At 57.3% G+C, this 542,891-nt stretch overlaps 41 protein-coding genes and 1 long non-coding RNA gene across 75 annotated transcripts; 18 read left to right on the forward strand and 24 right to left on the reverse strand.

The window, feature by feature from the left end:
- Positions 1-14,587: 14,587 nt before the first annotated feature.
- LOC117641397 (tectonic-1) lies at positions 14,588-18,262 on the reverse strand. Its single transcript, XM_034378677.1, has 9 exons — positions 17,801-18,262; positions 17,473-17,706; positions 17,202-17,364; positions 16,919-17,124; positions 16,657-16,820; positions 16,182-16,579; positions 15,898-16,099; positions 15,515-15,790; positions 14,588-15,404 (listed from the first exon to the last, which is right to left on the reverse strand). Exons 1-9 carry the CDS (start codon positions 18,224-18,226, stop codon positions 15,128-15,130), a joined length of 2,346 nt encoding a protein of 781 aa, XP_034234568.1. The 5' UTR covers positions 18,227-18,262; the 3' UTR covers positions 14,588-15,127.
- LOC117641398 (B9 domain-containing protein 2) lies at positions 18,237-19,263 on the reverse strand. Of its 2 annotated transcripts, none has more exons than XM_034378680.1 (4): positions 19,065-19,263; positions 18,814-18,939; positions 18,558-18,596; positions 18,237-18,445 (listed from the first exon to the last, which is right to left on the reverse strand). In XM_034378680.1, the coding sequence occupies exons 1-4, from the start codon at positions 19,150-19,152 to the stop codon at positions 18,267-18,269; spliced, it is 432 nt and encodes a 143-aa protein (XP_034234571.1). In that variant the 5' UTR covers positions 19,153-19,263; the 3' UTR covers positions 18,237-18,266. The 2 variants fall into 2 exon arrangements, with proteins under 2 accessions (XP_034234571.1, XP_034234570.1); XM_034378679.1 differs by having other exon boundaries at positions 18,558-18,692.
- Positions 19,264-19,373: 110 nt separating this feature from the next.
- On the forward strand, positions 19,374-23,453 carry LOC117641399 (beta-secretase-like). Of its 2 annotated transcripts, none has more exons than XM_034378682.1 (11): positions 19,374-19,484; positions 19,753-19,945; positions 20,033-20,121; positions 20,212-20,392; positions 20,463-20,634; positions 20,720-20,895; positions 21,007-21,207; positions 21,291-21,375; positions 21,476-21,595; positions 21,678-21,752; positions 21,842-23,453. In XM_034378682.1, the coding sequence occupies exons 2-11, from the start codon at positions 19,787-19,789 to the stop codon at positions 21,961-21,963; spliced, it is 1,380 nt and encodes a 459-aa protein (XP_034234573.1). In that variant the 5' UTR covers positions 19,374-19,484; positions 19,753-19,786; the 3' UTR covers positions 21,964-23,453. The 2 variants fall into 2 exon arrangements, with proteins under 2 accessions (XP_034234573.1, XP_034234572.1); XM_034378681.1 differs by having other exon boundaries at positions 19,380-19,544.
- Positions 23,454-28,790: 5,337 nt separating this feature from the next.
- On the forward strand, positions 28,791-50,509 carry LOC117641433 (dynein beta chain, ciliary). Its single transcript, XM_034378754.1, has 56 exons — positions 28,791-28,885; positions 28,986-29,156; positions 29,245-29,427; positions 29,527-29,863; positions 29,941-30,403; positions 30,538-30,955; positions 31,026-31,288; positions 31,358-31,690; positions 31,774-32,088; positions 32,174-32,552; positions 32,632-32,895; positions 32,979-33,148; positions 33,220-33,609; positions 33,681-33,970; positions 34,061-34,209; positions 34,603-34,632; positions 35,234-35,479; positions 35,567-35,791; positions 35,864-36,781; positions 36,855-36,989; positions 37,057-37,176; positions 37,262-37,404; positions 37,491-37,692; positions 39,443-39,667; positions 39,731-39,970; positions 40,048-40,295; positions 40,366-40,648; positions 40,719-41,085; positions 41,161-41,338; positions 41,404-41,532; positions 41,611-41,761; positions 41,844-42,074; positions 42,728-43,084; positions 43,173-43,601; positions 43,672-43,854; positions 43,928-44,105; positions 44,177-44,593; positions 44,698-44,840; positions 44,915-45,084; positions 45,163-45,301; positions 45,375-45,938; positions 46,027-46,114; positions 46,302-46,519; positions 46,593-46,763; positions 47,057-47,205; positions 47,347-47,514; positions 47,591-47,723; positions 47,796-47,939; positions 48,009-48,146; positions 48,225-48,419; positions 48,497-48,763; positions 48,859-49,041; positions 49,261-49,371; positions 49,460-49,705; positions 49,793-49,941; positions 50,027-50,509. The coding sequence occupies exons 1-56, from the start codon at positions 28,838-28,840 to the stop codon at positions 50,319-50,321; spliced, it is 13,479 nt and encodes a 4,492-aa protein (XP_034234645.1). The 5' UTR covers positions 28,791-28,837; the 3' UTR covers positions 50,322-50,509.
- A 285-nt stretch (positions 50,510-50,794) lies between these two features.
- Positions 50,795-55,698, reverse strand: LOC117640971 (60 kDa SS-A/Ro ribonucleoprotein-like). 4 transcript variants are annotated; one of them, XM_034378037.1, is made up of 10 exons: positions 55,101-55,242; positions 54,782-54,999; positions 54,479-54,665; positions 54,233-54,385; positions 53,939-54,156; positions 53,624-53,826; positions 53,413-53,539; positions 52,940-53,326; positions 52,691-52,866; positions 50,795-52,584 (listed from the first exon to the last, which is right to left on the reverse strand). In XM_034378037.1, exons 1-10 carry the CDS (start codon positions 55,225-55,227, stop codon positions 52,452-52,454), a joined length of 1,929 nt encoding a protein of 642 aa, XP_034233928.1. In that variant the 5' UTR covers positions 55,228-55,242; the 3' UTR covers positions 50,795-52,451. The 4 variants fall into 4 exon arrangements, with proteins under 4 accessions (XP_034233928.1, XP_034233929.1, XP_034233931.1 ...); XM_034378038.1 differs by lacking the exon at positions 55,101-55,242 and adding an exon at positions 55,552-55,698 and having other exon boundaries at positions 52,452-52,584; XM_034378040.1 differs by lacking the exon at positions 55,101-55,242 and adding an exon at positions 55,433-55,558 and having other exon boundaries at positions 52,452-52,584.
- A 162-nt stretch (positions 55,699-55,860) lies between these two features.
- Positions 55,861-61,428, forward strand: LOC117640972 (inosine-5'-monophosphate dehydrogenase 1b-like). Of its 2 annotated transcripts, XM_034378042.1 has the most exons (12): positions 55,861-56,003; positions 56,123-56,334; positions 58,256-58,304; positions 58,784-58,885; positions 58,968-59,096; positions 59,385-59,540; positions 59,741-60,028; positions 60,111-60,201; positions 60,280-60,519; positions 60,604-60,760; positions 60,836-60,979; positions 61,070-61,428. In XM_034378042.1, exons 2-12 carry the CDS (start codon positions 56,237-56,239, stop codon positions 61,173-61,175), a joined length of 1,560 nt encoding a protein of 519 aa, XP_034233933.1. In that variant the 5' UTR covers positions 55,861-56,003; positions 56,123-56,236; the 3' UTR covers positions 61,176-61,428. The 2 variants fall into 2 exon arrangements, with proteins under 2 accessions (XP_034233933.1, XP_034233934.1); XM_034378043.1 differs by lacking the exon at positions 55,861-56,003 and having other exon boundaries at positions 56,010-56,334.
- Positions 61,429-61,573: 145 nt separating this feature from the next.
- Positions 61,574-64,166, reverse strand: LOC117640973. Its single transcript, XM_034378044.1, has 4 exons — positions 63,919-64,166; positions 63,524-63,671; positions 63,300-63,442; positions 61,574-63,225 (listed from the first exon to the last, which is right to left on the reverse strand). The coding sequence occupies exons 1-4, from the start codon at positions 63,983-63,985 to the stop codon at positions 63,116-63,118; spliced, it is 468 nt and encodes a 155-aa protein (XP_034233935.1). The 5' UTR covers positions 63,986-64,166; the 3' UTR covers positions 61,574-63,115.
- A 459-nt stretch (positions 64,167-64,625) lies between these two features.
- Positions 64,626-66,981, forward strand: LOC117641619 (zinc finger protein 555-like). Its single transcript, XM_034379106.1, has 4 exons — positions 64,626-64,967; positions 65,772-65,818; positions 65,889-66,049; positions 66,693-66,981. The coding sequence occupies exons 1-4, from the start codon at positions 64,945-64,947 to the stop codon at positions 66,963-66,965; spliced, it is 504 nt and encodes a 167-aa protein (XP_034234997.1). The 5' UTR covers positions 64,626-64,944; the 3' UTR covers positions 66,966-66,981.
- A 2,954-nt stretch (positions 66,982-69,935) lies between these two features.
- LOC117641373 lies at positions 69,936-71,716 on the reverse strand. Its single transcript, XM_034378631.1, has 6 exons — positions 71,369-71,716; positions 71,003-71,241; positions 70,809-70,916; positions 70,661-70,717; positions 70,252-70,573; positions 69,936-70,155 (listed from the first exon to the last, which is right to left on the reverse strand). The coding sequence occupies exons 1-6, from the start codon at positions 71,714-71,716 to the stop codon at positions 69,982-69,984; spliced, it is 1,248 nt and encodes a 415-aa protein (XP_034234522.1). The 3' UTR covers positions 69,936-69,981.
- Positions 71,717-78,695: 6,979 nt separating this feature from the next.
- On the reverse strand, positions 78,696-81,726 carry LOC117641789 (protein takeout-like). Its single transcript, XM_034379418.1, has 6 exons — positions 81,605-81,726; positions 80,058-80,150; positions 79,577-79,724; positions 79,363-79,499; positions 79,133-79,282; positions 78,696-79,061 (listed from the first exon to the last, which is right to left on the reverse strand). The coding sequence occupies exons 1-6, from the start codon at positions 81,690-81,692 to the stop codon at positions 78,910-78,912; spliced, it is 768 nt and encodes a 255-aa protein (XP_034235309.1). The 5' UTR covers positions 81,693-81,726; the 3' UTR covers positions 78,696-78,909.
- Positions 81,727-83,155: 1,429 nt separating this feature from the next.
- Positions 83,156-85,129, reverse strand: LOC117641790 (charged multivesicular body protein 5-like). Of its 2 annotated transcripts, none has more exons than XM_034379419.1 (6): positions 84,980-85,129; positions 84,676-84,797; positions 84,422-84,573; positions 84,157-84,322; positions 83,840-84,073; positions 83,156-83,741 (listed from the first exon to the last, which is right to left on the reverse strand). In XM_034379419.1, exons 2-6 carry the CDS (start codon positions 84,742-84,744, stop codon positions 83,682-83,684), a joined length of 681 nt encoding a protein of 226 aa, XP_034235310.1. In that variant the 5' UTR covers positions 84,745-84,797; positions 84,980-85,129; the 3' UTR covers positions 83,156-83,681. The 2 variants fall into 2 exon arrangements, with proteins under 2 accessions (XP_034235310.1, XP_034235311.1); XM_034379420.1 differs by lacking the exon at positions 84,980-85,129 and adding an exon at positions 84,905-84,965.
- Positions 85,130-85,991: 862 nt separating this feature from the next.
- Positions 85,992-87,788, forward strand: LOC117641787 (MKI67 FHA domain-interacting nucleolar phosphoprotein). Its single transcript, XM_034379416.1, has 5 exons — positions 85,992-86,242; positions 86,473-86,697; positions 86,773-86,881; positions 86,974-87,197; positions 87,272-87,788. Exons 1-5 carry the CDS (start codon positions 86,162-86,164, stop codon positions 87,683-87,685), a joined length of 1,053 nt encoding a protein of 350 aa, XP_034235307.1. The 5' UTR covers positions 85,992-86,161; the 3' UTR covers positions 87,686-87,788.
- A 93-nt stretch (positions 87,789-87,881) lies between these two features.
- LOC117641786 lies at positions 87,882-91,023 on the reverse strand. The gene is made up of 10 exons (XM_034379415.1): positions 90,864-91,023; positions 90,135-90,487; positions 89,900-90,049; positions 89,712-89,826; positions 89,496-89,620; positions 89,253-89,415; positions 89,101-89,175; positions 88,717-88,872; positions 88,361-88,424; positions 87,882-88,285 (listed from the first exon to the last, which is right to left on the reverse strand). Exons 2-10 carry the CDS (start codon positions 90,468-90,470, stop codon positions 88,090-88,092), a joined length of 1,380 nt encoding a protein of 459 aa, XP_034235306.1. The 5' UTR covers positions 90,471-90,487; positions 90,864-91,023; the 3' UTR covers positions 87,882-88,089.
- Positions 91,024-92,730: 1,707 nt separating this feature from the next.
- On the reverse strand, positions 92,731-97,140 carry LOC117641784 (elongation factor 1-alpha 2-like). Its single transcript, XM_034379411.1, has 5 exons — positions 96,983-97,140; positions 94,641-94,990; positions 93,708-94,533; positions 93,361-93,527; positions 92,731-93,239 (listed from the first exon to the last, which is right to left on the reverse strand). The coding sequence occupies exons 2-5, from the start codon at positions 94,962-94,964 to the stop codon at positions 93,168-93,170; spliced, it is 1,389 nt and encodes a 462-aa protein (XP_034235302.1). The 5' UTR covers positions 94,965-94,990; positions 96,983-97,140; the 3' UTR covers positions 92,731-93,167.
- A 249-nt stretch (positions 97,141-97,389) lies between these two features.
- Positions 97,390-102,619, reverse strand: LOC117641785 (elongation factor 1-alpha 2). Of its 2 annotated transcripts, none has more exons than XM_034379414.1 (7): positions 102,517-102,619; positions 100,305-100,670; positions 99,992-100,159; positions 99,653-99,913; positions 99,174-99,570; positions 98,915-99,081; positions 97,390-98,785 (listed from the first exon to the last, which is right to left on the reverse strand). In XM_034379414.1, the coding sequence occupies exons 2-7, from the start codon at positions 100,626-100,628 to the stop codon at positions 98,714-98,716; spliced, it is 1,389 nt and encodes a 462-aa protein (XP_034235305.1). In that variant the 5' UTR covers positions 100,629-100,670; positions 102,517-102,619; the 3' UTR covers positions 97,390-98,713. The 2 variants fall into 2 exon arrangements, with proteins under 2 accessions (XP_034235305.1, XP_034235303.1); XM_034379412.1 differs by having other exon boundaries at positions 102,447-102,566.
- A 6,939-nt stretch (positions 102,620-109,558) lies between these two features.
- Positions 109,559-115,166, forward strand: LOC117641788 (acidic repeat-containing protein). Its single transcript, XM_034379417.1, has 5 exons — positions 109,559-109,699; positions 110,061-110,118; positions 112,513-112,584; positions 113,047-113,366; positions 113,535-115,166. The coding sequence occupies exons 1-5, from the start codon at positions 109,586-109,588 to the stop codon at positions 113,907-113,909; spliced, it is 939 nt and encodes a 312-aa protein (XP_034235308.1). The 5' UTR covers positions 109,559-109,585; the 3' UTR covers positions 113,910-115,166.
- A 67-nt stretch (positions 115,167-115,233) lies between these two features.
- LOC117641782 (sn1-specific diacylglycerol lipase alpha) lies at positions 115,234-147,863 on the reverse strand. Of its 6 annotated transcripts, XR_004587501.1 has the most exons (18): positions 147,083-147,707; positions 146,290-146,470; positions 127,393-127,607; positions 127,214-127,315; positions 126,968-127,145; positions 126,769-126,853; positions 126,559-126,693; positions 126,240-126,442; positions 125,889-126,117; positions 125,719-125,796; positions 125,419-125,642; positions 125,200-125,341; positions 124,891-125,123; positions 124,222-124,248; positions 123,203-123,335; positions 120,709-120,815; positions 119,426-119,603; positions 118,698-118,835 (listed from the first exon to the last, which is right to left on the reverse strand). XR_004587501.1 is itself a non-coding variant. In XM_034379407.1 (17 exons), the coding sequence occupies exons 3-17, from the start codon at positions 146,382-146,384 to the stop codon at positions 117,423-117,425; spliced, it is 3,492 nt and encodes a 1,163-aa protein (XP_034235298.1). In that variant the 5' UTR covers positions 146,385-146,470; positions 147,083-147,329; positions 147,753-147,847; the 3' UTR covers positions 115,234-117,422. The 6 variants fall into 6 exon arrangements, 5 of the variants coding, with proteins under 5 accessions (XP_034235298.1, XP_034235297.1, XP_034235299.1 ...); XM_034379407.1 differs by lacking the exons at positions 119,426-119,603; positions 120,709-120,815 and adding an exon at positions 147,753-147,847 and having other exon boundaries at positions 115,234-118,835; positions 147,083-147,329; XM_034379406.1 differs by lacking the exons at positions 119,426-119,603; positions 120,709-120,815 and having other exon boundaries at positions 115,234-118,835; positions 147,083-147,329; positions 147,535-147,712.
- A 304-nt stretch (positions 147,864-148,167) lies between these two features.
- LOC117641202 lies at positions 148,168-160,213 on the reverse strand. Its single transcript, XM_034378349.1, has 24 exons — positions 159,844-160,213; positions 158,426-159,408; positions 158,175-158,333; positions 157,954-158,096; positions 157,675-157,874; positions 157,485-157,591; positions 157,307-157,408; positions 157,047-157,220; positions 156,820-156,965; positions 156,641-156,745; positions 156,082-156,497; positions 155,783-155,912; positions 155,620-155,694; positions 155,457-155,538; positions 155,052-155,250; positions 154,860-154,955; positions 153,716-154,727; positions 153,370-153,596; positions 153,167-153,278; positions 152,843-153,085; positions 151,168-152,704; positions 150,965-151,097; positions 150,382-150,868; positions 148,168-149,952 (listed from the first exon to the last, which is right to left on the reverse strand). The coding sequence occupies exons 1-24, from the start codon at positions 160,075-160,077 to the stop codon at positions 149,768-149,770; spliced, it is 7,287 nt and encodes a 2,428-aa protein (XP_034234240.1). The 5' UTR covers positions 160,078-160,213; the 3' UTR covers positions 148,168-149,767.
- Positions 160,214-160,315: 102 nt separating this feature from the next.
- Positions 160,316-163,108, forward strand: LOC117641856. Of its 2 annotated transcripts, XM_034379556.1 has the most exons (6): positions 160,316-160,438; positions 160,761-160,913; positions 160,998-161,190; positions 161,280-161,391; positions 161,466-161,578; positions 161,681-163,108. In XM_034379556.1, exons 2-6 carry the CDS (start codon positions 160,779-160,781, stop codon positions 163,063-163,065), a joined length of 1,938 nt encoding a protein of 645 aa, XP_034235447.1. In that variant the 5' UTR covers positions 160,316-160,438; positions 160,761-160,778; the 3' UTR covers positions 163,066-163,108. The 2 variants fall into 2 exon arrangements, with proteins under 2 accessions (XP_034235447.1, XP_034235446.1); XM_034379555.1 differs by lacking the exon at positions 160,316-160,438 and having other exon boundaries at positions 160,691-160,913.
- Positions 163,109-164,810: 1,702 nt separating this feature from the next.
- On the forward strand, positions 164,811-275,151 carry LOC117641203 (gamma-gliadin-like). Its single transcript, XM_034378350.1, has 4 exons — positions 164,811-165,137; positions 274,347-274,561; positions 274,649-275,041; positions 275,092-275,151. The coding sequence occupies exons 1-4, from the start codon at positions 165,068-165,070 to the stop codon at positions 275,149-275,151; spliced, it is 738 nt and encodes a 245-aa protein (XP_034234241.1). The 5' UTR covers positions 164,811-165,067.
- Positions 275,152-276,040: 889 nt separating this feature from the next.
- LOC117641489 (mucin-2-like) lies at positions 276,041-281,661 on the forward strand. The gene is made up of 8 exons (XM_034378856.1): positions 276,041-277,723; positions 277,805-278,154; positions 278,238-278,538; positions 278,701-278,771; positions 278,861-279,153; positions 279,310-279,440; positions 279,559-279,729; positions 279,825-281,661. The coding sequence occupies exons 1-8, from the start codon at positions 276,041-276,043 to the stop codon at positions 279,981-279,983; spliced, it is 3,159 nt and encodes a 1,052-aa protein (XP_034234747.1). The 3' UTR covers positions 279,984-281,661.
- A 551-nt stretch (positions 281,662-282,212) lies between these two features.
- On the reverse strand, positions 282,213-285,880 carry LOC117641491 (UDP-glucuronosyltransferase-like). Its single transcript, XM_034378863.1, has 7 exons — positions 285,580-285,880; positions 284,675-284,942; positions 284,228-284,585; positions 283,931-284,162; positions 283,597-283,819; positions 283,016-283,235; positions 282,213-282,936 (listed from the first exon to the last, which is right to left on the reverse strand). The coding sequence occupies exons 1-7, from the start codon at positions 285,604-285,606 to the stop codon at positions 282,639-282,641; spliced, it is 1,626 nt and encodes a 541-aa protein (XP_034234754.1). The 5' UTR covers positions 285,607-285,880; the 3' UTR covers positions 282,213-282,638.
- LOC117641493 lies at positions 285,491-286,416 on the forward strand. Its single transcript, XR_004587486.1, has 2 exons — positions 285,491-285,623; positions 285,743-286,416. It is a non-coding gene; the product is annotated as an uncharacterized LOC117641493 (long non-coding RNA).
- On the reverse strand, positions 286,405-367,851 carry LOC117641490 (heterogeneous nuclear ribonucleoprotein L). Of its 5 annotated transcripts, XM_034378858.1 has the most exons (15): positions 367,642-367,851; positions 366,554-366,612; positions 362,137-362,172; positions 356,667-356,742; positions 351,288-351,373; positions 338,354-338,450; positions 304,031-304,094; positions 295,617-295,703; positions 292,738-292,966; positions 291,872-292,109; positions 291,507-291,782; positions 291,320-291,431; positions 291,117-291,224; positions 290,833-290,992; positions 286,405-288,178 (listed from the first exon to the last, which is right to left on the reverse strand). In XM_034378858.1, the coding sequence occupies exons 1-14, from the start codon at positions 367,705-367,707 to the stop codon at positions 290,856-290,858; spliced, it is 1,671 nt and encodes a 556-aa protein (XP_034234749.1). In that variant the 5' UTR covers positions 367,708-367,851; the 3' UTR covers positions 286,405-288,178; positions 290,833-290,855. The 5 variants fall into 5 exon arrangements, with proteins under 5 accessions (XP_034234749.1, XP_034234753.1, XP_034234748.1 ...); XM_034378862.1 differs by lacking the exon at positions 286,405-288,178 and having other exon boundaries at positions 289,001-290,992; positions 291,872-292,067; XM_034378857.1 differs by lacking the exon at positions 286,405-288,178 and having other exon boundaries at positions 289,001-290,992.
- Positions 367,852-367,979: 128 nt separating this feature from the next.
- Positions 367,980-373,774, forward strand: LOC117641492 (F-box only protein 28). Of its 2 annotated transcripts, none has more exons than XM_034378864.1 (5): positions 367,980-368,533; positions 369,086-369,334; positions 369,420-369,609; positions 369,707-369,870; positions 370,000-373,774. In XM_034378864.1, exons 1-5 carry the CDS (start codon positions 368,429-368,431, stop codon positions 370,459-370,461), a joined length of 1,170 nt encoding a protein of 389 aa, XP_034234755.1. In that variant the 5' UTR covers positions 367,980-368,428; the 3' UTR covers positions 370,462-373,774. The 2 variants fall into 2 exon arrangements, with proteins under 2 accessions (XP_034234755.1, XP_034234756.1); XM_034378865.1 differs by having other exon boundaries at positions 369,713-369,870.
- Positions 373,775-373,918: 144 nt separating this feature from the next.
- On the reverse strand, positions 373,919-375,768 carry LOC117641204 (protein stum). The gene is made up of 5 exons (XM_034378352.1): positions 375,556-375,768; positions 375,315-375,438; positions 375,036-375,230; positions 374,575-374,647; positions 373,919-373,952 (listed from the first exon to the last, which is right to left on the reverse strand). The coding sequence occupies exons 1-5, from the start codon at positions 375,766-375,768 to the stop codon at positions 373,919-373,921; spliced, it is 639 nt and encodes a 212-aa protein (XP_034234243.1).
- A 6,005-nt stretch (positions 375,769-381,773) lies between these two features.
- Positions 381,774-384,429, reverse strand: LOC117641205 (extensin-like). The gene is made up of 2 exons (XM_034378353.1): positions 383,950-384,429; positions 381,774-381,860 (listed from the first exon to the last, which is right to left on the reverse strand). The coding sequence occupies exons 1-2, from the start codon at positions 384,427-384,429 to the stop codon at positions 381,774-381,776; spliced, it is 567 nt and encodes a 188-aa protein (XP_034234244.1).
- Positions 384,430-402,430: 18,001 nt separating this feature from the next.
- LOC117641446 (inactive tyrosine-protein kinase 7-like) lies at positions 402,431-420,930 on the reverse strand. Of its 3 annotated transcripts, none has more exons than XM_034378776.1 (18): positions 420,626-420,930; positions 418,598-418,900; positions 409,250-409,376; positions 408,958-409,151; positions 408,714-408,867; positions 407,928-408,061; positions 407,721-407,839; positions 407,450-407,630; positions 407,088-407,375; positions 406,710-406,967; positions 406,459-406,609; positions 406,252-406,379; positions 405,943-406,131; positions 405,272-405,481; positions 404,914-405,182; positions 404,719-404,829; positions 404,449-404,628; positions 402,431-404,369 (listed from the first exon to the last, which is right to left on the reverse strand). In XM_034378776.1, exons 1-18 carry the CDS (start codon positions 420,675-420,677, stop codon positions 404,055-404,057), a joined length of 3,363 nt encoding a protein of 1,120 aa, XP_034234667.1. In that variant the 5' UTR covers positions 420,678-420,930; the 3' UTR covers positions 402,431-404,054. The 3 variants fall into 3 exon arrangements, with proteins under 3 accessions (XP_034234667.1, XP_034234666.1, XP_034234665.1); XM_034378775.1 differs by having other exon boundaries at positions 405,272-405,517; XM_034378774.1 differs by having other exon boundaries at positions 405,272-405,517; positions 405,928-406,131; positions 420,626-420,929.
- Positions 420,931-422,729: 1,799 nt separating this feature from the next.
- On the reverse strand, positions 422,730-433,175 carry LOC117641332 (dynein regulatory complex subunit 4). Of its 3 annotated transcripts, none has more exons than XM_034378558.1 (8): positions 433,078-433,175; positions 432,127-432,341; positions 431,784-432,045; positions 431,409-431,669; positions 431,179-431,346; positions 431,008-431,094; positions 430,794-430,919; positions 422,730-423,167 (listed from the first exon to the last, which is right to left on the reverse strand). In XM_034378558.1, exons 1-8 carry the CDS (start codon positions 433,087-433,089, stop codon positions 422,964-422,966), a joined length of 1,335 nt encoding a protein of 444 aa, XP_034234449.1. In that variant the 5' UTR covers positions 433,090-433,175; the 3' UTR covers positions 422,730-422,963. The 3 variants fall into 3 exon arrangements, with proteins under 3 accessions (XP_034234449.1, XP_034234450.1, XP_034234451.1); XM_034378559.1 differs by lacking the exon at positions 433,078-433,175 and adding an exon at positions 432,647-432,779; XM_034378560.1 differs by lacking the exon at positions 433,078-433,175 and adding an exon at positions 432,505-432,637.
- Positions 432,726-433,908, forward strand: LOC117641333. The gene is made up of 4 exons (XM_034378561.1): positions 432,726-432,926; positions 433,099-433,308; positions 433,389-433,562; positions 433,655-433,908. Exons 1-4 carry the CDS (start codon positions 432,863-432,865, stop codon positions 433,735-433,737), a joined length of 531 nt encoding a protein of 176 aa, XP_034234452.1. The 5' UTR covers positions 432,726-432,862; the 3' UTR covers positions 433,738-433,908.
- Positions 433,898-434,739, reverse strand: LOC117641334 (ubiquitin-fold modifier 1). Its single transcript, XM_034378562.1, has one exon. The coding sequence runs from the start codon at positions 434,429-434,431 to the stop codon at positions 434,162-434,164; it is 270 nt and encodes an 89-aa protein (XP_034234453.1). The 5' UTR covers positions 434,432-434,739; the 3' UTR covers positions 433,898-434,161.
- Positions 434,740-434,891: 152 nt separating this feature from the next.
- LOC117641331 (venom serine carboxypeptidase) lies at positions 434,892-436,827 on the reverse strand. The gene is made up of 4 exons (XM_034378556.1): positions 436,516-436,827; positions 436,160-436,432; positions 435,904-436,080; positions 434,892-435,793 (listed from the first exon to the last, which is right to left on the reverse strand). The coding sequence occupies exons 1-4, from the start codon at positions 436,777-436,779 to the stop codon at positions 435,086-435,088; spliced, it is 1,422 nt and encodes a 473-aa protein (XP_034234447.1). The 5' UTR covers positions 436,780-436,827; the 3' UTR covers positions 434,892-435,085.
- Positions 436,828-437,270: 443 nt separating this feature from the next.
- Positions 437,271-442,241, reverse strand: LOC117640809 (mitochondrial coenzyme A transporter SLC25A42). 4 transcript variants are annotated; one of them, XM_034377702.1, is made up of 9 exons: positions 442,149-442,184; positions 441,952-442,063; positions 441,097-441,316; positions 440,908-441,015; positions 440,633-440,829; positions 440,404-440,542; positions 440,195-440,327; positions 439,890-440,067; positions 437,271-439,792 (listed from the first exon to the last, which is right to left on the reverse strand). In XM_034377702.1, exons 3-9 carry the CDS (start codon positions 441,292-441,294, stop codon positions 439,666-439,668), a joined length of 1,080 nt encoding a protein of 359 aa, XP_034233593.1. In that variant the 5' UTR covers positions 441,295-441,316; positions 441,952-442,063; positions 442,149-442,184; the 3' UTR covers positions 437,271-439,665. The 4 variants fall into 4 exon arrangements, with proteins under 4 accessions (XP_034233593.1, XP_034233594.1, XP_034233592.1 ...); XM_034377703.1 differs by lacking the exon at positions 441,952-442,063 and having other exon boundaries at positions 442,149-442,241; XM_034377701.1 differs by having other exon boundaries at positions 441,952-442,209.
- A 379-nt stretch (positions 442,242-442,620) lies between these two features.
- On the forward strand, positions 442,621-450,503 carry LOC117640807 (INO80 complex subunit D-like). 3 transcript variants are annotated; one of them, XM_034377700.1, is made up of 13 exons: positions 442,621-442,715; positions 443,553-443,595; positions 443,684-443,831; positions 443,910-444,310; positions 444,410-445,074; positions 445,193-445,419; positions 445,504-445,778; positions 445,863-446,154; positions 446,241-446,481; positions 446,566-446,824; positions 446,924-447,061; positions 447,144-447,314; positions 447,392-450,503. In XM_034377700.1, the coding sequence occupies exons 3-13, from the start codon at positions 443,800-443,802 to the stop codon at positions 447,895-447,897; spliced, it is 3,207 nt and encodes a 1,068-aa protein (XP_034233591.1). In that variant the 5' UTR covers positions 442,621-442,715; positions 443,553-443,595; positions 443,684-443,799; the 3' UTR covers positions 447,898-450,503. The 3 variants fall into 3 exon arrangements, with proteins under 3 accessions (XP_034233591.1, XP_034233589.1, XP_034233590.1); XM_034377698.1 differs by having other exon boundaries at positions 442,623-442,715; positions 447,389-450,503; XM_034377699.1 differs by lacking the exon at positions 442,621-442,715 and adding an exon at positions 442,804-442,882 and having other exon boundaries at positions 447,389-450,503.
- A 2,680-nt stretch (positions 450,504-453,183) lies between these two features.
- On the forward strand, positions 453,184-466,848 carry LOC117641378. Its single transcript, XM_034378642.1, has 8 exons — positions 453,184-453,412; positions 460,551-460,693; positions 461,358-461,430; positions 461,524-461,651; positions 462,069-462,185; positions 462,358-462,448; positions 462,540-462,728; positions 463,030-466,848. Exons 1-8 carry the CDS (start codon positions 453,346-453,348, stop codon positions 463,185-463,187), a joined length of 966 nt encoding a protein of 321 aa, XP_034234533.1. The 5' UTR covers positions 453,184-453,345; the 3' UTR covers positions 463,188-466,848.
- Positions 466,849-476,368: 9,520 nt separating this feature from the next.
- LOC117641206 lies at positions 476,369-478,661 on the forward strand. Its single transcript, XM_034378354.1, has 6 exons — positions 476,369-476,619; positions 476,726-476,869; positions 476,955-477,225; positions 477,311-477,786; positions 477,912-478,104; positions 478,191-478,661. The coding sequence occupies exons 1-6, from the start codon at positions 476,369-476,371 to the stop codon at positions 478,659-478,661; spliced, it is 1,806 nt and encodes a 601-aa protein (XP_034234245.1).
- A 4,715-nt stretch (positions 478,662-483,376) lies between these two features.
- LOC117640840 (homeobox protein SIX6-like) lies at positions 483,377-489,736 on the forward strand. 2 transcript variants are annotated; one of them, XM_034377772.1, is made up of 5 exons: positions 483,377-483,643; positions 486,289-486,629; positions 486,710-486,922; positions 487,013-487,317; positions 488,795-489,736. In XM_034377772.1, the coding sequence occupies exons 2-5, from the start codon at positions 486,327-486,329 to the stop codon at positions 489,111-489,113; spliced, it is 1,140 nt and encodes a 379-aa protein (XP_034233663.1). In that variant the 5' UTR covers positions 483,377-483,643; positions 486,289-486,326; the 3' UTR covers positions 489,114-489,736. The 2 variants fall into 2 exon arrangements, with proteins under 2 accessions (XP_034233663.1, XP_034233662.1); XM_034377771.1 differs by lacking the exon at positions 488,795-489,736 and adding an exon at positions 487,551-488,341.
- A 121-nt stretch (positions 489,737-489,857) lies between these two features.
- On the reverse strand, positions 489,858-490,776 carry LOC117640844 (DNL-type zinc finger protein-like). Its single transcript, XM_034377777.1, has one exon. The coding sequence runs from the start codon at positions 490,503-490,505 to the stop codon at positions 489,951-489,953; it is 555 nt and encodes a 184-aa protein (XP_034233668.1). The 5' UTR covers positions 490,506-490,776; the 3' UTR covers positions 489,858-489,950.
- A 23-nt stretch (positions 490,777-490,799) lies between these two features.
- LOC117640841 (U5 small nuclear ribonucleoprotein 40 kDa protein) lies at positions 490,800-492,307 on the forward strand. The gene is made up of 3 exons (XM_034377773.1): positions 490,800-491,501; positions 491,579-491,731; positions 491,825-492,307. Exons 1-3 carry the CDS (start codon positions 490,911-490,913, stop codon positions 492,122-492,124), a joined length of 1,044 nt encoding a protein of 347 aa, XP_034233664.1. The 5' UTR covers positions 490,800-490,910; the 3' UTR covers positions 492,125-492,307.
- LOC117640839 (zinc finger protein interacting with ribonucleoprotein K-like) lies at positions 492,132-494,522 on the reverse strand. Of its 4 annotated transcripts, none has more exons than XR_004587464.1 (5): positions 494,083-494,416; positions 493,775-494,008; positions 492,865-493,700; positions 492,389-492,791; positions 492,132-492,288 (listed from the first exon to the last, which is right to left on the reverse strand). XR_004587464.1 is itself a non-coding variant. In XM_034377769.1 (5 exons), exons 2-5 carry the CDS (start codon positions 494,236-494,238, stop codon positions 492,482-492,484), a joined length of 1,536 nt encoding a protein of 511 aa, XP_034233660.1. In that variant the 5' UTR covers positions 494,239-494,315; positions 494,455-494,522; the 3' UTR covers positions 492,132-492,481. The 4 variants fall into 4 exon arrangements, 3 of the variants coding, with proteins under 3 accessions (XP_034233660.1, XP_034233661.1, XP_034233659.1); XM_034377769.1 differs by adding an exon at positions 494,455-494,522 and having other exon boundaries at positions 492,132-492,791; positions 494,083-494,315; XM_034377770.1 differs by having other exon boundaries at positions 492,132-492,388; positions 492,479-492,791.
- Positions 494,523-494,592: 70 nt separating this feature from the next.
- LOC117640842 lies at positions 494,593-496,446 on the forward strand. 2 transcript variants are annotated; one of them, XM_034377776.1, is made up of 5 exons: positions 494,593-494,820; positions 495,044-495,264; positions 495,337-495,591; positions 495,682-495,910; positions 495,999-496,446. In XM_034377776.1, the coding sequence occupies exons 2-5, from the start codon at positions 495,059-495,061 to the stop codon at positions 496,140-496,142; spliced, it is 834 nt and encodes a 277-aa protein (XP_034233667.1). In that variant the 5' UTR covers positions 494,593-494,820; positions 495,044-495,058; the 3' UTR covers positions 496,143-496,446. The 2 variants fall into 2 exon arrangements, with proteins under 2 accessions (XP_034233667.1, XP_034233665.1); XM_034377774.1 differs by having other exon boundaries at positions 494,595-494,765.
- Positions 496,447-498,083: 1,637 nt separating this feature from the next.
- On the reverse strand, positions 498,084-526,869 carry LOC117641582 (scavenger receptor class B member 1-like). The gene is made up of 10 exons (XM_034379046.1): positions 526,659-526,869; positions 519,991-520,082; positions 507,165-507,325; positions 503,658-503,796; positions 501,001-501,207; positions 500,530-500,674; positions 499,717-499,977; positions 499,157-499,275; positions 498,915-499,040; positions 498,084-498,788 (listed from the first exon to the last, which is right to left on the reverse strand). Exons 1-10 carry the CDS (start codon positions 526,867-526,869, stop codon positions 498,306-498,308), a joined length of 1,944 nt encoding a protein of 647 aa, XP_034234937.1. The 3' UTR covers positions 498,084-498,305.
- Between the last annotated feature and the right edge of the window lie 16,022 nt (positions 526,870-542,891).

The following is a 542,891-nucleotide window of genomic DNA, read 5'->3' on the forward strand; positions in this document are numbered from 1 at the left end:
GGCGCCGCCGAACGGGTCTCTCCTTGACGCCATCCCCGCGGCGCCCTGCCGCCCGGCCCGCGGTGTAAGAAACGATAAATCAAACACTGCTCGAAACAATTGGAGGCGGCGTGGCGTGGTAGGGCGTGGCGGGGCGGGGCGGGGCGGGGCCGACCCGTCCCCGATCACGCTTCCTAATTAACGCGACGTCCGGCTCAAACTTTTCGTCTCGGTCTCGTTTTATGTGGTTCGGCCTTATGGCCTTTACGGCCGAATGTCACCAGGCCGGGTCGCTCCAGCCTGCGCCAGCCAGCCCGGCCGGCCGGCGTCCATCTCTTTTCTCGTTACCAGGCCGCCGAGGCTGGCAGGCTGGCCGAGGCCGTGAACCAGGTTGGCCAACCTCTCGCCCACGCCGCCAGCGCGCTGATTCAGCCGGACTTCTCGGAAACGCTGGCGACTTTTTCCCTTTCTCTCCCCGCAGTTGGCAATATGCATACATTAATGCCGCGCGGCCGCTAGCGAAGAGGAGGTGACCGGTTCTGATCAAGTTCCGCTGATTTCCGCGAGACAAATTCATACGCTGTTGTTGTTTTTGTGTCGTTGCCTCTCCGTCCCTCTAGTCCGCGCCTCGCGATGACAGCGGGGACTTTTTCGACTCTCGTAATGGGATTGCCAGTATTTTATGTGTCGCTGTAAAACGTCGGCGCGGGTAGTGGTGTCGGTGCTACCTTCGGCCACCTTCCAGGCGGCTCGCCAGCGCCCCGACTTATAAGGCAAACTTAATTAATAAGAAGGCAAAAGCACGACAGGCAAAAACGCGCCCGAACGGGGGCAGCGGAATCGAGGATTCGGGAAACTTGTTTCGGTTATTTCGCGCTGTCTTTCGGCATGAGAACAAAAGCCTGGCCGGACGGGTGCTACTGAAACTCCTGTGGAAACAACATAATGCCCATATTCAATGGCAGGGTATAAAAATGTTTCATTTCGATAACGAAAATAAACAAAGTTTATTTGTCTTTTATTTGTCTGCACGTGATTCGCCAGACTCATCAAAGCGTCCCGATTCCTTTTTGGTCGGGACCGCCGACTGCCGCCGTCCAGACAGTGTACCCGGGTCGCCGATTTTTATTCGGTCCTTACATTAGCACGCCCACAGCTCCTCCTTTTACACCTAGCCTGGCCGGCAGGCAGGCAGGCAGGCGGGCAAGCAGGCGGGCAGGCCGCTGCCCAGCCAAACACTCCATTCCACACCCATAAAATATGGAAGCTGATTGCCGCCCAGTGGCCCAATGCAGTGGCCCGCTTGCGGCGGCTCGCCGGCCGGGCCGGGCCGCCCGGTCGCGAAGCGCGAAGCTCGAAGCGTCAAGGATCTTTATATTAGAGCGCCTCTGGACGTCGTTGCGGCGAGCGTTTCTCCGGCGGCAGCGGCGTTTAAGCGGCGCTTCCAAAGAGCGGCGGACGCGTGCCGGGCCCGTCGGCCCCGCACTGTAAAGAAGGAAAGATAAGTCGGCCAGCGAGAGAGTGGCCGCGTCGATCCGTCGCGCGGCCTCCAACAGGATCAACAATTTTTATTTTTGCGCCAATGTCGCGGCGCGGAGGATAACACTGGGATACAAATCGGTGAGTGGAAAAGGAGGCGAGACAAAGGAAAAAGGAGGTGGCTCGTGCCGTCGCACCGCGTCGCGCCGCGGACGTCGAGGCGTCCCACAGTGGGCCAGAAGCCGGTGGAGGCGGCCGAAACTCTAGACGCGTTTTGAGCTCCAGAGTCGCTAAATGGGACTCGAACCGATCGTGTGACCCCACCAATGGATTACTCTTCGAACGAGGAATCGATTGGTGGGGTCACACGTTCGGTTCGAGTCCCATTTAGCGACTCTGGAGCTCAAAACGCGTCTAGAGTTTTGGCCGCCTCCACCGGTCTTCTGGCCCACTGTGCGTCCCGGTCCGCGCCACCGCCGCAGCGCCGCAGCGTGTCGGTTTGTCGGGTTTGTCGGCGTGCCGGCCAAGTCAGGCATTTGTTTCGGTGTCATGAGGCGCGCTGCGCGCTGCAGCCCCACTCGATATGAGGTAATAAATCGCCCTTCCGCGGGTACCGACTTCCACCACGCTTCCACGCACTCCATGCTCGGAATAATAAATTGATACACAATCACCCGGCAGTCGACGGGCCCAACAGGAAATCAATCAAATTATCACATTAACCGGGGCAGGCAGCTCTCGAGAAAAGAGTTGGGGGGACCGCACCTCGGACGACGCGGGCCTCGGTGGACCTCGGTCGGTCGGACGCAGAAACGGCAGGAGACGGCCGTGGTCGTTGTTGGCGATGTTCTTGTTGTTATTGTTGCGACGGTCGGACCGCTCCCTGCTTGGCTATCGCCGCCGACGCGCCGCGGAGGTTCTGCCGCCCTGTCGGTAGGTCGATAGGGATTGGGGCCAGCCATCAAACAAACACGGTGGACGGACACACAAACCACGTTTTCAAAAAAATATCAAAACATTTAATTTAAGGTAAATGTTGTCAATTTTTTTAGAGTGTGGCGTAATGACGGCGCAGCGCGATCTTTGCCGAGCGGCCTGGCGGCCTAGCGGCTAGCGGCCTGGCGTTCGGCCCACGCCGGGATGCTCCGCGCTGCTCCGCGCTGCTCTTGACATATTAGTATACAACAAACGTGACGGGGTGTGTTCCAGAGCGTTCCCCGCCGCCGCGCCGCCGCGCCGCAGCCACTGGAGCAAGACCGGGACCGACCGACCGAGACACCCACGGATGAGGAAAGCAACGCAGCCTATAGACTGCGATCAGGCAGGCCTGGACGGACAGGCTATGCCATGCGCCGCGCCACTGCTACTACAACATTGTGGCAAAAAAAATTGTAACAAAAAAAACTGGGTGAGTGTGATAATAGGAAGTTTTCTTTAAAATTTCTTGGTCGGCGCCTCATTGAGTGGCCGGCTTTTAACGCGGGTTGTGGAACTGGAACGGACACCGGGCGGCGCGCGGCGATAGCGCCAATGGGCGGCACGCCATCGGGCGGCACGCTCTGCCTGATGTCGCTCGGCCTTATCATGTCGAGGCGCGGGACGGGACGCGGCCACCGGACAGCCCTGGGCAGGCCAACGGCAAGCCAACGGAAGCGACAAAGGCTTTAATTTCCCGAAATTCCTGGCGCTCGTCAGGGAGCTGCTGCATCTCTGTCCCTCCCTCTCTCTCTCTCTCTCTCCTCTCTCTCTCCTCTCTCTCCTCTCTCTCTCTCTCTCTCTCTCTCTCTCCCCCCTGCCGCCTCTCTCTCGCTCGCTCCCTGTTTTCCTCTTTATGAATGGGCCGAGCTAGCCACCTCGTAATGGGTAGCATCGAGCTCAACAGGTCTGAGCAGTTCACAGCCACACAGCCCGAACACGCACGCGCGCGCACACACAGACACACACACACACACACTCGCACGTACTCGCTTTTAAGCAGGTAGCAGCGAGAGCCTTCACGAGTTCATTCATTAACCCGATCGTCCGGTGGGCAGCGCTCCGGCAGCGCTCCGGGCAGCGCTTGGTGTCGCGTGGGGTGGCGGCAAGCGCTTCCGGCCCAGGCCCAGACCCCATGCCGAAGGACTGTCTCGTCTCTCTGTCCCCCTCGCACGCGCGCTCGGACCGCGCCATGAGTGCGACAGAGACAGCGCGACAAAACGATCCCTCGAGTCAAGGGCGAGAGCGCCGTGCGGGTAGGCCGTCCCGCGGCGCACCGGCGCGCTGGTTGCCTACCCGGCACTCCGCAGGCGCTCCTCGGAGCGGGCCGAGGCCAGCCGAGGCGGGGGTGCACTGCGAACTGCGCACCGCGAATCCAAGGGCCGCCGATGACGTCACCGATGAGCCACTCTCTGTTGGCGACGGAAGCTGAATCACACCGACGTGCCCCTCCCCTGGCCGGGCCGCGGCGAGCCGCGCCGGCCGCGCCGCGCGAGCGGAAACGGCGCCGTAAAAGCCAGCCTATCTATCGCCTCCATCGCCTGCTCGGCCTGCCCCGATCGGAGCCTCGCCGCGCGCGATGTGTCGATAGTCGATAGTCGATCCCGCGACGCCTGGTTCACGATGCGTGTTGACCCAGTCGAGTGCGTGTGTGCTCAGGGGCGCCTCGGCCTGGCTGGCCTGGCCACGTCCAATCTTCTTCTCTCACTTTCCTCCGTTTTTTTCTTCCTTTTTTTTCCTCCTCTTCAAGTCAATCTCATTTCTCCTCTTTTTCCCCGCCCTGCCTGCCCGTCCATACCTGCGCGCACCTATTCCCCATGAACAACGGTCTGCTTAAGCGTCCCAAAGGACGCATATATTCCAATCAGAGCGCCAAGCGCGCGCCGAGCTGCCCTTGTTGGGCTGGGCAAGCACGGCCGGCCCGTCGATCTCCGGCCCAGCCTCCATCATGCGGACCGCGATGGACCGCGACAAGCAGCCGTCTCACGCCTTTCCGCGAACCCGAGCCCAGCCAATCCGGCGTAGTGTGCCCTCCCCGCTTCGCTTTAAAACTCTTTTTTATAATTTTTTTTATTCGACTCGTTTTCTTGTGTGTCACTCTGGTGACGCGGCGGTCACACACGACGCGGGGCTGTTCCACCATAGTTCGAGCTTGTCGTGAGTGCACGCGCGAGTGTGTGTGCGTGTGTTATGGGTAACGGCGGGCGAGAGGGGGAGGGGGAAGATGTTTTTATGGCCGGTATACTTGAGGGCGTAACTAATCGTAGATTCCCTCTATATAACGTCGCACGGCGGACACTGTGACGACACCATAAATTACAATCAGGCCCTTCGCTCGCCGTGCCGTGCCGTGCCGCGCCGCGCTGCTTTCCAAATCCCGGATTTATTCATTTCCAGCGTTTCCGCGCGCTGGTCCAGCCATGGCCCAGCTGTCCGCGGGCCCGCTTGCGTCTATGAGCAACAGCGCGCTTACCGACCGACACTCGCTCGCGCTCTCTCTCGCTCACTCACTCACTCGCGCTCCCTCTCTCTCGCGCACCATCACAAACACACACTCAGACACACGGCGCTCACAGATGCGCAGGCGGGAGGACATCGGTTGCAGAACAGCAGAGAAATCGGCCGGTCCGACCCGAGCCTGGCCGAGCCCCTCCCAGATGGGAGTGCCCTTCGAGGCGGCCAGGCTGCGTCTGTGCGTCTCCCTCTGGTCTCCCTCGCACCCGCACGCTCGGCCAGCCTGCCCCGCTGCTCCGCTGCTCGCCGGGTGAATGGGCTGAATGAATGAAACCTTACGAGTGAGTAGCGTAGTGGCGCGGCGTGGCGCGGCGACGTGGTGGGGAGAGGGGAGGGGGAGAGGGAAGGCGGGGCGTCCCATTCATAAACGGCAGGCCCGGCCGGCCACACGGACCGCGGCACCGCGGCGCAACCTTGCGGAGAACTAGGTGGGCGTCGTGGCCTCTCTCCCTCTCTCTCTGTCTCTCTGTCTCGCACTCCGTCCTGCCCGACCGTCCTCCGTTCATTCATTCACTCCTGGCTCACACACACGCACACACACACACTCGCTCAGCCTCACAGCTGGCCTGCCTGCCTACCGCCCACTCCCTGCTGTCCCTGGCCGCGGCCCGGGCCGGCCCGCCCGGCCCCACTACGGGAGGCGTCCGGAAAGTCTGAAAGTGTGCCGGCTCTGTGCCTCTGTCTCTGTCCCTCCTACGGGGCAGGCCCGCTGGACCAGGCGGACGCAGCGCGCAGCGCCCAGGCCTGGCTCTCCTAATTGCCGAGGGTATCGAAAGTGCTTCCTCCTGCCTGCAATATGCGCGCGCAGTGGAGGGGGGGGGGGGGGGAGGGGGGAGGGCCGCGCGGGCCCCGGGTTTCCCAAACGAGCGTGGGCGCCACTCCTTGATGGTTCTAACACCCCGGGTAGGGGGTCCCCCGCCGTCCCCCGAGCGTTGCGCGGCAAGTAGTGCTCACACACACACACACACACAGCAGACAATTACATACTCGTGGACATAGTCAAAGACACGCTGCCTGTGGGTGTCGTGGGAAGCGCAAGGGCACACACATCGCCGGCTTGATGCGTTTCGCTGATACTGTCGCCCGGGGCCGGGCGGGCCTGGCGCTTGCCGGCCCAGCGAGGCCCAGCGAGGCCCAGAGACACGGACACGACAAACAGGGCCGTGAAGAAGAGACGGAGGAAAGGGCCACACCCGTTGTTCGTTTCGGGTATTTGAACCCGTGCCGGGCCGGGCTTTGCGGTGAGTAACTTGGTCGAATTTGCCTGCGCGTGGGGGCGGGCTGGCGGGCACTGACGGGCCGGACGCGCGGCGCTGGTCAGCCAGGCCGGGCCTGGCCGGGCCTGACTCAGCGCCAGGCTGTGCGTGGCTCCGGGAGTCTCCATGTCGCTATACATCCAAGTCGTTGCTGACTTCCGGTCCGATTGCTCAGCTCCTCGCTGCTCCCCGCTTTCGCAACGGGCAGCCTCGCCGCCGCCGCCGCCGCGGACACCCATTTCATTTCCACGCACGCCGTTTTCGCCCGGCCGCGCGGCGTCGCGCCGTTTAGATACACCACTGGTGCCGCATGGGCTGGAAATAGGGCTCGCGCACTTTATGGTAATGCAGCGATCGCTTTATTGACGGTTATGGACGTGTTCGTCACATCCGGTGGTCCAAAACGAGTTGCTTTCGCACTAGCAGGGTGTGTTGCCTTCCCTGCCCACGTGCCCGTCCAGCCGCCACGCCCCGCCACGCCACGCCACGCCACGCCCGGCCGGCCGGGCCGCGTGTATCTCGACTAATAGAATACATCCTGCCACATGGCCTACTACCGATACCTGTCCGCCAGCCCCGCCAGCCCCGCCAGATCCACCAGCCCGCCCTTCTGCCCGACCGGCCGTCCGCGCCCGCCGTCCGACTGTCTGTCTCATTCATGGCCCGCCGGTCCATTCCATTCACCGGCGTGGCGCCTCTAGTCGTCCTCGGCGCGGAGCCCGTTTCTGTCTGTGTGTGCGTGTGTGCGTGTGTGCGTGTGTGTGTGCTCGTCGCGAAAAACGCGTAGGCTCGTGCCGGTTGGAGCGGCCCCCACTCCTGGCGTGCTAGACCGCTGAGCAACTGCCCAGCGGCCGGAAGTCGAGGCCGGGCCCCGTTTGCCCCGGTCGCCCCGTTCCCCGTTAGCCGCAGGAGCACCCCGCGACGCCCCGCGACGCCCCGCGAAGGCGCACCGGAAACCGCGTATTAATCACAGATTTAAATATTTAGACGCCGCCGCGTGTGCTGTTCGCTCCAGGTCCCAGGTAGCTGAATTCGTTTCCGCGTGTATTGGTTTCGTTGCTCTCGCCGCTGTAAAAACAAAAGGGTGTTACATGTGGTTGCTTTTCGGCTTGACGGACGTGTACCCACAGCTACTTGCATCAGAATGACGGGGTAATGGGTTCGGCAAGGTGATCGGGTGATTCATGCCGCCGCCGCCAGAGGGCGTCCTGGTCGCCGTCCTGGTAGCTGACAGGCTGCCGGCGCCGCCCCGCCGCCCCGCGACCGGCCGCGTCTAGCCTTGTCGCACCCGCGTACGGCCCGGCCCGGCCGAGAGAGACGCCGCGTCCGAGCGCGCCGCCCTGGACGCGGCCTCGGGTGGTATATTGGTTGTCTCGCATGTCGAGGCTCGAATAGCCTTCAGCGATTGTAATCCAAAGCAAGGCGAAGCGAGGCGAGGCGATGGCGGGCCAAACGCCGCGTCGCACACAAAGTTATAGTGTGTGGGCAGGCCGGACCCGCACCGGCCGGGGCGCGACAAAAATGTAGAGGGCCGTAATCGAACCCGGGGCACGGTGGTGAAAACGAAGCGTGCGTTTGATCGCGGACCGCGGGCTCTCGGGGTTTCTATTCTCGGCGAAGCACTGGCCGGGTTTTTATTTTCTCTGGCCCCAGCTGGAGACGACTGGAGCCCCACGCGGCCCCACCGGCCTGCGGTGACCTCTGGCGCCCGCCGGCGCCCCCTGGTGGCGGTCCCTTAATTAATGACCGCGCTTCGATCTTCGATGTATCGACAGGGCGCTTCGAGAGTCTCAGTCTCGTGATGGGCCGACTGACTCGGCGCGCCGGGGGGCTGCGGAGACTTGAACGCGCCGCGGAACGACAGAGCCTGAAGGGCCCTCGGGACTACCGCTTCTTCTCCTCCTCGTGGGGCCTGCGGGGCTCCCCCGAGGCCCCCGTCGACGCCGCGATAGGCAGCCGGGAGAGACACTGTGCGCGGGGGTAGCCTACCCAGCACGGCGTTCGGCGCGCGGCCTCCGCGTCCATCGTTGCTGCTGGCGTCTCTCTCGCTGTTCTCACTCTTGCTCCAACGGACCGAGAGCATTTGGAAAAGCAGCTGGAACACACAGCGCGTTTCAAGAGTTGGCTCCCATTTCTGCCCGGGGCTGTGCCCGGCTGTGATGTAGGTAGCACTGCAGCCCCATTAGGCGCCTAATAGTTGTTCCCGGCTGTTTGACTCGGTCCGGCCGGACTGGAGCGGACTGGAGCGGTCCAGGGGGAATGGACGGATGCATATTCATAAGGGCGACGCTCCTTCGGCGCTTTGCCGGCTTTGCCCCGATGCATGCCCGATAAGCGGCAAATCTGATTGGCCGGATTGGATTGGCCGCTCCGCCGCTCAGACGGTCAGACGCAACGCGGCGCGGCGCGCGCCCTCTGTGGGCCGAGGGCGGCCGAGGGCTGCGGCTCCGTGGCTTACTCCGAGCGACCAATCCATCCAGCGCGTTGGGCCTCGCCGCCACGCCGAGCCACGCCGCAGTGCGCATGTTCGACAGAATTCCGTCGACTGGCGGAGCGGCGGAGTGGCGTAGCGGTGGAGCAGGTCAACTTTTCAGTGTGTTTTATCCCTTCGAAATGATGATTGTGAAATATGGAATGGCCCACGGGGGCCGGGGAGAGGGGTGGGGGGAGGCAGCGGGGAATTCCCGCAGCACTTGTTACCCTGCGGGCCCTGCGGGGGAATAGGGCCTCCTTGGTGGTCTTGTGAACACGGCCACACCCTTCCCCTTCCCCTCCCCTCGGGTGGCACGCGCCAGGGAGGCGCGCGGCCTGCGCGGCCAGGGGTACGGCAGCATCTCTCCTACGCCGCGGGCAGCGCCATCGCTCAGAACGCAGCGGTGGCGCCACGAACTGCGGTTTATTGACTGGGCTCCGCGGGCCGTAGAAATCACCGTGCGGATTGGCAGAGGTTTGACGTCCGCGCCGCACGGTGGGCTCCTGGCAGTGGCGTGCGCAGAAATTTAGAAAGGGGGGGTCAGGCCTCGCTTTTTGCCTACTTACAGGGGGAAAGTGACGCAATTTGCCTACCTTCCAGGCGGCTGTCTAGTGGCCAAAGGGGGGGTCATGACCCCCCCCCCCCCCGCGCACGCCACTGGCTCCTGGGGTGTCTTTCCCCGTGGAAACAAACCTATTTATTCCGGAGAGATCTAAAATCCACCGACAAGACAACAAGCGCTACGCCACCGCGCTGGCGGGGCCTGGCGCCAACGGCCTGAACGCCGGAACGATCCCCCGGGGGAATGCCGGGCCGCCCTGGACCACCGGGGGAGAAAAGCTCCACTGATATCCCAATCGAAAATCAGCGCTTTGGCGCGCGGGGCAGGGCTCGCCTGGCTGGCCTGGCTGGCTGGAGTCAGGAGGCTGGACAGGCCTTTCGCCGCGTCGCCTCGCTCGCACTCACGGCGCGTTCCGAATGCGTGAGAGCGAGACGGAGTGACAAGACACTGCTCGGGACCAGCCTCCAGGACCAGTCCGCCAAATGGCCGCAGGGGCGGTCGTGGCCGCGTGGTGCAGGCCGGGCCGGTAGCTGGTGAGCACCATGGGCACCACGGGCACCACGGACACGGCCCGCGGCCAGCCCGGGTAACGAGGCAAGCTCGGCCCCGCCCGGCCCGCTGAGTCAACCGAGTCAACGCGGCCAGCGCCTAGACGAAGGCCATTTTGGCGGCACCCGGCAGCTTGCAGTGTTCGCTGTTTACGGTGCAGGCCCTGCCCTGCCCTGCCATGCCGCTAACCGTGTTCGCGACGCGCTGCCAGGGGATGTGCAGTGCAGGTCGTTCCATCCAGCGCCCCGCCGCGCCGACCGCGCCCTGCCGCGACACGCGTCGCCACTTCCGGTTGTTAACCCGCACTTCCGGCGATTGAGTGTCGCCTCGTCACTGCCAGTGTGCTGCCAGCGGGCTGGCCGACAAGCGGACACGCCCTGCTCGAGGGGGCGGCGCGCGGCGCGTGGCGCGAGCTGCGCGAGCCCTCCCCGGCGGCCGTCCTCGTCGTCGTCCTCCTCGCCGTCGCGAACCTCGTCCTCGTGATTCATACTTCCGGCCGCGAGCCGCGATAAGCGCGACGAGGTGTCATTACGGCGCGGCCGGGCGGGCCGGGCGGGCCACTCAGCGCGCCGAGAGCCGCGTCTTAATCCCGGACGGACGGGGCGGCGGCAACGCGGCGGTGACGGCCAGCCCGCCATTTCTCATCCTCGACGCGCCACGCGGCACGCGGCCGCGCGCCCAGCCGAAACACCGTGATGTATGACGGGCTCCTCCCGAGGCCACAACGCCGCAACGCCGCGGCCCGATTCGCCCCTCGCCTCAAATTTCCCAACCGCACTGTCCGTCAGTCCGCCCGCCCGTCCGCCTGACGGGCCGGGCGCGTCAACGGAAGGCATTCCTAACCAAATAAACGCCATCGGGACGGGGACGGGTCGGCCCGGGCCGCGCCAAAGGCAGTGCAGTCAAGCTGCAGTTCGGCCCGGCGCTGGCGCTCGGCGGGAAGGCAGGCGCCGACAGACGCGGCGACGCGGCGGCAGGGCCTCCAGTTTGATCAAGTCGTTGGCGACACCGCGGGACACGGGCCGAGGCGGGGCGGACCGGGGCGGGGCGGGAATCCGGGCGACGGCCACCTCTGCCTCTCTGCTCCGGACTCTGGAAGGCCCCTCGGAGATACCCATCACCGAATTTCAGACGCGCGCAGTATATTTACAGCCCGAGGGCCGAGGGGCGCCCCGTCCCGGCGGGATCATCGGGCAAGGCGATCTGCATGGCGGGGCGGGGCGGGGCGGGGCGGTGTCACCCTGCCGGCGGAACGCCGAACGGCGCCAGATTCAAACGAGCCGCCGCGCGAAACGCGACACACTCCGCACACTCGGGCCAGCCTGCCAAAACAAGGCGTTTGGCGGCGCTGCCAACACTCCGGGCATAAATTCGTCGCGCGGCGAGGAAATGAGGAATCCCGCACCATCTCCGCTCGCGCGTTCGTGTTGGTGTGTGCGTGTGTGTGCGTGTGTGTGCTGTGCGTGTGTGAGTGAGCACACACCTGAAAAAAGAAGAGCGCCGTGCCGATGACGTACGGTGAAGAAAGCCAAAGCGTTTGTCCGACTCGTCGCGCCGCGTCACTTTGCTACTTTTAATGCCCGCCTGCCACATAAAGCTGGCCGAGCAGAAGCCGCCTGCCGCGCCGCCGCGCCGCCGCCACGGGGCTGAACGCCGGCGGGCCACGGCGGGCCGCCTAGCCGGTGCGAGCTGCAAGCGCTGCAAGGGGAGTGCAGCGGGGGGAGGGAGGTTAATCAGCGTGAAATATCGCAAACGGCTCAGAGCGGCGGACTGGCGGTCCGCGTCTCGTGGCTTTCATAATGCCGCTGCCGTACGTGCGCGCGCACAGGCCGCACAGGTGCGCCGCCCCTTCCTTGTGCTTCCACTGGCAAAAACAAACAAGCGCACAAACAACAACAACAACAAGCCGCGGCGTGCAGGGCTGCCTACCGGACTCCTCGCCATCCAGCATCCGACCCGAGCCGCAATTAAACGTCTTCATTAGGCACTGGCTGCCGCGCTGCCGCCATGCCTCTGCGGCAAACTCCGCGCTCCGTCTCTCTCGCACCCCCACGGTACGCCCCGCGAGTGCGAGAGAGACAGAGGCCCGGCCACCGCGATGGATCGCCGCGCTGCCCCCGTAATGAGAGCGAGTGGCGGGCCTGGCGGGCCTTGCCAGCCTCGCCTGCCTGCCTTGGGTCGCGGCGCCCCGTTTTGCGTAGAGCCTCGTAGGAGCGAGGCGACAGTTCGGGAGGCTTTGGCTGAACCATAGCTATATCAAGTTAAGGAAAGAGAGGGTTTTGAGCCAGCGCTGGCGCTGGCGCTGGAAGGTGAGGGGCAGGGAGGCGGTCGCGCTCAAGCTGGCTTAAGCCAGACGCAGCGATACCCCTCCCTGCTCGGCAGGCTGAACCATCCAATGAAAGCGTGATGACGTCACCGAGTTGTCACCCCTATTTCTTTCTACGAGTCTCTGTAGTCTCTGCAGCAACTAATGAGTCCGTTTCTCTCCGCGGCCGTCGGCCGGCCTGCCCCTGGCCGCTGGGGGTCGGTCGGCCGCGGTGGGGAACGCCCGGCCCGGCCCAGCCCAGCCCCCTTTGTTGGGTACGGCACGGCGGTACAGTATGTGGAGCGCTCCTAATGGCTCCGCCGCTCTGCCGCTGATTGTTCAATTATGACAGGCCGTGTCTCTGTTGCCCTTTGAGTGGGCCGACGGGCCGACACTGCCGTCCCCCATTTCTCTCCTGTCGAAAAAAGGCGCCAAGTACGAATCGGTTGCCGGCCGGCCGCGTGGATGTGTCGACGCGGTGGACGCCGTCAGCGCGATGGGGCTGTCATCCGAAGCACGAGGTACGACGGGCACGACGCCAGACTTGGCTCCGCGGCTCCACTGGGACTGAGGCCCTTTGTCCCTTCTGGTTTAATTCAAAAGGGCCGCCGGGAGGGCCATCTTTGTTTCCTCTCATAATTCCGCTGTCGTTGCTGAGATTACCAGGGCGTGGCCCCGTGGCCCTACGGCCGGCAGCGCTTCGTCGCCCTGTCTCTCTCGCGCCTCTACGGAGCGCTCCACTGGTGCGAGAGAGACAGAGCGACGAAAGCGCCGTTCGGGATGGGCCTGCTGGCCGGCCCAACGGCCCAAAGGCTGCGGCTGGCCCCGCGGGTCGTCCCCGCGCCGTCCCGGACCGTCCCGGACCGTGAGGACGAAAACAAATTTGCCCCCCGCCGAGCCAAAGACACCTCCCCCCTGCTGCAGCGCGCTGGAGACAACTCACTGCAACCGTGCCATCCGTTCCGAGGATGAGCGCGTGGACGGGATTCGAACCCCGGACCCATAACAACTCAGCTGCCGCGCCGCGACGGCCGACAAGGCTGCCGAAGCATCGGCCTGGGAACTAGACGGCTGCTGGGCAGCATTTGGCGCAGAGGCACCAAAAGTTACTCCCTTTTATTATTTCTGGAATTTTCTTCTCTTTTCAACCAGTTCTTTCGCGACGCCCGTTTGGTCGTGGTGCGTAAAAAAAGATCTTCATTATCTTGTAACGACAATTATTTTCGCCCAAACGCGCTCCGAGAAAAATATTTCCGATTGTGGTTAAGAAAAGCGCAAAGCGCTGCGGATCGGAAAGCACGCCTTCTTCTTCCAGTGTGCCGCTCGCTCGGCTCGTGCCGCGTGTTTCTCGGTGCTTGTTGCCCCACAGGCAAGTCAAGTCATTGTGTCCACCGACGCGCTTCCGTTCGCCCTCCGCGACTTGCCCGTAACCCAATCGCACAGTCTTCGGAAGCGGCGAGCCGGCGAGGCGGCCGGCTGCAGATACGGTTTCCAAACGGGTAGCTAATTGGCGGGATTTATTGCAATGCTCAGGGCCGCCCCCCGGTGGGCACGCCTGGCCCCGCCTCGCCACACCTCCGGGAGCCGCCGGGTGGGCAGGCCGGCCCGCCACGCAGCCCCAGCCCGCCTGGTGGCCTACCCTGCAGGCTGATTACGAGCACTGCTTTCGACGCCCCACGAGTGCGATAGAGACAGAGCGATGAGAGCAGTTCTCCAGGCCTTCCCCTCTCTCCTATGGCTGTGCCCGCAGCCGCGTCTCTCTCTCTGCTCCTGCTCTCGTGGCGGCGGCACCCCGCACCGACGTGCCGCGACGCCCACGCACGATGTGGAAAGTGTCTCTTCTTCTTTTACGCCTCCTTGATGGCGCCACGACGCGCCACGACGCGACGGCGACCCCGGGATAAATCAATCGGCAGTGCTGACCGCGACTGGCCCCGACTCCGGCGACTCCGGCCGGGACGGGCAGCGGGCAGGCCACAGAGTCCCGGACACGGGCGGCAGGGCGGCATGGCAGCGGCAGTGTCCGGCACGCGGCACGCGCGGCGCCGCGTTTTACAGCTCCTTGCTTCCTCCGGCAGCCCCCCTCCCCCTGCGCCGCCCCAGCCCTCCATAAAGTGGGTAATTTATGTGAGTTTTGTGGCGTTTCGGCCTTTGGGGACCACACGGACCACACGCGCAAACCGCCGGACGCGGCGCGCGGCGCGGGCGACACGATACGACGCGCCGCCCTTCGAGGCGCTACTGTGTGGTCCTCACCTGCAGGCCTGCAGGCCGACCCCGAACAGTGGTGCTTTCGTCGCTCCGTCTCTCGTGCGCCCTTAAGGAGAGTGCGAGAGAGACACGCTGTCCGCAGTCAGACAGCAGCGGCCCCGGCCAAGCAGAGCAAATACTGCCAGCGGTTCAGGCGCCCTCTTGGGTTGGGTTGGGACGGACTCTTGACTCATCACCACTCCTGGTGTACCGGAAAAAAAGCAGGTCAAAAAACTTTTTAAAAATTCCTTGATAGATTATTTACTAATAAACAGACAGCAGACAAATGAATATACAATGAATTCAGTCACTTGCTTTCAAATGGTGCAGTCACAGGTCTACTGAGATCACTGGAATGGATACAGTTACTTTAACATCTAAAAAATAAACAACTTATAATTGGTGAGTTAAAATTCAATCACAGTGCAAGTTCACAGGCGCATCGCCTTTCCATTGTATATGGACCTTTGGTTTCTTAACTTCTGTCTGATAGTGTAGATGTGGTCAAATCATCATTCACATGCAGTTCAAGAACACACTCATAAAATCACTTTCACATATGCAAATAAAATCACACACATTAAGATACACTCACAGTGTGATCTGAATAGAGGCCATTCCCTTCTGCTTTAAAAGCTCCCCTTAAGGAGCAAATAGTTGAGGACGTTGAGGAATGGAAAATATTCAGACCTTATACCTTGGGCATGACAACTTAAAAAAATATTTTACAAAAATTACAAACATCTTTGGAAATGAAAATTGCAGTGTGGCAATGAAATCATACATTAAATAAACAACAAAGGAATAAGGAAAGCTGCAACAAGTGCCATTGAAGTTTTATGGATAGAAGCCCCAGAGGAACCCTCAGTGGCCATGAAGGGATAGAAAAAGTCTGGGGGTAGGCGAATGTGAATGGCTGGTGGTTCAGCAAAGCGTGTCACCGCAGGGGAAGATATGTCTACAAACTTGACAGTGGATACAACCCTCAAGTAGAGGGCATCTTGTTTCTGGGGGCATGCTGCAGAAGTACATGGCCATCCAATGTCTTGCAAGGGGGTGAATCTGAATAAAAATAAAGGAGAAAGTGAGACAGATGAAAGGTACACGTCATGCTTCTAGAGTCTGCCTCATTCATCATTCACTGAGAGTAAGAACAAACTGCAATGACATACCTCATGGCAGCACCAAAAATTTTTGATTGTGGATTTGATGGGGATCCTACACGACCATGCATCAATTGCAGTTGGATCCCCAAAGGTACATTTTCACACATTTGCAATGGATGATCTATTGACATGTCAGATAGTTTGTCTTCATTGGAAATTTTGGACTCTATAGTTGACATTGAGTCCTCTGATAATAGTGTGAAGGGTGGCTGGCTATCCAAGAGTAATGGCACCCACTCTTGAGGTTTTGACACATTTGCACTTCCAAAAGCTGCAATAATTCTAAAAAGGAAACACAATTCATCAGGTTAGGATTACTAGAAGCTAAAAAGTGGAAAGCCAAATACAATCAAGGCAATTAAGACATAAAACCCACAAGAATCCCTCACCTTCCCCAATCAGCATTGAAACTACCATTATGAAACGACTTTGCAATGTCTCCTAAGAGAAGCTGCAATAATCTAGATCGAAGAGCATTGCAAGAGAAGTGGGATGATATGTTTCTCGGAGAAACAGCAATGCCACAGGACATGTGCAAGTCCTCTCCAAATGTAACAATGTGCCTCTGGGCTAGTGTCACATCACACATACCTGTCAAAAAGAAAAGGAAAAATAAAAAAAAAAAACTATTCACACTGAATTTTTAATTATTTTTGAATGAAAAATTACTCACCATTCATATTTGATCCAGGTAAAGTAAGCCATTGCTTGGGGTCATGGCTAAGATCTATAGTATCATGCTTGGCCAGTTTAGCAGAATCCTTGGAAGTATCTTTGCTTGAATTAGCACTTAATTTTTGTTTGACTCTGAATGCTGCTATAACTGGTTGGCCAATTAAATAGCCTGGGTTCCCACTTCGTGGAAATGGTGCATGTTCGACCATAGAATTCAGAGTATTGTTTTTTGTGATTGTTCCAACCGTTTTATTGAGCCTTGCCCATTTAAATTGTACTGAAAATGATTGGTGTAATGGTTTTGTAACTGAATAATCGGACAGTGATATGTTTGACAGCCACATAAAGGCTTCGATATGGAGAATGCCATCAGTCCCATTGTGATGAAAGAGTAATCTAAAAAATGCAGAAATACAAGAATTAAAACCAGAATGGGGATGCAAAATTTAGAATAAATGACCTGATCAACTTGCCTTAGTCTTTTGACAACACCAAAACAAACGCCATTTTTCAAGCCAAACAATACATTTTTACTTGAAATATTTTTACAATTATTTGTGTAGTAATCTTCTTCCACTTTTGAGCCTGAGCAAATAAAGTATGTTACTGGGGCACACACATTTTCTGGGCACAGCTCCTGGAAAATTTAAAAGAGAAAAAAAAGCTTTACATAGATAAAATAAAATTTTAAAATACGTACATTACAGTAGTAAAATAAAAACTGATTTAACTCACAACTGTTTCTGAGGGCAGTTCAGTCTGATTCACCAAAAGTGGTGAACGCACAATGTTTTGTAGCTGATAATGAATGTATGAGCTCACACTGTCACATTCATGTTGACCATCAGGTGCTTTTCGCATACATTTGGATGACCATGGCAACAAATACAGCACTGCATTTTTAACTGAGCAAGCTGCAGTGAGCCTTGAAGCAGGAAGATCTGAAAAAAAATTGGCATAACTATTATTATTGAGCAAATCAAGAATTTGAAACTCGTATAGTATAGGGCCAACGTACCAAAAGTTTCACTTTGGCTATTGCGTATCAATAAAATAGGGGATCCAGCTGAATATGGTTTTGGCTTCTCAACTACAGAAATGGGTGCTGCTTGTAATTCTGGCCATACTGGAGTATGAGTTCTATCCCAGTGCCTTAAAAAGTCTTGAAGACTTAAAAAAACCTGCAAAATGTAAAACCATTCATAATAGAAAGCCAAAAAAAGTTAAGAAAAAAAACAACAACAGAAAACAGATAGAAAGAAATGTTTCAAATTGAAACAAATACATACCGGATGGGATGGGTACAGAACAGATGCAGCTAGGTTGGATCTTACAATGCAGAAGGCTCCACTTTGAGACTGTTCCAAAATATGCTCAGAATTGTTTAAGAAAACCAACTTAGAGGCATAACAATATCGGTTATCATAAGGTGGGTATCCTTCAACTTTGCACTTTGAGAAGGCAGCATGTTGGAAATTTGTGCAGTCTGGATCACAACAGCAGTTGATATCACAAGAAAATGCCTAAAAATTAAAATTTAAAAATATTTTTGATTTTTTTTTTAAAGCAATAATTAAAAAATTCATATTGTTACAAAATATTTTCAGATCATCATACCATTAAATCGCAAGCACATGTTTCACTAAGAGCATAACCAAGGATTTGGCCTTCTGGCTGCTTCACAGTTGTTGGTAACTTTCTTGGTGGTGACCGAGTTGTGCTGGAACCCTTGTTGGGTTTGGAGGAGGTCACCATGGGTGACTGGGTTATAGTTTCTTGTGCAGTTGTGGCAACAGATGGAGTGGTGCTGTCATTTCCAGAGGCAGGCTCTGTTGATGTAGAAGTTGAAGTCTCAAGAGAGACAGGAATTTCTGTTGGGATTTCAGTTGCATCCAGAGCTGGGTCAGTGGGGCAGTCAGAACTCCCCACTCCACATGTAGATCCTGTTGAAGGGGAGACAGAGAGAATGCCTCCAACAGTCTGACTTGCAGCTTCTGATAAAACAAGTAACAATAGAAATCCGGCAACAGCCTTGGCAATCATGTTGAGGCTGTATAATTTAACCCTCTGAGAGCTGAATCTGTCAAGTTTCAACACCAAATTTGGTGAAGTTACGGAGAATGACAGATAATTCCAAATGAACAGTGCCCATAGTTTCTGTCTGCAAGCGATAGCGGTCTGTGGCGCTGTGAACAAGGTCTGGACTTTTCAGTTGAGCACCACCACCCAGGAAATGTTGTTTAAACTGTTCGGTGAGAGAACCTGAAAAAAAAATGTATGCAAAGGCATTTAGTTGATATTGTAGTACTATGATAGATATCGAACAAATGTATGTTGTTGAGGGACAAAATTTAAATGTGTAAAATGTGCTCACCTATTGGCCTCCATGTAACAACATCCACTTTGTGAGTTCCTGGTGAAGATGGAATAAATGAAAATCCATAACCATACACTTCACTCCGACCAAATCTGTCATAATGGTATATCTGTAGGTTGATTTTGGGCCAGCCTACAGAGAAATTAGTACATGAAAATTAGAAAACAGGTCTAAGGATAGCAAGAGAAATTGAGCGTTATTTACAAGTACACTTTAAAACTGAATTATTTTTTAAAATGTCTTTCAGTGTTACCTTGAACTCCCTTGGTAGCAAAGTGCACATCAATGGGGTGGCACCACACAGCAGCTTCTTGCCATGACGGATTGTCGACGTGGGTCTGCCCTTCAGTAAGGCCTTCGATCACTCTCCAGCCACCTCCTGTGAAACAAAAGCAATTAATCCACAAAAATTTTAGTGTTTTCAACAAGAACAGTAGAATGACAGACATCAAACAAATCCCATAGAAAGGATGTATTCCATAACCTGGTACAAATTAAGCACACCTGCATGTATACCCCACTTGCAGAACAAGTTATGGCTCGGAAAACCACTGGCACTAGCGATTTGGCCAATGACGTGAAGCTCAGCCATTAAGAATAGCAAAATTCTTGCCACTGTCTCATTATGGGGCTGAAACAACTTTGACAACAACTTCGCATGTATTTGAATTTGGAACCGAGATTGTTTACAATACCGCCTTTGAGAAACTACCATCAAGCATAAGGCGGTGAGATGAACCGGACCCGCCATCGAGATTACCGTCAACATTTCCGGTTCATTTCGGAGATTGTCTGATGTTGTTTTTCTTGCCACTGCCCTTTGTTATCGTCGTCTGTAGTCTGTTTTCATGCAATTTTCTGGATAAATTTTGCATGTGCCTTGTTTCAAAAGTCTTAGCGTCGCAACAACTTGCGTTCAAAATGTTACTGTGATGACGTCTTTTCGATGAAGTAATTAAAGTTGATGTTTTTGGCTGAGAATGTGTAAGTGTACGAGAAATAGTTTGCCGAAGTTTGACATAACCTTACCTGTGGTGATAAAATCTGTTTTTAGTAACTCTCACTCAAAGGACTCGACACTGACGAAGTTCATTTTGACGTTGTCTTGCATCTTAAATGGTTAAAATGGCTATGAAACAAGTTTCTGTTTGAATAATAATCATTTTGTGTTGTGCCTCTACTTTTCTTCCAGTACCTGAGGTTGCGGTTTGAGGATTTTTATCAAAATGACTGGTGAACTGTCAACATCCCACCTTCTTACCATTCTTAAAGCCTTTGTTGTATTTAATATTATTGTAACATCCCATGCTGAAAAATATAACCTCTATGGTAAACCAGGTGATGGATATTACCTAGAAACTCTTATTGGGACACCTCCTCAAAGTGTAAGTAATCAGGTCTCTTCTTCAATCTAAAGTTGCATTTCTGTCCAATGATTTCAATATGTTCTTTTTATTTTTATTCTGTATCAGTTCAATGTCCTTGTGGATACTGGCAGTACAAATTTTGCTATAGCAGCTGCACCTTTCCTGAGTGTGGACTCGTATTTCAATATGTCATTGTAAGTATTTTTCTTGTCTCTTTGTAAATTGCACCGGAAGATTCGTTTGTTAATGATTTGCTTCATCTCTTGGTTATTTATTGTGTTTAGGTCAAGTACTTTTGTCTCTCAGCATCAGGAAGTATCAGTCATGTACACACAAGGTTATTGGAAGGGAGAGTTGGGCAACGATGTTATTGAATTCCCTTCCCTTGAAATTCCTGGCATCAGAACTGCACTAGCTGCCATTCAAACGTCCCACAATTTCTTCCTCAATGGATCTCTGTGGCAGGTAGAGTATTTCAATTTATGTACTAAGTATAACTTTTTGACAGAAAATTACCATTTAATTGGTTTTCTAGGGTATCCTTGGGCTTGCATATCCTATGATTGCAAAGCCAGATGACAAAGTTGTTTCGTGGTTGGACTCATTTGCTGCTTTAAATAATTTCAATATTGCATTTTTACTGGAGCTTTGTGGATCAAAAGATGGAGAAGACTCTCATGTGGGAAAGTTTACCATGTTACACTCAGGTAAGAGGACCATAATATAGGTTTCTGCTTACCCATTCGTAAAATTATTTTCTGTATAATGTCTTTTTTTTTTTAAATTTTTCAGATGACATACCACATCCTCCAGTTTTAAAGTCACCCATTATTCGAGAATGGTTCTATGAGATTTTGCTGACAAAAATTGAAATAGGTGGTGAGGTTGTTAAGTTACCTTGTCATGAACTGAACACCCGTCGCACTATTGTTGACAGTGGTACAACAAATTTACGGTTACCAGAAAAGGTGTGTAGTGCCTTGCCTCATTTGACATATTTTAATTTAAATCTCTGCGTAAATAGGTTTTTATTCAATTTGTTTTATCTCTTTCTTTCACCTTTATTCTCACTCTTTCAGGTATTCAACAATGTTTTGGAGCTGCTACATAAGCAAGTTCCCCAAAACTTGTCAGAAGAATTTTGGACACAACAAAAAGTGACTTGTATTCATGAAGATTCAGATCCCCACCACTTAGATCTTCGACACTATTTCCCCCTTGTTCGACTGTCTCTTATGCAGACAGCTCATTCTTATTTTACACTTGAATTAGAGCCCAAGGTGTGTAATAGAGTTTTCTGCATCAGAAAAAATAAATTATGGTTCCTTAGTTTTTAACAGTGTTTGGTTTGCTTTGCTTTCAGTCCTACATTCGACGTGTTGAAGGGCCTGACCATACTTACTGCTACAAGTTTGGCATACAACCATCTGATTCTGGTTCAGTACTTGGTAAAGTTCTCACATTTTCTTTCAGAAAACATTTTCTCTGACCAAGTGTGTTACATACATTACTATGTTTTATTCTTTTCTGTTCTTGTTATTTTTGCAGGTACTGTTGTAATGCAAGGCTTTAAAGTAGTTTTTAATCGTTCCGATAAGACAGTAGGATTCATGACATCTCTGTGTGGTCCATCAGTGAATATATATGGACCTACAGAAGTAAAAGAAGGTAATTGTTTTGTCTTGTCATTCATTTATAGGGTACCTGTACGCAATATAAAACTTAGCATTTACCACATCTAATTTTGCAGATCTCACTAAATGTGCCCATCAGCCCCCATCACCAGTTCTAGGGGCTCTTGCAATTGTGGGTTATGTTGTATCAGGTAATGCATTTGGAGCTTTACTACTTCTTTCACAAATTATTGTGGAAAATATAAGAGTGCATTAATTTTTTTGTTTTAATCTTTTGCAGTGTTGTTGAGTGTTGTAGCAGTAATTGTTGTCTACTTTCTTATCAAGTGGTTGTGGGAATCATACCTTCAAAGACCAGATTGGAGTTCTGTCAGCCAGTCAAATTTGCTGTCTCAAGAGTGAATGTTGTCACATGCTCACATCTCGCCTTAATTTTCTAAAAGGGCTGTATGTGAGATGCAATCATTATCGTGTTCTTTCTCTAAAACAATATCAAAAAGTGATAAATATTTTTTACTTCATCACTTGCTGACAAATAAGATAGTTTTGTTTTTGTGTGGGTTAAGAGTTGAAGCATGGATTTGATCCATGGGTTTTATCTGAAGGTAGCTTCTTTTTCTTTGTGATTTTTTTTTCATGTTAATTACACTTATGATAATTTTCATGTCTTTGACGCCGTCTAGTCTTGCTTGTTGGACCATGTTTATTCTAATTTATGAATAATATAAAACAACATTCCATGATGTACTTCTACGAATGGGTGAAACTTTTATGAACAACCCTTGCCTTAAAGGCTCAGAGGCACCTGTGGTGTAGGCACAAAAGTGGTTTAAATGCTTTTTTTTTCCAATTTTTTTTTGTTTGTTCCAAAACTTTTGGATACTTTACCATTAGTGATGCTCTAGTCATTTTAATCTGAATGTTGTGAACATTATAACTAAATATTAATTGCTGTGAGTGTCTTTTAAATAACATACAATCGTAAGAAATTATGTTGGACACATCCTCTCAGATTGGTGCTTTTCTTAATTTTGTGTACAATTGGACTGTTAAAATTTATTGATATCTAACTTTATTCACTGTGTTGTGCGTTTCTATAAGTAGGGGGTTGAATGCTCCATAGGTCTCCTTCATTGTTAGTGCAAATGCCCTGGCAAAAAATGTGACTGATTATCTAGTCCACTGTGTCATTGTGGACTGAGTTAGTGAGATTGTCATCAATGAAATTTTGTCTCTTAAGTTAATTCTATTGTTGGTAATGGTAAGGGTTCTTCAGCTTTTTTTTAATGGCTCTAGAAGCTTTTTCCTCCCAAGCTTGCCCATTAGATAGGTATGGGTAGGAGCTCGCCCAAATATTGATGCATTTCTGTAGATGTATGTACAACTGGCATCAGTTTCCATACGAATTCTCATATCTGACTGTTAATACTTATAAAATTAGAAATACTCCTGTAGATTTTTCTTTCTTGAAATTACTGAATGGAATATTGTATGATATAATAATTGTTGATTGATGTCTGTTTTCATTGTTTCCTCTATCAGTCCAAATGAGTAATAATTCAATGTCATTGAAATGTCACTTTTGAGGCTGTTTGTATTATGTGAGCAGTATGCTCATCGTTTCTTGCATATCAGTATGTCTGACCTTTTCGCTCTTTAGCAAATCACAGAAAGCTGCTGCTGCCTTAATTTATGTCTGCAGCTTTCTTAGTTCTATTAAGTTGTGCCAAGATGCTAGATCATTACACTAAGTGATGGCTGAACAGGGTATTTGTCTTATTAGTTTTATTATATGTATACCTAAATTACTTGTGTTTCACCAAGTAAACCCCCTATGTAATCTGTAAGATTGTGAGAAAATAAAATCTTTGTGTGATAGCAACCATGACAAACCTGTAGTCGTTACTTGTCGCCGCCCCCCGCGGCCACCCCGTGGCCCCGCGAGTCGCGATGCGGCCCGCCGTCCTCACGCGACTTTTTACTCGGTTTCGTGCGCTAAACGACTTGACGACGTGACGCTGTCTCTGTCTAGTCGGCTCGGCTTGCTCCTTTTCCCCCGGATGAGGATGAGGGACGGGCTGCCGGGGGCTGCCTGGCAAGCCGCGGCATTACGCGATGCCTCGGGCCCGGCCCGCCCGTCGCCAAGCCCGTCGCCAAGCCCGTCGCCAAGCCTGTCGCCGCGCAGCCACGGCCAGCGACGCAACGCGGCAGCGCCGGGCGACGCGCAGCGACGCGCCCCGTCTCCGCGCTCTCCGCCGTCGAGGCGGACGAGGGAAGACCGCCGCGGCGCGGCAAGGGCACGCGTCGCGGGTCGCACACGCAGCCGAAGTCTATCCAAATATTACGGTACTTGACACACTCTGATTACACCGGGTGCGAAGACTCGTCAGACTCGAGTGGGTGGCCGCTGGTCAATTCTGCGGGTGAGCGGGCGGAAATGGGAGAAGTGACACGTGAGAAGAAAAGAACTCCGCGGAAGTAGCTGCTGCAAAAGCTGTCTGGCTTACCAGCCAAACTCCTTGGCTTGCTTGCTCCGCGCCGGTGGCGCCTGTGAGGTAGGCTACCGGTCCAGCCCGCAGCGCACCGGTGTGGAGACGGTGGCCTACCCTGCCCCTGCCGTCTTGACGCCTGTGAGGTAGGCCACCGGTCTACCACAACGCACTCGTGTGGAGACGGTGGCCTACCTTCCCCCCGTCGTACTAAGAAAGATCGCACAGACACGGGCCGTCGGGTTAACGACCGCTCGTTGAGTTTGTGAGTTTTTAAATATTTTTATCTTTCCCTGTCGTTATACATGTAAAGGCTTTGTTTTTCGAGAAAACATCCACTGTACCCGCCGGAAGTTTATTCAAAATTTAAACATTTAAGAGTTTGGCATTTCTCCGGAAATTTCCAAGTTCTTTTTTTCTTTTCACAGTGAGTGCGCCCGCCGAGTCGGGCATCGGCAACCCGCTCGCCCAGCTGGAAAGCGTTGGACTGTAAATCTGTGACCGTCATCTACTTCTCGCGGCAATGATTACAGCACGCATGTTTGGTCTCCGGTTCGCAGCCGTGCCGTCCGCGGGGCGCGGGGCCACCCTCTGAGGACACCGAGCGCGACGCCGAGCCATGTCGCGGCGCGGCGGCCCGGGGGTACGTACTGCGGTGCATGCTACGCGATGCTACGCCACGCTACGCAACGCCGGGGGAAGGAAGGGAGTGCTTTGCCGGCCCGGGGCCCTCCGTGGGGCTCTTTCCCAGTCGAGTCCGTTGCGTAGGCGCGTCTCCGGGTGTGTCCGGGACGAGCGGCGCCGGCCCGCCGCTCCGCGCCAAGGGTTATCCGGGGTTATCCGCCCCCTCGAGTCGAGTGGGGCTGCTGTCGAAGTCGAAGGGCTCGGCAGGGCGCGGTGGCAGCGGACTGGGGCTGTCGCCAGGGGGAAGCAAGGGCCTTGAGGACCAGACGCCGAGTGCACTCGCGGAGGGCGGCAGCGGCGACCGCGGCCGCAAGGACCTCGACAAGGCCCACGACATGGCCCACGGACAGACGCAAGGATAAACGCGAACATGTTGCTGGTGAGTGGAGGCAGCACGCCTGCAGAGTGGAGGACTTGTGTGTGAGTGTGTTCGTGCGGGCACGAGGGCCAGGGCGGGCCAGGGCGGGCCAGGGCGGGTAATGATCCCGATAGATTTGGCCGTGGAGCAGCCCCGTTCCCCGACCCGTGCTTCCTGCTTCCCGTGTAGGTGGCGTGCCGCGTGCCGCGTGCGGTGGCGTGGCACTCCCAGCAGACGTCACGTCCGCCCTTTTCCCCCCGGGGCGGACGGGCCCCGGGGGGGTGGCGGGCCCCCCCCGGGGCCCCCCCCGGTATAGGGGCCCCCCTTTGGAAAAAAAAAGCCAAAGTATTGTAAAGTTATGAAACTCCGAGCTATTTGCTGGGAAATTGTTCAAAATGTATCAAAAGTAACGATATTAGGTTTTTAAAGCTTAAAAAATGTTTTTTTCCCCATAAAAAAACCCTAAAAAGAAAGCAAATGGGGGCCCCTAGGGCCCTTTCCCCCCGCCGGGCCCTTTAGGAGCCAGTCCGCCCCTGCCTTCCCCCCCCGGCGATATGTTGGCCCCCAAATTTACCCGTGCCCCCCCCGTCCCCGATAGTGGCCCCAAAGCCAGCCTCCTGGTTCGTTTTCTGGAGGCGACATTGTACTCCCCCCCGACCCTCGAGGGAGGACATGCTCTGTCAGTAATGTTAAATTCAAATTTAAATCATCGTTCTTGGGCGGCCGGTTGGCTTGCTAGAGGCGCTTCCATACAAATTTCCGTGGGTAATTCTTTTTATGAACTTTTTTTGGATGAGGTAATGTACTTGTCATAGACATCAAGAACGAAGGGCGCTCCAGCGTTTTGAACGAAAAGACAGGTTTAAAAACCCCGGTGGAACACAAGGCGTAAATAAGTAGTGGTTTGTCGTTTTTTGGCACGGTGAAAAACGGGGGGGAAAAGGACCCAAAAAACGACAAATCTACGACAGGGTTTTACGAAAAATAACAAAAACCCAACCCGGGCACTTGGTTTGGGAAAAGCGGTGAATTTGTCTTTTTTTTATACCTTGAAGGGGTCCTTTTTACCATTTAAAAAACGACCAAAACGACGGTCCCCCAAAAGGCCAGCGGGGCGAAAAGAGAAAAAGAAACTCTGGGGAGTTAAAACCCGGGGCTTTGGACACGGGTGTTCTTGGAAAATGTTGTACAGCCCCAAAGCCACCGGCCAAAGCGACTTGGGGAGTCGGGGGCATCGCCGCGAACTGCTACGGCTGGGCCCCTTCCCGCAGCGAATGAGCTTTACGGACTGGGCAGTTAAAAAGGGGCCAAGTCGTTGCTAGAGGGGTCACTTTCTTCTCCCGGTTTGAGTTGGCCAACTGATTAAAACCCATTTTTTTTGAAGGGCAGACTCGGGACAGTTTGGGCGCGAGAACATGTTTAGGGGGGAAAAAGCGCGGCCGTAGATTCGCGTCGAGGCCCCCCGACTCCACAAGCGCGGGGGCCCGAGGGGGGGGAGGGTACCCCACTTGTCCCAAGAGACGCTTCAGTGTGGGCCTCGGTTCAACTCTCGCGGGTTTTGCTTTTTTTTCGCTCGCGGGCCTTTGGATCACCGTCTTTTTGGGTCTTTTTAAAGGGTTTTAAAACCCGGAAACCACTTCGGTTTAAAAAAAACGAAAAATTTCCAACGCGTTAAAACCCAAAAACCAAGGCCGGCTTTTTTGTCTTTATTTTATTTTAAAAAGGGGGCTGGATTTTCGTTTTTGATCCTTTTTTCTTTTTCACGTAAAAATAACGAAAACGCCTAAAATTTACGCCTTGTGTTAAAACGGGAAGGCGCTGCAGTTTGCTAGGCCCGAGGGGTGCCCACTGTAAGTTTTGGGTGTACAAGAAGGGGGGAATGTTGGAATGGCAAGATTTCTGCGTTTTTGCACACGTTTGCCTAACAGGGGGTTTTTTCCCCCGAATTGGGAAAATGTGTTAAAATTTTGTCAATGAAGGGGGGCAGTTTTTCCCCCCTCGGGGGAAACCCCACTACGGTGCACATCAGGTGGCCGAGGCAAACGCCTCTCGCCCGGCATTCTGTTTACGTTTTTAAAAAAAGTTTCCGCCGCCCCGGCTTGGCGGTTCGGGAAGCGCAACCCGCGGCAACCCGCGCTCCGCCACAAAAATAAAACTGAAAGGGCGGTCCGTATAATAAGCTTCGGCCTTGTTGGAGGTCGATGCCGATGTTCGCCCTCAGTCCTCAGTCAGTGGGGCAGTGGTGGCGGTGGCGGGGACGGGGGCGAGGACGCGGGGGCGGCTGGCAGAGGATGACAAAGACGACGTTTACTTGCTTCATGGCCCCGCGGCACGCCACCGCACGCCAGGCAACGCCTCGCCCCTCCTCCTCGTTTCCCCGTCCCCCTCCTCCCCCCTTCCCCGCCCCCCCGTCCCCCCGCCCCCCCCCGTCCTCCCCCCTTTCCCGTTTTTCCCCCGTCCTCCCCGTCCTCCTCGTCCTCGCCGCCAGTCGTTTATGGGCTGGCGGTCTATACTGTTACCAGCGGCCGGAGTGCGGGACCCGGTGACCCGGTGCCGTCACGGACGAACAACCAAAGAAGCGCAAAACAAAAAAAAAATACATTTCAAAGAAAACCAAAGAAAGGAAAGGAAACAAGAAGTGCTGTGAGCAGACTGATTCCGAGAGTCATTTTCGTCGCTCTGTCTCTCTCGGACCTGAGCGAGACGCCACATGAGTGGGACAGAGACAGAGCGACGAAAACGACTCTCGGAATCAGTCTGAAGGACTGCAGGACTGGAATACACGGCCCCACTGCAGTGCAGGCGCATCGCCTCGCGGGGACGCGCTGCTCGCCTGCTTGCCATTTTGTTCCGGGGACAGCTCACGCAAACACCCACCCCCCTGATGCAGCACCGCCTGTTGTCGTCCGCGCCCAGCCCCGCCCCAGCCCGACCAACCCCTCCCCCCGGCCGCGCTGCGCCCCGGCCAGGCCGGGCCAGGCTGTCCAAACGCGTGGCGGGGCACTGCGTGGGACGCGGCCACGGGGAAGGGGAGGGGGAAGGGGGAAGGGGGAGGGGGAAGGAGCGCGACGACGTCGGGGTGGTGCTGGACAAAGACCGTCGGCCGCGACGATTAAAATTAATGAATTTCTCGACACGCGATGCCTGGGCTGAGTCCGGGTGGACCGACAGGTACCTACACGGCGATGCCCCTCGAAAATATACACACTTGAAGCGTGGTCTTCTGGCCCTAGACGAAAAATCTAACCTAACCTTGCAGGTACTTACAAATGCATATTCGGCTGGTATGAGTGCATAAGCGTAGCCTATGCTAAACATGCAATTGTAAGTGTGCACCCCCAACACAGTGCTTCGCGTCCCCCAGCAATCATGTCCCTGGGGGTGCCATGTACCGAGGAGGTATCATTCACTTCTCCTCGGGTTAAGAGCTGCTTCCGAAGGAGGCACCGGAGGCACCTCGGAAGCGCGCAAGCAAGCCTTTCTGTTTTTCGTTTGACGCGGAAGGCCGCGGGAAAACGAAGGCAGTAGTCACACCTCGTGACAGGTGGAGCTGACTGGCTGACAGGGCCGATAAATGGGCCTCTGGGACTAGCAGGGCACGGCAGGGCAGGGCAGGGCACGGCAAGGCAGGGCAGGAAGCACAGGGGCTAACGGGTGTTTTGCGAGGTGTGGCATTCTTCCTCGCTCCACACGTCGGCATGGAGCTGGCCCCAACGCCGTCGTGGACAAGCTAATAGGCAGGGCGATGACGAGAGTCGGCGGCGTGGTTCCCCCGGGGGAGCCGCCTCCCGCCGTAAGTTTGGCAAACGGGAAAACCGGGAAATCCGGCCGCGACATCGGGATTCGAACCCGGGCTGCTGTGGCTGTGCTAATCACTGCGCTGTCTGCGGCAGGTCGAGCACGCCCCGCCCGACCCGCGCCTGCCGGTGCTCGGCAACTTTGTGCAGAAGACGCTGAAGCTCAAGGCGGAGAAATGGACGCGCCTGCTGGCCACCGAGGACCTGCGGAAGTGCGTCATGGACTTCCTGGACAAGGCGGAGAACATGCTGCTCATCGTGATGCAGGTGAGTGGCGCGGCCGCCGTCGTCCCGGACGCCGTCCCGGTCCTCAACGAGGTCCTCAACGAGGTCCTCAACTTGCTGCTGCTTGCAGAACAACGCGGCCCAGCTGCTGCCGTCGCTGGGCTTCCCCGTCAGCCTCAAGAGCAAGGCCGCCTTCTTCGTCAAGAAGCGGCGCGCCGTGGTGCCCAAGGAGAAGGAGGCCATGCAGGACCTGCTAATCATCGGGGACATGGCGACCCGCGCCATCGAGCAGCTGGCCGCGCTCGTCGACGAGGTAATCCAGGCCATGGGCGGGGAAGCACAAATAAGGTGGACCTACCACGGCCGTTTGAACACTTGCGTGCACGCACTCGATGTACTCGATGTTCCCCAGGTGGTGGTGCCGCTGCTGTCCAACCCGGGCAACCAGGCGGGCTGGCCGGCGGCCGTGGCGCAGGACGTGTGCCGGCACGTGCACAGCCTCCGCAGCACGGTGTGCCAGGTCCGCGGCCAGGTGGCGGGCCGCACCGTGCTGCCGCTGCCCGCCGGCGTGGAGCGCGTCCACCAGGCCGAGCGCGAGCTCATGAGCAGCGGCGGCGAGGTGGTCGACCTGTACCTCAAGTCGGCCATCGAGGGCGTCGTCATCAAGTGGGCCACGCAGATCAACGACGTCCTCATGGAGGACTCGGGCGACGCGTTCAAGGGCGGCCACAACCCCACCCCGTCCGCAGGTCAGCGTGCTGCCCAGTGCCCCTGCTGTCCACCAAAGGCGCCTTATAGTCCAACCCCTCACCGTTCTGTTCGGCAGAGGTCCACTTCTGGAACTCGCGTCTGCGCAACCTGGAGCACATCTACGAGCAGCTGCGGGACGAGCGCGTGCGCAAGATGGCCGTGATCCTGGAGCGCACGGACAGCGCCTACTGGCCGTGCTTCAAGTCGCTGTTCCGCAACATCGTGGCCGCGCTGGCTGAGGCCCGCGACATGGCGCTGTACCTCAAGCCGCTCATGAAGCACTGCCAGCTGCTGGAGGACACGGACTTCGCGGACGCCACGCCGCTGCTGCGGCCCCTGCTGCACACCGTGTGCCTGGTGTGGGCGCACTCGCGCTACTACTGCAACTCCAACCGGCTGGTGGTGCTGCTGCGCCAGATCTGCAACCTGCTCATCCAGCAGGCCAAGCGCTACCTCGACCCGTCCTCCATCTTCCAGAGCGACGTGGACGAGGCCAAGCAGCGCGTGCAGCTGTCCATCGCGACGCTCAAGACCTTCCGGTAAGGCTAAGCCGGGCAAAGCCTCCGGATCCAAAAGGATAATATTATCTCTGGTCATGTTATCTTTGCAGGACAATTTAAAATCTAAATTCTCGCTAGTGTCGTCCCTGCATCCGTCTGTCCGTCCTTTGCAGGCAGTACTTCGACGAGTACCGCGACAACATCGCGTCCTTCTTCAAGGACCGCGAGCCCGTGCTGTGGACGTTTCACCCCAACGTGGTGTTTGCCCGACTGCAGCTGTTCGTGGACCGGCTGCACACCATCCAGTGGTTCTTCGACACGGTGCTGGAGTTCCTCAAGCTGGAGAAGCTGGAGCTGGGCGGCCTCAAGGGCCGCGTGCTCAGCACCAAGATCACGGCCGTGTCGCAGGAGTTCAACGAGCACTTCACCATGTTCGCCAGCAAGAGCTACGACGTGCTGGACCCCGAGGACTCCGCCTTCCTCCAGGACTACAACGTGTTCCAGGGCCGCATTTGGGACCTGGACCGCCGGCTGGCCGCCATCCTGTGCCAGGCCTTCGACGAGTGCTACAACCTGGAGGCCGTCTTCAAGGTGGGCTGCGCGGTCAGGTGGGGCAAGGTTGAGAACTGCAGGGAGGATGACTCGGTGCTCGATTTCGCAGCTCATCTACATCGCGGGCTCGGTGCTGGACCGGCCGCTCATCAAGGACGAGTTCACGGCCAAGTACAAGGACATCATCGTGATGCTGCAGCGCGAGGTGGACACCGTCCAGAAGGTGTACGAGGCGCAGATGGAGTGCGCGGCGCGCGGCCACATGCCGGTGGACGAGCACATGCCGCCGGTGGCCGGCGCGCTGCGCTGGAGCTACATGCTGCGCCAGCGCCTCACCGCCCCCATCAAGAGCTTCAAGAAGCTGGACCACCCGTGAGTACTGCATGCGCCTGCAGTGCGCCTTGCGAACGGCGGTGACGCTCTATGCCTTCTGGCCGGCAGGATCACGCGCGGCGACGAGGCCGCCGAGATCTTGAAGCAGTGCGACGGCATCCTGGAGGACCTGGACAAGCTGGAGCGGTCCATGGTGGACCGGTGGGCCGCCGAGGTGCCGGAGCAGTGCCGCCGCAACCTGGCCAGCTCCCTGTTGGCCCGCAACGACAAGACCTTCGAGTTGTCCCTCAACTTCCACCCGCAGCTGGCCGCTATCCTGCGGGAGACGCACTACCTGCAGCAGATGGCGCGCCAGGAGATCCCCGAGGCCGCCAGCCAGCTGTACGAGCGCGGCGAGACGTTCCGGAAGTACACCAACAGCCTCAGCGTCACCATCGAATGGTGGGGTAAACTAGTGGCCCGGCCGTGCGCCCCGCGCCCCGCCGTCTGGGTCGCTAAACAACGAAGGTCTCTTTCATCGACAGGTACAACAAGGTGCGCCGCTGCACGCTGCCCGTGGAGTTCGACCTGGTGCGCGAGCTGGTCGAGGAGGTGGACGCGCTGGTGGCGCGCGGCCTCCAGGACGGTGAGCTGACGTGGAGCTCGAGCGGCCTGTGGGACTACATCGAGCGGCTGCACGCGCTGGTGCACTCGCTGCAGAGCCGGGTGGCCACCTCGCAGGCCAACGTGAACCTGCTGAGGGCCGCCCTGGCTCCAGCCGCGCGCTCGCCCGTGTTCCAGCGCCCCAACAAGGACGCCCTGCTCGTCCTGGAGGAGCGGCAGGACCGCAAGGCCAAGAGGTGACTGGCGCGCCCGCGGGACTCCAGTTCGAACCTTCGAGCGCGAGGCTGTCTCGTCTTCCATGACTGTTCCCTCTGCCGCCAGGTACGCCGAGATGAAGGCAGCCGGGGTGGAGATCGGGCGCCTCGTGGCGGACAACATGGCCCTGCTGGGCATGACGGACGAGCAGAGCTCGGTGCGGTGGCGGAAGTACATCGAGTACCTCGACGGGCTGGTGGGCCAGGCCGTGCTCAAGGCCGTGGGCTGCTCGCTCACCTACCTGGCCGACAACATGGACGCCCAGGAGAAGCTGCCACCGCTGTTCGAGGCGCACCTGCACCTGCGCGAGCCGGACATCGTGTTCGTGCCGGCCCTGGACCACTCGCCGCAGGGTTTCGCGTCCATCGTCAAGGAGCTCATCGCCGACGTCCTGGCCATGGCGGGGCTCATCCCTTGCGTCGGCGACCACGGCGACACGTACGAGGTGCGCGGAGCGAGGCGCGCGGCCGGCGGCAGCACCCGGCTGGCGCGAGGATCTGGATTTGGGCGATGTTTGCTTGCAGGCTGAAATCTGCGACAGCGACGACATCAAGGAGATGACCAAGGACATGATGGACGGCGTGGAGACGGTCATCAGCCAGGCCAACGACTTCGTGCTGGGGCTGCAGGGCTACTCGTACCTGTGGCTGGACGAGCGCAAGGCGTACCTGGACAACTTCCTGACGTACAGCCGCCAGCTCACCAGCGAAGAGCACGACCTGCTGGCCCTCATGGACCCCCTGGCGCCCACGCCGTCGCCCCCGAAGATGGACCACTTCCGGGAACAGGTGCGGATAACACCCCCTCGAGATATCCGTTTCGAGATATTGATTTTTGCCACGCCTTTCTAATCGGCATTTGCCGTGTCCAGATCGACAACTTCGAGGCGCTGCTGACCGAGGTGGAGGGGCTCGTGTCCGTCAAGACGTTCTGCTCCTGGTTCCAAGTGGACCTGAACCCGTTCAAGCAGGCCCTGGTCAACACCGTGTGCAAGTGGGGCGACATGTTCAAGCAGCACCTCATCAACAACGTGACCCTGAGGTACCGCCGCCGTCCCGCCCCACCCTGTCGTTGTGGGTCTTATGACTATGTTTCTGTTCGTGTGTGCGCAGCCTCGCCGACCTGGGCTCGTTCATCCAGAAGGCGGACGAGGGCCTGCTGCAGCCCGTGGAGGAGGGCGACTACGACCGCCTGGTGTCCGTGATGGGCTACCTGATGAACGTCAAGACGCGCGCCGAGTCCACGGACGACATGTTCGAGCCGCTGCGAGACACGATCGCGCTGCTGCAGGGCTACGACCAGGAGCTGCCCGAGGAGGTGAACGTGCTGCTCAAGGAGCTGCCGGAGCAGTGGGAGAACACCAAGAAGATCGCGCAGACCGTGAAGCAGCTGGTGGCGCCGCTGCAGGCCATCGAGGTGGCCGCCGTGCGGCGCAGGATCACGGCCTTCGACTCGCAGCAGACGCAGTACCGCGACTCGTTCCGACGGGCGCCGTACTTCAAGTAAGTGGTTCAAGCCCCACCGAAGTACGGGCTTTCCTCGCGGCCGTGACGGTGCCCGCGTGCTGCCGCAGGTACGAGTGCGAGGACCCCTACGGCCAGCTGGACGCGGCCAACGAACGCATGGCGGAGTACGAGGCGGAGATGCGGCGCATCCAGGACTCCGGCTCGCTCTTCGAGGTGTCCATCCCCGAGTTCAAGCAGCTGCGGCAGTGCCGCAAGGAGCTGCGCATGCTCAAGCAGCTCTGGGACTACGTGTCCATCGTGCGCACCAGCGTGGAGGACTGGAAGACCACGCCCTGGCGGAAGATCGACGTCGAGAACATGGACATCGAGTGCAAGAAGTTCGCCAAGGAGATTCGGGGTGAGTGCTCGGTGTGGCGGTTGCCTCTGGTTGCCTCTGGCCCTGGCCCTGGAGCGTCGCTCTAACGGTGGCGGTCCGGCGGTGTTCCAGCCTTGGACAAGGAGATGCGCTCCTGGGACACCTACACGTCCCTGGAGGCCACCGTCAAGAACATGCTGACGTCCCTCAGGGCCGTGGGCGAGCTGCAGAACCCCGCCATCCGGGAGCGCCACTGGCAGCAGCTCATGAAGTCCACGAAGGTCGGGGGTCCGCGGCCCGTTTCGATCGTTGCATTTGTCCCTATTGTGGCCCCTGGTAACGTTATAGCGGTCTACCTCCCTTGTACATACAAACTAATGAAACCCATACTAAACAGTTTCCAGAGCCATATACGCATTTAAAGCTGTACATACTGTACATATAATGCCACGCATGGTGCATGCATGAACCGCCCCCCACTGTCCTGAAGAAACGACTTCAGTGTACACTGCAAGAAAAGAAACCTCTCTGACAGAACGGTGGACCCTGCTTTCACAGAGCTTGGTATAGCCAGAGGGGAGTCCCTCTAGGACTCTAGGTATAGAGTACCCTCCCTCCCCTCCCCTCCCGCTCCATGGTTCCTGCTCACCGTCTGCCTTTCTTTTTCCGAGCAGAGTTTACAGTCACTGCCGCCCAAGTACACCGTGAGTATACAAACAGTGTGTGTCCCCCGTGCGCTCCAGCCTGACGCAGCCTGGCGCCCCCTCGGATAGCTCGCTCGCGCTGTCTAGTTTCAATTATCCTGCCGCAAAAGTATCTACCGTGAATACTAAAACGAGCACGTTTTCCGAGGGGGCGATACAGAACACAGCCTGTTGCAAGCCATACTTCTCTGTGTACACTGTCCGATACCAACAGTTAAAAACTGCATGCTGCACGATGTAGATTGAACCACTCGTCGAGCTGGACTCGATATTTCATGCAAGCTCAATCAAGCCTCCTTCTGAAATGTCTCCTTCTCGTATTTTTCTCACTGTCCTGCTGAAGGAACTTCTCGCAACTGACGCATTTGATTCACACTTTTTCGCAACTGCTTCTGTGTCCTCGTCGACATCCAGTCTGCCTACCTTTGACTTATATTGCCTTGTATGTGTGCTGTGTCCGTTCTTATCTGCCTGTCGTTCTTGTAGTAGTCTGCTAATCTGTTAATTAATATCTTTCATTTAACTAAAACATGATTTTATTGAATATTTTTTCTCGGAAACGGAATGATAGCGACCGTCTAATCGGCCGGCTTAACCGCAGGTCCGCTTCGTGATGGACGAGGGCACGACGCTGGCCGACCTGCTGGAGCTGAACCTGCACGAGTGCGAGGACGAGGTGAAGAACATCGTGGACAAGGCCGTCAAGGAGATGTCCATGGAGAAGATCCTGCGCGACCTGCACACCACCTGGGGCGCCATGGAGCTGGAGCAGGAGGTGCACCAGCGGACTGGCACCACGCTGCTGCGGGCGTCCGAAGAGCTGGTCGAGACCCTCGAGGACAACCAGGTAGCCGTCGCGGCCGTCGCGGCCGCGGCAGGACCAAGTTGAGAAAATGTGGATTAACCGAAGCACTCGACTCTCTTTGGCCCAAAGGTGCAGCTGCAGAACCTCATCACGTCCAAGTTCGTGGCGCACTTCTTGAACGAGGTGTCCGAGTGGCAGCAGCGCCTCAGCGTGGCCGACCAGGTCATCACGGTGTGGTTCGAGGTGCAGCGCACCTGGATGCACCTGGAGAGCATCTTCATGAGCTCCGAGGACATCCGCAAGCAGTTGCCGCAGGACTCGGCGCGCTTCGACCGCATCGACACCGAGTTCAAGGTGGGCTGCGGCGCGCTGCGGCGTCAAGTAGTGCTGGTGCCACGGTCTCGTGACTGCCGCGCGCTGCTGCAGGTGCTGGTGACGGAGCTGGCGCGCACGCCGAACGTGGTGGAGGCCACCAACAAGCCGGGGCTGCCAGGCCGGCTGGACTGGCTGCAGAAGGAGCTGACGCTGTGCGAGAAGGCGCTGGCCGAGTACCTGGAGACCAAGCGGCTCGCCTTCCCGCGCTTCTACTTCGTGTCGTCGGCCGACCTCCTGGACGTGCTGAGCAACGGCAACCAGCCCGCGCTGGTGGCGCGCCACCTCACCAAGCTGTTCGACTCGCTGGCCAAGCTCAACTTCATCATGTCCGACGCCGGGGAGCCCGTCGGCGCGCTGGGCATCTACGCCAAGGACGGCGAGTACGTGCCGCTGGAGACGCCCTGCGACTGCACCGGCCCCGTCGAAGTCTGGCTGAACCGCGTGCAGGCCTCCATGCGCGGCTCCATCAGGAACTTCTTCGCCGAGGGCGTGGTCGCCTACGAGGAGAAGCCCCGCGAGTCGTGGCTGTTCGACTACCCGGCCCAGGTGAGCCTGTGCGGCACGCAGATCTGGTGGTGCACCGAGGTCAACATGGCGTTCGGCCGGCTGGAGGAGGGCTACGAGAACGCGCTCAAGGACTACCAGAAGAAGCAGGTCACACAGCTCAGCACACTCATCTCCCTGCTGCTGGGCGAGCTGAGCAAGCAGGACCGCCAGAAGATCATGACCATCTGCACCATCGACGTGCACTCCAGGGACGTGGTGGCCAAGCTGATCCAGGCCAAGGTGGAGACGGCGGCGGCCTTCCAGTGGCAGAGCCAGCTGCGCCACCGCTGGGACGAGAAGGAGCGCGACTGCTTCGCCAACATCTGCGACGCGCAGTTCGGCTACTCGCACGAGTACCTGGGCAACACGCCGCGGCTCGTCATCACGCCGCTCACGGACCGCTGCTACATCACGCTCACGCAGGTGGGGCTGGCAGTGTACCCTACACAAAACTAGCTGTCTTGGGTGGTTGCTAATGCTGCCTGCCTGTCCGTAGTCCCTGCATCTGGTGATGGGCGGTGGCCCCGCGGGCCCCGCCGGCACGGGCAAGACGGAGACGACCAAGGACTTGGGGCGCGCCCTGGGCATCATGGTGTACGTCTTCAACTGCTCCGAGCAGATGGACTACAAGGTGGGCGTCGAAGTCACTGCTGCTGCAGTGGTGGCGGACGGGGTGACGACGGTGTCTTTGCTTGCAGTCCTGCGGCAACATCTACAAGGGCCTGGCCCAGACGGGAGCCTGGGGTTGCTTCGACGAGTTCAATCGCATCTCCGTGGAGGTGCTGTCCGTCGTGGCGGTGCAGGTCAAGTCCGTGCAGGTGAAGGCAGCTCGCAGGCAGTAGGAGGAAACCCCAGCTAAAACCCTCGCGGTGTAACTCATTGGTGAATTGCTGAGCCCCTCAGGACGCGATCCGCGACAAGAAGGACGTGTTCAACTTCATGGGGGAGACGATCAACATGGTGCCCACCGTGGGCATCTTCATCACCATGAACCCGGGCTACGCTGGCCGCACGGAGCTGCCGGAGAACCTCAAGGCGCTCTTCAGGTACCTCGGCGGGAGGGGAGAGCGCGGGGGTGGGCGTCCCCCGGGAGGTCCCCGCCGTGCGCCCTGAACAGTGTCTCTTGCCGCAGGCCCTGTGCCATGGTGGTGCCGGACTTTGAGCTCATCTGCGAGATCATGTTGGTGGCCGAGGGCTTCCAGGAGGCGCGCATCCTGGCCCGGAAGTTCATTACGCTGTACACCCTGTGCAAAGAGCTGCTCTCCAAGCAGGACCACTACGACTGGGGCCTGCGCGCCATCAAGTCCGTGCTCGTCGTGGCCGGCTCCCTCAAGGTACCGGCACCTTACACGTTTCCATCTTGTCTTATTTCTCTTTTGTCTTTTTAGAGTACCGAATCCTTCATGGTCTTTTCTTCTTAGCCATTATAGATTATTTTGAATTTCCTTTTCAGCTTTGTATTTATATACTTCAGCCGCTTTAATTCATTTATATTTAGAATTTGTATTATTCCTCTCTTTTTCTCTCTATTTTTTTCTGTAGATTTGGTTTTCTTCTCATCATCGTACTTTGCCAGCAGCTAATCGCTGTCCATTCTCCATTTTTTCTCTTCCGTATTTTGTGACATAGCGGCAATGGAAAATAAGACTTCACTTGTTTCTGTGGTGACGGAAAGGCTGTGAGTGAATGAATCAAAGTGAGCAGGACTCACAGTGGGGCGGCACCCATATGCGGAAACTGGATTTGAAAATTTTTCTTATAGTCTCAATGTTCCGTGCCTTTTAGGCTCAATTCATTCCACAACAACGAAATTATCTTGACATGTTACGTACAAGCCACACCCACACGTTGTCAGGGGTGGCACTTGAACGCCAAAAGTGACGATGTACTCCATACCATGACATCGACTGCATAGCACTTGGGCTTTCCGCTTCGCGACAGAAACAAGCCTTCCATTTTGTGCCACAGCTGAGTCCGTCCATGCTTTTGGGCCGGGGATGGAACGAAAGTGCATTTAGTTGTTACTTGGTCAGAATTTTAATGTGAGAAGCAAAAAAGTGAGGAAATGTATTTCCTCTAATAGAAAAAGTTCCTCATTTTATTAAAAAAAAATTATAATAATACGACAAGTACTTTGTGTTGCAAAAACAAGTGATCGTTCCGTTTCCATCCTCGTCCGCGCGTACGCAGTATGAGTTGACCTTGCTTCGTGTTACTTGTTGAGAAACTCATGCCGCGCTCTGAGATGATCGTCGAGTTGGACTTGGAGACGGGCCGGCCGCGCAGGGGCGCCGTCACACAGGTAAGGACAGCCACGTTTTAGCGGCCAGTTTCAGCATCGGTCGAAGTGGCTCTCAGTTTTGCCGTCTTGTTCAAAGTTGTACTGATGTTCACCGTCAAGCGTGTCGATCGACGAGGTCCACGAGTACAATTCTCTTTTGCCTGACGGACGTCAAAACTTTGAGCCACTTTCGCCGCAGTTCAGTCGAAGGAAAGCGAGGGGTCGGGTGGGAGCCCGTTTGTGAAGCATGAGACTCATGTAGTTTGTAAGTGTAGCCCATAGACGCTTGCGTTGGTTACTCTATGCACGCATGCATGTGGTTCTGCTTGCGATATTTGCCATGTTCACGCTGCTAAACGCCTCAAGGCGCTCTAAGAAACTGTCTAAATGGCACAATGTTGCATGATCGGCACGACGCATGACATATAAATACTCAAAACATGAGCTAATAATCGAATAAAAAAGAGTTTCACCACCCACGCAAGTGAACGCAAGGTGGAAGTGAAGAACAACCCTCAAGTGGCGCCACCATTGACAGTCTTCGATTGCCCCAATGCCGGTGCCTCGGACGCCTCACCATCGCACTCCACGAAGAAGAACTCTCCTCGTTTTCTTGCTGATTTTATTTTTCACAGCGGATGGATCAGAAACCGCCAAGGTCAACAACCTCGGTTTCCGTTCTCCAATGACGTTCAATTGTTTAGCCGGAACTGAATCCGGTGGTCCTGATTCCTGAATGTCCCCGCCCCCTGGCGCTGCCAGTGCCGCCAGTACGCACACTGTAACTCGCTCGTCCTGCGCAGCGCGGCGACCCGGGCAGGCCCGAGGAGGAGGTACTGATGCGCGCGCTGCGGGACTTCAACATCCCCAAGATCGTGACGGACGACGTGCCCGTGTTCATGGGGCTCATCGGGGACCTGTTCCCCGCGCTGGACGTGCCCCGGAAGCGCGACATGGACTTCGAGCGCACCGTGAAGCAGGCCGCCCTGGACCTGCTGCTGCAGCCCGAGGACAACTTCATCCTCAAGGTGCGCTATCCCCCGCACACGCAAGGCCGCAGAGTCACTGACTCACGCCGGTGGTTGTTCCAGGTGGTGCAGATGGAGGAGCTGCTGGAGGTGCGACACTCCGTGTTCGTGGTGGGCAACGCGGGCGCGGGCAAGACGGAGGTGTGGAAGACGCTGTACCGCACCTACATCAACATGAAGCGCAAGCCCGTGTTCAACGACCTGAACCCCAAGGCCGTGACCAACGACGAGCTGTTCGGCATCATCAACCCCGCGACCCGCGAGTGGAAGGACGGCCTCTTCTCCGTCATCATGCGCGAGCAGGTCGAGTATAGCGGTGGCAACTTCCCGTTGTAGTCGAACGTTGTGAGGAACCTTGATGAAATGGAACGTCCCTTCAGGCGAACCTGGTGGGCGACCACCCCAAGTGGATCGTCCTGGACGGCGACATCGACCCGATGTGGATCGAGTCCCTCAACACCGTCATGGACGACAACAAGGTGCTGACGCTGGCCTCCAACGAGCGCATCGCCCTGTCCGCCACCATGCGACTGCTGTTCGAGATCTCGAACCTGCGCACCGCCACGCCCGCCACCGTGTCCAGGGCCGGCATCCTCTACATCAACGCGCAGGACCTCGGCTGGAACCCGTGAGTACCGAAGCCAGAGCGAAACGCGCCGTGCGCCGTGGCGGTAACCGGGAGTCGAACCCTGCCTCAGGTACGTGACGAGCTGGATCGAAACGCGCACGTCCAACTCGGAGAAGGCCAACCTGCTCATCCTGTTCGACAAGTACATCCCGCCGTGCCTGGAGGCGCTGCGCACGCGGTTCAAGCGCATCACGCCCATCGTGGACATGTGCCACGTGCAGATGCTGTGCCACCTGCTGCGCTGCCTGCTCACGCCCGTCAACACGCCCTCGGACTGCAGCAAGGAGCTGCACGAGATGTACTTCGTCTTCGCCTGCGTCTGGGCCTTCGGTGCCGCCATGTTCCAGGACCAGGTGAGTCATTTTCGAACGCCAACAACGCTGTACTTTTTACCTTGACGTTCCTCTCTCATTGCCCTTTCAGGCGATCGACTACCGCATCGAGTTCTCCAAGTGGTGGGTGAACGAGTTCAAGACGGTCAAGTACCCGACGCAGGGCACCGTCTTCGACTACTTCATCGACCCGGAGACCAAGCAGTGGGCGCCCTGGTCCGAGCGGGTGCCCAAGTTCGAGCTGGACCCCGACATGCCTCTGCAGGCCGCGCTGGTGCACACGCCCGAGTCGACGCGCGTGCGCTTCTTCGCCGACATGCTGATGGAGCAGCGGGTGCCCGTGATGCTGGTGGGGCCGGCGGGCTCCGGCAAGACGGTGCTCGTGGCCGAGAAGCTGGCCGCGCTCTCCGAGAACTACGCCGTCACCAACGTGCCCTTCAACTTCTACACCACCTCCGGTGAGGGCAGCCTCACCGCAGTCTGGGAATCCACTCCCCGCCGTGGTCTTGAATGTGTCTTTTGGCGCCCTCCAGAGATGCTGCAGAAGATCCTGGAGAAGCCGCTGGAGAAGAAGGCGGGCCGCAACTACGGGCCGCCGGGCAACAAGACCCTGGTGTACTTCCTGGACGACATGAACATGCCCGAGGTGGACGCGTACGGCACCGTGCAGCCCCACACGCTCATCCGGCAGCACATCGACTACAGCCACTGGTAGGGCAGCTTGGTCTCTTTCGGAACGCAGGGTGAAGATGGAACTGATGATGCCGTCCGTGCAGGTACGACCGCACCAAGCTGACGCTCAAGGACATCCACAACTGCCAGTACGTCTCGTGCATGAACCCCACGGCGGGCAGCTTCACCATCAACCCGCGGCTGCAGCGGCACTTCTGCGTGTTCGCCATCAGGTAGGCCCTCGTCCTCGTCGCGGATCCCCCGAGGCGTCCGGAGAGGCGGCCGGCTTGAAGTGGGCCTTCCTGTTGCAGCTTCCCCCACAACGAGTCGCTCAACTCGATCTACTCGCAGATCCTGTCGCAGCACTTCTCCAACCCGGAGTACCGCTTCCATGCGTCCATCGGCCGCCTCGTCAACGCCGTGGTCACCGCCTCGCTCGCCGTGCACCACAAGTGCTCGCAGGCACGTCCTGAGAGGGGAGGGTTGCACCGAGTGCTGGCCGTGACGCTCGAGGTGACACGGTGTGCGTGCGTTGCGTGTGCAGGTGTTCCTGCCCACGGCGGTCAAGTTTCACTACATCTTCAACCTGCGCGACCTGTCCAACGTGTTCCAAGGGCTGCTCTTCAGCACCAACGACTGCCTCACGCAGCCCACCGACCTGGTGCGCCTGTGGATGCACGAGGCGCAGCGCGTGTACGGCGACAAGCTCACCGAGGAGAAGGACATCGACGCCTTCTACAAGGTCCAGGTCGACGTGGTCAAGAAGAACTTTGACGTGAGTGTGGCGCCCCGGGCCGCGGACACTTGTTTGCCAGCTGTCCATTTCCGCTCCTAACTGGATCTAACCAACTGTCTTTCTCTTTTCGAAATCGCCGTCCGCATTGAGGGTTGGTACGAAGTAGCCTTAATCGCTCTCATCTCATTGCAGGCGGGAAATAGTAACGGAGACAATGCAGCGCAGCAACAGAAAGCCGTAACGCCTTCCTTTCCGCTTGCTAGACTTTACCTCACGCAAATCACAACCACATTTCTTTCTCTTTTTCTCTCTCATGTTTCTTCCACATTTTCTCGCTTGTGTGATCGTCTTAAACTGCGTTCTTTTTACTCTCCATGTTCTCTTTCTGTGTATGTGGTGTACCTTTGACTGTGTTCGTCTCTAGTATCTCCCAACCAACAACTAACTGTCAGAAAGTCTTGGCGAGACTGACTTGTTACTTGGGCGATCCTTTGTGCTTTGTGATGTGACATGTCTTTTTTATTGTCTTTGTATTATTCAAATTTTCGTGTTTTTCACTAGGCTAATAACTTATTTTTAGGTTTCTAAGGGTTGTTGTTTTTTCTCACCTCTTTTACTCTTCTCAAGCCTTAGTCTTTCGTATGTCCCCTGCCGGCTCACGACTCTTAACCACGCCCGTCCTCCGTGCGCAGGAGCTGGACGAGGGCATCATCCTGGAGAAGCCCAACATCTTCTGCCACTTCGCGCAGGGCATCGGCGAGCCCAAGTACATGCCCATCTCGGACTGGACGGTCCTCAGCAAGCTGCTGCAGGAGGCGCTCATGTCGTACAACGACCTGGTGGCCGCCATGAACCTGGTCCTCTTCGAGGACGCCATGATGCACGTGTGCAGGATCAACCGCATCCTGGAGTCGCCGCGCGGCAGCGCCCTGCTGGTGGGGGTGGGCGGCAGCGGCAAGCAGTCCCTGGCCAGGCTGGCGGCCTTCATCTCCAGCTTGGAGGTGGCCCAGGTGCAGCTGCGCAAGGGCTACGGCGTGTTCGACCTCAAGGTACGCTAGACCGTGGTCGCGGAGCTCTCCTCTCCGCCCGGCAGGGACCAGCCGTCCAACGTGACTGCTGGCTTATTGCCTGCTGCAGACCGAGCTGTCGGCGCTCTACATGAAGTCCGGGCTCAAGAACGTGGGCATCATGTTCCTGATGACGGACGCGCAAGTGGCCAACGAGCACTTCCTCGTGCTCATAAACGACATGCTGGCCTCGGGGGAGATCCCGGACCTGTTCCCCGACGACGAGGTCGAGAACATCATCGCGGGCGTGCGCAACGAGGTGAAGGGCTCGGGGCAGCTGGACACGCGCGACAACTGCTGGAAGTTCTTCATCGAGCGGGTGCGGCGCCAGCTCAAGGTGGTGCTCTGCTTCTCGCCCGTGGGCTCGGCCCTCCGCGTCCGCGCGCGCAAGTTCCCGTCCATCATCAACTGCACCGCCATCAACTGGTTCCACGAGTGGCCGCAGGAGGCGCTCATGTCCGTCTCGAAGCGCTTCTTGGAGGAGCTGCAGCCGCTGCCGGTGAGTGAGTGAGGCTTCCAGTGAGTCCGTTGTGGCCGCAGGCTCAGCGAACTGTGCTTGGGTGCTGCAGGAGCCACTGCGCGACTCGGTGGCGCGGTTCATGGCCTACGTGCACACGTCGGTGAACCAAGCCTCGCGCCAGTACCTGCAGTCCGACCGGCGCTACAACTACACCACGCCCAAGAGCTTCCTCGAGCAGATCTCCCTCTACTCGCGGCTGCTCACCACCAAGAACGCCGAGCTGGCGGCCAAGGTGGGCGAAACGACGACGAGGGCGTGCGGTGTAGACCATGCGCGCTGTTAAAGCAGACGCTTTTGCTGTCCAGGTGGCGCGACTGGAGAACGGTCTGGACAAGCTGCGCTCCACGGCGGCGCAGGTGGACGACCTGAAGGCCAAGCTGGCCGTGCAGGAGGTGGAGCTCAAGCAGAAGAACGAGGCGGCGGACGCGCTCATCGAGATCGTGGGCGTGGAGACGGAGAAGGTGTCGCGGGAGAAGGCCGTGGGTAAGGCGGAGGTAGGCAGCGCGGCGTGGGCCTCGTGCCGCCGGCCTGCTGACGTGCGCCGTGTGTTGCAGCCGACGAGGAGGAGTGCCGCGTGGCGGAGATCGCCAAGGAGGTGGCCAAGAAGCAGCAGGACTGCGAGGAGGACCTCGCCAAGGCCGAGCCCGCGCTCGTGGCGGCGCAGGAGGCGCTGGACACCCTCAACAAGGCCAACCTCACGGAGCTCAAGTCGTTCGGCTCGCCGCCCGGGGCCGTCACCAACGTCACGTCCGCCGTCATGGTGCTGCTCGCGCCCAACGGCAAGATCCCCAAGGACCGCTCGTGGAAGGCCTCCAAGATCGTCATGGCCAAGGTCGACTCGTTCCTCGACTCGCTCATCAACTACGACAAGGAGAACATCCACCCCGAGATCATGAAGGCCATCCAGCCCTACCTCAAGGACTCGGAGTTCGAGCCTGAGTTCGTGCGCTCCAAATCGGCGGCAGCTGCAGGTAAGATCGTCTCGGGCCAGCAGTGCTATCTCTCTCGCACTCTTGAGTGGTTAGGAGTGCGAGAGAGACAGAGCAGTCTGCATCATCATTATCGGTGTGCGCAGGGCTGTGCGCGTGGGTCATCAACATCATCCGCTTCTACGAGGTGTACTGCGACGTGGAGCCCAAGCGGCGTGCGCTGGCGGCGGCCAACGCCGAGCTAAACGCGGCGCAGGACAAGCTGGCCGTCATCAAGCGCAAAGTCATGGTGGGCAAGCAAGCCTTTTCTAAAAGCGCCTTCAAAGGAGAATGTCTTTTAACGCCAGCGGGCTGCTGTTCTAGTCCCTGGAAGAACAACTCGCCACGCTCACGGCGGACTTCGAGCGCGCCACCGCCGAGAAGCTGCACTGCCAGGAGCAGGCCGACGCCACCACCAGGACCATCCAGCTGGCCAACCGGCTGGTCGGGGGGCTCGCCGCGGAGAAGGTCCGCTGGGCCGAGGCCGTGGCCGCGTGAGTACACCGGGGGGGGAATGTGGGCGTGGGTAGCCGACGAGTACGTGGAACCTGACGCGACCACTGCCACCGCAGCTTCATGCAGCAGGGGACCACCCTGCCCGGGGACGTGCTGCTGGTGACGGCCTTCATCTCGTACGTGGGCTGCTTCACCAAGCAGTACCGCCTGGACCTCGTCAACAAGATGTGGCTGCCGTTCCTGCGGGTGCTCGAGGTGCGTGGCGTGCCGTCCTCGCCGCGTCGCTGTGCCTAAGGTCGCCCTCTAACTCTGGTGCTCTGCCGCGCAGCCGCCCATCCCCATCACGGAGGGCCTGGACCCGCTGACGCTGCTGACGGACGACGCGCAGGTGGCGCGTTGGAACAACGAGGGCCTCCCCAGCGACCGCATGTCCACCGAGAACGCCACCATCCTGTCCAACTCGGACCGCTGGCCGCTCATGATCGACCCGCAGCTGCAGGGCGTCAAGTGGATCAAGCAGAAGTACGGCGACGTGCTGCAGGTGGTGCGGCTGGGCGCGCGCGGCGCCATCGAGAGCCTCGAGCTGTGCGTGACGCGCGGCGCCATCGTGCTGGTGGAGAACATCGGCGAGAGCGTGGACCCCGTGCTGGACCCGCTGCTGGGCCGCAACCTCATCAAGAAGGGCAAGGCCATCAAGATGGGCGACAAGGAGGTCGAGTACAACGACTCCTTCCGCCTCATCCTGCACACCAAGCTGGCCAACCCGCACTACAAGCCCGAGATGCAGGCGCAGACCACCCTCATCAACTTCACCGTCACGCGGGACGGCCTGGAGGACCAGCTGCTCGCCGAGGTGGTCAAGGCGGAGCGGCCGGACCTGGAGGAGCTCAAGGTGGGGGCACCGACGTGGCACCGCGTGACAGTCGATGACCTTCCCCGGGAACGCAAATGTGGAGCGAACCGCTTCGTTGTTGTTTCAGGCTGACCTGACGAAGCAGCAGAACGACTTCAAAATCATGCTCAAGACCCTGGAGGACGACCTGCTGTCTCGCTTGTCCTCGGCCGGCGGTAAGCGCCAAGAGCGAGCGGCAACTCCTTGGCGGCTTCAAAAAAGCGCCTGCGAGCCTGGCGTAGGCCGGCCCGCCACACTGCCGTGCTCGGGGGGCTGGCCTACCCCCGACTTCGCAGGCGCTCACGCCACCATCGCGCACCTACACCGTAACGCCTGACTGCGTGCTTCGCGGTGCTTCTGCAGGAAACATCCTGGGCGACTCGGCCCTGGTCGAGAACCTGGAGACGACCAAGCGCACCGCGGCCGAGATCGAGCAGAAGGTGGCCGAGGCCAAGATCACGTCGGTCAAGATCGACGAGGCCCGCGAGCACTACCGGCCCGCCGCGGCCCGGGCGTCGCTGCTCTATTTCATTCTCAACGAGCTCAACACCATCAACCCCATTTACCAGTTCTCGCTCAAGGTTGCCGGTTCAAAGCGTTTCTGAAATTTTTTTATTTTTAAATGGAACCTAGCTTGAATGGTCGATTTCGCAGGCTTTCAGCGTCGTCTTCCAGAACGCCATCGACAAGGCCGTTCCCTCCGACGTGGTGCACACGCGCGTGCTCAACCTCATCGACTGCATCACGTACTTCGTCTTCATGTACACGTCCCGCGGCCTGTTCGAGTGCGACAAGCTCATCTTCGCCTCGCAGATGACGTTCCAGGTCGGTCGAGTCGAGGCCAGAGTGTCGCCGCACAGTGGGCTAGAAGACCGGCGCCGGCGGCCACAATTCTTGAAACGATTGAGCGCTAGAGTCGCTAAATGGGCCTAGAACCGAACATGTGATACCACCAATGGATTGCTCTCCACACGAGGAATCCATTGGTGGGGTCACACGCTCGGTTCGAGTCCTGTTCAGCGATTCCGGAGCTCAAAACGCGTCTAGAGTTTTGGCCGCCTCCACCGCTCTTCTGGCCCACTCGCGCCGTACTTCGTGCAAACGTGCTTGTCCGCCAGATCCTGCTGGCGAGCGAGGAGATCCAGCCGCAGGAGCTGGACTTCCTGCTGCGGTTCCCCATCACGCCGCACGTGACGTCGCCCGTCGACTTCCTGTCCAACTCGTCGTGGGGAGGGGTGCGCTCCCTCAGCAGCAAGGACGAGTTCAGGTGAGGAGGGGAGAGGAGGGGAAGTTGGCTACTTACAGGGACGAGATGCCACTTTCTGCCAAGGTTTCAGGCGCGGATCGAGGGGTAAGTGTGCCCGTCCGAGCGCGCTCAGAACGAACGCCGAGTCATTGTCTTCCGCAGGAACTTCGACCGCGACATCGAGACGTCGCCGAAGCGCTGGAAGAAGCTGGTGGAGTCGGAGTGCCCGGAGCGGGAGAAGTTCCCCCAAGAGTGGAAGAACAAGACGCCCCTGCAGAGGCTGTGCATGATGCGCGCCCTCAGGCCCGACAGGATGATGTACGCCGTGGCGTAAGTGTCTCGCCGGCCGCGTTCGAAAAATGGGAAAGAAAAAGGGGCTGTGTCTCACAGTGGGTGGCTGATGCAGGGCCTTCATCGAGGAGAAGCTCGGCGCCAAGTACGTGGAAGGGCGCGCCGTCGAGTTTGCCAGGTCGTTCGAAGAGACGAGCCCCTCCACCCCCATCTTCTTCATCCTGTCCCCGGGCGTGAACCCCCTCAAGGTAAGCGCTGTCAGGCCGTCAGTCGGCTGTGTTGGCCAGACTTGAACCCCGCCTCGACTCCGACTCCCGCAGGACGTGGAGTCCCTCGGGCGGAAGCTGGGCTACACGCTGAACAACGGCAACTTCCACAACGTGTCGCTGGGCCAGGGCCAGGAGGTGGTCGCCGAGGAGGCCATGGACGTGGCCGCCACCAAGGGGCACTGGGTAGTGCTGCAGGTAGGACGGAGGGTTGCGGGGTGGCCGCGCAACCGTCGAACGGCACCATGACTTTCCAATCTGCCGCAGAACATCCACCTGGTCAAGAAGTGGCTGCCCGCCTTGGAGAAGAAGCTGGAGGCGTACGCCGAAGGGTCGCACTCCAACTACAGGGTCTTCATGTCCGCCGAGCCCGCCGCGTCGGCCGCCGCCCACATCATCCCACAGGTTTGCCGGTTTGTCGCACGCTGCGCGCGAAACGTACACACTGCCATAAAGATACTGTAACTGTTGGGAAAACTGCAGGGCATCCTGGAGTCGTCCATCAAGATCACCAACGAGCCCCCCACGGGCATGCAGGCTAATTTGCACAAGGCTCTGGACAACTTCAACCAGGAGACCCTGGAGATGTGCACCAAGGAGGCCGAGTTCAAGGCCATCCTCTTCTCCCTGTGCTACTTCCACGCTGTGGTGGCGGAGCGTCGCAAGTTCGGGCCCCAGGTACGCCAGAGAAGCATCACTCCAGTTTCGTACACGACCATAAACGTCTATTAACAAAATTATTTTCAATTTCCCAGGGCTGGAACCGCGTGTACCCCTTCAACGTGGGCGACCTCAACATCAGCGTGTCTGTGCTGTACAACTACCTGGAGGCCAACACCAAGGTCCCCTGGGAGGACCTGCGCTACCTGTTCGGTGAGATCATGTACGGGGGCCACATCACGGACGACTGGGACCGGCGCCTGTGCATCACGTACCTGGAGGAGCTGATGCAGGCCGACCTGGTGGACGGCGAACTGATGCTGGCGCCTGGCTTCCCCGCGCCGCCAAACACAGACTACCAGGTGCGCGGTGTGGGTAACGTGGGTGACGTGGCCGGACTGCCGCCAGCGGCGTGGCTTGACTCAGACTGTGTTTTGTGTTCTCGTGGCGGTGCCAGGGCTACCACAACTACATCGACGAGGGCATGCCCCCGGAGTCTCCCTACTTGTACGGCCTCCACCCCAACGCCGAGATCGGCTTCCTCACCACGACCTCTGAGAAACTGTTCCGCACCGTGTTCGAGATGCAGCCGCGCGACGCGGCGGCCGGCGGAGGCACCACCGTCACTCGGGAGGACAAGGTAGGCTTGCCGTCGCACAGTGGGCCAGAAGACCGGTGGAGGCGGCCAGAGTCCTGGACGGGTTTTGAGCTCCAGAGTCGCTCAATGGGACTGGAAACGAACGTGTGACCCCACCAATGGATTGCTCTCCGAACGATTAATCCATTGATAGGGTCACTCGCTCCGCCAGACCCTGCTCCACCCCTCATGGTCGCAACCCTGCCACTTTGGCGTTTACAGGTGAAGCAGCTCATCGACGAGATGCTGGAAAAACTGCCCGAGGAGTTCAACATGCCTGAAATCATGAGCAAGGTGGAGGAGAGGACGCCGTACGTGATCGTCGCCTTCCAGGTGAGCAGCCGCTCGGTGACACTGTGAGGGCGGCGCCCCCTCCCACGAGGCCCACTGCCAGGCCGCCTGCACAATGGTGTGGTTGCAGGAGTGCGAGCGCATCAACACGCTCACGGGGGAGATGAAGCGGTCCCTGCGCGAGCTGGACCTCGGCCTCAAGGGCGAGCTCACCATCACGTCGGACATGGAGGAGCTGGAGAGCGCGCTGTTCCTGGACCAGGTGCCCGCCACGTGGACGGCGCGCGCCTACCCGTCCCTGCTTGGGCTGTCCGCCTGGTTCGCGGACCTGCTGCTGCGGCTGCGGGAGCTGGAGACGTGGGCCACCGATTTCGTGGTGCGTGTGTGTGCGTGCGTGTGGGTCTCGCCTTCGCGCCGAAGCCGAACGCTGAATGCTGATGCATTTAGTGCTTTGTGGTTGCAGCTGCCGCCGTCTGTGTGGCTGGCGGGCTTCTTCAACCCGCAGTCCTTCCTCACGGCCATCATGCAGAGCACGGCGCGCAAGAACGAGCTGCCGCTGGACAAGATGTGCCTCCAGTGCGACGTCACCAAGAAGAACAAGGAGGAGTTCACGTGAGTGCCTCGGCTCGCCTCCGCGCGGTGCGTGTCTGGTGTCGTGGCGCTGGGCCACTAAGATGGTGTCCTTGTTGTGCTGCAGGATGGCTCCGCGCGACGGCGCCTACGTGCACGGCCTGCTCATGGAGGGCGCGCGCTGGGACGTGGCCACGGGGGTCATCGCCGATTCGCGCCTCAAGGAGCTGTTCCCCAGCATGCCCGTCATCAACATCCGAGCCATCACCCAGGACAAGCAGGACCCCCGCAACATGTACGAGTGCCCCGTCTACAAGACGCGCACGCGCGGCCCGACCTACGTCTGGACATTCAACCTCAAGAGCAAGGACAAGCCGGCCAAGTGGACTCTCGCAGGTGTGGCTCTCCTGCTGCAGATCTAGATCGTGATCCACAGTACCCAGACAAAAGTCCGTTCACGCTTCAAGCCGAGTGCCAGGGGGAACTTTCAGGGTTTCCTGCTCCAGCCTACTGTAACAGGAAAATACTCTACAATATTCTATGAGTATATCTTCATCCAACTTGGAATTTTTTCAAGTAATTAAAGAAAGACTGCTAGGGTTTAAGAAAGGTTTTCAACTGCATATGGATATAGTTTGTAACTACATTTAGAAATAAAATATTGAAAATTAGCATGGACTTTTTCTGACTATCCATCCCGTTAAATGTGAAAAGGGGCTTCCCTCAGTTTGCAGCTTGCCCTAAAAAGGAAAACTCCCGTTTTTTTTCTGGGTGTAAAAAAAGCAATCTCTCATTCGGCTTCAAGCCCCAAATAGATGAGAAAAAATTGCAGGGGATGTTTCATTGTAACTAGGTTTAGGAGAATCGCAACAACCAAAACGATGAGTAATTTCACAACTTTTATTAAGCAAGAAAATAACAATGTGTCACAAGGTCAGAGAGCATTTCAGAGCAAGTTCTTTTTTTTTTTAAATTTAAATGTACCATACTTCAAGAAAAGAAAAAATACAGCTAATCGAATTATAATACTCTGAGTCAATCACAGCTTGTTATCTCACAGTTTGCTGAAATGCATAAAACATCTACCTCATTTGTGTACATGAGAAAGGCTGCCCACACCCTTAAAACAAAAAAGTTCAAGGCATGGTTGGTTAATGTTTTGCAATCAAATTGAACTTCAATTTAGTTCAGGCTAGGCACCAGGCTCTGGAAAACATGAAATTTGTTTACCAGAATCTTAAATGAATTAATGTGAAACATTAGCATAGGTACCAAAACCACAACTACTAACTATGGAGTGCAAGCAGAAAAAATTTGAATAAAGCTGAGCTAACTTTTTCGGATTCATAGAGCCAGAGAGAAATGATGCTAAAACTGACAACAAAACAGGAGGGGAACACCAAAAGAATGTCCAGCATAAAACATTCTTGATCCTTGCCAAGTGCTTATCAGATAAGGTCAAACAAAGGTAAACTTCTACCTTAGAAAATCAGGAACCAATAGGTACAAACACATCAAGTCGGGCAAGAAAGCTCATTTAAACCATTATTTGTCCTGGTATAAAAATAAAGAGATGAAGATGAGTTTATCATCTTTGCCACAACTGAAACTAGACTTACATAAACTGTAACACTTAAAGCATGAGGAAATATTTCTTCCAGACTGTCCTACAGCTGCAGTGTTCCAAATCACAGTCACTTGATTGAACTGCTTTGGCTAACAGATTTGATTAGACTAAAAACAATATCACAAAAATCTATGACAAATGTGGTTGAAAATAGTATTCAGACTTTTGCATATAGCTTACAATTAAACAAAGAGATAATTTAATTTGTAGTTTGCAATGCAAGTTAACAGGCATAAGGAATGAAAAATTTCACCTTAGTCACACAAAATGCAAATACACATTATTAGACACTAAACAGAAATACAAAAATAGAAAAAAAGCAAACAATAAGTTGCACTGGATGCACAAAACAGAAAAAGAGTATGGCGTTTTAAGTAGACTGTTAAAGACATGCAAAACAAAATAAACAAGAAATAAATATTTTGTAAACTTCTGCTTCATTATGAACATTAAGTTATTGATACATAAATAACAAACATGACTCATTGTTTTCATTATGTTTTACTACTCAAGAAGTAAAACTCAGGACAGCATAACTATAAAACAGTAATTCAATTGATTCAGAACTAAGAATTTGACTGTTATTTTAAAAAGAAATGTTCAATTAAACATAGTTCAACCTTGGTTTTAGGGAAAGGTTTATACGGTTATTAATATTACACAACGAGGTCCTTTGCATCAAGGTTTCACTTTCCTTTGCGGCACAAAATCCATTATGGTAAATTTGAATAGTGAGCTCAGTCAAGTTCAGAAAGCTATTAGGGCCAGAGTTCGTCATGGACACTGAAACTAACACTTTTACAGTAAATATTATTGCTCATGTTCACACTATGTCAATATCATATAGCTAAAATATTCAGCCAAATGCTGTATGCTAGGGACCTATGATCAAAGTAAAATTACAATACAAGAGCAAAACTAGATATTAAAAGGCTCCACGAGAAAATGCTTCAATTATTCGAGCCACTTTTCCATTAAATCCAACAATATCCAACATGCCTGCATCATTTGCTGCAGCAACATTCAATTCATTTGATGCGAGAGCACAAGTGATCAATCTGAAAATAAGTTGGAAACAATGAAAAGGAATCCAAAGTACACACTCAAACACATAATCATAAGGACAAACACAGTCAGGTTTTGTTTCCATAGACTAGCACTTACTTTGTTTGAGGCAGGTTCATCTGCTGGCGGTATTCCTGCAGAGCAATGGCAGGGTCCTTGAATGCCCGTTTACGAGGTGTTACATAGTCGGTAAGCACAATGAACACATCAATTGGCTTTTTACTTTGCTGAGCCCATACCATAGGTTGACAAACCTCCACTGGGCCATGTAAAGACTGCAAAAGCATAAAAAATCATAACCCTGCACTTAACATGGTCCTTTACACATGAGTCTCTGAATTGTTTTACCTCAGACATCATCTTCGCCAGATTGTCAGCAATAGATACATCCTTCTCAAGTGTCAATGGAACCATGGGCTCCAACGAAGTTTTGCGAGGATGAATTGGGCCCGCAGTTCTCTGCTTTTTGGCTCTGCGATTAACAGCTTGCTCAACAGGAATAAAAGCTTGCACAACAGGATTAACAGGGTCAATAAGCTCTTTTTCGGGAGGGGCACCAGGGAGTGCAGGGAAAGCAACAACAGTCACTTCTCGCTCTGCATGAAGAAGGCTGAGCGCCAAAAGGGTTGCAGCCATAGCTGGTGCCACATCTCGCGCTCCATTACAATGCCAAGATTTCATGTTGTGAGACAGATCAATTGCGACAAGATACCGCTTACCAGTTGGCACCAGCAACTGCAAATAAAATCATTGTTCAATAATAGTTCAAAGTCAAGTCAAGAACTGAACCAAAAGCACAAACACAAAGTCGATCCTCTAACCTTTAGAGTAGAATTGAGCAGGTGGTTAAGGGCATCAAGTATCTTAGTACTTGGTTTTGGAGCTGGTTTCAACTCTTTTTCAACCTTTTTCATTTTAATTAACTTCTCCATGAACTCATGAGTATTCCTGAAACAATTTTTTTTTGTTTTAGACTACTTTTGAGGCACATTGCTGCGTTCCTTCACATTTGACCACATTTGACACACTTACTTTGCATGACATTCGTAACGTTTCATGGCACAGTATACTTGAGTGGGGTGTAAATGAGACTCAACAATAGCTGTTTGGTCAAGAAGGCGGTCTACGATTTTTTGTTCAAGCGGCCCAGACTTCAAGAGACCAGCGCAACTAAGACGCACTAGGTTATCAAGCAATTCACCAAGAGGCATGTTTGGCACCGCAGCTATCCATACCTGCAAAGCAAAAACACGAAGAATTCTTAGAATTTGAGAGTTGAAAAAGAACAACAATAGAAATAGCTGACCACTTCAATATCTTCTTTAATCTATAAGAAAAGATACATACTTCAGGTGATTTCACATTGTGGGCAGGCACTACAACAATTGGCAAGTTGTGCAGTTCTATGAGCCGGGCAGATGCCTGCACATCAGTTTGATGTTTAATTTCTTCTACAATTTGAAGATAAGAAAACACTTGCTGGATAGTCGGATCATCCTCCTTGTCAAAAGTCATTTTAGATGCCTCAAGACCTTTCATGACATACTGAACAATTGCGCCCTTTACTGAAATACAATGAAATAGTGCTTATTTAATTCAGTCAACACAACGTAACCAAAAATAATAATCCAGAATACAAACCTTTGTCTTCTGCCTTAATGTGGCAAAGTCTAAAAAGGTCTTTGTGGGTGAAACCATAAAATCCACGAAAAAGTGATACACTAGCAGCCATGTCCATGGGTTCTTTGCTTAGGTACCATTGAGTCAGCGCATTTCGCCACCCATTTCCATGGCCTGATAAATAAGAATTTCAACCATCAGGTTTATTTCATTTTTTTCACAAGAAGCTAAATTACCTTAAATGAAAAACATGATCCAGCCTAATACCTTTATGCGGAGCAGAAAGTTTTTTGGTGAAGGATACAAAAAGGAAAATGTCCTTTGGTGTTTTACAGACAGTTTTCAGGGCATTGTATGCTTGAGAACGCAACCGCTCACTTGTCTTCTGACAAGCACACACTGCCAAGGCAAATATCAAGCATTCTGGGTATCCGGAGTAACCATCCATAAAGGCCTTAAAAAAGACAGATAAAGCTTCTTTGTAAAGCACTGACAGTTCCAATGCACATCTCATCAAGGTTTACTGACAATAATATTATTTACAATGGATCCAATCTAGTTTAAGCTTACCTTCATAATGTGATTAACAGCATCGCCTTGCTTCTCAGGAGGGCAATCAGCTAACATTTCCTCGATAGAAGGAAGGTTCTCCATCAAAAAACACTTGAGGAACTCTCGATCTCCAGGGACACATACAGCTGACTCCGAGCCATAATGAAGAAATCGTTTCAAACGAACCTCAGCTGGAGGCTGAGCCTTTGGAGTGTCACTCATGTTGAAGGTTTGATCTGCAACAATACATCCCAAGCAATGTGGATTGGTATCTCAAATGTGGATGAACACAAGTCAAATCAAATAAAAAAGTACGCCAAATAAAATTTGAAAGTACTAAGAAAAAGTATCAATGGCCCAGGGGAGATCTTTTGAAGACTCCAACTGTACAAAATCATGATTTGAAAAAGAAAACATGGTCCAAGATTTTTGGCTTGGTTAAGGACAACAACTCGATCTATCATGGACCCAAGCTTAAACGTCTATTTGGGATAACTATCGGGTTGATCAATAAGAACTAAAAGATTATTAAACAACGTACTATTACTAAAATTTAATAAACAATATTGGACGAAATACGTTATCCAATACGATTTTGTGTCTAGTGGCGGGGAGCTGTCGCACACAGATTGAAAAGAAAGATTGGTTTCAAAAAGTTGATGCCATTACATTCAATTTGAAAAACTCTGAACGCTCCTTGACAAACTAGGATACGTTCGTTTCAACACGATGCAGCCTTTGATAACAAGAATTTGAAACAAGAATTTGATGTAAATAACTTGACTTACAACTCACGATGCACACACAAGCTCGATCTCGTCTGCCACTGTGGAGGTGCCCTTGCGCGAGACTAGGCAGACTACGCCGCTAGTACAGTGCGGTTCAGTTAGGGTTGCACGGCATTCGTCACAAGTCCCACGCGACTGGGAGAAACTGCGCCCGTCAAACACATATCCACTTATTCACTTCAATCCCAAGGAGTCACGCACGTGTTTCTTCCCCACATTTCGCAGCCTTTCCTCCTTTCACCCTCCCCGATTTGAATCTGCCTTTGTGTTTCGCGGCTTTGTGCAGCTAGACTCGCGAAAGGCCATTTCCGGGCCACCCGAAGTGGAGCCGAACCTGGCCGAACCCCCCGGACGACCGCCCGAACGCAGCGCGAGCGCGGCGTGCGCCGTAGCGGCTCGGGTCGCGAGGCTCGCGCTTTGCAGCAACTCTGTGCTGCTCGTGCTTTTGACAGGTGCGGACGGTGACTGCAGTGCCGCAGCTGCACGTGTGGGAAAGGAAGGACCGCCAGTCGCGGGCCCTGGCTCCTTCGCTCTGGTGATACCCGCCGTAACCGACACCTGCCCGTTTCAGGAGCATCATCGCGCAGCGTCCCCGCAAAGCCTACCCACGGCGTCGCACATCGCCAGCAGCCGAGCCTACAGCCCAGCTTCCCAGTCAGCTGTGCAGCCCTCCGCCTTGAGTAGCATGGCCGACTACCTGATCTGCGGCGGCACTGGCTACGTGCCCGAGGACGGCCTGACCGGCGCACAGCTCTTCAGCAGCGGCGACGGCCTCACCTACAAGTGAGTCTTAAAGCACGCACAGGGTGCGCTTTCTGGTGTTGCTGCGGCGCGTGGTGCGCGTGGGAGTGAGGTTAGGGACCAGCCCGTCGCCCCGACCCGTGTTGACGAGCACGTCGCGGGGGCCATGGGGCTTCGATTGAGGTCCGCGACGACGTCGGTGTGCGTCGTACGCGGGCCGGGGGAGGGGGAGGGGTGTCTGGCCACTGGGGCGGGTCCCGCCTGCGCTGCCACCCCTCGTCGCGGCCCCGAGCCGTGGCGCGGGGGTGGGTGGGGTGGGGTGCCATTGGGTGCAACCCCCTCCTGGACGAACCCCGACTCTGCCTTGCCTTCTCCCTTGGGGCCGGGCAAACCTGCACCCTGAGACTCAGAACCGATTACGAATCCCAGAAAACCCGACGTGTTTACAGGACGTCTCTTGGAAACGGTGGGGCACCCCCGGGGAGCTTCTGGGAATCGGCTGGACCCGTGGGACTGACCATGTGATGCGAGGTCTTGGGGATGGGGTTAATCCAGGGTTGCAACTAGTGGCAGTTTCCAGACCAGCTGCAGAGGGGGAGGAGGGAGGAAAACTTGTACATGCTGGTTTGGTCCTTTACTCCTCTGCTGCAGCAGGGAGAGGGAGAGCCCTCATCTTGTGCCGCTCGTGTACACTTCGAAGGCTAGCCACAGCCAGCTGAGCAGGGAAGCCCTACTGAGCTGTCTCCTTTGATGGTGTTACAACTGTCGTGGTGCACCCGGGGCCTTGACGCTGTTTTCGTCCGCTGTTTTTTCTCCTGTTATTTTCGAACTGGCCAATGTGTCTAATTTGATTTGCGTCTGAATGTCATCGAAATTCTACAATGGCGTGAGAGCTGAGCGCTCTCGTGATTATGTAAATCCCTTCCGCGCGGCCCTGTCGGCTCCAGGCCGCTATGGCCGCTATCGGGCCGCTATCCTCGGGTCGGGGGAGAGGAGGGAGGTGGGTGTCTCCATCGCGCCGGGATATAAATAACCGGCCTCAGCAGCCAGCCGGCCAGGTCGCCTTACTGGCCTTACCGGCGATCACTCATGCCTGAGCAAAACAAGGATGGTGGCGGGAGGGCCGGCCACTGACCGCGAGGACCGAGCCGAGGGAACCGAGCCCTGCAGGCTCATTTCGAGCCCCGCTTTCGTCGCTCTGTCTCTCCCGCACTCATGGGGCGTCCCGTGTAAGTGCGAGAGAGACAGAGCCACGAAAGCAGTGCTCGGAAGACGTCTGCAGGCTCAACAAGCCTGGCTGGCTAGCCCGGTCAGAGCCAACTGATTCCAAAGAATTCCTCAGCAGGATGTCTGCTATCCGACACCTCTCATTCCATTCCCTTCCCTTTCCTGCGGTGAGCCGTGGAGCAGGGAGTCGAGTCCAGGAGGCTTGGAGACAGACAGAGCAGACCTCCTCTACGCGGAGCTGTACTGACCACGGAAGGAGCAGGAGGAGGGAGGGGGGTTCGAGGTCGGTGTTTGTCATCCTGGAACTTGGCCGGTTATGTAAGTGGTTCAGGAATGTCAGGACGGCTGATCGCGCGTGCTCCTTGGATTCCAAGGCTGCGACTAGTTACCGCACGGTTACTAGGGAAGGATTAGACGCCGATGCGGCTGCCTCTCGGCCTCTCGATTCCCGCGACTGGGCGTGGGCCTCGAAGGGCAGCTCTGCGTCATGTCGTTGGTGGCGTTGACGTGGACGCGGACACGCGGTCGTCCTTCCCCTAATCGGCTCACCCAGGGCCAGCCCCAGCCATGGCGCAGCCCTTCTGCGCTTCTGGGCTTCCCCGCGGCCTGGGAGGCCTGCAGGACCACCAGTGAAGGGCACGCGGTCTCCCCCCCCCCCCCCCCCCCGGAGACTTGTTGGTCGAAAGACCCTGCTAATGCTGCCTGTTTGTTTGACACGTTTGTTTGCCTGTTGCAGTGACTTCATCATTCTGCCCGGATTTATTGACTTCTCCGCCGACGAAGTGGTGAGTAGAGTAGTGCCCCCTCCCCCTCCTCCTTTTCCCTGATAACGAGATGCGCGCCGTGATTGGGCCATGGCCCGGCGGTGCGTGCAGTAGACCACCAGAGACGCGCGGCGCGCAGCGTTTCGGATTCGCCGTGACGTAAACTTGCGATTACGCGCGGGACGTACGCTGGGCCGGTGGTATTCGAACCCGCGACGGCCCGACGGCAAGGGAGAGCGCTGGACGCTGGACCCGCGCCTCCCCGGCGCTACCCCTATGACGCTCCCGCCTGACGCATGGTCGATAGGTGGGGCGGGTCGCGGTGGTCGCGGGAAGGGCGGTGGGGAAGGCCAGGGGCTGGCCTTGCCTCGCGGGGCGGGGCGGGGCGGTCGTCTCAAGGCCACCTGTGAGGAGGCTCACCGAGATGTTTCGGGACTGTCGTTTTGTTTCCTAAGGGTGTGTTTGTGCTGACTCAATTCTAACATTGTTTCGTGTTGCAGGATCTCACCTCGGCTCTTACCAAGAAGATCACCTTGAAGGCCCCGTTGGTCTCTTCCCCGATGGACACTGTTACCGAATCGGAAATGGCAATTGCTATGGCTGTAAGTCACCAGCTGGGTATAATATGACAATTGCTTGCATGTTTTTTTTTATTTTTTGTTTTTTTATTTTTATTTTTTTTAGCTATGTGGTGGCATTGGCTTCATCCATCATAACTGCACACCAGAGTATCAGGCCAATGAAGTAAACAAAGTTAAAAAGTACAAGCATGGATTCATTCGAGACCCAGTGGTTCTGAAACCTGATAATCTTGTAAGTAATTAATTAATAATTTTCCTGTTTTGAATATTACCTGTAGCTGTCCCCCCTCCCCTTTTTTCCCTCTATTTCTCCTTTCCTCTCATTAGTGTATATAATTTTTCACTTTTGTTCCCAGAGTAGTAGCAATTTATATTTCCTCTTTACTAGCATGCCAATCCTTGAGTTTTGACCCCTCAATTGAAGCCAACCTTAATAATAAACATGTATTGCTAAAACTTTTTGTTTTTGCCAAATCAATTTATTGCTCTAATTATGTTACATGTTTATTTGCTTTACTAGGTGAGTGATGTTTTTGAAACAAAGAAAGAACATGGCTTCTGTGGTATCCCAGTGACAAACACAGGAAAATTAGGTGGCAAGCTATTAGGTATGGTCACTTCTCGTGACATAGACTTCTTGGAAGGAAAGACAAACCAGAACATCAAGCTTGGAAATGTGAGTGAATTCAATGACCTAAAGCTTCTGGCTCGTCTCTAGCTTGCACCCACCAATCCAATTGACATTCCTCTCGCACAATTTTGCTTAGCAGCCTGTACTGTTGGGGTCTTGTCAATCATTTTTGATGATGCTTGTTGCTTTTTGCTATGCTTTGATTGGCATTTAAACGCCTGTCTAATTGTCAGGAACCATTGCAGGTCATGACCAAAAGGGAAGATCTTGTTGTGGCATCCGCTGGAGTAACCTTAACAGAAGCTAATGATATCCTCGAAAAGTCAAAGAAGGGCAAATTACCTATAGTCAATGATGCTGATGAGTTAGTTGCATTAATTGCTAGAACTGATTTGAAGAAAGCCCGCAGCTACCCAGATGCTAGCAAGGATGACAACAAACAGCTATTAGTTGGTGCAGCCATTGGTACCAGGGAAAATGACAAAGAAAGACTACGTCTTCTTGCTGCTGCTGGAGTGGATGTCGTCGTGCTTGTAAGTTAGTCCTATTGAGATAAGTAAATTTCTTATCTGAAATGTTGTTTTGAATTAATTTTTTAAATCTTCTTTTCTGTAGGATTCTTCTCAAGGAAACTCTACTTACCAAATTGATATGATTAGGTTTATTAAACAAAACTATCCCGAACTTCAAGTGGTAGGAGGGAATGGTAAGGACTTTTCCGAACTAAAGCACTTCTAACTTTTTGTACTTGTCACATAACACATTTCGTCTTCGTTTTTTACAGTTGTGACAGCAGCCCAAGCAAAGAATCTCATTGATGCTGGTGTTGATGGTCTTCGTGTAGGTATGGGCTCAGGCTCTATCTGTATAACACAAGAAGTCATGGCTGTGGGTAGGCCTCAGGGTACTGCTGTCTACAAGGTAGCAGAGTATGCCAGACGATTTGGTGTTCCTGTAATAGCCGATGGTGGCATCCAGTATGTAGGACATATCATTAAGGCCCTTTCTTTAGGTGCTTCGACAGGTAAGACTTTCAGCCTAACTTTAAGCTGAGTCCTGTGTTTCCAATCATTTCCTCGGGCAATTTACAAGTGTTTTCTACTTCCAGTTATGATGGGCTCCTTGTTAGCTGGTACCTCTGAAGCTCCTGGAGAATACTATTTCTCTGATGGTGTTAGACTGAAGAAATACCGAGGCATGGGTAGTTTGGAGGCCATGAACCGCAAGGATGCTAAGGGAGCGGCCATGGACCGTTACTTCCATAAGTAAGTAAATATTAAGTTATTACTTTTTTTTAAATAATTTTCAGTGCTGTGGTCATGTTTGGTTATTATTTACAGTGAATTGGACAAGTTAAAAGTAGCTCAAGGTGTTAGTGGTGCTATCGTTGACAAGGGATCAGTGCGACGGTTCCTACCTTACCTCACATGCGGTATCAGACATGGATGCCAGGACATTGGATCTCGAAGCCTTTCAGCCCTGAGGTGAGGGGTCTTATGTTTTAATGCTTAGGTGTGCTTTAGAATAAGAGGGTTGAAGCATTTTTATGATCTGTTTCTATTCCACCTTTCTAGGTCCATGATGTATTCTGGAGAACTCAAGTTGGAGCGACGTTCAAACTCTGCCCAGCAAGAAGGCAATGTTCACAGCCTGTTCTCTTATGAAAAGCGCCTATTCTGACATTCAAAGGACTCTAATAATTTGCGTAATGATGTACGCGATTGAACTAGGTTTCTAGTTATGTGATTTTTTATGAACTCCGGTATTGACTTTATTAGAACTTAGTGACAAATCATGTGATGTGGTTGATTTACATATTTTGAAATGTGCATTATGTTGTTTTAGATAATTTTAATTTGAGGATTTTATGTTTCTTTTTAATCAAAAAAAAAAGCTTTGCTATTGAAGGGACCATAATCAATAGTTTCAAATTCAACCAAATTAAGTTAAACCTGGTGACTTCAATGTGCTCTTCATATTGCAGTATTGATGATCAATAAAATCTATTATTCTAGTTAAATGTACTTAAATGTTTCCTTGATCTTCCAAGTGTTGGATAGGATACTAATCAACTCACATTACGTTGGTTATTGTTTTATTTCAAAAAGAAGCATTAACACTGAAGGGTTGAAGAAGTTGAAGCACTACTACTTCAGAGACCCTGGACGGTACAAGTTTGGCACTAAAATGTTGCCCTAAACACTCATTGGCAATTACATGTGCAGCTCATAATACCATTACATTAACTGGATTTGGCACGTCCACACTAAATTAAAATCAGCCGTGTACTCAACTGAAGCTGAGTACTGAGATTTGGACGACTACATTTTAAACAAAACATATTGGCTGTTATAGTACAAGGCGACAAAGCAAATTGAGTTCAATATAGAAGCTATAGCTGCTTTCTTGAGATGATGAAAAGAAAAGTGATTTTGGACATTGCATGCAGTGTGAAGTTGTTAAAATAACAAACTTAGGCTGAGAAAATTAAAACTATTTTGCTCATTAAATGATCCTTATGCATAGAAAACGTTTTTGTACCAACTTACTCTTGACTAGAAACAGCAACATCTGACAGATATCAGAACAGCTGCACAGAACTTACACTAAAAGTTTCACATACAAAGTTTCATGTAGGCAAGAACTGGGCTGGACAATACAAAAATTTACAAAAGTAAAAGGCTTTCATGCCAAGTAAAAATTACATATGATTCTTTACAACTATATCATCTACAATCACAATGTTTCTTTTTCAGAAGACATCACATAATAATAACGAATATAAGCTCAGGCCAGGCAGATTATTATGTCTAGCTTATCAAACTTTGCAAAAGCCTTCCAATGAAGGTGAACACAAGTTTCCATTACTTATACTAGAGGGATACAAAAAAGCAGACTCGTGAGCTAGCTTACTAACTCATTGTGTATGAAAAATATGTTTAGGAGGCTTTGGAGAAGGGACAAAAAAAGTCTCAGAGGTTTTGTTAAGATAAACCTCAATATAAACTCCAAAGCATAGGTCCACTTACAAAATAGAATACTGCAATAAGACTTCAGTTGCTTTGGAAAAAAGTTCCAAAGCTTGGAAGTCACACAGTTGTGGGGTCTGAGTTTACATTCTAATTTAACAGTAGAGATAAAAATTGTACAAAATTGTTTCATGGTGTCAAAAACGAATACAAAAGCAAGCCTGCATTAAACTACAGAAAATTTATGGAGAAGAGCATTAAAATGCATGCCCCAGGAGATGTCACAACCATATCAAATGCACACCAGATTAATGATTGTATAGTGGACTTGATGCACAGTCCTTATATGTAAAACCAGTAAAACATGCCACAGAAGACACAATATTTTAGACATGAAGATAAATAGCTAATTACATTGTGAAAAAAAATTATTAATACAGACCTCCCTACCAGACAAAAAAATAAAAAGGGAATAAGAGATCAAAGAAGTAAAAATTAAAGAATCAAGAAATAAAAATAAATAGTTACTTAGTAGGAATACTGACAAAGAAAAAATAAATAAAATAACACTGGAGGGAATGGAGGGAGTTCAAGTACCCAGACTCAGCTTCAACAAAACCATTACAAAACAATATGAAAGAACCGCAGTGTTCATACATCAGCTATTGGTTTGATTTTTATAGTTTGGGTGCTGTAACTTGATTTCTCAGTTTGGTCTTCATACGGCATAGTAGAATTCAAAGCCATCTCTTCTTCTTTTGCTGAAATAAGGGAATAACAATATTAAAAATTGCCTGTTGAACAAAGGGGAGTTGAGAATTGAAGAGCAACTTACTGTAAGCAATAATTTCTCCTCGTGTGTATTTTGCTCGGCAGGCATCATAAAGCAAACACTTGGGACAGAAGCAACAGACTATGACCAAAACTGTCAGTATAAAACAGGAGCTTATGACAGACAAAGCAACTATCATCACCAGCCTGAAACCAAATCGGATTTGAGAATATCAAATACAGTTTATATTTTTTACCATCCCCTCATCAAGTAATACAGTAACTTACTTTTGGCCCTCCTTGTCCATGAGGCAACACACTGGTGTCTCTTTGTCATAGCAACAATCAGTCTTCTCCGGTTCTTTCGGGTCTGGACAGTGCAGTCTCATGCCACTGGGAAGTGTCATCAGTGAACATTCTTGTGTCTCAAGGGCAGCTGTTCAGACATAAAAAGGGAAATTAATATGAATAAGAAATAATAACCACTATAAGATACTATGAAAGAGGCACATCAATGGACAAAGAATGAATTTGACAGTTTGACACCTAACCTATACATTGGAAAAGTAAATGTTGGCAGAGTGTTAATTTTGAAAATCAACACCTCTGTACTGAGAAAACATTCAACGAGATCTAGACTACCTTTCAAAAACTAGTATGATAGAATAGTTAAATAAACTTACAAGAATAAGCAGGCACCGAAAATGTCACCACCACGATGAACGCAGACAAAGTCCGAATGTTCCACATGACTTAAAATTTCCAGACGGAGGAAACAAGAAAAGAATGAGATTCTGCTTAAAAAAATATAGGTTTCTGATTCTAAGTTAAGACACGACAGGACACAGAATGTAAGCAAGTGGAAGGGCACTGGACACCAAAGCACTTTCTGACTGGGCGGGCAGAGCAAGAAATGAACCGCGACTGCAACAACCGCCGCAACCGCAAAGCGGTGTGTGAATAACGGATATTCTGCGAATAGAGCGGACTTCGCATAACGGTGCGCCAGCGCGGCGCGCGAATCTGAAATCGCGTCCAAAGCACGACGCCGTTGCTGCAGCGGCTGAAACTACGAACATGGCATGAATTTTGAGAAAGTCTTTTGATCCCGTTTTCCGCCTCTTACTGCCGTACTTTCTTTGTCTGAGAATCAGCGACAGATAAACGGCGAGCGCCTTCGCGGCCAGAGGCCCTGTGAACGACGGCCCGCCGCCGCCCGCCAAGCCCAGGGTGGGCCAGCCCGCCGCACACGCGTGCGCGGCGCACGCTAGGGTTGCCGACGTCGCAGGCGGCACGGCCGAGGCCGAGAAGGCCGAGGGCGTGGCTCAATCACCTCCTCGCTCCTCGAGTCACTCCACTCGAGAAGCGAGTCGTGTGTTACCGCAAATAGCCGCGAATGGGCGCAAGCAGCGCAAGCCGCGGCGCGTGCCACAGGGACTGGCAAGCCGACGCCGAGAGGCGCTTTCATCGCTCTGTCTCTCTCGCACCCACACGGGGCGTTTGTGAGTGCGAGAGAGACAGGGCGACGGAAACGACCCTCGGCATCGGTCCACCGGTGTTGTTCTGGCTCCTGCCGCATGGCTCGTTAGACCACAGTCGGTGAGAAGACGCGGTCCGCACAGGGTGCCACAGGGTGCCGCTTCGTACCGCCCGTCCCAGCGAGTCTTCCGAGTGCCGAGTCCTCGGGGCGACAGCCTCGTTGTCTTGCCATGGACGAGATACGCCGCGCTGGGTGAGTGTCGCTGAGCGTCGCTCGGCCCTCGGCCGCCCTTGATTAGCAAGCCGGACGCTCCAGTGTCGCAGCGTCTTTCATCCCTTCCTTCCAGAACGCCGACCCTCGTCGCCGTTTCAAGATTTTCCAGGCGAGGAGGTCGTTCGCCGAGTCTTTCGCGTGTTTCCGTCCCGACGCTGTCGGCGGCCCCACCTTACTCCGAAATTCAGAGGCTGAGACGTCGCGCCCATTTTCGGCGACACAGAAAGTATCGCCTAAGAAAGGCCATACACAAATGTAACGCCGAAAAAACTGTGACTTTACCGAAAAGATCAGACATCTGTGAGCTGACCCTTGTTTTCTTTGAAGAAATGCCATCCTTTAACGGCAAAACACAAAAATTTCACCCTATTTTTTGGTCAGAAAGATACTTGCCTCAATCCTTTAAGGGGGAGAAAGTAGTGACACCTTTCCATTTTCAGTTCATATCATTCGGTTTCGGAGTTTTGCTTGTTGTTGTTTCCTGCGGCGTTCGCCGCGCGAGAGGGTAGGATTCCTCGGCGTCTGCTGTGGGGGAGGGGAGGGAGGGGGGGGAGTTGGGTTGGGTTGGGGGGTCCTGGCACCATGCTGGCACGCTGCACCGCCGAGTCAAAGGTCGCGTGCCGGACAGCCCTAGACAGCCCCACAGGGACCCTGTCGACACGGCCAATGTCAAGGGCGTGGCGTGGCAGCCACACCGTGGTACACACCGGGGCTCGCCGTGCACGTGTCGCCTAGTCGAGAGTTGCACCCCAACATGACGTTTCTTGCGCCCTTTGTTCGCAGTGGCGTGCGTCGCTACACGCAGCCTCCGCTCGAGCCCGCCAAGCCTGGTGAGTGTGCGTGTCATGAGCCGATCGCGCCTCTCGGGCCGGCCCACTGTAAACCCTGCTCCTGTTCCAGGCGAGCAGATAGCCCGCAAGATCAAGTCGGCCTTCCCCGAGCCCTCCAACGACTTCCTGGGGAAGCCCAACGTCCGGCCGTACTACTGCGAGGAGTGCGACCGCTCGTTCCTGTGCCAGAGCAGCGTCGACAGACACCTGTGGTACCACCTGCGCAGGAAGGTAGGCCAGCATGCTGGCCAGCAGGCTGCAGCAGCCCGAGCAAGCACCGCTCTCGTCGGTCTGTCTCTCTCGCACTCATGGGGCGCCCCATCAGGGGGCGAGAGAGACAGACCGACGGCCGCCCTGTGCGAAATCAGTCCACAGCACACTGTGAGAAAAAAGTACGGAAAAGGTACGGAACATGTCTGGTCAATAGTTTTCCTGGACCGTCCGTACTTGCCAACTACACTGGTAAAACAAAGGCATAAAAATTATGCCCTTTAGGGCATAAATACTCTTTTACGCCCTTCTCAAGGGCATAAATCGTTTATGCCCTTGGGAAGGGCGTAAATGGTATAGGAATTTCAAGCAAAATTTTAATGCCCTTCCCAAAGGCATTAACGAATTATGCCATTTAAGGGCGTAAATCGTTTACGCCCTTTAAGGGCATAATTTTAATGCCTTCGTTCCGCACTCTTTTTCCGTACCCATTTACATGGGTTCATATGGAGCAAGTACGGAACGTTCCGTACTTTTCTCCGTACCCCCGTACTATATTTTTCTGTACCATTTCCGTACAAAAGTACGGAATTTTTTACAGTGCAGGCCCTCCAGCGACACCGATTGACACAGACCTCTGACGTGTGCCCGTTTGTTCCCGCAGGTCGGCATGTGGAAGCAGCCGACGCCGCCCGGCGAGAACTTCGAGTGCGGTGAGTGCGGCGCGGAGTTCCGCCTGCAGGACACCTTCGTGGAGCACGTGGCCACCCACCTGAGCTTCCTGTGCCCGTGCCGCATGGCCTACTCCAACAAGCTGGGCCTGGAGAGGCACACCCTGGCCTCGCACGCGCACCGCAACGCACACGACTTCCAGCGCCGCGAGCGCCGGGACAAGGTGTGGGAGGAGCGGGAGCGGCCCCAGGACGACGACGAATAAAGCTTGCAAAAAGGCCTTCCATCGTTATTATTTTGTGTATTTACGCAAGGGGTTGACCACTCAGCTCAGGAGTGTACACAGGATTACTGATTACCAGTAATTACCTACAAACTCAAAAAACTCCATAATTTTGGCCAGCTAAGAGCATTTTGGCCTTATTTCATAAGAAAAATCCCAAAATCCGATAAAAACGGCGAATCTAGCCAGTTTTGGTGTGTGGATTACCAATGATTACCGGACGAAGTGCACACACGATTACCAGAGTGGGTAACCCCTTGTATTTACGTCCATGGATATACAATCAAACATCAAAAAACAGAAACAACAACATTCACAGGAAAAAGACAGGTACAACATAGATATGTACAACTTCGCACCTCAGGCATGGCACAAAACGATGAGAGGGAATGCCCCAATTCTGGGATCCGGGAGGTATGGGGGTAGAAACTCCCCTCACGCCAGGAAGAGAGTGCGAGACAAGGGGGCTGGTGTAAGGCCACCTCCCATAATGAGCCGAGAGGAGGGGAGAGGACGGGGGCTAAAGAGTACATCATGCCTGCGTGGGAAGGATGGGAAAGAGGCAAGAGGTGACCTACAGTTGGTCTAGTACATTACGTAGTTAGAAATTCACACATATACGTTAATCATAATACGGCATAATCAATATATACTTAAAGATCTACCAACTTATGTTCCCTGTATACCAAGCACAAGCGAACGGATTTTCCATTCGTCTTGAAAACGAAATTAAAATAACTTAACTTTTAAACGAACACATAAACATGCAACAGTTAATTAATAAACAATTAAGAATCAGTTAATTACAACTTGAGAGGAAGGGGTTTCACAGGATTACATGCTGAGCATTTTCATTCTTCCTGCCTTGAAAACAGGGCAGATATATATATATATAACATTTAAGGATACATAATTACTCTTCACACTAACTAATTTAACATGTCACGTTCTTCGCAATGGCAACGAAGGGGGATAAAACACACACAAGAAGACGGTTCTGGTCGAGGACAGTCTTAAAAATAGTCCCACAAGGTACAAATAGAATGTTTGAGCATAAGTTGCAGCTGAGTAATTTAATAACAATTTGAAGATAGGCGGTGTTGTTCGGACAAAAGGCGTACGAACCGAAAGAGAGAGAGAGGAAGGAAAGAAAGACACACAACTGACATGGCTGTCGCCGAACGCATACCAGTCGCAAGGGGCTAATTAAGATATGTAGCTGATTCTAGGAGTGCAGGCACACCTGCAAACACAACACTTTACAGTCTCCTTACACAATGATAAATATTTGTCTGTGCGACATAAACTTTAAAGTACCATTACAAACATATCACATTAAAGAAAAATTTTTAAACTTACAACAAATTACACAACTAACATCAAAACATTTATCACTGTTTATCACAAATTAAAAGCATATTTATTGATAACAGTAAAAAAAACATTCATTATTCACAAAAGTGACCAACGGCAATTTTTTTTTCGTTGAGCTCACAACCAAGAAGGCACACACACATAGTATAAAACTTAAATAGGAAAACTTAGAACACAAACAAAACGAGACGTATAAGAGTCACGGTACCAGCACTTATGATTTGAAGCATTACACAATGAATAACAGAAAAACATTTATCAAAATAATCGGTATTAATAAGAAAATAAGAATGCCAACCTCCTAACCCTGCGATAAAAATTCGCAAATCACTACGGTAGCCACGTGACGGCATGAATGATAAATTCATTAATTAGCATTTTCAAAGAGTTCGCGTAAATTGGTGTCCTGAAGCTCATCTGCCAGGGCCTCGAGCTCCCTCCGTGCCGTCTCGTCAAATATCGACAGCACCCGCGTGTAGGTCCTCTCGAAGTCCTGCAAGGACATTCGATTTTCGTGCACGGCCAGCATCAGCTCCCCCACCAGCTCCATGCAGCGATTCCGCAAGAAGGCCAGCACCTTCTCGTACTGCCGCGACTCCGGCGCCACCATGCGCATGACGGCCAGGGACGCCACCAGCAGCTCCTGCATGGCGGGCAAGTCACTGCCCAGCAACAGCAGCTGGAAGTGGCTCGCGAAGGCCTCGAAGGTGTCCTCCTCGTCCAGCGCACGATGCACCAGGTCACAAGCTTGGACCCCAGGCCAGTCGTTGGGGGATCGCCATGCGGTGGGCAAAATGACGGGGATCCTGACGGCGGCCTCGCTGGAGGCGCGAGCGGCTGTGGTGGAGGCCGTTGTGGAGGCCGTTGTGGAGGTCGTGGTGGAGGCCGTGGTGGAGGCCGTGGTGAAGGCCGTGGCGTTGATCGTGGCTTGGATGCAGGAGGCGCGAGTGGCCACGGGGGTGTGGGCGTTTCGGAGGCGTTCCACCATGGCAGGCTGGAGGAAGCACGGCGTCCTGGGCTGCAAGGTGCTGGCATCGACGCTGGCCTCAACACTGGTCTCGAAGTTGGTCTCGACGCCGGCCTCGAGGCTGGTCCCAACGCCGGCCTCGACGCTGGTTTGGACGCCGGCTTCGACGCTGGTTTGGACGCCGGCTTCGACGCTGGTCCCGACGCCGGCCTCGACGTCGTGCACCAAGCGGCCGTTGAGGGCCCGCAGCACCCACTGGGGGCGCTCATGCAGCGGCCCCTGCGGGTAGCGAAGCACGCCTCTGGGGCCAGAGTGCCCGGAGCCGTCCGGGGGGATGCCTCGCTCCTCGTCCACCTGCCTCAACCGGAGGCGTAGATTGTCGTGGAAGCTCGGGCGCAGGAAGACCCTCTCCACCGACGGCGGGGCCAGGCCTTGGTCCGGGCTGCCCGCGGAGCTGCTGGAGCTGGAGCGTCGCCGATTGGACTCCGGGCCATATTTGTTCTCAAGGTTGTTCTGCCCTTCGCTGGCTGACCCGGTGATCGCTGAGAACGACTGCAGCGGCGGGATCGGCGCGGTCGGTGGGGCGTCACCGTGGCCCCGGGAGGCTGGAGGGTCTGCTCGGCCTGCGCGGTCGCCGTCGCAGACCGGCAGCCGCTGTTATGGGCTGTCCGCTGTGTCCTCATCATCGTCCGTCTCGATGGTGTGGACGGTCTGGACGGTCAGGACGCTGACGCCGAGATAGTTGGCGGCTTGCGTGGAGCTGCCCAAGATGTTGTCTTGCGCCACGCACCGGCTGGAGTTGAGCATGCGCTTCCGCAACAACGCATAGTCCTAACAACATGGCAAACAGACGTGTCAACAACGCCGTCCACAACAGAGCCAAAGATGAACGGCACGCTGGGGGAACTGAAGGAACTGAAGCGCCACCTGATACTCCTTATTCCATGGGTCGGACACGTCGAGTGCGTGCCGCAGGCCCCACAACATCCAGAAGTAGTTGCTGAGAGTCTGGTGCAGGGGCACGTCGCACAGGGCGCTGGTCACCTCGTCCGAGTCGTCGGGCGCGTCAAGGTTGGCGCCGAGGTGCTGGCGCAGCTCGGAGATGGACACGGCGGCGTGCTTCTTCAGGGACACTGACAGCCACCGTCCACCGCCACCTGCCTCCGTCAGGTCCAGCTGCATGAAGTTTAACCAGTCGCACAGGTCGAAGAGGGACACCATCTCCGAGCCGTCGAACTGCCGCCCAAACCTGCGTGCAGAGGAAGAGGGCAGAGCCATGGAGTGGGCCACGGCCGCCACGGCACGGGGCAGTGGACACAGAAACGGAAAGACTCACGTCTCGCAGAGCTGGCCCTGCGCCCGGTGGCTGATGCCATTCTTGTGGTACATTTCCCTGCCACAGTCAAACGCAACCATTAGACTGACTGAAACAAAAGTATACCTATTTTTGTGACAAGTTCGACAAGTTGACATGGTGCACCTACTGCAGCCACAAGAGGTCATCTTGGATTTCATTCCGGGTGAACAGGGTCCTCACGTCCCGATGCCTAGGGTCATTCAAGCTGAAGGAAGGTCCAATTTCGCCGAGGAGTCTGGTGAAAGAAAATGGTTAGATTAGAGTCGGAGATAAAGTTTTCCATCGCTGTTCGGCATGCTGCTGTCTGGCGGTCTGACGTACCGGTGCAGCATGCCCCAGATCTCGGCGACGGTGTAGTCGTTCTCCAAGGAGCGGGACAAGGGCGATGAGGAAGGGGAGGAGGGCTCTCCCGCCTGCCCGAGCGTGTGGTGCAGGTAGCGGCAGCGGGTGACGATGGCCTCGATCACGGGGTTGTCCAGGTCGCGCTGCCTGAGAGGGCGGCTGGCCGCGGCCACCCACTCCCACGGCGCGCTGCCCAGGTCGTCGAACAAGCCCCGCACCTAGCGTTGTTGCTGACGTTATGGACTCGGGAACACGCACGGCGACGCATGGCGTCAAGGGAGAGAGCATACAACAAGCACTCCTACACTAACGGCGGAACAGTCCATAAAGCCAACAACAACGCACCTTGGGGCGGCGCATCCTGTCGCCGACGGCGGCCGGCACGACGCCCTGGCACTCCAGAGACTTGGGCGACTCCGAGGCGGGCATGGTGTCCTCGTCGCTGGAGAGGGTGCCGTCCGAGACCTTGGCCGCCTCGGCTCTATCGGCCGCCTCGTTCTCAAACTTGGTGTCGAGTTCGCGGTAAAAGTGCCCCCCGAGGACCTCCTCCATGGCGGCCCTGGCGGGGAGGTCGTCCAGAAGCACTTGCTCTTCATAGCGGTACAGCGCCACTACAGGGGCGTCCCCTGCGTTGTCAGGGGCGCCCCCCTCCTCGACGTCTTCAGCCTGCACGGGGACGTCTTGGCCGGCCATCCCACCCTGACCGGCCATCCCACCCTGACCGGCCATCCCACCCTGACCGGCCATCCCACCCTGACCGGCCATCCCACCCTGACCGGCCATCCCACCCTGACCGGCCATCCCACCCTGACCGGCCATCCCACCCTGACCGGCCATCCCACCCTGACCGGCCATCCCACCCTGACCGGCCATCCCACCCTGACCGGCCATCCCACCCTGACCGGCCATCCCACCCTGACCGGCCATCCCACCCTGGCCGTCAATCCCACCTTGGCCGTCCATCCCACCCTGGCCGTCCACCCCACCCTGGCCGGCCATCTCACCCTGGCCTCCCGCGCCACCTGCAGCTTCGCCCATCATGCCCATCATGGGGTCATCCAGGTTCGGAAAGGCCGCCTCGGCCTCGCCCCCGACGGCGGGCTCAACGTCCATCGCCACCACCTCCAGGGACTCGTGGCTGGCGCCACTCACCATGGTGCGGCTTAAGCAGCCCAGCGGTTCGCGTCTTCGCCAGCGCCCTGCTCGCAGCTGCCCCCCTCGCCCCCGTTCAAGTCGAGGCCCTGCGGCTCTGGGCGTCCTGCCTCGGCCTCGGCCTGTTCGGACAGCACTTCGGGTGCGTCTAGGTGTGCTTGCTGGTTCTGGCGTTGGGGATCGGGCAGCTCCGCTGGGAGGAAGTCCTCCTCCAGGAAGACGTCGTTGTTGTTGCGGTCGATGTAGCCGACGAGCTCGTCCTCGGCCTGCTCTTCGTCCAGGGCTGCGGCTCGGACTGCGGCTCGGACTGCGGGGCCCCCGGCTCCCAGCTCCTGAGCGGCCACGGAATCGTCTAGCACCCGCAGCACCCCGCCCTGGTCGTGGTAGACGAGGTCCAGGTGGCACGGGCACGGGCAGGCGTGGAAGGGCTGCGGCGGTCCCGCGTAGAGGAGCAGGGCCTCGTCCTGCTGGTCCTGCAGGTCCTGCTGGCCGTCCTCTCGCAGATCCTCGTCGCGCCCACTGACGCCGCTGTCCATCCTGCAAACAGAGCAAAGAGCTTCATCAAAAGTCAGTAATGTCAGTCTTTAAAGTAAGACTACAATTTTTCCGTTCACTGCCGGAACCACGACAACACTGGTCGGCCGCTATGGTCTCAGTCAGACTGGAGGGGATTCTCAGAAACGCGCCTGTTCTTTCCTCTCGGCATCGTGCTCTCGCCGCGCGGGTCGGAGATCAATCCAAGTGTGTACCCAGCCAGATGAAGGCGGCAGCATTCTGGAACCAATCAGTCGCGGAGAAAATCACAACACGCACCAAGGTTCCAGCACTCTCTTCCAGAGGAAGCGCTCCCCCCCCCCCCCTTGCCTTTCCGGACGGACTGTCGCGCGGCAAAGTTGGCCGCAGGCGGAATCCGAACAATGCTTTCGTCGCTCTGTCTCTCTCGCACCCTCGACTGAACGCCTCACGAGTTGGCGAGTGACAGCGATGAAAGCACTGTTCGGAATCGGACTGAACTCCCCGCGCCGCCACCTCACCCCCCACCCCCCTCCACTGCCCGCGCCGCCCCGCTGTCTGGGAGACAGCGACTACGGGACAAGTTTGTTTGTTCGGGCGCAGACTTCATTATTCTTCCAGACACAACAGTTCAGGTCTCGTTCAAGTGGCAGCCAAACACTGAAGCAGGAAGCGGCGCGTGACGCACCTTCATCTGACCGCCCGGCCGGGGACGCACAAGGGAGAGGAGAGAGGGAGAGAGAGACACCCCGCCCCGTCATGCTCCTCGGGCTCGGGGCGGCTTGCTTCACCCCCTTCTACCTTACTTCTTTGCGTATTTGACAGATTATCACAGCGGCGTGCTCGGAGTTGTCGCGGGAGCCCGCCCCAGGGTCGCCGCCGACATACCACTTGCCCGTGCTCACCCCGATTTACCTTTTGGGCCGCGGCCCCGCCAACGGGCCGACGCGCCGCATCATTGAAGCGTCCAAGGCCAAGCCCGATGAGAAGGGCCCGAAGCCATCGCCTTTTCCCTCATAATCACATTATCGAGACCCCCGATTCGCAGACCATGGCCGCGCCGTGCCGTGCCGTGCCGAGGCCGGCTCTCCTCCCCTCTTTCACGCCGTGGAAATTACATTCTTGAGGCAGAGAGCTTGGGCTGGCGGGCCAGGGCGGCCACGACCTCCGGGCCTTAACACTAATCAGTGGGTTGGTTCCTCGGTCCCCCTGGCAGACACAAGGAGCGCCCCTTGATGGAGACGGCGAGGGATGATTCCCTGGTCCGCGGACCGCCACAGATTCTTGGCGACCTCGAGCCTAGAGCCCCGGGCCCCTCCTCGCGGCGTGCGGCTGCGGGGCCGCGGGGCCGCGGGCTGGGCGCGGAGCGAATAGAAACGCGTGGACCGAACCGGATTATGATGGAGGTAAGGCGGCCGGCTCGTGTCCGCGCGTCCCCGCGTCCACGCCCACGGTGCCTAGGCAACCCGCCCAACAGATGGAACTTGTGCGCCACACCGACCTCGCCTCGCGGCTCGCGACACAATGGCACAGCCTCGCCCTCTCCAGCGGCCGTCTCGAAACGCCCGCCTGGAGCGCCGGGGAGTCGATCCACCTCCAGGAGTGCTGGAAGTGTACCGCGGCGACGCGGCGACGCGGCGACGCGGCGTTGCAGCAAACTGCGCTGAAGCGCTCGGCTCACATGCCGACATGAACCTCGCCAGTCAGCCCAGCCCGAGCCCGCAGACTGATTCCCAGAGTCCTTTTCGTCGCTCTGTCTCTCTCGCACCTATTCAAGAAGCTCTTTTAGTGCGCGGAGAGACAGAGCGACGTAAGCGACTCTCGGAATCAGAGTGCGTGCAGCGAGGCAGAGGCACTCGACGGCGCGACCGCGTTCGCCAGCGCGCCGTGCTGCCGCGCACGGCAACCCCCTAGCAACCGCGTACCCCGTCCGGGAGCGCAGGAATACCACGCTGCCGCCGGACCTCACGGTGGACCACTCCGGCTAATATCGATGCTTGCGTTGCCATGACGACGACAAGGATCCCCCACGCCGCCGCGCGCGGGTAAAAGAGGGGACGCTGCTGCTCGCTGCTGCGTGGGAATACGGGGATGACGGGAGGGGGAAGCGTGGCGCGGGGCGCAGGCGGTGCATCGGGCGGGAGTGGGGCTGGGCCCCGCCGGCCCCGCCGGCCTCGCCGGGCTGCAGCCCAGAAGGATCGGGGTCGGGGGGAGGGCCCGGGGAGGCGAGCTCCCTGGCAGGATCTCAAAATAGAATATCTCAATCGGCGGGAAGCCTTGCGTTATTGTCAGCTCGGCATTGCGTCGACCGTCTGATACCCTTGTCTCGGCCCCATTCGGCACGGCCGGGCTCGGCAGGCATTGTCTCCTGGGCGGGGGGCTTCCCTCGCAATCTACACACCGCCAGGCACTGTGCCTTCGCATTGTGCTCTCTGGCCTTCTAGGTAGCGAGATCGAGCGAGAACCCAGACCCTGCCGCACAAGTGACCCGGAAGACCTGTGAGGGCTGTCAAAATAGCGGACGGGTTTTGAGCTCCAGAGTCGCTAAATGGGACTCGAACCGAACCTATGACACCCTCCCCCCCCCCACACACACACACCACCACCAATCGATAATTCTCTGAACGAGGAATCCATCGGGGGTCACACGTTCGATTTGAGTCCTGTTTAGCGACTCTGGAGCTCAAAACGCGTCTAGAGTTTTGACCGCCTCCACCGGTCTTCTGGCCCGCGGCGCTCTGCCGCGGACGGAGCTAGCGCAAGCAGGCGTCCTGTCGGTCCCGGCGGCTCGGAGCGCCTGCGAGGTAGGCCGCACGAGCACAGGGACGCGCGCCACCCGAGTGGTTGCCTACCCGGCAGGCGCTCGAGCCGAGGCGCGCCAGTGGGTGGCAACGCGCGTTGAGCGCTCCGTGCCGTTGGAAAGACCGGCCCCGGCCCCCCACCACCACCCCAGCCGGTGCCCGGCCGTTGTGAGCCCAGCTCACCTGTACGATAAACGCTGTTTTCGAACGTTCTTTAGTTGCAAATATGTTTCGCTTGCGCTCAGTTCCCTCGTCGAGTAAGTTTTCTTTCGACAGAGCTCAAAAGATACTTTATTTGTGCCAAAACCAACGAGAATTTTTACCAAATCAAAACGTCGATGAGCCACGGCGACGCGGCCAACTGCGGCAACTCACTATGGTAAAAATTTTCGTCGGGTATGGCACTAATAAGTTTCTTTTGTACTCTATCGAAAGGAAACTTAATTTACGAGGGACTGAGTGCAAGCGAGACTGATCTGCCACCAAAGAACGTTCGAAAACACGTTTATCGTACAGGGGAGCTGGGCTCACAACAGCCCGGCACCGGCCAGGCTGGGTCAGCGGTACCACTTTGCCACCCCCAGCTCGGAGCGCCTGCGAGGTAGGCCGCGCGAGCTCAGGGACGCGCGCCACCCGAATGGTTGCCTACCCGGCAGGCGTTCGAGGCGAGGGAGGGGACAGCGACGCACGGAGGGCAATGTTGCGCAACTAGGTAGGCAATGTCTAGGCTGGGCTCTTGAGAATCGAGAGGGTGCCTTGTGGGCAGGAGGAGGGGGAGGGGGGGGTGGAAGGGGGCGGGAACCGTTTCGACGCTGGCGCATCATGGGAGGTTTGGCAGGGCCTTCACGCGGCGATCCGACACACCCGTCGCTCTCGCTATCCTGGGGCGTTCCGCAGAGGCGCGAAAGAGACGGAGCTACAGAATAAGTCTAGAAAACACTGGAGCGAGCCGCGAGCCCACACGCCCTCCGCGTTGACCGATTGGCCTGGGCTGGCCTGTTGGCAAGCCTGTTGGTCCTAATGGGCAACGTGTTACTCCACCGCGCCGCCATGGCGCCGCCGTGCTTGCCGTTCCCCGCTCATCCCTGCCGTCCCCGTCCTACAGCAACAGCTCGCTGACGTTGCACGTTGCGGCCGGGTCGGGGCCGGGCGCGCCCGGTGGTACTCACCCGGGCAGTCAGCTGGTCTGGTAGCGCGCTACGCGGGGCGGCCGCCTCAGCGCCCCGACGCCCTGCGCTGCGGAGAGGAGCACTAGGAGCACGATCCACTCGTGAGCGGGGACACGGTGCAGCACGGAGTGGCATGGAGGTTGCGCCGGGCTGCGTGGCGCCGCGAGGGACTCAGCTCACGGCTGTGGGGCCTCCGGGGTCTCCGGGGGCGGAGTGCGGAGCGACGCCGTGCGGAGGGGCAGGGGCTGTCGGGGCTGCCGGGCTATCGGGGCTGCCGGGACCAGACAGCGTCCGAAAGAGGACCGTCGCGCCTCTCTTCTCTTCGTCGTGACTCCAGCCCGTCAGGGAGCCCCCCGAGCACCCCCCAGCTGACAAGCGGGCTGGCGGGCTGGCGGGTTGGCCCCGGCCGGTCGATATAGCCCGAGGAAAGCGTTTGAAAAGCGCGCGCTTCGGCGCAGCTCGTTTCCGGGGCGACGGCCGGCCGGCCCGGGCTGCTTGCCGACCAATCGCGACCTCCGCTCTCGCTCTTGGCCGGGCGCGGCGGGCGCGGTGGCCCGGGCGGGGCGGCGAGAGGCGGTGCGCAAGCGTGAGCCATCGGCAGGCAGCAGCCACCCCTAGCTAGCCCGGGCCCGGCCCGGCCCGGCCCGGCGAGGGGTCCGGGGGCTTCGGAACCCGTCGGCTGCCTTCGGCTGTCGTCCCACCAGCCGCCAGGCCCGCCAGGTCGAGCTGAGGTGGGGAGCGGAGATGTGTTGTTGGCCGGGGCCCGGAGCGAGGCCCGGACCCCCCGGACGGCAGCCACGCAACGCCACACCAACACGCGTCCACAAAGTTCTTTGGGAAAATTGATTTGACCTGAAACAACGAAACTCCCCCCCCCCTCATCCCCGGCACTGAAATGGGGCTTCGTCTGCACTCAGAGCCTATCGTCGACCAGGGCCTTGTGGTGCAGACAGAACACATGAGTGATGCCTCGACGGCGGCCTCGTGACTTGTGAGGACTTTGAAAAGCAGATGCACTGCGAGTCGGCTCCAGGCGGTTCAGAAGGGGGCGGCAATATGGCACTGCGCAGACCGCAGTCGTTGGCCACCGTACAAACCACCGGGCGGCCCATGACGCCCTCCCCTCCCCTCGCCCTGTTTGTTTGAAGAGGCGAGCTTGCGTTCCCCGCAAACATTCATCTGTCTGCTGCCTCGTGAAAATGAGTCGGTTTGAAGCGAGCATTTGGCTGCCTTTGGCCGTGCCGCTGACTGTGCCTCCGGCTCTGTGGCTTGCCCGCCTTTGCCCGCCGTGGCCCCGGCGGCAGCATGGCAGCAGGCAGGGATGAGCCAGCCAATCACGGGGAGTGCCAGCGCGGCCTGCGCTCTGGTCGACCAATGGCAGACATCGGGATGACGTGGATCTGAATGCGTGCTGCGCTGTTTCAGGAACTCGCGATGCGCGCGTGATCTAGGCCAGACGAGCCAAGAGAGAGGGAGACTAATTGAGAGAGGGGGGCAAGGAGAGAGAGAAGAGAGAGAGGAGAGGGAGGAGAGAGAGCGAGAGAGAGAGAGAGAGAGAGAGAGAGAGAGAGAGAGAGAGAGAGAGAGAGAGAGAGAGGGAGAGGAGAGAGATGAGAGAGAGAGGAGAGAAAGGAGAGAGAGGAGAGAGAGTGTGTGTGTCATGCCAAGCGGATTCAGTGAAAAGAGCTGCGCGGCGGGGTCATCGGATTTGTCCCGTTCCGAACAACACATCAGACTTCGTCAGAGTGCGGAAGAAGTATCGAATGTCGTCCACCGACAGGTGGTGGCGTTCTTGGCGTGGTGGTGGTCGCTTCACCCGGCCGTGACCGTGGCTAGCCACCCGGTGACCCTCACGCCAGCTAAGTTGACCGCTTGAACTGGACTTCCCCCCTCTTTCTCGCGGCTCTGCCTCGGGCACCGAGTACCGGGTGGGCCTGCGCGGCCGTGCCCCAAACGTGTTAGCGCCAAACACTATGTGTGTACACCATGCAGCCACAGGTTAAAAAAAACCAGTGAATTTATTCGTTCACAGTTTTATTCAAATCACATAAAAAACAATACAAGAGTAACTTTAAGTCTAATCGTTCTCAACTTTAACACTTAAATGCACTGGGCTTACAAATTCAAAGTCAACAGCTGATGCTCGACTGGTTGGAGAGCCACGACAATCAGGGTGCAAAAGTGCAGCCTGACTGGGTCTCTCCACGGCATGCAGCTGGCGTCCCCTATCCCTTTCCGGGTGGAGTGGTTCCTAAGGCAGGAACACCTTGTCGAGCGGCACCTTGTGGAAGATGCGGTTGGCGATGGCCTGGAACGCGGCGCCGAACGTGTCGTCGATGGACGGCTTGAGCTCCTTCAGAATCTCGGGCCAGTTTTCGTTGAGGAAGCGATTCATGTTGTCGCCTGCAAGGGAGAGACTCGTCAGGGGTGGCGTGCGCTCGCTGAGTCCGCGGGGACCTGGGGGTTGTGCTTACCGAGCTCCTTGTTGCCGTTGAACAGGTTCTCGAACTTCATGTGCAGCCTGCTGGTGTCGAAGGACAAGGACAGCTTGTCCACCGCGAGGTACTTGACGCCGCCCCTGCTCTCCTCGTGCATGGCGAGGTTGATGTCGGCCGTGACGTCATCTGGAAAAGGGACGGCGTTAGCGAGTCGCCCACGAGACAAACCGAACCAAGCGGACTTCGGGCGAACCCATCTTCCGTACCCAGTCGCAGGCTGCAGAGGCCTTCGCCCTGGATGGGCAGCACGAGCACCTTGCCGGCGATCTTGTAGTTGCCGTCCAGGCGCAGGGGGGCCTCCACCTTGGCGCGCATGGCGATGCGGTACGTCTTGGGGTCGAAGCTGTGGACACAGAGCGGGGGTTCCTTTTTTACGGTTCCGGCAAGGAGTCATTTTCACAGGGTCCGAGCGTCAGTCACCTCAGGGACAGCATCCGCGTCGTGCGCAGCCCGCCGATCTTGAGCTGCTTGAAGTCGAGACTCAGCGCGACGGGGCCCTCCGTGGCGCCGATGTTGGCCTCCACGATGTCCAGGGGGTCGATCGAGTAGACGCCGAGACTGGGCACGCCTGCAGCAGGGCGGGGAGAATGAAGACAGGCACTCGCACAGTGGGCCAGAAGCCGGTGGAGGCGGCCAAAACTCTAGACGCGTTTTGAGCTCCAGAGTCGCTAAATGGGACTCGAACCGATCGTGTGACCCCACCAATGGATTACTCTTCGAACGAGGAATTGATTGGTGGGGTCACACGTTCGGTTCGGTTCGACTCTGGAGCTCAAAACGCGTCTAGAGTTTTGGCCGCCTCCACCGGCTTCTGGCCCACTGTGAGTCGCCGCGCTCCTCAGAGAGGAAAGGGGGAGGAAGAAGAAGATTCCGGTCCGCGGTGCCCACAGTTTGGACTCACCTTTAACGAGCTCCGGGATGACGATCTGCACGGCCTGGCGCAGGCACGCATTGATGTTCGGGTCCTTGATGCTGCACTGCGGGAAGGATGCCGCTGCAGAGAGAAAACGAAAACACTCATATCAGTCTGCCAGCATCAACAACATCCGGAGCGTACATCCACTTCGACTTCTTTTGTGACGACGCCGTTCGCCGCCATGCCGAAGACGCCGTCACGAGAGACGTGGATCTTGGAGTGGAATGGGAATGCGGTCAGCGCATCTCAGTTCTCTCCTCTAATGATGTCATGCAAGGAGGGAGGCAGGGAGACAGACAGACAGAACGCGGGAGCGGGTCCGCGGTTAGAGCGAGAAACAGATCCCTCCGCACTCCTCCTTTTCCACCCTGTCGCGCTAAAACCTTGGGCAAGAACTAGTAGAACGCAAACGCGGCCCCTGTAAGTAGACAGCGATTGTTAGATCATCTCTGGCGATGGGGATGGGGCGTCCTGGCCCTGGGCGCCAGGCTGGCCAGACTGATCGGCCAGGCTGGCCGCTCCGGGGAGGGGCCCCGCCGTGTCAGTGACGGACTCAAGGGGCTCCTCAGGCGCCGGGCTGCTGCGCCGCGCCGGCGGGCCGAGTAATCAGACTTTGCGAATTAAAAGGACGCTTCAGCCGCGCCACGCCGCGCGGTCCAGCCAGCCGAACAGACAGCCAAGCCAGCCAGCCCGGGCGGGGTGGGGCGGGGCGAGGCGGGGCGAGGCGGGGCGAGGCGGGGCGGGGCGAGGCGGGGCGGGGCGGGGGCGGCGGGCCCGGCTCGACGGCTCAACCCTCCTGTCCCCAACAATCAATTCGTTGTGGCACCGCGGGCCCGCGGGCGGGAAGGAGGGAGCGGTAAGCATAGGGGGCTGAGCGGCTGCCAGCCAGCCCAGCCCGGCCAGCGCCGGGGCACGCCAGGGCCAGGGGGAGGCGAGACGGCGAGGCGCCGCGTCGACGCGGCAACGCACCGGGCCCGGGGGCGGCGAAGGGGCGGCCAAGGGGCGGGGAAGAGCTGCCTTTCAGCCGGGGGTGGTTCGGAGAAAGCCAGAAAGCCATACAAGCGAGAGAGGCAGCCTCCACTCCGCAATCAGCGCGGCAGCACCGCGATCCGAAAGGCACTTAGTGCGAGCATGTTTTCGGCTAGTGGCTCCATGTGGCGGTTGCAGCAGTTGCAGCTTGCTGGAGCGCCAACCCGATTGCCCGCAGTAATGCAGTTAGTCGTGTTGGCAGTGCGGCAGCTCAGCATCGCCAGGCCTCGCCCCCATCCCCTGTCCCCGTGGGCGCGGGCCAGCGCGGGCCAGCGCGGGCCAGCGGGGGAGGCACCCCAGGTAATTATGCCGAGATTGGCGCTGCTCGCCTCGCGCTGCAGCCGCCTGATTCCGAGCACTGCTTTCGACGCTGCCTCTCTCGCACCTATATGGGACGTCCCATAAGTGCGAGAGAGACAGAGCGACGAAAGCAGTGTTCGGAATCAGCCGGCTGCTGGCCTCGCGCTGCTGGTGGCCGAGGAGGCCGAGATGGCCGTACTCACGGAGTGCCGTTGTTTTGGCCTTTGCCGCCGACGCGCCGGCCCACGCCAGCGACAGCAGCACGACGAGGCGCTGCACTTTGACGGCCATGGTGCGCGGTGCCCGGTGAGCGGAGGCGGTGCGGGACTAGACTAGCCGGACTGCCTCCGGTTGCCGGCCGGCCGCTCTCTTATAAGGGGCTGGGGCTGTGCGCGAGCGAGGCGGCTGTGGCTGTGGCCCCCGTGGCCCGCGCCGGGTTGCGGACCCGCAAGGCCCCGCCGGACCCCCGCACCCTCCGCGCCGAGCAGCTGCAGTTCCGAGTAGCCGCCCAGAGGTGCCCAGAGGTCAACAAACCGTCCGGAACGGAGCCAAGTCCGGAAGTGCATGGAGTGCAGTGCATGCACCGCAGGCCCGTGCTGCGTTTCCGGATTCGGCTTTGTTCCGAACGGTTTGTTGACCTCGGACGACTTTGAGGGAGGTGGCTGTTTCGTTGAAGGCCCCCTAAAACGGCAGGCGCGCCTGCTAATTGGGTTTGGGCCGTGGATGATCGTGTCTTGATAATCACGCCGATGGGTTCTCGTGCAATCTCCGCTCCGCCCCCTCCAGCCGATGTGGGTGTGAATGCCACCCTATTTCTATAGAAACCACTTGAGGCGCGGGATCACCCCCCGGAGGTGCAACGTTGGGGCCGCGCGGGTCCGGCCCCCGCGCGGGGTATAGCCGGGGCTGCTTTGGTCAATACTCCCATCTCATCTCCGTTGCTAAAAGTGTGGCACTTTCCCGAGAGAGAGCACCCTTCTTAACCACGTAACGGATTCCACCCTTTCGCTCTTCTTAAATTCTTCCTATGCATGAGGAATAGGGAAGTAAAAGTGGACAAACGTGGTTGGTCCTTTTTTTTTGGGGGGGGGGGGCATGGCCTCCCTTTTTTAGGGTGGGGTGGGGGTGTGTGTTCGGCCCTAGTCAGCTGTCTGGATAGTAAGCAAATTGGGCATTATTCCGCCTGAAAGTAGGCAAAAGGCATGGCACCCCCACTCTTTTCAAACTTTCTGCACACGCCACTGATTGAGTCATCATCGGCGACGGTGGGGAACTAGGGGAAGCCTCCGCGGCAGGCTGCAGCGCTGCAGCTCCCGCCCCGGGCCTGCGGCTGGTTTGGTGTCGCTCACACGTCACGCACGCAGTAACGCAGTTGTGGAAAATCCAACTTGCTGACTTGGACTGGAACTTCCCTCTGGTCATTTGACCCAACCACAATGTCTGGCATGGCTCCTCACATCCCGTATCACACGTGTGGACGATGAAGTAGGTCGAGGTGCCTCTCCAGCAAGCAGTTCAGAGTTCAGGGGCAGCAAGCTCTGCCGCGGTTCAATGGTATCTAATACAGGTGTGAATTGTTTGGGGAAGTTCCCAGTTATCGCCGCTAGAGGGCACCACCTGTACTAGTCAGTCAGTCCGTCCTGTCACTACCACTTGTCAGTTCTGTCTTGGCTTCTGACCAATGAACACCTGAGCTAAACGTGTGCCTCTCAATTCCAAGCCCGCTCACCACACATGAATAATGACTTCAAAAACAATTTTTGCTGGGGAAGCCAGATTTATTTATTCCATTCCAAGTAGTGTCTGAGAGAGAGTGAGCCTCCCTGGACACACAAGCAACTTTTAATCAATCGTTCAGTTGGCTTAAAAGGAGTGTAAAATTACATACGTAAGAAAGAGACTTAAATAATCACAGAGTAGCACTCAACACATAATTTGTAACAATGATGAGCAAATAAATATAAGTTCACTTGATTTGAAATGATTCAAAATATTTTTCCTGACAACCACAGAAAAACCTGCAGTGAAACAAACATAATGGTGCTCAAGCAATATATTATGTTGTACAATAGAGGCAAGAAACATCTGGTAATTTACTCAAGTCACATAAGCATTTGTGCTCGATCAGGAAGGCAGCCCCAGAAAGCGGCATGAAAGAATTTGTTAAAATATGGACTTGAGAGGAAATTTTAGGACAACCTGTAAATTTATTTTGATGTTTCAAATATGGTACTTTGAAAATATGCACAGATACATGAGTTGAGTTTTTGTTCTTTTATTTTAACTCTTTAGAGATTGTGGAATCTTTGGTAACCCAAATTCATCAACCAGCACACCATCCTGAATTAATTTGAAGAAAATTAACAGTCAGTCTCCTCAAACAAGAATAAAATATCAAATTTATTTATTTATATTTAAAAAGTGATAACATGACTCACCTTATTTGTTACATCCACACTGTCTGCACCTGGTTCACGGTCAGGGGCAGTTGGAGCTTTCACAGCGTCATCTAAGTACGAAGTATCATCATCCAAGGCAATTTCATCACCAAGTGCCTCAAGCTCAGCCTCCAATTCAGATTCATCAATGTCAGGAGTGCCATATGATCTTCCCAATGCTTCTTGAACTTCTTCTGACATTTCAAGCATATCTGCCATATCATCTTGAAGATCCTATGGGCCAAACAAAATTTATAAATAAGATGTCACCATACTTCTGTGGATGGTGCCATTCTGATTGAACATTTTAAACTTACATCTATTTCACTTATATTGATTTTCTTGAACTCTTTTTGCATTTGCTTCACTCCTGCTTTCATAGCAATGACTGTTGAATGAGTATCCTTCAAAGTTTGGGTTGCATAGTTAGCCTGTTCCATGTTAAAAGCTTGCTGCCTTAAATTATCTGACTGAGATTCATACCTGGGATTCAACAGGAAAATTACAAACATTTTAGAGGAAAACTTAATAGATTCAGAAAGACAATACATTGAAAAATTGGAAACCCATTATGCAGTTTACATTTTTTTTTGTTTTAATACACGCAGGGCCTTTTGTTTGACAGCATTCTTCGCAGGCCCGTCTCTCATTTTCTTCATTTGATCCTTGTACTTTACAAGCTCTTGCTCAAGACGTTGAACTTTCTTGTCAATAGAGTCTGCACGACCGTCCACCTTTCACAAAATAGAACAATTAAAAATAATATAATATTACAAAAATGATGCTGTTGGGAGAAATTCAATAACAAAATAAAATATGAACAACACAGGGCTTACCCCAGCAATGCAATCGGTGATGCTTGGTGGTGGTTCCGTTGGCTTTCCTCTTCCAAAGATTCGATTCATGTTGGTGCTCTGGTACACAATTCGCTTGACAAAGGGCTGAACCTTCCCTATGACTAGAAATAAAAACATCAGAAACATTACTGTATGGTAACCTAGAATCAAACAGAAACGCAAGATACGCCCCAGATTTTCGAAATTTAGCAACGATATATGAGGGAACCTTAACCCCAGTGTAAACTGCAACTGCTTCAAAGCACAGATTTTGACATTTCTGTTATGACAGGATAAAACTTACATAAAGAGTCGAATAGAGGAGCGTCTTCTGATTTGTTTTGTTTAGTGGAAACGGTCGTCTGCTAGTCTGCTGCCCAACATTTATGTTGCCAACTGTGTACGTCAAACCACCTCGTAAACGACGGATATGACACCATGAAAGGAACTTGTTTTCAAGAAGCAAGCCGTATTTTATCAATAAAATCTTTAAAAAAAAATTTCATTAACTACAACTGTTGGTGACTCAACGCATCCTTTCGAATCGCGTACACTACAAGTTGGCCAGACCGCTTGCTTCCGGGCAGTTCTCCTCTACAGGCGAGTGGGGAGTGGAGGCTCGTGGCGGGCACTATCTGCAGGGCCGAACTCTTTACCAAATTTAATCTTTGTCCAGCCCTAAAGGGTAAAAACTGGGGGCTTTTATTAAAGCTAGAGGCATATACTATCAAATGGATAGGTTATCGGAAAACATCAGGGCAGGAAATATTTGCATTCTCCTTGCAAAGTCGTCAGATACCCTTTCTGACCATGGTCGGTTAGTCGACGTCACCGCCTGCTAACGGCCTGAGGACGTCCAACTTTGTAAGGAGAATGCAAATATTTCCTGCCCTGATGTTTTCCAATAACCTTTCCATTTGATAGTATATGCCTCTAGCTTTAATAAAAGCCCCCACTTTTTACCCTTTAGAGCTTAACAAAGATAAAAAATGGTATACTATGTGGCCCTGCAGTTGGGGCCCGCCGCGGATCTTCGCCAGACACTGCCGTCGACCCCCGCCGCTTCTTCCCTTTTTGTCATTTCCACGTTTAAAACCGTCTAATCCAGGATAAAAGGTGTTCGGTTTACTCAAAAATGTCTTACTGAGTCCGCCTCAATATATATTTTTGCTTACATATCATTTAATTCTGAGTATTTTCGTTTCTTCAAACTACTACCGACCATGGTCAGAACGCCAGACCCAGCGTCCGTTCCCGAGCCGAAGGCATTTCTAGTTCTCCTGTCCTCTACTTCTTCTCTGCCCGAAACGTGACATTTTTTAGAGTCTTCGTCGTCCGCAGCATTCTGCTCCGTGTCGTCCGTCCCCGTCCGTCCGCCCCGTACCTCGTGGTGAACGGCCGAGTGTTTAGATCTTTAGATTGTCATTCTCCCATGGAATTTGTGTAGTATTGCAACTTTTCCAAACCGAAGAGGATATCTGGTGAAATGGATAGCAAACAACAGTACAAGAAAAATGCTTCCACAGCTCTCAAACATGCCGCGAAGAACACGAAGAAGCTTGTCGGCGTATGTTGTTGTTTACTTATTTCTAAATTTTATTGCTAACACCTAACAACATTTTTTGTGTATAGTATTTATGGCAGTTCAAAACTTTTGAACCTTTTAAACATGCCCACCTTGATGTCACATTTTGACGATTTTGTTTTGCTCTGGCCTGGTAACCTCTATGTCACATGTTTATGGGGTTTTATTCTCACCCAAGTTTTTAATAAATATTATGTCTTTTCTTTTTTCAGGCTGGTGGTATTAACTCGACAGAAACAATCTCAGACGAAATTAATGAACCCAAACTTTTTAAAGATATTGCCCTGAAAAAGAGAAGTTCAAATCTCAGAATACATCCTGACCGAGGTGTTGTATACCTTGCCCACATTCCTCATGGGTTTTACGAAGAAGAAATGAAAAGCTTCTTTAAACAGTTTGGTCACATTACGAGAATACGGCTGGTCCGTAGCAACAAGGTAGTAATATTTGTTTCAGTGTTGTTTCTGTTGCTATTTTATTGCAATTTTATTTCATATATTTTATTTTTCTAGACTGGAAGTAGTAAAGGGTATGCATTTATTGAGTTTCGATTCAAAGAAGTTGCCGAAGTTGTGGCTGAGACAATGAACAATTACTTGTTTGGAAATCGTGTACTGAAAGGTCAGTGGTGCCAAATTTCCTGATTAATGGCCTTGTGCATCACAATTTCAATTTTTTCTAAAGCACTGTAACGTGTCTTGCTTCTCTTGTAGCTGTATTCATACCTCCAGAAAAGCAGAATCCCAAGATGTTCTTGCACTCTATTGGATATTCCCCAGAGACTTGCATTGGTGTAAGGAGGCGACGTGAGGCGGTTGCTCAGCAGAACAAGCCATTAACTCCCCAAGCGGCCAAAGTTCGAATTGACAAAGGCAAGAATCACTTGCTTGAACTTCAGGAAAAGCTAAAGGCACAAGGAGTGGATTGTCTCTTTCAGGTATGCTTCTAATTTCATTTTGTGTTTCTCTCATTGGATCTTTAGCATTGTTTTAATTAAACCTAAATCGGCAGGTTAATTGTGACACAAGCAAACGTCTCTTAGAGACCAATTCCTTACCCCCTTCTAAGCGTGTTCGAACATCCTCACCTACACTCAAAGCAAAATCCAGCAAACCAACGGAGCAGACACAATCAAATCCAGTTTCCACTCTTAAGAAGAAATCTATCGCCAGCAAGGGACCCATGTCTGAGAAAACTGCCAAGAGTCTCAAAGGTGTGAAGGCAGTTGTTCAAGAGTTAAAAGCAAGTGGCAAAATTAAGGGGAAGGTAGAAAAGGTAACTGCTGAGAAAAATTCTGTGAAGAAACCTATTGTGAAAAAAGTTGTGAAGAAGGTAGTTACGAAACCGAGTGTAACAAAGGTAGTGACCAGTAAGAAAGATGTAAAGAAAACTGTCCTTAAGAAACAGGCTTCTAAGAAAAAGTAAGTCTGGACAATTCTTTTTTCTCTCTGAATGTTGGACTCATTTTTAAGTGAAATGTGACTTGTATATATTTTGGAAAATAAATTAATTTGTTGTATATTGCTCAGTAACTTTCAAATTGATTGTAATCAAGGGTTGATGTAAACATTGACCCTTTTCCCCATAAATGACAGGTGGAAAACAAAAGTAACATAACACATTGGGTCTCATAGTTTATTATGTAACAAGCTGATAACATCAGTCCCAAACATGAACAGTCAACATACATTCATCAGGGTCGATTTGGCTGAAATGTGGCGGTTTGATTCTATTCATCAAGCTATGAGAATTCATAAATTGTAAGAAAACAAAGCACTGTACACATCATTACTTTTACACAATTCAGGAAATGATAGAAAAGTATTTAACTAACTTTTAACTAGTTTGTTTAGAACAGAATCAAAATACTCATGCACTTGTGCATATCCTCCACCTAAAATGTGGTAAGGAACAGAAATAACTTTGAATTCTTCTTGCAGAAGCCTCATTTCAAATGATCTTACTCCACTTGGTTCCTTGGTGGGTTGACAGCATTCATGGTACGAATGAATCATCACAGCAATCCTTCAACATAAAAGAAGCATATGTTTTAAAAAAGAATCCAACTCAATGATTTTCAGATATGTTGCTCAAACCTACTTTGACCCAGCTGATAGATGCAATTGGGTTGCTTTCATCTTGTCATCCAAACAAAACAATATATCTGCAGAAAGTAACCATAAAATTAATTTAAAACATACTATTTTAGGCCGGCTAGAGGTTGACACAAATTCGCCCTTGAGCAGCACCAAAACCAACACCAAATGACTGCCAATGGTATACAAGTCAAAGTGCATTCTTGGTGTCTGCACTGCAATTCAAATGTGCTGTTGACAGCACATTTGCAGACATTTGGCCCAAGTCTCTTGGGCATTTTAAAGGAGATGGGGCATTTACGGTGCTTCACAGGAAAGAGTGACTTCAATTAATCACAGTACTAGTCTGTTAGTTCTTACCTATAGGAAAGCCCATTCCTGAGGGTACATCTCTGGTATATAGATTACTATCCAAGTCACTAAAAAGAAGTTGCAGAACTTCCGACACTAGTTGGTCTTTATGCTGGCTTTTAGCGGACATCAGAGTTTTTATATCATCTGGGATTGCAAAAGTATCTACAGAAAGAAAAGAAGAATGAGAGGACAGATCAAAATCAAATAATATTCAGGCAACTTATAGCACTCACATAGAACATAAAGATTTCCAATAAAAAGTTATTTTTTAAATTAGCAAATTTAGAAGTTTGACGGTGATTGAGTTGTCAAGAAACTTGTCGAGAGAAGTCTGAATGACTTCATGAAGAACAAGACATTTTTTTATGTCCTACCAGTGCCATCACTTACCAGTCAAACCTGATGTGGACTTGGCAACAGCATGCAAGTTGCACAATTTACGCCAAACAGGAAGTGATTGAGGTCCTTCAAGGGAAAGTTTGAGCAGTGATTAAAAATGTTGAGAGAACTAGATTTTATTTCATTTAACAGGTATTACTTACTTGAATCAAGCGTTCTCAAAAATCTGTTCTCAAGAAATAGATTTATAATCTGTCTCATCTTTTCATTTTCAAACTGGGAGTTCAACGCTTGGACAGCCCAAACAAAGTTGACTGTATCTACTGGAGAACATCTCCTCATTTCAATCCATTCACTCCATGTGAGCTGCAATGTTTATAAAAACATTTTTAATTAAGAAAGGCAAGGTGTTTTAATTTTATAATAACATACTATTTTCAACAAACCTTTAATAACTCCTCCAGGTTAGGAGGGGAATGGTTCTGCAAAGCTAAGGTCAGTATAAATGATGATGGGTTGGAGAACTTCTCAAAGTTTCTCTCAATCCAGATACTGAACTGGTCCAAAAGTTCTACAAATGGAAAAGAAAGATAGGGAATTCTTCAAACACATGTGTAATTTAACTATCCTTTGACACTATGAACAGGACACTTAAACATTACCTGGATCTTTCCATTTAAAATATCTTAGACTTGCGATAGATGAACCCACTACAGCGGCAGTTTTAGTTTTGTCTAGTTTTGTTTTGATAGCTTCACAAGTTTTTGAGAGAATGTCCTTGAAGAGAAAAACAGAATTCAATAGACATCCATTATAACGAATGAATGAATGATTAAAAATAATATCTCACCTCATTCATGTAGTTGAGTTTTCCCATGAGGAAAAGTAGATCACTAAGCTGCTTCATATCGAGTTCATCAGCTGATGTTATTAAACCCTCAGTAATACTCTGAATTAAAGGTAAAGGGCGGGTTTTTATCGCAACAAAATTCCTCAAAGCCTAGAGAAATGGAACCAAAACACTAAAATAAGAGCTTACACCAAGGAAAAAAAATTCGTCACACTAAAATTGAATGGCTTCTTACTTCAAAACGCTGATGTGAGTTAAAGTTGGCACAAAGTTCTAAAGCTGAGGCCACTTCCTTCACCTTCATTATGACAGCAACTTCTTTCAAATGTTCTGCAGGAGCAGTAGTATCTGCCGCACTGGTTTGGACTTTAAGAGAGTCATTATTCTTTTCAGTTTCATTGGCTGGTGGAGTTTGGATTTGTGCCAGAGTTGATGTGCAGCTGTAGGGTAATATTGAAACCTGGCCATTCATAAATGATGGCCTCAGAGCTTTGGAGACACCGCGTAATAGAGCTGGCCATGGTACCATTTTCATGGTACCAAGGCATAATTTAGTCTGCTGTTGGATCATGAGGAACAAGACCACTCCTGAAAAAAAAAAAGGCACACAGATTGAATTTTACCATCAAAAGTAGATGACACACAAGTGAAACCTTGGTAAGAATGAAATGAATCTACCAAGTGACATAACTCTCTTATAAGATAACAAACCAGAACACAATGATGTTTCAAGCAAAGGAAATATTTAAAACACAAATATAGAGACAGAACAAATGAAAATTAACTGTACAATGTGTTAAAAGACAAAGAATGAGAATAAAAACAGAAAAGAATGATCTTCTTTATCAATTAGTCCCATTGCCAAATTCCCGATTTTGTCTCATAACCCCTTGAGTTGAAAGTCATATAAGTTAGGAAAAGTAAATAGTATGGATATAATGAAAATGAACATGTAGATACTAACCAAATGATCAACCCTATTTCAAGAAAATTAAAAACTGCCCCATCGAAATACAGGTTAGGCGTCCATGCTTCTTCCTTCTGCTCTGATCCCACAGCCCACTGCCACTTGGTGGTTCTTGATCGACAGCATAAAAGAAGAACAAGAATCCGGGGGCGCGACGCGACAGGCGCGAGGGGGGAGGAGAGGTAAGGAGCCTTTGGCCATGGAAAAGGTCCTACTCTCATGCTTTGGCACCCCCTCGTTAGGATTCAGGATGGAAGGCGGCTGGCGGTGGTGCCAGGAGAATTATAAATGCCTTCGGCTCGGGAACGGACGCTGGGCCTGGCGTTCTGACCATGGTCGGTAGGAATTCGGAGAAACGAAAATACTCAGAATTAAAGGATATGTAAGCAAACATATATATTGAGGCGCACTCAGTAAGACATTTTTGAGTAAATCGAACCCCTTTTATCACGGATTAGCCGGTTTTAAACCTTAAAATGACAAAAAAGGAAGCAGCGGCGGGGGTCGACTGCAGTGTCTGGCGAAGATCCGCGTCGGGCGCTATCTGCAGGGCCGCTTTGTGGGCTCATTTGCAGCCTTGTTAAGCTCTAGAGGGGCAAAAGTTTGGGCTTGGATTAAAGCTAGAGGCTTGAACTGTGACCACGTGCATTTATTTTAAAACATTAGGGTAGAAATTATTTGCATTCTCCTTACAAAGTCGGACTTCTTTAAGCCGTTAGCAGGCGGTGACTTCGAATCACCGACCATGGTCAGAAAGGTGTTGTGACGACTTTGTAAGGAGAGTGCAAATATTTTCTACCCTAATGTTTTAAAATAAATCCACATGGGCATAGTTCAAGCCTCTAGCTTTAATCCAAGCCCAAGTTTTTGCCTCTCTAGAGCTTAACAAGGCTGAAAATAAGCCCACAAAGCGGCCCTGCATTTAGAGCCCACCTCGGGCCTCTACTCCCCCTCGCCTGGTGGTGCGGTGGTAGATGACGGCCGGCTACCTGACTCTGGCCCGAAGTCCGGGCGAGGGTGGTGTGGGTCCAGAGTCCCCGCCTTTTGTCTCTTTGCATTTATAATGACCGTTCAAAAGTCTCAGAAATTTTAAAAATTTCTACAAACTGAGCGTTTATTTGGACTCACGAGAAAAAACCGACTTGATTTGAAAAAAAGTTGAAGGTTGTGTCATTATTTTAAGTCAATTTAAGTTTTGGATGGTCTTTCCCTAAAATCCGTCAAAATTGTCGTAGCGACATGCCGTTTGCACAACCCTCCATAAAATGTTATTAACGTTTTACAACAAGCATTAGTTTTAATTTGAGTTCAAAATTTAAGTTTCGATTTGGTGCAGCAGTTAAAAGGCCATTATTATTCCTCTGCCTTTTGTCCCGACTGCGAGGGTCGCGCTCCACCCGCACAAAGGGGCGGGGTCCGGGGGCCCGTGTCGAAGGGTCCAGGACGGGCCAGGTCAGAAATGTTGTTGCGGTAGCTGGGGAGGCGTAGCAAGGCGACAAAGATTGCCGAGCCGCCTTCCATCCTGAATCCTAGTATAGGATATGTTCTTTCAAATAACTCTAATTCGTATGAATAATGCATCTTGAAATTCGACACGAGACTCGTCTTGACTCTGAGAACATTCACTTTATCCTGCAGACTACCAGGGCTTAGTATCAGCGCAAGAACCTTTCTCATTGTGTCACGCAGAGTCAAAGAACAGAAATTGACAGTGAATTCATGTGTACAGTGAGAACCAACTTCAGTTCTAATGTAGTAGTGTTAAGCTGAACAGCTTGCCGGACAAAATGCACCAAGGCATTGGAAGTCTCAATTTTTCATGTGTGTGCATTGCAGAAAGGGATTAAGTACCAGAAAAATCAAATTTTGTTGTCATCAGCATTTATTGGCAAAGGATGAACTCCAGTCGCACATGACTTCATACATACATGGGTAAGGTATATAGCCTAGGAAGTCAACTAGTCTAAATTTTGAATACCTGAAGTTGCAACTTTGAGTCTGTCATATCAAAAAATCTCCCATTCACCTTACAACACCACCTAATAAATAGTACCACTCAAAGTGAAAACATTGAAAAAATAAAAAAAATTTGGCTATCACATAATCTCCATGATAATATAAACACAAAGTTAACTACCACCAGGCTTTCCTCCTTAACTCTTTACGATGGAAACAATGTTTCAGGACCCCTTTGACAGGGCGTTTCCACAATAAGTGTGTATGCGGCAGCTTAGAGGTGACGGACTGGATGTGCCGAGATGTTGCCAGTCCACAGAACTTGATTGCATCCAACACGCCTAGTTATTTCTTCTTCTGGGCCTTCTCAGCAGCCTTGGTGACCTTGCCGGAGGAAGGATCCTTGAAGTTCACGCTCTGAAAAGATAAGAAGGCTCATTTAAGTATGATCACTGGCAAACAGGTGTACAACAAACTGAAGTAAGCTAGCAAGTGGGAGGCGTATGACTCCCAATTCTGGATTAAGACAGAAACTCACCTTGATAACACCGACAGCGACGGTCTGTCTCATGTCACGGACGGCGAAGCGACCAAGGGGAGGGAACTCCTGGAAGGACTCGACACACATGGGCTTGGAGGGCACCAGGATGACGATGGCAGCATCACCAGACTTGATGGCCTTAGGGTTCTCCTCGGTGGTTTTGCCTGTAACAGAAGATGGGTGGTCAAGAAACAGCAAATACAAGAATACACTGCGAAAAGTCAAACCAAAGACATCAGATGAATAAGGGGGTCAATTCAATAAAATTCATATTGGTGCATGGCCATGCGAGTATCATCATTTCAAATCTAGAATCTCAAGCACGTGAAAAGATAGATGCTTACCGGTACGACGGTCGCACTTCTCCTTGATCTCGGAGAACTTGCAGGCAATGTGGGCGGTGTGGCAATCCAGCACAGGGGTGTAGCCGTTGGAGATCTGACCAGGGTGGTTCAGCACGATGACCTGGGCGGTGAAGTCAGCAGCTCCCTTGGGGGGGTTGGCCTTGGAGTCACCAGCGACGTAACCACGACGAAGTTCCTTGACGGAGACGTTCTTGATGTTGAAGCCGACGTTGTCGCCGGGAACAGCCTCGACGAGGGCTTCGTGGTGCATCTCCACAGACTTGACTTCAGTGGTGATGTTGGCGGGGGCGAAGGTGACAACCATACCGGGCTTCAGGAGACCAGTCTCCACACGGCCGACGGGGACGGTTCCAATACCACCAATCTTGTACACGTCCTGCAGGGGCAGACGCAGGGCCTTGTCTGTGGGGCGGCTGGGGGGGAGGATGGCGTCAAGAGCCTCAATCAGGCACTTGCCGTCAGCCTTGCCTTCCTTGCGCTCGACAGCCCATCCCTTGTACCAGCCCATCTTGGCAGAGGGCTCCAACATGTTGTCGCCGTGCCAGCCGGAGATGGGCACGAAGGCGACAGCAGCGGGGTTGTAACCGATCTTCTTGATGTAGGAGGAGACTTCCTTCTTGATTTCCTCGAAACGAGCTTCGCTGAAGGGGGGCTCGGTGGAGTCCATCTTGTTCACACCAACGATCAGCTGCTTGACACCAAGGGTGAAGGCAAGCAGAGCGTGCTCGCGGGTCTGGCCGTTCTTGGAGATACCGGCTTCGAATTCACCAGTACCGGCAGCAACGATCAGGACAGCGCAGTCAGCCTGTTGGCAAACAAAAGCAACATTAAAGCAAAGGAAATGAAAAAACTAAGAAACAAAAGAAACATCAGGTGAAAATAATTACTTGAAACACAATTAACGAAACTTACCTGAGAAGTACCAGTGATCATGTTCTTGATGAAATCCCTGTGGCCAGGGGCATCAATGATGGTGACGTAATACTTGGCGGTCTCGAACTTCCACAGAGCAATGTCGATGGTGATACCACGTTCACGCTCGGCCTTGAGCTTGTCCAGCACCCAGGCGTACTTGAAGGAGCCCTTGCCCATCTCCTGAGCTTCCTTCTCGAACTTCTCGATGGTACGCTTGTCGATACCACCGCACTTGTAGATCAAGTGTCCGGTGGTGGTGGACTTGCCGGAGTCGACATGGCCGATGACGACGATGTTAATGTGAACCTTCTCCTTACCCATTGTGAGCGATTAAGTTTGCTGATGAACTGCAACAGAAAAACCAAAACAACAGTTAGAAAGGCAGGAGAAAGAGCAAAAACGCGAGCTTAAGCTAGAACAGATTGCTGGAACACTAGTCTTAGGAAGACCAATGATAAAAACAACAGCAATAACTGAGTGAAGGAAAGCATGACTGTAGAAATAATTTCGTGACTGGATACCAAAGTGGAGTCCAGTTATAGCGTTAAATCATTTAATTTTACAGCTAGGGAACGACTAGAACAACAACAACTGTTGCCCAGAAGCTTGTGCTGTAAGAATAGTCATATATATTGAAGCATCGAAGTAAATTTGACAACCGCGAAAGAACTTGCTCTGGTTTGACCCGCCAACAAAGAAAAATAATATGACAAGCCAGCAACAGCATGCTGAGCAAGGTGAAAGAAAAGCTAGTTAATACAAAACAGAAAAATCTAGACTGTCGATGCCAATCATGATCGGAGTTCAATAGTGAGTCCCCAACTAGTATAACATCTCTTGATATCACAGTCATGGGAAGGACCGATCAACCATACGGGTTGATAAGTGGCAAAGACTGTGGCATAAATACAAGACAAAATAACAATGCAATGAGTGTCAATGCATTACAATGACGGGAGACCAAAGCGAGCTCCAGTTATAGCGATGCATTTTTTAATATTACAGCTAGGGAACGACTAGAACGACAGCAACTGTTGCCTAGAAGCTAGTGCTGTGAGAATGGCCCAAATAATAATTTAAGTGTCTCTAAAGCTAAATTTAACAGCCAATTAACAGCTGCAAAAAAAAGCTCGCTCAGATTTCTCTCTCCCACAGTTATAACGACATTAACAGCTATGCAAGACTGAAATGAAGCTGGACTGTGGCAACCCAAAAATTTGACAAGTCAGCAACAAGCTAGCTGGCCGGGCGACCCGATTCTAACCCATCGCGAGCCCCTACAAGTTGACCTTGGCAGCCATGCCGGCAAAGCACGCCGGCCGGCACCTAGCAACGCGAGAAAAAGGCACTGCAAACGCAATGCCAGCACCCCACTAGTCGCCGAGAGCGACGGCACCGAAAGAATGCCACCAACGCAAAGGGCAGCGCGAGACGACGCGACCAAAGCCGCCAGGTTAGACGCCATGTGTCCGGCCAGCGACACGACATTGGTCGCTTTCAACTAGCAGGTACTAACAGAGCGCGGAGGGAAATAAAATTTACCGAAATTAAAAACGCGAACAGAAAAACATTAAGGTAATGAAAGTCACATCTAACAGCGAACTGGCAAGTGGAACCCAAAGCCCAAGCCGGGCCGCCCCGCCACTCCCAGGATCCAATATGGCGACCTCGTCCGGTGCCAGTTAACGGTCAGTGCCACATGGTACACTCGAAATTAATTTACGCAAACAATACGAAGCCCGCAAAGTCAATCACTAGCCCCGGATAAAAAGAGCACTCCAGGCACACTCGGAAAATTAAGAACGGCACAACAAATAACCCTAGACACTCAAAATGTGAAAAGACCGCCCGGCACTTTAGCCTAAGAATGACTCACTACACCGACACTTGTGCAACACCAGTAGACCAGAAATGAAAATAAATTGGCGGACACTTAAAAATATTCTAATAAAAGAAACAAACGCTCGACTCGCGAGCGGGTAGAAAGCGATGCTATCACAAGATGGCGAGGCCGGCCAGGTTGCACCACGCGGCAACGGCATGCCGCATCAGGCAAATCAGCCAAATTAAATTCAAAAGTGGACACTTGGACTCATTGTCTACATAAAAACTCAGAATAATCAAAAACTCCAACATCAAAGAAGAACTTGGAGCAAAAGCAGCATGTCCAGCCACTGCCACGTGGACGTCCTCAAGCGGCACTGAGTTTAAGTTGTAAAACTTGAGATTTAACAAGAATATTAACAAATCCTGGCTCCTGGCGATGCACACGAGTCTCATGAACACTTGCACTGATGTTTCCACACTAAACTCGGGGCACGCATGGCGAAGAAACTCACCTTTTGAGTTTAAATTGGTAGCTCCCGACACGGAGAACTACTACAAGTCAGCTCACACGACGAAGTGGATGAAGCGACGGACGAATGCGGTGAGCCTGGGTCCTGCCCCCTCTCTTATGAAGGTCACGTGAGCGGCCGTAGTTCCAAAACTCGCCTGTTGAGCGCTGTTTCCAAAACTGCCAACAACCAAACCTTGAATAGCTGGAAAACTGACTGGAGCCGTAGCTAATGTTATGATAAATAACCAATCAATACAATCTACACACTCAAGAAGAATACTTTAAATGAAAAATGTACTTACTTTCCGAGGATTTTCTATTCACCGATACCAATCATGGTCGGATAGTCAATTTTCGTTAGGTTGTCAGACGGATGTGAAAAAATTGGCTGAAGGGGTAAGACTGCACTGGTCGCAACATCATTTATCAAAGATTGATATTATTTTTAAATGGAGTATAGATTCTTTTTGAATACAGTTTAATCTAATTTTAGTTTTAATCAATTGAATGAATATCAATGCAGCTTATGAGTTGTCTTCAATGAATTTCGTCAACGTTATTCCGACAGGAAGTTAGCAGAGCTTAGCGTTGTAGTACGCTTCGCGCCTCATCACGCACACTAACGCAAGTAATTTGAATTTGCACTTTGTATTTTTCTACATCGTGCATGAGGCTAGGCAAAATAGATTCGTGAAGCAAGTTCGATTAACTCTGATTCAGCCAAACAGAAACACAAAGATTGTTGTCTAATGGTCACAATTGAAAGAAAAAGAAGAAGTAGTCATGGGCCGTCATCATTTATCATTTTCACCACATTCTACTGAGAAACAACATGCCAGTGTAAATAACGGTTTTAGAAAGAAAAAAAAAATTTAAGAGGAAGCAAAGGCAACAAAGAGAACAATAACATTTTTTTTTCATCAATTCTGGTTTAATGGAATTGTATGGTAACAAAAAAAGAAAAAAGTGCCAGGTGGCGGTTCATGAGGGTATGATTCAATATAATGACACTTGGCATGTTCCAACTACTTCCTTGCACTGGAGCAACACGGCATCTCAACCTACATGATTTGTTACAAATCATCAACTCACCACAATTTGAAACATTAACATAATTAAAAAACTATCATTATATGAAACAAACTAAAATAATAAATATTTTACAAAAAGATTATTCAGCACATCTCTACTGTAATGTGAACTACTTGGGTAAAAGTGGTATGAAAACAAGGATAAATGGTAAATTAGTCATCTGCCACGAATTTTGTGAATTACAATACATCATTTGTAATACATTGCAATACAATACGATTGTAATTCCAAAAAAAGAAATATTTCCCTCTTATGATAAGAAAGTCATATCTCTCATGTGCAAATTACCATTTTTACCCTACCACAATCTAGAAACGTTGAAACACAATCTTTCCACTCCCCGTACAGAGGAGACATAAAGAACAAATTAATCTTTTTTAAAGATGGAAACAATTTCAAGACATCCGAGCTAAAGAACTGTGAAGTTTTTCCGGCGTAGTTCTTTCCGATGAAAACAATGCCGTAACAACCCCTTACCTATGCTGCGCAGGTGACAGAAACTCAAGCCGTGTTGCTGTGTAATATGTGCTGTGTACTCTGACACCACTCTCAGAGTCTTTTCAGAAGTCCAAATTTGTACCCGCGCAGCACTCTCACCCCCTGGACCCATTTCACAGGCCTTGTAGCCTATCACACCTAGTTATTTCTTCTTCTGTGCCTTCTCTGCAGCCTTTGTGACCTTACCAGAAGTAGCCTCCTTAAATGTCACTTGCTGAAAAAAAAATGGGGAAAAAAGATATAATGTTAAAAATGATTTATCTTCAGTGTGATACATTAAGACTTGTGTAAAATAAATCTTCAAAGTTCAATGAGAATTATTATGAAAAAAATCTTGTTTTACCTTGATCACACCGACAGCAACAGTTTGCCGCATGTCTCGTACAGCAAAGCGTCCAAGTGGAGGGAATTCTTGGAAGGATTCAACACACATGGGTTTGGATGGGATGAGTACAATAATAGCAGCATCTCCAGATTTGATTGCCTTAGGATTTTCCTCAGTGGTTTTGCCTGTATGGAAAATAAGAAGCAAATAAGAAGTGTGGTCTGCCTATTTTTCACATGTGGCATTAGTTAATTTTTAAAATATTTATTCTACTTACCAGTACGGCGGTCACACTTCTCCTTAATCTCAGCAAATTTACAGGCAATGTGAGCAGTGTGGCAGTCCAGCACAGGGGTATAGCCGTTGGAGATCTGCCCAGGATGGTTCAGGACAATGACCTGGGCAGTGAAGTCAGCGGCTCCTCTTGGTGGGGCATTTTTGGAGTCGCCCGCAACATAGCCACGACGAAGCTCCTTGACTGACACGTTCTTGATGTTGAATCCCACATTGTCACCGGGAACAGCCTCAGTGAGAGCCTCGTGATGCATCTCAACTGATTTGACTTCAGTGGTGATGTTGGCTGGAGCAAAAGTGACAACTGTGCCTGGTTTCAAAACACCAGTTTCCACTCGTCCAACGGGCACAGTACCAATGCCACCAATCTTGTACACATCCTGAAAAAAAACAAACAAATTAATGACTAAGAATATTTTTAATTTTATCATAAACTTTCAGAAAATAAAATGTCAAGCGTACCTGAAGGGGCAGTCGAAGGGGCTTGTCAGTGGGTCGGCTAGGAGGCAGGATAGCATCTAAAGCCTCAATCAGACATTTTCCCTCAGCTTTGCCTTCCTTGCGCTCAACAGCCCACCCCTTGAACCAGGGCATCTTCTCGGATGGCTCCAGCATGTTGTCTCCGTGCCAGCCAGAAATGGGTACAAAGGCAACAGCAGCAGGGTTGTAACCAATCTTCTTAATGTATGATGACACTTCCTTCTTAATTTCCTCAAAGCGAGGCTGGAAAATTATTAAATTTTGTTATTATACACTGCGATAATTTCAAAAGAAGAAAGCAAGACTTTGCAGTGTACTCACCTCACTGAAGGGTGGCTCAGTTGAGTCCATTTTGTTGACACCCACAATGAGCTGCTTCACACCCAAGGTGAAGGCGAGCAGGGCGTGCTCACGCGTCTGTCCGTTCTTCGAGATGCCCGCCTCGAATTCTCCGGTACCGGCAGCCACAATGAGCACGGCGCAGTCGGCCTGGCAGGGGCAAGCAGAGACCAATGAACAAGGGGCAAGCCGGGCAAGCAGCGCGAGGCCGCGAGGCAGAGACAACCGACTCAGGGACTCGCTGTCCAGCTCCAGCTTCCAATCCGATTGGGTCGGACAGAGGGAAGGCGCTTACCTGGGATGTACCGGTGATCATGTTCTTGATGAAATCCCTGTGCCCAGGGGCATCAATGATGGTGACGTAATACTTGGCGGTCTCGAACTTCCACAGAGCAATGTCGATGGTGATACCACGTTCACGCTCGGCCTTGAGCTTGTCCAGCACCCAGGCGTACTTGAAGGAGCCCTTGCCCATCTCCTGAGCCTCCTTCTCGAACTTCTCGATGGTACGCTTGTCGATACCACCGCACTTGTAGATCAAGTGCCCGGTGGTGGTGGACTTGCCGGAGTCGACATGGCCGATGACGACGATGTTAATGTGAACCTTCTCCTTACCCATGGTGGAGGTTGGTCAAAGACGTTGAACAACCGGGCGAGATATCTGAGGGAAGAAAAAGAAACAGTGTTATTCCAGGTCTGCGTTCAAGGACGTTTCCGCGCGAAGGGAATGCCACGGAACCGGCGGAGCGTGGCGGAGCGCCACCCAACTGACAGCGGTGTACGAAGGGTTGCCTACCCGCCCGGGAGTCTGGGTCAGCGACCCGGCGCTGGGGCAGCCGGCGCCGCGCCGGCCAGTGCGGCGACTAGCGACGCGTTCGGAAATAGATTTCGTCTCTAGCCCACGTGCAGGAAGACACGCGGAGCGCGAGGGAGACTGGGGCTTCTAGAACGCAGCCCACAGCCTAAGGCTTGTCTCCATGATGGCAGCGCGGGTGGCCGCCGTGGCCGCGAGCCAAAGGAGCAGGACGACCCAGGCCATAAAGAAGTTCACGAGCACCGAGTTGCCCCTCTGCGGACTTTATATCGGTTATTACCGAAGAAAATCCGAGCTTTACTATTGTTTTACTGCTCTAAAATTGGTGGCAGAAATTAGGGAGAAACCTTCCGTCCCGTCGGACTGCACGAAAGGGCCGGTTCGCGTCTGGCCTCGTCGTAGCTCGTTGGCGGACAGGAAAGCACCAGAAGTTGAGCCCGAAGAACGAAGTCACGGGTATTTCACATTCGAACAGTGCCGTGATGCAGAGACGCCGCCACGTGGCGTGACGTCACTGACGTGCCGCGTCACGGAGCGCCACGTCACGCCGCGGCGTCGCGGCGGTCACGGGGGGTTGTGGGACTGCGGGCGGGGCGCCGGGCCGGGGGTAGCCGGGGGGTTGGCCGCGAGCCCTGACTCTCGCCGTCTCTCTCGCTCCCCCGCAGCGCGCGTGCCAGCCGCGGCGTGCCCACGGGGCAGACAAAGACAGCGCGATCGAGGGGCCGCTAACCTCAATTCCTAGCATCCGCGGGGCCCCGCGAGACGCGAGGGAGGCAGGTGCTGGAGCAGCGACCGCGGAGCGTTGCGGAGCGTCGCGTATCCCCGCGGAGTATAGGCCGGTCCAACAAAACGCCGCGGAACAACGCTCAAGGTCACCGGCGTCGTAGGCTGGGACGGCTGGGCCCCGTGGCCGGGCCTCAGGCCGGGCCGGACCAAGGCCGCGCTGTCCCGGACAGCCTGCCCCGCGCAACGACCCACCCTAAGCTCGCACAAGGGCGGCACTACACTACCCTAAGGGCGGAAGGGGGCCGCGGCCCGAGCGGCCTGAGGCCCTCCACCGCCGCATTGATCCGGGCGGCCATTGGACCAGGCCGTGCGCCCGTGCGGGGGGTGGCCCTGTTCGCCCTGCTCGGCCTGCTCGGCCAACCGGCCTCAACGCGGACAACACCGTCAAAACGAAGAGTGCACCACACCGCAAACCGGGCCTCCAGCGGGTCAAGCACCCGTTGAACGCCTTCGAACGGTACCAGGGAGTCGGCCTAACCGGCCTGCCCGCCCGGCCTGCAGCGCCACGCGGCAGGCGGCCGCTGGCCCCGACACGTCAGGCCCAGGCCAGAGACCCAGGGTATCCCCATCGCCCGGATTACTATTTCGCACTAGGTCTCCGCGGTTCCTGGAACGGGGGCCTGTGACTCGGCCTACGGGACTCGAGGAATCCAGAGCGCTGGGCTCGCGGCTCGAACGTGGCATAGGCCTCGCCGTCACGCCCGGCCCGGCCGGACCGCGAGCGCCCTGACTCGCCGACGAGCGAAAAGTCGTAAAACGATGGTCGTTTGGCGAAAACGGCCGCAAATATCACCACCACAGATTGCCTACGGGCCGCGGATCGGCCTGGAACGGTACCTGCGGGCCGATGGCGAGGTTGGACCGGGTGGCGAACGGATTTCTTGAAGCTCGCTGCAAGCGCACTCACCTCCTGGCTGAGGCCTGGCTGAAAGAGACCGACGCCGAGGGCCGAGGGCTGGGGCGGCTGGGGCTGGGGCGTCGCATGCGCAAAGCGAGCAAAGCGTCGCACGGCGCCGGGCTGCGTTCGAAGGCGCCGCCCGGGGGGCTCGGCGTCCCGCTCCAGCGCACGGCGCCGCGACCAGCGCAACGAGGACGCCGCGCCGCGGGCAGCCGCCCCCCGAACGCCCCCCGGGCGGCGCTGCGCGGCGCTGCCGACGCCGGTGGAGCTGGCGGCGCCCCTAGCCGACGTCGCCACGGCCAGCAAGGCCTTCTTTGCCGGCCATAGAGATGTCGAGAGGCTGCATCTCGCCGCGCCCCATGCACCCGTCGTCTTCATTTCCCCGTAAAATGCCCGCCGTGGCGGATCCGCGGGGTTCCGTTTTTCGCGACCGCGACGAGGGGTAGTTGTCGGAATCGGGACAGCCGGGACAGCCATTCAGCGACCAGGAATAGGCCCCTCGATTGCGCGTGCGCCGCCCGCGCCGCGTTCGAATGCGGTGCTGCTGCACTGCGCGGTGGCGCGGCCGGCACCTGCGGCATTGTCGCGAGGGCGGAGGCAGGCGGAGGCCGCGGCCGCCGTGACGGGCGCGGCGCCGTCCCGCGTTTCGAGTTTACGAGCGGCCGGTAACGGCGGCAGCATAAACGGGCAAAACGGATCGGCTTTTAGTGGCAGGTGAAAGGCAGTGACAGGTTGGACGCCACCCTCGTCTTGCTGCTGTTGGTTGTGTCTTTCGTCGCCCCAACCTCGACGACCCAACAACCTCATGCCCTCATGCTTCATGGGCCCGTGCAGGGCATGCCTTGCCTTCCCGCGGCTTTCCGGTGTGTTGCTGTCAAAGGAACAACCTTGCTATAATAGCACTAGCAGCGACGGCGCGGTGCTTTGCGGTGGCAGCGTTACAGGGCGAAAGGCTTGGCGAGGTTGGCAGGGCCGAAAGCATTGTTCAGTTGAGCACGGGCTTGGGCGGCCTGGCCAAGGCCCTGGCTGCCCTGGCGGTGGCTGGCACTGCGCGCACTGCGACGGCGCGGGGGCCGCGTCCGAGAGGGGTGGCTCGACGCGAGGGTGGCGGCTTGGCAAACGCCGCCAGCGCCACCCCCGGCCGCGCTCGCGCCTCGCACGCAGCCCGCGAGGCACCGCGAGGACCGCGAGGACCGCGAGGACCGCGAGGCCGGCCCGCGCATGCGCAATGCGCCGCGGTGCGCCGCGATGGGCTGCCAGGACCTAGTCGTAAATCCTAAAACCTCAAAACAATCCCGCTGTGTCGCTACATCGTCGCTTTCGCTGCGATTTCATCACGCGGTGCATCGAAAGACCGAAACCGGCAAAGGCGGTGTTCACGGCCACTTCGACGCCGCGGCTGTTTGAGAGTGCTGCGCTCGCCTCGGCCAAGGGGTCATGCTCGCCCTCCCCGCGGCGTCGCGGCGTACAGCACCGCAGTGAACGTTTGTTCGCAGTCAAAAATAAATGCGACCGTCCCGAGACGCCGCGCGCCGTCGCCGGTGTCGCGACGGTGGTGCCGTCTCTGTCGCACTCGCAAGGGGGCGTCCCGACGCCGAGCTGAAAAATGAGGGGGGCCGGGGCTAGGCCGGGGCACGCGGGGGGACACGTGTTGGCGCACACCATGTTTACCATGTGCGCGGTGGGCGCTGCGATCCACGCGAGGGCCGCCGTTTTGGTGTGCATTCTTTGGGGTCTGGATTTTTGGCGAAAGTCGTCTTTGGTTTCCCCATCGGCCTTGCCCTTATAAGGGCCTTGCCCGCGCAAGGAAAAGGCCGTCCGGTTGTCCCGGACTAATCGCGGACTAATCCGGACAATTCTTTGGAAGAAAGGGAAAGGGCTCCGGTGTCTGCGCACACCTCCAGGGAGGACACTGTTAAAATGGGCTTTCGCCCATCACGTGAGACAGCGTGGCAAAATTTCCCTTGGGCGGGGCAGCGGGGAACGACCCACGGACCCACGGCCAGGATCCACGTCCTTTGGATCATCCGGCAAATGACGGTACAGTCAGATCCGAAGCCGGCCACCACAAATGGAGCCGCCTCGGCAGCGCGACGCACACTGGGCCAGAAGACCGGTGGAGGCGGCCAAAATTCCAGACGCTTTTGAGCTCCAGAGTCGCTAAATGGGACTCAAACCGAACGTGTGACCCCAACAGTAGATTCCTCGTTCGGAGAGTAATCCATTAGTGGGGTCATTAAGGCCGCCGGCGCCGCCGGTCCTCTGGCTCTGGCCCACTACGCTACGTCCTCCACCCCACGATAGATGGCGGTGGCGTCGGCGCAGCGGCGCGCGAGTTGCCCCAGCTGCTTGCCGCACCCCCCGCCAGGTGGCGTCCCCGTCGAAGGGGGGTCACTTGGGGGAGGCTCCACTAGGCTCCACGCCGCTCGTCTCCGTCGCACGCGCGCCTCGACGCCCAGCCAGACAAGGACGCCCTCCCAAACAAGGGGCTGTTTTCGAACGGTGGCGGGGTGGGGCGGGGCGCAGGCAGAGCAGTGCGGCGTACACCTCGGTCCTGCACGGTGCACGGTGCGCTGCTGCCTGGCGCCTGGTCTCCGCCCAGCCCGCGACCCGCGCCCTCCGCCGACGATAACAAGAACAGCTGATAAAGGCCAGCTTTGGCCTCCGCGGCGCCCCCGAGACCCCCGGCACGCCTGCAGCTGCGACCCCGCAGCCTTCACCTTGACCAGCACAGCCTGCACAGCCTGCATCTCGGCCGGCGTAGAGGGCCACGGCGGAGCCGGAAGGACCACAAGGACGCCGTGATGTAAGCCCTTCGCCGTCCCTTTGGGGCCCTTCGGGGCCCCAGAGCCCTTTAGGAGTGCACGGCCGCACCGCAGGGCCCGAACAAGTGCCGCAGCCGGCCGGGGTTGTTATGATCGGCGACCTGAGGGCCGCCAGCACGCCGCCAGGCTGAGTGAAAGGCGGAAATGGATGAGTCCTGCGGGGCCTGCACTGCGAGGCCGGGCTACAATACGTATGCGGCAGCGGTCAAATAGTAGTCTGCGTAGAGGCATAGGGGCGCGTCGGCCGGCCACATGAATACACGCCACTGCTAGTGCAGTGTTCAGGAAGGGGAGGACGGATAGACACAGAGTTGCGGCGTGACGCTGCAGCACGCGTGTACTCGTGGTTTGCCCCGGCCTATGGCCCCGGCCCCCGCGCCACGGCCGATACTAGTATGTGACCGAGGTACAGAAGCGGGTGACGTCCATCCTCCCCTGCCTCACGCCTCGTGGGGCACACCCGCCGGATAGAACCATTCCACACTTTTCGGCAAAGTGTGCGAAGCAAGCGGGGCTTCAAGAAACTTCTTTATTCGTAGCCGAGTTTTCAATACTTTCAATCGGCAGAAACTTTGCAGGGGATGGGCGAGTTTGTCGCCCCAGGCTGGACGGGCACTGCCCTGGCCGAACGAGAGCGAGAGGCATGGGACAGGAGTAGGCAGGAGGCCTTTCTTCCAGTGAGGCTCTGAGCCTGCCCACGAGTGGTGTGCCGAGCGCCCGACAGGCAGGCACCCCATCGTACTTCCAGTTCCAAAGCCTCGGGCATCCTCGCAGTCAGGCAACCCATCTGGCTCGGCAGGCACGTCCTCTGTCTCTCTCGCACTGTGGGGCGTCCCATATAGGTCCGAGAGGGACAGAGAGCGACAACAGTCCGCAGTGCTTCTGAAATGCGTGCCGGATGACGGATGACGTCGGCGGGCCCGGAGGCTCGGATCACTGGGACGTTTGGTCGATACGCTTCGGGCGCGCGGCCGCGCCTGCACGGCCTGAACGTCGTTGTGGTGAAGGTACAGCCTCCAGCCAAGAAAGAAGTAAACCTGACAAGGTGACTCGCAGCCTTGCTGGCTGAGGGTCGCGCCCGCGCCTGCACGGCCTGAACGTCGTTGTGGTGAAGGTACAGCCTCCAGCCAAGAAAGAAGTAAACCTGACAAGGTGACTCGCAGCCTTGCTGGCTGAGGGTCGCGCCCGCGCCCGTTGTGACGAGGAAGGCAACCAACACCGGCAGTGTTTTCGTGCCGGGCTTGGCAGGGCTTGCCCTCTCGCCCGGCCGCCGTCGGCGCCGTCCCTGGGGCTGATGGCTTTGTTTGGCTACGCCCCCGCCACGCCTCCCCCTGTGGAAGCGACGATTCAACGAAGGACCTTCCGTTCCGAGGCCGCCGCCCTCCAGGGCGCCCTTTTTCTGCTGGCAGCGCTCCCGTCGCTCTGCTCTCTCTCGCACTCGCGGCGCGCCCCGTCGCCCGAAGGGGTGCGAGAGAGGCAGAGACTGTTCGCAACCAGCCGCGGGGTGGCATTCCATGGGGCGGGCCGGCCGGCCTCACCTGGACGGCGCACTTGGTGGAGCGGCGCAGCGCTCCATTATGAATAGCGGCGGGCAGGCAAGCGTGCGCGTGGCAGATCGTTATAGAGGGCTGGCAGCACGGGGCAGCACGCAGCACAGGGGGCGTCTAGCCTCCAGCCCGTCTAGCCAAGCAGCAAGCCGAGGGGGAGGTCGACGACCGCGGCGTGTTGCCCCCTGATTGCCCCCGCGGCCCCCGAGGCGCCGTCCAGGGGAGGGGACGGCCCGCAACGCCCTTTGCGTACATCGCACACACGCACAGTGTCGGGGAACGACGGGAAATGGAAACGCTGATTGGCTGCCCCCACCAATCCGCACGCGAGAGGCTTCTCCCTGCCTTTTGAATTCGAATGCACGCCGCGGCGACCCCTGGAACGGCGGGGGCGCCACGCAGGGGGCGGGACTAGGGGGCGCGGACAAAGTAATCACCCACCAAGCCCTTCCGGTATGAAAAGTAACGCGCGCAGGCAGTCCCTTTGTTATAACCACTTCCCTCTTTCCCTCATCCCCCTGTAGGGTGGGCTGGCGAGGGGCCCTATGAGGTCGTACACGCCCAACCATTTCGAACAGACTGCCTCTCCCTGTGCGGGGGACGCAATGCATAGGAAGGTAGGCACGCGGAGGCCCTGTCGAGGTGTGGCTGTGGTGGCAGCTGGGTAGGCAGGGCACAGCGCAAACTCCGGCACTATGAATTCATCACAGCGCCGGAGTTTGCATACGCCCCCCGGGCACACGGTGCAGCAGCCCCCTCCCTCCTCTCCCAGTGTCCTGACATGGTTCCCTTGTATGCTTTGTCCCGCACCGGGCGAAACTCAAACAACGGCAAACGGTACACTAACTCGTTCTTTTTTTTCCGCCCTCCTTTTTCACTGACATTGCCGCGCCGCGCGTTCCCTCCGGACACAGCGCGAGTCCCGCCAAAAAAATTGTTTCTCGCGGTTCCGTTGGTGGAAAGCGGAGAGCGCTTTTTCATGGAGGTCGCCGCTTCGCCGCTGCCCCATAATTTTGGGGGTCGTTTGGGGCTTTTCCCGGCGTCACTCGCCATCACGGGCAGTCGCCAGCGCACGCACCTGGCTGACTAGACAGAGACAGTCGGCCAGTGGAGTGGCGAGGCCGCGAGGCGAGGTGACCTTGAAACAGCGCCCCGGCCGCGCCGGTCCCTCATGGGGGCCTGCCGCGGGCCGGGGCGCGAACCGCAGTGGCCAGCGGAAACAATTTCCATCTCCAGCAGAAAGCGCTTTTTGCTTCGTTCTCGTTTTGTTTTGGAAGGCCGGCGCTTCGCTGTCTGGCCGTGACGGCGCCGCTTAATGAGACTGCAGCGCGCCACCATGTCCCACCATGTCCCGCCACGGCTGACCCGACAACTTCCTTCTTGGGCGTCGCGGCGTCGCGGCGTCGCAATGGGCGCTCATCAGAAAGTTGGGCGTTCGCGCTGTCGCGCTCGCCGCTTCGCCTCATTCCGCCGAAATGTCACCAAGGAATGCACCAGCGCGCCGCGCAAGGCGCCGCACCTCCCCGCGCCTCCACTGCAGCAGTGCTGAGGGGTGAAGGGTGAAGCACGCGGCCGCCGCGGTCTTTTGCAGCAACGTTCTCGCACTGGAATATTCCAGGACATCGCTGAGTGCCCGCGTTATGTGCTAGAGGCTGCACGCGGCTACCAACCCTATCCCTGCCGCAGCGCTGGGCCACGCTGGGCCGCTGGGCTGTCCGGTTGGCTGCACGGCAGCTACCGCAGTCCGCTGGCCCGCGGCGGGGCGGGACGGGGCGCCCGCGCAAAAACGGGTACAACGAGCCCGGGCCCAGGGCCCCGCTCTTCGGCTCGTGGGGTGCGGGCGCGCGGTGCTCGCTCGCCCGTCTCTCGCTGCTCGTATTAGCATTATTGGATAGAGGAGGCCGGGCGAGGCGAGGCGAGGCGCTCAGGCTTCGCGGCGAAGCGCTTCGCGACCAGGATGGCAAGCAAGGCCAGGCCAGATGACATTGAAGCGATAAGGCTGAGGGCTCCAAGGGCTCGACCTCGTCGGGGTCGCCATGCCGTCTAGTCTTGATGCGCTCTCCGGCAACGCTTCCATCGTTTGCCTGGAAGAAATGGGCTGTCGTCACGACACGCCATCCGCCCGGCCCGTACTTTTCGCCTTTTCTATCCATCTGCACCTGTTGCGGGCCGTCGTCGGGCACGTCATGCATGCCACCATTCCGAATTAGCAAAGTGCCGTCCTTGTCCTCGGCGTCGACGCGGCGTCGACGGGGAGGCACGGCACGCACGCCGAGCGGGCCAGAGGGCCAACTGGCTAACTTTGTGATGATATGAATGGCATGAATGGCGTAGGCAGAGAGGAAGAATACCCCCTGGGAGGCAGTTGCACCTTCCAACAGCTGGCCTCGCAGTGCTCGCCGTCTCCACGGCAACGCCACCACGGCCCACCCCCGCGCGGTGCCGCCCGTCCCACCCCCGCCCCGCAGCCAGCACGTGTAGGCCCACGTGCACGCGGTGCACGCCCACCCCGTCGCCATGGCGGCACGTGGAGAGCAGCGCGGCGGGGCCTAACCTGCGCGTTTTTGTGCCGACAGGGTGGGCTAGCTGCTGGAAGCCCTGCTCCGCCGCCCCGCCATGAAGGCCGTGCTGCACAAGAACGCCGCCGCGGCGCCGGCCTCGCCCCTCGGACACCCCGGCAGCCCCAGCGGCCCCAGCGGCAGCCCCATGCACGCCGCGGGGCCCCTGGGGGCGGGGGCGCCGGCCGTGGAGGAGGAGGAGGTCAGCGACTACACGGACGCCGACGAGTCCATCTCTGCGCCCACCGAGTTCCTCGCGGAGGTAAGTTGAGACGGGGAGCTGCCGTTTCTTCTTGTTGGGCCGTACGTGAGTGAGCTTCGCTGCTTCGCTCGAACTGCAGTTGCTGGCTCGCATCCGCATCTCGATCACGTCTCGCATCTTCGCTCCTCCCTCCCTTTCTTCCTTTCACCATTTTTACGGCTGCGTCTCGGCGAGGCCAGCAAGGCCGGCGAGGCCAGCAAAGCCGTTGTCGCCTCCACTCGCTGCCCATCACGCCGCCCCCTCCCCCTCCCCCTTTCAGCCAGCCAGAGACAGCGAAGCTCCTCAAGTCCGAGCCGCCGCCCCACTTTCAGCCAGAATTTCGCAGTGCGACCTCCTTAATCTCCTTTCCTTCCTGTTTCAGTTCCTGTCGGCCATCATGGGGAAGGACTACCCGACGGCGCTCAAGTACTGCAAGCTGAGTAAGTGTCCCCTCGGCGTGGCGGTGCAGGGCGGGGCGCGCGGCCACAGGGCGGAAAAGTGTCCCTGATTGGCGACGTGGCGGGGCGGGGGCGGGGGCGGGGGCTGCTGTCCCCTGCCTCGCCCCGCAGCGCCCGGCCAGCCCTGGGGACGTGCGTCGCCTTTCAAACGGCCGGCCCGGGCCAATATCGCCAGCTTTACATGCAACAGTCTGTGGGCGTGGCGTGGCGTGGCGTGGCCAAAGCGCCGTGCGGGTAGGCACCCGCAGGCCGTGGGTGTGCTGCTCGACGGCGGTTGCCTACCCGCACGGCGCTTCAAGCCCGGAGCCCGGAGCCCAGGCCCCGCGCGGCACTGCGCGGCCCCAGCTGTGTCTCCCTCCCAGGGCGGAAGTAGCGGAAGCAGCGGGCGGTGGGGCGGGACGACGCGGGATGCCCCAGTTCCATGCGAGACTTCCTGACCCCGGCCCGGCCCGGCCGAGCCGCAACCCACATGGCACATGGCAATGGCACATCGGCGCATATTTCTCCGCTTGAATCTATTTATGGCGCTGCGATGCCCCGGGGCCTGCGGGCCGGGGCCGTCCGGGGACTCTGGGCCTGGAGTAATGGAACGAAAGCCGGGGGGAGCGACAGCGGATAACCCCATTAACTGCGCCAAATGCCCGCCATACGGGCAGCGAGGCAGCGAGGCAGCGCCACCTCGGCCACCAGCCAACGCCGGCCCGGCCGCCCGGCCGTCCGGCTGGAGTCTGGAGTCCGACTGGCTGGACTGGCCGACGGCGGATGGATCGACGGGTGGCTCTGGCTGGACTCCAGGGCAAACGGCGGGCAGCCCTTCCTGCACCTCCAGTCTCTCCCTCTGGCTCTGTCTGGCTCGGCCGCTTTGTGGCGGGGCCGTTTCATTTTGCAGTGTCTGCCCGACAGCCCGTCGCGCTGATTCGCTGATTCGACAGCGGTTGGCGGGGCGCTGGGAGAGTGGCGGCCTCCGCATGCATGGCATGCATGGCCCGGGCAATCAATGCAAATGGAGGATGGGGCCAGTCCCTCCAAAGCCGCGCTGTCAGTGCTGGCGTGGCTGGTCCACGCAGGCAGTGGCGTGCGCAGGGGGGGGGGGGGTGTCATGACCCCCCCCCTTTGGCCACTAGACAGCCGCCTGGAAGGTAGGCAAATTGCGGTACTTTCCCCATGTAAGTAGGCAAAAAGCATGGCCCGACCCCCCCCTTTCAAAATTTCTGCGCACGCCACTGCACGCAGGCTGCACGGCAGCGCCTCGTTGTTGACCCTGCCTGACCTCGAGTCCTGAGTGGCAGGCGGTGGCAGCCACGCAGTTCCCCCAGGGAAATACGGTGTGCTGGCCGCGAGTGTGCGCAGAGATTCGCCCAGAGAAGCAGGGCCGCGAAACGCAGCACGGTCTCGGCCACGCGCGGCCGCCACCAGCGCCATTTCGGACAAGCGTTTTGTCGCTCCGTCTCTCTCGCACCCATACGGGACGCCCCATGAGTGCGAGAGAGAAAGAGCGCCGAAAGTGATACGCCACGACCGCGGCCGCGGCAGGGCCTGCTTAAGACGCCGCTGCGCCTGGCACCGCCACGCCCGGCCAAGGAGAGAGATTTATGGGAGGACCCGGTAGATCTCGCAGCGCGCGAGGCGGTGCGAGGGGGGAGGCGAACCGCAGCCCTGCGGCATTTGAACCAAGGGCGGCGGGGGCGGGCCCCGCGGGTAGTGAGTCTTCCAGGCGTCGGTCGGTGCACCGCGTGCGGGAACCAAATGGCAAACATCAGTGTGGCACCTGTTATGCAGCTGGGGGCTGCCTGGCCCACTTGTGGAGTGCATACCGTGTTGCAAAGCCCCGCCAGCCCGCCGCGGCACGTACTGCAGCCTTCAGCATCTCACGGCAGTTCGTCACGCGAAGCGCTTCGGCCAGGTTCGGCCCCTCAGCGGGCCACCACCGTCTCGTCTCGTCACGTGGCGGGGTCGTACCTGACCCGCGAGCTCGAGCTCGGCGAGGCTGCCAGTAAGAGCGGCCCACGCTTTCGGCCTCGGTTTCACGTTTCGCCTAAAGGCGGTCTTCGGTGTTCGGTCTTGGGGGTGGATACGGAGCAGCCCGGCAGTGGAGAACAAAGCGCGAAGGCTTCAAACAAGCGTCGCGGGGCCAGAGTCGCTTTCCGTGTTTCGGTCGTCCCTTTCGACTGCAAATGGAGGCAGAGTTCCGGCGCGCCTCTTGCACCGTCGCGCTGTAGACACTCCTCTCCTTGAAGGCAATCAAGACCAAAGGCCTGCAGGAGACCCGGCACAATCCTTCGCGCTCCCGAAAGAGACGGAGACAGAGACACAGAGAGGGGCACTATGCAACGGTGGCACGGCGCGGCTCACGGCTCACAGCACTCTTTGTTGCAGTCCTGCAGTACGAGCCCAACAACAGGACGGCCCGGGAGTTCTACCCGCTGATCGTCGAGAAGCTGGTGCAGAGTGAGTAGTAATCAGTGAGCGCTATTGGTAGAAAGAGAGAGAGAGGAAGGCGGCGGGGTGCAGCCGTGCGGATGGCCTGTTCCAACGAGCACGGTTCGTAACCTAATTTCGAGCAAATGCCATTTGACCTTCTCCGCGGCGTGGCGGCGTGGCAAAGAGAAATCGAGGAATGCTGCACAACGGCGGCAACGGCGCGACGAGGCGGAAAGGGCGGAGGGGGTGGGGGAGGGGAGGAGGAGGAGGAGGAGGCCTCATACCCAGAGAGCAACGCGGAGCGCCGCCGTGGGACCATCCTGCAGGATTTGGAGCAGTTATCGAGCGGTACTCGACTCGAGGCTACGGCCTAGTGCCTAGTGGGGCTGGCAGGGCCGGCAGGGCCGGCAGGGCACTGGAGGGGCGCTCCAGGGGGGCGATCTGTCGAACCGTACCGCGCGGTGCCGCCACACTGGACACTTGTTCCAGGCACGATTGACGAGGCGAGGACTGACAGCGAGGACGACAGCAGCAGCGGCGGCAGCGGCAGTCTCACGGGCAGCGGCTCCGACGACGAGGACTCCAGCAGCGACCTCAGCGAGGACGAGGACGACGGGGACGACGAGGATGACGGGCTGGAGCCGCGGCGCGGCCAGGAGCACAACGACAACTCGTCGGTGGAGTACGGCGACACGGACGGCACCACGGCGTCGTACTCGAGCCTGGAGGACGAGGAGGCCGACCCCGCCGACTCCACCGACACGACGGGCATGGCCAACGACAACGAGGACGTGGAGAACGGCAACCAGGTCAGCGATAGCCAGTCAAAGGCAGGCCGAGCGCCTGTCAAGTACCGGGCAGGCACCCGGACGACCGGCGCGTCGTGCGGGCCTGCCTACCCGCCCCTGTGGGCCTCTAGCGTGGCCCGCGGAAAGCGCCTCTGCTAATCCACCTGTCCGCCCCTTTCCCTTGCGCAGGAACACCTGCAGGTGCCGTACGTGCCGTACGACTCGCACGACGCCCAGCTGGCCAACAAAGTCAACAAGCTGACCCTGACGGCCCCCGCGACCGGGACCACCGGGACGGCGGCTCGCTGCTCAGACTCCGAGTCCCCGACGGAGCCGGTCTCCCAGCAGCTCGTCACGGAGCTCCGCGCCCGCGTGCTGCCCGCCGCCATGCTGCCCGCGCCATGGTGCCTGCGTCGCCCAAGGCGTCGCCAGCCCGCGCGGGCCTGGCTAGCCTGGCCGGCCGGCGATGAGCACGAGGCATCCGCATCAATCACTCTCGGTGCTAGTCTTTCCCAAAAATCAAATCGAGAGCAAATTTTTAAAAATGCTTTTTTGGTAATATGAATTGAAGCCAAGCGGGTTTCTGTCGAGTTTCGCATAGTTTCGAAACCTAGTCGAGAGCACACTGTTTGTGAATCGTAAAATTCAATCGAAAATTGTGATTTATTACATAATTTCACTGGCTCTAACTAATAATCCTCACTTTCTTTCCATTATATATCGACTAGTTAGCGCGATTTTCTCATTAAATAGGTTTAAAAAGTGCTAATAAATCAGCCTATAATAACAAAGGGTAAATCAGAGAAATGCTGTGATTATTGCACTCGTTCTTCAAATTTTTGACATCCAACATCATTTTAACCAGTAGAAAATGGGGTTTCACATCAGCATGATGGTTTAGTGGGAGGAGAGGGAGAATGATACAAATGCTTGCTGTGGGCAGCGTGAAATGTTTTAGACTGACGGTAGGCATATACACTTGTACGAGAATGATTATCACTGGAGTTATAGTGAACTCAGAAACTAGGTGTCCTGGTCTGTTTAGCATGAGACTTCTTTAGTGTTAGTGTTTCATTCAAATGTAGATGGTGACGTATACTACACATAAGAATCTCTCCCATAATCAGAGAGAAGGTGTATCATTGTATTTTTCTAATTAGATATAAAAGTTTGAATGTCGAACATGTGATCTGCAACTTCAGAGAACTCTTTCAGAATTATACTAATAGGAAGCAGAAATTTTTCTTCAAGATTTCTCACAAACTTAGAGAGTAGATGTAAGTTCTGCACTAGTGTAGAGGAAACTTGGGTTTTACTTTGTAAAATTATCAGGCAATTTTTACCTGCAGTCAAAAAGAGTGTTATCATGTTTGTTTTGGTTGCTTTTTTAAAAAAGTTTTCACTATTTCTACTAGTTCTGTAGTTTGTTTTGTAACATTTGTAACTGCAGATGAGATGTGCTTGAGATGTTGTGTGAAGACTGAGATGTTTGTATTAGATTGTTATCGTTAACTTTAATTTGACTGATTTACTTAGTTTCATTGGACCACTTAGGTATCACTGTAAAATACTTCTTTTGAGGATTTGATCATTGAACCTTGTATCTCATGTCTTGGCCTGAGCAGAGTTTTTTTTTGTGTCAGTTTTAATTTTTCTGGGTTTTAAAACAATGGAGGTTTTGGCCTAGCATTATCATCTGAAGCAGTTTTTATAGAATTTAATGTGCATTTCAGCACACCATATCATGTGCTTTGTAATGTCCTAGTTGAAATTTTTGTTCTAGGATCATTCTTACACAATAAATTAATTACTTCAAACTAACTAACATAGCAATTTTTGTACTTGCTTAGAATGGTAAGTAAGGGAGAAAACAAATGGATAGCCAATGTAAATGATAAACTTTGCTTTATATATTTCAATACATGAGATCTCAAAGAACATTATTGACTGGCACTATATAAACTGGACTCTATTATCACAAACATAAAATACCCTTTAGTATTTTGAAGACCTTACCAAAGCACACAAAATAACAGAGCAAAATTGTCCAATTCATAGTGCATGCCAATAATGGGTCATCCAAATAGCTCATTGCATGGATCTAACAATCATGCTTTAGCTTTGAGCGATGTGAAAGTATTGTCACAAGTACAAAATTGGACTCTTTGACAACAATACAAAGCATACAACCAGTTAAAATTAAACCAAACCACAATTTGGATAAGATTTAACAATCGGTTAGTTAAGTTCTATTACTTCAACATAGATACAAACAAGATTTATTTCCAAAGATATGCCCTGATAACAAGACGAAAATATCTAAAAATTACTGATAAAAAAAATTTACAAAATTTAAGGCTGGTTTTGATCCTACTTGTAGAACACTTTCACATTATAGCAAAGCATGAGCGTTTACCTACTTAGCTTACTAAGGAATCACAGAAAATCGGCCTACTTTACAGTAGACACAATATTAGCCCTAACAAAGATAAGATACAAATGTGAAGTTCAACATAGCTACACCTCACAAAAATCACATGCATACACCGATCATTACAAGTACACCATCCAATTAAGGCAAACACCTTGCTGGAACAACAAGGGAATGTCAATTGTGTCACAAGATAGCCACTGATGGAAACACTACTTCTAACAGACTACAGGCAAACAAGAACAAAGCCAAAGTCATCCCTGAGTAGAGCCATCAGTTAAAACTTAACACCTAATAGGAAATTGAGGGCAAGACCAATGGCTGGGAGCCGAAAGGTGCAGTATGAAGAGAATTATAAAAACGCAAATAAAAGCAAGAAGTGACTTGATAACACCCTACTTGATGGGTAAGTATCCAAGCTGTAGGTTTGCCTGATAGGCGAGCAAGTTCAAACAATCACTAAACATTACGAGAGAGAAAGATTGCGATGAATCTTAGTAAGGAAATCCAAAGCTCAAGTTGTGTGCACTCCAAATGTTCCGTTCTAACATTAGTAAGAGGACTACTACTCATGCACTCATTACACAGTTAATCCAATGTGTGTTCCACATCACCAACCTTACTGAAGTTATGTTATATTCTTAATTTCTCTAGTAATACATTTTACTTTTACAAAAATAAAAAAAAGGTAAACTCTGTGGCACATTATTAGTACCAGCACAAGACACCATCCTAACAAAAGTTAATGAAAACAAGAAAAATAATTCAGTTTTGAATTTTTAAAAATTTATGACTACATTAATTGCATTTAGATGGGATAGAGTTTAATATTGCTAGTCAGTGAGCTAAAAAGTAACTACAAAATAACAGCATAAGTATGAATGAAAATACTAGAAACTATTGGTCTCCATGAGGTTCAACATTGAAGGCAGCTCTTAAATCTCATGGCATAATGACCTCGAAAAATTGTGTCAGTCTAAGTTAAGTGGCTCGTTGGAAAACTTGGTCTCAAAAGCACCTGAGAAATACATGGACAATCAGAATATACGTACTTTTACTTATATACCTCTGGACAGATTCCAATCTTCGAGTCGCTTCAGCACAGAAATAATAGACTAATAATTGGAACATTTACATTAAACCTGTGATGCTTAGAGGCAGAATTTACTCAGCATCAGCAATTAACAGGGTGACAACACTACCAGTATGAACACAGTATCAGCCCCTTTGCTCAATAGCTTTAAACACAGTTTGTAATTTGGCATCTCTTAAATACCTTAGCTACAATACTTAAACTAAGCTGGAAACCTACCTAAATTTATAGGAAGTACCACATCTTTTCTCACTTTAAAATTACAAACAATAATTTGTAACAGCTTTTGATTATAACAGTCTTGATCCCATTCATTTTTTTCTTTAGACATTCATTTTATTTGATTTGCTCTGCTTCTAGCTGCCTTCTAATGGAGTTAACAATTTAAATTTTGGAGGAAAATAATAGTAGGAAGCATCTTTATTGTCACAAGTTTATGTATGAAGCAGGTTTAGTTTCAGACATCTTGTAAGTGAAATGCTATTTTTTATCAACAAACTATTGATTTAGGACATAGGATTGGAGCCAGCTAGAATTACTATACAGAAAAGATCTAAACACTACTTTCCCGTTTGTTGACTGGGGTAGAAGGATATGAATTTTGACAAGGAAGAAAGGAAGAAACTGACTCATTGTCCCCAGTACCAGTTACTCCTATATTTTTTAAAAGTGGAAGAGCATCAGGCACAATACTTCTAGCACCGCTAGCACTAGCTGGAGGTGATATAGAACTAATACCCTCTGAACACGTCTGCCGATGAGTACTCCAAGGTCCACAAAGTGAATCACCAGAGCATTCACTAGTAGCCAGACTTTCAGTGCCACATTGGTAGTTTCCAGAGTCGGCTGACATTTGACAAATAGGCCCCTTATGACTTCCTAAATTAATGCTATTTGTTCGTTCAGCAGCTAATTGTTCTTGGCAGTTTATGGGGACATTCTCATTAGGTGTAACTTGTTCCTGACAAGGGGAAAGAGGCTGGCAGTCTACTTCAGAGCAATCTAAACTACCCTGGTCAACAACCCTTGAGAGTGGTGATGGTCTTCTAAGAGGTAAATCTACATCACTAGGACGATTTAAAGGTCTATTGCCAGAAAATGATTCCAAACTAACATCTTCATCTTCCGAAGAATTTGTGAGTGTATTTGAGTCTTCTAGAGGAACAGGCAAATTCCTACGCACAGCTATAGAGGCAAGATTTATATTTGTCATAGCAAACTTCAGATTGCTGCTCGCATCTTCTGCAGCAGTAGACAGATTTCCATTAATTTTGGGAGTCCTACGCAACACTCGGGGTGTGCGAGGGCTAGAGTGAAGGAGGACAGGAAAGGCAGGGCTTTCTCCAGGTCCTTGAACTAGGACCACATCCTGATTACCACTTGCTCCAAGTTTAGCTCGACCACAAATAGAGAAGTATTCCTTATTACGATCAATGTGAACACTGCTTGTGCGAGAGCTTATACTGGAAACTTCAGATAAACTTTCTGGGGTGGCTAATGGAGCTAGCCCAAACCAGTCGTCATGAATTAAATCTATTTTCTTTTGGCTCCCAGTTCCATGCCCACTGCTTGAAGGACGACTGGTTAGTCTACCTTCCACAGATGATGAATACTCCCATGGGATGCCACTGAGCGCAGCAGGTGGAGTCTGGACAGGAGGTCCAGCTGACCACTTGAAACCTCCCGTAGAGGAGGACGTTAATCTTGCTTGGCTGCCATTCGATGAGTTGATACTGCCAGTAACATGGCGAACCTCAGTACAAGGGCTTTGCAATGATGTGAAACTTGTTTCCAATAGTAGGCGGTGTGGAGGAGTTGGAGCCTTGGGGGAACCAAGATTAGTGCTGCCTGCAGTAAGGAGATGGCAACGTTCAGAATCCAAAAGTGTTCCAATCCCAGAAGTGGGGGATGTGGTAATTGTTGAAACTGTTCGTTGAGGCTTGGCGGGACCAACAGATGTTATAACCTGGAAGATACAAACACACAGTCAATATCAAGAAAAGACAATAACACTATAGATTAGGACAGATTCTCTCTTCATAGTGCAGTGGTTTGGGGTGTTAACTGATATAATTACGATAAAATTGTTAAGGTATTTAAAATATTTCCTTTTTTGAAAAGCAAAAACGTGGTCCAACATAACAATCAATGATTTGAAGATGCATACAAGATAATAAGTCTAGTTAAATTTTGTGGGTGGCAGAAAAATAATAATAAGTGCTTTTTGAAATGCACAAAAGCAATACAATTGCACAAAATAAAGAAAATAAAATTAATACTGCAGATACAGTATGAACATGATGAGAAGTACCACTAGTGGTTAGTCACTCACTACACATCTAAGTCACACTACAAAATGCTACTGAAGCAGGCTGCTAAACTGTGGCATCGACTGACATGGGAGTGAGGTTTTGCACTAAGTATTGGAATTCTCTTGTAAATGCACTGAGTAAAGCACCCACAAATACTTGGATATTTTAAGCAGACTTTCAGAACAATGTGGATGTTGGTAAAGTTTACTCAATATTTTGAAGGGTGTTATTTTACTTTACTTACCAAATAGGTAAATTCTAAGAAAGGGTCATAACTAGGCAGTGTTCCCACTTGGGCCAGCGGATAACAAATGATCTATGGCCGTGTCACCAACTGCACCAATTGATGAGTCGGTGGTAAGGTCGTCAGGGGTTGAGAGGGGATTTTCATTCGAATTACACGTAAGGTAGACTTCAAGTACCTAGCAAAAAAAAAAACAAACACACACAATGCTATTGTACAAAAATAATAGCTCACACAACAACAACAAAAAAAGAAAAAATTTAGCAAAATCAACAAATAAAACGGGGTGCCCAAGGACTCACTAATGAACCTACAGTACCATGGTTATTGATGCATTACGGTTTCAAGGAGGTCTGTCCGACCCAGAATAAGCATGCAACAATTAGTAATGACATGAAATTGATGAATGCAGAACTACAGCGGTCTAAAACCCCACATCCCTAGAACAAAAATAAAATAAAAAAAATAACATGCTTAAAGCTCTTGCTGTTTTAATAGATCACTGATCACAATTCCTGCAATACAGTTAAGTAAAGAAGAGGTGCCTACTAACAATGAGACAAATACAAGAATAAGAACCAGTACAGCAGAGGTTTATAAAGTGAGGATTTGTAGTGAACAGGGACACAAAATACAGACACCCTTAGAAACAAATCAGAACATGAGCAATGTCTGGAATATTAAAATAAACCTGTATTCAAACACAAATTAATTAATTGGAACGCTTCTCCTCAAAAGGATAATGGACTGGACATGTAACATAAAGATGAAAAACACACCAAACACCATAAATACATATAAATACATAAAAATTGTTGAGGAAGTTGTGCAAAAACTTTGATGAGGGGCTCAAATAGGGAACAGCTTGAAATGAAAGGAAAAGTGGGCACAGGTTGCTAACTCAACTCAAGCACTCCTTCACCCTACGCCATAAACTGATCCAGAACTTCTACTCATACATAAGTGAATATTTACACAAATATTATGAATTCTTCTAAAACCAAAACATCTTGTCCTTAATGATGAAAATTAACCAATCCAAGTTGCAGAAAGGAATGGCAGATAGCAGGATCAGCAGCATGTCTACTCCCAGATAATTAGGAAGCATGCTGGGAAAAACGCATCTACAGTAGCTTCAATAAATTCATTCACCAATGGATGTTGGGCGATAACAAATGCCTTGTAAGCTTAATTCCCAAATTGATGAAGTGGCAGATAAAACGAACACTCTAGAAGAAACTAAATGCACATGGCTTGCTCAAGACCAATGGCACTGGTTTTACCTGGTATCATTGCAATGTGGCACATAAGAACTTTTGTTGCTTTGAACACTATTTTGGCGGTGGTGGGGATTTGTAGCTTTCATTTGCTTCTCATGAGAAGTCATAACCTGGGAGAGACGAACAGTAAATAAAGTATCTAAGAAACAAAAGTAAAATGAAGAAAGGCCTGATACACCGGAACAAGTGAAATCAAATTTAAGGGCGTACGGGTGGCAAAAAAAATTTTTTGGCATTTGATAGTGCTGGGTGTGTTCTCTAATCCTGCCGAGCGGTTTTTCCCTGCGACGCATAGTTAAAGCGTGGCGATGCTTACAAGTTCGAAAATTTAGCGTTTTTAGCCCTTTTCGGAAAAGTATCCCGGGAGAACCAATGGAAGAAGCTCAATAAAATTTTGCACCCAGGTTAATGAAGGTTGTAGGTATGTTGCGAAGAATTTTCACGGCGATCGGGTTCAAGGGAAAGCTCCTGGAACGCCTTGAAAAAGGCCATTTTTCCAAAGTGCGCAGCGACAAAAGTGCAAGAGTGAGGAGGTTGAAAAACCTTTACCACACAGCCAGGACCTTCCTCAATTGATTGCAAAAAGTTCCGTGTCGCTAGAACAAACGGTTTATCCAGGAGGTTTTTCCGAAAGGCGGCTAGTTTTGCAGGTCCTTCAACAGAAGAGAGAGACAAGCGATGTCTTGTCTTTCTCGCGCCGAGTTGTTTCCGAAGCAGCCCCCGCTGCAGGTAGCCGGGTGAGGCCCTCGCCGGGGAACAATGCGAGCCCCAGACCCTTGCCGCCGCGCGTCGTCTGGGACCGGACTGCAGCCAGTGCGGAGCCATCTCCAACTTTTGCAAAACGGAAGGTCGAAGCTTCGGTCAAAATTGTCGCAGGACTATTTTTCAAAGTATCATTGGAACCGCGATTTTGCGAGGAGACCATTTCTGTCCGATTAGACGCTGAAAAACGGGCCGTTCAAAAAATTTCTGTTTGGGGTTGAGGGGCAATAAATCCTCCTGTCACCATCCTCGCTTCGGTGCGACGAGCCGCCGGCAGTGAATGAGGCCCTCGACACAATAGACAGGGGGCGACTACCTGGCCTAGTTCAGAGAGTCAAATTTCTAACGCGTCGCTTGACATGTTTGCAACGATGACCAATGCACGCGGGACAAAATTCTGGATCTATTCATGCAAAATTTGAATTCGAGCGATCATTTTGACGAAGCAGGACAAACTGCATTTCACACCTACACTGAAATGTGAACCGTTTCGTGACAACCATTTTGGTAGCGTTGTCAAAAATTGCCATTTTACTATGAACACGGACTTAGAAAAATTCCAGCCGATTGGCGGGACAAGCAAAACTGCTCGGCTGTTCATCGGAGCCCAGCTCCGGAGGCGAGGTGCCGTTGCCCCTCCCCGGTCGGGGGGCAATAAAAGCTTTTGTGCTAGTGTCTGCGTGGCTCTGCCTGACCTGGCTGCAGTCTGGCGACGCCTGACGGGGCCAACGCTTATTCGGAAAAGCCTTCTCGAAATGGACCGCCACCCTTACGTCCTTAAGCAAATGAATTCTTCACATAGTTTCCTCACCGCTAGGAAAAAAAAACAGAATAAAAAACTATAATTCATACATAAAATTTTCAGCTTGTAGAAAAACGGGATGAAGTGAAAACTTTCTTCAAGAACAAAAAATATTATCTATTTAAAAGAATCATGCATTCCTATGGCATGCCTGCCTACTCAGCAATCTAGACGCATGTCTTGTCTACCATTCACTTAATTTGAAGGTTTACAAAAAAGAAAATCTACACATACTCACCTGGTAACAAAAAGAAAAAAAAAAATCAGAAAGATTGAAATAAAGTTTTTTTTTAAAAAAGGAAATGAGGCATGTAAACCACCCACAAATAGATTAAGAATAGGAAATGAAAAAAGGAATTTAAAAAGAAGTGCAGTTGTATGGAGAATAGTATGGAGAATTTAATTTGGAATGTTGCCACCGTCCACTCGCAGAAACTTTTGGTGGACTTGAGGTTTAAAAGTAAGGATACAAGTCAATGTTGCATGTGAGGAATCTCTGGAAAAGAATTTTATATCCAAGTGCACACAAACTGAAGAAAAAGGGGGAGTTAAGTTTTTAGTCTTTCATGTATCTTAAAAGAAAGCTAAGCATCATTTATCCAAAATTGTGAGTCATTGTTAAAAATGGAAAAGCTAGTAAGTTTGTGTAAGTGTGGTACATGCAATATCACAAATGTGCAGTGACAAAATGTAAGATAAGATTGCCAGACAGAGAGAGAGAGAAACAAGGGAGAACGTAACTTCCCCCAAGGATGCTTTTGACAAAACATTGGAAGTAGGCAATATTAGGTGGATAAGACTACTTGAGTAAAGCTCTCTTCTGGAGTTTCAAAGCTTCATGCACATCTCGTTCAGATAGGGCCTCTCATTTGAAATTTCGAAGTTTAATTGAATTACTCTTAACATAACAAGGGCAGAATAATGAAAACTCACCTTTTTAAGGGCATTTAATACGGTATCAGGCATGTGGTCTTGAATCATGACGGGACTTATTAATACTTCATCAAAATCTGTATTGTTGGCCCACAAAGCTTGGTATACAGGCTCACGTTTGCCTAGGACTTGCCTGCAAGAAGAAAGAGAGAGGCATAAGCAGATGTTACGAGGGAATATATTCACCAGGGTATAGTGTGATTACAGAAAAACAACAATTAACAATCTACAAGATGTTCAATTTCAGTCATCTTCTTTAAGATTACTGAGTCTCTGTTTTTGGACGAAACAATTTGTCTAACATGCAGTCCTACATAGTAATCATCACACCCCTGGGTCACTTTTGTATCTATCATGTAACATCAACAACAGAAAGAAAATCTTTTAGAAAAATACAAAAAATACAGGAACAAGAGAGTGATGCAGAGAGGAACCTACATTAAACCAAATTCCAGCAGCTACTTTCACCATGCAGTTTGAACAACAAGAAACACTGCACTGACTAATATCAATTTTTCATGTAACTAGGCTAGATAGATAATAAGCAGGTGACAGATGGACACACTATGGTTGGTTGAGGACGGGGGAACTGAAGAAAAGGGCCCAATATTTATGATAGAAGAGGCACAGCAGGAGAAGACATCACGGTTATTGGAAAAATTGGTAAATAATTGTTGACTACCGGTATTTAGCATCTAAAGGAGTCAGAAAAGTACCTGGCATTCTTATGTTTCGCTCCAAGTGAGACAGATTATAGTTAATAAAGGAAATCTGTTAATGTTTTATGATAATGATGGCTGGAGATTTTATAGTGAGGTATTGGGTCTAGAGAGACAGTATGTTCAAATTCTCTTATAATGTTAGTGGATACATTTTAAGTCTCGGACTAAAGTTGACAAGATAAAAATACAAGTACTTTTGACTCCTAGGTAATGAAGACATCACACACATCAGAGCAACTTTACATTTCAACTTAAAACTGCATACTCTGATCATTCGTTTGAAGTACTTTTACATACCTCCACTTTTTTTTCTCATACTTATTCCTATAAAGGAAAAAAAAAGTTCAATTTGAGAAGTTTTTAGGAATTAATTATACCTCTTATTTGTGGTTTTACATGCGTGTAACAGGACATAAGATAATAAACCAAAAAGAAATGATTTTGGACAAACAAAGTTTTCAAATTGGATTTCCTCTTTTCACACAAATTTTTGAATATTATTGCTGAGAATCGTAAAATTTATGACCTACATCTAGTGACAATTCCCTCAGGTAAAGGTGCAAGGTGCCATTAGTTAAAAATAAATATTAATTTTCGTTAAGTCTATTCAGAAGAGCAACGAGCAATACCCAGAAAATAAAATAGATGAATAGACAACTCGTGTTTAAGTGCAAAGTGAATCATGATTTAAAAACCCAATGAAACCTAAGCTGGTGCTCTTGCCAAAGCTGTCCTCCATACTCCAGATATAACTCTAAATTATTATGCATCATCCTGAAGTTGCATGCTCAATATGGTTGCATTTGCAGTGACAGCCGAAAGAACCAGGTGACAATGTGGTTAGATCAAACAAAGTAAAAAAATCTTCAGTATTGCATTAATTTTTTTAAACATTCAATAAAATAGGCTTGTGCCAAAAATAAATAACAAATCGAGGTAACAGTGGTGAAACAATGATTTACTTACTCTCCTTTCTTTGGGTGATGTCTCACTACATGAATGATGCGGCCTGGTGGATATAGAGGTTGGTGAACAGTGAGAGCTATGCTGGAATCGTTTGGATGGTAAGCCACTTCTCTTGCTATGTCTTTTTCCTTCTGGTACTCAACAATATTTGAGTCATCAGCACTCAGTTCAACTGCTGATGTAGGCATGGGTGCACAACCGCAACAACACACATTGCACATTATGGTTTTCCACTGAAACAAAACAAAACAAAAGTAAGAATGGGGAAAACAAGAAGAGACAAAGAAAAATTTGAATACAGTAATGCACCTTTGGGTCTTTGCTGCGCTTAATAGCATTTATGAGATCAGCACGAAGAGATTCCATCTGATGTAATCCTATTCTGGGCACAACGTCTTTACCAACCACAACAGATGTAATAAATTGTTTGGAATACTCCACTGCTGGCAGGCTGCAATCAGATTAAAAGAACCTCTGCAATCAACCATCATCAATAAATCATAACCATTGAGTAGTTTAATGTTTTACCTAAGCAAACCTCCAGGTGGGGAATAGGCAAAACATTGGAGATCGGGATATTGCTGCCTCATCATAATTGCAAGTATTGCAGCAGCTCCTGCTCCCAAGGAATGTCCAACCAGCACAAGACCGAAGTCTTGAGTGCCTCTCTCTGCACAGTGATTGAAAGCGCGGACAAGCACATTTTCACTTTCTAATTTTTCTCGGATGTAAACAGCTGCATGCACCATACCCTACAAAGGGAAAGAACAGCAACAATGAATCAGAAAGGCTTGACAGAACATTTATATTTATATTGGGTCATATTACCTTGTGACCACTCCAGTCCTCTCTTGGTGGATCCAGGGGGAGAGTCTCTGACTCGGCATTAAGATCAGTTATGACATCCTTAACAGAAAAATAAGTTGGGATAACAATAATTCAGCACAATCTACTTAAAATTGAATGACCTACAGTTCAGGACACAATATCTCACTCACCTTCATGGATAAAGTGCCGCGAATACTTATAACAACTTTCTGGCGCCCATAGTCTACAGAAACAAAGAATGGGGTCTCTCCGACATCAACATGGTATGTTGCATACACAACATCTACATCTCCATCTTCAACCATTCTTTGCAATGCAGCGTAGTTACATCGACAGCAGTTGTCTTCTACTATTATAGCAGTATCTTTTTGCCTCATACACGGAATGCAAAGACAACAGCTGCAAATAACAAAGTGGACATGAAATTATTGTTTAATACAATAAACCAAGGGTTACAATCAATCAATCAATCAATCAATCAATCAATCAATCAATCAATCAATCCAGTTTGCAGCACCCACCTTAACTTTGAACAAATATGACACAATCCGCAACCAGAATGTGTCATTAAATACATTGGCCACCCATAGGCACCAAGAGCAAAATTCATATAACGGATAACATCTTGGAAATGCTGATAATGTTGAGGATCATGCAAAGCAAAAAACCTCGTTTGTGATGTTACTGCTACTCCAGAAAGAAACTCGTATGTTTCATTCTTTCGCTGAAAAAATGAAAAACAAAATAGAATGTTAGGAGACTAAATTATGATAATGTTAGAGCACCAAATTAAGGTAATGGTACAGAAGTATTGATTTATATAGCAGCAAACTATAATACCTGAGACACAATGGACTCGCGCTCAATTTTTTGAAACTTTCTTAAGAGCACCAGGCCAGCTACTACATCAGAAGGAACAACATCAAGGTCCCGAAAAAAATCAGAAAGAAGCCTTGCAATTTCTGTAAATGAATTCTGGAAGAAGAAAAATTTAATATCTTACAACAGTGGCTCACCAAATTTAAAGGATACTTTCGCTAAAAATCTTACTCTGTTTCTATCGCTGCCCTGAATGCAGCAAAACAAAAGTCTGCATCGAGAATTCCAGCTCTCTTGATACGCTCTCATGACTTTTCTGTAATCAGGCAGATGAAGGAAAGGACATTTTAGACACAAAAATTAAAATTCCATGAATGGTCGTCATGAAAACAACAGTGGAATGGCCCAAAGCACAATTTGTGCTACTGACCTTTGCCGCCAGTTGCGGTTCCTGGAGCCCGACCTCTTGTACTGGAAGCGACTTTCCGCCTCGCGCATCGAGCGCTGGTACTTCTTCATCTTGACCCACGAGCGGCCCGCCGCGTCGTAGGAGCACCAGACAGTCAGCACCACGATCAGGAACACAATCCAGTTGCTCATCACCATGCCTGCCAATCACACGGGTCACTTCAAGTAAACAAATTCGCAAGGAAGGTGCACCAAGGCAACAACATACCCATCATGACATTTTTAGGGAGGCCCACTGGGCAGTCGTAGTAATGAAAGCCGAGCCACACGGAGCCCAGAATCAGCCAAACCAGCTCAAATACCAAAACACCTGCAAAAGAAATGGGACAGTCAGTCGAACTGCACATCTTCAAAAACAAAGTTGAAGCTGAAAAGAGAGACACGCACCGAGCCTGCAGTAGAGCTGGTATTTGATGCCGGACCGGCGTTCCACCTCCAGGATGCCGCCGCGCATGGCCGTGAAGGCCATCATGGCCTCCAGCACCACCGTCACGCCCAGGATGCAGAGGTAGCCCACCAAGTGTCGCCACAGCTGTCGCGAGCACCACACCGACTCGTGGTCCATGTCTGTCGTGGTCAACAAGGCTACCAGCGCCCCCAGCCTGCAACAAAACAACCACCGCCTTTACAAAACAAGAAGGGGGAGCCAGTATTCGAACCAAGGTCGGGAGACGCTCGTAGGGTCTCTCTCCCGCAGGAAAAAAGGGGGGAAGAGGCGGCAGTTTGCCCACGTCTCGGTAGCAGCGTGGCAGCCCGGCCAACAACACGCCTGGCAGCGTCTAGCAGGCAGGTGTGCGAGGCCTGGCGAGGCCGGGGGCGAAAGGGGGTGGGGAGGCACTGATATGTCAGACCCAGTTGCACAGCCATTCCGGGACGCGCGTCTTCCAATACAGTCCACAACACACAATCGTGCGGGAGGGGGCGGCGGCTATTTCCTTGGCACACTCTTTACACCCCAACCCCCAGCCCAGCCCAGCCCTCCTCAGTCCTCGGGGCCTAGACGCCATTTCCTGCTCTCGCCTACTTCCGCCCGCCACCCCCCGCCCTGGACAAGCCAGTGCTGGAGCGCCGGCTAGAAAGGGCCAGTGGGCCAGCACCACTTCCCCGTGGGCAACCCCATGCATCCACTTGGAATCCACCCCGCGCGTTAGAAGGCCCAAGTTTCGCTGGAACGGGCTGAGCTGCGCTGGGCTGGGCAGGGCGTCGGTGCGGTCGGCGCCCCAAACCCCTCACCTGGCTTTCCGCGGCTCCAAACTTGGGAGCGCCAAGTTGAAATCATAAAATTCATTTACCTTGAATGCAACGAAAAGACAAAACGGCCCGCCGGGGTCGGGGAAGGAGCGCGAGCAGCGAGCAGAGCGGCAACCGCCGGGAAAGCGGGAAAGGGACCCGGAGCCGGGGCAGAGCGCGACATTAAAGTTATTCCGAAAATTAAGAGGGGTTCGCGGGGCGGAGAACAGTCGCCGCCCCAGCCGGGCGCAGCGCGGCGCAGTGGCGCAGCCGGGAGGCAAAAGGGGGAGGGGCACGGCACACGTCCGCGTGCGAGCATCCCCCAGCCCAGCCTGCAGCCCAGCCCCCACACGGCAATAAAGAACACCTTCAAAATCCCTCTTTGGCGTTCCCTAAGCATTCGGCCGCACGTAATGGATGGCCGTGGCGGGCGGCCGCGGAGCCCTACACTACAGGAGCGCGAGCCGCGAGCACGCAGGCAGGGCGCCGCTCGACCGCGTCCTGGCGCCTCCCCGATCCCCGCCCCGACCGTGGGGATACCGACACATGCCGCCGCACCCACGCCACCGCCACCCCCGCGCCGCTGCAGCCGGAATTAAGAGAAATGGTCCAATCCGAGTCCATCCGGCAACCAATCACAGGTAGGGCACTTTACGAGGGGAAGGAAAGTGGACGCAGCGAGCGAGGGGCCGCGCAACCTCGCAACACCACTCTTGGAGTGGCGCGTGGCCGCGTGGCGCCCCGCAGCCCCCGCAGCGACGTCAGCCCGATAGGTTCCGAGCGCGTCAAACGACCGTCGCCTCCTCGCCGTGCAGTCACGGATCCGGACTCGCCCCTCGGCGGGGATAAAAAGAAAGGTCCCGAGCCGACTAACCGACTGGGGACTTGCCGACTTGCCACGGCCATTCATTCGGATAGGCCCCATCCTATCCAGACCGGCCCGCACAATGCTTTCCACCTTGCGACCGGCCCGGCCCGGCCCGCCCCGCCCCGCCACGTGAGCGGACGGGCAAAGAGCGCGCCACTCGGCCAGCAGCGCCAGCAGTGCTCACGTCCCCGCCAGCAGCACGCCAGCACTTCTCCTCAATGAATCGGATGAATGGGGAGGGGACGGCAGGGGAGGGCGCCGAGATGCCATTTGCTTGAGGACCGCCATTTGCCGTATCGACCCCGACTTGACGCGTCGAGCAAGGCAGTGAGCGTCCAGCAATCAGGGGTATCGCCGCGCCCTGCCTCGCCCCGACCCATCCCGCAGAGAGTCTCGCAGAGCAGAGGCTGGCCTGTGCGAGGAGGCTCATCCCATCAAGAGGCTCGACTCGCCCCCTCCAAGTCGGCGCTCGTATGAGCACTGCCAAAACCTTGGCCAAAACCCCACCAAGTGTTCGGAGCACACGCGCAAGCTACAAACTTTAAAAATGGTTTAAAAATGAAGAATAATTATACGTGGCATTTCTTAGCTCAGAATACTTGGTAAAAATACAGCATTTACTTGAGAGGCTTAGTGAGTCCCAGTCCAGTGAAGCCAGTGCAGAAAGGGGTCTCATCTCATCCAGATCCAGGCCAGAGGACTCATCCCTTCTCATGTCGGACGATGCCGGGCTGCACTGAGCCCCGGGCCCATTCTACAGCCGGCCTCCAGAGGAATGTCATTCGAGCAAAGCCAGCCGCCGCCGCGCACCGGCCATCGGTCACTCCACTACGAGGGAGGAGAGGCAGGACTGCTGGAGGACTCCTGGCGCCGCCGAGGCCCCAAACGCCATGCGGGGGCCGGGGGGAGGGGGAGGGCGAAGGCGAGCAACAGCAGAGAAACTTTGCGGCAGCTTTGCGGCCACACCGCAGCGAGTCAAAAGTTTCCCCGGGGCAGGGCAGGGCTGGGCAAGGCGACGTAGTGTATCGGGTGGGGCGTCCCGTCCGCGTCCCGTCCGCGTCAAGGCGACGACGGGCGGCACCGCGTTAGCGCCGCCGAGTCAGGCCAGACGTAACGCCCAACGCCACCGCGGGGCACCGCGGGGCCCGGCTAGCGTCTTCTTATACGAGATGCACTTGAGCACAGCCATAAATAACAGCGGCCGCCGCGCGCCGCGCCGCCAGCACCACCCTCCCGGAGCACGCCGCCGAGCCCCGGGGGATCGTTTCAACGCACGCCAGTGGCGCGGCACGACGCGACTCGACGCGGCACGACGCACGCGTGTCGGCCGGGAGGCCGCGACGTGACAGCCCCGCCGTGGCGCCGTGGGCAGGAAGACCCAGCAGGCAAGCTCGAAGGGCGCCTCGCCTCGAGAGCGAAGGCGGCCGAATGGTATCAATACACGAGGCTGGCCGGAATAGTGGCGCCGCCCCGGCCGCCCACGCCAGCGCGCTCGTCCAGCCCGTCTCTCTCGCACCGATGGGGCGTCGCGCCGCGTCGCGCGGGGGTGCGAGAGAGGCAGCGCGACGAAGCCCCGCGCGGAATCGGCCGCCAGCCGCCCGCTGGAGTTATTTTTGACAACGTGGCAACAGGGTCCAGGCTGCTGAGCCTGCGGAGCCTGCGGGGGTGGCGCTGCTCGGCCCGTAAAAAGAGAGAGAGAGAGTCGAGGCACCACGGCGTGCGGCGGGGTGGCGCGTGGCTTAGGGGTGGCTGCGGGGTGGGGGCGGAGTGTTTGTTAAGGGAGGTTGGCCCACTGGCTGCTGCAAAACGGTACAGAGTACAGCAATGCGGCCCTGCGAGGGGTGGCGGGGCTAGAGGGCCGGGCCACGGCCGAGACACCCTCCACGACCCCAAGCCCGTCCTAATCCGCCACGGCGCCGTCCGTGCGCAGGGTGCGCCGGCCACCTACACCACCCCAACCAAGCCAACCCCAGCTGCAGCGACGCTGAGACGCGGAGACGCACAGACAGGGCTGCAAGGAAGCCGCCGACAGACAGACGGACAGACGCGAAGCAGTGGCACCCTTTATCTCCCGACGACCCCCATAAAGAATGCAATAGGTCTTGCGCTACCCTGCCACCGCCGGTGCAGCGGGGCTCTGCCTCGGTGGCTCGGCGCCGCCCTACGCGCCGCCCCGCGCCACCCTCCGCGCGGAAGACGCGGGCGGACCCAGAGGGGCTCCATCCACGACCCTCGCTGCGGGGAGGCCGGGAGGCCCCCGTCGGGGAGGGCCGCGCCAGCCCCGCCATCCGCGCCCTGGGCCGCCAAACAGGGTTGCGCCGGGTTGGGGCTCATCTGTGTCACGGGGCCACGGGGCCAGGCGGCCCTGGCGGCGGATCAGCCCTCGCCGCGAGCCCCGTCTTCCTTTGCCTGCAAAGCCCACCGCCAAGCCGCCAAGCGTCAGGCGTGGCGGTCCGGGCAGGACTCCGTCAGCACACAGCGCAGCCAGCGCTCACATTTGCGGTTGTGCTGCCGCCACCGCCGCCCGCATGTGTGTGTGTGTGTGTGCGTGAGTGGGTGTGTTTCCGCTTCGGTTTGGACAGCTGCGCGCTGCGGTGCCGCTGCTGGCCGGTATGTCACTGTGTGTGTGTGTGTGTGTGTGTGTGAGCGCGCGGCCAGGGTGCTAAATACGCGGCGGACGACATGACTCACATTCGCAAGCTTTGTGTGCCCGCCATAATAATGCCAGCGCAGCCAGCCAGCCAGCCAGCCGCATCACCGCGGCCACTGCCGCTTTCCGCTTCTTTTGCTTCAGACCGTAATAAGCGGGCAAGATAGGCGAAAGCCGCAACACTGCTGCGGTGCGACAACCCCCGACTGATCCACCCTCCGTCCGTTTGTTCCCTTGTTTTTGTTTTTTGCTTTTTTGCAGTGTGCACATTCCGACACGCTGTTTCCTCCGGTTTCCTCCCTCCCGCTACGGCGCGCCACGGCGGCCCCGGACGTGAGCGCCACGCTCCAGGCAGGATGATGTGCTGCACTGTCCGAAGAAAGGGGAGAAAGAGGCAGAGAGAAAGAGAAAGATAAAGAGAACGCGTCGGAGGTTTAGCTAGCCCTTTGCGAATCCAAAAGGGCCTCCTAGAGAGACACTTACGCGCCGGGCCGCCGCGCGCCGCAGCGCCCTGAAAACCTGAAGCGCTTTTCGCAGTCCAGCAACGAAGCACCATGTAAAGAGGGCCCCAGACGGAACGGATTAAACAGAATGAGGGAGAAGGGAGGAAAGGGAGGGGGCAGAATATTCCAGCGCCAACAACAAGCGCCAAACCATGGCAGCCATGGCCGAGCCAGCCGAGCCAGGGCGCGGGCCGTGCCAAGTCGAGCAGGCCGTCGTGCGCAGCAGCGCCAGGCCTTCCAAAATTCATGCAACACACTGCGCGCCGCGTCGCGCCGCGCCCCAACAAGGACCCCGTCAAGGGCCTCGACACGCTCCAGCAGTTCCAGTGGGCCCGCCCGCACCACGGCATCCACGCACGCAAACCGATTCCAAACAATACCTTTGCCCGCTGAGCCGCAGCCCGCCGTTTTGCAAAACGAGATTGCGCCGCGCCTCGCCTCGCCGCGCCCAACGGGGCGGACGGAACAGGGGGGCTCGCTCGGGCGGGGCGGGGCGGCCCGATTCGATTCGACGACCAAAACGCAGCGTGGCCCAGTAGCAGCAGCAGCAGCAGCGCGGGGACTAGACTCACAGGCCCGAGCCTCGTCGCGCACGCGCACCAGCGCAACAAAAATGCATTTCCTGCCAAGTCTGGCCAGAGGCACTTCCTTCTTGGGTCCAATATTTTCAGCTCATCATTTTTTCTGCAAAGAGCATTTTCCTTCCGAAAGCATTCCAAAAAGCTGGCGGGTGTTCGACATCATCGGCTAAAAACCTATTATCGGGCGGGCCGGGCGCGGCGGCCCGCGTGCTCCGATTGCTGGCTGTTGGCACTGCGCCCTCGCCGCCACAGCGCCGACACCGCATCGCGCGGCATGCAACATTCATACCGAACCCCGAAGCGGCGAAGCCGACCCGACCTACAGGCCGGGAACGCGGCAGCGCCAGCAGCGCGGCAACGCCAATACGAGCAGCATTCCGCGCCGGCTCGCCGGCTGGGCCAAGCCGAGGACCCATAGGGCCCGTAGGGTCCGAGGGTGGGCTGCCCACCCCAGCCTGCGCCGCCACCGCCGCCTCACACCTGCGGCGCCCGGGCCGCGTCCCGCAACCCCGCAACCCGCCAAGGCCAGAATCACGCGCCCGTCCACGTCCACACCCACCCCGCACAGTGGGCCAGAAGCGCGGCCAGAAGCCGGTGGAGGCGGCCAAAACTCTAGACGCGTTTTGAGCTCCAGAGTCGCTAAATGGGACCCGAACCGAACGTGTGACCCCACCAATGGATAGCTCTCCGAAAGAGGAATCCATTGGTGGGGTCGCACGTTCGGTTCGAGTCCTGTTTAGCGACTCTGGAGCTAAAAACGCGTCTAGAGTTTTGGCCGCCTCCACCGGTCTTCTGACCCACTGTGCCCCGCCACCCTCGGCCACCCTCGGGCCGGCCTCCACGGGCCGACGCGTGCGGGGCTGCGGGGCCGTAAACCGACTCTAACTTTCGTTAATTTGAATACTTGGCGCGGGGCGGGGCGGCGTGGCGGCGCGCAGTGCAGCGAGGCGCCGAGGCGCCAGCCCCCCGCGGCCGCCAAATGACGCCCCTCATGGCGTGCGCGGCGTGCATGGCGTGCCCGAGCGGGACGTGCAGGCGTGCCGCGCGTGCGTGCGCCGGGTCCGAGTCACGCGCGCCGCAAATGGCGGGGCGGCTCCGTCCGTCCGGCCTCGCCGACGCCGAGGCCGACGCCGAGGTCGACGCCGAGGTCGCCCTTGCAGCCACGCCGTCCCCTTCCAGCGAAACCCTCTCCCCGCGTCCTGCATCGCCCCGTGCATCGCCCAGCTCAACAAGATGTGGCCGTCGCGTGTAGCGTCCGCGGACAGCCCTCCGACCACTCCATCACCACGCCGAGGATCGGGGGCCCGACGGGCCGCCCGGCCGCGGGGCACCGAAGTCGGCTTATCGGCCATGAGGCGGGGCGGGGCGAGGACCAGACAGGCGTCGTGTTTACGTGCCAGGGGCAGTTTACAAAATCAGCACGGGGCTGCGGTGGCCGCAGTAGCGGTGGCCGCGTCCCGGCAGCAAAACAGTGGAATGCAGGGTCGGTCCGCCCTACACAGCCCTGCCCGGCCCTGCCTCGCACACACACACAGACACAGCCACCCACACCGACACGCCGCAATGGGCGGCAGCGCATCAGCCCCCGCAAGCACGCACGGACACGTAGAGGCACAATGGGGCGGAAGGCGGCTGGCGGAAGGGGTTGCGGGGCTGGCGCCATGGCGCGCCATCGAGGGAAAGGCCGACTGCCGGGCGACGATAAGCCAAGCAGCGCGGCAGCACCACGGACGATGGCCGATGGCGCCCATGTGCTCGCATTGCCGCGCCGCGGGCGCTTCAAGCAAGACGAGGCGCCCGCATCGCGCTCGATCGCGCCGCCTCGGGCCGGGCCGCAGCGGGCACGAGCGGAGCGCCCGGCAGGTATGCAACCCGGATGCGCGCGTGTTTGACGGGCCGGCCTAGCCTGCGCCTTGCTGCCGCCTTAACTGCTGCAGCGCCAAACCGCCCCGATGCCAACCCGACGCAACCCGAAGGCGGATGACGTAATCGGTCCGGCCGACGGCCTCCTCATCCCTCAGCCCGGACCCGAGACGAGAGGCCCGAAAGCAGCGCGCACTGGCGGCGGCGCAGAAGCGAGTATTTATCTTGGAGAGCACTTGTGTGAAAGGCACTGCGCGAGGCTAGATGGTTCGGGACCCGAGCGTAACCCGAGCGAGCGCGGGAGGACCCGAACTGGCCGAAACGACTGACCGAACCCGAAGTCGTGGTGTTTGCTCATTTTATGTATTTCTTTAACTCTAGAGGTAAAAACAATGTTACCATGGGCATTTTATAAAATGTAAGGGCCGCATAAGTGTTTTTTTTAACAATTTGACAATATGTTGGAAAAAGAAAACAACAAACAACTCTTGCATCAAGTGAATTATGTGAACTGTATTACTCAACTTATTTTCCAAACCTTTTTAAATATTTGGATAAAAATTAAAAGATAGAACAGAATATTTTTGTTTAGCTTTTTTAAATTAGTCGAACCAATTTTTTTCTCAAACTTGCTAAAACAAGACTCCGTCAATGCAAGTGCCGAAAGTTTGCAGAGACGCAGAGACTTAAAATTCTTCGGACCAGACCTTGAGGTCAAAAAGTCAGTCGCAAGAGACATTTTAGCTTAACGCTAAAATGAAATGATAGCTCAAGGTGAGGTGTGGGAAAAAAACAGCTATTAACACAAAATAAAAAACAATTCGTATTAGTTGTCCATTGAATCCTGTACTAAAGAAGTTGCGAGTATGACTAATGTATTGTAGAACATCTAACATGCACAAACAAAATTTGAAGAAAGTTGTAAGCTTCCAGTTGTCGTAATCTCTCATCGATTAGTTTAAGAGATTCCGCGCAACAGTTATGGTCAGGTCTAGTCTTCGACCTGATAATTTATCTCTCTTTTTCTTCCGAAGTTTCTTAGATAGTTGTCAACAGAATTAAGAAGCGAAAATGATGCACTTGTTCACATTTTGGAACAAAAAAAGAAATATTAGGCCAGTAAATGTCACCATTTTTGTTGACTTATGGCAATTTTTCCCCATCGTATATTTTTAAAATATTTTTTCCAAAATTAGTTTTGAGTTTGTGGACATCCTTTCTTCTTTTCCCCAAGCAATATGAGTGACTTAGTGACTTTAGTTGCATGATCAGAATAATTGAATTTCATATGGCACCTTCGGCTTTGGCTTCGGGCCGAGTCGGGGCCTTCGGCTTGCCTTCTGCTTCGGGTCTCCGTTCGGTTCGGCACCTCCTAGCCTCTCGCATGGCACCTTTCACACAAGTGCTCTCCAAGATGAATACTCGCGGCGCAGAAGGCAACAACCAAAACTTTGCCGCAAATCGGGCGGCCACCAAAGCGCCCTGCCGCCGCCGCCGCCTCAGCTCTGGCTCGCTCTAGCGGCCTCCGGGCTCCGGGCCGCCCCCGGATATTGAGTCGCATCGGGCAACACGAGAGTGCGTGAGGCGGGGTGGGACAAGGAGCCAGGAAGGGCGAGGCGTGGCGTGGCGCTGGCATGGCGTCGCCGGCCGGGGTCTTGGAGGCAATCTGGGCCTCGGAAACAAATCAGTCGGGCGCTGTCAGTCACACCGAGCTCGGGGGCCGGGGCGGGGCGGGGCGCTCCGGGCGGTGGCGCGGCCATCAAGGCACGGAGGCATCAAGGCACCGAGGCAGCCTCTCCCGGCGCGACATCAAGCGCGCCTCACTTCTCACTCGCAGCGCAGCGGCGCCATCCCGCGGCCAGGCGCAAATCTCTTTTTCATGGCACTCTACATTTAAACCACCCCCCGCTCTGGCGCTCTCTCTCACTCCTTCCCTTCCCTGGCGTTCCGGTCGCCGCGCCGCGCTCGCAGAAAGAAGACGGCCGCCCCACCCCGGCCCGCGGCACCACCGCGGAGGCGCAACTTTTAGAAGGGATGACAGGCAACGAAGCGGCGCCGCGGTTGCGGCGGTCGGGCCGGCAACCGCCAGGGAGAGAGAGAGGCGGAGAGAAGCCAACCGCAGCGCGCCGTGGAACATGACAGGAAAGGGGGTGGAAGACGGCGACCATCGGCAAGGCGAGAGGCGCGCCGAGCAAAAACACGGCCAGGCCGCCGTGAGTGGCTCGACGCCGACGTGCACGCCACCCACGCCGTGCCGTGCCGAGCCGCAAGTCTGTATAATGCAGATGCGCCGTGACAGTGGCGCGGCCCGCGCACGCAGCACGCACGGAGGGAGGCACAATGTAGGTCAGTTCTAACAGCCAGTTCCGAGGCGGACCGTGCCGGGCGGGCCGGCGCTCTCCACGGACACACTCGTCTCTCCGTCTGTCTCGCTCTCAATTGGCCCGCGGGGGATAAATCACGTGCTCCCAGACCCAACAGGGGAAAAGAAAGGGAGGAAAAAAAAGCATTCGACAATTCCCACCGCCCTCCAAACACCGGGGGCAGAAAAAGGAAGGACGGGACAGTCGTCGGCCGCCGTCTGTCGCCTCGCGGCGTCACGGCCCCGCGGCCACGGGGGAGGCGGCAAAAGTTGCGGGAAATGGCCCGCGCCGCCCCCAGCCGCCCCGCGCCGCCCCCGCCCCGGGCTGATCGCCGTCTTGTTTGGGCCGCTCGAGTACGTCACTGGACAGGGGAAGAAGAAGAAACACCGCGGGGGCGGCGAGGCGGCGACGACTCCCGCAGACGCTCTGTTTCTGCGGCACGGCGGGGCGCGAAGAGCGCCACCGGGGGATCTCTGCAAAGGTCACGAGTCACTCCACCGCCGCCAGCCCCGCCAGCCCCGCCAGCCGGTCACAAGGAACCTCTATCCCGCGAGGAATTACAGCGGCAGAATTTAAGTGGGCCACACCTCGCGGGAAGAAAAGGCCGGGGAGAGGAGGGGGGGGGGGCAATCCCCTGCCTGCCTGGAGGCCCATTCCCCTTCCGGCCGATTTGCCGCTTTGACGGCGCGGCCCGCCTAGCCCGCCCGGCCCGGCCCAGCCACACGCGTGCGCGCGCACAAGCAGATGATCCTCTCGCTAACCACGCCGGGGGCGGGGCGCGCGGGCGGGGCAGGGCGGGGCGGTGGCCCGTCGACCCGGGGCATGCAAAGCACGCCGCGCCCCAATCCCCTGCTCGCCCTGCTCGCTCGCTTGTTTTTTCCCGCCGCGTCTCGCTCCAGGCCGCCCCGCCCCGCAATCCCCTACCTCTCTCTAAGCTGAGCCCCCGGCCCCGCTGCAGCGCGCCGAAGAGGCAGCGACACGCCCCGCCAAGGTCGACACGGCGGGGCGGCCCGCCCCGAGTCGCCGCGTCTCTGCGGTCAGCCCGGGGAAAGCACATGTAGCGCGGAGAGTGCGGGAGGGACTACACTCGAGCCGCACTGGTCGTCGTGGTGGAGGTCATCACGGCGGAGGCCGTAGAGGCCATCATGGAGGTCGCGGGGGTCCGCGTTGAGGTAACAGTCAAGGTCGCCGTGGACGCCGAGCCGTCGTCCAGTCCAGTGACGCAGGCTGCGCCGGTCGGTCCGCTCGCCGCCCATTGCCGCCGTACGCGCATCACGCACAATCACGTGACGTCATTCCGGCAGCCAGACATGCCGCCGGCGCCCAATTGGAGCGGGGCGGTCGTCAGCACGGCGTCGGCGGTGACCGCGGCGACGCGACGCGGCCCAGGGCCCGGCCGTTCCCACGGTTGGACTGCGCTGCGCGGGCTGAAACGCAGCGCAGTCGGTCGGGGTCACACTCGCAACGCGCACTCAGCGCAGCGCAGCGCCACCTCCGACGGAAAGGAACCGGTCTTGTCTTATCACGCGTCCGCTTGCTCGCCGGGCACCTGTCCAGCTCCGCGTCGTCCGGTACGTAAAGCTGCAGGCGCTGCGAGCGGCGCTCAGACACACCGACTGGACTGCAAGGCCGTCGGTGCAGCCCGAGGCGCGGCGCGGCGGGGCGGCGGGAAGTCGCACGACCTTGACGAAAAAATGGCAGGGGAAAAACGGGGCGAATAAAAAAAGAAGCGCGAGACAAAAAGGGAAAAAGCCTCAGCGTCGCACACCGCACCACGACACTGCCGCACGCGACCGCGCCGCATTCCAGCGCACTAAGCGCGAAAGCGCCAAGGCAGCGACACTCGACACGAGGGCCGTCATTGGCACCTCCATCGTGCCATCGTGGTGGCGGTGGAAGGGGAGGGGGGGGGGGGAGGGGGCGCTACACGCAAGGCCGCGCACCGACCGCCCCCGCATTCCGCCGTGTGCTGCATAGTCGTCCCGGAACTGGCCCAGTGGTCTGCTTCCGAACGGCGCCTCGTCACTCTCTCTCTCCCTCCCGCACCGCCACGGACACCTCCCCTACGAGTGCGAGAGAGACAGAGCGACAAAAGCACTGTTGGGAAGCGGACCGCGTGCCACTGCCACTTTGCACCTCGCCGATAACCACGAGGACGCGCGGGCCCGCCAGTAGACTGATTCCGAGAGTCGTTTTCGTCGCTCTCTCTCTCGCACCCATGCGGGACACCGTGAGAGCGCGAGAGAGACAGAGCGACGAAAACGACTCTCGGAATCAGCCCTGCGGCCCGGCCGATCCCATTTCCCTCAACCTCCCACGGGTCGTCCACGTCGGCCACGTCGTCGAACGAGGAATGTTTCTGCGCGGAAAGTCCCACGCCGGACGCGCAGTCGTGCAGTCGGCATCCCGACGCGCCATTTCATTCTCGCACGCCGCACAATCATTTTATTATGGCCAGACTGACCCTAATAGAAAGATGAAGCGACAGCCTGGAAGGGGGCCGAAGGGAGCCGAAGGGGGAGGGGCAGAGCTGCTCTGGCGGCCCGATCCGAGCCAAGTGGTGGTAGCGCGGCGCGGCGCGAGGCGCGAGCGGCCAGCGGATGCAGTGCAGAGCGGAGGGCGTGTGTGCGCACAGCGCACAGCCCGGCACAGCCGCACACAGCGGGCAGAGCAAGCAGGCCAGCACACGCCCAATCACCCCCTCTCCCTCCACTTCCGGCCTCCGCGTTAAACAGAGGCAAACGTCATGAGAAATTCACGTGGCGGGGCCTGGCCTGGCCTACCCGCGACACGCGACCCCGAGGGCCATCACGGTGGGGGTCACGCTGTCGGCCGAGTGAGGCGAGCGGCGTATCCGCCAAGCCGCCGCGTCGGGGCAGGGCCGGCAGGGCGCGCCTCAACGCAAAGACCCTCCGGGGGATCCTCCTGTGTGCCTTTGCCCCCCAGCTTTGCCTTCCTCGGACCTCCACCGCCACTGCAGGCTGCACTCGGCGCACCGACTCCAGAGCCCTACAGCAGACGGATTCCGAGAGCCGTTCTCGTCGCCCCGTCTCTCTCGCACCTAAACGGGCCGCCCCACGAGTGCGAGAGAGACAGAGCGACGAAAGCGACTCTCGGAATCGGTCTGCAGCGTGCCGGCCGGGGTCAATATTGACCTCGCCCCAGCACGCGGCAGCACGCCCTTCCCCCTTCCCGCTGCCGCCTCTCTGACCGGAACAGAGTCACGGAGAGGCCGTATCCGCTGTCAACTGCGGAAACACGTCGGCAGCAGAGCACCGCCACTGCCAACAGTCAACCGCCAAAAACGTCAATACTCTTAAAACCTTACGAAGTATTTTGAGCATACATATAACAAACTAAAATACTTTGTTATACGAAGAAATAGTTCGTAAATCACGAAGTATTTTCTTTGCCAAAATGCTCAAAATACTTTGTTGTGCAAACTACGTTTCTTTGTAAGGCCCAAATTAGTTTGGAAGGTTTTCTCAGTGAACGTCTACGAGATACCGAAAAACCGTTAATGGAACTTTCGTTCTGTCTCATTCGTTTGAACGAGAATCGACTACCCGAGCGCCTAACGAAGCCTCGATCGGCCTCGACCCTCGTCGAAACGAATGTGACAAAGTGTTCGAAACGAGCGAGCGAGACACGATTCTCATTCAAACGAATGTGACAATCACGTCGCTGTAATGAGTGTGTAAAGTGTATGCGCGCGCCCCGGTTGGAACACGGCGACCCAGAGGTCAGAGGGCGGCTGGCCGCGCCGCAACGCAACGCGAACGCGGGACGATGGCCCAAAAACCTAGGCTCCCTTTTCCCTTTCCCGGCGAAGCGGCGCCGTCAAATCAATACAACCTGTCCGTCCGGCCGGCGGCGCGCCAGCCTCTAGGCCAGCCGGCAGGCCGTCAGCGCGTCAGCGGAGTCAACGCCACCCTCGCGGGGCGCGGGGCCGCGGGGCACGGACACACCTGCAGACACAATTAGGGCACCTCCCGCCGCACCGCCTGCTTCCTGCCCGTTTCCGATATGATTTACGACTCGCGTGGAGGGCGCAGGCACGCCGGCCCGCGCCGGCCCTGCAGGGCCGTGTCCATATTTCACGTGTAGTGCTCCGGCTTGCGGATTTCGGCGCGGTCCACGGGGTGGGACGCGGGACGGGCGGTTGCCGCATTGGCGAGGGGCGACGGGGGAGCGGCGAACGCGGCCAACGGGGCCACAGGGTCAATCCCCAGCCCGGTCCGTCAGTCCAGCTGTCGCCGGCAACCCCAAGGCAGCGGGTTCGAGTACCGGCCGGGCCGGCGGCAGCGGCGGGGAAGCGTGCGTGCGCGCATGCAAGATGCAGGGCGCCGCAGGCACGGCATGCCGCGCGCCACGACAGGTGGGGGCGCAGGCCGCGCAGGGCAGGGCGCGGAAACGGGGTCAGGCCCCAGTGCCGTCCGGCTAAATAATTAAGAGCGCGGCATGACAAATTACGCAGCCGCAGGGCCGCGCTGTCACATCGGGCGACCGTTGCCGCGCGCTGCCGCGCTGCGTCAGCCAAAGCGAGCGGAACACCATTTCGCGCACACGTTGTTCGAACGGTGATGAATCGTGCGGCGGGCAAAAGGGGGAGGGGGGACAAAGAGCCCCGCGCCCCGCGGTGTCCGGCCGCGCCGCCCCCGACGCCGCCCCGCCGCCTCGCCCACGCGCCCTATTTCGGGGCCCCGCCCACGGCGCCACGCCACTGGAACTCCAATTCGAACGCAGGTGGCACTTCGACACCGACACGCCAGCGAGTGGTCCGAATTAGCAGAGGCGGGGGCGGGGCGCCCCTGCGGCAACGACATGCACCCTCCCCGCGGAGCAGCGCGGTGGGGTTGGGGAGTCGGGGGGCAAAGGTCACAGGGAGGCTGCCGGTCCTGCCCGGGACCCCCGAAAAGACTAGCGAATAGACCGCTCCCCCCACCCCACGCGGCCCAGCCGGGCCCAGCGCGCCGCCGGGGGGCTCCAGCGGGGGGAGTCTAGTGGTCCACGCCGCGACGCCGCCACGCCGCGGGGGTAGAGTCGGGTCGGGTCGTCGTCCATGGGGCAGCCCTCGGCCGCCCTCGGCCAGGGCGGCCCTCGCACACCCTGACACTCGTCGCCCTCAAAGTTAAAGCGCAGCTCCTCTTGCCGCCAGGGCACGGCGCGGCAGGGCACGGCACGGAGGAGAGGACGAGACGGCGCCATGTCGGACCGACCCGACCCAACGACCCGACCCGAGCCACGCGATTAGCCTTTTAATCAGGCGGGCCAGCAGTGCCAGCAGCAGCGTCGGCGGCGGCCACACGTCGGGGCAGTGGGGCCTGCGGGGGTGGATGGACGGACCGTCCACGTCGAGACCGGAACTGCCGGAGCCCGTCAGCCCCGGCAGTTCCGGTGCGGCGGTGTAGGCGCCACGCCTCAGGCCCAGGGATGCCTGCCAGCCCACCCAGTCCAAACTAACCCGGCCGGCGCACCAGTGGAGCGGACGGCCGCAGACACGCCGGTCGGCCAGTCTGGCTGGGGCAGCCACGGCAGGGCAGCCAGGCCACGGCAGATTGGATTAATGCCGGTCATTTCGGCAGCCAGCAGACGACAGCCCGATGCCCGGCTGGAATGGCAATGCCGGGGCAACGCCAGCCAAGGGGGTTGCAAGCGAGGCAGGCGGCAAGCCCGGCGAGGCAATGCCTGGCAATGCCTGGCAAGGACTCGGCGGGGCGGGGCGGGGCGGGAGGGCGCGGCGCCACCCAATCGATAAGGGGAGGGGGAGGGGAGGGCGGGGCGCGGCAAGGAAGCGGTCACCTCGCCTCACCGCACTCCGCGCCAGCCACCCTTCGGTTAAGGACCGTAGGTCACAGACCCTTAGCACGTCATGCACACAACGCCATGCCGGCGACAAATATTAGACCGGCGAGGCGGCGGCCCTGCCATGGCCCTGCCGCATGGCCCTGCCAAACCGAACAACGCCGACGACGCCAAGGCGGCCAGGCGCGGCCAGACCCGGACAGGCGCCTCGGAATGCGATTGCGGCGTCCCCATCGGCACGGCTGGCACGTCCTGGAGCTGGAACGCCACAACAACCCCGCGGAGCAGGCCAGCAGACCAGCGCCTCGCCGCCGCATCGCCCCCGCCGTCCGGCACGTCGCCGGCGAGGCGGTCCAGGACGGCGACCCAGCCACCAGACCACTCAGTGATAATAACCACACGGAGTGTGGAGGAACTCTAACCAGCGCGGCATGGCGTGCACGGCGGCCGAGTGTTTGCCAGCCGACCGGCTATTTTCATTCATGGCGGAGGAGTGCGCGTTGCCGGCGTGGCCGGCGTCGCCCCGGGCGGCCCTTCCAAGCCGTCCGAGCGCACCAATCCGCCCCGCGTCCGAGCCTCGGCCCGAAACTCGGTCCGAGCCCCCCGCCCCCCGTCATCCTGACAGGCTACTGATCCTGCCCGGCTTTCAATGCGTCAGTCAGTCACTCACTGGGCCGTCAGGCCGTCACGAGGTCGCGGTGGCGGTGGCGGCCCCGCGGGGGCAGGCGGCTGATTCCGCATATCGGCGTGCCCGTTCTGCCTCTCTCGCACAGACAGCGAGGCAGACGAGGACGAAAAGCTGTTCGGAATCGGCCCTCTGCTGGGAAGGGGAAGGGAGGGGCATCGGATCCGGTTCGGCCGGCCACCGCGCGGAGAACCGGCAGACGTCGACGACCCCGCGGTCCCGTGGAGGTGGAGCGGGGCGCCAAATCCAATCGGGGTGGAAATGGATTTCAAAAACCAAAAAAAGGCGCGCACCTCACGCGTCCGGCAGAGAAGCGACCGGAAATGGGGCGCGGTTTGTTTCCGGCGGAAGCTGGAAGCTGCAGCCAATCAGGGCCGCGGACCAGAGGGCCAGACCTGGCCAGACGGCGCGAATACCGGTCGAGGGCTCTGCCTGGGCCGGGGCCTCGCCTCGGCCGGTCTAGTCGGCACTGCTTGGTGCTTCGCCTCGCATTGTGCAGAGAGCGACTACAGCGACCCCCCTTCCCGCATTCCTGGCGAGGCTTCAACGCGCTCACATTCTAAATTAACCGCCCCCTCGCTCTCCGATTGTCGAAGAGCCTTTCAGACTTTCGACGTGCCTGGCCGGCGCCATCGGCAGCACGGGGGGCTTGACGAGCAACTCGCCCCGGCAGCCCGGCAGGCGTCGTACTTGACCAGGGCACTTGAGCGACCTTCCGGTGTGGCGCGTGCGTGGATACGGCGGGGCGCGCGTCCGAGTGCCTCCCACCGGCCAGGAGGCGCTGGAGGTGCCCCGCCCGTTCGCGAACCTGTTTCGCGCAGGAAATCGACGTGTCATCAGACGAGATGAACCTCGCGGCCTGCTGTGCCACGCCTCGCCGCTAGCCGCGCCGGCAACAGTGTTCTGTCCACACAGCATGCGGGCCACGACAGACTTCCCTCGGCCGCGCGTGTCTGACCGCGTCACCGCGTAGCCGCGTCCACTGTCAATAGAACGGGCTGTTGGAGAGTGCTGCGGTAGCGGGCAGCGTCAACTGCAGGCAGGCCGGCCGCCATCCTGACTCGGAAATCACTCGACTCCGGCTCCGCACCTCCCTCGAGGCGCCCCCGGAAGACAGATCAATTTCCACCGCGAGCGTCGCGCGGCCGGCCTGGCCCTTCCTTTTCCTCCTCTCGCTATCTTGCCAGTGTAGTGGTCGTCCTGGGCCCTGGGCCCTGGGCCGCCGTGGGCCGCCCCGTCACGGCCCGGCCTGATAAGGCGCACGACCGAGGCGCTCGCCACGTCGTCGAGGCCGTCGCGCTCCAGAGGGCCAGTGACGCAGTGTGATGGCCGCCGGGACGGCCAGCGAGACGGCCTCCAAGACGACCAGCCAGACGGCCGTTCCCGCCGAAGCACCGCGGCGCCGCGGCACCGAGCCGGCGAGGACGGTCATACGGACGAAACGGCGAGCGTCGCGGCAGCGCCGGACGACGCTCTGCAGCAGGTGCACCTGCCCCACCGGCACCACGGCCTGCCGCACCTTGCCGCGCCTACCGCGCCGATAGAAGGCCCCGGCGGCGCCCTGCCTGGCCCTGCCTGGCCCTGCCTGGCCCTGCCTGGCCCTGCTCCGCGGCCCGTGGGCGTAAACTCCGCGTTGCGGCACAGCTGACGCGGTGGCGCGGGTCGGGGTTGGATTGCCTGCATCCCGGAGTGCTCCTCGAAAGCCTCAAAAGCCCACTCCCCTCGGCCCGCCTCGGCCGGGAGCGGAGCGGAGAGGTCCCTGGAGGCCCGACGGCGGCGGCCTCGCGGCCCAAGATAGCAGCCATCAGATTCGAATCGACCATCATTCGCTACCAAATTCTGGCATCGTAACTTACGGTTGCAGATCGGCCGGCCTCGGGCAGGCCGCGGCAGACCCCAGTCTCCAGAAGTCTCCAGGGGGAGGGAGCGGCAGGGTGCACGCTGCCGCACTGTACGAACGTGCGGCTGAAGCTACGGCTTACTGCCCATGGGGCGCTAGCGAGGCGGACTTCGGGAGCAGTGCGGGCGGGGGCGGGGTGGTACAGGGCAGCGGGTAGCAGGACACCATTCCGCCTGTTCCGAGCGATAAGTCCCGGAGCCGCCGGGGCATGGGCGTCGCACATGGTACCGCTTCTCGCAATGTTGCCGACACAGCATCGTTAGGCTCCAATCACGATGAATCACACACGCGAGGCAGCCGGCGTTATCGCCTCTCGGAACGAGACGAGACGAGACGCCCCGACGCCGAGTCAGCGAGCAAGGCGTCGTGACCCGGCCGCGCTGTGGCCGCGCGGCCGCCCCCACGCTCCGGCAGAAGCAATGCGTTCTCGACGTGCACACGAGTCCCAGTCAATAAGCCCTCCAAGACCCACAAATCCCAGCTGAGCCATACCATCCGATACAACCTGGACCCAATTTTTCTCCTCTTTAGGTACCCACTCTTGAGAACCGATGTCAATTTAAGCTCAAAATAGGAAACGGCTCGGCGGTCGAGCGAACACGCCCCTCTCCGGGGAAGTGCCCAGGCAGGGGCGGCACAGGCGCGTATGAACGTCAAAAAAGTTGGGGCGTCGGTGTATTGCATGTTGCCTACCTCGCAGGGGATTAGCCCGGGGCAGCTCCAAAAACTGGGGGGTCAGCTGACCCTCTGACCCGGTGCCTAATACGCCGCTGGGGCGGCACCAGGGCGTCACCTCGTCCGGAAGCACGACGACAGCCTGCCGAGGAAGTACTCACCATGCCAGGTGCACGACGCACAGGATGGCCGCGGGGACCACCAGGTCGTCGCTGCCGACGCTCCATCGCCGCCGGAAGATGACCAAGCCAGGCATGGCACGGTGGTGAGGGTGAGGGTCAAGACGTCGCGGTCACTGCGTCACCAGGCGTCACCAGTGCCCATGACGGCTGCACCACTGCCCTGCACCAACAAAGCCCACAAAACCAATCAGACAAGAGAGATTGATGCACGCGAAGAAGACTCTCAACGGACGTTTCGTTTTGACAGGACCGACCGCGCGCGCCTGCTAGACTGCCGAACTACTGGCCCTTAGCCCTGGGCGCTTGGCGCCCCCCGTTGGCCAGACAGCCACACTTTGTTTTTTGGAAAGCGGGATGATGGTGGATTATCAGCTGATGCTCGATAACCCTCAGGCACCCTCGAGCCACGGGCAGCCTCGGGCTGCTGCTGGCGTGCAACGCCGCGCGAAACAGGATCACCCGCGAGGCGCGCGAGGGGAAGGGGGGGTATTGCTGCCCCAACAACCTCAGCCCCCCCCCCAACCTTTTTTCCGAGACACCCCGCCCAGGCTGCCCCTGGTTCGTCTAGCAGACGACGCAGTTCGAGAACATGCGGCGGTGCAAGTGAAGCAGTGTGTCATGCACCATCATGCAGGACTACGGGCTCACTGGCCGGAGTGGCGGAGAGGCCGGCACCCCATTGAGTCGAGTCACTGAGTCACTCCTCCGCTCTTGCAGCTCGCTTGAGGTCGGTCTCGTCTCGCCTGGCCGCGGACGGCTTGAACTGGGTTACCTGTCCTGCTTCAGCGTGCTTCAGCGTTCTAGAAGTGCCCCAGCCGCGCGACTGCGGAGTCCGAGTCCGAGTCGCCCTGCCAGGTGTACAGCGGGTCGCCGAGACAAGTTACATCCTTGGTGGTGAACGCGCAGCACCACTTAGTTTGGGGCTTGAGCAGCCCCAGGCTGCACGCGGCGAACAGTGACAGGGCCGCCAGACACAGCACAATGGCCACCGTCAACACACAACACAGCCAGCGCAACTTCTGCGAGACCAGGCAAGCACATAAACAACACATATACACGGCCGTGAACGGAGCGGGGCTCCAGCCAACAATGTGGAAAAAAGGAAGCTGAATCGGCAAACGAAAACCAGGACTACAAGAGGTCCGTCTACTGATGCATGGCACTAGTTCTACGAGAGACTGCTACGACGCTAAGAGGGTAAATCAACTCGAAAAGTCCTCTTACACCCTTGCCCCTGCCCCTGGGTTTCACACACGCTCCCTCGGCCAACGGATCGTCATGAACACGCGTCCTACTCGCGACGCCAACTGGCGGCAACTGGGCACGCAAAGCAAAAGCAAAAGCCGACAGCGGTGCCGAGCCGGGCTGAGCCGAGCCGAGAGCAGCTCCGCTCGCTCCGCTCCGTTCCCCGTTCCGTTGCCGGGGCCGCGTTGGGAACAAACCTGCGCTGTCGTCTCCCTCTCCCTCGCGCGCGGCACCCTATCAATGGGAGCGACGGAGAGCGGGGCGGCCGGGAGGGCCGCGGAGAATGCGCTGGGCTGCCAAGAAGAAAGGGGAGGGAGGGTGAAGCGGCTCGGCACGGCTCGGCTCAGCTCGGACGCTCAGTTACGATCCCTCTCAGAGTCAGCGCCCATGGACAGGGGCAGGCAGGGAAGTTAGGGAAGTGACTGTTTGTTTCAACAAATAAAATAGTGTAGTGTAGTTTGACTCCGAGCGGAATTTATAGGTATAAGCCATATCTCCACTTGTATTGTTAGTTAAAGTACCATGTTCAATGTTATGTTCAACACCATGTAGTCTACAAAGGATTGTTTTCTCAGAGAGAGGCCTGGGAAATTGAAATAAATGCTGTGAAACTATGTTTTCTTCAATTAATTCATTCATTTTAGCTACAATCTAGCAGTAATTTACAACACCACAGTCAACGTACATCCCTCAAGTTCAATATTTACAAGTTTTAAATTAACTAAATACACAAGACAGAGAGAGAGAGAAAGCGCAAATGCTTCTTTTACAAAACTTCACAAGGGAGACTACCTGTCATATGACACAATAATTTTCATGATTCACAATGGTCATTGAAAAAAAATCAAATAATTCAAACAACGTTTCTTAAACTGATGGGAGTCATTAAGTTACGTCAAAACAGTATTTAAATTGTACAATACGTATAAACACACACCATACCGTAGGTATTTCTTTAATTTAATTCACATAAATTTAACAATACCTAGCTGAACTACATATCAGTGAGCAGCAATGAGCTTAGACAACAAATGAAAATGAAACACATATCATGCTGGTAAAGAAATGCTGCTGTCACTCTAATTTAAAAAAAAAAACTTGGATTTGGAACGCTTTTTGTTGGCTTTCCGTGACTATATTTCGCAGTATCATTTACAAAGATATCACACAAAATTCCACGAAATAATTCAAACTTCTTCAGAGATGGGAAAAATCTACTAACGAAAAGTTGCAGCAGTTTACAACACAGTCAGTTCTTTGACCTTTATCACCAGCTACCAAGTTAAGATGAGGCAGGGACATTCACATAGGGACATAAAGAAATTGGCACTTATGGTCATGCAAATATAGTAACAAATGAAATTTAATAGAAAAAGACTTGGACATAAACAGCTACAAACATTCACAGAGTTGATAAATAGCTGAAGAGCATTTTGTAGAATATCAAGTGAAAGTCATTGAAAGACTCCCACTACTTGGAGCCTCCCAGACAATAATTAGATAAATACCTAATCAAGGCAATAAAATATGGATGAAAACAATTAAGTCACAAACATAATAAATTGTAATTCTACATTGACACACTGGGTTCAAATTTTAAAGCAGAAAGACATTTAAAACACATACATTCATGAATGCACACAAGTTGTTTTAGAAGAACAGAGAAAGATAATATTCTCTATTTGACACATTGGTTGTATTTGTTACAGCCAAAGAATGTTGTCGACGAGTATGATACCTACACAGGCCAGAGATGGCGCGAGCGGCTCAGGGGCAAAAATAGGCTACCGTCCTCACACCAGTGTGTTTGGTGTGTTGTAGACAGGTTGGAGGCCGACCAGGAAGTCAAGGAGGCAAGAAGGCTCCATGGCCATCCTTCCTGTGAGCGTTGTGCGTGTGGCCCGTCAAAAAACATATTTTAGCTTTACTTTTGACAATCGCGCAACTTCTTCCTTCACCGTAACATATTTACTGTAACACACGATGGTTTGCATGTTTGACATGACAATAGACATTGAAATGGACAATTGCTAAATTAAAGTACATGTGGCAACAAGCATCAGGTATCACGCTTCACTAAAAGATTTATTTACAAAATACTGTTGAAAATAAACCTAATGTCAAAACAAAAAATGTTTTTTTCAGATCGGAGTTGCAGAGGGTTGAAAATGGCAGTAAAGTATGAATTCTTATGGCATCTAAAACAAAACATTCAGGAACAGCTCACAACAGATGACTTTTTCTTCAAGACTATGTCTTCAATATTGAGATGAACTTTCTCCTTCCGTTTTGGAGGCACGGACTGAAGACAAAAACGCTTGAAAGCTTCTAGCTCCCGCTCATCATCATCTATATCACCATCTTCCAAGTCTATATCCTTGGGTGCAAACACGTTATCTGCAAAGCAAGAAAACACAAAAGGATTTTTAAAATGAATAACTAATATCTTAAATTTCCGTCTCTCTCCAAAACAATCTTGGGGAACGAAAAGATACTGGCTTCATTAGGACTAATATGTGCCTCGAATCTAAAATTCAAGAGATTTTTGTGTTGACTTCATGAGGGTTTGATATTTTGAACTCCAAAGTAAAAAGAGGCACTTTATAAGAAGCATCACTACATTTACCCTTGTACTTTTAAGGAAGGTTTGAGATCCACTATGGGCAGGATAGGAAGGGGCAGGAGCAGGGGCGGGGATGACTGCAAGTCACACACATCTAAATAGTTTCACAAGTTTCAACAAAATCAAATAAAAAAAAAAAAACTGGAACATTGGCATTACATTTTTAGCATACTGTGTAAATTTTATCTGGCATTTACACTTACCTAAAAGTTGCCAGTCATCATTGTTGTAGGCACTCTTTAGCTTATATTTATTCCCCTCAATGGCAGCAGCATAGTTTTGAGGTGTTACATGTTTGGTATGCTTGTCATGCATACTGAATGGCATAGGCTGTTGGGGTGGCGGATTGAAAAGGTGACCAGGATGTTCGAAATTGTGAGTTGGCGGCTCAAAGTGCCGCGCATTGTGATCAAAAGCACGAGGAGCGGGGTCCAAGTGTCGTGCTTGGTGATCAAAGTGCTGACGAGGAGCAGCATCAAAATGATGAGAAGAGGAATCAAAGTAGCGGAGGGAGGCTCCATCTAAATGAGATGATTGAGGAGCTTCATAATGACGGGGAGGAGCCTCCATGTGACGAGGAGGTGTCTCATAATGAAGCTTATGTGATTTAGGAACTTCAAATGTTTGAGGAGCAGGGCGATGTTTAGGAACATTGCTGCACTCAGGCACATAGCCATTCATTCCATTTGTCTGAAAGAACATCATGGGTTATTTCCGTGTTCATCACAGCGCAAGCAAATGTTTAGAGCTACAGTTAGCACGAATGTAAAGTAAAACAGTGCTTACCTGTTGAGCAAGCTTGGCATTTGCGAATCGGGGTGGTAATGTGTTGTTTTCTTTATTACGATTTTGGTGCAAGCTCGGAGGAGGATTACTAGGGGTGGGTTTACGCCCAGCTACTTCATCTGGCCCAGAATACCTGCACAGCAGAAAATAAGATAAGCAGCCTGCAAGTAGGAGCAAGTAACCAAAAGCTGTTGTAAACATACCTCTGTGGTGTAGGGTGGATGGCTGGGTTGCGAATGGTCACCATGTTCCCATTCACTTTAATGATGGCAGCTTGAGGGTTAGTAGCAGCAGCTGCAGGTTGCCCAGCAGGTGTAATGCTCACAGAATTCATACCATAAAGATAGGGGGAACCGTTTGAAGGTGGCCCCTGCAGTCTTGATTGAGCTTCTGCAGCCTTCTTGTTTTTATTATTCTTTTTCTTCCTGGACACAACCTGCTCTGGTTCTTCTTCTCTCTTGGCTATGTCCTGTTTCAGTTTGCCGGTGTCTACGACTATCACATTTGAATTGGGATCCTGGCCTGAACCAGAATTATAATTGCTAGGAGGTCTGTTTCCAGAAAGAGGAGCTGCTATAATAGTAGTTGGAGTGGGATTAAGAACCACAGTTTTGGTAACTTGAGGCTTGGAAATAGGAGGTTTCCTTTGAGCAACTTGGCTAGGATCTACTTTGGTAATGGTAATTCCAGGCGGAAGTTTAAGGTTTTCAAGGCTAAAGTCTTGAGATGGCTCCGGAGTGGTCTGCCTTGGTGGAGGCAAAATAGGCTTCCCATTTAGGGTAAGTGTGGTGGAAAAACGTTGCTCTAAGCCTCCCAGTGACGGCGAAGCAGCCGCGGCCGCTGGCTGAATGGTAACATTCGGTCTTGATGCAGCCAAGGCCTGTGTGGTCCATTCTAAGCTTCCAACTGGTGGCATATAAGATCCAAGAGTGAGAGGATTTGGAATGATACTGGTTGTGATTCTTCCACCTTGTTTTGAAGACCCCTTTTGTTGTTGCTGCTGTGGCTGCTTCACAGATGCTTGCTTTTGTTTTTGCTTTTGTTGCTGTTGTTGCTGGTTGGGTACCTGAGGCTGTTTTTGTTGCTGTGCCTGTTTTTGTTTCTCCTTTCCTTTCTGCTGTTGCTGGGCCTTCTCTTGCTTCTGCTGTTGTGATTTTAGTTTTTGTTGTTCTTTCTGTTTCTTTTTTTGTTCCTTTAACTCTTGCTGCCTCTGCTTCTCTCTTTCTTCTTCTTCCTTCTGTCTCTGTCGCCTAAGCTCATCCTCCAATAGCTGTTGTTCCTTGCGAGCCTTCTTCCGTTCTTTTTTGGTCATTTGAACTGGAATGAGAAACTCGTCATCTGAGTCGGGCTCAGGAGTACCTTTACTGACTTTATTTGTGGGTTTAGGTTGTTCTGTTTTTTTACCCTTCTTTGCATTAGATTTCTTATTCCTGAGTCTCTCTTCTTCCTCTAGCCTTCGTTTTTCTTCTTCTAGACGCAGTCTTTCTTCTTCCTCTTCTCTCAGACGCTGTTCTTCAGCTAACTGTTCTTCTTCCTGCTTCCGCTGCAATCTACGAAGCTTCTTTCTTTGAGTTTTGGTGAGACTGGACAAATCTATTTCTTCCTCTTCTTCTTCCTCCTCTTCATTGTCTAAGCCCTCTTCCACTTGTATTTGCTGCTGCTGTTGTTGACGAAGAAGGCGCCTCTCCATCTTTCTTTGCTTTTTAGTTTTAGGCGCTGATGTGGCTTGATCATGACAGACTGAAAAAGAAAGAGAAGGGGTTAGTAAAACACTTCACAAAGTTAAAAATTTAAAAAAAAAATTGATTTTATAAAACTTTGTTTCAAAAAAATTTCTAAGTAGGAGCCAAAAATGATTGATGGGTCTGAGCAACTTACCCACTTCATTCTGACCATTCACTAAGGTAAATAAGACTTTATCTTTGTCAGGGGTAGCACCTTTCAGGGTAATTGTAACAGTGGGTTCACTACTGTTGGGTTCCATTACACGCCTAATTGTAACCATCTGAGGCTGATCTGAACTACCCATCTTTTTGGCAACTTCACCAACTTGACTTTTGATACGATCCCGTATACTTTGAGCAGTGGCGCTAGGAATAGTTGATACAACTTCTTCTGTTCCTAAAAATTGTTACAAAGTGTTAATAAAATAAAGAATGGACTCAATGAGGCTTCAAATCATAATAAGTACAGTATACACACTTTTAGTGGATCCCTTTTTACCCTTCCCTCTTGGATCAGAGTCCTTGAGCATTGTGATGGTAACATCAGGGGTCTGAGCCTTGGCTGCTTCTTCTCTCTTCAGCTGTTCAAGCTTCAATGAAAAAAAGTTATGAATGAATAAGGTCCACCTTAGAATGAAAAAAATCTTCAAATTCACTTTGTAATATTCAGTTAACACTAACCTTTTTCTGCTTCTGTCTTTCCCTTTTGGCTGCTTTTTTAGAGTCTACAATCTTTGGTTCAGGATTTGGGCTACCTTCAATAAAGTCCAACAATTCATCGATTGGCCTAGTATCTTCTATCTTAACAGGCTCCTCCTTGGGTGGGGCGGGGACTGGGGTTGCCACTTTCCTCTGACAAGCAGCACCCTGAGCTGGTTGGGGAACTTGGGCAGGCTGTGACGCCATCCCTGGAACATAAAATATAAATGAAACAATGGAAAAAGTGCTTCCAGGAGCACACATTTCAGGAGCTGACTCAAAAACAAATGTGCAACGAGAAAGCAACATGTCTAGACTATGGTCCAACCTTTGGGCGCAGCACTGGCCGCTGCTTTTTGGTTGCTACTGGTAACTGTCACTTTGACGCTGGTGGACGGCTGCGGGTACGGCATCGGATACATTGGCGGAAGCGTGTCCGGCGAGTGGTCGGGCCGTGATATCACTCTGGGCATCAGCTTGAGCGGCCGAGGCTGAGGCTGCGTGTTGGTGCGAACGGTGCCCGCCTCCGCCAACTTGGCTGCGGCCACGTGTGAGGGCCGCACCCCCTTGGCCTCCGAGCCCTCCGCCTGGACGGCCTGCGCGCTGCTCGCAGCGGCCGCGATCACAGTCTGCCTCTTCTCGACGGTGCCGGTAAACGCTGTCTGACTTGAGCCCGCTGCAGGTGGTGCAAATGTAGCAATATTAACGGGAGCATTCAACGCCGAGGCAAAATTGGATTGAGCACCTCTCATGGCCACGGCCACTGCCACTGCCCTGGCGACCCTCGCACCTTCCGCCTCGGCGGCCTCGGCCTCGGGGCCCGTGTGCTTCAGGTCGGGCTTGACGGGGACAGGACGGTGCAGGCCCACCAGGTACGGCGGGCAGGACTCGGGCTCTGAGCAAGTCGACTTACATGCCGTCTGGGACGACCCCGCCGCCATACTGTACGCAAGCGCCCGGGCGGCGGCGGCCCCGGTCAGCGGTTGGGCAGCGTGGGGCACTGCTTGGGGTGCACCTTGAGGAACCACCTTGACGCCCGCGCCAGCCACGCGCGTCGCCACCACCGGCCCCGTCGCGCCCATCTTGGCGGCCCCAGCAGTTGCAGCCACTCCGGCGGGCATGGGGGCGGCCGCCCTGACGACCACGGTGGCGCCCGCCTTGCTGCCGGGTGCGACTGCAGCTGCAGGTGCGCCAACCGTGGTGGGCCGGGGAGGGCCGGTCACCACCTTGACGGCGCCGGCTGGGGCCTTGGTGGCCGCCTTGGTGGCCGCCACGGCCGGGAGGGCCACGGACCCGGTGACCGTCCGCGCGCCACCCGCGGCTGCTGCTGGGATCGGGACCTGTGGCCGCATCGCCACTGCAGCTGCCGTAGTCTGGACAGGTGCAGCTGCAGCAGCAGCAGGCGCCGTCTTGCCCGCAGCAGCTGCCTGGCCCGCCTGCGCCTGCCTGGCCTGCGCGTTCTTGGCCGCCACCGCGGCCTGCTGCTTGCTGGCGCGGCTCTTGTTGAGCTTGGAGCGGAGGCGCTGCCGGTTCTCGTGGAATCGGTGGCTGGTCGGCGCGGCGGGGGGCTGGGTCATGCCAATCAAAATCACAGATTAGTCGAGGTCTCAACAAGGCACAGCGAAGCGCCAAACTCCGCGGAATTAATGAGCAAGCGAACTCACCGCCCCGTGGCCAAACATCTCGCAGAAGCAGCAGTCGCAGTTCTTGGGGTCTCTGTGGCTGGGCGAGTGCGTGTGCTGCTTGTGCTTGGCCGAGGTGCACGTGTGGCCCAGTTTGGGCTTGGGGTTCGAGGCCGTGGCTGGGGCCGTTTCAGCAGCCGTCGGCGCTGGGGCCGTGGCGGGGACCGCGGCCGGGACCGTGCTTGTGGCCGCGGCCTGGACTGCGGCTGGCACCGGAGCCGAGGCCAAGGCTGGAGCCAGGGCCGGGCCGGGGACGAGGTCGGGATCGGTGCCGGGGGCCGGACCGGGGCCGTGCTCAAGGCCGCGGGCGGTGTTGGAGCGTGGACCGGCGACTCCGACGATGACACGGAAGGCGTGAGCGACGGCGACGGTGACGGTGTCGGCGACGCGGGGGTGGCTGCTGCCGAAGACTCTTGGGCAGCGCGAGCTATTTCAGCCTTCTTCCGCTCCAGAGCTTCTTCCAGCATTCCTAAGACAGACCAATAGGTCAGGCCACCTTACCAAGACAACAGTACCTCAGTTGTTAAATGGTATCTTTGTCAAAACTCACCTTGAATGGTTGCTCGAGTAAGAGGATTTTTGCCAGATGGAGGTGTAGTGGGAGGTGAGGATGGGACAGATGATGCTGTAAATACAAGATGATAAGAATGAGACGAAAATAAGGATTCAAAAACAACAAGACACAGAAGTGAAAATTAAGGTAAAGTACTTACAGATTCTCTTCACAGACGGTTCTTCGGTGGGAGTAGACATTCCTTGAAGGGAAGGAATGTTAGCAGGTGGTGATGCTCCAGCCTTGGTCAGTAAAAATATTGGTTCTTGATTTGTATTTGTAGATGTGACCTAAAAAGTAAAATAACATCAAAGATACAAGTAGGAAGCACTGCAAATCCTGTTCAAAGAGTACTAATGTTCTAAGTCCAAGGTAGAAAGTAACTTTCTTTGCTTGATAAAAATCCAAAGTTACTAATATTAATAACTAAATTTTAAAATTGGCTTAAAATTATATTACCTTTCCGGCAAATTCTGAAGGGGGCAAGGCAAAGTCAGCTGGGGGACCTGGGTACATGTCAGTGTCTGGTATATTGACGCCTGGGCCCGCAGTAAAGTGGGCACGGGGCTGGGGTTGGGGCTGTCCTTCTTTCGCATGCACATTAAACGACACTTGAGGGACTTTGGCATCAGCGACTGCTGCACTGTCTACAGGCCCCAAATCATTTCTCTTGACTCCATTCACCCGTTGATGACTGTTATTAGACCTCTTAATCTGAATTGTGCATTTTGTCTCTCCTAGTTGTACATTGGCTTGCTCTTTTCCCAAGTTTGGACATCCAAGGTTTAGGCAGTGTTTTGCATGTTTGGTCCCTAGAGACTTGAGCGATGATTTGACATGGTGCGAATGAGAATGGCCAGTAATCCCATCACCATCTATTCAAAAAACACACAAAAGAAAAAATTTAAAAAAATCAATGATTATATTTTTTTTAAAATCACATTTAAATCCATAAGTTGCCAATAACTCTTGAATGCTTCATCAAGAGCATCAAGAGGAAGGTACAACAAAAACTTACTGCCTGCTATTGTGTTGGTAAAGTGGTGCACAGGATCATGGTTAGGATTGAGAGGACGTTCTTCATGGTTACACAAGCATCCGCAGCGCAAGGTGCACCACCAACCTGTGGCAGTAATGCAAAGCAAAATTGAGAGCAGTGAAAAAAATAGATAGATTAGAGACATGTCATTAAATTGCAAGTCTGTTTCACCTCTGAGCCATTTTGAGGAGCACTGCAAATATGGCAGGAACATTTCTGATCTGCAGCACTTCTCTGGATATGTTCTAGGGTTGGTCCATCTCCAGCTCCATCTCCAGCCATCCTCGGGCCATCAAGAGTAGGGCTGTAAACGGTACTGATATATAAAACACACACACAACATGTAACTCGAGTGAGTCACACCAGGTAGAACCGAAAAACTTACCTATAATCAGCAGGAATACCAGGATTGTGCGCACGGCAAACAAATAGGTGAGATAGACAGCACTCATCACAAGGACAAGATTGAACACGATTACATGAAGGACAAACTAAGACCTCCGCTCCATCTTCTTCTGATCCATTTTCAGCTGCTAGGCTATTGCGATCTAGTTCAATTCTGGACAAGAGAGAAAAATTAGACATTTCAGATGAAAAATATGACCAGATTCTAAATTATTCATAATTTAAGAAATTTGAACTTACCCTTCATCAAGTGAACGTTGCACTCGTTTACGCTGAGCTTTAAACATTTCCCAATCTCGCAGCAACATTTGCTGCTTTGCCCTGATTTTGGCCTGCTGGTTGCTAAAGAAAGGGGATAATGTAAACAAAGGGGAAGAAAAGTACTGTAAAATAATAAAAATTAATTTCAGCAACCTACTTGTATTTTTGTAAGAGTTCATATGACTCTCGCCACATTGCCTGTATAATACTCATTTCATCATCAAAAGCCATGTAGAACCGCATCATGTCCTGCACTTCTGGACTCTAAAAATATGTCAAATATTAGTAACTTTAGTAGACCTAATATACTTTTAAAATTGCAGAGAGTTGTGGTAGTTGACACATACCTTGTCACTAACCATACCGATCATTTCAGGCAATTTGTTGGCAATGACAGTATCGTTGTACACAACTTGGTAATACACAGCTTTGTTAAGTAGTTCCCATGTCAGATTGAACCGAGATAAATGCCTTGCTTCTAAATCTTCTAGTATAGGAGCTATCCTCTTGGCAGCAGATGATACTTTGTCATAGCAATAGAAAAGACCTACAAAACATTTTTTAAAAATAAAATTAAGCAAAAACTTAATCATTTTTTCTGACAAAGAAATTTTGTTTTATTTTACCATCAAAGAACTGAGCAGCAACTAGGGTGTCTTGATGGTGGTCTTCTGAGATTTCTTTAAGCCGTGTTTTGACAGCACTGGCTACCTCATGAACTTGTGATTGCAGCCTATGATAGAGTTGATGTGGATCGGATTTGGTTAGCCTGGAAAAATTAAAGAAAGAGGATAGAGAAAACTGTACAGGGCAAAGATAAATATCAAGGGCCATGTCAAGTAGATACCTTTTTGCAATAGCTTTCATATGTTCATCTTGGGAGGAATCAACTATTGGCATCACATCATCCCGAGGTGTTTCCAAAATAATATGATACACTTCTCGAACAAAGTGGCGCAGCTCCATCCATGCTCCCTGGAGTTTACGCTGCTCATTGAGTTGTAGCCTAAAAGGTTAAAATTGGTACCAACTATGTGAGCACAGATTTAAAAAACAAAAGGAAAACGACAGCTAAAATTTAAGTACCAAAACACACACCTTTTTGATTCACATGCTTCACATGTGCATGTTTCTCTTCTACGTTGTAAGGCTTCTTGTCGCATCAATTCCTTAATGTCTTCCTCATTAAGAGATGAATTCTCCTCCTCAGTGGATACTGCCCCATCACTTTTAACAATTCGTTTCAAATTTGGCGGGCTCTGAGGGCTCTCAGATTCAGCTTCCACTCTTGCATCATCATGGTCTTCTGACATTTGCACTTTTTCAGTGTCATTAAGGTACATTTTACTTTCTGCAATTCTCTCAGAGTTGCTATTAACTGTGTTGGCATCACAGAAGTTTTGAAGTCTTCCACTGTCCAATTTTAAGTTAGTCATGGCCTCAGAGAGCAGTGCTGTTTGATCTAACTGATGAGGAATGTTTGACCTTGGTTGCATACATTCCTTAACTTTATTTAATTTTCTACGCCTCATACTATCACATAATCTTCCATTAGGTGCGGTTTTCTTTCTGATAGTCTGTCTAGTATCATCAGAGCTATCAGAAGACGGGTACGTAGAGGGTAGCTTGTTCACATCTTCTCCACCAATGGTTTCTGCCAATTCAGGAGTTTCATCCACAACTTCACTTTCAGCGAAATCATCTTCATCATCAGCTTCCACACCCCCTTCTTCATCATCATCTTCGTCGTCATCCTCATCATCCTCTTCATCATCGTCCTCATAACCATCTTCATAGTACCCATCAACCACAATTTCAAGGTCTACATCTGACTCTTCCACACTGTTACTTCCTTCACTATTGGATGAAGGCACAGGGCATGTATATGCATTAGAATCTAAAAGTGTCTTGGTAATGAGAGCGGTTTCTACTTCTGGTAATTCGGAAGGTGTTCTGCTGATACTGTTAGGATTCTCCTCTGCACTATCAACCTGTGTTTTTTCTTTGGCTTGATTCAGTTGCTTATGATCCACTCCTTCACCAATGGTCAATATGTCACTGACTTCATTCACCAATTGGATCTGAAACAAAGAGTTTAATACATGAGCAAAAACAATAGATCAGAGACAAATTCATGTACAGATATGTATCAAATTTTAGTCTAAGAAGAAATACATAAAGCTTATACAGTTGATAGTGGTTAAAGAGAAAGGGACGTGGATGGTTAAAAATTTAAAAACTTAATGGAATTGTAATAAAATTAATCTACAGATGAACAAATTAAATATGCATACTGAGGTCCACAAAAATAAACACCATCACTGACAGTTCGTTTGCAGAAAGAACAATGATTTTAGCATTCTCCAGGACGAAGGTACAGGAAGAGAGCTAACCCTAAAGGCAAAATTGGACTCATTCCGACATGTACTGTCAGATTTACAAATAAAAACAAACAAATGCAGAGAGTGTAGCCCTGGAGCAGGGGAGGATGGAGTCAGAAAACAAAGCAGACGAACCTCTTCCTCCTCTCCGGGACCTAATTTGGGCCCGGGAGAATCTTTAGTATCACTCGAAGAAGTTTCATCCTCTGCTTCAGCCCCTTCCGCCTCTTCCCGTTCCATATTTTCGCTGAAAGGATCAGAAAGTTGGTCCTCTCTATCTTCGGGCTCTTCGTGCTCTTTGCCGAGAACATCACCCATGTTTGGTTTGCAGTCGGTCTCTCCAGACGGCGAGCACCGCGCACCACTCATTATCCTACATAAACCCCAGGCCAACCCTTCCCTTTCCTACCCTCCCTGCTAAAGTAATGACACAATCACAATTCGTCTAATTCCTACGAGCCCGTAGTGGATCGCTTGGCCAACATCAGACACCAACAGCAATATGGCCGACATGCCTCTCAAGCCACGGAACCGTTCTGCTCCGAAGACTAAGGCAGTGAACGCATCAAATTCAAATTTTTCGAATTTTATTCCCTACTAGAGGCGAGTAGGATACTTTCGCGCGTCACTAGATACCATTCGGAGCTGCAGATTTTAATTGAATGCAAGACCAGCTCATAATCTTTGCAAATTTTCGAAAGAAACTCGAAAAAGGAAGATCCCTTTTCAGGTTAGCCACACATCATGAAAGTTACCTGCGGGAATCGGTGCTTCCGAAACTCAGTTTAAAGGGAGAAAACTCAGTGTCAACAAATACCTGTAGTACAAACGAATGCCGTAATGTTTCTTCTTCCCATGAAGATCCATTTTAGACAGCGAATTCAATATAATTGCAGAATAAATAACTGGCCATGGTGGGAAATTTCGTGGGGTAACGGGGCAATGTTTTTTCCCGCCCGGTTTGAAGTGTCGCGCGGTGCGCCGTGAGTGTGGGTTGCATCTCACGAAACGTATCTGACTACCGAACCTCATTGTTTGTGGCGTGTGTGAAGGTAAACTCGTACCAAGCAATGGACAGTTTCGAGAGCTTGTTGATTCGACGACGCCAGGAAATTGAAGTGGAGCTCATGAAGTTGGAGGTGGATGCGTGGGCTGCGGTCGGCAAGGAGCAGCAAGTGCCCGTTACTGACAGGCAACGGAAACTGGTAATGCAAAATTAAGAGTGTTTTTTTATGCACCCAGTCTCAAGCAGTGCCATTCAACTTGAATTGGACGATTGCTTTCTCTAGGATTCTTTAGCAGCCGAGGTTCACCGAGCTCGGCTGTCGTATCGAGAGGTGGCGGCAGCCGTTGTGGATGGGCTGCAGGTTGTCTCGGCCAAGGTCTCGGCCCCGCCGCGGCCGCGGCGTTTCGGCCGCAAGGAGCAGCAGACGTTGACCGAGGCTGACGTCCCCACCATCAGCGACGACGCGGGTTTGCAACGTAAGAGGCCTAGACGGTGTCAGTCAACATGAATGAATGGACAACGGAACGAACGAATGAATGAATGAAACTTCACTTTACGTGTATAGGTGAGGCGGAGCTCGCAAGGGAGGAAGTGGAAGCGTTGCAGAAGGTCGTTGAGCTCCATGACGATCAAGTTCGTCTTTCGAAGGAGCCTGTTGAGGGCAAAACCTTCGCCGGGTCAGTCTGCTTTCCTGAATGTTTGTGCATTGTGGAAGTAAGGTTTACCACATTGTTTTCCATTCCATTTACAGTATTCGAGAGAGTCGCAGTTATGAGGACGCGGCACTTGATGAGGTTGCGAAGAAGATAGCCAATCTGGAGAAGGAACTAACAGAAGCAGAGCAGATTTCAGAAGATGTACTCGGTCAGTAAAATTCCATTATTAATGCGTAATTTTAATCACAATAAAAGACGCGACTTACTTAATTGGACTGATGAGCTGTCCCTCTGTTCCTTTCTTATTTAGTTTTCACTTCAGAAGATCCCGGTGAATGGATTCCGGACACCACTCGCACCGAAGCACCATGGGATGAAGACGACATCGAAGCAGTTGCAGTGCAGGCGGAACCGTCTCAGACCCTCCGTCGACCCGCTGGAGCCCAGACTGGAGTATTCCCGGGCGCACTTCATCCCACAGGAGTCCAGGCTTTGACGCCGTACGTCGCTCTGCAGCCCGCCGTGGCTCAGGCTGGTGCAGCTCAGCATCGTCCTCCTGGAATACAGAGGGGAGTATTTCTGAGCAGGCCTCGGCCCCCCGGAGTCCAGACTGAGTGGCTTCTGGGCGTCGTTCGTCCCACCGTCACCCTGCCTGCAACTCCGCAGCACGTTTTCCGCCCCACTGGACTCCAGGCTGGAGCCACTCAGGGCGTGCTTCGCCCCGCTGGAGTCCAGGCTGGAGTCACTCAAGGCGTGCTTCGCCCCGCTGGAGTCCAGGCTGGAGTCACTCAAGGCGTGCTTCGCCCCACTGGAGTCCAGGCTGGAGTCACTCAAGGCGTGCTTCGCCCCGCTGGAGTCCAGGCTGGAGTCACTCAAGGCGTGCTTCGCCCCGCTGGAGTCCAGGCTGGAGTCACTCAAGGCGTGCTTCGCCCCACTGGAGTCCAGGCTGGAGTCACTCAAGGCGTGCTTCGCCCCACTGGAGTCCAGGCTGGAGCCACTCAGGGTGCGATTCGTCCCACTGGCGTCCAGGCTGGAGTCACTCAGGGCGTGCTTCGCCCCACTGGAGCCACTCAGGGCGTGCTTCGCCCTACTGGAGTCCAGGCTGGAGCCCAGGGTGTGCTTCGCCCCGCTGGAGTCCAGGCTGGAGCCCAGGGCGTGCTTCGCCCTACTGGAGTCCAGGCTGGAGCCCAGGGCGTGCTTCGCCCCGCTGGAGTCCAGGCTGGAGTCACTCAGGGCGTGCTTCACCCCACTGGAGTCCAGGCTGGAGTCATTCAGGGCGTGCTTCGCCCCACTGGAGTCCAGGATGGAGCCCAGGGCGTGCTTCGCCCCGCTGGAGTCCAGGCTGGAGCACAGGGCGTGCTTCGCCCCGCTGGAGTCCAGGCTGGAGTCACTCAGGGCGTGCTTCGCCCCACTGGAGTCCAGCCTGGAGTTTCACAAGGGAAAGCTTTTCCGACAAGAGTCATTGCTGAAAGAGCAGCCGCCCCCGGCTTGGCTGGAGACTCGCCATTTCAAACGAGAAGTCAGCCTGCTGCCCAGCCTTGCCAGCCCGATAGCCTGCTGGTGGAGTTCCAGGAGGACATGGGGATGTCTTGGCCGGCCTCACAGCCCACAGCGCACGGTGCGGCGTCCTCTACATCCAAAGCCAAGTTCATCCCGAAGAAGCCCTTCCTATCGAGGTTCCAGTCCAAGAATTGAACACTAAATTGCACAGCTGTGTACTTTTTAATCAGTTAAATAGAATCTAAGCCCTTAAGAGGCAACGTTCAAATTGAACCAACTTGTGCGCAGTGATTGTGAGCGTGTTTTCCTCTATGCAGTGCAATGGAGTGCACTGGCGTGGCAGTGGGGCGATGTGGTGCCGCCACTGCTAGCGGTCCGTCGGTCCGTTCCAGTCCCTTCCGTGACCCACAGCCCCCTCGGCGCCGGGCAATGCTTGCTGCGCGCTACGCACGGTGCATGCGAGATGTGCTCGCAGCGACGGCGCGAAGTTCAAATCACGTGACCGGAAGAGGGTTCGGAGGCTCGCGACGGCGCCGCCACCAGTGCGCCACTAGCGGCCACAGAGTGCCGGGGCTCGGCCTGCATGGCCGGCACCTCTCGCTCGCTGCCCCAGCTGCCCCCTTCCCAGTGTGCCGCAGACGAGTCGTTAAGTGCAGCGAGCAACACATCGTGCTGCATGCCTTCGAGACGTCGGCTTGGGTTTGACTGCGGCTCAGCGGATCGGTTATGCGGCCTCTCCCTCGTTATCCGTGTGCGCCTCGGTGTGCGCGGTGCAGGCGGTGTGCACTCGTGGGTTACGGAATCATCGCGGCAACGCGGTTTTAAAAACTTCCTGGAGGAACAGAGTTTTCGTCCGCGAGGAGTGGCTGGCGTAGAGACGCCTGTGACCGTGTTATGGAGTTTGGCGCTTTGCGTTTTCGACTCATTTCCGTGTGACTCCGCTTTCTTGCTCGACGCTGCTGTGCAGAACGTCTACACTGATTCCGAGAGTCGTTTTCGCCGCTCTGTCTCTCTCGCATCTATGCGAGCGCCTATGAGTGCGAGAGAGACAGAGCGATGAAAACGACTCTCGGATTCAGTCTGCTGCAGTTGCTTGTTTTCGGCGCTCGAAGACTGATTGGGTCGCTGGAAGGGAGACGTTAGTGCCGAGCAAGGCCGCTAAAATCGTCCCTGTGAAATCGTGAATGAGCGCTGCTTGGTGTTGTCGCGGCGTGCCGGGCGTGCCCCACTGCTGTCAGGGTGTCGCTCCAACACGCGAGACTCGTGCACCATCTGCTGCTGCTCACCTCCTTCTCGGAAGCGGAGGGCACTCCGAGTTTTGAGCCACTTCTCCACTTCTCGATCTGGAGCCACATTCCCACAGGAGGCCGGCCTTGCGCAACCGAGTCCCGATTTTGAGTTTCCTCCTCCTCGTGGTGCACCACTCCACCGTAACGTATGCGCGCCCCAACTGGATGCGAGCAGGAACTTCTCTCTGGCGGCGACAGCGGTGAAGGGATGAGTGCGAAGTGCGTGCCGGCCGTGCCGGGCCAGGTCGGCGAGTCGGGCGAGGCGTTTTACACCCCGCCGTCTCTGTCTCTGTCATTCCGATCGCTTGCGCAACGTGCGGGACGGGGACGGAGCGAGTCTGGCTGGTGTGGCGGCCGACCGCGCGGTCTTCCCTCCCCCACTCGCACGCGGTCCGGCTGCAGCCCGCCGCCCCGCGCCGCCCCGCGCCGCCCGCTGGCTGGCCCAAGCATGCCTGGGCGTAGCGCGCCGCGTAGCGCCCTGCCTCCCTCCCGCCTCTCGCTTCGCCTCGCCTTCCCTCCTGCCTTCCCTTCAGTACCGCGCGAGCGCTCCGAGAGGCCAGACCGGTGCCGCGCGTCGCCTCGCCGCCCCGCCGCCCGCACAGACGCCGCCGCCAACGCCGTGCTTGACGCGAACCGCGGCCGGCCCGCGCCGCCAGGCCCGCCAGGCCCGCCAGCGACACCTGTTAGCGTTACCGCGACACCGCCGTCCAGTGGATTAACGTGACCGGCATTACCTGTGGATTACCCGTCGGCCTGTCGGCAGCCTGTCGGTGCTCGAAGTGCTGCAGGCGCTGGAGGCGGCACCAGCATGAAATCGCCGCCCTGGCTGCGGGCACGCCGTCCTCCCCCGCTGTGGTCCTCCTAGTGCAGTGCAGTGTGTGTGCCCAGTGTTGAAGTGCCGCGGCGAGATGAGGCCGCCGACGTGCCTGGTGCTGTCGCTGCTGTCGCTGTGTATTGGATTAACCTCCTGCCAACAAGGTGAGTGGCCGGGCGCCGTGTCGCCGTGCGGCCGGCACACTGTAGGGGCTGGTCGGCGGTCGGGGCGGGAGTGGGCCCGGCCCGGCCCGGCCGGGGTGGCTGCTGTGTGCTCTTGATTTAAATTTCAAGGCGGGCGGGGCGGGGCGGCGACATTGTCAGACGCAATGGCACAAAGGACCGGGCCGCCCCGCGGCGCCCCGACCGCCAAGTCGCCTCGTCAAAAATTTGAAAGCAAATTGCTAATCATCCCGGCGCGTGCTGCGCAGTGCTGTGTGCTGGGCAGCCGGGCCGGCCAGGCTACAGTGTAAAGGCTCATGCTGCGAGCGCCGAGCTGCGCCGCGGGGTCGCGTAAAAATGAACCACGCACCTGTGGGCCTTTTGCGGCTCGAGCGCGATTATGGTCCGAGAGGGGGTGTCTCTCTTTCTCGCACTCACGGGGCGCACAGGGTGGGTGCGAGAGAGACAGACCGACGGACGCCTCGCTCGGAGTCAGCCCGCTGGGGGCTGTGGAGCCGGGCCTGGATAGCCGTCGCCCTGTCATCCGAGTACCCATGTCCGCCGCCCGGTCCGCGGGGAGGTTCGAGTGGTTCGAGGTTCGCCGTGCGACCCGGCAATCGCCTCGCCGCTGATGCAAGAGACCACAACACCGCGGTGCGGCACGGCGGGGCGTTGCTGCGTTGCTGCGGCGCTGCCACGCCTCGGCGCTGCCTTGGCCGCCGTGTTGCGGGCGTTGCGCGTTGCGCGTTGCGGGTACATTAGTGACGCAGGCAGGAGGCTCACACGACGCGCGATTCGCGCACGCCCCGGACGCCAAGCCTCCAAGCCGACCGACCGGGCCGTGGCACAGTGGGCCAGGAGACCCGTGGACGCGGCCAAAACTATAGGCGCGCCTTGAGCTCCAGAGTCGCTAAATGGAACTCGAACCGAACGTGTGACCCCACTGATGGATTGCTCTCCGAACAAGGAATCCATTGGCGGGGTCACACGCTCGGTTCGAGTTCCATTTAGCGACTCTGGAGCTCAAAACGCGTCTAGAGTTTTGGCCGCCTCCACTGGTCTTCTGGCCCACTGTGCGTGGCCGGCCGTGGCGACATCTCGTTAAGCCTTGCCGGACCACTGGTGGCAGCAGCAAAGCCCCTGGTGACAAACAACAAGGACAACAACAAACACGGGGTGGGGCTGAAAGCGGCGTCACTTTGACCGCGCCGCGCGGTCCGCGTGCATGCAGTGGCCCGGAAACCGCTAAGCCCATCCCGTCCCACGGGCCGGTCGACGTAGCACGGCGACGTCGTCGCCAACGAGGATCGAACCCCAGCACGGCCGCTGCCCGCTGCATGCTGTCCACTTCTGGCTGTTGCCGAACAGTGCTCTCGTCGCTCTGTCTCTCTCGCACGGCGCATGGAGGCGGCTTGTAGCGGTGTCTGCCGTCTGATTCCGAACACTGCTTCGTCGCTCTGCCTCTCTCGCACCCCAACGGACCGCCCCATGAGTGCGAGAGAGACAGAGCGACGAAAGCAGTGCTCGGAATCAGACGGCAGAGGGAGAGGGAGATGGCGCGAACTGGTCGGAATGAGCCTGCTAGCCTCCAGCAGCAGTGTCGGCGGGTCGGCGCCGCGTCCGAACGGCCGAAGCGGCCCAGCCCCGAACTGACAGACGTTAGCTTACAGTACTGCCCTGCGCTGCCTCCGCATTGTTGGCGGCGTTTGACGGCGAGCCCTTCGGCCCTTGCTGCGGCCCCAGCAGGGCGGTCGTCGTTCTATCTCTCTCGCACTCATGGGACGTCCTGTGTAGGTGCGAGAGAGACAGAGCGACGGCCGCGCTAGCCCTCGAGGCGGGAAGGGTTCTCCACGTTCTCCACATGATGCGCGCTGCCCCGGCGGCTGCCCGGCGCTGCCGCGTCTTCGCCGCTCTCGGCCGCATTCAGACTCCGGCCCGCCACACGCACACGCACACACGCACACACACACGCACACCACCGCGCCGCTCATTGCGCCGTGAGCGCCAGAACGGCCAGAACCCTATGGAAAAGGGGGAAAGCGGTACGAATGTCGTGCGTGTGTGCGCGTGTGTGTGCGTGTGTGTGTGCGAATGGCAGCGTGCCTAATGACTTTGGCCCGGCGGAGCGTCTTTATGCCTCAATTACGGACCATGTCCCCCCGCCCCCCTCCAGTCCGCCCACGTGACTGTTAGTGAAATGTAGCGCTCCATGTTCGGGCCGCCGCGGCCGTGCGGACGCTGCATATTCCGCGTGCAAAGTGCCGCCCACCGCGCAGGGCCAGACTCCGGCCGTGCATGCAGGAGCTGATATTTTAATTTCACGACGACGAGGAGAGGAGAGAGAGAAAAGGGAGGGGGGAGGTATTCAATTCGGCTATGCTTCGAGCCCACTTTCGTTTTCGCATAATTCTCCGCGTGGAACACAAGGCGGTGCAGCCCAGCGTGGCGAGGCCCGGCCGGCGAGGCCCTCGCCCTGCCTAGCTGCGGAGCGAGCGAGCGCGAAGTGGCCGCCGGCGGCCCGGCCGGCTCGCGTGCACAAAATGAAAATGAGAGCAGAAGTTCCGTCGGGACGAGCGGGCCGGGCCGGCCGAAGGGTTGCAGTGCGCGCGCATTACCGCACAGTGGCGTGCCGCGTGCCGCGCTCGTCCCGTCCGCGGAGACATGACTGCAAATCGAAGAGCGGCCGCCGCTTTCCCCGGCCGGGCCGCGGGTCGGGCTGTCCCAAAGTGGGGAATGGCGGAATTCCACCTGCCTGGTCTTGCTTCCTGCCATCTCGCTCCATCTCGCGGCGGCGCCGCTCTCCTCTCGTCTGCCCACATCCTGGCTTTCATTGACTGATAAGAGGACCTGGGGGAGGAGGGGCGAGGACGCTGGCGGGCTGGCGGGGCTGACCCGCAGCGCGCCGCAGCGGGTGTCCTCTGAGGAATGCGGCCGAATCAAAATGAAGGGGTGCGGGCGGGCGAGATTCGAACCCGGGCCGGGCCGGCCGGGCGGCCCCAGGTGCCGGCTTGCTGGGTTATTGGAGACGCGTTCTTTGCCCCAGCCCCCACCGCAAACAGCAAACCGCTAGCGGAGGTGGTTTTTTTGTGTTTTTTTTTTTCGCAGGGCGTGTCGGTGGGGGTGGTGTTACGAAGCGTGACACGCTTGCCTAATTTTTCTGTCTATATTTGGTCGGGAAAATATGGCCTGCCCCACTCCATGCAAGAACGGCAACTCTGACTCTGGAACAGGCCGCCAGCAAGTTTGCCTCCAAACGACTGACTTCTGTTTGATTGTGTGTGTGTAAGGGGGGAGGGGGAGTCTGTGTGTGTAACGGGCCCTTTTACCTCTTTTTCCAACTTCCTCCCTCTTTTTTTATTATTTCCGGGGCCAAGCGCGCACAAGGTTCACGGGCCGCGGCTGACCACCCGTTTACCTTTCTCTGGCTGCCCCATCGGGGTGCCTCTGTGAGCCCTGCCCCTGTGTCTGTGTGCGTGTGTGTGCGCGCATTGTGTAGGGGAACTCGATTCCCCAATCACGGCCCGTCATATTCCGGGGCGCGTTTTGTTTCGCCACCCCCTCCCCTTGCGCCCCCCCCCCCTTCTCCCTCTCCCTCCCTTCCTCCGCTCGCCGCGCGCGGTTCGAGCTCTCGATTCGGTGGCGATACCGAGCCAGTCATTTCAAGCCGACACCCCTCCGTGTCCCAGCTCACGTCTTCGCCATCACGACAAAAACATTCCCCTTTCTGCGTGTGTGGAAAGTCAAGCGCGGGCACCCCCCGCTGCGTGCATGTGTGTGTGTGTGGGGGGGGGGGTCGATTGTGTGCTTGTGTGTGTGTGGCTTGGGTATAAGGGGTAAGTCCAGCAGCGGGCGCGTTGTGGTGTTCTACTTTGGCGGTTGCTTTGCGGTGGCACGGTGGAGGTAGAGGTGGGCTGCGGGTCATCCCATGTAGGTGCGAGAGAGAGACGGAGCGACGAAAGCGACTCTCGGAATCAGTCTGGGGCGGACTCTGGGCCCCTGCCGCGGGCCGGACCGTGGGAGTCAACTGGTGGACAGCAGCGCAGCATCGCGGCAGCGTTCCTGGGGGTTGCTTTGTACTTTGTAGCGTGCAGCGAGGCGGCGAGGCTCGCCCGGGCCCGGACGCCCAGCCCCCTCGCAGCCCGCTGGCTTCTTGTAGTCTGCTCCCTTGCTCGCACCCTTTCCACCCCCGTGTCTCCTGATGGACTCACTGCTGAGAGAGAGAGAGAGAGAGAGAGAGAGAGAGGGAGAGAGAGATGAGGTGAAAAAAAAGGAACACGCGCAAGGCCGAGTGGTTTTGGAGGGAACGCTTGCACCTTTTCAGCGTTCGTTTGAATGGAACGGAATGGCGGGTTGGCGGGCCTGGCAGGCAGACTCCGGCAGGCAGACGGCGTTACGGAGGGCTTGCTGTTCCTTTTCCAATTCCTCGCATTGCCGGCCGTCTTATTTGTAGGGACTTCTCTCTCTCTCTGTCCCTCTCTTTGTCGGCTCATTACCGCAAGTTTAAATGCAGCAGCCACGAGATCGGGCGAGAGAGACGGCCGCTTTGTGGGAATGGCTCGGCTCGCTCGCTCGCCGGTAACAAGGGTTACATCACGGCATCGGGAAAATGCACTGCCCCTGGAAGTGAAGTGAAGTGTGAACCCGGGAGTCGCAAAAAGGTCGCCGTCGTCGCACGAGATGTATTGGTTCTTTTAACGCGCCCGTCGTGCGATGGCGCGTTTTTCCGGTTCCTTTTGAGGAGCGCCTCCCTGGTTCCGGCGTCCCGTGGTCCTCGGCGATCCTCCTCGCCCTCCTCGCTGGCGCATGCATGCAGCAGGCAGAAGGCAGGCCAGGCAGGCTGGCGGGGATATCCAGCAGGATTGCAACATTTTCCGCGCAGCATCCGTGCGGCCAGGCAGGCGGCCAGGCAGGCAGCCAGGCAGGCGGCACCGCGGTCGCGCAGCAGCTAGAAGGCCGCAGGGTTTCCTGTAGGCGCAGTGGCCTCACGGACGCAGTCTGCCCACCTCGGGCGTGGTCGCGGCGAGGCGAGGCGCGGTGTTCCAAACACTAATGATGCCTCACCATTCAATGTGGTCGCTGCCGGCACGGCGCACAGCCTTGTGTTCGGCGACATGCCTCGTTTTATTCCTCCAACACTTTCTGTCCGTTTCCTCCGCCCAAAGGTTACAAGAAGCGCCGCAGTTTTACTCTTGCTTTTCGTTTTCTCGGTGTGTGGGCTGGGCAGGCTGGGCGGCGGTGTGCGGCCGGGCTGAGTGTCTCCACTGCCAAGACGCCACGCGGGTTTGCTTAGCAGGGGCAAAATGCAGTGCGGTTCGTCGCGATCCCTACGGGGCACCTCAACGAGTGCGAGAGAGACACGGGGCCTCTGTTCCTGGGTCGGCGCGTGGCGCCCGGTGGCCAATCCGGTGTCGGCACAGAATCCCGCCCGACTGGTCCAACCGACCAGCGGAGCGGTGTGTCATTTTTAACTACTTTTTCCGAGACGGGAAGCATTCCTGGTTCCGGGCTGGGCGTCAGTCCAGTCGGTGTGGCCCCGCCCCGCCCCGCCCTTGTCCTCGGCGACACCACGGCGGCACACTTGGGGGCCTCGCCGGGCGCCGCTTTGAAAAACGCTCGGCGGCAGCGGTGGCGGTCATCACCTTGGCGGCCTCCTCCGCGCGGGGCGGCGGCGGGCGGCGGAAGGGACATCCTCTGGAGAGCCTCGTCATGCCCGCAGGAGACGCCTCCAGCTGGAGCCTGCAGCGCCGCCAGCGCCTCCAGCCGCCGTCACGGAGCCTCCGCGTCGGGCTGGCCGCCCAACCGGCCAGTCGGCCACGCCCCGTGGGCACGAAAGCGAGAGGGAATGGGAGCCAATCGAAAGTGGCGGGGCGCCTTCACGCCGCCACGCAGCACACCGCTGCAGCAGGGTTGCCTACTCGGCCTCCGGCAGGCGTTCGTGCGGACGCCTACGAGGTAGCGGTTGTGCTCAAAGCGACTGTTCTGGGGTGGAGGCCTGCACTCCCTCCCGGGGATGTATACCTCCTCTCTGACTGGTCATACTGCGAGTGGGAGCATGTAGCCGATTGAGGTTCTTCTCCGCCGGCATAACGTGTCACCCTAGTAAGGACGACCTTGTCTCGTTTTGCAGTGCAGGCGAGCATGTGTCGGGCCCGAAATGGCATACGATCATGTGTGGTCTAGCCCTTAATGGTAATGGTACGAGGTAGGCTACCACGCCGCCACGCAGCGCACCGCTGCAGCAGGGTTGCCTACCCGGCCTCTGGCAGGCGCTCGCGCGGACGCCTGCGAGATAGGCAACCACGTCGCCACGCAGCACACCGCTGCAGAAGGGTTGCCTACCCGGCCTCTGGCAGGCGTTCGCGCGGACGCCTGCGAGGTAGGCAACCACGTCGCCACGCAGCACACCGCTGCAGAAGGGTTGCCTACCCGGCCTCTGGCAGGCGCTCGCGCGGACGTAGGCAATAGCGAAGAAGGCCGCGGGGCGTTTGTTTGGGACTTGGCGGCTCCGCGGAGACTCGGCGGAGACGACGGGGTGGACGAGGGAGAGGCGGAGCCGTGGCGGCGAAGCGAGCGGGGTAACAGAGCGGAAAGATAAGGGGACGGAGCAGGACATCTATAAGGGATGGGAAGGGCGAACGATGAGGCAGAAACGAAGACGCGAAACCCTGAGCACACAGCGGCACAGCCGGGCACACGGCGACGGCTTTGCGTACACAGGGAGGTTAAGGGAAGGAGGGCGCACGGACGCGAGCACACACACCCACCAACGCACACACACGCACACACACGCACGAGGGGGAAACGAAGCGTCTCTGTGGTCGTGGACGAGAATGGATTATTTATCTTACACGTGTGGCGCTAGCACTGCTAGCGAGGGGTGGAATGGCCCCACACTATTTGGCAGGCGAGCTCTCGCCCGGCGCTACACTGTTCGTTTATTGGCGCGTAAACGCCGTTCGAACGGCGGTATCGGCGAGTGCCGCAGTGCGAATAATTGAACGCTCTCCTTTTTGCGTGGGCCGTTGCTGTGCGTCGCGTCCACGTGGAATGGCGGTGCTTCTCGCGCGTGTCCGTGTCGGTGTTAAGGTGTCCGCCCGTGTGTGTGTGTGTGTGTGTGTGTGCGTGTGTGTGCGCGCGCGCGTGTGTGTGTGTGTGCGTGTGCGCGCGCGTGTGTGCGTGTGGCCGTGCGCGCTGTGTTCCCCTCGCGTCGGACCGTCGTGTTTTCTGCTTTGTTTCTGGGCGAGCGACAAGTGATGCGGAATCGAACGAGATGTGTATCTGTGTCGGCGTCCTGGAGGGGCGTCCCGGAGGGCATCCTGGAGGGGCTCCCCGGCGCCTCGTGCGCAGTGCGACGTCCCCAGGGACCCTGTCGTCCCCCGGCACGCCCCGGGGAGGGGAAAGGGGGGGGGGGCGAGGGAGCGCGCGTAAATAAGGAGGAAGGCTCGTGAAAAGGCAGCAAAGCCAAAGCCGCCGGGAAAATACAAGGTCGCATATTTTCGTTGCAATATTTTCTTTTTCTTCCCCCCCGCGAGCGCCGCTATGTGTGCGAGGCCTCCGTTTTGCGGTGTGTCGGTGTGTCCTGACGCCCCGTCGAGTGTTTGTGGATGGGATGCGTAGAAGTGTTGCCCGTGAGTGTGTGTGTGTGCGTGCGGTTATGTGTGTTCGTGCGGGGCGTGGATTTGCTGTAGCGTCCACGTGTGTGTGTGCGCGCGTGTGTGTGTGCGTGTGTGTGCATGTGTCTGTGTGTGGAGACAAAAGGCGCCCGCCGCAAGGGTGGATAGTTATGTGGCATTTATATTGGAACATACCGTGCTTTGCGGGGGATAAGCTACCGCCTTTTCCTTTTCACTATTCTCCGCGAAAATAAAGTTTGGACGATTACTAGTTGTGCTAAAAAAAGTTTGGGTGATTTTAATTAGTTGTGGCGCCTACAAAGAAGTAGAAAATATAGAACAGCTGTTTTTTTTGCCAAAAAAAAATTAAACATCTGGTTGCTATGGGCTTGAGTTGACGTTTTCGCCGTGTTCACTGAGTCATTACTCCGTGGTCGATGACCTGAAAACACGGGCTGCTCCCCACCCTCACCTTATCACAATGCCCCCTCCTCCCCCCTGACTCCCTTATTCACTTAGCCCCGCATCCCTCACAGCCGCTCACAGCAGGCGGGGCGGCACGGGCGGGGCGCCCCGACCCGCTGCGCCTTCTAAATACTAATCTGGGCCCGCGGGTTCAACTCCCCCCGCCGCCGCGCCGCCGCCCGCGCGTCGCCTCATATTATTTTCATATTGCGCGCGCCGTATCTCGGGCAGTGCAGGCCCGGCCCGGCGGATCGGCGGCGCGAGAGGAGAGGAATTTTGTTGTGTGCGCGTCTTTTGTTGTTGCTGTCGTCGTTGTTGTTGCCGAGATAAAGTCCGGAGAACACGATACGCGGAATCTGGTCGAGTACCAACAGCCGAAGAGCGAGCCGGGCGGCCAGGGTGGGCATGCCCTGCAGGGCGAGCAGCAGACAAGGGATGGTCCGTCCTGCGATGCTGCCATCTCATTATCCGGAGAGTGAATGCCAGTGTCCGACCGAGGGCTGGCGGGGCTGGCGGGGCTGGCGGGGCTGGCGGGGCTGGCGGGGCTGGCGGGGCTGGCGGGGCTGGCGGGGCTGGCGGGGCTGGCGGGGCTGGCGGGCTGGCGGGGCTGGCGGGGCTGGCGGGGCTGGCGGGGCTGGCGGGGCGGCGGGGCTGGCGGGGCTGGCGGGGCTGGCGGTGCTGGCGGGCCTGGCGGGGCTGGCGGGGCTGGCGGGCTGGCGGAGCTGGCGGGGCTGGCGGGGCTGGCGGGGCTGGCGGGGCTGGCGGGGCTGGCGGGGCTGGCGGGGCTGGCGGGCCTGGCGGGGCTGGCGGGGCTGGCGGGGCTGGCGGGGCTGGCGGGGCTGGCGGGGCGCCTTCCTCTTCGGCCAGCCCGGCGGCCACCACCACCGCCGGCAGCTCGGCCCGCCAGGCCCGCCAGGCCCGCCCGACGAACGGCATTTTGAAACCGCAAGGGCGGAGGAGCGGCCAAGGCAGCGGCAGCAACCCCCCGGCAAAGGCGAGGCGAGGCAAGGCAACAACAACTAGGGCATCCCATCCCAATCAGCTCGGGGCCGCCGCCACCGCGCCACCTGGAATGGAATGCCGCAGTTACGTGCTTCTTGGGGGCGGAGGCAATCTCAACGCGCACCCTTTGGCCGAGCCTTTGGCCCAGCCTTTGGCCCAGCCTTTGGCCCAGCCTTTGGCCCAGCCTTTGGCCCAGCCTTTGGCCCAGCCTTTGGCCCAGCCTTTGGCCCAGCCTTTGGTCCAGCCTTTGGCCCAGCCTTTGGCCCAGCCTTTGGCCCAGCCTTTGGCCCAGCCTTTGGCCCAGCCTTTGGCCCAGCCTTTGGCCCAGCCTTTGGCCCAGCCTTTGGCCCAGCCTTTGGCCCAGTCTTTGGCCCAGCCTTTGGTCCGGCCGCTGGTGATCGATACTCCGCGGCTAAAATTAACAACGCGGGCGTCGTACTGGAGGTGGCGGTGGCGGTCCGGGGTGCCACCCCGGCCGCCCTGCCGCCCTGCCGCCCTGCCGCCGGTTCCACGGCCGGGCAGGCCGGGGGCTTGTTTCGGGAGCGCCGCACCCACGGCGTACCTCATGCTGCTGCGGTGCGGTCCGGGTTGGCCGAGACTGGCAGGCCGGCGTGGATGAATGTGGAGACTACCCCCTGGCTCCCTCTCGGGCTGCGCTGGACCATGGCTGGACCATGGCTGGGCCCCGCCGGCTGGCGAGAGGGGTCCCTCGGCAGCAGCTGCCAAGATGGAACTCGGAATCACACCAGGCTGCCGCCGCCGCCTCCACCACTTCCTTCCTCCCTGCTTGTTTCTCTCTTTGTCATTTTTTCTCTCCTTGCTCTTTGGGGGACGCGATAGAAAGATGATCGAATTCGCGCAGAGATTGTGTGCCGCGGGAGGCCCGGTCGTCGCAGTTATTTACTGTCCCCGCGAGAGGGGGGGGGAGGCTGTGCCATCCAGGGGTGCCCGCTGGCACCGCGACTGTTGGATTGAGTTAAGGTGGCGCAGGTGAGAGGCGGCCTGGCGAGGCGAGGCGAGGAAGCACCGCCTTGACAAAGTTTGCCTTTAAAATCCCCCCCCCTTTCCGCCCCGCGACGCGCCTGCGGCACGTGAGCAGCGCAAGCAGCGCGGCGCAGAGGCGGCCCGGCGAAGCAAAAGCGCCCTAACTGGTTGGAGTTCCCCGCACTGTTGGTCTGAGCCCCCTTCCCCCGCACGTCGTTCCGCTCGGCCGCATAGTCGCCCTGGTGATATGGAGAGCGAGGCCGGAACTGCCCTGGAGTGGAGTCGTGGCGAGGCGTTCCGCCGCCCCAGCGACTTCCGGTGTCCACAACGCGGCACGGTGGGCCAGAAGACCGGTGGAGGCGGCCAAAACTCTAGACGCGTTTTGAGCTCCAGAGTCGCTGAACAGGACTCGAACCGAGCGTGTGACCCCATCAATGGATTCCTTGTTCGGAGAGCAGTCTATTGGTGGGGTCATACGTTCGGTTCGAGTCCCATTCAGCGACTCTGTAGCTCAAAACGCGTCCGTGATTTTGACCGCCCCCACTGGTCTTCTGGCCCACTGAGAAATGAGAGGGGCGACAAGGGAACGCGGCTAGGAGCGGCGCTGTTTGAACGGTACTACTGCCGGGGGTGTGATAGGCGGGACTCCCTGGTACCTCGCAGTGCCGCAGCAGTGCCCTTCGACGCGCCGCGCCCGAGCCGCGCCCCACCCCGCCGCCGCGCTTCACTCGAAACTTTGTTGTGGAACGCTGTGGGGCCCCCGCTGTGTAAGCAAGCGGTGCAAGCAGAAGCCGCCCCGCCCCGCCCCGTGGGCTGATGACCCTGGCGCGCGGCGCTGGATGGCCGGACGGTGCCGACCCGCCGAGCCGGGATGGCAGCGCATTGGCTGTGCGAGGCGCGGTGCCGCTCACCGCGCGCGTGACGAGGGTGCTGCTGCACCGGGACCACCAGGACGACGACGACGACCTGGACGAAATGCCAATCTCGAAGGAAAACCGACCGCCCACGCCCACCGCATTGACGACACAGGTGGTCCGCCAAATTGCGATGGCGGAAAAAATTGGGGCTGAACGCCACGCCGCCACGCCGCGCTACGTCTCTTGGAACGCGGAGAGGCGGCGAGGAGGGAGGGCCGTCTGCTCAACTTTGGAAGTCGGTGGGAAACCGATGGCGGTGGCCCTCGCCTTGCCTCTCCGTGCGGTGCGGCGCGGTGCGGCGCGGTAGCGTTAGCGGCCCCACGACTTAATTAGCCACCCCTTCCGCGTGACCGGAGCAGACTAGGGGCCGCGGCCGGCCGGATCGGTTTTCACTCCGCGGTTAATTGCGAGCGAGGACGCGGCGGGCCGAAGGGGGGCCGGGGGAGGTGCGCGAGCTGCTTGCAGTGGCGGCGACGCGGCGACACGCAGCTGCAGCCAACGGGCGGACCGGACCGCCTGTTGAAAAATGGATAGGGACGCCGGGATTCGAACGACGGTCCGCGTTCACTGCTGCGCCGCGCGCGGGGCTCTGGGGCGATGGCTGTGCGCCCGCCTATCCACTGGACTTGAGATGCCGCGGATTCCTCCACGACAAAAACAAAGTTCCTGCAAAAAGATCGAAACACTTGTGGTTTTAGTTTTGTCGGACCGGGTACTTTTTTTTAACTAACCGGTCGTAACACAGTTTCAAAAATTAACCACACTTTAAGAACAAAAATTCGATTAACCTTGTTTTCTTTCGCAGTGAAGCCAACTTTCCCAAGGCACACGACTAGTTATTGCCACTGTATTCGGCAGCAAACCACATTAAGATTCATGTGTGGATCCGCGTTTCTCTGCTCTTGGCTTGGGGAACATTTTCACAACTCCCACTCACCATCATGCTGGATCCGCGCCTGGTCGGGGGGCCTGAATTATTAATCGGAATCGTTTGCATGGGGTGCCTGGCTTGGCCGTGGGGCCGTGGGCTTGGCGCCGCCCTGGCGTGGGAAGCAAGTTTGGCCGTGACCATCACTGGCAGTATTTGGGGCCGCCCCCGCCCGCCTCGCTGCCATGCCTCACAGTGGATGAGAAGACCGGTGGCGGCGGTCAAAACTCTAGACGCGTTTTCAGCTGTAGAGTCACTAAACGAGAGTCGAACCGACCGTGTGACCCCCACCAATGGATCCCCGCTCGGAGAGCAATCTATTGGTTGGGTCACACGTGCGGTTCGGGTCTCATTTAGCGACTCTGGAGCTCAAAACGCGTCCAGAGTTGTGGCCGCCGGCGCCTGTCCTCTGCCCCACTTTGCGCCGCCGCCCTGCCCCGCCCGCCTCGCCGCCATGCGCGCAAGATGAAGACGGAAGAGCGGCGGAGCGAATGGCAAACTTACTCGGTTTAAAACAGCATCGTTCCCAGGGTTAATGGCGGGGCTGAGCGGGGCAACTTTTCTCCCCTTCCGGTGCTTTGCGTCGGTCCCTCCGGAGCACCGGCGGCGCGGCGGCCAACCAACCCCCGCTTTTAAATCCAAGCCGCGCGCCGCGGGGGGAGAGCGAGCGCGGAGTGATGAGTTTTCCGAATTTCACTCGAGTTTGTTTGACGGAACAGTTTCGCCTCGTCCAGAGGTGTTCGTCCGACCGGGCCGACCGAGCAGGCCGCCACGCAGCACAGCCCAGGGCAGCCCAGGGAAGCCCAGGGAAGCCCAGGGAAGCCCAGGGAAGCCCAGCGAGCGAAGCCCAGCGAAGCCCGCTCAGCCCGCCCGGCGCGCGGAACGAGTTTTCGATGAATACAGCGGCCGGGCCGGGATTGCACTCCCCGTGTTCCGAACGGTGCTTGGCCGCTGTCTCTCTCGCACCCTGGCGGGACGCTCCGTAGGTGCGAGAGAGACTACTGTGTTCGGAAGCAACCCGCGCTGGTCTGCCGGTCGCAGCGGGAACGATCTGGGAGCTGGAGCGACCCATGCAGTCCCACTCGGCCAAGTGCGTGTCGGTGCAGTGTGGGCCCAGGCGCCTAGCGCCCAGCAGGGCCTAGCCAGCCTCGGCCTCGGCCGCACGGTGGGCCAGAAGACCGGTGGAGGCGGTCAATGTCCCGGACGCGTTTCGAGCTCCAGAGTCGCTAAATGGGGCCCGAACCGAGCGTGTGACCCCACCAATGGATTGCTCTTCGAACGAGGCATCCATTGGTGGGGTCACACGCTCGGTTCGGGTCCTGTTTAGCGACTCTTGAGGTCAAAACGCGTCTGGAGTTTTGGCCGCCGGCGCCTGTGTGCTGGCCCACTGCGGGCCGTGTCGTGTGCGCCGTGCGGGCCCAGAGTCTCATTTCCTGCCGCCCTCGGAGGCGAGTTTTATTCGTCACTTCTGGCTGACTTGGCGCACGCCTCCCCCCCCCCCCCCCCCCCCGGCCGCGATGCTCTCCGCCCGGATGTTCTCCATCATTATTTTGTTGTTTTTGTTTTGGCGCGCGCGGGGGCCGCCGGGGAGGGGGGGGGATGTTGGCGAATGGGCCGCTTAGCTACTTGTCTTTCCACCCCTCGCGGCCTTCCGGCTGATGCTGAGGCTCCTCATGTCGCTGCTCCATGCCGACACGGCGCGGCGCGGCACGGCACGGCACAGCGGATCATTCCTTATTTATACCGTGTTTCCGGCAAGCACGCCCCTGCCACCCCTTGCCGCCCCCGCAGCGACCCTTGTCTTTGGAGCCGCCGACTCCACGGGCTCCACCAACTCCACAGACTCCACGGGCTCCTCGGCTTCATGGACTCCACACTCCACAGACTCCACGGACTCCACGGACTCCACAGACTCCAGAGCCGTGAGAATAATAGTGCTGTGCCCCGCCAGTGGCGTTCCACCCCTGGCGCCCCTGCCCCATCGCGCGCCGCGCATCGCCGGGCACCGCCGCCTATTATTTATTTTGCCAGCTTGTCCGATTCTGCCGACTCGGCCGAACGTCGATGCCGACGCGCCGAACGCTGGGCGCGCGGACGCAGCGGGCGCGGCGATCACAGTGCAACCGAAACCGAAGCTCTTGTGGACAGCAGCGAAAGGCTGCATTTGCTGAAGACGAGTAGCCTCTATCAGGGCAGCACACCCAAAAAACTGGTTTCTTGATTTTCGATTTTCTTGGTTTTTGTAAGAAAAATAATAATTTTGACACAAAAAAAATTCTTTATTCAAGAAAAAAAAATTGGATTAAGGAAAATTTTCTTGCAAAAACTAAGAAAAGTTAAATTTTTCTTGATCCAAGAAGTCATTTTTTTGGGTGCAGTCTGTCCTGTGTAGTGTTCGAAAATTCCCGGGAACAATCATTCAGGGGAATATTCCCGAGACTTCCCGGGAATTCCCGGGAATATTCCCACTTGGCCGGGAACATTGCTTCATATGAAACCATCACATTTTATGAAAGTTAAACTTTTTAATAGGAATTTTTTTATTGGCTGAGCGATAGCGAAGCCTGTTACTCCAGTGGGGTTGAAAAACTTTTTCTGTCTGTCTGTCTGTGTGTGTGTGTGTGTACACTACTCCTCCTGAACGGCTCGGCCGATCTGGCTGAGATTTTGCAGCCTTATTGGGTATGTTCTTGGCTCGGCACACGCGAAATTTCACTTTCCTAGCTCAACTGGTTCAGTTTTTATAGCCGAAAAACACCTAAAAAATGGCGAAAATCGAGTTTTCTGCAGGTAGATTTCTCCTGTCTTGATGAAAGGGGGGTCTGGGGGCGGAGCCTCCTAACCTGACAAGTTGAAAAGTTACAAAGGTCAAGGTCGTGTAATTTGTAGATGAAGTAACTCTATAAAGAGTGAAGGGGGTCTGGGGGCGGAGCCCCCCAGCATGCAACAATTCAGAAGTAACTGATGATGGGCAAGCATTGCCTGCCGAAGGCAGGCTAGCGCCGCAGGCCAAGGTAGGTACGCCAGGCGCGGATTGGAGGAACAGACCGCGAGACATCGCGAAGCCTGTTACGACAAGACGCGGTCTGGCGTAAACCTACCTTGTATTTTATATTACGAAACTTTTTGTTTTGTTCTCTTCTGAAAGAAAAATGCAAATACACTCAAGTGATTCATAATTATTACTTGATACCTTGCACTTTATACATTTTTTGTGCAAAAACTAGCTTATTTTAGCCATGTTTTAAAAATTCCCGGGAATTTCCCATTTTTTGAGTCTGATTGTGCCCGGGAACGTTCCCGGGAATTCCCTTAATTCCCGGGAATATTCCTCCCCTTTAGAACACTAGTCCTGTGGCAAAACGGCAGGCCATGGGATCGAACCAGGGACTGCCAGGGAGCGGGGTAGGCCGTCTGGGGTACGGCTGCGGGGGTGGGTGGGTGGACCCTCCCCCTCCCTTCCCCGCCGCGTGTTATTGCCATTTCGGGACTCTCGTTGAGACATTTTTTCTCCCCCCGCGGGCCTGTGAATAGTCGGCCGTTTTGTTGCGGCAACGTAATGAGAAATGATGACCCGGGGGCCGCAAGGGGCCGCAAGGGGCCGCGAGGGGGCGCGAGGGGGTGCAGAAAGCCCCCGAGGGGGCTGGCCGCGCCGGCCGCGCTGGTGAAGAGGGGCCCGCGTCCTCCTGGAATCGGAGTAATTATCTTCTTGTCGCCGGAGAGTCCCGGACCGTCCTGGAGGGGGACGCGTCCTTCTGGGTTCTCGGGGCGCAGGGCGGGCAGGGCGGGCAGGGCGCTGCGCGCGGGGACCAGAGCGGGTTCCGATTTGGGAGTGCTTAATGATCCAGTTGCCGGCAGGCCGACCAGGGACCGCCTCGTCCGCCCCTCCGCGCCTCGAAAGACAAAGATAAGTCCGAGCGGTCCAGTCGGTGCACTGCAAGCGACTGCAAGGCTGTGGCTGTGGCACTACGTCCGAGGGTTGTGTACAAAGGGCGTTAAGTTAACTTTTCTCGTTTTTTTTGTCGTTTTTAAGGAAAAATGTTCTTTGGCCAAACTTTTTTTTTCTCGTGTTAAGAAAAAATTTCTTGTATCAAGATTTTTTTCTCCAAAAAGTAAATAAATTCAGAAACCATTTTTTTGGGGTCCTATGGTGCAGCCCCTCGCGCGGGGAGCACCGACGGCCCTGGCCAAGGCCCTGGCCTGCCCCAACGGCCTGCCGCAGACCGAGGACGTCAGCTAATTGTGCGCGGCCACACCACCACCGCGCCGGACGGGGGCGGCCATGGGGCGGCCCCTCGAGACTGGTGCAGTAGAAAGAGGGAAAAAAGAGGGGGAGGGGGTGCTTGAGAATCCGTGGCGCCTCACCCCCACTCTCGTATGTTAATCTGTGGGGATTTGCATACACCCCCTCGGGTTGAATTTTTGCACCGCCACACCGCTGGGCCCGGGCCCGGGGGAAAGGGGAAAGGGGAAGGGGGTTAGGGAATCCCGCCTGCTGACATGTGAGGCTGCGCGGCCGCACACTGGAAGGCCTGGAAGGCTTCTTGGCACCACACCGTTAAGAAAACGAAAAGGGCAACGTGTCGGGGACGCGTGGGTGCGCGGGCTTTTTAAACCGTAGCACTGTAACTTTTCTTTTTTAGCAGTGTGCCCGCTAATGGCGGGCAGAGGCCGCGGTCGGGGCCGGGATTTGGGGAATGCCCGGGAATAACCGCGGAATTTGATGAAATGGCGGGGCGGGGCCAGGGGCTGGGCTGCGGGGAGGCGGGGGTGTCGCAATGTATTGCCATTCGATGTAGGAATGAAAAGCAATCTCCGGCAACCGCCATCAGAATGCATGGGGTCGGTCCGCGCCGCTCGCGGTTCGCGTTAGATCGCCCGGGGAGCTCCACCACCACCGCACCACCAGCACTACCACCACCACCGCACCACCAGCACACCACCACCAGCGACCATCCGACCCCGGCTCCCCGTGTGTCTCCAAGCAGTGGCGTCGGAAGTCCCTCTCGCTGGGGGGGGGGGCTCAAATATTTTAAAAAATCCTTAAGCGCGACCCCCCTCCCCCCTCATTTTACGTGATACTTACAACAGGTCAAATTTTGCTTAAAGAAAACAATTGTGCGTGCCTATTTTAATCCAAAGGTACTCCTGCACAGGTATGCACTATGAATATTCGTCTAAGAAATTTAATGTAAAATTTGCGGTTGTTTTCTCTTTAGATTTTCAATGTTTTTGACATGGTAAATATTCATGGACTGTGAACGACATGTTATTGCATAGAAATAAAGTCACTTTGAAAAGCTACTTCAAAGTGCGAGCGAAGCGAGCTTCAAGCCAACGACGTTTGTTTACTTTTAACTACAAGATGAAAGCAAGGAGCATGCTTTGAAATGTCCATATGTTCGTGGCGTGGTTGCTGCGACACGTCAAGTCGCCTCCAGGTGCGTCCAATAGCGTTACGCGCAAAAATTAAATATGGCTATCGCCCGCTCGGGCCAAAAAATGGGGGGGGGGGGGGTCAGCCCCCCCTGGCTGGCGATGGGGGGGGCTCTGAGCCCCCTCGTCACCCCACTTCCGACGCCACTGTCTCCAAGACCAGGGCTGGGGCGTGTGTGAGCAAGAGCGTCATTCATGCATATGTGTTTTCGTGTGATGATGGAACCAACCAGCCAGACTCCAGAGGAAGCGGTGCAGAAAAGGACAGCACTTTGCTTTCTCTCTCCTTCTCTCCTTTTCTCCTTTTCTCCCCCTCCGTCCGCGGGTTAATCCTCCCTGTTCGTTAAATCCGCTTCCATCTTTTTGTCTTGGCCGAGGCCCGAGCCCGAGCCGCCCGAGCCCCTCCCAGTCACTTTATTATTTTCATGCGACACGGGGAAGCCCCTCGGCCTCCTTCATCCTTCATGCTCCGCGTAATTGGAGGTGCCTTATGAATAGATGCATGCCAGGGATTTGGAGGAGAGCTTTCCTCTGCGCGTGTGCGTGTGTCTGTGTGTGTGCAGTCGGTCATTACTCCCGCGAGGGTGCGTGCCGAGTGCGAGAATGTGTGTGTGTGAGTGAGTAAGTTAGTGTGTGTGTGTGTGTGTGAGAGTGAGTGAGTAAGTTGGTGTGTGTGCGTTGCGTAACGAATTATCGCCCGTTGCCGAAAGAGGCCCCTCTCGATGAAGTGTCCGTGTGTATGAGTGCCTGCAGGCCTGTGTGTGTGTGTGTGTGTGTGTGTGCGCGCGCGCGCGCGCGACGTTAGTGTCTCAGTAAACATAAATTGACGGCGACGTCGCCTCTATGCCCGTCTGTGCGATTACGGGATTACGGCAACGCGTGTGCGTGTGTGCGTGCATCGCTGTTCGCTTCGTCTGCCTTTGCCCCTGGCGGGATTCGAACCCGAGGCCCCCCGCCCTCCCACCCCTCAGGTTAATTTGATCGCCGTGCTCCTCCCCCCCTCTGCTCATCGCCGAGCCTCCACTCTTTTCTCTATTTCTGACAACCGAACGAAAAATGTCGATCAATAAGTTGTTATTCATGGTTTCTGCCGGTTCTTCCTTTTGGCAGCCTGTGACGCCGTGATTATTCAAATGACGTTCTCTCTCTCTGTCCCGCACCGCTCTCTCTCTCTCTCTCTCTCTCTCTCTCTCTCTCTGTCGCAGTGCGGGCCGACGCGTCGGGCCTATTTCCCGTGTGGCCCAAGAGTTCGGCCTCCGTGAGGGGGAATGAAAGGGGTAGGGTAGGGGGGGGGGGTGATTGTGGCGGTGTTGCCGACGGCGGTATTGGTGGGCTGGGCCTGCCTGTCCCATGGCGATGCCCGATGCCCCGATTCCCGGTCCGGCCGGGCGAGGAGGTCCCTGGATAGGGCGGGACGTCACCGTGCCTCCAGGACCACTCCAGGACCGCTCCAGGACCGCTCCAGGACCACTCCAGGACGTCCAGGACGTCCAGGGCCTCCAGGGCGGGGCACCACTGCCGCCCAGGCCTAGCCCGTAGTACCCTCTGTGTGGGATAATTGGCAAACTTGGCTGTATCCAATATGGCCAGGTGAGGCTGGCGACGTCTGCAAGCATTCCTGGCCCTCTGGCGGCGGGTCGGGGGCGGGGAGGGAGGGGCACCGAACGCATGGCACTTGTGGCGTCGGGATAGGCCGGGACGCGCCCCGCGGGCCGGGATAGGCCACAGGCGCGCCTTACGCAACATGTTGCGGGCAATCTTCCGCGAGTTCGGAGGAAATGGCGCTGCACGCGAACGCCGGTGTGAGCGCCTTTGTGTGTGTGCGAGGTGGTGTGCGTGCGTTTGTGTTCGTGTGTGTGTCTGTGTGTGTGAGCGATGTTGTGCAGTGAGCTCGACTCCCATGAGCGCGCGGACCTGGCCGCTCAACACTGGCCGCACGCAGCAAGCCGCAGCATGCCCCACCCACCCACGACATGCACACCCACCTTATGCACTCACCCAGGCAGGCTGGCCAGGCATGCGAAGCTGGCAGCAAGGCACGGCCAGTTTGCCACTGCCGCGGCTTGAAATACAGCTGGCAAAGGACAGCGTGAAGCTGGACAAAATGTTCAAGATCTCCGCACTGCTTTTGTGAATTTGGTCTAAGTTTTGTGTTCTGATTTGTTGCAGGTGAGTCCAGTGTCCGGTAGCGGCAGCGGGTCCGGTTGGGAGACACACGGTAAGGTGGCGCACAGTCGAGGGGGGACCCACTGCCCCAAAAAGTGTACAACTGAGTGTAGAATGTGTAGAATGTGTTGAATGTGTGAGAATGTAAAGATTGTAATGGAATGTACTGATTGTAAAGATTGTCTAGAATGTGTGTGAATGTTACAGATTGTAGTGAGAATGTGACAGAATGTGTCAGGAATGTTAGAGATTGTATGAGAATGTGTGAGAATGTAAGAAAAAGTGCGAGAATGTGTGAGAATGTGTGAAGATTGTGTGCTGAATGGGCGTGCGGCCGACGTCTCTACATAGCGCCGTGAAGGTAGGCAACCAATTTCACGCCTGAGGTAGTCAACCGTTCATCATAGTGGTGTTTCTTTGCTTCTATAAATCTTGCTTTGTCGCATGAGGTTGCCAGATTTTGGACGACTCCTTTCATTCCTTAGTCGTGCTCATCCAGGGTGGCTGGCCCCCCTGAGAAACTGCGGAGGACGGCCAGATTTAGTCACAAACACGCAGAGCGGCTAATGTTCAAGTGACGCACAGTTTAATAAGCATTATCTCAAACTGCCAGTTCCAAACGGTTTTTTTTTTGGGGGGGGGAGGTAGTTTTAAACGACTCTAGTCGTGCTCTGGTTTACGTTATGAAAGGATTCAAATTTGAATGAAAAGAAAACTGAACTTAAGCAAAGGGCAATGTAAATTAACACTTTCAAGTGACAAACCTTATATCTATAACCAGTAAACTATATCCTGTCCTCGACCCGGGGCTGGGACTAGGCTGGGGCTTGGCTGACTCGACTTCGACAGAGTTTCGCGCGCTTCCAGGGACGATCCCGACGCGAGCACGGGCCAGCGGCTCCGTTCGGATTCGGGACGGACACGAACTACCGCACTACCGCACTGGAGGGAGGGAAGTACTGCTAGAGCTGAAAGGAACGTAAACCTAAATCGAAGTTATTAGACTAAAATAAATATTTTTAGGGGACTGTCATTGAGAATGTGTAAGGAATGTGCAGAGAATGTGTTAAGAATGTGTCCAGAATGTGACTGAATGTATGAGAATGTCAGAGAATGTACAGCGATTGTGTGAGAATGTTAGGGAATGTTAGCGAATGTGTAAGAGTGTGGTGGATTGTGGCTGATTGCGTTGATTCTATGAGAATGTGTGGAATGTGTCTTGAATGTGAGTGAGTTTTTCGGGAGTTGGGTCTCAGGATGTACAACGAATGTGCCTAGTGGGTCCCCCCTCGCGCACAGTGGACCAGGAGTCCGGCACCGGCGGCCAAAACTCCAGATGCGTTTTGAGCTCCAGAGTCGCTAAACAGGACTCGAACCGAGCGTGTGACCCCACCAATGAAATCCTCGTTCGGAGAGTAATCCATTGGTGGGATCATACGTTCCCACTACACTCTAAATGTCTTACGAAGAAATTTCCCATAATACGAAGGAAATGGCGCAAGCATAATACGAAGGTGGTTTTTCTTCGTATTACGAAGGTTTTTCTTTGTATCTTACAATGAAAAAGCTAAAAAGATTCGTATTACGAAGGAATATTGCTTCGTATTATGCTTGCGCCGAATTCACTGTAACATACGAATAACATAGGGCAAATTTCATTGTAAGACATTTAGAGTGTAAGCGACTCTGCAGCTCAAAACGCGTCCGAGATTTCGGCCGCCTCCAGCGGTCTTCTGGCCCACTGTGCGGCGGTCCGCACGGGATGGAGTCAGCGCAGTGGGCTGGAGTCGAGTAGCGATGCTGCAGCCGCGATGCTGGAGCCCGGGGCAAGGCTGGCGGCGTAGCGGGGCGGCGGGGCGGCGTGATCCACTGCCAAAGACTATCACTCGCTCGGCTCGGCTGGCTCGGCTCGGCTCTGCTGTTTGGCGCGCACCTGTTCCATTTTGCAAGAGAAAGCCGGCGGGCTGTGGAGTCTAGAGACCCGCGCAATGCACCGCGACATGCAGGCCCCGCGGCGCGCCTCATGCCCGGCCCCATGGCGGCCCCATGGCGGCCCCATGGCGGCCCCGCGACGCACTCGACCTCTCCTACTCCCCCCAGGGCCTCCAGGGCCTCCAGGGCATCTAGTGCTCTATGGTCGCGGTGCGAGACGCCGCCGCGCGGTTGCAGAATAGGTCATCCGCGGCGCCGAGCCATGGCGGCGGTGGGGTTGGCGGGCACGGCCGCGGCGCTGCAGCGGCGATAGCGCATCCATAATGTCGTCCGCGATGTCGTCCGCGATGTCGTCCACCAGCGCGGCGCTGACCACGGCGATGTCGATTGGGAGCTTTAAATGTCGACACCGCCGCCGGCCGGAGAGGCGCCATTGTTTCCCAACGACGCCTTTCACCTACACTATTACGGTTTGGTGCGCCATGGCCTGCGCCCGCCTCGCCCGCCCAGCCCGCGGCTTCCTCGTCGCCCTGGTCCTGGAAGTGGCCGTTGGGCGCCATGCAGAGCGCGAAGGACGCCTCGAGGCTGCGCCGGCCAAGGCCCAGCCCGCCCAGCCCGCGGCTTCCTCGTCACCCGCCCACCGCACTGGAAGTGGCCTTCGCGAAGGACGCCCCGCCCCGCCCCGCCCCGCCCCGCCCCGCCCCGCTCGCCCAGTCGGTCCTGCAGTCCGGCCGCGCGGCCGCAAGCCGCACGTGCAATCGGATGTGGCTGACTCGCTCTGATTCAGCGGCCGTCGTTTGGAAATGAGTGGCTGTCACCAAGCCTCGCCGAGCCTCGCCGAACCCCACCAAGCCCTGCCGACTGACGAGGTCCTGGTTGCGCCACGCCGCCTGGGTCCGCCACGCCACCCGCACTGGCCGCGCTGCCGTCGCCGCGGCCCGCCGTCGTCGGTCCGGCCGAAGGGTTCGTTAGCCATTACGCGGAGGGGCCGCGCTGGCAGCCTGAACCCGAGAGTGAGCGCCGTCGCTCCGTCTCTCTCGCGCCCACGGGGCGTCCTGTAGGTGCGAGAGAGACGGAGCGAACGCACGGCCACTCTGGGAGTGAAGGGGCACGACCTGCCGTGCCGGGCGGTATGCTGCAGCCCAGCCGAGGCGAGCGGACTCTGTCTCTCTCACTCTCATGGGGCGGTGTCTCGTAAGGGTGCGAGTGAGACAGAACGAGTGCTGGCAGGACTCCGGTTGGAATGTACCTCGTCAAGCAGCCGAGCTCTGATACCACCTGCCACCGTGTCAAGACTTCTTTTCTTACTTTTCCCTGCGTTTTTCAAACGAACTGTTTAGCAGCCGCTCGCCCCTTAGCACCTCGCACCTGTTTGTCGGAGGGCGTGAGGTCGCGTCCCGGTGCGCGCAAGCCGAGCAAGGCGTATCGATTATCGCCCGGCTGCTGGCGGCAGGGAAGGTTTTTCTTGGCTTTGAAAGGGAAATGATGAAGGCGAAGCGCGAAGCGGGGCGACGAGAGGAAAAAGGAGTAAGCTGCGTCGCCGCGTGTTTCTTTGGGGCAAAATAGGAGCAGGCCGCGAAGGGGGCGCCGACGCGCGGGCGGGCGGACGGACGCACGGACAGACAGACAGACAGACAGACAGACCGACAGACGGACAGACAGACAGACAGACGGACAGACAGACAGACAGACGCGCATTGTGGTGGGTGCGGTTTCGCTCCGCATTTGCGTGCTAATATGTGAAAATGGCGCCAATTAAACAGGTGAGCCTCGCCTCGCCTCTCGTCTTTCTTTCCCTGTTTCCCTCATTCCCCCTCTCTCTTGCACTCCGTCTCTCCCCCTCCCTTTCTCCGAGATCGAGAGGCTTGCAGCAGTGAGTGATGCCTATTCAATGGCCCGGCTTTCAAGGGACTCCAGGGGGGTGGCGTGGCGCGGCGCGGCGTGGGGGAAGTTTCGAGATGATGGCGGAGCCCAGAAAAGTGGAGGAGCTTTGCGAACCGTCAGACTTGTTTCGGGCTGAGAAATTGCCGGCCATTTTCCACCGTTATGTCTTCCACTCCACGCACTCCCTGACAACGGGAAGGTTGTCCTTTTGCTTTCGTCCCGCTCGCGCGGCACGGGGTGGCGGTGGCGTGTTGGTGGCGCTGCACAGTGGGCCAGAAGATAGGCGAGGCCTTTCTTCCATATGACCTTAGTGCAGGCGGGGTCAAAATCCCGGACGCGTTTTGAGCTCCAGAGTCGCTAAGTAGCACTCGAATTAAACGTGTGACCCCACCAATGGATTGCTCTCCTAATGAGGAATCCATTGGTGGGGTCACACGCTCGGTTCGCACAAAACATATTTCATATTATTTTTTAGTGCCAATTTTTTTTGACGTCTTTTTTTGATGTTATTGTTGAAGTTTCGGATGCTATTTAAAAGTGAAGGCCTGGCCATTCTGGCTGGATGCGTTCGCTATCACCGCCCCGGGCGTTCCATTCTGCTCCGCGCTTGCTCCGCGCCATTCCACTGCAAGTCGCGCCAAGTCGCGGCTCGGCCGGTGCGGTGCGGTGCGGCGTGCGCGTGCGCACTGTTCGTGTTTCGCATTGCAGTCGCGCTGCAGGCCGCTGCATGTGGCGCAACGGGCCTTCATATTAGATTACGCCTCGCTTAATGAGGGCGAGAGAGAAAGAGAGAGAGAGAGAGAAAGAGACGTTCGATTTGGAGGTCGTTCTGAGTGGCGGCGCGCCGGTGCGCTCGAAATGCGAAGTGCACCCGCTGCGAGCAGTCACACCGTCGGCCCCGCCAGCCCCGCGCGTCACGGGCCATCGAGCACCCGAGGGCGAAACAATTAGATCCCTCTTTTTGTTTCCGTGCGTCACAGAAAAAAATGAGCGGGTGAGAGTGCCCGCGTCGGGAATCGAACCCGCGGAACGAGAGTCGGACGACGGCAACGCAACCAACCGCGCCAACGATCGACACGTTTTTAACGCGAAGACAAATACTCTGAAACCCCGAAACTGGTGCGAACGGACGCCCGGCGTGCGGTCGGAGCGCCGTGCTGGGTAGGCAGCCGCCGGCGCTGGCGACACCCGTGCGCACTGGTTGCCTACCCGGCAGGGGCTCCGCTCCGCCTCGCCCAGCGCGCGTATCGGAGACTTCGACGCGCGGGGCCACCGGCAGTCGCCGGCTGGGCAGCTGCAGCCGCCCTCGTCGACCAGCCGGCAGGCAGGCAGCCAGCCAGCCAGCCAGCCAGCCAGCCAGCCAGCCAGCCAGCCAGCCAGCCAGCCAGCCAGCACAGCCAGCCAGGCAGCCAGGCAGCCAGCCAGACAGCCAGACAGCCAGCCAGCCAGCCAGACAGACAGACAGACAGCCAGGCAGCCAGCCAGCCAGCCAGCCAGCCAGCCAGCCAGCCAGCAGCCAGCCAGCCAGCCAGCCAGCCAGCCAGCCAGCCGCTGGGCGTGGGACTGGGCTGCTGCGACCGCTGGGATCGCCGAGCCGGACCCGCGGCGGCCTTGGCATTTTCGGCGTGAGCGCGGAGCCGCGGAGCAGCGCGAAGATGATGATGGACTTGGCGATGCCGCGATGACGAGGCGGGGCGGCCCGAGGGGCGGCCGCGGAGTGGTGACTCGGAGCCTCGGTGACGGGGCGGCCGAGTCACGGAGGCCGGCGTCGCCAGCGTCACCGAGAGGGCTGCTCGTTGGTCACGCGCGGCGGTGTGGCCCGGCCAGACCCGGCCAGACCCGGGAGCGCTTTGTTTCCGCGGGGCTGCTGACGGGGACCGCGGCGGCCGCAAGCAGCCGCAAGCAAAGCGAAGCAAAGCGGGAAACGAGACAAAAACGAAAACTAAAACAAGGAGAAGGAGGAGAGGTGGCTGCGGCGCGGCGACAGATCTACATCTCGTGTTGCGGATTATTTAGCAGCGGCTTCCCACGGGCCCACTGCTCGGTATGGCGCGGCCATCCACCGCAACGGCAACGACTGCGGCACAGCGGTCGAGAGAAGTGGCAAGTGGTCGTCCGGGGGACGGACTCCGATTCGGGGGATAATCGTCTCCGCCTGCATGGGGCCGACCACTAACCCGAGGCGTTGTCTCGACGCTTCCAGAACGCCCACCGCCCTCGGCCGGACCGAACGACGAACCATGCCCCGCGTTCGGCGGCGAATAATCTTGTGAAAAGGCCCGAGTGCAAAAGTGGAGCCGGTTGCCGAACGAAAACAAAAACAAAAGGAACACTTTCGATTGCATGACGTCAGGGCCACGTCACGCCGTGGGCCCGGCTGAGCCCCTCGGCCGGCCGGCACCGGTCATGGCGTGGCACCGGTCCGGTGGGCCGGCGGGCCGGCAGGCCGGTCGCTGTTTTTGTTAGGTCCGGTTTCTTGCCCGGCAGCCAGTCCGTCTGTCCGTCTGGCTGTCTGCCTGCCTGTCTGTCTGGCTGGCTGACTGGCCGGCTGACTGTCCCGCTGGCCGGCCGCCCGGCGGGCAGTTGGTCTGTTAAACTTAATTCCTGGCTGTGGAAACGCCCCATCATACAGCTGTCTGGGTCTGGAAAAAAGTAACATGTACTCGATGAAGTGGTGAACGGCATGTTTTGAGCTCGGCCCGCCCCACAAAGGCATCAAGATGGGGGCCCGGTCTGTGATGGATACGTGCTGGATGGCCCTCTGGAGCTCTCGGGAGTTTTCTTGTGTTCTCTGGAGTTCTCTTGAGTTCACTGGAGTTCTCTGGATTTCACTAGTGGTTTTCACCACTGTTAAAAAAAAAGTCTGAAAATTCAGACAAAATTGGTAAGAAGTTATTAACAGAATTGAGGTCTGAAAATTCAGACCATTTAGATGGTCTGAAAATTCAGAACTCGAGAGTCTTACGTTTAGGAGTTTGGTGGTCTGAAAATTCAGTCCTGTACGAAGATTGTGAACTTTAAGGTTCGTGACATGTTCAATATCTCATAGAAAGAATCTCAGCTGTGTGTGAACCTCCAGAGAGGACAACAATGAGTAAAAATTGTGATGAGGGTGAAGGTCCTCTGTCCTTCTCCCTGACTCTCGAGAGGCCGGCCTGTGGCACCCAAGGAAATGGCGACACGGAGCCACCCGCGAGAGGTAAATTAGAATGTGGATTGTTCAACTTCCACCCATATCACGAAGATAAATCTTGCAGCAGAGAACGGTTCTCATATGGCCGATTAAGTCCTGTCAATTTGGAACTTTTCAACTAATATATTTTCACATTAGAAGCCTTTTAAACAGAAGTAGGTATGTTCCACAACATGCGCGCCATCTAGCGGACAAACGAAATCTTGGGTTGGTCTGAATTTTCAGACTTAACCATCTAAATTTTCAGACTGCGCTGGTCTGAATTCAGGTTCTGAGACCATCAGGTCGCAATTTTCATACCGGAAGGCAAAATTTTCAGACAAGCAGTCTGAAACAAGTCTGAAAAATAGATTCGGACCACCAAGTCTGACAAAAGTGGTCTGAATTTTCAGATTTTTTTTAACAGTGACTGGATGTCTTTGAAGGTCTCTGGAGTCTCCTGAAGTCCCCTGGAGTGCCCTGGAGTCCCCTGGACGGCGCGTTCGGTGGTGCTAGTGCACTTAAATGCGTTGAGTCAAAACGAGCGCAGCGTTTCTGGCGACAAGGGCGCTCCGCAGCAGTGGCCCCGCTGGCACCGCGGCGTGGCGGCGCGGCGGCGCGGGGCCTCAGTCCGCTATTCAGTGCCCCCCTCCGGTGTCGCTGCCAGCCCTGCCAGCCCCGCCAGCGCCGCCAGCTCGCCTTGTGCCGTGCGGCATTCGAGCCGAGCCGAGCCGAGCCGAGCCGTCCGGGGTTTTCGTCACGTTGCCGCGCGGTGCAGCGCTGTGCCACTGCTTCGCGCTTCGCCACGACTTGTGACCAGACACTCGTTCTTTTCTTCCCGTGCCCTCCTTCTGGACGCCGACATACACAACATTGCAGCGCCGCCGCCGGGGCAAGAAAGAGAAAAAAAAGGGTCTTAAATGGGGTAGTCACTCCTCGGTACGTAAAGTCAAGTTGCGAAAATGGCAACGAGGAAAAACACGGAGAGGATAATTCAGTCTCGGTCACGGCGCCGCTATTATTTCGCTATTTTTGGGGGGAGGGTGAAAGTGAAACAAATAGAGGATGCTGCACGATCCGGAAAAGTGGGGCCGAGAAAAAAAACGTTAACGCTAACGCTAACGTGAAAGCAGATGATACTTAAGAGAATGTTTATTGAAATGTATGAATGTGACATTTTGTCAATTTCTTTCAAAGAGTAAACACTCGGAACTCTTTTTTTGGCAAATTTCTTACACATGGTTATTCATGAAAATGTCAATTTTAGTATAACTTTTGAATATCCTAACGTGCCATTGTTTTGTGTTAAACATGTTCGCAATGACGGTGGGACACTCATATCCGATACCACTTGTGTTGGGTATCATTTTCGTTGTTTCAACGCGAGGATGCACAATTTGGTGGCTAATCACATAAATACTCAATACCCGTAAAAGTTGTGTTCGGTACTAGGCCAAGGCGCCTTGCGGCACGCGGCGTGTCAGCCACATCTCCAAGCGGGGCCGGCCGGCCGGCGCGCCACCCGAACCCGACCTCAAGATAGATAAGCAAGAGTGGTGCACACAGCCGACTGCGGGCGCGCCGCTTCTCGAGAGGGGCAGGGGTTCGAGGGGGCGCTGCACTATGCGTTCTACGCACTCAAGGTTCAAGTGGGTGTGTGTGTGTGTGTGTGGACAGTTGCGGGGTGTGGCGGGGCGCGGCGGGACGTGGCGTCTCGGCAGAGGAAGAGGCGCGGGGGGCAGCTGCGCGATGCGTAGCAGCGTCTCGTGACGAGAGGAAGGGGAGCGGCACCGCGCAACGTGAGGGCGGCACTTCATGAGTACTAGATAGCTGGGTTTATACGCCCGAGGTTATACGCCGCGCGCGCAACCCGAGCCCCCGCAGGCGCCCCGATTCCATGAGCGGCGCGCGGCGCGACGGCACGGCGCGGCACGCTGCGGGCCCTCCGCTCATATTCTTCTAGGCAGGCCAGCCAGCCGCTGCCTTGCCAGCGAGGCGCTCGGCCTGCAACTGCTGCTTGGCTAGCCGGAAACTCGGTACTCTCTGCACGAGAGTACAAGCACGCTGATACGTGAACGTATCATCTGCTAAAAAGGAGGAGAAGAAGAGCAAGCGCGCGGACCGGCGCGGACATCGTGATGGGGTCGGTGATACAGCGGGTCGTCGCTCTGTCTCTCTCGCACCCACGCGGCACGCCCGGTGAGTGCGAGAGAGACAGAGCGACGACTCTGCGGCCCGGAAGTGGAGCTAAACTGTCTGGCGGGGACGTCGCCGCGCCACGATTAGGAGAAGGAGCGCGACAGTCGTGCCGCCGCGCCAAAGAAAACAGCTCTTGTAATATTCCAGAGAGAAAGAGAGACAAAGGGAAAAACATTAAAAAAGTTTAGCGGTTCGTTTTTCGCGGTACTGTGCACAAAGACGCCGTAGACCCGACTCCCCCTTGCCTTTGGTTCGCCCTGACCGTAACCCACTTACTAATGCTCCTTACGTCACGCGGACGTACACGCACACACACACGTAAAATGGTGGACGCTGGAAGTGCCGGGCCGGCTGGGCCGTGCGAACGCCGCGTTGTGCGGTGCGCCAGGCTGTGTGATGCCAGTGTACTGGCAGAGTGATGGCAGTGTGGGCCCGGCCCGGCCTGCAATTTGGGGAGTAAGTGCGGACCGAAGAGCTGCGAACGCTGCGAACCACGCCCTCGCATCGCACGTCCTCGTAATGAGTGGCGAGTTGCAGCATGCCCCGCGACCAATGCTCTGGTTCGCGTCCCTTCAACTCCAGCGGCTCCAGAAGATTTTTTTTTAAATTTATTTTTGGTCCTACATGTTTTTTTTTCGGATCTGAAAGCTTGACTATGCGACTGATGCATGATTGCGTTGTGATTGATACATTCCGGCCGTGTGGTGAGGCGAGGCGAACCGCGGCGCCGCGAATGCGTGAGGCTGAGCGGTTGGGCCGCGAGGCGCTGGAGCCGGGGAGGCGTTGTCGGTCTGGCTGGAGTCGTGATTCCAGCGCGGAGCGCAATGTGGGCGTCACAGCACCGCACCCACCAACCACTTTCGTTCTCCGGCCCCAGCATTGCTCCAGCAATGCCGCAGACCGGCGCGGCGCGGCACGGCTCGGCACGGCGCGGCCTCTACTCGCTTTACCGACAGCTGGGCTTCAAGGTCTGCCGCGCCGAGTGGCATGGCGCCCCTTGTAGGGCAGTCAGGCAGTCAGTCGCCGCTAAATAGGAAAGGAAAGGAAAAGCGCGTGCGTCGGCGGTAGTCGAACCCGCGCCCGGCGGTAGTCGAACCCGCGGCTGGCGGTAGTCGAACCCGCGGCAGGCGGTAGTCGAACCCGCGGCTGGCGGTAGTCGAACCCGCGGCAAGCGGTAGTCGAACCCGCGGCAGGCGATAGTCGAACCCGCGCGGCTGGCGGTAGTCGAACCCGCGGCCGGTGGAAGTCGAACCCGCGGCCGGCGGTAGTCGATCCCGCGGCTGGCGGTAGTCGAACCCGCGGCCGGCCCGGAAACGCCCGGATAACGCCTTCCGCTCACCGCAGTCCGCAGTGCTTTGAGTGGCTTTGAGGTTCCGTTTGTCCGACGTCCACATTAAATCACACCGCACCACCAATAAAACGGCTTGACGGCGCAGTTCCCGCCGCGGTCGAGGCGGCCGAGGCGTTGGGGTTTGGCTTGTGATGTTCGGTGATGCATTCTACCGCGCTGATGTAACACTTTCTCTCCAGCCGGTATTCGGTCGTGCTCGGCTCGGCTCCACACGGCTCCCCGTTCGGCTCCCCGTTCGGCTCCGTTCGGCCGTCTTCGGCTGCGTTCGGCTCGGCGCGCCTCGGCTGCTTGCGGCCGCTTGCTGCTGCCGCTTGCTAGGCAGGCATTCCTTGCCGGCCGCTCCGCCCGGACTTCCCTCCGCCCCGCCCCGCCCCGCCCCGCCCGCCGCCAATGTGCACGAATGTCGTGGTGCGCGCCGGCCAGGCCGGCCAGGCCGCGGTGGAGGCCGAGGGGGCGGGGGCCTGGCGGCGTGGCGGTGCGGACCAACCTCAGGCACACCGCGAAGTGGAGTGGACGCTACGGCGGACGCTACTCTGTGGACGAGTGGCGCGTTTTACACGGCTTTACAGCCGCGCTGTAACACCGCGCGAAAGATAAGGCTGAGATAAATAAAATGTCAAACGCGTTCGGGCTTTTACCACGCTCTCCGCTCGCGGGCTCGGTTTCTTTCTTATCCCGGCCGAAGACGTGCTAAAAGCCTCGGTCGTTCTCGCTCGTTGGTTGTAGACGCGCCTCGCCTGATGCATGCCTGCGCATGCGCCGCCGGTATTATTCGGCCCAACTTGACCACTTTTGCTTTCACCGCCACCACACTGCCGCCACCGCATCGCCGCATCGCCGCATCGCCGCATCTCAGGCGGCGGGGAAGCACAAACCGGTCGCTTCCGGGGCGCAGCGCGTCGAGGCAAGCCTTCAAGGGCTCGTTAGGGAGGCGTCCTTGTGACGCAACCGGAAGCCCTTTAACGCAGCTCTCTGTCTGTTTTTGGTTCATCCATCTGTGTTGGTGTATGTGTCTGTGTTTATGTGTTTTTGATACGCACGTATGCATAGCGGAGTGAGTGCGAGACGTGTGAGCCTGAGCGTGCGTGTGCGGTAGGAAAAGAGATCGAGCAGGAGAGTCTGGCGTGCTCGCTCGCTCACTCACTCACTCACTCACTCACTCACTCACTCACTCACTCACTCACTCACTCACTCACTCACTCACTCACTCACTCACTCACTCACTCACTCACGCACCCACTCGCCTTGCGGGCATGCATAGTGTTTATACGGCCGCTCGACAAAATTCCATTCCCTGACCTTCGGGTTGACCCTGTACACACTGTAGGTAAGGACGCGTTCGGTGGACTTTCTCCAAGCCGAGCGTCGAGCAGGTCGAACAGGTGCCCTGGCACAGCCCTGGCACAACACTATACGAACGAAGGGAGCAGGGAGCCCTTCAGCCCCGGCCAGGCGCGGTCACGCCGCAAAGGTTCGTCGTGTTGAAACGCGCTCCGTACACTATAATAGGTTATTGCAAAAAAAGGAGAAGCAGATTTACACTTGATTACTTCGGTGGGGCTCGTGATAAGATTGACCTAGTTTTCGGCGAGGGCTATCGCACTCAATTTGGCGGACCGGCGTGGCCGGCCGGAGAGGCTCGGTCCTTGCGTGGGAACAAAACATTGCGCCAATCGGCATTATCCGCCTTGCGCCACGCCGCGCCACGCCGAGCATGCAGTGCGGTGCCAAGGGCCCTGTCCCGGCCCTTCGCAGTGGCGGATCCAGGGCCGGCCGGAGGGGGAGGAGAATTCGCCAATTTTTCCAACTTTCAGGGGGAAAGGTGTGTTTTTTTTTGTCTACCTTTGCGGCTATCTCGGGTCCAGGGGCCGGCCATTGTCCTTTGGCCCGTTGGTCTCGGTGCGCGGCGCGACGCGGTGGCGTTACGGGGAACCACATTATTGCGCTTGGCGAAGACCGCGGACCGAAGATCGCGGCGTGCAGTATAGAGATCCTCCATTGGTCACGTGACACTCACACCGCCTTCCTCGTCCAAAAACCACTCCCACTTTAATTTTCGCTATTTCGCTGGAAATTCATTTAAAGAGCGTTGTTTGATGTTCAAAATTCCTTAAGAGGAATTCTACGAACAGTGGTAGAAGAGTTGTCGTCGGATTTAAAACATAGAGGCGATACCGGGCCATCCTCACTTTCCTCACTGAGTGGCAGGGAGCGCGCGAGTTTGAATCTGGAGTCGGCGCCGGGGCCGGTGTTTGACAATGTCTTAAGAGATGGACGCATAAATCGCAGACTTTGGTTACAGGGAATATATTTTGAGTCGTGATAATGAGTCTTGAAACTCAGTCAGCCACCTACGTGTTCGCATACCCGAATAAATCCTGACCCACCGCCGTCTCCGCATTCGAATTCTCGCGCGGTTTTGCCACTCAGTGAGCTTCGTGACGTCAGCATTGGAGGACCTCTATTTACTCGCCGCCGCGAGCTGTGCGAAAGGAAGAAAGAGAGAGAAAGAAAAAGCGAGGAAAATGATTGTGAAGAGAATCATGTTGTTTTTCTTTTCTTTTTTCGGTGTTACTCTCGCCGGCGAGGAACCTGCGCGCCCAGTCAGCGCGTCAGCGCGGCCGGCGGCTTGCGCAACGGCCTGCAGCCTCAGTGCGATAATTCGGGAACCTGTTATCGGGAGGTGGAGGAGGCCGTGCTCCGTGGAGCTGACCGCCGCGAGGTGCAGCAGGCCGTGCTCCGTGGAGCTGACCGCCGCGAGGTGCAGCAGGCCGTGGTCGTGGAGCTGACCGCCGCGAGGTGCAGCAGGCCGTGGTCGTGGAGCTGACCGCCGCGAGGTGCAGCAGGCCGTGGTCGTGGAGCTGACCGCCGCGAGGTGCAGCAGGCCGTGGTCGTGGAGCTGACCGCCGCGAGGTGCAGCAGGCCGTGGTCGTGGAGCTGACCGCCGCGAGGTGCAGCAGGCCGTGGTCGTGGAGCTGACCGCCGCGAGGTGCAGCAGGCCGTGGTCGTGGAGCTGACCGCCGCGAGGTGCAGCAGGCCGTGGTCGTGGAGCTGACCGGCGAGAGGCGGCGCTGCCGACGTCGCGTCGCCGCCCCGAATATCATCGTAATCGAATGCTAATTAATGCGAGGCTGTGATTGGCTAATTTGCCGGCCCGCCGCCCCGGACTGACTGACGCGGGTACTGACTGACGCTGAGACAGCGCGGGTTGGTGTTTTTCTTGCCGGCGTCGCGACGCACCACTCGGCCTGCCCGCCACGCCCCCCCCCGCCCCGCCCCACCCCGCCCCGCGTTATCGGCCCCATTTACCGCGCGTAATTAACAAGCAGCAATAAAGGCTCGTCGACAATGGGGCGCCGAAAAGGGCCGGAGAAAAGTCTGGCCGGGCCGCATAGGGCCGCTGGGACTTCCAGGGCTTCCAAGCGCCTTCCCTCGGCCGCCTCGCCGCCCCGCCTTCAACGAGTGCAGCGCCTTTGAGAGGCGCCGAGGCAGGCCTCAAGTCCGCCGGCGGCACGGAGCACCATTAGCACTACTGTGTGCTAGGCGCAGAGATTTGCCAACAATTGGAGTAACTTGTCGTCGGCGCTGCGCTGCGCTGCCCCAGGACGATGCCCCTCGGGACGCCGACGCCCCCTCGCTGTTTGCGGCTTGGTTTGCAGTGCAGTGGCAGCAAGTGGCAGCCAGCAAAGCGAGGGCCGTGTCGGTCTGCTCGGGTACTCGGGGTGCTCGGAGTACCCAGGGCACCGCCTCGGGTACCGCGCGCCCGGCCGAGCGCCGCGCTGCGGAGGGACTCTGTGATTATTCATGCTCAGGGACTGGGGCTCTCCCTCCCGGAGCCGCAAGTTCGGCCGCGGGGGAGCCAGAGCCGGACGGAACCGCGTCGGTGGTGTGGAAACCGAGGAAACCGGGAAACCCTGGTCAGACGCGGACTCGTGTCCGGCCCGACGGTGGAGTGCCCGGTGACTCGTCACCAGGCTCGTTCCGAACCACCCGCTCACCGCTCTGTCTCTCTCGCGCCCCCTACGGTGCCCGCAACGAGTGCGAGGGAGAGAACGGCAGTGTGCTTGCATCGGCGAGTGATGGCGCAGTGTGTCCCTTCCGGGCGACCTTGTTAACGACGTCCTAAAGGCGGCGACGTCCTAAAGGCCGGGGCGCAGTGTGGCAGCGCGGGCAGGGAGACGGCCAGCGACGGCCGCTACCGTTTACGTAAGCCATTTCATTAGCCACCGCCGCTGCGCCGCTACAAAGTAGAGGATCTAAACTCGAATCCTCCTTCCCCCGTGCTGCTCGCGGCTGCTCCTGTCCTGCTCCTGCTACTCCTCGTCGTCCTCCATGCCTTGACGTGCAGAGCGAGCGCCCGATGCACGCCGCTGCCCTCTCTACCGAAAGTGCTCTCTCTCTCGTTCTCTCTCTTATGCCTCGGCGGCCTCGTGTTGCAGGTAAAGGGGCGCTGCAGTCTGCAGGGCAGTGCTGTGCGCAGTGGCGGTGAGTCGCCCGGTGGCGGTCTCGTCGGTGTGTCTATGTACCCCAGTGTCGCGGACACAAATCGAAACGAACGGAGCCAGCCGGTCGCCCCCAGCCTCCCACCCCCACACCCACGGCCCACGGCCCACGGCCCGGACCGCTCGACCCCGGACCCGGACCTCCCCGTCGGCGATCCCTTTAGCCGGGCCGGCGCACGCACACTGCCGCACACAAACCGCACACGGCGCGGCCAACTTCAAAAGGCATGCCGGGGGTGGGTGGGCCGGGCAGGCGGGGGGTTGTTGAGCCGGCTGTACGTGAGGTTTAGCACCCTGATCACCACTATCAAACTTTAATGCCCTTGTGGGCCGTGGCCATGCCCGGCCATGCCACATGAAAGGGCTGCTACATGCGCCTTGCTCGTCCCTTCCGCCCCTCGGCTGCCCTCGCCTGCCCTCGGCCTCGGGGACCGTCGGGGACCCTCTCGTCTCGTCAGCCTGTCGCGCTGCGGGGTCGGCGGCAGCCCTGCCTGGCAGCCTGGCACTGCCGCAGCGTCCAGGGATCAGTCATGCGGCCGGAGTGCACCGGCCTGAGCCCTCCACTGCGGGGCACTGCGGGGCACTGCGGGGACACACCGCCCGGCATGCCGAATCCAAGGCCCCTCTGAGGTTTTTTATTTTCCTGGAAGGCAAAGCAGGGCAAGGCGCGCCCGCTCTAATTTCGACACGCAGGAAGACGATGAGGCACTGGCGGACGGTGAGCAGGGTGTCGGATCGCCTCGCGGTTTAATTAGAAGGCCGCCCCGCCCCGCCCCGCCTGACAAAAGAAGTAATCATCGCCCTGCCAGAGCCTCGCCGCGGCGCCGTCGCCGTCGTCGGGTTCGCGGCCTCGGCCAAACAAAAGCTCAAGTAGTGCACCGCCGAGGCCGACGCCGGCCGACGACGGCCAGGTAATTATCGCCCCGACTACCCGTCTTCCTCGTCGCCGCGATCGTCGTCGTCGACGTGGTCGTCGTCGTCCTCGGGGCACGCTCTGTGCTGGCGCTGCTGGCGCTGCCGCGGGGACGACGGCATGGTGACGGTGCGGGCGGGCCGCTCCATATTCAAACCGCTCTCTTTGTTCGTTCGGACTCACGGCCCGCTCTCTCCCCGCACTTGCATACAAGGAGCGTTAAAGGCTTTTCGAACTGGTTTTTGCAAGGCGCGCCCGTCTTCGCGACAGTGTCTGAGCGCTGCTGCTGTGTGCGCGGGGCGCGTGTCCTGGCCGCCCCGCCCCGCCACGCCCCACAGTGGCGCCAGGCTGCGCCAGGCCCGCCCGCCCAAGGGGGCGCCAAGACGTTTCACTGCGATTAGGATGCAGGGCTCGCCGCAGCGTCAACCGGACACGGTGCCGAACGGGCCGCGCGGCGGACGGCCGGGCCGACGGGCCGACGGGGACGTGCGCACTCGGGCTCGGTACTTGGTCGACGCGGTGCCTGCTCGTCCCTACCGTGCCTTGCCGGCGGTTCCGTGCAGTCGGTCTAATTTTCGGCCGCGTCGCGCGACCCACTCCACTTGCCGACTAGTTGCTGGACTTGCTGGACTCCGTGCTCCAGCCGCTCCAGCCGCCAGCCTCGCCGGACTCCAGTGGCATTCCTGCGCTCCAGCAGTGCCGCGCGGAAAAATGCGTGTCACTTGTGGCGCGACAGTGCGCGGCCCCCTGCAGACTGATCCCGAGAGTCTGTCTCTCTCGCACTCGTGGGTCGTCCCTTCCAGGTGCGAGCGAGACAGAGCGACGAAAGCGACTCTCGGAATCATAGCCTGCTGAAGCAAACCGTGTCACGGCGTGCCATCCGTGTGGGGCCAAGGGGAAACTACTTCGAAAAAATGTGTACACCTAATGCAAATTCAAAAAATATTCAACAAAATTCAAAAAATTCAGTGAAATTCATAAAATTAAAAAATTCACCAAAATTCTTTGAAATTCATCAAAATTTTTAAAAATTCACTGAAATTCATAAAATTCATTGCATTTGCTCCCTCGACGGGCAATTGGTCTTTGGACCTTCCTTTAGCATGCCTTTGTTACGGAGTGCAATTATCAGTCTTAGTTTGGGAGCAGTATTGTCTCAAAGTTGGCCGAAACGCTCAGAAATGTCTATGAAAAATCGTGTTTTGGGCCGATTTTAAGCAGCCACTGCGTCTGATCCAAGGCGGGCATTTTGCTCCCTCAACGGGCAGTTGGTCTTTAGACCTTCCTTTAGCATGCCTCTGTTACGGAGTGCGATTATCAGTCTTAGTTTGGGAGCAGTATTGTCTCAAAGTTGGCCGAAACGGTCAACAGTGTCTTTGAAAAATCGTGTTTTGGGCTGATTTTAAGCAGCCACTGCGTCTGATCCGAGGCGGGCATTTTGCTCCCTCAACGGGCAGTTGGTCTTTGGACCTTCCTTTAGCATGCCTTTGTTACGGAGTGCAATTATCAGTCTTAGTTTGGGAGCAGTATTGTCTCAAAGTTGGCCAAAACGCTCAGAAATGTCTATGAAAAATCGTGTTTTGGGCCGATTTTAAGCAGCCACTGCGTCTGATCCGAGGCGGGCATTTTGCTCCCTCAACGGGCAGTTGGTCTTTGGACCTTCCTTTAGCATGCCTCTGTTACGGAGTGCGATTATCAGTCTTAGTTTGGGAGCAGTATTGTCTCAAAGTTGGCCGAAACGGTCAACAGTGTCTTTGAAAAATCGTGTTTTGGGCTGATTTTAAGCAGCCACTGCGTCTGATCCGAGGCGGGCATTTTGCTCCCTCAACGGGCAGTTGGTCTTTGGACCTTCCTTTAGCATGCCTTTGTTACGGAGTGCAATTATCAGTCTTAGTTTGGGAGCAGTATTGTCTCAAAGTTGGCCGAAACGATCAGAAATGTCTATGAAAAATCGTGTTTTGGGCCGATTTTAAGCAGCCACTGCGTCTGATCCAAGGCGGGCATTTTGCTCCCTCAACGGGCAGTTGGTCTTTAGACCTTCCTTTAGCATGCCTCTGTTACGGAGTGCGATTATCAGTCTTAGTTTGGGAGCAGTATTGTCTCAAAGTTGGCCGAAACGGTCAACAGTGTCTTTGAAAAATCGTGTTTTGGGCCGATTTTAAGCAGCCACTGCGTCTGATCCGAGGCGGGCATTTTGCTCCCTCAACGGGCAGTTGGTCTTTGGACCTTCCTTTAGCATGCCTTTGTTACGGAGTGCAATTATCAGTCTTAGTTTGGGAGCAGTATTGTCTCAAAGTTGGCCGAAACGCTCAGAAATGTCTATGAAAAATCGTGTTTTGGGCCGATTTTAAGCAGCCACTGCGTTTGATCCGAGGCGGGCATTTTGCTCCCTCAACGGGCAGTTGGTCTTTGGACCTTCCTTTAGCATGCCTTTGTTACGGAGTGCGATTATCAGTCTTAGTTTGGGAGCAGTATTGTCTCAAAGTTGACCAAAATAGTCACAACGATTTTTCAAAGACACTTGCGACCGTTTTGATCGACTTTGAGACAATACTGCTCCCAAACCAAGACTGACAATCGCACTCCGTAACAAAGGCATGCTAAAGGAAGGTCCAAAGACCAATTGCCCGTCGAGGGAGCAAAATGCCCGCCTCGGATCAGACGCAGTGGCTGCTTAAAATCGGCCCAAAACACGATTTTTCATAGACATTTCTGAGCGTTTTGGCCAACTTTGAGACAATACTGCTCCCAAACTAAGACTGATAATTGCACTCCGTAACAAAGGCATGCTAAAGGAAGGTCCAAAGACCAATTGCCCGTCGAGGGAACAAAATGCCCGCCTCGGATCAGACGCAGTGGCTGCTTAAAATCGGCCCAAAACACGATTTTTCATAGACATTTCTGAGCGTTTTGGCCAACTTTGAGACAATACTGCTTCCAAACTAAGACTGATAATTGCACTCCGTAACAAAGGCATGCTAAAGGAAGGTCCAAAGACCAATTGCCCGTCGAGGGAGCAAAATGCCCGCCTCGGATCAGACGCAGTGGCTGCTTAAAATCGGCCTAAAACACGACCCCAGCATCGCCGCGACCCCTTAAAAAAATTTCGCGACCCCGCTTGGTGTCGCGACCCTAAGGTTGAGAACCACTGTCCTAGATGGCCTGGGCGATCAAAGGCCCAAAAATTCATTGAAATTCATCAAAATTCCATTAGAAAACAGAGAAATTCATAAAAATTCATCTAAATTCATGAAATTCAAAAACTGCAGCCAAGTTCAAAAATTTCATCAAAATTCAAAAAGAAATCTTGAAAATTCACAAAAATTCATTAAAATTTGTCAAAATTCATAAAAATTCAACAAAAATGCAAAAATTTCAAAAAATTCATGAAATTCACGGCCATGTACACCAAAATTCAAAGTAGTTTCCCCTTGTGTGGGGCGGGCCGCGGCGGCCCGGCGTTGCGTTTTCTTGCCGTCTGGACCCCGGCTTTCCCAACCACGCTGTTTTAGTTCCAGTGTTTTGAAAACTGGAAAACTGCGTGAAAACTCCTCGTTCGGAGAGCAATCCGGTGCGAGTCAGATTCTGTGACTCTGGAGCTCAAAACGCGTCTGGAGTTTTGGCCGCCTCCGCCGGTCTTCTGGCCCACTGTGCGTGGGTTGGAGACCCGCTGCCGCCGAATCGGCACAGTAGTGTGATTGTCGCTGCCAGCCTTGCTTACGTCGCGTCGCCTGCAGCTGCTGGGCGGTCGCCTGGTCCGCGGCCTGGATGCAGCCGTGCAGCCCTGACCCGCGGGCACGCGGGCCTCGCGCCATTATGCGGTGGCGACTCGCACACCTCGCTGCCCAGCAGTGCACGCGGTGCGCGAGTAGGGGCGACGCGAGTCGAGCCCTTTTAGAGACGCTCTGGAAATAGCACGCTTTGTGCGCCTGACGCGGCGGGACGCGGCAGCCGAGCGTCTCCAAAAGTGGTTGCTTCGTCGCCCCGTCTCTCTTGCACCCCTACGGCGCGCGGCACGAGAGCGACGAAGACAGCGAGGGAAGTCACGACCGCAGCCCGCTGGACGCGGCCTTTTTCTGGCCGTACTCCCTTTGACGTCGTCGAGGCGGTGGCGGCGACGGCGAGGCGGTGACTGGGGCGACGCTCGTATCCTTGACACTTCGTCACGCCGCGCGGCTGGCGCTGCTCGTCACGGCTCGGCACGGCTCGGCGCAGTGCCTTTCACTTTTCGAGTCATGTGTACCACATAATAGTCGGTAAGCAGATAATGACGCCGAGATGAGTGCCTCCGACTCTCCGAGGCTCTCCGGCCATTGTAGTCGACCCTGCGGCCCTGCGGCCCTGCAGGGAGAGAGAGAAGGGGAAACTGCGTAGTGCACAGTGGGTTGGGAGACCGGCGGAGGCGGCCAAAACTCCAGACGCGTTTTGTGCACCAGAGTCGCTAAACAGGATTCGAACTGAACGCGTGACCCCACCAATGGATTGCTCTCCGAACGAGGAACCCATTGGTGGGGTCACACGTTCGCGTCGAGTCCCAGTTAACGACTCTGGAGCTCAAAACGCTTCTGGAGTTTTGGCCGCCTGCATCGGTCTTCTGGCTCACTGTGCCATGGGTGCCGGGCCTTAGGCCCACCGCGAAATTTGTATCCTGGAATCGCGATGGCACGCATTGCACGCGCCGGCCTAATGGCCGCACGTTCTCTCTCTCTCTCTCTCTCTCTCTCTCTCTCTCTCTCTCTCTCTCTCTCTCTCTCTCTCTCTCTCCCTCTCTCTCTCTTTTCTCTCTCTCTCTCTCCCTCTCTCTCTCCCTCGCTCGGCCGGCACCGACTGGCACCGACCGGCCCCGACCGGCAGGGCGGCTCCCGCTCTTATTCCAAGACGCTCTAATAGTGGGATGCCATTACGCTGCCAACTAGTTCAATACCGTAAGCGTTGCCGCGCAACTTCCCGCGCCGCGGCTTAGCTCAGCCTGCCTTGCCTGGCGTGCCTGCTCGCCCAGGCCGCGCCAAGCGCCAAGCCATGCGAAACTTACGCCCGTATGGGAAATCGGTCGGGCCGCGCAGGGCAGCCAGGGGTCGTAGGCTGGTTCCGGAAGGACGCTCTGTCTCCCTCGCACTCATGCGGCGTCCCGTTCGGGTGCGAGAGAGAGACGAAACGAGTCGTCGGAATCGCTCGCGGCCTGGCCGGGTTGTGCAGTGGTTGTGCAACGCGGACCCTCTCTTCCTGCACTTCGAGGACCTGGATGTGGTGCCCACTGCCGACTGATTTCGTCGCTCTGCCTCTCTCGCACTCACGGGGCGTCCGTTACAGGTGTGAGGGAGACAGAGCGACGAAGACGACCCTCGGAACCCCAGCAGGGTTACCGCCAAACGAAGCCCGGAATGGGATCAAGTTTTCGTTTTAGCTCTGCCGCGCCGCCGCGCCGCCGCCACTTCGGGACGGCGTCGTTGGACGAGGCGTGCAGGGCGTGCTCGGCGCTGCGAGTGTCATCGGCCCGCGGACGTAGAAAGCACACGTGTTGGCTTAATTAGCGCACAGAGGTGAGGTGAGAGAGAGAGGCGAGGAGAGGCGGGAGGGGAGTGGAGGGAGGGATGGAGGCAGGGAGGGAGGGAGGAGGACGCGAATACAGGCATGCCCAGGCATCGCCCAGGCATCGTCCTGATGAGGCGCTTCTGCGTGCGTAATGTAATGTATGCTGATGGCAGGAGAGGAGAGAGGTGGGGGCGCAACGGCAGTGTAAGCAATTTGTCTCGCTCTTCTTCATCATCTTCATAATCTTTCTCGTCTATCGAGGGGGTAGGAGATGTTGTTGTTGGCTCTCAGGGTTATTAGCACTTGAGACAGGTCAAGGCGGTCGATGAAGAAAGTACCGCGGGAAAGAGTATACTGTGCGAGGAAAATGGAAAATGGCGCGTCCTCGGCTGAGCGAACCGAACCTGCTTTCGTCGCTCTCGTCTCTCTCGCTCTCTTGGAAGGTGCCGCAGGGGTGCGAGAGAGACAGAGCGTGCCGGAATCGCTCACTCTGCCGACCGACAGCGACGCGGTACTCGGTGGCCTCGCCGATCCATCCACCAGCCCATCCAGGCCAGCAGCTTGATTCCGAAGTGCGATGCGCGCCACGGGGCGGCACGCCGGCACGCCCCACGAGTCCGAGAGAGACACAGCGTCGTGCCATTTTCTCTCCTGCCCGCACTCGCTGGCGGTGATGACCGGCATTGATGTGATGAAGGACTTTCCAGCGGCGCGCTCGGCGGCTCGGCGACAGTGCAGGAGCCGAGGCCCCCGCGACTTGATGCGACGCCGCGTTTCGACGATTCGACGTTTCGACGCGCCAAATTGGCCAATCTGGCGCGCATCGAATCGCCCGGCCCGCCAGTGTGCCGGTGCGCTGGCAGTGTAGCGGCATTCCGCGAAAGGGCGCGGCGGAGTCGCGGGGGTTGCGGAGGGCTGCCGCCACACTGCCGCCACGTGGCAACACACCGGCGGAAACAGAGCAAAATGTGTGGCGGCCGTTTGGACGTTGTACGTTTCTCTCGAGGAAGAGAGCGAGATGGCCACCGTGCGTCCGCTCCTCGTCCCTCCCCTTAGTTTTAGGAAAGTGGGACAGTCAAGTCGCCTACCGCGGTTTTGGAGGTTGGTGGCCGACCGCGGGCCGCGGGCTGCGGCCGCTGCAGTGCACTGGGCACTGGGCAGCGTGTTGTCCGAGACTTCTTGGCCAGGAGACAAACAGGACGGGGGCGTCGCGACGGAATTGCTTCTGGAAGCGGTTTGTGTTTGGTATACCTAGACTAGTCTTCTTCCCCGGGCCGGCTGGCCCGCAGGGCTGCCACTGCCCAGCGCTGCCCGGATGTAGGTGACACGGTTTGTGGCGGCTCACGAGCCGAGCCGCTTTGCAGTGCATGCAGAGCTTGCAGTCCTTCGGTTTCACTTTCCGGACTCTGTGTGAGTGAGCGAGCAGCAGTGTCCTGCTCTGCTGACCCGAGCCCGCCCGAGCTGGCTGGCTGGTCTGAAGGGTCCCCGCCGGCAGTCCCTGAATCATGTTGACCAGAAATCTCGCCGCTCTGCTCTGTAAACGGGGATGTGTGCACACATGGAGCAGCATGCATAAAATCAATTACGCCGCCAGAAATGACGTGTGTTTTCCGAGAGCCCTCGAGGCCAAGCATAGTGGACCTGAAGACCGGCGCAGGCGGCCTAAACTCTAGACGCGTTTTGAACTCATGGAACTGGAATCGAACGTGTGGCCCCACCAATGGATTCCTCGTTCGGAAAGCAATCCATTGGCGGGGTCACATGTTCGGTTTGAGTCCTGTTTAGCGACTCTAAGGCTTAAAACACGTCTGGAGTTTTGACCGCCTCCACCGGTCTTCTGGCCCGTCTTCTGTGCCAAGCTTTCTGAAGCCGCGGTGTCATGGTTTTGTGCAGAAAGGTGGCCTTCGAACGGCAGTCCTTGCTGCAGGTACGCAGGGCGGAAAGCAAAAACACAAAAGCAAGAAAAGCGGCAACAAACAGACTGAACAAAGGGAGAAGTGAGCGTAATTCTCTCTGACTAAATGAGAGGCAGGCAAGTGCAAGTCTAGCTTCCCTGGGACAATGCGGCGGTGGCGGCGGCCCTGTGTACAGTGTACACAGTGTACACAACGAGCACTCCTAAATCAAATCTCGCCGGCAATAATTCTAACAGAGTACTCCGCCAGCTCATTCCTGTGCTGTGGTCTGGCTGCCTGTCCCCTCCTCCTCTCCCTCCTGTCCCCCGTGTGTGTGCACAAGTCCATGCCACGCATGCTAAAAGACTCGCGGCCTTGCTTTTGGCAGCCCTGCTGGGCGGGGCGGGGCGAGGGACGTCCCTGGCCGGGACTGTATGAAGGGTGCCTGCCCACTTACCCAATCCCGACCAAAATGTCGCGCGCCTACTAGAAACATTTTTCGCAATCAAGTGGAAAGTCAAGGCATGGAGACACGCCATCCGTGTGGATCCGGCAGTTGCCTATCCACAAGACCGCCTTTGGGGAAGCATATTCCTGTTCCTCTCTTTTTATCGTTTAGTGCAAAGGGCTTCCAGCGTGTGGGCTGGGGGTTGCGGTACACACAGCGGTACACACAAGGGGGGCTGACTCCTATAATACTTCGTACACAGACCTATAATACTTGTATAATACCTATAATACTATAATCCATAATACCAAAAAATGCCGCACATTTAGTGCAGTTTCGGGTTCAAAATGAGAAAGTTTTGTAAAATTGTGGTGAACAGGCGTTCAGCGATTTTTAGACGGATCGTTAGAGTAAGAAAATGGCGCTAAGGCTGATGACAAGGTGCTGAGGCTCTTAAAGATGCGCGGTAGTATTTTGAGGCTCAGGAGCGCAAGCCGGAATCCTTGTTTTCAACTAACTTGCGTATTTCGGAAACCTTTGGTACACGGAAAACCACTTAAAACGACACAATTATCTAAATAAAATGTTCGGAATAATACCTATAATACTCTATAATACCTATAATATATAATACTTCGTACACGGTTCGGGAGAGTCAGCCCCCCTTGACAATGGCCGTAAAAGCATTCGGCACCCCAGTGGTTGTTTAGTGCGGCCCCGCGCGGGGCCAGGCCGCCCCCAGGCCTGCATTCCGCCATCCCACAGCCATCCGCCGCCACCCCTTTCTCCTCGTTTTTAACACCAGCGAGAGGAACGGTCCAATGCACGCACGCAGCGCATGCAGCGCCGCGGGCATGCTCATTCGCACTCACACGCACACACACAGGCGCACCAACACACGCTCACATTCACTCACACAAACGCACTCACAAACGCACCAACACACACACTCACATAGACGCGCCGTGCGCGGACATTGTCACGACTACCCGCACAGCGGGGCGATTATATATCACGGCATTGATTCGGACGACAGGCAGTGTAGGCAATACAGGCAGCAGTGCGCTCGGCCAGAACGAGCCAAAACGAGCACCAATAAGGCGTCGCCGCCGTTTTGCGTTCTCTTCCTCCTCGACGTTCGTCCCGGAGGCACGACGTTCACGACGAAGGACGGCACGGTGCGTCGCGGAGGCTGTCGCGGCGCTGCGGCGCGCGCGCCCAGGGGGAAGTGCAAGCTGAAAGTTTGATGGCGGCCGTATAACAAGGCCGGGGTTCAAATACCGCATGCGCCCGTTTTCGCCTTTACGGCCGCACTTGCGCGCCACGACCGCCGAGACGGGAGACGTCCTGCAGGACATGAAGAAGGCGAGGTGCCACCCTGCGAGCCCGACACTCCGACACTCCGCGCTCCAAACCGCGGAACTCTTCGCAGCAAGACGCTTTCATTCTAACCTGTCGTCGGTGTGCGTGTGTGTGTGTGTGTGTGTGTGTGTGAGAGAGAGAGAGAGAGAGAGAGAGAGAGAGAGAGAGAGAGAGAGAGACGGGCCTGCCGTGCGTCGTCACGTCAGCGAGGTTTTTCCGGATCTGTCATTTTTCTTCTTTCACGCGTATGAAAAGGATTTGGGTTCATTTCTCCTCTTATTGGCACCGTGGTGAGCGCCAGCATGTGTCAGCAGGCGTTAGCGCCGCGGCCGTGCCCCCGCCCGCCTCGACGCGCGGAGGGGGAGAAAAATCTCGAAAAATGTTCGACGAATGAGGGAAGGAAACGAGAACGAAGCGTGCAAAGCGGAAAACCAACAGGCCGCGACGGGACGCACGTTTTGGTCATTGGATCAGTTTATTTCGCGCCCGACCGGTCGACCAGCACGGCCGCCTGGCACGGCCGACGCCGAGGGGGTGCCGCCCGGCGAAACGTAGTCAGCTTTCTATTTGCCTGACCCTCGCTTTTTCCTATATCTATTTTCGATTTTTTTTTTCTTATCCCCGTCTCTCTCGCTCTCTTTCGGGCCGCGCTGCCGCCCGCCCACAATGACTCGGTGTCGCGGTGCCGCGGTACAGTGGACAGGAGCGAGGAAAACACCTCGCGCCTTGGATAGCGCCGCGCGGGGTGTGCTCGGGCACGGCGGCCTCTGCAAAACGCTTCTCTGCAAACGAAATCGTCTGCTATGAAAAATTCAGTCGTCATCAGCGCGGAGTGCGGGCCGCGGTTAGAGTGCGCTTGTGTTCGTGTGTGTGGGCCGCGCCACCGCCGCGCCCATGTGGGCAGGTGCGCGCGAATGTGCGTGCTTGTGTGTGTGTGTGTGTGTGTGAGTGTGTGAGCGTGTGCAGTCATTAGCGCCCCTCAGTGACACCTGCGAGGACACCTGTCTGGAAGAGCGGCTCCGTGATGAATTAGTCCGGGGGCGGCACTCGCCCGCTCTGTCGCACTGCTTGAATGAAGCCCGCAACTTTCTGTCCGTCTCTCTCTCTCTCTCTCTCTCGCGCGCGCGCTTTGGCCGCGCGGCGTCCCGTGCGAAGCGCACGCTTGTTATCCTCAAATGGCCACTCGCTCATGGCGACGCCAGTGCACTGCCAGTGGATTACTCGGCGCGGCGCAGCGGCACCGCTCTGCAAGTTTATTAAATTGATTGGGCAGGCCGGGCGCCTTGCGCCGAGCCTTGCGCGCCTCGCGCCTTAATTTTCAATTTAATCACTTTTCTCGGCCGGGGTGCCTTGCTGCTGCCACTGCCAGCGCCACGCGGCGGCCCGCCGCCCCCTCGGCTTCCTCAAGCAGGGCGCCCCCGCCGCCGCGCGCTGTCTGTCTGTCTGTCTGGCCGTCTGCCTGGCTGCGTCTGCCTTGCCGCCATCGCCAAATTGATTCTGGATTAACTGAAAATGCCGCCGAGCCGAAACCGTCTCGCTGTCTAGGGCGGCCGAGGGCGCCGGCCGCCGCGGCGGGATCACGGCGCGGGGTGGGGGAAGGGGGCGGGGGCAAGGCCTGGCAGGGACCTTGTTTGCCAGATTAGAGTCAATAGTCTTTCGAGCGTGGCATCGAGAGTCGCTAGCAATTTGGACAGCGTGTAGGGTGTGGGTGCGGCCTGGCTGCCTGCCTGGCTGCCTGACTGGCTGCCTGCCTGGCTGCCTGCCTGGCTGCCTGCCTGGCTGCCTGACTGGCTGCCTGCCTGGCTGCCTGCCTGGCTGCCTGACTGGCTGCCTGCCTGGCTGCCTGCCTGGCTGCCTGACTGGCTGCCTGACTGGCTGCCTGACTGGCTGCCTGACGGGCTGCCTGCCTGGCTGCCTGACTGGCTGCCTGCCTGGCTGCCTGACTGGCTGCCTGACTGGCTGCCTGACTGGCTGCCTGACGGGCTGCCTGCCTGGCTGCCTGACTGGCTGCCTGACGGGCTGCCTGACGGGCTGCCTGCCTGTCGACCCACGACGGTGGCGTGCCTGTAGCCTATGCTCCATGTGTTAATCTGGGCCTCGGGGTGAGTGGCGGCAGGGCCCCTGGCAAAAAGGCACATATTAAATTTAATAAATAATTAATTTGTAATTAATTAATTTTTTATTAGAGTTGACTTTAATTAAATTTTGTTAAATGCTAATTAAATCTTGTTAGTGGCCAAGAATAGAGATGGCCTCAGTAAATACACGCACAACTGATCCAAATTATTTCCCCATTAATTGAATAAATTATGATTAATTGTGAATTATGTAAAATTATTACAAATTATTGGTAATTATTCCAAAAAAATTAAAATAATGAAAATAAAATTGTCCGGAAGGACGATCATGCTCCGTAGCGACGCCCGAGCTGCGGCAAGCTTAGGTGGCTTTGGGTTGTGTCAAGCTGGATGATCACAGACGTGGATTTATTCAACTCATTTACACGAGGCTAATGGCCTGGTATGACAAATTAAGTGCTGCTCTGAAATCCACGGTTGAGGCTACGTTAGTCGATTTGAGAATTTACGCAACCACATCTGTCGTCTGCTAGCGGACTTCGCCGCTACAAACACCACAAACCATCACTTCCTCTTTGGAAAATTGATAAGCATTCAATATTTCCATAACGGCACTGGTAGCCAAGGAATGTGACGTCACGTTTGTTTTCACGTGAAAACGGCGATGATAGTTTGAGCGTGACAAACGGTGAAAATCATTATTCAAACGAATGTGACACACTGCACCGCTTTGTCACATTACTTCGGGTGTAACATGCAATAAGCTGTCAAACTGTCACATTAAAACGTATGTGACACATGGTACCCAAGTAGACATGTCGTGTCACATCCAAACGAATGTGACACCCATGTACTGTCACGTTCGTTTGAATGTGTAATGCACCGTTATGGAAATATTGGATGCTTGTCAATTTTCTAAATAGATAGTGATGGTTCGTGGTGTTTGTAGCGGTGAAGTCGAAAAGTACAGAATTTTGTATCAGATTTAGAATTTTGAAACACTGATTCGTAAATTCGTAACATTCTTGACGTGATACAGAATTTAGGATCAAGGATACAAATTTTTGTATCCGACTGACGTGTTACAGAATTTTGTATCAAGATCGTTACAAAATCCTATATTATTTTTTAGAGTGAGACGACAGACGTTGCGGTTGCGTAAATTCTCATACCGTGGATTTCAGAGCAGCACTTAATTTGTCATACCAGGTGATTAGCCTCGTGTCGATGACTTGAAATCCACGTCGGTGATCGTCCTGCTCGACACAACCCAAATCAACATAAGCTTGCCGCTGCTCGGGCGTCGCTCCGGAGCATGATCGTCCTTCCGGACAATTTCAATTTTATTTTCATTATTTTAATTTTTTTGGAATAATTACCAATAATTTGTAATAATTTTACGTAATTCACAATTAATCATAATTTATGCAATTAATGGGGAAATAATTTGGATCAGGTGTGCGTGTATTTACTGAGCCATCCCCCAAGAATAGAGCTATCTATGAACACGAATAGACTAATTAATAGGTCAGGCTGAAATGAAATTTAATTATTTTTAATATGTGAATAATAAGTTTTAATTATATTTAATTAAATTTATAAGCGCTAATTAGAGCTTTATTAAGCTGTAGTTTAATTAAAACACATATGATTTAATTACATCCCTACCCACGTTAATGAAAATGATGCATACCAGTAAGTCAGTCAGTGTTGAGATCTGCTATTTGAGCGTGAGACGGCATTCTCCATGGCCGCCCAACTCTCCAACACTTGTGTGTCAGAGGCAAGTCTAAAAATCACATCACACTTCCTTGAGCGCGATGGAGGAGTGTGAATAGCCTGCGCGACTAGTGCATGTGGCGATGTGAGTCAACACCGCGAGCTAAGGGACTAAAGTAGACCTCAGCGCCATCTAGCGGCGGACAGACTTTTATTAAACTTAATTAAATCTTGCAGGGGATAACACCAAGTTCCTTAACATATGGCAACACCTACTTACTCGAGAGAGGATTTAACGACGAATATGACTCGACACTCTTGTTTGTCACCGGACTTTTCAAAGAAACCTTTGGCGAAATCACACTTAACATTAACTACATAAAGTCTTTATTAAAAATGATAATAAAAGCTAATAAATGTTTATTAAACCCTCTTTGTTAACAAGTTTTAATCAACATTTAAAACCTTTTATAAACGGTACTTGTTAAAATTAATTAAAGTCAATAAGCACCCGTGATAAAATTAATTAAAACACAGCCCCTAATAAAAAATTAATTAAGAATTTATCAAAATTTATTAAATGTTAATAAAAGTTTTTTACGAGGGGCGAGGCCCCAGTGTGCCTCTTCGTCCCCCACAACCACGGCTTGGAGGCGGTGGTGCTGATGCGCTCTCTCGCTCGCCGAGATTTGGCGCCTGCCTCAAATGCACGCGACTTGCCGGTCCTCATTTGGGACTGGCGCGGCGTGGCACAGTGGGCCAGAAGGCTGGTAGAGGCGGCCAAAGTCCCGGACGCGTTTTGAGCTCCAGAGTCGATAAATTGGACTCGAACTGAACGTGTGACCCCACCAATGGATTACTCGTAAGGAAAGCAATCTATTGGCGGGGTCACACGTTCGGTTCGAGTCCCATTTAGCGACTCTGGAGCTCAAAGCGCGTCGAGAGTTTCGACCGCCTCCGGCCCACTGTGTGGCGTGGCGTGGCGACGAATTGCGACGTGATTCCAGAAAGTTGAATTCGCTCGCCGCGGTGTTTTGCGACGCGTGGCGACGTCGTGGGTTTGGGGAGGGGGGGGGGGAGGAAACCGCCTGGCGCGACGCGACGCCTCCGTTTGAGTTGCCCAAGTTGTTCATAGTTGATGAATGCACTTCGGTCTCGTGGCTGGGACTAGTGTGGTCCCAGGGCGGGGCGCGGGGCCGGTGGACTGGCGGGCGAGGCTGGGGAGACCATTCACCGGTTGCCCCGGCAACGGTCATGGCTGTTGCGCGCGGGCTCCGAGTCTATGTCGTCTATGTGCCCCCCACACTGTCCCACACTCCCGCAGCAGTCGGGGGCTGAATGCCTGGCTACCTGGCTCAGTGTGTGAATGACAGGTGTCATCGCGTTAAAGTTGTGTTTCTCTGTCGCTCCCTGGTCCTGCTCGGTCCGAACGCCTGCGGTTCCCAGTGTAGGCAACCCTGCTCCCCAGAGCGCACCGCTGCCCACGGGTTGCCTACCTCGCAGGCTGTCTCTGGCGTGCTGGCTGTCACTATGCTGGTCGGAGCGTCGTCGCCGTGGTCGTGGCCGTGGCGCTGGCGGTGGAGTGCTGGCCAGTGACAGGCCGGTATCCATACCTCCTCCGGGGAAAGCTTCCCCCGGGACGCGGCCGACGGTGGGGCACTTTGGCTTGTTTGTCTTCGCCCGCCAGGAGCGTCCCCAGGAGCGTCCCCTGCCGGCCCGCCTTGTCGGCCGCGCTGGATGGGTTGGATGACAGGCAGGCGGCCATGTGTGCTCGCCTGATAAGTTGCCGCCCCCGCCGGGCCATGCAGCCCGCGGCACAGACCGACCCGCCCTGTTTGATTTTCGAGTGGGCTGCGAAATGCAATTTACCAACACCTTCCTTCTCTCTCTGTTCCAGGTAACGTCGTGTTCTCGTGCTCCGTCTTCGCCCCGCCCTTGCGGCCAGGGACGAGAGATCGGCGGCAGGGTACCGCAGGTAGCACTGGCGCACGCACTCGCGCACAGCTGCTCCCTCTTCTTGTCGTTTTCTCTGGACGACCGCTGCTCGCAACTTGCTCTATATTTCGCCGTGCGGCTAAAAACGGGCTGTGAAGGGGAAGCTGTAAAAAGGAAAGAAAGAGAGAGCGAACAAACTGGGAAACAAGCCCTGCGAGAGACAGATTAGCCCTTTAGTCCTTTAGTGGAGGTTCTCTGTTTCCTCCCTCCCCCCTTTTTCCCTTCTCCCTCAGCGTCTTCTAATCAACCCTTGCTGTATTTTGTGAAAAGAGGCGGGCATTATCGCAGCACCCCGCAGTGTCCATTTTTCGCCCCATTTTGCGCGTCGCGGACCACCACCCCCGCCCCGCCCCGCCCCGCCCCACCACGCCCCGCCACGCCCCGCAGGGGTGGCGCCGTTTGATTCCGGGCCTATTTGCCCGTGCCGAGAGAAATCACATTTTACTCTCCATTTCACTCCAATTTCGCCGTGCAACCTTTTCCCCATCCTTTCGTCCAATTTCGTAGCTTTTTTTTGCGCCCGGGTCGTTTATTTTCACTTTTTTCCTGTCGGCCGTGCCTGTGTGTGTGTGAGCGAGTGAAGAAGGCGCCGGTTTGAAACACTCGGCGTGAAGCGGGCGGCAGGCGGAGGGCTCGCCGCCGTCGCGGACTCTCAGAGGCTCGGACCGGCCATTCGTTAGGGATGAGGGTCGGGCCGGCGGGCCCGGGGGGGTTTTGATCACGGATTGGATTGGCGAGGGGTGGCGGGGCGGGCGAGGGGAAGGGGTCACTCGTTAGCCCTGACGGCGACCGCGTCGACGCCCCGCGGCCAGGGCGGCCAGGGCGGCTACACTGCTAGCGGCTTGGCCGGGCTTTGCGCCGCGAGCCGCGCAGAAGGCACAAGTCGCCTGCAGAAGGCAAAAGTTAATTACGTGTCCCCGCAGCCGACGGGCTGCCGACGGGCTGCCGACGGGCTGCCGACGGGCTGCCGACGGGCTGCCGACGGGCTGCCGACGGGCTGCCGACGGGCTGCCGACGGCTGCCGACGGGCTGCCGACGGCGCGGCGGGCGGCCAGGCGGCCAGGCGGCCAGCGGGGGGCGGCCCGGGATTGCCCGGAATGGCCTCGGGGTCCGCGCCACCGAACACCGAACACCGCCCCGTCGCCGCCGCGCTCCATTTTGCCGCCAAAGTTGCGACGACGAATCCGCCGGCCGGACGTTTTGTTTGTTTGACGGGGGCCTCGTCGGCGCGGAGGCTGCTTCCGAGAGTCCCCTGCACAGTGCGCCAGAAGACCGGTGGAGGCGGCAAAAACCCCGAACCTGTTTCGATCTCTCGCCAAACACGACTCGAACTGAACGTGTGACCCCACCAATGGATCGCTCTCCGAATGAGGAATCCATTGGTGGGGTCACACGTTCAGTTCGAGTCCTATTCAGCGACTCTGGAGCTTCAAACGCGCCCGAAGTTTTGCCCACCTGCGCCGGTCTTCTGGCCCACTGTGCGCTTCGCGGGCACCTCACCGCTCCGCGTCGGCGGCGGGGCTGCTTGCTCGGTGCACTACGTGCCACGTCGCGCCACGTGCTGCGTGCCCCGCGGACCTCCCCGCCGGTCGTCCGGACGGTCGTCCGGGCCGCGCCCAACATGGCCGGCCGTAATGGGCCATTGGCAGTGCAGTGGTTTGCAGAGGAGGCGGCCGAGTCGCTCTCGTCTTTTTTCCATCCGGGCTGCTACCGCTGTTCCCGGTACAGCGAGCGACGAATTGCCTTCGGAAATTGACAACAATGTTGCTGGCGGGGCCCTGGTGGGGCGGGGGTGGAGGGGCGGGGCTCCTGGCTGGCGGGGCTTGGCGGCGTGCCACGGCGGCCGCGGCGGCCACGTCCCGGCGAGGAGCACGCCGTCACGTCTCCCGCAAACCCCCGCGAGGCACCGCGAGGCGGACTAGTAACAACCCGGACCAAATCGCATCGCCTTCCCTGTCACACAACACCGCAACACCCACGAGTCTCCATGCATACGAGACGACGCCGCACGTGAGAGATCCAGGTTCGAATCGCACTCACACGCGCGCACACGCACACACGCACACACACACGCACTCTCACGTACCCGACCGCGCGGAATCTGCGCAATAACATTCTAGGTCGCACCTTTTATTTTTTTTTTCGCCTGCGGTATTTCCATTCCAGGATTCCAGGTGGCGCGCGGTTTGGCCCGTGCTCCATGCTCCATGCTCGCACTTTGGCCAAAATAAACGGTCACGCGACGCAGAAATTCAAATAACGACAGCGCGTTGTTTAGGTCACCGAATGAATTGACGCGTGTCGCATGGGCAGTGCCGTGCCGTGCCGCGCCGTACCGCGTCGCGCCATTCCCGGAGAAAGAGGATAAAAGCCTTTGTTGGCCGGCATTGCCTGGCCTCGCCGCAGTGCTGGCATAGGGCCTTCCGTCGTTATAAGGGCCCAAAACTTTTCCTCGTCAAGGAGATGGCCGCTGATGGCTTCGAACAATGGCAGGAAGGAAGCGCGACGCGACGAGTATCGAGAGTCGCGGTTCGAGAGTCGCGGTTCGAGAGTCTCGGGTCGAGGCGACGCGGCGGCGCGACAGTCCCTGCGTGGCGTGGCCTTTGGCGTGCGCGACGGGCCGGGGAAGGCGGGGCGGGGCGGGGCGCACCCGGAACTTGACTCAGCGGACGTTGTGAGGAAATTAACTCATTTCGGTCGGCACTGCGCGCTGCGCGCTAATTTCCTAATTACGCACTTTTTTTGTTTGTTCTCGCGGTTTTCCGCGTATTAGTGGCATATTAATGGGGTAGTAGCCTACTGCCAGCCCGCGGCCTGCAGATTCGCGTGGACTCGTCTCCCTCAAGGATTGAGCGGCAGCGGCAAGTCCATCCGAGTCCATCTGTCTCTTCTCCCCCCCCCTGCGCTCTCTCTCTCTCTCTCTCTCTCTCCCTCTCTCTCTCTGACCGTGGTTCCTCCCCTCCGTCTCTCTCTCAGCCCGCTGTGAGGGCGGAGAGTCCCTCCACCGTCGCCGTCTCGCTTGCTGTGGCTCCGTGTTTTTCATTTCGACTTTTCGATCGGCGCGCGCAAACAACTTACGGCGCCAAATTTGAGCGAAATAACGAGAGAGCCGAGGAAATGAGAGGCAAACAAGGGGCTCGGCCGGCCGGGACACTTTATGAGTCGCTGGTCAAACAAAAAGCCGAGTCTCAAAAGGCAGGCTTCAAAAGGAATGCACTGTGTCCTTTTTTTGCTACCTTCTGTTCCCCAGCTCTCGCTCGGCACGAGGCTGGAGATCTGCGGAGCCCTTGCCCGGCTTTGACACACAAGTCCGCTGCTGCTGCTGCTTTAGTTGCCACTTTTTCCCTCGACGCACTTCGCTCCCATAATCGCCACTCGGTCTGAAAGTCTTTTCTTTGCGCGTTTTTACTGGCGACGGGGCGTGCGTGCGCCGCGCGTTGCCGGCCATCAGGAAAAGGATTACATTGAAGAGAGAGAGAGAGAGAGAGAGAGAGAGAGAGAGAGAGGAGAGAGAGGGAGAGGGAGAGGGAGAGGGAGAGGGAGAGGGAGAGGGAGAGGGAGAGAGAGAGAGAGAGAGAGAGAAGAGAAAGAGAAAGAGAGAGAGAGAGAGAGAGAGAGAGAGAGAAAGAGAAAGAGAGAGAGAGAGAGGAGAAGAGAGAGAGGGTGATTTCGACGGGCGCATAGTGTAGAAAGTCCGCGGCGCTCAATGTGTTGTTGACTTTCTCGCCAATGAATGGCGACGGAAGGACGCACCGTCGTCCACAGGTGCAGCGAGGCGGCGTGCCTTCGGTTCGTCCGTCCGCGACTCCGATCTCAATCTTTTTCAGCTCGGAGACGCGGGGACGCCTCCCGGGCCGCTAGCCGCAGAGGCGTTTACTTTTCGGCGCCTTAAATTCGTCGTGCCGGGGGGAATCAATCACCAGCCGAGGACAGGGAGGGGGGAGGAGGGGAGCGTCTTAATTCAGGCCAACCCGGGCCGGCCGGAACGGAATCAAAATCAAATCTGGCTGCACTGCGGGGCGGGCTACGCACGCACAGTGGGCCGGAAGACCGGTGGAGGCGGCAGAAAATCTCCACGCGCTTTGAGCTCCAGAGTCGCTAAATGAGACTCGAACCAATCGTGTGACCCCACCAATGGATTGCTCTCCGAACGAGGAATCCATTGATGGGGTTACACGTACCGTTCGAGACCTATTTAGCGACTCTGGAGCTCAATACGCGTTCAGAATTTCGGCCGCCTCCACCGGTCTTCTGGCCCACTGTGTCACGGTGCTGGTAGCTATTCCCCGTGGAACTCCGGCCTAAACAAACGGAAGCAGCGTGCCCGCCCTGCGAGGCCCTTGCTTTGAGCGGCCGAGTTTCACCGCCACCGTTGCATCGATATGAATGAATGAATGAATGAATGAAAGTTAAAAGTGCGGCGAGAGACAATGTGGCACCGCGGGCCGGGCCAATCAGAGACGCCCATTTGGAGGCGGCGAGAGCGAGACCGCCTGAGCCTGGCTCGCAGCGAGAGAGAGTAAGAGAGAGGGGCTTTCTGGGACGCAATCGAGCCGTTCTGTATTAGTCAGGACCTTCATAGCGGGACGAGTTTGCTCCGCGCTCACAAAACAGCTTTGTTGCGAGACGAGGAGTTTGGTCGAGATGCGCGGCTGAGTGCGTCCGTTGTTGCACGCGGTTCCTCCTCGGGAGAATTTTAATTCGAAACTTGAATCAATGAGAGTGAGCTCCCGAAAGTAAATGAATAATGGTAGAGCCGTGTAGTTGTCGTCGGGAATGGCGCCGTCCGTGCGTTGTTGCTCCACTCCACTCCGTGTTGAGGTTAATGGGGCATTGGATCAGCGAGCCTCTGCGAAAGGTAATCACTTAGCACTGCGTGCCCTACAAGGGCGGCAAAGCCAGGCGAAGCCTCGCGGCAAGCGGCCTGCGGGGCCTGCGGGGCCTGCGGGAAAGGAAAGGAAGGCCTCTTGCCCGCCGCCCCGCCCCGCCCCGCCCCGCCGCCACGGAGAGCGCGTCCCAAAGTAAAAGTCAGGGCTCCCGATTTGGAAGGCGAGTCTGCCGTGCCGTGCCGCGCCGTGCTCCAGAGCGGTACAATCACACTCTTCCAGGAGTGGCCGAGTTTGTGAACGTTTGGTGCGGGCAGGCCGCTGAAGTGGGGTCAGGGCCGGCGTCCGCCCCGTCCACCCCGTCCACCCCGTCCGCCCCTTCCCCGGGGAGCAGGCGGGCCCGGCCAAACACTGCCGGTGGACGGGCGGGCCGGGCCGGGCCGGGCGCGACGCCGAGGGGTTTCGTAAACATTTAGTGGTCCAACACTGGAGTTGTTAAACCCATTCCCTGGAAAAACAGCGCCGGAAAGGCAGAACGTCGCCGCGGACCTCGCGCGCCTCGCGGGGCGACGGCACGCCCGGCGGGGACAGACTGGCGGCACAAGATCCACAAGAACACCGCGGGGTTGAGACGCCGTCGCCCTGTGCTTGTGGGGCTGAGGGGCGCCGAGATCCGCCAAGATGGACGTTCAGTGGCGGGTCCAGGGCCGGCCTGAGGGGGGGTAGCCCCCGGTTCGACGCCGAGGTGGACGCGACTCGGGTGCCTGATGGCGGCACGGTGGAGCAGACGCCTTTGTGAGGGAAGAGGCAGCCGTGCGGACCGGCCGACTTTTTAACGAGACATTGGAAACCACGACGCATCACCTGCTTTGAAAAGAAAAGTGAAGGTATCATCTGCTGAAAAAAAAAATGTGCCGTCCAAGGACGGTATAGGAAGCAGATGATACGTGTTTTGGTTGCGAGTTCCTTGTGACTGCTTCATTCACAGTCTTTAGAAAAATGTATTACCTGCTGACAGTATCTTCGACTTATTGGATATGGAAGCGGCTTCAGCCGCTGACCCTCAAGTGAAAAAAAAGCAGCAGATAATAATAGAGGCCTACCGCTGTATCGAACCGGCGACCTTGGTATCGTGGACCTTTGCTCCAGTGCGCACGACTACGGAAGCTCTCTGCCGGTGCGCACGGCGCGGCACGGCGTCGGCATTCATGAGCGTGAGTGCGCTTGCGGCGATATGAAACACCTATACGCGCCTTCCGAAGCAATCAAGGGCCTTGGTTCGAATCTCCCCGGTCATATTTATTGCTTTTTTTGCAAAAGGAAACGGAAGGCGGGGTTGTCACGCCATTATTTAGCGTTGGCTTATTATTTAGAATTTAGTTCAAACGAGCACGCGACTAGGCTGTCCACACCAATTAGAACGAGTGTTGTTTTGCCCTCTTGGTGTTTGTTTTTTTTTTCTCGTTTGTTTGTTGTTTTTTTTTTGCTGTTACTCTGCCCGTGGCTTCTACCTTTCTTCCCCCAATTACGAGCGCCCCGATTTATGTGTGTGCGATGCGAAATGAAACACAAACAGCAATACAGCGAGACTCGGCGTCGGCCGCCCCGCAAGGCCTAACTCCCCGCGCCGCCCCCCGCCGCGCTCTGCCAGTGTGAGCGAAAAGTGTCGCGCGGCCGCGGCGGCCACCGCACACCGTTTGCACAGCCTCTCCGCTCGCCCGGAATACCGAATTGTGCCCGTTTTTTTGTGCCCCTCCCCCTCCTCTCCCCCGGGACCGAAGTCCGCGTGGTGGACCGATTGGCAGTGCCCCGCCGTGCCCCGCGGTCCTCGGACTTTGCGTCCTTTCCTCTGGCCGGGGCAGGTTATGACTTGGACGGACTTCCCTGCTCCCCCGCCTCCCCCGCCGGCCAAATCGTATTCCCAGAAAGTGAACATGGCAGCGGCTGCGCCTGAAGGCGGCCAGGCGGCTGAAGGCGCCGAGGGCTTGACGGCCGGAGACTCGCCTGAAGCACTCGGCGTGCACCGGCCGGAGGGGAGCTAGGGGTGTGCCAATAGGTCGCGCCGCGTTGCGCGCTTTGCGTCACGGCGTGATGACGGGGGGAAGGGAGAGGAGAGATGCGCGCCGATTCGCAGATTCGCACTCTACAGTGTCGCCAACTTCCAGGAACCCGCCGCGCGCCGCTCTGCGTTGTAGAAAGAGAAGACCGCCTCGCAACTCGTCTTCCCATTTAGCGCGGCGGGCCGCTCCCGAACGCGCCTTCGTCGCTCGGTGTCTCGTCTCGCTCGCACTCGTGGGGGGTCTCGTTGCGGTGCGAGAGGGGCTGTTCAGTCAGCCCGCAGCGCTGCGTGCTTCACAAATCGCTCGCGGCGCCGCTCTTTCCCGGGAACACGCTCGGGGACGAGTTTTCCTGCGACGTGTGTGCGGGCGGGGCGTGGTGGCCGGGGTCGCATCCGAGTGTGCCCCCGGCACACCGGGGGTGTCTGTCTGTCGTGCGCGGCCGGTCGTCGCAGACTTATTGAGACAAAGGGACGCCCCGGCGGACAAGCAGGCCGCCCCAATGGAATGGACCCCGTCGGGGCCGACAGGGCGGACAGGGCAGACAGGGCCCCGGGGCGGCGTCGCGTCGCAGCATCCGGAAAATGATACAATGCCCCAGAACGCCGAGATAGTCGAGACGCTGGCGATGTTGGCCTCCGACTAATAAGCCCGACAAGGGAGAAGCCTGAGGGCCCCCGCCTTGCCCCGCACACCGGCGGGGAGGGAATCGACGAGACCCTCGTCGCGGCTTTTAAATCGAACGCGCGCCGCCTCCGCCTTTTGTTTGGAGATTTAATTGCGAATCTCCGAGGATCTGGCCGGCAACAATGGCGGGGAAATCAAATCAAGGGCCTCTTCTCCTCGCTGCGGACCTACTGGCTGGCGGGCCGCGGCGCATCCTCCAGGACGCACAGCAAAAAAATGAAAGAGAAAGAAAAACGTCAGGTATTTTCCGTATTTCCCATTTTCCGCGCGGTGGCGGCGAACGCTGCAATGCGAACGGCGCCCGACCGTCTGTGCTGCTGCACTGGCTGCGCTGGCTGCGCCCCGCACCGTGGAATTGGAGGTCTGCTTTCCTTAATTCTTTGAAGGGGCCGCCTTGGAGTGGGAGCAGTGTCGCTCAAAATGAATGCATCTCGGCGTTCAATCATTCTCGAGAGCTCGGCGACGACGAGGAGGACGACGACGGCGTCGAGAAGGAGGACGGCTTGGAGGAGGACTACGAGGAGGAGGAGGAGGAGGAGGATGTCGGGGAGAAGGGGGACGACGTGGAGGAGGAGGACGACGTGGAGGAGGAGGACGACGTGGAGGTGGACTACGAGGAGGAGGAGGAGGAGGAGGAGGAGGAGGAGGAGGAGGAGGAGGAGGAGGAGGAGGAGGAGGAGGAGGAGGAGGAGGAGGAGGAGGAGGACGACGACGACATGGAGGAGGAGGACGACGTGGAGGAGGACGAAGACGACGACGAGGACGGCGTCGGCGGTGAGAATTTGGCGGCGCTTCGCTCGGCTTCGCTTCGCGGCGTGCCCGCCGGCGCCGTGTTTTTAATCAAACGGTCTCGTCCGACACAAAGCCGCGTGGGAAGGCGGCGAAGCAAGGCGAAGCATGTGCCCGCCGATGCGGTCCTCAAGTCGACGGCCTGGAGGAGCAGGAGCAGGTGCACGGCGGGGCGGCGGCGCTAGTGGCGCACTCTACCGGCCGCGCCGACCGCCGCCGCCGCGGTCCAGACTGTGGGAACGGTTCCCACGCCGCCAAGGAGGTCGCCCCTGTAAGGGAACGGAGAGGGGGAGTTTCTTTGCCGGTCTTTGCCGTCGACCCGCAGATTGGCAAAATTGCCGCTCGTTTGAGGTTGGCGGGTGGCAGGGGGTCGTCGCGGGCGGGCCGTGGTGTGTTCTTCGCGTGCGTCTGTGTGTGTAGTGTGTGTGCAGTGGTGTGCGTTGTGAAATGCGTCACACTCTCCTTGGCGGTCTGCGGCACTGTGGCAGGCAATTGCCACTGAGGCCGCGATGACCTTTGTGCCCTTTCTTTTCTACGACTTTTATTTCTTTTCAAGCGGGTCAGGATGTCACGTCGCGGCGCGGTCCTCCGCCAGTCTCAGCCTCGGTGGAATCCCGGAGGGTGTTCGGAAGGGCATTCCGAGGGGCGTCCGACTGGGGCAGCGGGTCGAGCAGCGCCTCCATTCGATGCACTTGTCCACCCGTCCCACAGTGGGCCAGAAGAGCGGCGCCGGCGGCCAAATCTCTAGACGCGTTTTGAACTCCACAGTCGCTAAACTGGACTCGAACCGAGCGTGTGACCCCACGAATGGATTCCTCGTTCGATGAGCAATCCATTGGTGGGGTCACACGCTCGGTTCGAGTCCCACTTAGCGACTCTGCAGCGCAAAACGCGTCCGCACTTTTTACCGCCTCCACCGGTCTTCTGACCCACTGCAGCGCCTCCATTTGATGCACTTCTCCGCCCGTCGGCCTCGCGTCCTTGAAGACCCATATTGTTCCCGTGCCCACACTGGCCGGGGGGCCGGCTGGGGCCTCGACTCCAGGCTCGACTCCAGGTGCCTGGAGGCCCGAGATAACTGTCCAGATTCTCACACGCAATCCATTGTTGAGTCACTGAGGAGCGCGCGCGCCGTGCGGCGCCATGCGCGTCATGGCATACCATTGTTTTCATTCATTCGCTCGTTTAACGGAGCGGGAAGGTTCCAGCCAGTCTCTCTCCCTTTTTCGTGCATCGCGCTGAATAAGCGAGCCGAAAGGGGAGGGTCGTTTTCGTCAATTAATATCGAGGGCGGTGCGTCAGCTCGGGCGGCGGCGCGCCATGGCGGCGGTGTCAGGTGGAGCGGCGCGGCGCCCGGTTGATGAACGAGCAGGCAAGTCCTGCGGGTAATGATAACACCGATGAAAAGCAGAAAGGGGGGAGGGGGGCAGATCCCGGAGGATGGAGGGGTGTGTTTTGCATTGTGGACAGCACTGCTGCTTTTTCATGTCAAGACGAGGGTCGCCGTTCAGGGATGTCCGCAGCGGTCGAATTTCTCATCCCCCGCAGGAATTAATTCGCGTGGAAGCAGCAGTGGCGGGTGGCGGCCTCCGGGCTCTATCGGTGCTCCATCAACGGCCTGTCAGCGCGTCTGTCGGCCCGTGCTTTGCGGGCGTCATGTCGGCGTTGGGGCTGCACCTGGGGGTATCGGACTGTCTGCATGTCTGTGGGGGTGTCTGGGGTGTCTGCAGCCATGCCTCTCGCAGCAATTAGACTCCCCGGGGATGAAGTGGAGGCGCTGGCTGGAATTCCCCCCCGAAAGTGTGTCGAGGTTTGATGCCCTCCCTTTTGTGCTGTTGGCTTGCTGCCTGCCTGCCTGCCAGGCTCTGCCTCGGAATGGGTGGCGGGAAATATTATTGGGAGCATTCCGCGGCAAGCAGCATCACAAAGCCTCTCTGACGGCCAAAGCGCCGGGGATGACACGCTCAAGGTTAATATAAAATTCCGTTTGCTGCACAGAGAGGCCGGGGCTGCTGCGTAGCCGCGAGCTGTCTGTATTGTTGTCCAAAAAAAAGCGGGGGAGAAAAATATCCTTGTGATTGGGCTTGGAAGCTTTTGCCCCTCCCTCTTTCATGCAGGATTTTCTCTTTCGTTTTTGATGAGCCGAATTGGTCAAAGTGTGTTCTTGCCTTTGTGTTGGGCCTCCGCTGGGCTGAGGGCGCTGAGGGGCTGACAACGAAGCGGGATGTGACGTCGTGCTCTGCGTTTCGCCCATCAGCGCCCCGAGGCGAACCCAGTGAAACCGAACGGGAAAGAGTGACGGGGCGGCACTCGGAGTGGAGGCCTGTTTGCAGCAAGTCTTCAGGACGGTAGCTTTGATTACGGTCTGATTGAGGTCGGGGTTCGACCGGCCGGGAACAACTGCCGAAGTGTTTCTCCTCCGCGTGCGTGCCTGGGCCTCGCTCATCCCGCACCGTGCTGCCGTCGCGTCTTCTCCCTCGCACTGGGCCGTGCCGTGGCGGTGCGAGAGAGACAGAGCGTGCTATGCGCGGCCCTGCGGCCCCACGGGGCACTTTGCTCCTAATTCTCGCTGCGCGCGAAGCTGCTCCAGGAAAAGGCTGGAAAGGGACCGCCAGGGTGGAAAATCCTCGGCCCCACGTTAACTGACAGTTGTCTGGAAATTCCGCGAGTCCTGCTGCTTCCTGCTCTCTGCTCGTAGAGGAGGAGAACCGGAGAACCCCGCCGACGTCTTGTGGGGCGTTCCACCGTGTTCCACCGTGTTCCACCGTGTTCCACCAGCCCGGCCTTCCACCTTGTCCGTTCCGGTTCCGTTTGCCCGGACTCGCACTCCCCAGCCATTACGGGAGGAGCTTTGGGAAGCGAATAACTGAATCGAATTTTCTCGAGACTGGCAAAGGGCCGGCGCCGCGCCACGCCGCGCCACGCCGCCGCCCTCTCCGCGGGCGTAAGTACGATGCCCGATGGCCGCGCGCCAGACGTTTAAAAAAAATGCGGAAAAAGGAACAAGACCGAAAAGATTGAAATGGTAAAACGCGCTGACCCTGCACTGTAAGTAGGGCCCCAAGCCCCACTGTGCCGGCGGCATCCCCCCACGGATACGGGGTGCTGAAAAGAAAACGCGCCAAAATTTGAATACGACGCGCGCGGATAAATTCCATCCCTTTTCCAGGCCGTCTCATCTCTCTCTCTCGTTGCCGGCGCCGGGTGCGCGCACCCTTGACATCTTTACGCCAACTCTATCATTATGCGCTGAAGTGAGCTGACTCGGCCCCCACCCCCTGGCGCCGCTTTCCCAAACACACCCCTGCCAGCCAGCCAGCCAGCCAATCTGTGGCCGAGGCCACGGTCCGGCGTGTCCGCATTGCCCGCCTTTCATTACTCATTCTGTGTCTTTATTTTGGCGGCTGTGAGTGTGCGTGTGAGCGTGCGTGCGTGCGGGGGTGCGGGGGTGCGCGCCCCGACACGCACGGCCGGCCCGTCGCCCTGGCGGTCCTGGAGGCCCTGAAGGCCCTGGCGGCCCTGGCGGCCCTGGCGGCCCACAGCACTCAGCGTCGCCCTGAGGTCGGCCATGTCCATTATTCTCTTGTCAGTACGACGCCACACTCCGTCTTTCGCTGCCTTCTTTTTTTTTTCTTTTTTTCTTTTTTCTGTCTCTGTTGTGCTGCCCGACCTGCCCTGCCGACCTGATGGCTGTGTCGATCGGGGCCTCTCCGCAGCGGGCGGCTGTGGGCCGCTGGCTCGGCCGCTGGGCTGGCCGGCCCGAGGCCCGGCAGGCCCGGCAGGCCGCAGCCGATGCTGCAGGTGATTGCAGGTGACACGTCTGCCTGTGTCCGACTGGCTGCAGGCTGCAGCAGCACGGCCACGGCTACACTGTACGGCCCGAACGGCGCCCCAGCCGAGGGGTGAATCACTAGTGTACTCATGTGTACAAACTTGCCCGTACTCAGTGTACTCACAAGTTTTTAAAAGGTGAAATTCTTTAGTTTTTCGACTGATTAAACGTCGACTGCCGTTAAAAACGCTAAATGAAGCCCTAAAACGTTTAAAATTGTGAAATTTATGAGTAAAGCAAGGTGTACTCACCCGTACACCAGAACGCCGAGTGATTCACCCCTCGGCCCCAGCCCCACCCCGTCAGCTCAGCCCCCGGCTCGCTCCGCCCTCGCAATTAGGAAGACTCTTGTTCGTTTTTAATTTTTAATGAAACCGACCGAGTGAGTCGCGCGTCCGTGGGTGGGGCGGGTCCGCGGGGAGTCGAACCCGCTCCCCGCCGAGGGAGGGCGGGGCTGCGGCTAGTTACCGGTCTCGTAACCGACTGCGCCACCGCGACCGCGTCGGTCGGCGCGCGTTGTGTGCCGTGTAAATGCGGGGCTCTGATTGTTTCTCTGTACTACATTGTCCCTGGCGACCTGCCCGCCCCACCGGCTGGCTGCCGCTGGCTGCTGCTGACTGCCTCCCCTGCGTGCCCGCCTGGCTCGCCTCTCTCCGTCTCCGTCACGCTCCAGGCTGACTACAGGAGCCGTTGGTGTGTCTCCCTCGCGCCCCACGAGTGCGAGAGGGAGAGCCCCCCGCTCGGAATCAGTGTGCCGGCCCGCTGGGAGCGCCGCACACTGCCAGATTGCGGCCTGCTCGGCCTGCTGGGCCTGCTGCAGGCTGATTCCGGACAGTGTTGCTGCCCCGCCTCTCTCTCTCACATCCCTCCGGGGTGCCCCACGAGTGCGAGAGAGACAGAGCGACGAGACTACTTACGTTGCCTGCGGGGCTGCAGGGAGGACGGTTGTCATTGGCCGATGGCGCCGATGGCCATGACCGCACGGACCGCACGGACCGCAGGGCCGGAAGCGCTAACGCACTGATAACGGGGGCCGCCGGGCCGGACGGCCGGACGCGCGCCGCCCCGGGGCTCATCGCCATCTCCACCTGCCGTCGCTCTGTCTCCCTCGCACGCGGCGCGACCCTCGAGACGCCCTACGAGTGCGCGACAGAGAACCACGAAAGGAGCATTTCCAAATCAGTCTGGGTGATTCGCAGAAATATTTTCGTCACCGTACTGTTTTTTTTTCGCATACTGCGCCCCCTATCACGCGCACTATCCCCCACCCCCACCCCCTCGGCCATCAGACAGAAACACTCATTCTCTCTATTACGACTAGGCGTATGCGTATAGTCCGCGCGCGCGTGTGTGTGCGCGCGTGCGTGTGAGCGCGTGCGTGCGTGCGTTTGTGTGTCCGACAGAGAGGAAGGGGTTGGGTGATAAAGGGTAGGGGTGCGGGTTAAGGGCGGTGGGGGGCAATCGGATCGTATCGGGCGCCATTTCCCCTTGCCGGCCCTCGCTGGCCGGCCGGCCTTGCCCAGCCTCGCCCGGCCTCGCCCGGCCTCGCCGCGGTAAAGTGGCGGCCACTGTACCGTGGCACGCATTCCGAACAGCACCCCCCCCTCTCTCTCTCTCTCTGTCTCTCTGTCTGTCTGTCTGTCTGTCTCTCTCTCTCTCTCTCTCTCCCTCCCTCTCTCTCCCTCCCTCCCTCCCCTCCCCTCTCTCCCTCCGTCCCTAGCGTCAACCTCCAACCTTAAACCAGTATTTTTGAGCTGATCAAACACCCCTGAGCCTGGCCCCTTGACGCCGCTAGCACCAACTTGTGGCCGGCTGCTCGCGTGGCTGGATTGAAACCACGGCAAGGCAGAGCGATTCCAGGATTGCCCTGCAACCGCCGCCTCCCCTGTCCCCCCCTTTTTCATGGGGAGCCGCTGACCAACGCAATTTCCTCTCATTTATTTTTGGCACCTTTCCCCACCCATACTATTGCACACTGAGGACACACACACGTGCTCTAGCGTGCACACAGACACACAGACACGCACACACACTCACACACACTGGTGCTGGGCAGCGGGCAATCGTGCCATCTAATTCAGGCCAGTGCCAACTGCTGGCAGCGACCACCCTCTCAATTTAACGGGGACAGGACGGGACGGTGGGTCAAGCGACGGAGGAGGGGGGATGGGGGGATTTGAAATGGGCGTGTCGAGGGTTTGTTTTAGAAAGTAGTCCACTTTGGACCGTAAAAAAGCGGCGAAAACTGCTTTATCCACGTGGAGTTTTTGCTGCCAGGCTGACAGAATTATGAACATAATAATATTTACCAAGCTTATGGCGACATACAACGTGGCGTCTTTACATCGGCGCGCGAAACAAAAATTGCCTTGTTTCAACGTTGTTATGAATTGCGCGCTGATTGGCTGCCGGTTTAAAAAGCCTGTTCAATTAGGCTTGTTTGCCTCATCAGAGCTCTCTTGGTGCAAGCTCGGCGCGCCAAATGCGATTATTGGACGCCAGCGAGTGCGTGTCTGTGGTGCGGCCGGCCTCCTACGGGCCTCCGAGGCAGTGCACCGCATCGTGCGGCCTCCCGTGGCCCTGGACCAGGAATGACAGATTAAACCTCTCTCTCTCTCTCCTCCGCAATGCTGGAGAGTTTGAGCCGCGGAGCAAGGTCACCGACATGAGATCACTCTTGTTGTCCGTCAACAAGGCTGCCCTCTCGCTCTCGCTTGTCGACGGCTGGAATCTTTCATCCGGTCTTTCTTGTCTACCAAGGTGCGCTAGTTCCGCTTTCCCCTTGTCCTGCCCTCCCCGTGTTTTGCCATTTCCCTCCCTCCGTTTCCCAGCTTTTCCGGCCCTTCATCCACACTCTCTCAGTTTCGTCCCATTTTCCTACCCTTTCCCGCGCACTGTACTGTGGCCGCACGGATCGCCCGTGCCACCACTTAGCCGTAATAACCTCAACGCCAAGATGCTAGGCGCCCTCGCGTCCCCTTGCCCTTGTTTCGGCAATCCAATCTCGTGATCTGTCAGGCAGCTCATTTTACGACTTTTCTCCCCTACTGGACCGCGCGTGTCCAGGCCTGCCCGCGGAGCCGCGACTCCGTGGCGCCGGCTCGTCATCTACACATCCATCGGTTCGCCAATCCTAAGGAGGCACGGTCACCCTTAGCCCCGCCTTCGCCAATCCTAAGGAGGCACGGTCACCCTTGGCCCCGCCTTAGGGCGTGGCCACTTTCTTCTTTCCTTTCTTCTTGCATTTCTTATATATACGGGTGACGCTCTGCTCCGACACTCAGTCCAGCAGCAGCAGCCCTACAGCGCGCACCCTCACGGCTCTCGCCTAGCCGTGTGCCGCGCCCTTACCGGACTTAGCCTCTGGCTTGCAGCCCAGCCTTAGTCCCGGTCTCCTTAGCGGACATAGCCGCTACGCGCAACAGTCCGGCGCTTCAAAGCTCGACTCCCGCGCACAGCCATCGCTATCGATTTTCTTGGTTCGAGCCCAGCTCGCGGTCATTCCCTACGCTCTCGCTCCGCGCCACACCGCTCGCCATCACTGCACTTCGGTCTTCAACTTCACGCCCTGGCCATCGTCCACGGACATCGAACCGAAGCACTCCAAGCCGCTCATCAAGCTCATCCCTTTGGTACTGTATCCCATCAAGAGACCCGAACACCATTCACGCTGTACTCCTTCTGATCCGAAATATATATTCTGAGTCATCTTCATCATCAACCAAACTGGTCTCGTCATTTAATTTAGCACAATACCACCTACATTGGTGACCCCGACGTGATTTATTGGTGTTCAGCGAGATTTGTTGACTCCAGTAGCGTCGTATTGTGTTAGACAATTTTTCAAAAATTCTCAGAGCTTTTCACTAGTTGCCCGATTTATTGTACAGGCCCGGTGGACTGAGTAGCCGGTATCCTTCGCGGCATAATTACGTTTTGCTTTGTATAACTTTCTCTCTCTAAGCTCTTTTCAAAAAATTTTCAAAACAAAATTTTCTAATTATGGCACAAGAAGCTGCCGACCTTCAGGCGAGAATCGACGAACTGGAAGCTGAGAAGGCAGAGCTTCTCGGACACGTTTTTCGGGTGAGTACCAAACTCCCTTCTTTCTGGTCCGACAAACCATCCGTGTGGTTCTCACAGGCGGAAGCCCAATTCGACGTTAACCGGATCACTGTTGAAAAGACGAAATATTCGTACGTCGTCGCCCAGCTCGACACGCGTATCGCAGCTGAGGTTGAGGACATCCTCACCGGTCCCGAAGCCAACAAAACTTATACAAAGTTGAAGGAAACGCTAATAAGTCGCCTTTCTCTGTCCGAGGAAAAACGCGTTCAACAATTAATTAAGGACGAGGAAATGGGAGACCGTAAGCCGTCTCAATTTCTTCGCTACCTGCGATCTTTGGCAGGCAACTCCACAGCCGTCAGCGATTCACTGCTGAAACAGATTTGGCTGCAGCGCCTGCCTAGCTCTGCGTCCGCAATCCTTACTTCGCAGACTGCTCTCGACCTGGAAGCGCTCGCAACACTGGCCGACCGCATAGTCGAGGTCGCACCGCCTTCAGTGCCAGCTATTCTCGCCGTTTCAAATAAGTCAGACGACGTGGCTTCGCTCACCAAAGAGCTATCAAAATTGAAGGCACAGATTGCATCCATGACGTCACGCGACAAGCGCGACAATCGATCGCGTTCCCGACCTCGCTCCCGCACGCCTGCGTGGACCCCTCCTAAACGCGAATCGCCATTTTGCTGGTATCACGAAAAGTATGCTGCCAAAGCCCAAAAGTGCGCGAGCCCGTGCTCCTTTCAAAAGGGAAACGCTCACGGCAGCCAGTAAACGCGGCGACAGGTTGCCTACCCACCAGGAGCCGCTTAGTGGCCTACGAGAAAACAACAGGCCATGGATTTCTTATTGATACTGGATCCGATCTATGCTGTTTTCCGCGCCGACTCCTCACTGGTCGTCGCCACCAACTCACAGCACACGAACTTAGTGCTGCCAACGGAAGCGTCATTAAGACGTACGGTCTTGTGAAGCTTGCGCTCAACTTTGGCTTACGGCGGTCATTTTCCTGGTCATTCATCATTGCCGATGTAAGCATGCCCATCATTGGAAACGATTTCCTGGCTTACTATCACTTGCTTCCCGATTGCAAATTAAAACGACTTATAGACGGAAAAACGAGCCTTTTCGTTTCATGCAACACAAGCACCGTCGCCCAGTTAAGCGTTAAAGCAGTGAGTGATTCTCTGCCCTACGCCGAACTTCTCTCTAAATTCCCAGAAATTACAAGGCCCCCAGGCAAGCCACGGGAAGTCGTGCACAACACGGTGCACTTCATAAAAACGCTTCCCGGCCCACCAGTGTCCTGCCGGCCCCGCCGACTCGTAGGCGAACGCCTCGCTACGGCGAAGGCGGAGTACGACGCCATGCTCCAGGACGGCACAGCTCGCCCCTCCGACAGCCCTTGGTCCTCCGCCTTGCACATCGTGCAAAAGAAAAGTGGTTCTGGATGGCGCCCTTGCGGTGACTACCGTGCGCTCAACACGCGTACGATTCCAGACTGCTACCCTGTCAAGCACATTCAAGATTTCGCCCACAACATTGCGGAATGCAAAGTTTTTAGCCTCATTGATTTGGTTAAAGCCTATCAACAAATTCCCGTTCACCCTGAGGATATTTGCAAAACTGCAGTAGCTACTCCTTTTGGACTCTTCGAATTTCCGTTCATGCCCTTCGGTTTGCGCAACGCGGCCCAAACCTTTCAACGATTTATGGACGAAGTCACTCGAGGTCTAAGCTTTTGCTACTGTTACATTGATGACATTCTCATCTTCTCCAAAACCCCGGAAGAGCACAAGACTCATCTGGAAATTTTACTGCAACGGTTGTCAAAATACGGTGTAGTAATCAACCCGTCAAAGTGCATTTTCGAAGCAACAGAATTGGATTTCCTTGGATATAGGATTTCTGCTGCTGGGATATCTCCACCGACTCACCGTGTCGAAGCACTTCGAAATTATCCTCTTCCTACTTCCATAAAGGATTTACGCCGATTTCTTGGCATGATTAATTTTTACAGAAGATTTTTGCCCCAGGCCGCTGAACTACAAGCGCCTCTGCACGAAATTCTTTCTGGACCCAAAGTCAAAGGATCTACTCCGGTCCCTTGGACTCCAGCCCTGCGAGCCGCATTCACCGCTTGCAAGGATCACCTAGCGAAAGCTACATTGCTTACGTACCCCAAAACTGGAGCCCCACTGGCGTTGTTCACAGACGTCTCTCTCAAATCTGCAGGAGCTGTTTTGCAACAGTTTGTCAACGGTTCATGGCAGCCCCTTGCTTTCTTCTCCAAGAAGCTTTCTCAGAGACATTCTGAGTGGCCTCCTTTTCACAGGGAATTATTGGCCATTTACGAAGGTGTTTTTCACTTCCGCCACGCATTGGAAGGACAACCCTTTACTATCTACACAGATCACAAACCGCTAATATTTTTGTTCACTCAAAAAAGGGACAAATTACCGCCAATACAGCGTAACCAACTAACGTACGTTTCGCAGTACACTACCGATGTACGCCACGTCAGCGGAGCGGACAACGTTGTCGCTGACGCACTCTCTCGCATCAATCTCGTTTCGCTGAAATCAGTCGACCACAAGGCCCTGGCTGAAGCGCAAGACGATGACGCTGAGCTACGCAGCTTACCAGCGGACTCGCCTCTCAAACTGGAAAGTTACACGGTACCAGGTACATGCATAATTTTGAAATGTGACATGTCCACAAGCCGTCCGCGCCCCTTCGTCCCAGCATCACTGCGTCGAGACATTTTCGACCAGCTCCACAACCTTAGTCACCCTGGCATCAGGACTACCGTCAAAATGGTGACCGAACGCTTTGTTTGGCCATCCATCAACAAGGACGTGCGCAATTGGGCACGCACTTGCATCCACTGCCAACGTTCCAAGGTTTCGCGTCACGTGACCGCGCCCTTGGGTACCTTTTCACTGCCCACGGCACGTTTTTCTCACATCCACATTGACCTTATCGGACCATTACCGGTAAGCAAAGGTTTCAAGTACTGCCTCACCTGCGTAGACAGGTGGACACGCTGGCCCGAAGTCTGCCCCATTCAGGACGTCACGGCTGACACAGTCGCGACCGCCTTCCTGAGGTGCTGGATAGCCCGATTTGGCGTTCCAGAACGGATTACGGTTGACCGTGGTTCCCAATTCCGTTCCTTCCTGTTCCACAACTTAGCAGAACGTTTCGGAATCGAAATGAATCACACGACAAGTTATCACCCAGCCGCCAACGGTCAAGTAGAAAGAATGCATCGCCAACTCAAAGCTGCGATCATGGCGCACGACAACATGCACTGGACAGACGCTCTACCACTCGTCCTCCTTGGCATCCGCAACGCTTTCAAGGAAGACATTCAAGCTACAACAGCCGAACTTGTGTTTGGTGAGAAACTGCGTCTACCTGGAGAACTCATCGCTGCCCCTCCAGACATCAACGTGGAGAAGTCGGAGTTCGCTGCAAAACTGCAGCAACACTTCCAAAGGTTACGTCCTGTACCTGCTTCTCGACATGCTAATCCTAGTTCTTTTGTCTACAGAGACTTGGCGCAAGCCACACATGTCCTGCTTCGCGTTGACAAGGTGCGTCGCTCCCTCGAGGCACCGTACACCGGTCCCTACCGCATCATTTCCCGGAGCGACGACGGCAAGAGCATCGTGCTGGACATCAAAGGCAAGCCTAACACGGTCTCAATCGACCGAGTTAAGCCGGCCTACCTCATCGCCCAGGACGACACTCCGGACGACCCTTCGCCCCCGCACGACGCCGTGCCGGTGCGGCAACCCGCCGGACCCGTGGACGCTGCACCATCGCAGCGCCCCCAGCTCACACAGCCGAGTCCACGCACTCGCACTCCAACGGCACAGCCCGCGCCGCGTCCGTGCACGCGCACACCGACGGCGCCACCTGCTGCCGTCGCACCACCGACGACCCGCTCCGGTCGCCGGGTTCGCTTTCCTGACCGATTCATCCCTGGATGAATCGACTTCGCAGGGGGGTGATGTGGCCGCACGGATCGCCCGTGCCACCACTTAGCCGTAATAACCTCAACGCCAAGATGCTAGGCGCCCTCGCGTCCCCTTGCCCTTGTTTCGGCAATCCAATCTCGTGATCTGTCAGGCAGCTCATTTTACGACTTTTCTCCCCTACTGGACCGCGCGTGTCCAGGCCTGCCCGCGGAGCCGCGACTCCGTGGCGCCGGCTCGTCATCTACACATCCATCGGTTCGCCAATCCTAAGGAGGCACGGTCACCCTTAGCCCCGCCTTCGCCAATCCTAAGGAGGCACGGTCACCCTTGGCCCCGCCTTAGGGCGTGGCCACTTTCTTCTTTCCTTTCTTCTTGCATTTCTGATATATACGGGTGACGCTCTGCTCCGACACTCAGTCCAGCAGCAGCAGCCCTACAGCGCGCACCCTCACGGCTCTCGCCTAGCCGTGTGCCGCGCCCTTACCGGACTTAGCCTCTGGCTTGCAGCCCAGCCTTAGTCCCGGTCTCCTTAGCGGACATAGCCGCTACGCGCAACAGTCCGGCGCTTCAAAGCTCGACTCCCGCGCACAGCCATCGCTATCGATTTTCTTGGTTCGAGCCCAGCTCGCGGTCATTCCCTACGCTCTCGCTCCGCGCCACACCGCTCGCCATCACTGCACTTCGGTCTTCAACTTCACGCCCTGGCCATCGTCCACGGACATCGAACCGAAGCACTCCAAGCCGCTCATCAAGCTCATCCCTTTGGTACTGTATCCCATCAAGAGACCCGAACACCATTCGCGCTGTACTCCTTCTGATCTGAAATATATATTCCGAGTCATCTACATCATCAACCAAACTGGTCTCGTCATTTAATTTAGCACAATACCACCTACAGTACCGTTTTTTCTCAGTTTCCCGTTTCCTGTTTATGCGCGCGCATCTCCGGGGCGGTACGGCATGGCAGCGCCAGGAAAGACAGTTTTGTTTTCCAGCCCGACATAAAGTTTAAAAGCCCCCGAATCCCCCGCGCGGCGAATGGGGCTGTAAGCCGGCGGTCCGGCCGCGCAGCGCGGCCGCCCACACCGGGCCCACACCAGGCCCACAGCAGGGCCACACCAGGCCCACACCAGGCCCACGCCAGGCCCACGCCAGGCCCACACCAGGCCCACGCCAGGCCCACACCAGGCCCACACCAGGCCCACGCCAGGCCCACACCAGGCCCACGCCAGGCCCACGCCAGGCCCACACCAGGCCCACGCCAGGCCCACACCAGGCCCACGCCAGGCCCACACCAGGCCCACGCCAGGCCCACGCCAGGCCCACACCAGGCCCACGCCAGGCCCACGCCAGGCCCACACCAGGCCCACACCCAGGCCCACGCCAGGCCCACGCCAGGCCCACACCAGGCCCACGCCAGGCCCACACCCAGGCCCACACCAGGCCCACACCGGCCCGCACCCAAAGCCCTCTCTGCATGGGCGTTCCGGCCGGCGCCACCGGGCTTAGCGGCGGACCCCCTGCCCTGCGCCAGGTGGCCGCCCCGCCCCACCGTGCCGTGTCGACATCTCCTACTTACGCCCCGGTCCTATTGGCCTCGGAGGCTCGGTCTGCGGCTTCGGGCTCAGTTCGGACACGTGCGGTTAGCGAGGCTCGGGGACAGGGGGGCTGGCGGCTGGGCTGGGGTGGGGCTCCACCATGGCTCTACCGCCCGCGCCTGGTCCCAGGTGTGGGTGACGTCGTGACGCTCATGAAGCGGCCGATGTGTAAGTTATCGCGGACGGGCCGGGGACGGTCCGGGCCGGGACGAGACCCCGCATGCCAAGCAGGGGCGGGGCCAGGCGGGGCGGGGCGGTCCAGAGGGAGGGAGAGAGAGGGGATGAGGTCCCTGTCTTATCCATCACTGTCGGGCCTGACGTACAGCGTGCTCACGATACCCGTCACAACAACGCGTCCTGATCGCGTCCGCATTCGCCTCCATTTCCCGGCCGCGCCATCGCGCCTTGCACGCCCGCCCCGCCCCACTCCGCCTGCGTGTCGTCGCCAATCCGTCCCCGACGACGTCCCGACCCTTTTGGATGTTTTCTCTGTTATGCCCCACGGTTGCTCCTCCCTTCGGCGTTTTCGCACGTTTCCCGCTCTGGCCGACGGCATCTTTTCCGCCTTTGAAAGCGACTCCGCTGACTTGGGGCTGCTGTTGTGTAGCACTGCCCTGCCCCGACGGCCGATCCCGCTGCATCCACTCATTCAAAGTGAAAATGAAAGTAAGAAGATGGTGGCGTTCATCTCAGTCCCTTCTTCCCCCCGATCCCTGCTGCGCGTTGCCCGGCGTTGCCTCTACGTCTTGCTCTGCCCGCGGAAAGTGAGCGCTCGGCCAGCCTCCCACCGGGCTTTTGCTTTTACAGCCCGCGCCTCTCGGTTCTTCTTTTCTCGGACACGACGACGATGACGACGACGACGACGCTGGAGGTGAAATGTAATGAAGATGTGAGCCCGCCTATTGGATTAAAGCGGCAATTAGGCCGGCTTAGCTCCGGATTAGCGCGTCACGTGTGGGGAAAGTTTGTCTTTGTTGTTGTTGTTTGTCACCGAAGCGGTGCCGTGCCGCCGTGGTGTGCAGAGCAGCATGCGGAAGGCGTCGCGCCGAGTGAGCACCCTGGGAAAGCGTTTTACAAAAACATCATAACAAATTAACACTTTTGCTCTCATCTCAGCTTCTTTTCCCGGCAGCTAAAAGATGTATAACAAGTTTGAGATGTCTTACCTTTCTTGTTGTTGTTGTTGTTGTTGTTGTTGTTGTTGTTGTTGTTGTTACAATAACGTGGAGGCACTGCGCGGAGGCCACGGTATTTAGGCCGCCGCGGACGTGATAGAGCGGGACATGCTTCAAGGGTACACTCACTAGACCAGCCCGCGCGTCGTCCTCGACCAGGTGCTTCCTAGAAACTGGGTTCTCGGGCTCTAGCGACGCCCGCCGCGGCCGGTTCCACAAAAGTAGAATGAGGAACGTCGATAGGAAGTAAGTGGAGTTGGAGTGACCAACGAACGCGGCCTGTCCCGCAAATACACTGGAAACAACGTGGCTGCTGATGAAAAGCCGCGTCGCGCGCCGCCTGGCGGAACAGACGGCCGCGACGCTGCGTGACTGTACGCGCCTCTTTCACCCAATTCCCCTCATTCAGCGTGAATCCATACCGTATCGGATTGACAGCATCCGATGCTTTCAAAAGCAATGAGACAGGCCGTCACAGACGGGCCGGCAGACGGACAGCAGGCGGACAGACAGAGACCGACAGACAAGCAAAGCCGAGCGCGCCCGTCCGTCTCTCCAAGGCTGCCTCGTCCCGCATCGTCCCGCCCGGCCCGTCAACGCGGCGCCAAATATTGGCTCGGCCCTAGAACGGCCCTTTTATGACGGAGGGCTCAAGTACACTCCGAACCAAAAGGGCCGAAAGCGACCGAAGGGCTGAAAAGGGCCCCGAAGGACTGGGAATCGCGCCGCCCGATTGTCGCTCGGCGTCTCGACCGTCTCGTCTCGGCCGTCTCCGCCGCCGCAACAAGTTTTGGCGCCAAAAGCGTTAAACCGCGTCGCCATGACGACGGCCGCCGTAAAAAAGGGTAAAAAGGGCCGTGAAAGCAGCGTGATGGATAGGAGGGCGATCTCCAGGGCCTCCACTGCCTCCACTGCCTCCAGCGGCGTCCTTGGAGGGCTTGGCTTCGCGGAGGGCCGGTCGACCGGACGCATCCCTTCCGCGAGCCCTCCGCGCCCAGGCTAATTATTCAGTCGTGCCACGAGGCAGCGCCGGCAGCGGGCCGACTCCCAGCAGTGCTCCGTCGCTCTGCCTCTCTCGCACCCGCACGGAGCTGCACGGAGTGCGAGAGGGACAGAGCTGTTCAGCGCTGTTCAGATGGGAGCAAAGCCGCAGGCAAAAAAAAAACGTTTCCTGCAATTCGGCGCGCACGCCGCACTCCATTCCGGGCGAGCACGCCCCGCCCCGCCACGCCCCGCCACGCGCATCCTTGGCGGCAAAATGGGCCCTTTCTCCGAGCACCTCGAGGAGCACCTCCCCGACTGGCTTCCGTCCGATGTAAATGGAAGTCGCGCCGGCCTGTCCTCCAATCGGAGCGACGTGGTCCTTTTACATCGACTGGGCACTTTCGTACCCCAGTCATCGTTCGTTCGCGGGGGTTCATTGGTTGTTCGCGTGGAACGGGGGCCTGGTGCCGCGGGTTCGACTACCGGCACCGGCCACTCGGTCTCCTCCCCGCGGTGACCTCGCCGACGGCGTGACGGGTCCGCGTTGCCTCGTCGCCGCTCACGCCGCCGGTCGTGGCGCCGACGTCCTGGACGGTCCTGGACAAAGATGAGCCGCCCTTACTTTGCGCACGAACTTCTCGGCGGCGGGAAGGAAGCGTGCGGGGCCTTTCCGAGTGAAAGTGACGTGTCCTCGTCGCCCTCGTCTTCCTCGTCGTCCTCGTCCTCGCGGACCGCGGGCTGCCGCGCCAGCCATTCCCGTTACGCGTGTGGCTTCGGACGCGGTTAGTTCTCCGAACGAGGAATCCATTGGTGGGGTCACGCGTTCGGCTCGAGTCCCATTTAGCGACTCTAGATCTGGAGTTTCGGCCGCTTCCACCGGTGCTCTGGCCCACTGTGCGCCGCGGAGTAGTTTCCCGTCGTTGGAAGTGCTGGTGCCCTTCCGGGTGTCGACGCCGAGCTGATAAGGCGTGCCTGGCCGAGGCGCCGAGGCCAAAGAAATGGCCGGCCGAGCCGATTGGAGGGGCGTGTCCTGCTCTGTCTCTCTCGCACCCCCACGAGCCCCGCGGGCCCCTCGGGACGCGCTGCGAGTGCGAGGGAGACAGCGCGATGGGGCTCCGTCCGGAGCCAGCCTGCAGCCGGGCCGCGGCCGCCGTGACGCGCCAAGTTGCGACGCATTATCGCCGCCAAAGTCCATTATAAAGGACAGCAAGCCAAACTTGGTGCCGCGAGGGCTGCGCGCCGCGCGCTGCGCTTGCCGCGAGAGAACGACCCACTCGGCGGTGCCAAACAAAGTCCCTTTTATTTTTATTTTTGAGCGGGTTGCCCGCGCTGTCCGTCGCGTGCACGCGACAGCCTCACTTACTGACGGCTTACTGGACAGTGTGTTGCTTGAATAAATAAAGGAGGAAAATTGAATGGCGGAGGGTTGGTGTTGAACCTTGGCTCCAGCTTTCCGCAAACCGGTGCTCTAGCGCACGCGGCTGCGGACCACTCCCGCGGTCGTCTGGCGGCAGAGCTCCAGCTGGCATGCGACTGTTCGGGAACGCTCTGAGGGCCTCTTTGTTATTTCAGCGGGCCACGCTGATTTATTTTTCACCCGGCGGCCTGACGGCTCGTGGTGCGGCGGGGCGGGGCGGGCCGAGGCTTTGAATGTCGAATTTTCGGCCACTATTATTCGGCCTGTGTGCGTTCGGTCGCTGCGCGTTGCGTGGTGGCTTTGAATTTCAAATGGCGCGCCTGCTGCCCCGCCCCCGCCCCACCCCGCCCCGCACTAAGCCGACCGGGTCGCTGCACCGCTGCATCGCCGCCTCGCTGGATATGAGACAACCGGCCACACGCCTTTTGTCCGCGCTCCCTCTGGTGCACTCGGTTCGCGGCGCGCTGCGCTGCACCAGGCTGCACGTGTGCCCCTACACCGCAACAGCGCAACAACGGCGCCGGCCTGCACCTGCACTGCCTGCACTGCACTGATTCGCGCATTAAGCCCGCCGCAATCAGCGCCCCGTGTGTGGCCCGGCCATTTGCTGGACCCTGCCGCTGGAACCGCTGGAACTGCTGCGAGCACCCACATCGAACGGCCTTATGCGTACAGTGGGCCAGAAGACCGGTGGAGGCGGCCAAAATCCCGGACGCGTTTTGAGCTGTCGAGCCGCTAAATGGGACTCCAACCGAACGTGTGACCCCACCATTAGATTGCTCTCCAAACGAGGAGTCCATTGGTGGGGTCACACGCTCGTTTCGAGTCCTGTTTAGCGACCGTGGAGTTCAAAACGCGTCTAGAGTTTTGGCCGCTGGCGCCCGGTGTCCTGGCCCACTGTGTGGCGCTGGTCGCGATGCTGCAAGGTGTTTAGCGGGCCGTCCGGGGCGGTCCGAGGCTAGGGCGACCGGCTCCCCGAACTAAGCCAGGCGGCCGTTGAGCACGACGCCGGCATACCTGAGCGCCCCGCCCCGCACCGCCCTGCTGGCCCTTATTGACGGCCTTATTGCTCCCCACCTGCTGACCTGAGCCCACCCGACGGGACAGCACCAGCACCCCGTCGTCGTCAGCGGCAGCGTGCGGCAGCGTCCCCCGGCCCCGCTGCGTGCGTGCGGTCTAGCCCGTAGTGGTAATGGTAATGCGTGCTCGCCTGCGAGGTAGGCTACCCGGCGACGCCCGTGCGCGCGGCGCGTTCGGCTGCCTACCTCGCAGGCGCCTTGCTCGGCTCGGCTCGGCTCGGCTCGGCTCGCCCCGAAGTGTTGATCCGAGCGCTTATCGCGCCCCGCCGCCCTGTGTACCCTTCTCTTCTCACCTTTAACCTGCTTGTCTTGGCCGAGCCGCCCCGGTGACGCCGTGCGCGTCGCGCGCCCTGCGCGGTGGCCCATGCGCCATGCCGCCTTTATGGCCCAGTTTGAAATGGCCCGAAGGCCCCCAACCGGCCTGGCGGGGCGGGGCGGGGCGCTTAGGGTGCGGCAGTAAAGGCTGACTTGTGATTCTAGGCCCCCTCCTCTCTGTTCTCTTCGACTTCTCTGTGCACGAGTCTCTGCATGTCCTCCCTGTTTCCTCTCCGACCTCTTCGACTTGTCTCCTCTGCGTGTCCTCTCTGTCCTCTGTCTCCCTGTCTGTCCCCTTCAACTCCTCTTTTTCCTCTCTCCGCTCCCTGCCTCGCTGTACTCTTTCATCCCCCCGCTCTTCAAGTCAAGGGTGGCCGCCCTGGCCGGCCCGGCCGGCGAGCGCGCGGTCTGCCCCCCGCCCCGGCACTTTGCGACGGTCAGAGAGAGAGGCTGGGCAGGGCGCTACACTGCCCTGACTGCGGCCGCACAGTGGGCCAGAAGGCCGGTGGAGGCGAACAAAACTCTAGACGCGTTTTGAGCTCCAGAGTCGCTAAATGGGCCTCGAACCGAGCGTGTGTGGCGCCACTCGTTCGGAGACCAGCGCCACACAGTGGGCCAGGACACCGGGCGGCGCTGCCCCGGTGTGGCGCTGCTCTCCGAACGAGGAATCCATTGGTGGGGTCACACGCTCGGTTCGAGGCCTGCTTAGCGACTCTGGAGCTCAAAACGCGTCTAGAGTTTTGTCCGCCTCCACCGGTCTTCTGGCCCACTGTGGGCCGGCAGAGGGCCTGAGGCGGGGCCGGGCCCGACTACATGACGAGTGCCCTGTTCGCCAACAAGGCACAAGGCGGCAAGGCGCGAGCCCCGGCCGGCCGGAGTGCCCTCTGGGGTGGCTCGGCTTGGCTCGGCCCGCTGGGGTACTCTCCACTAATTCCAGTCTCATTTCTGTCTTTTCCAGGTGAGCGCCGCCCTCTCCCTTGTTGTTCTTTTGTGGGGCAGCGGAGCGCGGCCTCGCGGAGCAGAGTGGAGTGGTCCCAGGCCGCAGGCGCAGGCCGCGCAGGCCGCAGGCGGGGTGAGTCTGCCGGTCCGCCCCGCACCATGCTGCAGGGTTAGTCCTGGGTTAGTCGCGGATCAACAAGGCTTCCCGAGAACATGGTTCCGCATTTACAAAAAGAGGGCCTAAAGCTAGATTGTCCCCGAGGTAACACAAAACAAGAAAAAAATGGAGCGGCCCGCGCCGCATTACTCGGTCCGTTTCTTTCGCGTCTCATGATTTATGACTGCCCTTCATCAGCAGCAGCAGCAGGACCAGCAGGGCCGCGTTGTTTGTCTTTCCGCGGCCCTTCTTGTATTTCAGGTGAGAGCGCCCCACCCCCTCCCCCTCCGTGCTACAGTGGGCCAGACGACCGGTGGAGGCGGCGGACAAAGTCCCGGACGCGTTTTGAGCTGTGAGGTCGCTAAATGGGACTCGAATCGAACGTGTGACCCCACCAATGGACTCCTCGTTCGGAGAGCCATCCATTAGTGGGGTCACACGTCCGGTTCGAGCCCCATTTAGCGATTCCGGAGCTCGAAACGCGTCGAGATTTTCGGCCGCCTCCACCGGTCTTCTGGCCCTGAGGGTTCGTCAACTCACATCGCGCGTTTACGAAGTAATACAGTAATATATGGTGATATACGTCCTATATTACCGTTTTTAGGGCCGATTTTTCATGCTACGTATGCTCCAAGTAGTCTATTTGGTAATATTTCTGGACTTTTAGCGGTAATATAAGAATAATATACAAGTAATATACAGCCTGTGTACGAAGTAATATGCAAGTTGACGACCCCTCGTCTGGCCCACTGCGCGCACCGCTCCGCACCGCGAGGGGTCGCCGCCGCGGAGGGCAGGCTGGACATTCCATCTCCATCGTGCGCTGTCGGCGGCAGCGCTGCGGCGCACCGGCGTGGCGGCCAGCGCAGAAAAAGCTCGCGGCCTGGGCGTGGCCCTGCCAGAGGCCGGTATCCAACCATCTCTCTCTTTCTCTCGCGAAACCCCGCGTCGGGAGTGCGAGCGAGAGAGAGACAAAGCGCGGTCCGACCTGCAGGATGACGCCCTTGGAGATCAGCGCCGCCGACTCGGTCGACTCGGCCACGCCGCGGCCGCCGCGGCCACGCCCGTACCGGAAAGGAATGCTAAGCGAGTGCCCCTGGCGGCGCAGCCAGCCAGCCAGCCAGCCAGCCAGCCAGCCATCCAGCCAGCCAGCCAGCCAGTGCGAGACGCCGAGAGAAAGGTCACGATCGACATGTCGGCATGGCCTTGGCTGAGCCATTGGCTGAGCCATTGGCTGGCTCGACCGGCCGACGCGTCGCGGTTTTGCGTGCGCGGTGTTTTGAGTTGGACTGCCTGCACTGCTAGTGCACTGCTAGTGCACTGCTAGTGCGCTCCGACCTCCGCCTCCGCGTCCGCGTACTCGCCGCGCTCGTCCGTGCGGTCACGAGTGTCACGAACCGAGTGGGGTGCTGGTGTGCTGCTGCTGGTCCAAGTCCAGGTCCTGCCTGGACTCCACTCGGAGGTTTCCCCATCCGCTGGAACGGGCGGCCCCGCCCCGCCCCGCCCCGCCCCGCCGCGACCGCAACGCCCTCCAGCGGCACTCCACTGCAGGACTGTGCTGGCCGTGCTGTTGTTGCAGACGTTAGCGCGTCACGCTCCTTTATTGTTCCTGCCCGGCGATGAGGGCTCTCCAGGGCTCTCCAGGACGCCCCAGCGACGCCCAGCGTCAAAGGGCTTTCCCTCCCGTCGAGGAGTTTAGTCGGCAGCAAGCCCTACAGCCCTGCAGGGCCGGTGCCCGCGGAACGAACACGCCCTGCTTCTACACCCGTGCTGATCCCGCTGCTCCATGCAGATCCCGATGCCACTCTTCCGCGCTGCCCCCCCCCCCCGCCCCCCACTAATTACCGCGACGGACAGGCGCTTAGCGGACGGGGTCCGGAAGGGAGGACCACCGGCCGGGAAAATCACATCAATCATCCCATTAGCGCGCTGCTGTCCGCCCCGCCATGGCCCCGCCCTTGATGCCCTTGGCCGCCTCGGCCCCTCGGCCCTGGACGCATGCAGGGCCCTTTTTCTCGTCCTGACAAGCCTAGCTCTGCCCTTGTCTGAAAATGAAATTGAGACAAATTGTGGAGGATTCGAACCGCCGACCTTCGAGTCGTGAGACCGGTGCTCGAAGCCGTGTAGCCACGTGCGCGCACTGCGCAGCAGCGGACCCCGCAGACGCGAGGGAGGAGCTCAAAGACCGATCGCGGAGGGTATTTCCGCGTCCGCGGCACGTCCGCGACGTTGGCCGGGACACGTTGAGCCACGCTGCGCCCCACTGCAAGCCCCTCCGCCCCGCCCGCCCGCCCCGCCCCGCCCCGCCCCGCCCCGCCCCCCGCCCGGCACTTGGGCTGGATATGGGACACATTCTCGCAGCCCTCGCGACAAGCGCCCTCCGCTCTCTCCCTATCCACCGGCCGCACTTCCCGAGCCACTGCGGCAGGGCGCTCCGTGAATCGCCCCACAGGAAGCGGGCCAAAGCCACGTCGCATCCCGCACCCCGTTTCAAAAAAATGTAAATAAAGTCAACTTTTTGCTGGTCTTTTTTTTTCGCTGTGGCCGGCTGGCGGGGCTGGTGCCGCTTGGTGTGGTAAGTGCAGGCTGGCACAAAGTAAGACTCGCGAGGACTCAGAAGGGCCTAACGAAGCGACGGCAATTACAGAGACAGCAGAGCAGTGCCGGGCGTCGGGGCGGGTCGGCGTGGGGCGGTGCCGCTCAAGGGTTGACGCCAGGCGGGCCAGGCATGCAGTGCAGTGTCGCGGTGAGGCTGCCCGCCGGGCTCGGCGCGCACACTCTGCAGCGTCGGAAGGCTGCCCAACCATCTGCGCACGGTGGGCCAGAAGACCGGTGGAGGCGGCCAAAACTCTAGACGCGTTTTGAGCTCCAGAGTCACTAAACAGGCCTCGAACCGAACGTGTGACCCCACCAATAGATAATCCATTGGTGGGGTCACACGTTCGGTTCGAGTCCCATTTAGCGACTCTGCAGCCCAAAGCGCGTCTAGAGTTTTGGCCGCCTCCACCGGTCTTCTGGCCCACTGTGCTGCGTCTCCACTATCACGATGCTTATTTTTTGTCGTGGTGCGGTAGTAGTCCTGCCTTAAGCGCGCGACGCAGGTGACTGACCGGGCAGCCAGGCGGGCAGCCAGGCAGCCAGGCAGGCAGCGCGGCAAGCCTCTGCAGGCGACTGCAGGCGCACCACGCCCACGCGTCACCAAGGTGAACGGCACCGAAACCAACGCAACGCAGCTTCCATGCAGCCGGCCGGCCGGCCGGGCAGGCGGGCAGGCAGCAAGGAATGCAGGCGGGGGCCGGCCTTGCTCGCTGCCAGGGGCGGCCGGTCCACTGCGAGTCGCTGGATCGCCGTGTGCAAATCGCGAAGCGCGAAGCCCTGTTCTTGATCTTGATGCCTCTCAGGGCCGGGCTGTCTGCCCCGGGGCCCCGCGGGGTGCGACGCTGCGACCCTTGCGTGCATACTTAGCGGCCGCACGGCTTGCTCGAGTCTCATCGCGACGCACGGCGGCCCGGCTTGGGTCGGGTTCGGCGACCCGGCCACGCGATGCAGTGGGGCGTGGGCAGGCGCGGGTTAAACTCCCGCCGCTGATTTTTATTATTTTTATTTTCCCGGCTGCCCCTTTTGCTTGCTTTGCCGATGGCTGGTGTGGGCCGTGGAGCGAGCAGCGACGAGAGTGTTCATTTTGTTTCGTTCGGTCTCATTACAGCCTGCCCTGCAGTTATATAGGGACGTATCCATAAAACGCTGCAATTTCGCGACCAGGACATGACATGATAGCCGGCAGTTTGCGCGAAAGGCCGGCTCGGCGTTTTTATTTTTGGGACGTAACAAAAAGTTCCTGCATTGAAATATAAAACTGACGGAAGCGATAACAGCTCGGAGGCGTAGTGGGAGCGTTTCCAGCAGCGCCCTGCTGCAGTGTGGTGGACTGGCGCGCTGGCAGCGGGCAGGTGCGGCTGTCCGAATGTAATCCTTGAATCCTTCGCTCTGCCGCCGCGGCTTTGGGGCGCTGCGCTGCGCCGCGGGGCTGCGGCGTCCACCCACGCAACAGAGCCCCGATGATTACGCGAGCACCCGCGGCGAATGTTGTCTTTGTTATCTGTTATTATCGAACTCTCGCCGTCGTCCAATTCTCGAAAACGAAGCGAGAGTTTCCTTTGTCGCTTCGCGTCGCCGCGGCGTGGCGAGGCGCTCCCCGTTGCGCAACCGAGGAAGTGTGTGACCGCGGTGGTGCACTGGCGGACCACGGCGGAGCCCCGCCGCGATCGGGCGCGATTACCGCATTGCGTCCCCAGCCGGCGTCGCCCCGTCTCCCTCGCACCCTCGCGGGACGCCCGTGAGTGCGAGAGAGACGGGGCGACGAAAGCGGTGGCGTGGCCGCGGCGGCGTGGCTAAAGGAGACGACCACCGCGTCCAACGCCAGCCTGCGCCATGCCGGCCACACCGTCGGAGACCTTTCTTTATCCCCTTGCGTGCACGGCCGTGTGTGTTTGTGGTGAGTGTGTGTGTGTGTGTGTGTGTGTGTCACGCTCTCTCTCTCTCTCTCTCTCTCGCACGAGCCAATCAGGTGGGGGACCGTAGCAAACGACATTTCTACCCTGTCCCCATACCGTTCCGTGTGCCCCGAACCGACAAATCTATAACAATATTCCTTAAGATGGGACTTCCCCTCCCTTCCCCCTCCCCCTCTCACCTCAACGGACAGGCAGGCGGCCTCTACGTGCAGCAGAGGTCGCTGCCAAGTCGCGGATGCTCTCTGGGTATTTTTTGTCGTTGAAAGCCGGCGCCAGGCCCCGCTGCCTTGCCTGGCCGAGCCTCACGGAGAGCCTCGCCCAGCCTCGCCCAGCCTAGTCCGAACTTACCGACTCGCCGTAACTAACTCGCTAACTAAGCAAGGAACTTGACTGGCCGCACTGCCGTGGTGCCGTGCACGCGGTCGAGATGGCGTGCTGTGATATTGCTCCACCGTCTGTCTGTCTGTCCGCCTCTTTGCCGCGTCTATTTGCCGGGACGCGTGTCGGCCTGTTCGTTTGACGCCCCGCCTGAATCGGTCTGTCCGCCTGTCCGTCCGTCACTCGGTCCGTCCGTCCGTCCACCCGCCCACCTTTGTGGCCGCGCTCGCCAAAATAAGAACGGCGTGATGAAGTTGACCGGCCGGCCGATTGAACCGCGCTCCGTCGCTCTCTCTCGCACCGCAGCGGCACGCGCCGTGAGTGCGAGCGAGACAGAGCGGCGCGCGGAGGCGAATCCGCAAGGAAAGCACGCGGCTGATGGATGGGATAAATAAAAAGCGCGCCAAGCCTGGCGCCGCCTCGTCGCAGCGCCGCCTGGCGGCCGATTGCGGCACTGCCGCCGCACTGCCCACCACCGCAGCAGCACGGCTGCCTTTGCATCACGGCCTTTGTGATTATTGGCCGAGATACCCTGTCTCCGAGTGCAGCGGCGCAGGGCGAACAGGGTCATTGCCGCGTCTCTCTCGCACTCGCGGGGCGCCCCGTAAAGGGGCGAGAGAGACAGAGCGGTGTTGGCGGGGCGGTTCCGCAATGGCCCTGCTGGCGGCGGCGCGGTTTGGTTTGGGCGATTTAAATTGGTGCGCGGGACGGCGAGACGGAGGCTGATAGTGTAAGCCCCACTTGCTCCTCCGCCAGCCCCTCCTCGAGGCTCCTTTGGCGGCTCGGCCCAGCGCGCAGGGCGCAGGACGGCGCCCCCGGGGGGCTTACGCCTGGCGGCCGCCGAACCGCCGCCGCCGCCGAGGCGCCCCGCCCGTTGTCCCGCGCGTCGTTTTGGCACATTCAATTATTGTGGCTGGAGCCGTGCTGGAGCGCAGCCGCGGGGCGCGCCGGGGTTTAGCCCGAACCGTCTTGATTGGAATTATTTCGCCCTGTGCGGAGCGTGGCCCCGGCCTTGGCTGGCGGTGGCGCTGGCTGCCGGGCTGGCGGGGCTGGCGGCTGAGACACGACCACACCCACGCGGTCGGGGTCCGCGCAGCGCCGCCGCCGTGGTTTGCCGTGTCGTGGCCTGGAGCCGGGTTCACCTTGCTCGCGTTCAAGGTTGGTCCAGCCCGCCCGGCCTGTTGCCGACCACACCTTGGCAGTTACGGTCGCCGCTGGGCTCGCTGGGCGCGCTGGACCCGCAGGCCCGCAGGCCGAGCCGTTTGGGCGTTGGGGCTAGACGCTGCCACGCCACGCCGCCGTGCTCCGCGGCCCTTAAGACGACCACCGCACCAGGCCGCCAGGGCCAGACCGTCCCCCGGGGGGCTCGGGGCTCCGAATCCCCACCGCCGTGATCCGACCTGCGTTAGGTCCACAACTGGTGACACCCCCCACCCCACCCCTCTCCTTTCTTATTCTATCGGTGTTGTGTCCGCTCGCTCTCCTGCTCTCTATCGGGCCAGGCCACCGCACCTGTCAATTCGGAGAAAGTACGAACGGGTCAGGTTGGAGTGTAGAAGCTGCCGTACCGGCCGCGGCGCCGCGGAGCCTGCTTTTGTTCGTCGTGGCCCGTACGCGTGCGCGCCTGGACTGGGCTCGATATGTTAGTTTTCGTCTGAACATTTGTCTATTTTTAACAAACTTTTCGGAGAAGTGCTCCGGTCTTTTCGTAGACACAGCCTCCGATATTTTTCTAACGGCGCGTCCTCTCTGTCTGTTCCAGGTATCGTTCGGTGCCAGTCGCTGATCCACGAAGTGCAGAGGGCCGAACAAACTCTGCCGTGGTCGGCGTCGTTCTTGGCGGTGACGGGCTGCATGACGGCGAGGATGACGATGACGACGACGGGGACGGTGACGGCTCTTAGGTGCTCGGCGAGGCCCCGGCGCCTCGGCGGTCCGGAGCGCCATTCTGATGAATGGGATTTGTCGAGTGAAAGTACAGTGCCCGACAGCGCCGCCGGACCGCTGGGGGAGTCATTGTCAGTGGCGGTGCAAGGCCGCTAGGGCACGGGGCGGATGTCGAGAAGGAAACAAGATTGGCTGTAGGGCGCGTGGTAAAACGCCCGCCAAAAGAATAAATGTGCGCAAAACTAATAAAACGAAAAAATGAGTGCGCCACCGCTTGTTATGACGGGGACGCCGCGGGGATGTAGCCCGTAAGTCGCATATTAACGCGCGGGCTGACAGCCGCCACGCCACGCCCCGCCCCGCCCCGCCCCGCCCCGCCACGCCGCGCTAAGCGCCTTAAGGCGTGATGGCGGCTGAGCGATGGCGCGGCTGCGGCGGTGGCGTTGTCGCCGTGTTGCTAAGGGTCGGGGCGGGGCGCCGGGGTTGCGGCCGGGCGTGCCGGTCATTTGTCATGGCGGGGCGGGGCGGGGCGGGGCGGGGCGGGGACGCGTGTCCAGCCCTCCTTCCTTCCTGGAGTGATGCTGGAGGGGGCCCGGCCCGGCCGCCACTAGTCCGCCACCAGTCCGCGGGCCGGCCACCAAGGCACCAGGGCGGCGCGGCCGGCGCGGGGTCGGGGGTTCAAACACAGTGTCAGACACGCGCCGCGGGAACCATGCCAGCCCATGCCAGCGGCACAAACAGCCCAACAGGAAAATGCGTGTTTGAACAGTGCGAGGGACACGCCCTGTGCCCGGAGGCCGAATCGGCGCGCGCACGCACGCGCGCAAAAAATTTAGCAGCAACTTTTTAGGCTATTTTGGTGGTGCGACTCGGAGCACTCCAAGACCCCTATAGGGCTTGGCGTCGCTGTTCGGCTGCTTGGTCTCGCGGCGGCGCCCGTTTCTCCGGGTTCTGCGCGTGTGAGCGTCGTTCCAGCAATTAGATTCCAATTACGGCCCCGTTTACCTATCGCAACAGCAGTCTAATTATTTGCCGCTCGGCCCGTCTCTATCCCCAAGTTGGAGCCCGTCCGTCCGCCCGCCCGCCCGTCTGTCCGTCTGTGTGCCCGCACTCACTTTCGGATGCAGGCTCGCTCAATTAATCCCAACGGCTACAATTTATCACCATGGCAACCGGAAACATTGGCAGGCTGGAGTGGGTCCGGCGCCTCGCCCACCGCGCTTCCCCCGCCGCACCTAGGGCGGGGCCACCGCGTCCAACCTAGTCGAAGTGACAGACGCAGAGTTGTCAAAATGAATCAATTACCAAGAACGGATTTAAATGCGTTTCGACATTCCGCAAACATCATTGACCCGGAAATAACTCCCCTCTCAAAGCTCATCCCGCACTATAAATCAACCGTCAAAATATCAGATTCTTTTCGCCCTGGGCGCCGCGACCCCACCGCCCCCTCGCTGCCGCCCGCCAGACGAATTCACTCTGCTCTGGAAAAAAAATGAAACTAAAAGAAACAAAAACAAAAAGTAAATAAACGACAACGAAAACGCGAGGCCGCCCCGCGCGCGTTGTGCACATCGGGGGATGAGAAATGGCGGCCGATCCCGAGCAGTGCCGTCGCCGCTCCGTCTCTCTCGCACTCACGGCGCGGCCGGGCACGGCCAGAGGGTGCGAGAGAGACGGAGAGGCTAGACCGGGCCGGACTGGCCGGACTCAATTACGCGGCGTCTTCTTTCGCCGCGTTTAGAGACGCACCAAATCATGTCGGCGTCCTGGCCGCGGGCCAGCAGGGCCAGCAAGCCAGCAGGGCCAGCAGGGCCACCGAGCGAGGACGACGCGGGCATCCATCTTGGCGGCCAGCAGAGATAACAGCGGCGGGGTGGGGTGGGGGTGTAAATCTATGCGGACGCTACACTATATCGCCTTGGCGCCCCAGGAATAGTAATAATGTCATTTTGCGGGGGAGGGACCGGGGGCTGCGGAGGGAGCGGCGCCCCGAAAGTTGGCCGCCTGGCCTCCTCACCTCCGACGACCCCTCTCCTTTCCCCTTTACTCCCTCGCTCGCCGCAGCGGCAGCGCGACGCCATGGCGACGCACGCGGGGTCGCCACGCTGCTGCTACCTGGGCCTGGCTGGGCTCGGCTCAGCCTGGCTGCGCTGATTTACGGGGTGCAGTGCCGAGGGGCCGAGGGGCGCGCTCTCTCACTCACACACTGTCGTGCACTCACGCTCAGCACACACTCCCTCTCCCTCTCACACACGGCGGGATGGCGGGCACACACTGCAAAACGCGCGGCCGCCCCCCGCAGGCCGCCCCATAAGTTCCCTCGCTGGTTTTGTGTGTGACGGCTCCCTTTCGGCTTCCGGCTCCACGTCGGCCGCGTCCTGCTGGTTGGCTGGCTGGCTGGCTGGCTGGCTGGCTGGCTGGCTGGCTGGCTGGCTGGCTGGCTGGCTGGCTGGCTGGCTGGCTTCTGGCTGGCTGGCTGGCTGGGCTGGCTGGCTGGCTGGCTGGCTGGCTGGCTGGCTGGCTGGCTGGCTGGCTGGCTGGCTTCTGGCTGGCTGGCTGGCTGGGCTGGCTGGCTGGCTGGCTGGCTGGCTGGCTTCTGGCTGGCTGGCTGGCTCCATGGTAATGCCACTCATGGTTTTCCCCAGCGATGTGCGGCGTGGGCGTGTGCCGTTTGGGACCAGGCCAGGCCGGACGGCCGCGCTGACGGGGAGGTGCTCGGGGAGGCTGGCAGCTCCAACGGCGCTCCCGGGGGACGGAAGGGGATGGGGTGGCGTGGCGGCGTGGCGTCGTCACCCGAACTGCGGGGGTCCCTTTCCCCTCGGAGCACGCACCAAGCAGCAAGCACCCCGCCGTGTGCGCGCGACGCGGTGCGACGCCGTTGAAGGGCCGACACGGCTCGCGACAATGGCTCTAGCATTGCACCACACCCACCGACATCCACTCGACACTGAGGCAGGCAGGCAGCGAGTACAGTCGTCGCTCCGCCGCCGCGCCGCGTCGCCTCCAGGCTGGAGGCTCCAGCGGACGGGGAGAGAGGGTGCAAAGGGCTGGATGGCCCTCGAGGGCCTCGAGGCGGTGCGTCGCTGGCGGTCGCAGGGCCACTCGACCTTTACGCTGCTGACACCTTGCGGCCGTCTGTCTGTCCGTCGCTCGGTCGGTCTGTCTGTCTGTCCGTGCGACCCGTGCCCGTCCGTCCGCCGCACGCAACTGGTGGCGCGGCGCGGGGCCTTTGAGTGCAGCAGTGGTGGCTCAGTGAGTTTCGCGTCGCCGCTTTGCCCGTGGCGCCGCGAGCAGAGGGCAGGCACAGAAAGACAGGCAGACAGACAGACAGACAGACAGACAGACAGACAGACAGACAGACAGACAGACAGACAGACAGACAGGGAAAGACGTTCGAACTGGAGGGGTTGCGTCTCCGCTTTGCTGAAAGGGAAGCTAACTTGAAAGCCGCCCTTTTGTCACCTCTGTCCTTCCCTTTTTCCTGCGCATTGCGGTCTGCGAGGGCAAGCGCCGCCCCGCCCCGCCCCGCCCCGCCCCGCCCCACCCGGCGAGATCCTGGCAACAAACTCCTTCAAGTCTATTGGGACAGAGTGGGGGCAGCGGGGGGTATGCATTACAGCAGGGCACACAAATTCGGAATGCATTCACAAAGCAGGACGACGTGGTTTTGACGTGCGCGGGCGGGGCGGTGTTGGGCGGGGCGGGGCGGGGTGGCCGGGGCGGGGTCGCCCGTAAATCACTTCGACCCGACTGAGCGGCCACCGCGCTCCCTCCCTCAGAGGCACGAGAAAAAAGCTTTCTGGGGCTGGTGGTATTCGAACACGCGACGTGGCGCTTCTGGTGCAAAAAGAGAAGATGAAAGGGTGAGGTTGCGGCGTGCCAGCGGGGCGGGGCGGGGCGGGGTGGGGCGGGGCGGGGTCGGCCTTGAGGGAGCGGGCCAGGCTGGAGGGGCGCCCCTGCTTCCATCTCGAGGAAGCATCTCCCATCCGGCGGGAGGCACCACATCGCCACGCGGGGCGGCCGCCCGCTAGACCCCTTGGACCTCTGGGCCCCTGGACCTCTGGGCCCCTGGACCTCTGGGCCCCTGGCCCCTGGACCCCGAACCTCTGGCTGGACCCCCGACCCTTTTGTCCTCGAGTATGCCGCCAGGTCAACCACCAGGTAGCCGCCGACGGTTATTTGTCTCCATCGCACCCCTGTACGGCACGCATCGCCAGAGCGAGAGAGACAGAGCAACGAAAGCACTGTTCGGGATGAGCACTGCAGGTCGACACCACATCGCACAATTTCATGCTAAAAGGGGGGGGAAGTGCCGAAAGCGCGGACTCATTTGCGAATAAGCGAGGCGAGGCGAGAGGTGTGCCAATGCGAAGGGAAAGGGAGGTGGGAGTGATTGGAACCAGCAACGGCCCGGCGAAACAAAACCACCCCGAGTTGCCGTTCCGAATCCATTCCGATTCCATTGGCGATGGCTGGGTGGCGGGGCACAGTGGGCCAGAAGACCGGTGGAGGCGGCCAGAATTCTAGTTGCGTTTCGAGCTCCAGAGTCTCAAATGGGACTCGAACCGAGCGTGTGACCCCACCAATTAATTGCTCTCCGAACGAGGAGTCCATTGGTGGGGTCACACGTTTGTTTTGAGGCTGTTTAGCGACACTGGAGCTCCAAACGCGTCTAGAGTTTTGTCCGCCTCCACCGGCCCACTGTGCGGGGTGGCCCACAGGCAGGCCGTGTGGGCGTGCGGTGCGTACGGGGCGCCCCATTGCTCCACGTGGGCCATCGGTGGGCGGAGGCAACTTTTGATGAGTGCGCGTTGTGATGCCTGGGGCCGTGCAGGCAGACTGAATCCGAACATGCGCTGTCCCTCTCGCGCCCACGCGGGTCGCCCCGGTAGTGCAAGGGGGACGGAGAAGTGTTCGGAACGGAGGCGAGTGGGCACGGGGGCCTCGTCACCGCCTTGTTGGCCGAACAAAGTTTGCGCGCGATGAATGCTGGTTAACAAGCACCCTTACGGGGCCGGCAGCCCCTCCAGCCCTTTTAGGCGCCATTTTGGCCGCCCTTTAGGCGCGGGGCGGTGGCGGCGGGTGTGGCGGCAGCGGCGGCAGCGCCGGCAGTGGCGGTGTGGAACTAGTTACGCCCGGAAAACACACCGCCGCGCGCCGCGGCCCGCCATAGACGAGGCTGAATATGATTAGCCCGGGAGCAGGCGGGGAGCGAGGACGTGCTACGACGCGACATGCGTGGCAAGTAAGATCCCTCAAACAAACTTTCGACCGAAACCCAGCTACGCAAGCCTGGTAGCAGCCCTCGAAGCGGCTCTCGAAGCAACCCTCGAAGCGGCTCTCGAAGCACCCCTCCAGCCTTGACAGCAGCCTCGAAGCACTCCTCGAAGCATCGCCAAGCTGTCCACGAGGAGGCTCGCAAAGATCCCGCGAAGTGCCTCGCGAAATATTCGCTCCGGTTCCGACTTTGAAGTTTTCGCATCCAGAGGCTCGCAGGCCCCAGTGTTTTGGAGTTTGAAGGCCCAGCACACCGTGCGTCCGCCTTCGCCGCACAGCGCGTAGCGTAGCCTCGGCCGTAGCCGACCAGTTTAGTGCCTGGTGAACGTCACAGGATACTGCAAATCAAAGTACTATGATGCCGCTTTGCACATCGATAGTTGGGGCCAAAATAAAGGTTTTGACCCGCAGAGGCATTTGATCCGTCCCTTAGGAAAAAAGTTATAACGGTTTGAAATTAACATGGCGCCTTACGGGGATTCCGGGTAGGCAACCCGCCGCACACATCGGCAGTTTTCGCGCTGTCCAGGTTTAATTTCGATCAAAAAAGGCATTTAGAATTGGAATTTCCGAACCAAACTTCTAGCGTCGCTTAGGGAGGGTCCATAGAGCACGCTCACGTTGATAAACCGACAATATCAATCTTGAAATGGAAGTTATAAGCTCTCAAAGTCAAAATTTCCGGAAATTTAACACAGAGGCGTTCAAAACCTTATAACTCAAGATTCAGCCACCCAAAACCTTGCCTCTTCGGGTCAATCTGTCAAGTGGAGTATCAGGAACAATCTCCTGGTTGCCGATTTTCGCTAGGACCTCTAGATCTCGATTTTTGGTCGATTTTGTGCTGAGCGAGCATGGCCCGGAGCGGCGCGGGCTGGTCCGGCCGGCGCGGCGACAGCGCGATGAGCACTTTTCGGAGACTCATTGCGAGGAGCAGGAGTGCCGGTGACTCTTGCACGCTCTGGATTTTAATCTAGGTCACTCTTACTACCGATCATGAAATTTGGGGCCACGTGGGGCACGGGGACCGTCCCTAAATGAAGTCCCGAAAAGGGCGGATCGGACGGCCAGGCAAACCGGCGTGCGGGCCGGCGCCGGCCGTTGTAGCGCGATGCGCACTTTTCGGAGACTTATTGTGAGGAGCAGGAGTGTCGGCGACACTTGCACGCTCTGGCTTTTAAACAAGGTCACTCTTACTACCGATCATCAAATATGGGGCCACGCAGGGCACGGGGACCGTCCCTAAATGAAGGCCCGAAAACGGGGGATCGGACGACGAACCGGCGCGCCGGCCGTTGGAGCGCGATGCGCACTTTTCGGAGACTTATTGCGAGGAGCACGAGTGTCGTGCGACACTAAAATGCAATGTCGCACTTACCACTACTTACCAAATCTGGAAGTTAGAAGAGAGGGGGGGGGGATAGTGACAGGAGGACGGCAGTGTATGAAGTTTCTTTCTGAAGGTGTCCTTATCATTTTCTTCTCGTGCTAACTTTATTAATAATTATTGAATTTGTCAGGAAAATCTTTTGGATACAACCTCCAGTGCAGCCCCGTTTCCTGCGCGTCGTACTATGGACACTCCTGCTCCTCGCAATAAGTCTCCGAAAAGTGCGCATCGCGCTACAACGGCCGGCGCCGGCCCGCACGCCGGTTTGCCTGGCCGTCCGATCCGCCCTTTTCGGGCCTTCATTTAGGGACGGTCCCCGTTCCCCACGTGGCCCCAAATTTCATGATCGGTAGTAAGAGTGACCTAGATTAAAATCCAGAGCGTGCAAGAGTCACCGGCACTCCTGCTCCTCGCAATGAGTCTCCGAAAAGTGCTCATCGCGCTGTCGCCGCGCCGGCCGGACCAGCCCGCGCCGCTCCGGGCCATGCTCGCTCAGCACAAAATCGACCAAAAATCGAGATCTAGAGGTCCTAGCGAAAATCGGCAACCAGGAGATTGTTCCTGATACTCCACTTGACAGATTGACCCGAAGAGGCAAGGTTTTGGGTGGCTGAATCTTGAGTTATAAGGTTTTGAACGCCACTGTGTTAAATTTCCGGAAATTTTGACTTTGAGAGCTTATAACTTCCATTTCAAGATTGATATTGTCGGTTTATCAACGTGAGCGTGCTCTATGGACCCTCCCTAAGCGACGCTAGAAGTTTGGTTCGGAAATTCCAATTCTAAATGCCTTTTTTGATCGAAATTAAACCTGGACAGCGCGAAAACTGCCGATGTGTGCGGCGGGTTGCCTACCCGGAATCCCCGTAAGGCGCCATGTTAATTTCAAACCGTTATAACTTTTTTCCTAAGGGACGGATCAAATGCCTCTGCGGGTCAAAACCTTTATTTTGGCCCCAACTATCGATGTGCAAAGCGGCATCATAGTACTTTGATTTGCAGTATTCGTCCAATTCGCTTGACGTTCACCAGGCACTAGTTTATTCGTCGACTCGTCTCATGTTTCGTACTTTTGTGTTTGTTTTTCGCTTGCGGAGCGAATTTCCCTCCACTTCCGTTCCGTCGCTGGCGGTGACGTGTTTTCCGGAGTTGGCGGTGGACGGCGGCACGGCGGCACGGCGCACGCGCCAGGAGGCAGAGCGAGCAGAGCACTGCACTGATAATTAGAAACTGCGATACGAGCCGCGCCGAGTAACTCGCGCCGAGTTTGCCGTTTGCCCCTCCTCTAAGATGCAAGTGGAAGTACATGCGGAATCCCGTGGCCTACCCCGCGGCTCAGTTCGCAGCGAACCGTTTCAACGACGCACCTCGGCTTAGAGCCTGCAAACTAAAGAAGCATATAGCTTCGATCGGAGCATTGATGCCTTAAGATTGTGATGACTACGGCGAATTCTTTCAGCAGTGCTAAAGAAAAATATTTGAGCTTACCGACAAAAAAAATCAGCACCAGCGCTTAATTTTTTAGATGAGTCCGCCTTTATTTTACTGCGCGATACTAAGGAAGTAGCAGCAAAACTTGCGCTCATTTTGCAAGCGTGCTGCGATTATATCCCCCATCATCAAATTGCGCACGAAACTGACGTTACGAGGGAGGCCGAGGCAGGCGGCTGCTGCTGAACGCTTCCGCTGCCGCCGCCGGGAGTCGAACCCGAGGCGGGCGGCCAGGCAGGCGCGCGGATGGGATGGGTACGGAAAGCACGCGTCGTTGACGACGTCGTAAACAATTGAGCCACCGACTCACGGTGTGCCGGCATGCCGCGCGCCACTCTGAATCATAAAGTTCTTATCGTGATAGCTAAGAGAAACCCATTCATAAAATTTGCGTAATGTGTACATCAAATCTCCTCACACCAGCCTCTCCCTCTCTCCCTCTCTCTCTCTCTCTCTCTCTCTTTCTCTCTCTCTCTCTCTCTCTCTCTCTCTCTCTCTCTCTCTCCCTCTCTCTCCCTCACTTTCTCCTTCTCTCTCCCTCTTTCGCCAAACCTCCCCTCTAAGGCGACCCCTCCCCCGCCCTCGCGGTCGTCCGCTTTGAGAAAGTTTTTGCGACGGGGCCACCCCCGCTTCCACCCCTACCCCGCACCCCCACGGGGCCTGAACTGAACTCACTCGCCGAAACACCGAAACACCACCGTCAGACCAACGCAGCGGAATGCAGCTGTGTGTTTCACCTCCGGCAACAACGGGAATGGCGCGCGAAAATTCAAACGGAAAGCACGGGCGAAAGAAGAAAGCCCCCAGGCCTGAAACACGGCGAGGCGAGGCGCGGCAGGGCGAAGCAAGGCAAAGCAAAGGCAAGGCGCGGTGGCCCCGAGGAGGCCACTAAGCTCTGGCCGCCTTGGCTTTCATTAAGGGGATTGGAAGTACCCGTCGACGTCCTGGAGGGGAAGGGATGGGAGTGGTGGAGCGTGTGTGAGAGTGCGTGAGAGACCGAGGGAGCGTATGTGTGAGTGGGGGAGCTCTTGTCTGTGACTCACCCAACCCACCCCTCACGGGGAGCAGAGGGGGCTGCAGAAGAGAGAAATGTCTTGATGATATTTCACCGCGTAAGATTGATGATAAAGCGTTCTCTATAAAATGTTGCGCCGCAGCCTGCCAGCCAGCCCCAGTGCCGCGGGGCCTCTCTGCTCCGCTGCCGTATTAAATAAAAATATTTGCTCTGGACAATAACGGCAATAATAATTTTCCCCGATGCGATGGGTTTTATGCCTTTTTTTGCGGGCAGTGGTCCCATCCAGTCCCATCCGCGATGTCGGTCGGAGCGATCTGCGTGGAGGCGATAAGGAACTACAAAGGGTCGGAGCAGCCGAAGCAGCCGAAGGCACTGACGGCCGAAGGCAGTGGCGGCACCGAAGGGCGCGTTCTCCCTTTCACCGCAGGGCTGCGCAGGGCTGCCTGGCGGCTTGGCTGCCGGCTCTCTCAAGGCTGGCTGCCTGCTTGGCTGCCTGCTTGGCTGCCTGCTTGGCTGCCTGCCTGCCAGTGCGTCCAATTATTTTTTTTCTTATTTTTCTTCCCCCCTTTTTTTGCCTGTGTGCGATGAGAGGTTAGTGACGCGGGGAGATGCAGGGAGACGGCAGGCCGGAACGCTCCAGCCCCTTGCCAAATCTCGCAAAGTGGATGAGTCGGGGAGGGGGGGGGGAGGGGGTCGCCCTTTAAAGGGTCCGGAGGGCCATAGGCAAAGAAGCCCTCCCCCCTCCCCCCAAAGGAGGCAGGGAATGTGCACCTCGGATTACCACGGCCCCTCCTGCACCATTTTGTTTGCATACGTTTATAACGAGAAATATAAGCCCGAAACGACATGCCAACCTAAAAGGGCTAAAAAGGGAGTGGGCAAAAAAGACCACGACCATTTCCTCTCGATGCTGTTCTGCTCTGCACTGTGTATATTGCATGTGTCTTTCCCGGCGGCAGGTGCAGTGAAAGTGAATAAGCGATTTGTCTGTCTGTCTGTCTGTCCGTCGGTCCGTCCGTCCGCCGTGCCTTCGTCATTGTCCGTAGTGATCCGGCCGGCCGGACAAGCGCCTTGCATCTTTTCCACGCCATTGTGAGCGTGGCGGGCCGTGGCGGGCCGCGGCGTACGGTGTGGTATGGGCTGTACCTGCCTGTACGTACACGTACTGCTCCTCGGGCGGACGAGCGGACGGACGGACAGGCAGACGGACAGGCAGGCAGACAGACAGACAGGCGCTCGCCTTGACCATTGTTCCGCCGCATTGTTGCCCCGCTGCGCTGTCAGTGCCGCGGCGCCGGGACCGGCAGTGCGCGCCAGTGCCGGATCCTCGTCCCGATAGTTCCGATCGGCGCGTCACGCGTCACGTGCCGTGGCGCCTCGCCTCGCCTCGCCGGAGAAAGGCCCCCCGTCCCGCCAGTGTAGTGCGCGCCGCGCGACACACGAGATGACGATTAGGGCGAAGGACAACGAGTGCCTTCCAAGAAGAGAGGCCCGCCGCCGCGCCGCGCGACCAACCCTCTCTCGAGGATCCCCCGCAGAGGGCGCCTGTCTGCCTGCCTGTCCGTCTGCCTGTCCGTCTGCCTGTCCGTCCGTCCGCCCGCCCGGCGCGACGGTGTCCAACCCGATGATGTACACCACCATGACAGTGCCGATGCGGCAAACAGCTCGCTGTGGGCGTGGGAGCGGCCGCATCTGCCTCCCCCCCCCTCCCCTTGCGTCCTCTGCCTCCCGGGACCGCCCCTGCCGCCGCGTCTTTCACGCCGCCTCTTTCGCTGTCGCGCTCGCGCCTCACGCGCCTCACGCCCGCGGGGGCAGCGGCGCGTGTGTGCGTCCGTGTGTGCGCGTGTGCGTGTGCGTGCGGAGAGTGCGGTGTACCTGCGAGCTCGCCCGCCTGGAATGCGACATGCCCCTCGAAACCTGGATGGGAGGGGAGGGGAGGGGAGGGGAGGGGAGGGGCCGCTCCGAGACACTCTTATTGAGAGCGTGTTCCTGAACGGCGCGTGGCAAAACGGCAACACAGAGCCACTCGCGTCGCGCGCGGCGTTGCGAGAGCGACGGAGACAGAGCGGCGCTCGGAATGACGCTGCGGCGGCACGGCGGCTCGGCGTGAGTGTGATCGCGGCCGTCCCGTCGGCAGCCAGCGCCGGCAGCCAGCCCGGCTTCGCGACGACGGCGACGGTGACCTGCATTGCTGGCGGCGTGGCCGGCCTTGAGGCGCCCCGCCCCGCTCCGCCCCGCCGCTCCGCGCCACCAGCTTTACGGCACTCTTCGCCAGCGTGTCTCCCAGGTGCGGGGCTGCCGTTGGCTGCCGTTGGCGCGGCTCCGCGGCCCCGTCGCTGCGCAAGCCCACACGTCGATTTGCAGGGGAATGGCGTGAAAAGGCACCTGCCTGCCGAGGTGGCGGCATCGCCAGCAGAAGCAGCGAACGGAGCGGAACGGAGCAGTAAAACGAAAACGCTCCGACTGCAGGCCGACGGCCTGGCGGGGCTGTAACCGGGCTGCAAAGCGCTGGGCCGAAGGACGAACCGTCGTGGTCGCCGTCGTCGCTGTCGTCGCCGCCTTCGAGTGTAGCAGCGTGGTGCGCGGAGTGGCTGCGAGGCTGGAGGCGGGGCCGCGGTCCCAGTGCCCCAGTCGTCGCAGTGTCCCAGTCCCCGGTAATGGGAAAGTCACCGTCTCGCAGTCTCGCAGTGCCGCCGCCTCTCGATCGGAGTGAAAAGTGTCTGGAAGGCGGCGGCGGCGGCGCGGTATTATTGCCAGTGCCACTGATTCCGAACAGCGCCTTCTGCCTCTCTCGCGCTCACGGGCCGCCCCGCGGGGGTGCGAGAGAGACAGCGCGCTGCCTGCTGCCGCCTCGGCGAGTTCCGCGGCCGGGCGCCTGCGAGGTAGGCCGCGCGACGCGGGCGCCGGCACCGCTGCGCCGCGGGTCTGCCTATCCTCGAGTCGGCAGGCGTCCGCTCCGCGCGCCTCCCCTCCCCGCCTGTCTCTCGCCGTGCTCGTGTCTGCGTCTCCCTGGGGTGCGAATCCACTGAGCCACTTTTTGACGCTCGAATTAATTCAGAAGTCGGTGTGTGTGTGTGTGTGTGTGTGTGTGTGTGTGTGATGTGTATGCGTGTGTGACTATGTAAAGTGAGGTAGTGTGTGTGTGTGTGTGTGTGTGTGTGTGTGTGTGTGTGAGAGCGCGCGCGTGCGTTGTACAAAATGGTGAGCGAGCCGAGAAAGTTATTCGGTACATGTTTGGAAGGGGAGGGAGTGGGGGCGGGGAGGGGAAGGGGCATGTATAAAGGAAGGAGGTAGCTCGGCGGCGGGGCGGGCGGTGAAGGAGAGGGAAGGGGAGAAGGGGGAACGGGAATGCCGGCCTTTGTTTCTGAGCTCCATAATCAAATTCCTCTCCGGGAGACACATATTCGATTACGGGTCCTCGGACCTTGTGTCAGTTTCGCCCTCTCCCCTCCTCCCTCCGCCTCCTGCGGCGCCCTGTTCATCGCCTATGCCCGCTGGGGGGGGGGGCTATTCTGCGGGCTTTACATAGTGCCGCGAATTGTGTTCCCGCGTGCCACCAGTCTTGACGCCTTGGTGCCGATGTCGTCGGCAGTGGGCTTGGCAGTGGGCAACCCCGAGGGCGACCGCCGTCAACGGCCACGCCGTTTGGCTGGGAAGCCTGTCGGCCTGTCGGCGCGGGGCGCGCTGTTTTCCAGCGTCTGTTTGCGAGTCCTTGGCCGCCGACATCAAAGCGAGCAGCCGTTACCGGTCGTCGCTACCCCGCGTGCCAGACAGGCGCGGCGTAGCGACGTTCCTCGCCTCGGTTTGCAGTGTATGCCTTTGGCCGCCTCCGCCTTCGCCCGCCTTTGGCTTTGCCGCTGTGCTGAACTGTGCTGGCTGCTGCCTGTCGATGTGGCGTTGCTGCGGGGCTGCGGGGCTGCGGGGCTGCGGGCCAGGGCCGCGGGTCCGGGCCCGCGAGGGCCGCCACGGGGGCTCCGGGGAGTATTAGCGCGTCCCACAGCCATTCTCTCCCCTCGCCTTGCCGCCTTGGCGCCTCACCGCCGAGCCCCGCTCTCTTGTTTGCGTTATTATAATAATACCCGCTGCCCCGTGATGGCCGTGATGGCCGGGGGAGGTTGATTGAAGCGATGGCGGCCAGGAGGAGTTAGGTTATTGCGTGATGAGCGTGCAAAAAGGGCCTTACTCGCACTGATGCGCGCGAGCACCGCACAGCCCCCTCCCCCTCCACACACACACACACACACACACACACACACTTATACCGCCGACGTGCAGGTATACGCCGCGCTCCTTCCAGCCAAGTTATAAAGTAAAATTAGATTAGGGAAACCTCGTTGTAGTGGGCGCAGGCCGGCGCAGGCCTTTGCCGTCTGCAAACAAACTCCCTGGAGGGCAGCAGGAGGAGCGCCTGTAAAGTGGCGGCAGCTCAGCAGCTCGCGGGCGGGGAACTCAGGGCAGGTGGAGAACGAGAAGAAGGCTCCTCTCTTCCAGGAGGAGCGGATGTAGACGCAGTGGGCGGGAGCGTCAGGCCGCGCGGTGTTCGCGCCACGCGTCACTCGGTCGGACGGGGAAGTCTGTCCTGTCGCCGTCCAAGAAGAGCAGCGCGAGCAGCGCCAAGGGCTAGGGCGCTGTTTTAGAGAAGAACATCGCTGAAATTAAATGAGTGACCCCGCCCGGCCCCGGCCCGCTCCCCAGGCCATCCCTTGGCTCCAGTGCCCGCCAACCCCTCCTCCCGGCTCCGCCCCGACCGGCCGCGCGCCCGCGTCAAGTTGGTGACTTTAAAGTCGGCGTCTTTGGCGGACGCGGCACGAGGCACGCCATGGGGCACGCCATGGGGCACGCCGTGGGGCGCGCGGTGCCGCGTTTCCGCTCACCTCTAGGACTTTACTTCCAGTCGTCGGCCATCGTCGGCGCGAGGCAAAAAAAAGTTGGAAAGTTGAGTAATGGAATGGAGTCGACGCGGGCAGGCGGCCGCAGCGGGGCGGGGCGGGGCGGGGCCGCCGCGACACATAATTTGGAAGAGCAATCTCTGGCCCGTTCGCGGCCGCGGCTCGTCGCGGAGCGTCCTCGCTTCAGCCACAGTCTACACTGCCGGGTTGAATTTTCGGTCGCATGTTGACCACCGAGGCCGATGCTCCCGAACTCGCATGACAAGCGTGACGCACAACCGAGGCACCTGCTTGGCGAGTCAGATGCGCTGCGCCAGATCCACCGGAAAAGTCAGTCCCGATGTTTTTACGCTGGTCAAGTCCCCGACGCGTTTCGCTGTAGCGCGGTTTAAAGAGAACAATGGCCGTTGCGGAGTTACTCTCGGATTTTGGGCGCGTGTTGGACCAGCGGGCGCATCGCCTGCAGCCGCGCTAAGCTCCCCTCCCCGAGACTGCCGAGACGTCGTCCTTTTTCACGGCCGTGTTGTGCAGGCACGATGCAGCGCATGCAGCGCAATGAATGCAAAACAAAGAGGAAAACCGACATCGCATCGCGCAATGTGACCTGGAGCGGAATCGAACCCGCGCCCGCTCTGCGTCGCTCTGCGTCGCTCTGCGTCGCTCTGCGTGTGGTCTTCTCTCTTTTTCGTCTTTCTTGCTTTACCTATCTGGGCATGCGGCATTGATGCATGCATGTGCGAGCTGCACTTCCTCTGCAGGCAAAGCCGGGCCGGCAACAATGGCGAGTTGATGCGCGCTGCAAGCCTTTGGCCTGCCCTTCCTCTCCCTTCCCCAATCTCTTTGAGGCGAGGCGGCCAAGGGACCAGCCAACATCCACTTAAAGCACTTTCGCCGCTTCCACTTTTGGAGTTTGCAACAAGAAATCCCTTTGCGCCGCGCGCCGCGCGGACAGTTTGGGCGAGGCGGCGGCGTAGCTAGGCCCGGCGGCGTAGCTAGGCCCGGCGGCGTAGCTAGGCCCGGCGGCGTAGCAAGGCCCGGCGGCGTAGCAAGGCCCGGTGGCGTAGCTAGGCCCGGCGGCGTAGCAAGGCCCGGCGGCGTAGCAAGGCCCGGTGGCGTAGCTAGGCCCGGCGGCGTAGCAAGGCCCGGCGGCGTAGCTAGGCCCGGCGGCGTAGCTAGGCCCGGCGGCGTAGCAAGGCCCGGCGGCGTAGCAAGGCCCGGCGGCGTAAGCTAGGCCCGGCTAGGCGTAGCTAGCTTCGGGCCACGCCCGGACTTTTTCGGGGCGCGGCCCCGAGTGACGGGCTGGACCGTTCCCAGGCGCCCATCGCAAACACCCTAAAAAAAGGAAGAAAAGGAAAAGCCACTGGCAGGTCGTGGCCGGCTCTTCGGACAGTGTGGTGGACGAACGGCAGAAAGACAACGGCGGGGTGGACTGTGGACCAGGCTTCCCCACTGCCATCGCTCACATTGCTCATTTCGCAAGCACGCCATTACACAGGCATCCCTCGCGTTCTGCGAGCTCTTCGAGTCCGTGGGTGGCGCCCGCCCCGCCACGCCCCGCCCCGCCACGCCCCGCCCCGCCACGCCCCGCCTGAGTCACGTGGCTGAGCACGCCGCGGGCTCATTCCGAGCCGCTCTCTGTCACTCTCGCACCGCTGCGGGGCTGCGGGGCTGCGGGACGCCCCACGAGTGCGAGAGAGATAGAGCGACGGGCCCGCCGCGGCCGCCCGCCCATTGTGGCCCCGGGGATGGATGTGGCGGCGGCGCCACCGCGACTGATCCAAAGTAGTTGTTTGTGACAAACGCACCTGTGGCTGCCTTGCCTGGCTGATTTCGTGTCTCTGTCTCTCTCGCACTCGTGGGGCGTTCCGTAGGGGTGCGAGAGAGACAGAGCGACGAGGCGCTGTTTGGAATGAGCTGGCCGTTGTTGTGTCTCCGCTCCGCGCGCGCCGCGCCCCAATGCGACCCGACCCGACCCGACCCGCGTGAGGCGGGCTGTTTGTCCCATTACGACACCCCCACCCCCCGACGACGACGGCGGCTGCGACGCCCGGGTTTCCTCCGCGCGCCAAAAGTTTGCCAGCTGCTCATGAACCGACCATACGGGCCTCAAAGCACACTGTGTGCATGCCGCCGCGTGCCGCCGAGCGCCACGCTCAGTCGTTGTTGGGCTTTTGATAATTTGCACGCCCCGGCATGGCGCGGCGCGGCGGGGCGTGGCGTGGCGCGGCGTGGCCGGGGGTTGCGCGGCGCGGGCTGCCTACGTGCCGGGGGCGCCTCGGGGCCCCTCACAGTCACACTCACGCGCCGCCAAAGCTTATGTTCTCACGGAGTCTTGGCGCGCCGCGGGGTCGGCCCGGCCCAGCGCCACATCGGGGCCCTGGGCGTAGCTACGCGCAGCTACGCGCGATCCCAGCGGGTTTCGCTGCAATAGCGCAGAACGCACGCGCACCGTCGCCAAATTTCGACCGTGTGTGTGTGTGTGTGTGTGTGTGTGTGTGTGTGTGTGTGTGTGCGTGTGTGTGTGTGTGTGCGCGCGCGCGCGCGCCACGACGCCTACATTCACACTCGTGGTGCGCGGGGCTGGCGCGAGGGCGGGCGGGTTCCCCGGGGAAAGAGTAGCGCCGGGAGCACCGAAGGCGTTTGCAGAACGAGACGGGAATGAACTTGGGCCGCTCTGCTCTTTTTCTCGAGTCAATTTTTTTTTTTTTTTGCTGTTTGGGGTTGGTAACAAGATTCTCGTCGAAACGCGTGGGCGGCGCTGTCCTCGGCATTCTGAACCGCAGCGTGATTAGACGCGGCAAGTTAGAAAGCAGCAGCCCGCGGGCAGCGGGGAGGGGGAGGGGAGGGGCGGCCGCAGACCGCGAGAAAAAGGGTAAGTGTGACCACACAGAAATGTGTCAGTCCTTGCGGTGGCGGGGCCCCGCGGCCGCGCCGACTGACACGCTAGTTATCGGCAGAGAGTCTCGGTTGGCAGCCCTGCAGGGTTGTGTCTCCATCCCGCTTTGGTCCCCTCCTCGGGCCGCAAGCAGAGTAGAAATCAAACGCCTCTACTCTGAACGTGAAACAAAACAAGTGTTTCTGGGAGCTGCACGTTCTTCTGTTGTTCCCGTGCGTTGAGGTCTCCCTGGTTTGTTCAAACGTATCTGCCTGTCCGTTTGAAAACAGTTACGTGTCTTTTTCTGGCGCCACTGTTTGAACCATGCAGCACGCATCTTCCTTCTTCCTCCAAAAAAAGGGGTATCTCCTGTACTTATTCCATTTTTCTCGATAAGGTCCATAGCTTTTGTTTTTAAACGCCCTTTTAGAACCTTGTAACAAAGATCGTACGGGACGTTTCGATTTTTTTCGATAAGAATCCATTGCGAGAGATAAAGACAACAACCCTGAATACAAACTGCGTCGTGTCCAAAAATTGCCTTTCATTTGGCTGCCGTTCGCCTGCTCTTCGGCTGCTATTTGGCTTTCATTCGGCTGCTATTTGTCTTTCATTTGCCCGTCATTTGACGGCCTTCCCTTTTGACGTGCCCTTCGAGAGGCAGCCATTAGGTGGGCCTGCTGCAGCCTCCAGCCGGCTGAACAAACCCGCCGCGTCGCCGCGTCTCCGCGCGCCGCTGGTCCGCCGGTTTGACTAACTTGATCCCGGCGTGGGGCGGGGCGTGGCGGCGCGGGGTGGGTGGCGGCTGGGCCGTAACCTGAGATGCAGCAGACTAGATGAAAGCAGTCGTACGTCGGGCGGGGCGGGGCGGGGCGAGGCGGGGCGAGGCTTGGAGCGCGAAGCGCGATTCGAGCACAGTGTAGCGTCGGCCTTGTTTACCTGGCAAGCGTCGCCAACTTGTGATATAATCGTGTTTCTGCGCTTGACTCGAGTTCCCGCTGTCAAAGGGCTTCACTTCGGCTCAGCGGCCTATTGGAATGGCATCAACAGCAACAACAACAACATCGCCGTCTTTCAGCCGCCGCGATGAAGAAGAGCAAGCGCGACTAACGGTCGCGTCGCCCGCGAGGGGTCGGCAACTCATATATTACTTCGTACGCGGTGGCTATATTACCCGTATATTACCTGTATATTACCATATATTACTTGCATATTACCACAATTTCGCCTCTATAATACCCCTATATTACTATATATTACTTTGTATTACTTTATATTACACATATATTACACATATATTACCTATATTACTGGTAATATACGTATACTCCCTCGTACACGGCCAAGGGAAGTTGCCGACCCCTCGGTCGCCCGCCACCCCTTGTCGTTGTTGTTGTTATTGTTGTTGTTGTTGTTGTTGTTGTTGTTTGTGCAGTCCAGCTTGTGTGAATTAATTGGGCCGGACAACTGTTGTGTGCCACGCTCGCTCCATTACGCTAATTGAAAGAGCCTGCAATTAACAGACCGAATGCACCCCAGAGTTCCGGTTCCGGACGACCCGCGGCTAGCCCTGTGCTGGCCCTGGCCCTGCCGCCATCGATCGGTGGTCGGTCCGGCAAAAAAGGTATCCCGCACCTCAACGAAACTCGATCGCGTCGTGCAAAGACAGCGGGCTTCGCCGCGCTTGCCGACTATGCCAGATTTCGGAAGGCGGAGGGCTTATCGAAAGAGCACGCCGTCGACTCCCCGTGCTGGCCCCGTGCTCCCGTACTTGTTGCCCAACACAACAACAGCGTTGGATCCGTGTAGTGCTCCAAGTGGCTGGGGAGCGCCGAGTGAGGCGCCCGGAGTGAGGGCGGGCAGGGCAAGCCAGGGCCAAGCCAGGGCCAAGCCCGGCGCTTTGGCGAAAGGCTCCAAGTTTAGCTTCCGGTTGGTTTCAGAGGAACAGCTAACTTTTGCCGCACGGCTGGTGAGCCGGCGGGTGGCTCTCTCCCTCCCCCACCCTCCGCGGCACACACTTCGTGAAACAAAACAAGTTTTTTTGGGGGGGCTGCCGTTCTTTTGTTTTTTTCCGTGCGTTGAGGTCTCCCTGGTGCGTTAAAACGTATCTGCCTGTCCGTTCGAAAACAGTTACGTGTCTTCTTCTGGCGCCACTGTTTGAACCATGCAGCACGCATCTTCCTTCTTCCTCCAAAAAACGGGTATCTCCTGTAGTTATTCCATTTTTCTCGATCAAGGTCCATAGTTTTTGTTTTAAACGCCCTTTTAAAACCCTTTGGGGGGCTTATCATTTGACCTACCTAAAGTAACCGACAAAAGTAGCCCGACCTATTTTTTGACCGACCTGAATAAAAAATTGAAAAAAAAATTGAATAAAAATATTCGCATTTTTGACCGACCTAGACTTGACCGACCTGAAAAAAAAAATTGAAAAAAAAATTGAAAAAAAATTTTCGCGTTTTTGACCGACCTAGACTTGACCGACCTAAATAAAAAAATTGAATAAAAATATTCGCATTTTTGACCGACCTAGACTTGACCGACTTATAAAAAAATTTGAATAAAAAATTAAATAAAAATATTGACCGACCCAGACTTGACCTACCTAAAAAAAAACCTTGAATAAAAGAATTCAATAAAATATTCGCATTAGTGACCGACTTGAATTAAAGAATTCCTAGAGAGCGGGGGGGGTTTTGGCGCACTTGACGCCGTTGCCTCCGTCGAGCCCGTCGAGGCCGCCGTCGAGGCCGCCGTCGAGGCCGCCGTCGAGGCCGCCGTCGAGGCCACCGTCGAGGTCGCCGTCGAGGCCGCCGTCGAGGCCGCCGTCGAGGCCGCCGTCGGGGCCGCCGTCGAGGCCGGTCCTCGCTGTGCTCCAGGGCGTCCCGAATTGTCTTGATCCCCGGAACGTCGCTCGTCGGGGGCCAAAGGCGTCCGTCACTTCTTCCGGAAACGCCGCGAATCCGCATGTTAGCCTTCGGCGGGGGGGGGCCCCCGGCCGGGAGGAGGCCGCGCAGAACGAGCGTGATGACGGCGCCAGTTTCGACCACCGTGGGGCAGGGCGTGTCGTTGATGAGGACGTCGATGACGGGGGACCGTCTCCAGGGTGCACGGCGGCGCAAGCGACGAGGGGTCGGCGTGCAGCGGGGCGATGACGGAGTCGCCGGGGTAGGTCCGCGCCGCGCCGCGCCCCTAGCGGCGGTCGCGGCGGTACCGGGGGTTCGTTCCCCTTGGGGTTTCTGACATCTCCCCGACGATCGTCACGGTGGCCGTTACGGCGATTGTCGCGGTGGTCGTCGCCTCGGCGGCCCTTTTTCGTCGCGGCGGTCTCGGCGTGCCGGACAGTCCCGGCCAATGTGGCCCACCTCCTGGCACCAAGTCGGTCAATAATGCGAATATTTTTATTGAATTCTTTTTTTCAATTTTTTTATTAGGGAGGTCAAGTCTGGGTCGGGCAATATTTTTATTGAATTTTTTTATTCAATTCTTTTATAATGTCGGTCAAGTCTAGGGCGGTCAAAAAGGGGGGAAATTCAACAGGTATAAGGTCCCGTCAGATATAATCCCATCAGGTATAATGTTCTTTAGGATAATTGGCAACACCATAATTTTTCAACAGGTATAATAGATTTACTTTTAGTTTCATCAGGGATAATTTGCATGAAGTATAATTCCCATCAGGGATAAATTTTATTTTTTAAATTTTTTTTATATTTTTCATTAATTCAGCTCTGAGGAGCGATATACTGTGGGGAAAAGTGACACCTTGCCAGGGGGGTGCATTCAAAAGCAAAGCAATAGTGGAACCTTGGCCAAGGAGGGAGACATACCAGGGGTTTGGGAAGAAGAAAAGAAATCAGAACTGACACTTGTTGTTTTTCACTATGTAGGCAACTGTAAATCGCGACACTAACATAGAATAACAAGTGAAGTACAAGTATTGGTATTGAAGGCTTGCAGCTTCAAACAGTGTGCTCAAAATGTTTCGGGAGGGGGTGAAAGACCAACAGCTGCCTACCAGAGGGTTTTCTCAGGACGGACGGAAAATGTACTGTCAATAAGGATCCATACTGCAGCTGGAAAAATTTGTGTATTATGCCTGATGGGAATTATATTTGGGGTTATTTTGATGACATTATCCCTGAGGAATTATATGTGAAGAGAATTATATCTTATGCTACGCTTGCATTTTTTGTATATTATCGTTTATCTGTTAGAATTATACCTGAGGAGATTTCGTGTAAATCAACAAAATTATTTATGCTTTTATATCTGATGAAAATTATGCTTGATGAATTATCCCTGATGGGACCTTATACCTGATAAAGACTACTCGGTCAAAAACGCGAATTTTTTTATTCAATTTTTTTATTCAATTTTTTTATTCAGGTCGGTCAAATCTAGGTCGGTAAAAAATGAAAATATTTTTATTCAATTTTTTTATTAAATTTTTTTATTCGGTCGGTCAAGTCTAGGTCGGTCAAAAATGCAAATTTTTTTATTAAATTTTTTTATTCAATTTTTTATTCAGGTCGGTCAAAAAATAGGTCGGTCTACTTTTTGTCGGTCTACTTAGGTAGGTCAAATGATCGCCCCGGGCCCTTTGTAACAAAGATCGTACGGTAACTTCGTTTTTTCGATAAAACCATTGCGAGAGATAAGACAACAACCCTGAATACAAACTGCGTCGTGTCCAAAAATTCCCTTTTCTTTTGGGCTGCCGTTCGCCTGCTCTTCGGCTGCTATTTGGCTTTCATTCGGCTGCTTTTTGTCTTTCATTTGCCCGTCTTTTGACGGCCTTCCCTTTTGACGTCCCCCTTCGAGAGGCAGCCTTTAGGTGGTGGGCCTGCTGCAGCCTCCAGCCGGCTGAAAAAACCCGCCGCGTCGCCGCGTCGCCGCGTCTCCGCGCGCCGCTGGTCCCCCGGGTTTGACTAACTTGATCCCGGCGTGGGGCGGGGCGTGGCGGCACGGGGTGGGTGGCGGCTGGGCCGTAACCTGAGATGCAGCAGACTAAATAAAAGCAGTCGTACGCCCGGGGGGGGGCGGGGCGGGGCGGGGCGAGGCGAGGCCTGGAGCGCGAAGCGCGAATCGAGCACAGTGTAGCGTCGGCCTTGTTTACCTGGCAAGCGTCCCCAAACTTGTGATATAATCGTGTTTCTGCGCTTGACTCGAGTTCCCGCTGTCAAAGGGCTTCACTTCGGCTCAGCAGCCTATTGGAATGGCATCAACAGCAGCAGAAACAAAAACACGCCGTCTTTCAGCGCCCCCGGAAAAGAAGAGCAAGCGCGACTAACGGTCGCGTCGCCCGCCACCCCTTGTCTTTTTTGTTGTTGTTGTTGTTGTTGTTGTTGTTGTTTGTGCAGTCCAGTTTGTGTAAATTTAAATTTGGGGCCGGACAACTGTTGTGTGCCACGCTCGCTCCATTACGCTAATTGAAAGAGCCTGCAATTAACAGACCGAATGCACCCCAGAGTTCCGGTTCCGGACGACCCGCGGCTAGCCCGGGCTCGCCCTGGCCCTGCCGCCATCGATCGGTGGTCGGTCCGGAAAAAAAGGTATCCCCCCACCTCAACGAAACTCGATCGCGTCGTGCAAAGACGGGGGCTTCGCCGCGCTTCGCCGACTACTATGCCAGATTTCGGAATGCGGAGGCTTATCGAAAGAGCACGCCGTCGACTCCCCGTGCTGGCCCCGTGCTCCGTACTTGTTCCCCAAACCAACAACAGCTTTGGGATCCGTGTAGTGCTCCAAGTGGCTGGGGAGCGCCGAGTGAGGCGCCCGTAGTGGGGGCGGGCAGGGCAAGCCAGGGCCAAGCCAGGGCCAAGCCCGGCGCTTTGGCGAAAGGCTCCAAGTTTGCTTCCGGTTGGTTTCAGAGGAACAGCTAACTTTTGCCGCACGGCTGGTGAGCCGGCGGGTGGCTCTCTCCCTACCCCACCCCCCCCCCCCACGGCACACACTTCGGCACCACCCGAGGCGGGCAGGCAGCGCCCCGAACCACCCGAACGCCACACTGCTATCATTTCGCGCAGTCGGACGCTTACACAACAAAAGCCGGCAACTTCGGTTCCGCTGGTTCCCCCTGGTTCCGCTCGACGCCGCGCGAGGGCGCTAGAAGGCGCCAGCGCTGCCGAGGGCGCCGTGCCAGAGGAGCCAGAGGGCGCCGCCGTGAGGCGGACCGGCGGGACGTGGTGGTGCCTTGATAGATTAGGCATGCTTGTCCCTATCGAGTGCTATCGAGCTATCGAACTGGAGCGCTGCCCATCGAGAGGCCGTAAGTAGGATGGATGGAGACAGCGGCCGGGCCGGGCGGGCCGAGGGCGGGCCAAACGGATGTACTGGATCGGGCTTTGCCTGGCTTCGCGCTTCGCCTGGGTTTGGCACAAAACGCTATCGGGGGTAAAAACGAGGGAAGCGCTGGCTCCCAGCTTCCAGCCCCGCGCGCTCCACTGCCGAGGGGAGGGGGCGGCAGAGCGGCAGAGCGCGGCAGCCAGCGAGGCCACATTGATAAGAGCGACGAGATTAGAGGCGGGGGAGTAAAAGCGAGGCAGCGCCAACAAATTTGGGGAATTCCGCGCAAGTTGTTGCAGTAGTTAGGCTGAAGTGTGACCGCGGTGATGGGCTGCCGCCTCGGGCCGCCTCGGGCATTGGGGGGGGCTTCGGGCTCACTCCGCGCGCCGCCTCGTCGCTCTCTCCTCCCCTCTCTCTCGCACCTGTGCGCAACGTCCCATGGGCGCGAGAGAGACAGAGAGTCGAAAGTGGCCTCACAGACCGCCGCCTGGAGGCCAGGCTAGGGCTGCTGATGCGGTTGCCTACCCTCCCGGGGCTGCCGCGCCGCCGCGCCGTGCAAGGCGTGGCGTGGTGCGGCGAGCGGGGTACGTGCACAGTGCAGTGCAGTGCCACGGCATCTCCGAGTTGGACCAAGTTTCCAATAAGTGCGGCCTGATAAATCGGACCGCACAGTGAGTTGGTTGTTGCGTCGCCCAGACCTGCCGCGAGTGCTCTCGGACTGGGTTCGATCGGGTTCGATCGCAGCGGGCCGCGTCACGCTCTGCCATCAGCCTAATTGTTTTCTTTTTTCCGTCTGCCCGCAGGCGGGAGGTTTTTCTTCCCGGAGACGCCGCTGCAGCCACAGCCACAGCCGCGGTTCATCCCGTTCCAGCAGACGGCGGACGACCAGCAGTTCCAGGCAGGCTTCTTCCACCAGCAACCGCCGCCGCCGCCGCAGCCTCCACAGCAGCCCTTCTCGCCCTTCCGCTCCGCGGCGCCCGACTACCATGGCGACTTCATCCAGTCGCAGCAGCAGCAGGTACGTCATGACGTTCTGGCGGCACACCCCAGGCACATCGGCGAGCCTCGCAGCCTCGCGCTGACCGCCTGGTTGCCCTTGTTGCAGATCGGGCAGTCGCAGGGCCTGCGCCAACAGCAGCCACAGCAGCAGCAGCAATCCGAGCTGAGCCCCTTCCAGCGGGTGCCCCAGTTCCAGCAGTTCCAGCAGCAGTTCCCCGCCACGGCGCCGCAGCAGTTCAGCCCCTTCGCCTTCCAGTCGGCGGCGCCGCCGTCGGCCCCCGCCGCGCCGCGCCCCCAGGTGACGCCCGTGCAGTCGCGGCTGCAGCCCAGCCAGTCCGGCGGCCAGCCCAGCGGGCCCACGTCCTTCGTGCAGCCCTTCACGCCCACCACCATTCGGCCGCCCGCCGGCACGCTGGGCGCGCTGCGGGGCCGCCGACCGACGCCCCTGGCGGAGACGACGGGGCTTGGCGCCACGGGCCCGCAGCGTTTCCTGGACCAGGTGGGCTTCAGCTCGCCCACGCTGCCGCCCACGCTGCTCAACTTCCCCAGGGACGACCTGAGGGCGACCTCCGACTTCGCCACCTCCGAGCGCCAGCAGCAGGGCCTTGACGTGCAGCAGCAACAGCGGTGGAGGCAGCCGGTCGCCTTCCCACAGGACGGCGCCGAGGACTTCTCCCCTGCCGTCCCCGACCAGCACCTCGAGGTGGAGTACCCGACGACGGCGAGGCCCCGGCCGTCCGCACTGCGCCCCGTGACGCCCGCCACGCCGCCGGCCACCGTGCCCACCACGACCACCACGCCGGCGCCGCAGCCCACCACGTACCGCGCGCCGAACCGGGGGAACGACCGCCGCATCCAGGCGCTGCTGCGGCGCAAGCCCACCGCCCGGCCGCAGCCCGTCATCCGCGGGGGGCAGCCACCCGCTGCGTCGCCCGCACAACCCGCCCGCCGCCCCTCGTCCGCGGAAGAGGCAGATGCGACCCCGAGGCCCGCGCCGACCGCGCCGCCCGCGCGCATCCGCGGCCGGATCACTCCGGCACCGCGGCCCTCGACGCCGGAGCCTTTCTTGGAGGAGGAAGAGGAGGAGTACGAAGACCTGAGCGTGCCTTCGCCTTCGCCATCACCGGTGCCAGCACGCAAGCCGACCGTGCGGCCCCGCATCACGAGGCCGCCGCCGCCGCCACCCGCCACTCGCCGCCCCACCGCCGCCACTGCTGAGCACAGCCGCGCGCCCGCTGTGTCCTCTTCGGGCATCCGCGCGCACCACCCCGGGCCCAGCTTCAGCTCCTTCAGATCGTCCACCACTCCTCAACCTCACGAGGAGGACGAGGAGTTCGATTACGAGGAGGAGGAAGAAGAGGGTGCGGACGACGTGGACGATGGCGCGGGGCACCCCTACGTCGAGTCCACGTCCTTCAGGTCCACGCCCAGCACTGCCGTGGCCGAGGACCACACGGCGCGCGCGGACCACCACGTGGAGAAGTACGACGTGGTGGCCATGCGGCCGCAGCACGCGCACGGCCAGGACTTCAAGGGCTTCGTGGACAGCGCGTCCATCGACGCCGACGGCCCCGTGCGCGACGACAAAGCAGGCGGCGTTACGGTGCACTCGAGCGTGTCCATGAAGAGGGGCCAGGATGTCGCCAAGGATGAGATGGTGGTGTCGGTGGTGACCACCAAGAGCGTCACCCACGAGGCGCCGACCACGCTGCCGCCTAACCACCGGGACGACGGCAGGGAGGCCAGCCAGGTGCAGATCGGCGCCCCACCCGCCAGCAGCGCCGCCGATGACGTCAAGGCCACCAGGGTGGCCCCGACGGCCGAGCAGGCCAACGCCACGGAGAGCTGGGTCATTGTGGCGTCCGTGCAGACGAGCCGCAGCGTGTCCGGCGCGCGGTTCATCCCGCACAGCGCCGTCACCCAGGACGAGCACCCGCTGCAGTCGCTGCAGCAGCAGGACGAGACCACCACGGCGGCCGCCAGCACCGCCAGCACCCCCACATCCACGGCCTCCGCCACCCCACCGCCGGCGAGCAGCCCCGAGCCCGGCGCGCAGGCCGCCACGCCCAAGGCCATCTCCACCGAGAGCATCATCGACAAGCTGGACCGCGTGCAGTCCGAGCTGTCGAGCGGTTTCCTCTCCGGCAGCTTCCGCGACTCCAAGATCGCCGTCGACGTTCTGCCCGACGTGATGCCGCCCACCAGCACCACATCCACCTCGACCAGCACGACGACCACCACGACTTCCACCACGACTTCCACCACGACCACGACGACGGAGGCCCCCACGACCACGCTGCCGCCCAAGCCGCCCACCGTGCCCGTCGTCATCAAGAAGTTCAATCCGTCGAACCGGCGCACCACGACGACGCGGCCGCACCCCGCCCTCAGCAGCACCCTCAAGCCGTACGGCAACCACGTGGCGTCCACCACCCCCAAGCCCAGCAAGAACCTGGCGTCGCTCTTCGACTCGATCAAGTTCGACGACCTGACGCCCGGGCTGCTGCCGGCTGGGTTCAAGCCGCGAAACGCCAAGCCCAGGACGACGACGACGACAGGCAAACCGTTCCGCTTCGAGGACCTGCTGCCGCCGGGCTACAAGCTGACCAACGACACGGAGACAGTGCAGACGCCGCCTCCGGTCCTGGCCGGCGAGGTGAGCACCAGCACGGCTGCCGCCCCCACGCAGCGCTCCAAGAGCCTCGAGTCGCTGCTCAGCAAAATCAAGTTCGAGGATGTGTCCGCGCTGCTGCCGAAGGGTTACAAGCCGCCGGCCACCACCAGCGAGGCCCCCAGCACCATCCCCGCCTCGACCGCCGCCATCACCACCACCACCACTCCCGGCCCCGCCCCTTCCAGCACGGCTAAGCCGGCGCCGAAGACCAGCGGGCTGGAGGGCCTGCTCAGCAAAATCAAATTCGACGATCCGACTTCGCTGCTTCCCAAGGGGTACAAGCCGCCAGCCAGCCCTGAGCCAGCCTCGCCGACGGAGCCTTCCACCCCCTCTGCGTCGTCCTCCACGGCCGCGCCCAAGAAGTCCTCGGCCCTGGAAGCCATTCTCAGCAAAGTCAAGTTCGAGGACCCTTCAGCTCTGCTGCCCAAGGGCTACAAACCGTCCACGGCCGCCTCCACCGAGGCCCCGCGGCAGGAAACGACGGAGAAGAAGCTCAGCATCACCAAGGTAAGATCGCTGGCCTTGAATTTCGCAAACATTTTGTTTTACTGTGGCGTTTTTTGAACCGTGACCCTCACCTTGTTCCAGGAGGTGGACATCAGCGCCTTCCTGCCGCCGGGCTTCAAGCTGAGCACCGCGGCGCCAAGCTCCACGGAGAGGACGTCGTCGCCGTCCTCGGCCTTGGAGTCCCTCATCGGCAAGGTGCACGTGGCCGACGTCGCCAGCCTGCTCCCTCCGGGCTTCAACGCGTCCGCCGGCACCGAGTCGTCGTCCAGCTCCTCGTCGACGGCACCCGATGCGACGCCGTCCTCGGCGCCGAAGCTGGTCTTCCCCAGCCGACCTGGCACTGGCACTCGCAAGCCCCTGGTCAAGGCCACGTCGCCGAGGCCAATCGTCACGCCGGCCACGCCAACCATCCGGAAGGGGGCGCCGACGAGGTGAGTTATCAAAGCGCTTGCCCCCGTCACCCTGGTGCGTTGCTTCGGCCGCCACCGTCACCGACTTGCCTTTCTGATTCCAGAGCGACCACTGTGTTCACCGGCTGGCCCACCCCGTCAACCACCCCAGTGTCGCCGGAAGTCCTTCTGGAGAGGGCGAGACAGTTGGCCGCCAACGCCACCACGTCGACCACCACTACCACCACGACCACCACGACAACCACCACCACCACCACGCCGCGGCCCACCACGCCCGGTGTGTGCGTGGACACGTGCGACCTGGCGGCCTCCATCAAGTTGGTGGGCGGCGCCAAGTGGGTGCCCGAGCTGCTGGACCACAACACCCAGGAGTGGCAGAACCTGGCTAACGAGGTGTACGACGAGGTGAGGGCGAGGGGCGTGGCGCGTGGCACGGCGTGGTGGGGCAAGCTGCAGGGCTGCAGGCTGCTGCAGCATGTCCGATCTATTGTAGTCACGTGGGCTGCAAGTTTTGTTTTCTTGACTCTTTCCCCTTTGCCTTACTGACAGCATTTTCAATGTTTGCAGCTTGATGCGGTCTACAGTAGCTCGGATGAACTCAGCCGCTGGTATAAAAAGATCCGAATTGAATCTTTCAGGTATGTTGCTCGCGTCTTATACTTAAAACCTGAGTACCATCCCTCTGTTCTCAGCCCTGAGATAACATGTTTTTATGTCGTTTTTTCAGCGAGGGAAGCATTGTTGTGGACTACGTCGTAGAGCTGACGGATATAGCGCAGGAAATCGACACGCGTGAAATAAAGCAGCTCTTCCACGAGGCGCTGCAGACCCAGCTGCAGACCCAGCTGCCCCCCGTCAACAACAGCAACTTGTCCCTCGCGGACGACAGTGAGGGCGGTGAGGGCAGCGACGGCTGGGGCGACAACGGGGACGTCATAGCCGCAGCCGCCGTGGACAGGAAGGCGGCCATGTGGAAGCTGGGCAACTTTATTTTGGATCCCACCTACACAGACTTTTACGGTTTGTTTCAGAAAATGTTATTTCATTTGATTCATATTTTCGGATGAAAGATAGAATATGGCAAAAATGTGCTGGGACTTTTGCGAGTCACTTTCTGCATATGATAGTTTTTAATTTTTGCTGTTTCATTTAACCTATGATCTCTTGGTTCCCCAGTTGTGCCTCCACTGAACATTCCAACGGTTGGCTACTCGGATGAGGATGTTTTCTTGCCCCAATGGGCAATCGCAGGAATTGTGATTGGTTTAGCTTCCCTTCTCTTTGTTATCATCTTTGGAGTGACAGTGGTAAGTATTCATGACCAAAAAAATGTTTTAAAATATTGTTTTATTTACACTTTTCATAGATTCATTGTTTTACAAACATTGCTCATTTTGTACATCACATTGTTCTTATTTTCAATAGCTTGTTAACCGTCATAAAAACTCAAAGAAGCAACCTACTCCTCTTACCGAAGATATGCTGAATGAGTTGAATAAAAATCATATGGGTGGATTAGAAAATTACGGAGCCGACGATTTATACAATATGGAGGATGTATGGAACGATAGACCATATGATAAACCACCAAAGAAGGTAGGCAACCTTTTTATTATTTATTTTCAACTAAAATTTTAATGCCTAAATTTTATTTTAAAATTTATTTACTGATAATTTTTTTGTTTTTTCAGCGCTCATCTGGTTCCATTCAAGAGAACTCTATGTCCAATCTGTATGACAGTTGGCGGTCCGAGTGGAACGGCTATTATTACAATGCATATTACGGCAACAATGGTTCAAGCCACTCAGGCTACTCTCGAAGACGTTCAGATTATGACACAAATTTCTGAGACTGGGCTTGAGTCCATTGTGATCTTACATTCACTCTGGGCTCTTGATGACTGAAATTATTCCACTTCTACTTAAGATGAGTTGATGTGTATTAGATGGTGCAGCAATGGAAACCTTCTCAAATACGGACGTTCATAGCAAAATTTTCAACAGTTTGCCTTTAAATCACAATTCATTTATGGGTATTTAAGGTAGAGTTATGCAGGTCTGTTTGTGGTGTGGACCATAGAAAGATAATGTAATATTTTGTCACTAAGTGAACAAAGAAAAGAAAGAAATTTTCCTACTGGCGAAAGTATTTTGTGCTTAAATGAATCTTTTGACATTTGTAATTATTTCCTTCTCTAGCTCTTACAATGTTTTGAACTGAAAGTACCATTTAGGTGAAAAGGAAAAGTATTTATGGACCAGATACAAATTATTTTTGAAGATTTTGAGGGTTTTAAAAACAAATTTTTGTGTAAAACTCACCATCAAGAAAGCCAATTGAACTGCTTGTACTGTTCATCAGCAAGCTTTTGGCTAAGGCCAAGTGATTTTAATGTTAAGTTACTGTTTGTGTTTTTTTACTTGTGTTGTTGTTTTTCTTGTGCATTTCTATATTTTGCTCAAACAATTTGATGAATGCCATAAATGTTCAAGCGATAAGAATATTAGTGTGTTTCGGTCATGCAGTTGCAGTTTGAAATCAAAGCTGTACACTGCACACCAGGTGTATCACTGCACTTTGCTGGTTATGTGTTAAGTGATTACTTATGGTAACTACATGTGATTGTCGAAAAAAAAAATCGGTTTGCATGTTGGTATGTGCATATTCCTTACATCTTGTAATAAGCTGATTCAATGGTCACTTTAGCTAGCCAACGTATTATCAAGGTGTGCGTCAGAAAATGTACCATAGCTCTGGCCTGTTGAACAAATATACTCTAGTCAAACAGCCAGCTATAAATGACATAAGCCCCACAATTGCAAAAGGCGTTTATCTAATTATCTAAGAATGTAAACACATATCATGAAATTGATTTTATAATGATCCTGCTTTTGCAAGATGGCAGATTATTTAGTTCTGTAAAACAGAAATTTGATTCCATGATGATTCACAGGGTAAAATTATATTGTCAGAAATCTTCTGTTCCTATCTTTAATTGACGAAATAGGGATCAGCTCGTGTATAAGAAATTCTCTAGCAGGTGTTTTGTGCTTGACCCCTAGGATTAATCACTCCTCTTTCGTGTACGGCAGTACCAGACTTTGTAAAAAGTATGAAGAAGGAGAAGTGGGCTAGTAAAACACTCTGATAAGAGCAAATGATTAATTTTGTGGAATCAGTTATAGCTATTGGTTGAAGCATTCTGTTTTTATATTGTTTTTTCTTTTTGTTTCTTTTTTTTTTCACATAATTACTCTACATTCCTCATACCTTTAAAATAATGCTACTTAGTGTTAACATTTTTACTGGAGGACAGATCCGTGGCCTGATCCAAGGTCAGACTGCAGTGAATATGTTAAAAAGCTTCCCTTCCATTCAGTGTTTACATTTTTGATTCTTAATGTAATGGTGTATACTGTTTTCCCCGTTCAATGTCTCTTAATTTTGACTCTGTAGTGACTTCTTGCCGGCGTACAAGCCAGCGTCCTAGACTACAAAGTGGCGTAAATATATATTTTAACAACTAAGAACACGCATTGATTTCATCTCCATTCTCACTCATGGCTATAGGACTCTAGGGAGGCCTAGACAGCTGGCGCCGTCTACAGCTTTTTGGTTTGATGCCGGGTTTCAAGCGTTCGACAGAAGAGACGGGCTTTATCGCAGATCCACTCGATTTCAGTAGCTTGCCGCCAAATCCCGGGCATATGTGAGGGCAAGATAAAGGGGCAAGCGTGCGACACTTGCCGGCGTTGTCCCCGGAGTTGTCAGGGGTCCGCTCTCCCACTGCAGCCAACGGCCACCGCACCGCGCACCACCGCGATTGTGGCTGTATAACGCTGCGATAGCGACAGGCACCCAGTACACGTCGCTCTCTTGCACGTACGGGGACTTCCCTATAGGTGCAAGAGAGACAGAGCGACGATAACGACTCTCGGAATCAGTGCACAGCTCGATTCGCCTCTCTAATCACGTCGCGTGGAATTGTTTTCCGATCCTGGTACAGGCACACTCGCTGTCTTCACTCACCGAAATCCTCTTAATTATAGTTAGGGAGGTAACATAAAATAAGCCAAAGTCACCTTTACGATCTTTTATTAACAAAAAAAAGGAGCCTCGTGAACACGAAAATCTCCTGCAGTTAAAAAATACTGTTTTGTACCCGACTCCTTTGATTATTTCTCCTCTTTCCGGGTACGGCAATATCAGTCAATGTAAAAAAATTATAAAAGTGAGTTTGTACTTGTAAAATACACTAACATGGAACATGAATAACTTTGTGGAACAAGTTGTAGCTAGAATTATTGGTTCAAGACTTACACTTTTCATTCTTGAGTAATCGTATACAAAGTTTCGACCCGTTCAATGTCTCTTCTCAAAGTGGCGGAAATATTTATTTTAACAACTAGGAACACGCATCGATTTCGCTCTACTCTCGCACACGCACGCACACACACACACACACACACACAAACACTCAGAGTTGACGAGCACAGCGCGTCGATCACTTGTTCTTCTTGCTGCGCAGCTTCTTGTCCTCCTTGTCCACGACGGCGGCCTTGCGGCCGCAGCAGCACCGGCACAGGGCGCGCAGCAGCAGAGCCAGCAGCACCAGGGGGGCCAGCACCACGGCCAGCACGTCCAGCAGCAGCACCTGGTACAGCTTGAGGCGCACGGACGCCGAGCGGAGGTGCTTGCCGCCGTGTTGGATCACGTGCTCCACCCAAAACACGGCCAGGTCGGCGGGCCTCATGGGCTTGGAGCGGAACAGCCGCGACAGGCGCGCCGCCGCTTCCCTGTAACTGCAGCAACAAGCACGTCACCACTCCGCCCAAATAAAAATGACACGCCATGCTGATGAGGATGGGCCTGCTTGCTTACCTGGGACTAGCGAGGACTTTGGCAATCGCTGCGCCGAGTTTCTCCTCCGACAAGTCCGTGTAGCTGACGTACTCGCAGAAGCCCTTGTTGAAGGCGCTCTTCATGTTGAACTCCTGGTCGGCGAAGGTGGGAATGCCCACCAGAGGCACCGAGTTGTACACGGACTCTTGTGTGCTGAGCAGGCCGCCGTGGGTCACGAACAGGCGCAGGTTTGGGTGAGCTGCGGGAGCAAAATGTCAAGTCAAATGCCAAAGTCCGATTCCGTGGCAAGACCAGAGCGCCTGCGAACCCCAGGGTAGGCAACATACCGCTGCTGCGCGCGGCGGGCTGCCTACCGCCGGTCGTCGGGCTGACGCGTTCTGAGCTCCACAGTCTCCAAAGTCACTAAACAGGACTTGAATCGAGCGTGTGACCCCACCAATGGATTCCGCGTTCGGAGAGCGATCCATTGGTGGGGTCAAAGGTTCGCTTCGAGTCCTATTTAGCGACTCTGGAGCTCGAAACGCGTCCGGGACTTAAACCGCCCGCACCGGTCTTCCGGCCCACCGTGCTGTGAGTGCTGTGGCTGTCTTTGAGCTCACCCAGGATGTCGGCCTGCGGCGCCCACTTGACGATGCGGATGTTGGCGGACGCGTTGGCGGGCGCGGGGCCGTCCCATTTCATGAGGACGCGCTGCTTGAGGGCGCCCAGCGCGTTGAAGATGGCCGTCGTCTTCTCCGCGGGCACGTACTCCATGATGAGGTTGGAGCCCATGCTGAAGTACACCACGCCCTCCTTGGCCTCGTCCATGTAGGTCTGCAGGTCCTGCAACCACACAAGCAGCGGGCCTCGGTCAGCGCCGTGCGCGCATCAGCCGCACCAGCACCCCGCCGAGCTGGCGAGCGGGCGAGGTGGCCGTCGTGCACCGGAACCCACCTTGGGCAGGGGCCTGGCCTTGTCCGGGATGTGCATGCCGCCGATCTCCACGACGCCCGGCACCATAGGGACCGGCGACGACAGCGAGAAGTGGTTGTTGATCAAGGTGAGGGCCAGCTTGTCGTACAGCAAGTCCGTGAGGGGAGGCGCGTCAGGGAAGAACTCCGTCACCACCTCCTGCTGGAGGGGCAGCTGGTACATCAGGTAGAGGGTGCGCATGAACGTGGACGACCTGGAAGGATTCGGGCCATTATTGGATGCACTGTGAGAAAAGGTACATGCGTCGCGCTTGCTTACAGAGTGTTGAGCAGCCTCTCCTTGAAGTCCATGTCGTCCGTGAAGCCCAGGAAGGCGTTGGGCTGCCAGGACGGGTTCATGGGGTTGCCCATGATTTCGTTGACCATCGGAGACAGTCCGAATGGATTTAGCGCCACGACGGGGGCGTTGAACTTGTGTCCCAAGGCCACCATGGCCTCCTGCAGGAAGAAGGCCTCGGTGATGACGACGTCGAACTTCTGTCCCGGCTTGTTGATCTCGGCCTTGAACGCTGGGTGCTTCAGGGTCGCCCTAAGCAGCTGAGGCCCCCAGCTTATAAAACCGAAAAAGTCCACGAAGAAGTTGTTCTTGTTGGTCAGGAACTTGATCACGCTTTTTTCTGCAAGTGACCAATATCAAACTTAGTTTTTCGAGGAAAATGGTCAGTACTCTGCATCATCGTCGTGACCCTCACGTGGGTCTGCTTACTCTTGTAGGCCTCGACCTCGGCGTCCTGCACCGAGACGATGACGTGGTTCTTGGTGGGCAGCAGCTTGTTGTCCTTCTCGGTGGGTGTGACGAACGTGATCTCGTGGCCGCGCTCCGCCAGCGCCCTCGACAGCCCCGTGAACACGATGAGGTGGCTGGGCGCGGGCATGGAGATGACCACCAGGATGCGGGCGGCCTCGGCGCCGCGCGGCGTGGCGCCGGGTGCACCGAGACACAGCACCACCGCGATGAGGCAGAGCCACCGCCACTGCGGCAGAAAGCAGGTACTGTGAAACACCTCGGGCCACACCACCCGCCGATTGGGTGGCCTAGCTTCCAGGCGGACACCCGCCCGCAGCCCGCTGGAATGGCCCCGGGCAAGTCAAGCCCAACTAATGAGCGCGTCAGTGCCGAGCCGACTGCCCGTGGCGCCTCGTCATCGTCCGAGCAATTCAAAAGAATCGTTTCGCCACTATGTCTCTGTCGCACTCACGCGGCTGTTTCTACGGGTGCGAGAGAGACAGAGCGAGAAATCGATCTACTGATTCGCTCGGCAGAAGGCGGGCTGACTCTATGCAGCCTCCCCACTTCCTTTCATTGCACCTTCAACGGTCACGAGGTACAAAGGAGAGTTAAAGCACACTGACTCTAACCCTCAATCCGGCGTAAAGTGTCGCATGTCCTTCCAGTGTGTGGAGGGGCGTCATCTGCTAAAATCCTCCAAACCTACGTACTGATTTGGTAGGTCAACGAACCCAGGTCACGCGTGACGTCACACGCCCATTCCCCCAAAGAGTTTGGAAGTTCCCTATCATGAAACCAGAGAAGCGCGACGCCAAGCCAATCTCTGGGCTGCTCTGGGCGTACGTGACGGCAAGATAGCAGGGCGAGCGGGCAACACTCACCAGCGTCCTCTCCGGTGTCGTCGCCATGGTGCTGCGTTTATGAGGTACGTCTGTCGAGTGCCGCCGCGTCCAGTCTTGTAATTGAAGTTATATAATGTAGGAGCCGGCAAGCTGGCCGGTCGCTATCTTTAGAGACACTGTCACAGACTTTCTATCACTGCAGCGGGAAAGGGCACAACAACTGGGCGGGAGCTGCGTCAGAAACGTGCAAACGTCCAACGTCCAACCTCGGCGCCGGGCCGGGTACTGGTGGCAGTTGTCAACAACAACGAAAGCGTAGACCAGTCCGGTCTGGGTCTGTGCTTCAGCTGTGCTGGTTGGGACCACGAGACCCACGCCGCTTGCCTCTCTCAAGGTCACGCGTAAGTGTCTGGCTGGATTGGCCGCGACCACAGCCCCCCCTTCCCCCCACTCCTCTTTGCCCGCTCTGCCACTGAAAGTGGGAGAAAACTAATTGTGGTGGGGGAAGGAGTTTTAGGTGCAAGAGAGATGGCTATTCTTGCACTCTTTTGAGCCGATGCCGGCCTTTTGCATCTTGTAACTGATGATGCAATCAAATGAAATAAAAAAATTTAAGACATGTACCAAATTTTAGGCAGCTCCTGAGCATTAGTACCAGTTGATAGGGCAACACAAGCGTGTAAGAGTACAAGAATGGATTGAATGGGCAGAGTCTTAAACTATCACACTCTCCATCGAAACTTTTTCTGGAATCATGTTTTGTTTCAGTTTTGGGTTTACTTTGTCTTAAAGGTATCAGTTTTGAATGTATCTTTTGTTGGAATAATATTTTTTTAAGGAGTTAAAGAAACACAAAAATACATATCCTTAAAATGTTTTATTTATTTATTTACCTTTTGTAGTAGTTGCTAACCAAACACCACACTACTCGTTACCTGTAAATTACATCTGATGTGAACGTACACAAGATGTTCATATAATCCAATAATTGACTTTTCACTGCCACTTGTTTAGAGAGGCAGTCATCATACAGGGTCCTAGTTGTCTCTACTCAACAGGTCTAAACATTCATTAGCACATTTAATGATATGAGAATCAAAGCAATTAATATGCCCCACGAGTCAAAACAAATCTTTATACACAATGAAAATAAGTGTTCCCCATGGACTACTCCACTCAAGAAACGACAAATATTTGATTTGACAAAATATGCTACTAAAATACACAAAAGCAGTATCTCCTACTTCATATTGTGGAGTGTCAAAAGCATTTTCATAACTAACACTACTCCCTTACTAGACCATAAATTTAAGGCATAGTTTCCCACTTCAAATTAATTTTTTCATTATGCTGACCACGAAATTATGGAGAGGCGTGTGTCATCAGAGTCACAAGCGTTATGTTAGTTTTAGTAATAGGGACATGGAATGCACTATGAAAATGTTATGCAGTGCTGTAATAGTCAGAGTAAATGCAGATGCAACACTCAATGTTATAAAGGTTATTGAACTTCTTCACACCTAAACATACTATGTCCATTCACAGCATTGATTGTGTGTGCTTATATGTATCACACCTGGAAGAAAAAGTTAAACATTTTGTTTAGGATCTTTGCTTTGCAATGTTAGTGTTAAATTTGCAGTATCCATAATTTTCCCTATTACTGAACTTTTTAGATGTGGTTCGACATGTCTAGAAAATACTTGAATCAGAATTCAATATTCTAACTAAACAAAAAAGCTTAAGAGACCTGCAATGAAAAATACTAAAATTTTCTTAAAATTAATTTTGTTTCAATATTGATTTCTTACTCTTTGATTAATATGGGGCATGCATTATACATTTACAGTTAAAAATGCTTGCACTTAATTCTGTGTTGTGACATTGTGTCAGTCTTCAATTTTCAGAACTGTGTCAATGGACTACTAACAAAATTAATTCAGTGGCAGCTTCAAAAACACACAGAGGAAATATTTTAAAATCTATATCAGTAGGCTTGAGATAGATTATGTTCTAGATTGTGGTACCTCACATGAGGCATTCTCATATGCACACACAATCTTATTGCATCTTAACAAGTGTAATGTTGGAGTAAACAAAGCACAGGTTTGATTTGAAGATCAGTGCTAAACCTACGCTAGTGTAGAGATTGGCATTGTTTGTGAGTAACATACTACCTAAGATGATTCATAAAACTAACTCAGCCTGCTGAAAAAAAGAGACGAGAAAAATGAAAAGATGGTTTTACACAGGTAATAATGTTTTCATTAATATGTGGCAGGTCATCCCTAGCTTGTGCACCACATCTACATAATAAAACCTGTGGCTTACAAAACAAAAAAAAATATTGTGGAAAATATACTTTTAAAAATAATATAAGAATCTTTACACTTTGTGTACAATTAAAGAATTTATGTACTTTAAGCTTAACAATAAAGTGCTCCCTAAAGCTGTCAGTAAGCTGACCCATTTGGAATTGTTGAAATCCATGTTTACCACAAGAGCAGTTGTTAGGGTTATGATGGTGGTTGTGGCGCCTGTGGTAGTCATGTGTTGGATAGCAAGTGTCCTGTCCCTTCCACAGGGCCATGTTGTGTCCATGTGCTTCTTGTGAATGGGCATGGTGTGTTCCTTCTATCTGTAAAAACCCAGACAAGAGGCGAGATGTTAAGACACGACCTTCAGAGTTGCACATCCAAATCAGTGGGAAGGGAACCTCACAGTTGTACTGTAATGGCTATCTAATCATGAAAAAGAAGGGAAGAAAGTTCATAAGGATAGTCAAAAACTAGTAGCCAACTATTTGGTTCCCTTCAGAGAAGCACCTAATTTGCACATAGAATGTTTGCGTTTAAAAACATTAAGCATTACTTGAGAGTACAGTCAGATTCAAAAGTTTTCCACTGTTACTTAAGTTAAATATAATTTGTTGTGTGTGTCGCTTGTACATGATCAATGCAAGGAAAACTTGTGTCCCTGTCTGTACTTTGTTAATTTGTTACAACATGAAATGAGTGATGAGAATTCATCATCAAATGTCTTGCTAAGAACACTTCAGCTGGTAAAAAACCTATCCACATTTTTCAATTATTGATAATCAGCCTGAAATCACTCAAAGTTTTAAAGCTGAAGTGACCTTGGCAAGATAAACACTGCTGTAAGTGGACTGTCTAAAACATGAAAACAATAAGAAAGCGATGACAGTGGCAAATAATGTTATTGCATATCAAGGCACATGCCTAGGTTCTTAAGTTACTAAATAAAGGTGTTGGAACTGTCCTGCCTGTATGTTGCACACAGTATTAGTGTAATGCCAGGGTAAGATTTATCAGTATTAAAACAATAAGTAATCCAGGTAAGTGTTAAAACAAACAACATGTTGCTAAATGACCAATAGTGTGCTGTTGTTACTTTTAATGTCCATGTTTGCTAGGACAGGGTTATACACATTGAAATTAGATCTTTAATAATAGCATTTATTTTTTTGGACATATTTCAAGTATGGAGCAACTTGCCCTGGTTACAATGGAAGGTTGGTTCAGACAGTTCGTACACACCATTCAGGTACAGAAGAGGTGTATGGGTCGGGATGTTTCCCCGAGACTTAACCTACTAATTTGGCCCGTTCGAATTGACATTTTTTTTCTTTAACAAGGCAGCAGGCAGCATGCTACTTTGGTCCAGTGACATGGAACCCATAACACCACGCTGCTGGCTGGCTTCTAACTGCTTATTCATACAATTGACAACACCAGCACCAGAATGCTGAGAGCCAAAAGTTTAACAAATACCAATACTATTGGACATAGTATTCATAGATATCATTTCGACATACAAGCACATACTCGATATGTTACAAAACTTAATTTTTAAAGAAATATGCCTATAGGACAGCCTTGTCCGCATGTGGGCCAATCATTAATTGACAAGAGATTGGATCAATTTCCGATTCGAACAACCATTGCTCGAAACATAGTGCTTCCAGTTAATAATTAGCGACTTTCATTCTGAATTACTTTATGAAAAATAAATGATCATCATCTTTTCAACAATGATATAGAAGATTAAATTATGTTTTGGGTATATAACTTAGTGGGACAATAAGTGGAAGGCATTAGAGCAAATGGTAGGGTGTTCTTGTCACAGTCATTCTTTCATTATCTAAGATCATGATTTAAGGCTTATTAGCATTCCTTACCATTCATGTTCAACTTTCCCTCATCACATGACAAGTCAAAGTCGATGGAAAATGTACAGTATCACTTTGTGCACTTACGATGCAGATAGTATTTAATACCCTAAGAAACGACTGCAATAATTTTGCAGGCTGCTCAAGAGCAATGAATGGGCGCAAATAATAATGGGAAAAAGAAACTAACAACTAGCACAGTAATGGAATCCAAAACAAATCAGGGCTTGCCTCAAGGCTTCACATACACAGCACACAGCACTAAATATGATCAAAGATAAAACTACACATGTGCCACAGGCACTTTGTCTAAATAACTTAAAGGTTAAAAATTTCTCCAGAGACAAAACAAGTAATAATTTTTTTAAAAAATTAAAAAAAAGGAGTATGAAGTGATAATGATACCTACCACAAAATATGACTTGTGTCAATAAAAATTAAAAAAAAAGAAAAGAAAAAGTTCCTGGAGGAATTGGACTTACATGATGAGATATTTGTGCAATAATAATTAAATTATTGGCTTGGCCATGACTACAGAAAAAGAAAACAACTAACACAAAAAGATAATTGAATTATCAAAAGTTTAAATGAGAAACAGAACAAGTAAGGAGTCCTCCTTGGCTTTTGTCAGTATAAAATGAAGATTGGACACCTAACTTCTCACAACCTAGAGACCAGGCATGGTAGAACTAATCTAGTCTACCACACTTACAAAACTTGTCATTAAATAAATTAGAACAATCAGCTTTCCAAAATGCACATAATGAAGTCAAACAGCTAAACACACTTGAAAATTTATTCACTGGCCAAAACCTGCTCAATCCCATCTACTTTGCCTGCACTCAAACTTTCACACACTCCCATTCCATTCAACTGGCTCTCGCACGCGCACACGCACACACACACGCACACACACACTCACTCTCTCTATCATCACTAGTACCTAAAATGTTCTCGAGTGCTGCACAACATACATCAATTCCTTCCTCATTTCCCCCCTCTTTTGGTCCCCCAACAAAGAGCAAGCTAATGCAAATTCATTTCCCAGTCCGATCATCAAAGTGAGATAAATTAGTTAGCGAGCGAGTCTGTTTCCTGCTTACTTTAATGCTAGTGGGCTTGCTGACTAGTCGTCATCCTTGCCGTCGCGCCCATCTCGCCCGTCCCGGCCGTCCCGCCCATCCCGGCCGTCTCTTTCTCTGGGCTCACGCATGGACCGCGCCGATGAGAAGCACAACTTCATATTGTAGGGGAACTTGCCGCCTGAAACATAGTTATGCAAACAGCACCGCATGACATTTTGGCCTCAATCACTCTCTCATAATGTTCATCTTATATTAAATTTCAATAAAGAATAAAAGCAAAAGAGGTAAAAAGGAATTCTCACTTTCATCCTTACCAGGGTTGTCAATTGGGTGGTGGTTGCAGTTCATTAAAACGTCAACAGCATCTTTAATGTCGTCAAATTCCAAGAGTCCTGCAGAGCTCCTCTCAGCTAATGCAAATAAAATAGAATAACATGGATGAGTACATGTACAGGCACATTTAAAAAAATATCTAAAAGCAGAGTGGACTTCCTTGACAACTTACATTTTCCTTGGAAGATTTTGATGCTTTTGGGTCGAGTTACACCGCAGTCCTCAAACACTTGGAAGAATTGGTCTTCTGTTGCATTTGGAGGAGTATTGAAGAAATGAAGAATCTACAAGCAACATATAAAGATAGATAAATATCTACCTTCACTTTTAATTTACAGACAGACAGATATTGTACTTACTCTAGATGGAGTCTGAATGCGATTTTTGCTGGCCATTGCAGGATTCATGAATCTGTTGTTTTTGGATCCTGAGAAGTCTTTGAAAGATGGGCTGTTATCTTGCAGATTGTAAGGGTTTGGTACATCTGCTAAGAAGGCCTGCTTTGAGTAGCCCAACTCTAATTTTCCTCCTTCTTTAAGTGGAGTGCCATTTAGGTTAGTGATGGTGCGCTCAACTGCTAAGGCATCCCCCATCATGACCATGGCACATCCTTCCTTTGTCTTAAGGAATTTCACCTGAGCAAGATTATTATTCGATTATTTTACCAGTCCGAAAATAACAACAATTATAACAGAAAAAATAGCTAAAAATTTTTAGTACTTACTTTTGATACATTTCCATAGAGACAAAGAAGATTAAAGAGTTTGTCGCAGTTTATTTTGGTCATGGGCAGGTTGTAGGCCATGAGGACTGATGAGTGTTGTGGGGAAGACGATGGGGGCATGAGTCCCCCGGCCATGGTGTTTCCTCCTGGACCACCAGGGCCCCGTGCGGGGTAGAGGGAATCTCGACCGCCAAACCTGCGCGAACCACCATCAGTTGGAAAACGTGGCTTTTCATTCCTTGAATAGTTAAAAAAAAGAAAGAAAAAGCGTAGCATTGGTAACAAGCACACAAACTGAACAAGCATACAAAACAAAAGCATACACAGACAGTTAGATTTTTATGAATGAAGGGGGAAAAAAAATTGAACTTGGCTTAGGAAAAATGCAAAGTAAAAGATATGTTAGAATTCTGCAAAGTTCTAATAACCCATGATCAACTGTTATAGCTGTTCACAAGTGACAAAGAAAGGAGGATAAAGGAAAGGTATCATGACATATTAAATAGCCCATATCAGGAAAATAGTCCAGTTAGATCCAAGAAAGGAAGGATTTAATAAGCACCAACCCAGAAGCAAAGACAGCGTTAAACTGATGATTCCACAGTTACAAAGCCCAATTAAGTAACCACCTGTTGAAGCGACAACAGGGGAAGACAACATCAGGCAAGCCAATTAAAAAGAGCAACACTAACATTTAGCAAAAGTAAAGAAAATAATAATTAAAAAAATATCTAAAATGATTCAGCTTTTTCTCTAATGGGTGCATTGGGACTGTGCAAGGTCTAAGGTAAGGGAGGGGAGGGAAAATGTGCACACTAAACCCGATCCCAACGACACCAACGAGCCGACTAGAGAGACCAATTTACCTGTCCATGTTGGGGGGGAATCTGTCCCCGTACGGGTCTCCGCCGAAGCCTCCGCCGCCACCGCCGCCGCCGCCCATGTGACCCGGGCCGTTCTGGAAGCCGCCGTCGTCAAAGCGGTCAGCCATGCCGCCGCCGCCGCCACCGCCGCCCTGGTTGAAGGGGCCGGCGCCGCCCCTCATGTTGTTGGCGGGGGCGCCGCCACCGCCGCCGCCGCCACCGCCAGAACCACCTGCCACACAGAGAGAGCACCGGTGTGAAAAAAACCATAGACAAACAAACGCAAAAATGACAAGCAAACAAACACAATTTGCAGAAGGGGAAAGAAACACACGCACGCATCCGTCACAGTTAGCGACCCACCCCGCCCCCAGTCAATCGTCCTCTTTTCATCGCGTCCGTCGCCGCGTCGCCCGAGCGGCCCGAGCGGCCTCGCGTTCCCGCGTGCGCCGCGACACCGCGTTTAACGAGTTTGCCTTTCCCGCTTCACGATTCATCACCGGCCGGGCGGGGCGGGGCGGGGCCGCCACGATGGATGGGCCCGCGCCTTGACTAATTATCCCGACGATCCCCGCGCCGCGCCGCACCCACACGCGGGCCGAGGCCGAGGCGCCAGCGAGCGCCTCCACTTGACAGCGCGTGGCGAGTGGCGGAGTGGGCGGCAGCGCGCCCGGCCGGCTGCCTCAAAACGGGCAAGGGGGGACGCCAAGGCAAGGCGCCATTCAGGTGCTTCCCCGGTCGGGGTCGGCGGCAGGTCGGCCGGCAGGTCGCTCGCTCCGCTCCGCGGTCCCGCGACACAGCACAGCAGCACAGCGCGGGCCAGAGGGCGAGGGGGCGTTCCCGAGACATCAAAACGCCCCTCCCCCCGCTCACCCCGCCTGCTATTTCCAAGCCGTAGAAGTAGTGCGCGCCGCATAACGACCCCGGCCGGCCCCGAAGCCCCCACCTCGCCCCGCCCACAAACAACCCCGTGGCCACCGAAACCCACAACGGCATATCCACGCGCCATAAATTTCTCCTCCGGCGCACTTTTTCGCCCCCCCTTCTTCCTTTCTCATTTTCTTTTCCTTTTAAAAATTGTTACAACACGACCGTTCCTCTCGAGGGCGCCGCCGGTGCTGCGGGGGGCAGGCGGGGGCAGGCGGGCGATCGGACAGGTGACGCGGTGCCCTAGCTAGACAAAAGACGCGGGCGCCAGCAGGGGGCGCTAAGGGCGGAGAGAGGGGAGAGCAGGCAGCCTCAGTGAGACAATGGTGCGCCGCCCCGACGGGCCGACGCCACGGCCGGCTCGGCCGGCACGGCACCGGGCAGAAATAGCGCAGGTGAAGGTGAGGCCAAGGGAGAGAGAGAGAGAAAAAAAGAGAAATCATCTTTCGCTGGCCCCTTAATGCAATATCACAAAGGCGAGGAGGAGGCGACGTCCACGAAGACTGCCTTTCAAAAAGTTTTGCTCAAACAAGAGGGCAATTTCTTTCTTATTTTGGACAAACGAAACGGACACCGGGGAAACGACTGAAGGGGCCGGTCTAATGAGCAATCTCTGCTCCGCGCCGCGCGGCGCCGCGCTTCCAGAAGCCCGCCCGCCCAAAGTGACCCAGTTGCCCACATCAGCGAAGGCGGAGCTGGCGAAACTGGCGAAGCCATACGACGCAGCCCGGGCCGGGCGGGGCGGGGCGGGGCGGGGCGCGGCAGGGCCGCACGCACTCACGGCTGGTTGCGTTCACACAGCCCCCAGCCGTTCAAACGCGCCCCCGCCCCGCCTCCACCCGCGCTACCCGGTCGGCCCAAATCCCCGGCAAACTCCTCGACAGGAGCTCGTCAAAACCACGCGAGCAACCCCGAGGAGGCCCTCCACGCTGGCGGCTTGGTTTGTCTCTCTCGTCCCCCCCGAGGAGACCCTCAACGCTGGCGGCTCCGACGGGCTGTCTCTCTCGCACCCCTACGAGGCGCCAGGAGGGAGGCGGAAGACACTCGCTGGGCGGACAGTCTACCTACAGTGACATAATTCGCCGCAACAGCGGCAACAACGCACACTGCAAGTCGCATGGACGACCTCGCGCAAAGCAGACCAACCCAGTCGTAAAAAAAAACAAGAAAAAACCGGGAATTAAAAATACATAAAACAAAAGGTAAAGAAAGTCGGGCCCGAGAGCAGCGCGGCGGCAAAGGCTGGCTGTACTTACTTCCCAATCGGAAACACTGGCAAACTCCCCCCCCTTCCCTTTTTCCATCCCTCCAATTGACAATCGGCAAGACAAAGGGGGCAAACTCGGTCTGCAATGAGCAGATAAAGGCCGCGCCCCGCCGAGCCCCGCCGAGCCGCGCCGAGCCGCGCCCCGACAAAGGATAAGCGGCTCAAGTTTGAGTCTCATCGCGCGGCAGTGCGGCAGTAGACTAGCCGATTCCGAGGGCCGTTTCCGTCGCTCCGTCTCTCTCGCACCCACACGGGCGAGGCGCAAAGGTGCCAGAGAGACGGAGCGACTCTCGGAATAATAATCAGTGTGCAGGCGCAGCGGAAAGCGTGGGGCCGAACCAAGGAAAACAAAGGGACGGGGAAACGAAGTGCAACGCGCGGCGCGAGGCCGACCACTACACTGTGTAGTGGGACCGGGCCGGACCGGGCCGCGCGGGCACAATCGGCTGCAATCAGTGGCGCCGGCCCGCCGGCCATCGGCCGCCAAACTCACAGCGCGCAGCCCTCATCACAATTTCAAAAAGACCCGCTTAATGAAGACGACCCGCCCCCCGCCACTCTCACCAGGGCCAGCAGGACCGCCAGGGCCACGGCCGGAACCAAATCAACTTCCGCCGGCCGGACCGAAGGATTAAAAGATGCTATATTAAAAAATTAAGATAAATGATTCCCGAGGAAAAGAACTCACGTGACTCTCCGTAGGGCTGTGGGCCCGCGCCATATCTCGGCGCGGCTAGCAGCGGCTGCGATCGGCCCGACCCCGACTCCTGCTTGCCTGCAACAGAGAGGAGAGAGACACAGTCAGTCAGAGTCCCGCCCACAAAAGCACGCCCGCCGCCACTCCCCGCGCGACAACACAATGATTGGCGCACGGCGGAGGGGAAGTAAAAAAGAAATAAAAATAAGGGGGACCACCAGCTCGGCAAACATTGACTCGGTTGCAATTACAGGTGGAGAGACGCGGTCGCAGCAGCAGCAAGCCAGCCGCAACCGACAGCGATGACTAGGATTCGGGCCATCCGGGCCGCGGAAGGGCGAGGCAAACCAACGCCGCCCCCAGGGCACGGCGGCACGGCCCGACCTACGCGATGACGGCGGAGAGAAAACAATTTCCGAGCGATAAATAAAAACCCACAAAAGAACAATCGAAAGTGAGGAATGACGGGAGGCAGGCGGAGGACAGCGATCAAAATGCGAGCGACGACAGCAGATTCCGAATCGGCGGGGCGTGGGTGGCCGGGGCACGGCACGGCGTGGCACGCCGCAGCGACCCCAAAAATACGTCCCGCGGCAGGGCGGCCCGCCACAGAGTGCCACACAGTGGTCAAACGGACAATCGCAATTCCGTTCCGTCACCCACTTCGTCGTCATCCGCATTCCGCCGCCCCGCCCCGCCGCGCCCAGCCGCCGGCCGCGCCAACAGAAGTGCGGCAGAGGACGCAACACGAGGAAGAAGAAGGGGAAGAAGAGGAGAAAGAAGAAGAGAAAGAAGAGAAAGAAGAGGAAGAAGAGGAAAGAAAGGGGAAGGGGAAGGGAAGGAAGGGGAAAGAGAGCAAGAGGAAGAGGAAAAGGGGAAGAAAGAAAAAGGAAGAGGAAGGAGAAAAAGGGAAGAGGAGGAGCAAGAGGAAGAGGAAGAGGAAGAGGAGCAAGAGGAAGAAGAGGAGGAGCAAGAGGAAGAAGAGGGAGACAGGCGCAAGACAACAACAAAAACGAAAAAAATAAAAAAATAAAACGCGCGGGGTGGCCGGCGGGGCGGCGCGCTGCTTATGGCTAGTCACGCCGGCGCTGCCGACGCGCTGCAGCGCTGCATATTCATCGCCAGGAACCAACCCCCAGCCACAGTGCCTTCCGGTGCCTCCCGCACTAGCAGACCGACCGGCAAGACTTGTTGCGAGTCGCTGTCTCTCTCGCACCCACGGGGCGAAAGAGAGAGAGAGGGAGCGACAGAGCGCGGTTCCAATTCAGCAGCAGGCGGGGGGGCTGTTGACGGACAAGGAAGCCGTCGGGCCGGATTACGAAAACCAAAGGAATAAACGCCAGCGAGACCGAGCGAGACAGCGAAGCGGCGACACGACGGCCAGAACATCCACGCCGTGCCGTGCCGCGCTCCACGAGAGGGGGAGGGGGAGGGGTGGCAGCGCGGCGTCGCCTGGAGTGACTGGAGGCTGGAGGCGAGCGCCTGCGAGGTAGGCACCGCGCCGGCACCGGTGCATGGAGCGCAAAGTGTTGCCTACCTCAAGGGGCTCCCTCCTTGACGCACCACAAGCACCGCGGCACGGCGGCAGCGCGAAGGGGCGGCAGAGGGGCTGCCGAGGCGTCCCCTCGACTCGACGAGAGTATCCGTCTGTCTGTCTGTCTGTCCGTCCGTCCGTCCGCCCAAACCCGGGCAGCTGCAGCTAGAAGACGCCGCGCCTTGTCCAACGCGGCGAACACGACGGCAAAATACTCGACGGCGAAACGTCTGCAGCCGAAGCCGAGCGCGGTGGCCACCGCTCGCAAAGGAAGGCGCCAAGGTGGAAAGGGGGGGGGGAGGGGGACGAAAGTGGGACGACAGCGACCACCTCGCGGCTCGCGGGCCTGGAAGACCGCCAAACCCCATTTCCTCAACATCTCGTCAGCTTCGCGACTCATTTTGGACGTCGATGGCCCGAGTCGACACAGGTAAATACCTGGTCGAGTGAGTGGGGGAGGGAGACCACTGCAACAAACGCTCATTTCTCTGGTCGGGGAGCGTGAGGCGCTGACGCCACGAGTACAACGCTCCTCCACGCCCCGAGTCTACAAACAGGCACCCGCGTGCGAAGGTTCGCCGCACGGTACACTGGCGTTTTCATGATACCGTCGTCATTTATGGAAGCGCCCTCGCGGCGATATTGCCCCCACTCAAACGGCTAGCCTGTGCAAACAGAAACCGCTCCTCTCAAGGAAGCCCTGCGCACGAATGTAAAGAAAGAATAAGCGACCGAGAGAGAGAGAGAGAGAGAGAGAGAGGGAAAGAAAGAAATACAGCACAAACAGGCGGTATACGCGATACACCTGTCAAGGCCGACTCAAACCTGCGCACTATAGACACAGAGGACGACGTCGCGGGAGCGAGAGAGAGAGAGAGAGAGAGAGAGAGAGAGAGAGAGAGAGAGAGAGAGAGAGAGAGAGAGAGAGAGAGAGAGAGAAGGAGAAAGAGAGGGAGGGATGTAGAGGGACAAGAAGGTGGGTTGACTAAATGATGCGCTGCTCTCCACTCCACGTAATAAAAAACCAGAAAAAGGGAAATAAGGAAAAAAGAAAGAGACGCCCTTATCTCGCAAATCTCCATGCAACCCGAGGCACCGCCAGGCAACGCCAGGCAACGCATCCCTTTCCAATCTCGTGCAATACATCCGTCCCCGGCCCGGGGGAAAGGGGGGGGGGGACAGAAAGGGCGCATGCCAAGTGGCAGGACCAGCCAGCCAGCCAGCAGGGCCACTGGAGTGAGGGAGGACGCAGTTCAGTCTCGCAGGGAAGAGAAAGATGCAAGAATCCACGTCGGGCCGTCGGAACGCTCCACAGACGCCATGAAGAGGCGGCCACACTACGCACTACAAAACAAACGCATTGGACATAAGCAATATAAGTCAACTGGCCTTTACGCTAATCCACCCCCACCCGCCATCCAGATCTGCAACGCGCTCGCCCCCCCCCCCCCCCCCAAGAAATAAAGCCGGGCTCTTAATTAATCCAAAAACCAATTCCGCGACGCCCCGCGCCTCCCGGCCGCATTCCGAGAGTCGTCCTCGCGGCTCCGTCTCTCTCGCACCGACACGGGACGCCCCACGAGTGCGAGAGAGACGGCGACCAAAACGAGTCTGTGGAATCAGTGCGCGGCCCAGCGGCGCGCGGAGCGACTCCAGGACGCCGTCATTCATCACCTTCAGGGGCGACGGCCCGGCCCCGCGGATGCCTCTATTACCGGCACGGCCCCGGCGCGGCCCAGGCCGGCAGCAACGCCAAATTCGCCGCATTCTTCCTTAATGAAGGCTAAAAGGTACCGAGGCCCTGGAGATCTCTAGAGCCGGCGCGCGGGCGCGCTGGCGACGGACGGACAGGCCGGCCGGGACCCCGTCGAGGCGGTCGAGGCCCCCGCCCAGCCCAATCCCCGGCCGGGCTAATCCTGCATCCGGGCCGAGGGGGCGGCGCGGGCCGGGGGCCATCCGGGACGTCATTAGTTATTCCGACGAATATCGGCCGGAAGACGGGCGTCCACGGCGGCGGCGGCGACGGCACCAGGACCGACCACCACCTCGACGGCGACCTCGACCGACCTGCGAAAGGCGAGGCGCCCCAGTTCCCGGCGCCCCGCAACGAATCAAAGAGCGCGCCAACGCCAAGGCGCCAGGCAGCGCCAAGCAGCGCCTCACCTTGGCCAGCTGCCTCTGCTACATATTTAAAATGCAATTACTGCACGGAGGCGGCAGGGCGGGGCAGGGGGCAACAAAGGAGCAAGAAGCAACCCCGTGTATACGGCCTCGCGGTGGCCGCCGGCCGCGCGGGACGGGCAGAGGAGGCACCAGCAGCGCCACTGTCGCCGCCAAGCCCCGCCCCCACCCCCCGACCGCAAGACCAGGCCGCCAAACACGTCTGCAATTTGCAAATCCCGCACGCCGCCGCGCCGCCATCGACACCGAGACCCACAACACGACGTGTTGCGGCGGCCGTGCGGCGCCAAGCAGACGACGCGTTAGCAGACGACACGAGCCCGGCATTAATCAAAGGGGTGAGGGGTGGGGGTGGCCACCATCTCCAGCGCGGCACGGCGCGGCACGGCGGCCCGAAGCGAGACGCACGGCCGGGGCCCGGCCATAAGTCAGGCCGAACGGGGCGCGGCATGAAAAACAACGAGATGGATACATTTGCTAATTAAATAAACACGACACGAACGTGGCAGGAGAGTTGCTGCGCGCAAAAAGGCAGCAAAAAGAGAATGAGAGAGAGCGACCGGGCGGTGCAGTAGCAAAGGACCCCGGGGAGGAGACCGCCCCGTTGCCACGTCGGGCCACGCCAGGGCCGGGCCTGGCCTGGCCACGCTCAGAGATCGTTACTAAACAAATGACCGAGTGGACAGACGGGTGCCCCTGTCGCCCCCGTCCCCACCACCCCAGCCCTCCCCGGACGGGGACGGCGCGGCCACTCCCCGAACGGCCGGTCCGGACGGCCGGATTCCCTCGAGGGATCGCCAAAGAAAAGTTCGGTGCGAACCGAACTCGTCCCCCTCCCCCCTCGTGGGGCGAGAGCCCCCCATAAACCAATCCATGACGCTCGCTCCAGCGACTCGACTGCCCGGCCGGCGCACAGTGCGCCAGAAGACCGGTGGAGCCGGCCAAAATCCCGGATGCGTTTTGAGCTCCCAGTCGCTAAATGGAACTCGAACCGAACGTGTGACCCCACCAATGGATTGCTCTCCGCACGAGGAATCCATTCATTGGCGCGGTCACATGACTGGTTCGAGTCCTGTTTCAGCGAGTCAGGAGCTCAAAACGCGTCCAGAGTTTTGGCCGCCTGTGCCGGTCTTCTGGCCCACCGTGCGACGAAAGCCAGGCGGCCAGGATCGCGACGAACGCCGCCGTCGACGCGCCCAAAGACCACGCTCGTCTGCACTCTCATCCGACGAGCGGAAAGTTCGTCTTTCTCGCACTCGAGGGGCAAACGTTCGGGCGCGACAGAGACAGGCCGACGACGGAAGGGCCGGCTCGGCCTGTCGCGCTGCGAGGCGCCAGGACGGCGGGGCGGCACGGCCCCCGGGGAGCACCGCGACCCCTTACACGTGTCGGCCCGCTCATCCAGCCTCGACGACGACGAACACGACGAGCAGCAGCGAGATTGAGGCGCCGTGCATTTCATCACCGAGTGGTGCCGCGCCGCCGCGCTCTGCATCGCGTCGCCCACCTGACAAAGGCGGCCCGCCCGCTGCTGCCCAAATGAAAAGACGCGCACCAAAAATAAACCGGACTAAGAAAAAAATATATATAATGACAAACCCGGCGAAGCGAGCGCAATTGGACGGAGCAAAAAGAAGAAAAAAAATCATAAAATCGAAAGAAAATGAGGAAAATAATCTCACCGCTCCACAGCGGGGTGTGTGTGTGTCCCGCGCCGTGTGGCGGCGGCGGGCCCCGCACTCCGTCTCTCTCGCACTCGCGCAGGCCGCCCCAAGAGTGCGAGAGAGAGAAAGAGACGGCGCGGAATGTGCGCGGCCCCCCGGCCGCAGGGTAATTCGGCCGAATCATTACACACTTCAACGCCGCACAATTACCCCGGCGGGGCGGCGCCTCCGCGCCACTGCTAAAGCGATACCATCCCCGTCCCCCCGCCAAATCTTGCTTCCTGCATCCTCCCCGTCTTGGCACGCGCACACAGACGGGGCGCACAGCGCCGCACAGCGCACAGCGCGGCCGGGCCGACCCGGGCCCGCTTCACACAGTCGCACCCCTTCTTATCGCCCCGCCCCGCCCCCAGATCCCGAACGGCGCGCGCTTGCGACGCACCGCCTTCTCTCTCTCCGTCGCACTCGAGAGCCGGCCCGCAGGGCGTGCGACAGAGAGAGAGAGAGAGAGAGAGAGAGAGAGAGAGAGAGAGAGAGAGAGAGAGAGGATAGAGAGAGAGAGAGAGAGAGAGAGAGAGAGAGAGAGAGAGAGAGAGAGAGAGAGAGAGAGAGAGAGAGAGAGAGAGAGAGAAACAGCCCCGGCCGCCTCCATGACTCATTAGCGGCCCCTATCTAAACACACTGGCCGCGCTTGTAATAGCGCCGCGTAAATTTCTCATTTCGCGTTCGGGCCGCGCACATTAACGTCCCATTTGGCCGGCGCGGCGAGGCGCCGTTTCACACGCGTCCCCCGAGGCCGGGCCGGCGCGGCGAGCAGGGCGTTTCGGACGCCGCCGCATTTTATTGCCGCGAGTGCGAGGCGAGGCGCGCGACCGACCGTGCGACCGACATTTAAGTATAAACACGTTGCGCGCCTCGCCATCGGCCCATCGCATATCTCAGGGCACAACGCGCAAAGGCGGCGGCGGCGCGCCGGCCAGAGAGGGGGAGGGAGAGAGACGGAAACCGAAAAAGCCGCGGCGGCCGCGGCGTTTCTTCGCAAAGCTGTGCGCGATGCGGCGTCCGCGGTCCTCCCGCCGGAGAGGACGACGCCGACGACGCGATAGTACCACTGCCTGCCTGCCGCTTTCCGGCGACGCGCGAGCTTTTCAAACACCAATTACTCATCGGAATTAATTATCAAAGTTTTCGGACCCGGGGGAAGGGGAAGGAGGAGGGTTACCGGCCGCGCCTGCAATCGGCGCGATATCCGCGCTGCCGCCACCTGTCGCAGCACTTTGGCGGAGCAGCCTCACAGCCCGGGACTACCAGGGACTACCCGGGGCTCGAGGGCCAGGCCGGGGGGCAGGGGGCAGCGCGACTCCACTCCACGGCGTCGCCCTGCGCCCTCCGACCGCGGGCAAGGCGGTCGCGACGGCCGCCGAGTCAGTCGGCTAACCAGAGTCGACGGCCACGATTCATCACGGATCGGCCTCGGCGCCCCGCACCAGCCCCGCACCAGCCGGGCGGCCAGGTCCGTGAAATAAGGTCGCCACTCACGCCAAATGTACCGGAACCAAGGTGGATTGGGGGGAGCCCGCGCTATAGGGTTACCGTGTCGGCCTACGGGCTGGTGGTGGTGGTGGCAACCCTAAACCCGAGGGGGTAACCACTCCCGTAATACCCTGTACACAAAAACCGTGTATTACGCGTAATACACGTGATCGTAATACCATTTTTGGGTCAAATGTGCCAAATTTGGGCATTTTAGGGCCGTAATACACGTGTAATACACCCGTAATACAGCGTAATACCGAGTAGTCTGTACACGATTTCTTGAAGTGTTTACCCCCTCGCCTAAACCCGACCCAACGGTTTCCGCCCGCGGGGCAGGGAGGGATGGCAAAGAAATCCCGGCAGGCCAAAACCCCCCCCAGCTTGCACAACCGCTTCCACTCCTCCGCCGCCCGCCCACTCCATTCAAAGAGACCGCTCCCCCGCAATACGAACGCAAATAACAGGCTCTCGTCGAACAGTCAAAGCAATCCGACGGGGCCATTATTTTCCCCCGCATTACAAAGCAGGTGCTTCGGTCCACTTTCCAGAGAGCATCCCTCATCCCCGCGAATCCCCGGCGCCGACTCAAACCCCGCCGTAATGGAGTCCAACTCGAGTCCGCCCCTCGAGTGCCAAGGCCCCGCCAGGGCCCCGCCTTCCTTGCCTCTAGCCTCGTGAGCCCAAGGACCAAGCAGGACACCTGCTGCATCCGTTGTCCCGTCCTAGCGACGCGCGACCCCCTCGCAGCTATTTCAGGGCCGCCAATGAGATTCCGCCAGCCCGGCAGGCAGCAAATGTTGATTGAGCCGAAAGCGACCCGACAAACTAATCAAACTTGGCGGCAAAGAGGGACCCAAGCGGCCGCTATCACGCGCCCATCGAAGAATCCAGTTTGGACTTCCCTCTTCGACCACTATTGCAAACAAGATTGCTGCGGGAATGAAGAGAAACAAATCTTGGAGGGATCTTCGACGGCGACCGACACTCGAGGGCACACTACAAGAGCTACGACACCCTCACTACAAACTACCCAAAACCTCCAAACCACTAAGTGACCGCTGTGCGGGTCCTACGTATACTTACAGAAGCACGAACACTCGCATACACAATTACCAGACAAAAACATCCCGTCTGCATACGGACTGCATCAATTCATTGAATCTCTAGACTGACTAGCCAAGGAAACTATTTAAGTGAACAAGGTTTCAGAGATGGTGATGCCAGCGGTTTCTGTGAATTCTCTATTTGGCGTTATATTTTAAACTGTGAACTCTTTCTTTGTGAATTTGAGGTCTTATATGAACATAGAGACTTTGTTTATAGAGAAAGCTCCAGCTAGGAAGCGAGTTCTTGTTATTGTTCTTGTTTTGCAGTATATGCGGACAGGGATAAAGTCCATTATGGGTTCTCCATTCCAAAGACAAGTTTTCATCTGGCAGAGTAAAGCGTTCCATGTTTCTGTTAAAAAACCTTGATGCTCTGTGACTCACCCATTGGCGGTGCTGTGTAGTCCCAACTCTCACTGTCATTTTTGTACACGTTCAGCTTGGTGGGCTGCAAAAGAGAAAAGTGGCCATGAACGTGTTGGCAGTGTCAATGTCTGTGGAGTGGCACTGTATGGCGAGTTGCCTAGCTAACTGGGCGCCGAAAACAATCAACAATGTAACAGTAGACAAATTGCTACACGCATGAGGCAGTGCGGACGCCAATCGACCTCTGTCTCGTTCTACCGCCCTTTCACCCACACACTCACTCACTCACTCTCTCACGCACGAACGCACACCGGCTCACGCGAGCTCACATCAAAAGGCCACTAACTCGGAGGCAATCGCCGACGCAAATGAGCTATACACAACGGCGCGAGCTTCCGGCGGCACTATAGTGCGCTGTGCTGTGCTGCGCCCCGGGCCCCTGGCATCCCCCAGTGGAGGGGCTTATTTACTCAGGCCATGTCGCTTTAAACTGCCAGCGCAGTGCCACTACTACTCCACTGCCATGACACCCTCCACCCTCGCAGGCTCCGCCATCCCTCTGCGAGGAGGGCCGGCAAAAAAAGGGGGAGCCAAATCGCCCCTCGCCTCTCGACCGATGACCGCGTCCGTTTCCAAACGAAGGGCTCGCTTCAACCCCTGCCCCCAGCGGCCCCTGGCCACAGGTGGCGGCCGTGTTGCGCGCGGAGTCGTGGCCCCCGAGGGGGTGGGCGTGCAGCTCTTAGTGATAGATGGGCAACCTGCACTGTAGTCCACATCCGAGCCGAGTGGCCTCCACTGGGCGCTAACCCCCCTCCCCTCGCCTCGTCGATGCTTCCCTCGGCAGCTGGAGACGCCAGCCGCGCCATTTCGCGCCCTCTCCTCTCCCTCCCTCTCTCTCGCACCCCCAGTCACACATCGACCCGGCAGCAAGTCGCCATGAGATGAACAAAACCGCCCCCCCCTCCCCTCCGGGCGACGCACAAGCCGGCCAGCAGTCCAGACATGAAAGAAAAACACACACCGCCCCCCACTCGAACCCATTCGACAAGTGTGGTGGTTTCGGGCGTGCAGGCCGTGCAGCCCGAGCGTGTTGTGGGATGTTATTCACACTGTGGCGCCCCCTGCCGGCGCGAGTCGTTGGTGGAGTGCTATGTCAGGTGTGCGACTCATTCAGATTCAGATTCGCGTTGTGGTGGTGGCGTCGTGACAAGTGGCTCCTTATTTCATCTTTCTATGGCTCCAGCGCGGCAGCGCGACAGAGCTTCGCACGGCACTGGGGAAAGCAATCCCAGTGCACACACACACACGGACACATATACACACACTCACGCGCAATCCCGAGCGAACAGCGCGCCCGGATGACAAATTTACGATCACTCCTCGCGAGAATCCAATAATCCGAAAGGAGGGGGGACAGACAGACAGACCGGCACACAAACGTACACGTCCATATGAATCAGGACAGCTCTTCACCACCGGGCCGGCGGGGCCGGCGGGGGGGACACTCAGGGACAAGGCAAACAGAGTCGCGGCCAGTCGCACGAGTTGCAGGTCGGCCACTTTGCAGTGCCCCTCGTCACCTGGAACTCGAAGTGCAGCGCTGCAGCGCACACACACTCGGACAAAACAAGTATTGGTGCTGACACGGCCACGCGGCCACGCGGCCTGCGGCGGCCTCACAGAGCCGCGCCGCGCCGGCCCACGGCCATCACACGTCCAGGCTGGAAGTTGCTTCGGAAACCGATTGCATTTTCCGAGCCCCTCCAACCCCTTCCCCCACACATCCGGCAAACGACAGCAGCAGCCCCCCGCGCTCCCAGTTTAACAGCCGCGCCGACACATTCGGGTTCGGATTGCACCGACCGCACGGCCGCCAACAACAACACATTCGGATTCAGATTGCAGACCGCACACGCGCGCGTCGCACCGCGTCGCGTCCCAGGCCGTCACGGCAGTCAATTTGGGCGAGGCGGCACGCACGGCCCGGCACGGCCCGTCACACCGCCGGGCCGTGACGCGCAGACAGCCTGCAGCGGGTCGACAAGTACGTCAGCGCGCCCAACCCGTTCCAGTCGCCCGCCGCGGCCCGCCCCGCCCCGCCACCCCAAAAATAAATACTAGTTGGACAAAATCATGAAATTAAACAAAGAGAGACTGAATGAGGAAGCAGCGCCTGTTCCGCTACAGTCGGCACACATCGTGCGTCGACTCCGCGCTGCGGCGTTCGATCAACGGATCGACTGGCTGACAACATCGGCGTTTCGGAACGACATCCAATTTGCCGCGCTCCGCTCCGCCCCGGGCAATTCCGACGCGGCATTGCCGCGCAGCCTCACCGCGGCAAGAAACTCGGGCGGACAGGTGAAACTCCGGACAAGACATCCTCTCGCTCCATCGCAGCGATTTATCGAAATGGCACTACCATCAGCAAAGCTAGCGCGAGCTAGCGGCGGCGAGAGGGATCCCCGAAAAAAAAAAGGGAGAAACTTTTCCACTCCCAGGCGCCACATCACAAGGCCGGAACTTGGTCGTTTTATTTCCTGCAGGCGGTTCAGTTCCAGCTCCAGCCGCTCGTGCACTGGAGCGCCGCTGGAGCGACACCGACTCACACACTGTCGGCAGGTGACACATTCCTTCCGCGGAGCGGCCGGCCCCGCCGCGCCCCGCCGCCTTCAAGCCGCGGCCCCGCCAAGCAGAGTTCAACGCCCCACTCTACTTAAATTAGCGACGGCGACTGAGAACGACGATCAAATAAAAAAGAGGGAGGGAGAGAGAGCAACGCAGACTCGATCGAAGGGACGCGAGCATACACGCGCGAAAAGCGCGAGGGAGAGAGAAGGGAGAAACAAAGACGAGAATGAAGACGCGCTGCGGCCGTCTCTCTCACACACTCGCCCCCCCCCCCCTCTCGCTCCCAATGAAAAACGGGCGCCATCCACTCTCCGCGGCGTTTGGCCGGGAAAGCAAAACACGCCGGCCTCGCATTCAAATCCCGATTCAGGTTCACATTCACACATTCACTTTAGAGCGGCCCGTCGCGTCGGGCGCCCTGAGTGCGTCGCGGTCGTCGAACAGCCTAGTGCCGCCGGGACGCCGGGCCCCGCGGGCGCCGCGGCGGAGAGAGGGGGGCGAGAACTACCACAATGGCGCCCAGCCAGACCACCTTTCAAAACTTTGATGCGACGAATGAAAGTAATGAAAGGCGACGGGGCGCGTCGAGTGCGCAGCGCCGGTGCACCGAGCCGCCAGGAAGGCCCCGCGGCCCCGCCAGGCCCCGCCAGGCCCCGCCAGGCACCAAGCCCATGACAATGCGACGCCGCTCTCAGAATAGAGCAGGCAGTCCCAATTAACAGTGGCCTGGCCAGACCCTCTCGGCCGCCCGTCCACCGCCTTGCGGCAGCAGCGGCAGCGACGACAGTGCCGCGCGGCGGCCCGTCCAAACCACGCAGGCAAAGCCGGCCGGACACGGACCACCCCTGAGAAATCAACCACCGGCGCCCATTACCGCACAGAGACCACAACCCGCGGCGCCGTCCGCGGTACGGCCAGGCACGGCAGGCCAGAGCCATCTCAGAACTTCCATCCACCTCGGCGAAACAGACAGACAGACAGACAGGCGGACAGCCCGCCAGGCAGGCAGACAGGCAGACAGACAGGCGGACAGACAGACAGCCCGCCAGGCAGGCAGACAGACGTACAGACAGACAGACAGACAGACAGACAGACCACAAAGACGGGGCGGGTCTCGTCATAATCGCGTCGTCGGCGTCACCGGCATGTCAGGCGGGCGTCGCGGCGGCGCGCACGCCACGGCGACACGACAAAGTCACAGCACGGCGGCACGGCGGCCGCACCGAACGCGCCGCGCCGACGACGGCCTCCTGCCCGTCGCGGCCGTCTCCCCAATTCACGCCCCTCGGCCAACGGGCCGATTCCGAGCGGCAGGTTCCCTTCTCTCTCCCTCTCGCTCGCGGGGGGCACCCCGTGGCGGGTGCGAGAGAGACAGAGACAAACCACGGCACCTAGCTCGGACGGCCCAGCCCCCCGCCTGCAGACGTCGCCGCGCTGCCCGGGACCCACACCTGGCACGCAGCCACCCTCCTGCAGGCCGGGACTCACGCACACTCACACACTCTCTCACACACACACGCACGCACTCACAATGCCAGCGCCGAGTCCACACGTCGCGCCATAGCGGAGAACGCGTCTCGGACCCGCAGACCGGATCTTTCCGGAATTTGATCCCCCACCCCCAATGTTCCACTGCCGCAACTTTTATTTTTTTTCCGCTCCCTCTCATCCCATGCCCCCCCCCCCTCCCCCTCTGGCCACCAGTCCCGGAGGGAAGGCCCCGCCCTCGGCGCGCCTCGGCGCCACAACCCCCTCGCGTCACTGTAACAGCATTTACAGTCACGTTCCCCCAAAAAGGGGAAAACACGACCAAAACGGGAGTTTGACGTGAAAAGTAGCCCGGCGCAGCACTGCGCTGTGGTGGTGGAGGCCGTGGAGCAGGAGGCCGTGGTGCTGGGCTCCAGATTGGCAATCCGGGAAGCCGAGCCAGCGGCGAGGCCAACTGCAGGGCGATAGTAGTTCTTGGGCGAGGCCGGCCAGGCCTCGCCACTGCGATAATTGCGCCCCACCTCGGAAGGGCCAGGCCGGCGAGGCATTGGCGAGGCCGGCGAAAACTAAAGGCAGGCAATTAGGCCGGGGCTTTGATCTCGGCCAGGCAGCCGGGCACACCAACGGAGGAAGAGAGACGATCGTCAACTGGGGCGACAAGACAAAGACCGCGGCCGATACAAAGACTAGCTAATTACCCCCAGAGCGAGCCGAGGCCGAGGCCTGGGGCACCGAGGCACGGCCACGCCGCTGCACTCCTCGGACCGACAGCGCAGCGCAGCGACCGGGACTCCGTTCGGCGAAGGGACGACGGGCCGCCAACAAAAACAAAAACTCAAACACGGCGGCGTTCGCTGCGACTCGGGACGACGGGGGTAACTCGAAGCGCAGCGAATGGGGGAAGCAGCACGCAGCACCGGTGCACCGATTCTCGCCTCCGATTCCCCCCGCCAAACTTTACGCGCGCGTCTCAGACAAACAGCAAACAGCCCCGGAAAAGAGGGTCGACGTGCCGGGCCGCCCGGAGCGACCCGGCCCAGCCCAGCCCCCGGAGCTTATGAGGGGGCGTCGTAGAGAGAGGCGAGGGCCCCGGGGGCACGTCTTATCATAAACTCAAGCAGGGACGCGCCGCGGCACCAGATACAGCGCGCCAATATTTAAATTCCCCACCCGTCCCCCTTCCCGCCCGCGCCCCTGCCGCCTTCACTCCCACTCCCAGCCGAACGCCCTTGCTGCAGAAAGCGATCCACCCAGCTGCAGCCCGGCGGCATAGCTTGACCGACTCTGCACGTCGCCGTCGTCTCTCTCTCTCTCTCTCTCGCACCCGTACGGCGGGCCCAGGGCGCGAGAGAGACGGAGCGACCTCGGAGTCAGCTTGGCGCGAGCGGCAGGCGGCGGGAGGCCGTGCCGCCAAATCACCGGGACCGTACGTCGCCGCCCGCCGCCGCACTATGGGTCAGAATCAGAAAAACCTTTGCAAAATGTCTACCATGGAAACGATTTGAGTTATCGATGTGAAATTTCTGTGAGGGGGGTTTTGAGGTGCGCTGAATCCATTTCTGGCGTCAATTTGAGTCAGTGGCGTACCCTAGACCCAGTGGCGTAGCCATGAAACACAAATTTTCAGAAATCTTTCCGATTGTTTACTTGCCGAAGTGTTTCCAGGTGCGCTGAAACCATTTCTGGCGTTATTTTGAGTCAGTGGCGTACCCTTGACTCATTGGCGTAGCAGAACAGCATGAAAAGTGGCGATACACATCGGCAACTTTAGCTTGTCCCGTACATTTAAAAATTTTCGAATTACGCCTATGTTTAACTGTTACGGGTTTTGAACCTGGGTCTGGGTCTAAATGAATGTTATTTTCGTCATTAGCAACCCCAAAAACATATTAAAGAATGCAAAGATTGATTTTAAAAAAATGGTCCCCCCACCGGGATTTGAACCCGGGTCCAAACCTCTCCGATTTGCTCGAAACTAGCACCGTTGGCTTTTTCTGGTCGCCCCGATTCCAAAAATACCCCTACATGCCATTCTCGCTGCATACTGTGCCTAAATCGGGCGTAAATCCTCTTCGACCCTATGTAGACCATGATGCACCTGCTGCACCAACCCCGGGGCTCGGATCGGATTCGCTGCCACGGGGCGGCTCTAAGGGTCACCCAAGGAGGCTGCATACCAAATTTGGTGCAGATCGGACCACGGGAAGTCCCAAAACGAACGAACAGACGAACGGACGCATAGCACGCATCACACTAAATGTTTACGAATATCGCGCCTTTTGGGCCTCTCGGCGCAAATTGGCGCAAATTCCGCTTGCTGCATTCGAAAGAGGACACTTTAAGCTTCACATCGCGATAAGAATCAGGAGGTTGCAAGAGGTTGGCAAAGTTTGGCAGCCTGTTTTGTAAGAGAAATGTGTAAAAAAATGGACAAATGTGCATGGTCACTTGGTTTTGGCTCTAGCGGCAAAACTATAAACGCTACCTGAAAAATTTTGGTACCAATGGAAAGACGAGGTCTCAAACTACGGGAAACCGTGCTTGTACAATCTTCAAACGAAGTAGCGTCCCGTTAGAACGACGCTGAAAGAAGGTACATTTTCTCCGCTCCGCGCTGGGTCGCGCGCCTGCTTCCAAACGGTGGCGACAAAAACGTCGAGCCTGGCGACCAGGTGGGGGATAGAGACGAAGTTTTTCCGCCTTTTAGCAGCGTTGACATTCCTCTTTCACACCTACGATCTATTTTTCCACAATTCAGAACTTGACGAATCGTCATATTGCAAAGGTTTTTCCGATTCTGACCCACAGTGCGCCGCCCATGCGTGCCAATTTATGCGGTCGTCACGAGAGTCGTCACGACGGTCGTCACGTTGGTCGTCACGACGGTCGTGACGGCGCGGGGCGTTAATTGCGCGCGGCGTTACGTAACTCGTGCACGGAATGCACCCCGATGAATCACCACCGCTATAAGCGGACGCAAAAGCAGGTGCACCGGCCGCCTCGCGCCTCGCGCACCACCAGGCCAGCAGCCAGCCGGCCATCCCAGCGCCCCCTGGCCATTCTTCTCCCCCCCCCCTCGGGCTCGCGCGTCAAACGCCAGCGACACCGCTAGAGGCCGCGCCGCCGCGCCCCACGGCTAGTTGCTCCGCCGAATCATTACTTCAAATTAGGAAACGAGACGGCCTCGTTAGCCGCCCGCCTTTCCCGTTTCGCCTTTTTTCCCCTTTGACACTTGTTCCTTCGGGAGCCGGGCGGGGAGCGCGAGAGCGGGCCACCCCCCGGCAGGTGTGCGGAGCGCGCGAGTACGGCCGAGGGGGCAGCGGCCCCGACGGCCCCGGGCCTCCACCCGCCCCGTCGGCACCCCTATAAATCCTCATTTCCTGGCAGACAACGGGGCGAACAACGGCCGCCGTATCAGCGAGTAGAGGACGACGGGGCGCGACCGCGCCGCCACCGCACTGCCGCCAGGACCACGGCGTCGGCCGCCGTTGCGCGGGTCAGTCACTCAGAGGTCCACGCGGCGGGGCGGGGGCGGTGCGGGGCTGGGCGGCGACGCCACTCGAGCGGCGCGGCGACCACACACACGCACACACAGGTGGAGAGGATGAGGTGGTGCCGCGGGGCGGCGGCGTGGCCGGTGCGATACGTATACAGCGGGGCGGGGCGGGGCAGCCCTTCATCCACCGCCGCCACCACGCCTTTGTGGCCCCGCCCCGCCGCGCCCCGCTCAACCCCGCCGGCGGCTGGCCCGAGTGGCCGCGCGCATCTATCTGGCATACACAGGCATGACTGATCCCCCCCACCCCCCACCCCCAGAGCGACAGAGACAGCCGCGCCGTAAATCTGTCCGCGTCCTCCGCCGTGTACAACACGCTGTACGGCCCGCGGTACAAATCGCCCGCATCACACCGCCAAAAACACGCCGCCAGAGCCGCCGGTCCGCCGCAGCCGCCGCCATTTTTTCCCGATCGCAACGACGACGGTGACTCTCCTCTCGAGGGCGGGCCGCCTCCCCGAGCACCGGGCCAAGCGGGCGGGCCGGGCCGGGCCGGGCGGCGAAAGAGTCAAGCCCCTCTCCGTGCCGCGCCGCGCCCTGCCCACCCAAGACTACCGCCCATCACTTAAACCACCGATCAATACCCCTCCCCCTACCCCCACCCTGTCCGCAGACCTTTTCCTCACAATCCACATTTTCTTCCTGAATGGCGAATTCAAGTGGAGCACGGCAAGAAAGAAAAAAAAAGAAATTAAATTAAGAAGAAAAAAAAGGCCTCCCTCCTACCTGCCCCTTAAAGAGGACAAGGATGGAAAAAGTTAGGGGAATGCAATGCAACGCGGTCGGGCGGCAAGAAGGCAGCCCGCCTGGCCCTCCGGCCTGGCCGGACGGAGGCAACCGCGATAACCCCTTTTAATCCTCTAGCCAGCCAGACCGGCCCGGGCCTCGGCCGCCAGGACTCGGCGAGGGCGGCCCGAAAAGAAGAAGCCCCTCAACGCGGCGGGCCGGCCGGCGGTCGGGCAGTCCGTCCCCGGGGCAGCGCCTCCCGGGGGACCAGGCTCCCTGCAACCACAGCGCCGGCCGGGCGACGCGGCGACGCGCCCACTTAAGACGTCCACCTTCGCCAGCCCCGACCAACCACCCGACTCGGGATGAATTCCAAGCAGCCCCCGCACAAAAACGAGAAATTCCCATTTCAAAAAAAAAAAAATTTATAACAAAAGGTAAAAAAAAGAGAGAAGGGGGAAAAAATTAGACCGGCGCGGAACGTCCGGAGTCGGGACGGAGGCGTGCACGCAGCGAACAGAAGCCTGCACACCCAGGAGGATTTCCATAATCCGAGCCAAGCCAGCGGACGGCCGAGCCCGGCCGAGCCGAGCCCCTGACGGACGAACGCCAACTCAGCGAGCGGAGAGCCGGCGGCAGCTTCATTCCCCACAGTGCCCTCGTCGCTCCGTCTCCGGGACGGGCCGGGACGCCCCGCGAGTGCGACAGAGACAGAGCGACCAAGAAAGCACCGTACGGCATCCTCCAGCCGGACCCGGCCGCAAAATGACACGGCCAGGCGGGCGGGAGGCGGCAGGGCTCGCAGGACCAGCGGCACGCACTTGTCCGGGTTGCCACCGCCCCTCTCGCCAACTCTCGGAACGGCGCCCGCAAACGGTCGACGGCCATTCACGACGACGAGGGGGGAGGGAGGGGAGGGGGAATTCTTTTAATGCCGCGCGGCAACTCACCTCCGGGAGAAACGGACCGAGGAAAGACGGAAAAGAAATAAAGCCCTGGCCAGCGCCATTAAGTCCCTTTACGCTGCATTCGGCCGGCGCGGGCCCCGGACGGCCTCGGCTACAAACGAGCCCTTTACGGTGCCGCGGCCAAGGGCGGCCGAGGCCCTGCGGGCTCTGCAGGGCATGCCGAATGACCTCCGCCACTCGAGGCTCTCCAGGCGGACGGCTGGAGGCACAAGTCAACTGGCGGGGCGGGCGGCGGGTGTCGGGCCCGAAATGGCATACGATCATGTGTGGTCTAGCCCTTAATGGTAATGGTAATGGACGCCTGCGAGGTAGGCAGCGCGGCGGACACCCGCGCGTCGCGCCAGCGCCGGCTGCCTACCCAGAAGGGGGCCTCCAGCGCCGCCACCTTGCCGCCGGGCGAGTGCCGTCCGAGCGCATTTCACGCTCCCACTTCGCGTTTCCAGCGGAAGAGCCACTCTTTCAGGCGGCCTTCATTTCCGAGCTTATCATATTCACCAGCACACACACACACACACACGGCGGCTCTCTCGGCACGACACGGTCAATTTTTAAACCGCTAGACTCGTTTTCGGTGTAAAGCCCGAGCGGCACGGCACGGCACGGCACGCCACGCGAGAATGCCTCCGTCCGACAACGGCTCGTAAACGCGCCACCACTCCAGGAAAGCGACAGAGACAGAGAGAGGAGGGGGAGAGAGGAGGGGGGGAGAGGGGGAAGGACGACACACTCGGCGTGCAACGACGCCAAGGACTTGTTCGCACGGCAACCGACCCGCACTGCAAAGCCCGCCGCTGCAGCGCGCGCCCCTTCCCCCTCGTCAACACGGTGACGTGCGCAGGGGCCCCCGCCGAGCTAGGCCCCGCTAGGCCCCGCTAGGCCCCGCTAGGCCCTGCTAGGCCCTGCTAGGCCCTGCTAGGCCCCGCCAGGCCCCGCTAGGCCCCGCCCAGCGCGAGCCAGGGGGGCAACAATGTAGCAATCCACCCCGTCCCGGCGTCCCGGCCCGGCGGCAGTCCCGGGGGCGAGGCGCGCCGCAGCGACACCAGTCCAGCGTGACACACCCTGCACGGCCTGCACGGTGCCAACCCCCGAGGCGGGCTGCTGCAGGCGCCGCCCGTCCGTCCGCCTGTCTGTCCGCCCGCCCCCACAGCGAAGAGAGATGGCCTCGGCGACAAGGCGGGCGTGGGGCCGTGGGGCGCCGCCCTGGACGGTGCCGCGGTGTCGCGCCGCCGCCGTGCCTCTTCCTCGGCGGACCGTGCCGGCCGCGGACAATCCACGGGCGCGTAGATCCCAATCTCGTTCCATCCGCGCAGCGTCGCCGCGCTCACAGGGCACGCAGCATTGTGGTGTCGGCAAGCGGCGCCGCCGGTGGCAGAGGCCGGTAAAAATAGGAGTATAGAGAGACGCACCGCGCCACGGTCACAGCCCGAGAACAATAACCCTCACAGCGGAGGGGGACGCGCACACGAGCACACGCGCCGACGGGCCGGCCTGCCCACAGGGCCCACAGGGCTGGCTCTGGCTCACAGGGCCCCGCGGTCACGCCAGATCAACCACAATGCTAAGCGCAGCCCTGCGGCCCTGCAGCCTACACTACACTACACACGCGCGGCGTGGCGTGGCGTGGCGTCGTTCCACGCAGGTTGCCACAATGCACGGAGAGGCATCCCTCACTGCCCAGTGTGTCACCGTCGGCCCCTGCGGCCTGCGGCGCCTGTGTGCAAGTCCAGAGCGCGCTAGTCGACCCGCTGGCTTCCCTCGGGGGCCCTGGAGGGTCCTGAGACTGGAGGGCACCACGCCGACGAAGGGGCCGCGCAACACACACAGGGTCAGAAAAGCAGTGAAGGCGGTCAAAATTCCGGACGCGCTGCCAGCAGGCAGCCAGCAGGCAGCCAGCAGCACCACGCGGGCCGTCATCCCGCTCCAATCCCAGCGGCAGCACGGCAGCGCGCCCTGGCCGGCGGCGAGTCAAACTCAACAACAATCCAACTTCCATGAAAACTTAACGGCGGCGCGCACGGGCTCCGTGCTGCCTGCCTCGCCTTGCCCGGCCGGCCCTCCAGAGGCCCTGCCTGCAGCCTGCAGGCACCCACGACGCGGTCCTTCCTTTCTGGCGGAGTAACCTGGGCGCCTCGGCCCGCCTGCACATCGACCGTGCCGCTCTCTGCACCTCGCTGCCAGGGGCTGCCAGGGGCGGCCGGGGACTTGCCGAGGGACCAGGAGGAGGAAGGACTAGGCGGCCAAACAACTCGACATTAACTTGTCGCTCAAATCGATTCGTAGCGCCGCCCGGCCCCACACACACACACACACACACACGAGCACACACACGCCTACGTCCCTTTGTAGGCGGCGTATTCCGCACACGCCAACACAGTAGTGCAGGGAGGGGGAGGCGGCACGGCAAGGCGCGGACCCCCGACCGCGTCTTGAGACATTTACAAGCGGTTAAGTGACACACATACATACACAAACACACACACACACACAGCCTCGCCGCCCAGCCGTCGTCGTCGTCGTGCCGCCAGCAGTCACACACTGCCAAGCCGTATCTCACCCACAAGTTCACACGTCTTTCCAAAGTCAGTCTCTCTTTCTCCCTCTTTTTTTTCCCCTCTCTCCCGCCCACATAAATAAACGTCGCCGGGGATGCACCCGCGCGCGGTGGCACTAGCGCGCTTGGCCCGTCACAACACGGAACTCCCCCATTCACTCAATACGCCGCTAAATCCCTCTCTTCAAACGCCACTCTCTCCCTCCCCCCCCCCCCTCCCGTCCCGTCTCCGATACACCTCCTCGGAGTCACGGACAGAGAGAACGAGCGACAATCGCCTTCCTTTCCCAGAGAGGAAGGGCCCCGCTCGGCCCCGCTCGGCCCCGCGCTCCCTCTGGGCGCCGCCAAAGCGGAGCGGTTCGACGGGGCGCTCGTCAGTCAGCGGCACCGGCACCGCCCTTGGCACCGGCCGCCCCTCCAACTACCGAGACCGATCACTAATAGTGCGCGCTGTAAGACATTTCTCAGACCGGCCCGGGGCGAGGCGGGGCGGGGCGGGGCGGGGGGCCGGGCAAGGGGGAAAAGGGAGGACGCAGAGCAACTACTGCGCGCGGGAAACACGGTAGCGAGCGAGCGAGCCCCCCCCCCCCCCCCCACACACACACACACACGCCGCCGTACAGAAAAGTTTTCGATCCACGAGTCGAGGAAGTAGACCCACATACGAGTTGCAGGGAAAATGAAGTAATCTAGAGAACGACCGCTGCCGACGGCACGGCATTCGAAGAATCTCTTTCGAAGTTTATTCGAACAGGCGTTCATTTTCGACGCTCACTCCGAAGCAAATTTTTTGAGAGACGAGTGATTTCAGCACGGAACGATAACACAGTTTCGCAGCCAACGCGTTAATTCCGCGAATAAACCGGCGCTCGTCTGCTCCAGACTTATTGGCCCGTGTGCACGACGCGCACCGCCGCGCCAGCCAGCCAGCCAGCTAGCCAGCCAGCCAGCCAGCCAGCCAGCCAAACTCGCCCGCCCGGCCAAAGGCCAAACACGACCGGGCGCGAGAACCGTAGAGGCACGTGCAACGCCGTGGCGCAGTGGATTAGCCAGGCGGCCAAATCTCTAGACGCGTTTCGAGCTCCAGAGTCGCTAAACAGGACTCGAGCCGAAAGTGCGACCCCACCAATGGATTCCTCGTTCTGAGAACAATCCATTGATTGGGGTCACACGTTCGGGTAGAGTCCCATTTAACGATTCTGGAGCTCGAAACGCGTCCGGGATTTTGACCGCCTCCGCCGGTCTTCCGGGCCACCGTGCGAGGGGTGCATTTGGTCCAGCGGGCATCGCGAGGTAGGAGTGAGAGCGGAGAGGGGGAGGGGAGAAGGATGGGACAGCGGGGTGGCTGCACCAAGTCGAACCCTCAAATGCGATTCGGGATTCAGGCGGCAAGGGCCGGCAAACAACGCGCCGACAGGGCCGGCCGCTCTCTCGGGCAAGAAGCTTTAGGAATGGATGGGAAGGGGGAGGGCGGGGGCAGCACGGGGCGGGGCAGCACGGGGCGGCTAATCCAACCACCGCCCCAGACGGATACACCGGCCGGCCAGCGAGGCCAGCGTATGTCGGGCTGGGCGATAAAGGGAGTCGGGAATCGCAAAAAGCAAATTACGCGCAAGCGGCCCCGTCCCCTCACCTGCCCGGCCCCACCCCACCCCCTTCCGTCCTCGGGCGCGCTTTCATCTCGCAGCGCAAATGAATCTTCCAAAGGGGACAACCTATCCGGTGCGGGTGCACATACGCCACTGCAAGAGTGTGTGTGTGTGTGTGTGTGTGTGTGAGTGCGCGCGCTTGTGTGTGTGTTTGTGTCTGTGTGCGCGAGCCGAGAGAGAGAGAGGTGAGCAAATGAATGGGAGGTGGCAAACGACAACCCAAGTGGTGGGTTTGTAAAATGAATAAAAGGGAGTAGGGGGCAAGGCACGGAAAAAAAAGAATACGTGTGGCGTCAAGATGAGAGGGTAAAACCCAAATGAAAGGAGAATGATAAAAGGCCTTCCCCTATCTCGCATTTTTGAGGGGGCGGGGGGCGAATAAAAAGGAGACTGAAAAAAAAGATAGAAGGATGGGCAGGGGGCTTGCCCCCGCGGGGCCGGGCGGGGCCGGGCGGAGGCAGGATGAATGCATGTTGCCGTGCCGGCCGTGCCCGTTAATGTCCACCGGGCCGACTATTAGCAAGACAAACGCCGAACGCCGCGCGGCCCGGCCCCGCGCTGCCCTGCCTCCCCGGCCCAGGCCGGAACCAGGGGGCGGAGGGCGAAATTAGGAGGGGTAAGTAGTGATGTAAGCGCACCGGGCACCGGGCCGCACTGGTAGGCCCCAGGCGGGGCCGAGGCGGGGCCCCACCGGGGTGGTGGGGTGCAGCGCACAGCGCACCCGTCCGCTCGCTGCCACTCGCCAATGCAAACGGAACCGCAACAACCCGCCTGCCCGTCCGTGCGTCCGTCCGCCTGTTCCAGTTTCGCCGTCTGTCTGTCTGTCTGCCTCGCGTCCCTGCTCAAGTCCGGCCTCATTGTGCCGAGCCATTGGATACTTGCAGCGGCGCGTACACGACGCTGCCTCGGCCGCCCGACCCGAGCCAAATTAGCAAACTTTTCCTCCAAATTACGCCCCCGAGCCGGGCAGGGCCCCTCGCCGACACGCCCCAAACAATGACGCCCGCCAGCAGAAATCCAGATAGCAGCGCGCTCTCGCCCCACTCAACTTTTCCAGGGCATTAAAAATAAATAACAATAAAGACAAGTTATTCAATTGCCTCGGCCCGGCAGCAAGCAATTGCTGCTCATTTTCCCACGGCGCCTAACGCCGGCACTCCCCTCCCCCCCCCTCCCCCTCCAACCGCCACTACACGCGTGCCAGCGCCGCGGCGGGGGACTCTCCTCCCTCCCCTCCAAAAGTCCCTCCGCGTTACATCATCGCCGTCCAATAATCACATCCACTGGCCGCAACCACAGAGAGGGCGGGGCGGGGCCGAGGCCCCACGGCACGCCATGTAATCCCTCCCCCTGCGACCCCCCCCCCCCCCCCCCCCCCCCGTTCCCCCCGCCAAGTCCCTTCCGGGGGACATGGTCCTTTCATTACACTGGGAAACAATAAGCGAGCCCCCCCCCCTTTCCTCTTTCCTCGACGCCACTGAGTGTGACGACGACGGCGACAGCAGGTGTGAGCCTCAGCCCTACACACAGCCCCACGGCCCAAAGGCACGCCGGCGAAGAACACGCTCAAGACGACGACGACGCGGGGCGAGGGGAGGGGAGGGGGCGAACACGGCCACCGCGACGCCGCCCTGCTTCGCCTCGCCGGAGAAATCGAACCCCTGTCGCTTCAAGTGGGCGCGGCCGGCGCGGCCCCGGGACCGTCATCGGCAGCGTCATTACCGCCGCATCCCTCTCCCTCTGCCCCGACAAGGACGACGAGGCCGTCGCGAAATCCACACCCGCCACCTTTCGGCCCGTCCAGGGGCATTACCTCTCCGGTGCCTGCTTCTCCTGTGCTGCCGATCCGCCTCCACTGGTTGAACCGCCGCCCCGCCCCGCCCCGCCGCGCCCCGCCAGGCAGCAGAGTGCTGTGCAGCCGCCCGAGACGCGGGGCGCACGGCGCCAGCGCCAGGATCACAGCCCTTCCAGGTAGGCGGCCCGCTGCGCTCCAGCAGCTCTCCGACGCCGCCTTGCGCGCCTCGCCTCGCCTGGCGGCACTGCCGGCGCTGCTCACAGCGACGCCGCGCTGATAACACCATTAGGAGTCCGATAAGGTGGAAGGAAAGGGGTCCGGGGGCCTCGCCGGGGGCGCAACCCCGCCCCGCCACGCCCCGCCCCGCGCCAGGCGGCACAAAGATAGCACGAAGAAGGAAGGGGCGTGCGGGAGGCTCCCAAGGAGTGCCGTCGCTTCGACGACGGGGACGGGACGGAGGGTGCAACCGCCACCGCGCCGGCGGCAGCAGCCACGCAGCTCCGACCAACGCGTGCGCCCCGCTCCACCGCCAGCCGACGTGAACACCACTTACTCCCCGGCGGCGGACAGCAATATCACAGAGAGACGAGCAGCCAGGCAGGCAGGCATTCCACCGCGGTGCAGCCATCGCCACGACAGCTGCGCGCTTCACGCCGCTCCTTTGACTGGCTGCGACGCGGCCATTGGGCGAGGCGGCGAGGCAGCGCGGGCCGCACAAAGACCGCGCCGTTATTTCAGACCGCGCCGCGCCGCACTGCCTCCATCACTGCACCTAATTGCACATCGCGCGCCTCGCCCGCCTCGCGCACACATCGGGCCGCGTCGCCGCGTCTGGCCGCACCGCGAGCGCAAACACACACACACGCACGCACACACACGGGGCCCGCTCTCAAAAGTCGTTCGGCCCCATTTGGCGCCGCGCAGCCATAGCCAACTCCAGCATGACCACACAATCTCTCTCTCGCTCGCTCGCCCACGCGCACACACACAAACAGCCTCGCGCACTCTAGCAGCAGTGTGCGTGAGAGAGAGAGAGAGAGAGAGAGAGAGAGAGAGAGAGAGAGAGAGAGAGAGAGAGAGAGAGAGAGAGAGAGAGAGAGAGAGAGAGAGAGAGAGAGAGAGAGAGAGAGAGAGAAAGCGCGGTCAGTGCTCTGCAGGCCCGACCGTGGCCAGTGCCAATTACACCTAAATATTGACGGCGGCGGCAGATGGTCGCAGCACGGCCACAGCGCTCCACACGGCTCCACCGCACCGGGGCCGCCCACCACTACAGCCAGCGCCGCCGCCGCCCCGGCCGCGCTCAGCCGCCACACCGGGTCGAACCATCAGAACACAATCAGTGCGTGCCCGGCCAGGCCAGGCCGTGCCGTGCCGTGCCCAGCCCTGCCAAGGCGAATCCAAATATAAAAAGGGCAGCCGTGCGCAACGCGCGCGCACGACTCTTGCCGCCCGGACACTCGGGGAGACGGGCCGGACGACATTTTTCATCTTTGCGACGCCGACGCGGAAACAATAATAAATAATAAAGAAATCTGGGGCTCCGGACGCAAATCAACACTCGGTTCGCACGAATCAGCACCCCACGGATAAAACACACACAGCAAAACACTACGACTCAAACACAAGAACTTGCTCCCCCGAAAAAATACCGTGAGGATAATTGAAACGCCGGGCAAGAGCTTCCCACTTTGCTCGCCTGCACCATTTTTTCCCCGTGCCCCGATAAATTCCAAAAGCGCCGAGGCATGGGGGGCGCTCCCGCGCATCCGCGGTTCGCCGAGACCTTTCGACAACTGCGAAGCCAGCCAAATACGACCAAATGATGGGCCTCGACACCCCAGCGCCCCGGGAGGCGGGAGGCGGGGCCCACACTTGACAGTGCCGTATAACCGCGCGCGTGTTTACTGTCATCCCCAGGGGCTGCCACGCTCCCCACAACGTGTGGCCGTCGCCGACGCCGCGGCCGAGTCGCTCACAACGCACGCCGCACGACACGGCGCGCTACTGCAGTGGCGCGTCGGCCATTTGCGCCGCAGTGGCGCCACACGCACGGATCGGTCCGCGCGCGCCTAACTCTAGACGGGTTTTGGTTCAGAGTCGTAAATGGAAACTGAAGAAGTGTGACGACAATGGATGTCGAAGAGGAACAGGTGGGGTAACGCGGTTCGAGACCCATGGCCGTGACTCAAAACGCGCAGAGTTGGCCGCCCACCGCTCGCCCACTGTCCCCCGGGGGCACGCGCGCGCCCCACTTGACCCCGAGCCCCGCCGCAGCCGCCACAACGGGACGAAGCATCATCATAATATCCCGTCCCTCCATCTTTTTTTTCAAAAATAAGGGACCAAAAGGGCAGCCGGTGGCGGCAACGCCGCAGCGACACGACTCCATAAGCCGCACGGACACTCCGGGGAGAGGGGGGCGGGCGGCGCGCGAACCCCGACCATTTTTCATCCTTTGCGACAAGCCAACAGCAAACAAAAAAAAAGGAAACAAAATAAAAATAATAAAGAAATAAAACTGGATGAGACTCCGGGACGCCAATATCAACACATCTGGGTATCGCACGGAATAAGTTGACACACCCAACGGATTAAACACACACACAGGCAAACACACCTACACACTCAAACACATAGACACACTCTCGAACCTCCCCCGCAAAAAAAAATATATCTCAGTAAAATAATTAAACGAAATGGAAGCAAGAGTTCCCACATTTCGCCTTTCACCTCTTTTTTTCCCAACCGTGGCATTACCCGTATAAATTCCTAATAAGCGCTCGGAGGCACGTGGGGGGCGCGTGGGCCCGCCGCGAGGGCTCGGCGCGGATTAGGTCTAACAGCAACGAGAAGCGCTTTCGACAACTGCCGAAGCGACAGCCAAAACGACCGAGAGAGGGGCCGGGAATCGACACCCCAGCGACCCCGTGGAGGGGGAGAGACGGGGGGCCCACACTTACAGTGCCGTATAACTCTACAGTATTACGCCGTGAATTTACTGTCATCCCCCACGGTGTGAGCGGGCCACGCGTTCCCCACACACAGTGTGGCCGTCGCCGACGCGCGCGGCTCGAGTGCGCGCTCACTACGCCGCCCACGCCGGCCGCGGCTCACTTGCAGTGGCGCGTCGGCCCATTTGCGCCGCAGTGAGCGCCACACGCGACGGAACAGGCGTCCGTCTGCGCGCCTCTCAGCGGGGCTAAACCTTCCCCCCTCCCTTAGCCCTTTTATTTTTCCCGCCCCACTCGGACAAAAGGCGGCGACCTAATGTCAAAATCGATTGCACTCCATTGGCGCCCACCGACCGCGAACACGCCGTCGAGACGCTGCTGCTCCGCGACGCCGTCGGAACGGCCGCTTGCCGTTCGCCGCGGCGTGTCATCTTTCATGGGGAGGGAGGGAGACAGACAACATGGAACGCACCGAGAAAAGCAAGCAGCCCTCGTCAGGCGCCGCGGCCGCCCTGGAAGGAAACACGAGAGAGAACATGCGCGCGCGCACACACGCCGCGGCTTACGCAAATTACTTCGACTCGGGCGACTCCCCGCGACGGGGCCGCCCCGCCCCGCCCCGCCTCGCCTCGCCTCGCCCCGCCAAGGCAGGCGTCTAATCGGCCGTGAGAAGCGGCCGGCAGCCAGCATGCCAGCATGCCACGCACGGCGCAGGCCGGGCAAACTTGCAGACACGACTCACCTGGTGGCGGGACGACCAGCCCCCAGTGGGGCCCCCACTGCCATCCATCCACCAGCCAGCCAGCTACAGAGGAGGCGACGCGCCAAAAAACTCACCTGCGACACAACAGACAGAACAAAACATGAAAACAAACTCACGCAACGGCGATGAGCGTTCCCCCGCCCACTCTCCTCGTCGAACCATGTCGGCGTGACCGAACAGTCAGCCCGAGCAGTCAGCCCGAGCAGTCAGCCCGAGCAGTCAGCCCGAGCAGTCAGCCCGAGCAGTCAGCCCGAGCAGTCAGCCCGAGCAGTCAGCCCGAGCAGTCAGCCCGAGCAGTCAGCCCGAGCAGTCAGCCCGAGCAGTCAGCCCGAGCAGTCAGCCCGAGCAGTCAGCCCGAGCAGTCAGCCCGAGCAGTCAGCCCGAGCAGTCAGCCCGAGCAGTCAGCCCGAGCAGTCAGCCCGAGCAGTCAGCCCGAGCAGTCATCCCGAGCAGCCAGCACGCGCGGCGGCCGTTCCGCCATTTACACAGCCGTCTTACGGCAGCCAGACCGAGCAGCCAGCCTCTCGGCGACAAAATGGCGCCGTCATCCCCCGACGCCAAGTGGGGCCTCGCCACGCCACGCCACACCATCCCGGCAGCGGCAAGGCAATTCGCCCGGCCGAGACATCAAGCGGCCAGGAAGGGGCGAGAGAGACAGAGAGGGCGACGACGACGCACGGACGCCAAAGCCCTTGAGCCCGGCGACGTGCGCCTCCAGCCAGGCCGCCAGCCATGCAGGCAGCCAGTCAAGCAGGCAGCCAGCCAACAGGCGCCGTCCGCACCGCAAACATGTCGCCTTCCCTCGGAAACCAAATCCCCATCAATCCACCCCACCGTCCATTCATTCATCCATCCATCCATTCAGTCATTCATTCATTCATTCATTCATTCACCGGTGGCGGCGAGCGGCCACGTCAACGCCGCAGATTGATTCAGATTGGCGCCGCCAGAGGGCAGCGCGCAGAAGGTCGTCGCTCGCTCTCTCTCGCACCCCTCCGAGACCAGGGGACGCCCTGCGAGTGCGAGAGAGAGACAAACCGACTGCTGGGAATCGGGCTGCACTGTGCGTTGAAGCGGGGCGGCACACCGAGGCGAGGGCCCGAAGGGGGTCACGCCGGCCCCTCACACGGCGCACCGCCCCGCCCCGCCAGCCGCGGACATGTCAATCATACAGCACGCCCCGCGCTAACAAATTGCCCACCACAGCCCATCCATCAGCCGGCCGTCGATACGAGCCGTACAGTGCACCTGGAGGGAGGGGAGGGCCCCCCACCACCACCGGCAACGCCTAACCGCAAGGGCCGTTCCCTTCAAACCTCCCTTCGCGACATTTCTCCGCTCCTTCTGGATTCGACGACTGGGCCGTTTCCGGTAAGCCCCTGTGGCGACCTTGATCCGCGCCGACTGCCAGCTTTCCGCTCCTTGTCAACCCTTTCATTTCCGTCTGCCTGCCTGTGCGTCCGTGTATGTGTGTGTGTGTGTGTGTGTGTGTGTGTGTGTGTGTGCGCGTGTGTGTGTCGGCCCGTCCGTCGCTACGTGCCTTGTGTGGCAACGGGCAACGTGACAGGCGCGGCCAGCCGTCACAGACACACACAGATGACCCCTCGGGACGACGACAATGCCGCGCAAAAGAAAAGCACACAATAATAAAGGGATTCCGAATCGGATCGCCGTCATCGGCACCCTCCTCCCCCTCTCTGCCTTTCTCCCTTTTCTCTCGCCGTGGCGCGCCGGAAAATGTCGCCGCGGAGCACGCAAATGGGCCTCGACAACGAGCGGGAAATTGCTTTCCAAGACGGCGATGCTCGTCACCACCACGACCACGAGGGGGAGCGGGGCGGCCGCCGCATTGCTACAGCGACGCGCCACCGGGCCGGGCGGGCGGGCGGGCAGGCAGGCAGGCAGGCAGGCAGGCAGGCAGGCAGGCAGGCAGGCAGGCAGGCAGGCAGGCAGGCAGGCAGGCAGGCAGGCAGGCAGGCAGGCAGGCAGGCACACAGGCAGGCAGGCAGGCAGGCAGGCAGGCAGGCAGGCAGGCAGGCAGGCAGGCAGGCAGGCAGGCAGGCAGGCACACAGGCAGGCAGGCAGGCAGGCAGGCAGGCAGGCACACAGGCAGGCAGGCAGGCAGGCAGGCAGGCAGGCAGGACAGGCAGGCAGGCACACAGGCAGGCAGGCAGGCAGGCAGGCAGGCAGGCAGGCAGGCAGGCAGGCAGGCAGCACAGGCAGGCAGGCAGGCAGGCAGGCAGGCAGGCAGGCAGGCAGGCAGGCAGGCAGGCAGGCAGGCAGGCAGGCAGGCAGGCAGGCAGGCAGGCAGGCAGGCAGGCACAGGCAGGCAGGCAGGCAGGCAGGCAGGCAGGCGGCAGGGCAGGCAGGCAGGCAGGCAGGCAGGCAGGCAGGCAGGCAGGCAGCGTCCAGCTCCAGCGGCCCGAAGCGCCGTGCGCGGTAGGCAGGCCCGCCGCGCAGCCCTGCGCGCCGCCTGGCCCGCCCTCGCCACGGCAGGCTGACTTGCTCGCCCGAGTCGTCAGACCCGTCGCTCCCTACCTCTCCTTCCGGAGCGAGTGCGACAGAGGCCGACTCGGCCCGACACTGCCGAGTGCGGGGGAGGAGGCTAGAGTGTGCCAGTCGCTCTCGAGGCCAGAAGGGCGTGGCCGGGCCGACCGCTGGCGCGTCTCAAACGGCGCGACACGACGACGCAACGGCGGCCGCCAGCAATCCAGCGAGCGAGCACTCGAGACTCGAGCCAGCCAGCCGCGGCGCGCCGGCCCACATCGTTCAGACCGACTCGGCGACGGTCCAGAGAGACCCAAATAGTTCTCCGGACTCGCCGCGTGCGAAACACGCACGAAACACGCGCGAGCACGCACGCACGCCGAGCCGGGCCGTGCAATTGAGGCGGTTGTTTCCAAGCCGCGCGCCCGAGACTTTGCAATGAGCCTCCAACCAAACTCGCTCCCCCGCCTCCTCCTCCTCCTCCTCCCACTAACGAACTCCGCGCGCGAGCCACCCCGAGACAAAAAGGGAGGAACCCCCCCTCCCCCCCTCTCCAACTGCTGTTACAGCCGCGCTCTAAATTCCCTGCCGCCCGCGAGGACAATGACGGATTTAACCGAGATTCGGAGCCGGAAAGCCCGACAGACACTGCCAGTCGCTGTGCACCTGAATGACAGCCCCTCCGCTCCACGGTGGGACGGAGGACAGGTGGAGGGGGGCACAATTCGAGACGCGTTTTGAGCTCCAGAGTCGCTAAATGGGGACTCGAACCGAACCTCGTTCGAAAAGCAAGCTATTGGTGGGGCCTTATGTTCGGTTGGAGTCCTGTTTCGCGACTCTGGAGCTCAAAACGCGTTTAGAGTTTTGGCCGCCTCCACCGGTCTTCCGGCCCACCGTGCGTCCCCCTTTCCGCCGCCACCGCCGCAAAACCAGTCGCAGCGTTCTATGAAAATCACGCCGAAACAAAAGCCGGGCGCCACAACAAAACACTTTATAAAATAAATATCATCAGGGCGATCGGCAACGCGGCGGGGCGGCGAAGGGGTGAGGGGGAGGCAGCAAGCAGAGAGGTAGCGGCGGCAGAAGGGCTGAATAAATGGATTGTACATGTCACGTCCCGACAAGAGGGGGCGGGGCAAACAGACAGACAGAGGACGGGGCGGGGCTGGCTCGGCGTCACCGGGAACGCGGATTCGCCAATAATTATTAAAGGAACCGCAATAAAACTCGGTTGGCCCGTCACGCGGCCCCCCGGCGGTAATGCGGCTCGACGCGCGCGCCACAGTTAACGCAGTACGACACAGTGTCGTCGTTAAAAATTTGTGTCTCCAATCTCTCGTTTTGCTCGCGTTCTTCCGTTCCGGAGGACGTGCCGGGCCCAAAGCAAAAAGGACACCGGACGTATTATATACCCGCCGGCGGCAGTCGGTCGTCCGGGCGCACAATATCAATGCGTCTGTGTGTGTGTGTGTGTGTGTGTGTGTGTGTGGCTGGTATCTGTCGCGCACACACACACGACAGCACTGCGCTGCTGCTGGCTGGGCCCAGCGGACCGAGGCCGCACCGCCACGGATATAATATGTAATCCGACAAGGAAAATCCGATACACAACCACACATCACATCAATCAGTTTTCGTCCACAAATGATGTGTCCGTGTGTGTGTGTGTCGGGGGTGGGGGGGGTAGAGATTATGTTCGAATTTTAGGCGAGGATTGAGCGGCTGCAGCGGATTGTGAGTGACCAACTTTTGTTCGGCGCGGTCGGACGCAGGTGTCAAATCCAACCCCCACCCCCTTCCGCTGCAAGCCGATCTTGACCCCCCCCCCCTCAGAAAGCGCGTTCGTCCCCGGGGAATGACTAACAGCCCCCGGACGCATCCAATCCCGACGCTGTCGCCCGCACTTTACTGCCAGCCCTGCCAGACCCGCCACCCGGGCCGCCAGCCCCGGCCAGCCCCGCCGGGGCCACGCAACGGCGGCAGCGACAAAGCTCCACAAATCTCAAACGGCCACATTTATTTATCGCGCCGGCATCTCACTGCCACGACACTGTTACACTACGGGGCCAGGCTCCCCGCCACGGCCAGCACACTACAACAACTGCCTCCTCCTCCCCGCACCGCCACTCCGAGGGAAACAAAACACGGAGGCGAAACGCCCCCGAGAGACAACACGTACAACGCGCGCAGAGAGACGAGGCGCAACGCACAGCGGACCAGACTGATTCCGTCGCTCCGTCTCTCTCGCACCTACAGGGAACGTTCCTCGAGTGCGAGCGAGACAGTGCGACGGAAACGACTCTCGGAATCAGTCCACAGCGCGCGGGCGGCGTCAGTGCGAGGAGCGGCAACTCCCTCCTCGGTCAGAGCCTCCTGCAACTCCCAGGGGCCCCCCGGGGCGGTGCTGGACCACGCTACCCCCGCCCCGCCCCGCCCCGCGGGCCTCGAGTCGAACCGTGCGTTCCTTCCCAACAGCCACTTCGGCGCGACCCACACTGCACTCGCACCCCCCACCCCCTTTTTCCATTCCATCGCCACCCGGATCAAGAAAGCCATCATCATCAACATGGCCGTCCTACGACACGGCCCGGGGTCTGCGCCGAGATTCGCAGGAAACAACTTCCATAAAACGAGCGGGGCGGACGGCACACAGTGGGCCAGAAGCCGGTGGAGGCGGCCAAAACTCTAGACGCGTTTTGAGTTCCAGAGTCGCTAAATGGGACTCGAACCGAACGTGTGACCCCATCAATGGATTGCTCTTCGAACGAGGAATCCATTGGTGGGGTCACACGTTCGGTTCGAGACCCATTTAGCGACTGTGGAGCTCAAAACGCGTCTAGAGTTTTGGCCGCCTCCACCGGTCTTCTGGCCCACTGTGCCACGGCGGGGCCACGGCGCACGCGCCCTCGACTTGACTCCCGAGCTCCTCATAAGCCTGCAGCCCCGCCACGCCGCCACGCTCCCAGGAGGCGCGGAAAAGACGACAGGCGGGAAGAAAAGGGAGGGGAAAAAATATATATAGAGAGAGAAAAGGGACTTCTCTCTTTCAAGCTCGTCAAAACTTGCACCATCAACTACACACGCGTCGCCCGCACCTGGTCCTTCCTCCGGGGCGTCTTTCCGACCCCGTCTCCCCCCCCCACACACACACATACACACACGGAACGCCGTGCCGGCAGGGACACTCGCTCATCGACCTCCCACCCACACCCACCACCACACAAACACACACACACACGACACACCACACACACCACACACACACACACACACACACACACACACACACACACACACACACACACACACACGCTCACGCGCGCGCACACGTTCGTTTGCGTCCTTGTTTGTTCCGTTTGTTTCGCGCGAATCGCTGAGCGAGGGCACACAACTCATCACGCGCCTTTGTCACGGCGCCGAACGCCGCGTGGCGCCGTTCACTATTTAGAGCGCGCAGACAGGGGCTGCACTGTATGGCTTCCGCGCGGGAGAACGATTAAAAAGTTGGAAACAAACGAACGCCAAACAACAACAACAACAACAAGAGCCGCGACACAGGTAGGGGTGGCATCGACCGTGAAATACGGCCCACCTGGCGCCGCTTTCATTAGACCGGCCCAGGAATTCGGCGCCCGGATAAATGCCCAAGTATGGACAAAGGGGCAATCAGGGCGGAGAGGACGAGCAGGCAGACAGGCAGACAGGCACACAGGCAGGCAGGCAGCCAGGCCGGGCAGGCAGGCAGCCAGGCAGGCAGCCGGGCAGGCAGGCAGGCAGCCGGGCAGGCGGGCAGGCAGGCAGAGTGCAGGCAGACCCGGCCAAGTGGAGGGCAAATAGCGAGATGGCGCGTCCCGGACCAGAGAGAAGAAGGAGAAGAAGGAAAGGGGAAAAGAAGAACAAAAAGACGGCAGACAAACAGGGCGCGCCACACAGCCCAGCAGCGCGGCACAGCAGGGTCACGTCCGAGGGCCAGAGGGGCCGCGCCCCGCCACGCCCTGCCCCGCCACGCCCCGCCGCTCGAACAGGTGGTTCAAGAAGGCGGCATCGGCCAGCACCGACGCCTCGAGGGAGCGGCCGGCCAGCCGGCCAGTCAGAGCAGCCAGCCCGCCAGCCAACCCGCCACGCACACGTCACCTTTCCCACATTCGCCCCACGCAATGTGTTCGGCCGGGGGGCGGCGTGGGGCGGCGCGGCCAGCCAGTCGCCACCATTAGCATGCATAGCCGAGTCCGCCTAACTTCTGGCCGCCGCCCCCACCCCCCAGGCAGCACGCGTAATCGCTGTCGGCGCCAACTTGGACCCCACCACCACCACCACCCCGAACCACCCGGCGCACCGCTTCGCCAATCCAAACGGCTCATTAACATTTTCCAGCACGCCCCCCCCCCTCCCCGACGGACGCCACCGAGACGCCCCAGAACAGGCAGCCAGGCAGGCAGGCGCGGCCGCTCAGACTTGGAGATGCATTCGGCACCGACAAGACGCCGTTGCCCCGCCAAATGCAATTGGACGCGAAGGCTGGAGCGGCTGGAGCGAAGGAAGGCTGCAGCCAAGGCAGCCTGCATCGCAGACAGCTGCAGCGACCGGCAGAGTCACTTCCCGACGGCGACGGCGTCCTCGGAGTGATTGGCAGCGAGGACCGGCCGACTGCTGCGGGCCAAGCGCCCCCCCCCCCCTTTCCAACAAACACACACACACACTTATGGCGCGAGACCACTTCATTAAAAACGTGCCAACGGCGAGGAGAACAAGAGAAAAACAATCGCCACACAGAAGTGAGGGTCGTTCCAGAGGGAGGGCGCGCGCGAGAGAGAGAGAGAGAGAGAGGGAGAGAGAGAGAGAGAGAGAGAGAGGGGGGGGAGGGGCCTAGGGCTACCTCCCAGCGCCGAACCGGCCCTGCCCGGCCCCGCCCCACCCTCCTCAGACGCTTTGTCTCTCCCTGACAACGGGGCGCGCGCGTGTATGTGCGTGGTGTGGTCCCAATGTGGGCATACGAGCGCCCGCGCGTGCGAGAGAGAAAGAGAGAGGGAGTGTGAAGGTGGAGGTACACACAAGCGACTTTACGCTCCTCGTGTTTTTCACCAGATTTCCGATACGGAGTCTGCGCACGCACGCTGCCCGCCGCACACCCACACCAACGAGCGGCAGCCCCACACACACACACACACACACACACACGTGCACGAGAATGGTGATATGGATGGACCCGGGAGCGCACCGCCCTACAGATACTTGGGCGGCAATGAACGTGGCAGGCGGGGCGGGCCCCTCAGGGGATGGGGTGGGGTGGGAACATGAGGGGCGCGGGGAGGTGCACTGGAGGGAGGGGGCCCACTGGGGCGCACCTGCTGCGTGACCCACAGTAATCATATTCCGGACAATGCCACTCGAGCCGCTGGACTATGCCGTCGTGCATTATATAGACACCCCGCGAACTACAAAGCAGCGGAACACCTACGCCGTAAACCGGCCGGCCGGCCACGGGACGCACGGGCCGCACGCGCGGCACGGGAGCAAACGGCAGCGCACACAACCCCCGGCCGAAACAATCATCCCTCGTGCCAACAAGGGAAGAGGCCAGAGAGAGAGAGAAAGGAAAAAGGGTCCGGACAGTAACAAAACCCGAAAACACTGCGCCCGGCCCGACCCGCCCATCCAGCCTTTCAGCAGTCCGTCCGCGCCACGCACAGCGACGCCACGGCAAACCCGAGCGGCGGCACGGTGCAGTGCACTGCAGGCGGTGCAGCCCGCCACGCCAGTCAATCAGCACACAGTCATGCCGCATGCCGCGAGCGTGAGCGGATCGTGCGGTCGCTTTGGGAGGGGGTGGCCCTCTCGTCTAGCATAGACAAGCAGGACCGGGGCACCGCCGCACCAGCAGCGCCGCACAGGATTGCGGGTCGCCGCACAGTGGGCCGGAAGACCGGTGGAGGCGGCCGAAATTCTAGACGCGTTTTGAGCTCCAGAGTCGCTGACTTGGACTCGAATCGAACGTGTGACCCCACCAATGGATTGCTCTCCGCACGGGGAATCCATTGGTGGGGTCACACGTTCGGTTCGGGTATCATTTAGCGACTCTGGAGCTCAAAACGCGTCAGAAGTTTTGACCGCCGGCACCGGTCCTCTGGCCCACTGGGCGCCACCGCCAACCCAACAACCCAACCCTGTTCCCACTGTTTTTCTAGAGAACGAAGCCGCGCCGGGCCGCCAAGCCACATCCGGCCGCCGCGCGATGCAGCAGCCTCCGCGCCCAGCCGGACAGCCAGCCAGCCAGCCACGCAGCAGGAAGCCAGAGATAAGCTTCAGTAACACGGCGGCCAAAATTAAAAATAAACCTGCAGAGCCTCGGCGGGGCGCGGCGGCGCGGGGCGACGGGGCCTTATCAAGCCATGAGGGAGTCGTGCCAGCTCCGCGCCGAGCGGGGCGGGGCGGGCAGGCCGAGCCGGAACACAAGGCGGTGGTTGTTGTTCCCTCCTTGAGCCCTGTACTCCGCCTCTGCACAGCACAAGCCGAGGTCCAGATAATGACAACACTGCTGCGTGCAGTCGCATTGTTGGGCCCCGCCCCGCCCCACCCTTGGTTCACGGCCGCCATCTTCTTACTGCAAACCGCACCCCGCCCCGCCGCACCCCGCCCCGCCCCGCGGGACGCATGTCCGGTAACGAGCAGACCACCGGAAATCTCCCTTCAGGCCCCGAGGGGGGCACGGCGGGGCACGGCGGCTTAGGCACGGAAGGGGTGGCGGAGGACGAGGCGAAGAAGGGCACGCAAAGGGAACAACACGATGACGAGGGGAGACGCCGCCACCGCGGACGAAGGGAGGGAGAGGCCAGAGGCCGACAAGTCCTCCGCCACCGTAATCTTCGTGACCACGCCAAACCATCGTCGGCATGACTGCACCATCCCCTTTGCGACGGCACGCCGTGGCACGCCACTGGAGGACGCAGGGGCGGAGGGCCGAAGGGCTGGGCGGGGGAGGGAGGAGTCCGAAGGGCCGGCAGAAAGTATTAGGAATTTAAGCCAACGACCGCCTTGCGAGCCTCATCCCGATGACCCTACTTTGCAGTCGATTCGCCGGGCGACCGTTAGCCGCGCCACCCATCTTGCCTCCCCCCCCCTCCCCCCTGTCTCTCTCCCTCTGGTGGCGGTGCCAGGCGGAGCCTCCCCGATGAACCGCGATCAATGCACCGGCGGGCCGCCACTCGGCCGGAACAAAAACCTTAATTGTGCCTGATTGGGGTCGTGGTGCCGGGGAGGGGGGGGGGGGGGGGGGGGGGGGGGGCAGACGGGTCGACGTGGCCAATGACCAATCGCCGGCAAAACCGCAATCGAAAATCAATGCGGGCGGCGGGCCGGCCACAGAGCATGCACGCGGAAATTGCAGCGAGAACATCGCGGTGGTCAGAGGGCCGGCCGACTCCGTCTCTCTCGCAACCGTTCGGGACGGCCCGGGGACGGCCCACGGTTCGCGGTCGTTCCCATTTTCTATCCATAAATGGCACGCCACCGCAAAAAAAGTGGGCGGGGCCAACCCTTTTTGCCGTGCGGCGTACGGCGGGCACGGCGCACTTGCCGGGCGGCTTGCATGCAGTGTCCACGCCGTCCAGGCCGTGCGGGGCGCGAGGCGCAAACTCCTCGCCGTATAATCCACCGCCGCACGCCCAACTTAAATTTAAACCCCCACCCGCCGCCTACCCTGCCCCCCGGCGCACCGTTACCGCCGTTACCGGCCGCAAAGTCGAGCGGGGCGCGCCGGAGCGGCCAAGTTGTAAAATTCGACCGCTCCAAAGTTTCGGGGCAGCGCCGGGGCAGCGCGCACCCTCGCCGGCCTCGCTCGCCGCCGCCAAGACGCCCCGCCGGCCAGTGCAGGCCGGCCCGGCCGATACACCGCGATACCGCCCCGCCGCGCGGCCACGCCGACGGACTGCCCTCCCTCCAGGGCTTCAGGCGGAGGGCCGCCTGCCACACCTCGCGCAGCAAGCAGCATGCAACGCACGACGGGCCATTCCTCACAGCCGACAACCTGACTCGCAACAGATTAACACAGGGGGGCGTCGGCGAGGCCAGCAGGGCCTTGGCCGCACCAACGCAGCGCTGGGCCGCACAGAAAGAAAACCCGAGCTTTCCCGCCGCTCAGGCCTCTGCGCCTCCAGGTTCACGCGGGTTCAAATCCCGGCGCCGCCACCCCACTTCCTCCACCCCGGCGGCTCCGCGGCCCCGCCCCGGCCGGCACAGTCCGGTTCTGGTTGGTTCCGCTCCGGGGGAATCTAACACTACACTGCACACAAAACCCGAGCGATAAAGCACGGAAAGAGAAAAGGCGGCGAGAAGGAGAGAGAGAGATGGTGCCGGCGAGGGAGGGAGAGAGCGCGCGAGCGCCGGGGACCGCCGTAAACAAGGAGGCAGAATCGCGCGGCAACTTCATAACGCGCGTCACACGGCGCCAGCGCGGCACCGGCCGGACAAGCCGACAAATTAACTCTCTCCCTCCCTCCCTCTCATGCAAGCCCCCTCGGCCGGAACCGCCTTCCACTCGGGCGTGCTTCGGGACGGCGCGCCGGCAACGCCCCCCCCCCCCGTTTTGCTCGGCAACTACCGTCTCGAGACATTGCCCGCACAGTGGGACAATTCATATTAGGCCAGAGCGGAGGGAGGCGGCGGCCGGCGCCCAGGCGGCGAGAGCGGGGCAGGGGGATGGCAGGGGGCCGGGCGGACGCTCACCGTGTCAAGTGGGGCATATTATTCAGAGGATATTACAGTTACGCCCCACCGCACGGCGTCCGGCAGGCAGGCGCGCCGTCTGCCCAAAAGGCAAGAGAGGGACAGAGACGCAGACAAAACGCAGCCCTCGGCGAAAACGCGCGGGGAAGACGACGGCGCCGAGGTCACCACTCACCCCACGGAATGGGATCGAGATCCCCGCCACGACACGCCCCGCCCCGCCACGCAGGACAAGGAGAAGCAAAAAATAACTAAACGGAGCGCGCAGTAGTGTCTGTATTACGCAGCCACACACCGTCGCAATTTGCACACACACACTAGCAGCGGCAGCACCCACACACAAACACACACACACGCGCGCGCATTGGGGGGCGCCGCGCGGACAACGCCCCTACACATGTTAACGCCATGCAAATACAATGAGGATCAACACAGTGCCGATCGCACCATTCACTGTCGCCATTCCGACCCACCGATTCGCCCCAAGCCCCAACCCCCTCTCAACCCTTTTCCCGCCATAATTTTCAATCGCCACGCACACATGCACACACACACACGCCCAGAGTGCATTAGAGGGCGGGCGAGAAAACAGAGTGCCGATGCACGCGAATTCTGCATTTACTGCCACACACACCGCGCGGACGGCGAGGCGGGCGGGATAGAGAGGGTGGGGGTGGGAGAGGAGAGCGAAGAGGACCACGGCGCGGGCGATGACGGCCAGGTCGGGTCGGCTTTGGTTTGTCGTCCCGGGTAGCGTCCCCCCCCCCTCGAAATTCAGTGCCTAGTGTGTACTGGCCCCAAAGCAGTGCCCCGGGGCCGAACACATCACACTCACACACACACAAACACACTCAGTACACGGCCAGGCTGCGGTGTGTCGGCTGGGCTGGACATGCCCCGGCCGTGTCGCCGTGTCGCCCGGCCGCGGCCGGTCATTACTGCTGGATCTCCACTGTACGTATCTGGACAGGCCCAGCCGGCAGGTCGCTCCGTCTCTCTCACTCTCCGCCGCACCCAGATGACGGGGGCCTCGCGTAAGAGAGGGAGAGAGAGCGACGAAAGCGCTGTTCGTCCGACGCGTCAAGAATCAGCCCGGCCGGCCCGTAGGGCGTACTCGGCGGCGGGGAAGTGCCCCCGGGACTGCCAATTAATCCCGAGGCCCGGGCGCTGCTGTGCCGTCCCCACAGTGGGCCAGAAGACCGGTGGAGGCGGCCAAAACTCTAGACGCGTTTTGAGCTCCAGTCCCTAAATAGGACTCGAACCGAACGTAAGACCCCACCAATGGATTGCTCTCCGAACGAGGAATCCATTGGTGGGGTCACACGTTCGGTTCGAGGCCTGTTTAGCGACTCTGGAGCTCAAAACGCGTCTAGAGTTTTGTCCGCCTCCACCGGTCTTCTGGCCCACTGTGGTCCCGTCCCTCCCAACACCCAATGCAGCAGCCAGATGCTTTTTGCAAAGCAAATGCCGCCCGGCAGCCTGACTCCGATTAGGACGTCTCTCTCTCTCGCACTCACGGGGCGCTGCGTACCGGTGCGAGAGAGGCAGTCGGACGTCGGCACTGCGCGGAATCCAGCCCACCCCGCTTTCCGGGTCACTCCCCCCCACACTCAGCACGGCCAGCACGCCCTCACAGGGGCCTAATTTGGTTAGTCTCCGTCACGCCTACACAGAGTGCGCTCCTACGCCAACACCACGGCCAGGGCCCGGCCACTGTGGTCGTGGACTCCAGCACCGCAAAAGGAATATTGCTTTCCCTTCCTGTCCGGAGCGGAGCGACGACAGTCGAGGAGGTACGGTGTGCAAGCAAGCTCCGGCTCGCCGGCCGGCCAGTCAGCCAGCCAGCCAGTCAGCCAGCCAGCCAGCCAGTCAGCCAGCCAGCCAGCCAGCCAGCCAGCCAGCCAGTCAGCCAGCCAGCCAGCCCGCCAGCCCTCCAGCCAGACTTCCAGCCAGCCAGCCAGCCAGCCAGCCAGCCAGCCAGCCAGCCAGCCAGCCAGCCAGCCAGTCAGCCAGCCAGCCAGTCAGCCAGCCAGCCAGCCAGTCAGCCAGCCCGCCAGCCAGACTTCCAGCCAGCCAGCCAGTCAGCCAGTCAGTCAGCCAGCCAGCCAGTCAGCCCGCCAGCCCTCCAGCCAGACTTCCAGCCAGCCAGCCAGCGCCATGCATAAGCACAGACTTTCTTGGTCAACTCCGGAATTGGCAGACAGGCGAGCCGAGCCAGCCCTCGCGAGCCGAGCCGTGTCAGGCGCCAGCTGTTTCGTATGCAGATACCGTCCGCTGCTCTCCAGAGTAGAAGTAAAAAAAAAACGGATAAAGTAGAGACTGGAGAAAAAAGGAAAGGGAAAAAGGAAAAAGCGCGGCGCAGCGTCAGACTGCGCGGACAGTGGAAGCGGAAGGGCGAACGATGGCACTCTCGGCCGAAAGAGCGCGACAGTCAGCAGGCCTACACGTCAATTGAAAAAAAAATCATTTTAAAAAACAGAAAACGGAAAAACGGCACGCACACACCCGCACGCACGCGCGCACACACACACTCCCAACTTGATGGAAAAACATTTTTTCGCGGTGGGAGATGAAAAAAAGCAGAAACGAGCCCTATGTTTTTTCTGTGCACGCCCGGGGGTCACTTGATTATGCCGGACATGGGGGCGGTACGCTCTGCAGGGAGACTAGGGAAACAAAACCACGCGCACGCGCTGCAGTTAGTACATATACGCCTCAGAGGCACGAATGGAAAACGCACCCAGTCGCCAATTTCAATTTAAGGCCAACCCGCTCCGTTTTTGTTCTTTTTTTTTTGGCACAGTGTAGTGCGATATGGGCCATACGGCGGGAATGCGCGGCCACGTCGCCTACGCTCCTCGCCGCGTGGTTCCCGGCCAGCCTGTCTCTGTCTCTCTCCCTCCGGCTGCCGCTGGAGTCGATCGCCAAGGAGACTGCCAACGCCACGGCGGCACACCCGCTGCAACCACACGCCGAGGACCGAGGGGGGGGGGGGTGTTCCCAGGCACCTCACGGGTCGCCATCCCCCCGCCACCTAATTCAATTATTGAACTTGCTCCCTCCTGGGCGATCTCCCCGCCTCCCCCCCCTCGGCATCGGCCCGAAAGCAATGTGGTTGGAGGGGGCCGAGCCCATTGCCGACACCAACACACACTCACACACACACACACACTCGGACACACACACTCGGACACACAAAACCGCCACGCCCTGACCACGACAACCCCACTGCATGCCGGCGTCACGGACTCCGCCACTCGACTCGACTTTGGCGGGTCGGCCGGCCGGGTCCCGGCAGCCTCCCTTTCCCCATATCCCTGCACACACTCACACACACACGGCCAACTTCGCACGAGGAAAAAGGCGCCCCCTTTCCTCCTCCGCCTACCCGGGGCAGTCATGACATCCTTTGATCGGGGACCTCATCAGGGGGTGGGCGGGGCGGGGGAGCGAGAGAGGGGAACTCCGAAAAGGCGGCCACTTTGGCTGCACCCAGGCGGAGCGGGCGGGGAAGAAGGTAAGGCCCGTACAGGAGGAGCTCCTCCGCGAGCAGGAGGGAGCACAAAGGCGGCCTCGGCCACACCCACACGCACCACGCCGACGACGGCCAGCCCGGGGCAGCCCTCTAGGGGGGAGGGGCCGCGGGGCGGAGGTGAACGTAAACACCCAGTGACGCTGGCGACGGCTTGCCCTGCCTTGCCGGCCGTCCGGTGTCGATAGAGATCAGAATCCCCTGCGTGCGGCGCGGTGCGGCGCGGCACCCCGGGGCTGTCGCGCTGTCGCCTCCACCGACAAACTTGCAGCACACACCTGTCACCCGGGGGAGTGCCGGCACGGCCCGGGGCCCGGGGGGGACGGCGAGGGGGAGGGCAGGGGAATCTATGCGAGTTAGCGCGCGGGTCGGGCATCGAACCGCGCCACGCCGACACACACACATAAAAAGAAGAAAAAGCGACGCCAACAGCAGCGATATTGCTCTCACATTGCGCGCGAGAAAATCGCGTCACAAGCCGGGACCACACCCGGCAAACGAAAAAGGAAGTAAAGGGACTCACCTTTGCGAAGTCTATCTTGAGGGTGCAGCAGCCGGAGTATATGTCTGCTCCTTGTAGCGCATCCTTGGCGCGCTGTGCGTTGTCCACGTTGTCGAACGTGAGCATGGCGTTAAGGAACAACAGCAGCAAGAGAAAAACAAACAACGACACAAACCGGGGAGCGCTCTCTATGTGGCTCCGAAATCGCCCACCCGTCCCCACCACCACGCACTGCTCCGCTGATAACGGACGCCGGCAGGCGGGGGGACACCGGGGACACCGCATAGGATAGTCATAACCAGGGCGGGGCGGGGGCGGGGGCTGCACAACCCCGTGACGTCATCGCGTCTTCGCGGGTTTCTCCCGGCGTGACTGCACACCGCCAGCACCAGGGGGTGGCAACAGCCTATTGCGCGCGTGAAGCTATGCGCGCCGCTCGGGCCGGCAAGGAGCGGCCGGGCGGCTGGGCCGCGCGGCCGAACCAAATTAAACAGAACTTTGTCAAAACTGCATCGAACTGAGTAAACGAGGTCATTTTTAGATTCTACGCAAAATTTCCTATCCGTGAGTGACAATGGAATGGACTTTTGGATATGTAAAACAGTTCTAAAATCAATTTGAAAACCAAATTTACGGCACCAGACAGCCGACTTGAAGTTTCCCTTTCACTAAAAAAGCTATTTCCGTTCGTTTTAGGTCCATACATACAGCGAGCCGATTGTTGGCCACTATTTTCCGGGTTGCTTGGTACACTTGGAACGCCAATACGACTTCTGTAGCAGAAATGCCGATCCAAAAACTAATTTCCATTTTTGGTCCAAAATTGTATTTTGCAACTTTGGAGGTTAAAAGCACAGTTTGATATAGGTTTCTCAGCATTGTCAACCTCACTAAGCAACCCAGAATTCAATTCTCTATCGCCCTGCTGTGTTGGATTTGCAAAAGGAGGTCAAACTTCTAATTGAAACGAAAAGGCCCGAAGCGCTGCAAAACCGCCAAAACAGTTCAAGTATTTTGTGGAGCTTAATGTGTGAAAACTATTTCTCAGATTGTAAATCCAACCACACCACCTTGTAGGCCAGTCAATTCTACAGCTCCATTGTAAGTTTCATCGCAATCGGAGACCAAGAGTGAAGGCGGCAGAATATATTTTAAAGTTAGCTGCAAAAATCTGCCGCAGCGATTTCTCATACTTGCGCCCGTTCGACCAATCAACCAAACTGATGGGATTTACAATTATTATAGCTGTCTTTACTCTTGGTCTCCGATTGCGATGAAACTTACAATGGAGCTGTAGAATTGACTGGCCTACAAGGTGGTGTGGTTGGATTTACAATCTGAGAAATAGTTTTCACACATTAAGCTCCACAAAATACTTGAACTGTTTTGGCGGTTTTGCAGCGCTTCGGGCCTTTTCGTTTCAATTAGAAGTTTGACCTCCTTTTGCAAATCCAACACAGCAGGGCGATAGAGAATTGAATTCTGGGTTGCTTAGTGAGGTTGACAATGCTGAGAAACCTATATCAAACTGTGCTTTTAACCTCCAAAGTTGCAAAATACAATTTTGGACCAAAAATGGAAATTAGTTTTTGGATCGGCATTTCTGCTACAGAAGTCGTATTGGCGTTCCAAGTGTACCAAGCAACCCGGAAAATAGTGGCCAACAATCGGCTCGCTGTATGTATGGACCTAAAACGAACGGAAATAGCTTTTTTAGTGAAAGGGAAACTTCAAGTCGGCTGTCTGGTGCCGTAAATTTGGTTTTCAAATTGATTTTAGAACTGTTTTACATATCCAAAAGTCCATTCCATTGTCACTCACGGATAGGAAATTTTGCGTAGAATCTAAAAATGACCTCGTTTACTCAGTTCGATGCAGTTTTGACAAAGTTCTGTTTAATTTGGTTCGGCCGCGCGGCCCAGCCGCCCGGCCGCTCCTTGCCGGCCCGAGCGCCGCTCCTTGCCGGCCCGAGCGGCGCGCATAGCTTCACGCGCGCACTAGGCTGTTGCCACCCCCTGCCAGCACCCACGGCCACCAACCAGTGGGGCACCCAGTGGGGCACCCACCCCCGCCGTCCTCTGCTTCCAGCGAACGCCTCCGCACTTTTATGGCCGGCACACGCCAGATGACGCGGCACAGCGTCTAATCTTGAATCGGCCGCGACGCCGCACGGAAAAAAATTATTTCGCTACTCCAGCGAAACTGCGTTTGCTAGACTAAAGTTCGCTGAAGTGGCGAAAATAAACGCTGACACAAGGATTTAGAACGCTAGTTTAGCGAACTCCAGTTGGCTAATTTAGCAATCACATTTTGCCTACCTACGAGCGAATTTATTTGCTAAACGAACAAACACCATGCCAAAGGTGGGCGCAGGACACAAGTGCGAACCTCTGGCTGATGCGAGGAGAATGACATGGTAGTCTGGAGGCAAAGCGTGCGTCTCGTATTGAGGAGATCACGGGTTCAAATCCTACTGAGGTTGAATATTTGTCAAGCTGAGCGTCACCTGGTACCATACGGTGCAAATCCATTGGGTTGGACCAACGTCAAGCAGCAAGCATGTTAACGCTGGATGAGCCAGCGATACGCTTTTTGCTAGGGCAAAGACTGTTCGCTATTTCAGCGAACAGAAGTCGCTAACACATTCCTAGCCAATATCCCATGTCTGCCCAGCGTTCATGAATCGCAATCCCAGCAATATTTGTTTGCTATTCCAGCGAATATTTGTTTGGCGAACAAAAGTTCGCTGTTTCAGCGAATTTGCCCCTCGTCTCAAATCTAGAAGGCCGAAATTCGCTGAATCAGCGATTTTCTCGTTGAATCAGCGAATTTCTTTTTTTCCGTGCGCGCCGCGCCCCGCCCCGCCATCGACCCCCAGCGGGACCTCGCCCGCCTCGGCACCCGCCTCGGCGCCACCCGCCCGGCAAAAAAAGGTGGAAACGCGCGAGGTGCGGGCGGATTCCGACGTCCACCCACCCCCTCCCCCACTATCACACGCACATACACACACACACACCACCGCGGCGGCGCCACCGAGCAACGGCGTCGTCTTAATTCTGAATTATGGTTACGCGCGTAGGCACTGTATATACGCGCCGCCGCGCCGCAAGGCATTACGAAAACATTGGCTGGATTACCCCGCGGGCAACCCGCGGGAAACCCGCGGCCGAAAGGACGGCCGAGGCGGAGAGAGAAACCGGAGAAACGGCGGCAAAGTCGGCCACAGTCGGCCACGCCAGACTTGGCGGACGGACGCCAGCGGACAGGCTTCCAGACGACGTCTCGTGCAGCTCCAGTCAGGCTCCAGCCAGGCTCCAGCGCACATTCCACGCGGGTCCCGACGACCAGAGCACGGCGCCAACCCTCCCAGCCAGACCAGCCAGACGCGCGGACGGGCGAGCGGACGTGCCCCGGAGTGCGGACAGACCGACAGACAAACAGGACAGACGGACCCCGGCAATCCGCAGCCATCGACAGGACAGGTGCAGGGTAGGGTCGCCACCTGCCTCGGCCCTTCCAGCCCTTCCGCGCCTGGCGGTCGACGCTCGTCATGTCCAGGAGGCGGACGGCGACCCTTCGGCCCACGCCAAGCGACGCCGAGCGACGCGACGCGCCCCTTTTCCCACCAGATAAACAAACACTCCGCACCGCGCAGTGGGCCAAAATCCAAAAAATCCCGGACGGGTTTTGGGTTCCAGATCTGCTAAATGGCACTCGAACTGAAGGTGCGACCCCACCAACGGATTGCTCGCCGAACGAGGAATCCATTGCGGTTGCTGGGGGGCGAGGGGGCAAAAACTCGGGATTTTCGTGTACACATGATTCGGAAAACGCAATGATTGCGCATGGTTTTAATTGATTTCATGGCTGATTCTGCCTTCCTTTGCGACGCAGCAGGGTGATGTCGAGCGTGATTGTGTGTGATTGTGTTCGGAAAGAAATGATTTCGGACTGATTTTGCCTGGTTTCGTGTGATTCTGCCTGATTTCGGTCGATTTTAGTGATTTTGGTTGATTTCGGATTGCTTGATTTCGCGTGATTGTCAATGATTCGCGTGTGATTTCGGGGGCCGTGTACACATGATTGCGCGAGTTTTTGCCCCCTCGCTGGGGGGTCACAAGCTCGATTCGAGTCCTCCAAAGCGACTCGAGCTCAAAACGCGTCTTGAGTTTTGGCCGCCAGCGCCGGTCCTCAGGCTCACTGTGCACCGCAGAGCGGTAGAGCGCTCCACAGCCCGTGCGCCGCGCGTCCTCGAGGCCTTGACGGCCTGCACGCCGTGTGTTTGGAGAACGGGCCGCCTGGCTGCGCCTGGACTTCATTAAAAGTTGCCTCTCCCCACTTGACTGGCTAGAAGCTGCCTGCTCCCCGCCACTCGGCGCGGCGCGCGCTCCCGCTCCGCTCCACGCAGAGCGACGCGGAGCGCAGGAGCGCCCGGCGGGTAGGCAGTCGACGGGTCGGCGCGCACGCCAGCGCGCGTAGTGCCTACCTCCACGGCGCCCCGCTGGAGGCTCGCCGCGCTGCCGCCACCCTTCACCGGGCCGGCAGTGCAGGGAAGGGGAAAGGGGGGGGGGGAGTCGAGCGGAAACAGCCAGCCGAGTGTTTCTTTCCATCAGGGCTGCACCGCCAGCCCGACCGCCCGGCAGCCCGGCACAATACAATAACGCTGACGACTCCATTTCCGAGGAAGGAACGCGGGACGCGGCCGGGACAGCCAGCGTCGGCCAGCGTCGGCCAGCGTCCCCGTCCACCCCACGCCAGGCCGTCACGCCGGCCAAAGAAACCTTGACGGCGATGACGGCCAGGCACGGCCGGGCCGCTAACGAGGGGCGACTGCGCACGGCGCATTCCAGCAGCCCGGACCAACCCTCGCTCCGTCTCTCTCGCACTCGCGGGGCGTGCCGCGCTGCCGCGGGGGTGCGAGGCAGACGGCACGGCCAAACGCTCCCTGCTACGTTGAGTCCCGCCTGGGACGGCCGGCATACTTGGCATAGTCACGTGACGACCGCCGCTTAGACAGATAGACAGACAGACTAGCAGGCGGACTCCCCGGCGTCAACAGCCACGCCAACAGCCAGGAAGGGAAAGGTGAGAGAGAGAGAGGGGGGGGGGGAGAGGCAGTCCAATCTGGATCGGGTGGCGGCGGGGAAGCGCGCACGCACGCACAGCCCCGCGTAGCGCGGAGCCCCTCGCGGCACGGCGGCACGATATACGGGACAAAAGAGCACGGGCAAGCAGAACAAGGGCCCGAGGACCCTACCGAGGAGGGCCCCGAGGAGGGCCCCCAATGACGAACGGGTTTCTGACGATCGCCGAGAGAGGGCGGAAGCGAGCGGGCCAGCTGCCGGAGAGCGAACGGAACGGCGCTGGAGAGATCCCTGGAGAAATGGAACGAACAAGACAAATGAAGCGCCACTTCGGCTACCTTGAGTGGGGCCACGTCGGGGCCGCGTCGGGGCCACGTGGCCCGGAGAGGGGGAGAGAGACAGCGTTTAGGGCCGCAACCACTTGCCTTGGCCAAATTAGCTCGCCAGCTTTATTTGTCTTTGTCTCTTTTTTTTAAGCATCCTCTCCCTCCTTTTCCTCTCCTGCTTCTCCGCTTCTCCATTGCCGGGACGCAAGGCGCGCAGCGCCAGGCGGCAGCGCGAGCGAGTCTGCGGGCCTCGGCTCTATCAAACAAATTTGAATGCATCATGCATGAGGACATGTACAATACGCATCATCCGCCTTTCTCGCCTCGCCCGCCCCCGCCACGACTCCAGCCAGAGAGGCTCCAGCCAGAGAGGCTCCAGCCAGAGAGGCTCCAGCCAGAGAGGCTCCAGCCAGAGAGGCTCCAGCCAGAGAGGCTCCAGCCAGAGAGGCTCCAGCCAGAGAGGCTCCAGCCAGAGAGGCTCCAGAGCAGCGCTTCAATTCAGCGTCTCAAAACATTTAAACTAGGGAATGAAAACCAACAGGCACGAGTCGCCAGGCAAGCCAACTTTTGAACAAAATTCAACCCCCTCCCCTTTTTTCTTCTTTTTCCTCTGCCCGTTTTCACGGGGGTTTTGAGCTGAGTGAGTGAGGCGGCGGGGGGCGGGCAGAGTTCGGGAAAAGATGGAGCCGCCACGGAGGGGACAAGCTTCAAATCTAGTTAGCGATAAAGTTGGCCGAACTGCGGACCTGGTCGTGCCTTGCCGGAGAGGGCACCGCGCTGCTGCGCCGGGCGGTCGCCTCGGGCGGCAAACCCAACCCGTGCTCGTCTGCTCGGCCAGAAGGTCAGAGGTTCAACGGGCAGTAAAGCCGCCGCCTTGGGTCCGACCAGCCCTTCGGGACCCTTCGGGCCGCTTCGGGGCCCTTCGGGGCCCTTCGCCGAGACGGCCTGCTCCAGCATCGACACGCAAAACACAACACGACCACCGCTACAGCCGCGAGGCGCCGACGCCCAACAACTTTCGCCAGCAGCCGGCGCACGCAACGACGCGCACACGTTGACGCACGCACCGCTTGCGAGTTGGGGCCGAGTCCGTACCGCGCGGTACCGCCTCCACCGAGTCGGGGCCGGCAGCAGGGGTTCGACGCACCTGCCGAACAGGCGCGGTGAGAACCTCGCGCGAAACAGCCACTCGCGTCCAAGCAAGGGTACAGTCCAGGACCTCGCTCCCACAGCAACGACTCGCCGAACAACCTGCCCCGCCGGCACATGCTGATGGCGTGCGCGTGAGAAAGCCAATCCAGTCTAACCTAACCTGAAAAGGATCAGCATTCGCAGCAAAGTCTCCCCCGCGCTCAAACGAGTCCACCAACCAGTGTGCCGCGCCCCTGCCGTCCGTCAGTCCGTCGGCACTCGGGCCGCGTCGAGCGAGACAGCGACTCGGAGATTGGGGTTGCGAGGCAGCCAGCCAGCCAGCCAGCCGGCCGGGGTGGGAGGTTGATCTTATTATGCGGCAACAACAAACACGGCCAGTCAAACACGATTACGCCTCGCCCTCCAACTCGCGACTCGCCCCGACCCCGCCGTGCGGCACACACTGGCTGGCACGCACCTGCAGTGGCCCAGCAGTGGGGCCCAGCGAGCGGTCCCAGCCGGACCGTCGCCAAAACCGCGCCGTGCGGTGTAGCGAGGCACCCCGATGGCCGCCATGAGCGCGAAGCCTGATTGGCTGCTGACAGCTTTTCCTCCCCCTCCCCCTCAACACACACACACGGGGCACGGGGGCCGAAATAGCGCCCACCACTTTTTGTCCTCTTTCTATGGGGCGTGGCAAACGAACTTTCAGTCTAGAGAGAGAGCCAATCACGACTCACCGACGCATCGCACGGCATCGGCGCGACAAAAGTCGGTCCGCATCCAATTTAACGGTGCAGCGGTCCCCGCCGCCCCGCCGCCCCACCGCGGGGCAATCCCTCTCCTTGGCCCGGCCGGCCGGAGGGCCTCGCTGAGCCTCGCGGACACCTCGGCCTTCCCCGGATATTGCATTGCCCAGGACCCAGCCCGCCCGCCGCGCCACGCCGCGCCACGCCGCGCCCCAAAAGCCCGGAAGTATGAAAAAACAAAAACTAATCACGGAATCGACCAACTCCCGATCCAATCTCGGCCCAAGGAATCGAGCGGCTGAATTTTTCATGGCCTGCCGCTCGAGGCGGCGAGGCGGCGCACTGCCACGGCCAGGGCCTCGGGGACGGGGCGGGGCGGGGCGGGACGGCGGGGCCTCCCTGACCCTAGCCACCCCGACCACGTGACGTCACCTATTACTCACGACGCTGCGACCGTGCCAAGTCGACGCACCGCGCGCACCGCCCGGCAGGCGACGCACAGCGTCCGCGTCCACGACGAGGGCGGCGTCGTCCCGGCGGCACCAAAGGCAGTGCCCAAGGCGCCGCTAACAAAGCTGCATCATTCTACAAAACGCGCTGCCTTCCTATGTGGCATTCCCGGCGTCGGCCCCCACCAGGTCGCCGTCGACGCAACGACGTGCGACTAGACGTCGGCGCCAACGCGACTTCAATTACCGTCCTTGCCTCGCCCCACGTGCACCACGTGCGCGGCGATCGCCGGCGTTTGTCCAAAACAACCACCACCAACACCACCCCGCCGCGGCCGCGCATATTTAATTTAAACAAAAGGGGTGCGCGCACGCAAATCCCGCCGGGCCGGATATAACATCATTACCACAACTTTTCGGCGGAAACACGCACGGCGCGCGGCGCACCCACGCTCGGCAAGCCTCTCAACTCGGGCCGGAGGAGGGTAACAGGGTAACAACCGCCCCCGCCTCCGCCGCGTTCGCCCTCGCCCTGTCAGACGCACTGCACTACGACGAGGCGCGGGCTGGAGCAAGTTTAACTTGTACACACGCATACACACACACACACACGCGCGCGCGCGCGCACGCACATACACGCGTCGTCGTACACGGCGTCAGACACTCGCGGGGCCGGGGCGGCCGGGGGCACAACGCCAGCTTGCCCGCTTGGTTGGTCCCCGGTTGCAGAAGGTAGCCCGCCGCCGGCGAACAGCGCACTATCTCCGCGCCTGCAGGCCCTAAAGGCTGCCCTGCACGCTGGTCCTCTCTCTCGCACTCGTGGGCGTCCCAGACGGGTGCGAGAGAGACGCTCCGGCGGCCTGCCTGCTGCCCCGAGTTGCACCGCGGCCTTGCCTGCAGCGAGCAGGGCGCAGAGTCGGGTCATCCGTTATTCAAGGGTGACGTGCAATCAGGTCTGCAGCCCTTTCCTGTTTCCTTCGAGGAGGGCCCACGGGGGAGGGCCCGCGGGGGAGGGCCCGCGGGGGAGGGCCCACGGGAGAGGGCCCAGGGGAGAGGGCCCACGGGAGAGGGCCCAGGGGAGAGGGCCCACGGGAGAGGGCCCAGGGGAGAGGGCCCAGGGGAGAGGGCCCAGGGGAGAGGGCCCAGGGGAGAGGGCCCAGGGGAGAGGGCCCAGGGGAGAGGGCCCAGGGGAGAGGGCCCAGGGGAGAGGGCCCAGGGGAGAGGGCCCAGGGGGGAGGGCCCAGGGGAGAGGGCCCAGGGGAGAGGGCCCAGGGGAGAGGGCCCAGGGGAGAGGGCCCAGGGGAGAGGGCCCAGGGAGGGGCCCACGGGGGAGGGCCCGTGGAGGAGGCCTCACAAGACCAGCCGCCAACAAATTCCCTCCCAACTTTCCGTCCCGAGAAACAGGAACAGGGGCGGCAGGGCGCAGGGCTCCACAACGGATCAAAGCTTTGCGCTTTCCAACGCGCGGGGGAAGGGCCGGCCGTGGGGCCCCCGGGGCCGCAGGGCCGTAGGGCCGTGGGGCCGTGGGGCAGAGTGGCCGTAGCTGGCCGGCGACCAAGACCCGTCATGGGTCCGTCAAGCGCGCGCTCGGCCTACAGAAAGGGACGGCTAGCAGACGCCGCGCCGGGAAGGGCCCGGGGTGGTGTCGGGGGCAGGGGAGGGGGAAGGGGCACGGAGCAAGCATGGCACGCTCGCACTTAATTTAGATGCCCCATTCCATTCCGCTGGCCGCGTTGCTGGCGTTGCTGGCGTTGCTGGCCGCGCTTCCCCACCTTGCCGCCAGAGGGCAGCACCGCCGCGGCACCGCACTGCACACGGCCGGGGCGTCGCGCGCCCCGCGGCCCGCCAGCCGACATTCGCACAGCCATTGTACTTGCACGCGCGGTCGGAGGGTGAGAGGAGCGGGATTCCACCCCCCGCGAGGCTCAGGCCGAAAGGAAGATTCAAAGACGCTCGTGCATCGCTTATGCACCCCGCGATCGCTCGGGGCTGCTCGAGGCGAGAAGGGGCGAGGCAACACACGTGAAGAGCGTGACAAGGTGGGGAAGGGAGGTAGATTGTGCGGCAAAGTGGCCGGGAAAGAGAGAGAGAGACAGAGAGGCGCGTCGGAAAAGAAACCCAAATCCTCGAGGAGTGGCCCCCAATTTCCACGGCCGGGCCGCGGCGGGCCGCCACTGCCATCGCCCCGTCAACCGGCGCGCGTCCGCAGTCTGGCGCAGCCACAAACTGGCCCGGCCCGTCGCCTCTCTGCCGCACTCACGGGGCGTCCCGTAGTCTGGCACAGGCGCGAAAGAGACGGAGCGACGAAAACGGCGCTCGGAATCAGCCCCCGGGGATCGGCAAAGCCATTTCACGCTGCCGATGCACAATCACTCTCTCCGGGGACTCGATACAGTGCACTGACTGCTGTGTGCGGCCCGGCACAGAGCGAGGCCGGCCCGGCGCGGCCGCAACGCCGTCTGGCCACGTCTGGCGTGCTCCCTCCCTCCCTCCCTCCCTCGCTCCCGCTCGCCCGCTCGCTCGCTCGCTCCGGCCAAACAAGAGCCAGGCAAACAAAAACCCCGCGCGCTGACCGTGCGGGCCCGTGAAGGCCCTGCACGCGTACACAGACGTCAGCGCCACACCTACAAAGGCACGCGCCGCGCCGCGCGCACCGCCGGGTTAAAAACAGCACCGCGCGTCCCGCGTCCCGCCGTCCCGCCCCAGACGGCAGCGGGCAGCGCGGCAGCGCCGCCGACATTGTAAACTAGCGCACCTCGCAGGCGGGCGCCGTGTTCCCCGTGGTGTCCGACGTGTCCGTGGTGGCCGTGGTGGCCGTGGTGGCCGACGTGTCCGACGGGGCCGTGGTGGCCGACGTGTCCGACGGGGCCGTGGTGGCCGACGTGTCCGACGGGGCCGTGGTGGCCGACGTGTCCGACGGGGCCGTGGTGGCCGACGTGTCCGACGGGGCCGTGGTGGCCGTGGTGGCCGTGGTGGCACAGGCTTCCGCAGCTCCGCGGCCCCCACAAGCAATGCGGCGGAGTGCCCACCCCCGGGCGGCCCCCAGGCCCTCCCTTTGTATCGGCCCTATTGGGTGGAGGCGGCGCAGCGGCGCAGCGAGGCAACCCACGCTCGCGTATATATATATTGGAGCCGAGACGCCAAACCGGCCACCACTTATGGCAAATTTATTTGCCAAAAAGGAAAAGGGGGGGAAAATAGAAAAATAAAACCGCCGATCGCTTTTCACCGCGCGCTTTGTGGGTCGTGCGCCCGCGAGGACCGCGCACGAGCAGGGCACGGTGTGTACCCCACAGGACGGAAACCCTACGACATACCCGGCCCAACAACCCCTCGACCCACCCCAGCGCGCGCACACACACACACGTTGCAAAGCACCGCACACGGGATGCCGCAAACTCCCCCAGTATTTATTCCCCTGCTTCTCTCTCTCTCACTCTCTCCCTCCCTCGCGCACGCCATACTTCACACCCCGCTGGACAGACGGGCGGCAATGGAAAACCGGAGAGGGGCGGGGAGAGGTGGAGGGCGAGAGAGAGGGAGGGCGCCGGTCGCCCGCGGCTCTTTATCACGCAAAGGTGTGAGAAGCGACACATTTGTTTTCAAGAGGAGGTGTACCGGAGGGGGGAAAAAAAGGCACACACAGAAAAGGATGATGAAAATCCGGCGCGACGCGTCCCGGCCGCCACACACACACACTCACACGTAGATACTTATATACACTACGCACACGCAGGGGGGACGTCCATCAACCGGCCAACTTCCTTCCGCGGGGCGGCCAGCGGGTTCGCCGTCCCGCTCTCCACAAATCCAGCCAACTTTTATTTCTAGCCCATTGCCCGGCCCGCCGCTTGCAGTGCGAGATTGCACGCCGGGCGGAAGATTGCGCGATGCAGTGCTAGTGGCGGAGATAGCGCCGCTACAGTGTGGTGTGGCGGCCGAGGGGGAAAGACCATCAAGTTCCGGGTCGAAAAGGTGCTCGCCAACGACTACGGCTCATGTGTTGTTACAGCTGGTCCGGACCAGGAAAGAAATGGACATTTTTTTTCGCTCTTTTATCAGCACGATCCTCCGAGCGGTTGCTCTAGAGACAGCCTCGAGGGGAGACACACGACAACTCAGGCCGAACCGACCAATCACAGCGCTCGCTCAGCTGTAGCATCCAATGAGCGAGGGGGTAACCACTCCCGTAATACCCTGTACACAAAAACCGTGTATTACGCGTAATACACGTGATCGTAATACCATTTTCGGGTCAAATGTGCCAAATTTGGGCATTTTAGGGCCGTAATACACGTGTAAAACACCCGTAATACAGCGTAATACCGAGTAGTCTGTACACGATTTCTTGAAGTGTTTACCCCCTCGCCAATGAGAGCGCGCTGACGTCACCGAGTTGTCGCACCGCTCGCCAATTGCGGCCCTAGCGGTGCCCTGGCGGCGCCCTTGCACGCCCCGCATGACGGGGCTTCATCCCTACGTAATTAACGACTGGCTGGAGTCCGGAGTGGCCGGCGGCATCGCCATTGGCATCGCCCTCCATCAAGGCCCCGGCGGCCCTGACGGCCACGCCAATGACGCGGTGCACTTTCAGCGGACGGCGCCGCCCTGGCCGCGTCCAGCGTCGGCCGGCCCGACACACAGTGGGCCAGCAGACCGGCGCGGTCGGCCAACACTCTAGACGCGTTTCGAGCTCCAGAGTCGCTAAACAGGACTCGAACCGAACGTGTGACCCCACCAATAGATTGCTCTCCAAACGAGGAATCCACTAGTGGGGTCACACGTTCGGTTCGAGTCCCATTTAGCGACTCTGGAGCTCAAAACGCGTCTAGAGTTTTGGACGCCTCCGCCGGTCCTCTGGCCCACTGTGCAACCCGACGGTGCAGTCCGGCGGTGGCTAACCGGGTCGAGTCGTCCCTCCTCCACCACCCTGCGGGCTCATTCCGGACAGTCTCTCTCCCTCTCTGTTCGTCCCCCGCCCCGATAGGGCGACCCGTAAAGGGTGCGAAAGAGAGAGACAGACGGGACACGGTTCGGAGCCACTCTGGTGCACCACAGCCCGGGGCGCTAGGTTAGCTCGGCGCCCGCAATGCACTCGTAGCGCTTCCCAACGCCGTACAACACCCACACACCCAGGAGCAGAGCAAAACATCCACACCGTGACGTCACTCAAAACCCACAGCAAAACCGGTCACAACTGTTGCGCTAAAGGATATTCAACCATGGCCTGGACGCCATTCTTCTTGAAGATGACGATTCGTTGGACGTTGCCGTTGGGCGAGCAGATCGTGTGGATCACTTCCTGCAACACACAGAGGAAAACAGACCGTCAGCACAGTGCACACACAGAGAGTGGAGGAAAAAAAGCCACCGCCGCTCTTTCGTTCATCTCTCCTCAGCCAAAAACTTTTCTATGACGCTGCACCGCACCGTCACCGCGCCGTCGGGTCGGGCCTGCACACATCCGCTCTCGTTAGCTTACCGACGTGGAGAGAGACAGAGAGAGACAGAGAGCGAGAAGGCAGAGAGGAAAGGGGACGAGGGGCAGAAGTGGGATTTCGCGGACTCAGGAGGTCCCGGAATTGAGCGCGGAGACCCGTAAGGAAACGGAGGGATGGGGGAACAACTCATATCTGACAAATGCGAGGGGGCGGGGTGGGGCGTGGCGTGGCGGTGCGGGCCCATGGCGTCTCGGTCGGCAAGGGTCACACACTACTACCCCGACTCCATGGGCAGCCTCTTGATTTAGAGCCACACCCTGGGAGCGACCGTAACCTCCTTTCTCCCCCTCCCCCTCCACACACACACCGTTGCAAACGATAAGCTCGAAGGGAGCTGCCTAAGGGCTAATCCACTTTGGCCTGATTGCATACCAGAGCGAGCCGAGGGAGACGCGGACCGAGAGCGATAGAGAGAGAAAGAGTGGGAAGGGTGGGAGGGGGGAGGGACAGGGAAGGGCAGTGGAAGGGGGAGGATAAGGTGGGAGAGGGCAGGGGGACCAGGGGGACCGCCATTCTCAAGACTCGAGGCGCGCGGCGCGCCAGCAGGCCTATTCCGAACAGTGCCGCGTCGTCTTTCTGTCCCACTCGCAACCCTGCAAGAGTCCCCATGAGTTGGAGAGAGAGCGAGAGATAGAGACAGCGCGGTGGAAATGTAACTGTTCGGAATCTGTCGGCCGGGCGGGCGGCACACTGTGCAGGCAGCGCGGCCGCACCGCGCGGCAAGCGTAGCAGGGCCGCGGCAAGCAGGCAGCCAGGCAGGCAGCCATTGCCACCAACATATTGCAGATTGGATATCGATTCGGTGGTAATTAAATCCGAAGGGAGCGGATAGAGCGCGCAATGATAACACTGCGGCGGCAACCCGACGCGCCGACGGGCGGTTCGCCCCACCCCATAACAGCCTCATCCATCTTGCGGGCGCGGAGCGAAACAAAACGAGAAGATAAAATAAAATAAAATCGGGGCGGCGGGAAAAGGGAAAAGAAAGTGCAGCTCAAGGCAAGGCGCAAGGCAGCCCACGGAAATAGTCCCGTGGAATCCCCGCCCTGCTCCCTGCGCCCTGCGCCCTGCGCCCTGCCCCTCACGGCGGACGGGCTGCAACAATACCGGCCCCCTCCCTTCCCCTCCCCTCCCCTCCGCCGCCACGCTAGGCCGAGCTGGACTCCGCCCAAGACGGCGCACCGCGCCACCGCGGCCAGGCAGGCCAGGCAGGCCAGGAGCGAGGGAGAGGGAGGGAGGGAGAAGCTTGTTGCACCCCTTGCAGTGCTTGTTGCTCGACAAAGAGAGCGCCGCTTGTTGCACGGGCCTGGTGGCCACGCCTGGTGGCCTAGCCTGGCCCTGGCCACACCTCCGCGGCCGCCCCCGCCGCCCCCACCCTCCTTTTTCTAGGACATAGTGTACGATACCGCCCCCGGCCGGGCCGGCCAAGCCCCGCCTCCGCCCCGCCTCGGTATACGATCCAATATCGGCCCGCTGCTGCCATCCACACACACACACACACTGGCAAGCACGCCCCTATCCCGTCTCAATTCGCCGACTGCATTATTGCCCGGGCCGCCACGTGCTCGTGATGCCATTCTGATTGCGATTCATCATCCCCGCCGCGCCCCGCCGCCGCTCCGTCTCTCTCGCACTCGTGGGGCGTCCCGTATGGGTGCGAGAGAGACGGAGCGACCAAACCGACTCTCAGTCTGCAGGACAGCCAGCCGGCGCGGCCCCCCATGCCTCCTCCATTGTCGGAGTCTCGCATCCGCAGCGCAACAACGTGGCTAGATGGCTTTATATCCGGTTCCGATGCCCCGAGAGTGCGCGAGCCAGTGTGTGTGAGAGGGAGAGGGAAGGAATCTCTCTGTTGGAGTGACGTATGGTGCGGAGGGCATCTCGCTTCTTCTGCAAGGCCGCCTTCTTTTTGCGCAACACGACAGACAGACGGACGGACGGACGGACAGGCGCCCGACAGGCAGGCCACATTGTTGTGGAGGCCAGCCCCGCGTGACGGGTTGCCTACTCGCTGCTTCGCAGGGGCCATGGAGAGGAAGACGGACGGAGAGAGAGGAGGCCGAACAGGGTGCCAATGCCAATGCACCTGACTGTGAGATGAGGTGCGGGTCCAGACGGCGCGACACATCGGCCACTCCGTCAGCGCGACGAACCGCCAAGCGCCCCGCCCCGCCCCGCCCCGCCCCCAGGCAGGTAAAGTGGTTGGCACGTCACGTTGGTCGCCGGGGACCGATCCAACAAGCCGCAAGACGCAGAAGAGAGACCCAAAAATTGCATTCGCGCGCGCGAGAGGGGGGGGGGCGCACATTGCATCGCGGAGGTACACCAGAAGGTGCGAGAGAGCGCACCCATGTGTGCGAGAGAGCGCGTGGCGAGCGGCCCGTATGCACGCATTTCCCGCGAGCAATTACCCCCGAGGGCGAAGCGCGAAGCGGGCTGCGGGGCGCGGCGAGGAAGACCCGCTGGCACTTGTTGGCAACCTGGCGAACGTGACTAATGGGGCCGGGCGCGGCGGGGCGGGGCGGGGCGGGGCGGGGCGGAGAGCGGCGGCAACCCTCTCCAAAGTGCAAAAGCCCGGCACAAGCCCAGGGCTCCACACCGCACCGAGTGCGCCACACCTCGCCTCTCCACCTCGCCGCCACACTGCTTCGCCAGGCGCGCGGCACCCCAGAACGCCCCGGGCCAGAGCGGGCGCGCGGCAACACCACCGGCACCCCGCGGGGCCGCGGGCCACCATCATCACGACTACCGGGAACACCGTCAAAGGTGTTTACAGACACGCAGCCAGGCCGCGGCCAGGCGCAGGGGCGGGGCGGGGCGCAAACAACAGCCGCCGCGTCGTCCAGCGCGCCACCGCCGCGGTCACCGAGACCCAGAGGCCCCGAGGAGGCCCAGCAACAAGAGCCTCCTCGCCTCGCCTCTACGACCCTCATCAAAGCCAGAGTGGCCGCGTAAGCCCCGCCGCAGCCCCACAGCAGCAATATGGCGGGAGGCGGCCGGGCGGACACGCAGAGAGAAAGGGAGCAACGCGTCGTATCAAGGTCAGCCCGCCACCCCGCAAGCAGCCGGCCGGCCAGGCAGCCTGCCTGCCGCTGCTTTATGTACAGAAAATATTTCAAGCGCACTTGAGCCGGGCAGCACACCAGTACACTGCCCCCGGGCGGGCAGGCTGGGGCAGGCGCCACCACGACGCCGCTACGCCACAGCCAGCCAGCCAGCCGAGCGGCGACCGGGAGGGGAGGAAGAGGGAGCCCAACGCAGCGGGCCGAACAAAATCTTTTTCGAAGAAGAAAAATATTTGAAATAAAAAACACGGACGGAGACGGAAAGTCAAGCGTCCAGATGAAAGGGGGTTCAGAGGGTAGCGGCGGCGCCAATCCCTCCTCGCGCTTCGGACGCGATTGCTTACCTAGTGGCCCAGCACGGCCGGCCGGGCCGCCGCTTCATCATGCTCACTGTTAACACCGAGCACCGCGTAAACACACACACACACACACACACACACACACACAGACAGACGGACACACACAGACGCAGCCAGGCGCAGCCACGCACACACAGACACGAGCCGATAGACATAGGCACAAGCGGGGGCGCAATACCGACCCGAGTCGCCCCCTGGGGGGAAGGGGAGGGGGCGGGGCGGCGGGGGTCCATGGGGTTGCTTCTTTGATGCACTCCGACTGGATACACTCACCCCACCACCACCGCTGCCTCTCGCCACTCCATTTGCAAGGAGCGTCGCGCAGAGCACATCAAGCCCGTCCCGTTAATGGAAGCAAGTAACAAGCAGTAAACGCCAACAAAAAAAAAGAAAAAGAAAACAAGAAAAAAAGGACGAGGCAAAATAGGGGCAGCCAGTAAGTGCGCCACACCCTTAAAGGGCGTGCTACCGACGGTGGCGGCACGCGGTGCACTCCAAGCATCTTTTTTCCTCGGCCTTTTCCGCCTGCGAAATCCGCGATAAACGGGAGAGGGAGCGAGCGAGCGAGCGACAGCAGGCCGGGCAGAGAGAGAGAGAGAGAGAGCTCGACAACGCGCACTCCGTGACGGTCCACAGACACGGCCAACGGCGCCAACGGCCAGCACCACTCCGCCGTTTGCCGCCCGATCAGGTGCCCGAGTGCCTGCAGGCCGAACAGCGCTCCGTCCCGTCTCCCTCGCACTCACGGGGCGTTGCGCAGGGGGTGCGAGAGAGAGAGAGGGGCCTCGTGACCTGCAGCCGCCTGCAGCCGTAGTGGTGGCCCTTGTGGCCAGGCGCCTGCATAATGTCGTGCGGGGACGGTGGCGCTGCAGCGCGCCGCCCCGGCCGGGCTAAAACGAGCGGCCCACCAAGAAGGCAGATGGGAAGGAAGATGGCATCAAGGCCCAAACCTCTCCACCGCCGCCATGCCGCCGCCACCACACGCCTCCATGCTTATCGAGCGGCCCATCTTGGGCCGAACGCGCCGAGCGGGGCCGGGCCAACCACCAGGGACGGACGCCGAGGGGCGCGTCGACGCGCGGAGCCCCCTCGACGACGGCGTGCCCAGTGGGCCAGGGCGGCCAGGGCACCAGGTGTCGCCGATGGCGCCAGAATCAAAAGCAATGACATTTCGACGACGGCCAGGGCGCGAGGGACGGCCTTTTGGAAAAGTCACACAGAAAGCGCCATCGCCAGAGGACGGCTGGCGCGCTGGGGCACGGCGTGGCACGGCGTGGCACGGCGGGGCGCCAAAGGTCGTCGCTTCAGTCGACGGCGCACCGCGGCGGCAGCGTCTCGCGGTACACAGCCAGCAGCCCGCCGCCCACGCCACCGCGCGCCAAACAAATTCCGCCACTTTGCTCAGGAAAAGAGGCAGGGGAAAAACGCGATGGCGATACGACGCCGTGCCACCGCAACGGGTGGGCGCTGAGGCGGCGCCCCCTTTCACAAAGCAAACGTCGTAAAGGAGAGAAGCAGCGGCACCAGCAGCCCTGCAGAGTCTCTCTCGCACCTATAGGGAGCGCACCAGGAGTGCGAGAGAGACAGAGCGACAAACTCTCGGAATCAGTCCGCAGCGGCCGCAGCGGCCGCAGCAGCCGCGAGGCCGCGGGGACGCCGACGATACTCACCGTGGTGATGGGGTACACCGGGTTCAGGATGGTGAAGAGCAGCACGTGGTTGGGCCGCTCGTGGTCATTGCCCGACCTGGACACACAAGGAAAGCACACGTTAGCAAGACAGGCCGGAAAAGGCGCCGAAAGCGGGCCTGGAGAACAACCCCTTGAAACGAATCCTGGAAAACAGTCCGCGGTCATTGGCGCATTGGCGGGAGGGGCTGCCCGAGGGGCTGCCGCCATCGCCATCGGCTGGTGCCAAGAAGGGATGGAACTCGGAGCGAGAGCCGACCCAGCAGCGCCAGCAGCCAGCCACGGCCAGAAACACGTTCGGCCCCACCCTACCCCCGCAAGACGGGAAGGAACAAGGAACGGACGACTCGATTCCAGGAGAAGGCGGCCAGCACGGCCAGCGCGGCCAGCACGCGGCACGACCGCGCCGCCGCGTGAGCAGCCCGGGCGTGTCCCGCCCGCACGTCCAGCCCCAAGCTGCGGACACGTACCGCCCGGGGCGGCGCGGGGCGCGGCGGGGCGCGGCGGGGCGCGGCGGGGCGCGGCAGCAGGGGAGGCCCCCGCCCCCATTGCAACCATGTGTGGCCGGGCCGGGGACGGACGCCCCCAGCGGGGCCCCACCGCCGGCCCCACCCCTGTCTCTCTCTCTCTCTCTCTCCTCTCTCCGTCCCTCGCACGATTAAAACAGGCCATCCCCGAGGCCGCGAGACGCAGCAGCAGACGCCGCGGGGAGCAATAAATACCCGCGCTCCTTCCAGTTCTTGTTGTTGTTGTTTTTGGCACTGATAATGGAGCAGCGGGCCGCCTTGCTGCCGTCGTTCCGCCGCGTCGTTCGGCAGCGCAACCCGTCCGTCCAATCAGCCCCTCGCTAACGAACACGACGCGCGACGGACGGACCGACGGACCGACGGACGTCGTTAACTACAAAAAACAAAAACACGCGCTCTTTTTCGCGCCTCGCTCGCAAATTTGTAACCATGCCGCACAAATCCTCGCAATTACACCCCTTACCCCCCTCCTTTTTTCCATCAGCATCAGCGTGAGAAAAAGAGAGAAAGAGGAGGACGGGGCGACAATTTCCGACAGAATATAGCGTGGCGGCCAGTGGTGGTGGCAAGCGCATAAGGGGCCTATTTACAACGTGACTCGACACACGTGCAACACACACGCGCGCAGTTCCCGAGGCGGCGTGTCACTCAAAATAGCACCGCAAAACCCAACCACCTCGCGATGCTCTCTACCTGTCCACGCGCGTGCGTGCGTGCGTGCGTGAGGGTTTGCGCGGGTCAGGGCGCGCGGGCCAATTTCCCCGTTGGTGGCGTCACACGAGGCTCGTCGCCTGCCTCGGCGCGCGACAGATGGGGGGTTGGAAATGACACGCAAAGACTCCTCAAAATCCACTCATTGTTAGGAGGCGGCGCCCGCCGGGCCGCCATGCCGACGCCGCGCCGCCCCGCCGCCATGCACCAGGTGAAGCCGCGACAGCTGACAAATAAGAAGGGGCGGCGTCGCGGCGCACACACTGCCACCACGCCGCCGCGCCGCACGGACAAGCGGACGGGCAGGCCGACGGACAGACAGACAGACGGACGTTGGCACCGCCGCAAATAAGAGAGACGCTGCTGGCGCGCTGGTGGCGCTGGTGGCGGCGGACAAGGGTGACGCATCACAAGGGGACACCCTCTCCCAGGTAGCGCGACGCGACGCGGTGCGAGGCGCCGCACGTCCCGGGGCCTAAGTAAGTACGTAAGCCCGGGGGTGGCGCCGGCGGCACGCCCCACTGGCCGCCCCGCCCCGCCCCGCCCCGCCCCGCCCCGCCCCGCCCCAGCCCAAATCTCGGCGACGTGAGCAAAATGGCGATACCGAAGTGTAACCGGCCGACCGGCCGACCGGCCGGCTGCTCCACTTGGCGAGTCGCGCCACGGAGCGTCGCCACGAGCGTCGCCACGAGCGCGGCCTCCGCCGCCGTCATTTGGAGCGACACTTGGCCGCCTCCACGACGCCGAGATGCACCCGAGCGCCATCCCGGCGTACGAGCGCGAGCGCACTAGAGCCGCACTGTGGGGCGCACTTACGCGCGAAGCGGGCGCAAAAAGACAAACACCGAGACGGCGGCCTGGGGGGGCCTGCAGAGGCGAGGCGAGGCGGACAGGTTGTCTCCTTTCCGGGTCATTTTTGTGAGAAGGCGCCGCCGACAGCCGCGACGCCCGAATTGATGGAGGCCATATGCCATCCTTCAGAGGCAGCGCGATGGGTTATAAATCTAGCCGGAAAGCCCTCGCCCCCTCCGTCTCGCGAGCCGAGCAGAGCGAGTCTCGCGCCAGTCTCTCGCGGGCCGGTGAGTCTGTTCCGAACAGCGCTTTCGCCGCTCTCTCCCTCCCTCTTTCTCGCGTGCACTCACGGGGCGGGCCTCAGCGGTGCGAGAGGGACAGGGAAGCCGGTTCGGCACCCGTGACTGGGTGACTCACGCCGTCGCCGCTTGCCAACACACCTAGGGGACGCGACGGAGGGACAAGGAGGCTTTGAGGCTTTGGCCCGCAGTGCACTCACCGGCCAGCCAGTGGCGAGCCAGTGGCCGGCCCGCCGCTCAATCAACATCAGCGCCATCAAAACCAGGCATTCGGGTCGGTCCCGGCACTGTCTGGCCTAAGTCCGAACGAACTGAGCCTCACTGGCCTGACGGCCTGACGGCCTGCGAAGGTTTATTCGACACCGCATCACGGCTTGCACATCATTTGTTTACGGCCGAACATATCTCAAGTGGAGCGCCCGGGAATCCACCCCCCTGGCCCTTGGGCGCCTTGGGCCCAGCCCTTGAGATGAGGCTAGACAGGGCCCGCCGCTGCATCGGCTGCTTCCGAATAGTGCTTCTGTCGCTGTCTCTTTCGCACTCATGGGGCGTTCCTCCAGGGCGAGGGAGAGACGGAGCGACGAAGCGTTATTCGAAATCAGGCTTCTGGCATCCGCGGTCGCGAGCGTTCCATTGAACCCTCTTGCTAGGCTCGCTAAGCTTGCTCGGCAGTTTGAGTCTGGTCCTGCTGATGCCTCTCGGGGCGGTGCCGGGCGGTGCGGAATTCCACGCGAGGACTCAAGAGCGCGCCGCGGCGCCGCGCATCACAGAAGGGACCAGGAAATGAACACCCAGGGTCTGTGGATAAAGGCTCAGACGTCCGGAGTCAAGCGGCAAAACTCGGGACAGCCGAGCGACAAAAACGTCGAGCCTTGATCACCAGTTTTCCAGTCAGACCCTGTTCGACGAGCCGACAAGCATTCCCTCGGTCCGGAAAAGCGATTGTGATTGATCGCCATCAGCGGGTGACAGCAACCGGACGGCGCGGGGCGGGGCGGGGCGGGGCGGTGCGGGGCGAGGCGAGGCGGGGCGGGACTCTGCTCGCTTCCATTGGGCCCGCCTTCGAGCCCTTTCACCCTTTCAGTCGTTTGAGCGACGGACGGCACCAACAAAAAACAAAGGGGGCGCTCCCCGGGGCAATCGCCGCCGCGGTGGAAACCCGAACCGCCAGCAGCGGCGCCCCGCGCCCCGCGCCGCACCGCCAGGTCAAGCCGCCCTTGTTTTCACTGTAAACAGTCAATTGCAACAGTTGGGGCTGGCGGTGCTGGCCGCGGGCAAGGCACTGGCCGAGGAATTGGCCTTCATTGGGCTCCACTGCCAATTGGCCAGCCGGCCGGCGCCAGCGCGCCAGCGCAGTCCGCGAGGTGGCGGCCACCGGGGCCACCGCGGCCACGACGCCGGCCCGAGGAAGGCGCGCACATCCCCGCCGAGGCCGCCGCCGGCCAAAGCCGTTGTTTTGTTTTCCTTCGCCCCGGATCAATAGAGGGGACGATTTTCAACCCCTGCGACCTGCGCCACCACCCTCGCGCCGCCGCCGCCGCGGGGGTAGTTTTGAGCACTAGTTGTCCCACATCGGAGACGGGCTTCTATTTGCTCTGGCAGGCAGACTAGCAGGAAGCCGGTCTCTAGGGGGCGGATGCGGAGGATGCGCGGCAAGGTGGAGTTGGTGTGACGAGACAGCCAGGCGGCCGTAGTCGCCGTAGGCAGCCCGACGTGCGGTGCATGTGGACGAGGGGAGGCGGGCGAGCCCCCCGCCGAGGCCACGCCGAGGCCACGCCAGGCACAGGCTCCACGGCCAGACAAATGACTTGTTTTGCATCCAGCCGGGTTCCCACATCAAATCATGGTCCACGCGCCGTCAGCACCGCCGCCCCCACGGAGGTCACACCGGGGTGCCCGTCTCGTTAACATTCCGCGACATCGCCGCCAGCGCTCGCACCGCGGGCCGAGGCGCGGGGCCCCCGTTCGGCGCGCGGGCCGCGCCACGGCTCCGCCGGCACGCATTTTCATAGCCTGCCATTGTGCTGTCACAGCCTTCCCGGTTATTTTTACGGGCCGCGCGGGGCAGGCCCGGGGCGCGGCGGGGGGAGGGGGCCGGACTAGCACGGCGTCAGCGCCGGTGCCGCTAACCCGCGCTAGGCCGTCGACTGACTGGCTGAGACACGAGACACCTGATCAGGCGAGGGACGCCGCCACCGGCCGCCACCGGCCGCCACCGGCCGGGGGCGGGAACACGGCGATGACGGCGACGACCGACACAGGTCACCCAGTCACCGGGGAGGGGCCGACGGGGCCGACCTTGCCACGCACAGGGGCGGCGCCGACGGGGGCCACACTGGGAACTCCAGGTCTGCAGGTCGGCACGGAACGCGACGGAACGGCGCATCCCCACAACAGCAACACGCTCGCCCCAGCCAGGCCGCCAGGCCCAGCCCGGCCGGCCAGCGATCCATCCCAGTCAGGGATTCATTTGACACCGTCACCGGCCCGGCGATAAGGCATCGAGCGGCCCCGCCCCGCCCCGCCCCGCCCCGGGGACACTCCCCGGCCTCCAAGACGAAATAAACTTCAGCGAGCCCCGATCAAAGGGGCGGCCGTCCGGCGACAACGGCGCGCATTCTTGGTGTCGCCGCGCGTTGCCACTTGCGCTACCTCGCGATTGCTTGCGTTAGCTTTGCGTTAGCGCCCCGAGGAATGGGTCCGTTCCGCTCGGCGCCCATTGGACGCGCCGCGACGCACCGCGACGCACGCCTAAAGTGCAGCTCATCTTTCACCCCCACCCGCCAACTTTATCTCAAGCCCCACAACCACACTCACTCACACCCATGCAGACAGACACGTGCAGTCGTGAGGGAACGTCTTGATTAAATTTTTGGGTGCACTCCAAGGATGTACCCAATATTTAACGCGCGCAAAGAACTAGAGAGCGACCCCCTCCCCTTCCCCAGCACAACGGGTGTGTCGACGCGGTCGACGCGAATTCCCACCGACGGGTCCCCATCGGTCAACCCGCTTCATCGAAACCACCAACTTCGCCGACGGCCTCGCGAGGCACACCGCGAGTACTCTCTTTCTCCTTCTTTCTCCCTCTCCCTCTCTCTCCCCACTGAGCCTTGAACTCACCGAGACTCTGGCGCTCCTCTGGAAGGGCGGAATGGCCTGGAAAAGACAGAAACATCACACTTTATGTTTTGCAAAGGCATGTCCGAATTTTCCTCCCTCCCTGCCTTGCTGCTGTGCAAACACACGAGGGGGTGGGTGGCGGCGAATCCCAGAGTGGGCCAGCCAGACGGCACCTGGGTGTCTCCCTAAAATGTCCCTCTAAAATGTCTCTCCGGGATGAGAACTAAAGGGCGGCGAAAAGGGCGGCCGACGCACAAAGCCCTGCGGATTCCCGCGGCTAATGAGGCGCCGCCTCGCAGCCTCCCTGGAGCCTCTCTGGCGGCGCAGCACCGCGCACAGTGGACCAGAGGACCGGTCGAGGCGGTCAAAATCCCAGACGCGTCCAGCTCCAGAGTCGCTAAATGGGGCTCAAACCGAACGTGGGACCCCACCAAAGGGTTGCTCTCCGAACGAGGAGTCCATTGGTGAGGGGGGTCACATACGTTCGGTTCGAGTCCTGTTTAGTGACTCTGAAGCTCAAAACGCGTCTAAAATTTTGGTCGCCTCCACCTGGCCCTGGCCCAGGCCCACTGTGCCGCAGGCTGGTCAACCCAACCAACCACTTCTTCAGCCAAAGTTCTCCTACGCCTCCATTACATTTCCCCACATTATTTCAAGGTAACCATTGCATATTTTTCTTCGCGTAGCGGAAAGAAGGCCCAACCTGAAACAGCGTCCCGAATTTTCCCAGCCGCTTTTCCACCTTTTCGCTTCGCAAGTCGGAGTCCGGGCCGGTGTGGTTGCCGGTGGCTGCCAACCCCCTTGTCCGACGGGTCGGTGGCGCTGCCACACTGCCATCACAGCCACTCCGCGCGAACGTCGTGCCCCCCACGTCGATGGCACGTCCTCCCCCTCCCGCGCGTGAAAAAACGCTCCGCGCACGGCGGCGCCAGGCAGCCGAGAGTGCCGACCACGCCCGGCCACGCCTGGCCACGCCCCACGACGAACGGTGCTCACTTCCCGTGCGCGGAGCGCGGAGAGGCCCTCTGATTAGTGGAGCCCCGACAGCGGGCTTCGTCCGAACGGCGCCTTTCTCTCTCTCTCTCTCTCTCTCTCTCTCTCTCTCTCTCTCTCTCTCTCTCTCTCTCTCTCTCTCTCTCTCTCTCTCTCTCTCTCTCTCTCTCTCTCTCTCGCACTCGCGGGGCGCCCCGTAGGAGCGCGAGAGAGACGGCGCGACGAGGCAGCCTCCGGACCGCACTTCCGCTCCTCCCGTCGATGCAGCCATTGGTGCGTCGCGCGCCGCGGACGACACGACCCATTCGCCAGCGAACAAACACCAGCCACCCGACAGTGTGCATTCGGAGTCTCTGGCGCGCGGAGGAGTAACGCGACGCGGCCACTTCTTGCACCGAAACACATTTATCAAACCTACAAGAAAATACGGGGAGAAAAAAATCCAACCCACACAAACTTTGCCCATCCTTTTGTTTTCTGGTTTTGCGAGTTTTTGTGCATGTAGTCGGAAAATGGTACCCACTCGAAAGCCCCGGCAGGGCCCCAGCAGGGCCCCACTAGGGCCCCACTAGGGCCCCGCGACACGGTTCGCTTGGCAGACAGACAGGAAGGTAGAGCGACGACGCCCCAGCCTCCTCCCTCCAAAGGTGCGACGTGCCACGCCACGCCACGCCACGCGGGGAAGAGAAGTCCCCCAGGGAGCGAATTTCCACATATTACACGGAGCAGCGCAAACGTCACAAACGCGTCAGTCCTTCCGTCAGCTCGTCCGTCGCCGTGTCTGTCAGCCCCTCAGCCCCGCGGCGCCGCTCGGCGGCCCTCGCTCAGGTTCGGCGGCGGCTGACGTGTTCATAATTTACAGGCCGGCCGGGCCGACATATTTAGATACATGGGCGGCGCGGGGGGCGGCGGGGTGACACCCGTTTAGACAAGAGCAGATATGTTTAGAGAGGGGCTGACATCATGGAAAAGACGTTGAAACCGAGAGGGGGGGAGGGGGGAGGGCGTCGATGGTGGCGCAAGATTGATTCCATCGCCAGTAAGCCTCCAGCCCGTCAGGTGCTTGGAGGGGGGGGCCTCTCCCTTCGCTCCAGATAAGTAAATTCCCGTGTCGTGATCGTGCAGCAGCGTCCCGGCGGAGCACCACGACGGCGACAGTCTCCACGTCCAAATAGTGGCCGCCCCTCCACCAGCCAATCCTCCCCCAACAACCCCGTCACGGCCGCGGGGGGGCGAGGGAACCAAGGGAACCACACCCTTAAGCCGATAGGGTTTATGCATTCTTTCATGGGCGAGGCCGGGCGAGGCGGCGCACGGCGTCGGCTGATGCACTGCTAAGGAAGCGTCGCGTCATCACCGCGGCGCCGCGGTCCAAAAGACGCCCGTCTCCAAAACACGCCCGCCGATCAAGACTCTTTTCTCCTTTTCGCCTTCGCGGAGGCCGAGGCCGCGAGGCCGCCACTTGCCGGTGTGATGGATGGCGGCCGTCGCCGAGGCTGCCGCGGCTGCCCGAAGAAGCCCAGGCAAGCCCGGCCAAGCCCGCACTCCATAAATTAAACGTCCATCGATTTTGCTCGCCCCGTCGGATACAAGATTCTCCACTTCCACCCTCACTTGATCACAGAGCGACGCTATCGCCGCGCTCGGGGCTGCTGGGCCCCGCTTGGCCCTGCCGGGCCCAATCGCCCAAATTCCGAACCTCGTGTGCGCGATCCGCGCGATCCAGCCCCTTTTCAATTTTGGCGCGCTTCGCCCCGCCCTCGTCGCACAGTGGGCCAGAAGACCGGTGCCAGGGGCCAAAACCCCAGACGCGTTTTGAGCTCCAGAGTCGCTACATGGGTCTCGAACAGAGCGTGTGACCCCACCAATGGATTGCATCCCGAACGAGGCTCGAGTCCTGTTTAGCGACTCTGGAGCTCAAAACGCGCCAAGAGTTTCAGCCGCCTCCGCCGGTCTTCTGGCCCACTGTGCGACGTGCTTTTCCCACACTCTCCCACTCGTCGGCTCATCCCCGTCGCGCTTACACGGCTACGCCGTGCTACGCCACGGCCGCGCGGCCGCGCCGTTGTCGGCACATTACTGTCGCACTACACGTCGCTGGCAACTCGGGGAAGGGGCCCCCGGGGGCAGGCAGGGCAGGCCGCGGGGCGGCGGCTAGCGGGGCCCTCCGAGGGAGGGGCGGGGCTCCAAACGCTCTATGTAAGCAGTACGTGTGAAAAACGGTCGCAATAGTTTCCGCCACCGCGTCTACGCCGCGATCGTGGGAACGCGCGACGCGCACGAGTGGGCACCAACGTGGGTGTGTGTGAGCGCGCCACCGCGTTCCTTCTCCGGTCTTACCTGAGCGCGCAGCGCACATCGCACGGCGCACCCCATCCCAGGCAGAAGGCGCACCCCTTGGGATCGACTCCCGCCAGCTACCGCCTTCCCAATTCACCCCTCCGCCGTCCCGGCCGGCCGCCCGACCGCCCCGACCGCCCGCAAACTCGAGATGAGCTTTCCGGATTTTCCTTCCCCAAGAGGTTAACATCTCTCCTCGAAATCTTACTCGGGAATTTCGGGCGAACGGCGAAGGAGCGCTCCGGCCTCCGGCACGACCCCTGGGCCCCAGAGGTTGGAGGCCCCCGCAGCCCCCGCCGCCCCCGCAGCCCCCGCCGCCCCCGCAGCCCCCGCCGTGGTGCCGAAAACTTGATTCAATTTCCGCCTCGGAACGGCCTTCCCCACTTTTTTGTTACCCTCGTTTAATTTCTCTTAGCGCCTCACTTTTTCCCAATGTGGCCTCTTTCTTGTTTCTATTGCTGTTTATTTCTTCACAGTGTCGCCGTCTTGTAAGATCAAGATGACCCAATTCCTCCCCGTCCCCTGCCTGCCGTGTCGTCATTTTTTGTTTCTCTGAGCTCGCTTGTCCCGACACGTGTTGCCAGAGATGAGCCCCTCCTGAGACTATCTCCTTTCTGCTCGTCTGTCGCCGCTGCGACGCGACGCAAACGCAACGCGACGCAACGCGCCCCCCACCCGTCTAATGAGTGCAACAGAGACGGAGCGCCGCGCCCCCGGCCGCCTAATGGGTGCGACAGAGACAGAGCGACTGCGTCGGTAATGAGAGGGAACAACCCCATGGGCTTCTCTCACGCATCATCTACTTTCTGTCCTTGCACGGTGTGTTAGAAAAAACACAGCTCCTGTTTCGACCATTCAAATCTGAGTCCCATATACCCTGTGCGTTGTGGCCCTATGAGCAGATTGAACGGTCTCAGACCATTGGGCACCATGAGAATTTCGTACAAGAGGGAAAGAGTGCGGCAAGAAAGGATTCACCACCACAGAAATGCACCCATGTATCCCATTCGGAACAATCAAAACCACTATACCTCGACTAAATAACAGGCAATCCCAATGTGACACATGAAATAAATTTGCTCACCTCTTCCTGACAGGCTCGTCACCAGCATAGAAGTCACCGCCACCACCACCACGATGATTCTGTAAGGATAAAAATGGACAGATTGAGAAACTGTAATAATGCTCGAACACCTAAGCTCATGGCATAGACGATCGAGTAAAAATATGTGTAGGCTTTTCAAGGATAAATTCACACTTAGACATTGAACAGACGACCAAAACACTGGTTAAGATCCAAGGTCTGATGGTAACAGGTGACCCCAACATCTACGGGAAATTAATTTCAGTCCACAGCCACTGTGGTGCCACTTGGCCAAAAACGCCCACTCCCACCGTTTCTACACCTTCGGCCCTGTTCGGCGAGCGCTGACGCGCAGAGAAGCCGACAGTCGCTGCTGGGCTACTTCGTTTGACGCCGAACCGTCCCGCTGGTGCGCCAGTGAGGTTAGGGCCGTCCAAGGCGGCTTGGCTGCTGCGCGCTCGGCGGGTCGGCCCGGCTGCGATTGTTCGCTCAAACTCAAAATCCACGAGCCGCCAGCCTGCGCCAGCCGCGCCGCAATCACTGTCACGTTCTCGCACAGCCGCACACGCGCCGGCGGCGAATCGCGCCGAGGAAACGCTAATGTGTGTCATCAAAACAATTCCGCACTCGGCGCCAAAGGCTGTCGCCGACGCCAAAGTCGACCACAGAGCACACACTGGTGGGGAAAATGACCTCCAGCAAAGTTTCGGCGCCGCCGGGGCTTCAGAATGCGTTTTGGGAAGCAGGAATCTTGGTCTGAGCACGCAGAGCCGCTGGGCCGGCGGGGTGCAGCACAGTATCAGAGGCTCCTCTTGGGTTGAGCTTCGGCCGGATCCGATCAAACCGCCACCGTCCGAGGGAGGTCGTCGTCGCCGAAATCCGCGTTCGACGGCCGACGGCGAGCAGAGGGCACACGCAGTTAACCCCAGGACGCCGACGACGACGACGACGACGCCCCAGGCCCCAGCCGGCGCCTCGACAACGCTCCTACGCCCCGTCCCTGCCCGTCCCGTCCCGTCGCCGCGGACCCCAACAACACCCAATTCTCGTCGTGCGCGGCGACCTGGCCCACCGCGGCCAAAACTTACCCTCATCATGCCCTCTGAGTCGCTCCGCTGCCTCTTCATGGTCGCAGCATCCCCGTTGTAAGACATTTTGACGACACGCACGAAATTTCGACACGCGATGTAACCGCACCGACAAAACCAAGATCACTGAACACGAAAACGAACGAGCGACGAGCGACGCCGTCGGGAGAGCGCAGCACACGCAGGCTCGCAAACAACAACAACAACGAGCTGGGGAACAACAACAAGGGCGTGGCAGTGGCAGCGTCTGGTGGTGCGGCCAGGGTCTCATACATCAGCTGACGGCGTAAACAGAACATCTGTTTCGACATCCCACGTTTCGTGTCATTCCAATACCCGGAAAATAATGAAAATAAGGAATGCCAAAAGCCTCTCGCTCTGCTTGCATGGAACCCTTCCGTCTTCTTTCAGTCGAATCCACGCAACGAAGACACTGCCCAAAACTTGCGGCTGTCAGGCAGCGATTTCATCTTTGTTTTCTTCGTCTTTAAATGTTAAATGAATCGTATTTCAATCAGTTTAGTCAAAATTCAAATGAAATTAATTTTTTACTGAACTTAAGACACGTAGCACGAGTTTTTCGTGTCTTTGACGAGTCCTCAAGCTGAAACTGATCTCTGTGGTTGAGAGCTGAGAGTTCCAGCAGAAACCCAGAGCAGACCGCTGTTGCATACTTTCATTTTGTGTTTACAATCGAGTAATTTTTGGTGTTAGTTAGGGATGTCGCTCTGAGTTGAGTGCCTTTTTATTTAAGCAGTGCTTTCTTCGATGCCAACTATTCGCTGAAATGTCTTGTCACGATAACATGTTGCATTTACTAAATTTGCCCGATGGCATCCTGGACAAAATTCTATGCTGTATGTCTTACGACGACATTGCACGTCAAAGATTGGTGAGATCCTTTTACTTTTACTTTACCTTGCTACTAAAGTTGCGAAAAAGTATTTATTTTAAGCTTGTTTTTTTGATAATTTTTTGTTATACATATGTCAATGATTAGGTTAGGACCTTTATCATTATCTTCATCTGTCATCTCCATTGTCTTTATTGACATTTGCTTAAATTTGATGATAAACAGCTTTAAAACTTGTTTTAAGATTTATTTGTGCTGTTTTTTCATGCTTTTTTGTAAAAGCTTCTTTGCCTTTTTTTCATCTTAAGTATCACTTTGTGAAGATCCAGTTATGTTTGACAGACATCATCTTGGCCTGACAATGTCAAACTCACTTAAATTTTACATTGAAATGTTGTATTCTATGTTGCCCTTTTTTTCAGTAGATTCAATCAATTTTCTAGGTTTGTGTTTGGAAAAAATGACTTAAATTGGTTCCATTCACTGGTTGGCCTACTTATGTGACACAAGATACAGTCTTGACTGTCATAACACTTTGGCTTGCTTACTCCTTTTAATTTTACGATTCCCTATCATCTTTCTTCCCCCTAGGTATGCCGTAAATTCGACCAAACATGCAAGAATCTACTCAATAAGGGCTTTATTGCTGTGGAACGTTACCATGGGGCATGCTTGAAAAATGTCAAGGCCCAGCTTCCAAGAAGGGAATCAGAGCGAAGGATGCATCCAATGTTTCGTCACTGTGAAATTTTAACAGCTGTAGAAACACGGTTGTCCATGTTATCAATGACTTTCATGCGTTATGTGGACATAAAACTGTGTTGCTTCATTCCTGGCAAGGTTTGCACTTTTCTCCCTTTTGTTTTCTAAGGAGATTGTTCTCATAACATACAGTGACTTTAAAAAAATATGTTTATTTTATCAGGTCATTGATGAGATTTTCCGTGTTCTGCGCCATGTAATGACAAGCACCACCCAATTAAGAGCACATGAACTTCTGCAAGAGCTCCGTGACATATCCTCTATGGCCATGGAGCATTTTGATGAGAAAGTTGTGCCAAGACTCAAGTTACATTTGTCTGCTAATCCAAATAGAAACTGCCATTCAGTTTCAAGTTAGTTTGACTTAATTTTTTAGTTCACTCACTTCTTAGTAGTTTCATATAACATGCACCTTCACTTATGTAATAAAATTTAATAAAAATTTTCAAGTTGCAGGTCCCTCAAATCTCAGCCTCATGCCCTCTCGGGTATCATCCATGAGTGTGGACAAAGCAAGACTTGCTACTGATTTCTCCAAGATGCAGTCTCAGTCTAAACATAATAAAAAGAATGTTGATACACTAAAGAAGACTGTACGCCGTTTACAACTGAAGGTTAGTTTATATACTGCTTAAAACTATGGGTTACTGGCATGTTTTTGTCATTAAACAATATGCAAAATTTGTTTTGTTTTGTTTTTCAATCAATTTTGAACTATTTTATCATTTTTTTGAAAATTTCAGTTAAAGAGACATGGGGTGCAGCTTTCACGGCAAAGTGCTCGCCTTAGAGAGCAAGCCCAAAAGTTACGAGAGCAAGATACAGTGATTGCAGAAATGAAGCGTCACATGCAAGAATGGGACCTGACCTTGAGTGATCTTAAGGCTGGCCGGCTGATACCAAGTGACAGTGATAATATGAATTCAGCAGAAAGTTCATCTGGAGTAGCTACTAGCGTGGATGGCACCAATTCAAGCAATCATGAAATTAAATGTGAAAACAGTGCAACTGATGATAAAAATGGGAAAGTTGAAACCATTGATGAAGGTGAGGGATCATCATCAAATTCTTCAGCAAACTTAAAACGCACTCATAGTGAAGTGGCATCAGGTCATGACTCAGACTTTATGGCGATACGTGCCAAACGCTTTTGTCGAATATTGAAGTTTTGTGAAAATAAATCAATGAAACATACCGAAAGTTGAGATCAGCTTGAGGAGCGACCGATCTCAGAACATACCATGTTTGAGGTCCGCCGCTTCTTCATTCTTAGGGCAGTAAAATCTTTGTCACACTACATGGAACAAACAATAAATGCTGTGTGATGAAAATTATCTTGATGAAAGGTTGAGGTCTACTTCAACTTTTATTTGGGCTGGATCTCAACCAATCTCTCTTATGAAGTATTGATTATTTTTAAAAAAATGCCTCTCATTGCCCTTATATTGGCAGTAACACCAATAACAAAACACCAAATTATATCTCATTGTCATTTGTGTATCATACTCATTTACATCATTCTACTATTAATGTATATAAAGACATGTTCATTTTCTTTTAATTTCACATGACTCCAAGTGATGCCTATGTAAACTGTGATTGTAGGGCACAAGGCATGGAGGTTTATATTTTATTTTATTTCTACACTCAGATGTGTTGAAAACTTTTGTTTTGTTTGTCTCGTAAACTGTGGGTGATTTTATTTGTATTTCATGATAAGTTCATAACAGCAATGACCATATATTTCTATTTGAATGTCTGTAAAAATCTTAGCTGTTATGACCTTAGCCATGAATTTTTCATTGCCTTTGAGCAGTTATGCAATGGAATATCTGTGATTTTATTGAGCTCTACAATATTTAATTTTATTCATATCAATCTGGCCCATTCACTAATTTTGTTGGAAGGGATACCGACAGTCTAATTTTGTTATAGTCCAACCTTCATGAGAGCTCAATTGATTGAGTGTGATGATTGCAGTTAGACTCATTAGCTTATAAAGATGGTATAGGTATCTGATTTCTTTTTCATACATGGAAGATGTTCATTTTTTCAGCCTTAAAATCTCATGTAGCTAGACTTCTTTTAAAATGTGTAAGCAATTAGAGAAAATTGTTGATCTGAAATTGCCAGAATCTTCTCTTTGGATGTAGTAAATATCCTATTGCTATAGGACTGTTTCCATCAGTCACACAAGGTTATTGTCATGAGGTTTAACATGCTGTCTGTCCTCTAATTGAAGACTAAGTCCCTCTGTTTGAGTTCAATAACATAATATCAAAAATTAATCATCAATTTCTTTTCCCTTTTCCTTGTGGGCTGTGATGGGGGAAAAGAATTACATGCTGTGAAAGCAAAACCTATACCCTCACTCTTTTGCCATGCCAGGCTTAAGTGTTTCTTTGGATGTAATTTCTGTCTGCTTCCAAAAAGAAAAAAAAGAAAAAACTTTTCATACAAAACAATGTTATTTATTATGCTTTTATCTTAAGCTGTCTGGATGTTTCCATTTCTCATAGCAATGGTAATCTGTTTTGCATATCTTTTGATGGTAGGTACTACATTTATTATTCTAAATTGGGATGCCTTACACACTGGGTGCTTAACAGATTAACGCAATACTGTTTTTTTGTCAAGAAACTAATTTTTAAGGAACCCAGCAATATTTATTTTTCATGTTTAAAAGTGATATTGCAGTTAGGTATTAGTTTTTCTTATAAAAGACTCCTAACATTGGTTCTGACGTGGCACTCAATGTTGTATTATTGCTTTTTCCCTCCTTTAACTCGTAGAGTATAATTAGAATATTTTTTCAGTCAAAATAACAAAGAACAACATCCTACTTAGGTGCAGAACAACCTTGGAGATTCCTGCCCCATCTTTCTTAGAGTATGTAATGTTCAATGATATGGGGTTAATAGAGGTGTTAATTTGGCAATCTCAGTGCTGCAAACAATATTTTCTCAAGTTATATCTTTAGTGAATCTTGACTTATTAGACTGCTTATTTATGCAGACAATCTCAGTTATATATCTACTGAACTTGTATATCGACAGACATGTAAACATTTCAAGAAGTTGTCTGCAGGCTCTTTTTAGTGACTGGGTTGGGTTGGATCTTTCCCCTTTGGCATGAAAAATAGGTCTGTAAAGTAATACATGGACTACAATCAAAACTAGTTTGGCTGATAGATTTAAAATTTTCATATTGTTATTGTTGTCTAGTAATGTTTATTAATATAAAAGAGTAAAAATTGATACTAATCGTCTTAACGTACTTACAATAATTTATAAAAATACTTTTCCTATTGTTTTTCTTTTCTTTTTTATTTTACGTAGCATTTTATGGTCTTTTCTGGTCTTGCTTGGAGATGCAATTTGTATCCACACCACACTCTATCTTCTCTGTGACAAGGAAACAAATCAGTATTTTTAATCTGTGTGTGGAAATTCTTCTTAGGATGTAGCCAAATCTTTTTACCTTGTGGTTTATGAAGAAGACTTTGAAAGGGTTAGGTATAATGTATTGCGAAGTGTATTGGACCAAAGGTTGATTACGTGGTTGACTGGCTTTGTGAAGCTCTACCAATTTAACTATCAATGGTAACCGAGAAAGTGACATTCTTTGGTGTCGGTTTTGCACTTTTATCTTTATCAAAAGAGGGCATGTGTACTCAGACTGCATCGGACTGCATCCTACATTCTCCATGAAAATTGTCGGGGTGATCCACAGATCCATGGTCTATTTCGAAGTAATGCAGTCCAGCTGGTATAGTTGGCAGTGCCAATCGTGCCGCTACTGGGACTTGGGACTGCGTAACGTCGAAGTCAGCCAAAGACCACCCTGTCATTCCTGTAAATAATTGTCATAACTTTTTTTTTGTCAAAAACAAAATGGAAAAAAACCGCACATTCAAGTGTATCTAGTCGCTGTTAGCTATTCGAAAGCCGTTGAGTTTTACAGAGAGGCATGTGCTTTTTGAATATCTGGTGTTACAGTATTGATGTTCATAATTTGTGGTGCAGATCTGACTCATTTTTTCTGGTGCTATGTATTCGGTATCTTTCGGTATCAATTTGGTATCTGTTTGTAACAAGATGGTTCAAGGATGGTGTTTTCTGCTCATTGTAGTGGTTAAAGTCTATAGGGCCCGTGACAAAGTATTTTGTTATTGCTTTGACCAATTCTGTCTGTTTCTGTTATTATTTGACATCTCTCCAGATTGAAGACCTGAATTTGTCTAAAGACACTTGATTTGTGCTTCATCACTTCTTGTGTTGTTGCAACAGAGAAAAAATAATGAGTTAATGTAATCCTCCCAATTGTGTAGTAATAAACGGTAGTATGTGAACAGATAAAGTCACTTTGTTTCATTTTCTCTTTAGAATTATGTACATTTATTTGTGCATTCAAAATGAGTACAAAATATAAATACTTGTGTTTAAAGGGAGCATGATCTACCTATTCTACATTTGGTTCATTCCTATGTTTAATGAATAAAGCAGTATACAAAATCTACAGCTTATCATACTGAAATGCTTCCGTTCCAATACTATCAACCTTTTTACAGAGCTGCAAGGCTTACAAAAATCGGCTTGGATATAAAATAAATTATCTGCTACATATGTCAGGGCCACAATAAAATAAATTGTTCCCCAATGTTCAGTTGATGAAATCTGGGGCAATTACTGGGGCACTAAAACCAAAAACAATCGAAAATATTTTAGAAAAAAAGTATTGTTGAAGGATTATTTTTCTACAATGGGTTCTCTTGTTACTTCAAACAAAGCTCCACAAACCAACACACATTCTGGGGAAAGAGGGATGATAAAATGTAATCCGTTAAAGACTCCACTGCCTTTGCAGTTTAAGTTCCCATTCCGCACTTGACTGGCAGACCCATGCAACAGACCGTAGGTGCAGCGTTGGTCTCAGCCTTGTCGTAGGTGTGGGGGTTGAGGCCAGGGCCTGGGAGAGGCGCTGGCCCTGCATGCTGCAGGAGGTGATCGGCGGATCGCCGCCACGCTACGCCTCGGCCACGCCTGCGACAAGGCGGCGCCGGCAATGCGTGCGAACTGGAGCTCCTCGTTAAGTCGATGGTGGAGGGGATGCAAGTCCTGTCACTCTCCCTCTACGTGGAGGGGGCAGCGGGGGCGGGGCTGACGAGGGCCTGAGGCCTGCTGGGCCTGCGGGGGCCAGCCCCCGGCCCCGCCCCCACCCTTCCTCATGGGGGTTTGCCGCCCCCGGCGCCCCGCAGCCCCTTCTCCACGTCCACCCCCGCCCCGGCCGCTCCGGCAGCCCCGGCCGCCCCGGCCCCGCCTGCAGGGACGGCGATGGCGGCGGGACGCGTCGCCGCGGCACGCTCGGCCAGTTGGATGCGCTTGTATTTCTCTGCAACACAGTATTCGGTGTCAGGAAACGTCTTCATTGGCGCACAAAACGAGAAAATTTAGCAAATAGAGCAGCATAGGGCGCCTGCAATCATGTGTGGTCTAGCCTCTAATGGTAATGGCAATGCGGTCGTAGGCCGTCCCGCAAGACACGCGTGCGCGGCGGGAGGGTCTACCCAACAGGCGCTTCAGGGCGCCTGCGATCGTGGGCCGTCCCGCAAGGCACGCGTGCGCGGCGGGAGGGTCTACCCAACAGGCGCTTCAGGGCGCCTGCGATCGTGGGCCGTCCCGCAAGGCACGCGTGCGCGGCGGGAGGGTCTACCCAACAGGCGCTACGGGGCGCTATGTGTGCAGGCCCCGCAGGCGAAGGAGAGGGGTATCGGACTTACTGGCTAGCCGTAGAGCGATGAGGCCCCACCAGATGCTCCAGCCCCAGCCGACGAGGCAGAACAGCACGGTGAAGAGCTGGGACGCGGCCACCAGCGTGTCGAGGCAGAAGGCCCCCACGCGCGCCTTGGCCGTGTCGCTGGAGCTGAAGCGCGGCTTGCCCACGCACAGGCAGAACAGCCCCATGGACAGCGTGCCTGCAACACAAACACGGTCGCGGGTTCGAGTCTCGCCAGGGGCGCCACGTCCAGTTTGCCATTTCGTTTACAGTGGAGACGCACCTAGCCCCGGCACGAACACGTTGCAGACCATGCAGATCCAGGCCAGGGGCAGCGGCAGCACGGGGATGGCCCCCCGCATGACGCCGTTGTGTTCCACCAGGGCGGCGTCCAGCTTGCTCAGCTCCTGCGTGTGGCACGGGTTCAAACACCGAGTCAGCAAATTATTTTTTTCTTTAGTCCTTTACTTGCTTATCGCAGCAGCGCGTTAGCAGACTAACCGCCACAATAAAACACCCCTTACCTTGCTGCTGGCCGTCATGGACTTGCCGCGGGCCAGGCTGCGTGCCTGGGACCGGCGCCGCTCGCCCGCCCCCGCCGCCTCCGGGGCCGTGGGCAGGGGGCAGCAGCGCGCGCAGCATCCTCCCGGCCGGCGGCAGGCCGAGCGCAGGCAGCACGCCGTGTTGAGGCAGAGCAGCGCGCTGCACGCGGCCCGCGCCAGCCCACCGCACCGCATCCACCCCCTGGCGCAGCAGTTGCGCGCCGGCACCGCGTCGGCCGGGGCCGCGGCCTTGGGGGCGGCCTTCGGGGCCACGCCGGCATCTTTCCGCCTGTCGGGGAAGCATAGAGTCAGAGCCCTCACGCAGCGAGACGCCACACCTCTCTAGCCATGCTGTGACTGTAGCCGAACGCGTGGAGCTGCGGGGCGCGCTGCCACGACGGGCAAGATGCTGCAAGATGCTCTAGGAGGCGAAACCGGTTTGAAATAACGTTCAAAGAAAGCAATGGGGTGAAACAGAACAGCCGAATTATAGCTGGTACCTTACAATTTTATATTTATCATTTCGGGTAAGAGCCGAAAGAATCATCTGCTGCTAGGAAAAAAGCGGTAATTAAGTAATGCAAAACAAAAAAAAATATGCGAAAAATAAAACTAAAACTAAGACATTTTTTTAAAATTAAAATTAGGAATGTTGCGTGTCACCGACCTGTTCCTCCACCAAAAAACAGCAAACCGCAAAACAAAATCAAACAAATTTAAAAAAAATACCTGATGAAGCCGTGCAATCGGGTCAAAGGCAAGCTGGTGGTCAAGCTGATGGGCAAGCTGGGCGCGCGCAGGCGCACGGTGATGGACTCAAGCCAGTGCCTGTCGCCGTTGCCGGACCTGGTCCTGCCGCAGAAGTCCCTCAGCTTGCTGAGACACCCCGCGCACCCTCCCTGCGGCTTGGTGGCGGTGGCGGCGGCGGCGGTGGTGGTGGACGGCGACCCGGCGGCGAGCGCCTCGGCGGAGTCCCTCGGCGCGGTGCGGCGGCACGGGCCGCAGCAGGCGAGGCGCCGCAGCAGGCCGGGGGTGGCGGGGGACCTCATGGAGCGCGGCGCCTTGGGGGGCCGCGGCTTGGCCCACGCCTTACCGCCGCCGCGGCCCCCGCGACGCAGCCACCGCAGGCACCCGCCCGCGCCCCGCTTCCCGCCGCCCGACCTGGAACAACGAGGAGCCGAGTGGTTAGCCGAGGTGTCAGCGCCGTTGCCGTCCGTAACGGTGGTCGCGGGTTCGAGCACCAGTCGAGGTCCCGCATCACAGGCGTCCACATTACTTATTTTCCTGCAAAAAACATGTTTCCCTGCCTGGCTCTGTGTGAGGCTCTAAGCGGGGCTAAAATTAACCCGCCGGCCCGCGAGAATTAAGTGGCGCTGTGGCTTTTCATGGTCATTGCAGTGCAGGGCTAATGAGCCTCAAGCGGCACGGCGAGGTGCCGCTCGGCCACCGGCACCCACCCCGCGAGGCGCCGCGAGGGAAAGTGGGGGGGGGATTCCAGCGCGCTGCGTGCAGGGCAGTGTAGGGCCCCCGACCGCCTCGTAAATTCGATGCTGATTATCATACTGTGTCGGGATGCCTTCCAAAGTGCAGCGCGCTGCAGCGATGGAGGGCGGCCCCTTGGGGGGTGGGGTGCACTAGGAACTAGGCCATTTGAGGCGCATCTTCGCGTGTGCTCGCTCTGGGGCTGTAGGGCTGGGCCACGCTGGGCAGCGCGGCGCTGGATCCGAAGCGTTTTGTAGTTCAGTAGGTCGGGGCGTCGGGGCGTCGGCACGTCGGGACGAGCAAACTGCGCCTCCACCCCCCAGTGTAGGCGCTGCGGCCGAGCCTGCAGGCCCTGCAGGCCCTGCAGGCCGTGTCGCGTGCGGCCGCTGCCCACCCCCACCCCCACCCCCACCCCAGGGGTCACGGCGGCAGAAAGGAGAAAGAAGCAAGGAATGAATGGTAGGTCGGGGAGATTAAACCGACATCAGTGGGCTGGCCAGGCTGGCCAGGCTGGCCTGATGGCAGCACCGCGAAGCACAACAACCACCACAACACACTCCCCGCGACAAATGGGCTTCTCCCTGGCCCGGCCGGCCCACTGTAGTAGTCCGATTCCGAACGGCGCCTTGCCGCTCCGTCTCTCTCGCACCCCTGCGGAACGCCCCGTGAGAGCGAGCGAGGGAGAAGCAGGGCGGTTGCATTGTTGAGGCGCCGGCGCGGCGCACAGGAAACGGTTCTCGCAGTGCAGGGCCCGCGATTCCAGCCATTCCGCGACCGCGCCTTGAGATGGTATCGGCTGCCAATAAGGCTGAGTATACCTGCAGCGCTGCCTATAACCAGGGCTAACAAATTGGAAGGCAAACAAGGCAATCGGGGCAAACAGGGGGGGGGGGGGCGCCGACGGGCGGCAGTGCGACGCGTTCGAAAAGGTCACCAGAATGGGCGGGGAAAAGGATTGGTCACCGGGCGAGGGGAGGAGGGGCCGAAGGGTGGCCGACCGAGTGCGGTTTTCGCGTCGGGTCAGCATCAAGCGTCGTCGCAAGGAGAAGCTACCGCGTCGAAAACCAGGCACCGGTTCCGGCTTCTGAATGGCGCCAAATGATTGCTTGCTTGGCCGCGGGGCCGCGCGGCTATTCCTACACGCTCTACTTGCAGAGTCGCCGAGCGAGGACGCACAACAAACGAAGGCGCACGAAGGCCTTCGTCTCCAGCAGCAGCGCGGCGTGGAGTGCCGTGGCGTGGCGTGGCAGGCACTCGGCCGTGCAGCGCGCCCTCGCCCTTACGTGCAGCGGCCGGGCAGCGCCGGGCAGCGCGGGTTGAAGGTCGGCCAGCGGTCTAGCAACTCGGTTAACAAGAAAACAAAATAAAGAGAATCGTGCATCGGGGAATCCATTGAAAATCTACGTGAAGCCCGTTTTGCCAATATAATTATCTTGAGAAAGAAACCACTCCAAAACAAATACCTCTAGTTCCTATCTCTAGTACCATACCTCTAGTACTTAAGTTCAATTAAGTCATTTCATGGATTTTAAATTTACTGCCGCAACAGTCGCAATCTTATTAATTACCGCTATGGTCCTGCCACCTGGTGAGCCTGCAGCTGCTCGGGCTCTCGAACTTTCGAGAGCGCCGAGAGCGCCGTTTGCGGAAAGGTTGGCAGCTCTCGTGCGCCCGTGACGTGAGGTTAATGTATTCCGCCGGCATTGGCAAATTACCATTTCGTAAGTAAAAGTAGGCGAGGCGACGCGAGGGGTGGGCGTGTCGAGGCGCGGGGACCAGGCACGCGAAAAAAGCGAAAGGGGAGGGGGATGCGAACCACGGTCCTTCTGCTGCGTGGAATCTAATGCAAACAGGGTGGCTTTCCTGGAAAACCTGTTGGCGTCGCAGGGTGGCTTGAGGTTAGCTAGCGCGCGGCTATCGCAGCATCTCGTCCATCGGGGTGTGGCCGCGCGAGGCAACACAACACACCCAAGGCCGCCCAGCCTGGCGTTGGGCCTTGAAGCCTGAACCCGGCAACGGGGAGGGATGCATTACCCCCGAGTTTCGGTGCAACCCCGCAGCACTTCGGCGTCGACCTGACTCGGGAATGCCAGCGAAGAAACCGATAAAAAAAATAGTCGTTGTTATCGAAAAACGGGGCACGAGAGGGGCCGAAAAAGGCTCATACATTGTATGTAAACACCCTATGGAATATTTTGAGCGCACGCGCGAAGGAAAAGGGAGGGGGGGCTATTCGCACAAACTCTGCTCTTTTTAATAGGTAATGCGTCGTTAATTCCAAAGAATATTTTTGTTACCTATAATACGCATGCTCAAAATACTTTTCTGAAACGTACAATTTCTTCGTACGGCCAGTAACAGGTATTTAAGAATATAGGAGCCCCTTGGTAAGTGCGACAGAAACGACTCGATAGGTGAAACTGACGACGTCATTGGTTGTTGCAGGGCGACACACAGGGTCCCAGTCGAGCTTCCCGTGGGACTCCAAGCAGACGGCGGGCGGCGTCGACCACGGGGTACGAGGGTTGACGCGACGCCACAGGGCCAGGGCCTCGCTAGCTCACCGCAAGGCCGACGCAATCAACGTCTGGCCGTCCTCGTCGTCGGCGTCGGAACTCACCCGTCGAATATCTTGACCTGAGTCATTCCCTGTGCGCTGGCCGGCCTCTGGCGGTGCGCCTGGCGCCCATGCTGGCGCGGCCGGGGCGTCGAGGGTGTCTTCGGGGAGGCCGGACGGACTCGACTGGACTCGAGCCGCGACGCCAGACGCCAGGCACGCCAGGCACTCGAGCCCTCGGGCCCCTCGGGGCGGCGAGCGCGCTAGGGGTGGCCAGGGGCGGCCAGGGGGAAGGGGAAGGCCGGGGAAGGCGGCGCTTGACCTTGCGAGGCCCGTCCGGGGCCGTCTTGACCACCCCCTCCAGGCGGCAGGGTCAATATGAACCGCATAATGGGGGCTCCACAGGAAGGAAAAGGGGTGGGGGGCGCAGAAGACCCGCGCGTCGGCCGGGAGAAACAGAGGGGGCAATTGAGCGAGGCAAAACAAATGCGGGATACTGTGGGTCTGCGTGTTTGTCCGTGTTGTCGGCACGGTTTGGACAGCGACTGCAATGCACTTTCGGGAATCACGACGTTCGAGTGGCAGTCACACATGCCCCAGTCTGCGGCCGGGCAGGCCGACCCGTAAGGCCGATTGTTCCTTTCGCAGTGGGCTGACTCCTTGTCAGCGAAATGTGACAGTGCGAAGGCAAAGCGAGGCCGTAATTGCGTTTCCGGTGGGACGCCCCCGGCATTCAAGTCTCCGACGGCGGCAAGTCCCACAGTGCAGGCGCGGCGCGGGGCCTTCCAGTGAGTCCACGGAACGCACTCCAGGGGCTGGCCGGCGCCCCAATCACGGACCTTGCCCTGCCCTCGGTACCAATCGCCAAGGCCATAAAGGTACACTGCAAACAAAGCGTCCTGCCGCGCCGATAACGTGCAGTGCGTGTCCGCGGTGGTGCCCGTGGCGTGGCGAGCGAGGCGAGCGAGGCGGCCGCCCAAACTATGACCCCCTCCTTATCGCGATTACGAGCCCCGCCGGCTTTCCCCGCTCGCCGTGCAAGATGGGGGTCTATTAAGACGGCCGGGTAGGGGTGGCTTGGAGTGGGGTCGGTTCAACGGGGAGGCCTGGCAGGCACACGGTAAGGTGAACGAGCCGCTTAACGCGATACCCCCACCCCTGCCGATTGCGCCGGACACGACACCTGGCGCCACCTGCCGGCCGCCGCCACCGCCCGAAAACGCGGGGTATCGCCTGGTCCTGCCCGCCCCGCCGGCACGGCGCTACCCCGCGCGGCGCACGGAGCACTAGTGCGGCGCGCTACCCCCGGCGGCGCTACCCCAGCCCAGGTGGTACTCAGTCCCAGCTGGCCGGCGGCGCTACCCCCCGCCCGAGGCTCCTGGCGGCGCGCCGCGGCGATTCCACGCCTGTTATACTGGTCAGCGTGTTTGCATGTATCGAGCCAACTACAAAGGGAGCGGGGAAAGGGGGACGGGGGAGGGGATCCAGGAGGGAAAGACGGGCTTCTTCGTGAGGTCAGGGATCGAGCAGGCCAGGGCGGCTCTGGCGGCTCGGCAGGAAGCAATCCATTTGGCGAGCCGCGCGCGGCGAGGAGCGAGGACCGCCGCCGTCGTCGCCGTCCTGGTCTGGCATGACGACGGCGACGTGCGGAGTCCTTGGGTGTTTCGAGTAAATTACTGCAGCGGTAGCAGACGTGTGCGAGCGGGCCACGACGGCCCAGTGCATACGGCTGCCTGGGACTGCCCAGGGCCTCGGCCAGGACTCCGGCGGCCAACGAGCCAACACACGAGGCAGCCGAGCCACGGACGGCGAGGGCCTCGGCACTAGGTCGTCGGGGGTTGCGGCGCGAGCGGCGCGGTGAGGCTGGTCACGGTAGCGGGGGCGGGGCGGGGCGGGGCGGGGCGCGGGCAGCACCCCAAGGACGGCTCCGCGCTCCGCCAACGGCCACGTGCGCCTCGTGGGCCGCACCGCCGCACCGCCGCACCGGCCAGCCGAATGGGGTGGACGGCGTCGCGCTGCCACGCGCTGCCACGCATTGCCTCGCGCCGCTCGGCCGAAAGTGGCCCCGTTTGAGGGGGCCAATACCGGGTGCACGCCAAAGCATACGCAACAGTGCTGCCTGCGGGGTGACCAGTCCTGTCTGTTTCGTGGGATCGGAACGCTAATGTGCATGTCTCTGTTGAGGAGGCAGGAGGCCGTACCGGAACTTAACACAGGGCAAACGTTGGTAAAATGACGTAACAAAAATCTAGTAAAAAATAAAAGTTAAAATTTTTCTTTTTTTAAAACCAGCTTTTTCGAAAAAAATTACCAAATTGGTAATTGCAATTGGCAAAAAAAATTGTAAAGAGATGGCGTTAAAGCCCACCTTTCTCTCTGGAGTCCCACCTGAGTTTGCCCCCTAATACAATGGCTGAACATGACCATTGGTCGGCCTGCGCGCCTCTGAGGCCGAAACGTAATTAAAATGGGATGGGATGATGGGATGCACCCATACCCGGCGTTCCACGCGTTCCTGGCGTTCGGCGCCACGGCCGCGAAGCACGAGGAGGAGAGGAGGCCACGCCCAAGGCAATTTCCCGTGTTTTGCATGTCCAGCGGGCAAGCAAGGCAGGCAGGGCATCGGGCGGCCGCGCGGGCGGACATGACGGGGGAGGAGGAACGAAGGACGACACTGGGAGCGGCACGTAAAAATAGCGCGCCCCGGACAGCCGTTTGAATCTTCATTGGGTTTTCCCCATCAGGGCACGCTGGCCAGCGCAGCGAGCGGGGCGCCCTGCCTTACCCCGCGCCGGGTGGGGTGGGGGTGGGTGGGGTGGGGCGGGGCGGGGTGGGGTGGGGCGCGTGGCCCTGGGCCTTGGCGGAGTACCAGGGGGAGGTCAGGGGGGTCTGGAGGGAGGCAGCCGCACCCCGCGCCCGCCGAGGTCATCACTCAACCAACAAAATAAGGGCGAATTGGTCGAGCCACTCTGAGGGTTGTTCAACCGCGACGGCTTCACTTACGCCAGATTGGCACAGGCGGCCAGGCCTTCGCGGCCTTCGTGACACGCTTGTTGCTGACCTTTCCCAAACAGCGCCAAGTTTTCACTCGACTGTCTGAAAAATCAATTCTGCCGTAAAGGCAGGTGATGAATCACGGCAAAGTAGTTGAGGGCGGGGCACAGTGCCTGGCGGCAGTGCCCGGCCGGCGGTACTCACTCTTTACTGTCTTCCTTGGACGCCGACGCCGTGGCGGCGGTCTCCTTGTTGGCACTGGAGGCCGCGGCGTCGAGGGCCTCCTTCGCGTCAGACTTGGCGGCGGTGGCCGTGGCAGTGTTGGCGGCCGCGCCGGCGGCGGCCTTGGCGGCAGTAGCGGCGGGGGCCGCGCTCATGGAAGACGACGTGCTTGGTCCGGCAGGGGCTGGGGCAGTGGTGGCGGCAGTGGCGGCGTTGGACCGGCGGACGGTGGACACGGACTCGTTCGAGCTGGTCGGAGAGTCGTTCGTGGCCCTGGCAGTGTCAGGCTTGGCGGCAGCGGAGGTGTCGCCCAGCCCCGGGGGGACCTGGATGGACTCCTGGGAGGACTTGGAGGACGAGGCGAGGTCGGCGACGACCACGTCCGGCTGCGCCATCTCGAGCGGCGCTGCCGTGGTGGACGCCACCAGCGTGCTGGAGGGCTCGGTGGCGTCGACGCCGCCCACCAGGGACGCCAGGATGCCGCCCGGTGGGCTGCCGTCCTCGGCTGGCGGCGAGGCGGCCGGCGGGGTGGCGGCGCGTGGCGGTGTGGCCGGCCTCGTGGAAGACTTGGGCGGGAGCGGCGTGTCGGGAGGGATGTCGGGGGGCGGTCCGGGGGCGTACGGCGTCGACTCGTCCGACGCCCTGGGAGTGGCAGTGGGGGTGTGTCCACTCGCCCTGGTTGTCTCGGGCAGGGTGGACATTGGCACAGTTGAGGGGCTGGGGTTGGGGTGTGGGTGAGAGGGGTCGGTCTTGCCGGAGCCCGCCGAGCGCCGCATGCCCGGCGCGGCCGTCTTGGCGGCGGCGATGCTGCGGATGGACGTGGACCTCGCCATGGTCTTCTCGGGGGGCTTGGTGCCGGCCGGCTTCTTGACGGCCGCCTTGTTGTTGGCCGGGGGGTCCTTGCGAGGGGTCTTGGGGGTGGCCTTGGTGGCGCGCGGCGACGGCGGCCCCACCCCGCGGCCGGGGGTCGTCCTCCGAGCTGCGGCCGCGGGAGCTACACTGTTACGCCGATTCCGCTCCTTGACGCTCGGCTCCGTCCAGGACGGCGACAGGTACTCCTTGGCGTCCTTCTCGGGGACCACCTCGGCGCTGAGGATGGCGGTGCGGCGCGACGCCCTGGCCGGCGTGCGCGGCGAGGTGGCGTCCTCCTTGGCGCGGCCCTTCTCGTGCGCCTTGGCCACCCTCCGCGGCGACTTGGTGGGCGTCCTGGACGGCGGCGCGCGCTTGGGCGAAGACCTAGCCATCTCGACGATCGTCTCGTCCTTGCGGACGGGGGACGAGACCCTGGAGATGGGCACGGGGATCTGCGAGGACCGCGTGGGGCTCTTGAGCACGGCGTCGGCGGGTTCGTCCGCCGGGATGGGCTGGTCCGGCGAGGGCGTCTTCGTGATCTTGGGGTCCGTCTGCACGCCGCGGGACGGCGATGGCGTCCGCGATCGGGCCGCTGGCATCTGGATGAACCTGGCCGGCTCCGGGGACGGGTCGCGTGTCCTCACTGGTATCCTGGTGGGCGACATAACGGCCCTGCGCGCGGGGGACGCGTCCCTGGCCATGGGCCTGGCCACCGGCCTCCGCGACGGCGAGTAGTACACGGGCGCCATCGGCCTCCTGGTGGGCGACGGCTCCCTGGACCGCACAGCCCGTCGCCCGGGGGACTCCATCATTCTCTTTGCTGGCGACCGTCTCCGCGGGGGCGAAGTCTCTCGTATGTCCCGGTGCGCTGGTCTCGTGTCCACGACGTCTCTCCGCGAGTAAGGGATCCTGCTGGGCGAAGCCGTCCTGGACTGCGGCGTGGAGTACACGAGCGGCCTCTGCGGCGAGACGTCGCGGGAGTACGCGGTGCGCCCTGGAGACGCCGTCCCGTAGAACGACGTCACCCTCCTGGGTGAGTAGTCTCGAGGGTCCCTCCTTCTGGGCAGTGGTCTGTCCTGCTCCCTGCCGGGCGACACTGGCCTGGAGCGCGGCAGTCTCCTTGGCGAGGCGTTCCTGGAGTAAGTACCTCTTATGGGGGAGTTGCTGTGCGAGTACGCCCCTCTTCCAGGCGAGGCGTTTCTGGAGTATACCGCTCTGCTGGGCGAATCGTTGTGGGAATACACGCCCCTGTTGGGCGAGGCGTTCCTCGAGTAGAGTGTTCTACTTGGCGAGGCGTTTCTGGAGTACGCTACTCTGCTGGGCGAGGCGTTTCTGGAGTAAGCCCCTCTGCTGGGTGAAGCGTTTCTAGAGTACGCCCCTCTACCGGGCGAAGTGGTTCTAGAGTACGCCCCCCTGCTGGGCGAGGCGTTCCTAGAGTACGCCCCTCTGCTGGGCGAGGCGTTCCTGGAGTACGCCCCTCTGCTGGGCGAGGCGTTCCTTGAATATGCCCCTCTGCTGGGCGACGCAGTCCTGGACGTGGGGGTGCTTCTGGCGCCCCGGCCCGGCGAGGCCCCTCTGGCGGGGAAGCCTCTTTGCGCCCCGAACCGCCCTCTGGCGGGCGAGGCGTCCCGGGGCCTCGAGGGGCGTCGCGGCGTCGCGGCCTTCTGCTCGAAGGCGGCCGTCAACTGGCTCACGGAGCCGGCGGCGCGCGCGGGGCTGAGGCGGCGCGGTGACACGCTGCGGCTGGACCTCGACGGCGACCTGGACGGCGAGTGGCTGGGCGAGTACCGCGAGTCGGGCCGGAAGCCGCGGCCGCGGAAGGGGCTGGAGGAGCGCAGCGGCGTCTCCAGCAGGCTGCCGTCCGCGAGGATCGTAAAGGCGCTCTTCTTGTCGGCGGCCGACTGCGGCGGGGCCACCCTGGCCCGGGACTGGCGGCCGGCTGTCCTGGCGGTCGTGGACTGGACGAGGGCGGCGCCGGGGCCCGCGCCGACGCCAGCGGTGCCGACCAGGAACGTCTCACGGTGCGTGAGCTGTCGCGGAGGCGGCGCTGGGGGCTGCGCGGGGCGCGTCGCGGGCATCTGGAACATGGAACGCGTCGGCAGTGAGTCTCGCTGCTTTTAGCCGGCACTTCCATTCCCCACGCCGCGGCCCGCGATGGCGGAGGCGTTTCGCGCGGGGAGGAAATAGCCCTCTGCGGAAATGTTTCGAAATCCAAACCGACGCAGAGCCGCGCCCGGCACCGCCACGCCACGCCGCGGCACAACATCCGTGGCGTGCGCTTCGTGCGCCGCGTGCGCTGCGTGCGCCCGGTGCAGCAACCGGCCATGTACGGGCCACGGGCACGGCGGCACGGCGGCGTCGCGGAGACGGCAAGGCAGTCACGAAGATTTAGGAGACCAGCCTATACCGGCACCTCGCAATCACTGAGGTGTGCAATGCAGCGGCGCGATGCGTGCTGCTTGACAAGACAGCCTCTACTCGCTCTGCCGCCTGGCGCGTAGGCAGCAGGCAGGCAGTACCTCCGGCTATCGCCCGTTGAGGCCGTTGATTCACGCAACAACTAAAGCGTCGCGTAACCCTGTCCCGCCCTGTCCTCCAGGTTCAAACTCGAACTGGTTCAAAGACCAGCTTGGCGACACCGCTGCACCCACCTGATGCCTGGAGTAGATGATGGCCGGGTACAGCACTGGCGTGCCTGGCACTGGCGTCCCGCACACGGGCGTGCCTGGCACGGGCGTGCCGGGCAGCGAGTGGTGCAGCCCGCATCCTCCGTGCTCCGGGCAGCGACTGGGCGACGCCGCTCTGCAGACGCACACCCCGGCGACGCCCGGCGCCGCGACGACCGCCGAGCCGCCGCCCAGCGGCCCCAGCGGCGCCAGCACCAGCGCGGCATGGGCGTGCGTGCGCGGGGGCGGGGGAGGGGCGTGCTTGAGGATGCCGGTGGGAGGGGCGCCGGGAGGGGCGCCCCCCACCCCTCCGCCTCGCCCCTTCATCCTGCTGGAAACAAACAAACAGTCATGAGGCTGACGACGTCTCGGGTGCCTTCCGCGTGTGCACTGGGGCACACCCGCACGCCTGCACGACACCCGGGGCTCCCGGGGGCTGGACTCGATACTTCCTCTTCCTCTAATTTTGCTGTTCCCAAGACACGGCATTTCCTTAAAGCTTGCCATTTGATTGTAAGAAGAATCCTGCCGTAGGAATGAAAGATAAAAGCCGCATGGCTTATGAGCGTTTCAGTGAATCCCCTGGCCGTCTGTCGGTCGGCCGAGTCAGGCGCGTCGGTTTGACGGTCCGCCTGTCACGCACTTTGGCCAAACTTGGCGGGGCTTCCGCGGGCTTCCGCTCCAAACAGCGGCCGCTTGCCCCGGCTTGCCGCTTTCCCGGGCGCGGGGCGACGCGCAACGCTATGCAACCGGACAAGAGATTTTTTCCGGACCGCTTTCCCGCTTGGCCTACCTCTAGGCCTGCTCCGCCATAAGGCTGCCGCCCTTTCGCCGCGCCGTTCAAAGATACACCGTTCAACATTCATTCTCGCGATACCCATCTGGCGTGGGCGCGCGCGTGCGACTGTGCGTCATCTCTCCCGCGTGCGTGCGTGTGTGTGTTTGTGTGTGCGTGCGCGCGCGCGCGCGCGCGCGCGTGTGTGTGTGTGTGTGTGTGTGAGCGTCCGTGTGAGGCGGCCAACAGGTGCGGTGGGTGCATCCGGAGCGTGTCGTGTCGATACTCCCCGTCAGCAGGTGCATGCAGTGCACTGCACTGCACTGCGCGCCGAGAGCATTTCAGCCCGCCGGCCGCCACTGCTCGATGCTCGCCTCGCTCGTTTACATGGCTCGGCTATGCTCGGAATCCTCCTCGGCTCTCGGCCGCGCTCGGCGCTCGGCTCGGCACCGCCAGCTCCGCGCAGCGAAAGTGCCTGTGACCACACCACGTGACCACAACAACACTTTGGCTGCGCAGCCACGCTGATCACCCTAGACGCCGCCAGGCCGTCAGCACGGCGGCCTGCAAGCCCTGCAAGCCTGAAGCAGCACGGGCCGCGGAGACCGGCCTGCTCCAGGCGTAACGCGGTGAGCACGGCTGGACGCGCGCCACCAAGAAGGAGAGGGGGAGGGGGGAGTGTCGCTGGGCTCGTAATGCCGTTACGAGAGGATTGGCGTCGGTTCCACCAGTTCCACTTCCTCGCCAAGTGCCTCTCCCAGCCTTTAGTCCGCCCAGGCCGCGCGGGCCGCGAATTTAGATCCGAAGCCAAGGACCGATAATCGTCCAATCGGCATCGGCCAATCGGCCACCGCGGCAGTCCGCAGTCCTGCACGGCCCGCTGCGCTACGCTGCGCCCGGTCGGGGCGTTGCGCCTGCGATCGCCTGCACCTCGGTCTCGGTGTCGTAAATGCAATGAGGTGCGAGTTCCTGACGCCCCAGCTCGCCCCAGCCGCAAGGGGCCCATGCCCGACCAGGCCTCGGAACAGTCAGTGCCCTATCGTCGCTCCCGCTGCCCTCTCACTCGCGGGGCGTCCGGCAATTTAAGAGAGCGACAGAGAGACGAGGCGCGTCAGGAATCGGTCTGCAGCAGGCTGATTCCGAGAGTCGTCTTCGTCGCGCTGTCTCTCTCGCACTCATGGGGCATCCCTTAAAGGTGCGAGAGAGACAGAGCGACGACGTCGACTTTCGGACTCTCAGTCTGCAGTGCAGCAGGGCCTCGGCCAGCCAGGCCTCCTCAAGCGCGGCCTCGGCCACGCCGCTCTCCGCTCTTCTTCCGCGACCGCCGCGACCACGGCGACACGCCTGGAGCAGTCTTTTGTTTCCGGCGGCTCGGCTCGGCTCGGCTCGGCTCGGCTCGGCTCGGCTTGGCGGCACACGACGGCGAAAGCCAGCCGCGGCAAGGACCTCGCATCAAATAGAACGGCAACGCTTTCCAGGACGCACTCTGCTTTAAACTCCTTGTTTGGACCGCAATGGCGTGCTCTTGTTTTCGCCCAGCCCGAACGGAACGCCCCCTCTTTCCTGTCTTAGCTTGCCGGCTTGCCCAAATCCCGCATTGGCTATTGCAGCAATTATCGTTGCAGCCTGTTGCACCCCCAGAATGCAATGTTGCGGCAACGCGTTGGCGGCCGCCCGCACCGCACTTTATTACTTTATTTTTTTGCCGTGGCGGGGTGCTCCAGATAGACACGCCGCGTAGTTTTGGCGCGAAGGGCGTGGCGTGGCGCGCGGCGCGCAGGGCAGCCAACGGCAGCCAACTCATCGGCCAATGGAAAGTGACTCCAGTGTAGTGGAATTCCTGCCTTTCCCCGACCTGCCAAAGACAGCCTGGCTCACGGGATAGGCCACCCGCCCCGAAGGCGTGCGGGGCGGCCAGTGGCACAGCCATTCAGGAGAGTCGTTTCGTCGCTCTGTCTCTGTCGCGCCCTTACGGCGAGCCCCACCAGTGCGACAGAGACAGAGCGAGAAACCGATCTTCTGAATCGCTCGGCAGGGAGCAGGAGCAGGGCACCGCGGAAGCCGAGCGAGCGGCCGCGGCTGCGCGTCCGGACAACGCCTTCCACTTTCATTTAAATTTCATCAGCGAGAAAAAAGCGCGCTGCTCCTGATCCGCGGCGTCGGGCCCGTCGGGCCGACTAACCGTCCGCTTACCTTTTTGTCGGGGTCCGCTCGTCAGGTGGACGCGGGTGGCGGCGCGGGCGGGCGGTGCGCGGCCTCCTCGCGGCGGCGTCTCATTGTCGGCGACCAACCCGGACGCCGCCAACGCCGCGGACCCTGGACCTGGCGGCAGGCAGAGCCGGGCAGAGCGGTCACACAGCGGCCATCAGAAGACAGAGTCTAGAAGGAACATGGGTCCTAAAAGAACCACGGAGTCCAGAAGAGACAAGGGTCTTCAAAGAAGCAAGAGGTCCCAAACGGGCAAGTGCCCTCAGAGCGAGGGGGTATTCACTGCTGTAATAGTCTGTTCACCTTGGCCGTAATAATGCCTGTAATAATGGGTAATAACGCGTAATAATGTGTAATAATGTAAAATAATGTAAAATAATGTAGAATAATGTAAAATAATGTGTAATAATGTGCAATAACGTGTAATAACACGTAATAATGCGTAATGTACGCATTTTGTACTGAAATTTTGGCACATATTGGCTACAAAATGAAAGTGGTCTTAATTTGCTACTCTGTGCAGCAATATTTTCTACCCTTCCGGTGGTCCCGCCATCCTTTCTGTCTTCCCCCGTCTTCCCCTACCCTTCCCTACCCCTTCCCCCCACTCCCCGATGTTCATGTTGGCGGGAAACGGCACGGTGGAGTGGCTGATTTCATGAGGCTGCGCACGCTTGGATCAGAGCAAGAAAGGTTGCCAAGAATATTTGCCGCTGCGGGAAAGCTCCAAAAAAAAAAAAAAAAAAAAAACCTTCTCAGGGAAACAAAGAGAAAGCTCATAGAAAAGCTGAGTGAGGGGTTTACTATCCGTACGCAGCTTTTTCATTGAAACTCACTGTTCTTGGTTACACCCTTACAACAAATATGAAACAAAATTTAGAAAAAAATAAATTTTGGTTAAAAATCCTCTGCTGATTATTGGACAAAATAGTAAAATCATGCTCTCCCGAAAATCTTTAGAAATCCTATCGGTAAGGTGGGGTATTGGAAAAAAAATCCATCGGAATCTCTCTGCCCATTCAAACAAACTTAAAATTTTAGTAGCATGTAAGTAACAGCATTCTGTAATATGAAAAACTACAGTTGAATGGCGAACACGGGAGGGGGGCAAGGTGGTGCTGGGCTTCCCTTTCGGTCAAAAACGACCGTAATAATGACTGTAATAATCCTGTAATAATCCTGTAATAATGTGTAATAATGTAAAATAATGCAAAATAATGTGTAATAATGTAAAATAATGTGTAATAACGCGTAATAATTGTAATAAGCGTAATAGCGACTACTCTGTGCGCCAGTTTTCGAAGTGAATACCCCCTCGCCTCAGAGAAACACAGGGTCCAGAAGGAACATGGGTCCTAAAAGAACCACGGAGTCCAGAAGAGACAAGGGTCTTCAAAGAAGCAAGAGGTCCTAAAACGGACAAGCGTCCTCTGAGAAACACAGGGTCCAGAAGGAACATGGGTCCTAAAAGAACCACGGAGTCCAGAAGAGACAAGGGTCTTCAAAGAAGCAAGAGGTCCTAAAACGGACAAGCGTCCTCTGAGAAACACAGGGTCCAGAAGGAACATGGGTCCTAAAAGAACCACGGAGTCCAGAAGAGACAAGGGTCTTCAAAGAAGCAAGAGGTCCTAAAACGGACAAGCGTCCTCTGAGAAACACAGGGTCCAGAAGGAACATGGGTCCTAAAAGAACCACGGAGTCCAGAAGAGACAAGGGTCTTCAAAGAAGCAAGAGGTCCTAAAACGGACAAGCGTCCTCTGAGAAACACAGGGTCCAGAAGGAACATGGGTCCTAAAAGAACCACGGAGTCCAGAAGAGACAAGGGTCTTCAAAGAAGCAAGAGGTCCCAAAAGGGACAAGTGTCCTCAGAGACACACAGGGTCCAGAAGGTACAAGGGTCCTAAAAGAACCACAAGGTCCAGAAGGAACGAAAGTGGCCGAGGACAACAGAGTCCTGAGGGCACAACGAAGCCATTGACCCAGCCAGGTCGGGTCGGCCGGTTGGCCTTCCCCGCGAGGACCGCGTTGCGGCAACGAACCTCGCTACCCCCGCTGCACCGCTGCACCGCCTGCAGCCCAAGTCCGGGGCCGAACAGCCGAACGCGTCTAGTCCGGATGCGCGGTGGATCGGCGGATGCGACGGAGACGCGGCCGGCCGCGGCGGGGCTCTGTGCAACACTCGTTGGCCGTGGCCGGCCGTGGCGGAGAGCAACGCATAGGTTTGGCGTGCGTGATGCGAGCCGAGCAGGGGCGGAGCGCGAGCCCAGCCGGGCCACGCGTCCCGGTGTGTCCAGCCAAGCGGAGCCGAGCCGAGCCGGGGAACCATGAACCAAGTGGCCGCTTGACTGACTTAGCGCTCCGCCGCGCCCGCTTCCCCACACTCCCCCTCTCCCCTTTTCTCCTCCAAGTCAGAAAAAAAAAGAATCGAGAATTGAAGAAAAATCAATAACATGTCGAGCAGGACAACGCCTCTGCACCTTGCTCTGCACAATGCCAGTCAGAGCATACGAGCACGCAGCCGAGTTTTGCCAACTAGTGCACCGTTACTTTAAATTATAGCCATTTCGCGTCATTTCACATAATTTCGCGTGTAAACGAGCTGAGGACATTTCATGTCTTTCCGCAGCTAGCATTAAACGACTCAGTTCAGCGGCAAAAGGGCCTGTATCATTAGGCCAGCCTATTTTCAGCCTAAATAAAAGTGTGGCTAGTTTGCCAATTATGACTACTATTAACACCTCTGTAAAACTTCGTATTTCTATGAGCTATATGGTCAGTAGTTTATTTTCCCTGATAGTTATCTTCAAATCAGAGTCTTCCTTACCCGCCCCCCCTTTTTTTCTCCCTCGTCAAAAAATTAAAGGAAAATGTAGACGCTAGTAAATTCTTTGCGTGGTCCGAACACCGTGCAAGGCGTTTGGCAGCGGATTTCTTTCCGGTCGGCCCGTGTCACTTTCTCGGTTGATGTGGATGAACATCTTTTTAGACGATGACGCCGCCGCTCGGAGACGGCGAGACGACCTCTCGACGATGACTGAACGCTCGGGCGGCCAAGCAACGCACTCGCTGGGACGACGAGGGGGAGGGGGAGGGGGCCTCACAACGTCTCATCACCCAGTTTTCGCCGCAGGAGGTCGAATGCTTCCCACGATGGCCGAGCCTTGTCGATGTGGGCCCGATTCCCTTGGATGACGCGACGGTTCGCGGTCGCGGTTCGAGTCAGTCGAATTGTTGATCTGAAAGCAACGACGCACGATGCTCGTGTAGGTTTGAAGAATGGTGTACCCGAACGGTCCGCGCAGAGGTCGCCGCCGGCCGAGCGGCCGAGCCAGCAGCGCTGCAGCGTTGCCTCGCGCCCTCCTCCGCGCAAAGAAACGCTCCGCGCCGCGCCGAGCAAGCGGTTCTCGATTTGCGGCTTAATGACTCAAAACGCGGCGAGGCTGCGGGCCGACACTTCGGCGGCAACGCGCACGGGACGTTACGACACGCGGGCAAGAACGGCGCGGCGCACGCCTTGGAGCACGCCTTGGAGCACGCCTTGGAGCACGCCTTGGAGCACGCCTTGGAGCACGCCTTGGAGCACGCCTTGGAGCACGCCTTGGAGCACGTTTTGGAGCACGTTTTGGAGCACGCCTTGGAGCACGCCTTGGAGCACGCGCACAGACTCACACGCCCTCGCCAGGACCAGGCGGTACGATGTGGTACTTGCTGGCTCGTTGCGAAAATCGAAAATTGGTATTTGTGGGAGAAGCTGAGCCGGAGAAGTCGGAGAGGCCAGAGAAGCGGGCCCATGAATGACTGCACGTCCATTAGAGACCGTCAGACAGAGGGGGGGACCAAAGCGACAAGGAAGTGGCAAAACAGCTCTCATTTGTTTTCTTTTCTCTCTCTCTTTTTTTAATGTTTTCAATGGAGCACAATAGTGCACATGAAACAACGGCTGCCCGTCGCCCGCCGTAGGTGTCCCTTGGAGGGGCTGGGCCTTCGTGCGGAGTGCGGACACCTCCAGCATGAAATCCCTGCACGAAACCTCTTCCACCGGCCGCACCCCGACGCGCCCCCTCCCTCCCCCTCGCTAGCAGCAGGCTTGCAGCCGTCATGTTGACACGGTTTGGCCCGCCCCAAGTTCGCCAACTATGCAAACAAACGGGCCACTGCAGGGCGGCCGGAATCCAGGACAGGGTGCCGTCAACTCCACGGTTTGAAAAAAATAATAAAAGAAGTCAGAGCATAGACCAATGGTTCTCAACCTTGGGGTCGCGAAAAAATTTTGAGGAGTTGCGACGAGGTGGCTGGGGTCGCCTGGGGTCGCGGCGGTTTCCCGGCTGGCCTACAGGCCGACACTGCCGGGAACATTAATTCGCGGAAACTGCTTAAAAAGTCGTGTTTTGGGCCGACTTTAAGCAGCCACTGCGTCCGATCCCAGGCGGGCCTTCGTACTTTCTCAACGGTCAATTGGTCTTTGGACCTTCCTTTAGCATGCCTTTGTTACGGAGTGCGATTATGCGCCTTAGTTTGGGAGCAGTATTGGCTCAAAGTTGATCAAAACTGTCAAAAATGCCTTTGAAAAATCGTGTATTGGGCCAACTTTAAGCAGCCACTGCGTCTGATCTGAGGCGGGCCTTCGTACTTTCTCAACGGGCATTTACTCTTTGGACCTTCCTTTAGCATGCCTTTGTTACGGAGTGCGATTATCCGCCTTAGTTTGGGAGCAGTATTGTCTCAAAGTTAATTAAAACCGACTTAAAAGGCGTTTTTGACCGTTTTGTTCAACTTTGAGTCAATACTGCTCCCAAACTAAGGCGGATAATCGCACTCCGTAACAAAGGCATGCTAAAGGAAGGCCCAAAGAGTAAATGTCCGTTGAGAAAGTACGAAGGCCCGCCTTGGATCAGACGCAGTGGCTGCTTAAAGTTGGCCCAATACACGATATTTCAAAGGCATTTTGACCGTTTTGTTCAACTTTGAGTCAATACTGCTCCCAAACTAAGGCGCATAATCGCACTCCGTAACAAAGGCTTGCTAAAGGAAGGTCCAAAGACCAAATGCCCGTTGAGAAAGTACGAAGGCCCGCCTCGGATCAGACGCAGAGGCTGCTTAAAGTCAGCCCGTGGGGTTGCGAAATTTTTCCTGGGGGCCGCGGAAGTATTTGGCTATAAATTTGGGGTCGCGAGCCGAAAAAGGTTGCGAACCGCGCTGGCATAGACGCACGCCCATCAGTTCACACTCAAACTTTTAAAGAAAATCTACAATGTAGATACAGAGTGTTAAATTTTGTACGTGAACAGAAGGTTGCCCCAGCAGCAGGGGTGCGGATACTGAAGACCGCCTACCCCGCCGAGAGCCTACAGCCCTCCTGGCGTCTCGCTGCCTGGGGCCTGGGGCTTGGCCCGCCAAGGCCGCAGTGCCTGTTGGACTCAATCGATGGTGGAGTGGCCAGCGGGCGGGGCGGCCGGTACACCACTTTCACCCGCTGGCTGCTGCAGCCCCACCGCCAGCCCAGCCAGCCCAGCCAGCCCCGTGGCTCTTGCGGTGCGCCGCGGCAGTAGGCAACCCAACGCGCGCAAGGACGCCGCGGCGGCCGGCAACCCATCGCTCGCGGCACTGCGGCGGTGCTGGAGGCAACGCGTTTTGGCCGCCAGTGCCGGTCTTCTGACCCACTTTGCAGGGAGCAGCCACTTGGTCCGCTGACCTAGTCTTGAATTTGACTTGAGAAGCTGCACCACAATTAATTGTGTGTCGTTTCAAGCTTCGAGCCCACGCGGGCGGACACGGCGACGGTATGGCGGGGGCGGGGCGGTGGTTCGGCGGGGCGACGAGGGGGGCGCCGAAGACAAAGGGTGGGCCGACGGGGGCAGCCAGTAATCGCTCGGTGGAAAACAAAACTGGCGTTCGGCGCGGGCGAGAAAGGCACGTTTGGCTGGCAGGGCAGGGCAGGCACTGCGAGGCGCTGCCGGGCCCGTCAGGTATCCATCGTCCGCACCGCCTGATGGCTCACTTGGCTTTACTCCGCTCCTGCCCCCGCACACCAACCCCCACCCTGCACCGCCACGGCCGCCACGGCCGCCACGGGACCAACGAACCCAATAGCGATTCCGTCTGGCCGTCTCGGCCGTCTGGCCGCCTAGCCGCGGAGTGCACCGCCACGACCACTACACCACTAATCTCCGACGCGGCCACGGCGCCACGGCCACGGGTAATTATCAGAATAATGCATGACGGACCGCGAAACGCCGCGAAGAGGGAGACACAAACGGCGAGGACAAAGGAGGAGGAGAGGAAACGGGAAGAAGAAAAAGAGGAGGAAGAAGAAGAAGAACCGCCGCCGCACCTAGTAACCCCCACATTCCTCGCAGGGTTAACGCCCGTCTGCGCATAGCATGCAGAGAGGGCGCATGTGCTTGAGTTGCACCCTGCCGCCCCGCCCCACCCCGCCGGGACCTCCCTCCAGGTAACTGCAAGGGCTCACGCCACCCCCACCCCACCCTCCCGCACCGCCACACTATCACCCGCGAAGCCGCCCCCTTCCGCGCCCCCTCCCCCTTCCCCTTCCCCGCACACACGCGAGAAGCAGGAAAGGTGTGGCCAATATACAACACCGTGCACACAACCAGATTTTCGTGACCGAGGAGTAATGGAGAGAGACAGATAGATAGGAGGGGGAGGTGGGTGGGAGAGGAAGGGAGACTGGCGGGAGATAGGGAAAAGAAAGAACGAACACATCGTCAAAGCAAATTCCCTCGTAGTAGTAACTCGTTGCGAGCGGAGCAAGTGGCTCTGTATTCATGCCGCTCCACTGTAGGCCGATTCCGAGAAGCGCTTCCTCGCTCTGTCGCTCTCTCACCCCGACGCGGCCGGCCCCGCGAGTGCGAGAGAGATAAGCAAAGCCCTGTTCGGAGCCGGCCCGCTGCACTCGTCGGGCCGGGCGGTATCTCGCCGCCATCGGAATGCGGACGGACCCGCGGAACGGAATTAAAAGCGGCGCCAAAATCGATGCGCGGGATAGCCGCCCCCTCGACCCCCTCCACCCCCTCGCCGATTTGAAAACGCGCGTCCAGCCGCGTCCCGGCCCTGGCCCTGGCGGGGCCCTGGTCGCGGAGTCGCTTTGCAGCGTTAATTAGAAATGCATGCAGACTGCGGCGCAGCCCGTGCCGGTGGCCTGTGCCCGGCCTGGCCATGCTGGCCATGCTGGATGCGAGGACGTTTCCTCTTCCTCCAGGGTCTTGCCGCTCGCCGCTAGCCGCCGCGCTGCACGCGAGGGCCGCGCGGCGCGGATTCAGATTCGAATCCAGATTTGACGAGGCTATGGGGGGCGCGTTTGATCGTTTGAACCCCGTCCGCCCTGCAACTGCAACGCCGCCGCCCGCCAGGGGTCGACCGGACTCCAAATACCAGAAAGAGACACCAGTGAAGACAGCCACGCGAGCCGGGGGCCCTTTGCCGGTCCTGGGCAGCCCTGGGCTGGGCACGCCGGGCACGCCGGGTACCCCGGGGCCGAGACCTTTGCCCTTTGCGGCTAAGTGGGTCACACTGTGGCCCTCGCCCGCCCTCGCCTTCGCCCTGGCCGGCCCCGTCTCGGCAGCGTGGCGCGGCGCGGCACCGTCCCGGCCAGCCGCGTCGAGCCACCACTCATTGAGGAGCGTGAGCGAGCATTCGGCGGGGCGCGTGCAGCGAGACTCGTCCAGGTCCGGCCGGTGTTCATTAATCGCCTGGACGGAAAGGCCCAAGTGGTCCCCTCGCCGGCATCGCTATGACTAGCGCGTTGCGTGCGCAGACAAGCGAGCCGCTGATTCGCCGATTAGTGACTTGCGTGCTGCCGAACAAGAATTAAACGGAGGCGGTTTCGGCCAACCGGGCGGCTGGGTTGGCTGGGAACCGAAAGCCGCGTCAATGTCAACGCCAAGTTCGTCACGTCAGCTTCACCAGCGTCCCGTCCCCCGACAGTGTGCCAGTGGACAGTGGGCCAGAAGACCGGTGGAGGCGGCCAAAATTCGAGACGCGTTTTGGGCTCCAGAGTCACTAAACAGGACTCGAACCGAACGTGTGATCCCACCAATGAACTGCTTGTTCGGAGAACAATCCATTGGTGTGGGGTCACACGTTCGGTTCGAGTCCCATTTAGCGACTCTGGAGCTCAAAACGCGTCCAGAATTGTGGCCGGCTCCACGGGTCTTCTGGCCCACTATGCAGTGAACCCGTTGGAGGGTTCAAATGGCCGCCCCGCCCCCCACGCGTGGGCGTGGCCGGGCCGCTGTCACAGGGGGCGCGCTGACGGTGCTGACGATGTCGAGGGAGGGGCCTGGCCTGGCGGGCTGGCGGGCTGGCGGTGAGCCCGGCGGCCGCCCCGCCCGATGGTTGGGCGACGGGACGGCTCGATTGACAGCATTCAACAGTTGCCTGCAGAGCGGGGCCGGGGCTGCCCCGGGGCTGCCGGGGTCTCCCAGGAAGGCGGGGCGGGCCCGCTGCCACGGCCGCCACCGCGGGCCCCTCACGCCTTTCGCGCCGCGGGAAGCTCCCGTGCTGTCATTGGGTGGCGGGGCGAGGTGGGGCGCGCGGCCCCCGCGCAGCTACACTGTCGGAAGGCTCTGCTGGCGGAGTGCACCATGTGGCGGAGCGCCGCCGCCCTCCTCGAGCGAGGCCGTCTCGCCGACGGCCAAAATCGCGCGGTGATCGTTAAGGCGGCCGGGCGGTGCGGCAGCGTTAACGGGCATCAGTCGGCGTTTACGACGTGGGCGGCGAGAGTGCCGAGGCCCCAGACGAGACGGCGTGGAAGGAGAGGAGGAGGAGGGCGGGGAGGAAGAGGCCGTGGAGGCGCCCGCGAGGAAGGCATACGATCATGTGTGGTCTAGCCCGTAATGGTAATGGTAAAACCGTCGACCGTGCCGCCACACGCCGGCGCGCGGCGGGCGTGCCTACCCGGCCGACGGCAGGCGCTCCCTTGGCGGTGTGCCGGCCCGGCGCGCCGCGGCGGCGGCCTGCAGGCTCGTTCCGAACACCGCTGCACCGCTCTGTCTCTCTCGCACACGTGGGGCGTTCCGAGGGTGTGCTAGAGACAGCGGCAAGCCGGGCCTTTCGCCTTTTGCCGCAGGCATTAATTTCCGCGACTCGGCCGCGCCGGCCGAAAGGACACTCGTCGGCTGCCCATGCCTGGCGTCCTTATCGGTGCCAAAGGTCAGCCGCAAAGCCCTACAGTGTGCTCAACACCGCGGCGGCCCGGCCGGCCCGCTGTGCTTCCGGCTGTGCGTGTCCGAGTCCGGCCTGGCCGGCCTGGCCGCCGAGTCGACGCCAGGCAGTGCACCGCCACTGCAGGCAGCCTCAGCCGCCCCTCGCGGGGGCTTCCCTCTGCCTCACGACCCCAACGACCCCGCCGAGAACCATCAAAGGGTTTCCCGGGGTCAAAGGTCGCGCCCTGTCACCCCGTGTGCTGGCTGCCTGGCTGCCCGGCTGCGGCACTCTGTCCCACTTCCTCCGAGACATGACTCACGTTCCTCTGTTTGAAAAAGATACTACTTGTTCGTCTAAAAATCTAGTTTCCTGCTAATTCTACAACTTAATAAAAAATAAATTAAATCAACTTTATTTTATTTTATTTTGTTATACAGCGGGTTTTCTTGTTTTGTTTTTTTTTTTTTTGCTCCGAGCGCAGTGCGACGGGAACGCCATGCACGTGCTGCGTACGTCCCGCGAATGCCGCAGGCGGCCTCGTATGCAGAATTCTAATGCCGCGGGAATACATATGTACCCTGCAACACCTCGACCACCCCACCTCCACCTGGACGGAGTGGAGAAGGAAAAGGGTCTGGTGGGAAAGAAACGGCAACATGACATCAATACATCAGCATCAACAAAGAAATAGGAATTTTAAAAAAAATCAGAGGCGTCGCGTCGGATAGAGGGTACATCGGTCTAAAGGGTCGCACGTATCCGGCGTACACTCCCCATGCCGGAACGCGACGCCTGGCTTTCAACAACGGATAGCCCACATGCTAACCCCCCCCCACACACACACACACACGCACACACACGCACGCCTCTTACCTGGCTCAGTGTAGCGGCTGGTATCCAAACGCCTGCTGTAATCCTGTGTGGGGTGCTGCGTTCGCGGCGTAGTCCATGTCAGCAGCACTGTCGAGGCAGACGCCTGGGCCCGTCGCCGTGCACGCCATGGACGCCGGGCGCTAAGCGGGGGCCGTCCCCGAAGCCGCACCGGTGCGTCCACCGCCGCATCGGGATGGTCCCGGACACGGCTCTCTTTGACGTGGTCCTGGAGAGGACGGCGGCTCTCCGTTGCCGTTCGACCAGGTCGACGGTGCCGGTGGCGGTGTCAGGGACCAGCACCCTGGCCGGGCCGGCGACACATGCCGCCGCCTACAAGACCCCCGTGGACACCATCATGCAGTGGCGAGGTCGTTACCCTCGGCGGGGAGAACCATCAAGACTGTCTCGGCCGGCGGCTTCTAGCGTGGACTCCGGAGGCGACCGTCGACGTGGGTTGCTGAAGGGACTGTCCAGGATCGGGGCCTGGGTCTCGTCCTGGAGCTGCGCCGCCGGCGAAAGGGAAACTGGCGTTGTTGCGCGGGCTGAGCGGCCGACGGGCGGCGTGGGGCTGGCGGCGTGGGGCTGGCGGCGTGGGGCTGGCGGCGTGGGGCTGGCGGCGTGGGGCTGGCGGCGTGGGCAGCGCTCCCTTCGAGTCCGGCCTGCATGCGACCCACGCTGGCTCGGAGGCAACTGGGCCACGGCAGCCACGGCGCCCCTGCACACCGCCGGCCACTAGCGGCTAGGGACTAGCCAGCGCGGGCGGCCGGCCGCGGCAGGGGGTGGAAACGGGTGGAATCGAGGGCGAGGCGGAGCTGGACGAAAACAAGGACGACGAGGATGGGGGCTGAGGGCGACAACCGCTCCTCCGGAGAGCGAGGACGGCGAGGACGGCGAGGACACGTCGGGCCGAGTCCGTGAAGAGGGGTGCGACGCCCAGGCTGAGGATCACGCCGGCAAGTCCGGCCGGGCCTTGCCGAGGAAGGGCAGGAAGGCCCCGCATCGCCCCGCATTGTGCCGCTGAGTGTGCCCAAATTGCTACCTGTCCTCAAACAAATTTTATTTTCCTAGAAAATTGACACGGAGACGATGCCGGGCGTGGGGTGACGGCGCCATTGAGTTTGAATTGAGGGCATCCGGCTTCAAAACGTCGCCGCTGTCATCTCTTTCGAGACCCGAGGGGGTTGCTGCAAGGGGCGGTGCAGGGGGCGGCGCAGGGGGCGGTACCGCTGCCCCGGCCGCGGGGGTGGCGGCGTCGTTCATGAGTGCTTCGCTTAGCCGTCGGCGGGCAGGTGCGGGTCAAGGGGTGGGGAGGTGTCCGCTGACGTCACTAAGGCACCCCGACGGACGGCCTGGTCTGGCGGCCTGGCCCCCGCCGCGCCGCCCTCACCGAGGCCCGCAGCCCGCACGCACATCAAGAAGCAAGGCTGCGGCCGTGGACGGGACGCGACGGGCGCGGCCGAAATCGGGGTCACTTCAACTTGAGGCTGTGGCGCGGGGCGCGCGAGGCGCACGAGGCGGGGCGGGGCGGCGTATTTCCTATTTAGGCCACCAGCGACGCCGCAGGGCCCCGCAGCCCCGGAGCCCCCGCGCGGCCCCAAGGGGTGGCAGCCCTCCGTAAAATTAACCGCGACCCCCTGGCGGCGTGGCTTTCACGGCGGTGCGGTGTTTGCAGTGGACGTGACGGCGGGGATGTCAAAGCGCAGGCCAATCGCCCCACACTTATTTGAGTGTGGGGATGGCCTCTGCACTGGTGGTTGGTGGTGGGTGCTGGTAAGGCGCGGTTGTTAACCTGACATGCGTTCCGATTCAGATTTCTTTATTTATGTTTTTTCTTTGCCAGTGTACATTTGCATGTTGACTTATAAAGACACTTGTCGACGCATGATGGACGACATTAGTAAGTCAGCGTCCGCTGCACTACTCAAAATATAATAAAAATGAAAAATAAATCCGGTAAGCTCGGCATGTTTGGGACGGTGCCTGCCCGTCCGAGACGGTGGCCATAGCGCGCCCGGCCCGGCCAGGTTCGTATCGAGTCCAAAGCGCAATAGCACCAGGAGGGGGGCTGGCCGGGGCTGGCCAGGGCTAGCACCGTGATCATGGGAATGGGGGCGAGGTCAGCGCCGGCCAGCGCGGCCACCCCGCCGCCCACCCCCGCCGTCGGGGACGAGGACGCCGAGGACGAGGACGGTACAAGGACCGGGGCTATTCTCATTCTCGCAGCGCCGCAGCACGCGTTTCGGCGATCATTTGTCGCCGGGGTGGCTCTGCGGCGTTGCGGCGCTGCGGCTCTGATGGCCGTGACCATCCACCGGCTTGACGCGCCAAGTTCACGCGCGTCCCCCTCTGATCGCGGTCAAGACTTACGGCCGCTGCCGAGCGTCTAGAGACAATCCAGACCATCGAGATGATCTCCGGGCGCGCGTGGAACATGAACCACGAATGGCGTGGGGTCATCGTGTTCCCTTCTTGAGGCAAGAGCGAAAAGGAAAGCACGAAGGACAACAAGCCACTTTTGTCGACTTACGCTGCGACACGTTTTGGTGGCTTGAGCTCTGGGGCTCTAAAAACGCGCCCATCCGGGAGGGGAGGGGGAGATGAGGGTGTTGCTGTGCTCACTGCGCGACTCGACTCGCATCCCTCTGTATACCGCCCGCATTGGATGTGAAGGCATCGCATCGCTCTTTGCTGTCCTGCCTCACAGAGTTGCATTTGAAAAATCCTTCATGGCCGCTATATCCGGCTTCTGCGAATACCTTCGACCCGCTGGTCAGACTGGACGCGTTCAGTGGGTATTTGTGTTAGCTTTGACTGAGCAGTCTGTCCATCCGGCCGCGGCGGCGCGGCGTGTCGCGGAGCTGTTAACGCAGGAGCCGCACAGGAAACCGGAAGTGGACCGGACGGGGAGGAGCCTGCAAGGCCCAGCGCCAGGCCCGGCCCCAGGCCGGAAGTCGAGTGCAAGGTGCGCGCTGAGCGCTTCGTGATCGGAGACCGGATATTGCTACGGCCATCCCCGGCCGAGGTGCTGGAAGAATGGGCTTTAGGAAAGGAGGCAGGCACGGCGAGGTTGGCTGATAATGTGTTTATTTGAAAATTAGTCAAAAGACAAAACATCGAGCAGAACATTCCTGACGAACATTATATTAGTCAAAAGACAAAACATTGAGCGCAACATTCCTGACAAACATTTATGTGTGGGAACGAGGCAGTGGATCATATTAATTGTGTTTCGTTGCATGATATTTTGTCATTATTCTGAATGGCATTCTTTTGCTTATTTGATTACATTTTCAAAAAAACTCATATTGACTAGATACACATATTTTTCAAAATTTATACACATTTGTACACTAAAAATAATAATGTAGTTCACATTTACAGTTCCTAACAAGTTACCATCTTATCTTTGCATTCCAGTGAGCAGCTTTGTGATAAAATTGAACAGTAAAGTGAAGAATTGTTTTCAATGCAGTCAAATTGGTCGGAAAAATCACAGGTTCTGTGCAAAAGCAATGGGGTTCTGTGCAAATGGGGTAGGAACTGTTTACTTCCTGAGCACATATGTCTGGTCGTCTACAGGGGTGAAATGTAATGATTGATTTAAGTAGTTTTTGATTGGAAAGCATGAAGAAATAACAAAAATACTAACAATCAAAGGATGAAATAGATAATGAGTGCTTCATAACAATACATGCATTGATGAAATTCATATGTACACTTAAAACACCCACTTTCTTAATGCTACATACAAATAGGGCTTTGGACCTTTGTAGATGTAACACATAAATGGCAGTGTGCAGAAAAGAGACAGAAGTCTTTGGGAACAAAATGATCCTCAAATTAAGAAAACTTAAGAGTGAGCATTGATTATTTTTATGAGATCAAATATATACGGCCGCAATTGAAGAGTTATTAGATCAACATCTGGCAACAGAGGGCCAAAATTCCAGATGATTGAGTTTCAGCATGTCAAACACTGTTTGGGTTTGGGCACAAACATGATGGTTTTGAGAGGGTACTTAAATACAGAAAGACCCCCAGAAAAAACTTTCATCTCATTTCAAAGTTAAAATAATTTTACACATCACAAAAGTAATGGACTAGTCATCTGGACGTATAACCCATTCCCACAAAAAAAAAAAGAAAGTAATCAACAGTCTTAATATAACTTTGTAACAATTAATTCCTTAACATTGCCTAGTTAAATAATATTGTGAAAAACATACAATATCAGACTGATTAAAATCACATATTACAAGTAGCGGCCTGATGAGAAACAGACCATAAAAATGGTTCAGCTAATTAAGTTTGATTTTCTTCAGTCTTAGAAAGCTTGACTGTTAAATACATAAAACGGTAGTAGCAAATATGGTTTAAAAACAACTTGAGAAATTGATCATAGAGAACTTTAAAAAAACAAACAAAGGAATCAAAATAATGTTTATGTACAAATGAAAGAGACTGTACAGCCTACTTGATGATTTTTCCAGTTTGCTTTGGAAAAGTAGCACATACACTAATATTGAGGGCTCCACTGGTGATGCAACCTCTCGATGTCTTCAGTGGTGTCAAATTAACATAATATTGCATTAATTCCCGGGGCTTTGGACGGACATTCCTGCCGTCATATCAATTTTCAAATAATTGACATACAAAAATTTTTAGTTTCAACAAGAGCCTGTATGGCTTACATCTCTGTGTCAACTTTCATTTCACTGATGGCAAGAACAATTTGAGAGAAAGTTGGTCTGTCACGGGGACTGTCTGCCCAACAGCGGCCCAACAGTGCAGTCATGGCTGGAGTACAATTCTTGGGAATCTTCCAGTGAAGTTCATGGTTTTGAAGAGAAGACACAACATCATTGTCTGTCTTTCGATGGAATGGGAACTCTGCTTGCGTTAATATTTCCCAAACCAAAACTCCATAGCTGTATACATCAGACTTTGCTGAGAAGTCATCCTCAAATACAGCTTCATGAGGCAACCAACGCAGAGGCATTGTCTGCAATACAAATTAAAATTAAGGATAGGAAACATAGATTTTGAGATATCTAGTAATATGATTGCAAGAAAAAACATACCTGGTTTTTATATTCAAAATACTCTCTTTTGTATGTGTCCTTGCACAGGCCGGAGAGTGAAATCTTCAATCTCAAACCAGATGCAATAAGACAGTTTCTTGCAGCAATATCTTTATGAACAAGCCGGAGATTTGACAAATGTTCAAGTGCTTGAGCTGCCTGGTTAGCTAAACTAACAATCTGTTAAAAATGAAAAAAAAATGAGTTAGTCAACAATCCACTTAAAAAGACATAGGTAATAAATTTAATTAAAATATGAGACATTTCTACCTGTGCAAATGTCAGAGGTGCAGGCTTGGGAGGTTGAGGAGGTTGTGGGGATTGAGGCGATTTTCGTGAACTCTTTTCTCTTGAGGCCAACAGAAACTGCTTCAAATCACCCTATAAATTATAAACAGAAACATTTCAAAAAATCATGTTATTTTGAACATTAAAATTAAGACTGCAAACAGAGAAAATACCCACCCAATCGGAATACTGCAGAAGCATATAGTGTGGATCTTGCTCTCGGCAGAGCCCAAGTAGAGACACTATATTGGGATGGTTCACTCTTTGGAATAAGTCAATTTGGCGCCGAAACTCAAGGAGAGATGCTTCATTCCTTGTTTGATTCAGAGCTTTTACCATGACTACACCAAAATTACTGCTATTTTCAGTTCCATCTTGCACCGGTGCCGTCGAGTTACCTAAACCCTTCGCCTGTGCCAGATACACTTCCCCCATTTCACCATTACCTTAAAAAAATTAAAGTAAACAATTGACGCTTCCTCCATATAAAAAAAAAACTTAAAAAATATAGTGGTTTAAGTCCGAAAAAACTTACCAAGCAACATTAAATTCTGCAGGTCTGCCCGAGCGAAGGACAGAGCATCATAACTGGTTTTGGACTTTTTGGAATGGTTGGATGATTGGCTCTGCGCAGTATTTTCACCATCACTTCTTGCATGACCATTTGTATGAGCATGACCATTCTGCTTACTGGAGGCTTTGCTGAGTCGCTTGCTTCGCTCTCCAAGTTCTGCATCTCCATTTGCTGCACAGGCAGTGTCCACATTGTCACCTTTACCCACTGTAAGATGCACAAGTTAGTCAAGTGAAGAAAAGGCACCAGACGACCATGCAGGAAGTACCAAAGGAATAGCAATAGAAGTGCATCAGTCATTCAAAAAACTAAAAAAAATAATATGATGAAAAAATCTGCATGTGACTAAAAAAGCAAAATATACAGCAGCACTTTGATCAATTAAATTAAAAAACAGAAGAAATATAATTTATATGTAAAAATGAAAGAATATTGTGCTTTGAATAAAAAATATTGAGGAAGAGACGTCATACCAATAAACCAAGAGTAACCATGAGTTTAGTGAAAAAAAAATTAACAGATAGAGGGAAAGGACTCTTATCCCAGTTATGAACTCCATTGATTAAATCAACATAATTTAAAACACCTCTAAAAGCTGTGTTGTTTTCAACACTTACATAAGGCACTAGTACCTTCAGCTGTCTCCTGAGCCAGGTAATTTTGCTTTCTCCTCCTCCTTCTGCAGCGGCACCACACCATCAATCCAACAACTAGGAACATGTAGGCTGCAGCTGCACCAAGAGTTATAACAACTGTTTTTGTCATCATGGAATCAGCATTGATTTCCGAATCTGGCCCGTCTGGAATGTAACCTTCTGCACCTGGAAATTCACAGCAGGAAACAAGATTCATTTAACAGTTGAAGGAAGGTTGTACATGATAAAAAGGTAGATAAATAAAAGCAAAGACCAGAATTTTTCATAAATTAGCATTGTACTTACTGCGGACAAACAGTGAAACTTCTGCTCTTTTGAATCCTCCACTGTTCCCTGCAGTGCAGCCATAATTCCCTTGGTCAGATAAGTGGGCCTCATGAATCAACAATGATCCATTTTCTAGGACAACAAACCTGTAAATGGTGGGTGTGATGATAAAAGATGGAATTAAATACCACAAAGGCAAGAGATGGGAATTTGTCAGAAACAAACCTTTGGTTGCCTAAGTCATTCATCATGACACTGTTTTTGTCCCAATGAATGGTGGGTTTCGGGTCACCTTCAGCAGCACAATCAATCATAACTGAGTATCCCTCAACAGCTTCTGATGGATTCTTAGGCAGGACAATGAACTTCGGAGTGACTAAAAGGAAAAATGTAAAGGGTTTTGTTTACCACTGTGATTTGGCTTACATTTAAATTAATACAAAAAGAGAGAGAGATTTTTTGAAATTATTACTAACCATGGACATCAATTGTAATGGTTGCATTGATTGTGCCTTGAGCATTGTTTGCCACACACGTATAGCGACCCTTGTCAGACGACTTCACCCCATTAAAAACCAATGTTCCGTTGTGAACAGACACATGGCTGGGCAAGCCTCCTTCCTTGAGCCAATGGATGGTAGGGACTGTTGACCCCTGGGCCTTGCAGTTCACTTTCGAAACGGAACCAAGCTCCATTTTCTTGTTGACAGGTTGGGGAGTAAACTTCAGTTTCTCTGAAATTGATAACATTAATTTAACAATTACCCTTTTTAAACAACTAATTAGCAATTTTTTTGAGACCTTGCTTTGAGTGGCATAATTTTAACAGAAGAGACATTTAAAAGAATAAACACCTTTAACTTGAATCTGTGCAGGCTTTGAATGTATGGGGTTGAACCCTGTAGTATTCACAAGACAAACATATTCTCCTCTGTCAGATGAAACCACGGAATTAATTTTCAACGTTCCATTTGACGGTTCAATGTGAATGTGATTTGCATCATCCCTTAGAGTTTTTCCATCCTTTCTCCACCTTACAGTTGTGACAGGATATGCCATTCCACTGAAGTGACATGTTAAAACGGCAGGTTCATCCTCTCCAACTACCATTGAAACAGGGTCCTTGGTGATTGTTGGTGGTGCTGTATCAAAAAATAATCAAATGAAGCCTTTTGCCACAAATGAAACAGTACAAAATTGCTTGATTATAACTTACTGGATACTAAGAGGCGAACAGTCTCAGAGCGAATTCCAGCCAAATTTTCAGCTACACAGGTGTAATTTCCACTGCTCTCTTTAGAACTTGCAGATTCAAGGTAAAGTCGTGTTTCTTCTACACGTAATGGACCAGAATCAGAAATTGGTTGACCTTCAGGGTCAAGCCACTTCACTTTCGGCTACAGCAGAAAACAAAACAGCCATATTGAAAATTTTAAATGTAGGACTTAAGAATATTAATCGTACCCAAAAGAAGAAAGAAGAAATACCTGTGGAACCCCTCTAGGAGGTTTGCATGTCATGTGAAATGGCGCATTCTCTGGGATAATGTGGAGATGATCTGAGGACAGTTCTGGATCAAACGAGGCTGAACTAAACTCCTCAAGATCTGCAATGAAAAACATGGGTCAAGTCAGTAATCTTGCATGAGAGCATGCTGAGGATAAACCAACGAGGCCGACTGCTGCTGGACTTACACGCCAGGGTCAATTGAGCGGTGTACTTCTGGGGCAGCTCCGCGTCCTCCCGGATGCCCACACACGCGTAGGGACCTTCGTCCTGCCGCCCGACATTCGTGAGGAGGAGGGAGCCATTTTCCAGGATGTTGAACCTGAAAAAAATAAAAAGGAAGAAAAGGAAGATCCCTAGATAGTTGCATTCCCCTGCTGTGATGCAGGTTGCCTACCCCCGGCCGCACGCAGTCTTAAGCCAAGGGACGACGAAAGGGGCGTTGTTGGGCCTCGATAAACGTTAAGAGATGGCAGTGTGGACGCGAAGGGGTGGGGGTTGGGGATTAAGGCAGCATATGGTCAGTCCGACTAGGCGTGATCATAACTCCGTGCCCAATACGGGACCTTGTAAACACGGACCGAAAGCAAACAGAGCACATGCAGCTATGTAAACGTAAGGGCTCCTTCCCGGGCCCCCTTGCCCCTTCCCCTGCCAGTCGACAAACAGATCATAGCATTTGTGATGGGTGCTGGCGTGCTTGGGCCAAGGCTTGGCCAAGGCTTGGGCAGCTCGGACGACTAGAGGTCCGAAGGGCTGGGCCAGGTTGGCCTCCCCTTATGCAGTGACGCTGCGAGTGTATACGCACGAACACGAACCCGCCCGAAACACAAATAAGCCGACGCTACGTCTGCAGCCAAGTCAAACTCACGCCGACGTCTTAAAAAAAGTAAAACTAAAAACAAACACGACTCATAAAAGGTGTTTGGCGACGCGAGCTGCCGCCGGCCGGCCAGGCCGGCCCCACATAGTACCTGGAGGCGTTCTTCAAGGGCCCGGTGTCCTTGAAGTACCACTCGGTGAAGCTGGCGTCCCTGTAGCTGCAGTCCAGGCGCACCGCGTCGCCGCGCCGCGCCACCGTGTCCTGCGGTGGCACCTGGATCAGCGGCCACTTCTCGCCGGCCGGGCCTGCAAGCCGATCCACAACAAACAGCGTCAGCGCGCGCCAGCCTCGGACACAGTGCACTGCAGCACGGGGCGGCATGGCAAGGCACTTACCCGGCACGGCGAGGGCGAAGCTCCTCCCCGTCGACACGGTGCCCGCCACGCTGGTGGCGCTGCAGCGGTACACGCCGTTGTCGCGGGGCGAGGCGCCGCGCAGGTGCAGCTGGCGACGGCCAGGGCCAGGGCCCCCCAACGCCCCCGCGCCCCCGAAAGACACGTGGCTGTTGCGCGTCACGCGCTCGCCGTTCCTGGATGCAATCAAGAAACAACGAATGAATGAACCTGGGTTGGGAAAAACGACTTGGACTTGAACGAACGCCTTTTTAACAGGATGCGCGTGGCCTACCTGAACCAATCCACGCGGATGTCCCCACTGCCGTCCACGGTGCAGGCCAGCACCACGTCCTCGCCGTCCACCACCTCCTCGGGCGACTCCGGCGTGTGCAGCTCCACGTCAGCGCTCTCCGACAGCCCTGCAAGCAGAAGAAGACTTCAAGAAGGCGTTCAACACACGCACATAACTTATTCTGTCCCTAAAAATCCACTTTTTCTGTTCCTTTCAGGCTACTTTTTCTGTTCATTTAATCCACGCCAACACTGTCGAGGAAACGCCAAGCGAGGGGAAAAGAGGGGGAGGGGGGCTGCTCCCACAACTCTCCAGTGTCCCTCACGGCTCAGGTGACTCTCCAGCCAGCTCGTCCTCCGCTCCAGGGGCTTGACGACCGCGAGCGGCACCGTGCGCCAAGTTGGCAACTACCCGGTGCCCCTCGGGTTGCCGCTACACTCACACATACGCACATAGGAACACACACACACACACACACACACACGCACGCACGCACGCACGGCACTGCGCGGCCATGAAGCGACGTTTATTTGACGGGACGGCGTGGCCGTCGACGCAACGCTGCCCCTCCCCCTATCAGCGTGGAGAAGTAGAGCCCCTCGTCGTTCACCAACCCCCGGGCCGGGCCGGGCCGGCCACGCCACTGCTGCGTGCTGCGCGGCCGAGCGCGGCGCTGCGTGCCACTGTCACCTTCCAGCCTTCCAGATATCGCCGCCGCGCTGCCGCCGAGCCGCCGCGTTGATGAACGAGGGAAAGGGAAAGGGGAGGGGAGGGGAGGGCCGGTGACTGCCCCACAAGGCCACAATAAGAAACGACGCCGGCGGGGCTGGTCCGCCCGGTCCGCCCTCCCAGACTTGCGGACTTGCAGCGCGTCTGCTGGTGCCCCATGTGCGCCTGGCCTGCCCCGGCCTGCCCCCATCGGGGTTGGCGTCTGGGGTCGCAGCCAGCGCGGCCGGGGGCGGCCGGGGGCCAACGGCCACAGCGAAAGGCAGCGGCGAGAAGTCGCCCAAATAATCCCCCCTTCTCCCCAACCCAACCACCCCGACCGCAGCAGCAGCGAGCGACGCAAAAATACGAGGAGGAGGGCGAGAACGGCCGCCGTCCGTCGCCACGACGTTCACGTCCAAGCCGGGAGCCGGCCGCGATCACGGCCGTCGTCGCGATGAAAAATTCAGCGTGCCGCGGCCGGCGAAACCGCCATCAAAGGGAAGCGGCCTCCACCGCCACCACGGAACAGTGTACACCACCCGGCGACGCTTTCCATTTTATATCCGGGGCATAAAAAGCAAAGCGTCGCCGGGCGGCGGATGTTCGGCCGGGCCTCTCGCCGCTCGCTCTGCTTTTCACGACGGGGCGACTCGCATATCATCCCCCGGGCCGGACAACTTTCCCCCAAAGTGATAAAGAGTTTTACGTACGGCGAATGGCCGTGGAGCCAAACTGCGACCAGGGCCTTCCCTCCGGGTTCCCTCCCCCTCTCCATTCCGGCTCCCCTCCCCAGCCCCCGCCCCCCTCCAGCAACAAAACAATCCGCGACGCCGAGATGCACTCATTTCCTCTTCCACAGACATCGTGTCGGACTTCCCCGGCGGCGTGGTCAGGCAGTACGCACGCCGTGTTCGGCGGGGCGGGGCGGGGCGGGGCGGGGCCCAGTGTCGCGCCTCCCCTTCCCGAGAGTAAACAAGCTTACTGCATTTCGATAAACATCCCGGGATGCACTGCGCAGTGCGGCTTGGACGAGCCTGTCTGGCCGGCGGCCTGGCCGCCCTAGGCCGCCCGCCCCACCACAGCCACGCGGCGTATAAACAAAATGTCTCTGCAAGGCACCGCGTACCGCTCGCACCGCGCCGCGCACCGAGCCGGCCTGCTGTCCAGTCTCTCAACGCCAGTTAGCCGCGTCCGTCGGCGCCCCAGTGCACTGCCGTGTCAGTCGCACATAACGTTACGTGGTTTGTGGACGGCCTGGTCCATTCGTCCATTCCGAGCGCGCGGCCTGCAGCAGGGACTGCAGCGCGGCGGCCCGATTCGGCACGAGCGGCGGCACTCCGCACCCCAGAGCCAGAGTCCCCGCGACGCCCCGCGACGCCGCGCCGGTAGTGCGCGCGGAGAACGGAGAGCGGAGTGCGGAGCCGGGCCGCCGTAGAGCAGGCGGTGGAGACCATAAAAGTTTATGGGCAACAGCATCGACCCCGTCGCCATGGAAACCAAAGCGGTACGGCGCCGGCACGCCACCAACATCACCGTCGTCGCCACCCTCCCGGTCGGGGTGGCCGCCGACGCCGTGGACGCCGTGGACGCGGGGGATGGGATGACACCAGGGCGGCGACGAGCCAATCTGGGGGCTCCGGACCGACAATGGTCCAGCCCCTGCGTGGTCCACGCGGGGAGTGGCCCCTGATTCGGTCCACTCCGGCATCGGCTATCCGGCGCGCTGCGTCGCGTCGACGGCGTCGTCCGCGTCCCCTACACTATACAGGAGCATCCCGCAGGGGAATCAGACACAAGGACCGGGAGCTTTGAGGGCCGATGCCGTGCCGGTTGCCCACTTACAGGGGCATTACATGGTGCCTTTCGGCTTGCCAACCTCCAAACAAACAACAAAAACAACAAAGAGTTGTTAAAAAGTAACGCACTAGGGAGTGAGGGGGCAGCCCGTCACACCCACCCACCCATAAAACCGCGCATGGGAAAATAAATGCAAAGAGTGGTCCCCATAAAAAAAAAGAAAGGAAAAAAAATCTTTTGCTTATTACACGAAACTAAGTCCGCGACGCCGAGCCACGCCACAACTGTGAGAGCGTAAAAGATCTCCGCAGACAGGCGGACGGACAACAGGAACAACGCGTCAGACTTTAATCCGACTTGCAACCCCAACCCCAACCTCCACCGCGTCGCGCATCGCGCATCGCAGAGGAGGGAGAGAGGGAGGGAGGGACGCTCGTGTTAAACACCTGCTCCGGTCTTCCCCCCTCCGCCGCCTCAGCCTCTCACTTCCCTCCCTCCCTCCCCTCCCCTCCCCTCCCCTCCCGCCGCACCCCCACCCCCTCTCACTTGACCTCCTCGACCCGCGACTCCCTACACGACTCCCTTCCCTAAGTCGCCTTCTTTCCGTATCACTTACCCTCATTTGTCCGTGCCGTCGCTACAAAGTCGCACAACCCCCGAAAGGAAAAAAAAAAGGCCGCGGTTCGAATCCCGCCGACGTCAGTCCCTTTTTTTCTAACCCACCGCTCGCAGCGCCGCACTGGTTCCGCTCGTCCGCGAACGTCATCCGAGCGAAATTTCTCCTCCAAATTAAATCTGAAATGGAGCCGTAAATCTGGCGCGGGGGTTGGCGATGCCGCGAGAAGTTCGGTGCGGCGTGGTTGGCTGCAGCCGCCTCTAATACAGCGAGGCCCGCCGTGGCCGCCGTGGCGAGGCCCGCCTCGGGGGCTTATTAAAGTATTCATCGGCGTCGCGGCGGCGCGGTGCGGCGTGACAGCGACTTATAGCGGTTAACGCCTTCCACCCAGTCACCAGCAGGCATGCCACCCTGTTGCGCGCTGCACGCCCTAAGAAAAACTTCATCGAAATTGAAATTACAAATTTGGGAATTCTACTGAGTAAAATGAGTGACCAGCTCAGCCGCTGGCGCTGGCTCTGGCTGACTTGCCGACGGCAGCAATGGCGAAGCGTCCCTTCGACTTCCAGCGGCTTCCAGCTTCCACCACCAAGCCGGGATTTCGGCCGCACGACCACGACGGCATATCTCGGACAGAGATTCCTCCCGGTGGGGTTGGGGCCCTCTGCCCCGCTCTGCCCCCTGCCTTTCCTCTCCTCTTTATCTCACTTTCCGTTCTCTGTCTCCACCCTCATGGCCTCTCTCTCTCCCAGACTCTCCTTTCCCGGCGTCTTACAAGACACCCTCGGAATACTGAACACGGCGGGGGTTGGAGCGGGGCGGCCCCTCCGAGAGCCTAGTGCTGTCCTGCGCGTACGCACGGACGGACAGACAGACAGACAGACAAAACCGGCAGACAGACAGACAGATAAAACCGGCAGAGAAACAGACAGACAAAACGGACAGACAGACAGACTGCCTTCCCTAATCGAAAAATAAGGGCAGGGGATGAGCTGCAGCAGCCCTCGAGCCCAATGGCCCGAAAATGCGGCGTCTTGCATTTCCGGCGTAGCGTTCGTCCTTCCGCCCCGATCGCCTCGCCTCGCCCGCCTCGCTCCCCTTCCCGGGGAGACAGAATTACACGGCGAAGTGAAGCAGCCCCAGCCAGCCAGCCAGCCAGCAGGGGCAGTAGGCAACCCGTCGGCAGCACTAGCGCCGCCCCGCTCCCACACGTGCGCGCTCCGGGGAGGAGAGACAGAGAAGCTAGTTCGCGTTCCGTCCACGACTCTCCCTCCTCCACAGCTTTTCGTTACAGTGTTACAGGTTCGGCGTTCGGCACCGCATCTGGCAATGCCATCCGCCCCGCGGCGCGAGGCGCGAGGCCCGTGGGGGGGGGGGCGGCACGACGGGCAAGCACGGCCGCGGTATGATGCGTCCTACTCGGAGGGGCCCTCGGTGTCGTTGCCGATGAATGGGCGCGGCGGCGTGCCGGCGCGGAGACACAGGTTCGGCCGCCAAACATTCCACGCATTCGGGTGCAGGCACGGCAGCCAGGCAGCCGGCCTGCATGGAGGCGGCGCCCCCCTCCCCCCTCCCCACGCCGCGCGGCCATGTGCAGCACGCCCCCAACCCTCTCCCCTCCTCTCTCTTTTCCTTTCCCGACTCATCATCTGCTTGTTAATTTTAGACGCGGCGAGTTTCAATGCGGGGAGGCGCGCGAGGGGAAGGAAGTGGCGCGGAAGGAGAGGCGGGGGAGGGGAGGGGGAACTGGAAGCCTCAAAAAGGCCGAGAAGGGCCGAAAGGCGTCAAACGAAGGAGGGCCGCCGCGCTGACTCACCGCTCGCCGCGCCACCACGCCGCCGCCGTCCTAATCCGCGCAAAACGAGACGGACCCGCGAGTGTTCGATCCCGGCCGGCAAATGAAGCGCGAGCCTCAACAGTGCTCCGTCGCTCCGTCTCTCTCGCACCCCTTCGGGCCGTCGGGGCGCCCCGCGAGTGCGAGAGAGACAGAGCGACGGCTGCAGCCCATTACCTCGGCGTCCCTCCGGGCCACATAATCACAATGTATGGCGGCGTGTGACGTCACCGGCGTCCACCCTCGCGGCCCCCAACCCCACCCACAACCCCGACTCATAAACACAACGCGCCTATCTCGCGCCGCTCGCGCACGCGGCACGCGCGCGGGGAAGGCCAGGGCGATTCCGCGACACTGGTTTCGTCGCTGTCTCTCTCGCACCCCCACAACGCCCCGTGAGAGCGAGAGAGACAGCACCGACGAAACAACAGTCGGCGGCCGAACTCATTATCCGCCAGCAGGGAATCGGTTCAAGTATTTCGTCCCGGTCCCGGTGCGCATTGCTTGCAGTTGGTCGCTTCCTGCGGGAAAGGGATAAAAAGGAGGTTTTGTTCGGGGCGGGGTGGGGCGGGGCGGGGCGGGCGGGCGCGCACCTGCCGCCCCGGTGCAAGCCGGAGAGGACGTGCAAGCCTTCCCCCGGGAGAACCGCCTCTCTCCTCTCGCTTCCACTTCTCGGTGAAGTGTTGGGGGTGCAGCGGGCCAGGACCGCCAGGACGCCCCAGCCCAGGACTCCAGGCACAAGGACTCCGAGTCATAACTGGTCTCCAGACTCTGTCCCCCTCCGCCATTCAACTCACCCACCCTTCACCCCTCCCCACCCCTTTCCCCTTTACGAGCGGGAGGGTGCGAGCGACTAGTACTCGCAGCAACACACAGCTTTCTTTTTATTTTGCGCCTCGCTCGCTGCCTTTCCCTCCGGGGAGGGAAGGGGGAGGGGGTGATTGGCCAGGCCTATTTTGCTCGGCAAGCGCGCCGAGTGTAGTGGAGAGAGGCCCTCCCACTTTTGCGCTCTTAGTATTCGGCTTCGGGCTGCCGCCATGCTGCCGCCGTCCTTCACGTCGTTGGGCCCGTCCGTCCGTCCGTCCGTCCGTCCGTCCGCTACAGGCATGCCTGCGTTCCGGTGCGCATCAAAATTGCCGATCGCTTCCCAGCGGGCGCCCCTCATGCAGATCATCGCGCTCTTCTTACTTTTTTCTCGTTTTGTTTTATCCGGCCACACATGTCGACGGGTCGCAGCGGTCGCAGGGGGCGACTTTCATTATTATAAAAAGCCGGCCGGCCGCCGGCACTACGGCACTCGGGCTGATGGGGTCGCCTCCCTGTCCGCTTGTCTGTCTGTCTGCCTGCGCGCCGATCAACAAGGGCGAGCCGACGTGCGGCGCTGTCGGACAGACGGTGAGCAAAACAGCACGAAATAGACCTGCAAATCCTCCCACTGGCGAGGTGGAAAGAAAAAGACCGGAGGAAAAAGAAGGGGGGGGGGGGGGGCAGTAGTCGGTGTTCGGCGTCGCCAGACGTGTGGAATTGGAAACGTGTCCCACATTCAAATACACCCGCCGGGCGGCCAGCAGACTGATTCCGAGAGTCGTCTTCGTCGCCCTTTCTCTCTCGCACCCAACAGAACGCCCCACATGAGTGCGAAGGAGACAGAGCGACGAAAACGACTCTCGGAATCAGTCTGCAGGCCCTGGGCGCCGGGGAGTCTTCGAGCGCATCTTCACCTGTCGGCCCGAGGGCCTGGACGGGCCGCGCCGGAAGCAGGCGGCTGTGGACACTTCTTGGACACGCGCAGGACGACGAGGTCGCGCGGAGGGGCCCCCGGGCGGGACCCCGCGCCGCGGTGTGGCGGCAGCGGTGGCAGCACCACGCATTGTTTCCGGTTGTTGACTCGAGCCGCTGCGTTCCGCTCCGGGGCCGGAGGGCCGGAGCACCGCGGAGCACGGCGAGGGCAATCGACGCGGCGTCCGGCACGGCGGCACCGCGGCACGGCAAGGTGCACCGCGGGGTCAGCGAGGAGGCGAGGGCACGTCCGCGTCCCCGCACTCCGGCCTGCAGCAGGCTCACTCCGCTCAAGAATCTTATTTCGTTGCGCTGTCTCCGTCGCACGCAAGGGACGCTCCGAAGGGCTACGATAGAGACAGAGCGGCGAAACGATTCCTTGGCGAAGGCTGCGAGGCTGCGAGCAACACTCCTGCTCCTGCGCTGACCCGGCGGTGCCCGGCGGTAAAGACACAATAAATCCGAGCGCTACTCGCCCGACGGGTGGTAATGAACTCCGCGCCCCTCTACTCGGGGCCGTCGCGGCGGCGCAGCGTAGTTTATTCCCACAAAACGCGTCTAATGAGAGGCGGGGCGGTCCTCGCGCGCACCTCGCTTCATACGGCCGCCCCGCCCCGGGGCACGCACAGACGCCCACACGGACAGCACGCTCTCTCTCTCCGTCCCTCTCGCACACTGGGGCATGCCGCGCGAGTGCGACAGAGACAGCCAGCGCACTGTTCGGCATCAGACCCGCTCGTCTAATTTGTGTGCGCGTTTTGCGCGGGACTGGCCGGCGTGTATGAATGCCGTTCGCGTCTTCCCTCTCCGTCCCACCAGTGCGACCGGCCGGCCGCGGCCAGGGAGTGACGAGGACGGCGCAAACTGGTCGGGAAATGAAGCCGCTAGGTGGGGAGGGGCGTGGGGCCGGGCATAGCCGCGCAAGGGGGCGATGCACCGATGCACCGAGCCAGGCGCACCTATGCCTTGCCTGTGTGCCGCACCGCGCCGCGCCGCATAGGCCCCCACGGCCCCACCGGCCGGCTGGCCGGCCCGACACTGCAAAGCGCGCCGGAAATTGGCGGACTGGTTTCACACATGACGGCGTCTCTCTCGCACTCGTGGGGCGTCCCTCCCGCGTGGGAGCGAGAGAGACAAGCATCCCGAACGGCAACAAGTTTGGAGCGGCCTGCCGAGGAATGAGGAATGTCAGCGCGGCGCGGCATGGCGGCATTTCCTTTGGGGCTGACGGCCAAGGGGCCGAGGGCCGCCGAGGGCGGACAGCAGGGCCGCGCTGCAAGCGGGCAAGCAGGCTGCATGACGGACACGCTCTTGATTTACTGCGCGGCCACCGCGCGGACGAATGCCCTTTTGCCGGCCTTTCCCACTCGAACACACGCAGCCGCGCAGCCGGCACGCAGCGCGCAGCAATGTCCACTGCTTGTCCTTGGACCGTCCGCTGTCCCTCCCTGCTTGGCGACGCTTGGCGTGGTTCAAGCGACGTCCGTGAGTGCCTTCTTTGTGTGTGTGCGGCGCGCTTTGGAATCCACGCTTTGGCATGGCCGATGGCCCCGCTGCCCGGTTGAGTGAAGCCCTGACTGAAGGCTGAAGGCTTGGCCATGGCTTGGCCGAGAGCCTGGTCTGCTGGTCCGAGGGTAATGCGGGCCCGAGGGGCCCGGCGGGTCCCCATTCCGACCCAACGCGAAAGAATGCCCCAATCCGCCATGTTTTTGATTTCCCTATTTAGAGTCGGATTTTACCTACTCGAGACGTCGAGGGGAATAAGCGAATAGCGCATGTAGAACGTAAAGGGAGGCGGGCACCAGCTTCTGGAGTTTAAATTTTCCCCCCGGGGGGCCGGCCGGCGGGGCCCGAGTGTCCGAGCCGAGCACGCCGAAGAATGCCGCAATGCCGCGCATCGGCTGCTCTTTGATCGGCCCTGCAGCGACGAGTCGGGACGTACGTCGAGACGTCGGGACGGCGAGCAGAGCGAGCAGAGCGCAGTGTAGGGCACGGCAGGCCTGAGGCAGGCCCCGCAGCCGACGCCCTGCTCTGGGATTGCAATTCGTTCCGCGGTGGCCCGCGGGCCGATTCAGAAGAGCACTTTCGTCGCCCCGTCTCTCTCGCAGCCATGGGGCATCCCGTGGGGTCGAGAGAGACAGGGCACGGCGACGAAGCGCTGTTCAGAATCGGTCTGCTGGCGGCGCTGGCGGCCCTCTTCCTTGTGGGTGGAGGAGGCAGGCAAGGCGGGCAAGGCGGGCAGGTTGCGCCAAAAGCCAAAAGGCAAAGCAAAAGGCGCGGGGCGTCGGGGCGGCCGAGCCCCTCGAGGCCCCTCTGCACTGCAAAGGCCGAGGCATGGCCGAGGCCAGGGCCGGGCTGCTTGGCTATTCCGACCCCCATCACCGTCACAACATTGGCCGTCTGGCTCCGCTGCCCCTGCCTTGCTTGCCTTGCTGCCTGCCTTGCTTGCCTGCTGCCTGCACGGCGCCGCCCTGGACGGCAGGAGCAGGGGCGGGGCAGACGGTGCGAGGTGCGGCTAGGGCCGCCGGCCGGCGCCACCGAAATTTATCGGGAAAAATAAACATGTGATATCGATGAGAATTTATGGGCGGGCTGGTGCGGGCGGGGCACTCACACTGCACTTGCACGACGGCCGTCCTGCTGGTGAGCGAGAAGCCCGAGCTGGTGTTGGTGGCGGTGCAGGCCACCTCGCCCTGGTCCCGGACGCGGTCCAGCCGCCCGATGCGCAGCTGCGACTCGGCGTCCACGTGCTGGATCTGGCGGCGCGAGGAGGCCGCCACGGGCCGGCCGTTGTACGTCCAGCCGTACGAGATGCCCCTGGCCTCGGACACGGCGCAGCGCAGCACGGCCGCCGAGCCCGCGGGCGCGGAGACGTCCTCGGGGCTCACGGAGAAGTAGAACTTGTCCTGCGCCAGCGCTGCAACACACGGAGGAATCAGAGGACTTTCCGGCAGGGTAGGCGAATGAATGAATAATTAGTGAGGCCCGCTTATCTTCGGGCGCATCGTCGCGGCGCGGGGCGGGGCGGGGTTGTCTCTCTAGGCTTGCCTGGGCCTGGTGGCCGGGCCTGCCGGGCCGCCCCGTCGCACGGCCGGCCGAACAGAGTACCCCATTCCCATACCCATCATCATAGTTTTTAATCGGACAGGTAGCGTGGCGGCGGCGGCGCAATCCCATCCAGTTTCAAAAGAGGGGGGGGGGGGGCCTCCCTGTGGCGGCGCGGAGCCGACCGGCCGCCAGACCGCCCACTAATAAAACAAAAAGACAACAGCAAGATAACTGCACGCAGGGGATCGCAACATTCTTATTTCCATCCAGCAGGCCGAGCAGGCCGAAGCAGCGCTGCGAAGCGGAGGCCCTTCGAATCGCAACGAGGATTTTAACATCGAATCGAATCGGAACACCGCGCCGACGGCGGACGGGTGGACAGCCTCAGCAGCCGCTCTCAGGCGAGCCGACTCATAATTTCTTTGCCGAAACAAAACTTCTCGGTTGTTGGGTCTAAAAACTTTTCGCCCTTTTTTGGGAGGGGGTCCTCTCCGAACGCAGCAGGGCACTTCCAGTTTATAGGGCGGTTTATCCGGGTTGCCGTGTTTGCCGAGTTGATCCCCGCTGGCCCAGGCGCTTATCACGTAAACGACACCCCCCCTCCTTTTCCACCGCCACCTGCAGCGGTTATCAAACGTGCCTTGGTCCCCGCGCCCTCAACTGGACGACGCGCTGATGGGCCAGCAGGCCAGCGGCCTTTGTCGCTCTGTCTCTCTCGCACCCGTGGAGTGCGAGAGAGACAGGGCAACGTCAGCCTTTGGGCCGGCGCGGCGCTTTGTGCACGGTGCACATTCAAATGAGATAAATCAGGCGACACATGCTCGTCCCGGAGGCATGCCAGTGCAGTGGCAGCATGACAGGGCAGGGGCACGACATGTGCACATTGGAGGCCAAGAAGCCCAGGACCGTCCAGGACCCAGGACGTCCCAGGACCCGCCCCTTCGGCATGCCTGTCTTTCTCCTTCTCACTCTTGGCAGAGTACACGCCGCTACCGAAAAAGGAAGAAAGCAGGCATTTGCCTGGCCGGCCGCTCGGGCCGCTCAAGGTGGCCCTGCCGGGCCCCGCCTTCAGGCCGGCTGAGACCTGAGACTTGCGCCCCCCCCCTTCCCCCTGCCTTTCCCATTCAGGTAACATCTCTCACCGCCGCCGGGTAATCACTTTATTATCGGTGCTCTTCACGTGCACCGAGCGGACACACACGCACGCACGTACGCACGCGCACACACGCACGCACGCACAAGGCAAGCAGATAACGGCATTACCGGCACACCGGTTCCAGTCCCACCTCCTGTGTCCCACCGACAGTGTGGTGGGAATCAGAGCTATCCTGCTGCTTCCAGACTGCTGTTATGCTTTTCACTGCCAATGTCTTTCCCCCTGCGTTCCATGTGTGGGAGCGAGAGCACTGTTCACCCCTTTCATCGCGCGGACCGAAGAGAAGGGTGACTTTCGAAAACAGGTCCGGGGAGGACGGCCTGCAACGCCGGCACCGGCATGTCGCACATCCCAAAGTTCGCAGTGCGCGGCAAACGTTGTGCGTCGCGCGCCGTCCACAAAAAGCGACCCCGTTCCATGTGGTTCCATGTTACTTACCGGCACACACAAACGCCAGCGGCAGGATGAGCTTCCAGCAGACAATCATCATCTTGACGAACTTCTCGTCGGCGGCGAGAACATCCACAAAGACGACCGCACACGCTTGAGTCTTAAACACGGCACACGCGCACTCAGACTGTCCTCGCCAAGTCCGCGACGCAGGCCATCGCGCAGTACTTTCACACACTGGACGGGTTCAAACTTGTCTTACAGCGACCGGCACCGGCGCGTCCGAACGGCGGAACCCCGGCCGCAGAGCAGCCGTCGAACGTCCGACCGGCGTGGCAGCCCGCGCCGCACTGAAGGGGAGGAGGAGGAGAGGAGGAGGAGGAGGAGGAGGAAGAGGGAGGACAAAGACGCTCGTCCTTCTCTGTCCCTCCCTCCAGTGACTCACGGACTCACAGACCGCGCGGTGCTGCCGGTGCTGCCGCCACCCCTGCGTGGCAGACGCCCGAAGTAGCGCACCCTTTCGCGCGCGGGGTATCGACGTCGACGCGTGTGGAGTAACGCCACGCCCGTGCCGGTGGGCTTTCAGTGTGGGGGAAACAACGGATTTGTCGGCAGGGTGTGCTTTTATTTGTCCTTGCTCTTGGGCCTCTTCGTCCTGCCGGCGCTGCGTGGGCGTGCGCCGTGGCGCGCCTGCCCGAGCGTGAGGTTCACGATGGACATCATGCAGCGAGCGTGGCGGTCGGACGCGGGCCGCACGCCCAGCACCTCCGTCACCGTGGCCAGGTTCCTGCCGGCCATGCTGCTGTGCGACGTGGTGGCCTGCCCGAGGTTGGCCCGCGCGTCCCCCGTCGAGGCGCCCGTCGAGGGCGTGGTGGACTGCCGCGACTGGGCGGGGGCGAACCGCTCGTCGACGGCGAGGGGCAGCGGCGGCCCCCCGGTGGACAGCCCGACGCTGCGGCCGGACCGCGTCGGCATCGGCACCACCAAGTGGTCGCTGCCCGGGTGTGGCTGCGGCGGCAGTGTCCAGGCCGACGAGGACTCGGCCGCCGGCGCCGAGCACGGCCGCGGCACCGTCAAGAACGGAGAGGAGGCCGCGGCGACCTCGGCGCCGGGCGGCGCGCAGCGCGGGCAGTCGCTGGAGGAGGCCGTGCTAGCCGTGGCCTTGGACAGCCACTTGAAGGACCAGGTGCGCCCCTCGGGCTCGAGTACTCTATGGTGAGAGTTGAAGGTGGCCATGTCCTTGTCCAGCGCGGTCTGGCTTGGCGCTGCGGAAGCGAACACGTGGGTACTGGTGTGGAGGACGCTGAGCACCGCGTGCAGGACAGCCAGGACGTTCAGGACGGCATTGCAGCGCATTACCTGGGCCCGTGTCCTCCTGCGTCTGCAGCAGCACGGGGCCCTCGGGGCCGTCCGGCTGGCCTGCGGGAACTGGTGCGCGTTTCTCCTCCCCGATTTCTGCAGCTAGACATCAACTCCAGTTAGACGGATCGGTTTGTTTGGAAGGAAAGTCCCTTCGGATTCGAGACGCCACCGGTTTCAGTCTTGGTTCCCGTGGAGGCCCTGCCCGCCCTGCCCGGGGACGGCCTCCTGCTGAGGTCGGCGCTGGCCAGCGGGCGGCGCGGTGACGCTGCGCGAATCTGCGGCGTCGCGGCCACCGCCGTGTCCAAGGCCGTGTCCGACGTGGACTCCTTGACCGAGGCCTTGGTGCCGGCACCCGTGCCGCCGCCGGGCCCGGCGTTGGCAGGCCTGTGCACGGGGCGGCCAGGGGCGGCGCCGGGGCTCGCCAACGCGTTGAAGTACGAGCCCAGTTGGGCTGGCCGACGAGCCCTCTCGACGGCGTCCTGGCGGCTGCGGTGCGGCCCCTTGGGGGCGTTCGCGTTCATACTGACCCAGGACGAGGAGCGAGGAGCCCAAAGCAGGGCACCAGCCCGGGAGGCGGCCCGATTGAATGGCATTGGCATTGTTGGTAATAACACTGTCATAGCAGCGAGGCTGCCACTCGCATTTCCAGATTTCCAGCCCAAGTTCGTAGTTTTCTGCAGTTTACTAAGTTTACCTCTGAGGGGCAATGGAATATTTGTCTTCTTTGAGTCGGCGAAATCTTATGAATACGTATCATTCATCTTTATTTGACTAGAAACCATCACGGCACAAAATGTATTAAAAAAAAGTTTTAAAATAAATAATCACAGTGTTTGGCTTTGCATAAAAGTAGTCTAAAAACTTGGCCTTGCGCGGAGGCTCAATCAATAAAGGTGCACGTGCACGTAGAAAAAAGCCCTTGAATCGGGAAGGGACTGTAGCGGAAAGAAATGTATCGTGGTGCCATTATTCGTGCGACAATGAAAATTTTGAAGGGGTGCCGTGCGTGCCGCCACCATGCTCGTCATCGGCTTCCGGGAGGCTGTCCAGGAGCGGCGCTCTTCGGGGAGCTCTTGGTGGCGGAGCGCAGCGGCTTGAAGCCCAGGTCGTCCGTCGGGATACCGTGGTGCCGCAGCTTGGACTCGTAGGCCGCCAGGAGGTCGTCGTGGGCCTGCACGGCGCGCGCCAGCTCGGCCTGCAGGTCCCCGCTCACCGTCGCGCCGCTCACCTGCGGAACAAGAACAGCGTCAGCCGGGGGGTCGGTGCGTGGGGGCAGGGCAGGGCAGGGCGGGGATGCAGGACGCCACAGTGGCAAGCTCTCCTGGAGGGAAAGCCCTAGCTACAGACAACTTCAGTACGGCAGTACAGTACGAAAATTACAGGCTGCCAACATTACAAACAGGCGGGTATGACAACATAGAGGGTATCTGCTAAGCGAAAACTGGAGAGCCCTTCATTTCTAGTAACTACTATCGGTAAATTCAGTGCTACACCTACACGAAGCAGCAACTTTTACTGCGGGGGAAAGCCTCGAATGTCGTCACTTACAATCAGGTTGATGGGGAGGGCTCGGGGAAGGGGGAGGGGCGGGAGGGGCCCTCAATGTTTCACATCCAGACTTAGAATCAAAGGCACATTCCCTACTCTAAAATGGGGCACGTCGGAGGGGCACAAGGTACAGCAATACATTTATTAATACAAACACATTCAATATATTGCAGCAATCTCGCGCTGCGAGAGTCAACAGGTAAGAACACGAACTCGCATTGCGAGGGAGTCAAGGGATAAAGGAAAGTAAAAGAGAAAGGGTACTGTATGTACAATAAAAAGGTTGCAACAAAAATTGGCCCTCGTGGAGGTGAAGTAGCGACTTGGACAAGCCAAAGGGGACCGAGACTACGAGGACGACGAGTGGCTGGAATGCTGGTCTCGCATGGACGGCTTCCGGAACAGCTCCACCACCATGACCTCCCTGGAGCGCAGCAGCCTGCCCAGGTGGCGCGTCTCGCTGGGGGTGCGGTGCGGCGCGGGGGCGGGCTGGTCGTGCAGCCCCGTCACCGAGGCCGTGGACTTGGCCCTGCTCACGAGGATCCTGGTGGGGTTGCGCGACGGCGAGGGCGGCACTGGCAGTGGTGGCGGCGGCGCGTCGTCGGCCGGGCAGGTCCGCATGGAAGTGAGCGAGCGGGACTGCCTGCGCGGACAGCGCGGACTGCGCCCTTGATGGTCCTGGGGGTTCAGCAGGTGGGCCTTCACCGCCTCCTCGAACTCCTCGCAGTCTGGGCCCGCAGTCTCCGGAGGGCTGCAGCTGGCCGTGGAGAAGCGCACCTTGGGCGTGCGGCAGCCGAGCGGCTCCGTGGCGGCGTCGCGGCTCACCACCTCGTCCACCTCGGCCCGCATCGGCGAGCTGGGCACCGACCTGGGCGATCTGGCGCGGACGCAACGGCGCGGCCGCGGCGCGAGGTCGTCATCGTCGCCGACGTGGTCCGCCACCATGCGCCGCCGGGGGTGAGAGTCGTCGTGGCCTCGACGCGTTCGGCGAGGGCGCCGCACCATGCCGCCCTGCTCCGCCATGGTGTCCTCCACCACGCGCCACGCCTGCGCCTGCGCGCGGGACAGCAGCACGGGGTCCGCCTCGTTGAAGGACGCGTCCGCGGCCCCGTCCACGGACGTCCCCGAGGGACCGGACGCCACGCTGGCCAGCTTCACGTCCGAGTCGGTCTCTTCCTGGAGGCAACTCAGCCGACTCGTCGTCACCCCCACCGTGGGCGTCCCCGGGGAGACATCTTCCACGTCCTCGCTGGTGATCTCCTGGATCGTGACCCTCTCGCGGAGCGCCCTTCGGAACAGACGTGAGCTGGACACCGCCGCCGAGGTGGCCGACGCCGCGCTGGGTGGCGACAGCACCTGCGGTATGGGACTCAAGCTGCCCGACGTACCGGAGCCCGAGGTGGACGACGAGTCTGACGAACTTCGTGCGCCTGCCGATGCAGCCGCCGTTTTCCTGACGGCGCCCAGTGTATCTGCTTTTTTCGCAGGTGCGTCCATCTTCTTGCTGGCACCAGCCTTTTCGGCAGTCTTCATGGCCCCCGTCGGATCTGGTCTCTTGACGGCCCCTGTTGGTTCTGATTTCTTGATGGCCCCCGTCGGTACTGTTTTCTTGACAGCCCCCAACGTGTCCGTCTTCTTGACGGCCTCCGCCGTGTCCGGTTTCTTGGTGGCCCCCGCGGTGTCCGGACTTTTCACACGCGTGCTGCCTTCCCGCGTGTCTGGAGCTGCGGCCCCGTCTGCCGACGGCGCGGCTGCTGCCCGGTCGGGCCTGGCCACCAGCGAGGGGAACATGAGCCACATGGCGGTGTTGGCCCTGGCGACGTTGCTGCCGCTGCTGCTGGCCGTGCATTTGGCTAGGCCGGGCTTGGTCCAGATGACGGCCTTCTCTGCCACGCTGGAGGTGGCCGACGAGGCCAGGGAGTCGGAGCTGTTCGTGGACGAGTCCGCGGGGACTTTGACCGTCCTGCGGGCCTTGGGGCGCTTGGCCGGCGACCGGGTCGGCACGCGCGCGGCTGACGGCTTCCTCTGCGGCTTGGCGGGCCGGGCGGGCAGCGGCGGCAGCAGGATGCGCTCCTCGTAGCACTGCTGGTGGCGGTCCGGCACGGCCGAGGCCGTGAGCCTCACCTCATCCCCGGTGACTCTGGCCTCGGACCGCGAGCGCGACCGCTTGACGGCGTCGTCCCGGGCGCCGCGCTTCAGGCCCCCGCGCCGAGGCAACTGCGGCAGGCTGCGTGCCCGGCCCACCGAGTCGCTCGCGTCGCCCACGTCCGAGGCCGTGCTCGTCGCCATGTGGCACAGGCCCGAGTGGGCGGAGCCGAGGTCCGACTCCGAGGCCTCCAGGTCGAAGCGGACTGAGTGCTGGCTGTGGCGGTGCGCCTTGCTGCGTTCCCTGCCCACCGCGGTCCTGCTGTTCGTCCTGCTGGCGGACCTCATGGACGTCCTGCTGCCCGTCTTGCTGGAGGACCGAAGCGACGTCCTGCTGCCCGTCCTGCTGGTGGACTTGATGGAGGTCCTGCTGGACGCCCTGCTGGCTGCGGGGCTGGCCTGGCCCGGGTAGCACCCTGCGTGGCGGTCCGTCTTGAACAAGTCCTTCCGGGAGGGCCGTCGCGGGGTGGACATCCCCGACGACGGCCTGCTGTGGCGGGGAGTTGCTTCGGGGGAATCGACCGACAGGTCGCCAGTGGAGGTCTGCACACTGAGCCTGCGCGTGGTGGAGGCCCAGCGGCCGTGCGTCAGGCCTCGCAGCCAGTCCTTGATGCGGCTGCACTTGTTGGCCGTGCTGGGCTGCTTGCTGGTGGCCGACGGCGAGTGCCTTCTGGGCGACGGCGGCGTCCTGGGCTTGGCGTGCGCCGTGTGCGCGTCGCTGCTGGGCCGTCGCTCGGGGCTGCGGCTGGTGCTGCGTGGCTTGCCGCGGCGCCACGGCGCCTTCAAGTCGTCCAGGGACTTGGAGCGCGGTCCTCGCCGGTGGCCGCGGGGGTGGCGGTGCGTGCGGTGCGCGGCGTGCACGGCGGGGTCCCCGAGGTCGTCGGTGCCGGACGCCGCGGACCGCTTGCCTTCCAGTGCCGCCGCCTTGGCGACGCGGGGATCCTCGTCCGAGTCGCTGGAGGACGTGTTGCTGAAGCACGAGTCGACTTGGATTGCGGGGTTCACGGACGCCGTCGAGGTCCTGGCGGCCACGTTGTCGTTCGCCAGGGTCTCCTCCGCGATGGTCGGAACGGCCGGCGAGACAATCCTGGGCGTCTGCGTCTGGCTGGGCGGCACGGACGCCCGGAGCGCCTGCAGCTGGGACTCGTCCCTGGAGGCGACGCAGATGGCCGACGACGTCCTGGGCGGAGGGCGGTGCGTCCCGGACGCGCACAGCAGGGTGCTCTTGTCGAGTGGCACCTTGTTCGCAGGGTCCGAGTCGGAGTCGTCCTCTTCCAGACAGATGGACGATGACGCCCTGGACACGACCGGGCGACTCACAGCCGCTGCGGAGCTCGTCCGCGAGAGCGTCGTCGTCGTGGCCACCTCGCCCCGAGCCGCCGACGTCGCCTCCACCCTGACAGGCTTGCCGCTCTCGCTCTGTTGGTCCGTGTCAGCCGGGATGCCCGGCCCCTCGGAGGGTAGGCTGCTCGACACTCTCTTCACGTCGCAGGCCGGATCGCATTTGGGGGCTGTGCCGGCTGCGTCGGCCACCTCCGCGGACGGGATGGCGAGATCTTCACTGCTGATGGAGGGTGGCCGGTCCGTGGCAGGCGGCGGCCCGAGCTGCCCGGGCTCACTGGACATCGGTGGTAGAGAGGACTGACTGGCGGTTTTGTCACTTTCTTCGACGGGCAGAGGTCGGTCGTCTGGCCCATCGTCGCCACTGGCGGCCGGTGGAGGAGGATCTTCAGGCCCTTTGCCACTTTCTTCGTCGGGTGGAGGTCGGTCGCCTGGCCCTTTGCCACTTTCGTCGGGTGGAGGTTGATCATCAGACCCTTTGCCACTTTGGTCGGCGGGTGGGGGTCGGTCGTCTGGCCCTTCGTCACCTCCGGCGGCGGGTGGAGGTGGTTCCTTGTCGCCTCCGTCCGCAGCGGGAAGCTGATCGTCCTTGTCACCCTTCGTGGCGGGCGGGAGGTCGCCACCGGAGCTCCCCGCGCCCTGCGCGAGCCCCGCCAGCTCGAGGGCACTGGTCCCCACGGTGAACAGGGAAGGCCCGCGCGCTTCGCAGGACGCGTCGCAGGCCGGGGCGGGAGGCAGGACGCCCGCCAGACTGGGGGTGCTGGTGGCGGCACTGAAGAGCGACGGGGGCCTCGCCTCGCACGACGCGTCGCAGACTTGTGGCACTCGTGTCTCGGAGAGGCTTTCGCTGAACAGGGAGGGCAGCCGCGCCTCGCAAGACGCGTCGCAGACAGCGGCAGGATGGCCCGACGGGAAGCTGGCCTCGCAGGAGACGTGCCGGACCGCGTCTTCGTCGAGAGCAGGGTCGGTGCCCACGGAGGCGAAGTCAGTGCTGCACAGGGACACGTCGCGTAGCTCACAGGCGGGGTCGCAACCAGTGTCCTTGGTCCTGGACGGAGCCTCAGCTGCTCGCGGGCCTGCGGGGGCGTCCTGGGTGGCGTCGGCAGCCTCGGCGGCGTCCCAGGATGCCGAATGTCGAGCGGTGATGACACCTGGAGCTGGTGTGGCGCCCGCGGCCACCGAGGACGACGACGGCTGCGCACTGGCGGCGCGGGTGGCGGCGCGGGTTGCGCTGTGCGACTTGGACGCGGTGCGCTCGCTGGCGGCTTCCTCGTGCACCGGTGGAAGCGCAGAACGAGCCACGGACTGGCTGTCGTCGTCGTCGCCCTCCCATTGTTGCTGCTCGGCCACACCTGCAGCGCCACCTGTTGGTCAACAGAACGATCCCTGCGTTCAGATGAAAGGAATTCAGAAAATAAGTCGGTCGGGGAGGATGGAAGCTGGGGTAGCGACGGTGCTCCTATTTTTATTCAGCCAGTATCCGTTGACGCGCCTCACCTCCCAGCGTGGTGGACACCGGAGCAAACTCCGCCATCGATGCCGCGTCCGCCTTGGGCGCCTGCTTGAGGAGGGACTGGGCCCGGGACGGGGTCCTGGATGGAGGCGCGATGGCCGGCGGGACGAACTGCTGCGAGACGGAGCGCTGCACGGGGGCGATGAGGGACGGGTCCGCGGGAGGCAGCGACGTCTCCGCGAAGCTTCTCCGCACGCTGCGGGCCCCCGACGACTGGCCCACGGTGCAGCGAGAGGGCCTGAGCAGCGCGTCGTCGTCCAGGGACGTGGTGCTCCATTGCACGTCCACGGCCACGGTGGAGGCGCCGGGCGGCCCGCCGAGGTACACCGTCTCGATGCTGGCCGTGGCCGCTATGGACATGCCGCCCGGCGGGGCGGCGTCCACGCGCGCGTCCGCGGGGCTGTCGTCCACGGGCCGCGCCGGAGAGAGCACGCGCGAACGCCGCGCCGAGCTGGCCGCGCTGGGCGTGGGGACGGCCGAGGGCCGCCGGCAGTCGGCGTGGCGGTCCCACGACTTGCTGCGCGTCGACCCCGACCCCGCCGTGCTGGTGGACAGCCTGCCCGAGACCAAAGCGGACGGCCGGCGACCTGACGACACCGGGCCGACGAGCGCGGACGGGCGTCGCGGCGTGGGCGTGGGCGGCGGTGGCGTCGCGGCGGACGTGCCGCGTTGTGGCGGGGTGGGCGGGGTGGCTGGGACTCGGGACGAAGCGGAGCCTCTCTGCGACCTGGTGGAGTTGGTGCGGATGGTTGACGACGTCACGATGACTTCCGGCAGCGCCTTCTCGTGCGGCGCGAGGGTGTCGGTTTGCCCCAAAAGCGAGCTGCACGACTGCAGCGACGGTGAGGAAGCCATGTAGATGTCGGCGTCTCTTTCGGCGTCATCGTCACCCTCACCGTCGCCATCCTCGTCCGTCTCGGCGATGGTGTCGTCCTCGAGCGGCTGCCGATACTGGCGCACGCTGGGCGCCGCCGTGCTCGTCAGCGTGGCGCCGCTCACCTTGGGCAGGCTCATCTGCGCCGCGGACAGCTTGACGGCCAGCATGCCGCCGGTGGGGGGCGCTAGAAGCTCGGGCTGACGCACCGTGACCTGCTTGGCCTGCGCGGAGGGCGTCGAGGCCGGCACCGGTTTGGCCACGCCGTGGGGAGCCTTGGGCTTGGGGGGCGCGGAGGCTGTCGCGGACGGTCTAGTGGGGGTGGGTGTTCTAGCGGGGTGGAGCTTGGTGGGGGTCTTGGCGGGCCTGGGCACTGCCTTGGAGGCTGGGGCCGTGGAGGTGTGCAGCTTGCCGGGGGTGGAGCGCGTGGTCACGCTAGCATGCACTAGAGTCCGCTGCTTGCGGTGGGGGATGGGGGTCAAGTAGGCCGTCGAGTCCTCGGCACAGGGCGGAGGCGACGCCGGCGACGATACGGGAGACAAGCGACGGGGCCGCTTGGCGGGGCAGGGGCTGGTCTTGGCGTCCGTCATGGTGGCTGTGGACGTAGACGAGGCAGTCGCGCGCTTGCGGCGAACTCCCACCGAAATGCCCACTGCTACCGCAGCGCCCAGCATGGCCGTGCCGACCACCACCGCGCCTACACCCGCTGCAGCAGGACCCGCGACAAGTGTGGACGGAGACGCAGCAGAGCCTGTGGGGGAACCCCTCGGGGACGTGTGCGGGGTGCCTTTCTGGGAGCCGTTCGGGGAGCCCTGCGAGGACGGCGTGCGCACCCAGCCGTGGTCGCGGCCTCGGCCTTGGCCCGCCGTCCGCCGGCACTTCTTGCAGCGCCGCGTGCAGGGCCGGTGCGGGGGGCAGGGCGGGGGCTTGTCGTCGTGGGAGCGGGCCCTGGGGGAGCGGCTGCTGAGGGAGCGCTGCAGGGAGCGCAGGGAGCGGTGCAGCACGAGTTTTGGAGGACAGTGGCACCGCGACGCCCCCGCCAGCAGGCACTTGCTGCAGCGGTGGTCCTCGCCCTTGGCCTCCAGGACGGTGCAGGAGCGCGCGCGGGGCTCGGCGGCCGCGTTGCACGAGCAGGAGCTCACGTCGCTGCCGCTCTCCACTTTGCCCCCTGCGCGCGCGTCGACCCCCAGGGCCAGGCCCAGGCCGCTGCCGGTGTGTGGGCGGAGGGTGTGGGGCTGCGGGGGATGCTGGCGGCCGGGCTGGCGGTGCCGGCGCGTCGACCTCGGCGACGACCACAGCTCCATGACGTCGGCCACGGGGACGCTGCCGCGCCGGGAGTGCCGGGACCGGGGGCGGAACGGGGGGTAGGTCCTCCGGGATGGGCGGGTCGGAGGACGGGCCGGAGGGCGGGGAGGCACGCCGTCGTCACTCACCGCGCCGCCGCCGCGGAGGTCTGCCATCTTCTTGCCCAGCATGGCACTCTTCAGCCCCGACTTCTGCTGCACATCGAGAACCGCCCCCACGAACTCGGCGTGCAGGCGGTTACGTTCCTTCTCAACCTACAATTTACATCCAATTTACAAAAGGAAACAGAATTATCCTCGACTATCCGAAAAACACAATAAAAAGAAAGCTGCTTATAAAGACCTTTTCAAAACGAAGTTCAAGGACCTCATTCTCCCATCGCAACTCTTCCAGTTCTTTTGTTACCAGACCCAGACGTTGTTTAGTATTCTGCAAAGGAATCCAATGCAACAACCATGAAATTAAAGAAGCTTCCAGCCACGAATAGCAGCGACACGACTTTTAAGTACATACAGCAAGTGTTATCTTGTCATGCTCGTAACTTGCTAACTGACGCTGCAAGTTTGTCAGTTCAGATTGAGCTTGCTTCAAAGGTTCAGTGAGTCGTTTGTTTTCTCCCTGAACTTCACGTAGCTGCTTCTCCATTCGTTCATGCCCACTCTTTAACTCTTCCATTTGTTCCTGAGGCGATGATTAGTTAGCCTTTTAAAATACTGTAGATTAAAATGATTTACATACCATACCTTGAGACTACTGATGAGTGCCAAATTGTTTAAAGTGATCTCATTGTAGTAATTCTTCATGTCATTGAACGCTTTTTCATGGCTTTTAGTTAGCTCAACCACTTGACGATTTTTACGTTGTTCCACCTCAGCCAATTCCATTGACTGCTGCAGACCCATATCCTCAGACTGAGTTGTGAGACGAGCCTCGTATTTACGTTCCAATTCTACAGAATCTTGAGAGAACTGCTCACGCATCTTGCTGATCTCGGCACTTTGTTCCTAAATGACAAGGAATTTTTTAATTGTTGTGACTTTATTTAAATAAGTCAAGGATAGGGAGGTTGAAAGCAAAACAGTTATTGCACCGGATTCCTACACTCAATATAATTTTACCATTTTTAACTGACGCACCACCTCCTGGTGGGCTAGCTCTTGCTCTCTTAGTTTTGTCTTCAGGTCATTTTTGTCCTTAAGTAATTCATTTTCCATAGCTGTGTACTCATCCTGAGCCATCTTAAGAGCAACCATTCTTTCAACCTTGACATTTGATAAGTTGCACTGGTGCTCATAGAGAAGATGCTTGACTTTTTGCTTGTATGTCTTAATCTCTGATTGGTGTTTTTCTTCATTTTCATCTTGTGCACGATCCTGGTTTCTAAACTCACAAATAAGAATGCAATATGTTAAATTTAGAGCCTTTCTGACACAACCAACTTCTTTAAATTGATTATTTTACCTTAGCTGAGCCCTATTTTCTTCAAGCTGTTGCCTTGTTATTTCCCAAAATGTTCGAAGCTTGTCCCGCTCTAGTTGGAAGAAATTTCGCTCTTCTCTTTCTCTGTCCAACTCCTCTCTCAGTCTCAGGGAAAATGCTTCCAGTTGTTCTCTAGACATGCTCGTGGTGTCAACCCCATCGACAGGACCTCCTTTCCCTTTTCCTTTCTTTGGACCCTTCATTAGAACAGAAAAGGTAAGTAAATTTGAAAAACGTGGATATTAAGTTGATGCGACACTGTTAATGTATTGTGGGTGGACAAGGTGGTAGTTAGAGCTGGTAGGGCTATTCATTAAACATTAATTTGGAAGCTTCTGTATTGGGATGCAAAACTCCTACCATTTTGGAGATATCTGTAAAATGCAACTGGAAATTCCAATTAAGTAATAAAATTAAACGGGAACAAGATCCCTGTGTGACATCAAGAGGTTGGTTTGTTTTTGTTTACAAACACACTCGTTGCCATGGCAACGCATCCTACCCTGCGCATAAACGTGACTGTGAATAGTCACAAACGGCTGTTCATTTGTTGATGAAGGCGAAGGCCGAAATTTGAAACTTTGACAGTCGGTTGAGAAGGTTGACTTTTATCGGTGATCTCAGTTCTGCTTCAGTAAGTCGTGTCGCGTCGCTAAGTGGGATCAAGAACCTCGTTGCGTGTTGCTTACTGTGCACTGCCCACTCTTCGTGCTTTCTCATGTCAGAAGGAATGTTGTCAATGGTCCCCGGCTCCCGCCGGGTGGTCGGTTGTGCAGCCACAGGTAATTGTTTTTAAATTTTAAAATTGTTTCTGTAACCGTATACTTGGGTTTCCTGCCGATATCCAATCGCTCGTGTTCATGCTACACGTGGCTCCGTGTTGCACCAGGGTCCGTCAACACGGCCGCGAGGGTTATGTTTCGTGCACTATACCTTTTCATTCATGGGTTGCAGATGATGGACTGCTCTCCTCTCAGAAGAAAGTTCTCCGTGACGTCAAAAACACTCTTCAGTCACACAGTAATTGCTGTAAACCAGCTTCAAAGCCAGTTTTGGATAATGTCAACCCAGTCGTAGTCAACCAAGACCTCGGGCCCAGGCCTGTAATTTATTGTGGTCAGGACGATCAGTTTTGGGACCCTTGTGATTGCTCCAAAACTGCTGGTGAGGCCTTTTAATGAAACTAATGTTCCTCTCCTTTAGGTCAACAGAATCTGCTTTACTCTTTACTGCCTGTCTTTCAGACGAACTTCTGTCTTCCCGGTTGCCCTGTGAATATCTGAACAACACCGATTTTGCTTATATTATGAGAGGACTTGTAGGGATTCCAAGTGGCCATGGCTATGATTCTGACTGCAGCGATGTAGAATACAGCTATTTGGATGAACCCTTCATTGAAAACTCACTTGATTTTTTGGGTACGTTGATTGTTAGATATCATTTAGTTGGACATTCAAAAGAATTTTTCTAAGACTTATTGTAAATGTTTGATCTGGACATTCTCTTGCAGATACCAGTCCTATACCAACTGAATTGAACCTTCTCCCCATTTATTTGGATCCACCCACACTCATTGACGTTGAAGATGAATGAGGAGTAAATGGTCAGTTCTTAAATTTTATTATGTCTGTTGAACTTTTATAACCTGTATATCGCTTGTCTAATCAATGGTCCAAATGTATTACTGAATTTGTGAATTATGATCTCATTGACTTAGCTTTTATTGAATGGAATAGGATGAATAATACAATCATTTCTTATAAACAAGTCGCCTTTATTTCCTGTTAAGTCATTTTGATTTTGAAATGTGGCTCAGCCCCTGCTTCAATGAAACAACTGGCTATATAAAATAAAGTTGTAATTAGAATTATGAAAATTCAAATATGGTTTGCAAATAGTACCATATCAACAAAGTGTTCATAAAGTTTTGGAGATGACACATCACAGCTGGACAGCCCAACCAGTCTTGTCTGGAATGCATCTCGCTTGATTAAATTCTTGAGGCACTGCAGCACTTTCATCGAACTTGGCAACCAACACGATCTCTTGGAATAAGCCTCAATTCTGAGCCGTGCTTGAGGAAAACATTGCCAGCTGTTTGTTGAGGGTTGATTCCAATACCATCATCGGTGATGATGGCGGAGGTTGCTGGAGGCACCTTGAACTCCTCAGCCGCAAACTTGAGAACGGCAGTGAAGGGTGTTCCCTCTGGAACACTGAGCACTTTGAAAGGTAACTTCGGGTCGGAAGTTAAAGTGATCTTGAAGGTTACTTTGGAGGCTGCCATTGCTAGGTTAGAGGCACCCTGTGTGCGGCAGCTGGGTTCGTCTAGTTGGTAGTCGGGGAGTCCGCAGACAGCTTAGCACCGCAGTGATCGACTGGCTCTCCGCTAGGTGGACATGCGGTGCGTTGCACGCGACACGCTACGCAGCGCTTTCACTCGACGATTTGTCCGTTCTCAGCACAAACACCAGACGTTTGTCACACACTCCGCAGCCGCACACGTCACAACACACCACCGTCGTCTGCAGCGCTGCGAATAGCGTCAGCGTCCTGCCAATAAGGATCCGCGGGTCGGCTGTCGTCTGCAAGCCGCTGTGACGTAACTCAGCAGACGACAGCTTGAACGGAAAAGTACAGTGGTACAGTTGTGATTCTCATTCAAATGGTTCATTGTTGACAACCAACTGTTGGGCCAGACGGCGCTTTCGGTCTTTTTGTAGGAGAAAGAATGAAAAGAGATTAAGTTGAATGTTAAAATAGTTACTGATATTATTTTATTAGCGGGAAAGCGAGTAGTACTAGAACATTATCGTGGGGAACATTTTTAATCGGCTGATGCAACTGATGTTCCTGAGGCATGTATATTTTCAAGTTTGCGTGGACAAGCCAGAGGCTGGCCAGCCCGAGGCCAGCGGGGATAGCGAGGGAATTCCCAGGTCTAGAAGGGTTTGTTGGCGATGAACCTGTTGAGCAGGTCCATGGCCCATCGCGGCTGGTCGGCGGGCACCATGTGCCCCGCGTCACGCACCAGCACCTGGCTCAGCTTGCCGGCCTGCTTGACGTAGCCCGCGAGCTCCCCCTTGGACACCCACTTCTTCCTGGGGGCGCGCCGGAACTCCTCCGCCCCGGACCACTTGAGCTTGGAGAGGTAGTTGTCGGTGAGGGCGTAGGCCACGATGATGTCCAGCTGCCCGTTGTACACCATGACGCGATAGTGCTCCAGCAGCTCGGCCAGCCAGGGCGCCACGGACTGCAGCATGTCCTCGCGCAGGTGGCCCTCCACGACCTCGCTGTGGTCCCACGTCGAGTTGCCCACGTGCAGCGCGCGCCGCGCCCAGGCCGACTGCACCAGCTGCGTGCCGTCGCTGCGGTCGGGGTCCTTGGTGTACAGGAAGTTGAAGTAGAAGTCGAAGCCCGTCAGGTTCTTGAACAGCGTCGGGTAGGAGATGAGGTCGCCGCCCATCATGCGGTCATTCTCCATGAAGGCGTCGAGCCAGCGGCGCTGCTGGATTAGCGCCACGATGCGGTCCTCGCTGGCCTTGAGCGCCGCGCTGCCGGCGGCGTCCACCAGGCCGAGTTGGAACGTCAGGTCGCTGTACTTCATCATGTTCTCGGGGTCGGTGAAGCCGTTGCCAATGAACAGGCCCTGGAAAACACGTGGTCGTTCAGAACCCCTGCCAGGTAGGTCGCCAACGCGCCCCGCCACACACCGGTGCGCGGATGGTGGCCTACCTCGGCGTCTCACTCCACGCTCACCTGCAGGTTGATGCGGTCCGACGCCGCGGCCTTGGGGTTGTTGGTGTGGATGGCGTAGCCCAGGGCGGGCACGTACTTGCCGGCGTACGACTCCCCCGTGATGAAGAAGGCCCTGCCTTGCAGCTTGGGGAACATCCGGTAGAACTGGACCACCGCGGAGTACAGGTCGCGGCCCACCTGCGCCATGTAAGCACATTCCATTAGTTTCCACCAATCGGGGGTGGGGCCCCTCGAGGGCGGTGGTGTACTGTACTACCTGGGTCTGGTTGCGGGTGTACCCTTCGTCGCTACCGGTGAAGCTGTATCCCGAGCCGACGGGGTTGTCGATGTACAGCAGGTTGTACTGCTTGCTCCACGAGTACTTCCGCAGCGTCACCTTGCCGTTCTGGCTCTCGTAGGGCCCGTTCTCGGAGAAGAGGCCGTACAGCGAGCTGGCGCCTGGTCCGCCCTGCAGCCACAGCACCACGGGGGCGTCCGGGGCTTGGTTCTCGGCGGGGAAGTACCAGAAGAACATGTTCGAGTCCAGGGCCTAGAAGTCAAGGTATGGGGGTGAGCGGGGCGCGAGCGCTGAAACTTGAAACCACGCCGCAGATCGAGTACGGACAAACTCACCTTGTTGACGGTAAGGAAGCCGGCATAGCTCTGGACGTTGCCGGCGAATGGCTTGACCTGGGCGGCGCGCTGGGCCCCCGTCACGTTGCCGCTCTCGATGAGGGGCGTGAGGAACAGCGGTGCGCCGGGGTCGATGTCGCCGTCCGCGTTGAGGGTGTCCGGGACCTCCTGGACGAGGCTGGGCGGCGCCGCGGTGGCGCGCGTGTACCAGGACCCATGGCAGCGCCCGGCCAGCGCGACCAGGATGAGCAGCAGGGGGGACATGGTGTCCGTGCCGGTCTCCGCGCCACTTGGCTTTGGGGCTCTGCCTCAGGCAGTCCCCCGTCACCGGCACTTTGCGATTCCCCCAATTCTGCCCGTCTCTTCCCTGCCCCGCCCCTACCCGCGCCCGCCGCCCGGCCGGCGGCTGACGCGGCGGCCGCTTGACTGGGCTTGATACGGTGTGGCGCGGGTCACTTCGGACACCCTGATAAAGACCGACCCCAGCGACCCCGACGCCAGCCCGACGCTGCGACTCTGACCTCCGCCACCGCCGCAGCACCGAGAGGAGAGGAAAGGCCGCCAAGGCAGCCACGGCAGCCACGGCGCGGGGCAAATGGCAGGCGTTGCTCCGGTTGCTTGTCAGCCTTCATCTTTTACTTCCAACCAATCCCTTTCAAGCCTACTCATTATCCATGAAGTGGACTGAGATGATTGTTTATCATAGATGAGGATTGGGATTAAATAGTGCCCACATGGAGAGTAAAAACAGTTACTTTGCACATATGAATACTTTTATTGTTATTGTCCAAGTCATCACAGCATTGCACATACACAGCAGTTTACCACCATGAAACAAACCTGACAAGTTTTAAATTTGTGCTAGGTTTAAAAGACTGACTAAAATACTAAAAAATGTAGTTTTGTCCTGACTCTTCGGATAAGATTTAAAAAAAATCAGCAATAAATACAGAACTATGAGAGATGTCAAATTTAAGACCATTGTAAGAGTAACATTTAGAACAAGATATGAAATAGTCATATAATTTTAACATGTCAGTTTCAATCGAAAGATGAATCAAGTTCACATGTCACCATGCATTAAGAAACAAGTGATGGCTAAGAACAGAACTTCAGATTTAAAACAAAACATACATGTGACTTTGAAAAATGTAAATCTAATGTAGATTACATTTACAATAAGTCCATGGAATCACCACCATAAAACAAACAATCTTACACAGCTCTAGGAAGCTGCTTAAGACTTCAAAGTCTTCAAATAATATTATTGCCTTACAGAAGTCTCCTGTATTCAAATACCTGCATAAGTCTTCAGAACATGAGTTTTGCAGTTATTTTATGTAGCCAGTTATAGCGTAATAATTGTAATTGACTTGATTATACACACCGATAAAATAAATTTGCATAAGTCTTATGCATCCTAGCTTGTTTGAATGCTGGATATGCTTTTCCTCTCATTTATTTGATTCAAAACTAGTAAGTTTCAAGTAAAGAATAAAACCTCCAAAAATTTAATGTTTTATCTAAACCAAAATGACACTACTGAAGGATATGAACTTCTCCAAAAGCTAAAATACACATTAAGTTGATTAAAGGGGCTTATTGGAAGTTTAAGATTACATTAAATAGTGAAAACTGCTGACAAAGAACAGAACAGTTCTGAAGACTGCTCTTTGTGCAAGCAGCTTTCAAGTCGATGTAGACACAAACCTACAAATAAATTTAATAAATGTTTTTGTTTTTAAAGCAACATTGTAAAATGTTAAAAGTATTATATGGCACATCACAATTCTTTCTTTCAGAAGAAAAACAAAACAACAAAAAACAGAATTAACAACTCTTCTAAGAAATCACACCATAACCCAGGAAATGAGATTGCAGATTTAGATGAAGCAAATAACATCACAAACACACTTCAAGTGAATTGCTCTAAAACTCTATTTTATGGCCCCGAATCTTCAGTCTACTAAGCTTGAACACTTGTAATTACTGAGAATATAGTATCTTATAACATAGAAAGTTCTTTTCACACCTGACAAATCAATGACATTCTTAAAGGTAATGTGCAATCAACCACACAAACTACTTTTTATTTATTTTTCCTCTATTTGGAGCAAGCAAAAGTGCAAGCAGCACCAAAACCTGATTGTATACTTAAATAGGGATTTCTCAATGTGGCTTGCCTATGTCTAAGAAGGCTATCACAATTTGAAAACCATAAACAGGCCACACACACAAAAGTTACCTCAGAGCCCAAAAGATAGTCTAACACAAAATGATGCTTTGACAAGCTCTATAATTAAACAGCCATAACAAATGAAGTAACAATCTTATAACTAGCACAGCAACCACTGCCTGGACGAATTGAGCAATGGGTCTTTCCCATTCATAGTTTACAAAATAAATAGACATAGACTACATTGTAGAGGAACGCACAAAAAGAAAATGATTTCAAATTCATAACGACATGTAAATTGATGTAGATGTGAACCAAAATTTGTGCAGAACCAATTAACACTGGTAGTAGATGACCACAATAAAACTGGAAACAAATTGGAACATTGCAAAAGCATTATGCTAGCACAGTAAAACATGTGAAAATTCACAAATAGGCACAATATGCACCATTGTGCACAGCGAGTTCAATATGATTTTTTCCATACAATCAATTAACAGTATGAGCTTAACAATCGGTCACAATTAAAAATAAATCAACATCAAAACCAGTTCTAAAAAAATAAAAATTGGCATTGCTTCAAAAAAGGCAAAACATTGTAATTGAACAAGTAGAATAAAATAACAACACAATATATATGCATCTTGTTGGTCTCCTCGTAAGAAGAAATCATAATACAACAGCATATCACAGGAACTAAGGAGATAAATACCATACTGCACAACAAAACTGAGGGCAATAGACTGGAAGAAATGAGCTTCAGTGGCCAACACTTATAATCTGATGAAAGGAATGTGGCAAAAAGAAACATCTTTTAACAGGAGCAGTTTTTAAAACATAAGATTCAAATTCATAACTGCCTCCATCAGATTAGATGGTCAAAAATATTTGTAACAAGCTCATAATTGGGAGTGTTCAGTACTGTTTAACATACTGAAAGAAAACTGAGACAGTAAGGGAGAAGATTAGAAATATTAGAGAACTTTTCTCAAATTGTCTCGCACAAACTCATTGCAAGCGAAACTAATGCCAACTGCTAAAGGCCCTTTTATCCAGTTCATACTTAGGCCCTTATAAAATCCTCGCCTAATACCTTCTTCCCTGCAAAAATAAAAATGTGCATTATTGTAATGTTATGCTTATTAGATGAAAAACTAAAGAATAGCCTCTTGGGCGTAGTTTACTGCCAAAAACTCACCGATATATTTTTCTCATAGACCCTATAAAGGAATCGTACTGTTCCCCAGTAACTGCAGCTGTTTGCATTCTTCTTCGCACTATATCAAATGGGTATGAACCAGTCTGAGAAACAGCTCCAGCAATAGCACCACAGGTCCAGTTAGCAAAGAGGGTTGGCATCTTATCTTGCAACCAATCTAAAAAAAAAAAAAAAAAAAAAACTCAAATTACAAAGGCCTTAAACATATCATGTGCCAGAACATGCAACACTGACTTCCACTTCCTTCTGGAAATAAAATGCGAAACATGGAAAAGTTTGCTTACCTCCATAGTTCTTTTTTAACGTTTGGTAAGTGTAGAAACTCAACCCAGCATAGGGTATGACTCCAAGCAATGTAGGTAGATATCCACGATAAAATGCCAAAGCACTTTCATTTTGCCACATAACTCGAAAAACCTACAAGCATTGAAACAGACATAGTAAACAGAACCTTTAAAATGAACACTATTGCAAAAATTATAGATCCACATACAGCTCTAAGTGAATCGTAATTTTGTTTGTTGGTTACTGCCATTCTGGCTCGAGCTAAATCCAAGGGGTATGTCAGAGTTTGGGATGTGGTACCTGCCAGGGCCCCTGCTAAAAATCTCTTAAAATTAATTTCTGCTGGGCTGAAAGAGTGAGAAAAAAAGAGGGAATAAATAATTGGCAACAACTCCAAACTTGATATTATTCTTGGCAATGAAAAATGTGGTACTCACTTATCATCAGGTGAAGAAACATTCAAGCCTAGAATTTCCACCCATTGTTCATGAGCTGTGAATTGAATGGCACCATGAGGAATGATTCGGGCCATGGTGGCGCTATTTCCTCTCCACAAACCCAAAACTCCTTCATTATAATAAGTTCCCTTCAGAAACTTCATTACTCCACTCAAGGAGTACGGCGTCTTTTGAATCTGCAGAAACAAAGGGCAAACTCTTAGCTAAAAGTTTTCAAAGCAAAACACAAATTTATTAAATGGTGCAGTATTTACCTGGAAATAGATCTTTGCTCTGTCTAATGGAGCAATTGTGGTCTTCGCTACTGCCCCGGCAGCACCACCTGCTATTAAGCCAGAGCATACTTGTCTGGACCATGAAAGCTATAACACATCAAATACACGACAACTAAGATATGATAAGGCATGGTAAGGTGTGAGAGTTTGAGAGGAAGACAAAGTTACCTTTTTCTGCTTATGCTTGTCCTCTTGGACACCAGCTGGGTTGTCAACAGGTTTGTCGTTCATGCTGGATGAGCCATGAGATGTAATTGCAGTTAAAGTAGAGGCAGGCGGAGGTTTCCGTGCAATAGATGTGGTAATCGATGTTACGGTGGCAGAGACAGAGTGGGCAGGTGACGAAGAATAAGATAAATCTACCATCGCTGCAGATTAAGTGTGTATCCTGGAAAGGAAAAGAGGCAGCTGGATAAGTCCAGATGGTAGTTGCAATACACAGTAATGACACATTTCATCAATATTGGAAAGTGTTTATGTATCTGAGAGGAAATAAAAAGGGTCTAGAATAGTAGTATTTTTAAACTTCTCTTCCATAGTTCAAGGAGAGCAATATCCTATAAGATTCCATGAAAGGGAAGCAGTAAAACAATCGTGGTCGCTCAACTAGCTGCGTAAACAACATCCAGGCACAATGACTTTCAGACATTTCACAACTCCAAGACAAACCACTGATGACCACTGATTCTAGCCACGATTCAAGCAGTTTAGAGCTCTGTTCCAATATTTCACCTCGTTATTTGAATCAACACTGAGAAGAGATCAAGTGTCAGTGATAACTGGCAGCTCACACAGTTACAACACCACAAAGTTTAAAGGGCACTTGGCTCTCCTACGCAGGAGGCAGGAGGCGCGTCCGGAGTGCAACTCGAGCCTTCGGCCCTTCGGCCGGCCGTGGCAGTGCGCCGTTTACCATGCCGCCAGAGGAATGCCATTAGCCTGGAAGCACCTCAAGTGCACAGATAAAGCAAGCCCGGGGACGAGGCCGGGACGGGGCCAGGCCAGAACCCAAACACCATTTACCTTCCGCACTCCGCACTACGGCACTGGTCTTGCACTGCGCACGCTGCGAGTGCAGTTCCGAGGGGTGAGAAACCCAAAGCACTCACTCCCTCACTCTCGCGCGTTTAAAAAGCTGCGGACAAACTACCCCTGTGCATTCTACCGAATTTTCGACGAAATTCAATCACGCGCAGCTAAATTAAATCGCAAATACGCACACGCACGGAGACATCCGATCCCGATCCAAGGACTCGACTCGACCGAAAACAACATCACACACCTACACACTCACACACAGACACAAATGTTTCCAGGATTGCAACCTATGATTGATGTTGTTTTCCGCATAAAATGTACCTCTAGCACACGCAAGCACAAGTCGTTTTCTTCACAGATGCCTCAAAGTTATTATTTTTAAATTCATCTTTCATCAGACACGATGCTGTGTGATGCTTTGGATTTATTTTAGAACTAAACTTTAATAACGGAGTGGCAGCCCTGCGTAGGCGCAACATTATTTTCGACAGAAAGAATTCATCAATACTGTTTCATTATTTTCACGAAATCAAAGCATTCATCTGGGTTAAGAGAACTAGCCGAAGTTGAAAGAATGAATAGGCAAGTAGAATTAATGTATCCAGCACCATGTTAAGCCCCTTGTGCACTCTTATCAAGATAATTGACCGACCTTCGTCTTTGCGGGGAGCCATGTAGAATTTCTGACTTTGCTGCAGAAAATTCCTGTTTTTCAATCATGGCCCATTGTTTTGCTCTAACACGAAAATGTAATTATTGCACAGTTTTTGTGAGGTCATTCTGCGTGGCACATTCTTTGCTGTACAACTCACAGCCGTCAGGCAATGTTGTTTTGACGGCGGATGAAAAGACGCCCTAACCTAGCTTTGCTGCACCATGGCCTAAACTTGTCTTCTTCCTTTATTTCTGGATTTTGGTGAGAGGGAGGTGCAACGTCGTTGGTTTCCTCATGAACCTTAAATTTACGGCTGTACAGCATTTATATAGATTCCCTACGAGCGGTGTCCATGTAATTTAAGACCACTTTTTATGTTATATACAGTCTTTCAGGCCCTGGGGTTTTGTTTTGTTTGTGATTTTTCACCATCCGGTAATTAAGATAAGATTCTATCACGCTTCTAATTACCGTCCTCTTTTCCCCTTTATCTCATTACGAAGTTTGGCTAGGCATCTCGTCTCTAATACCTGTGACTGGCTTAATTTGATGTTTATTATCTGACACATAACCTCCTCAGTATATTGTTCCTTGTCATTACTGATGGCAATATCTTGTCAACAAAGACTGACACTTTGGGCTGTATTTTAAGTAATTGCGTTCATGCAGTGTCCCTAGGAAAATGTTTACAATGCTCTGTTTCCTTGCAAAAAAATAATTATAGAACAGACAATGAATTAAAGTTTTTATTTAATTTAGTCTTTTCTTCAATTGGTGCCTAACTTCCATCTATGTTTTGGTCTGGCCAGTTATTTTAAAATTATCATGTCTGCTCATGTTGATAAAAAAATTTACTCGACAATATTATCAAAACCTGTCTAGTTTTTTCATTTTTTATTAATCCAAGTTTAATTTCTCTTTTAATCTACAGTATTCCTACAGGTATGAATACACTGTGATGGTTATTACCGGAGGTATGTATATACATAGATTTATTTGCACAGGAAAGCAAATTTTTGTTTTGATTTACGTTAATCTTAAAAAACTGTTGACACCCTCCAGGGTCATGGGTTTAATTACCTCCAACTATCCAATCCTACCAAAGGACTGTAGTGTAACTTTCTGTGCTGGATGTTCTGTCTCATACTCCATGATGATCCCAGAATGATCTAGCAGAAATGTTCAGTCCAAGTGTTGGAGCCAATGCAAGGTTAGCTCAGTTGCATTTAAATCTTATTATGGTCATTGTATAACCCCTGCCTAATTGCTAATACTCTTTTTTTCACAGGGTCAATGGCCATGTGCCAGGCCTTGCAGGAGGTCAAGATTCAAGAAGTGATCAACGAAAACGCAAAGGCAAGGCTCCCTCTGCAACAAACCTAGCCAATACTAGGCAGCTCACTGGGTCACCTGTCATCGCTCATCAACTACCTGACTCACCAAGATCTAATTCTTGCAATGGGCAGTCAAAATTTGCTGATCGGTTGAAAGGGCTTCGGGGGCTTTTGCAAAGCAATGGTGATGAAGCATACCAAAATCGCACTGACCATTCAGATCTCAGTGAGCTGGAAGATCCTTATGCATTCAATGAGCCAGAGCCGGTACGAAAATATTCAAACTCTACACCTGCTGTGAAGGTAGCAGCTAAGCCCTCTGGTAGGAGTGTTGTGAAGAGCAAACCAGACAGAGGTATGACTTACTGGCTATTGGCTGGGATTATATGATGGTTGATATGGTTCAAATTAGACATTGATATGATTCACACAGTTTTCTCCTTTTCCATTGCAGGAAGTAATAGCACAGAACCAACAGGCCTGAACATGACCAGACTGTATCCTGCATTCTTTGATCCAAGCTCTCCTCAGTTACCATCATCTACAAATTCTGGCAACTCTAGTAAAACAACACTTGCATCCTTGCTAGAATCATCTGCTGCAGATGACTTTCATCCCAAGCGTAATGAATTAGACCGGTCCTTTGCTTCATTTTCTGCTAAAGAATTAAATTGCTTTCCAAATTTGACCAGTCCACCTCCTCCTGAACAGCCATCATTATCAGTTGTTACAAACGCCAAAGTTTCACCTGTTAAACATGGCATGCCAACCACTCCCCAGAGAGAAAGTAATAAGCTTGCAGCTCTTTTTAGCCCCACTTATTTAAACAGTTTACGCAATGATAAAGCCAAAATTCGGAAGATCTCAGCGCCTAGAAACCAAACTCGTGACAAGGTTACTCCACGAGTGACGCCTTGTGATAAAAGAGCTCCCAAGGATGTAGTTATCAAATCAGCCACAATTCCAACAGTGGATCATAGGAAGCCAGAGGATGCATCTAAAACTACTTTGAGTCGCCTGCAAGATAAAATTGCTCGGAAAATGGTAATAGGGAAGCATCAGCGAAAGATGGCTGGTAAAACATCTAATGATGTTCCGCCTAGAAGACACAGTGTGAATGTAAGTACTTCACACTTCATTTAATAACGTTTCTGATCAACTATACTTTCCATAAGGAGTGCATTGTTTGCATGTCATACATGAAGTACATATAGAAAAATCCAATGTTAATTTGCAGGATGTGCCAGTTAAAAAGGAAAGAAGCTTGCTTGAAGAGCAACTACTTGGACACAAACCGATAAAGCCACTGAAGAGGGAGGAGACGGTTGGTGTGTTACCCCAGTCCTCTATTTTGACCCCTCCACCTACTGCCACAACCCGGGTACCAGGTGTCAATGGTCCGTTAACTTATGGTGTATCTAAAAGTATGCCTACTGCGCAGCGAATCAATGGAACCCCATCTAGGTATGGTGCTGTGCTCATTTAGTTGTTGAATTAAATTTCTTGAGTCTTTTTAATAATTTGTTTTGCATTCTGTTGACAATGCAGTAAACAGCAGAAGCCCCATGCTACTTATGGTGGCCAGAAACCATCTAAAACACCTTCAATCAATGCATCTCATGGGTCCAAGAGCAACTCTTTGTTAAGACATGGAGCAAATGGATCTCTTACGTCTGTGACTCGTGGGAAAGGTGAAATCAGTAGGCCAAATAAACGGCCAAGAATCAAATTAGATGTTGCAGGAGACTCCTTGAAACATGAATCCTTGCAACGGCTACATCCTAGTAAAGAGTCTAAATATGACATATTTAGCAGAACCAAGGGTATGTTTCTTTTAATATCTGTTTCAAAAAATAACAAGCAAATATTTTTTGGAATACTATTTCAATTATGATAATTTGTTGCAGTGGTGGAATCTGATAGTGATGACAGTGACTTGGAAGAGGGTCTGGTGTACCAGAAGCATTGGTTCAGTGGTTGGATGGAAGCAGGATCTGGCCTTGCCTCTGAGGATAAAAGAGAAGGCCGTCTTCTACAAATTCGTAATGAGTTTAGGCGGAAACTTAGTCAAGTTTGGGGAACCAGACGAGATCCTGGTACTCTGCCTCTTCCTAAATGTGTTATTAATGCTGCTTCCACCAAACCAAGTCAAACAGCTCTTCTACTCTCTCACAACCAACGCTGGCATAGAACTGGAAGGTTGGAGCAAATTTGCTGATTGAGATAAGTTTATGTATTTTCAACCAATCAGACAAATCATTGAATGTCTCTGACTTTGTTTGCAGGTCCAAGTTGTCTATGTTGGTGCCAAAGCGGTGTGTGTTTGGCAAACAGGGTGAGGGGGAACCTTGCACATCCATGGCACTTCCTTGTGCTCATCACTGTGTGCGTCACATTACATACAATGTAGAACAGCTTTTATTTGAACATTGCACAGCCAAGTTCTCAGACAATACACAGTGTTGTGTTCCTGTGTTTGATTCAAGTCACGAGTTACCTCTATGTTCTGAGCATGCCCGCAAATTGGTATGTAGCCAACCAAATTAAGTTCTCTGTACTATAGCAAATCTTGCCTTTCCTCACCTGTATGCTTGGTTTTGCTTCTCTTAGGATGATTACAACCGCCAATCTCAAGTACTAAAACCAAAGAGGGTTCGCAAAAAGTCAAAGCCACCTGCCATGACGAGATCTACAAAGCGGAATAAGAAGAAAAAACAAAAGCCCTCTCCTAGCAGCCAACCATCTCCTCTTCCTTCATCCCCACTTGTTCCTGATGTGTTACCACCAGCCCAAGCTCCAGCAAGAATTCAGAGATCACAGTCTCTTCCTGTTGATTCCTTGTCTCGTCCAGACTCAGATGATGGTCTAGGTAACTTTTGATTATTTGACTAGAACACCAAAAAGTTTGAAACAGAATTCATAATTATTTTTACCCTTTGTGATATTAACACTACTTTTTCCTTAACAGATGGAAGTCTTGGTCTTGAACCTTCTACTTCCCCTGAAGACAGTACAGAAATTTATGTTACTGATGAGTCATTTGCAGGATTGAGTGAATCACAGTTAAATGTGCAACAAATCAATGGAGGAACTGAGACTATAGTTGGTCAGTTAGATGCTGATGCTATTCTTTGAGTTTACAATTTCTTAGGGTCAGATTTGAGGATTACATGTTTCTTTTTGAACAGATGTTGGTGGAGTTGATGTTGAAGTGGATGAGGCTCTGGAGCTGGCTGGCGAGCTGCCTGAATTGACGGATGCAGGTGACCTGGGTCAACAAGAGGAGCTCCTGGAGGGTCATGACTTGACAAATGTTCTGAATGAAATTCCATCGATTGCATTTACTGATTTGTTTGGTGGTACGTATAGATATTGAAAGCAGACAGCAAATTACATTTCTCAGTTGCTTACTTATGAGTTTTACCTTTTATAGCAGAGGACAAAAGCAGAGAGCCCACAAGAGAAGAAACTGAAGAGTTGGAAAGAGCGCTTGCTGCTGTGGATAAAGATGTGAAGTCACTGCAGAATATGGGTAGTCAAATTCTACTTGATTACAAGGCTCAAGATTTACTTCAAACCAACACTGGGCAGGCTCAAGCCCAAGCTCAGGTCTTTCTTGAGGTAGATAAACTTTCCACATCTCCTGGTTTGTTAGACATTGACAAACTGCAGGCCCAGGGCTTATTTGATGAAAAAAATGCGCAGGGCTTACTAGACAACTTTTTAGATGACCAGACTCTTGTCCAAACTTTGACTCAGATGCCCGCTGATATGCCAGGTAGTAGCACTGGCCTTGTGTATTATCATAATGGCTATGCAACAATCAATGGAGGTGGGATGGATAAAAATTTGTGTGCTGCACCCAGTAGCGCTGCTTCAATGTATCAAACTCCAAATATGGTAGGTGTTCATTTAGCTCCACAGACTGATCTTCACTCATAGGTAACCCTGCTCGGGATATAATCTTGTGGACTTAGTGGTCTTTGTACAACAAGCTGCTAGAACAATGACTGTTAAAAATTCACACTTGATAGGTATTTTTGTGCACTTTGTTTGCAATGTGAATCTGGTGTGCATAGATGTCTTGCATTGGAATGCTTCATCTTGACAGCTTTGATTTGACCAATTTCCCCTGACCACAAGTATAGTAGTCACCAGATTCCTAATGAGCTTTAAGCGATGTAGTATTGATGTACTGTCAATGGTTAAGTTTCAAATTGTATGCCCGTAATATTATTAGGTAGAACCATTTGTTGACATCAGATGTGTAACTGTTCCTTCAACAATGCTTAAAGAATCTCAGGAATAATTCAGATCGATGAGTTACCATGATGTTTTAAGCAAATAGTTGATTGAAATGGGTCCTGGATCCTGAATTGTGGGCCCTTCCATTTAAATTAAGAAAGTGTGAAATCATACCTTACTGAGCAAATAATAATAGATTGCCATTTTATTTGAATGCACTTTCTCTATTTATGTAGCCACTTAAAAAAAATGAGCCACTATTTTTCTTTGCCTTCAATAAATTTCATGGGAAGGGACTGAGACATTCATTTTTATAGAAAATGTATTTTAGTCCTATAAAAATTGCTTCCAACTCATCTGAGCATCATATTTTAGAATTTATTGTATCTTACCCTTTTCTCTCTTAGGACCTTTTTGTCCTGGAATAGTTTCCATTGCAGGCAACTTTTGTAAGGAACACAGCCAGTGTGACCTATACCAAAGCATCAGACATGAGGAATCACCAAATTATTTTATAATAATAAAGTCCAGTTTTAGCTGTGAATTTGACTGAGATTTGAGTGTTATTGATTGCAGAAATGAGATACTATACAGCCGTCCAATAGTCCTTGTTCTTTTCTCCTGCCCTGTAAGTTGCATTTTGCAGGTGTTGTATTCTTGAAGTTCTATGTAAAATTCGTATTGTCTTCTTGTTTCACTGCTGACTTTGTGTTGGTCATTATGATTATTGACTCACTTTATGGAGAAATGTTAAGCCAATGTATCTAAAAAGATTTGTCATTTCTGTATTGCTCTTCATTTTAGTCACTTGACCCTACCTCTGCATTTGCTAGTGTAATAAATACCACCTGTTGGCAACAGGATTTCATTTGCAGTATTCAGATAGATAAATGTTGATTTGCAGATCAACATGTTTCTTGTGTGATACTTCTGCTTCGGATAATTTAAGAAAGTGTAAGACTTGTACGTAAATACTTGCACTTAAGAAAAAATTTCTGTTAGAAAATCAGAGTTTTTCTTGATTTCATATGTAGAATTGTTGCATTTTAATTATTTGTGGGGCCTTGCGAGGAGAGTTTTGGTATTGAAGTCATACAATTGTCATACCGCAGTTTTCCCCCTCTTTCTTTTAAATTTTGATGGTTTGAATTTAGCTGTTCCAAAGCTGTTCGGGCAGAATAATAGCCCTCTAAAATGAAGTCGACGTACCTTTTCATGGCCCTCTGGTCCAAAACTCTTTTGTTTGCATGTAGCTCTAATAATGAAGTCCACATGGGCTTCTCTGATGCTCAAACGAATGAAAACAGATGACAACTGCCAAATTTTTTTTCTTTTCCTAAAGCAATGTTTACTTTTAAAGTTTGATTGATTATGAAAGACTGCTATGTGTTAACATGCTAGTTTGTGTGTTTTAATGTAGATTGATTGGCTTTCCTCAGAGTTTAGGAACAATTGAGTGAATTTATAGTTGTTAAATAATTAGAAACTCACATTCAACAATATGCTAAAGGCAGGTGGCCACATGAAAATGCTGTAGCATTTGTTGTATAAATTGTGTGCTTGTAGTGTAACAAATGATGTTGTCTTCTCTAGTACAAATTATTTGGAAAGCCTCATTTGTTGTTAGTTTACATTTTATCTTCTTCATCCGGTGAATTGGACTTCTTCAATATGCAAATTATCTTCTTCAGTTGGTTCTTTTCACATAGCTACATCTGAAATCTCAGTGAAGGGTGGGGTCTGTTCCTGGGTATTGTGGTCCCTGTCATGCCCTTGCTGTACTGAGCAACTGGCTTATGAAGGCACTTGTATGATTTAGTTTTTTAGTATGTTAATACATTTATTGTTATAACTATGATATCAGGACCAGGTGTGAAACATAAACACACTGTAGTGATGGTGCCAATGGATTCAAGTGGACATGACCTTTTTTTGCACTCTACTTGGTACCAGTTTACTCACTATTTTTCAAGTTGCTGCCTGTTCCTGGTACTCATGCTGTGGACTGTGTTACTTAGTTTCTAAGCATATGCGCTAACTTGTAACAATATGATCAAATTTAATGTAATTAGTAACATATATTTATGAAAAAAAAAGCTATGTACAGTGTACATAACATGGCATACACGTTTGTGTGTGAGCAACTATTTCTTCTGCTAGAAGAGTGTAAGATTAGGTAGGGGTTAATGTTTAATTTTATCTGTGATCTTGTTTTCTTTTTGTTTAATTACTTTTCTTGTATTTTGTATCTTCGTTATCCTTGTAATTTCTCTACAGTAAATTTTTTTTGTCGATGCTGGTCATGTTGCCATTAATCTTAATTCCATATTGTTTGCCCAGTTTACAGATTTCACTCATAAGCTTTCCGAGTGACTGCCAGTCACATGGCCCCCCAATTCTCCCGTTTTTCGATGCATATATATCTTAAGAAATTACTGCTTTTGAATCTCACCTGTTTATGAGATTCTCTCTCATGCGAGTCAATCCAATTAAACTTCAGTGGGATTTTCTCTGAACCTGTTTTTGCTTGTTCATGTGAGTCCCAGACCAGGCCTATGATGTTTAATGATTGGGAGTGGAGCAAAATTTTAATTTGGCCTGCATGATAAGTCTAAAACTAGCTTTTTGGACATTACATACTAAACAAAACCTTAGTGGGAACTATTTTGAAGCCTTGCATCTTCAATGTTTTCGTTAAACTGGAAGCTCACCAACAGATCTAAGAGCAAGAAATGTTTTGCTTTGTTTAAAATGTATTATTATACGTATAAATTAGGGAACATATCAGGAACGAAGGAAACTTGCAGTAGCTCAGCTCCAGTCCTATTTCACCCTCATGACATTTCACTAGTATCAGTCGTTAAAATAATGTTCGTACCTGTTAATTATAGAACTGCTCGGATGTACTTACGAACTCTTATAGTTGTCTTTGGAGATACTTTATTGCTGGTGGAGTTGGTGTGTATATATTTATATGTATGGAGAGTATTAGGCATTTGTATTAGTGCTTGTCAATATGAATGTTGTTTATTATTATTATTATTGTTGCTTTTACTACAACTACCATTACTACTTCTACTCCTATTGCTATTATACTTAACATTTTGATGATAGTACCTAAATGATAGATTTGAACAAATATTTAAACTTACCACAAAAAAATGAGAAAAAAATGTCAGTACTCTGTATTTATTGTTCCTAATGTTTGCTACTGATTGCTCTATCGAATGTCAGAACTTGTATTTGCTCCATGTAATCATTCTTTGTCTTTATTCCACAAAAATGACAAAACGATACAAACAAAGAAATGTGAAAAATGTATGTGTTTAGACACTTATGTAGTTTCATAATGTTAGGTATAGTGTGTCTGAAGTTGTTCATGTTTTTGTGTTTTACAAAGCATTATCATTCTCTGTGTGTAGTTTAGTGTTGATCTTCATCCCTCTCTACCCCTGTAACAATAAAAGTCTAAATTTTTAAATCTTTTGTCAAATTAATTGTTTGAAAGTATAAAGTGTGTTTTTCTGACTATATTATACTTAATTTTGTGTAGAAAAGAAAGTCATTTTCTGAAGAGATAGTTTTTCTCTCATATTGTTTGTACCAATGTGGAATCAAGTAATAGCATGCGTGACTCTGTGTGTACAGTTGTAAGTACAATGTAATTTAAATATTTATTATTAATCCCCTGCGTGGCCGTTAAATTCATAAAAATTGTCAAAGCATCCCAGTTTTCCTTAAATCACAAATTTGTAATAATGGGCTTTTCTATACACCTGTTCATTGTCACGTCACTGAATATTTGAAGTCAGTTCCAGGCATCTTTCTAAAGAACCTCTCTAAATGCACCTGTAAACTTTTGTCTCAGGAGACTGTCTCCTGAGCTTAGTAGTGAGCCGAACCCATCCTTCTGCATCTTTTTGCAGTGTCTGTATCATATTTTATGTAGAACAGTTTTATGAAGTTGTAGTAAATGAGGATTGAGCCCCATATTGGGGTGTCGGAACGACAGCTTTTAACCTTGTGACTGAAGTGTCGATGTAAAAATGCTATAAATATATTTTTATAGTAAAGTGTCATAAACACAATCTCTTGCGTATTTTTATTTCCTCTTTTCCCAAGTGTAACTGCACCACAGCTTCAGCTAAGTTGAGAATCAAAGAAAGAAAAGTAAAACAACCATGATCACCCCACATGACAACTTTAAAGAACAAGCAGAGACTGAATTTTTTGAGATGCTTCCAAGAGAGGCATGGGACGAGGGACGAACCAAATAAATGAGAAGCGAGGACGAGGGCAACACGCTCCAGCTGCGGCGTTGCCCTGGCGGTGCCCTGGCGTTGCCCTGGCGGTGCCGAGGGCGGTCCTCAAAGGGATGCTGGAGTCACGTAGTCACGTGTTGGGAAGGGAAGGGACGTGTGGTCGTGGGTGGACCCCGACTGCGACTGCTAGATCTCGCTCCTTTTCCCCTGCGGGGGCTCAAGGGACTAGCCGGGCTGCACTTGCACGTAGATTCGCAAGCCCCACGCCACGTCTCGTGCGCGGTGCGGGCGTCGGGAGCCCGAATTACCTCGCATGCTGGGACAAGGCGGTATGGAGGTGCAGAGGTGAGACTTTGAAGAGTAGTTGTCTAACCGGCAACTTATGGGACAGCGCACACCTCCTCCCCGGTGGCGAGTCCAAATGGGCTGAACATGCCTTTTTGTGGTGTCCGATCTAATTCAACAGTTCGTGCCCTGCTCGTCCGCGTGGGAGTGTGGGGGAGGGGGAGACCATTCAGTGCCAGGGCCGCCAGGGCGTGCGGCGCGTTACGTGGTTTTTGGACGGGGAGGGGGGGGTCGCGGAGACGGGGTGGCGCTATCGATTGCAGGGGGCGCTGCCTGCAGGCTCGGGGGAGGGGGAGGGGGCGGCGGGGAAACACTGGGGGGCAGTGCGGCGGTTGCGGCGGCAGTGGCGGGCTGGCTGGTGGACACAGCTCTCCGCTCCAGGCAGTCCAGCAGGGCGCTAGCACAGGGCGCCAGCACAGGGCGGCAGGGGCGCTCCGACGCCCCCACACGCCTACGCCCTCCGCTCTGCCCCGTACTGCCCCGCACTCGACTCGGCCAGAGCAGGCAGACAGGCAGAGCCTCGCACGCCAGGCCAGCCATGGCGGCCTCCCCCAGCACCGTCCTCGTCCTGCTCGGCCTGGCGGCCCTGCTGCTCGTCGGCGTGGGTGAGTCCCTCCAGTCCCTCCAGTCCACTGCGGAACAAAGAGTCCCGCTCGCTGCATCCCAGCCAATCCCCAGCAGCCCAGACCTACCGCCCCTGTCATCGCAGCAGCGCTAACCATGCCCATGACACTCGTTGCCTCGCTTTTAGCCCAAGGGCCTTAGGGCTGCACTGCGGTGGCGTTTTCATCCCCTCTGAGGGCGCAAAGCGGGTCACCTTCTTCTGTCGTCCAAACGCGCCAGTGTAGCGACCACATGTGGAAGATAAGTCATGGCATGGCGTTTGCAAGGCACCCTATCGATGGAATGTGGTAAAAGAGTTCTGCGCGCGAACCGGATGCGCGCCACGGCTGCAGCTCGGGTCGTCGGGCTCGTCCTCGTCCGTGTGGACGAGACGAGGGGGCCGACGGGACACGATTCCGCCCTCCGTCCCGAACCTTTGTATCGGAGTGCGAGGTTAGGGTTGCTGCGCGTCGCGCGGCGCGCTGTCTCGCCGTCGTGCTCGGCAAAATCCATCAATTGGTCCATGCCTGGCCGTACTGTACCCTTGTGCAGCCACATGGAGCAGGCCAGGCAGTCCAACGCGACGCCCTCACGGGAAAACGGTTGCGGCAAGCGACCTTCCCTCGCAGGGCACAGAGCGGCAATCCTATTGGGGAGGATCCCTTAAAGTGTGGCGGCGTGGTGTGCCCGCTTTGCCCGCACCGGCGGCGAACTCTCGCTAAGAGCTTTTGCATTAATAACCCTAACGCCGGCGTGGGATGGGCGATGAGAGCGAGAACGGGGCTGGGGCTTGCCATCCAGTTGCCATCCAGTTGCCATCACTGGGCCAGACTGGCAGACTACAACAGAAGATAGTCCATACGAAAACTGAAATTCACCTTGGGGGAGGGAAAAGGGGGGGGGGGATAAAATGTGTCTCGGTCACGTCAATCGACGAGGATGTGACGACCGTGTAACGGGGAGCAGGGTTGGATGGAGCGAGCGGGGTGTCTCTCTCTCTCTCTCTCTCTCTCTCTCTCTCTCTCTCTCTCTCTCTCTCTCTCTCTCTCTCTCTCTCTCTCTCTCTCTCTCTCTCTCTCTCTCTCTCGCTCTCGCGGCCCAAGTGGCGGCGGGGAAGGTGCTCATCAAGTATGCGTCGGCGATGCTCTCCTTGTCTGAGGTCATGCCTCTTCTTTATTATTCAGCCGGGCGGTGCGTCGTGCCGTGGCGTGTTGCGCTGTACCTCGCGGCCCTGCCGCCGTGTAGACAAACTTGGTGGAAAGCAAACCCGCTCCGCTGCGCGGCTGTGTCCCGCCCCATCACTGGAGCTCCATGGAGCTGGGTCTCTCAGCGCGCAGCAGCGCGGCAGCGCCCCGTTCTAAGACGTGTGCGCCGACCCCAATTTGATCGGCGGCGGCGCTTGGCCAATTTAAGGCCGGCGGCGGCGGCGTAATCGGCGTATTCGGCGTGACAGAAATTTTGATTTTACCAACCATAGGGTCTCAAAATTTAGTCAATCACTTCTTAAAAATGATATAAGTGCTTAAGTACAGCAAGTTATTAACAAATATATACGTTAAATACGTAAAAGACCATTTACTTTCTTGATATTAGATTTTCGGCATCTTAATGAACTTCGTCGCCAAAGCGGAGAGAGGGGTGGGGAGGATAAGGGAAAGACAGGATGGCACATTTTTGACAACGCGTTTAGCTCAAGGAAACTTCAGGTTTTCGAGGTATTTTGTGATCAGAGACCTTCAGCACCAAAATTTTCATTCGCGCCGATTACGCCGACCGTTTGGACCGGCGGCGGCGGCGCGGCTGCCTTCGACGGCGGCGGCGTCGTGACCGGTCAGCGCACATCTCTGCGGCGCGCGGCGCCCGCGGAATCGCGAACCCCTCTCTTGTTGTGCTTCCATCGGGCAGGGCGCCGCCAGGCAGCTCCACCTCGCTCCATATCGTCGGCATCGTATCGTATGTCGTGCCCGCCCCCGGCGCCCGTTTCGAGAGTATCGAGCAGCCTCTCGCGAGCCAGCCAGCCAGCCAGCCAGCCAGCCTGCCTGCCTGCACCCGCCGTCAAGTGCATCGGCGCGTAGGCCCGCTCCGCGTTGCTCCGCGTAGCTCCGCAGCGCCGAGATGACCTACATTCGCCCCCACCCCCTCCGCACCCCCTACGGCCCCCAGAGATGCGGCTAATGAATTGCCCTGCCGGTCCGAACGGCGGAGCTAAGCGAAGCGCTCCAGGTGGGCCCCACTGTTTTGTTTTCTTTTCCTTTCTCTGTCTCCGTCCGTGACCCGCGTACGAAAGCGGGGAGCGGGGGTTGTTTTCTGCGGGCGCCGAGTCTGCCGAGGCGCGGCGGTGGAGGGGAGGGGGCGAGGGTGTCCTCTATTTTCGTGCGGCTCGTCTCGGCGCGGCTGCTTGTCACGACGTCACGACGTCACGGCGTCACGGCCCCGCTTGTCGCGGACGTCACGGCCAGCGTGATAAATAACCCACGCGCACGTATAGGTCAGCAGCGAAGCGAGCACAGCGACCAAAGCGCCTCCGGCACGCGGGTGGCAGTGGCGGTGGGGGCAAACGGAAGAGAAGGGCGCCTTGGGGTGGAACCAGGAAGCGACACGGACAGCGTTTCAGCGCCGCGCCGCATAGAGAGTGCAAAACGAAGAGGTGCAAATTTTTTGAAGGCGCCGTCGAGTCGGTCTAGTCTGGTCCCGTCACACCTTGCGTCACGCTGCAAAGCCGAAAATGATGTGAGGCGCGAAAAGAGAGCTCGCCATTGGAGAGACAAAACGGGCAGGCAATCGATATTGGGGCGATTCGGACCTCCGGTGACTCGGTGGCGTTGATTACCACTTTGGGCCTTGGGCCGCGCAGCCGCGCACTTGCGGATCGGCGCGGATAACTTTCAAGGGCGCGGAGGGGAGAGCGAAACAAAGAGAGGGGCAGACAGGGAAAAAAAGAAAAGAGAAAAAGTAGAGGAGGAACGCTCGAGGCGAGTATTTGAACAGGCGACTGCTGTGGCGTTTGGGGGAGGGTTGTTGTTGGGGGGTCCGCTGGGGTCCGTCGGGTCGGTTGTTCGAGCTCAGAGCCAGATTGCAATTAGCGAGCGTGTGTCAATGCCAGTTAGCCATCCGTGCAATCCATCCGCCAACACTGCCAGCATGCCGAACCTGTAGGCCGAAGCACGGAGCGAGCCAGCCAAACTGATTCCTCACAGTGCGTCCGTCGGCCTCTCTCTCTCTCTCTCTCTCTCTCTCTCTCTCTCTCTCTATCTATATCTCTCTCTCTCTCTCTCTCTCTCTCTCTCTCTCTCTCTCTCTCGCACCGCGACGGAGTGCCCCATGAGTGCGAGAGAGAGAGAGAGAGAGAGAGAGAGAGAGAGAGAGAGAGAGAGAGAGAGAGAGAGAGAACCTCCCACTCGGAGTCAGTCTACAGGCCGGATGGCCCAGGATGGCCCAGGCTGGCCCAGCCGTTACTGGAATACTGGAATCAACCAGACTGGCCGCCGCGCCCGTCCAGCCTGTCCGGCCCGTCCAGCGGGAGGGGCGGTGGGGGAGGGAGATCGTACCCGGGGGCATCAAGAGGATTTATATCTGAGAGCAGTGTGACTGTCACGTCCTTCTGGAAGGGAAAGAGAAGCACGAGCTGTTCAAGGACCTGCCCCCTTTTTTCCGAGCGTAAGTACGGAGCGGAGAGCACTGCCGATCACCGAAATATGTTCCAAGGGACACATGCTCAGGAGAATACGTCCGTGACGCATCTGCTCGCGTGCGGGGGCGGCGGGGGCGGCGGGGGCGGCGGGGGCGGCGGGGGCACGCCAGGTAGCAGGCCCGCCGCCGGCCCCGCGGCCCGTGGGTGCCCGTGGGTGGCGCAACAAGCGGGCAGCGGCCGTGGGCGGAGGGTGGGGCGGGCGGGGCGGGGCGGGGCACAATGGTGTATGACGCGAGGCGAGGCGAGGCGCCTCGACAGTTCGGGAATCGTTTTTGTTTGGCCCCGCCAACCCGCCGCCCTGCACAGAAGGGAGACTTCAAACTCAAACACGCAGGGAAGGCTCGCTGCTCGCTGCGTCCACAGCGCTACATTATGCATGCGTGTTCCCCTCTCTCTCTCTCCCTCTCCCCCGCCCTTTCGTGCCCTTTCACCCGCACGCCGCCAGCGCGCCGCCAGCGCGGGGCTCCTTGTGATTCACTCTCTGCCTGACATTTATTCGCCGCTCGAGGGGACGGGTTGGGGTGGGGTGGGGGCCACTCCGGCCTTCGCCTTCACCGCCGCGTCTTCTATTCCCGCAGGGGTAGCAGTAAAACAGAAAACGGCAAGCCCCGCCGAGCCCGGGAATCCCCAAAAAGAAGAGGGAATCGGAAAACAGATATGTGCAAGCGAGTTTACAATTGAGCAAATCCGTTTTGGCTGGGGGCTCTTTGGCGGGTCACCCCGGGGGGCCCCCGGAGGAGGACGGAAAAAGGCCAGGAAAATGAGCCCGCCGGGGGCCCGGCCCCGGGGACGCCTGCAAGCCAGGTGGCCGGGCCCGCGGGGACCCGCGGCCCGGGGAGCGCCTAAGCCCTACCGCCCCGGGCAGCGCGGCCGCCTTGCCTGGCCCGGGGGCGGGCCCCCTGCGCTTCCGGGGGCCCCTCTTCGGCGTGGGCGTGGGCGGCAGGCCAGGCAGGCCAGGCCAGGCCAGGACCGAAGGTCGAAGGGTCACAGGGCTAGGCCGGGAGGCTGGGAGAGGGCAGTAGGGCGAGTAGGGCGACTAGGGCAGTGCAGCCGCGCTGCAGGGCGGCCAATAAGGGCCAGAGGGCCAGGGCCTTGGCCAGGGCCGGACGGCCGGAGGGAAACTTGGCGATGCAAACTTTGTCCGGCCGAACAAACGACCACAAACAAGACCCTCTATCGATGGTGTAGGGCCGGCGCTCCTCGTGCAGCCCACGCAGTCACGCACACGCAGTGGCCGGCCTCGGCGAGGTGGCCTCGTCGTCGGTCGGTTCGTGCGAGGTTTGCGGGGAAGCCCCGCCGCGCACGTGTCACAACGCCGCAACGTCGGAAGTAATTCCGCGGCGTCACGCCCCGACCCGCCCCACCCCACCCCGCCCCAACCCCGCCCTGCCCCACCCCACCTCGCCAAACCCGCCCCGCCCCGCCCCAACCCCGCCCTCCCACCCCGCCTCGCCAAACCCCCCCGCCCCGCCTTGGCGAACGTGCGCCTTCAGGTGGCGCAGTGCGGTCCAGGTGCCCCCCCCCCCTCGTGGCATAAATAACAATAATGACCCCCCGCTGCGTCTCAGCTCGGTCCCAGCAGGTGACAGGCCGTGGGCTTATTGCTTATTGCGCGCTGTGAATCCAGCAGAGCGGCCAGAGTCGAGCCTGTCCAATAAAACGAGGACCTCCAACCTGAGGACGTGTCCTGCGCCCGCGGCGTTCATCCCCGCATTTTGTTTGCCGTGTTTGACTCGGCTTGACTCCCGCCGTGCGTTGCAAACACACTCTCTCACGCAGCAATCCATCACTCGGATTCGGATTGAGACAGCGGCTCTGATGGAAGTGGCCGGGGGGACGTGGGACGCGGAGCGGCGTGAAGTGTCCGCAGGCCAAATGCCGCGCCGAGGCCGCGCGCTCGGCGACAGTGGGCGATGTATGGTAGCAGCCGAGGGGGCCACCACCCCCGTAATCCTGTGTACAAATTGGCTGGTAATCTCTGGTAATCCATGGCGTAATCACGTAATCCTTGACAAAATTCTGTCATTTTTCAACGTTTTTAGTCATTTTTCAACGTTTTTGAGCTATTTTTCAACGTTTTCGAACCAATTTTCGAAAATTTCACGCGTAATCCCTAGTAAATTTCCCGTAATCCCGTAATCTTGTGTACGCCTGAAATGAGAGTGGTGGCCCCCTCGGTAGCAGCTGTGGGGCGCCATCATCGCCGAGGTCATCTTCGTGGGCAACGGGGAGCGATGGTGCTTGCCTGTTGGGCGAGTTTGTTCTAGTGGGGTAGCTCCCCGGGCACTGTCGGAGTGTGTGGTCGGCGGGCCGAGCGGGCGTGGGCGTCCGTCGGCGTCCCATGGGGCGGCGGCAGCGCTGGGCAGCGCCAGCAGCCCTGCAGCCCGAGGATTGTTCCCACAAACATGGCCGGCGCGTAGTTCCGGCCCGGCCCCTTGTGAGGGATGCTCTGGCCGGGCACCTGTGCACTGTTAGAAGAGGGTTCGACTTTCGAACCCACCTTGGCTCGAAATACGGCCTTAAGTAGGATCGAACCCATCTCGGTTCGAAAATCGGACGGGGTGGCCGATACATGCAGGGTTCGATATTTTGACAAGATGAGGGTTCGATTTTCGGCTCTGGTAGTGTTCGATTTTCGGCTTTGTAGGGATTGAGCTTCGCTGAGACAAGTGAAATATCAAACTTGACCAAATAGACATTTGCTTACAGATTTAGATTTGTCTCGAGAAGACAAACAAAAAATGTCAAGACATGTTGTGGGTTAAAATAGAAAATAGAAGAGTTATTGGATTTTTAGAGTACAAAAATGGTAAAAAAGACATTAGAAGTTGAATAACTCTTTCATTTTTCATTTTAACCCATGATATGTGTTGACATTTTTGGTTTGTCTACTTGAGACGAATCTAAATCTGTAAGGTGATGGTGTTCGGTCAAGTTTGCTAATTGACTCCAGGCGCTGCCGTACGAAAGACCGCGAGCCGAAAGCCGGCGAAGCGGTCGAAAATCGAACCCGCGTCCGAAAATGACCCACGGGGTTCGATTCTACTTAAGCCCGATTTCGAGCCGGGCGAGAATTGGGACCGCCTTTCCACGGTTCGAAAATCGAACCCCCTTCTAACAGTGTGGGAGCGGGGCCGGAGTCTCGGGGCGTGGAAGGGGAGAGGAAGGGAAGGGGAGGGGAAGGAGAAGGCCACGGGTGTCCCTTTGGAGACGGGTCGTTTGCACTAATTGCCCGCCCTGAAATCAGCCCCTCGTCTCGTCCAACTGCCCCCACCCCCTCCCCACTCTCGGATATGGGTCATCGTGCACACTCTCTCCGCCTCCTCGCGTACTTGTTCTCCTCGTCCTCCTGCTCCTCTTCCTCCTGTTCCTCCGAAAACGAAAGAAGAAGCCTAAGAGCAATAAAAAGCAACGCGTTGAAACTTTTCTTTTCTTCGCTCTGCCCGCAGACGCCCTGCAGCTGTCCACGGCGCGGCCGCGGGGCATCAAGTCGCCGTCCACGGTGCGGCCGCCCACGCCCCGGACCACGCCCAAGTACATGAAGGACTTCGAGGACGGCAAGATGGACGAGGAGGAGTCCGACCCCATCACGGTGAGTCGCGTGCACGTTCCGCGCGCGCCTCGAACCAGCCCGGACGAACCAACTCGCCTTGTCGTGGCCTTCCCCGTTGGCGCGTACAAAACGCCGTCGGGACGGGGCAATTTTGAACCTTAAAGCGCGGGGCTAAAGTCGACGGCGACAGCGCGACAGCTCCGCGGACTCCAGGCGGCACACTTTGTATTCGGTGTTTCGCTCCAGCCCTCGAACGACGGCATGGAATAATGAAGGCGGAGAACGGAGGCTGAGCCGCGCTGACAATGACCAGGCCTGAACCGGACCGAGCAGGCCGTCGGCGGGCCGCGCGCTTCCCACGCTGCCTCGCGGCGCTCGGGGCGCTCGCGGGGCTGCAACCTTTTCGCCCCGGAGCCGCCGGCGCGGTGTAGCGTCAAGGGCCGTGGGCCGTCATGGTAATGCGAGCCAGCGGGGCGCCGCGCGGTGGGCGAGGTGGGCGTCAGAGCCGCATCGCGCCGCGGCGCGTCGGTGCGTCCCCCGGCACTCGGCAGCCTCGGCAGCCAAATGTCAAAGGCACAGGCGGCCGTCGTCGGCCATCAACCATCGACCCGGAAAATGCCGGTTCCGGCCTCTCTGTCACTGTCACTGCTTTCAATGATGCAAGGTTTTCGGCCAAGTAATGAAGACCGTTCTCTCCGCCCAGGTGCCGCTCGTGGTGGAGGACCAGAAGGCCCCCACGAAGCCTCCAAAGCCAGCTAAGCCGCCCAAAGCCACAGGTCGGTATGAGGAAAGTTGGAGGGTCAGAGAAGGTCTCCGGGCTCTCGTGCTTCGCGAGCCGCGTCGGTAACCGCGTGCCTGTCGTGTTTCAGCCGCCCCGGAGCCGGACGCCAACACCGCGGTCTACAAGCTGCTGGACTCGAGAGGCAACGCCTGCCTCCTGTTCAAGGTGGACGCGCTGCTCGTCTTCAAGTTCATGACCGTGCACGAGGAGATGGCGGTGAGTGGATCGGGGAGAGGGATGGGCCGTTGGTTCCGGCCGTTCGTGGATGATGGTTTCTCTTATATTGGAGCGCCAACCGAGGCGCCTGCCGTTGATTGATTGCCTGCTGTATAGGCCGACCTCATCACGCGCACGCACACACACCCACTCACACAACTCCGGAGACACAAGGAATGTGTTCCAATCAGCGTCCGGGGCCGTTTCCGCTCCGGGCATTTCCCGAAACTGATCGGGTCGGGTGGCCGCGGCCGAAATGCCGAGGGTCGGGCGGGGGATGATCCGCATTAAATCATGCCGGGTGCGATTCCGCCTTAGCCCTTCCGATCCCACGCCAGGCGGTAGGGGCGCAGGTGGCGGACCGGAGAGGCGCGGAGTGGAGCGCGGAGCTAACCCTCGTTTGCCCTCCCGTTCCAGGAGAAGGACGAGTACATCCCCAACGACGCCACGGTGACGGGCGAGTGCGGCAGCGGCGACGACGCCACCATGATCGTGTCGTGGAAGAAGTTCGAGTGGACGACGTACTTCACGAAGGTGAGGAGCAAGCACGCCGATACTCCCGGCGCAGCCTGCGCGCAGCCGTCGTGCCGCCACCCCCCGCGCGGCACGCGGCGCGCAGTTCGGCAGGCGGCCGCTGGATGGCGCCACGGTGCGCGCACGCAGCGAACGCAGCCTGGCTAACAACGTGTCTCCCCTTCGATTACAGACTCCCGGCGGCGAGCGGTGGTACATCGAGAAGTCCGACCTGTTCGTGGACACGGGCAACACCAAGGTCTTCGAGCACATCAAGAATCCCGGTAAGTTAGCTCTGCTGTGAGACAGGAGGCCCCACTGCTAGAACTGCCAACCTCACTCAGTGCACTAATGGCTGTCTCCCTGACTCTGTAGGGCGCAAGTTCCGACTGAGCACCGGATCCCGGAACCTGCAGCTGTTCCCCACGCCCGTCGGCAAGTCGTACTCCTGCCGGGACGAGGAGAAGGCCGTGGACATGAGCTACCAGGACATCTCCGTGCAGCTGCTGCTCCGGGACGTGCGCGTGCAGCCCTTCATCTTCAGGAAAGGGGAGTTCGGCCCAGGTAGGTCATTCATTCATTCATTCATTCATTCATTCATTCATTCATTCATTCATTCATTCATTCATTCATTCATTCATTCATTCATTCATTCATTCATTCATTCATTCATTCATTCATTCATTCATTCATTCATTCATTCATTCATTCATAGTTGAGTTCATCGGTCCATTTACTAATGAGTTCATTGGTCCATTCATCAGTTTATTCCTGACCACTAATGGTCATTGTAGTTCATCGACTCGTCCCATCGTAATTCGTTCATTGCAGCTCATGCATTGGCCTATTCCTTAATGCGTTCCAGAGTTCGTGTGCACCCCCGGCGGCCAGTCCTTCCGCGACGAGACGGCCCCCATCGCCGTGGGCAGCACCCTGGCCATCGTGGTGCTGTGCACCATCACGGGCTACGGCGCCTTCCGCTACTTCAAGATCAAGAAGGTGCAGTACGACACCATGGAGTAGGCGGACGCTCCGCGACCACGACGACGGAAGAAGGGAAGACCGCCGCGGCGCTGGAATTTGTTTTTCTTTTTGTTTGGGATGGCTGAGGAGGGATTCAACAGTTGGCGGGTTGTTCCCTGGGGAAAGTGTACCCCAGACGACATCCTCTTGACTTGCGCAGTCAGGCACTATTCCCCGCTGAAATATGTTCGACCTTGTTTGTCTTGGAGTCGGCGCGGCGAGCGTCGGACTGGGAGATTTGTCTCGCAAACTTTACCTACGCAGTATTCAAAGCCGTTATTTGGCGGCCTCCATTGTGGCTTCGGCAGTCTCTCTGCAGTTCCGATTTCATTTTTACCTGATAACTTTTGTGTCAATTCGCTTGGTAGTCCTGGGAAGTTGGTGCGACGCGTCCCGGCGTCCCGGCGCCCTGGAGGGCGGGAGTGGGAGTGCGCGGGAACGCGCGAGGCGGGAATTCCCTGCGCTTTTTCTCTTCGTTAGGGAGGAGCGGCAGTGCTGATGACTTTTTCGCTATCGGCTTCGCAACCGGTCAAGAGCGTTGGGGGAGTGGAACAGTAAAACAAACAACAACTATCCACGCGTTTTTTGTTATTGTTTGTTTTGGTCGTTTGTCAAGGGATCGATAAGGCTATGTGCATACGTCTCTCGCTTCTATCTATCTGGCCGAGTGCTGACTCTTGCATGCTGCTGCATGCTCAGTGCTCGGCGCCTCTAGTATACTGTATACAGTGAGCGGGGTGGCTCGGGCCGCCGCTAGCGAGCTGGATTGCCTACCCGCCCCTCGCGCGGCGCGCGGATCGAAACACCCCGCGCACTTTTGACTACTTAGGATTCTCAGGGACAAGAAGAGTTAGGATTAAGGATCGTGTCCTTTTGGTCACACTGCGGCGCCAGGCTCAGCAAAACGTAGCGTCCTCGGGGCGGCCGACCGTCCTTCAGGATGCGTGCGGGTCGTCTCCTGGATATAGTTTGTAGTGGTTAGCTTATTTTTACGGACGCGAACGCGGACAAGAAGCCTCGCTGGAGGGACGGAAACCCAAGGAGAGCGGGGTCGGGCAAGGTACTCAAAATCAGGTCATTTTCACATCTCAATTGACCTAATTTTGACTTAAGATGCGTATTTTGAGGTCCTGTTGACGGCTTTTCTGTTCTCCTTGGGAAGCCACTCCAGCTACGGCCGTGTACAGTGTACATACGTGTATATAGCTCCCTGCCGTGCGGGTCAGTTACGGATAGAACTTAAGGATCCGAAGCCGAAGTTTCGGCTGAGAAGAATACACCTGTGAACATGATTACTACAGTAGTGCCATTGAGACAGAACAGTCCTTTAGGATTACAGTCTCAATTAGTTAAGGTCTTTAAGCTAAGGTGGTGATTTGGGTACCGTTAGGATTAGGCACCCCTCACGCACTGGTGGTTTCGAGAAACAGCGTGTGGTGCAATTAATTTTTAACTAGTGTAACAGTCGAGTCGCCGAATCGTTTTATGGTATTGCGGGTTAATTGCATATTTACTTACTAGTAGTATAATTAATGCAACCTTTTTTTAAGGTTTAAAAGAGCAACTCAGGAAAGTCGTAAATAATCGGATTCATGACGCGTTCCGCGATGAATTCCGGGATTAAGAGTAAGAACGAGGCGAGTAGCTCCGAACGCCGTCGGGAAGGCAGGCTAACGAGCCGTGCCTCCCCGCTCGGCCGGAGGGAACACGCACGTGCCTTAAGGCTTATAATTAATTTAAAAATTAAGATATAAATTTAATAGGCCTCCATCGCTGAAACGTGTACTCTAGTCGTACCCGCGTAGATTTAAGTCCCCACTGCAGCTGCCTGCTCTGGGGGGGCCACCTTCGTGTCTTTCCAGTTGCTTCACACGGATTTTTATTGCGTGGTTGTGTGAGTGAGGACTGTGGTAGTGTGGTAGGCCGGGGTGGGCTTGCGTTACATCTTGGGTATAGCTGCTTGTGCTATCTGTCTGATTGCGAGTGAAAGTGAGTGAGAGAGTGCGTGAGTGAGTGAGTGCGTGAGTGAGTGCGTGAGTGTGCGTGTGAATGCTCGCCTTTATCTAGGTGACTCTGCTAATATTTTTAAAAGAACGAGACGTATGCACATAACTTTGGAAGAAAGAACAATCAACCGAGTGAATAAACGAAAATGTCGATTAGGTTTCGTGTATGGAGCAATGGAAGCAGTGCGAGAAGTAGGCCTGACACATATTGACCTGGTTGCGGAGTCGATTCATCCCAAATTCTTAACATTTTGTCTTCTTTCAAGTCTCCTGCAAACTCTCAACTTTTCAGCACGTTTGAAGTAATTCTAGAAACAGTCAAATGTCTTCCGCAAATATTATCTAATGTAAATAAGTAATTGTAGACTAAGATTCCCCTGTATCATTATATGCGCGTAGCCTAAAGCAACTAACTTGAGTAAGCGGAGTGCCTTCTGCTTTCGTAGGTGTGCAGGATGTTGGCGTTGCTCTCGGCGGACAACTTGACGTGCCGAGAACACACGAAGGGCAGCACGTTCTTTCGACAATTTTTGTCGATGACTTGTTTGAGAGGGAGTGTTTTGAAAGCTTTCATCTTCTCACTGCGCTTCCTTCTACTTGGCTACATTTTCCCGCACTGTTCACATATCCTGTGCCAAAATGTAGGCTGTAGACAAGAGAATAACACATATCGTTGCAATTAGGGACTTCCCGGAAACACACCCCTTTTAGTGTGAAACAACAAGCACAATTATTTTGAAGAAAAAAAATCTCTTATAAAAAGTAAAAAAAGGAGAGAAATTGTACACTTTAAAATTTTGTGTTTACCTATAAGCAGTCGTGACATTTTCTGTACTGTTGGGTCCGAGTGGCTGACCAGGTGCCGCAAGGATTTTTAAAGACTTTCTCCGGAAAGTGGCCAAAAGTGTTGGAATTGTGTTTCTGGGAACACACCGCGTTTTCATCTCGTAATGTCGTCGAGCACCTTATGACTTTTATCATTCGGGCACTCCGCAAAGAAAACTATAACGAACCTTTCCTCTGAAAATCATCTCTGCCTCATTTCTACCAGCTACATCGTCTAACTAAGCATGGACTGAAAAGATCAATTAATAAAAACTACCATATCATACTGGTCTCGCGGCCGTGATTTCCGCCGCTCGAGCCAGGCGAAGCCAAGCGGGCCCAGAGGAGATAATTTTAAGCAAATTTCTTAATTTTGTTCGTACTTTAATGAAAAAGATGCGAGCCGACAGGGGCGCATTTTTGTGATCATGTTAGAGAAAAATGATTGTGTGCGTAAATGTGAGTGTATGAGCGCGTAGATGCGTTTGCGTGCATGTGTGGTATGTTGCGGTTTACGAGTTGAGAATAATTATTGTCCCTGCAAGGGTGGGAGATGGTAAGCAGTGCGTGTTCGAAAAATAATATGTGAGTGTGAGTGTGCATGAGTGCGCGTCACCAGAAGGGCTGGCAGACATGCTGCGCGGAGGCTGTGTGCATGTGTGTTTGTGTAATCACTTCGTGTGTGTGATAGCGAGCGTGCAAATTGTTTCTGTTGTGTTCGTAGTTTGCAGTCAGATATTTAAAGAAAAAGTTGGAAAAAGTGACGTTATGTTGGAGGCGATAAGATTGTTTATTTGAAAAGGTGTGCAATAAAGCCAGAAACGTCCACACTCGTTTGTTTTTTACCCCCCCCCCCCTTTCCCGCCTCCGGGCCGTCGGGGGCAGTCGATCACATCACCGCAGAGTAATGTCATCATTTGCTTGTTGGGGATGAGGGAGCGGGTTGGGTAACTCCTCGCAGCTGGTTTCCTCCCCAGCCACTGCCATTTAGAGATTACACGCTCGCGGCCCGTAATGAAGAGCAGCGCTTCGTCGCTCCGTCTCTCTCGCACCGCTCCGGGCCCTCCGGGCCAGCCTGTGAGTGCGGGAGAGACAGCGCGACGGCGGCACGCGTGAGCACTGCGACGACGGGGCCGTGGAGGGGCCGTGGCGGGGCCGCGCTCGGCTGCGTCCGGAAGCGCGCGCTTTGTTTTTCTTCGGCGCGTCGCGGCGGCGGCGGTTCGGACGCCCTCTATCAGGACGACAAGTTGTGACGACGGTGCGTAACCCGAGCGCCGCCGCGCTGCGTGCCCACGGTAGGTGTGCCACCGTGGTGCCACCACCGCGACGACGAGTAGAGGTCATCCCCAGAAGAACACTGACCCCGTTATCATCCGCAGCCAAAGTCCGCGCAGCCAGCTTTCCGAATCATTTCCGGCGCCATTTGCACTTCTTTTTGTGGCAGTGTAGGTGCGAGAGATGCGGCTAATAACCTGACGCCTGCCGCTGCTGCCTGCGCGACAGCGAGCGGGGACGGCTTTCGTCGAACTGATTTTTATCTGCAGCAAGCCTGGCCGATGGGTGGCGCCGATTAGCCACCAACGACACCACCACCACCACCACCACCACCACCAGCACCACCAGGAGCAGCGCGAGAGGGACAGAAAACGCGCGGTGGCGGTGTTCGAACCCGGGCCACCGCGATGGAAGGAAACAGCAACAAAAACGCATTGCCGCTTTCCGGTGGGGCTGCAGACCGATTCCGAGAGTCGTTTTCGTCGACATGTCTCTCTCGCACCTATTCGGGACGCTCCACGAGTGCGAGAGAGACAGAGCGACGAGAACGGCTCCCGGAATCAATGTGCTGCACTGCGAAGTGCGAGGTGGTGGCGACCCTGAGGGGGTGACGACGCGACAGCCAGCAAAGCAGCAAAGGGTGCGTCGTGGAAGGGTGCTTGGGGAGGGGAGGAGGAGGGGAGGGGAGGAGGAGGGGAGGGGAGGGAAGGGGAGGGGAGGGGAGGGGGAGGGGAGGGGGTTGTCGCTCCCACCTGCCCGGCCGTGCCAGGGCTGCGCCCGGCACCTTCCTCTCCTCTTGTCCTCGGCGTGTCATTGTGACAGCATAGCGGTTAATCCTTGTCGCCCATTGCATGTGATGAGAGCAGTTGTCCTCTGCCGGCATGGATGGATGGGTGGATGGACTACCTCGACTGCCGTGCCGTGGCGTTGCCTGCCGCCGCTTCTTCGAATCCCAGCGGAAGACCAGGGAGACCCGGCCATCACGAGTTTCGCTGACAGATTCGGATCTGGAGACGCGCGAACAGAATCACAGCCAGAGACGACCGAGAGAGGAGAGGCGTGAGAGCGAGTGAGAACGATTAATTAATTAACTTTAAAAACCCATGAAAGAGTGAGTGGAGAATCACGTGGCTTTCAGTGCGGCAGAGCGAGCTGGACAGCCCACGGGGCGTTCGGCCGTTCGGCCGTTCGGGTGTGAGAGAGACGGAGCGACGAAGGATCCTCTATTCTTTTCTTTCGCCATCCCAACCCCCGCACGATTTGCGTCACCTCCGCGAATCCAGTCCGAGTCCCTTCGCGAGAAACACAGGCCGCCTTGCTCTGCCTCGCTCTGCCGTGTCTCTGGCGGCTAATCCCTTGGCGGGCTGGGTGTTGGGGCGGAAAGTATTGGGGGCATCCGCTTTGTCAGCGTGTCGAGGGTGTCGTCGAGGGCCCGCGCGGATACGCGCAGATAGGACTAGACGCAGCTCAAACAGTTGATAGCAGACCACTTCACGGAAAGAAGAGGGGTCTTGACGCGAGAAACCTCTTATTGAGCTGGCTCCCGTGCCGTGCCGTGCCGTGCCGCGTGCAGCTCCAGGTAGGACATTGTGTACAAGCTTGTCAAGGCGGCGAGACGAGAATTAGCCCCCAGCCTCGCAACGCGTCGCCGTGTTTTCTCTGGAAAAAGTAATCGCAACAAAAGGGCGTAATCTTGTAGTCCGCATAAAGAAGTGCGCATCCTCCGGGCCCAAAAAAAGGTAAATCGATAAAAAAAGAAGAAGAGAACGAAATGAAAAGCGGAGGAAAAGGTGGGTGCGAGCAGCGAGGTCGCCATTGAGAGGTGAGAGCGCGTCACAGGGTTGCCTCACGCTAAATGCGCATGGACTTTTTGAACAAAAAGTATTGAAGGTGTACAATTTCAAAAAATATTAAAGCACGATTTGGAAATATTGTTGATTAAATTGTGCAAGGTTATGCACATATAGGGCAATAGCCATGGAAAATTAAAGTACACAAACATTTGGGAAGGCGCAGAGTAAAAGCGCGCGCGCACACACAGACATACACACGTACAAACACACACACACACACACGCACGCACACACACACACACACGATCGCGCCGCGACGTCACTTCCGCCCGGGTCATCGGATTCTAGTCCCTGTAACGCAACCCGCTTGTTTTCCAAGCGGTGGTCCACGGTGGTTCCGCGGCGGCCGGGGAGAAAGCCAAACACTGCAAAATCGTCGTTAGAGAACCCGGCGCTCCAGTGGTATCAATTTTCGAAACGCGCTGTTGCCGTGGTCCGTGGCAGTCGGCGTCCGAACGTGGGTGCCGGTGGCAACGCCAGCAGCGCCAAGCCCTCGGCCAGGCCGTGCAGTGCCAGGTGGATGTCCCCCCGAGTCGCCCCGAGTCTGCCAGAGCGTGGACCACATCAGCACCATCGCCTTGGCGCGGCCGGGCGTCGCCCACACGGAAGAGAAGACGCCGTTTCGAAACTCGTTGCGAAAAAGAAAACTATCGAGTTCAGTCCTCCCCGGCCAGCCCACGCAGTTTGACAAAAATAGTGAATAAAACGAAACTTACGAGAATCGCGCACAGGCCCCGGGAAGGTCCTTTTTTTTTTGTTTCCACGTTTTGTATGGATCCGGCCGGGGCGTGAATATGAAGTGCTTCCTCGGTCACTTCGCCGAACTCCAGCTGTTGTTGCTGCTGTTTGGGTTGCTATGCTTGCTGCCCAGCAGCTCCCAGCACCGGCCTGAGCATTCAGGCGCGGCTGTATGGGCTACTTGGGAGTCTGACAATCGGAACACATGCACCCATATATCGATGGTGTGAGGAGATACGTCTCTCTCTCTCGTGTGTGTGTGTGTGTGTGTGTGTGTGTGTGTGTGTGTGTGTGTGTGTGTGTGTGTGTGTGTGTGTGTGTGTGTGTGTGTGTGTGTGGTGGGAGGGGCGCGCCCTGTCAGCAGGACGCACCTGTGTGGTGCTCCTGTTGGCGTCGTCCCGTCTCTGCCAGTCTCTGCCAGTCTCTGCCCGCCCAGCGCTGATGCTACTGCTCGGCCCCCTCGGCCCGTGGGAACGGTCGAGCGACGCGACGCTTCATCAGGCCGTGGCGAAAACACGGAAAGGAACGTCCCGAATCAGCACAAATCTGCATCCACTTCTGCAAAACAAAACAGAAGCGGTCACACTGTGAAAGTCGGAAAACGAACCGGGACGTTTTGGGTGTGTACCCACCCACACCGACCGACACCCGCACCACGCGATTCCAGACCGCCATTTCACTGGCGTCCAAGTCCTTTTGTTTTGAGTCCTTGGAGCCCTCGGAGCCCTTTGAGACGCGCGCGTCGCCGCGTGTGGCCGGGCCGGGCCACCGGGCCGGGCTGCCCGCCAAAGACCGCCAAAGACCGCACGGCTTGACGAACTCGCAAACAGGAAGGGGACTCGTCGGTACAGCGGCACACAGCCTCTGGCGCAGCAGCATTCGTTGAATTATTCGACTCCAACTCCAGGAGAGAGGCGTTAGGGGGCAGTCCGCCGCCGCCAATCAGGAGCTTTTTACGTTTATTTTTCAAAAGCCCGAATTAAAGGCGCGGTTTCCGTGCGGGCGCTTTTACGACTCCGACAGCTCTTTTTTTTCTCTCCTCGCCTCTCTCGTTTTTTAATCATTTTATTGATGGGAGTGAGTGAGTGCGCCGCCCTGCCGCGGGTCTAATCACGCCTCCTTCGGCCACCCCTTCTTCTCCTGCAGATAAGGATGGCGCGTCTAATGAGCCGCCTGGTTTAACGGGATTAACCCCAACGACACACACACACGCACACACACCTCTGTGTTTGGCGGGGATGCAGCCGAGCGCGAACGGCCCATTGTGCGCGGGCGTTGACGCGAAGGACGAGCGAAGGGTGCGCCGCGCGGTCCTCGGGGAGTCGTCGGGGAGTCCTGGGGGAGTCCTCGTCGGGGAGGTGCGGAAGGTGCGGAGGTCTCGCACGTGGAGGCCACGTGTCGTGATTGGCGGTCAACGCGCTAATCAAAGGGTGGCGGGGCTTGCAGTGCAGGGCTCCGAGGTGGCACCGATTACGGGCTCAGCGCCTCGGCGGCACGCTGCGAAAGCTGGAAGCAGAATCGGGCTTGCTTCGGCTTGCTCCCTTAGGCTACTTCTCATGGCGTCGCGGGACGACCGGTCAGGGCCTGCCGCCCACCAGCCAGGACCACGACGATTCCGGACAGAGGTTATTTCGCCGTCGCTACCCGCCTCGCTCGCACTCAGCATCGTGAGGGCGTTCCGTCCGGGGGTCCGAGAGAGACAGCGGGGCGACAGCAACACCCACCACGAGGTCGCGGGGCGGGTCGCATTCTTTCCCCGCGGTGATTGTAAGCCAGGGCTTGATACAATCTTGTGGCGTGTCAAATCGCAGCGGATCCAAGAGCGGGGGAGTGGGAGGGGGAGTGGGAGGGGGAGTGGGAGGGGGAGGGGGAGGGGGAGTGGGAGGGGGAGGGGGAGGGGGAGCCGCCGAGCCCGCCACTTGGGCGTGGAGACCGCGGCCAGCGACGACGGACACGTCCTGCAGGCGACTGGGCTGGCTGGGTTGGGCGGTCGCATCGCCACGCCTGGAGTGCCCGGGGTGCCCGGAGTTCGGCTCCACCCCGCGACTATGGATGGAGTTGCCTTAGGTTGAACTCTCTGCTCTGCCGCCACGGAAGCGCGCTGCGGAATGCTCCTCCAGGAGCAGCAGGGAACTCCCTGGCATTCCCCTCCCTGGAATCCGGGCCGCGGGGCAGTGGGGCCGCGGGTGGATGGGGTGGGGCGTATTAACGCTTGTGATAACAGGGCCGTCTCGGGTTTCTGTGAGGCTGCGCCCTCCCCGCCCGCTCCCGCCTCCGCTCCCTCCCCTCGCCCTCCCCGCCCGCCTCCCCTCCCTCCCTCCCGCCCCCCCGCCCGCCTCCCCTCCCCTCCCCCGCCCTCCCCGCCCGCCTTCCCCTCCCTCCCTCCCCCCGCCCCTCCCCGCCGCCTTCCCCTCCCTCCCTCCCCCTCGCCCCGGTCCCTTTGAGGCCAGCTTTATTAAAGCCAAACATCCCCTTATGCGGTGCTCGATTTAACAACCAAGCGCGTACTTTGTCGCGCCGGCCAGGCCCGCCCTGGCCTGCCGTACCAACGAGACGACCCCTGCGCGAATCGGTGCGCCGCCCGGAGTCCCGCCCGGAGTCCCGCCCGGGGCTAGACGCAATGATGAACCTGCCGCAGGGCCGGGCCTGCGCAGGACGCACAGTGCGAATTGGCGGGTTTCGATCCGAAAAGCCAATAAGTGACCCCAAACTGATGGCAGCATGACTGTCCCGTTAGTCTTATAGTTCCAGCCAGGACCGTGTCCACAGGGAGCGCCAACTGCCCGGGGCCCACGGCAATCCGATAACAAGCAGATCCCGCCCGTCCTGCCACGCAGCCACTGGCTGCCACTGGCTGCCAGGCTGGCTGCAGGCTGCCACGGCCCGGAGGGGCCTTTCTCGGAACGCCTCATTTGTCCCGACCCAACCCTTGCCCTTGCCTCGCCCCCGCTCCCTGGTCCCGCGCCACACCGCGCCACGCCGACGGTCTCGAAATTCGCGCTTCAAACGCCTTCCAGCTCGTCGTGCCGCTGTGCGGAAGCGAGTCACGAGTACCGTCTTCATTCACTTTTCGAATCTCAACCGGGATTGCGTGCGCACTATGCTATATATTTGACCTTCCGAGCTTCCAGCTCCAGAGAAAAAGAAAAGTCGAAAAAACACAACGCAAACGGGGCGTTCCGTTTTTTTTGTCGTCGCGCTCGTTTAGCCTGGCCTGGCTTTGGAGGCGGCGCGGCGGCACGGCTGCGACGAACCCGATCGCGCCACCTGTTCTGGTCTGCTGACCTGCATTTTTTTGCACGGCTGGTTAAAACATTTGTGTGTGTGTAATGTAATAGCTGGATGTGGGTGCGCGCGTCTCTCGCTCGAGAAAGAAGGCGAGCAAGGCCTCGCGTGCCCCCTCTGGCCGCGAGGCGCGGTGCAGCACGGCGATAGCTGTCCGACTTGTGAATGAAGCAGGACTGATTCCGAGAGCCGTTTTCGTCTCTCTGTCTCCCTCGCACACTCATGGGGAGTCCCCTGTCGGCGCGAGAGAGACAGAGCGACGAAAACGACTTTGCGGGATCAGTCTGAAGAGGGCAGATAATAAGACGTAAACTTTGTCGGCGCGTCTCGCTCCGTGTCTCCGTGTCAGTCGCGGTGGCGGGGACAGGAAGACGAGGATCACTTTGCGCGCTTTGCCTCGTCCGTCATCGCGGCCTCGCGGCATCGCGGTGTCTCCGAATCGACGGCGGCGGCCCGGCGGCGCGCACTTGGCACTGAGACTGAGGCGAGGCGTGCCGGGGCGAGGCCGCCCCGCCGCCGTGTCCGTCAGCACCGCGGAGCAGCGCGCGGGCCGCGCGGCGCGGTGGAGGCGCATCCGTCGTCGGCGGCCTCGCGGCCACGCGGCCACCGTCCCGGTCGGGGCGGCGCTGCTGCGCTCTTGGACCGACCGCCAGCGCTCGCGAGGAACAAGACAAGAGTCGATGGTCCCGATAAGAGAAATCACTGTGGGTGCTCCTGGACCTCGGCGTCCAACATAAGACATGCTGAAAAAAAAAACTAGAGGACTCGGTAAAAAAATTGTCATTTTTGCCCCCACCGGGGCCAAGGTGGTGGGGATGACCCAGGGACAAACGACGCGGGCTCACTGTAATCATTTCGGGTGAAAAGGTGAGGGGGGCGTAAATATACGGACGGGGGTGGAGAGGAAAATGTTGGGGGGAGGGGGCATCCACTAGGTGTGCCAGGCACCATGTCCTTCCTTTTTTGTAGTGTACCGAACACAGTGCAAGGTTAATTTGGCCGGCACCACACACGAGCCGGCCGGGTCGGGTTATCCCCTTAATTAGACAGATTTCTGTCTGCCGCGTTTCAGAATAATAAGTCGACACTATACTTTTTTGGGGGCGAAAAGCGGGAAAAGAGAAAGAGCAGTGATATATTTGGGGCGGGGGCGCGACTTGCGCGCATAGAGACATGTGCGTGGCAACGTGCGGCGAGGGAGGGTGCGCGCCTCCGACACCTCACGCGTTCCTTCACGTTTGTCTGTTGCTTCTTTTGCTGTTGTTTGTTATTGTTGGACGACCGTGTCAAACCGTTGGTTCGCTTCGCACCTGGGTGAGAAGCATTTACGCGTGAGAGGCGAGCGGGTTGCCTATGCTCGACTTGGCGGGCGCACCGGTCTTGGTCTTGAGAGCCTGGACCAGAGACAGGCTGAGGGTGCGGGTCACTCGGACCGACTTGGCCCTCTACACGCGCGGACACTGACCCGGACCCGCGGCAAGGTTGACGTTCGATCGCTGGCGCGAAGCCTTTGCCGATGCCGTTGCCTTTCCCACACGGGGCCCGCCTCACAGTGGGCCAGAAGACCGGTGGAGGCGGCCAAAACTCTAGACGCGTTTTGAGCTCCAGAGTCGCTAAATGGGGCTCGAACCGAGCGTGTGACCCCACCAATAGATGCCTCGTTCGGAGAGCAATCCATTGGTAGGGTCACACGTTCGGTTCGAGTCCCATTTAGCGACACTGGAGCTCAAAACGCGTCTAGAGTTTTGGCCGCCTCCACCGGTCTTCTGGCCCACTGTGCGCCTGCTCGCCTCTCGCCTGCTCTTGGCCGCCTTCCGCTTCCTGCAGCCCCGGGGCCCTTGCGCGCCTTGCGCCAGCGACTGAATGTCTCTGAACATGATCTCTCCGTAACGCCATGCGACCCGCTGCCTGGGGCTGCGTGTGGAGCGCGTCGCTCGCGCCTCTTCGCACGCCCCGAGCAGCGCATGCGGCAGGGAGGCTGGCCTGGCGCGGCTGGGGCGCAAAGAGTGCGCGCCTCTGCTTCCGCCGGAACGGACACACATTGCCGTGCAACGCGACGCCGCGCCATGCCGGCTGGCAGTGTAGTGAACCTCGTGGACCATCGGCGTGGCGGGGCGGGGGCGCGACGAGTGAGGTATTCCCTTGATGATACATTGTAAATGCTCGACAGTTTGTACTTGCACATGCGGCCTGCATTTGCAGCGAACAGTGTGCGGCCAGCCTGGCAGAAGATTCTCTACCGTCGGAGTGCGTATGCCAGGAAAGCCCTGGTCCACTTGGCGGTGCATTGTTTATGGACCCCTTCGGTTCGGCACTGCATAGGCACTGCTGGCGAACGAAGCTTCGGCGGTACGCAATGTGCGCAATAAACACGTTCGGAGCCAGGGGCACGGTGGCGCCGCGGGACGGGGCCGCGCGGTGAGATGGGCGGGGCCTGGGCGGGGCGGGGCGGGGCGGGGGGCGGGGTGGGGCGGGGTGGGGCGGGGTGGGGCGGGCGGACGCGTCGGGGCGGTGTCCTGTGGCAGCGAGCGCCGCGCCCCCGGAACGCCCAGCCTGCTCTGCTCCACTGCTAAAACGTCAACCGGGCCGCCGTCCCTGGCTAAAGGCGTGGGGTGCGGGCGGCTCGGTGCACGTTCTGTTATCGCCAAAGTTGTTGCTTCGGCCCGCGTTGTTTATGTCTCTCTCTCTCTCTCTCTCTCTCTCTCTCTCTCTCTCTCTCTGTTTCTCTCTAGCCCCACCCCAGCCCTGTCCTTTCACTTGCCGACTGCAGTCCTTATCGGCCCGGCTCGTCGGCCTCTTCCCAAAGGGTGTCCTATTGCGCGCGTAAATTTATGACACATGGACGTGTCTTTGACTTTTTGTCTTTCGCGTGCCTCGGCGGCCTCGGGGGCCTCGGCCCTTTGCTGGCCGTGCCGTGCCCTGCCGTGCCTCGCCGTGTGCGGTGCCCTGCCGTCTCAAGGATCGTTCCGTCGCTCTGTCTCTCTCGCACTCACGGGGGCGCTCCCATGAGTGCGAGAGAAACAGAGCGACAAAGGGTGTGGTCCAAAACTCACTCACGGTGCTCACAGCGCTCACGCTCACGAAATGTGGTCCGAATCGTTAGCGTGCCTGCAGCAGTAGTCGTTTCGGACCGACCGTAAGCGTCGCTACGTGTTTGTTTGGAAAATTCTAACCTCTTGGTAACGTGGATCTCAGCGCGATGGATCCAAAATCTATTGCGCTGCTCCAAATCATCAGAGAGGTGACCGAAAGTTCTTCTTCTGAAGAAGACATTGAAGATCAAGACTCATCGTCGAGCAGCGAGGATGAAGCGAGCACCCTCAAAGCTCTCGCAGGGGCAATTTGCCTGACCAAAAAGAGAGGCCCACTTAATAAAAGACCCCAAATTGAGGGTTATGTTGAAAATATTGTTCCAAAATACACGGACGCGGAGTTTAAGTCTCATTTTAGGTGCGTACCCACAAGTTTCCTGTGCACTTAACCTGACTTTGTGCTGATAGTCTCAGTGCCTTGACTGCTCTCCAGCCCTGATGTTTTTCTTTCTTTTTGTGTGTAGATTGCTTCCCGCAACATTTGAGTATGTTCTGGAACTCATTGGCCCTCGTCTTCACAGAGTGGGATCTACAGGGAGGCCACAGACACCAGCCCGTACCCAATTACTGATGGCTTTGTGGATGATGGCTACGCCGAATAGCTACCGGTAATGAAAGTTCTCTTCTTCTTCTCATTGGTTGTTTTTTCTATTTTAAATTCTTCATGTATGCATCACAAATTAAATTTTCAAGATCTGTTCACTCAAGATTTAATGTGGGAAAGGCCACAAGTATACGCATCATGCGTAGAGTTTCAAAAGCTCTGCATGAAATCGCTCCTCGCTTCATCCAGTGGCCTCAGGGTGAGCGAGCAGCTCGAGTAACCACAGACTTCGAAAAGCACAGTGCCTTCCCAGGAGCAATAGGAGCTATTGATGGGACGCACGTGGAGATTAAGCAGCCACAAGATGACCAACACCAGGCATATGTGAATAGAAAAGGGTATCCTTCTATACAAATACAGGTATCATCAGTATAATTTCTAGTTGATCAAATCGGTCCCAACTTTGATGACTGACATTTAATTTTGTATTGTGCTATTTTTCTAGGCTGTCTGCACCCACGACCTGCAGTTCACCAGTGTTTACGCAGGTCATGCTGGCTCAGTGCATGATGCCAGAGTGTTCAGACTATCCCCTGTAGCCCAGTATGTAACAAATCCTGATGTTTATTTCCCAAATGATTCGCACCTTATTGGTGATGCGGCTTATGGTATCCATCCGCACATCATGGTGCCATTCAAAGATGATGGCCACCTGACAGCCAGGCAGAAAAACTTTAATTTTTGTTTGTCCTCAGCAAGAGTGTCCATAGAAAGAGCTTTTGGTGTATGGAAGGGAAGGTGGAGGAGTGTTCTTGAGTGTTTCCCCATGGTTAAGATCGAAAACATCCCAGAGTATTTAGTGGCCACCATGGTGCTCCACAATATTTGCATCATGAGAAATGATCTGATTGAGTATCAAGAGATGCCAGAAGATTTACTAGAACGTGGCATTTTATTGGGTGATAGAAAAATAGAAGGAAAGTTGAAAAGAGAAAGAATTATGAACAATCTTCTGATGAGAGATAATTGAATGATGAAATAAAATCCACTAAATGTTTATCACTTAAACTGTATTCTTACTTCTTAAAAACTTAATACTATCACAGATTTTCACAGCTCAAGTTCATTGGGAAGCTAGGTGCAGAGTTACATGACACAGGACTGGACATCAACAGCACTTCATTCACAGTAATTGCATTGCAAGTGCATTGCGGTCTTGTCCATGTGCATGTAACTCAGCGCATGGCAAACCCAATGAACTCGCAGTGCAAATGCTGCATTGTGCTTTTAGGAACAAAAGTAAAACATAATACTAAGCTTACAGACTATAGGGAGTTCAGAATCATAAAAATATCAAAACTAAACACTATCACAGATTTTCACAGCCCAAGTTCATTGGGAAGCAAGGTGCAGAGTTACATGACATGGGAGTAGACATCAACAGCACTTCAATCACAGTAATTGCATTGCATGTGCATTGCGGTCTTGTCCATGTGCATGTAACTCTGCGCATAGCAAACCCAATGAACTCGCAGTGCAAATGCTGCATTGTGCTTATAGGAACAAAAGTAAAACATAATACTAAGCTTACAGACTATAGGGAGTTCAGAATCATAAAAATATCAAAACTAAACACTATCACAGATTTTCACAGCCCAAGTTCATTGGGAAGCAAGGTGCAGAGTTACATGACACAGGGACTAGACATCAACAGCACTTCATTCACAGTAATTGCATTGCATGTGCATTGCGGTCTTGTCCATGTGCATGTAACTCAGCGCATGGCAAACCCAATGAACTTGCAGTGCAAATCCTGCATAGTGCTCATAAACTTAGGAACTACAAGAGTACATTAGTCTTTTTTCGCCCCAGTGAAGAAGTCTCGCAGACTTCTGAGCATTTCCATCTTCTCCTTATGTTGCTTTGCCCTCTGTTCTTGGAGTGCCTTTTGCCGCTCTGCTCTCTTCTGCTCCTTCTCCTCATCTCGCTCCCTCTTGTCCCTCTTCAACTCCTCCACAAACTTCTCCAGCAAAGCTTCTGTCTTCACTTTCTTAGTTGGAGGTTCAGAGGTGGTTGCTGTTGCTGAGGAGCTACTATTGCTGCAGCCAGCCTCAGAGGCAACGGACTTTGGCTCAGCCCATCCACTAGTTCCGAAAATTTCATCCATTCTCTGCAACGATAAGAGTTTCATTAGTTACAAAAATATTTTGGCAACACTTTCACATTAACTCATCCACAAGAAACACATACTTTAAAGTAGGGCCACGTCTTTCGGTTGTTGCCTGACACTCCATTGTGATCTATAATTTTTTTATACGTTTTCTTGAGGCCATTCAATTTTGACTGGCACTGGCCACCACTAATTTTTCTTAATTTTTCACTTTTGGCTGCTATATCACCGGCAACTTTCTCCCACACTTTCTTGTGGGAGCTCTTCCCCGATGTAAATTCATCGAGGAACTCCTCGTAGGTTGTGAGCAGCAGAAGTACGCACTCATACGGCCAAATGAATGATGTGCTAGCGGAATCATTATCGTTTTCAGGATTTTGAAGAATTTCAGGATTTTCAACTTCATCATGGTCTGCAAATGTCAGAGGAGATTACATTGACATGGTTGTGATGCAGGAATCACAACTGTATTGGAATAGTGCATTCAATACATGACCTCAATAATACAAAAGAAATTCATACCGTTCACTGCCGTCTTCCTCTCCTTGTCTCTAACAAACAGATGGTTCAGGAACGCTTCGTCTAACAAGAGGAAAAGCATATTTAGCATGTGTTTTGAATTCGAGACGCTAATACTGGTAGTTTAAATAGAAAACAACCCAATTTTTTCTGAAATGATAGATAACCTACCCTGCTGCCCTCGCTGGGCCTCTTCCTCGGTTAAATTTTCGAGCACGTACAAACTATTATCTTCTAACATAATATTTAGTTGAAAAGCCATTTTAATGGGGAAGGAAAGGGCTTAGGAAGAAAGGTATCAGAGGAGAGGAAAAGGACAGGAGGACAGGGAAAAGGGGGAAATGATGAATGGCTTGGGTATGGGACCCTTTGTTGTTTGGCGCGCAAATGCCGGAGATCTCACAATGCCCACGGGTCGGAGGTGGGGCAGCGTAAGCAGGCGTGAGCACGGAAAGTGTGACGTCACATGTCTCACGGGAGACCGCTCACGGGCGTTTCGGACCGACCGTGAGGACGCTGACAGCGCTGTGAGCAAGTTTTGGACCACACCCAAAACGATCCCTCGGCTGCCGACTGGCGGCGCGCTGCCTCGACGCCTGCGTAACTGCCTCAGAGAAACACTCTGCGCGAGAAAACACGCACACACACACGCGCACACACACACACACACACACACACACACACCTACACACACACACACACACACACACAGACGGCCATGCGCGTGCACACTCCACTCTCGGGCGCGCACAAGCGCGGTGTCTGCCGCTCCCGCCCCGTCCCCGTTAGGGTCGTTCTAGCTGTCACGTCGCAACAAATGCCCCACCAGAAAAAAAGGGGGAAAATATGAGGGTAAAAGGTAAAAACAATGCAAGCCCAGTCCAGTCGGAGTGCGCCCCTGCTGGCTTAAAAATTCCAGCGGGGTTAATGTTCTGGAGGACACCTGCGGACTGGAAAAAAGTGCAAGTTTTTGTTTCTTTTTGTTTTTGACGTTTTTTAAAAACGATACCCATCGAGGGCCGTCACCAAAATCTGCGCGTTTGCGTCGCGGGTCGCGTGGGGGACATCAAGGTTGCCTCGACAAGTTAATAAAATTTAATTGGCCCGCGATGTCGTTGAATCGTTAAATCTCTCCGCGTCTCTCCCTCCCGCACCCCGCAGTCGCCGCGGTCCCGCGGTCCCAATAGGCCGTCAATCATTGGCAACATATGCTGGACCTGCTTGGCCTGAAAGAGGGTGAGAGGGTGCGCTGGCGAGCGTCCGAGGATGCGGATGCGGCGTGAGGCAGCACCATGGCAGCACTCTGTCTCACTCGCACCGCTTCGCAACGCCCCGTGAGCGAGGGAGAGAGCGGCGAAACCTGTGTCGGAAATCAGCCCGCTGCAAAGACTTGAGCGCGGGTAGTGGCGGTGGCCGCGCACCGCTTTCGTCGCTCTGGTCGCTCATCGATTCACTCTCCCTGCAGGGAGAGCGGCGTAGCGGCGTAGCGGCGGCCCCCGGGACGCGCTGACGCGCTGCGGAGGGGGAGGGGTAGGAGGGGGAGCACACAGTGCAGGCGTAATTGGCCACCTTGGGACACCCACTGCCTCCCGGATCCAATTTCATTCCAGGAGCGCCAGACCAAACAGCGCCGCGTTCTTGCGACTCACGGCGGCGGGTCCACCACGGAGCGCGGCTTTTGGCGGCGTCCTCGCGAGAACGGCAGGGTGGTGCTGGCAGTGCCCCCCCCCCCCCCTTTTCCCCCGGGCACACTAAGCAGCACAGCAGAAAAACACTTGGCCCACGGCGGCACCTCTTTGAGGAGACTGGGGCCTACACCGCCTACGCCGCATACTCACGTCGAAGCCCAATCGGCCGGCGGGGCGGCTGGGCGCCCGAACGGCGTTCAACCGACTGGAAAAGATAAACATTGGTTTGCGTGGGGGGCACCGGCTCTGACGCTTCGCTTCGGGCGTCACACACACACGTCGCGGACATGCTGGTCGTTGTTGTCGTGGCCCCGAGAGCAAGGTTGCTGGGCCAGGTGGCCAGGTGGCCAGGTGGCCAAGCGCGAAGGGTCATGTGTCAGATTGGCCGAACGTCCGTCCGAACGCACCAGCGCGGCCACTGACTATTTTCCAGTGCAAAACGCGCAGACTTATCGAAACAAAATTTAGAAGACATTTGCACTGCTAGAACTCGTTAAAATTTTTGAAAGATCTTTTATTGCCGCTTGTACGTACGACGTCGCAGGATGGGTGAATACTGTTTGCAAAATGGGAACGGGCTCGGACTTGAATAGAACGTGGTTCCAAGGGGTTGACCACTCAGCTCAGGAGTGTACACAGGATTATACCAGTGATTACCTACAAACATACTAGAAAAAAGTCCATAATTTTGGCCAGCTAAGAGCATTTTGGCCTAATTTCATAGTAAAAAACCCAAAATCCGATAAAAACGCGGCGAAACTAGCCACTTTTGGTGTGTGATTACCAACGATAACTGGACGAAGTGTACACACGATAACCAGAGTGGGTAACCCCTTGCTTGGTTCACAGTTCCCACTCGAAGGTGTTTGAGCACGGGATACGTGCCGTGCGGTGGAGTGGCGGAGTGGAAAAGGGGGAGGGGGGAGGGTGCAGAGCGGAGGCCCCAAGACATACCAAGGTGTCACCCTACACCGCGCGACGGGACATAAAGCCGCGTGGAAGTGCCGCGAAGGTAAGAGTGAGACTGATAGACTGTCTTTCTCTCATTCTCGCCCCAACGCGCGCACAATTGTCCACAAATGCAGACAGCAGTACATTTCCACGAGGCAGTCGGATCCAAAATCTTTTTTGAAACTAAAAATATTGAAGCATGGCCAGGTGTAAAAAAAAAATGAAGGGCCTATACACATTTTTCAGTCAAAATTAAATTGAAATTGCGCGTCGATCGTTCGGCACGTTGCCGAAAACATCTTCGGGCGATCGAAGCAGGAGAATAGAACATCAGCCCCACCCTCGCCAAGGTTTCTCCAAACATGCATCTTGTGTATCACAGTTTGTCGTCGATTGTCGTTTTCGAGGAAAGGCTGTCCGCGGGCGTGCGCAGCGTGCGCCAGTCCCAGCCCCATTGTGGGCATGCTCCCGTCCGGCCCGGCTTGCCCGGCTGCCCTTGGGCTCCTTCGGTCCCTTCGGCTAATTCCACAGCCTCCCGAAAGGACCGAAAGGGAGCAACGAGAGCAACATGTAGTGCACACAGTGTGCACAAAAGCCGGACAAAAGGGATGCGTGTTTCGGAAACAGCGAACCGGCACCCGGCGCGGCGCGGACGGCCCGTTGCTGTTTGCGGCGACAGACCCGACAGACCTGCAGATAGACAAAACTGTAGCACGAGCAGAACAAACAAGAGAGGCGGGGCGTGCCGCTGCCGCCGCCAACGCCGCCACTCTCGTTGCGCTTTTCGCATTTTCGGTATCCTTTCTGATTTTGTTTTCGCCTGGGCGCTGGCGGGGTCAGACGAACACAAACTAGAAAGCCTTTGATGTTTTCGATGAACGGCATGAACGAGGGTTCATCATCGCGAACCTCCCCGTCGTCCCCATCCCCCGAACCGAGCGCGACCCGCGCCAGGCCTGCCGCGCTCAGGGACAAGACAGCCTGGCACACTGGAGGGGGACGCGCCTCACTGGGAGCCAATGGGAGCGCGGCGCCGCGTGCAGGCGGCCAATGGGCTGGCAGCGCCGCGGCGGCAGCGCGGCAGTGCGGCGGGCCCATCCCGGAGGCTGCGAAGCTGCCAAGCAGGCAGTGGGGCGGATGGCCGGCGGAGCACAGGCCCGCCACGCCCCTCCCCCGACCGCCCCGCCCGCACCCCGCCCGCACCCCGCCAGGGCCTGCCCCTGCCCGTCTACGCCAGTGCCGACCGGGACGCCGAGTGAGCAGGACGCACGTCGAAACGCGCCGTGCCGAACGGGGCCGTGACTACCGTGTGACAACAGCAGTGTGACAACAGTGTGACAACGGCGTGACAAGTTCGTCTTCCGCCTGGAGGTGTTTTCGCCGAGCGTTTTGCGCAGCGTTCGCACAGTGCAGCCGCAGGACTGGCTTTACTAGCCCCAAGTGGATTGGATTATTCAGCACTCCTCCGTCGCCATCGGTGGACTCGGATCAGGATAACGCCCTGCTTTGAGTGAGTCCAGTGAGCGGCAGAGAGTGGGGCGCGAGGCTCGCTTCAGCAGCCTACTCGTCTGAATGTGAATGTCATAAGCGTGGATATCAAAATTTGAGATTGTGCTTTTCGGCGTTCATTTATTTCCAAGTACCCACAGTTCCGTATGTCTCGCTCCTGTATACTGGGCCTCCCAGGTGTGAGTGAAGATGATTCACCCCGTGACCCGGGCCGCAACATTTGGTTTGCGTGTCGAGAACAGGGCAGGCGCTAGCTTCTCGCTCCCTCCCGCGCGGGATCCTCGCTCGGTCTTTGTCCGACGCGCTGCCCCCTCCACCACGTCCGTGCGCGAGGGGGGCGGGGGGTGGGCTGCAGATGCTGGAGTCGGCCGCCGAGCGGTGCGGCGGATAGTGCATGCAGCTGGACCCATTGGCCTCCACGCAACCCGATGGTGTAGGGGTAGCGCAGCGGGTCCTCACGCTGCTGGTGCGGGTTCATAACACCCCCACCGAAATTTTTTTGGTCACGTTAGGCCGTAACTGTCACGTGCCGATGGGTCTGTCAACCGCCCTACGATCTGCCGCGAGTAGAGAAAGATCTGTCGCGAGTAGAGTAAGATCTGTCGCGAGTAGAGAACGATCTGTCGCGAGTAGAGAAAGATCTGTCGCGAGTAGAGTAAGATCTGCCGTGAGTAGAGAAAGATCTGTCGCGAGTAGCGTAAGATCTGTCGCGAGCCCGTTAGGTTAGGTTAGGATGGGTTGCAACCAATTAGTTATGGGATGGAGCCGAACTTGCAGTGCAGGGTGGAGCGCGGGGCCTGCAGAGGAGGCGGAGAGGGCGCGTGGACGTGGTGGAGGGGGCAGCGCGTCGGACGAAGACCGAGCGAGGATCCCGCGCGGGAGGGAGCGAGAAGCTAGCGCCTGCCCTGTTCTCGACACGCAAACCAAAAGGTGCACCCGGGCCGAGCGTCCAATACGAGCTCTTTTTGGCTGCGCTTATGTGCTTATGTTTTGAAATGGAACTCGAACGCCCGTCCCCGCCTTTTCGGCGGGGCGGCGCGGGGTTTGGGGAAACAGGCGCAGGTCCGAATTCGGTTTGAGGAGGGTCAAGTAGTGCATTTCGCCTACCTGCCTGGCGGCCTATCTAGCACCCGAGGGAGGGGAATTAGCCCTACCCTCATCCTGGAGTCGGTCCTGTGGGGTAGAGAGCAGCAGTTCTACGTAGCCCTTTGGTTCGTGTTGGGCGGGCTGTCTCGGTGAAACGTTTCAGGCACTTCGCCTGCGCTGTTCCAACCCATGGCTGTGCGCCGTTTCCGGCACATAAGAATTTAAATGTTCAAATTAATCGGCCTCTGATACATTTTGGCAAAATTTTCTGCTCTTTCGTGGATGTTTTCTTCCCGACGTGCTTTCTCGGAATCCCTGGCACTCTTCCAGCCCGGCCGGCGGCAGTTGGGGTGCCCGCCGCCGGTGCCCCGCGGGGCCTCTTTCCGGGAACGCCGACCGGGCGCCCTTCCGCGGTGGGAACGCATCGCGCGTCGCGGTCGCGGCGTCACCGTCCTGGAGGCCCGCGGGCCGCGAGTCCGCGAGGGGCCGCGACGCGCCCGTGACGCCTGTCTGTTCCGTCCCGTCAGCGGTCTCGGCCCTGCCAGCCCTGCCCCTTCCTCCCCGCGTCCCCCTCCCCCGCCGTAGGCCGAGCTAGACCGAGCTAGGCCGAGCTAGGCCAAGCGAACCGTGGGAAAGGGTGGACGGTGTCCGGGCTGTCCGGCCTGGACATCAACAAAGCAACGCCATGATGAGAGAAGCGCCGCGCAAGCTCTTCTCGCCGAGACACCAGGCGGGAGGGGACGCGGCGTGGGCCGGCAGCCCCGGCAGGCATGCAATGGAGTCAGCGCTGGCGTGAGCAGTACCCCTCCCCTCACAACATTGCCCGGTCCTGTTCCTCTCGTTGTCTCGTCGTGAGGTGCGCCGGTCACTAGCAGTGTGGCCTTCTTGCTTTTGCCGGTCTTACCAGTGGCACCTTCCATTTTCCCTGCCAAACAGACTTTCCGCGGCGAGCCGCCCGCAAGGCAGGCCACGCCGAGCGCCTCTGTGCTCGACGGGTTGGACTAGTCGCGTGAGTCAGGCGGTCTTCACCGCGCTGTACTCACTCTCCCTTTCATTCCATTCTTAATTATTGGTTGTAGTGGAGTGTAGTAGAAGACCTCTGTGGTGCGGTTCCTTGCGAGGGATGGCTCTCGCAGACGCGGTTCGCCTCGGCTTTGCTCGGCGCGGCGGAGGCGGAGGAGGCACCGATAGCCCGGCCAAAACACAGGATGCGTGCCGAGCAACAAAGTGCCGTGCCAGCAGGCCGATTCCGGCGATACTTTCGCTGCCGCCTCTCTCTCTCTCTCGCACTCGGGGCGTTCCGCAGTGGTGCGAGAGAGGCAGGGCATTGTTCGGGACCAGCCTGCAGTGTAGCGCCAGCGCGATAACGAATCGCGAGGCAGAGGCCTTGCCGCGGCCTCTGAGTCTCTCCCTCTCCTCGCGCCGGTCGAGCTAGTCGAGGTCGAGCGGGAGCCAGCGGGGCGGGAGCGCTCCGGCATTCAATTCTCCGCCCCGTCCTCGCCCTCGCAGCAAGCACAGCAAGGCGCTCAAGATCTAACCAGCCCCTCCCTCTCGTTGCAGGTGATGCGGCCCCAGGTCCCCCAGGTGCGCGCGGCGTGATGGCGCTGCACCAGGCCATGGCGGTGGGCGTCCATGCGAGCGTGCCCTGCTTGTCGTCCTCGCCGAGCCATGACTCGAGCAGCACGGACGGGCTCGGACAGGGCCTCGGCCAGGGCCACGGCCTCGACGGCCTCCACCACCTCGGCCACGGCCAGGGCCACGGCCAGGGCCATGCCGGCGAGGGCGGCGCCTTCGCGTCCTCCTGCAGCTACTCCGGCCAGCAGCACCCGCAGCCGCCGCAGCAGCACGGCTTCGTCGTGTTCCCGCACGGCTCCAAGAAGAGCGTCTTCACGGAGGAGCAGGTTTGTGTTGTGGTGTTGTGGTGTTGTGGTGCCGTTTCGCGGTTCGCGCCTGCTAATACCGTTGGTTGCGTGCGTTGCAGGTAGCCACCATGTGCGAGGCGCTGCAGCAGTCCCGCAACGTGCACAGGCTGGCCGACTTCCTCTGGAAGCTGCCCACGGACCTGCTGTGCCAGGGCGAGGCCGTGCTGCGGGCGCGGGCGCGCGTCGCCTTCGAGCACGGCAACTACAAGGAGCTGTACGGCATCCTGGAGGGGCACATCTTCGACCAGCGCTACCACGGCGAGCTGCAGGAGGTGAGCGAAGTCCGTGGCAAAGCGTTACTGTGCTAACTGCCCATCCCCATCAGCCTGCACGGGTTTTAACCATGTTTGTTTGTGTTCCAGATGTGGTATAAGGCCCACTACAGGGAGGCGGAGAAGATGAGGCAGCGGCCGCTCGGCGCGGTGGACAAGTACCGCCTGCGCAAGAAGTACCCGCTGCCCAAGACCATCTGGGACGGCGAGGAGACGGTGTACTGCTTCAAGGAGCGGTCGCGCACCATCCTCAAGAACTTCTACGCGCGGAACCGGTACCCCACGCCGGACGAGAAGAAGAACCTGGCCAAGAAGACGGGGCTGTCGCTGACGCAGGTCAGCAACTGGTTCAAGAACCGGAGGCAGCGCGACCGGACGCCGCATCAGCAGCGCAGGTAAGGCACTTGCTGTGCTCCTATTGCGAACACAAATTTGGCGGCATCGTGGGCAGCCTTCGCCCTGGCACTCTGTGAGAAAAGGAAACTCGGCACTAGAAGCCACTTGGTAAAGTCTAGAGTCACGAGAACGGACGTGTAAACTCATTTTGATCACGCAACGGCTTTATTTTTAGATCAAAGGGCACGTAAAAGACAAGAGTTAAAAATGAAATTAACAATATTCCGTACAGACAGGACTACGACGACATGTGCCAATCTTGGCGGGAACACCCCAATTTCTCCGAGAGCATGCATTCCCGCAACGCAACCCCTGCCACCGAGAGCATGCAGCCCCGCAACACACCTCTTTCCGCCGAGAGCATGCAGCCCCGCAGCGCAAACCCTTCCACCGAGAGCATGCAGCCACTGCAGCCCCATCAGCCCGCACTCAAGCCCCCTATCCTGCTCCCCTTTGTGACCCAAAACGTCTTCGAGGAACTGCTACCTTCGGCCCTAGACAGAGCCATTGAGTCGCCCTTCAAAAGACTGAATTTTCGTCCGAAAACGCTGGGCACATTTTCTTCATGGCAGAAGGATTCATCTGGATGTTAATCTTGGCCATCTGTTCAGTGTTCATTGTTGCTTAATGTTTAAGTGTTGTTGTTTGTTTAGAGTTTAATAAAAGGGCTTTTTTGAGAAATGGAGTTGCAAAGGGACTGCTCTCGTGCCGCCTTCCCCCGCCCTCTCCTCCCCTGGTAAACCCGTTAGATGAAAAATAGTTAAATATGTGTCGAGTTGTTTCGGCCCGACGGGCATTTCGGGCCTGTGGTCGTATTCTCACGCGTCGATTCGATCGCAATAGCTCTTGGCGCTGTTGCGTGGCTCGAATTGCGTCCACCGTTGTCTCCGACTGTCTCCAACATAAAGGCAAGCGGAGCGTGGCAGCGTGGCAGCCTCCAACAAGCAGTGGCTGCTCATTCTTTGATCACAATAATGAATAGAGGATTACAGGAGTTATTTTGCCGCTCGGCACGGCCAGTGGGGGAAGGGGGAGGGAAGGGGAGGCCAGGCTGCCAACAGCGCATCCTGTGAGAGGGAGTCGCGAGGCTGGGGACCCAGACCCAGGGACCCAGGCGACCCTCCAAAGCCAATGACAAAGCTGGGACGGCTGCGTCTCAAATTTCTACAGCAGCGAGGGGAGGGAGGGGCTAGGTGAGGTGGCAGAGACAAAGAGGAGGGGAGGGGATGGCGTCGTTGGGTGGGAGGCGGGGCGGGGAGCGCCTGGAGCGCGGAGGCAGGTCGCGCGCTGTGCCGGGGTGTGCGTTGGGCTGCCTACCCGTCAGGCGCTCTACCGGCCTTACGGAATTCAACTCCTGTGGCTACTGCTCAGCCTTCGTTGCGTTTCCGACTGAACCACCCAATACACCTTGCTCGTGGGCCCTGTTGACTTTCCCTCCGTCCCCGAGTAACCATTCCCCTCTCTTTCTGCCCGCAGTGAAATGATGCTGGGTTGCCACGGCGACGGCCTGCTGGGGGGCGGTTCCCCGGTGGGGGGCGTGTCGCTGGGTGGCGCCCCCTTGGGGGTGGGGGCGTGCTCCAACATCAAGAACCTCTACGCGGTGGCCGCCGTCAAGCTGTACGGCGGCGGCAGCCTCGACAACCTCGTCAAGCACGAGCCGTCCTTGGGGATGGCGCACAACGCGCACAACGCGGCCTCCTCCATGACGACGCAGCAGCTGCACCGGTCCTACTCCTCGCACTACGGCTACGACACCAGCATGCTGGCCAGCCTGCACCAGAACACCGCGCACTAGAGCCAGCGCCAGCTTAGCGCCGCGTCGGCCTCTAGGACAGCTCGGCCGCACCCAGACGCCTGGAGCCTGGAGCCGCCTCTTGCCGTCGATACTCCACGACGCGAGGTTCTTTTCGAACTGTGGAAAACTGTGGTCGTCGATCGACTGAGAAGCGTTGAGGCAATGACGGTACCCCTCGTTTTGGTGCTTTTCCTCGTGTGAGGTTGACGAAATCATGAGAGAGATCTATGATTGTTCGAAGATTGTTGAAAGGCATTGTTACTCACTGAATAATATAATGTTTAAGTTTTTATATAGTAATTAGAAGGTGCTTTCCACTTGATATTATAGGTAATTTCTATCTCATTAATTGCATTACAGTCTTATTGTGTTGTGAAAGCTGAGACAGGCCATAAACAGTCCTTTAATATTTTCAAATATCTGTAAGTGTATTTCAGTTTTCCTCTTCAATGTTCTAGTTCCTTGTGACCAAACCATCTGTTCTGCAAGCATGAACTTTCCTTTAGCTGTGATGAATATGGAGCCAAAGTTTAGTTGTATTGTTATATGTGTTAGAAGATATTAAATTTGTAAGATAAAATATATGATTATACACTAAGAATAAGTTTTGTTTTCCTTTTTTTTTGTAATAAAAAACAAAACAAAGTTCATTGTCACATTTTCCTCCTTTCTTCCATTTTCAAATTTAAAAATCAGACCAAAATTTTATTGAGAGGGATACCACAGAAAAAAGAGAGGGTCCACTAGTTATAAAGGATATTTTTATTAATACATATGGCCAACAAAATTCTTATCACAATTGCTTACTAGATAACAATTACAGTAAGAATAAATCTTTTAGTCTTTGGGTTTCGGTAATAGAACTGATGCGCTTTCTCCTTCATCAGATGCTGTTTCTTCATAGTATCCTCCTTGCGCAACTATCCTCTTCACAGTTTCTCCTTTAGCTGCTAGTATCTCTTCAATGTTCCGCTGTCCTCCAAGGTCTGAGAACCATCCTAAATTGTCTGCTATAAGGTGATCGTTTTCACAACCCTTGCACTCCACAATGACAACACCTTTGGTATAAGCGAGGCGAGAAATGACATGATGATTCCTTGTCTGACACACTTTACACGTGTACATTAGATGCATTTTAGGACTTGCTTGCCCTACGACGACACGATCAGAGGCATCTTTGCTGTTTTCCCCTTGGGCTGGCAACTCGGTTGCCCGAAACAGAAAACTGCTGCCATGGAGAAAGCGCCTAGAAGGGGCTTCTTGAATTGAGCCTGAGAGTCGGTAAACAGCAATCCTTGGCTGGAGTTTACAGGGACAGGACACTGCTGACACAGCCTCCGAGCTCGCTCGAGCCAAAGCACGGGCTGTACGAAAAGTCAGAGTTCGAAGCATGGCTAACTCTAACCTCACACACTGAGCTCACAGGCCACCAACACTGTGCACAAAAATCACTCCCGAGCAGCAATTTAGTACGATGACACTTCTCTGAGCTCACTTCCGTAAGGCGAAAACGTAAAAATTGAATTGCGTCAAAATTCGTCTGCCTTTGCTGAGAAACAAGACTTCTGCTAGACTTGACTTCTGCTTTGTTTACCCGCGCGCGCCTAGCGGCAAAAAGGGAAACCAAACAATTATGAGAAATTCAGACATTTGAACATCGAATTCTCGAAAGTAACTCTCGAAGTTCATGATCGACTCAGTCTGCGTGCTTCTGTTTGTGTGTGTGTGTGTGTGTGCACAACAAATGCGAAATTTGCCGGTTTTCCGAACGACCTTTTAACGTAATACTCTCTGAAAATGTCTTTTAGGGAGATTAAGAGGAAAGGTGACGAGCTGAGTCTCGTTCCAGTGGCAAAAAAGTCCAGGAATGATGTTGTCGCAATCCACAGTCGCGAAAAGAGTGTCGTCCAAGTGCCCCGGACGTCCAACCTGCAAGCTCCTATTATGTTGTTGGAGGGGCAGCTAGGAGAGATCTATTCCATCAAGTTCCACCCTGAGGGGTCATATTTAGCTTCTGCTGGATTTGATAGACAGATATACATTTGGGGTGTTTATGGAGATTGTGAAAATGTCTCTCTGATGAGTGGGCACAGCGGAGCAATCATGGAGCTCCATTTCTCGACTGATGGCAACACAATTGTCACTGGAAGCACAGATTCAACAATAGGATTGTGGGATCTGGAGTCAGGGAACCGCATCAAGAGGTTGAAAGGCCACACCAGCTTCATCAATTCCTGCAACGTTTCAAGAAGAGGATTATTACAAATTTGCAGTGGGTCAGACGACTGCTCAGTTCGGATTTGGGATCCTCGCAAAAAGAATGTGTGTGTGTCATTAAATAGTACATACCCTGTCACATCAGTGTCATTTAATGACACAGCTGAACAGGTAAGAATCAATTTCTCTTTCCTTTACATGTCATAATTTTATTATTATTTGCTATTCTAAATATGGAATTGTTGCAGGTTTTCTCTGGAGGAATCGATAATGATATCAAGGCCTGGGATCTTCGCAAAAACAGTGTTCTGTACACCCTTAAAGGCCACAGTGATACTATTACTGGAATGTCACTGTCCCCTGATGGATCTTATCTGCTTTCCAATTCTATGGACAATACTGTAAGTAGGCCCATTTTTGTTGGACTAATTCACCCCTATGCATTGTTTGAGTCAGAGAAGTATCTTAATAGCTTGTTACTATCTTTCCTGCAGCTCCGTATCTGGGATGTTAGACCTTTCGCACCTCAAGAACGTTGCGTTAAGATCATCACAGGACACCAACACAACTTTGAAAAGAATCTTCTAGGATGTGCATGGTCGCCTGATGGATCCAAAATATCTGCAGGATCTGCTGATCGATATGTGTACATTTGGGACACAACTTCAAGGCGTATTTTGTACAAGTTACCCGGACATAATGGCTCGGTTAATGATGTTGCCTTTCATCCCAAAGAACCGATTATTGCATCTGGTTCGAGTGATAAGACTATATATTTGGGAGAAACTGAATAAACCTGAAAACTTTGATTTTGTATATATCTTTTTATGAATGTACAGTAAGTTTGTATTATAAATTTGACAAAGCTGCTCTTTCTTCCCTGGGCTCAGAGATCAAATATTCATAATACCTTCATTTATACTTACCGGTAATTGCTTGACTCAGGTATCAATAAATACTGAAAAATCCAATTTAAATTAAATTTGAGCACTGCTTGAAAGTTAATTTTGACCCATTCCTGGTCAAACAAATTTTGATTGTGGTCATTGTATTCTTACCTGTAGAACTCATATGAGGTTGAAAATAAAGATAGTAGTAATTTAATGTCAATATACTTGTTAATATGGAAACAATATTTATGAATCTACCAGTTACTCTGGCCTCATATCCTCTTGTGGTACTGTGATTTCTAATTCTACATTACATGTTTCTGGATCAGAGGTCATTTCTAGATCAGTAGTGACATTAGATAGAGCAGTAGCCTTTTTCTTGGATGTTGACTTTTTGTGGGCCAGGGAATGCCTCCTTAACTTTGAACTGTCTGTGAAAGATTTTGGACAGTGACGGCAGGCATATGGTCGTTCTCCAGTGTGCTTTCTCTGGTGACATGCTAAATGACCACTTTCAAAAAACTTCTGTCCACATATATCACAGGAGAACCTTCTTAAACCTTCATGGTATCTAGATAAAAAAAAAAAAATTAACAGAATTTTAAATGACAAAAGTCCTCTCCATACTTACAATTAGTTATTACCTCAAATGCCTGTTCAGTTCTCCTTGAGAAAAAAATGTTAGTGAGCAGCTTTCATCAAGACAGTTGAAGGGACGGATGTTAAAATGCACTCGCAGATGTCTTTCTAGCTCTTGCCGGCTGAAGTACAGTTTATCACATTCTTTGCACTGAAATTTGGATTGAGTGTTATGTCTCTTTTTGTGTGTTCCTAGAGATGTCTGACTGACAAAGTTCTTTCCACACACATCACAAGAATGTCCCTTTTCAGCCTTGTCACGTAAGGCCATGCAATAATGATTTTTCTTTCCTGTAGCCAACTCACCACAATCACTACAAAGGAATTGTTTCACACCAGAATGCATTTTTTCATGTTCCTTCTTATTACTTAATCGTTTGAAAGTTTTCCAACACAGCTCACACGAGAATGGCCGATGTCCTGGTAACGAAAGGCCATGCTCTTCCATCTTCCTTTTATTAGAAAACTGTTCTCCACATTCAGCACAAACTATGACATTCTCTGTTTGACTCATTTGCTTCATAGATTTATGAGCTTGAAGTTTGAAAGTAACTTTATCGCTGGTATTATTCTTTTGGTAATAAATTTGTTGGGTGGTACTGCATACAGTTCTGTATTTGTTTTCTGCGCTGGTGGACAAGAGGACAATGCCTTCTCCAGAGACATCATTATCACAGTCTATAGCATTCAAATTTTCTTCCGAAGCATCGTTAACACAGTCTGCATGCCCATTCAGCACTTCTTCAGGTACATCATTATCACAGTCTGCATGTGCACTCAGCACATCTTGGGCATTTGAACATTCATCTCCATTAGAAGATAGATCTTGTACACTCTCAATCTATAAAGAAAGAAAGACGAAATAAATTTTTAATGGTTTGAATCAAATAAATTATTATTTTTAAATAGTCTTACCTCTGAAACAGGATCAGAAGTCAGAATGGCATCAACTGTACCTACGGTTTCTTTAAAACTTTCCTTGCTTCCCTCTTCTGCAGAGAGGCAAATCACATTACTAGCTGTGTCCTTGCGTAATTCCCTCAGAGTGGCATCAGCATATTCGCATTGGGCTTTCAATTTAAAAGCTTGGTTTATCTGCTTGAGGCATCGGGAGCAGATTTTGGCAGGGAGATCATCATTGGATTGAATCTGAAATCATGAGGCTCATATGAAATGCTTTCTTCTGAATAAACGAAAGGTGATTAAATCTGAGAGGGAATTACCTCAACACAAGCAAAAGACATGATACGATCCGCTACAGAGTAACCAAGGAGTTCCTCGCTGTCCTTGTCATCCATCTCAAATATGCCCACATTTCCCCTACGAGCCAAGCAGACACGACATACGTCGGGGATGTCAATGTACTCTGGCCCGTCCATAATCTTAGCTTTCAACGCTGAAGGGACTTTTCACTAAAACATCCATTCATTGTGGTTTAGTAGTGTTTGTTTCATGTCTGCAAACAACAAAAAACATAAAAACAAATGTTTGGTTTTGTTGTTATAATCGCCGGGTAAATCGATTTTTAGGTCGATTTGTAATTCTGTGAAAAAATAAAATAACGGTTTAAGAAAATAAAATACTACAGTAACAACATCAATATTTCTTCTTTATTCTATCCAACAATTTTTCTTTTCATTTAAACCTCTTCACAGCCGTCTAAGAAAACTGCATGATTTATCTCTGCCGTCTCCATGGTGTCGTCTGCTGTTATATGTCCTTCTCTCTCACTCTACAGACTTGACCCATCTTGTCTCTCTCTCTCTGCCATGAAGAAATAAGGCGCCCTTTCTTCCCCACGAAGGTTTCTTTAGATCAGGTGTGGCGGCGGCGAAGATCACTTCTCGAGTTAAGCCGTTTCTAGTCACAAGACGGGCGGTTCCTTTAGTTGCTCAATCTAGTTGTAGTAAGTGGAATTTGCTGTATATTTTCGCCGATTTCTGCATCATAACTTTTCTGCAGTGAGTCGACATTGATGTATTTTGGACCAATTGATCAACGCCTGTGTTTGTTTGGAACCTAGTGGCTTTTGAGAGGTTATAGCAGGCCACCTGTTTGATTCTAATGTGATTAGTCAAACCGTCCTCTCACTGACATTGTTTTTCTGTGGCATTCGTTGAATCAAACCACATGGCTTCTACCATATTGCTAACATTTCTAACTACCGTTTAAATCGTGTTCCAGAAATTTGATAGCATCATGAACGGAGTCTTAGAAGATGTGAAGACGTATGAAGCTAAGCCTTCAGGAAGCCCCGTGAGAGTTAAAGCAGATCCAGACTTGGTTTCTGATGTTAGCATTGGTTGCTCCACTCCCACCCGAGAGCTACCTGAAAAGAGATGTACTGAAGAGGCAATCGATTGGGAGTCTGTTATTGCTGATTTACCGTCAGATGATGAGGATGGGTAAGCATTATTTATGATCATGTTTTAAGTAAACTTTTACTGTTGTCACACTTAAAATAATTCCTGTTGCAGAGAAATATTTGACAAGACTGTTGCCACATTTTTGATTGGCATGAATATGGTCCAGTATCTGCATCTCTTTAAAGATGCTGATGTGGGCTTCAACTTGTTCCTTACACTCACAGAAGAAGACTTGGAAGTAATTGGAATAGATGATAAAGCTCATCGGAAGGATATGGCTCATGGCATTGCCAACATTCGTAAATCGAAAGGAAGGCAAAACCCAGTTAGAGGTCTGAAAGATGACATTGATGATGCTACTTTGAGGTGAGATCTTATCGGTATAGTTGGTCATGAGGAACTTATTTTTGAAAGCACTCATTTATTTTAATACTATTTGACTACCTTGTGTTGCAGTGTTCAAGAAGCTATACCAGTTATGTGCCATACTGTGAAGCATATTAACAATCTAGTTATTCTTCTTCGAAATCACAGAGGAAGGCTCAACAATACTGCCATTAGGAACCAGATGATAGATAATCATCATTCTGCTGCTTTTGGCGCAAAGATCTTAACAAGGGAAGCCCTTGCCCAAGCAGAACTGCTCAAAGTTCAGTTACATGGAATGCTCTTGAAACTGGACCCTGTAAGTTTGGTGATAATGTTCAATTTTATTATTGTTTTACTCCTTAATTTAATTAATAACAATATTATTTTCTGAACGCCCATTTCAGATGCGGCCTGAGAAGAGCATGAAGAGGAAGATTCAAAGTGCCAAGAAAGCTGAAAGGGATCGGAAATTTATTCTTGGAGCGGCAGTAATGATGTCTGCAGGAATTTCTTTATTACTTGCCCTTTTACTTAGAAGGCGCTCATGATTTTCTACCTTTTGCCCATGATCTGGGACCAATAGAGGTTTTAGACGCATCGTTCAGAATCCTATATTTAAAAATTTGTCATCTATTACTTAGACTGTAAGGTGGAATCTCCTTTATTTATGTGCCCCAAAGGGTTGTGACAAGCATGGTGCAATATACATGTGCTGTGAAGTTTACACCGTATTATGATTCTGTGATAAAATAATTCTATTTTTGTGTACTATTTGAACTTTGGGTTGCTAGTACTTTTGTAGGTGAAGATGTATCTGATTTTATGTGCCATTAAAAGGTAAAGTACAAAGAGGAAGTGTATGACTTACTACCCTGTGTTTGACATATTGCATTTATTTTCTTGACACATGGTAACAATGAGCGCATAGTTGGGTAACAAAGATTGAGCACTTAAGCACAGCATTTGTGCCCACCTCCAGAAGGACTTACATCGCCTTGTTTCAGTAAGCTAACACACTCACTACAACAACCTTTATATCAGTCTCTTTTTTTGAAACCAGGCATTCATGAATAAGGAGGTGAGCCACAAAGCCAGAACATTACAACACGTCAGTCGCATAACAAAGTATCACATTTCAATCTTACATGTATACTTTAGATCACAAATAATAATACATTACCAATTGTATATACTTTTTGATGAACGCGTCCGCTTGCACTAATAATTTGTCTTAAAGAGACGTGTTTTCATACAAAGTAAAACTTACAAACTCAGATCAATAGTTTCAATAACAAGAACCACTTAAGTCGACCGGCCAAAACAACCGCATTTCCGATTTGATTTGATTCTCAGCTTAAGGTGGAGCATAAGATCCATTTAAAAACAAATAAATAATAGATTTTTACTCCATGTCAAAAATTGTGTTTCTTATAAATTACAAATTGAGTAAGCGCAAACAGATTGAGGACAAAATTGGCATAGACGAACCAGGACCACTCCATTGTCTTTGTGGAAGAGAGTAGTCCGTTCCGTTTCTCTGGCAGCGAACACTGCTACACTGGGCAGAGGCCCGCCGCGCCGCACGCCGCGCCTTGGACGTAGGCATCCCATTCGACACCTCCGCACGCTGGGAGGCAGGAGGCAGCTGTGGCTGACACGGCTCCCGCCCAATTCCAGTTGCGACGGTCATTTCGCGACTAGCCCATCGCCAGCAGTTTTCGCTTTTCCCACACTGCACGTTACACACGAGGCATGCTTGCGCCCTGCGCCCTCGGGCCGAAGCGAAGGCTCTCAAGGCCGCTTTGGTCCGCACCGAAGTTCGTCCGATCGCGGCGGCGCGCACGCGGCTCGGCCCACTCGGCCTCGGCCGCCGTGCGGCGTCATTGTCCTTCCTCGGCCCTTTCCTTTCCCTTGCCGCCGTGGCGGTAGTGGCGGTGCGGGCGGCTCAAAGAATGAGACCAAAGTGCTGACGACGTGGAGGAGCGCGGTGGCGGCCCGCCTCTCCTCCTGCACTGCACGAGGTGCGTCCAGGTGTCCGCGACGGCCGGGGGTCGAGGCACCGCTGCTCTCCTCCATAACCACCCGCACGCTGCCCAGCACCGCCCCTCTGCGGCCCGAGGCCAGCTCGGGGTTCAGAGGGGAGGGTGGCGATGGAGGGGAGGCGGGAGGGCCGTGGGTCGCGGGCGCGGGAGTGTTTCTGCGGGACAGGGAAGCATGACACAAATCGACGGAAACCGTTGCCGAATCACAGTCATCAGACGTCCAGGACGGCTCCGGGCCTCGGTGCTCTGAATCGAGGGTCCAGGAACCGGGCGAAGCGAAATTGGCTTCTGCGACTCGCGCCGCGCCGCACCGCGTCTTGGAGGTAGAGGCGTGGCGTCGCCGGCGTGGCCGTGGTAGCGGCGCGGACGGGCGGCGCGGGCCGCGGGGGTTGCCGGCGGCGGCGGCAGGGCCAGGCAGGGCGCCCAGCCCAGGGCGGGGCTGGGGCCGGGGCGGGGCCTCGGCGGTCCGCGACTTGGTCGACTAGAATGGAAGGGGTTCGCCGCGACGGCGAGGGCGAGGCGGCGAGGCGGCAGGCAATCGCAACAAAAAGCAGGCCCTGCTTAGCCCTGCTCGCCGCACTCTCGAAGGGCGAATGTCCACCAGGCGAATGTCCTTGGGCCCCGCGGGCCGGCCTGGTGGTCGCGGGGAAGGGGCGACCATTAGTCCATTCACACGGCTCGCGCCTGGCTGGGGGACGAACTGAGGACGTGGACGACCATGGGGTCCGTCTCGGCGGCCAGGTCGACCTGGTCGCTCGTATCGGACGGCAGCGGCGTGGAGGCGGTGGCGGTGCTCGACGACGACGCCGTGGTGGAGGCGGCCGACGTGGACGACGTGCTCCTCAGCAGGTGGTACTGCTGCTCGCGGTGCTCGCGGTCCTTGTGCCGCGCGTGCGACGGGTGCGTGGCGGCGTGCGCGGCGTGCGACGCGGCGTTGATGATGAGATGGCTGCCCGTCCGGAGCTCCTCCATGCCGCGCTCCAGGTTCTCCGCCGTGAACACGACGCCCTTGTAAGTGCGCACGAACACGGCGGCCAGCGTCAGCGCGCCCACCACGATGAAGGAGTACTCGACGGACGGGATGATGAAGTCGGCCGCCGTCGTGGCGATGTACACCCACCGGTGGATCTCTGGAGTCAGCTCGTCCACGCCCTGGGAAAAGTGGGAGTCAGTGCTCAAAAATGATCGACAATCCACGTCTATTGGCTTGAGAACGAGAACGTCCCTGGGGGCGCCTGGGGGCGCCTAGGGGCATCGCGTGCTCGCGACGCAGCTTACCTCTTCGAGCCAAATGATGGGGAAGACGATTTCGGGGAACGTGTGTACCGAGTAAATGTACGGAGCATGGTCCACTTTGAGGTTGAGCTGGATCCGCACTTTGGCCTCCATGGTGACGCCGAGTTTCTGCAAAAACACGCAACCGCCGTTAGCGCCGACTGGCTTTTCGGTGCAAACAGGCAAACAGTGGCGGGGACACTTGTCTGGACGACTTGGAGTCCACACGACAGGACGCCACTTACCGGCTGGATTTTGAAGAACGTCTCGTGGCGGTCTCGGTTCGGCGTCATGCCCTCGACAGCCTCCAGCAGCGAGTTGTCGGCGTTGAAGAAGTGCGGGAACGAGACGAAGACGGGTGCGTCTGCAACACACCAAGCAGTCATCCCTGGGGCCCTGGGCGTGGGGTGGCAGCACGTCCAGAAAGCGAAGCGAGGCCAGTCCTAGTGCACGCCGGGGCCGGGGGCCACGGCCGCCACGGCCGGGCGCGGAGTCGAGTCGGACAGGGCGACGACGCGCCCTCGTTCGTAACTCAATCGTCCAAAGCTGCGGACTTCGGACTTGGGCCCGATCAGGACACGCCTTCGCCGGTTCGACCGCGCTCCGCCGCTCCGCGCCTCTGGCTCTTCTGGCAGTGCACTATGGACCCGCTTCATTGAAAGAACACAACATGTAGGTCAAGTACGGTCTGTCTTGGTGGCTGCGTGGGTCGGGGCGTGCGGTCCGGAGGCTAACGTTGCAGGTTCGACTCCCTCGGCGGTCGCGTTTTATCGTTCTGTGTCCTTCCGAGTGTCCTGCCGCTTACCGTAGTGACACGGGCTGATGTTCTGCAGCCCCTTGAGCTCGCAGGGCGCGGTGGGGCTCTCCCCTGGCGGACAAAAGCACTTGTTGTCCGGGAAGGCCTCCGAGGGCGCGAAGATGGAGTCTGGCGGCGTGTAGTAGCCCGCGCTGATGCCGTCCTTGTCCACCAGGCGGCGGTACTGCAGCGGGAAGGCGCGACACAGGTCCTTGTCGTAGATGGCCACCAAGTCCTCGTGAGTGATGTCTCGTGGCGGAAAGAACGAACCTATGACACCACACCGCGCAACGCACGGTCCCCAGTTAGACCTAGCCTCGCTGCCAGAGCGCCCCCAAAACGACAAAGTGCACTGGAGTGACGGCGACTCATTCCCCCAAATCGAACGTACAGCGAGGCATCCCCCTCCCAGCCCTCCCAGCCCTCCTCCCATACCCCTCCCCCGCACTCGCGCACTTCCGTTTTGGAGCCGCTGTGGGGGAACCGCCCCTTCGAGGGCCCCAGTTACCCATGACAGGTTGGATGGCAAGTGGATGAGGCGAGTTGATGTGATGAGCGGGCGGCGCGACTCGGTCTGCAAGAAGAACGTTCTGAAGCTCGGTTAGCACAAGCCGCACAAGCCCGAAGCACTCGACGCAGTTCCGAACAAAGAAAGCTCTCTTCCCGCGGAAGCGCGCGGAAGCGAATCGACAAGCGACGACCAACGGAAACGAAAACGAAAACGAAGACGCGAGCTTAACATGGAATAGGCGACGATGAAATGGAAATGAAAAGCAATGCAGACTGTGGCAGCAAGGCCAGCAAGGCAGCAGCTGACTGTACCCTCGGAGGCTTTGATGGAGTTGCACGGGGGCTCGGACCAGAACGGCAGGTGGTCCAGCCCGTTGAGTCTGTCCAGCAGGCCCATCCTGGCTCTGGAGTCGTGGCCCGTGTACATGGTGTGCACCTCGGGCAGGGTGCCGTTGCGCTGCAACACAGACAAGGGCGTTATGGCGGAGGGCTGCATCGGCTGCCCGCCTGCCTGGCGCACAGTGGGCCAGAGGCCAGATGACCGGTGGAGGCGGCCAAAACTCTAGACGCGTTTTGAGCTCCAGAGTCGCTAAATGGGACTCGAACCGAGCGTGTGACCCCACCATCGGATTCCTCGTTCGGAGAGCAATTCATTGGTGGGGTCATGCGTTCGGTTCCAGTCCCATTTGGGACTCTGGAGCTCAAAAAGCATCTTGGAATTTGGCCGCCTCCACCTTGTCCTCTGACCCACTGTCTGCTGGGCGCCGCCGCCGCGATACGTACCCCCTTGAGCAGCGACATGATCCGGGGCGCGGGCCAGTTGATGTGCAGCAGGGTGTTGGCGATGTTGGCCAGGGTGACGAGGGCGTCGTCGTAGCCGAAGAGGAACTGCTCGGGCGTCACCGTCACGAAGTTGTCCATGCCGCGCACCAGGACGGACATGGCCGCCTGCACCCCCCACGGCATGTGCCTGCTCTGCGTGGCCAGCGTCTGGAAGAGCAAGGCGGAGTCAGCCAAACCACGCTAACCCAAAAGGCAAAAGTCCGAAAGATGACGGACCGCGATAGCGGTTTAGTCTTTCCCTGGATTCTTTTTTTTGCGCGGCCTTCGGATGATAGTTAAATACGCACACACGCGCGCGCACACACACACGCACGGTCTGGACGACGCGCCGAAATGCAGCTCAAAAATGCAGTTTGCCTTTTTGTTGTTGTTGTTGTTGTTGTTGTTGTTGTTGCTGCTGCTGCTGCTGCTGTCTCTGAGTCTTTTTGCCGGTGGCCTTTCATCATAACCCGTGCAGGTCTGTCTCTGTTTTAGTGGTGTGGTGGTGTGCACTTGGCCGGCGTGGCGCAACGCCAGAAATAAATCAAACGCCTGGCCAGCCTGCCCGGCCGGCCTGCCTAGTGCCCACTCACTGCATTTCGGCTAGCTTTCAATCCAGTCGTTTGAATCGAGACAAGAATCGCAGCAGCAGATCAAAGGCGGGAAAATGTTGGAAGAAAGAAAAGGGAGAAAAACAACTAATATGGGAATGTTGTTTGGAATCCCCTGCCAGTGACACTGGTAAGACGGTTATTCTTCCTTTTGCGACGTGAAGTGGCCTCTTCCAGCAGGAGCTATTGCTGCGTGCTGAAAAATCCATTTGAAAGCGGACCCGCCCCGCCCCGCCCCGCCCCGCCCCGCCCCGCCCCGCGCAATTGCATAACGTGGCTGTGCACCGCTCCTTGCTGGACGGCGGGCCGGGCCCGGCCGTGCGCGAGCACCGAGCCGCGAGAGGACCGCACGGAAAAAAAGGATTAGTTGTAACAACTAACATGTTGGTTGGAATGCGTCCAAGGAAGATTTTAGTTGCTGCGGCTAAAAATTTGCTGCAGGAGCAATAATATTAGTTTGGCCAACTAACAAATTAAAGTTGGTACAAGGATAAAGTTGATTGTGCCTACAATATGTTAGTTGTGATGACTAACATGAGCGTCATGAGAGAAAATAAGCTTCGTAGAAGAAAAACCTTCAGCGGGTATCGATCGCGGAATCTGTGATCTGAGAGCTGCTGAGGCTATCCACTCCGCTGTGGTGAGCTGATAGCGGGAGAATGCCCAATGACGCTGATACAGCAAACTGACCGATGCTAGGACAAGCGACGATTAAATCATCGCCCGAAAGTCGGGTCTCCTAAGAATGTCCGCAGCGCAGTGGGCAGCGTCTCTGATTGACAAACGACAGGTCCTGAGTTCGATTCCCGCCGCAGACTTTTTTCTGTGCGTGGTTTATTTTCTTCCGTGACGCTCGTGTTAATCCTCACAACTAACATAGTGTAGGAATAATCAACTTTATCCTTGAGCCAACTGTAGTTTCTTAGTCGTTTCAACTTATAAATTCGTTCGAGCAGCAAACTTTTAGTCGTGAAAACTAAAATCTTCTTTGGACGCTTTTCAACTAACATGTTAGTTGTCACAACTAATCCTTTTTTTCCGTGCGCGCGTCGGAAAAAATGGCGGTCGTCTCCGTCGCACCCATGCAGATGGCCCGGTGCAGTCCGGCGCGGCCCGCGGGTGCGAGGGAGACGGGCGGCGACGGCGCCGCGCCCGGGCACGCGTGGACGCAGCGTGGACGCGAAGTCAGAGTCAGTCTCCAGGGCGAACGTGCTGCACCAGGGCCGCCGATCTGGCCGTCACGGCCTGGTAGGGCGAGGCGGGGCGCGGCGGGGCGCGGCGGGGCGCGGCGGGGCGCGGCGGGCGCGGCGGGGCGCGGCGCTGCGTGGAGTGCGTTTTGGCACCGCGGTCTTTGATCCGGAGAGGCTGGTCGGTCTGGCTGCAGCGTGAACGCTTTACGACCAATCAGCGCGGCTCCGCTGATGCATTATTCAGCCAGTGGCGAAATAATTCGAGAAATAGTTGTCGGCGATATTTGGCCTTGGTGACGACGTTTGCTCGGACCCAGACCGGGCAGGCCCAGTTGCTTGCCGCGGCTTGCCGCTGCACCGAGCCCGCTTGCTGCTTTCCATGCACCCGTTTGGCTGCGCTTTTTCAGTCGTCCTTGCTTGCTCTCCCCGTGGCGGGTTGTTGGCCTCAGTGCCGTGCCGCGCCGCGCCCTGCCGGCCAAATAGCATTTGCGGCGCGAAATTCCGCAAATAAGGCGCCGAGACTGGCGCGGGCTGCGCGGGCGCGGGCCAGCCGACGCACCTAGGCAGACGCACCGGCAGCCGGGACGCGTTCGCTTCGAGCACGGTTGCACCCGCTTGGCTACGCGCGCCGGGCCCGCCTGTGTTTCGAACGCTTCCCAGGAGGTGTTCCACGTTTGGCGGAAGTCGTCAAGGACGGTTAATATTTAATATTTGCGCGGCGCGCGGCATGCCGCCGGGGCCTGAATGGTGTTGGCGGCGGCCTAACTAACCGGACGGCCCGATGGCCGATGGGCATTTGCGGCCCGATGTAGCTTACCAGCAGCGGAATGTTGGGCACGCATATCCTCTCGGTCATGCTCTTGGACAGCTCCGGCACGAAGTGCAGGATCTTCCGGTGCTGGAACGTGACGGTGTCGTTGTCGTGGAACTTGACGTTCACTTTCTCCATCTCCTCCCTGCGACAGGCAAAATGACAACAGTGGGCGTCAGGTGGCTTTGTCCCGCATCCCAACGGAGCGCCCCTTTGAGTGCGACAGAGAAGGCACGACGAAGGCATACGACTCTTCGCGGGAGTCAGTCTGCAGATGCATGTGTCTCGACTCGGAAAAACAAGAGGTTTGCACGCCGGCAAACGCTCAATTTGTGGTCTAGCCTCCGAAGTCCAGTTTGCACTCCGACTGTCAGGCGAATTGCCTACCGCGCAGGCGTTTCACGAAGCGGGTCATCTCAGCTCGGAATGAGGCCTGTGGTTCAACCTTCCGAAGCTGTTTCTCGCCCCGCTTGAATTTGTGGCGTCCGTCTGGCCGGCCGGCCGGTCTGTCCGTCTGTGACATAACTGCTGTGCCCTACACTCGGCAGCGCCAAGCGCGCCTAGCGCCACCAGAGTGGAATCCGGTAATCCAACCCGGTGCAGAGCGATTTGGCTGGCGCGCTGGCGCCGCCACTGTGGACCACAGTGGTTTATTTCCTGCTGCACTACAAAGGTGCAAAGGCAGCAGGCGGGCAGGAGCTTGGCGGACGGACGGACGGACGGACGGACGGACGCAGACACAGAGCTGCAGAACGAGTTGACTTTCCATAACAAGGGTAATAGCGGCCAAGTGATGTAACCGATGCGGGGCGCGGCGTGGCGCGGGGCTGCGCCGCGGCGCTGGTGGCGCTGGTCCGGCCGGCCGTCTGGGAAGGGGAACGACACTGCTTCCGAGCCCCCACTCCCCCACCAGGGACGCGCACCGCGCGCGCACCGTGTCAAGGCCACAGGAACCTGTACGGCGTCGCGGCAGTCGCGGCGACGCGACGACGTCGTCGACGCGGTGCTCACGGCTCGCCAGACGCACCCGGAGGGAAACCTTTCAATGGGACGACGCGCCAATTTAGCGTCCTTTTACGGCGGGGTCAAAGGGCAGGCGGACAGCCGAGAGCAGGTCCCCGAGTCCCCGGCGGACGTCGCAGCGCCGACGACGAGCGCGAAGAGGAGGAGGATGGTTCTGGAAGCGGCGGGCCGGAGCCGACGCGCTTGGAGTTGCTAACAGCCCGCTCTAGTGGAAAACAAGGGGAGCGCGCGGCGGGCGGCGGGCAAGAATAAAACCAAAATAAGAGGTGTTGGCCGGCACGCCTCGCCGCGTCTCGTCCGACCCCTGCGCGCCGCGTACCGCCGCGTCCGCGCCAAGGCCGCCAAATGCAAAGACCTTTTAGTGCCGCGGCGAATCTGCTTTCATCGCGGTGGAGGCGGAGTGGTAGCGACTCTGCCACCGCGGAGTGCAAAGGTCCCTCACCCCGCGGCCAGTGTGGGCGCGCCCGGCCGCACTGCCGAGACATGAGCTTCAACGCGGCCACAGGGCGTCTAGCTGCACCATGACGAGGTCTCATTGTACACACCTTTAATTCCGGCCACTGGTCACTGTCTCTCTCGCACCCCTCCGAGACGCTCCCTGCGTGCGAGACCAAAGCACGCTATCCGGGACTGCGCGCTGGCGTGCAGATGGCGTGGGCGTTGGCGTGTGGGCTGGCGTGCGCGTGCACTGTCGGCGGGGAGGGCAGGGCTAAGGGCGGCCGGACCGAGCCGGACCCCGGCCGGACCTAACCGTGACCGCCATCCCACGGCCGTGCACGCGGCGCGACCCTGCCCGCGTGTCACGCTATCTAGATGCGTGTGTGTGCGTGTCACTAGCGTAACGAGCGTCGTCGGGGGCGTGGCGCGGCGCGGCGCTGCGTGTGCCGGGCCTTTGTGGAACCTCGGCAAGGCGGCGGCGGCGCTCCGGCAAGGCGTGCGAATGCAGCGGCGGCCCGCTGCACTGCCGCTTCCTGGGCCATGCAAATGCACGCGCCGGCACCACGCTGTCTCTCTCGCACCCCCACGGGCCCCACGGCACGCGCCGCGAGTGCGAGGGAGACGGCGCGATGCAGCGCGGTACGGGGAATCAGGCTGCAGCACGCGCGCCCTGCCCTCCTCGTCCTCCACTGCCAGCACTGCCTGCACTGCCTGCACGCCCCTTCCGCGTCACTTTGTCTCGGAATGTTACGCCCGCCCCGCCCCGCCCCGCCCCGCACCTCACTTCGCATCCCGCCCCGACTGCCTGCTCCAAATGGCGGCCCGCTCTGCAACCGTTATATTGCAGCCAGTCCCGCCCCGCCGCGGACGATCAACGCCACCACTACTGTTGCCTGGCTAACGCTGCGAACGCTGCGAACGCCCTGCCCAGCCGCCCGCCGCCCCGCCGTTTCCAGTCATAAACACAGAACAGCTGACCCCTCCCCCGCCCCCCGTCTGCCCCCGGCCTGACACCTGTTACATCACGGCGGCGATCCCTTAAGACCCCGCCGCCCCGCCGCCCGCCGCCCCGCCGCCCGGCCCCCGCGTGACGCAATTGCACGGGCTGGCCAATGGGCGCGGCACGGCGGCACGGCACACGCTGGCCGGACTTCACCTCCGGTCCACGGACCGTGCACCGTGCACGCCGCGGGGGCGAGGCTGGGCGGCAGGTGCAACGCGTTCGACGGCGCCCTGCTCTGCTTCGGCAGTCCAGAGGGTGCGCAGGGTGGCGCGGGCGGTCTGCTTGCTGCCCGGTAAGACCGCCGTCTGCCGTCTGATTCTGAACACTGCTTCGTCGCTGTCTCTCTCGCACCCCTACGGACCGCCCCAGGAGTGCGAGAGAGACAGAGCGACGAAAGCAGTGCTCGGAATCAGACGGCTGACCGTCCGGGACGTGGACTCGACGTGGACTCGACGTGGACACTTCTCTGGCACAGCTTGGCTGGCGCAGGGCTGCGCAGGGCGCCTGGGAGGCGGGCCGGCCCGCAGGACGCGCGCGCTGCGCTGGCCGGCCTACCCGGCTCGCTGCAGGCTGCAGGCGATTGGCCGACGACGCCCGTTCGCCTGATGGCGGCGATGGCGGCCCGGTCCCGTCCGTCCGTTCGGCGGTGTGGAAACAGTCAGTGTTCGCACGCACTTTGCTCGGCTTGCAGCGCGGCCGCCGCCGTCAGGCCGCCGTCTCCCCTCTCTCTCTCTCTCTCTCTCTCGCTCGGATGAGTGCGGCGGGCGTGCGCTCGGGGGCGCGGGGGGCGCGGGGGAAGAGGGCGTCGGGGCGTCCAGCTGCACCCGGTCTTGGTCTTCACCGACTGACCCACTTCGAGAGGCGCCCGCGAAAACTGAGCTCATTAGTGCCAACGGTTATGAAAAGGGTCACTTCACTGCGCGCCGCCGCGGCGCCGTGCAGCGGCAACACTCTGGCACACATTTTGCGCGCCTTTTTTCTTGCTCCACGACACCGCCGAGACACTGGACACCGCTTTCGAGCATGCGTGTGCGAGTCTTTGTGCTTACTTGTAGACGTAGGGCCCGACCTCCTGCAGGCGCGGCCGCTCGCCCCGCCGCAGCACGCCGTCGGGGTTGGTCACGTTGAAGATGTACACCTTGGTGAGGCGGACCACGCCGGGCTTCTGCCAGTAGTAGTACGACATGGTGTCATTCCGGAGCTTGAGGTCCTGCGGGACAAAAAGCACAAGGGTGGTTAACATACTCCATTCCCAGACATTTTCTTCTTGTGTTCTTTTTGTTTACGTTTGCGCGCGTTCGTTTTCGGGCCGGGAGGCGCCTAGACCTTTCACTGGAGGCGCTGGAACAGCTGGAAGCGCCGGGTGAAAGGCCGAGGGGCTGAACCGAAAGGCCGCGCGGCGCTAAGTAGGCAGAATGATTGAATGACAAGTTGGCCTGGCGTGTGGCGTGCAGCCGGTTTGAAAAACATTCAGGCTGAAAAACCGCGACACTGTATGGCGGGGGCCACAACAGGCAGCTCGCATCCTATGGACGGAAAAAAAGACACAGCCCGACTCCTGGTCATGCAGCATTCCGTTCCTGATCAAATTATTTTCGCATTTCAACAACTGTACGGCGTCAAAGGTTCAATATTTATGACTCACGCCAACGCGGCGGTGACATTTCGAAATTCTTCTCCGTTTTTTTTTGTTTTGTTGTATTGACGCGCGTGAAAACGGGTACTCGTCGCCATCCCAGCCCCGTGGGTTCTATTCGGCGGTGAGTAATGACTGGAGCAACATTACGAAACGAGTATCATCGGCGAGCTCGCCGAGCCGCAGCCAGCCTGCCAGCCCCGGGCGGTGCGGTGGGGCGGTGGCTTGGGCGGTGGCTTGGGCGGTGGGGCCGGGCCGGGCCGGGCCGGGGCCGCCCTGCCCCGTTCTGCCGGCCTGGCGGGCCTGGCGGGCCTGGTCGGCCGCGTCGGCGAGGACGCGGCGGCGCGGCGGGCGCGGGTGACGCCGGGTGGGGCACGTCGTCCTTGGGGGCGGCCTCGGCCTTCACCTCCAGCCTTGGCCCTGACCCCCGCGCGCCGCGGCCCGCCGGCCCGCCCTCCGCCAAGCAGGCCGTGACGAGGCCAGGCCGCCACGCCGCGGCCCTTCAGGGCGGGGGCAGCCATGGCGCGGCCGTGCCAGCCGTGCGACTCGGGCCCCTTGGACGCATGTGCTCGCCTTCGCCGCCGATGTCGTTGTAGTTGGCTCAGTCAAAGTTGGCGAGGCTAGGACCATAGAAAACCTTAAACAGCCGACTCTTTTCAGGGGGTCTCATTGTCTGAGTGCTCACTGCGCCCGTTCCGGTCACCATAAGGGTTCGATCCCTTTGTAAGGTGCAGGTTCCGGCCCATCTTGGGGCCTGTTTGCCACACTCATAATGTCACAAAGAATAGGGCTGCATAGCAAAGGCTCGCTGGCCCGCCAACTTTGACTGAAGCAACTATACTTGCTTTTGCCTGTCAAGTTGGCACCCCTGGACTCTGGTGCACTCGAACCTGCCGCCGCTGGCACCCCTGGCCGCCCTGGCCGCCCTGGCCGCCCTGGCCCTGTTGGCGGCGTGCCTCGGCGTGCCTCCTGGCGATCAGCGCGACGGCGGCCAGAAAACGAAAACGGCAACATTGACATTCCTCTCCATGCCATTCCGCGCACTAGAAGCCAGAATTTGCATTTGCATACGGGTTGGCCGATGTCGAAACCGTTTTAGCGCGTAGCGGCGCAGCGGCCGGCTTTGCACTTTGTGACCCGGCGAACTTGGCGCCGCCAGCCAGTGGCTGCCAGAGGCGGCCAGCCCGACAGCCAGCCAGTCAGCCAGCACGTCAGTCAGTCGGCATCGGCCATCGGCCGGCGAAATGGGCCGTAGCGCCGCGCCACTTATTACAAAACTGACGTCATATCACTGCAGCAGCGAGGCGTGCCGCGGCGTGCCGTGCTCAGTGAAAGTTGTTTTGCATCACGAGTGCACGGCGTGGCACGGCGTGGCGGCGTGGAGTGATGTGTTGCAAACCTTTTCTCCGCGTCGTCCACGTCGTCCACGTACGTCGTTTCGGTCGTTTCGTTCGTCCCGAAACGACTAGGCGGCGTTAATTGATTTCGATTGGCGGTCGCGCAATATATAAACACAGTACGCGTGAACCGCGTCGGCGCGTCGGCGGGCCCAGAGGGAAGGCAGGCTCTGGCGCGGCTCGCCAGGCCCGGGGCTCTGCTCCTCCCCCGCCCGCCCCGCCCCCACTGGTAAAAACGTTTCCAAGACGAGGCGATGTCGGGTCCTCAAAATGCCAGGACGTTGAGGGAGTCCTCTTACCGCTGCTGGATTGGCAGTGGCCGCAGTGGTCGCTGAAAGTCAGCCGAATATTCACAGACACAAAACCAAGAAACCAGGGGTCCTGCCAGCTCCTTGCACGTGGCTGACGCACGGCCCCCCGAGACGCTGTAGACGCTTACGCGCCACCCCCTCTGGCCACTTCGGGGTTCCCCACCGTTTCGGCTCGAATCCGGTCTGCTCGGATCGGACGGGTTCGTCCTGGGCCTTGGCACGCCTTGGCACGCCCTGGCCGGCCAGTCGAGTGACGCCTTGTGCCGTGCTGTGCTACCTCCTGACCAGCTATGACCCCGAAGGCCCGGAGGCCCGAAGGGACTGCAGCCACAGCCACTCCTTAGACTCTAGCGACTCCACAGACCCCAGTGACTCCAGCCATCCAGCGACTCCTGCGAGGGGTGACGCACTGTAAAATTTGGTGTACAATGACTGTGTGAATGTGCAAGAATGTGCAAGATTTCTGGCATTTTTGCCACACATGTTGCCTACTTACAGGCGTTTTTGCCACCTGAATGTGGAATGTGGTCAAATTTTGTACAATGAATGTGGGAAGCTGTTCCCCCCTCGGACTCCTGAGACTCCAGCGACTCCACAGACCCCAGTGACTCCAGCCATCCCGACTCCTGAGACTCCAGCGACTCCACAGACCCGCACAGACCCCAGTGACTTCAGCCATCCAGCGACTCCTGAGACTCCAGTGACTTCAGAGACCCCAGCCCAATCCGACAGCCTCCACAGCCGGCGCGGCCAGGCGCGCCATTTCATTTCGTATTTCAACACGACAGTCCGTTCCGGAAGGCCGACGGGCGTGCGAGGCGGTGTGGCCGAAAAGCGCCGCGCTAATTGGCCCGCACGGAAGCGAAGCGCGAAGCAGAGGGCGGTATCGATCAGGATCGATGTATCGATCGGATAGCAATAAAGCGGCGCAGGGAAGTAACAGCGTTTCGCACAGTCTCGCGCAGTGTTTTGCCTCTCTGCCCGGGACGCCGCCAGAGTGTGAGAGAGACGTCGCGACGAGACGACTGTCGGGAATCGGTCTGCTGTCATCCTTTTCTTTCTTTTCCCCTCCGTCGAATCATTGAGGCAGCAGCGCCAACAGGCGGCGGGACCAGCGGCACCCGCTTTACAAATGGAGGCGTGTGTGAGTGATGCGATGATGCGTCACTTCGGCCCCGCCCGGCCCGCCCGGTCCCTGGGTCCAGTGGGCCGCCTATCTAACCGGCCAGAGAGCAGCTTTCCACCTCAAGGCCGCGGCGGCGGCGGCGCTGCCGGCCAATCGGAGGGCCACGTTTTGGCGGCAAGCGTGACACGGGGAATGCGATTGGCTGCAACGTCGGGGCGACGCCGCTGCCACCCGCGTTCAGCTCCCCGCTCGGCGCCGAGCCGCGGCCGCCGCGCCCAGCTCGGCAAAACAGTGTACGGGCGGTGTCCGGGTGTCGCAGCCCCAGCCCCAGGCTGGACTGGACTGGACTGGCCACAGGAAACCCGGACACAGTGTTTTGCCGTGGGACCAGCGACGACCCACTCAAGTCCGTTTATTTCATGTTACTGTCGGGTCGTTTTCTTTCTTTTTTTTTTTCAAATGGATTTTACGATTCGTCGCAGTGGCGAAGCATTTTCTTTTTTTACTCGCGGCCCATCCTGGGACCGTCAAACATTACAAAAATAAACGAATGGTTATGTAAATAACGAAAGTGAACGCGGTTGTTTTCCGCGTGCGACGTGTGCGTCAGCCGCGTCGTGTCGCTAAGGGAGCAACTTTTCATTCGGGGCGAATTAATTTTGACCTCCTTGACGGGTCATTCGGCGGACTGGCTTGACTGCGCTCTAAAACTCAATGGCTCAACGCGAGCATAATCCACGTGCAGTGCCCGCAGTACAGTTGCAGCTTTGACAGCCGCCAATGAGTCGTTCGGGCTGTCCCGCTGAGTGTCTATAAATCGTTTTGATGACATTTAAACCAGAAATAAACTAAAGAAAACGGCGGAGTTTTAAATTCCGAGTTGCAACGAGATGGCGTCAGGCTGCCTGTCTGCCTGCCTGCCTGCCCGCCGCCTTGCACTTGCTGCCTTTAGCAACGCCAATCAGGCGGAGACATGTTTTTTGCGTCCTGGCCGGTCGTCGAGCCGCCCTGCCCTGCCGTGCCGTGCCGTGCCGTGCCCTGCCGTGCCCTGCCGTGCCGTGCCGTGCAAGCGAAGGGCGCGCCGACTCAGGTGATGCCGGACTTTGGACCTGCACTGGCCGACCACTGACCCTCGGATGAAGGATTGAGGAGGGGAAAGGGGGAGGCCGAGGGGAAGGGGAAGGGAGAGGGGCAGGGGAAAGGGGGAGGGGAAGAGGGAGGGACATCAATGACCTGGAAGGCCAACAGCATCGAGAAAACAAGCGCGGCGCGCCATTGTGCCGGTGATGTCCGCGGTGTAACGCATGGACCCGGACATAAAAAACGAGCGCATGTGTTTAGATACGCGTTGCCGGTCAGCCAGTGCCAAGTCATCGGGCATCGGGCATCGGGTCGGCAGCTGCACGCCGCCGCACGCCGCCGCACGGGGGCTGGGCTTGACAGGTGGCAGTGTTGATGTTGGCGCGGCGCGCGCGGCGCGAAGCGTGTTCGTGTGTCTGTGTGCGCGCGTTGTCTTCCGCCATGGGATGGTGCGCTCCGTTCGATCCGTTCACTCCGTTCTCCGTTAGCGAGACAAGACGGAAAACGAGCGGCGGACTGGCGGGGCACTCTCCGATCAGGAACACACTCCGATGACTGATTGCTGCGCGATTCGGAGCCAGGAAGCGAGAGCACGCCAGCCGAGCCAGCACCCCTAGGCCCCACTGGCCGTCGCCTTGTCTCTCTCGCACTGATGGCGCGCCCCGTGGAGATGCGAGAGAGACGGAGCGACCCATTCGCTTGTTCGGATTCTCTGGACCGTGGACAGGCAGCTCCGGTGATATCCAGCGCTCCACCAGCCCTCGGGCCTTCACGCAGCCCGCCGCACCGCGGGTGCGACAGAGACGCATCTACTGGCTGGCAAGCGATGGTGACGAGTGACACGATGGTGCCCTAACCCAACCTAACCTCACCCTTTTCCGGCCCCGAAGCTCTTCTCTGCCAAGAGTATTTTTCAGCCAAGAGCGTTTTTCCGCCAAGAGCATTTTACTCAACCTTACCTACTTGATGAACCTAAATGAACCTAGCCTATCTTAGCCCAGCCTAGCATAGCTACTCCTAGCCTGACCTAGCCCAACCTCCCGGGGCCCAAGCGGCAGGACGCGGGCCCGCGAAGGACCGGCCGGCCGCGCCGCGGAGGACGACAAGGAGGGCGAGGAGGCGGGCCGGGGGGCGGCCCGGGCGCTAAGTGTGTGCTGCGACAACACGCGTTGGCAATGTCCGCGCCGCGCCATTACCTCACGCGCGTTTCCAGACGCCGAGCCGCGCGGTGCAGCGGAGCAGCAGCAAGCAGCAGCAAGCAGCAGCAAGCAGCAGCCGGACCCGGGCAATACTCGTGATGTAAGGCGGGGCGGAGCGGGCTGGGGCGGAGCGCACGTTGGCCGGGAACAACCTCTCCACCCACTAATGCAGCCACCCGCCTCCCCCAGAGACGCGCTGGTCCAGGCTAGTCCAGGCTGGCCCACGCTGGAAGCGCCGCGCAAAAGCTGCGCTGGAACTGCTCGGCTCGCTTCACTTTTCCGCCCAGCCGGTTCTCCGCCAATGGCACGGTATTTACGGTGTCCACGGTGTTCACAAGGAGGCGAGGTGCGCGGCGTGAGGCGAGCCGGTGGTGGCTGCTGGCCGGTGCGCGCTCGATGGCGAGGCAGGCGAGGCAGGTCTGCGAGGATGGTCACCTCCGCCCCCCCCCCCCTGCCCCGCCCCGCCCCGCTTCGCCATTCGACGGCCTAACGTTATCTGCCGCCTTGTCGCTGTGTTGTCGCTCCCGTCTCTCTCGCACCCCCTACGGGCCCTACGGGTCGCTCCATGAGTGCGAGGGAGAGACCGGGCCGGGCAGGCGTCGCTGAATGCCGAATAATGAGCCAGGGGTCACTTACGCCCGGTCCGTCGGGTCCACCGGGTCCACCGGGTCCACCCTCGGCCGCCACGCCGGCGAGGCGGGCGAGGCGAGGAGGTCGCCGAGGTGTTCCGCCTCCCGCCCGCGGGAAAACACATTATCGAGCCGTTTGAGCGCACTGGCCCTGACGGCGACAGGCGTCACCACGCACACCACGCCGCCGTCGTGGCGGTCCTACCATGAGTGGAATCCGGATCGCGTGACGTCACGACGGCCACAGCGAGTCCGGCCGGCATAGGGCCACCACCACCACTACGAGGCGACCACCATGGGGCCACCACCACCACTACGGGGCGACCACCATGAGGCTTCCACCATGGGGCCACCACCATGAGGCTTCCACCATGGGGCCACCACCATGGGGCCACCACCATGTCAAGTTATTTCTTTTATTCCCCTTCCCTGCATGGCTATGAGACCACCCTCCCTGGCCAGGGTTCCACTGTAGGCCTCGAACACCCCACTGACAAGTGCCACTGTTGCCCAGCCCATAAATACAACCGAGCCAGAGCTCCGCCAACAGTCTGCGGTGGTCTGGCCCTGCCCTGAGAACACTGAACCTCAATAAACGTTCTACCAAAGCCTCGTGTTGTCAACGCCAAACTCAACAACTCAACAACCAGGCTTCCACCATGGGGCGACCACCATGAGGCCACCATAGGGCCACCATTGGGCCACCATGGGGCCACCATGGGGCCACCATGGGGCCACCATGGGGCCACCATGGGGCCACCATAGGGCCACCATGGGGCCACCATGGGGCCACCATGGGGCCGGCCCCGGGCCGCCAACCGCCAACACGCTCGGTGCGAGGAATGCCGTCTCCCTTGGTAGGAAGTGGAAGGCCAGGAGGCCAGGCCCGGGCCGGCGGGGGCCGGGCGGGTCAGTGCGCGGGCCTGGCCACTGCCTGGCCACTGCCTGGCCGGCCGATGCTGCCGATGCTGACGCAAAGTGCTTCGGCACCGATTGATTCGAGACGGCTGGCAGAGACTGACAGCTCGTCTGGCTTCACGTTCAATCCCCAACTTTGGACCTGGCCGCTGTTAACCGGGCATAGGTGAGGTCCACCCTTTCGATGGGCAGGTCATCGAGCCGGAGGAACACAGCCGGCGCTCGGTGGGGCTCGAACCCGCGACAACGGCGCCATCCTCCCACGGCCTCGCTACGCTACTGCAGCTGCCGCAGCTACCGCTCGCTACACACGATGGTAACGATGGCGACGCAGAGCTATTCGCAGTGTTATGCAAATGTCGCGACGTGCATCGTCGCGCACGTCGAGCATCGACTCGGGTGGGCGGCAGGCCTGGCGCTTGCTGGCCGCTTGCTCGCCGCTTGCTCGCCGCTTGGCGGGAGCTGCTCTTGAGAACTGCTCTTGAGCCGGTACGCGACCTTGCTACGCTAGAGACGCGAGGCGGGGCGGGGCGGGGCGGGGCGGCGGACGTCTGCTAACCGGACAGGACGCCCGTCCGGTACCAGGCATCCCCCCTCTCCCCCTTCCACACAAGCACGCACACACGCACAAACGCACACACACACACACACACACACCACGCCTCCCAGGCGGCCTGGGTTCGCTGCGTAGCAAGTGCATCCAGGGCGTGCCTGGCGGCCTGGCGGCCTGGCCTGGCCTGGCCCGCCTCGCCGCCTCGCGTCGCCGGGCGCGAAAATGACCGGGCCTGCACGGCGCGGCTCCAGATGCATCCAGATGCAGCGAGGGCCATGAAAAGCCCCCCGGTTCCAGGGACGCCATGCAGCGTCAGGCTGCCGCACTGCCACAGGCTCACTGCCACAGGCTCACTGCCACAGGCTCACTGCCACAGGCTCACTGCCACAGGCTCACTGCCACAGGCTGCCACACTGCCACAGGCTGCCACACTGCCGCAGGCTGCCACACTGCCACAGGCTGCCACACTGCCACAGGCACACTGTCACAGGCTGCCACACTGCCACAGGCTGCCGCACTGCCACAGGCTGCCACACTGCCGCAGGCTGCCACACTGCCACAGGCTGCCACACTGCCACAGGCCGCCACACTATGCCACAGGCTGCCACAGGCCCCAGCCGTTATGGCGGGAGCCAATGCCAAGAATGGCGGCGGAATGCAAGTGGCGACGGCGGAGACACGGGCGGGGGGCAGGGCCAGGCGAGGATAGAACGATAGAGCAGCAGATGAACGATAAATTCCCACATTCAGTTCTGCGCAGTTAACCTCCAGGCGCGCGGCCTCCGGATTAAGGCTCTTCGTGTCATCGTCGGAAGGCCGGCGTGCCGATCCGTGTCCCGCCGTGCCCTTCCAGGCCTCCTCCCAGGTCCGGAGCCGAACCTCGGTCCGGCCGGCAGCAGCACGCACCCCAACTGTTGAACGCGCTTCTCTTGACCCGCACCGGTAAAACTGAAGCGTAGTTGTATGCTTGATTCAAGCATACAACTACGCTTGAAGACTTTACGCTTGACGTCAAGCGTAGAGAAGAAGTTCTCCCATGCATTTAGATAGGCGGGAGAGGGGCAAAATGGAGAACTATGCTTGAAGCCGAGCGTAGTTCTACTACGCTTGAAAAAAGGCGTAAAACTACGCTTGAGTTCTACCAGTGCGGGTGCTTTCCGAAGACACCGCCACTGTGTTTCGCTGCGACCCTCGGCAACAAAAGCTCCCCGGTCGGCAAGAGGACGTGCAAACGCACTCGCCGGGGCCGGGGAGGCGAAGGGCAACGCTACATTACAAGTTCGTGGCTCCCGTGTAAAACCAGGCATCACAACACATAACGAACCCTAAGTGACATGCCTCGAGGTGTGCCGCCCTGGCGGGCGGGGCCACGGCGGGGCGGGGCGGGGCGGGGCGGGGCGGGGCGCGGCCAGGAGCTCCAGGACGGCCGCGGCCGAGACGGCCAAGACGGCCGGGAAGCCGCAACGCCTTTATGACGATCTCAATGACGGCGGGGAAGGCGCGGCAGGCGCGGCAGGCGGAGTGAGAAGTGCGTGGCGAGAGCGTAATTGGTCTCAATAGGCCAGTGGGGCCACAGGCGGACAGGCGGGCAGACAGGCAGACAGGCAGACAGGCAGGCAGGCGGGCGGGCGGACAGACACGCACAGACAGAGACGGAATAACGATAATAATTAATCGGCGCTGGCGCGCCAGTCGTCTGTCTCTGTTTTCCCCAGCGCCCAGAGCGAGGAGCGAGCACAGCGACACAAAGGCGCGTCGTGCCGCGTCGTGCCGCGTCGTGCCGCGTTGTGTCACGCGGCCCCTTTCTCCGAAGCGTGCCGACATGCAAACGGGGCGACAATTGGAGGTGAAGGCCAAGGTGGCCAACCTGACCCCACTCAACGCGGCGAACGCGGTGCGCGGCCCACAATGCGTGCGGCGGCCGGACGGGCAGACGGACAGGCAGACGGACAGGCAGACGGACAGGCGGACGGACAGGCAGACGGACAGGCAGACGGACAGGCAGACGGACAGGCAGACGGACAGGCAGACAGACCGAGGCGACAATGCGCAATGCACTGCCCGCCCCGCGCCGCGCCGCCGCGTCGCAGGGCTGAGCGCCTGCAGCATAGGCCACACCCCGCCCTGCGCACACGTCTGCTCGACGGCGCGGCCTACCTCCCAGGCGCTCCATTGCCATTACCACTACGGGCTAGGCCACACACGATCGTATGCCGTTCCAGGCGCTCCGCTCCGCTCTGCTCCGCCCTTGTGTGCGGCGCGCGACTCCCCCGGCGGCGCTGCAGGCCGAGTCCGGGCAGTGCGTCCCGTCGGCCTGCCCTCGCACCCCACCAGGCACCCTCTGCCACTCGGCAGCAGCCTTGTTGGCGGCAGTGGCGGTCCGGGACTCGGTGACGGGGTGACACGCCACACTCTCTGAATGTCAAGTCCACCGGCGCGGCGTCCGTGCACGTCCGTGTGAGCCGCCGTGCACACGTCACATGTGTGTGTGTGTGAGTGTGTGTGTGAGTGTGTGCGCGCACACACGCGCCACCATGCGAGTCACATTCCGACACTAAAAGTTCCTCCGGCAAATGGATACAATCCGCGTAAATGTGCTGCATTATGTATCGGCAGCAAGTGGCGGCAGCAAGTGGCGGCGCCCGGCCGCGAGTCGCAATGACCGTCGAAGGCGCGTGGCTCCTCGCGCGGCTGCGACAGTGGGCGTGGAATCTCCCTCTGCTCGTCTGCTGGCCAGCAGAGACGCGCTTTTCGAGCACCGCGGCCGCCGTGTCCGTGCCTCGGACGTGTCCGTGGCGGTCCTTGGCGGGTTGTGTGAGCAGTGCTGCCGCCGCCGCACAGAGGGCCAGACGACCGCTGGAGGCGGCCAAAGTTCCAGACGCGTTTTGAGCTCCAGAGTCGCTAAATGGGACTCGAACCGAATGTGTGACCTCACCAATGGATTGCTCTCCGAACGAGGAATCCATTGGTGGGGTCACATGTGCGTTTCGTCGTGGTTCGGGCTGACTTCAGGCACTTCAGGCGGTGCGTCCAATCTTCCGACCCGAGCCGGGGAATCGCGCGAGGCGCGTCGAGTTGCATTGTTGCAGCGGCAGTCGCTGCTCATACTGGTTTTCAATCCGAACCTTCGGCCGACGCAAATTTGAAACACGCGCCGCGCCGCCGCCGCCGCGCCTCGGCGGGAGAACGGAAACGCAGTGATGATTCGCGCGTGGCGTGCGTCCTTGTAAAGTAAACAACAACAACAAGCGCATCAACGACATGAGCAACAAAGGCAATTTAATTACGCCTGGGTGACGGTTCCCACGTCGCTATCGCCGCACTCGCCGCGCTGTGTGCCACTGTGCCGGACTGTGCGTATACGCATGCCTGGTGATGCGAAGAGCGTGAAAACGAACCACGGCGAAAATAAACAACGAAGCGCCAAAGTTTCCAAAGATTAAAATACCACCGATGAAATGGAAGAAGAATAGTAATGTTGGAAAGTTTTCGTTGGCGTCAGCGTCCGTCCTCTCTTTGCCCTCCTATCGTAGCACGAGAGTTTGACGGAGTAGGCCGCAGAGGATGATGAGGCCAATAAAAACTCTTCAACATTGTTATTTTGTTCCGTTTTGTTGGTGGGTTGTAAGACTGTTTCGCGAGCTGACATTTCAATTTCTCCAACTCAAGGACGATTTTTTATTCGATATGACTCACAAATTTGTAAGAGCTACGGAAGCTTTCATTATGTATTGTTCCTCTAAATTCTTTACAAGCCCTCTCTCTGCCTCTCTGACACCCAGAACGAGGGATGAGAATGCACCATCATGCAAACCTTATGTATTTGGAAGATTCACAGGGGCAGGGCAGGGGCAAGGAGAAGATTGACCCACTCGATGTAACATTCTCTGCGAATCTCTTTCCTTTTCAAAGCCGAAACGACGCGCAAATTTTTGTCGCTGTTGTTTGCCGCGTCCGCTGCGTTGTGGGCACGACTCTCGACCTCCAGCCTCGAAACTCGAAAGCCTCGAAAGGCGCCTAGCCTCCAAACTTTGGCCTAGAGAGGATAGAGCGGCTGGAGAGGCTAGAGTGGCTAGAGAAGCTAGAGAGGCTAGAGTAGCTAGAGAAGCTAGAGAGGTTAGAACGGCTAGAGAGGCGCACTGCCCCACACCGGCGGCAGCGTCGCGGCGCCTTCTGCAAATATTTGCTCCTCATCCTCCGCGCTCCGCCCTCTCCGCCATTCATAAAGAGTCTTCTCCCCTTTTTCCGCGGTTCGAACACACCGCGCTCTCCGAGCACCACGCCGAGCACCTCGCCGAGTGCACCTCACCGCCCGTTTGGCAATGTGTGTGAGTGTGTGTGTATCTGGCTGGTTCATTCGGCCTTTGCGGCCCCCGGGCCCGCGGCCTGTAGTCGGAATCCGAACAGCGCTCCGTCGCCCTTCCTCTCTCGCAACGCAGAGGGACGCCTCTCGAGTGCGAGGGAGACGGAGCAGCGAACGAACTGTTTGGAGGCGGCCTCATGCTGGCCCGCGGCCCGCCCGCCCGCGGCCTGCCGCCCCGATCGCGACTCAATTAGCGAAGGCAACAAAAGGCCGCGGCACGTAACGAGCCAGCGGACGGACGGACGGACGGACGGACAGGCGGACGGACGCGCCGACAGACAGAAAAAAACGCCGAATGCTCGTCCCACTTCCCACTGACTTACTGGCTTGTTCTCAGGGCCTGGCCAAGATGAGGCACTCTCTCCACTGCAGGTGACGGTATCGGCCGCCACTGCACCAAGGCGACGATGACGGCAGCCCCCTGACCTACCCCACCGCACAAGGAGCGGCCCCAGGTCTCTCCCTCGCGCTCACGGGGCGCTCCGTACCGGTGCGAGAAAGATACCCGCACTGTGCGGAGGCCTAACAGCGCTGATGATGACGATTTTTATTAGTATGATGATTATGATGACGGTTGTGGTGGTGATGATGATGATGATGATGATGATGATGATGACTTAAAGTCGCGGACAGCAGCCAGTGCGTCAGTGCACTTCCACTCACCTTCATAATCATGTAGTCCAGCCAGGGGACAGAGGACAGGATCACACCGACCAGCAGTGTGAACAGTCCGAGCGAGATGGTGCACAGGCGACCTGCAGGGCAGAGAAGGACAACCAATCAGAGCGGGTAAACAAGGATCGAATAAGGAACTAGTCGACATTAGACGCGACTGGTAAACTCTTTGCGATAAAAGGACGTTTTGTGTTTTTTACATAATTCGAGAACCCCTGATTTTCTGGTTTCGCTAGCCTAGCGTAACGAGGAAAAGACGAAAAATGAAAGGTAAACGTGAATCTCCGGAAATGAAAACATGAACCGCGAGTGACAGACAGGCCGCGTTTATTTTTTCTTCTCTATTTCGAGAATCGGCTCGCGGGCATGCACCACCGCGGTGACGGCTTACGTAAGGCTAATCTGCCCGTCTAGACGCGTCTCGAGGGCTGTCCGGGGCCCGTCTTCGCGGTGCCCCCAGCCTGCCCCCAGCCTGCCCCCAGCCAGCCTGCCCCCAGCGGCCTCTGCCTCTCTCGCACTCGAGGAGCGTGGAGCGTTGCGTACTGCTGAGAGAGAGAGAGAGACAGTGCCACGAAGCGCTGCAGTGTCTGCAGTGTGTCTACAGATGCAATCAGGCGCCGTCATGCACCCTGTCTCGAAGTCCCGAACCGAGTCTCAGACCGCCGAGCAAAACAAGCCGCCTTTTGGATGGATTTCAACGTTGTTTCCTTGTCACGCTGATACCTCACGCAGGTCACATGGACTAGGCGGGCGGACGCACGGTCCACTGGGAGCACGCGCGCGCGCACACACACACACACATACACACACACGCCGACACTCGTAGGGGCGCGCGTGTGGCTTGGCGCCAATAAATTCAGTTTGCCGTCGGCATGCCGTCGGCACGTTTCTTCGCTTCCTGCAGAGCAATGTGAAAACCTCTGCGAGGAAACTTACCTTACAGCGCACACACACACAGACACACACACACACGCTCACACCAGGGCAAAACGCGCAGCGTAACAAGGTGGGGCTAACACGGCCAGTGGCGACAAGGAGATTCAGGAAACATTCTTATGAGATTGTATACGCCGCGCGTACTGTGGGTGGAGGGGGTGGGGGAGCGAACCGGGAACGGTTCATTTCGCCAGTCCGGCAGGCCGGCAGGCTCGCCTGGCTAGATTAACGACAACACGCTCACGCCGCCGCGCGCCGCCGCGACTAGAGACCAGCGAGTAGTGGTCCCATCAGGAACGAACAAAAGCGGCTGCTTCTCGTTCACCTTCATGACGCCAGGGCGTGCCTGCCAGGTTCCCGCAGAGATGGGCCTTTCCCCGGCGTGGGGTGCGGCCGGCGGCGCGGGGCGCGGGTTCGCGTCCCACCGGCCCGCGTTCGCGTTCACGTTCGCGTTCGCCTTGTATCGGTGTTTTCGTGTTTCGGTGCCGGGGTTATGAGAGAGCCCGGCGCCCGCCCACGCATGCTCCAGATCTGGACCGGGTTTGGTCCCACCGGAATAACCAGTTCCCCATCGGTGTGCTGGCCGTCCTCCCTTCCTGGGGAAGGATTGCCAAATCGCCCCGGCCGGCGTGTTCGGCGTGTTCACTCTGCGCGCGTCACGGCCTCCGCGGCCAGACACGCTTGCAGGCCAGACGCGCCGCCCCGCCGCTCCGCCGCCGTCGTGCACTGCGTCACTGCGTCGCTGCGTCGCAGAGCAGGGCCACTCGCCGGGTGGCCTATGCGGGCGCTGGTGGGCGCTGCGCTGGCTCCGCAACCCGGCCGGCGTAGCCCGGTGCGGGCGCGGGGTCAGGTCCGTCAGTGCCTCGCCACCGCGGCCACTGGCAGCCCGACGAGGACGGGGAGCGGCCACTGCAGCAGCCTCCACGCCGCACCCAACAGGTGGCCCGGCCTAGCCGGCCTAACCTTCCCCAACGCGCATCCGGTTCGGATATGGCCGCGGCCTTCGGTGCCTTCGGGGCCTTCAGTGCCTTCGAGGCCTTCGGGTGGAGGCATCTGATGAGCCACACCTAGATCGACAGCCCCCTCCCTGGCACTGCCACTGCCCTGACCGGGCCGATCGGACCGATCGCGATCTGCGCAGGCGATACGGAAACCAGGTGCTGCTCGCTGAATGCGTTTCTGGCCCGCGTGCCGCTCGGCTCCGAACGAGTGCTTTCGTCGCTCTGTCTCTCTCACGCGCGTGGGGCCGGGCGGCGCCCCGTTGAGGTGCGAGAGAGACTGCACAGCGACGGAGCAACGAAAGCACGGCAGGAGGCGGGGCCGGGCGGGGCCGCGGGGCGCCCCGGGTGCCACAGTGCCTCGGCGGCGTAACACCTGCCCGAGGCGCTCGCCGTGATCGTGCCCTTCACCTAGGAGCCGCGGAGCCGCGGAGCAGTGCGCACATTGCGCAACTTTCTCACGAGTCACGGACTCGGAGGATGGCTTGGCGCTCGTCTGTCGCCTGCTGTCGCGCGCTTCGGGGGCGGCGACTGCGTGCGTGCGTGCGTGCGTGCGTGCGTGCGTGCGTGCGTGCGGCAGCGGAACCGTTCAGTCGCTCTGTCTCTGTCGCACCCTTATGGAGATCCCCATGAGTGCGACGGAGACGGAGGAGGCAAAACGACTCTTCTGAACCGCGCGGCAGAGCACCGCGGCGTGGGCAGGACGAGGAAGAGCCCGTTTAACCACGTACTCGTCGCGTACCGCGTACCGGGTGTTTCAGGCACGACGGCACGGCGGCACGACACTGTTGCAGGGACAAGATGAGCGACCTGCCGGCGCGCGCGGCCTTTCCTGCGCTTGCGACTTTGCGATTAAAGAGCCCGCGGAGTGCCCGCTACACTGTAGACTGAGCGGGAGGTCTCTCTCGCACTAAAGGGACGCTCCGTGCCTGTGCGAGAGAGATAGACCGACGGCCACACTGTGCGGAATCAGTCTACTGGGAGCAGGCTCGGACTGGCCCCCAAAAGGCCCCAGCGGATAAGACCGCAAAAGGCCCCCCTCGAGGCCCCCGATCATCATTGTTTTTACCCTGCATGACCAACTTTGTGAGGCTACCGCTCCCAAACTAGTTGTGGTCAATAGCTTTCCCGATACAGGGCATGAAAGAGTAGGGTCTTAAGAATACTAGGGTGTCGAGGGAAGCCTTTTACGGCAACTACATTGGACACAGTGGCCACCCAAAGTCAGCAAAATCAGCAAATTTCCGAGATGCGACCACTTTTTGACCAACTTGGTCGGAAAATCGTTGCGGTCAAAGCCAAAATCGTTGTGGTCAACGTCTTCCCGATACAGGGCCTGAAAGAGTAGGGTCTTAAGAATACTAGATCGTCGAGGTAGGCCGTTGGCCGCAACTAGATCGGATGCAGTGGCCGCCCAAAATCAGCGAAAACGGCTACTTTCGGAGATTCAGTCACTCTTTGACCAACTTTGTGACGTTACTGGTCCCAAACCCGGAGGCTCCGGCAGATTTTTCTGCCTGTCTGCCCTGGCCAGCCCGAGCCTGACTGGGAGCGCTCAGGGCGACCGGGCGACGACCGTCTCCACGTGTCCGGCTGCCGGTGCCACGGTGTCACAGAAGACTGTGAGCCTCGTTTCGTTTCGTTTCGTCCCCTGTAATTTGCAAAGTGTCGCGCCGAATTCGCCGGAGAGCTGTGATTACAAGCGCGGTCCTCGGTCCGGGAGGTGACCGGCCCGCCGCGCGCGTGCCCCGCGCCGTGCACTATTTCGTCGGTGGTCACCAGCGCCTTCCGACAACCTAGGCGGAAAAGAACTGCCTGGCGTTTGCGTCATTTCGGAAAATGTTTGCCTTCCTTTATTGAACTCTACATGACGCGGCGGCGCGCGGCGCGCTCGCTGACGTTCCGAAGTCCCTGCGTCCCGACGTCGGTTGTTGGCCGTCGGCTTCTAGGCGAGTCGCGCCCGGAAAGGAAGTGCCCGATGAGGGGTTGTGTTGACTGGCTGGCGCCTCCCCGCCAACCGCCATGTCATCGGGGCAACAAGTGCGCCACCTGCCGCGCGCTTCCGAACGGTCGCCGCGTCGCCCTGTCTCTCTCACACTCCAGCCGGACGCGCCGTGAGTGCGCCGAAGACAGAGCGACCAGGCGACTCTTCGGACGCGGCCTACCGCTCCACGACGGCTGCGCAGCGCGGCGCGGCGCTAGTTCTCGTGAAATGGGTCGGAAAATATTGGCACAGGGTCCTAGGCACGTTTGCCGTTCGCACGAAAGGAGACTCACTAAACACTCGCGAGGCGCGGAGCGCGGAGGCGGCGCCTGTTGCACTTCACATGGTTTATGCACATTCCTGCGCGCCTCGCCGCGTGCATCACATTGTGCATCACATTGTGCACCACATTGTGCATCACACTGTGCATCACACTGTGCACGCTCTGTAGCCCTAACGCACGCCGCGTCAACACGGCGCACTATCACTACAGAGCGTGATATTCATTCGCTCTTGTCACTCCCGGTCCTAAGCCGGGGCCTGGGCATGCGCCTCGGCCGGGGCCCCGCAGCACAGTATGCTCGAAGACCGCTGGAGGCGGCCAAAACTCTAGACGCGTTTTGAGCTCCGGGGTAGCGAAAAAGGACTCGAACCGAACGACGTGTGACTCCAACATTGGATTCCTAGTCGTTGTGAGAGCAATCCATTGGCGGGGTCACACGTTCAGTTGGAGTCCCATTTAGCGCCTCTGAAGCTCCAAAAGCCTGTAGAATTTTGGCCACCTTCGGCGGTCTTCTGGCCCACTGTGAGCAGTGGACCTCGTTGGTGACGAGGCGCAGCCGCCTCATTGGTTCGTTTCTTAATTTGTGAGAAGTTCTTAATGACCGACTAGTTGGCGAGGAGGTGACCCCGGTACGACGACTCCCTCCGCGGCAAGGATACGCTCGGGGAGGGGGAGGGGAGGGAGGGGGGGGAGGGGGAGGGAGGGGAGGGGGGGGAGGGGAGGGAGGGGAGGGGAGGGGGAGGTCAGCGAGCTGCTGGTCAGCGTGATCACACGCGGACACGCACGCTCACGCACGCACGGACGTCATACACAGACGTTCAAACACACATGCGCGAACGCACACACACAGACACACACACACGCAGACAAGACAGACTGACGCTCACGCACACGCGGGCTGACTGGCGTGTCTGAAACAGCCCCGAAACGAAACATGCCGGCTCACCGGATTCGGCGAGGCTGTAGGACCAACCTGCACTTTGGACCAGGCCTTGTGGTATGGAAGCGCCGCGCCACGCCACGCCTCGCCACGCCACGCCTCGCCACGCCTCGCTACGCCACGCCTCGCCACGCCACGCCTCGCCACGCCACGCCTCGCCACGCCACGCCTCGCCACGCCACGCCTCGCCACGCCTCGCCACGCCTCGCCACGCCACGCCTCGCCACGCCACGCCTCGCCACGCCTCGCTACGCCACGCTACGCCACCGCCCCGCAAGCGGTCCGTCCGTCGATCCGGGCGACGGTGAGGTCATGAACTCGACCGGCTCCCCCCAGCAGCGTACCAACGCCACGCACGAGTGGTACAATTTATGGCTTTCGATAACTTATGCGATTGTTGCTGACATTTGTTTTTCAAGACGCGAATCTCCCATCTCTCCCCCCTCGTACTGGACGCGCAGAGTTTGGGTGCGGGCCTTTCTCAAATTGCCCGTACCGCAGCTTGTCCGAGACTTGTTCCCCGGGGCGGTCCCGCTGCCCTGGCCTCAGCCTCGCCGCTTCGCCTCGCGGTGCACCCCATCGAGTCAGAGGCCGCCGGGCCGGGCCGGTGGCCGCGTGGCCGGCCGCCCGGTCGGGGCGCGACAACACACAGTAGTGCCTGCCGCCCATGCCGTCCACGAGGAAGCCGGCGGCCGGCCAGCGGGTCCTGATTTATTCTAATAGGCATCCAATCAGGACGCGAGGACGCGAGGGCGTGAGTCAGGCCGCTGTGTTAACCGTGCCACTTTTTTGGGGGTCCCTCTCCAAGGCCGCCGCCTGGCCGCGCGCTGCGCCGCGCCTGGCTGGCCCACTGCCTGGAGGCTGCCTGGAGCAGACGGCGGGCGCGCCGCACCAAGCGTCGGCCGCGTCGGCCACGCGTGTCTGTTTCGGAAGCGCGGCGTGTTCGCCTCTGAGCCGATTTGAGGCAGGTTAGATCACCTTTCGTGGAAAGTAAGGGAGCAGACACAAAACGGAGAGAAAAACGGCGCGCCGACCGTCGCAACAACGGAGTTGATAGACTCTGCTGGAAACGGGTTTCCACCTCTTTCGCCAGCCTTGGGAAGGCGCGATGCCGTTTCCGTGCCGGGCAGATGAGCCTACGCGCGACGCTATGGCGACGGCGACGGCGAAGGAGGGGATTGAACGAATGGACGTGTTTGTGAACAGGGAAGGGGGAGGGGAGGGGGATTGAACGAATAGACGTGTTTGTGAACGGCGTCGGCCGCGATCGAGTCCTCCTACCTAACCTTGGGCAACTTCGTGCCGCGGCATTTAAATAATTAAGTCTCCAGTGTACGCTAACGTGTTAGTGTGGGTCACGCCGACCGACGCCGACCCAGGGACGGCCCGCGGCCGCGAGGCTGTGACCTGCGCCAGCCTGTGCCAGCCAGTGCCTTATCGCCTCACTCGGTCGGGCCTTGGCCCGCCTTGGCCTCGAACGTCGCGGACGCGGAGAATGAAAACAAAGGTACTCACCGCAGCTGATCTTCTTCTGCTGGCTGACGAGCATGTTGAGCGGCGTGCCGCCCGCCGCCATGCCGAACAGCCCCCGCTGCGTCCGCTGCCCCCGCGGCGCGCCCCGCTGGCCGGCGCGGCTGGAGCCCCAGGCCCCGGCCAGCGCCCCCGTGAGCGCGCCCACCCCAGCCATGCGGCTCGCGCCCCGGAGGTAGTCCCCGTGGACCCCCATCGCGTGGACCACGTGGGCCGCCTGGCCACTACGCCCGGCAGGCCGGCCGGCTGGCCGCTGCGGGCCGCACTGCGGATGGTCAGGCCCTCGCGCCCCGCGCGCCCCGTGCGCCCCTCACGCCCCCGCCTCGTGCATGGTGCCTCGCAGCCCCCGGCGCGGCGCGCCCCGCGCGGCAGTCCTGCAACAGAAGAAAGAAAGGAAGATCGTCAGTACGGTGGCCAACAGTCGAGCCAACAGTTGATCACAGCATGGAGGGTCGGCGGTAAACGAAATTCCGAATTGCGAATCACCCAAACGTTCAATTTTTCGCTTTCAAAACCGTCTCGGAATTCTGGAATTTTGTTGACCGTGTGAGCAGTGAAGTGGCGGTGGCCGAGAACAGGCCCACCGGCCGCACTTGGCGTCACGACAGACTGGCTCAATGGCCGCCGAAGGGATACGGATGTCTTTTCCCACTCCAATTGAGCGATCGCTCAGGTCGAAAAGCCCCAGCGGTGCGCGTCACCGACGTCGCACCGCCGTCGAGGCGGACTTGCACGCGATCGGGCGGCGGGGCGGTGGAAACACGCACGCCAGCGCCGCGGTGCCGCGATGCACGTGAGCGTCTCTAGTCTCGGCATCACGCGGCGGGCTGCCGATTTGAAATCCGGTAGGGAATTCCGCTCATAAAGTTGTTTTTCGAGCACGCTGTGCCGCCAGGCGTGGCGCCGCCCCCGCGTGACGTCGCCGCCCGCGGCGTGGCGGCATGGCGGCGTCGGCGGCGTCCCCCAGGGCCTCGGGCGCCCCCGCCTCCGCGGCGAGGTGGCGTCACGACGCGCCGCGCTGAGCAGCCATGATGGATGGGGCGCCGTGAGAGCTCAATCAAGTGCATCGGGAAGCCCAGCCGGCTCAGCCCCCGTCCCCCGCTAATGGCCCCTCGCGGTGTAGTTGCACTAGTTGCGGCCATGGGGTGGGGTGGGGCGGCCCGACGGCCAGGGCCAGGCCGGGGCTGGGAGCCGCTCAACAATGTTTGCGTCGCGCCGCGTCGCGGTTCGGGGGCGTAGGCCGGCGTAGGCACTAAGGCTGTACCGTTGCGACGCGGCCGTCGAGTCGACGCGGTGGCGACGCGGCGGTCCGGCGATGCACATTAAGTGGCCCGCAACGACCGCACTGGCATGGCGCATCGCGCATCGCGTCCAGGGAGTTACCCCGACCGCAGGCCGCAGTAAACAAGTGTGCCGGACGCGCGTCTCTGGCCGCTCCGCGTCGCACCGCGTCACTGCCTCGCGGACTCGCGGTCGGCCGCCCGGTCGAGGCAGGGCGACGGCGGCTGGGGCTTCGCGGGCTTTGCGACACCGACGCGGGCCTTTTCGACACCGCGCTGTTCCCGGAACGCTGCCCTGCGCCGACTGCGCGCCCCGGATGCAGCAGGGACCGGCAGGGACCGGGGAGGAGGGGAGGCCAAGGTCCGCGCTGTGTACTCTATGAAACACGGTGTGGCCGACGTGTGTAAATGACGCCACACGACGCCACAGCGCCAACATGCGCCTTGGCCCTCGGGCCCCGGTGGGCCCCGGCTCGGTCCAGGCATCCGCCACCGCGCGGGGTGTGAACAGCGCGAAGCAGTGCGAAGCGTCCCGAACGAGGAACTACGCCGAGAGCACGATGATGATGATGGTCCGCGATAAAGACATAAACAGAACACGCGAACACGCGGCCGGACTACACGGCGCAACGCGGCGCAACGCACCGGGCGCGCGCATCCGAGTGTGACAGCGGGTCCGCCAATGTCACGGTCTCCACGGGGGAGTGCCGGAGCGCCCCGGGCCGCGCCGCCGTGCCGCCCACTAGTACTTCCTTGACATCCTCGTCGGGCGAACGGGAACCGCGATTCGCTGGCCACGCCGCCCGGGTCTTCTTCCTCTAATCAGCGGCACGCTGTATGAATTAGAGTCCCAAAGGCTCTAGTATGAATCAACGCGCGTACTCGCGCGTGCGGAGTGGAATGTGCCGAGCCAGCGGGGTACTTCGGTGGCAGACGCGCCACGCCACGCCGTGACACGCGCTCGCCGAGTGGAATGGAATAGAACTGCATGAAATGGCCTGCTTTGGAAAAGACATCTGCCCCGTCATCCGCGAACGTCGCGCGGCACAGCAGCAGGCAGGCCGAGGCAGGCAGACTCCGAACAGCGCTTTCGTCGCTCTGTTTGTCTCGCACGCACGGGGCTCCCCGCAGGTGCGAGAGAGACAGAGTGTTCGGAATCGGCATGCGCAGACTAGGAAACGGCGAAGGCCCGACACGCGTTTTGCATGCAAGTTCCTGTCGACTTTGTTCGGTGATGAAATAATGGTCACACCGGTTTCCGTTCACTGTTTACAATCGAGTAATTGTTTGACGGCATCTAGCCAAATCACCGATTTTCTGCGGCGAATGCCTGACCATTCTGTCGACATTTCGATGTACCTAGTTTTGAATGAGAGACATCGTGATTGCGTCAGTGAAAAAACCGGTTCGACAGTGGATAACCGAATAAACCTAACACGACTGTGAGTATCACGCACCCCACTTCCCTTGGACTGCCCCGAGTCAACCGTCAAAAACAAAAAACTAGGCAGAATACAGGATCAAACGAAGCTGCGTCTAATCTGCTTTAACATTAATACAAAACAAAAACAACAACAACAACATTGGCGAGGAGCCGCACGCGCTCACGGACACCTCGGGCACCTCGGGCGGCAATTACATTCTTATTACCCCATTGGGCTCGGCCTGGCTGCTGGCCTGGCTGGCCTGGAAGGTGCCATTGTTTTAATTCGGCCGTCGCTGGCGTCGCTGCTGGCGCTGCTGCCTCGGAGATGATAGCCCAGCGATAGCAGTGGCGTGGCGCAATCGGGCCTCTTGCCTCACCGATAATTTGGACATGGCGTTGTGCCACGAAGAAATCGGTCGTTATTTTTCGCTCCTCCTTCCCGCGATGTGGAATTTGCCGGTGGCATACTCCAGTCCCAAGTGAGCTGAAAGCGGAACCCAAACAACGCCCGCGGCGGCCCGCCTCCCGCTAGCCGCCGGGGTCATGCACCTCGTGCTACTCCTCGTTTTTTATGAGTTTGCCGCGATCCAGGTAAACTGGATCCGTCGAAGCGCAGCGCGCAGCCCGTCATGACTATTCCTCGCCAGCATGATGTATTCTTAGCTCCGGCCAGGGAACCTGTTCTGGTGGGTTTGCCTGGTTTTGCCTGGCGGCGCGCCGCTGCAATGCGGCGTCGTCGCCAGCGCGCTCGCGGGGCGGCACCCCGGCTGCCTCTCTTCCTTTTGTCTAGAAATCCAGTATGTCCAGTCACCGAGCCGGCCGTGCTGGACACAGGCTGGACGCTGGCGCGACACAGGTGTGGTGTGTGCTCCTTCCTTGTGACGTCGGCCGTCGATCGGCGTGGTGCCTTCCTAGTGCAGAGGCGCGTCGCATCGGCAGGGGCGACCGTCGTGACGTCACGAGCGGCGTCGTGGGGTGGCGCCGCAATGCCTCAAGGCCGCGGGGACGCTGCGTCTGCTGGCGGTGGCCCTGGAGCCGCTGCCGCTGCCAGGGCGCTAGGCGCGCTTGTGCGCCCAGCTCGCTGCCGTTCGACAGGCCTGCAGCCTGCACTGCCCAGGGCGCCCAGCCCCCATTGTTCCACGGTCGTAACGAAGAAACAGACGAGGGCCACTGTCCACCGCTGTACGTACTGGGACATGTGGCGGCTGTGACGGCGCCAGGAAAGCGGTGCCAGCGGTTTGTATTCGGCCGCAGTCAAGACACCCGTCTGGGACGCCGACTGGTCATCACGCGCCATCGCCAAGGCGCTGCCGCGCAAAGAGTGGGCGGTGCTCGGAGTGAATGCCCGTCAGTAATCGCTACCCCCCGCGGGCAAGTGTGCACGCTGCATGCCGCGGTGCCTCGCGCGTTGCTTAAACCGACATATACGCACACCCAGAGGCACCTGGAGCCACCCAGAGGCACCCAGGGGCACCCAGAAGCACCCAGAAGCACTCAGAGGCACCCAGAAGCACCCAGAGGCACCCAGAGGCACCCAGAGGCACCCAGAGGCACCCAGAGGCACCCAGAGGCACCCAGAGGCACTCAGAGGCACCCAGAGGCACTCAGAGACACTCAGACGCACCCAGAAGCACCTAGCACCTAGAAGCACTCAGAGGCACCCAGAGGCACCCAGAGGCACCCAGGGCCACCCAGAAGCACCCACAAGCACTCAGAGGCACCCAGAGGCCCTCACAGGCACCCAGAAGCACCCTCTCTTCTGAAGGATTGCGGAACTGAACCGTCGTAATAAACGAGGCTACCGAATTGGCCGCAGGGCTGGTACGTGTGGATGCAGGCTGGTGGCTGTGCGGCGGGACGAGGCAGGACGGTCGGCCGGGCCCCTGCCTTCGACTCGCCTTTGGCTTGTTTTCGGCTCGCCTTTGGCTTGCCATTGCCTCGCCGTTGGCTTGTCCGGCTCGAGGAAGTTAAAAGGATGGCGATGGTGAATCAGGTTTGCAAGGTCAATCGGGTGCCTCGCCCCTGAGCCCGGTGTGGGCTGGGGACCCTGAGGACCTGAGGTTGGTCCTGCTGGGTCCTGGGGGCCTCGCAGAACCTGCTACTGCGCGCGCTGCGGCAGCCAGGCGGCCAGGCAGCCTGGCAGCCCCCCGCCGCGTCCTTCCTCTAACCACACCGACCGCCTCAGCGTTTATTCTGTTAATTTGCCAGCGGCAGTCCGAACTGCAGCTCGTAATTCACTGCTGGACGTTTTCAGCGCAGTGTAGCACGGGGCGAAAACCTCCGTCTGCGAATCCGAGAATCCGAGGCAGTGTCCCGGATCCTTATCTCTCGGTCCCTACGGTGGCCGCAAAGGCCGCAAAGGCCGCGGCGCCAAGACACTGGCGGACACTGGACATTAGTCAGGCGTCCCGGCGCTATGCAGTGCGTCGCACGCCGCGCACTCCGCCTTGCGAGTCCCCGAGAATGAGCTTGTCCGCAGACCGTGCGGCGCGGCGCCGAGGCGGCTGCACTGCAAACTGCTGCGAGCACTGCCCGACGAGGACGGTCAAATGGCCCCGCGCCCGCCCCGCCGCCCTCTCCTCCCCGCCTCGTCCTATTTGGCGCGTTTACGTCCGCGGCGCGGCCAGCCGCAGCCCGACTTCAACAACCCGCCCGACCACTTGCACTATCAGGCACTCTTTCTCCTTTTTCCGACCCGTCTACAGGCCACTTGCCCTTTCAACGAGCACTTCTTCTCTCGTTTTCCTCCAACCGGCTCACACGACTTGCACTTTCAAGCTCTCTTTCTTTTGCACCTGCTCTTTTTTCCTCCAAGTACTCTGAAGCCTTGTTCGAAGCACTCTTTCTCAACCGTTTCCACCTGTCGCCTACAGGCACTTTCAAGCATTCTTTCTCTCTTCTCCGACTTCAAATCACTCTTTCTCTCTCTCTTCCAACCACCTCATACATTTTCTTACAAGCACTCCTTTCCCTCTCTTTCTTTCTCCCAGCCGTTCTCCAAGTTGCACTTTGAAGCACTCCTCCCCGTTTTCCTCCGTCCGTCCGTCGCCCGGGCCTCCCGCCCCCCCGCCCGCTGCCCGAACGTTACGTGGTGCTCCACATTCATTGGTATCGCGACACACGGCAGGCCGTCGGCAGCCCGTCGGCAGGCCGCATCCTGTAGTCCGGTCCATTCCGACAGACGGCACTGCAGCAGGTTCCGTCCAGACCCCTTCTCCCTTCCGCCCCACCACTCCGCCCGCCGCCCCGCCGCCCCGCCGCCCCCCGCCGCGCCCGGACCGGGCAGCAGCCGGCCGCAGACCTAGACCTCATTCGGTGTTAGTCAACTCTTCATAATCCACGCCTTTGCTTGGGCCGCCTGCCCTGCCGCCTGCCCTGCCGCCTGCCGGGTCGCGATGGACGGGCCGACTCAAAGTCTCGAACGCCGCGGGAAAAATCTTGGGCCACATCTTGGCCGGGACAAAGCGACAGCGGTGTGAGCGCCGAATAACCGGCCGCCACACTGTCTCAGCGGAGACCGTTTTAATTGAAATTCTTCATTCTTGACGTGCTGATTGCTTTGTTGGGAGTCTTGCCAAGTTCCAAATGAACCGACGTCGCGTGGTTGATTAAGTTGGCGTGCCGACCGTCGTCGGGCACCCTTACCCTTGGGAGGTTCCTTAGCCCCGCCGCCCGACGGGGTAGTCCGGCCCGAGTCCTCTAGCTGGCTCAGCTGGGCCTCCGGGCGTCTAGCTGGCCCTCTAGCTGGCCCTCTAGCTGGCTCTCTAGCTGGCCCTCTAGCTGGCCCAGCGGTTCCCAACCTTGGGGTCGCCCAAAGGGGGTCGCGAAAAAATTTTGAGGGGTCGCGGCGAGGTGGTTGGGGTCGCCTGGGGTCGCGGCTGTTTCCCGGCTGGCAGAATTGTTCAAAACGGTCGAAAATGCCTTTGAAAACTCGTGTTTTAGGCCGACTTTAAGCAGCAACTGCGTCTGATCCGAGGCGGTATGTCGTCCTCCCTCAGCGGGCATTTGGTCTTTGGACCTTCCTTTAGAATGCCTTTGTTACGGAGCGCGATTATCGGCCTTAGTTTGGGAGCAGTATTGTCTCAAAGTGGATCAAAATGGCATTCAAAGGCATTTTTTACTGTTTTCATCAACTTTGAGACAATACTGCTCCCAAACTAAGGCCGATAATCGCACTCCGTAACAAAGGCATGTTAAAGTAAGGTCCAAAGACCAAATGCCCGTTGAAGGAGGACGAAATACCGCCTCGGATCAGACGCAGTGGCTGCTTAAAGTCGGCCCAAAACACGATTTTTCAAAGACATTTGTGACCGTTTTGATCAACTTTGTGGCAATACTGCTCCCAAACTAAGGCAGATAATCACACTCCGCAACAAAGGCATGCTAAAGGAAGGTCCAAAGACCAAATGCCCGTTGAGGGAGGACGAAATACCGCCTCAGATCAAACGCAGTGGCTGCTTAAAGTCGGCCCAAAACACGATTTTTAGAAGACATTTGTGGCCGTTTTGATCAACTTTGCGGCAATACTGCTCCCAAACTAAGGTGGATTATCGCACTTTGTATCAAAGGCATGCTAAAGGAGGGGTCGCGTGGGGTCGCGAAATTTTTCCTGGGGGTCGCGGAAATTTTTTGTTACAAATTTGGGGTCGCGAACCGAAAAAGGTTGGGTACCGCTGAGCTGGCCCTCTAGCTGGCCCTCTAGCTGGCCCTCTAGCTGGCCCTCTGGCTGGCCCTCTAGCTGGCCCTCTGCCTGGCCCTCTAGCTGGCCCTCTAGCTGGCCCTCTGCCTGGCCCTCTAGCCGGCCCTCTGGCTCGCGCTGCTTGGCCACTCCCGGCACGTCCCGGACGAGAAGACCACTGCAAGCGCGGCCAGCGGCGCGGCCAGCAGGCGGACGAGTGCTGGATGAGTGTCGCAAGGGAAACAGCCCGGGGAACGAAGACCGGGGTGTGGAGTGTGCGGCGGGGCTGCCGAGCGATCCAGAAGATCGGTTTGTCGCTCTGTCTCTTTCTCGCCTTTAGGAGGACCCCCGTGAGTGCGAGAGAGACAGAGCGACGAAACGACTCTTCTGAACCGCTCGGCTGCCGAGCCTGCCGGGCAAGCTGCCGGGCAAGCTGCCGGGCAAGCTGCCGGGCCGGCCGGCCGCTTGATGGTCATTGTCAGCTGCACCGGCCGCTGCACTCGGCACACTCGTTGCACTCGCTGCTCCCGATGCGATTCGGGGCTTCCCTTCCGGCTCGCGCGTTGCAGCGCGTTGCAGCGCGTGGCGTAACGCTGCACTCGACTTGACACGGTTTGGCTAATTGACTAATTAGTGCGGCGTGCCGTGGCGTGCCGTGGCGAGCCGCGCCACTCCAGGCCATGGACATGTATTCAATTATGTCATAATCGCGGAAACGGCAACAACGCGGCGCCTTGGTCTCGGTCGCGTTTACTTTTCCTGGCCGCGCCGCCGCGCCGCCGCGCCAGGCAAGCCAAGTGAAGAAAGAAGTCGCGGCGCTGCGCCTCGCCGTCGTGCCGCCGTCGTGCCGCCGTCGCGGAGGTGGCGCGCCTCCCGCAGCGGCCCGTGTGCGGTCTTCGTGTGCCCCGTGTGTGTGTGTGTGCGTTCGTGCGTGCGAGTGCGTGTGTATGTGTGTGCGCGTGTGTGCGGGCGCGCCGTCGTGATTGGCACTGAATTCTAGTGCCGGGAACAAACGTCAGAAGAATCACTTTGCACCCGGAATCGTTGTAGTATGCATTATAGTCGTTGGAGGCGCGCGCGCTATTGCGCGCGTCTGTGTGTCTGTGTGTGTGTGTGTCTGTGTGTGTGTGTGTGTGTGTGTGTCTGTGTGTGTGTCTGTGTATGTGTGAGTGAGGGAGGGAGAGAGAGATGGCGTGTGTGTTGTTGTTGTGTACCACTCGTGTGCTAGGCCAGGCGGGGGATCCCCGCAGCAGGAGCAATGCTCACGAAGGCCCCCTCCATTGGAAACGGGTCAAAAGGTCGATTTGGAACCCGTTGAGACCCTCGATACGGCAACAAAACGATAATAGTAAAAAATAATTGGCGGCTGGACTGGGCATGCACGGGGTCATTCTGCTTTCGTTCGAGAAGCCATTTCGCCGGTTTCGCGAAGGACAGCCGCAACCGCGTCCTTTCATCGGCATTTCTCCGAGGGGGAGGGTGGGGTTGGATGGGGCTCTGGGCGGGGCGCGAGTAGTAAAGATATGTGGAATCAAAATGGCGGATGTCAGAATGGGGCATCTTTACTACTGGCGCGCCACTCTATTTGTCGCTGAACGATTCCGAAGCGCTTTTTCGCCGCACCGTCTCTCTCGCCGCTCTCGCGTACTCGCGGTTCGTCTCGTAGGGGTGCGAGAGAGACAGGGCACTCGTCCGCAGTCGGCCTGCTGGCGCGCGCGGCGCATTCGCGGCGCATTCGCGGCGCACGCCTCGGCAGTCCGTTTGGCCGCGCGGCCAGCAACATGCTCCTCTGTCGCGCCTCGCGTCTGATTTAGCCGAGTTGCCGCACAACGCGCGCCGCACCACGCCACTGCAAGGCTCTCTGCATTAATCCCTTAATAAGGCGAGGCGTGCCGAGACGGCAGGGGGACCGGTGCGTTGAACCCGAAATCAATCACCACACCGGCGCGCTCCGTCTCTCTCTCACCCATGCATGTGCGGCTTGCCGGCTTGCCGGGCCCGCCGGGCCGGCCAAACAACGTGATGCAAGCCAGCCACGGCTCGATAGCCGGCATGGCCGTGCCGCAACATAATCCGCCTTGTTTTCCGAACGGCGGCAGAAAAAAAAAGAGACAGAAAAACGATAAATGAAAAGATACGGGGCTCGTTGTTGATTCCATGAATGGACGGCCTGATTACTGCTTTCTTTCCCCGCCGTGTGCAATTCGACGGGCATTACCCGGGCAGCTCATTTACGCCTCTCTTCTCTCTCCCCACATCTCTCTCCTCTCTCCCTAATCCTCCTCATAATCTCTCTCTCCCCTGCTCTTTATCTCTGGGGGCTACACATCGATTCACAAAACCTCCACACACAACCCACACACGCCACATCCACACACACACACCACACACACACCACTGCCGGAGCGCACCGGAGCACCCCCACATAAGTGCAGCGTAAAGAGTGGTGGCGCCAACGCCACACTAATAAGCCATACAGATCTGCAACCAGCCTGTGCAAGAGCACTTTGCATTGCGCACACAAACATACACACGCACACACATACACACACACACACGCTCGGGGCGGTGTACGGATCGCGAGCGGCAGCGATGTGTGCGTTCCCCGCGGCCCCGCTCCAGCTCCAGCGCCGCTCCAGCGCCGCTCCAGCGCCGCTCCAGACCGGCGGCCGTTTCGGCGGGACTGCGGTGGCGGCCGGACGGACGAGGGGAGGAGCAGGCCGGCAGGCCGGCCAGACGGGTGGGCAGACGGGCTGCATGGGCATTGCTCCCGGCCCAAGCCGAAGGCCGGACGCCGGGCGGTCCGGCTAGCCCTGGGCCACCGGCCTGTCCAATGGCCTGTGCAAGGGCCTGTTCAAGTGGCTGTCCAAGGGCCTGTTCAAAAGGCCTGTGCAAGGGCTGTGCAAGGGCCTGTTCAAGTGGCTGTCCAAGGGCTGTTTCCCAAAAGGGCCCGTCAAAAGGGGCCCGTCAAGGGCTGTCCAAGTGGCTGTCCAAGGGCCTGTTCAAAAGGCCTGTGCAAGGGCCTGTTCAAGTGGCTGTCCAAGGGACTGTCCAAAAGGCCTGTGCAAGCGGGCCTGTCCAAAAGCCTGTGCAGGGGGGCCTGTCCGAATGCCTGTGCAAGGGCCTGTCCAAGGGCCTGTCCAAGGATCAACGGGCCTGTCATAGGGGCTGGTCCAAGATGGCGCCATCATAGGTGCCATGCAAACCGGCCATGCGCAAGGGGCTGGCCGAGGTAGTCCGTTCCGTTGGCCGTAGCAACGCGTAGCAACGGGAACCAACAACCAACCCGAGGGACGCTGACCCACGGGCACGGGACGCTCGCTGACGCTCGGGACGTGGACACGGAAGACAGGACGACGAGGGGGCGGGGCGGGGCGGGGTTGCGCGTGCTGCCGGTGGCACAAGCCGCAAAGCAGGCTGGGTCCCGGCGGTCGGTCCCTGTCGCACCCACACTCCTCATGAGTGCGAGAGAGAGACCGAGTCAGTCCACAGCATGGGGCACCCAGACCCAGGCATTACGCACGGGGCGGGGTGTCGAACCTCGGGCCGAACATTGAACCGCTCCCTCGGACCTGTCGCACATGAAATCAGAGTCCCCCACCCCAGCCGCGGCTACCCGTGGCGTGCCCGTGGCGTGCACGGCATGCCGTCCTCCCTCTGGGATGGTTGCCATGGTTACCATGCGGGCGGCGGCCGGCGACGCAGGTTAGCTCGAACGGTGATGAAACCGGACAGGAAAATCCCGCGGGGCGGCGGGCACCCGGATCCAGGTGGGACGCTTCGGCCTGCTACTAACGTCAGTTTGGGCGTAGCTCTCTGGACGTTTGTTTGTTCGGTTGCCTTTATGTATCGTCGCGATGCGAGGACGTCACGGCAGTCAGTGCGCGGGGCCGGGGCAAAGGTGCGCAAACGGACAAATTGAAGGTGTGGACCCGCAACGCCGACTGTTCACCCCGCCGGACCGGACCTTGTCGAGAGAGAGGGAAAGAGAGAGAGAGAGAGAGAGAGAGAGAGAGAGAGAGAGAGAGAGAGAGAGAGAGAGAGAGAGAGAGAGAGAGAGAGAGAGACGAGTTGGAGGAAAAGAGCAAATCGCATCCGCCCTCTCCCCCCAGCATTGCCCCCGGTGCAAGTAGCAGGGCAGGCAGTCTTGGGACCCCGGCCTAAATAACACAGCGCCCGATCGTATATTCCTGTTTCGACCGGGCCCTGCCCGACCGTGAACCTTTCGGACGCACACACACTTGCCTCCGTCACACAGGCACGGACACACACTCACACACACTCACGCAAACACACAGACACGGGCACTCTGGACAGCCCCTCGATTACGCAGCGAATTCGGAGACATCAACGCCGGAGTGTGCGCGAAGCGCGCAGCGCAAAGGGCCCGCTTTTAGCCTTTTACAATGTAAGTGTAGTGACGTAAGCCCTTGCGTCAGGGGCCGGGCCAGCCAGGCCACCTCCAGCCATGCGTCTCGCTGGGACACTTCTCCTCGCCAAAAACAAGAAGCACTCATTAGAATGTGAGTGGACTTTGAGGGAAGCGTCACGGTTGTCGCGCGCGAAACGGAGATCTCTCGCCGCTCGCTATAGGTTCAGAGGGAAGCCCCAATGGCTAGTCTGCCACTCTGCACCAGGTGTGGCATTAAGATCATGGAGGATAGAATGAATGATTAAGATAATGCGTGCTGCGTGCCTCCACAGCAAAACGCCGCGGAGGCACAGTTTCGGCGGTCCGTTTGGTCCGGCCGCTCGGCTCCGCTCGGCCCCGCTCGGCCCCGCTCGGCCCCGCTCGGCCCCGCTCGGCCCCACTCGGCCCCGCGACACAGCTGCATGTGTGGTTTGGTTTCTGCAGTTGGCTATCAACGTCCCCGACCACAACAAGCACACAAGCACCGCGCTGCCTCTCAAAGGCCTTTCTTTTTTTTTTCTTTCATCCGCAATAATCTTCCTCTTTCCATAATCCTTTTGCGAATGCAGTGAGAACTGAAGCCGGCAGCTTGAGTGGCGGAAACCGTGCAGACTGCAGCGAACACGCGATATGAAAAATATAGCCCGGCGGGAGGTGGGTGCACAAAGGGCAGTGGCCGCTAGGTGCGGTGGGGCGGCGCGGGGCGGCGCGGGGCGGCGCGGGGCGGCGGGTAGGTAGGTACCCACCTGCCAGTAATCCCAAGGCCGCGTGCCACGCCGTGCCGTGCCAGCCCGCTCTCCAGTTCCAGTGGCGATACGCCCTGCCGGCCCTGGCTGCCCTGGCCAGCCGGCCGTGCCCTGCCGTGCCCTGCCCAGCCAGCCTGGCTCCGTCCCGCAGGTATTTGCCCGGCGTGCCCGCCGCGCGGCGCCGCCACCGACGACTGCCTTGGCGCGGGCACCCTGGGATAGCTTTACAAAAAGTAAACTAGCATTTCATCTTCAAAATACAACGGCTCGTCTCATCGATAAACGCCCTCTTTTTCGTTTTTCTTTCTGTTTCAGTGTGGCTGCCGTTGAGCCTGACGCGTCGGCCCCAGCCGCGACAGGTGTCTGCGCGGCCCGCTTCGGCGCGCCTAGTAGCCCCGGCCGGGGCCGGCAGGGCCTGCAGCGGTCCGGCGCGGCACGGCGGGCCTCGTCCTCCCCAAGGACACGATCGAACCATGGAGTGCGCCACGGAGCGCGCTGGTTACGAACCGGGCACCGCGCCACCGGTGGTTATATCACAGGACTCGGTGTACGCTGCTGCTCGGTGCGCGCTGCTCCCGTTCGGCGGCACGGCGCGGCACGGCGCGTCGCAGGCAGCGGGCAGTAGGCGTCGCGGCGTCGCGGCTGAGGCCCGGGCCGAGCGAAGGGAGATGCACGCCTTTCCTCCGCGACTCTGCGACAGTGTCGCCGGTCGCAGAGTATCCGAGAACACTGCGAACCGCAGTGATGGGAAAACCAAGGTCCTAAACGCCCCCCCCCCCCGCCCCCCAAAAAAAAGTACAAAGGTAATGAGTTGACTGCTCGACTGCTCCACGCTCCGCACTGCTTTGCCCTGCGACCCGCTGCGGCTGGTGTTGCGTGGAGGTCCACTGGGCCACCGTGTTGGCGGACTGTACCGAAACGCGTCCTCGCGTCCCCGTGTTTGCACTCGCGACACCTTCGCCTCTGTTTGCCCGGCCTCGCCCGCCCCACCCCGCCCCGCCTCACCGCGCCCTGCCCCGCCCCGCCCCGCGGAGTAGCGAGTATCGCTGCTTCCGGCGATTGCCGATTCAGTTCTCCCGCTGCGTTTCAACGGTTTCAACAGGGAGGCTCTGGCATGAAGGGGAAGGCCGAAATGGGGAAATTGCCTTTGGTGCTGGCTTTGCAGTGCAGTGCCACGCCGTGCCGCACCGTGCCGCGCCGATGCTGTAGCGCCGCAGCGTCACGCAACGCAACGCGCCCGCCGGGTCAGGGCTGCCCGTGTGGATCGGCCAATCGACGCAACGCAAACATATTGGAGCCCCACAATGTCATAATTAAGGGGAAACAATGCTCGTCGTTGCGCACCGGGCGCACCAGGCGCACCAGGCGCACCGGGCGCACCGGGCGCACCAGGCGCACCGGGCGCACCAGGCGCACCGGGCGCACCATGCGCACCAGGCGCACCAGGCGCGAGGCACACACGCCTTCAGCGGCGTGACGCGGGGCTGGCGGCGCGTCGGCCCGCCGGTTAGGCCCCGTTGCCCCACCCGGCTGGCCGCGGCTGCCTGGCAGACGAGATGACTGTCTCGTTGTTGCCGGCGTTGTCCTGCCGGGGTCACCGGGGACCCGCCGCGGCGCGCCGAGCACGGCAAGCAGGCCGAGCAGCAGGCCAAGAGAATCGGGATCGGTCTCAATCCCAGTGCACTCCGAGACTTCCTCAAGGTTATGTCACGCGCCGCCACCCCCACACCCCCTCGTCGCGGCCCTCGTCGCGGCCCTCGTCCAGAGGCGCTTACATCAGAACTCACAACCATCAAATGTTGATTCAGGGCCCTTACGGCGTGGTGGCTCAACCCGGGACAGCCAGTGTCGGCCATTGGCTCGGCACTGGAATTCCCTTTCACGACCAGGGGCCCTGGCTGCCCTGGCTGCCCTATGGCTGCCTTGCTCCAGCAATGCCTCCAGCGCTCAAGGATTAATCACTGCCTGCGGCCCGCGGCCGGAGCGGCCAGAGCGGCTTCGCGAAGGGGATTCCCCTTGCAGGTCCGCTGCCCTGCTGGTCGAGCTTTGTTTCGGTTTCAGGAGACAAAGCGACGCCGTGATTCGGATTCGACATCCAAACGCAGAACGCGGGCCAAGAAGCCGCTCTAGCTGCCGCTGTTGGCAAATCCCTGTTCCATGCCGGGCAGGGGCACCTCGTCCCTTTTCGCGAGAACCGCCAACTTTTGAGACACGAGACGGAGAGGAAGGCCGTTCCCCGACAGCAGTCTGGCCGGAGACTTGAGCGCTCTGACCGCGGTGCTGGTCGAGGGGCAAAACGGCAAAACGGAGCGCATGCTGCGAACGGCAGATACGTACCGCCTGCATTTTGCCTTTTTGCCGCCTCGCGGCGTGCCGTTGCCTCGCGTAGCCTAGCACGGCCTGGCAGGGCCTGGCAGGGCCTCACTCACCTGTTGCAAAGGAATCCCCTGTAATCCACCACTGGGCTCGGCGCTGGTGCACTTGTTTACTTGTTTCACTCACACACTTGGCACCACTCACACACGCGCACTGTCACTCGCGCATACGCACACGCGTGCGCGGTCCCGGCGTGCGTGTCTCGCGTGCGCCCCCACAGGGGTAGGCCGGGCTGCGCCGGGGTTGGCAGTACCACGCAGGGCCGGGCAGGGCGGGCAGGCCGGGCGGCTGTCTGTGTCGGCTGGGGTGCAGGAGGGTTGCGGGCCGGGTGGGGTCTCAGTGTCGGTCTAGGGGTCGGTCTCGGTGTCGGTCTCGGAGTATGTCTCGGTGTGGGTGTATGGGGTGCAGTCAGTCAGTCAGTCCCTGCTCGCGCGGCTCGGCATACTCGTCTGGCCACGGCCTGCGGACACGCCTGGACCTGGCCGCGCTGGCCGCGGTGGAGGAGAGCTTTGCTGGCTTTGCCACACCGTTCTCGGCTCGGCTCGGCTCCGGCGCGACTCGGCTCGGCTCGGCTCGTATCGGCCTCGTCTCAGAGACTCTGAGAGCTCTGGCCAGGCGAGCGGATCGGAGCGGGGCAAGGGGCCCATGCAGTGCAGCATCCCCCCCACCGCCACCACCATCGTCTCCCCCACCAGCAGGCCCGGCCAGGCCGGCCAGGCCGCCTCGCTCTGCCCTGCACCCTCCAGGCCGACGGGCAATGCCGACAGGCCAAGTGAGGGCGGCCGCCAACACTCATTTTCGCCAAGTGAACGCGCCAAAAAACAAATCAAACAAGCATCCAAAGCCAAGTCCAAGCCCCTGTGGTGGAAATCGGCGTCACGGCAGTGGAACTTTTGGCGGTTCGAAACGCAGAGCGCTGTCGCTGTCGGACGCTGGTCATTGGTGCAGCCAACACACTGTTCTTACGCGTCGCGAATCGCCAATCGCCTCGACGCGCGATTTGCTGGAAACCGGCCATTTGCTGGTGTGGCGCTCTGCCGCGCTCTGCCCTCCAAGGCCGCTCCTCTTCAGCCTCACGGACGGCGCCCGCGGCCTCGACGAGTCCAGAATCCAGTCCAGGATGCCGCCGGGAGACTGATCCCGAGAGTCGTTCTCGTCGCCCTGTCTCTCTCGCAGCTACGCGGGGAGCCCCATGGGTGCGAGAGAATGCGATGGCGATGACGTCGCGAGGGGCGGCTCACCCGTCTTCGCGCAGTGCACCGGCTGCACCCGAACTCGCCGTCCGACTCAGCCTTGAGGAG

This window comes from Thrips palmi, unplaced genomic scaffold (assembly GCF_012932325.1).
Source record: "Thrips palmi isolate BJ-2018 unplaced genomic scaffold, TpBJ-2018v1 HiC_scaffold_15, whole genome shotgun sequence".
In the NCBI taxonomy this organism is placed as follows: domain Eukaryota; kingdom Metazoa; phylum Arthropoda; class Insecta; order Thysanoptera; family Thripidae; genus Thrips; species Thrips palmi.

Bases quoted from the DNA above. Each gene is read 5' to 3' on its own strand.
- LOC117641397 (XM_034378677.1), bottom strand. From the start codon at position 18,226: ATGATTGCCAAGGCTGTTGCCGGATTTCTATTGTTACTTGTTTTATCA. The intron at 16,580-16,656 runs GCAAGTTGATCA...TGCATTTTTTAG, and splicing joins GGTGTTGTCAAAAGACTAAG to ATTACTCTTTCATCACAATG. The intron at 15,405-15,514 runs GTATGTCATTGC...ATTTTTATTCAG, and splicing joins ATTTTTGGTGCTGCCATGAG to ATTCACCCCCTTGCAAGACA.
- LOC117641398 (XM_034378679.1), bottom strand. From the start codon at position 19,152: ATGGCTGAGCTTCACGTCATTGGCCAAATCGCTAGTGCCAGTGGTTTT. The intron at 18,940-19,064 runs GTGTGCTTAATT...TTTGTTTCACAG, and splicing joins CAAGTGGGGTATACATGCAG to GAGGTGGCTGGAGAGTGATC. The intron at 18,693-18,813 runs GTAACACTGAAA...ATTTCTCTGTAG, and splicing joins TGCTACCAAGGGAGTTCAAG to GCTGGCCCAAAATCAACCTA.
- LOC117641399 (XM_034378682.1), top strand. From the start codon at position 19,787: ATGACTGGTGAACTGTCAACATCCCACCTTCTTACCATTCTTAAAGCC. The intron at 20,635-20,719 runs GTAAGAGGACCA...TAAATTTTTCAG, and splicing joins GTTTACCATGTTACACTCAG to ATGACATACCACATCCTCCA. The intron at 21,753-21,841 runs GTAATGCATTTG...AATCTTTTGCAG, and splicing joins TGTGGGTTATGTTGTATCAG to TGTTGTTGAGTGTTGTAGCA.
- LOC117641433 (XM_034378754.1), top strand. From the start codon at position 28,838: ATGACGAGAGTCGGCGGCGTGGTTCCCCCGGGGGAGCCGCCTCCCGCC. The intron at 32,896-32,978 runs GTGCGGATAACA...TGCCGTGTCCAG, and splicing joins TGGACCACTTCCGGGAACAG to ATCGACAACTTCGAGGCGCT. The intron at 40,296-40,365 runs GTGAGTACCGAA...ACCCTGCCTCAG, and splicing joins CAGGACCTCGGCTGGAACCC to GTACGTGACGAGCTGGATCG.
- LOC117640971 (XM_034378037.1), bottom strand. From the start codon at position 55,227: ATGATAGATCGAGTTGTTGTCCTTAACCAAGCCAAAAATCTTGGACCA. The intron at 53,327-53,412 runs GTTAGAGGATCG...TTTTATTTGCAG, and splicing joins TGCTCAATTCTACTCTAAAG to TTGCTGGTGCCAACTGGTAA. The intron at 52,585-52,690 runs GTAAGTGCTAGT...ACTTATTTTCAG, and splicing joins ATGAACCTGCCTCAAACAAA to ATTGATCACTTGTGCTCTCG.
- LOC117640972 (XM_034378042.1), top strand. From the start codon at position 56,237: ATGGCCGACTACCTGATCTGCGGCGGCACTGGCTACGTGCCCGAGGAC. The intron at 56,335-58,255 runs GTGAGTCTTAAA...TGCCTGTTGCAG, and splicing joins GGCGACGGCCTCACCTACAA to TGACTTCATCATTCTGCCCG. The intron at 58,305-58,783 runs GTGAGTAGAGTA...TTCGTGTTGCAG, and splicing joins ACTTCTCCGCCGACGAAGTG to GATCTCACCTCGGCTCTTAC.
- LOC117640973 (XM_034378044.1), bottom strand. From the start codon at position 63,985: ATGTGGAACATTCGGACTTTGTCTGCGTTCATCGTGGTGGTGACATTT. The intron at 63,672-63,918 runs GTAAGTTTATTT...ATGTCTGAACAG, and splicing joins TTCGGTGCCTGCTTATTCTT to CTGCCCTTGAGACACAAGAA. The intron at 63,226-63,299 runs GTAAGTTGCTCT...CCCTTATTTCAG, and splicing joins AGGAGAAATTATTGCTTACA to CAAAAGAAGAAGAGATGGCT.
- LOC117641619 (XM_034379106.1), top strand. From the start codon at position 64,945: ATGGACGAGATACGCCGCGCTGG. The intron at 64,968-65,771 runs GTGAGTGTCGCT...CTTTGTTCGCAG, and splicing joins GACGAGATACGCCGCGCTGG to TGGCGTGCGTCGCTACACGC. The intron at 65,819-65,888 runs GTGAGTGTGCGT...CTCCTGTTCCAG, and splicing joins GCTCGAGCCCGCCAAGCCTG to GCGAGCAGATAGCCCGCAAG.
- LOC117641373 (XM_034378631.1), bottom strand. From the start codon at position 71,716: ATGGCCGGCCAAGACGTCCCCGTGCAGGCTGAAGACGTCGAGGAGGGG. The intron at 70,574-70,660 runs GTGAGTCTTTCC...CTCTGCACGCAG, and splicing joins CAGGGCCAGCTCTGCGAGAC to GTTTGGGCGGCAGTTCGACG. The intron at 70,156-70,251 runs GTGGCGCTTCAG...CCATGTTGTTAG, and splicing joins CATGGAATAAGGAGTATCAG to GACTATGCGTTGTTGCGGAA.
- LOC117641789 (XM_034379418.1), bottom strand. From the start codon at position 81,692: ATGGCCGTCAAAGTGCAGCGCCTCGTCGTGCTGCTGTCGCTGGCGTGG. The intron at 79,725-80,057 runs GTGAGTCCAAAC...GCCCTGCTGCAG, and splicing joins CATCCCGGAGCTCGTTAAAG to GCGTGCCCAGTCTCGGCGTC. The intron at 79,283-79,362 runs GTACGGAAGATG...TCCCTTTTCCAG, and splicing joins CCTCTGCAGCCTGCGACTGG to ATGACGTCACGGCCGACATC.
- LOC117641790 (XM_034379419.1), bottom strand. From the start codon at position 84,744: ATGAATCGAATCTTTGGAAGAGGAAAGCCAACGGAACCACCACCAAGC. The intron at 84,074-84,156 runs GTAAGTTTAAAA...TTTGGCCCATAG, and splicing joins TCAATATAAGTGAAATAGAT to GATCTTCAAGATGATATGGC. The intron at 83,742-83,839 runs GTGAGTCATGTT...AAATTAATTCAG, and splicing joins GTGTGGATGTAACAAATAAG to GATGGTGTGCTGGTTGATGA.
- LOC117641787 (XM_034379416.1), top strand. From the start codon at position 86,162: ATGGATAGCAAACAACAGTACAAGAAAAATGCTTCCACAGCTCTCAAA. The intron at 86,698-86,772 runs GTAGTAATATTT...TTATTTTTCTAG, and splicing joins GGCTGGTCCGTAGCAACAAG to ACTGGAAGTAGTAAAGGGTA. The intron at 87,198-87,271 runs GTATGCTTCTAA...CTAAATCGGCAG, and splicing joins GAGTGGATTGTCTCTTTCAG to GTTAATTGTGACACAAGCAA.
- LOC117641786 (XM_034379415.1), bottom strand. From the start codon at position 90,470: ATGATCCAACAGCAGACTAAATTATGCCTTGGTACCATGAAAATGGTA. The intron at 89,827-89,899 runs GTGAGATATTAT...TTTCTCTTCAAG, and splicing joins AACTCAACTACATGAATGAG to GACATTCTCTCAAAAACTTG. The intron at 89,176-89,252 runs GTAAGTAATACC...TTTCCCTTGAAG, and splicing joins TTTGAGAACGCTTGATTCAA to GACCTCAATCACTTCCTGTT.
- LOC117641784 (XM_034379411.1), bottom strand. From the start codon at position 94,964: ATGGGTAAGGAGAAGGTTCACATTAACATCGTCGTCATCGGCCATGTC. The intron at 93,528-93,707 runs GTAAGCATCTAT...CTTCTGTTACAG, and splicing joins GAAGTGCGACCGTCGTACCG to GCAAAACCACCGAGGAGAAC. The intron at 93,240-93,360 runs GTGAGTTTCTGT...TTATCTTTTCAG, and splicing joins TCGCTGTCGGTGTTATCAAG to AGCGTGAACTTCAAGGATCC.
- LOC117641785 (XM_034379414.1), bottom strand. From the start codon at position 100,628: ATGGGTAAGGAGAAGGTTCACATTAACATCGTCGTCATCGGCCATGTC. The intron at 99,914-99,991 runs GTGAGTACACTG...ATAATTTTCCAG, and splicing joins CTGAGCCACCCTTCAGTGAG to CCTCGCTTTGAGGAAATTAA. The intron at 99,082-99,173 runs GTAAGTAGAATA...TTTTCCATACAG, and splicing joins GAAGTGTGACCGCCGTACTG to GCAAAACCACTGAGGAAAAT.
- LOC117641788 (XM_034379417.1), top strand. From the start codon at position 109,586: ATGCACGCCGCGGGGCCCCTGGGGGCGGGGGCGCCGGCCGTGGAGGAG. The intron at 109,700-110,060 runs GTAAGTTGAGAC...TTCCTGTTTCAG, and splicing joins CCACCGAGTTCCTCGCGGAG to TTCCTGTCGGCCATCATGGG. The intron at 113,367-113,534 runs GTCAGCGATAGC...TCCCTTGCGCAG, and splicing joins ACGTGGAGAACGGCAACCAG to GAACACCTGCAGGTGCCGTA.
- LOC117641782 (XM_034379408.1), bottom strand. From the start codon at position 146,384: ATGCCTGGCTTGGTCATCTTCCGGCGGCGATGGAGCGTCGGCAGCGAC. The intron at 127,608-146,289 runs GTGAGTACTTCC...GTTTTGTTGCAG, and splicing joins TGCGTCGTGCACCTGGCATG to GCTGGGGGCGCTGGTAGCCT. The intron at 125,342-125,418 runs GTAAAACATTAA...ATCTGATTGCAG, and splicing joins CCACCTGGAGGTTTGCTTAG to CCTGCCAGCAGTGGAGTATT.
- LOC117641202 (XM_034378349.1), bottom strand. From the start codon at position 160,077: ATGAGTGGTGCGCGGTGCTCGCCGTCTGGAGAGACCGACTGCAAACCA. The intron at 156,966-157,046 runs GTAAGTTTTTCG...TACCGTTTACAG, and splicing joins GGTATTCCTGCTGATTATAG to CCCTACTCTTGATGGCCCGA. The intron at 153,086-153,166 runs GTGTGTATACTG...AACAATTTTTAG, and splicing joins TAAAAAGGGATCCACTAAAA to GAACAGAAGAAGTTGTATCA.
- LOC117641856 (XM_034379556.1), top strand. From the start codon at position 160,779: ATGGACAGTTTCGAGAGCTTGTTGATTCGACGACGCCAGGAAATTGAA. The intron at 161,392-161,465 runs GTCAGTCTGCTT...TTCCATTTACAG, and splicing joins GAGGGCAAAACCTTCGCCGG to TATTCGAGAGAGTCGCAGTT. The intron at 161,579-161,680 runs GTCAGTAAAATT...TTTCTTATTTAG, and splicing joins GATTTCAGAAGATGTACTCG to TTTTCACTTCAGAAGATCCC.
- LOC117641203 (XM_034378350.1), top strand. From the start codon at position 165,068: ATGAGGCCGCCGACGTGCCTGGTGCTGTCGCTGCTGTCGCTGTGTATT. The intron at 165,138-274,346 runs GTGAGTGGCCGG...GTCTGCCCGCAG, and splicing joins ATTAACCTCCTGCCAACAAG to GCGGGAGGTTTTTCTTCCCG. The intron at 274,562-274,648 runs GTACGTCATGAC...CCCTTGTTGCAG, and splicing joins TCCAGTCGCAGCAGCAGCAG to ATCGGGCAGTCGCAGGGCCT.
- LOC117641489 (XM_034378856.1), top strand. From the start codon at position 276,041: ATGCGGCCGCAGCACGCGCACGGCCAGGACTTCAAGGGCTTCGTGGAC. The intron at 278,155-278,237 runs GTGAGTTATCAA...TTCTGATTCCAG, and splicing joins CGGAAGGGGGCGCCGACGAG to AGCGACCACTGTGTTCACCG. The intron at 279,730-279,824 runs GTAGGCAACCTT...TTGTTTTTTCAG, and splicing joins ATGATAAACCACCAAAGAAG to CGCTCATCTGGTTCCATTCA.
- LOC117641491 (XM_034378863.1), bottom strand. From the start codon at position 285,606: ATGGCGACGACACCGGAGAGGACGCTG. The intron at 284,586-284,674 runs GTAAGCAGACCC...GGTCACTTGCAG, and splicing joins CGAGGTCGAGGCCTACAAGA to AAAAAAGCGTGATCAAGTTC. The intron at 283,236-283,596 runs GTGAGCTCAAAG...TTGCTCCCGCAG, and splicing joins GCCGCAGGCCGACATCCTGG to CTCACCCAAACCTGCGCCTG.
- LOC117641490 (XM_034378858.1), bottom strand. From the start codon at position 367,707: ATGTCTTACAACGGGGATGCTGCGACCATGAAGAGGCAGCGGAGCGAC. The intron at 304,095-338,353 runs GTGAGTCCCTTT...TCTCTTTTGCAG, and splicing joins TCAAGATAGACTTCGCAAAG to CCCACCAAGCTGAACGTGTA. The intron at 295,704-304,030 runs GTGAGTCACAGA...TCTCTGTTGCAG, and splicing joins CTACACAGCACCGCCAATGG to GCAAGCAGGAGTCGGGGTCG.
- LOC117641492 (XM_034378864.1), top strand. From the start codon at position 368,429: ATGTCTTGTCACGATAACATGTTGCATTTACTAAATTTGCCCGATGGC. The intron at 369,335-369,419 runs GTTTGCACTTTT...TTATTTTATCAG, and splicing joins GTTGCTTCATTCCTGGCAAG to GTCATTGATGAGATTTTCCG. The intron at 369,871-369,999 runs GTTAGTTTATAT...TGAAAATTTCAG, and splicing joins TACGCCGTTTACAACTGAAG to TTAAAGAGACATGGGGTGCA.
- LOC117641204 (XM_034378352.1), bottom strand. From the start codon at position 375,768: ATGCGGTGCGGTGGGCTGGCGCGGGCCGCGTGCAGCGCGCTGCTCTGC. The intron at 375,439-375,555 runs GTAAGGGGTGTT...TGCCACACGCAG, and splicing joins CCATGACGGCCAGCAGCAAG to GAGCTGAGCAAGCTGGACGC. The intron at 373,953-374,574 runs CGGGGCCGGGGC...TTTTGGTTTTAG, and splicing joins GCCATCGCCGTCCCTGCAGG to TGCCCCAGTAATTGCCCCAG.
- LOC117641205 (XM_034378353.1), bottom strand. From the start codon at position 384,429: ATGGCGCCCGTGTACTACTCGCCGTCGCGGAGGCCGGTGGCCAGGCCC. The intron at 381,861-383,949 runs GCCAGGGCGTCG...ATTTTTTACTAG, and splicing joins CCACCTCGCCGCGCACGCCG to ATTTTTGTTACGTCATTTTA.
- LOC117641446 (XM_034378774.1), bottom strand. From the start codon at position 420,677: ATGATGATTGTCTGCTGGAAGCTCATCCTGCCGCTGGCGTTTGTGTGT. The intron at 418,901-420,625 runs GTAAGTAACATG...CGTGTGTTGCAG, and splicing joins GCTGGCGTTTGTGTGTGCCG to CGCTGGCGCAGGACAAGTTC. The intron at 404,629-404,718 runs GTAGAAATGTCT...CATTTTTAACAG, and splicing joins CACCTCTGACATTTGCACAG to ATTGTTAGTTTAGCTAACCA.
- LOC117641333 (XM_034378561.1), top strand. From the start codon at position 432,863: ATGTCAGAAGGAATGTTGTCAATGGTCCCCGGCTCCCGCCGGGTGGTC. The intron at 433,309-433,388 runs GTGAGGCCTTTT...CCTGTCTTTCAG, and splicing joins TGATTGCTCCAAAACTGCTG to ACGAACTTCTGTCTTCCCGG. The intron at 433,563-433,654 runs GTACGTTGATTG...ATTCTCTTGCAG, and splicing joins AAACTCACTTGATTTTTTGG to ATACCAGTCCTATACCAACT.
- LOC117641332 (XM_034378558.1), bottom strand. The intron at 431,670-431,783 runs GTAAAATTATAT...CTTGTCATTTAG, and splicing joins TGGTGCGTCAGTTAAAAATG to GAACAAAGTGCCGAGATCAG. The intron at 423,168-430,793 runs GTGAGTGACGAC...CTTGTTCCGCAG, and splicing joins ACCTCCGCGGCGGCGGCGCG to GTGAGCGGCGCGACGGTGAG.
- LOC117641334 (XM_034378562.1), bottom strand. From the start codon at position 434,431: ATGGCAGCCTCCAAAGTAACCTTCAAGATCACTTTAACTTCCGACCCG.
- LOC117641331 (XM_034378556.1), bottom strand. From the start codon at position 436,779: ATGTCCCCCCTGCTGCTCATCCTGGTCGCGCTGGCCGGGCGCTGCCAT. The intron at 436,433-436,515 runs GTGAGTTTGTCC...CTTGACTTCTAG, and splicing joins GCTTCCTTACCGTCAACAAG to GCCCTGGACTCGAACATGTT. The intron at 435,794-435,903 runs GTGAGCGTGGAG...CGTGTTTTCCAG, and splicing joins CGGACCGCATCAACCTGCAG to GGCCTGTTCATTGGCAACGG.
- LOC117640809 (XM_034377703.1), bottom strand. From the start codon at position 441,294: ATGGTAGATTTATCTTATTCTTCGTCACCTGCCCACTCTGTCTCTGCC. The intron at 441,016-441,096 runs GTAACTTTGTCT...GATGTGTTATAG, and splicing joins ACAAGCATAAGCAGAAAAAG to CTTTCATGGTCCAGACAAGT. The intron at 440,068-440,194 runs GTAAGCAAACTT...TTTTTTTTTTAG, and splicing joins GTTAAAAAAGAACTATGGAG to ATTGGTTGCAAGATAAGATG.
- LOC117640807 (XM_034377698.1), top strand. From the start codon at position 443,800: ATGTTCAGTCCAAGTGTTGGAGCCAATGCAAG. The intron at 443,832-443,909 runs GTTAGCTCAGTT...TTTTTTTCACAG, and splicing joins AGTGTTGGAGCCAATGCAAG to GGTCAATGGCCATGTGCCAG. The intron at 447,315-447,388 runs GTACGTATAGAT...TACCTTTTATAG, and splicing joins ATTTACTGATTTGTTTGGTG to CAGAGGACAAAAGCAGAGAG.
- LOC117641378 (XM_034378642.1), top strand. From the start codon at position 453,346: ATGGCGGCCTCCCCCAGCACCGTCCTCGTCCTGCTCGGCCTGGCGGCC. The intron at 461,431-461,523 runs GTCGGTATGAGG...GTCGTGTTTCAG, and splicing joins TAAGCCGCCCAAAGCCACAG to CCGCCCCGGAGCCGGACGCC. The intron at 462,186-462,357 runs GTGAGGAGCAAG...CTTCGATTACAG, and splicing joins GGACGACGTACTTCACGAAG to ACTCCCGGCGGCGAGCGGTG.
- LOC117641206 (XM_034378354.1), top strand. From the start codon at position 476,369: ATGGATCCAAAATCTATTGCGCTGCTCCAAATCATCAGAGAGGTGACC. The intron at 476,620-476,725 runs GTGCGTACCCAC...TTTTGTGTGTAG, and splicing joins GAGTTTAAGTCTCATTTTAG to ATTGCTTCCCGCAACATTTG. The intron at 477,787-477,911 runs GTTGAAAAGAGA...ATACTATCACAG, and splicing joins GATAGAAAAATAGAAGGAAA to ATTTTCACAGCTCAAGTTCA.
- LOC117640840 (XM_034377771.1), top strand. From the start codon at position 486,327: ATGGCGCTGCACCAGGCCATGGCGGTGGGCGTCCATGCGAGCGTGCCC. The intron at 486,630-486,709 runs GTTTGTGTTGTG...CGTGCGTTGCAG, and splicing joins GCGTCTTCACGGAGGAGCAG to GTAGCCACCATGTGCGAGGC. The intron at 487,318-487,550 runs GTAAGGCACTTG...TATTCCGTACAG, and splicing joins ACGCCGCATCAGCAGCGCAG to ACAGGACTACGACGACATGT.
- LOC117640844 (XM_034377777.1), bottom strand. From the start codon at position 490,505: ATGCTTCGAACTCTGACTTTTCGTACAGCCCGTGCTTTGGCTCGAGCG.
- LOC117640841 (XM_034377773.1), top strand. From the start codon at position 490,911: ATGTCTTTTAGGGAGATTAAGAGGAAAGGTGACGAGCTGAGTCTCGTT. The intron at 491,502-491,578 runs GTAAGAATCAAT...GAATTGTTGCAG, and splicing joins TTAATGACACAGCTGAACAG to GTTTTCTCTGGAGGAATCGA. The intron at 491,732-491,824 runs GTAAGTAGGCCC...TCTTTCCTGCAG, and splicing joins CCAATTCTATGGACAATACT to CTCCGTATCTGGGATGTTAG.
- LOC117640839 (XM_034377769.1), bottom strand. From the start codon at position 494,238: ATGGACGGGCCAGAGTACATTGACATCCCCGACGTATGTCGTGTCTGC. The intron at 494,009-494,082 runs GTAATTCCCTCT...TCATGATTTCAG, and splicing joins TGTCTTTTGCTTGTGTTGAG to ATTCAATCCAATGATGATCT. The intron at 492,792-492,864 runs GTAATAACTAAT...TTTTTTATCTAG, and splicing joins GAACTGAACAGGCATTTGAG to ATACCATGAAGGTTTAAGAA.
- LOC117640842 (XM_034377776.1), top strand. From the start codon at position 495,059: ATGAACGGAGTCTTAGAAGATGTGAAGACGTATGAAGCTAAGCCTTCA. The intron at 495,265-495,336 runs GTAAGCATTATT...TTCCTGTTGCAG, and splicing joins CCGTCAGATGATGAGGATGG to AGAAATATTTGACAAGACTG. The intron at 495,592-495,681 runs GTGAGATCTTAT...CTTGTGTTGCAG, and splicing joins ATTGATGATGCTACTTTGAG to TGTTCAAGAAGCTATACCAG.
- LOC117641582 (XM_034379046.1), bottom strand. From the start codon at position 526,869: ATGGGGGTCCACGGGGACTACCTCCGGGGCGCGAGCCGCATGGCTGGG. The intron at 501,208-503,657 runs GTAAGCTACATC...TTGCTCTTCCAG, and splicing joins TGCCCAACATTCCGCTGCTG to ACGCTGGCCACGCAGAGCAG. The intron at 499,041-499,156 runs GTAAGTGGCGTC...GTGTTTTTGCAG, and splicing joins CGTTCTTCAAAATCCAGCCG to AAACTCGGCGTCACCATGGA.